Source organism: Plectropomus leopardus, chromosome 7 (genome assembly GCF_026936395.1).
Source record: "Plectropomus leopardus strain MGB_pleo_1.0 chromosome 7, ASM2693639v1, whole genome shotgun sequence".
In the NCBI taxonomy this organism is placed as follows: Eukaryota; Metazoa; Chordata; class Actinopteri; order Perciformes; family Serranidae; genus Plectropomus; species Plectropomus leopardus.
In genome coordinates, this window is record NC_142182.1 from 18033074 (window position 1) to 18522533 (window position 489460).

General features: G+C 39.6%; 1 protein-coding gene and 1 long non-coding RNA gene across 2 annotated transcripts; both read right to left on the minus strand.

Moving 5' to 3' along the window:
* Positions 1-273: 273 nt before the first annotated feature.
* On the minus strand, positions 274-4200 carry LOC121949685 (uncharacterized). Its single transcript, XR_015776997.1, has 3 exons — positions 3664-4200; positions 2787-2883; positions 274-1402 (listed from the first exon to the last, which is right to left on the minus strand). It is a non-coding gene; the product is annotated as an uncharacterized LOC121949685 (long non-coding RNA).
* A 25823-nt stretch (positions 4201-30023) lies between these two features.
* On the minus strand, positions 30024-398185 carry cdh13 (cadherin 13, H-cadherin (heart)). The gene is made up of 15 exons (XM_088080115.1): positions 397935-398185; positions 298159-298279; positions 269346-269557; positions 252903-253016; positions 237468-237473; positions 236665-236817; positions 208890-209034; positions 164275-164453; positions 113564-113704; positions 97170-97352; positions 96837-97090; positions 68601-68743; positions 48072-48305; positions 44478-44696; positions 30024-31725 (listed from the first exon to the last, which is right to left on the minus strand). Exons 1-15 carry the CDS (start codon positions 397977-397979, stop codon positions 31718-31720), a joined length of 2157 nt encoding a protein of 718 aa, XP_087936241.1. The 5' UTR covers positions 397980-398185; the 3' UTR covers positions 30024-31717.
* Between the last annotated feature and the right edge of the window lie 91275 nt (positions 398186-489460).

Below are 489460 nucleotides of genomic sequence, written 5' to 3' on the forward strand. Positions count from 1 at the left end.
TAAGGAAAACAATAGCTTGGAGGTATGTGAATGCACATGTGCCTCAGGGGCAAAAAAATCATCTCTTACTGCCAAGTCCAGGGCTCAAAACCTGGTAACGCTCCATTACCTCTGGATGGAATATAAATGCAGCAAACTCTACTGGGAAACAGATTAATGAGCACCGCCCACCCACTTGTAGAAGGCGAAGAGGAGCTTATGAAGCTCCTGAACAGGATCTACAGGAACATCCAAAAACTAGGTTTCACTGAGTTTTCATTGTGAAATGTGATAGACAACGTTTATTCAACTTAAATGCACATGCATACAAAAAAATATACTGAACATTACACAACAGTTAGTTCCAACCAAGTAATCTGACTGGACGAGGTATTCCATCAGTGCTGATATAGAGAATAACCTCCCTGGGGCTTTTACTATGCATGTGTCAAGCTGCAAAATTAATTAAGCTACATTAATGTTAATTGAAAGAAACTTTACATCGCACAGATGGACCTATTTTCCAGGAATAACATTTGAGTCTAATAAGAATGGTCGTCAGAGGAGGACAAAGGGACAAAAAGATACCTAGATACTTCACTGCTAACCTCCAGGTATGTTCATATGAAATTTGCTGATGTCACAGTGTACTATCTGATCAAGCTGTTATCTCATCAGAATCATACATGCTACCAAATTTTCACTGGTTAAACATTGAAAGAGACATTACAAACTGCTGCATCCTGCGTTTCATACCACCATAAAAGGTGCCTCTGGTAGCTGGTGTCCAACGCCAATGTCCACTGACAAAGTGGCGGTATTTGACAAGTTGAGTTGTTGCCTGCTGCGTAAACAACTGCTGCCTCCCAATGTATCATACCGCCACAAATGGTGCCGCTGTGTGTTGGTATCTGACACCAAGATCATTGACAAGACAGCTACATTTGATAAGCTGGGAGTGAGAATGGGTTGCACTGCTATGTTCTTAGTTTCCATATCTTCTGTTTTCTTTATATTTATAGTCCACGTGTTTATACAGTTTGTTTAATAAAGAAAATATAATATTCAACTGATTCAACATTTGAAATCTACAGAAACCATCATTGCTTGATTTGAAGTTCATTTAAGAACTAATGCGGGCCCTGAGCTGCAGCTAAACTAATCAGTTTGCTGTCTTAAACTTAGATTTAGTAACATGAATCATAAGAGGCAGTAAGTGGAAATCTCTGACTGATGAGTGCTCAGTAAGGCTTGTTTTCATACTTTTTTCTTTGTGTGGCTTACAGTGTTTTTCACTTTGTGATGCATGCATTGTTAATATAAAGCAGGGCTAACAGTCATGTTAAAGTGGATTCAGCCTTCTCTTCAGCACCACAGACAGTCGGCATGAAGAAGCTCTTAACGATGTGCACGTGCTCTTGCTCTGTTTTGGGAACACATGTACAAGGTAGATTTATTGTCATTTTTCTTAAATGTGGTTTAAGAAGAAATGAAATTGAAGTTGATCCTAAACTGCCACATATTTTTGGCGTTGAGGAGTCTCACAGCCTGGGAAAGAAACTGCTTCGTAGTCTGGTGGTTCTGCAGTGGATTCTTCTGTATCTTTTGGCAGATGGCCAAAAGATGGCAGCAGGGTGAACAGACTATGGCTGGGGTGGCTGCTTTTGGGCTCTGTGCAGACGCCTCACTTCACAGAGGTCACTGGTGCTCTGTAAATGGGAACCAGTGATGTTCTGGGCAGTTTTAATCACTCGCTGTAGAGCCTTCCTGTCCTGGGCCATGTATGAACTACGCCAGTTTGTACTGTTTCCGGTCAGTATGCTTTCTATTGCTCCTTTTAGAAGTTAACCAGAATCCTGCTCTTGAATTGACACAACAATTAACAATCTGATACAACAAACAATCAATAGCTCAGACCTCAAGCCACTTCAGATTTTCCATTGTAATTTCACCTCTCAATTGCCAATGGCTCTACTGACAGTGCAAAGCCTGATCACTCAAATCAGTGTGACAGGAGATCATTCGATCAGTCACCCTTCCTGCTTCACATCTTTGTTCTGTGAGGGTACTGTATGAAGCTGCTCCAATCTTTGTTGGAAATTTTGTAATCTCTGTGTTGGAACCCACAACAACTCCACACACTACTTCTCAGATAATTCAGTGTTGTGATCATATGATCAGCATGGCTTTGCTCGCCAGGGTCCTTCTCTATTTTTATCTCTGCAAGATATAAGCCTGGAAAGGATCATGCATTTGGCATGTTTTTCTGTGTGTATCTCTCTGTCACAGCTAATCTTGAATACTGCTCGACCAATCAGCCTGATATTTTATGTGCAAATTCCTGATTGTATGCTCAAGAACCAATTGTGGTTGAGATGACTCATAATTGTTGAAAAACATGTTTTATTGAATGTGTAATCATGCAAGCCACTATGATTAAGTACTACTGTGCTAGGTTTAGAAGGAGCTAAGTGATATAGACTATGCCCATAAACGAAAGAACCGGGTGAGGTAAGTTGTGAACAGTAACTTTTACTTACATACATTTGCAAGCAACAATTTGAAACACATTTGCATAAACATGTAAAAAAAATATAATAAAAATTGGGCCCTTTAAAATAAATGAGTCTTTGTTTTTCTCAATAGTCCTTCAAGTCTGTCTGCTTTGTTATTACTTTTAGTGTTAATAAATCCACTGTCAGTGGTTCTCCTTTAAAATGTTTGTCACGGATCCTGCAACAGTTTTGGAAGAGTATGCACTCTTAGATGAATGTGTGTTGCAGTCCAGGCGACTGGCACCGTCTTACCTCCAGGTGAAGTATGTGACGGGTCGGTTCTACTTCCTGTCAGGATCACACTGGGAGGCTCGCCATCAATGGAAAGGGATCTTCTGAGTGGTTCTCACTGTTTGCAGACAGGACTTAAAAATTTAGTTTTATATATATATATATATATATATATATATATATATATATTAATACACACACACACACACACACATACATGTGTTGTACAACAATCATACTACACCAAGCACCACATGCTGTATAATACTCAATGATAACATGTTCAGAGCTATTTATCACCCTCTAGTTCAAAACTTTACATCTCAGTTCAATTTCTGAATGACCATACAGTAGAACCAGCAAATACCATCATGCACTGTAGTACTAATTCAATAACAGCCTACACAAACCATCTGCAATAGCATCAGGATATACTTTATCCTATATTAGGAAAAGGCAGTACATGCTTCAAATAGCTTTGCTTCTGTTTACAACGCTCATACTATAATGAGAGTACACACATAAGCACCATTAAATCTTATATCTACTCACAGCAGAATTCAAACACATTTTCCCACAAAAAAAAAACAAAAAAAAACCATCATGACAAACAATTGGTATTTTTAATTACCTTTTCTTTACTAAAGGTGCTGTGAAATTCACTCAGCTAATCTTTGACACACATAATGCAGCTGTACTTGGCACACTTGAGCATGGGGTTACTACTCTGAGTTGCATTAGGGCTGCTAATTAACAGCTTAATGCTTTAAACACTATCAACAATCAATAACCACAGCGCTGCGGCAACAAACATCCCCACAACACTCAAAATCGTGCAAACAATATAGCACCGCACGCGCAACTAGCAACGTTAGCATCATATAGCTCGCTAGCTTACCGAGATAAATAGAGGTGTTTTGAACTTTTCCCCCAAGCTCCCGGTTTTCCTTAGTTTGCCCTCTGAGTTGGTTCGTTAACTTGCTGATACTTTTATCTACCCTTTTAACTTTAACTCCGTCCGTTTACTTTCTTCTCTCCTTTCGCCATCACGCATGCTCGTTTCCTCTCTTTTCCTCAAATACACACTCAGGATCACGCAATGACGTCGTGACCTGTCAATCAAAATCAGCTAGGGGAGGGACTATCGTTCCTGATTGGCTAATCTTTCACTGTCTATTTGTAAAGGGACATTACACTGTTTTAATACATTTTTGCTTTCTTTTAACCCTGTATTGTCAATGGGTTACAAATGCTTTATACCGTCATCAACTGCTGACTCCTTACTTCTCTTAACCTGCTGGAAAGGGTAGCTATTTTTTTTTATTTTTTATGTTTTAATGGCTGAACTAAATACAACAGCCCTTACTTAGTCTGCTGAATTGGCATATAATGATAACTAGATACTGGACCCCAATATGGTGGCTGTTTGGAATGACTTGCATGTGTTACGGCACCTCCATAATATATGCAACCTTGTGTTTTCCATTCCCTGTGCTCCTGTCTGCCTGTCTTCCCCTGTCTAGTTTTGTCTGCGTGCTGGTGTGGGCGTGGTCCCACTCTCTGGTTTCCAGCGCTGCTCATCATACTCACCTGTCTGCCATCTGCTCATTAAGTGAACCTGCTTCTCATCAGTTCATCAACATGCAGTATTTCTACCCCAGCTCTCCAACCACTCATCACCAAACTGTTATTCAACCTTCTGTGGTAGACAGACCTCCAGGTCTATTGAGTGTAATCGTATGTAATCAGTTTCCTGTTTTTTTGTGTGTTTGTGTGCTGTTAACCTGGATTTCCTGTGCTCTATCCTCATCACCAACCTGCCTGTCAGCTTGTCTGCTCACCACATTTCCCTCACCATCTGCCCATGCCAGCTTCACCTCAGCTTCCTTCACACCCTCCATGGACCCTGGACCACAGCCCCCCTACCGTTATTCCATCATTCGTTGTGGCAAAATTAACCTTTTTTTCATCACGCCCTCTGAGTCTTGCGCATCCCTCGAGTTCGTAACAGACTTGCACATATGCCAAAAAAGTTTCTACCTTCTGGGTTTACCTCTGTGGTATGTGGGCCACTGAATATGCTAAATATGCTAAAATTTGACTTAAAACTAGCAATTGAGACCATAAGCTTATGAGAAAAAATGTTAAGTGAGGTTAAATCGGGCGAGAAGTAGGGACATTTTCTCATAGATTTCTATACAATCATAATTATTTTTGTAACCAGTGCCCCCCTGCAAGCCATAGAAAGAATGCAGGTTAAAGGAACTTTGGCTTTGGCTTTTCATATCCAGAGAAAACTCTTTGTTTGTGTCATGTTTTTGAGTTTACACACGATGTGAACATCTATACACTGAATAATCTGACAGTATGGCAAGAAAAGATGAAGGAGTCCCACCAAGTAAGATAAAACTTGTAAAAACCTTAGAGCAACAATTGCGATTTGAATGAATTTAATTTGGCAAACTGATAATTAAAGTTTATTTGTTTGGAAGCGGGAGAAAAGCATAAAAAATGAGGGCAAACAGAGAAAATGTCTTCCTGATTGAACTTTTGCTGAGCTTCACGACCTGCCACAAACAGTTTGAGTCTTTTCACTCTGAGCCTAAACAATTAGTGGATTACAGGGTTGTGCTTGTCAACAGTGAATGGAACCATACCACTTGCAAATTATGTTGGGGATTCCTAACTCTCTAATCACCTCAGAAACAGGAGCAGCATCAGTGCAGCAGCACTGCAAACAATGCTGCGGTGGTGCTTTACGCATATGTCTGTGTGTGTGTATATCAAAAGGCACCTACATAATGCTCATATTTTTATCACTAGTGCCAGAGATAGGAAGAAATTCAGGGGGGAAAAAGAGTGAATTGTACATTTTCAGACAAACATACATACAAAGAAAGAAAACCACTTTTGTTTTTTCCTGATCTCTATTATCAACATGGTGACGATGCCCCGCTTTCCATTAAAATTCAAAACAACAGAAAAATGCCTCTCAGGGATGAATTCATTCGGGGAAAAATTGGCAATTTTTTCAACTTTGTGATAACAGCATACAGTGTACATATTTTCAGGAGTACACCAGTTTTTGAGTTTATTTGTGGCATTAATATTTTGCAATTGCTGTTAAAGTAGAAGAGAGGCTTACATACTGAGTGTGAAAGCTGAATCAGAACTGAAGGGAGGGAGGAGGTGGAGGGCAGCAGGGGATGAATAAGGATGATGAAGGACGAGGACCAGGGCAAAGTTTATCTCCAGGGCTTGTACCATGGCTCTGTTCTTCCAGCCTGAAGGCCCCTTTAGGAGGTTAGGGTCAGGCAGCAGCCCAAATCGATGGGCCGAGAAGGGACCGAGAGGCTCCATGCTAATACTTGCTCCCTGATAATCTGCCTGCTGAATCCCTGCTGGGTAATGTCATCCATCACCCTGCTGCTGCCACCAGCACAGATAAAGGAGGCGGAAGAGAGGGACACAGTACGGATAGGTAGATAGATGGCTGAGGATTGCTCTTGCGTCTTTGCTGTATATCCCAGAGCTGATTTTAATAAATGTGGTAATAGGGCAGCAGGAGGTCCCTGCACTGTGTTCCTGGCCCTTCAGACGGAGAGATAAATGCTAGGTATTGCAGCTCTAGTGGGACAGAAAGATGTTAATCCATATATTACATATTACTTGCCCTAGCCTCAGCGTCACAGCGCAGATACATCATAGTAGCTATTGATTGGCCCCCATTCTGACAAGGGCTTCTAAATGAGATATTGTATCCTCGCGAGGGAAGCCCGCTGTATTAATTTTCTAACCAGAGGCCCAACTGCTTGGCCTGTGTTGTTTTGTCTCAAGTTTAATTTAGTTTCATGAAAGGTTTAGTTTTTCTGTTGGGCATTGTCTGAAATTATGCTCCATCTCCAGAGGAGAGTAAATTCTTTGTAGGAGGCTCACGGTAGAAATACTCCACTCTGTCCTCATACATCTTAGAGGCATTACGCCATTTCCAGCTCTGTTACAACCATTTGATCGTTTTTACAGCAAGCTGAAACATATTTTGCTCTTTTTCAAACACTTTCTTGTAGTAATGTGTAGAGATGGAAAATCTGAAACTTTGAAATGTTTCAATGCTTTTAAACCATTACTCTGAAAGGTTTTGAAATGTTTCAAAACCTGTTAACCCTACATTGGCACCTGCTGGTAGAAGTTTGCATTGCACCCATTTATTATTTTTGTTTTGTAAGCTTCCTTTTCTCCAGCCCAAAAGCCTACCTCAATAGGTATCATGCAAATCAAATTAAACTGCGACTGATTTAGTTCTTGTAGGATATGGCGACTATTTCATATTATTATTAGGTATGTAACTTAATGACATTGGTCTTCTGCTGTGCTAAAGTTAGTTTGTAGAACATTTTCATGGTTACACTCATTAACGGAGATTTGATCTGTCCGGGTTTGGTACCAATCAGGTGACGTTTCGAAACCCGTCTCGAGCTACGTGCCGAAGCCAGGAGTGATGAAATGTTTCAAAACAGTTCGATCTTCGGTGTGGAAATTGCCATCTCTAGTAATGTGACCTCCATATTGTTTGTTTCATGTTTTATTTTTGCTTATTTACAGTCTCAGCTAAGAATTTGAATCATTTAGGAGAAAAAAACAAGAATAAAACAAGAATAAAACTTGAGTTAATCCAACATTTATGACAGCAAAACTTAAAGAATTCTAACTTCACAGTAGAATTCCATTTTTGTGAACATTTACTGCCTTCAAACAGAATTCATGAGCTTGTGGTTACTACATGTTGTTGTGTATACCATATGCTTGCAGTTCAAGTGGTCAAGTCATGAGAACGCAGCTGCTAGGCAACACATCGGGTAATGTTATGCAGGAAATACCAAAGCATAATGAAAGGAGGCAAGAAGGCTGTTGGGAATACAACCAGACAAATATTACAACAAACACAGAAAAATTACAGTATACATATATACGATAAGATTACAATATACTAACGTAACTACTGACAACTTAACTTGCATTGCATTTCTGAAAATGTCAGCAAACACGTCACAACTCGTGAACTTTCAGAAAATTCACGATACTGTCAGTTGTGAATATCACAACTGAGGAGCATTCATATAGACTCTTTGGATGAACACAGTAAATAAAACCCCATTCAAAGGCAGCAGCAATGGACACACAAATTTGTACCACTGATTAACTGCAAACTGTGCATGACGGTGCTGACTTTTAAGAGTCCGAGAGTTCAATCTAAAGAAAGCTGTCTGCTGTCATAGAGGACCAGCAAGTCAACAACCTTCCAGCATCACTTATTTCATAAGAACATGGTCATTGATTTTTTTCTTGCCACTTTCAACACTCCTCTATCTGCAGCCAAAAGTACATTTACGGTGACAACACTACACACTGCCGTCTTACATCTCAGTGGGTGTTCAGAATTAAAATAGTATTGTGCAAAAAAAAACAAAACCCATAAGGGTCTGCGTTGCATGAAGGCTGCTGCATGAGTATTAAATCAGCTAATTTAAGTTAGATTAACAGACACGACTTTCACAGAAGAAAAACACCATTGTAAATAGTAAAAATAACAATAACTGAATTCAGAAGTAAGCATTTTACTGCTTTAGTTTCAGGGTCCTGGTATTGTGCATGCTTTCTCTCTGTTAATGTTATTAGTAACATCAGTGCTGTTGCTACTGTGACTGAACACAACACTACTAATGTAACATATCCTAATAGTCTGCACATGGTTTGTACCAACACGTTCTCCTCCCGAGTCCTCAAATATTATAACTTTGTCAGTGCACTTCCACATCTAAATATAATGATTTATGTTCTGGGATGCCGCTACCCTGATGTCCACACAAGCATATGGTGGAATGATGCTGCACTTGGTTATTATTAGGCAATAACAGCACATGGCAACCAATCCCAGGATGTCAGCAAACTCACATACTGGTACAGATGGTTAGGATTAGGGAAAGAGATTCAAAAAGACACGCGCATCCCTTAGTGGGTGCCGGATCCAAGATAAACCAAAATGTGAAAAAATAGAGGTCTGCACACCAGGAAGCTCCCCTCAAAAGATTTAATGCCAAAATAAGTGACATTTCAAGCTAAAAAGCACTCTTCCTCAGACTTCCATTTTTTCACATTTAGGATTAGGGAAAGGAAACACGTGCTAAGGTGTAGAAAAAACATCACATTTATATAGAAGGTGAACACCAGATCCCTGCATCAAAGTCCAGGTTTGATCGACCCATCCACCTCCCCTCCCGCTAGCCCTTTAGGTGCCCTCGTCTTATAACACATCATCGCCAGCAGTGTTTCAACTTGACACCATCCTGCTGCATTTCATACATTCCCTCTGGCCGTGTTCTCAGGTGACGCTGCCCGTGCATGTACTGTGAGGATGCAGCAGGTGCTGCATCCTCACAGTACATTTTTTCACATTTAGGATTAGGAAAAGGAAACACATGCTAAGGTGTAGAAAAAACATCACATTTATATAGAAGGTGAACACCAGATTCCTGCATCAAAGTCCAGGTTTGATCGACCCATCCACCTCCCCTCCCGCTAGCCCTTTAGGTGCCCTCGTCTTATAACACATCATCGCCAGCAGCGTTTCAACTTGACACCATCCTGCTACATTTCATACATTCCCTCTGGCCGTGTTCTCAGGTGACGCTGCCCTATTGTGAGGATGCAGCAGGTGCTGTCTATCTTAGGATTCAGCCCCCCCATCAGTTGGGTTTAGGAAAAGAATTATGGTTGTACAAGTCTGTTCTGTTAGGATATGACATGACTTTGTGATGTTAGGCAAGTACATAACTTGAAATAACTCAAAGCTGACTTTTGGTTTTTAGATGGGACACAAACATTGGTCTCCTGGGTCAAAGTTCTGTTTTTATTTGACCCTTTCACCACCATGACCTTCCTCCTTACCTTACTCTTCTTCAATCTTTATACTACGTTACCTGACTGCCTCCATCACTCCCATCATATAAGGGTAGAAACTATCGCACATCGTCACAGCCCCATGTCTCATAACTATGTGAGTCACTTTTGATTGTGATGCATTAATTTTCGTAGGCGCAAACAGTGAATGAGAATAGCTTGACTTATGATGGCACCACTTAACATCTTCTCTCTTCTGTTTGAGTCTCCTTCTCCTCTGCTTTGTCTCAGCAGCTGTCTACACACTTTCAAAAAAGGTATCTGAAGGACTGTTTCAAGTCCTTTATATGTTTTTCTTTCGCTTCCGAGACTTACCGGACTCAGTCACTTGTCAACTCAGCCACTCTGCACTAACTCATTAGCCATTGTGTTAAATATTACAACTCTAAGTGCTTAGCAAGGTGTTGCTCTCTGCATTTTCCATGTTTGCCAAGGCTGCTTGCATTAAAAGCAATTTACTCTCCTGTCCACTCTTGACTGTAGAATAAATACTTTAAAAATAGATGTTGGCTGAGTTATTGCAATGGGTCTGTTTAGATGTAACACATTAGTTATTCAAAGTATCTAATTTTATAAGTTGACGCACAACCTTTGGGTCAGTCTCTTTGCTTTTTTCCACTAGAGATAAGAGCATGCCGTGGGTGTCAGTATATTTACAGTCACTATCTCTCTGTAGAGCGGTGCTTTAACTGTTGCCTCTTATCAGTAGCGTCCTCCTTCGCCAAACACACCAAGCATTTAAACAGACCCAACACGCCGATCTAATCACTCTCTCCATCTCTCTCCCTCCTTTTTTTCTCTGCAGAAATGTTCCGCCCACAGTGAAGGAGAGAAAAGGGCATTTAAGGTGAGACCTGTACTCCTCCATGTTTCTGATGACAGAATGTTTCTCCCTCCTTTTATTCTACTCACTATGCTCTATGTAACATTGTGTTAAAAGGTGTCAGTAGGAGAAGATAAATGTAGTGTGGGCTATCTGTGGAGGCCAGCAGAAAGAGTGAGAGAGAGAGGCTATAAAGGCAAACATTCATTCTCATTAGCTCTCACTTGAATCACTTAGCCAGTTGACTTCCTGTATCTCCCAACTGCACTATTGTTCACTGAGCTGCCCTTCAGCCATCTTTAAGGCCACAGAGGGCTTTCTGTCTTGCTTTTCTCTCTTATTTCTATTAACCTTCTTTCTCTGCTCAGACATACTCATAAATTGGTGCTCACATATAGTTTCTTTTCGAGCATTGTTACATGTGTTTCCCAAATAAGTGTGGTGATGGCAGCCCCTCTTAGTTGGTCGAGTTGATTCATTATGTTCTTCCTTTAGTGTGACGTGATTATGGGGAATGCTGAATGAGAGTTACTGAAAAGAGGATGATGCAGCTGCGTCAATGGATCTGGACCTATCTATGAGTCTGTTTACACTTGGTATTAGAATATGTCCCTACATGCATTTCGAGTTATTAGATCTCAGTTCCCTATATGAAAATAAACATGAGTCATTCCTGTATGTGAAAACTAACCCTGTTACATAGCCTTTACTGTTTAAAATGAGTCAAATGCTGTTTAATTGTCAGACTATGCACAGCATATTCACAGGCTGTCCTTACGTTATTTTGGGTTTAATGACAGGGTTGAACCGTTTCACTGTCCATGTAAGTCAGTTGGGACCGAGCAACCGCTGCTGCTGTGTGAGCTTATCTTAGGCGCACTGACTGCCTTCACACCAGTAGTTTGGTTCTTTTGGACCATTTACCTTTTAGTTCTGGTCCAGTTAGTGTTAACACTGGCTTTTTTTTTTACAGATGAACCAAGAAAAATAAACATTAAGTTATGCAGAATAACAGGAAACTTGTAGACAGCTCTGGTTATGTCAGCCTGCACCACCAATGCTACGGTACATGGCCCCGATGTGGAGAAACAGAATACTGGTGACTGACAGAAAGGTCACACAGCACATTAACAAACCTGATGTGTATATGTATGTTGTAAAGAGCTTTCAAAGAAATAATTATTGTTATTAACTGTCTAGACTAACCTCAACCTATGAAAAATGGTATAGTAAAAAACCCTGATATATGGGATTTGAGGGGTGGGGTCATGTGCAGTCTGCTTGGAAGAGGAGATCCACCTTTTTAGGTGATCTCAGTTTACTTGTTTAATCATTATCAGAGTTTAACATATCCTCACACAATGGTTTACATGTTACGTTACAAAAATGCACAACGGTTTGGATGATATCTGTCAAATTAGTGCCCCATTTTGTACCCAGAGTTACATAGATAATGTTAAGGCAATAAGGTTATTTAGGTTAGGATTAGGAAAAGAACATGGACTGAACTCCCTCTCTCTGTGTCACTGTGTATCTGTTTACAAGCCAATAGTTAAAGATGGCTTGTGTGGTTATCGGATGAGTTTGTAAAGTTGGTCTGAAAAGGATAAATGCCAAAGATAATCCAATGGTAATTAAATGCATCACTGCCAGAAAGAAAAAAAAAAACTGAGAGCAAGTGATCTTGAGGGAGAGGAGAGAATAAGAGACCAAGAGTGATCCGATGTTGATTTTTCTGTCTATGTTGTTAGACAGCGATCTATCTTCCGCTGGCAAAATCAATATCCATCGGGGATACAGCAGTTAATCATGAGACACACATACATTTGTATGGGAAGCACACGCACACATAGCCATGTTATTTAAACAGGCCATAAAATTACACACACAATTATGTGGACTTTAAGCAATATTTGAGCTGACACCAAAGCTTATCTGTCACTAGAGGGTGGAATGAATTAGAAAATGTTTAATTCACTTGCACTGTATCTGCAGTAACCTGACAGAAACGTGCATGTGTTAACATCTAATTTTAATATCTGTCCATTACCACTACAGGCACATTTCAACACCTGTGTCGCTGAGGTATATGTTTGATCTTTTGTCAAAGCCAATGTGTCATGATTAGCTGTCCCTGTTAACGGCAGTGTAAAATATATTTGTCAGTATCACCTGTTAAATAATGTGAATAATGTCTGTGTTATTTTATGCCAATTGTGGCATGGTGACAACCCCTGTATGGTTCAATATTTCTCTGCACTGAGCCTGTGACCGAGTCTACAAAGTAAAAATATACTGGAATGTCTTTCACAGAGTTGGTTACATGCAGTAGACCATATAAAGGATGCAGCATGCAGGCCTAAAAAGTGAACCCAATATGGACGTGCCTTACACTTGCATTTATTCTAATGGCAGAAGGGGGCGACTTCACCAGTAGCAAACTTCCGATATGGAAAAGTCTATGAGAAAATGACCCTCCTCTCACTCGATTTGTTACCTGAGTAAACAGTTTCCTGATGAGTTTATGGCCTCAATTGCTGATTTTGAGTCCTCTTCAATATAGCATGATGTTTACAATAAAGCAGGGTATGCTTTAAGGCATGGCTTGACATGTCACTAACATGGTGGTGTCCTCATATTCTCAGTCATATTCCACCCCTCGCTCATCCAGAGCTCCACTTCCTAGTTAAAAAAAACTAAGACGGCTATGGCCAAAAAGCCAAACTTAAGGCTTCAAAATGGTAGTAAGAAAACCAATGGGTGATGTCACGGTGGCTAAAACATACTTCGATTTTATTTATTTTTAGATTTAGAATTGTATTTATTATTGATAGTCCATAGTTGGTTCAGGCTTTGTGTTACTTATCAAATCTGTATCAAAAAGTTTTTATTTAACATTTAGTCAGTGTTTCACTTTCATATCTGTGTTTCAGTTGAGGGCACCATGGTCCACCCACACAAGTGTTTTTTTAATTATGACAAAGGTGTTTTATTTTCTTTCATTTCTTTCTTTTTTTTTTTTTTTAACCACATTTGATCTCCAAGGACTGTGTGGGTGTGTACACACTGTGCCTCAATGACTCCTCTCTGATCATACTTTTTGTGTCACTCTGAAGACCTCACATACTTCCTTGTTCTGCAAATTCACCACCATGGTCTAATGAACTAGAATAACTGAAAACACCTGATCAGTTTCACAGGGTTTTTTATGAACACAAATGTGTTAGCAATCTATTACCTGTTTAGACTTTAAGCAAACATGGATCACCGATAGCATTCATTTTTGAGTTGTGTTTACAACTCAAAATGAAATATTAAAATTACAAATGTAAGTCCAATATTCACTTTCCTTCTAGCTCACATTTGATCACCACTAACTTCTGAGAAAGATATCTAGCTCTTTAGCTGCTAAAATTCTCCATTGTTCATCAGCTGGTCATTAACTTTGTCTGTCTGTCGTTTAGTATTGGACAGGTAGAATATATTGGATTTTGCAGCTTTTGGTAATAAAAAGCAGCCTGCTAGAGCCATAACTAAGGTTGGTAATAGAGGTGAAAGTAAACTACAGGAACACATTTTTGGGCTGTAAAACCCAAACAATGAGGTGAATGATCCAAACAATGCTCCATACAGCGGAGGTGGGCTGCAGAGTTTGCAAATTGTTAGTTGGTCATTTTAAGTGATCATTTTACACACACATGGTAATATGACCTCTCATTCACATTAAGAAATATTAAGAGCAACTTTAATGTACACTAACTGGGTTCAGAGTACTCTGCACTGTTTTTCTGAGAAATTTACCAAAAACAATAAACTCAGATTACAAATAATGATTAATTACGCTTCCATCTAGGGGTGCAGGAGCACAACACAAAAGTTACAGTAATAAGGTGTCTTCTACCTGCTCCCCAAAGTGGTCTGGTACACTGAATTGCAGTTAAAGTGAATTATTCCTACAGAATGTGAAATTGTGACAAATTTAAGCAATACAATTCAGGGTGAACTCAGGCCAAAACACAGCTGTTCACAGTCAGACAACCATAGTATGGCACTTAATCTAACAAGATTTCATCGTCTGGACACTGAGAATAGAATAGAAGTGCTTCTTTCTGCTGCTGGAAAGCAAGAATTTTAAAAGGCAGGAATATATGTTGAAGCCTCGCAGCAGACACATCTGAGGCCGAACTTGAAAAATACAACTAGTCAGAAAGTTATTCCTATAGGGTGACATCCAAAGATCATTGTGGGAGCAGAGCATACACTCACACACATATAGCCACAAAAAAACCAGACACAGGTCAGGAAACACTGCCAAGTCTGTAACACAACTAACTGCTCAAACTGAACAGTTTATGTTGCTGTCATCTGTGGCTACTTTCAAGAACTACTTTTATAAAAATGTCCCTGGACTTCAACTAAGACTGACTTGTGAGAAACAGCAAACAGATACTCTTGCTGTCTGGGGACAATGTAGTCTGGTTAAGGACCTCCACTTCATGGGAATCATCAGCCACCATTCAAGCTCACAGGTCTACATAACAGCAGCTCCCTTAACTGAGTTGAAGTCTTTCTATCTTTTTAGTATATTGTGAGTTGCCAGGACCATCATGTGGGTATTTTGTCAATGTGTGTAATTGTCAAAGTGACCTTGGAAATCTGAGGGAAGAACTTTGGAGCTGATGCGGTCTTTTTTGCATCTCTTAAGGGCTTTTACGAATCACCTAGCTTTTCAATTTCAAGTTTTCAAGTTGCCTGACCCTGACAAACTCTGTGTCAATAGAACATCAATGCGCAGAGTCTAATCTGGTTTTCAAAAAGACCTAAAGATCTTTTTCGAGGCTACATCTTTAGCAAACTGTGTGTCTGTCCATTAATGGAATACCATCTCTGTTGAGCTTCTTGGCTTTGGTGCTGCCATACATTCATCCTATGAATCACCCTTTGACAGGATGCTTGTAAATAAAAGAAATATCATTAACACATAAAAAAGGTACATGCTGGAAACGGCCTCTCGATTCAGGTTTAGCACGATATAATGTGCTGGTTTGGACTTTTAAATGTGGAGTTGCCTTTGCATCAGACGTTTAGTGAGCTGCTACATTACTGAGGCACTAACTGGTGTCCAGTCTTCCATTGCATCTGTCAACAGACAATTCTAGTCAGTGTAAACTCTAGTGCTTGTACTAGTGCACGAGTTTCCTAAATTGTATCAAGTAAAAGAGCATTGGCTTGGGGATGCAATGTCCTGGGCTAGGGTTAGGGCAAACTGCACAGAAAACATCCCAGTAAAACCTCCCTGTAGCCTGTGATGCATCTTGCGGCTATTTCCTTGGAACCCAATAGTCCCTGTTTGTAAAGAAGAAAGAGGAAAGTTTCCATGATCTGTGCTGTTATCCTCCGGAGTGTGTGCAGCCTCAGACTACACCCCTCTGTAGCTATAATTCTTCTCCTGCCAGTGAACTTTCCTACACCAACAACATGTTCCAACACTAGCAGTATCTTCTGTACTCGATCTCTGTGGGCTGATAAACAGGAACCATGCAGCAGGTTTTCAATCTCTGCTTTTGTGCTCTTATGTAATTCCCATATTTATCTCAGGTGTGCAAACAAAATGTACTTTTTGTTAGCAAAATGATGACATTTTACAAAATGTCTGAATGAAGTTGCTTTCTGAAGTTGTAAAAGGGTCATTTCCCTTTACATATGAAAACAAATAAATCTGTTTCAAACGTTGTAAATGTCACTGCCCACCTACTTCCATGCCTCCTTTATGATAGCATAGATACAACCAATAGATGGCACTAGAGGGCAGAGTCAAACATTTAATCAAACAAACCAGGGAAAAAAATGGCCTGTGAGGCATCACATCGTGACATGTGGATGAATGTGAAGTATAAACAGAAGGCTCCGTCTGGGTCCGTATATAATATTGAGCATAAATGAGTCTTAAGTTGACATATTTAAGCTACAACGCTGTATCTGTAGTAAGCTCAACTATTCATTGCAAATAGTTTTCATGCATATAATTCTTGTCTGATTTTCAGCCCAGCCAACATGTAAATAAAGTATTATTCCCCCTGAAAACTAGTGAAATAAATATTATAGATAAAGTCAAGCATCAGAACAATATTCCTTTGAGGAATCCAAGCACAGCAAATGTGTCTGATTTGACATATTATTGAAAATGAGGAATTATTGCCATAAAAAAAAGGATTTCAAATGAAAAAACAAAAAACAAAATCTACAGCTGAATCCCTTCTACTTGCAGGGTCAGTGATGTGAAGAGTGGGAACCAGCCACCTATCATCCTGACAGAAAACTAATACACCAGAACACTCTGTGACGACGCCAAGACAAGTGCTCACAAGAATTCCCATTTTTATACAGGTCCAGATCAACGTGAACACATGCAGATACATGGAGGGATTATGAGTAAGGGGGGCGCAGACACCTAACTGCAGAGAGGTGGATTATGAAGAAGTTATGCTAGTCTGATACTTTCTGTAAGACTTAGTCTTACAGAAAGTATTGGAAGCCATTGTATCTCATTGATCAAAAGCAAATATATGGATGTGTGAAGGTACTGACAGGGGCCAAGGTTCCATGTAAGAAGTGCCTGTAAAAGATGTGCTATTAGTTTTTTTTTTTTTTTAAGCTTATCATTACCTTACTAACAAAAATTCTCAGACTTTGTGCCTAACCGAGGAGAAAAAGTGCCATTTAAGTCAATAATGGAAACAGATTGTTGTTAAAAAATGTGTGAAAAAAGTTTAATTACTAACTGTAGGCCGCAATTAAAAGTGGGAAAGCAACATGTAAAACTCTCCCAATGTGACCTTGATGAGACTGTGCTGGTTTTTAACCTTTATTCCGTAGTATTTTAAAAGAAGAAAAGCTTAATCTTTTCTTTGTGCTTTTTTGCAATTTCCTTTCACCACACTGCCAAGGACTCAATGAATTATATCTTTTTGTTCCCTTGTTTTTGTGTTTCTTTTATTATTTATCTCCCATATTCCTTCAGGGAAGACAGCAAAGTGCTTGCAATGAAAGCTTTTCAGACAGAGCCAAGCAAAACATGACAATAACTCTGTATAATACGATAAGTAGCTTAGCTAACCACTCTGCTGACACACAACCTCTAAACTGGTCTCCCAAATCCTCAGCTTCAACTTCAGGGTTTCTTGTGTCAAGTCAAATTCAGGCATTAACAGGCAGAGGTTTGATATTAAAGCCTCTGGGTGATGCAAGATTGGGTTTGAAAAGTCGTTGCAATTAGTGTGTGCACTGTATATTTTCCAATTGGTAGTCAGTGTTTGTCTTGTAATTCACTACACTGCATAATTTAATACACAGAGGCTGCCTTCAGTATTGGCTTAAGTGGTCTTTGACTTAACCTACACTTCAGTGCATCATACTGAAAACAGCAGCACAGCTGATAAACACAGGGGGCTGTTAGTGTGGGTGTTTTGCTACAGGGTAAAGTTGGAAGATGAAATATGAACCATGAAGTCTAGTTAGACTCACATAATGTGACGATGCTACACAGCAGTTTTAAAACAGTTTGTTAATCATTTTATAGCATCAAGCTACAAGCTAAATTCTACAAGGTATTAGATTTGGAACAAGTGCTCGCACATAGTGTGATGCGTCTGTGGTAAAAATCAAGCAAGGACATAACTTTTTGGAATACTTTGTGTTCTCTATGTTTTTTGGCATTGAAAACATTTTGAAAAATAACTTTTTTTTAAATTGTTTCTGAAACTCTAGCTATATCCATATAGTATTACATGACATGGATGATCTGTAAAAAAAAAAAAGATAATAATAATAAATTCATGTTCCACTGCCTCCTTGTAGTGTTCCTAATGTAGCGAGAATACACAAAACAACCAATCAGATTGTGTCAATGCTCCTGAACTGCAGTCAACCTAAAGTTGAGTCACTGCATTGCATATTTCTGTTTATAAAAACATATTTTAGTGTACTGTTTAGCTGTAAAATGAGAGAGCTTGATTTGGCCGGTTGTTGGTGCTTTGTTTTGAGTCAACTGCTGTCAAAATGGTGGCTAGGTCAAAAACACACAATTTACAGCTTAATGTTACCCTAAAAATATGTTTCTGAAAACATCTGAGGTGGGAAGTAAGCATTGCGCTAACATAATCTTGGTCAATGTTTGATGGCCACTGCCTAGTTTTAAAGTTGACTGCAGTTTTTGAGCAGAGATTGACATGATTGACACTTGTATTAGAGACTCTCAGCTCTGATTGGTTGGTTCAGCAACTGTGGATTTTTGCAAATGCTATGGAACGCAGTAGGAGACAGAGGAATGTGATTTTTTTCATAGACTATGTGTTCCATGTACTATTGTGTGGAAATATGACTTATTTTTTAAAATAAAAGTAGCCAACAGTAGCTCTAATTCTGTATGTTAGTGTGTTTGTGAGAAGTCCATACAAATGAGGAGCTGACAAGAAGCTCAAAAGTGATCAAACTGTAAATTCATTTGGAAATGTTTTACAGTCACATTTGATTACTTAAGGTGATTGAATTCCATAACGTATAATTACACATATCAGAGTTGAGTTACACAAAAGAGGAGCAATAGTTGGAAGTTGGTTAAGACCTTCTCTTAGCCTTGTAAACCAAGTAAATGGACACAGCAAACTCCGATGCAACGGCATTCAACTGACATTAACTTGTTCAAAGCTATTACTGATAGTGTGATTGGAGCTTTCTTGGTAATAAATGGTGTTGTGAGTTTTTGCTGCATAAGTGAGCAAACAAGGCCTCAGGTTCACTCTAAGCTTAGATAGTGTGCTTATTATCCATTTCAGAGAAACCAAAGGGATGAGGAAAGCAGAAAGGCCAGAGTTCTTTTAATTGACTTTGCCTCCACAGTTAATAAGGTAAGCGAGTCAAGGATAGACACCAACAGCTATTAGTGACACTGCTGGCCACAATTAGAGCTACACACAGTTTTCCTCTTGGCTCAATAAAGAAGTCAGGTATCTGAGTTATCTCTGTTTTGCAGGAGGTCATGATGGGCCAATGAAACCTTGTGCAATAAAAAATGACTTTTCAGAAGCTGGGGAGGTGAGATATTCTCTCACTTTACTTCTGCCACAGCTGATAATCTATGAGTGTGATGCAAAGACCTTATTTTTTCATTTCCCACCATAGTGATTTTACAGCTAATAAGAGAGGAAATTCATCCCTTGGTGCTGCTAATCTCCGAGCAAATTCCTTTAATTGTAATGTAAATTGACTTAATTTGTACAACATTAAACTGTAAATCCTCTGTAAATGGAACTAATTCCGTTAGATGATCTACGTACTTACAAGCACAGAGCATTGCGGTAAAGTGTTTCTTATATCCAGAGTGAAAAAGTAAATGCAATCACATCAGCTATAGACACACAATGGACACTTGACTCTAATTTTCTCTTGTAACTTTGCTTATAGAAATTTAAAGTCTGCTTTATTGTGCAGGGTAGTGTCAGAAGGTGGTATTCAACTTAATGAAACAGTTTTACTTTCTCTCTCACATGCTTTTATTTTCTCAAATTGACATGAGGAAGCTGCTGGGACCAAGATTGTGGATAAGAATATATGATTGTTCAGTACATCCATCACAAGAAAAGGCGAAGGGGAGACTAAAATGCACAATTAACGCAAAAGTGGGACAGGCAGCTGCAAAGAGGAGAGAGAACAAATACGCCAAACTTGGAAATCCAGTTTCCCTGTTGCTTCTCTTGAATTATTCCTGTTACATCAGAACTGACCAAATTCCATAGTCCATAAATTTGTCCCTAATGTGGTGCTGTGACTACACTAACATCCACCGAGATGCACCAGTGTGAATTTATCCTGGGAGTCAATGTGCTGAGGCTGCTCCTCATAGTTATCAGGAGGAAAATCACAGCCATCTGACCGCAAACAGACACAATGAGCCCAACAGTGAAAACAAATTGGTACTCTGGGGAGCTCTGATTCCTCCTTTTTGCTACGCGGTGTGGTGGAGATGACATAATAAAATACTTCAGCTGCTGTGATGGAGAATGGTCCTGCCGAGAGCTCTGCATTTGTTGGAAGAGTAAACAGTGAGACAGCCATCACTATGCATGTTGAGCAGCTCAGCATCGTGTCTCCAAACACATTTATGTCTGACACTGCATGGTTAAAAACCAGCCCAGTTGCTAGAATAAAATGTTGGCAGTAACGTTTCTTTTTTATCATATTAACATTTTTCAAAGTGACATAATTCAGATTACATGTAGACCCAATATGTATTTTCCTATCCCTGATCAAGTGTTTTTTATGCCTCAGTCTAAGCATACATTAATCAATGTCACATTATAAAATTTTGAATTGAAATGTTAAGTTTCAACATATCCACATAGTGCTGGACTTAGCACTTTGGCACATTGTGCTCTAGGCAGCTTCCTGTGTTACCTATAGGAAGATCCGCCATATATGTAGTGTGCAAATGCAGCATATTTATGGTTTTCAAAACGTTCGGGCTAATATGCATCATAGTAATAGGAATCACGTGACATTGGTTCCAAAAGTAAGCGTCTTGGTTATATTCCCTGTTCATTTCATGGGTTTTCCTCTGCTATCCCGTTTTATTAGATCACAGCTTGGTTGGTGCACACAGGAAATCACCTGGACAAAACCCATCCTAATCTGACACGCCAGAGGCTTTGTTACATAGAACAATCTGAGAAGCCATCAATCAAATTATTTTAAAAAGGGCAGGCACCTCAAAAAACTTCATGGCAGGCAATTGGATTAACCATCTGTCTATCACAAGTCTATCATGGACCAGTCGAAAGATGCACAAAAATATCTGTTCCACCAAGAAAACCATCTGTACTGTTTGCTCTTCTTTCAATGAAGAACTAATCACCAGTTCTGATATAACTGATGCTACTGCAGCATCTATACCAGACACGTTTCTCATGTGATCTTGTAATATTGCCAATCCAACTGTTTTGCAAGATAAATGCCTTCCTATACATCATTTACAAGGGGTATAGTGTTTGTTGATAAATGTGGTTTTTATGCACAAGTATTGTATTGTTTTTTTTTTTTTTATTTAGCCAGTAATATATGGCGGCCTATCACATGAAGGCAGATGCTCCGTTGTTGCTGCTGTACACTGACATCCACAACCTCCATCTATCTTTTATTGCCTCATTTGCATATCAAGGCCTCCCGTTTAACACCTTTCTGTGCATAAGACAACACAGAAAATGAGAAAGCGGCATGTTAGTGACCCTGAAATGCATCAATGACAAACAGAGAGGAGTAGGAAATTGTTCCATAAAGTCTTAAAATGGTGTTTTGTGTGATTATGTTGACTTAGCACAATTAACGTTTGACTCGGAGAGACTACTAAGTGCAATATTTACAGCAGATTAGCTGTGCAACTTTGCATGTGACGACGTAGGCTGTTCTTTCTTTGTGGTCTTTGTAGCCACACTCTCTGACTCTTTTAAGGTGTCCTGCCAATGAGGCTGGGGATGCCTAATGAGATGAAGGTCAGCCTTATCTATCTACTAATGTTTTGCACAAGCTAACAATATTACAGTACACAGAGAATAAAAACCTGACTTCCACATGCAAATCAAAGATTGTATTGTGTAAGTGAGCAATTTGGCAAATGTGCTTGCTGGCTATCTTGCTCTGAGTTAGATAGGTAGACTGATGCCTCTTTCGCGTGTGTGCTATATGTGGAGCTATAGAGCAGGGAGATGGTTGGCATAGCTTAGTTAAAAGACTGCAAGCAAGGGAAAACAGCTAGTGATGAAACTGTTACAGCATGTGACTGCTCGTAAAACCACAAATTGAACTTCTGCTTTTTTACAGTTTAAACAAACGAGATGTAACATGTTAATTTTTTTTAAACAATTTTCAAACTTGGACAGAGCCTGGCCAGCGGGTTCTTTATGATGGGGGGCGAGGTGGTGTTAAAAGGGGGAGGCATGCCAAATAATGTTTTAAGCACTGGTGAGGAAGTTATGTTTAGTATTTTGGCCGAGGGAAGGGATAACATTAAATTGATTCATTTTGCAATTATTTTAAATACCATCTGAATCACAAAACCCACTGGTAGGTTTAAAAGGTATATTTTCTCAAAGTTGTATTGAAACACTTTCAGCTCTTGGTACTTTTAACCAGACTTTTTTAGCAAAGGATTCTAACCATCTGACTCGGACTTGAATCCCGTTCCATGGACCAGGGCCGGCTCTTGGCATAGGCGATATAGGCGGTCGCCTTGGGCGCCATCTGCTGGAGGGACGCCGCCATTGCCAGTCCCCCTTGGCCTTGAGGGAAAATTTTATTAAACTAATAATTTTCTGTGCCCACTGGCACCCTCACTTAGTGTTTTCTGTCTAGAAGTATATATATATTAACATTACAAATAAATAAACAGTGACATGTTGGTAAATTGTGTGTGAGCACGTGATGTGTCGTTATGGGGTGCGGAGGTGCGGGTTAGGGTTAGGGTGCCTAGGGCACCAAATTGGGTAGAGCCGGCCCTGTCACAGACTCTGCTGGAGCACACAGGAAAGCGCGATAGCACCGGAGAACTTTAGATACCTTGCGCCTAACAAAACCTGTTTTTATTACTATTGTTTTACTGATCGTGGGAATACTCTTATATGATTTTAAGTTTCACTTTTTAACGATCGTTGAACGCTTGGAGGGAACTACGCTAAAACGGCCGTGTGTGTGGACTGCAAACACCAATACTCACATTTAAGAGACGACGTCCAGCGCCTAAAATCCGAGCTTCGAAAAAAAAGACCAGCTATTGGATAGTGTTGTTTCCATGGAAACCGCCCGGGCAAGACATGTCTCTATTTCCCGATCTGGCAGTTTTGGTGTCCCGGTGGCACAATCACAGCCATCCCCGGCATCATCAAAAGTCTCGGCAACCCTTCCCTGGCTAACCTCGATGCCGGCATCAGACTGCTGCCCCGAGGGCTCAGCAGCAGAGATCAGCCGATCGGCCCAGAGAACGAAGCCCATGGCCCCGGCTCACAGTTCCACTCCTAAACCGCTCCAGCCCCCCTGGACTGAGGTTGTGAGCTGTGGCCATAAGAGTGGTATGGTTGTAAAGAGGGTTTCTCCTCCTCAAACCGCTTCACCTCTCTGATGGATTTGGCTCCATCCTGGCGTTCCCCCACCCCGGCTCCTACGGCTCCTACGGCTCCTACTGCCACCGCACCGCACCGCACACTCCACTTGGAGGCCATAGGTTGCTGCAGGAGGCCGTCGGTAGATGCTCACGGGGCCATCCCCGGACTGAGTCCATTCGCCAGAGCAGACCGTCCGTCCTCCACCGCCATCCACATAACGGGCGGAGTCATCACGGCGACTATCTGCCTCTCCAACACGGCGATCATGCAGGATGTGCAAGACTTTCCTCCACTTGTTGGATCCACGCAGCGGAGATCCGGACACAGGCGCTCTTCCCGTTCCACCATCCACACTAACGCCATAGACTCGCAGTCAAACCGGAGCCGTCGGCTGCCTCCACCAGCCACGTCAAAACACAATCCTCCACCACTCAGTGTTTCCCCGGCGCCAACGTCAACGACATGGCTGCCGAGATCCGGCGCAATGGGGGCGGTGATCACCGATGATATCCCGCGGAAACAGTGGGAGATCTTAAAACAAGTTTGTATCCGTTTTTAACATCCTGAAACAATGCAGAGTGAGAGCCTTCATCTCTGGACTTGTCCCGACCCTCGGCCGCGGGGTGACGCGGTTCTCCAGGTTGCTGAGCTTCAGTACCTGGCCTGCGGGGAGCACGGTATTGTTTTTACTGACAGTTTTAATCTTTTATGGGAACGCCGAGACTCTTTTGCTGGCGGTGGCCTCCATTTAAATCTCCCGGAATCGCGATTGCTCTCCTCCAACATAAACTTTAAAATCTCTCATTACTTGGACAGTCAGCATGCCGCTAAACAGCTTGGTTCATCGTCACCGTTGTCGTCATCCACAGCCTCACGTGGTTGACTACCGACCTCACGTGACCCAGGTGCACTCTCCCCTACCCTCCATAGGGTGGTGAAGTAATCCCTGCGTTCAATACTCATATTACCATATTATTTACTATTGCAGAAAAAAGATTTAGTATATCCCAGTGGGAAATATGTGAAATTCAGTATGCCAGAAATACCAGTGTGTCCTCCTACACCTGGCTGCATTTTGCAGTATGCAAGCCAGCATGCTTTTCTGGCTATTCTTACCCACAATCCTCTGCGCAGCTGCAGCCAGTGCATTCAAGGGACTGATGGCCAGTCACATGGTAATAGTAGCAATAGCCTATATGTTGTTTAAGTGAACATAATAAATCATACAGATAACCACCAACAAAAATAAATGAAAATAACTATGGAATGCATATGTAGACTAATAAAACTAATAACTCTGAGTTGCATCTGTATGTATGAAAAGTGCTATACAAATACAGTCTGACTGATTGATTAAAAATAGTTCTTAAGGATCAATGGTCATCAGTTGTGAACCAGTTATAAGGCAAAGTTCAGTTTCAGTTGATGAATAACACTGGTGTTGATTAAATGAAATAGCAAAGAGGGACCATGTGTCTACATTAGCCTCTGTGGAAGAAAATATCTTGGTTCTAAATAAAAAAATAAATTAAAGAATCAGCTTCTTATTGCAGACTCTTAATCAAAACGCATTACAGATACAAGCTGGGGGAAGGTACCCCCGTCTCAGCACCAATCAAGGTCGGTGTTGGCTTATCCTCTTTTTTTTTTCTCGCCTCTTTCATCTGGAGCATGTAGTACAGCTTGACATGAATATCCATGCCCTGAGAAGGGCATCCCTGCTGAGTAAAGGTTGGTAATACAGTAGGGATTATATTTTAGCAACATATTCGACACATAATTACAAGATTGATTAGAGCTGGAGTTAAGAGGTGTTTCAAATTTTAGTTTATGTTATTTTGCACAAGGAGTGGTAAAAATATGGCAATAGAATAAAAAGGCAATTGAGCATACTAACACGCTGATGTTTAGCAGGTATGTTCAACATGTGGTTAACTCACTGGTGTGCAAACATTTATCCAAAGCACCAAGTACAGCTGAGACTGAAATGTCATTATTTTTGAATATATTTGGTCACAAATTATTAGTCCTAATAATGGTGCTTGAAGAAAAATCAATGGGGTAAGTGACATTTTGACAATTCATCACGATGGAACCATGAATGTCTGTACAAACTTTAATGGCAATTAAGTAAGAATCAGGGGATCACCAAATTTCAAAGAAATCATCGTCATTGTCTTGAGATAATTGAACTGTGGCACTAGACTGACCATTCCTAGAGCCACAGCACTAGCATGTATAAAAAGCATAAATAACATTTTGAAAAAAACAGCACACACACACACACACACACACACACACACACACACACACACACACACACACACTAGAGTTGATTTGATGTAGCTAGCATGTTCCACAATGCAAGTAGAATTTACCTATCTCACAATCACCTCATCTCAAATATAAAGTTTCTGAAACACTACCTTTTATATCTATCAAATTGTTGAACAATGAACAATTTGTCAGAATATATGACAGATGCTTTGTTCTCCCACTGATGAAGGTTTGAGCGCAAGGTTTTGAACTCTTGAATATACTATATGCGTGGTAGTTTTGGTAATGGGGGGTCATTGGCTGCTGTTAAGCAGTAGGCTGACATGGCCAGCAGATTATAGGAGGTGATGCTACATTATCAGAGTGATGAGTGAGGGCAAATAACAGTTGATGGATGAAGGAGAGAATAAGGAGCCCCTTTAGGCCTGGTTGAATATATTGCTGCTGTAATTACCACCAATATCTGCCAATGGCCCATTCAACATTTGTCACAGGTTCAGGGCGTTACTTAACCTTGCTAAGCCTAAGTAGAATGAGAGTGAAAATGATAATTGAGTGGTCATTACAAATGAGGATCTTGTGTTAATAGGTGCTAAATGATCATCTAGGAGGGAATAAATGAGTTTGAATGGCTGAGTGGGAGATGGCGGATGGATATCAGTATCATCATTATTGGATAGTATGGTTGCTATTGGCAAATCCAGGATTAAAGTCATAGGAAGCTGTGTCAAGGAAATCCTGCACGCTGACAAAACTATAAAGCAGCCACTTCTAATTAGGTAGGGAAATTAAAATGCTCAACTGACGGATGGTTTTTGTTTTGAAGCCACAAAGAAGGAGGAAAGGAGGAGAAGTCACTCTGCCTTTTTGTCTAGAAAACCTTTCCTGCCATTTAAAATCCCATAAAGTCTGTTTTCAGCCACTTTGTAACCATTTAAGTTCATGCGCGTCCTTCCTTTCAGTACTCACCTTGTCCTACTTTGTCTTCTCTTCTCTTCTCTTAGCTTCTTTTTACTCACCAGTGCCTGATATGAAACTCAAGAATAAAACATGACACATAAATCAGTTGAGCCTGACCTGATGTGCATATGGAAACGTGTGCCAGTGCATGGCACATACTCTGCATGGGAGACTGACATTAAAAGCTGTATAGAAACTGCTGTGAGATATAAACTGCACCCATCATTTCCTCATGACAATTCAGCAGAGGTCAATAATCAGCTACTTATTACCTACTTAACAGCATGCATGTGTCTATTTCGCTTGTCCACAACAGTGCTACACTGGGAATGAATGCAGTATGTTAAAAAAACTGTACTTTGTTGCCAACAGAAGGTCCCATTCGATCCAAAAGGTTGTCTTTTAAAGCCTCTATCAGCCCCATAGCCAATACAGTATAGTGAAAATAATAGGTTCTCTTTGATAGAATAAGCACTGATTAACGAAGATGGCTTGACTGTGAAGTGTTCATATTTATACATGTCAAAGTCAGAGATCAAACATTTTAGAACAACTGAACGCAATAACAGAATTCCAACGGATAAGCTAATCTCAGTTGCAAAGTGATGCACAAGTAACAAAGGAAGACAACAGGGGTGTTTGGACTCACCGCTCGTTAAAATAGCTTTGGAAAGTGTGGGGAGTGTTTGATGAAAGCTGATTGCATTCATTAAAGTTGACATTTATCTGTGTAGAGAGCTGCAGTCCAGACTTCACATACAGTCTTGCATCTCTGTGATACCAAAGAGTCTAGAAAGAGTAAAAAATGTCATGAATACATCAACTTTTTTGATCTGAAGTTTTTGCATGCGGCTGAAGTTGGGCTTTACTGTGGCACTGAAGAACCAGAAATCAGAGATAAAAATGGCTATTATTATATCTGCAAAGTTACCCTGGATGTTTTGCTCACCTCCTTGCTTATCCCCCCCTCCCCCCACCACGACTTCCTGAATATCAATGTCATGGTAACATTCTGTCTTTGACGTGGCTCAGACAGGTTCACCTCTTGACTTGACAGGCTCCACTGAAGAAAACTTTCAAACTCTAAACCAGACCTCCATTTGCGTGCTGAAATTTAAACCTCTGCATCCATTGGCTTTATTGTTATGAGAAGAAAAAACTGTGAGCCTTTCAAGGCCACAAACTGATCCTTCATTCCTAACAACATCAATTTCTTTTTGCTTTGTGTAACTGTAGGTATCCCCCATAAGTCTATGGACCCGAGCTACGTCCTCTAACCTCAATATCCTGTCACTCACTGAAGATTAATAGATGCAGATGTGAATTCTGACAGTCTACTTTAAACCAAAAAAGGTTTTGTGGTTTGTACCAAGTCTCACCTATTCATTTTAGGTGAGTTTACTATAGAAAATAAACATAGGTCCATGGCTGTACTTTCTGCTGCCCAAATGTTTTGGAAATTCAACCACTAATAACAGCTTTCAGCTCATACATGAATTGATTTTGTCCGAAACTCCTGTGTCACTCAAAGTCATCCTCACCATTTAGATTGTTCAAAATGCTGTTGAAGAGGCTCCGTCTCCAACTACTCTCATCATATCTGCCCAATTTGAGTGTCTCTGCAGCGGTTTCACAGAGGCTAAAAGTGCCTTTTAGAGACCATGTTGAGGTTTTATTGATTACTTAAAAAACACACGTAAACATGGTTTACGTGACTGACCTTTAAAATCTCTGAGCTTTAACTGCACCCTGAGGTGTTTGGACAGAAAATATTTTAGTGTAGACTTAAAAAAAAAAATTGGCTCTTTAGCAGCTAAATGCCCCTCTATTTTCAACAGCTATTCGGGCTTTTGGGCATTTCACATTACCCATGGTCATTTCATCCATTTTTAATATACAAATATTGATTAGCGCAGCTTGAAGAAAAGAAAATGTGGTGTCAAAATCCAAGGAAAAACACAGATGACACTGTTTAGTTGCTAAATGATCATAGTCAGTACAAGGACATCACATGTTGCATGCATTAATGTCTGATCATTAGCTGATCACTCAAAACTAATCAGTCTGGTAACCAGCCTCCAGATATCCTTGTGTTTTGAATGAGGGTTACAGAATTGAAGTCTGTTATGTCTCTGACTTACGCCGATTGTTCCTTTCTCATGAAGCGTAGGGCCATTGACCACAGTTCACCAGTCCTCTGTCATGGGCTTTCCATTCCAACTGTTTCCACCCCAGTTTGCTTGACGTCAGACTCAATGCTCTGAGCCAGATGTTACTGGGTCAGCCTCACTTTCTGGGGGTCACATCTAAAGGCCTGAATGGTGATGGAATTAGGTTACTTAGCATGTGGCCAATTCATCCTCATCTTTTCTCTTGATCTCCTCTCCCACAGGTTTATTCATTTATTTTATTTATTTATTTATTTAAAAGGGACCATGCAAGTTTAAAATACAAATGTTACCATTTGATGCACAGTACCAGATTAGAGTTTAGAGCTAATTTGCATCTGCAGTCCCTCAGCAAGACGAAGGGAAGCTTCTACATTGCGCTAACACTTGTTGGCCCATTCACTGTCAGGTCTCATTGTTGCTGATGGTATCTGGAGATGTGGGTGCTCAAGATCCGCTTTAGGCAGCTGTGAATAAATACTTTCATCACTGTGGTCTTAGTCGTCCTCCATTTCACTGCCCCGTAGAGTAGTATTTCTGTCTCTCTCTATATCTCTGACTGCTTAAAAGAATTGTTTGACATTTTGGAAAATGCGCTTATCCGCTTTCTTGCCCAGAGTGAGGTGAGAGGACTGATAACACTCTCATATCTGTCCGTTAAGTATAAAGCCACAGCCAGCAGCTGGTTAGCTTAGCTTAGCTTAGCATAAAGACTGGAAAAGGCCTGGCTCTGTTTAAGGATAGGAGAAAAGTTGCCTATGGGTACCTCTAAAGCTCTCTAATTAACAATTTATATCTTTTTTATTATCTGTACAAAAACCATAGACTCTTTTAATGGGGGGTTATGCGCCAGTCTATTTTTTGGCAGGGAGCAACGACTTCCTGTCAAATAGCCATTCAGTCAACACAATTAGTGACAACGGCATTTTTGGAATTTTCAGTAACGGCTTTATTAAATTAGTGCAAAAGACAGACGTAACTCATTCAAAATGTCATCTTTTTCTTTAAGGTGGTCCTCCACACAAACCCACACCCACTACGTTCTTTTGATGAGCGAAAGAGAAAAAAAGCAAAACTATCCACCAAAACCACAGCCTTTGTTTTTTTCTTACACATCTTCTTGTGACTTGCAATGACAGAAGGAGAGAGAACAGGAGAAGGCAGAACTGACAGGAGACAAAACTGAACCTAAACACATGGCAACCATCAAAACAAGACTCCTGATTCTGTAATTATTCACAGATTTCAAAATTATAAAAAAACCAAACCAAAAACAAACAAAAAAAGATGTTACAGTAAAATAGTCAACACATCAATAGCATTAGAAATAGTGCCTAAACTTCACAGAAAAAAGCTTTCCTCTTTTTTATTTACTCACTGTGTTGTAGACAAAAGAACTTGCAATCAAAGTACATAAGTTAATCAATACTGTATATTTATACAATGGTAAAAAATAAAATATTTATATAATATTACTTTTTTTTTTTAAGGTTTACACCGTTACTATAAAGATATACTGTTTTCCACTCCATGACAACTAATGCAATAAAAACAGAAGCAAATCGAAGAAAAAACTCCAGAGAGTTTCTGACTTTGAAGGCTTATGGCTACCGCCTTGTCCTAAAAGACCACAACCACTGCAGACAAAGAAACAAGCTTTCTTCTCTTCGCTTTAAGAGGGAAACAAGATCAAACACAGTCTGTGACGATTAAAGAAAGAAAACATCAAAAAGTCAATGCTCTTCCCCCAACCAGGACAGTAGCTCAGCCTTCGCAGTGTTCCCTGGCCCACTGAGAGACAGAGAGAGGTCGATAGATAGACGGGGGTAGATGGGGAGGGAGAGGCAGATAGATAGTGGGATGATATATATACTTAGTGGGGGTGTGGGAAGGAAGGATGGAGTAGGAGGGAAAAGAAACAGAGGAATAGAGGTAGCTATGAATGGAAAAGGAGGGAAGAAGGAGAAAAAGGAAAGGTATGGAGAGATGTGTCAGATGAGGTGTGAGAAAAGACCAAAAGTTTAAGGTGAGGTCCAATACGAAATTGATTTATAGCTTTTGTCTTGTTACAATATCAATATACATGTTGTTTCAAGTATCTCCTACAGATGTGGCATGTTGCCATGAACGCTGCTAACACCCAGTGTTTGTCTGCCAGTGTGATGGTGCACTGCCAAAATGAAATACAATAAAAAAAACTGTAAAAATAAATAAAAAAATGGAATAATCAATGGTAGAGAAAGTGCACAGGGGAGAAGATAGAGAGAAACCTCAAATTGAGTCAGAAAACATGAGGAGGCGAGATGAGAGGAGTGAGGAAGGACACATGCCACAAGGAAAGTAAAGATGAAGTGAAGGAGACTAGAGAGGAAAGAGGATAAGTGAGAGATTTAAAAAAAAAAAAGAAAAAAAAAAAGAAACGACGACTGGTGTTGTACAGCAGTTGTGCCAGTGGGGATTGTGTGTATTTTCTTGTTTGATTTGTTGCGGCGAGAAGACTTCTCGCTTTTTCATCTTCTTTTTCGTCATCTTCTTCTCTCCTAAGCCTGGGTTGCGTGGGGGAGATAAGTCGTTGCTTTTCAGTGTTGCAAAAAGGACTACGTGAGGTTTCAGCAAAATCTACAGGCCTGAAGGGAGAGGAGATGAAAGGAGAGGAAAGGGAAGAGGACAGGAGGAATGCGTGGGAAGGGAAGGAAGAAGAGGAGATACTGTAAAGGTCATCACTGAACCGGATCAATTGCAATCAATTACACAGGACAGGTATTGGTATCACATCATTAAAGCTTCAGTAAGGACAGACGAGAGAAGCTATAATTTCTCACTCTTAGTCCACCTTTAGGCAGTAGCAACTAAGTAATTGGGTTTAATGTGAAAGTCCACCCTGAAACTGTGTCAGCGTGGACCTACCTCAACATCCTGGACAGTTCAATCAATACAACTGAACACGAGCAACTCTCTCTAAACTTAAGTGTGCAGAGAAGTGAACTAAGCTTTTGATTTATCATTCCATCAAGAGACACTTTCTGGAGTGGCTACGGTTAAGATTAATTGGCTACTGACGTGTACTTGTGGGATACTTAACTTTTTTATTTCAGAATGAGTGCAGCTTATGGTGCTGAGGACAGCTTAAAAGCAGGAAATATAACCATGTGTTCAAAAAATTAGCCTGGACTGAACTCGCTACTTGTTTTTGAGGAGAACTCTGTTCCAATTCACACAAGTAATCTTTTATAAGAACCTATGAGCTTCAGAGCATCACCGGACAAATGTTCATTCGGGCTGATGCTTTGCTTCCCCTGTTGATGCAGAGTTTAAGGTTGGGTATGTTTCCTTGTAATGTGACAGTTTGTGTTATCGGTCTGATAGAATTGCTTAGCTGGTTGGAAATTTAGTGCAAACACACATGCAGGCACGTAAATACACACAGAGGGCTCCTGCTCACACGCGCACACACAGACAGTGCAGTATGAAATGTGAGAGTTTATTGATTGCCTCTCTGCCAGCCATCTCCTCCAAGTCTGCTCTCTATTTCTGACATGTTTGGAGATGGCTGAGCATTCGACAGAAACCCTCCTCAAAGCTCACCATTTTGCTCGTTCTCTCTCCTCTTTTTCTCTCTCTGTCTCCTTTTTTATCTGCTTTCTGATATGACTGAACTGAATAGGGCGCTCTGGGCTTCTACAATGTCCTTAAACTCTATTCTAGGACAAAGCAGGCGTCAAGCAGTCAAACTAAATTGAAAAATATTGAAAACAGTTACGCACGCAGGTTTGGTCGCTACCATACTGTTCAGTGAAAGTTTGAGATAAGGTCACATTGCTTCTGCTAAATTCAAATTGCACTGTGGAAACGAGCACTTCACTACATTTTATTATATACTTCAGAGTGCACTTTGGAGAGGTTGAGGCAGATCCAGGTCATTCATGATGTTGTGACTTTTAGTTCTGCTGTCAAACACAGTGCACAAATTCTCTACAAAGTAATTTTTCTATTGAGCATTACATGGACAAAAAGTAATTACAATTATTGTAGCAACTCAATACTTAGTTTTCATTATTTATACCACCCCCACAACTGGTAAATCTGCACTGACTGCTGTGTAGTAACCTATTATAGCTACAGTGTGTTGTTTGTTAGTAAGCCACTAATTAAAGCATTTTGAATTTCAGCGAGGCAACAAACCACAAACCCTTCGCAGCAGATTTAGTACATGGTTGCACCATTTACTGAATTACAAAGAATTGCACTGCGCAAACTAGCTCTGACAGAGAGGATAACTGTTGCTAAATTTTTCACATGCAAACTACCAAATGTGACAGTTTACCTAATGAAAAAACAAAGCTCAAGTTAGCTTGCTGATAACATTTTCGGCAAAGAGAGTTAATATAAAATATTGTTGACATATTTGACCTAACATTTCATAAAATGCAGTTAAAATTACATTACAATTAAAAATTACATCCTGCATTCTGTAGTGTATTATTCCATAATATTATGAGACATTACGTTAGATTAGGAAGTCATAATCTAATAAAGAGAATAAAGTCATAATATTTATTTGGTGCCATATAGTCTGCCCTGCATCAACTTATTGCTCTGCTGATATGGTAGTACCTTCTTTAGACCATCCTAACCAAATCACAGTGTCTGTGACTGAATCTGGATTTTTATTTAGTTATTTAGAAAGATCCTCATTACATGATGCCAATGTAACCAGCTAGTTTCTGGTTGAGACAAAGTTTAGGGTAGCAGCTGGTCTTAAATTGGAGTTGGAAAACTGAAACTATCTGAAAATGCTTCTGATCAGGTATAAATCTCATTTTGTGTGACTTATTGTCCACACCAATGTTAATTTCACCACCTCGAATGAAGTGCAGCTCACAGTCAATTCCTCAAGCTTTTTGGTATAAAACACAGGCACTGACAAACCAATCAGAGGATACACATCTAGGCAACAAAGCCAGATGTAGCTCCAACTTCTCACACGTCAGCAAGACGCGAAAAAGACGGTACTATTATCTTTTTTTTTTTTTTTATTAATTAAAGTAAATGGAAAGGCAAATTTAGTAGTTGCTGGATGTTGGTAGGGACACATCTCTAGCATCCTCACCAAATTCTGCGCCCCTTGGTGACATGGAATTGTACAGAATCTGTAATGTGTTTGTGCATATGTTAGATAAAATGTTGCAGGACTCATGTAATATGTTTAATTTACAGTAAATCATGTTGCACGGAAAGTGAGACCTGACACCGCTTCGCTACCACAGTATATGCTAATAACTGTGACTGTGTTTGAGTACACTGGAAGTACAACTCATCAGTATACAGATGCAGTGGTTACTGCAAGGAACGGATCAGGTGTACCACAAGCATTCTGCCTTACTTAACAGGCTTACCTTTAAGCCTTGCCTTTTACTGCTAATCTAGTAAAATGCACGCAGCAATGTAGTGTAAAACAACCAATTTGGAGGTGGCAATTTGTCATAGCCAGTGTTTGTTTCTAAAGGGTTTACCATTGCATTATGCTTTCTGCTATTCTATTGTGAGTGCATGAGTGGGCTGCACTGTTGCTCTGTTGTGGTCACAGCTCTTGTGTGCTTTGTTTAATAAGTTGGCAGTCAGTATCAGTCAGACAAACTCATCATGCGTTTCAACTGCTGACATGCCAATATGTCTTTTTGTCTTTTTTTTCTGTTTTTATCCTCCCCAATCTCTGCCTCTCTTTCTCTCTACATCTCTCTTTCTCTCTACAAGATTAGTGAGTGGTTTTGAGGAATGTGAACTATAATTTTCCCAGACATTCTGTAATGAATTGGACTGTACATTTCAAAAAAATTCTAAAGCGATCGAAGCGTGCCTGATCGGGGGTGAATATCTAATAGGATGGAGGGTATAGAAGGAGTAGGGGTGGGGCCATTGATTTTCCTTCTCTGTTGTTTTTCTTCCAATGCCACCTCCCTTTTATAACACTCAGGACTAAGCATTTCCTCCCAAAAGGAAATAAAAGTTGAGAAACATCCAAAGGCACTCGAGGCTCAGATATTGGTTTTTGCAAATCTAATGAGACTCTGGCAGTCCTGTTTCAACCTCACATGAAGAGCTGGGTATAAAAGAGGCAATTCTCCCCCTCTGGCTAAAAAGTCAATGCCTTGACATGAAAATACATTGCCGAATCAATTCACCTCAGCTCCCGTGCAGACACAGGCTATGAACTCATAGGTCAGGAACAGATGAAAGAGAGAATTAGGTAGGAAGAGAGGGATGAACAGAATTTAATCAAATACCTGAGTCATATATGAGACACTTTATGTTACAGGTACCAGAATTAGCTGCAACACTCCACTGTGCTGCTCCTATAGAGAATCACAGAGGGAAGATTTTCTAATGCTACAGTGCAATCCCTATTTATGCACATTTCTTACTGTGGTTGTTGATCTATATAAAACTCTCAAACATCGACACACATTAAATGTAACACATGAGCGTGACATTTATACATAATGTTCTCATATCTGTCTTCTTCTGGGGAAAGGTCCCATATATACAACGTAAGCAACCTAAAGTTCCTATAAACAACCCTCTCTGTCACTCTTTAGATTCAAACATGAAAAATAGCTATCTGTGCCAGAAAATGAGCCTATTTCCATTTCACAACACCAGACAGAAAAGGACCGCACTTTGACTCAAACCTTTTTCCCCAATTTATATGAATGACCTAATGGAGTATCAGAGCGATTCACTGATGTTGACTTATCTTCCCATCTCCACTTATTGTAAGTCTCTCTGGGTAAAAGCTTTGGCTTAATGCGTAAAATGTAAATTTAACAAGCTGCGGGAGGCGAGGCAGAATCAAATAGGACACTGGAGGGAACGGTAACCGTTTTCCAGCCTTTTCTAATTGCTGAGAGGAGAGGAGGGTGACAGTTGATTAGCTCAGGTATGTCACGGCTGCTCGGCGAAAAACAGCGGCTTTGCAGCATGAAGAAGAAACATTATAGAGGGAAGACAGAGAATGTGTCAGGGTAACACTGAATATAATGAAAGTTAATGAGCCATACCAAACCAGAATTTAATGATGAATTAGGTAACTTTATATAAAAAAAATCATATATTTTTGGGAAAATTACATGAATGAAAATCAGTGAGTTCAGTTGTAATCTTAAGTTTAAGTATGAGAATGGTGAATAAAGATTTCAGTCTCTATGGGATCATTTTATGTTATTTCACATTGTCATTATATGTGTTATGTACCTATAGTAATCTATATAACATATATCGCAAACACTGTTATCAGAGATTGACTTTGAAAATCAGTGGGTCATGAGTAAAAATGCATTTGCCTTTGCACTCCTGTCATTATTTAAACTACTGATGCACACAACAATATTAGTGTATCAAAAAATATTAAGAGCTTAGATAATTTTCTGTTAATATTAAGTATATTCTAATCCTATGCTGTTGCTCATAGCAATTTGAAAAAACAAAACAAAAAAAAAACCAGACACACCAGTTCCTCCTTTGTTAAATTTTTTGATGAAGCACCTGCTCAAGGAACTTTTGCTGCCCCCAGAATTATGTGACATATCGTATTGAACTGCCTTTGCTGTTACCTCCAGTAACCACGGGTGTTGCAAAATCAACCAAGATTGAAATCTTACGGGTTAATATTTGGACATTTATTGCGTTACTATCATTGAAATGACCAGAATTAGAGGCCAAGATGAGTAGAGTTCAACATAACTTTGTCACACTGGAAATGTTGACATGCGACACCTCAAAAAGCACATTAATGATGGCAGCTTTCCACTGAAGTGTCCCACTGAATCACATAAATATAACATATAAATGGCACACTGCCAGAATGATTGTTATTAGTTGCACATGTATTATTTTATTTAGTCTAAATATCAGCTGTGATAAATGTCTACATTAAACAGCTACAAGGCAGAAATACATGACATAGCCAGACTGTATAGATATCATGTGCTGTGTGCTGTTTTTCACATTCATGTTACCTCATCCTGTTGTCAACAAACAGTTTATAAATGTTTTTTTTTACTTTCGGCAAAGCCGGATTTGCAGCTAAAAAAATCCTTGTATAACTGTTTAACTGATGTACCAACAAATCATTCATAATACATGAGTAAACCATGAGTGCAGTCTGCTGCAACAACTTTATATTCATAAACAATTTATGATGCCTTTAAGCATCACTTGCTATGGATCAGCAAATAATTCATATATCTTTAGAGCAAATCTGACAACTTTTTTCATTCTTAGAAAGGTAAAATTACATATTAATGTAAGGTAATTTTGTACTAGAAAGTAGGATTTTTATCAATCAGATCAAAGCCATTGCTCAATGATAGCTAGTAATAAAAGTAACTTGTCATGTATTTCATCAGCTAATGTGTTGAGCACCCTAAACTTTCAGCATTGTAGAGTGATAACTTAGTTGATTATAGGCTTTTGTTTTAAGAAACGATACACCTCTTCCAATACCCCAGAGTTCATATCATAGTTCAAAGATCAATAACCCTCGACAGCTTGATCTAAAAGCAGAAACAACCCATCCACCATGAACATCACTCTGGCGCGAGGTCTCTCTAAGGGAGGCTGTGAAAAAGCTGTATTTTTTACAAGAGTAAATAAGCCCCTAAACATCCTGTCTCTATAGCTGGGAGGGGATTAGTGTAAAGCTGGAGAAGGAAGAGGAAAAGTGGCTGTCAGAGCAAAGCGAGGGATCAGAGAGGAGGAATAGTGTGGACTAAAACCCCGGGAGGATGGAGGTAAATTAGTGGCATCTGTGCTGGGAGCTGTTTGTTGTGTTTAATGGTAAATGCTTTGTTTTTGCTCCGCCCTCTCTCTCTCTCTCTCTCTCTCTCTCTCTCTCTCTCCTTTACTCTTAGAATTACATTATTACTCTTGCTAAAATTACAGAGCAACACAGAGAGGAGCAGTTCTCTGCAGTGCATTACAACTGCAGACAAATCTGCAGTTGAAGCCTGTAATCCTGCATGGAGGAGATTTTAGCAAGCGAGCTTGTGGACCTTCCTAAATTGGGCACATGCAGGATGAATTGATGCAGTGCAGGATGAAATGCCTGTGCATATGTGTGTGCATGTGAGGGGAAAAAATAGAAATACAGGTAAGAGCATCAGCATCCGCTCCCCCAGAGATTTTAATTTTATCACCCTATTTCACATCCCTCATAAGCAACATTCACACACAGCAACTATGGGCAACAACATATTAATCTCTACGGTTCAGCAATGCCCACACCACCTAAAATGCACATTATTTATATACTGTCACACCTGGACAGTTAATGCGGCCAGCCAAACATCATCAACTTTGAGGATTTCAGATTCTGAGCAACAGTGAAGCTGCTGCAACGAGATAGTGCATGTACTGTACAGTGCACTGCAGTTCACACGTGCACTGATAGGGGGCAGTATGGTCATCTGTGTTGTTGCTTGAGAGCTGTGCAACCAGCGAAAGCGGAGCATTTTTTCCTTGTATTTACTTCTAAAATTAGGAATCATTCTCATGAGTGGCTGTCCTTCTTGTGTGCATCTATAGCCTATGGGAGCACGTATTGACTGCACTAAGTTTGTCCAATTAGGAAGTCTTATCTCAGGTGAACAATGGATGCTTTCACATGGACGTTTAACACCCCATATCTATGTGTGTGTGTGTGTGTGTGTGTTTGTCTTTTTTATATATCTGCAGGCATTTCTATCTGTAGGATAATACCATAATTGTTCCCTACTTTATGGTAATCTGTGAGTGTGTGTGTCTGTATATATCTTAGTGGATGTGTGTGAGAGTCTATGACACATTGATCACAAAAGAAAGGCTTACAATGGAGGGGAGTGAAAGTAGGCCCCTGCAAAGCCCTGGGATTTAGCTGCCAATCCTGCAACACCAAACAAAGGTCTCCCAAGCATTCGAAGACACAGTATATGTTGGCACTCTGCACACACAGGCACATGCTCACCCTCCCTCTCAGTTCTGCAGGGTTCCATACATTATTTAAGGGTCTGAAAAGCAACCCCAGTAGAGTGTTATGTGTCTGAGAGCTAGGACAGAAAGCCAGTGAGGATGCAGCTCTACTTTTACTAAGCCGAGAACTGCTGAACGAGTTGATGGAAAAAGTGCGGAGGTTTGAGGCATGAGGATGGAAAAGGTGAAATCTGACTGAGGCCGGTGACAGCAAAAGTACAGTTCCCCACCATATTAACGAGCAGGCTTCACAACCCACACATCATTTAAATTCTTTTGGCTCTCAGTAGATACACGCAATGAGAGAAAAGCTGTCAGTGGGGGAGAGACGATCTTTCTCTTCAGTAAAAATCAACTTGTTTCATCAATTCTCTTGATTCGAGTGTCATTTCAGGGAGACTCTCAGACTAATTTGCCTCTTTCTGTCGTGTTTGTAGAAAATATATGAATGTGAATCACCTCAGTTGTTTAAAAAAAGAAGAAGCTATTTCTCAGATGGAATATGGCATTGGCGTACTTGTCAAGATGACATTTTCTGTTTATAATCATTTTCTCTCTCCTCTCGAGCCTCACTCAGAAACACATAAAAAAAAATAAACAGAAAAACATTTAATACACAAATGCTAACTGCTGCAGTGATGGTAGATAAGGTGACCTCTAGATGGTTTGAAACATTACACAAAGTGTACGAACAGTACGCAACTGTAGTTCTTGTCTGGTGTTACATAAATAAACGTTTCAGACACAGAGAACAAAGAATAACCCTTCCTTGTATAAAATATATTCATGCTGTAATCCGTATGCCAAAGAAAATGTAATTACTGCTTGGATTAAATTTGTTGGCATTACTGGCTTGCAGTCTCATTACAGTGATTCTTTCCCCTAGTTTGAGTTTACCTGACGTCATTGCCACCTGAAGGTGTCATTGTGCCCACTGTGTCAGTGGTTTGGTCTAATGGGGCACTCGAGCTGATTTATTATCAGCTCTGCGGTTGCCCTGGGTTTTCCAGTATCCAATTTTTGACCCAGCAAATGTGTTAAAGTATGACATATTTAAATCACTCTGGTCACTTCCTTGAGAATATGTAGCCCTAACGCTGTGTCAGCAAGCAAGCAACTCTCTGCCCACTTAATTATGAATCTCTGTTATGTAAGCACACCACTGTACCTGTAAACTATGTGCTAACAAACAAATCACGTAGGATATATGATGAGATAATCTTTTATTTGTTCCACAGTGAGGAAATTTGCAATACCAGCTGTGTGCTTATGAGCATACTTAAGGCATAACCACTTTAAAAAATGGGTGAGAAGTTGTGGTTTTCCTTAGTTTATACTTTTTAAAACAGAAACCATGTTTTATATTGTGACATTTACTGTAACTTACATACAATATAGCCAACAGTAAGTAGGTTGTTATTGGTTGTGATCATTACCAGACACAGCTCCAATTTATGGGCCAGGTTTGGATAATCGATCAATGCGTATGTTTTCAGGTCTGGACCGAGAGATTGGATCTCATAATGGGCCGTGTTGGACACAGGTATATTAGAAAAACATAGCCTTTTCTATGCTTTATGTTCTTTGTCCACACAAAAACTTTTTAAGGTCACTGAAAATCTACTTTTTAAAGAACTCCTTCTAAGGCAAATGTTCAAAAACTCTGTTTTCAGTGTTCACCTGTAGACAGGGAAAACAGATTTTTAGACATGTAACATTAAAGTGTGTACCATTATATCTTTTTGTGTTGCGTCACAATGAAGCAACATTTCGCTCAATGGTAGATGTGTCTAGAAAGTGCTGGTTCTTATGAAGCCTACTGGACTTTTTACATGTTCACACATAAACGCAGAGTTATTCTTCAACTATACTGAGAAAAAAAGGTGTCAGAATGTATGAAGGAGGTCACTGCTTTAGCTAACTTTTGGGTAATAGCTTTTTTCAGGTTTCTGATTGGCCAACATCTTCTTTGTGTGGCTTCAGTGGAAAGCATCCTGGTTTTGGTTAAACGCTGAAAAACTCTGTTTGCTTGACTCATGCTTCAAGTTAATGTTGACTTTACAGTATTCTCTATCTTTCCTTTAACTTAACCAAGTGCTTTTTCTGGTTGTGCTGAATGTAAACATAAAGAATGTAAACATAAAGTGTTGCCAAAAGGAGATATTCAGGAGAACAACATGAAATACATTAACAGTGAACATTTTGGAGATAAAAGTTTCCTAGTTATATTGATTAAAACATCATTACATGGACTTAACTTTACATTCTGCTGTTTTTCTTTTTTCTTTTTGCATACATTTGTTTGGTAGACGGGATTGGGGACTGAGAGAAAGAGAGCTATAATTGAGGGAAGGAGCGGTAAGAGAGATACTGATGCGAGGAGCCAAAGAAATTAAGAAAACGATGCTCCTGCGTGGCCATGCATATGCTTGTAGCCCAGTGGGCAAAAACAGAACAAAACAGAAGAGTTTAATCTCTGCACCTTTATTCTCGTCTCCTTTCCCCATCCTTCTCCTCTGGCTCTTTCCATTTTTCTTCCCCTCATCTCTCTCCTGCAGGGTCAGAGTTCAGCTTAGAGATAAGGGAAATGAAACAGGATCCTCTTTGCCTCTCTGTCAGACTATCTGACTATACACTGCGGTGATCAGTCCCCTCTATCTGTCCCCCAGCACAGGTCTCTGTGATGAGCTCGAGCAGGAGCCATCTCCCTGGGCTCTTGTGTGTGTGTTTGTGTGTGTGTGTGTGTGTGTGTGTGCGCGTGCAGAGGGATGTTCTGCGTATGAATTGGTGGAACGTCTATTGCCCGGCTGTAATACTATCTGAGATTCCCAATGGAGACACGCATGCACACACACCGTCTTCGTTTCCTCTCTCTCTGCACTTCAACCTTCAGCTCCAGGGTAACAGCGCTCACTGTTACGGCTGTTCTGACTATGCCAACATGTTTCAGTCCCAGTGAATGGACGTGTACACAGAAACAGCCTAAGAATCTGTCATCTTGAGCAGCTATTTGGCTAATGAATGCCACTGTCTATCACCGCAGTATTTACAGTGGAGTAATGAATGCTAGTGTCGTTCAGAGTCAAAGGACATCTGCGGAGAAGACTCTCCTAATGTCATCTTGGCATGTCAACCAATTATCATTAATCACGTCTAGTTCAGACACTGTGGCTGCTGCCATGGCGACTGCAGATAACAAAATATTTCCAAAAAAGGAGAGCATGAAAACCTAACTGACTGTCACAGCTGGGATACTCTCAAGATCGCTGCTGTGAAACTTTCCAAAAGGTGGCTGTTCACCCTCGAACGCTGACACAGCATCGGCTTATGATTAGTGTGTTGCAGTGAAGCTGCGACTAATGGTCTATCAACACTGGAGTGTGGTATGTTTGTGCTGTTGCTCCACGCGGTGTCACTTCAATTTAATACTTTTTGTCCTTTGAATCGTGGGTTTTTTATCAGAAGTGGAAACTAAGTGCTCTGACTGCATCATGAGAGAAGAAGATGATGAGTGCTTCAAACAAAGCCTTCCCATACACAGCGCAGCCATCTGCAATGAATGAGTGCTTGGAGAAAAGATTTGCATCAATAGACAGATTGATCCATAGCCAGAGGAAGATCGATGGGTCATGCTAGATGCTGTGATGCACAGATACTGAGCGAAAATGAGAAGATGAGACGCACAGATTCTGCCTGCAAGCAAAAGGATTATGGGTAGAGTGCGACTGATTGCTAAATAGTCAGACAGCAAAAGAGCAGGAGAAGCGGTACCGAGGAGAAGAAACTGGCAGAGAGGGCCAAGGGATGAGAGACAGAAAACGCAAGCAGGAGTGATCAACAGGATGTGGAAGACAGAGAGAGAGAGAGACATGACTGATTTTTCTGATGATCTTCGATGAAATACTTCAAAGTCACATACAAATCAGAAAAAAAGATGATATAATTAGGACTATACCTTTTTTAGGCCAATAATCTAGTTCTCCTTTTTCCTTGTTTCCCCCCATCATTTCTTCTTACTCCCTCTCTTTTCTCCTATCTCCCACTCTCACATCCCTCCTGCTGTACCCCGCCTCCAGCATACAGGGAGACCGACTATAAACTACAGAAAACAAGCCCAGACGGGGGGAACAGGATCTGGGGGACTTAAAGTTGCAAATGATATTTCTTCGCACCAAACTAGCTGCTGGACGTCCTCTATTATGTTTGTGTTGTGAATGGAGGAGGATGAATTATTCATGCTTTTGCTAATGGCTTAAATGAGATATTCAGAGTAAATTCAAGTTTGATTTCCTGGGGAGTGCCCTGGGCATGTCGGCAACAGACATACTTTTGCAAAATGGATGCAAAAAAATGCAGTGCGGGAATGCAAGGGATGCAAGCAGTGTATCAGTACATGTGCACAAAACAGGAGTATGTTAATTTTTACATATTTTGATCACTCTAAATACTTTAGATTGCTTCTGAAATACTTAAAAAATCGTCTTGCTGAACTTATTTGTCTGAGTCTTATATTTTCATGCTAAAAACACAAAGCGTGCTGTACAGTGTCCTGGCTGTGCAACTCCTCTGCCATTGTCAGGTGCACTGCACACAGTTTAAAAAATGTTTATAGGAAATGCATGCCTCATATGAATTTTACACTGTGTCCTAACAGCAAGTCAGTGGCTCTCTCTGTTCATGTTACCTCATAAAATCAAACCAGACCAGACTGCTGGATGACTGAAAAGATGGGTGACTCTATTTTCACTATTGCACTTTTTAAACAGAAAACACACAATTTATATTGTGATATTTACTGACACTGCATACAAAACAGCCAACAGTAGAAAGGATGTTCTGAGCGATGGTCATTTACCAGAAACTTTCAGCTCCCTGACCATCTCCAGATATCTCGTCATTTCAACTTAAAGAATTAGCTGTTCTTTGTCCATTTTGGCGCTTTAAAAGTCATTGAGAGGATTGACTAGAAACAATGTGTCCAACTAAAGCTGAAGACGGCGCCCTGCATCCCCTTGCATCGAGCTGCAAAGTGCTGCTTAACACAGCATAGCAATACTCCCGAGGCCAGTTAAAACATTTTAATAGAAAACATTCTATTAAAAGACAGTAACTAAATTCAGAGTACTGTCAATTTAAACTGTAATGGGATACAGTTTCCTATTAAATACAAAGTTACTTGTATTCCGTTCACTGCGTAAAATAAATTGCCTTCCTTTTGAATAACTTATTCTAAAAATTTAAAAAACTTGTCTGTATTGATTTCTGAACAAACTATACACACACCATATTCAGTATTAATCCACCTTTAAAAGAGGATACCAGCAACTTAAAAGTCATCTTAAATTTTCATATATTGTGTTTTGGTGGTACTTACAGAGTAGGGCGAGCAGGAGTGTCACGAGCAGCACAAGAAGGCTGGCACGGTGGGAGTGGGCAGAACTGCAGTGCATCTTGTTCTTCTTACAGACACACACTTGAACTTTGACCTCTGTGTTGTTGGACAAGGGGGGCACCCCTGAGTCAGTGATGAGCAATGGGAGCTGGTAGTTGGCTTTCTTCAGACTGTGCAAAAGCCTGATTTGGGAGTGCGTGGCTGTGGGGGACACACAGAGGAAGGAAGAGAGAGGTTTAATGAAGTGGATGTACAAATAATCCCCTATCCTGCGTGTATTGTCCAACTATTTTACATTAACAGCTGCCCCTTCTGCAAAGCAGAACTAAATATGTGCATTGTCACACAAAACTTACATGCCTTCAGTAACTGTCTGCCGAGCCATTCCTGACAACTGAAGCGACAAAAATTGGCACCATTTAAGTTGCGTAAGACTGTTACATTTTGTTGCATCACAGTTTGAAATTCCTTAAGAGACACAAGAGAAAATGCCAGAGCCAGTTTACTTCATGCTGAAATGTGCCACAATATGCAAAGCTGCACATTTTACTTGTCTGCCATGGCTGTTAACTCCAGGTAAGGTGACTTTTAGTGTTGTATTAAACAACAAAATGTACTTTGTCCAACTGTGTGCTCAAAAGAATGTCACAAGGCAGCAGTAAGCATTGCATAAATGCAGAGGTCTTTCTTTGTATAAATCAGCCCAACCTTTCTAGTGCATCAGTATGTTTTGATAGGCCAGGTTGGAGTGTGACATGTAGAATTTCCCAAAGCCTCTACAAAAGCTTGACAGTGGGTGACAAATCAAACAGCTGAATGTCAGCGCCATGAGGTTTCCCTCAGATTCCTCTGCAAGTAGTTCAATTCAAACACACATATTGTACTTAAGTTGTCATGTTATTGTGATCTTGATTAAAGCATTTATCAGGTCACACTTCAGCTGCGTGCACTCTTACAGGGATACGACAAACAGATGTGTCACAAATAACCATAAATAGAGTTAGAGGAGCTAAGCAGCGAACAACACCTAGCAATGTGAAGATTTAAGTATATAGATGATGAGATGAAGTAATTGCATCCTGAGCAGAGACGTAAGTCACACCCCCTAAGTGTGTGTTGCAATCCCAGCTTCTCTGTTCTTCCTGTGGGAGCTCGTCTGGCTGCGAATGTACGTTAGTGCATGTAAGTTCCCGCGAGTGTGTGAGCTATGTGTGCTAATATAACAACTACATTTATGGTGTGGTGGAAGCGAGCACCCAACCTCTGGTTTCCCACTATGTTTACACTGTTAGCTCTGTCAGCCTTTTTGCCATAATTGTTAGTACTGTTTGCGATGTTAGCCCCCTTAGCTGCTGGCTGCCAGCTAAGCAACCCCTGCTGTGTGCAGACAAACCAATCCAATCTTTGTGCAGCGTGTAGGATTTAGTGGCATCTGTTGGCAGATATGATACATGATACTAATAACTGTGTTTTCATTAATTGATAACTACCTGAGAAAAGGAGTTGTTGTTTTTTTCACTACCTCAGAATGAGCTGTTTATATCTACATATGGAGCAGGTCCACCATGTTATTTCTACAGTAGTCCAGAAGAGACAAACCAAACACTGGCTCTTACTACACACTCGGCACAAAAGCCTCCAGGACATCCTCAGTGTTCAGTGTAATTAACAAACTAGCTATGGAGAGTTAATTAGGGAGTTTTAGAGATTTCGTTTCCTTAGGACAGAGCCAGGCTGGCTGTTCTACCCAGTTTCTCAGTCTTTATGCTAAGTGGTGTTGATATTCTCATTTAACTCTATTCCTTTAATCTTTTAATGATCTGTATGTTGAAACTGGCCAACTTAATAATTTTAAAAGACATCTGAAAAAGTTTACATGTAAAAAAATTGCTTGAAGATTTTGTGTGAACATAAAAATGAATAACATGTTGTTAAAAATATAGTGTTCACAAGCCAATTCAATAACAGTTGTAGGAAGGATTATTAAAAATACTTGTCACATGTCAAGCATGCAAAGGCTTGATTTATACTGTGGAGATATAACACCAGCTCTCCTACCTGTGGTTGCACACAAATCCACACATACAAATGTGCACACACAGCTGAGACAAGCACAGTGCCAGTCCATTTCACTGCTGGCCCTATCAGTCTCTTCCAGCGGTGGTGATTGAGGAGTGTCTGTACCTCCCTCTCCCGCTGTCAGTCACAGCTAATACCTCTGGGCAGGTTTTAGCTCTGCTCTGTCACTCAAACACACACAGACAGCGTTGCCGGTCATGCAACCCTGAATCAATGTCTTGGTTGTCTGTCTCTCATCCTCCTTTTTCAATCCGTGTATCATTTTACTCTTCATTGTTATCATGTGATCTGTACTAGTTAAGATTTCTGCGCTCTGTGTTCAGTATGGATTCATATTAACATGTGACGAGATATGAAATTTCCTTTGGGTGAATTGACCCTGGAATATTCTTGCTATGAAAGTTCCTGTTGATACTTTTTTTCTCTCATCCTTTCTCTTACCTTCTTCTCCTTCATTTATTTTTATCCCAACATTCCCCAGAGTGCACTTAAGCAACCTTGTGAGAATGGGCTCAAAGCTCTTGGCAAAAAGAAAAATAGTGTGTAATTAAAGGAAAGAAAAAGTGACTCACACACGCTCAAGCCGAAGGTTTTGTGTTGTGGTCTAATAAGGTTGTTGGTGAAGAAATGAATGAAAGTATTTCTGATTATTGTTTTTCAATAGGTGAAAAATTCCTAGTTATTAAAATCCATTATTATGTCAAGAACTATGGAAGCCAATTTTCACTACTTTGATGAAAAAAAGATTGTGAGGCAATTTCTTGAAACAACAACATAGTATTTCAAAACAATGAGAAACTTTCTCAAAATAAGTAGAGAAGAGAGAAGGAGGAGAGAAGACAGGAGAAAAGATTCTGGAAATTATGACTTAGTAACTCATAGCATGGGACACTTTCTTGAAATAATGACTTAGTATCTAAAAATCTGAAAATAATGACAAAATAAAAAGAAACCTTTAAAATTATGTGTGTATACGCACGCACACACACACACACACACACACACACACACACACACACACACACACACACACACACACATAAATGACAAATTGTCTTCAAGTAATGAGAAACTTTTTTTTAAAATAATGATTTAGTATATCTAAATAATAAGTTAGTATCTCACAAAAATTTGAGTTACTCTATAAACACTATGACTAAGTATATCAAAATAATGACAAATGTAACTAAGTCATTATTTTCACTGTTTCTAATTATTTTGAGGTGCAAATTATTGTGGGATAAGTAATTTATCACTTTGAGATTCCACATTTTGAGATCAAAAGTTATTATGTGTTAAGTAATCATTATATTGAGAAAGTTTCTCTACAAATTGAGAGTTTCTCATTATTTTTGAGATACTAACTCATTATTTTGAGAAAGATTCTATTATAATGACTCACAGGATCTTTTCATTTCATCACACTGGGGCTCCCATATAAAACCGTTCAGTACAAGTCAAAAGCATACAAATCTCTTTTCAAAATAAAATACTCACAGTTGATTGTGGTAACCATCCATGTTTTATCTAGGCCAGACTGTTTTGCCAGTTCAATCTTAAAGGGTGCAGCATTAGGTGGAAGGTCCTTGTCCCGTCCCCCAACTATGGCCACATTCATATCATGGGCGTCTTCACAAACTCGTGCTACTGATGGTACCACATAAGGGGCGTTGTCATTATAGTCTTCCAAGTGAATGATTAATGAGCCAGTACCTGTGGCTGGAGGGCTGCCTGCAAACACACAAAAAATACACATACGTATTAGGATAGTGGATAGAAAAAATTGTTGATTGATACAGAGGCAGAGTTTTGTGCACTATTGTAGCCCTGGATGGTCATTATTGTATGAGGAATGTGGACAGTAACAATCTGGGCAGATGTGAGGAGAACAAAAACGCAATCTGCAATCTACAGTAAAACATGCTGTATGCATGATTACTCCAAAGTAATGTTTTTCACTCAGCTATGTCGAAATGTTTTCAGCTGAAATCCAAGAGCAAAGCAAGACCTGGTACTTTTAAAAAAATGCAAATTAACCTAATGAGATCCATCTTGGTCTTTTCTATTCCGCTGACCTATTTTAACCCAAACAAAACAAAAATGTGTCATTTTAATGCCAGAAGAGCATGAATCACAGTGGCTCATGTTTTGCAAGGGAACATTTTGACTTGGCACACGGCCGGGTTCTGTATTTGTATGAGATTATACCTTATTGAAGGATGCCGGGTTAAAAAGCATCTTGGCTCTTCTCTATTACTGCTCTCTGTTTCACTGCGATTAGAGGTTATTAAAAAAATCCACACGGCATTCACGACAGCTCCAGAGGTCAGTCAGCAATTAACACCTAAAGACAAGATCTGTAATTCGAAAATGGGTCTCCTCCACCTTTTAAAGGTAAAAAAAAAGGCAGACAAATTAGGGCAGAGTGGGGGAAAAACAAGTCAAGATATATGTGCAATAAATGTCAAGTGAGGCTGGAATAAAACCAAGTCTGAGTTTTTACACTGCTGTCAGAGAAAGCTCTACACGCTGAGCAGGAAATGTTCCTGCTGTGAAATGCTGATTAAGTGAAAGCTAACTTTTTAGGAAAAACATAAAAAACAAACTAATGCGGCAAAATGTCTGGGATGTCTAAAGTTAAAATATGAGGTAAATTTTCTCAGGTTCAGTTCAAGGCTCGTCATTTAGAAAACATCACTTTAACAGTTTAAACAGATACTAATATAATGTAGTTTTTCGATCCATAACTAAAAGTATGTAATTTACAAACACAGCAGTGGCAGATTTTTCATGTAAGCTTTAAAATAAATAAATAAATAAATAAATACAAATAAAAAATAAAAAAGGTCCTTGACCTCAAAAAGAAACATACAAATAAATTTCTAGCTGGTGGCTGTCATTTTTGCTGGCTGAAATGACAACGATTTTACCAGCTATAGCTCACTAATTATGTTAAAATTTAAGTTCCTCTCCTGACATTGATTAACACCCTAAAACTCACCTCTGTTCATCAAAACTATATATGCAAAAGGTTTTTTCTCATGAAAAAATCCCTCTTTGCTTTAAAATGGCTTAGCTATAACTAAACATGATTTCCCTCATTTAGCACAGATGTATGGATATGCAAACTGGTTCCTGCCTGCAGCTCGAGCATACTCGCTCTTCTTCGACTTTGCTTATCACTCTCTACAATGTCAAATGCAAAGCCATGGCATTGATTGATTAATTTTCTTATATCATGTCCTGTAGCGTATGAACACACAATATGGACACGATAACAAGGCTAACTCTACGCATTGGTTGAAAATTAAAGTGAGAGCATTGTAAAATTAGCCTTTTAAAGAGGTGATTCATGGCAATATATATGATATCAGGCTAAGAAAAAATAGTTAAAGCTGCATGTCCCCATCAAAAAGTTAGCAACAGCATTATAGGATGATGATCCATGTAAGAAGACATGGAAATAAAGCATTTCTTGCATTGCAGTGTAGAGCTATTTCACAGTATTATAAGTTCAATGAGGGCGAATGTGAGATTAGATTTATTGCTGCAATGTACCTTTGCTTGCCTGCTTAGCTTACACTTAAATAAAACAGTATGTTTTCTCTTTTAACATTATATGAGAAAAGGCTATTACAATGAGAACAAAGCAATCTGTCTGACAAACATTAACAATATTTCAGGGTAATGTTGGTGGAGGGTTACTTAGGAATAAACTTGCTCAGGGACTTCTCAGAACCGGCTTCCACAGGGTGAGTCATGAACAAAGCTTTTTAAAAACAATTTAACCTGTTACACCAAATGAAAATTTGCATTTCCAAGGATCGCAAAGGAATGTCCCACCTTACTCTATCTTACTGCCTTACTGTCTAACAGAAACATTTACTCTGCCTCTGATTAGCTTTGCTCACTGTTATCTCACTTCTCTTCCTAAAGCCTAACCAATCCAATCAACAAAGTAAACAAGTGCTATTTAATCACATGCCCCTTTTCTACTCAATTTATCATGTGAAAAGTTTTTTAAAAGACAAGTAAACCCACTAAAATTACGTTTTAGACTCCTTTCCCATTGCCAGTAGGCCAGAGCTGAGTACACGGCTTTTAGCAGACAAGCATGTGTGTGTGTATGTGTGTGTGTGGTTTTTACACTTCTTTATTCAGGTTTTATTTTAAACCTGCTTCAGAATAATTTGGGTTAATGTTTGAGTGCTGCTTGGGTGGAGACAGATGGTAATCTATGTCAGTATGTCCTTGCATCTCACTGGTTAGGGGGCTAAAATTAGCATGTTCACTCAGATGTTGTATTTACGTCAATGCCGATTGGCGACTCCAGTTATTTAACACAGATATAAATGCTGATTATATACCTTCCTGTTGCATTAAAAATCCAGATGTTGGTGGGTGTTAGCTGTTGTTTTTTTCTGTGTAGCGGGAACAGGGCTACAGAAAGAGTAGAGTGGTTTATTCCTTTATTTCCTAGGAAATGCAAATTTGCACTCCAGATAAATGTAACCCAAATGATGCTTTTTGGCCGTGGAAGCAACACTTGATTACTTTTGTAAGTAGTAAGCTAGTTAGCTTGGCATGCTAATGAATATATCTTACATTAGAGCAGATACTGTAGACATACTGTCTATTTCTTACACCTCTGCATCTTTATGTTTTGTTTTGGAAAGGCTTAAAAAAAAGACAAAACTCTTTCTATATGGTGGATCTCTACTACAGCCCCACACACACCACTTGTGGAGAAGCCCAAAGCATTTTGAGAGAGGGTTTAGGGAAGGGTCAACTGGATACCAGAATGAATCCTGCTGTACAACATTTGGGAACTAACAATATCTCAGAGAATAGCAAACCGAAACACTTCTGGGAGTTTGTTTCTTTGCTCTGACTTGAGACCCAAGCAAGCACTAGCACAAGTTTATTATTGTGTCTTTCATTTAGATGCCATATACAAATAATATGGGTGTAAACATACATTGCAAAAGGCGTCCATAGGTTACTGCTCTCTTTAGATAACACTCCAGGCTACACAACAGAAATGTCAAATGCACCTAAACATAATTCAGATGGAAAATATCTTACTTCCATGCTGAGGCTTTTTTCATTTACACGTAACCTCTTTAACAGAAGCAACATAAAGTGCTGCCCAGGCTGCTGAATCCCTCTGGCAGGGCGACAGAGGCAAGTACCTAAGTGCTAAATATTTACTATTTGTGTAAATGCATGATTGTACTGTATGTCAAGTGTAGTGGAAACCCTAAGGGCATGAGTAGGTGCTGATTTCAAGGATAATGGCAGGAATCCAATTTCTTATAAAACTGTAGAGACGCTTATCCACCCACCAACCCCTACGTACACATACGCACACAAAACACTACTCTCCTGGGTCAATAACAAAGCTGAAATAGTCACTATGCCAGAGTAAAAATAGTAGCAATGACTGAGTTAATATACTTCTACCATATTTTTTTTTGAGTTGCAGCACAATATTTTCATTTAGAACAGCAGACACAAAAGAAATGAATGATGGATGGTAGAAGCTAAAACATTTTCTGCTTCATAACAGCCTGCAGAGAAACGTGTGTTTATCAGATAATCATCATGATCTGTTTGTTTGCTCAGCTCAAAACTTTAATTTCATTCTCAGCTGTAAAGCCATCAGCAGATTGTGATAGGGAGAAATCAAATGTAATGGTAGTGAGTTAGGCATTTCTACTGTATAATAAACGTGAAATGACTGCCATGGGTTGCTTTTCTGTATGCAGTCAAGGAATGAAACAAAACAACAAACAACCCTTACATTCTGTAGATAAGTATAGCTGTGACAATATCAGCTGGAGATCAAGAGCAGTGAGGAATTACTTTAGCAAGAGCGGACAGAAAATGTGTTGAGAAGCGAATCAAAGAAAGTAGCTCTTCAGGCGAGACCTTAGATAATTCATTATCACTCGAGACCAAGAGAGTAAGGATGAAGCACAGATCCCCCGTCAGTAAAAAGATGCAAATTTCAACCCATTTGTAGTGGGAGAGGCTGGTCTCTGTGCTTGGCTAGCTTTAAATGAAGCTGTTTGTCTTCCTAAATGAATACTCCCCATACCTAATCACTCGTTTCTCTGCTCCTCTCTCCTCCTGCTCCTCCTTATCTCCATTGCATCATGCCTATGTCATCATCAGCCTGCCACAGCATCAATGGAGCTTGTCTGCTGGCCTCTGCTTCACACCGCTTTGTCACAAACGTTCTGATTAAACGCCCTGCAAGTTTCTAAAGGGGGACGGGCAATTTATGGATCTTTGCCGCTATAACGTGTCAAGCCATCTCTTTGTGTAAGGCACTAAAAAGTACATAAAAAGTAAAGCAGGCAATATTAAAGAAAGAAGGGACATGGGAGGATTTGCTGTGATGCCAAAAGAACATAATCGTTTTTAGAGTGATAAAAAAGCTGTCTTGTTAGATTTGTAAAGTATCAAAAACTAATTCATTGTGACTTTGAGCAATCGTGCTGGTAGCATAGAGCTCTTGTCTAATTAAACGAGGTTTTAATTTCTTGCACAAATAATATTGGTGCCCAGAGAATGCAGGGTCCAGTTTGGCCAAACCAGTGTACAACAAGATTAAAACAAGGAGAAAGGTTTTTGCTCTGTGCCTCTAAGGAAATGTGTTTGTGTGTTATTTAAGACTCAACTTTCCTTCTCTAACTCAGATAACAACCGCGCTCAGAGTGACTGACTCAATTATTTTGTTGTTTTGGCAATTGCTACGTCCCAAATGCAAATTGTCTTAATGACCACATTTGTGGGTAGAGAGTAATAACACAGCCACAGCAAATAACTAGTGAATATGGCAGTTTAGTACTGATCCAAGGTCCATGCCCACAGTACCTCCAAAACACACGCAGAACTCCTTATGGAAATGTTTTAAATAGAAAGGCTTTTGCAAATGTGCATGTGGTGGGGAAGTGCTGAGCATAGGACTGGGTAAATGAGACTTGGATTATATTGCATGAGTTGTCTGAGTCTTTATAACCAGATGTTGTGATATAGTTTTGCCTTTGTTAAAAGTGGTCCCCCAACGACTTCATCAAGAATGTTCTCTGTTTTTGTATTCTTTGTTCACCTTGGAGGCATCCAAAAAAAAGTTGTCTTAAAAAATGAATGTAATACATTGGGTGAGTAACTCATATACAAATGGTCATTTTGGGAGTGAAGTGGTCCTTTAATGCTATAATGTCAGTATTTTAAGCAGCTATAACCGTTACTGTTATTTAGCTCCATACATTTTTTCTTCTTTTTTTTCTTGTAATTGGTCATAAAACAAAAATTTGGACACCTTAAAATTTTGACCTGATGATGGCGCTAGATAGGCAGTTAAGGGATCACCAAAGGGGGACTTAATGTCTGTACCAAATTTCATTGCAAAATTAAAATTGTAGAACGCTCACCACAATCCCAAAATCAACATCATGTTGGCACTAGAGGAGACATCAGGGGATAATCATAGTCAGAGGGCTTCATCATCTTGGGACCATGAATCTCTGTACAAAACTTAATAGAAATCCATGCAATAGTTATTGACCAACAGACAGACATCCCTCGAGCCATGCTGAAAGCTGCATCAGCTACCCATTTGTAGGATAGTGTTTGTGCATATTAGGAAAGACATCTTTTTCTCCATAAGCCTCCCCTCCCTGTCTTTATTACAGTCCATCTCCTCTCAACAGTGGTTGATCTTGATATGCTTGCAAGGAATTTTTGTCAAATTTGAAAAAATCCAATCACCTTTGAAGCTTTCATGTCTTGCATCTTAACAACAGGTTAAAATAACACAAATGTAGATTTAGAAATCCCTGTGCTTGTTAGCCCTCCTTTTTGTAGGGTTTAATAAGACTGCAGGGATGAAGTCAGAAAGTTTAGAAACTTGCATAAGCTAAGTAACTTCTGTATTCAAGTGAAGAGTGGCTTTTTTTGTACAAACGAGATAACTAATGATGTATTATTTTCACTGAAAAATGTAACAGTCCAAAGCTAAAATTAACTTTCCAAAAGTGGGGTTGATTCTGATAAATTGGTTTCAGAGCAGGAATTACACTAATTAACGGGTGAGATTAGCTTTAATTGTCTCCATCAAGTCCCTCTTCAATATTAAAAGGAGTGAAGCCCGCGAGCCAGTTCAGGCAGACAACTCCAGTAGCTGTGCAACACTCGCATATGACAAACTCTACTTCATGCATCATATATATCCAGTGCATCCTTTGCAAAACGGCAGCCAATTTAAAATAATTTTGGTCTAGTATGCTGCTGCTGCCAGACTACTCATTTGCAAACAATTTCTGTAAAACACTATCTAGAAGTGTTTCTGCTGCTCCTACAGTATACCACAAGCCTCACCTCTGCACTGCGCCATCTGTAAGCTTGTACGCTTTCTACAACTTTCAGAGGTTGTCTGCACACAGCTCTCAAAATGGCTGTGGCTAAGTAGACAGCTTGTGGTAAACAGCGAAAACAGTGCTAACAACAGCAACAGCGCTTTCAGGAAACATTGTTAACCTGGTAAGGAACTGGAGGGTGGGCACTTTGCTAAGAAGCCACAGTCCCAATATTGGTGATAACTGCCAGATGAGTACGGAGCCGCAGCAGCTACTGCATATATGCACCAGCTACATCAGCACACATAGAGGCGGTGTGACTTTATTATCCACCCTTTATTATCCGTCCAGGATGTCATTACTCCACAACAACTTAAAACAATAGTTATTAACTACTGTATTAATGCCCTGAATATTGTATATATCTCCTTTAAGCTTCCATGAGATTAGCTTGCAATTATGGAAAGTTTCAAGATCAAAGACTAAACACAAAATACAAACTCGCACATTGTAATGTGATGTTGTTTTTTTTTAATCCGAATGTCAGCAATGACACCTTTAAAGTAATATGATACAATAATTCTAATATAACTAAAGGAGGTTTGATGGTGATGAAGAGACGTGTTGGACACAGCTGGAAAATGACTTTGTCTCTGCTCACTTTATGATAAACTTGAAAGTCAAGAATATCTCACTCATAAAGCTTTATGTTTCAAGTCTAATGACAAACACTGCAACATTTAAAACTTCAAAACCATTTAAATTTGATATTGTTCTAAATCTGTAATCTGTTGAGGAACACAAAAAAATGAACTGGTACTGCATCATGGTCCAATGGCAAACACAAACAAATGTGGATTTAATAAAAACATTACAGATATGAAATGATCCCATGCAGAGTTAGGTCATCTATTCAGCATAATCATGGAGAAAGTGGATATCATTCCCAATAAATTGGTACATTCATGATGTGTTTAACAGAGAGATAATTTAGTCATTTAAGACCAATATTACAGAGTTTTTGAGAGAAAAATAAAAGGTTTCAGTGTCAAAGTACTGCAGAACACTGTTTTTGGGATGTATGCAGCAGAGACAGGCATCAAGGAATTTCTGCAAGGGCTAACTTCATCACCTCCAACCTCCTTCCTTTAGGCTTTGCCCTGCTGCTCCATCTCCATCGTCCACTACAAGTCTCTACACCTCCACCTTCCCGTGGCTGGCAGTTAGACAGCCCTGTTATTCTCCCGTCTGCCCAGAGATGAGAGGAGCACGCAGACTGATTGACTCCTGGAGCCGTCAGGGCTAATCCACAGCTACAGGCTACAAACTCAGCTTTCTTTCTTTCTCTTCTCTGATTTCTCTTTATATCTCTCTACCCCTCAAATGCTTTTTGCTTCTAACACTTTGGCTTTAGGCTAATACTCTCTATATGTCTGACTGTCACTTTCTGTTGTAATGGCTGTATTTTTTCCTTTTTTTCTGACTTTTTTTCCCCACTGTTGTAAAAGAGGAAGGAAAGGCAGGGTTGTGACCAGCAGTGGTTTCAAAATGTACCAATTTCTGGCCCCTGCATGGTATGCTGAGTATAAAATCCATGATCTGTTTGCACTTGGTCTTTCCTCTTGGGGGAAAATGTGTTGTAGCAGAAAAGTTTTACTAGAGGAGGTGAAGGTAGGGAGCACAACAAATTTAAAGAGGAAAAAAAAGTACAGCCAGTTTCATTTTCATTTTTGGCAAAGTCATACATTTGATCAATTTTTCTAACTGTGAAATAAGTATGCCGAGTGCTCTGGTCACCAGTGAATTCACAGGATTTAAAAAAAGGCCAACTTGTAGAGTTTGTCACCAAGGACAAAGCTGAAACAAAACTATTCTTATCTGGCTACATTTCTTTTTTTCATTTGAAAAACCATTAAATATCAGGACAGCTTAGGTACAAACAGCCAGTGGATGATGTCCTTGGCTAAAAATATTCAGCATTTTTATTACTATGATTATTATTTTTCAGCCACACAAAAGTCGACGATGAAGGAAATGAAATAACAACATGCAGGGACTCAGGGAAGCCAGGAGCTCGCAAATGAGGAATGGCTCATTGGAAAATGTCACAATACATCATGCTGCAGCTAAACAGTCAGGAAGACTAATTCACAGGTGGACCACAGCAAGGTATTAGAGGAGAAAAGATAAATGAATGTAAAATATAAAATGAGAAAAGGAGGAGAGCAGGAAGAAAGGAGCTTTGAAGGTTAGTGATTTTGAAAATTATATGATTATATGACTGTCTGCCATGCCAGCAAAATGAAGTGAAATCTAGTTAAATCTATTTCCCATCACTTTAAAGTGTCTTCTGACGAAACTGGAAATGCCTTACTGTTCATCACAACCTGCACATACAGTAGCAGCACCATGATAAGCCATTCCATTTCTCTTCATTTACTTGTAACAGTTTCCATGAGTCGATTCTTATTAAAACTGTTTCACGTCTCCATTCAAACACATCCAGAATTGGTACACATTATGTTAAGGTATCAGACTGGGATACTTTTCCCTTTGCTATATACATCAAATAGAAATGTATTGTGTTTTGTTCAGTTGGAGAAATGTGTTTCAGCTAGTGTAGATTAGCATTAAACGACTGAAAGAGGAATCGAAGCACACACAAAACTAGATAAAGTAAAAATCAAACACAAGAGCCCAGGAAACAGAACAAAACATTAACCACTTATGTCATATGGAGTTATATGTATTTTATATCAGACAGAAGTCACATGTTTGAATAAAATTTTGGTTTTTATTAATCATTTGGTCGTGTGTGTGTGTGCGTGTGTGTGTAGGTTTGTGTGTGTGTTTTGAAGTTATTAGGAAATGCATTCATCTTCTTTACTATATACAGTAGTATCTTTATTTCACATACAGGGTCTGATAGCAGGAAAAATGTATCTGCTCTGTGCAACACACCATGGCTCTGTCAAAAATAGATGAAGCATGTACTGTGTCTCTGGGACACATTTACTGTGATAATTTTGTACCACACCCATAATCACTGTGTGGCCGTTTGACCACCTGGCGGAGATTTTGCTTTTACTACTTTGAAGGGTTAAAAAAATACTATCTTTAAAAAACAATTTCAATGCTTTAAGTTCTACAGATGCTATTTCCTATAGCTGAAAGTTCAAAAAGCTTTGATTTGACAGATTTGCTCTTAAGAATTGTATTTCTTTGTAATTTTCTCCTTGAAAGCCAAATAAGGATGGGAAAGCAAATTATTTGAAAAATTGTATTTGGTGAATTTTAGCCAAACAGTAATCTCCGGGTCTGAAAAGAGAGGCCAATGTGTAAGTGCCTTAAACCTTATGGTCTTAAGCGCTAGTTTCAAGTCTTCATCAATACAGCATGATGTTCATTTATACAGAGTAAAGTAGATGATAAAGCAGGATATGCTGAAGGATGTAGCTACCTTTTGATTGACAAGTCACTACCATGGCAGTGTCCCTGGGCTTTCAGTCAGATCTGTCCAAATGTCCAAACTTCTGTCTCTAAAAAGCTAATACGGTGATGGCCAAAATTCCAAACTCTGGCTTTAAATGGTAGTCCACAAACCAAAGAGTGATGTCACTGTGGCTACATCCACTTCTTTTATGATATGCTTTTAGGACAACATTAATTTGAAGTGAAATAAAACAACTTTTACAAAAAAAACATTACAAAGCCCTTGGGGCTGACATGACATAAGAGTGAGTGAATCTTGTTCAGAGATTGGTAAAACTTTCTAAGATTTTGTTTCCTCTTTCATATGGATAACCAACTCTAGATTGCAGTAAAAAGTTACGAAGTGCCTAAGGATAAAAAAAATCCTGATATGTAATGGATTGTGAATGTATTTAAATGGTTATGTCAGTATTTAAAACCTAACAAGAGTCACGAGTGCCACCTTCCTCTAGTCAGTTCATTCCATGGAAAGAGCAGCTGCTTCTACTATTCTGTTCACTCGCTGTGATGCTGAAAGATACGGTATCCTATCTGGTTTTGTATTTTCCTCTCCTTCCATCTTGCTGCTATTTAAGTCCCAGACCTTGTTAAAACTCCCTTCAGATAACCCACTTCATTCTGTCCCATCACTCATAGGTTTCCTAAGGGCTTCAGCAAACACTATCACATGACACCCTGCTAATCTGATTGGCTGATCAGAACTGTAAATGAAACCAGCCAAAGCCAATTACAATAGGCACAAGTCATTAAGAGAGATGACTTCGGGGAGAAGGACGGTGATGGGGACAGGTGCATCGCTGCTAGTCTGGCAAATTACTTTCAGAATAGAGTTTGGGTTATCAGTTCCTGGCTATTATACCAAATGACTGGAGAAGGAGAGTATGGATACCGCTTGAAGTAGGCTTATACTGCAAGCTCTTTTTGGACTAATTAAACACCAAAATTGCCTTCTATGACAGATTGCTTGTTTTGGTCTGCTCCCAGGATTTTTCCTGTGATAAGGTGTCGAGCAAAATATATTAAAAAAGTGTCCACACATTCATGTGAAACAACTTTAATTAGTAAGTTTGTTAAACTGCCACTATTCACAGCATTTAAGCCAACTTTAATCGCCTACTTGGCAAAACTGAAATTATAACGGCCTCCTTTTAAAAATTTTATTCATTGTATCAAACAGACATCAATAAACCAAAATTTTTTACACATGCAACAGGCACCAGTCTCCCCCCTTTCTTTCTTTCTTTTTTATTTATTTATTTTTTTTTACAGCAGACCTTTGAAAATGTCACACTGGAAAAAAGCGCAAGTGTGAAAACCATTTAGTTGTGAATTCTATGTAGCTGCTTTTCTGTATTAATGCATACTCGCCCACTGTCTTACTTTGATGGTTTAGTGGGACTATTGAAGCCGTTGTAATGTGACTGAGACTTATTGTACCTTCCCTACTATCAAAAGTGATGCTGGATATATCATATTTCCCTCAATTGCATACTTTTGTCTAGTGCTTGGATCTACCCATTTTGAATGTTATCAAATGGGCATTATCAGTTGTTATCACTATCATTATAATGCTTTAGACTCAGCAAATACAACATTGTAAAACTGTCATGCTTTGGTTAGGTTTCAGTTTCACTTTTGGGAGGCTTAGGTGTCAAAATTACTCGGTTAGGTATAGAAAAAGATCATGGTTTGGTTTAGAATCGGTATGTGTCTTATGTAACATTACATAAGTTAAGTTTGTTACATCAACTTTGACTCTTGCTTTTAAACAGGGCATGAACAGGGGTATAGGTGATAGTTCTGATTTTGTTTTACCCGTTCATCCACCCCAGCCTCCTCCCTGTGTGAACTTTGTTGCTCTTCATACTACATCACCCGACTTCCTGTTTCATTCCCATCATACTTACTACTGTCACCAGAGGCCACTGCCCAGAAGGTAAAGTGGGGCCATACTACCTCATATTTATACTCCAAATGACAACTGATAATGACTATTTAATGGGCTGATAACTTGGATCTTAATCCCTTCCAATAGACCACTGTTGAAAGTGGCGAACCAAACAACTGACAGACCTATATCATACCATTGCTTTCTATGGCATCTGGGGTGTTTGTTGAAGTCCACAGCTGTGCGAATAACTTACTAATTTGCATACTGGGCTCTGATTATACTGTGGGCAGAATCAGATAACGGGTAAGCTTATTAATACTAGGTGTAAATGCAAAGGCCTGTGGATTGGCTTTCATTATCGAGATAACAGATACAGATCACATGATAATACCAAGGGTAAATGGGGCCTTTGGATCTTGCTTTGTCTGCCTGTGTGGATACATCTCCGGAACATCTCCCAGGTTTACTTTGAACAAGTAAACTTGGTTTAATTGAACAAGCATGCCTCTGAGTCAGGCTCTTAAGTAAATTCAGCAGAGCTTTAACTAGCTTCAACCCAAGCAGAGGTCTGATCAGCCAAAGTAATTCAAAACACCTGTGCTTGGCCTTTAATATTTCACATAAAAGTTTCTGAATTATCTGTCTACAAAACAAAATTTTGGATAAAACTTTGGATAATCTTTATACCACGGGGGCAACCCAGACCTCAAAGTATCAAAGAACTACAAAATCAAGGAAACTTTACACAAGTTACTATACTTATGTACTATTCATGTGGGGATATGCAGGGTGCTTTGGTGAATGCAAATGCACAGGAGGAAGGAAATATCACAGGGCAGAGCTGCTCTGTGCCAGCTCCAATGTGAAAGGTGTTAATTGAGGTGGCCTTTACAGCAACTAGGAAACTGTGAGGCTGTGTAATTAAAACACGCTCCAAGCCCTGAACACCACACTGCCACTATAAAGCCTAGATAGATAAACACACACACACACTGACATACACAGATGGTGCCTTTAACTCTTCATCAGGAACTAAGCCTCTGACAGATTTCCTATGTTGGTCTAATGACATACATCTAGATAAACTGAAAGAAAATCTCCATCAGCCGTGTTTGCCTCATTCCATCATCTGACTTCAGCTTTCATTATCTCTCCCCCTCCATCTCCACTACCCACTCATCTCATTTCATTTAGATGCCTGTCATTAAAACTACAGCCGAAGCTGTTCATATCTCCACAGAGGAAGCCCTCGTGGAAAATCCTGAAAGCGAGGAGGTGGGGGGCAGTTTTTTAAATTTTAATCATATTGAATATACTCACTTTCGACATAACTAGCAGTTTTAGTATTTTACAAAATAAATATCCTGGTATCACTGCACTCAGACAGAGGCTCTCTCCCTGAGTGGGCAGAGGCGTGTTTGTTTTAACGTGCCAGGCTTAGCGATAACTTCTGATCTGCGGATGAATCAGTATTCCAAGGACACACGAGAGGCAGGCCCTGATAACAGCCAACAACAGAGAGAGACGTTTCTTGCCTGGCAAAGCTCAACAAAGGTATTCTTTAATCACAGACGTTTACGCGAGCCTGTTCACAAGGTGCCGACTTCCCCGGGAGTTTCCGCTACCAGTGGAAACATGAAAGACAGAGGCAGTCAGAGAGGGACAGGAAGAGGGAGACAGAGGTTGGGGAGGTGGTACTAAAGCGCTAAAGTGAAAAAGACACAGTGTGTATTTGGGGTTAATGAGGCAGTGTGGCAAGACGGGAGGCAACAGAAGGCAGGACAGCGTCGAGCTGTGATCCTCTGTGCTTTCCAGAGCATATCCCATTACATTGCCATTATCCTGGGTCAAGACGCCTTGATTCCCCACCCTCACGCTGGTATCACTCCTGCCTACTGCTACACAGGGTCACCATTGATTGGCTGGGCAAGAACACATGTCAGTAAGGAGGTTAACCTTCTTGACTATGTGGCTGTCTCCATAAAGGGACTGACAAGAGATGATATACAGTATATACACAGAGTGACCTTAAGACAAGAGAAAGGTGAGTAAACACATCCAGAATTCATATAATCCTGTTTGGTCAAATGTTGTCTAGCAAAGCCTTTGATCTCACTAAAAAAGGTGTCTTTGTCCCGGCATTTTTTAAAAATGTCCACCTTTCACTATTCTCCCTACCATGTCTCCCGAGCTTGATCATTTTCTTCCAAGTTTTGCTTTTTGTCTCTATGACACCGAGCCTCCCACTACCATTCTATTAACAGAGTTGGCCCTTTAGCTTGTGCTCTCTTGCCTCCAGTATAATGGATTCTATGGGAAGTTATAGAGGGCCGTCATGGCTCATTTCAAGCTTTTACTACTGTATGTCTCTATCTGCTAACAGCGTCTCCAAGAAGTTGGAGAACTAAAGACTAAGTAATCTGTAAACACTGACAGTTATCTTAACAGATGTAAAAGACCACTATTCTATTCTTGGCCTGAGGATTTCAGAGCACTGGGCTGACACACCGGCTAATCATGCTTTATTATCTCCCCGCTGTAGTTTGAGGCAGCCTGATCACAGCTGGCTAAAGCCACAACATGAGTCTATCTACCTGCATTTAGCCTGCCAGGCTGCCTCACTGTGTGCTTCTGACATGACAGACACTTAGCAAAGCAACCATTGTAACTAGGCTGGCATAAAACGGGGAAATTACTCAGCCCATTACAGCAATGAGCAGCACACTGGTTCCCAGCACTTAGTATGGCAATGAGGCAGCACGGTGGCAGACATCCCACACAAAGATGGACAAGTGTAGAGGCACACAGGTATGCCTGCACACACACACACATAAGGGGTATCTCTGCTACTGACAGCTGGCTACCACTGTCAGTCTTTTCCCTCTTTTTTGAGAGAAGAGATGATGAACCTATTATGTGGACCTGTCACAGAGAGATAGACAGATACACACAGGCTGCACACACACACACACACACACACACACACACACACACACACACACACACACACACACACAGTCCTATTTAATTTTACATCCATCTGAGCACCAAAGAGGTTTTTTTTTTGTGACCCATTAGAATTCAACATCCTGTCTCTCCTTTTGCTTCCTGCTTTTGATTTAAACCGGAGGGGATGTGATCTGACTGTGATGAATGCTGAGACTTATCACACTGCTCAGTCTGGATGTGTGTATGTGTGTGTAATACTTAATACTGCTGTAATTAACAAAGCTCTGTTTGACTGTTTCGAGGTTGTCTCACTGTTATACAGACAGACACACACACACACCCTTAACTCTAAATGGGGTCTCTCCTTTGTATGGCCACATGTTCAAAACAAAGAGCTCAGCTCCTTTGTGTATAACTTAAGAGATTTTAATAGGAGGTTTGGTGGCAGCAGACACCGGAGACTGCATATGTGTGTATGTGTGCGTGTGCCAACGTGTTCCAGACGACAGGGGCTTTGATAATGTATTCATGCCTCCCAATGACAAATGGCTCCCACCAGGAGGCGGCTTAACATTTAAATGAGGAGCAGGAGAAAACACTGAGCACAACACACAGCAGCGAGTGGATACGCAGGGGCAGGCTAAAAAGGCGCTACATGTAACAGGACAAAGATATTAAAAGCCACAATGAACACACGACCTCAAATCACCCTCACACACACACACACGTGTGCGCACACATGCACACACACACACGCACACACACACACACACACATGCATACATGTACACAGATGCGCTGACATAGTACCTAAAAAAAAACTAATGTGAAGGAAGGAGAAGGGGGTAAGATGTGGGAACAGCTGGTGTCCCGACGGGGAATCAGAGAGCAGAAGAGAATTTGTTGGCGTGCAAAACCAGCAGCTACTGATGAGAGTTTATCTAAACAGCCCGTCAAGCCCTCTGCTCAGGTTGGAACAATATCTCCTCAAACAATATCGCGCCGCTCCGCCAGCCTGCCAGGTGCCTTTGCCCAGGCAAAACTGGGTTGTGGCTTTTCAGTCATTAACTCAGAAACACATGATGGAAGGAGGGAGACAATGTGCACAAATACAGATGTGGGGATGAAGGTGAGCACCAGTGCGTGCAAATAAACAAATTAATTTACACTAGAGCGTGCACGTGCATGTACGTGCCAGTGACAATCACATATTCAGTCAAGTGTACAACTTCACACATCATGGTGTGACAAATGGCTCTATCTACCTGTCTTGCAAGGGCAGTTGATTGCTATAGCAACAGAGTGTTACTTCCAGACCACAGACTTATTTCTGCAAACTCTCCAGCTGAGATGACCCCTGACCCTATATTAACATTATCATTACTTCAATACCTTGTTAAACCTCCACATCCTGTGTTCGTCTTTTCTCTTTATCCTCTTTCTGTCCAGCATCGTAACCTCTCTCTCTTAATCCTGACTTCCTTCCGTATAGCGTGATCGCTCCATCTTTCACCATCTGTTGCCGCCTGGAGGCCTGCTCCAGCTGACCTGCCTTCATGCTGTTAACCAGGAGCTACAGTCAATCTGTTTCTAGCCATGCAAAACATTTACTAAGAGTATACTTCCCATTTCAAGCTTGTACAAAAGGTCAAATCTGGTTAAACTGGCCATAGGTTGGCACAGGACAAAAGAGAAAATACTTTTTTTTTGAGAAAAACTCTCAATCCTTCAATTACACACAACCAGACTTAAGGCTATTGGCAACAAATTTAATTTTTGAGAAATATGCAGCAGGTAAAAGTCTAATACCACGGTCAATACACAGAAGATATTTAGTATCAAGTGTAATTAAATATAACACGAAAAACTGATGATGTTATGTTGTTGAAGATCTAATAATATATCTAATAATCTACTTTATTTTGTTCAATTGATTTTTCTCTTGCTGAAGGATGTGTTTTCCCAATTATGTTTTGGCAAACATGTTCTTCCTTTATGACACAAGTCTATTTCTCCTCACCCTCCTCGTCTTCAGTACAGAGTAGATAAGTATTCATCTGAGGTCTCCACATAAAAATAAAGATGAAGATGTAAGGGGTCAATCGATATCCTGTTGGTAGTCAATATAGGTGGGTTGTCATACAATCATTGTACAGATCGCTGTGGGGAAAGAGCAAATTTGTCCTGTCAATGACAAATTGTGCAGCAAAAGAGGCGAGGCAGGGGTTGAGCAGATATTTGTATTCTGTTCACATTTCAGCACATGTACATAGATTGCACACAAGCACACATCAATTCAGTAGGTTGTTAAAGGTCTAGGTGGAGGAATTTTTATGGTTTTCCTTGCTTATATCTGTGTAGGTAGAATAATGACTCAGGAGCAACACTGAGTTTGCAGTTTGAGTTTTATGGTTTGGCTCAAGGGATGTCAATGTCGGTTGTTTGGTCCAACCAACACTGCCATCCCATGCTGACATGCCAACAATAGTTAAGTCTGGATTACCATAAGATTTGTACAGATGTGCATGGTACCAAGAAGATGGATCCTATTTGGTTTCGAGGCTCCCTAACTTGTCATCTATCACCACCAGTTTTTCATTTATCCACTGTAATAGCTCAACACCTACTACATATATTAGTACAAATTTTGGTTCAGACATTCACAGTATAAAAATAATAGACCTAGCCACCTTGATGTCACCCATTGGCTGAAAGTTCGAGTTTGGCATTTTGGCCTTCGCTACTAAATTTTGGAGCCAAAATTGATCTTATATGGATTAGAGGGTGGAGCTATGCAAGAGCGAGGGGTGGATGTCTCTGAGAGCCAGAGGACACTATCTGCAGACAGCCTGTTTCTCAAAGCGGCCTGCCTGTAAAGAGGTGAGTTATATATATATGCACATCCTGTACAGTTGTCCTCCAGGGGCAAATTAGCTATAGAGACCAAATCATTTTTTTTTGCAACATAAACATGTTTATTTTGGAGTAAAGTTGGGCATTTTAACATGAGGATATATGGGGATTGACTGGCTTTTGTAGCCAGCCTCAAGTTGTCATTGGCGGAATTTTTAGTTTTTGGCATTTCGGCTTGGCATTTTTGGCTTCATTGCCACCTGTTCCCCGGACCATGCATGCATTGTTGATCCCCTGACATATCCGCTAAAGCCACCACAAGGTTGACATATGTGGTTTTGAGTAAAATGTCTTTGTCTTGTACTGAGAGGACTGCCATGAAATTAGGTACAGACATTCATGACCCTCCAAGGATGAAATGTAATAGTGTTGGTGGTCTTTAATCAGTTTACAACCTGCAAAACTAATGACATTCCTGTCAGCCTCAGATGAACTTTGTATTTGTTGTCAGTATGCTAAGACACTGAACTCATATAGTGAACATAGCAAACATTAGCTCTGCCTAACATTAGCATGCTAGCATTATTGTGAGCATGTTTTCATGCTAATGTTAGCAATTAGCTCAAAAAACTGCTGCGCCTATGTAAGTATAGCACCGCAGAGCTATTCTTAGTCTTGTTCTGACACTATGATACCTAGATTTAAGGTACTGATACCAAAACAATACGTTTTTTTAAGACCTTACTTTCTGAGGAATAAAAACAAGTTTGTTTGACAGAACCCATTTCTTTTCTTTAGCAAAAGAAGCCCACCTCTCTCTGACTGAAATAGATGATTGATAGATGATTGATACAGTGTTTGTCTGCAGGGTAACATGAGGCTACAGCTGGCAACTGGTTAAATTAGATTAGCACTGGACCACAATGTGTCATTTTAAAACTGTCAACTTAAAATAAACAATAGCCTCATCTCATTAATGTATTTAATAGTGCTTTGAAATTTTGAAACTTCAGATCAGGTTTGCTATTTTACCTGATTTCCCACCTTTGTGCTAAGCTAAGCTAATGGTATAAATGTTTACCATCCAGCTATGAGTGTGATATCAATCTGCTTATCCAACTCTCTGCAAAAAAACAAGTAAGCACATTTCCCAAAATGTTAAACTATTAAGGAGATACAAAGTGGTGTCTTGAAACCTTCACAAAAAATATGAAGCGGCAGGCTACAATTTCTTCTTACCCTGTATCCTCCTCAAGGTCCAAAACTAATCTTACTCCCTGCCTTGCCCACTTATAATCTTCACCGTTTCTCTTCTTCTCCAGCCATTCCATACCCACTGCCCTGGCTTTATATCTTTTTTTCCTGTTATCTTCTCTTGTGTCCCCTACCTTTCTCTTCTTCCTCTGACCCTTACACCCCCCCCCACCTTTTCCTCCTGCCCCATCATTACTCCTCTTTCAACGCTCATCTTTCTGAGGCTGGCGAATTCCCCAGCACAACAGTGCTATTCTGCTACCTACTAATAGAATTTCTCAGTTCTTCTAATGGATCTGTCAGAATCTCCCTGAGCACAGGAGACCAGATAGATTGATAGGCAGAGGGAGAGAGACAGTGAAAGAGAGGGACAAAGAGACAGTGAGACATAGAAAGAGTAGAAGCAAAGAGAAAAAGGAGCGACACGCCAGGGCTCTCGACACCTTCATCTGTGCCTCGGAGTCTCAGAGCAGCAGCTCCACTGACATTGCCAACCAGCAACCATATGGTCTGTTAGAAGCAGCGCCACTTAAGGCCATCCCATTGTCACCACGGGATAATGACAGTTTCACTGTATCCAGGTGAAACTTACCAGCAGGGTGAGTCCTTTCCAAAAGTTACCTGTGTTTATATTCAGAAGCAGGCTTTGTATCTACTATTTCATGTTTGTTTCAATCATTCTGCACCGATGCACATCATCATGAATTCTTGTATACTGTAAGTGAGAGTAAATCTATTGCTTCTTTGGTCTGCTACCACTTTATAAAGTAAAGTCTTTATCACAAGAATACCCTTTATCAAGTGAAACTATACTAAATTGAACTTTGTAAATTTAATTGACATGTTTGGTACTGTGGTTATGCTTTTCATGAAACTGTTAAAAAGACTTTGACACTGCTTTTCTTTGATTTTGTATGAACGTTTCTGTATGTTGTGCTTTCTATCCACTGGGGTTAAGGCCATCCCTGCTTCTTAATTGATTTGTTCAAAACAAACCTTTGTAACTTTTGTGCGTCAAATGCTTTCCTGGGAAATATCTACCAAAAAAACAATTTAGGACAGTAATTTTGAAGTCTTTTTATGTCCTAGCTGCCAATTACTGCTGCAATATATCAGCGGGAAGGTACCAAAATGGATATTTATCTGAATGTTTTACAAATACACCACATACTGTTGATGTTAATCATCCTCTGGCATTTTCAAACAGTGTCTGCGACTCACCATTATCTGTGGCGATGAAGACCGCTGTGTATTTATTATCATGGACAAACGGAGACTCACGGTCCAGTGGGGCTGACGTGTTGACAATTCCTTTGACTGGGTTCACACTCAGCCAGCCTGCTGGGTCTCGCAGAACAGCATACCTGGAAGAAAATAAATAAAAATAAGTATGAAGTTATGACCATATAAGCTCCAGAACATCACCTATACACTCTATCTTGCAGAAAATGTATCCCTAGTTAGTTTTGCTCCTGTTTATTTAGATTCCATGCATCAGCAGACAGACAGCTCCGTCGACACAACAACAGACAACACAGATATTTAAATACTCCATATTTGGCTACATCCTGTCTATAGCCATAAGTTAATATGACAAGATTGTACATCTTAAGACACATGGCATGTGAAATCTGGTTGAAATAAGTGTATATACATGTAATTTCTCTTTAAAATGTATCTTAAAATATGGATACATCACAAATAATGATTTTGTCTTGCTAGGTTTGACTCATGAGAAGGGGACGAAAGTAGAGACAACTCGAAAACATAATGCCTCCAGACACAGCGCCGCCAGTGTGTAGGCATGTGAATACAAGACTGACTGTTTTTTTTCATTTTCACATTAACTGGAGGACATCAACCATATTGCACATTATTTACCTTTTCCATATGCTCTCACATAGAAGAACAGCTCTGCAAGTTACCTTGGACACAACAATACCACAAATGATTACAATGGACAAGGTAAAACCCCTTCAGGTACAGCAAGTGTATGAACAAGTAGTTTTCAGCTTTGTTGTGTGATGGATTCTACAGTGCACCTCTATGGGTATGTGTGGGTGTCCCAAATTCAAGAACTAAAATATCTTTTTTTAAAAACATTCTGAAGTAAACAAAAAAAACAAAACAAACAAAAAAAGGATTTCATATTTGGTGCTCTTTAATATGCTGTTTCAGTTGACGCTATGTCACAGAAGCACATAATGTTATGGCCAAATATTTCAATATTTGTCAAACAGCTTATCCAAGATTTGTTCAGTGAAAGAAAACACACACACACACACACACACACACACACACACACACACACACACACACACACACACACACACACACACCAATTAAACTTCAGGAGGAGATGTCAAAAATGTTTTATTTGTTTTTTAATTCTAAATGGCTGAAATGTTTCTGGTAGGACCTCAGTATGTTTTGTGACATTTTGTCAAGCATATTGGGCTGCATGTGTGTGTCCAATTTTAAGTCAATCTGACTTACAGTGTGAAGGGTGTGACCTTTCAAAATTTAATTTTCGGGTTGTAATTATAGCGCTACCATCAGGGTGACTGGCACTATATTACTTGAGCAGCATTTGCACACAACTTCCAATCATTGGTGAAAGTTTCATGGGTCTACAATGTAACAGCTCACGGGAATTCGGAAAAACATTTTTTCAGCTTTAACTCCTAATAAAGGTGCTGAGCGAACAAGAAAAAGTGTGAAAATTGGCCCAGAGTGATTTTCTGTGCGTAGGCTCCTGTTTATTTAGATTCCATGCATCAGCAGACAGACAGCTCCGTCGACACAACAACAGACAACACAGATATTTAAATACTCCATATTTGGCTACATCCTGTCTATAGCCATAAGTTAATATGACAAGATTGTACATCTTAAGACACATGGCATGTGAAATCTGGTTGAAATAAGTGTATATACATGTAATTTCTCTTTAAAATGTATCTTAAAATATGGATACATCACAAATAATGATTTTGTCTTGCTAGGTTTGACTCATGAGAAGGGGACGAAAGTAGAGACAACTCGAAAACATAATGCCTCCAGACACAGCGCCGCCAGTGTGTAGGCATGTGAATACAAGACTGACTGTTTTTTTCATTTTCACATTAACTGGAGGACATCAACCATATTGCACATTATTTACCTTTTCCATATGCTCTCACATAGAAGAACAGCTCTGCAAGTTACCTTGGACACAACAATACCACAAATGATTACAATGGACAAGGTAAAACCCCTTCAGGTACAGCAAGTGTATGAACAAGTAGTTTTCAGCTTTGTTGTGTGATGGATTCTACAGTGCACCTCTATGGGTGTGTGTGGGTGTCCCAAATTCAAGAACTAAAATATCTTTTTTTAAAAACATTCTGAAGTAAACAAAAAAAACAAAAAAAAAAAAGGATTTCATATTTGGTGCTCTTTAATATGCTGTTTCAGTTGACGCTATGTCACAGAAGCACATAATGTTATGGCCAAATATTTCAATATTTGTCAAACAGCTTATCCAAGATTTGTTCAGTGAAAGAAAACACACACACACACACACACACACACACACACACACACACACACACACACACACACACCAATTAAACTTCAGGAGGAGATGTCAAAAATGTTTTATTTGTTTTTTAATTCTAAATGGCTGAAATGTTTCTGGTAGGACCTCAGTATGTTTTGTGACATTTTGTCAAGCATATTGGGCTGCATGTGTGTGTCCAATTTTAAGTCAATCTGACTTACAGTGTGAAGGGTGTGACCTTTCAAAATTTAATTTTCGGGTTGTAATTATAGCGCTACCATCAGGGTGACTGGCACTATATTACTTGAGCAGCATTTGCACACAACTTCCAATCATTGGTGAAAGTTTCATGGGTCTACAATGTAACAGCTCACGGGAATTGAAAAAACATTTTTCAGCTTTAACTCCTAATAAAGGTGCTGAGCGAACAAGAAAAAGTGTGAAAATTGGCCCAGAGTGATTTTCTGTGCGTAGGCTCCTGTTTATTTAGATTCCATGCATCAGCAGACAGACAGCTCCGTCGACACAACAACAGACAACACAGATATTTAAATACTCCATATTTGGCTACATCCTGTCTATAGCCATAAGTTAATATGACAAGATTGTACATCTTAAGACACATGGCATGTGAAATCTGGTTGAAATAAGTGTATATACATGTAATTTCTCTTTAAAATGTATCTTAAAATATGGATACATCACAAATAATGATTTTGTCTTGCTAGGTTTGACTCATGAGAAGGGGACGAAAGTAGAGACAACTCGAAAACATAATGCCTCCAGACACAGCGCCGCCAGTGTGTAGGCATGTGAATACAAGACTGACTGTTTTTTCATTTTCACATTAACTGGAGGACATCAACCATATTGCACATTATTTACCTTTTCCATATGCTCTCACATAGAAGAACAGCTCTGCAAGTTACCTTGGACACAACAATACCACAAATGATTACAATGGACAAGGTAAAACCCCTTCAGGTACAGCAAGTGTATGAACAAGTAGTTTTCAGCTTTGTTGTGTGATGGATTCTACAGTGCACCTCTATGGGTGTGTGTGGGTGTCCCAAATTCAAGAACTAAAATATCTTTTTTAAAAACATTCTGAAGTAAACAAAAAAAACAAAACAAAAAAAAAAAGGATTTCATATTTGGTGCTCTTTAATATGCTGTTTCAGTTGACGCTATGTCACAGAAGCACATAATGTTATGGCCAAATATTTCAATATTTGTCAAACAGCTTATCCAAGATTTGTTCAGTGAAAGAAAACACACACACACACACACACACACACACACACACACACACACACACACACACACACACACACACACACCAATTAAACTTCAGGAGGAGATGTCAAAAATGTTTTATTTGTTTTTTAATTCTAAATGGCTGAAATGTTTCTGGTAGGACCTCAGTATGTTTTGTGACATTTTTGTCAAGCATATTGGGCTGCATGTGTGTGTCCAATTTTAAGTCAATCTGACTTAAAGTGTGAAGGGTGTGACCTTTCAAAATTTAATTTTCGGGTTGTAATTATAGCGCTACCATCAGGGTGACTGGCACTATATTACTTGAGCAGCATTTGCACACAACTTCCAATCATTGGTGAAAGTTTCATGGGTCTACAATGTAACAGCTCACGGGAATTCGGAAAAACATTTTTTCAGCTTTAACTCCTAATAAAGGTGCTGAGCGAACAAGAAAAAGTGTGAAAATTGGCCCAGAGTGATTTTCTGTGCGTAGGCTCCTGTTTATTTAGATTCCATGCATCAGCAGACAGACAGCTCCGTCGACACAACAACAGACAACACAGATATTTAAATACTCCATATTTGGCTACATCCTGTCTATAGCCATAAGTTAATATGACAAGATTGTACATCTTAAGACACATGGCATGTGAAATCTGGTTGAAATAAGTGTATATACATGTAATTTCTCTTTAAAATGTATCTTAAAATATGGATACATCACAAATAATGATTTTGTCTTGCTAGGTTTGACTCATGAGAAGGGGACGAAAGTAGAGACAACTCGAAAACATAATGCCTCCAGACACAGCGCCGCCAGTGTGTAGGCATGTGAATACAAGACTGACTGTTTTTTTTCATTTTCACATTAACTGGAGGACATCAACCATATTGCACATTATTTACCTTTTCCATATGCTCTCACATAGAAGAACAGCTCTGCAAGTTACCTTGGACACAACAATACCACAAATGATTACAATGGACAAGGTAAAACCCCTTCAGGTACAGCAAGTGTATGAACAAGTAGTTTTCAGCTTTGTTGTGTGATGGATTCTACAGTGCACCTCTATGGGTGTGTGTGGGTGTCCCAAATTCAAGAACTAAAATATCTTTTTTTAAAAACATTCTGAAGTAAACAAAAAAAACAAAACAAAAAAAAAAAGGATTTCATATTTGGTGCTCTTTAATATGCTGTTTCAGTTGACGCTATGTCACAGAAGCACATAATGTTATGGCCAAATATTTCAATATTTGTCAAACAGCTTATCCAAGATTTGTTCAGTGAAAGAAAACACACACACACACACACACACACACACACACACACACACACACACACACACACCAATTAAACTTCAGGAGGAGATGTCAAAAATGTTTTATTTGTTTTTTAATTCTAAATGGCTGAAATGTTTCTGGTAGGACCTCAGTATGTTTTGTGACATTTTTGTCAAGCATATTGGGCTGCATGTGTGTGTCCAATTTTAAGTCAATCTGACTTACAGTGTGAAGGGTGTGACCTTTCAAAAATTTAATTTTCGGGTTGTAATTATAGCGCTACCATCAGGGTGACTGGCACTATATTACTTGAGCAGCATTTGCACACAACTTCCAATCATTGGTGAAAGTTTCATGGGTCTACAATGTAACAGCTCACGGAATTGAAAAACATTTTTTCAGCTTTAACTCCTAATAAAGGTGCTGAGCGAACAAGAAAAAGTGTGAAAATTGGCCCAGAGTGATTTTCTGTGCGTAGGCTCCTGTTTATTTAGATTCCATGCATCAGCAGACAGACAGCTCCGTCGACACAACAACAGACAACACAGATATTTAAATACTCCATATTTGGCTACATCCTGTCTATAGCCATAAGTTAATATGACAAGATTGTACATCTTAAGACACATGGCATGTGAAATCTGGTTGAAATAAGTGTATATACATGTAATTTCTCTTTAAAATGTATCTTAAAATATGGATACATCACAAATAATGATTTTGTCTTGCTAGGTTTGACTCATGAGAAGGGGACGAAAGTAGAGACAACTCGAAAACATAATGCCTCCAGACACAGCGCCGCCAGTGTGTAGGCATGTGAATACAAGACTGACTGTTTTTTTTCATTTTCACATTAACTGGAGGACATCAACCATATTGCACATTATTTACCTTTTCCATATGCTCTCACATAGAAGAACAGCTCTGCAAGTTACCTTGGACACAACAATACCACAAATGATTACAATGGACAAGGTAAAACCCCTTCAGGTACAGCAAGTGTATGAACAAGTAGTTTTCAGCTTTGTTGTGTGATGGATTCTACAGTGCACCTCTATGGGTGTGTGTGGGTGTCCCAAATTCAAGAACTAAAATATCTTTTTTTAAAAACATTCTGAAGTAAACAAAAAAAACAAAACAAAAAAAAAAAGGATTTCATATTTGGTGCTCTTTAATATGCTGTTTCAGTTGACGCTATGTCACAGAAGCACATAATGTTATGGCCAAATATTTCAATATTTGTCAAACAGCTTATCCAAGATTTGTTCAGTGAAAGAAAACACACACACACACACACACACACACACACACACACACACACACACACACACACACACCAATTAAACTTCAGGAGGAGATGTCAAAAATGTTTTATTTGTTTTTTAATTCTAAATGGCTGAAATGTTTCTGGTAGGACCTCAGTATGTTTTGTGACATTTTTGTCAAGCATATTGGGCTGCATGTGTGTGTCCAATTTTAAGTCAATCTGACTTACAGTGTGAAGGGTGTGACCTTTCAAAAATTTAATTTTCGGGTTGTAATTATAGCGCTACCATCAGGGTGACTGGCACTATATTACTTGAGCAGCATTTGCACACAACTTCCAATCATTGGTGAAAGTTTCATGGGTCTACAATGTAACAGCTCACGGGAATTCGGAAAAACATTTTTTCAGCTTTAACTCCTAATAAAGGTGCTGAGCGAACAAGAAAAAGTGTGAAAATTGGCCCAGAGTGATTTTCTGTGCGTAGGCTCTGCTCCTGTGCGCGTGCATGTGTAGGTGACTGCAGCAGCAGCAGCTCCTGCAGGGCTGAGATTTGAAGATGATGGACGACCTCTCCAAAAATCTTGTGGGCGAACAGCCAAGCTGCCATCTCCTTGAAAATGAGCCGAAGAGCGGATCACGACCCTGCTAATGTGGCCACTCAGCTAGCCACTGATGGCTGGTAAATGGTGATTGGAATGGGCTTGCATCTGTGTTAATGTCACCAGTGATTGATTTAGGAGTTCTGGTGCACTAGTTTTTTAAAGCCTATGCAAGTAGAGATGTTCTCACAAATGTATATATATCTTTACACAAGGTCTTCTTTTGTGAAACATTATAGATGCACAAAAGGCAGCTTAAAGTTTCTCAAACACACACACAGACACACAAGACTACAGCCTTTCTTCACCACAAGGCCACTCTTTGCCAAAGTGCTCAGCAGTAGACAAATTGTCTTTGAAATGGAGCTCTTCAGCTAACAGAGCGCGACAAAGCCTTGGGAAATGGCTTCGCAATCAACCCCTTTCCCCTTTTGCTCTCACTCACACGCACTTTTCCTGCTGGTGATTACTGTTGTTAACCAACACATACGTATGTTCTACTGTAAAAAAAGAGGTACCGCTGCGAGTTAAATGCACTATTCTAATGACACATATATCTTTGCTCAGGCTGTCTTTCTAACACACACATACACAATTATGCAAACAGAAATAAGGCACCAACATGATTCATAAGGCTGAATCATCCAATAAAACAGAGCCAGGCTCACAGGTTATTAACCTCCATATTGCACATTCCTCCTATCACTGGCTTCACCATTACTGCTTCATCATGACCACATTGTGACAAAGACATATGCGCACACATGCATGACAGTATAAAGGTAAAGGTTTCATTTCAAATTGGGGGGCACTAGATGAAACACTAGCCTTGCCGGCTGTCCACCCAAAACTGTTGAGCATTAAATATGTAATTTCCTGCATTCTGGTGATTTTGTATGCTTGCTCTGCATCAATTATTTCATGTAAACATGTCTTTAATTTTGCCAAATGTGGGGCGGGCGGGGAGTTACACATGTAATATCTTGCTATATGCTATACTATATCATTTTATATCTTGTTGTTATATCTTGTTTGTTTTAAACTGTAAAATAAATAAATTAAAAATCAAAGTGTAAGACATGCTGTGGTTTACAAGGGGTTATTTACTGGACTATTTCTTTCAGCTATATACTACACTATTTCTGTCAAGACTTTCCATTTGAAGCCTACCTGACGTGCTCCCTACCAACTGCTCCCACCACCAGTAGGCTACAAGTAGTGCTTGGCATAGGTAATGTAGGTAGTCACCAAGGGCACCATCCCAAGGGGTGCGCCAAAATTGCACCCAGAAAAAAAGTTCAAGTGAGTCATCACAGTCTGAACAATGCATGATGCGTGAGTCAAGTGGACATCAGAAGACCTTTTCACACCCACCTATCAGCCACAAAGCCTTACATCGAGGAGTACACCTTGTTCCTCCTCTGCAACCATCTACCTGGTACCCACGTCATCAGCTACCACTACAACACTGAGAGGACTGTGTGTGGAGAAAAAGAACATGAAAAAATAACAAATCTGTGTTGAAATCGGCAGGAAGGCGTTTAACATTACTTCTAGCAACCCGGGTACTGGGGGAGGCTCGCCTAGGGCACCAAATGTGCTCGAACCACCAATGAGCACAAAATCCGTGCAACAAATATCTGAACCCTGCTGCAACAGGATGCTGTCGTGAACACATACAAGGCAAAACATAGCAATAATCCACTTCATTTATTGCTTTTATTCATTATACATGAAAATGTGATTCACATTATAATTACCAAGATGTAACCTTTATTCTTACTCAATCTTAACCTCAACCTAACACTTCATAGCTAGCTAAATACTGACTTCTTCAGGGCTTCCACTTCAGGATAAATAAATAAAGGGGGCTAATGGTGTAGGTTTGGTTGGTGATTCATGCAGCCAGTAGGAGGGTCACGTAGGGGCCCCAGCTGCAGCTATACCTACTCATTTCTTCCAAGCAAGATTATGGTGACACCAAGGCTGCTTCCAGTCTTTGTGCTAAGCTAAGCTAAGCAGTTGCTGACTGTAGCTGCATATTCTGCATACAGACATAAAAGTGTTATTACTCTTCTCATTTGACTTTGAGCAAGAAAGTTAATGGGTATATTTCCGAGAATGTCTGACTATTCTTTCATAACCAAAGTCATGTGGTATTCAAAAATGTTAGCACAAAGCGAAGATTGGATAGCTATTATTTTTTTCCTCAAAGTCAATACTGATACTGGCCTCCAAAACCCAGTTAGTGTTACGGTTAATCCATGCACCAATAACACCACCACCACCAACAACAATCACAACAAACAAAAATGTGCTGTGTTATACATTCTGACATTTTTATGGCCTGCAACATCTTTTCAAGTAAAGAAAAACTCTCCCCGTGTTTACCAGGGTTCAAAGTCTGGAAATCAGCAGCCCCACCAGCATGTATTCATCCCCCAAATCTTTCCTTAAATGTTCATCTTCATTCCGCACAAACTCACAGATTCAGTTTAAAGCGCAACCTGTCAGATGTTTCGTAGCTGGCAGCCAAATACAATGGAGACATGCAGACTGCTGAGTAAAATATCACACTATTATTTTGCTTCCTACAGTAGAAGTTCTGAAGAGGTGTAATGCCTCTGTCTGCTTTAGTGCAGGCTCAAAGGTAACTGCTAAATGAGTCAGATCCACTGTTCCTCCTCCATGTGCAAACATGGGGACAGTCCATTAGAGCCCTTTAAAGGGCAAATTAGAAAGACATTAAAAAGCCATTAGGAATATTCATATCTGGGTATACGTGGTTATCTCCAAAACCAGCGAAGGCCCAAACAGATCAGTCAACAAATGAGACAGCGCACAAACACAATGATCACACATGTCCTCAATTTGCTTTAAATACACACACACACACACACACACACACACACACACACACACACAAAAATGCACACACAAAAGCAAGCAAAATGTAAAATGAACAACGTAGAACAAAAAAAGTATCCTGTGTATTTTGCTTGCACTGTGAAATAATTCTCAAGACAGCAAAGTGATTTGTCCAGATTTTTGCTTGAGTGGCAGAAAGTGCCATGTTATGAGGCACACACTGTGACCCCACTGTTAGAGCGAGCAGGCTGTTATATTGCTCTTTGCACTGGTCGGCAGAGCTACACCCTTAGGGACTACTCTGCACTGCCTTAGCTGGCAGCAGAGCCCGGTCAGGGGTTGTGTGTGCATGTTTGTAACAGTGTTCAGGTTTTGGTCCAGGATTGTCCTTACGAGGACAAAGAGGAGTCAGGCCACGGCTGGAAGGGGTCTAGTTCATCTGCCTGATGTCAGGTGTCTCATTTGAGGGGATCAAGGGGCAAAGATGTAATAATACCAACATACAAGGGTCAACTCTTCTACATAAGCCTCTGAGAAGCCATCATTCAAACAAAAGGGTTTTTTAAAATGTTGAGTCATATTGAAATCATCCACTTAAAAAGCTGGGGGTAAGCAGAAATCTGGGAAACGGGCAAAACACCTGCTGGAATTTGAAAATATATCCTCCTGCAGCTCTCCACTCTCTGTCCTACTGGACACAAACATGCAAATGAGACAAGCCTTAGCTAGCCACCCTATGGTCCCTCTGCCTCGCTGTGGACTGCCTCCCTGGGAGGAGAGCTGGCAACAGCCTGGGAGATGGACCTTCCTTCGGTCGTTGGCTGTAGTGGCTCACATTTGGCAAGCGCTGGGTTTCACAGTGGGCTGGTGGCCAGTGATAGCAACTGTTCTAACCAGCGACAGCAACAGAAAGTTTGCTGACCCAGGGGGGTGTTGGGGCTGTCTGATTCCCTGGAGATTGGGTTTGCGCTGTCAGAATTTGGGTCTGTCTCTGGAGCTGGTGTCATGTCTCTCCTCTCAACAAGCTGGTCTATAGTCTTGGTGAGTGAAGTGAGGGACATACCGTGATTCAATGCTTAGCTAACATTAGCTGCCGTGAACTTGAAGCCAGTGCAGTGAGCCTTTGGAACTTTTATCAGAAAGCTAACACATTAGCAACATTTTCCATCTCGCTTCACTGATATTGACACATTTTATTTTGTTATTTTCAGGCTCTCTGATGAGTTGGCTTTTTGATGAGTTTGTCTTTCGTTTTTTGGGTTGCTTTGCAGTGTAGGCAATACTTGCCAATGCTGGAATAGCAATAATTTCTGCAGGATTCTCTGCCATTGAATCAGGCTGTCACTGAAGAGGTGTACTGTAGAACAGGCAGTAGAAATGCCCACTCTCTGAAATGACCTGTGATTGACTGAAGTCTGACTGAAATTTTCTAAAGCCTGAAAATAGAGCAAAGTGGCGTTGGAGAGGAGAGAAGTCTAGTGTTTTCTCAGTCAACTTGAATTAGACTATAAACTTTATTACAGGATTTTTGCCCAGTAAAGCCAAAATGAAACTGCCTATGCCAGCTTTAAGTTAAAAGTACTATAATTACATGCACTTAAAAAGTAGTAGCTGAAAGCATGTAATTATGAAGGGGAACTGTTATTTTGCCACCATTCAATCAGAAAACTGTGCAGGAAACAAACAAAAAAAAGCCCTGATACAAACACTACAAAACCCTGGAACAAAATGATGCTTGATAAAACCAAAAAGAGTCTAAACCGATACACATCGAGGAAGTAAATAATTAATTTTGACAGCTTATTCAGAAGTTTTTTTTATCTGAGAGCAGAGCTTCACTGTCACTCTCGTGGATGTGCCGAGACAGATGAGCTCTTTCTTACTCTGATCAGAGCCTTGTTCCTCAGCTTTCCAAGACTACTCAAAGGGATCTGGGAGCAGGAGAGAGAAAGAGGCTCGCCACCCACTCATAATCCAGTTACATCAGAAGCAAAATGCTGGCATGCATTGTGTGAATGTGTGTGTTTCTGTGTCAATAGGATGTGTGGGTGTGGGTACACAGAATAAGATAATAGTAAAAGCTAATTTATAAGGTAAGATAAAAGCTGAGTAGTGATCGCTGTTAAGGAAAGCTCTTGGCATAAATGCTGATTATTGCTCCTGTTTGTTTATTTCTTGAGTGAGATATGTTTCTGGCACCTCTTCTAAGCCGTAGTAATATAGTGTGGCTATTTGATTCCTTTCTTAAATGCACATACTGTAGGTTTGCTGAAATATGAGCATAAACCGATGACGATATAAAAATGTAAACACTAAAGTGCTTTTTATATTTGATTCATTTGACTCCTATCACACAGTATGTGTATATATCGTACAGTAGTACAGTCTTTAACAACAAAATTGAATTGATCAAAATATCAAAGCAAATGTGAGCTCAACACAAATGAGTCTAAATCAAATAGTTTTACTCTATTCTTGCATAACATATGGCATATCATACTGTACATAACACATGAAATCTCAAAGGTAAAATGCTGAAAATGATCTACATGTATTGTAAGTTGTTATACTGAGAAGAGATCCTCTTGTGTGAGCAGAAGAGGTGTGATGTTGGTGTTACAGTCGCAAAAGTGTTGAGGAGGAGGTCATACCAACGGTTTATTGTACAAAGTGTGTGACCTTGACACAAGAGACCACAGTCTACAAACATTCCCTTGATTTAATATCATACACCTTGATTAAGACCTTAACCTATCCATGTCCGACCTTGACGCCCTCGACGTGACTAGTCTATGCCAATCACGGGTAGAGTAGAGTAGAGCAGGACTAGGCAAAAAAATCCCCCAAAACAAAAAAAACTGACCACCACCATCTCTCTCTCTCTCTCTCTCTCTCTCTCTCTCTCTCTCTCTCTCTCTCTCACACACACACACACACACACACACACACACACACATACTTCACCAGTTTCAAGAGATGTATCTGGGTCTAGTCACTGACTTTGTCTGCCCGTGCTGGGCAGGTAGCTCACAGTTGGTAGGCAGCAACAATTTTTTGTGAGTCTATGTCTTTAAACAGTTTACAGTCTATGGGCACATCGTTCACTTAAGAAACATTGATTAAAGCGACTTCAATCAGACATCATCCATAGAGGTGACATGCCAAAAGAAATTTGCAGGTATATGACTCATTTTTGATTTATATAGGTCATTTTAATGGAGGTCCTCAGTCAGACAGAGATACAGATCAAGTTAGAGTCAATATGCAACTCCCAAAGCATACGCTGAATTCATCCATCTCTCCGTAAAAGCTGTTTTCTGCTGAGCCCATGTGGGCTTTCAAGGAGTTAATAAAAAACTAGGCCCTCACCTCCCTCTCCGAATGACACAATATTAAGTTTTACAAGAAAGCCATAGCAATCTATCTAGGACGGCTGCTCAGGTCATGCATATACTGACTTTAAGAGGTAAATTGGTTTGAAATAGTGAGGCACTGGATCTCCACCTCAGAGTTTGCACCAATGTTCAGGGAGCTGTGAGATGATTTTGAAGGTCCAAAGGGAAATTTTGCGTAAAATTAAGATAATGCAAAGTATTTGCCAGTGCTTATGTACTGTTTTGATAAAGTTCATCACCCACACCCCTATATCAGGGTGTTGCAAGATTCACTTCATTTCCAGTGGATTGTGAGTTATTCAAAGGTACGCAGGGAACACAGATAAGGGCACTGGAAAGGCTGGAAGCTAGACTACTGTTTAGCTGATTAAAATGCCAAACAGTGAGAGGGAGATAGTGATGCATAATGAGACACAGATCAGTGTCAAATGACACCGGTGCAACATGTGATTACCAGGTGTTTCTATGAGGCTTTAAAGCATAATGATTCAAACTCTCTAGAGCAAAATCCACTTTGAATATTTAAATATGTGTAAGTAAGTGTGAATAAAGAGAGGAGAAGGTCATATACCTCTGCTCTGTTTGGTCACTTGAAAAGCTGAATATTTTGTACTCCTATTTTCTCTCATCTATACCCCCCTTTAAAGACAAACACACACACACACCCAGCACCACATAAGAGCTTAGTCTTGCTATTTTAAGTGTCAGTGTTACCCAATTTCACTTTTCTGCAGTGCACTGCAACTTAGACAAGTGTACACCCGTACACTTGGATGGCAATGACAGCACATTACAGGAAAACCTATTATGCATTTCTGCCGCTACCCCCTTCCCCTCCCCCCGTTTCCCTGACTTTCTCTCTTGTTCTTTCTGTCCCCACTTTCTGTTGGCTCTTACTTTATCTTACTGTCTTTATCTGTCTCTCTATCACTTTATTCTCTCTCTCCTGCCAGCAAGATCTTCCAGTGATTGGAGTCTAACTTACTGAGAGAAAGAAGACGGCACAGAGCCAATGCTAATAGTGTGTTTCTATCTGAGAGCTGCTGAGTGTGTGTGAGCAATAGATACGAGAACATCAATCAAGAGACGCGCAGTAAAAGTACAAGGGTTGTGCCGACTTGTGTTTGGCCGTAACGACTGTACACTTCATCCAAATTCGCAGCTAGTAAAGCGCGAGACGGAGGGAAGAAAGAGGGAGGGGTGCAGAGCAGGGAGAGCAAGATAAGAATAGGGATAGAGAATGGAGATAAGACAGGGACACATGAGACTGGAACTGTGAATAAGTGTGTAATGAAAATGAATTCTCCCCACTTTCTATCGTAAACTCCTCCCTGTCTTCTCTCAGCTCTGTTTTGTCTCCGTCGGTGTCATCTGAGGTGCCAGTCAGAGATGCGAGTTAGAGTCCTGTCTGGCCTCAGTTATGAAAACCTGTACCCTCCTGATAACCACAAAGCTCAATGAACCGAACTGAACAGAACTGAACCATCCGCATATATCTCAAAATCTCCTTTGGACGTAACTAGACCCATTTAAGTCCAGTGACCTGAATTGTCCTGTATTTAAATAGGCTCAGAGGTCCTACGGGGTATGACAGGGGTACACAATGGCCAGGGGAAACAGATACACAATGAAGATGACAACAGAAAAAAGAAAAAAAACCTGCACTGATGTATGCAGATTACAGCGGCTGTCCATTTTTTAAATAAATTATATGCACTTGCATTTAACATGCTCAGACCAGACTGCAAAGTCATGTGTAATGCATGAACACAATGTATTCACACAGTGTGGATACATCCATCAAAACAGCTACGATCTGTATTTTTATGTTAATAATGGATGCTTCCTCTACTTATCTGTGACAAATGATTCAAACAGTTATTAGCCCATGGAGGCTGCAGTTGGTAAGTTCACTATAATTTTTACTGCAATTGTTAATGATTTTACGGAGTACAAAATGAAACAGATAATATTTAAAATCTATTGCTTTACAGCACTTATAATGGTCTTACTGCACATGAATGACAACAACCAGTAAGAGCTGAGGAGTCTCTAATGCATGCTGTCAAACATGCCAGTCACTGCTCATCTAATGCCCTTAAATGGTCAAACTAAGCAGCACTGATCAAATATGAATCAGTATTCTGTTACTGCATTGCCTATTTCTCACCTCAAATGACTTCAGAAACATATTTTAGTGTACTGTATAGTTGTAAAATGAGACAGTTTGTGACCTTCCTGCCATGTTGGAAACAATTGATCTGGAACAAACACCGTCCACTAGCCAGAGCAAAACATTCTCATTTTACAGGTCAACAGTCCACAGGACATGGTGGAGACCAAAAACAGAGCAAAAATAAAAATGAGTAAATATAGGACTTAAATTCAAGACACGACTTCAAATTAATGCTTATGTGACTCTATACCTGCTGGTTGTGTAAACAGGATGTTTACACTGCCCGCAAGTTGCCAAAAAAAATGCAGAATTAGGTTAGACAAGGTAACAGGAACTAGTGCTGATTGCGTGTACGCGTTTTTTTTACACACAGAGATGTTCTGGGGTACGGTGACCAACTTCTTATTTAAAGCAAATCTCCAAACCTCATGAGGAGATTTAAGTGGCAGGAAAATTGCTGATGATTATTATTAATAAGAGGATGCTGTTAAAGATAAATATAAAAATACTTATTTTTATGCCTTTCTTGTGTTTATCTCACCTGCATACCATCCAGATCGAATTCACCTTACTGTGAACGAGAAGTTGCTCAACTCTTTGCAGGAAATGGTGCCAGTTTTTGGTAAACGGTCTTGATTTGCCCTCCCACAGACATGGCAAGAGAAAAGAAATAATCGCTTTTCACTTTGAATATGTCGCTCAGCAAAAGTGGGGCTTTTAGGTAAAAATCATTTGCATGCCTTTGGATTTGCGATAATAAATTTTGAAGCATATTGAAAATTCTGTCTCTTTTATATTTTTATTCTTTTCTCTGAGACACAGAGAAACAGGAACAAAAAAGGAGAGAATTCGGCTTTGAAGCCATTGAGGTTGAAAAATAAGGAACTCCTTTAGGGTCGCCGACAAAGTCCTCGGTCAGCCGCTCTGGGCTGGATTTCAACTTTAAACTGAGCTGAGCTGCCCAGTTTTGGCCAATCACTGCTCCAGGCCATGTGGACAAATTACCCATGTCACACCTGTTCATATTTCTGCTCTGTATCAGCACAGTGCAGCAGGTCTATACAGGGGAAATAAATGTGACAGCACTGAAAAAGGGGAAAGCAAACGCTGGTGCCTGTCGCATCAATCATCTGTCACAGAGACTCAGTTGAGGTTTGTCTTTTTGTGCCTGCCAACGGGGGAAATATGTGAACTTTGAAAAAAAGGTGTAAGAAAAGGCGTGAATGAGAGGGTGTGATGGTGTTTCAATTAGGGTATACGTAGTGCATGGTGTGCATATACATGATTATGAAAAGGCTGAGGGGCTCAATTGGCAGACATAGAAGAGTAGCAAAGCTAGTCGCAATAAGATATCATAAAACTGTCATTCCTTAACATGCGGATACAATAAAATCAGTCGCTTCCTGTCAAAGCCTGACCTTAACATATATAGGCAGGGAGTAGCTTGTAAAAACACGTGAAACAGCTAACATGGAATCCACAAACTAAACAGGTTCAGCCATGGATAGGAGATGGATTCCCACTCAAAAAAAAAAAAAACAAACAAACTTTGAAAAAAAATTATGCATTACTTTTCTGATTTACTCCCTTTTGTCCCTTTGTAACAAAAGTAACAAAAGTAATTTGTTACAATACTTGTTACATTATTATTTACTCCACAACATTCCCCGAGATACATTATATAGCAATTGTCACTCACCTTACATATGCCCGCATTTAAAAACAAATCCCTATCCTATTAAGGAGGAATTACACAAGATCTTTCTTTTATGCTCTTGTATAGAGTAATACCACAAAGCTGACAGCAAAGGTAGTAAAAAAAATCTACAGCACCTTACAGAAAAAAAGGTTTTGGTGAGAACAGGACTCAAAAGGGGAATTAAAACAATGTCAGTGCTAAAACAATGTAAAAGAAGTTGGCCTTCCTAACACTGCCCAGGACAAATATGAATTGCCATAAAATAATAAATTAGTAGATAAAATAACATAAGACACTGTCCTTCCTGACACGATTAGATTATGACAGACTTAGAAAGGGAAAAAATGGCATATGAGCTGTATTTAACGGGCATTACTCAAACAAACTCACTCGAGTTGCATGCTCACCAAATCATGGCTTTATAGCAGACTGGTTCAGCTTATTTGACGTGTTTATCACGAAAGCAATGGTCATATCTCATTATGCAGTTTGGTAAAAATGTATAAAATGCAGGTATCAACAGAACTGTTTGATTAGTATCTGTAATGTGCTAACTGAATTTTGGTGCTTACACTGCATTAAGGACAATTGTACCCCTAACACTGCAGATGCGTTATGCAAAAGAAACAAGCAGATCAGGCATTATATGTGTGATTTAAAGGAGAAAAAAAGAGAAAAACTAAGAAGAGGGACTCAGTGGAGAAGCAGAGACTGGTAGTTTCAGAGACATAAAAGTGGCAGATAGAAGCCCTTTTTCTTTCATTACATTCTTTGTACTTTAATGTCCTCCTTGCATGTCTCCATGGGTACCAGAGAGGACGGTCTCTTTGCTCTGCCTGTGTTCTCGTTACAGTTAGTGATCCGGTGTCCCATCCGTTCTTGAATCAGACCTCAGTGAGAGCGTGACTAAATACGGATTGAGCCTGTGTTTGATTTACCTTTTAACGCAACCTCAAAAAGCTCTCAAAGGCTCTCTCCGCTATTTTAGCTCGTTGCATTGTTTGCCATGAGCCAGGTACAGTCTAGGGGAGGCTCTCTGCCAACTCCACTCAACAACTGCAGACGCTCCGCTGAGTACGCTGAACAAAGACCCACTGTGTCGACTTAACAGCAACAGTGGGCTGAGTGCAGAGACAAGGCGGGCTGGAAATCAGAGATGGAAATGAAAGGTTTGCATTGTCAATATTTGGCAGGAACTGAGAGAAGCACGCAAGGACACTCCTTTGACACATGAATGCACAGAGGAGGCACACCAGCTATCTACAAGAGTGTATCTGCACACATACACACAGCGACACCGCTGCACTCTCCTCACTGAGTGTAACATCATTTTCATAAATTAGCAAGCTTGAGTAACACAACACAGGACAAAAAAGTTATTATCATAATAAGGTGCATAATAGCACCTCTTTGCATCAGTTGAAAACCATAACCTTGTAATTAAGAGGAAGAAAAGCAATTTACTCCTGCTTCACAGCACAGCATCCCTCTCTCCCTGCTCTTCTTGGCATCTTTTAGGATTGTTTTAATTATATCCTGGCATACTGACTGTATGACTAAAGCCTCTCCCTGCCCCCACTCTCTGTCTCTTTCTCTCTCTCCGTCTCCCTCTCCCACTCCTTCTTCTCTCTTGCACCACGCGTTTGGCATGCCTTTACTCAGCTGCTTGAGATGAGAAACAAATCTAAACAGCTGATTAGCCTGTAATCAGCCCCTTCACATCCCAAAGGGACACATGAAATAAAGGGAATAAAAAGGAGGAGACTGACTCGGCCTACTTCTCTCTGCAGAGTAATGTTGAAATGAAAATCTCCAAAACTCATATTCATGAAACTTTCTCTGAGACAGCTGGTCATCTACTGTTAGATGATGCAATGATTCCTCAAATGGGAGCTATGTAGGCCTGTCTTATATTGGGTGGCAGTTTGAAGAAGAGGTTTGAAGAGTCATGGCAAATGCAAGTTTGATCTCATTTTGACATCATGAAACAAGCCACTGCTGCATTTATAGGACACAGTGAATACCCATTCAAATTCTACCCTTCAAGCCACTTAGTTTAGGGTATATTAAGTTATATGGGTAAACTGCATACCTTTTTCTTTATACTAGTTTCTAGTGACAGAAGGACAAGATCTAAGAATTGTTTCAAATTTTCAGCTGTGCGAATGACCCTACTTATTTCTCTCATACCATTCATTTCAGGAATACAGGGATCTTAACAGTTGAAATTTGAGCCCTGCTTTGCATTTATCTATTCGTGTATTTACCACAGCCAGAGGCAGGATAGTGGGAGAAACAACTGACCACCTTAGGGCCTGCTCCCAGACTGAAAACTGTCATTGTTTTCTTCTGCATTTTTAAATTTCTTTTAAGAGATAATTACAAAAATTATATTTTGAAAAATACACTAATAAATTTAACCCTGTACCAAAAACACACAGGATTTCCATTATGTTCATTTACAGGCTTACATTTCTGTTCACATGACAATTTAGTTTCAGGAATGAACTCCGCATTTTTCTCACAAAAGTTAGAAAATGAGAGATCCTGCAGCCTCCAAGAGTCCTTTAATGTGAAAGAAAGGAAAGTCAAGGTACAAAACTAACAGAAAGCCAGGACTCAAATTACAAATCAGTCTATTTCAGTACCACAGACAGCGCCATGAATTTCTCAGTACACAGCATGGCTCCTGATATCTCGGAGCCATGGTTGGGCTGCAGATTCTAACTAGCACAAACCTCAGTCAGATAAAGGATCGATGACTAACATATTCAACATACTAAACTACACAACCGCTCTGTCCCTGCACTCTCTGCTACAGAGACAGGGGGGTGGCAGGTTAAAAAGGGGCATCAATTTTAGTCATTCTGCTAACACCCCCCTCACACCCCACCAAGTTTCATTGTCTCTTTTTCTCTGCTTAGACCAACCATGTGATATTTCTTTGTCTGTCTCACTTATTCCGACTGTTACCATTTGTCTCCTCTCTCCCCTGTGTAGTTGAGTGTTTCTCAAACTGTGGGGCGTCACGTTTCTGCAGGTGGGGTATAGATGACCGGGAGAAAAATGTGGAGAAAAATAGCTGAATGAATATGATTTATGAAGTAAAAAAATAAACAAGATTTTGCTGATGCTGTGCTGACATTTACTTCACTAAAATTCAACATTGATCCTTTTGTCATTAGTTGCTTCCTCAATTAATGTTATGTAATGTAATGGTTGATCGGATTCTGAAAGGGGGCATGACAGAAACAATTTGAGAACCACTGCTTTGATCCAGTTTAAACTGTCACGAACAATGCTCGCACACGCACAGCCCAGAGAAAAAAATTTGCCATTATGCACCCTAATTTATAAACCAATCACGTTTTCTTTTGGATATTACCATTATCTCAAGAGGTGATTATTTTGGACAAATAAAGATGAGTGAGCAGTGAGAGAGAGAGAGAGAGAAAACCCTTTAGGATCTTGAATTAGGATAGGTCTGACACAAGAGGAAGGCTATATCTCAGTAGCTGAATTTAAGAAGTGTGAAAATATTGTCAAAATCTCATATTGATATTATACTAAACACAGGCAGGAAAAATTAGCAGGACAAGGAAATTATTCATAATAATAATTATTATTATTATTTTCATTTTTTCTTTACTCTAAAAGATTGTACGTAGTTTTTCCCAAAGTTACATAGATTTTCACTGACTGCTTCATACATATTCTAGTTGACGTCTAATGACTTAGCGTACACACAAAAAGTGTGAAGTTATATGAATGACCCAGTTACTGGGTCTGTGCTTTAGGGTTCTTTTGCAGGGTTAATTTTTAATGTGATGTGTTGAGAGAAAGGGAGAGAGAGGACGAGAGACAGAGTGGTTTTGGGCAAAAATCCATTTAGCTTTATGTCACTTCTCTGTGGCAAACTTCTGCCCGAAACAAATGTGCTCTGCTGATGTGTGTGCATAGCTACTTTGAACTTTGGGCTAACTTTTGGAATTAGTTAGCGAGAGTTAAGCAAGAGTATTATTGATTTCCTCCTCACTTTACTCTCCTGTTTCATCCCCATTAACTTGTACTTTGTGCACTTTACAGCATCCAGAATATTTAACTGACCCAGCGTATCTGGCTGGACACATTTGCAGGGCAGTCTCAGCCAATCAAATCTTCTTTAATGACAATCTACTTTTATTATTAAAAAGCTGTGACAGTCAGCGGGTGAATCACTCTGGGCTGGCTCTTTTCCAATATTACATCCTTTCCTGTGTGCTCTTGTGGTGTGCCTCGCTGTCATCTTTATCTTGTATCCTGCATCCTGCATCCTCTCTATCGCTCCTTCAGTTGGTTATCCTGCGCAGACAGGGACAATTTCAGGCAGATCTGAAGGTGATGAACACGTTTGACCCCTCACAGGTCAGCCTTTGTAGGATTCGACACCTCTCTCCTTCACACAGACTCTGCCCTCCTCTCGGTCTGTCTGTCAGTTGATCCATCTCGCCCTCTCTTTCCTTCCCTCAACTCGTCAAAGCTACCTGCCTGTTTTCATGCCTGACATTCCAGCTCCACATCCCTCTACCTTTAAGTCCCATCCCTTTTAACTTGAGTATGACCAGAGTGAGAAGTGAATGTAGCTGCTGAATAATGGATGACCTAACTGTTTAAGATTCTCTCTATTTTCAAAAGCATGGAGAAGAAAATAAGTTAAATGCATTTCGGAGGCGATGGAGAAGTCGTAGCTGAGAGGAAGCCAAGTCTGAAGACCCTTGAGCATTGGCTAAATTGATAGGTACAGTGCATTGTGTCGAAGTACACTATTGGAAACACACTGGAAATGTTTTTATTTTTATTGCTATCGCTTTTCCCTTCAGACTTTCAATCCAACTTTTCTTCAAAACATTCTGTTTCATCTGTCTACAGCTTCTCCGTGTGGTGGAAAAATCTTTGGAAATGTCTGGTTTATATCAACCTGTTGTTAGGTTTCAGCAGAGGAAAGAAGCAAATATTTACTCTGATGACTTGAAAGAAAAAACCCTACTAACTACACATTCTAGACAAGAAAAATATCAAGCAAACAAAGAAAAGAAAAGCACAATTTTCTTGTCTCTCCAATGTTAATATCAGCTCTGCACAGACTGTGATTCACTGCTGCACACTGTGCTCAAATCGAAAGTGCTGTTTCTTTCTGTTGAAAACACGGTCTCCTTTTCCCATCAAGCATCAATTACTTCAGTGTAAATAGTTATTCGACAAGCAATGAGAGTCCTGTCACTGGAAATGAGACCTAATTGAATTAGCCAAACTTTCTTAATGACACTTAAGATTATTTGCTTCCCTCTTCACAGCCTACTGGATTGGCACCGGAGCAGCATGAAGAGTCAATTTCAAGATAGGATTTGAGTAAATATCAGAGTAAACTTTCCGACTAAACTTTCTTCCAGATTATAGGGTACACAACTCCCCTGAAGTGCTACATATTTCCTTAATGTCAAGCACCCACGCATTAAGCAAAACACTTCTGTAGTCAGAGGTTTACCAGCGCTAAAGTTTTGTCAAAACTTCAACTCTCTCCATCTCCAATCAGCACTGTCTGTCACTCTCTCTGTCCGATGTGGCTCTCTTCTTCAGCACTCTCATAAAACCATGCTGCTTGACTAAAGCTCTGAACCAGTAAAGAGGGATGGAAAACTTCTTCAGCAGAAACATGAGACAAATCCCTCCAGAGCCGAACAGTTTGGCCTAAATACAGAGCAGGATTTTAAATAAAAAAAAAAAAAAAAAAACTACTTATGTTTGCTATAATTATGTAACGTGTCCAAGGACAGACTATCTGAGTTCGCTTTGAGTGAAAGCGCTGCACATTGTGATGCATAAGAGAAGAAAAATTGCTTTGTTGTTGTTTTTAATTATTCTTTTCACCACTGCACCAAATACGGTGAATTAAAAATGGAAGTATTTTTGCCCCTGGCTCTATTTTAATTAATGCTATTTAACATGAAAAAAATCTATTAATAGACGGATCATGTTATTCATGTGAACTGTAGATGTGTTAAATATTTCTTTTATTATTGAGATTTAATTACATTTCTTTCAGAAAATTGTGTGCTTCCTGTCGTCAACATTATGAAAATGAAGAAAACAGGTGATGAGATTACTCGCAGCTTTGAGAACATTTGGGATTCATCAGAGTCTGGGGGACTTCAAAGTGTTTGTGGTCAAAGTTTAACAGATATCATTTATTTATTTGCTGAAATGATACACCCTTGCAGCCAAAAAAAAAAAAAAAAAACCTTTTCTGGAGAACTTTAAGGGAGAAAATGGTAAAGGAAAGATGTCTAATAACTTGGATAATGAGATAACCCTGATTAACCCTGCTTGGTTCTTCTTAGCTGTGGGCTAGAAACCAGGCTAATGAGACGCTTCACAGCACTGCCTGTTCCTACTGCTTTTAGAGCATATTCCTGCCGTCTCCAACTTCAAAAAGAATCGGTTGTAATTGTAATTTCGGTTATCAGACTTCAAATCAACATTAAGTTGTTTTAAGTCTTGGTATTAATTCTGTCATCCTTTCTAAAACATGTACGGAGACCGAAACTGCAGTGGGTAATACCTCATTAAGAAATCTGTAGCTCAATTATGGACAAGGTGTCATGAGGACACCTTTGTTCCTGCACTTGCTCTCAAGACCTCCTCAATGAGCTTCCTACAGCTGCAGGTCCCCTTGTTGCTGCTGTGATCACCACCTGCCTGCACACCTGTCTTGCATTAGCCAATTAGTGTTTCAGTATGTACAGATGACAGAGACGCTATCATTCTCACACTGCCTGAGATTTGTTGTTAGCATTCTAGTTATGTGTGCTTAATACCAATAATGGTGGCTCTGCTTCTTTTAGGGTATTTTCAATCACATACAAACTCAGTATACAAAAAACTAAATGTAACTCAGCTGCTTTACAAAGTAAATAGGCCAATATATCCTTTTGTCTACGACAGTAGAATTACAAAGTAGAAAAAGGACCGTTGCTCTGTAACTTTAACGGAATAGTTTGACATTATCTAGATACGCCTGTTCACTTTTTTCACTCTGTTTTTGCTAATATTTAGATTGATTCCACTCTCATAACTGTCTGTTCAATATGCTATAGCTGCTATAGCCAGGTGGTTAGCTTTGCTTAGCATATAATTCAATTCAGTTCACGAAGCTGAAAAGTATCTAAAGAGACCAAAACCATATTTCTACCACGCTGTAAACATGTTCATTTCTGCTGTAACGTTTCAACCATTTTTTCCCCATTTAAAGGGTTTTGGGGGAGAGTTTTTTCTTATCTGCTATGAGGGAACAAGAACGGAGGAATGTTGTGAGCTGTAAAGACATCTGAGGCAAATTGTTATTTGTGTTAATATTTGATCGTTTTTCCAATCAAATATGATTTGGGGCGACTAGCTAACCATAAACATCTGCTTTAAATTTCTCTTAAGTATGCCCTTCATATGCATTACATTTCACTTGCAAATACAGTAGGTCACATTACAGAAGATAAAGACACACTGTGACTTCAACTTCCATTTTTTAACATCCCATCTTGACAGACTCCTTGTGATACAGTATCTGACAGTTTTTTGCCATGTTTCCTTTTATCTACTTTATTCACTCTTCTAGTGATGAGCGTCACCTGATTTTTCTGAGTGTATGATGACCAACACCTGCAACGTGACATCAGCTAAAATGCCACATGAAATTATGCATTAAGCCAAAGCATGTCAAATATTTCATTCCCTTTCTCTCGCTGGAATTTTAATCCTGTCTGAATGAGGTCCGGGTCTGATCTGGATTGTAGCGCTGTCCAGAAATGTCACACATGGCAGATTTGCACAGGTTTAAGAACGCTGATGGCCGCTGCAATTATTATAAATCACAGGAGGACCCCAGGTAACAACAGTTCTGTGCAAATAGGGTTTAGCTGCTTAATGTAATTCAAATGTTATATATATTGTGTGGCTCAAATCTAGCAGAAGGCAAGTTTGTGTCCCCTTGTTTTGCTGCATGCTGTTTCTTTTCAAAAACTGAACTGACCAGGCTGTTATATGAACTGTAATTGAAACACAAGGATGCACGTTTATGTACATTATTCTTGTTGTTAGAGAATTAAAGCAGGTTTTACAATAATACACATAAAATCACGAATAAGTGTGCTGGGCAGTCTGTTGCTAAATCTAACCAGCGAGTCACATAGATTGTGCTCCATGTCAAATGCATTTGACCTACGCATCCCAGGTCATCCCCAAACACACTTGCACATTTTGCAGAGACAGACAGGGAAGGAGAGAGGAAGGTAAACAGATATCTCTTTTTTTTGCTATTTCATTCTGTGCACGCTCTCTCCCTTTATCCACCTCTCCAACTGTCTGTCTTTCACAGTGTCCTCAGCCTGTCTGCAGGTCACAGTTATGACACTTCAAAGTCACTGCTACTGGTGAAATGTCAGAGGATAGAATGACAACAAACACAGAGGCCATGAAATAAATACAGAAATGGATGCTGAAGATGAGAGGAGCTCAGCAGCAAGGATAAAGTTAGAGAGGTGCAGGTATATGACTTGGAAGATCAATCAAGGATGCAAAGAAGATGTCGCTCTCCGTAGCTATAGTTAGATAAAATGCCACCAAAATCTTTGGAGAAGGCTTTTAAGTTATCAATATGGTTTAAAAATCAAATGCAACTATATAAAAAGAAATGTCTGTGTGTCAGAAAAAGACATAAGCAGACAACAAACTATTCAACCTCCTAACCTAACCTGAACCGTTGTTTAATGACAACAAACTATTGAAAGTTTAGTCTTGCATCAGTCGTGAGTTTATCTGTTGCCAGTTTTTCTGTTCTGTTACCACATCCTGCCATCTCCTATTCAGGAGCAGCAGGATGTGATAAATAGGTTTCTGAAGACCAAAAGCTGCCGAAGGACAACGTAGGAAGTAGTCGAGACTGAATAAGAAATATATGAGACTTCATATTTGGTTAGGTGGAAACCTGTGTGTGTGATGAAATTGTTGAAAGAGGCAGTTTGGCTTTAAACCTTTATATCCCCATTTCTGCGTTTTAAATTTAGGTGCAATCAACTCTCAATGATACCGATTTCAAACACATATCTACAACTACTGGATGGATTGCTATAAAATTTGGAACAGATATCTATGGTGCACATAGCTGAATCAAAATTGGTGATCCCTGGCTTGATAACACTTTGGTCCCTTTAAGTCCCTCTACGGAGATGTTTTATATGAATATACTTTCCATTTTGTTTTGCATGATTTTCCCACGAAACTAAAAAATAAACTGGAAGGAGGTGGGTTAGAACTCTTTCTCCCCTCAATAAGAAATTTAGTTGTGATAATTTGTGCTTTCACTTTCTGCTTTCTGCAGCGCTGCTCTTGTTCGGTTAAATGGTGAAAGAGCGGTGCACATAAAGATGGATAATATTAGCATTAGAGGAACAATTGGAGAGATTCAACCAAAGGCTACATATGTAAGTCTCAGTCAGACCCCGTTTTAAATAAGGAGTCTGTTGGGCAGCAAAATTGGCAACTAGCAGGTTTATCAGAATGCTAAGTGTAGTTAGCAACTGTAAAATGTTGCTGGTCAGCTTGTAGCCTCATTGGCAGTGGCTGGCACAGTGTTAGTGGTTGTGTAATATACAAAATGATCTGCCATGATAGGTTTTTGGAGACAGTTGAGGGAAGTTCCAAGGTCTGATTTACATTCAAAAATTGCACACTCAACCATGGTTGCTATCAAAACTTTCACTATGCAAATGCTAACTCTCCTCTCTGTAGCGTGGATGTAAAACAAGATGATTGGATACACTGTGGGAGGCTACACCCCAGTATTTTTTGGGTTGCTCAGTGATGCATACAACCAAAATGGTTCAACTGAAGCATATAAAAATCCATAGCTGTAGACTTTTGGTCTAGTTAAACTGTGCATACCTCAGATATTGTAAACAAGTGTGCTTAAGCTGTGACTATCGGTTGGCTTTGATCTACACTTTTAACTTTTTTTTTCTATTTAAATTTTCCTCAATTTCTGGTTGCTTTTGATGTGCAAAATTGTTTGGATTTTAAATCAAATTATGACCATTGACTAAGGTTATGATAACTGTCAAGGCTAAATCAGTAAAGGCAACCGCCAAAATACAGACAGACCTCAGCCAATCACATGAAACTACTGGATATAGATTTAAAATAAGCTTGTGGCCTTAGGTAGTGTTCAATGAAGCATGTACCGTGATCTTCCCAGAAACCAAGAGCAAAACAAAAAACACCCTGTCATTCAAATATTCAAGTAGCGTGCTTCTACCACTGAGCAAAATATGTATTCAGATAGCAGTTTGTGCTCAGACTTACTGAAATATACAGGGTCATGTGACCTGTCTGGTAATCTCCGACCGCCGCTTGTCAAAGCTTTATGGGCTCAGGTTCTGACTCCTATACAACCTCCAGTGTAACAACTCCATGTTATGTAGCATTTGATACTGACACGGTGTCTACGCTTTACAGCACATAAAGCAGCATCAATAATCTAAGCATTAAAGTCACGATCCGCTGACTTTTATTTCCCTGGGTCTTTATTATCCCCATGTGTTTACTTAACACTACTTTTTTACATGATATATAACTCCAAGGGTGCAGAAAGAGAGCAATCTAAATTGAGTACAAATTAGGCCTGAAAGCCAATAAATGCACTGATGAGTTTTCCATCTTGTAAAAGGAAGCGCAGCACACGCTATGGGGCTCCCTCTGGCAGCAAGAGGAATAATTTTTATTGTAGCACATAGTGAAACTAATAGCCTTCCTGTTATGATGATGATATTTAAGAGAAGGCTTTTTCTGTAACATAGTTAAAGTTAATGAGCTGCCCCGCTCTGTGACTTTTCCGTTGGCTAGGGTGAATGGTTTGACCTATGCCAGTAAATTGCAGATTGCCAGGGCAATATCTCTCATCTGTTTACACAACAGAGACAGATAAAGCAGCCCTAACAGACAAAGAAAACATTAGGGATGGAGGGATGAAGGGGGTGGGAATCAGATGAGAGATATCTGAAAGCTCACTCATATATGAGAACTGCACTGTATGAGACAAAACTTACTGCTTCTCAAAGAGTCCCATAAGCAAACCAAACCTCTAAAACTAAAAGAATATCAGGAAGCTAATTACTGGCAATACTAAGCTTGTCAGCTACTGCAAACAACATTCAATGCCACAACACAAACAAACTCCATCCTGATCTTCTAATTTTCTTGCACAAGAAAAGCACAGAGTTGCAGCCCCATCGCTTTTACTTCAGCTTTGGTCTTTTTCCACATGATTTTATATCAGGCTCCTTACCTGATGCTCTGTATCTGTAATATATCTGGATCTGTGGCATTGAGAGAGGCCACAAAACTGCCCAAAGGGATGTTTTCCATCCTGGTGACCGTCAGGGGGTCGGGGTAAAAGACGGGGCCCTCGTTGATGTCCAGGACTGTGACGTGGACTGTGGCTGTGGAGCTGGGGCCATAGCCAACATCAGCAACCAGAGCATCCTCGTTCTCCACTTTGATGAGTAGTGTGTGGAACGCTGTGGCCTCGTAGTCTAACGGCTGAAGGGAGAAAATGAGTGTGACTGTAAAGGCATTATGATTATAACTGCAGCAAATGAATGCATCGGGCATTCTTTACCTTGACAACAGACAACATTCCCTCATTATTGTCCGGGTTGGTTTGGATCTCAAAGCTCAACGTAGGATCTCCATTAATTATGGAGTATATCGCTCTCCACGCCCCCGTGTCTGGGTCGTCCCTGTCATCTACCGTCAGGTTGACCACCACACCCGTCGAGCCTTCGTACACATACGCCTCAAACTGAAAGAGGAAACAAACATATCATTATAAGTAAGAAGAACGCACCGAGAATACTGAAATCTAAAGATTATTACACAACAAATCAGACTGGACTCAGACAAAAATGATGGTATAGACAAAGACTGTCTGTGAAGAGCTGATTTAGGTGACTGTGTTTATACTGGATGTATGATTGCATACTCAGTCAACAGAAAGTGGGTTTCCATTCACCCTAAAATTGCGCTAATTGAAACTGCAAATACAAAATACGCCTAATGGAAACACATCAATTTTGACATATACATTTATATATACATATACATTTTTTCCCATATATCGTGAAAAAATGTTTTTACGCTTGCATGAGTTGGTATTCCAGGCGATTTGAAAAAGGCATATTTTGCAAAACTGCAATAGAAACACTTTTTTTGCTTTCATAGCTCATATGATGTGTAGCAATGGGTGGCGGTAATTGTGATATTATGGATACCAACCACCATTAAACTCAAAGAAGACTAAAAGTACATCAAAGTCACATGACATTCTACAAAACATGACTCGGTATGTGTGGACGAGGAAGAAACCGAGATATTCTTAACTTTATTTAAGAAGAATGTTATTGGAATGTTATTACGAGAGGGTAAATTGCATGACCTTGTGAGAGAAGCCCCATAATAAAGGTAGGGTAAGGGTAAAGTTCGACTCTAAATTGACTGTGTTTATTTTAATGAGATTTCACACATTTCCCAGGTTAAAAGCTTTTTTAAAAAAGCAACTTTTAAAAGCATTCTAGCAATTCTGCTGATGGCAATAATGCACATAGATGAGTATGTGCCAAGAATCCAAACCCTGAGACTGCAAGCAGGATGTTAAGACTGTTAAGAATGCAGGTTTAAATAATTCAAAAGATTTGGCCTTGCAGATGTTCTATGAGGATGGAAAGGCCCTCAATGTGTTTGTTAGATGCCGCTGGATCGCACTATGCATTCATTAGAAACACTGAATGTAAACATAAGTTTAGTTTGTTTCTAAGACAAAGGCACCTTTACAGTAAGTTTTTATGTATTTCTGCTAGGTCGCTCCCAGTCATTTTAACATTATACAAAACATTGATTGACTGAATTGATTTTAGGGAGGAACCGTAAGTAAAGCCTCTTATGTTCGACTATTTTCCGTCCTCTCATTTCATCTTGCATTAGTTTTCTGCTCAGAGATACAGTTGTATAATGCCAAAGCTATTTTTATACTCAAAAGCCTAAAGTGGAAAGAAAGAAAAAAAGAAGGCAAGACGGAAAGCAAGCAAACCAGAAAGAATGATAATCATGTGAAGAAATGTAACAGTAAATCGACTGTCGAGTGCAATATTCTGCAGTCAAATCCAAGAAAAAAGCATTTGCCTAAACTTTCATTCATATGACTACTAAACATTATACAAATCACAAAATAAACATCCTCCATTGCGGATTCTCCACAGTGCATCTCATTTATCTTTGAGTGTCAATCACTCTGCACCTCTCTGCTCATTGTTGGCAGCAGGCCTCAGATTCCTATCAATGCATTCTGCCAGCAAGGCTCTCACTAAAGACTACATCCTGAACAGGGGAACCCTTGCAGAGGCTTCAGGCAGGCAGAGGCAACTCTGTGTGTGTGTGTGTGTGTGTGTGTGTGTGTGTGTGTGTGTGTGTGTGTGTGTGTGTGTGTGTGTGTGTGTCAGGACCATAATGGTGTCGGAGCTTACAGTGTAATCTTTTAGACACAGAACACTCTGTTTAAGGATAGCACTGGTCCAGCCTAGATTACTGCGTCTCCTGTCAGCCCACGGTATTGTTGTTTCACAGATTACCCTCTTACCGCCTTACACTGCCTGGCTCCATGCATTTATCTGAAGAGACACAAACATTGATTTCTTCTTGTTGCTTTCTTTTCTCCCTTTTTTTTATTCATCCAAAGCTTGTTTAAAAAAACACATTGAACCATTCACAGTCATTTAGGGCACACAGGATAGAAACACAATGTTCTTTAAAGAAGGAGGTTATGTTTGTGCCCACATGGTCATTGTTGGCCCTTTTGTCCTGCAAGCCTGCGGCAGCCTGGTACAAAAGCATCATGGGAAAATTAGGAGGCTGTGGGAAACATAAAAGTCCCAATGCTCATTTTTTAAACAAGTGGGATGTACTGGATTTTATATTTAAACAGCAATTGCTGTCGCTTTACTGAAGAACCCTGAAGCAGTGAAAACCATTTTACAAACATTACCTACATGCCCCCACTGCAAGACTCAAAGACACAACACTGTGATCAGAGACAAAAGCACGTCATTGGCATTGCCACGCTCATCATTCTCCTCTGGACTTCAAACTGCAGATAACACTCAAATGCAACATTTGCAAGCTCTCTCCTTCCCTCCCAAACACATACACACACACACACACACACACACACACACACACACGAATACAGGACAGACATACAGACAACAGCCAGCCAGATTGGGTTTAATCATGTGGGGCAGTCATGCGGTTGGAGGAAACGCTGTATTCTGTGTGATGTGGCCACTGGGCTCCTGCCCTGCCGCTGATAAGGCCCCAATTCCACCTGGAGCACAAAGCAACCAGTCACCTGAAAGACTAGAAGGAAATGACTAACTACGAGGCAGAGCTTCCAGCCTGAAATGACTTAAACACATTGAGAAAGAGAGGGGAGAGATGGCAAAAGACGAAGAAAAAAGGCCTGCCTTCAAGTTTGCTTTTATCCATGTGTGTATGCGTGTGTATGCGTGTGTATGTGTGTGTTTGTGTTGGCTGTTTTCTATCTAAGACTCCCAGGCCCAGACAGAGAGCCAATTACAGTAGTGGGTCCTGCTCACTTCTCTCTCTGAAAAAGATGACCACCTGACCGGGGCAATGGGGGCCAGAAGTCAAATAAAGTCACCTGCATGCAGACACACAGACACACAGACACAGACACACACACACACACGCACGCACACACACAAACACAAACACACACACACTGACACACATGGAGCTTAAACAATGAACATACAACAACACACACATTGATGTAGGCACATTAAGATAGACAGACAGAAAGACAGACAGACAGATAGATAGATAGATAGATAGATAGATAGATAGATAGATAGATAGATAGATAGGCAGTCAGTCCGACAGATAGGGAAGGAAGGAAAGAAAGAAAGAAAGAAAGAAAGAAAGAAAGAAAGAAAGAAAGAAAGAAATATGGAGCTGACAGAGGCTATAAATCACAGAGCCCTGTATGTCAGACATTTAAGATTCCAAGGAGTAAAAAATACAGTGTGGCATTGATTTTCTGTTTCCCCATCGCCTTGTATGCCTGACTTTTTCAATAATATGACCCATAAATCTTCAAGATAATGTCATGCTGCCAAAACATAATTGGCTGACAATCATTTGAGCCACAACAACTTAAGAAGAAAAGCTAAATATATGGATAATGTCAAGTTTCAGCTGACACTTTACACACTGTTAATGTTGTGTTTGGGATATTTATACCTGTGAGTGAAATGATGAGTTTTGTTTGTAACATGTCATGAGTACCAGCAAGACCTCAATCCATGTTTCATGTGAACCTGCTGTAGGAATGTTATGCCACAGCTTGATGTGCCTATCCACTAATTGATCTGTTCTTAAAAAATAAATGCATAATGGGGGCTTTTTTGCTTATTAGGTCTGCATGTTTTATTCATTGATCTATTTATTTTTTCTAAAAATCTCATATATCACCATTTTGCAAACCATGCTGCTGTGGTTTAGAAATATCTATGCATTTTTACATTCATAAATTCTTTTTGTTAAAGCTGTACTTTTGCTGTGAAAAAAACAAACAACAAAAAAAGCTTCTACATTTATTCTGTATAACCATGAAACAATAATTTACAACTGATGCAGACCTTATGTTCAAAATGGATGCCACGACTTCAGCATGTGTCAAAAGTTTAATAAATCTTCTTTTTCTCATAAAATACAGAAATTGTCAGTTTGTAAAAAATGTATGTGAGTACTGTAGTGGGATTACAGTAACAGTGGCATTGGCATTTGAATGAGCATGGCTGAATAAACTCTGCATTTTATCAGGTGACAAGTTTACAAATTACCTTTTCAATCTGCTTCACACACAATTGAAACATTTTCTTACCATTAAATCATATCTGTAACCCCACTGATAAAAAGCTTGTATATGACATTACCGATCAACTAATGTGACTGTCAAGAAACACATCGTTGCACCTGTTATTGAAAATGAGAGGAGGTGAGGACGTGCTACGAGGAGGTGAGGAGGTCCCTGGAGGAGGTGCTGACTGCTCACTGTGTGAACACATCCTAATGAGGACAGTGCATTTCTACTGCTACAAAATGAGATTAAATGTGAAACAAATGAAGAAACCCAACAGCAGATTCTGGTCACTTTATCAGATATAGATTATTAATATTTATTACGAAAAATTGAGCTGTAAGTTTCAATTATCCCACTTCAGATACTACCATGGAATAATAATATAGGCAGAGTGATAACCTCATATTATTATTTTCTACCATACTATAATTCACACAGCAGGTACCACCTGCTAGCTAATGGAACCTGGTGGCTGTAGATGTAGCATTAATACATACTGACACACACACACACGCATATATATACTGTATATATATATATATATATACATATATATATATATATATGCCATTCATAGCACCGTAGCAATTACAGCCATTTATTCCATAGAGCCATGAATTGCTCTATGAATGGAAATGTCATTCTGTCAGTTGATCAGCAGGTCCACCTCTTTGGTTCAGAAGCAAATACAGTATCTCAGCAACCACTTAATGGATAACCATAAACTTTGTAACAGATATTGATTCCCTGACTTTTTATCTATCGTACCCCCAACTTGTGGTTTTGAGGGAAATAGCTCAATAACTATTGGATACACCATGGAATTTGATGCACACATTCATTTTCTGCAAAGACAGGCTTGTGCTACTTTGGTGATCCATTCATTTTCTGTTTTCTAAAGCCATCAGAGCATAAATGGGATTGTCTGATACCATCATACTAATTGGCTAAACTAACAGACTGGACACAGTGAACATACCTGCTAAACATCAGTATGTTAGCATCTAAACGCTCAAAGCACAAACTACAATGTCCTCATACAACGATTTGCATATTTAACTGATTAGGGCCCCATGAATGACGTTACATAATTAAAATAAAGTTGTGTATTGAATGTAAAGTTATGTAGGTTCAGTTTTGGCAATTGAAGTCACTTGGTTAAGTTTTAGGAAAATAAACATTGTGACCACGTCCACTAATTAAGTAAGAGTTCACTTGGTTTCATGCTGTTCCAAACACAGGTCTTCAGGGGGTAAAGTCCTGTGTTTGTTTGCCTCCTGAGACAGCCTTTTGCTCTTTATACTACTTTGTTCATTACTCCCATCTGTGTGCATTGGTCAGGTGATCTCAGCCTGCCCAATTACATGGGTTATAGATGGATAGTGGTACATTACTTTTCATGTGTATGTTTCTGTGTATATACGTATATGTACTGTATATGTATATGTACGAACAGTGCACGATACCAACCTGATGGTATGATAGTGTAAGAGCCATTATATAATAATTGCTGGTATCAATCTGTGGTACAACAAAAAATGTAATTTGTGTAACCCTTATACTACCATTGCAATTTATTTACAGGACCAACAAGGAACCAATAATAAAATAAAATCAACAACAAAATTACACTTCAGCCTGTGACTTGATGTTTTAGAAACAGTAAGAGCACATTTGCCAGACAGACATGGTCCCCACTCACTCGCTCACTCACTGTGGGATGCTGAGTGGATGCTATGTGATAACACTAAACCTCAAAGCAACCTAAAGGAGGAAAACATCTGCAAACCAAAGCAAAACAGCTGGTTGATTTCTTCAAACATAATGTAACAACAAGAAACCTGAATTTCAACACTGTCAACAACATTTACTGTATCTCTTCTCAAACAGATGGACGTGCAAAGGAAACATGGAATTCTGGCAGAGGGCCTAAGAAAGAGATGTGAGGCCTTGGAAGAGTATACACATCTGTCAGCTTTACCGAGTAACACTAAATGCTCTCTGCCTCATTAGTACTACTATGGAAATTGCCTCCTATTTCTTATACAGGCTTTTAATTTGTCTTTCATTGCCAGCTGGCATTGTTTGCCTTTTACAAACCACTGACCAAGACCTTTTTCTTCCAGTCTGTCTGCTGTGTGCAGAGCAATGGCCAAAATAATGATGAAGAAAAAAAAGGGAATAAGATGGAAAGACAGAGAAAAATGAGAATCAGGTTTAAGAGTAAGTAAAACAAAATGAAGTGGTTGTTTTGAATGTGATACCGGCAACTATAAGCCATCAAATATATCAATCTAACTTTTCTATCTTGTTCTGTCCCTCAAAGACACACAGAGTAAATACATGCATACTATTGCAGTCAAGTAAACACATGTACACTCATCATATTCTTACAAATAGTACACAGCACCAAACATACACACATTCACATGGACAGAGGAATGGAGATCAACTTATTTTACTCCTGGATGTCTGTCAGATTGTTATGAATACAGATGGCAGTTAGGGGCTGCACTGACAGGCAGCCAGACAGACAGTTGAGCAGCTGTTCGTTTGCCCTAATGGAAAGTACTTTGTGACACGTCCCCGTTGCCCTAAAGATTTTCTCTGAAAGGGAACAACAGAGGCCCATCACATTAAACCTCCTGAGACAAGACTATGCCGCATAGTAGCATTTGCTCCTTTGCCTCATTGAAGCAAAGTGGCGCTGCAACCAAGGCATATGAAGTTTGTTTTTCTTGACCTGTGGTTACTTTTCCAATATATCTTTCTGTACATTTATCCCTTTTCTGAACATTTATCCCTTTTTGGAAGTCCATCTCGTCTTCTCCGCTACTTTTTAGATCCTTCTGAAGCAGTTCTTAGAAAGCAGTATAAGCTGTCTACTGTAAATGGATAAATCCTAACATGCTATCTGGGAAATGATGTGGCACCTTCATAATCACATAAAATATTTAAAATTTCAATAAAACTTTGCATGATGAGGCCATGCAATACTTTGGTATTTCTCGTCCCATTTGTAATAACAAAACACTTAAAAAACTTAAACAGGAATCATGGCCATTTCCAAGCAGTCATTTGTCCTTCCTTTCACTCTCAGCTGAACAAGGTGCAGACAGAGCACAAATGTGGGAAAAAAGGCACAGTTTTCAATGTACCAGAATGAGGCTGAAATGAAACCGGGTGCACGTGATCACTCATCTTCCCACACAATCCTATACACAGTGTCTGTATAGCAGTGTACCTCTCTGTCTAACCCCCCAATCGCTTTTTACCCTCCCCCCTAGCTTTAATCCTGCATACAGAAAGTGTGCCTGGAGAGTTAATGAGCTTACCTGTGTCTTTATTAAATTTGAACAGCTTTTGCGCAGCCCGCTTCTAAAGATAGATTTTCGATGAATCTGACATTCAGCAAAGCAGCTTTTCTACCTTTGTGGAGCATGACAGCCCTCATATTTGTCAATGCAACTGAGTTTAAAAAAAATGCTGGCACACAGTGTATTAAATAACCACATGCTTTGAAAATGCTGAGAGCCATTCAAGTGTTACAGCTGATAAGTTACATTGGATAGCATCTGACAGTCCCTTTCCAGTGTTCTCCAAACTGGAGTGTCCTGCCTACAGGAGTTTTGTAACTTTCCAAAACCAACCAATTGACAGTCCACACTGCTGAACCTACTCGTGTGCTCCCCTGTGAAAGTAAGAATTTCCATTGTGTATTTCAACAGTGTACATTGTCTACCAAGCAGACTGCTAAAACGCTCACCATGAATCGTTCTGAAGAAAAAGTCCTTGAAAATGCTCACCTTTACAACTTCCCACCTTTTAAATTTTAAATTTGCAAAGCTGGTATTTAATACACGGCAAGAATTATATAACAGCCAACTGTGGAGCTCATCCTCTCTTTTTGACTACTTTATTTTGACTGTTTGCTTTTAAACGTCCTAAACAACAGAGATATATTTATTGTTAATTTGTATAAGACAACTTTTGGATGATATAATGCGTAAATCTCGTCTACTTCTTTGGCAGCTTGCATCATTTATGGTACATCTACTCAAAAGAGTCTGACAACAAATGCAATAAGATGCCTGTCAATATCGGCAAAGCATTTTAGTGATGTACAGAAAATTTAGTTAATACTTAAGCCCTCTGCTAACTTAAGCCAATGGATCATTTTTATGTTAATACAGCAAAAATTAGCATCCCAGAGTGTCCTCAGCCTCACCATAGACCACCTCACCGGGAGGAGAGCTGGCAGCAGAGACTTGTCCCCACTCAGTGGTTGCAGCAACACAAATCAAGTCACCATAGACCCCAGCTGCAGGGGACTGCACAGCCCATGCTCCCAGCTACATCAGATCACAGGTTAGACTAGTCTACAAAAACTGTTTCAAAATGCAAAATAATGGAATTGTGATGTGATTTTTTAAAATCATGGTTTACTATTGAAATTCAGCCATTAATCACAATAAAAAGGATAGCTTTGACAAATCTAATATGGTCAACACTTTTGCGTGTTTGATCATATCCTTTTTGTTGCACCAGAACTCAATGGACAGCTCCTTTAAAATAAATTGTTAAATAAATATATAATAATAAAAAATAAATAAATAGAAAACTGCTAAAAGCTTGCAGCCTTTTTAAATAAGCTCATTGAGAGCTTATGTGGAGACATTTAGATGGCCTTGTGATTTCCAACACAGTGACATTCTGCTGAGCAAACTTCACAATTGTGGAACAGCACTCTGTTGCAACTTCAAGTGGTCTTTCACACTTATTTCTAAAGCCTCTTCACTCTTTATCGTAGAGACTGGGGGTGTCAAGAGGCATCACGCTATTTTCCACATCTGAATAAAATGACCTGTACATACTGTAAGCTTCTCAATTTACTTAACTGTTTTATGCAGCACGATTGCTTGTCTTAAAGTAATAAAAATAACCTCACGCATTCACACTTATTAAATACAGCATGATGAAATAACTGAGCAAATGAAGAATGAAGTTAGTTGCAAATGCAAGCAGATGTGACCTTATACTTGGATGAGAAATACTTTAGCAAGGGACATTTTTCTATGCTCGAAATTTGATTCTTTATCCGGGGAAAAAGCTGACCAGCCAGCATAATAATATTTCAGACCGTAAAAGTTTGAAGGACATCTCACCACATCTCACTCTAACCGGATCTGTTTGTGGATTTATGCGCCAAATAATATCCACTCATACACAAACACAAACACAAACACAAACATACACACACACACACACACACACACACACACACACACACACACACACACACACAAACATGTACCTTCGTCCTTTGAAACGTAACATACAGTGCACAGAATCATCCCTCATCCCTTCCTCTTTATGACAGAGATGCCTGGCCAACTGCGCCACCGTATCACCCAGGGTAAGCACTGTGTGTATCTCAGAGCTAGTGAAGCAATCATGCAAGGCCCGGACTAATCCGTGACACCCGTTAGCCATCCCCCGAGACAGACCGGCACTGACAGGGCCCTGCTGCCCTGTGCCTGATGCTACACCCATCACTGCTAACGTCTTTATCAGCGGGACAGATGGATTGCAGGCGAGCATATTCTCCTGGTCATCATAGAGGAGGGGAGGGGAGGAGAGGAGAGAGAGAGAGAGAGAGAGAAGGAAGGCACACAGAAGGACAGCCAGGCACAGAGAAAGAGTGCAAAATTAAATGAGGAAAAAAAAACAAAAAAAAAAAGAGAGTCTAGCTGTCAGGGAGTTTGAGTGACAGGAGTGATAAAGTCCATCATGGTCTTGTTATGAGGAACAGGGGGAAATAGGCCCAGTCAGACATGGCACTGAATTAGCAGAGCCAGAGAAGAGAGGGGGCGAGACGAGTAGTGCAAGCACAGAGGAAGAATATGAAGAGAGGACTGGGATATTAGAGGAAGGACGAAATCACAGAGAGGGAGACAAAACTTGAATGATGTGGTAAAATACAAGGGCATGCTAGCGTCCACTCTAATACAAGCATCAACTCTTAACAATGTCCACAGAAGTCCCCCATTACAGTGTAGACAAGACAGTGTAATATCAAATTCAGCATTGCACAAAAATCCCACAGACAGTGTACCTAACAGTTAGAATAAACAAATGGAGATAATATAAAACTCCAGTTTTGTAAAATTCACCAGGAGAAATATTCTGTCTTCATTACAGGAGTATACATATCTGGCCTTTCAGATGACAGAGCTACCAAGGGATTCCATATCATCTTTTTTCTCCTCCTCATAAAAACAGGATTAGACCCTCGCTATAAAAATTAATCAGGTCAGAGCCCAATCCCCTACAGAAGCAAAATGTAATAAATTTCAGAGAAAAAAAGGATACCTTAGCTTATGATTTTAAAAATGGAAGATAGATTACACTGAATCATCCATCCTTAAAAAGAACTTACTAAGGAGAAAAGAAATGGCAGTTTGGCATGCTGTTCAGCTAATTCTTACATCTTTTATGGAAGGCTTTAAGCGTTCGCTATGTGTCCATATTTCAACATTGCATCAGTGATTATCGGTAAAGGTCGTTTTGCAGCAAAGCAGCTTCTCACTTCTAAAGAGCTGCTTTAAGTCAAACTGGAATTTTAAAAAATTAAAACATAAATATATTTAGAGCTCATTATATGTCCTTCGCATTTGTTCTGAGTAATGTAATCTACTTAATTTTATCAAAACTGAGGTACAATAAAAAAGTCATTTTAATTTAATTCGTTTTGTAGAGCCATGATAGCTTTCTCATTAGGGTCATCCAGGGGCCATAAAATTTGTCTCTGACTGACAACAGCTGCAATATTTGATGGGTCCAGAATCCGTGTGGGCAGGCACTATAAACATTGTCTGTAATTTCACACACCACACTGGTGTTTCTTCAGATAAAAACATACCTGTTCTGACAAAAAAAACTTGATGATAACTTGTGATAACAGTTATGTAATGACATCACAGAAACTAGCATATGACATAATCTAGCAACAGTGTCGAACACTGTGGCAGGTAACCAGCCCACCTTGTTGTCCATTGCTTGGTGATTTATACTTGTGATTTGCTGCGGACACGTTACACAGACACAGGCAACTCTAGCTCGACGCCCTTCCTTTGTGTTGTTATGTGGGACAAACACATAATAACATGAAGGAAAGGGAACGTCTATTGAAATCAGTGCAAACCCAGTGAGGTTGCACATGAACACCTCCCAAGAATAATATAATTAATATTGTAAATGTAAATGGATCATTATCTTGAATTGCAGTACATAACCAGTGCTGTGTGCTTGTTGATGAAGGGGAAACAACGTGTCTTGTACGGAGCTTACAGCACATCTCTTAAATGTCAGTCAACTGCAACAATGGAAAACACCCACCCAGAAGGCTGACATTCAAAAATAGCTTTATCCTCTTTTGAAAAAAGAAAGAAAATAAAGCACAACAGCTGCTGTATAATTGTTCATATTTCCCGACACAAAAAAAAAATTAATTTCCACCATGCTGCTTGTTGTTCGACAACATGATGAAGGCTAGCAACAGAGCTGCTGTATGTGTCCTGCGTCAATATTCACATGCTGCTGAGGCTCTACAATGGAGGAAGCTCCAAATGGTTAATAATAATTTTAAAGCTAACACAAAGACAATGAGATATCAGTGCAAGAAATCATTCTACATTTGATTCATCCCTCTCACTATTTGATCATGCAACAAAAGGAACAACAGCTAATGACAGCATATCTACTGTAATCCAGATTCAGAGGCTGATAATTATTCCTTTTCAAAGCTTGGAACTGACGCTCACTTGTTTTATCATTCCTTTACATGAAGTATAACTTCAGCAACTTCAATGCAGAGAGATGAATTAGGGGGGAAAAGGAGAACAGATTCCCTGCTGGCTGATCTGAGGATGTTCACAAGAGTGGAGTGGTGGTCTGAGGCAAAGACTTCACAAGCTATGAATAGCTTTCCTCTCTGCATAGAGCTGTGGTAGGTAGGTCTGAGGAAAAACAGAGGCACCTTACGTGGGGATTATGTTTGCTGAATTCAAACATAATGTCAACTCTTAAAACCCAGCAAGACTGGATTTCATGAATAATAACAGGAAGGATAACTGCTGCAGAACATTCATTTGCTTGCTTTTTTTCTTTCTCTCTCTCTGTATCCATCTATGCTGGACTCTTTCAGCTCATCTTTTTATCCCTCTATCTTTCCCTGTTTGAGTTCTGCACATAAGTTGGAAGATGAGCTTTCAAGCTTACATCCCATCTGCAGGAGGTGGTGTCTTCAGAAAAAGACAACTCAAGATTCCTCTGAAGGAAAGGATTTTGCAAAGTTCTACGAAAGGACTTGAATATTTAGTTGAATCATTTATACAGTGAAAGCTTGAGAGCTGCCACTGAAACACACTCAGCACGGATGCACATTCGCACACACACTCACAAAATGATGGCGGTCATCTGAGAGGTCAGAGATGATTCATGGGCAGGTTGGAAGTGGTCAGGGAGAGTGCAGTGTAGAGGATTTATACAGGGAGCTTAGCGCCTTCAAACACTTGTTTTTTAAAAGCTCCATTTCTCCACGCCGTTAAACGGATCTCTTCCCAGTGAGAAATGAGAACATTAACTGGGACACGGACATGGTGCACTCTGCACGGCCCTGCCGAGCCCTCTGAGCTGTAACATTTCACATCTGAGCTGCGCTCCTTACAAGCTCCCCTGACACCCTGATGCATCATGGGAGGGCTGTAGGGGAGGTTTGGTTGGGGCAGAGCACGATGTGTCTCAAAACCTGACAACAGCTGCAGGCGTTTCCATTAAGAACAACACAACTCAGTGTTACAACTGCACCTAAAGGTGCGTGGAGGGTCTTTTTCTACAGGACCTCATTCTTTTTTTTCAGTGTCTCACCTCCAGAGGTGAGAGGGAGGTATGAAGAGGGAAAAGAAAGAAGCCATGACAGCATTTTTTTTGACAATTTCATCATGAGGTGGCACAAATGGCCAATAGGTGCAAATTATTGTGTGCTTTTTTTTTTTTTGTACATGTACGTTTTATTTTAAAGCGTGACTGCCAGGCACCAGTTTAGTCTGTTAGCTTTTCATGAATGCCTTGAGGCATTGCTGACTAAACAAACCATCATTGAACCACAACACATCTACTCCCACTCCTGCTCCTAGAATCCCTTATCTTGCCTCTGCACCCTCATCACCCAGTTACACTGATGGGTTTTTACATCTCACATGTATTCCTTGCACGCATATACACACCCTGTGATCTGTGCTGGACATTTTCTGAACCTTACCTCACAAGACGAGGACAGAAATATATATTTTTTTCTGTAAGGGGAAGTGAAAGGTCACACTGCACATTAGTCCTTGAGTAGGTAAAAACATGTGTGCATGAAATGTGTAAGTGGTGGTACGTGTGGGGGAGCATGACACAGGTGACTTACTGCTCTCTTTTCAATTTGCTTTTAGCACTGTTTTCTGGTAATGCAATCTGAACACTTCCTCTGTGTTACCTGATGTCCTGATAAACTGAGAATAAAACACATGTCCACTCATCTCCTCTCTGCAACATCAAAGTCATGTTGAACCAATCTGTTGCTCTGACTTTCACTTTTTAACAGAAATGCTGCCTTTACTCACTAATTAACTCCATGTGCATCTACTTCACTGCTCTTTTGACCACTGATTAGCTACTGTCAGCAAATCTTAACTATTCCAACAGATTAGTCAGATACGACTGTGCTGTTGAAGTAATGAAATTTGAAGGGCACTTGGTTTGGGTGTCATGTCTTGTAAAGCAGAGATGTGACGTAGTTTGGCTATGGAACCACTGGGTACAGTTGTAAGTCCAGATGTTCCTGCTTCAGTTTAGTTTAGATATTAATTTCAGGAATAAATGGCAGTGTAATATAAATGATTTCAAACAAAAAATACTAGAGAGCCATAAGAAACAATGGAAGGATAAGATTAAGCCAAAGCTCCTGGACTATATCCATATCAAAGAGTACTACACAGAACCACAATTTCAATTACACAGAAAGCAAAGGTCTCTATGTGCTGAGTTAAGAAATGGTACTTTACCTTTGGCAACTAAGGGAGGCAGAAAAAAAGATGTTCCTAAAGAGCAGCGTTTAAGTGTTTTCTCTGATATTAGTGCTGCTGAGGGTTAATTACCAGCTGCGACAAATCATAATGGCTAGTATTTTTTTTCCACTCAGGAGTCTGTGTTTGTGTGTCATCTTGGAAAAAATGTGGTCCTGTTGTAGCAGGAACTACTACAGATGTGGCTTTGAGGGGTTCTAAGATCTGTATGTGTGTTCAATTGTGCACATATTTTGTCAACATAATAGTGTCACATTTGTGCAAGATGCAGTCACAAAACTTTACAGGTGTGTAGTTGACATCAAATAAGGGCTAAGTTGGATGATGGGTGTGATTTCAACCAAGGAAGTTGGAAGTAGGAAGGTTTGTCCCTGGCACACAAGTTGCAGGTTGCTAAATCACAGCTGGAGTGATCCCATTACAAGATGGTCTCATTTTGTTTCCCATTGTAACATATATATGTTTTGGTGTTCTATGTTAAGTTGGCTCTTTGATGTGGAGATATTTGTCTTGTCAAGATTTATAGAAAATGCACGTTACTAAGACAGAGAACACTGCATCCAATACAATAATATTTGTTGTTGTTGTTATTGAAACTGAATGTTTTTGAAATGTTGACCTATATGTTCTGATTGATCATGTGGCCATCCTGGTAGTTGTTTCTGACCAGTGCTGAATCAGACCAGATCAGCTGGGAAACATTTAGAGCAGGCCTCAATTAACGAAAACAGAAACTAGATATACCACCATGAGGATGTATGCCTCCGCACACCAGTCAAGCTGACAGTTTACATCCATGTCTTTGAAAACAAAGATGCTTCACCCCCATCAGCTGCACAGGAGATCTAAACAATCAGCACCGTTTTAAGGTGGACACTAAAGATGAATGTTACCAGTTAAGTTTGCAACCAAATGTGTCCCTTTCTGTTTCTGAGATACAATATTAAATATTGGCCAGAAAAATGTTTTTACAGAAAATTACGATGTCACAGTGAAGATGACTTTTTACATCTAAAATGCCAGCACATTTTATCCTCTTAGACAACTGTGTGAAATTTCATCATACTTATTCCTTATTCTTTGACCTTTGACCACCAAATCCCATTGTTAGGTCAAAGTGGATGTTTGTGTCAAATCTGGAAAAAATCCCTCAAAGTGTTTGTGAGATATCACATTCACAAGAATGGGATGGATGCAAGTCACATTGACTTTTAATTTATGACGACCAAAATCTAATCAGTTCATCTCTGAGTCCAAGTGAACGCTTGTATCAAATTTGAGGAGATTCCCTCATGGCATTCTTCAGATATTGTGTTCAACAGAATTGGACTGAGACAGATAACCTGAAAACATGCCGTGTCTATCACCAATACAGAGGCATAAAAAGTAACGCGGAAATGTGCATTATTTTAAACATAGCATGTGAGCCATTACTGTGCATTTCATTTAGCCTGGCTATTGTCACCTTGGCCCACCACACAGCTATCATTTGAACTTAAATACCTGCATTTTTTTCTTTTATTTAAGAATTTACAATAACTTTTAATATAAGAGTGCCACCAAGAATCAGGGACTGTCCACAATCTTGGTGGAAATTTGCTAGCAACCTGCACAGTAATAATGTCATATTTACTATCAAATCATCATCAAAGTTTCCCAAGGCTCACAACATACCTCAGTTATACAACAAATTAGTCAGAGAGCCCTTCCCAAACAATAGACCTTGATTCGAGCTTATTATTGGAAGTATCTGCCCCGTTGATATGACCTGTGTCTTTGATAAAATGCTGTATATCTATCAGCTTCAACTCACCCTGACCTTTGACCTCCCCAGAGGGGTAAACAAACATTTTTCCCACGTAATGTCTGATGTAACATGCAAGCACCAATGGGATATAAAAGAAAAGCCAACATCAAAAGAAGCAGAGAGAGAAAAATGTTTCTCACCAGCGGATGCGTGAACTCAGGGGCATGGTCATTCTTGTCTGTGATGGTAATGGTAGCTGTGGCTGTTCCTGTTAGGCCCACCTCACTTCCTGCCATGTCCTTGGCCACAATCTCTAACTCATATGTTGTGGTCGGCAGTGTCTGGAGAATAAGCACACGGTGATTCAGAGTTAAAAAGGTGAAATATACAGTGGATGTCAACATGAAACAAAAATAAATATTTATAGCTTAATTAAAGAAAGGATAGTTTTGTAAAGTCTGGACAGAGAGACGAAGAATTGTTTAAGTAATACTTTTGACAGAAGGCTATCAAGGAGAAAACAACAGTGAAAGGAGATATAAGTGCATGGAAGTGCAAGTACAATTACTTTCGTGAAATGACAGACAAAACCAAGGTCATACAATAGTTAGCTTAGTTAGCTGCATCAGGGAGGACTCATACATACACTCATACACATACTAGTGTGCGGTGATAACCTTCAGATAATCTTTTTGAGAGGCGAATCATTAAAAATCATTACTAGATGAATGATTAAGAGCAATTAAATTAATCCATCCAAAGCAAAAGCTAACACTTATTGCCATGTTTTACATTGCTGTAAGACCCTTTGAAAAAGCTTGAAAGCTCCTCTAATAGTCCACTAGAGGCTTGAATCCACCATCAAATCGACTGGATAACGGCTGAGGAAAAAAAAATCATCATTGTGTAAATATGCACCCACACGCTCATGTACCAGTGTTAAAAGCTCCAGTAAACACTCATAACATCTCCAGGGAAAGGTCAGGAATCCACATTTTGAAATTCATACATGTAAGAACAGATAGGGCGGAAAAAGGGAGAGGAAAAATGGTCCCTAAAGCTATGCAGTACCGGATCAAAGTATAAGCACACTATGCACAGTTTACACTCATCCATTGTAAAGATTCCCGAGTGGCTCAGATCTGGTTTTCACACACATCTTCCACAATGCTTTGGGGCATCAAAGATCAAGAGTTCTAGGCCCTGCCTGAAAAGACAAACTATTTTCCCTGAATACAATCTGTAAAATCAGAGCGATCATTGAGGGATTTAGAGATTTTGTGGCCTTTGCCAAGCTTTCAGAATCTTCACACCTACTTTTAGTCATTTTTGTTGCTGATTCAATGTTGGAGATGAAGGAATTAACAAAATCCAAACTTAACTTTTGTCCTTCACACTTACAACACAAACTAAGCCTGATGGTTCTACATTCTTACACAAGCAAAGGAGAGGGATATGTCCTTGATTACAAAGTAGCCCTTCCAAAGCACGAACCTGTAATCTATATAACAATTGGAGGAATATAGTTCATACATATACAGTGAGGGGAAGGCATTCATAATGATCATAGCAGGGGTAATCATTTGTTGCCATAATTCATGCCTAATAGAAATGTTGACTCTGGTGGATAAATAACAGGACGTAGGGGCTGCTAAAGCTAACATTTATTTATCCGCTGCAGTGTTTTTTCTCCCTACTGGGGGTGTTAACTGTCACATGCTTAATAAACTTCATCCATCTGTCTCACTGAAAATGCTGCTGGAGCTCTCTCCTGCATTGTAGATTCACCTCTGAGTGCATGTGTGTTCTTCTCATCGACCGGCATGAACACGGAGGAGTGAGATGCACACGACAGTGGAATACGTACATGACGGAAAGAAAAATCAGGTTGCTATTTGCTATTAAAATAATAATAATTATAATTATAAATAATAATGATTTAATTATAAAAAAAACAAATCTTATTTTATAAACAGACAATGAAAGCTATTCCATCATTTTTGCTCTTAGTTCTCATTGTTTTATTTGTCAGACAGGATTTTCATTAGGCCCTTGTTTAGCACGATATATGCCTTCGGAGAGCATTTATAGGCCAGCTGATAGCCACTAAGGTACAGCTAAGGCTGAGCCTCTTTTACAGTGTGATTACACTAAACGACTGTTCAAGCTCCCTGTAAAGTGTTTTGTTAGCTAGTGAAAGGTTCATTTCAATTTCAAGTAATTTTTACAGCATTACATGGTTGGATTTAAGCAGCAATAGTAGTGAAATAGTTCAAGCGATGTTTATTTTTATGCTTTCATTCGGTTGGCATGAATGAAAGCAAATTTGTAATTGTTTGGAATATTCATTCCCTTCAATTGCATTTACATTTATTACACACACTCCACACTGACACCACAGTGTTTACACCATTTTCTCTGCCTCATCATGTCCCTGATCTTTATACGCAGACAGTCAACCTGATCATTTTTCATGATATTGTTTACAGAAAAAGAGCTGTGACCCAACATCCCCTCACATTGTACACAAATCCTCCGCTCTGCTCAGTGTCTGAGCAGTGATGGCAGTTGTCAGTGTGTGTGTGTGTGTGTGTGTGTGTGTGTGTGTGTGTGTGTGTGTGTGTGTGTGTGTGTGCATCCGACTTTTTCCCTCATCATAGATAGTGCTCTAATCAATTTCATCTATGGCAGGCAGGGGGAGATCAAATGATCAATGGGTTGACACCTTGAGGCTTGTTTTAATTATCACATCACCTGGAACGGAGACGCAGTGATGAACTATTCACTGAGATGACATATTGAGGTCAGGAGTGTCGTAATATATAGAAGACTTACTTGGAATTTTCATTTTATAAACAGAATACTCAAAAGTGGACCTTTGAATGTAAAATGGATGAGGTCTTTACATAATTTACATAAAACTCAGCATACTAGGTGACATGCATAAAATCCTATACATAAAATCCCTTAAAAGAACAGTGTGTGGAATTAAACACCTGGTGGAGTATGTGCCTCATATAGGCTGAATCCTCCACAGTGGCCCGGGTTCATTTCCAGCCCACGGCCCTTTGCTTCATGTCATCGCCTCTCTCTCTCCCATTATCCCATCTGTCTGAGCTTTCCTATCAATAAAGATCAAATACACCCCACCCCCCCAAAAAAAATCTGTAAAAATAAAAATTAAAAAGATAGAAAGATATGACTAAGAATAACAATTCTGCAATTATTGAAAAGATCCTTAACTTAAGAAAAAAGCTCTCTATATGATTAGTTTGCCACCAGACACCATGCCTTTATTTGTAGCGCCGTCTGCTGTAACCCTCCAACATCGCAGCTCCACGTACATCACGCATGTATCATACCCCAGAGCTCCGATGGGATTAAAGACCATGTCCCAGCCGCCTTTGAATTGCCTTAATGATGACCTGCTCCCTATGTAGATAAAAACAGCTCATATTAAGATAACAAAAACATAATGATTCTTATTTTTAAGTAACTATAGACTCAAAAACATACTTATTATATTATGCTCAATTTCTGGCAAGATATCTCTCTGAATCCTACCTGCTGAACCTTTAAAACCAAACTGACTTAAAGCGGTAAACAGTTTAGTCTTTTAACTATCTATTTTTATTTACAGACCACATGACCATTCGAGAGGTGCCCCCCCCCGGTCATAAACTCCATCCTCTTAAGCAGCTGCTTCAGTGGAGATTGTAGAGAGAGCGAGACAGTAAACAGGTGTTTCTACCAATACTTTGTCACACATATTGGGTGACAGGGGCGTCCCTCACAACCAGCTCCTGCTCCATCAAACATTGTGCAGACAGATGGTGCTCTATGGACCTGTGAGTTTATTAAATCGATGCACACAATCACACATGAATGCACACACACACGCTGACTGTAAAACTCACACACACACATGCACACACACACACCTGCACACACACACACACCTGCACACTGAAGTACACTTTTGCCCTCCAGCTGGAGAAGAGAGGGGCTCTGAATTACCTGCAGTCTCAGTGGTGTCTAAACACATTGAGCGTGGCCTCCTCTGGCGACTGACAACGTCTTAATGAGTATTTCCTGAGTCTCAACTCAATTATAAACTCCCTGGCAGTACCTGGCTAAGGAAAGATGTTCAAATCCACTAGAGAGAGTTACAGCAATGGGGAATTTTCCCTCCAGGTGTCAAAAAACATCTACTGGCATAGTGTTGATTGAGATACTCGTCACAATCAGCCCCTTCATTTTCAGCTCCTTGTTAATTTGTCTGGAAACACTTGATTAAACTTTAGTGGGGAGCAAAAGTGTTGCAATCAATGGAAAAAGTTATTTGTTTGGCCACTTCTCCTGTGGGCATAAGCACACAAAATCAAATGAATGCTAATCATTTTTAAGCTTTGGTGGCCAAAATACAGCAACACTTCCTCTCTATATATCTACTGTCTTTTATACTGCACATTTTTCAGCTAGCTGGCTTCCAGTATTTACTCTTAAGACCAGAGAAGTCCTCCAGTATGAATCAGTATTATCACGTCATAATTAATTATATTGTGATTATGATGATCTTGTATTATCATTTTATAAAAAAGTTGAATGCAAACAAATGTTGTGAAGCAAGTTGCATTGGAAATCTAATGAAATTAGTTGCTGAATTGCTTGTACATGCATGGAGAGTTTTGTTGGATGTATTGTGTAGCAGTGGAACGCAGTAAAATGCACTGCAACATGCAATGCAATATCAGTTTAACATGTGTATTGCATGTTTGACAAACTTACTTACTTAAATATCCATATGGAAAAGCCTTAGTATAGTGGTGCTTAGAGCAAACCCTACGCCAAACTCATCATGGAACGGTACGGCACACTGATTTTACTACTATATGTCACACTTTATTCAGCAGCTGCTCCTGAAGAGAACATAATGACACCATGTCCCAACAGCAAACTGGCATCTGACTATCAAAGAATAGAAACAGGGTGTCTAACAAATTGAGCTTAAAACTGCACTCTGCATTGCTTGGGGACAGTTAGGACACCTCTTTTGTCTGCTTCAAGTTCAAAAACATTGCCGTATTGGCACAGTTTTAGTTTACTTGAGAGACTAACTGCCATGTCTCCTTTCATCACCCCCCTTATAAAAAACACATGAACTGTCTAGTAAAGAAACACAATGTAAAGTGCTCTTCCTCTGAAATGTTATCTCCTTAATGTAGCCCGTGCACGGCTTGGGAATGAATTGCGCATGGCCTGTCAGACACCAAAGGCTCTATTTGTCCATTCTATTTTGTTAGATTTCTTATTACTGATGCAATACAAGTTAAATTTAATGCTGTGAAGCTGTCTGCACAGTTGACCAATGTAGACATTTTTTTGATTTGCCATAACATATCATATTTGCAAATGTCGCTTCAACCCATTTGCATAAAATCAAGACGCTTTAGATCATACAACCTAACACAAATTAACCAAACTCAACTAAAAATAATGCTAACGTGCTTACAATGACAATACTAAAGTGCTTACATTTAGAAGATGTATTGTTTAACATTCTCTACATATTGTGCGCAAGCTAACATACTCGTCAGCATTAATCACAGAGCACAGTAGAGGCTGATGGTAATGTCAGTAGTTTCCACATGTAGCTGCATATTCAAAATATTGAACATATTCCAAATTTGATCTAAGGATGAAGCTAAATGAAACATTAAGGGTTTATGAAAAAATTGTGAAACATACAGTTCTATAAGATTTCAGCACCAAGCATGTGACAGTTGTACTAAGCGCCACAAATGTCAAACTCAAGGTGGCGCTAGAGGAAAAGCTAGGGGCTCACCAACATATTTTTCTAGAGACAAAGAGTGATGTAAAACTTTAATGGCAATCCATGTAATACTTATGAAGGACCAATTGCCACTGCCATTCCTAGGGCGATGCTGCTAGCATTGCTGAAAACTTTCATATCTGAGTATTGACACTACCATAGAACCCAGCCCCACAGTAGGACTTATTGCTGCATGTAACACATGTAGGAGACAAAGTTTGAACAGTCTGGTACTATTGTTCCTGCTGAGTGACTGACTCACCACAACCTTTAGTTTGCTTCAGTGAAAACGTGTGACCTTTGGTAAACTCTCAGACTATCAGAGCAACTCAGATGAATATTAGCATGAAAGAAATCAACATAACCACCACTTGAAAATCAGAACTGCTTTCTTCTTTAAAGCACTGTATAATTTTCGTTGTAAGACATAAGTAGGAGAAAAAACAAGAAGGCACATGCGATTTCATTGTGCGACTGTGTTTGTAAAAGCTAACGGGAAATCGAACAAAGAGGTCGAGCGTACCAAATGATATGACAGGCCTTGTTTAAGAGACATCTGATTGGAGAATGACATTTCAGACCATCACATTCTGCTTTGAAAGGATTTCATCAAAGCCCCTCGAGTAAGGGCTGATCCCGGCACAAAGCAAGGAGAAAGGAGAGGATGAGAGTAAGAGAGAGAGGGTGAGAGGTATAGAGAGGGATAAGTGAGGAGAGGAAGAGAACAAACTGAGAGAGAAAGAGAGCCTGACATCTGAGACACCACATTAACTCTCTGAATAGGTGTGATATTATATTCAAATTGGCAGTGGATTCTTTGTTCTCCTCTGGGCCTTTACTAGTGCTCGCTCTCGCACCAAACCACTGGCTATTCTTCAGACCTCTTTTTAAAGGTTTAGAGAAATGATGACGGACGTAAAAAGGTTTAGGAAAAAAAAAATCAAACTGGAGTGATATGAAAATCCAGTAGTGACAGTATTTCTACAAGAGCAACATTATTCCTCTCACATTTATGCCTTCATCTGCTTCACTTTTCTACCTATTTCTTTTTTTTCTTTTAGTGGAAACTTCTTTTTTTCGTGATATTCGTAAATTTTCTTTTGCCCTTGGTTCTGAAAATATAGTCCAATTACGTGACTACTAAACTGTGTGTTCGGAGGCCTCCAAACAGGGTCTGTTCTTTCTTTAATCAAGTTCTATTTTTTTCTTTCCTGTACTGGTAGATTTCTATTTTAGGATAACAAAACAAATATAAAATATGAGTTTACAGGATGCAAGGTTTACTTTGCTTCTATGAATCTCTCATGATTGTTTCTTCTGCTGTTTCCATCCATCATTGTCAAAGTCCATTCATACTCATTTCCTCTGCATCCCTCTGATGTGTGGAAGTAATACTTATGAAGCTTTTAGACTGAAAGCTTTAACTCTAATGTTTTCTGTCAGCATCACTCACAGAATATGGTTTCACAGTTTTTCAAGATCCAGTCCTTGCTCCATACAAAAATGTCATCCAAAGTTTATCTGAAGTTAATATAATTTAGCAGTCTTAGTCATTCAGATTTAGAGGGTTTCTTCCAAAGTTATAGTATATTCAGTAAGAAATTATCTCTTTTTGTTTCTATCCCTCCACTGCAGCTTGACAAAGAATGACTCTCAGGAGGAACACAGAGGGAATTTTATACTAAAAGAACAGTTTTAAGTTAGGAGGATATCCACATGATGTGACTAACTCAGATAGCCAAAGCCTAATATAAACTTCAGATGAACTTAAAAATATAATTTTGCAGAGAATGGGAACTTACTTAAAAACAAAGAAACAAAAAAGTTTCTGTGTTCATACTGCAGTATGAATATGCAAACCTAATGGGACAGGCCAGGTTTGGACAAATGTTTGGACATATAATATTCAGGTTTGGCCTATTTGACATGATGCTTCAAGTTTTTTGTTGTGAAAATATGTAAAAAGCAAATAAAAATAATGGACCTACTGTCTGTATTGGGTTACTTCTTGCTTTGGGGGTTTGTCATTTAAGCGACAAAGAACGTAACACATAAGTTATTTCAGGTTTCAGCTGTCTGGGGCTTGGTACTCTCTCTGACTCGGATCAGGGTTCGGACAGAAACATACGGCCCCGAACTGTAGTCTAGTTCATACTGGTACCTGATTATTGTTTTAAGATAACATTGAAAATTTGCAAACCTATCGTTTAAGCTAAAGCAGCGACAGCAAGAATAAAAAAAAAGGCATAGCTGTTAAGCTGTTTTTACTCACAGATATGCTTTGAGATAAATGCACTACTAACAAGCACACTGCCCACTAACATGCTCACAAGGACGATGCTAACATGCTGAGCCTTAGCAAGCACTATCTTCAGATGAATCTGTGACACTAATATCCCTTTTACAACAAATTAGTTTTGGTTCTTGAAACTGTTCTGCTCAGGACTTTTTGTACCTTGGTGCTATCTAGCAAACCAGCCCACGTTCCCACAAGTTTTAAGTGGAACCACTGTTATCATGATTTGTCATCGATGGAGGATGTTGCACAATGCACAACAGAAATAGTAGTAACAAGATGGCATATTGCACTGATTACCTGCAGGAATTTGTTTTCTTATTTAAGATATTTGTTTTCACCCAATAAACAAGTATGGAGCAACATTTAATGAAACCACTACACTCTCTTTTTTATGATGATTTCTCACGTAACTTCTAGATAGAGAACCCCGGTAATGAGTCCTAAAACCTGCAAATGAATTGGGTTTTCTAAATGGATTTTGGTTAAAATCCTGAAATAAGATCTGTGGTTAACACAAACTGAAGAGACTTTCACATTGTATTCTACGACATAAAATACATCAGTAATTACCTCACTAGCAAATTTCAAAGGTTTTATGTTTCTTTAAAAGGCAATTGTTAACAAGTGGTTAAATTAGCATTAATGTGGTGGCAATGCAACAGTAGTGTAGTTTATTCATAGCTTAAGGTTAGCCTTGCTTCTGGTGACTCCATTTACGCTTAAAAGATCATTAAAGTGGGAAGCCTGGTGGCTCAGTGGATAGAGCGGTGCCCCATGTAAAGAGGCTGTGTCCTCATTGCAGTGGTTGTGGGTTCAAATCCGGCCTCAGCCCTTTGCTGCACGTCTCCTTCTATCTCCCCCTTTCACACTCACACTGTCCTGTCTGATCTTTAAAAAAAAAAGAAATCCTTAGTGTTGTGCATTTGTAGAGATTATCTTGCTGAACCAAATGTGTAAGTATCATAATTGTTTACCACAGAGCTTTTTCTCTGCAATGATCCAAACTCCAAAAGAAATATCCAATGGGAATTTACGAGGAAACCATAGTTTGCTTCTGAGGTGGCCTTCAGAAAAATGTCATCCCTGGGGCACTCTATTGTTGCATTCTCGAGCTTCTCTTTCCAACCTGTATAACATGACACACCCACTGATGTGGTTAACAATTCAAGTCAAGGAAAACCTGCTATTTTTTAGTTCCAGCTGGGAACCAAATTTACAGGTTCGGAGCCAATTTATTTTTGGTTAAAATGCTCCGACTGATTCAAAATTAGGTGTGGGAACAGGCACAGAACCTATTTAATGTTGGTGCAAAGGGAGTATGTATGAAAAGATGAGCGGATCAGCAATACATCCTGCAGGGGGACGTAAATATCTCTAACAAATTTAACAGTTTTTGAGATGTTTCACTCAAAACCACAAATGCCAGTCTGATGGTGGTGGTAGGGGAAATTCACAAAAGGATACATCATCTGTAAATGATAAATGTCTGCACTAAATATATTGGGATTCATAAGAAAATCTTTGACCCGCTGATGGTGCTAGAGGGAAAGTCACAGAGTTCCCATAGTTATTAGGATTCATCCTTTTCATGGTAAATGTCTCAAACAAATGTCAATCCATTCAATAATTGTTGAGATATTTCAGTCTGGGCCAAAGAGGTTTTTCAACTGATGAACGGGCTGACTGACCAACAGACCAACATTGCCATCCCCACGGCTATTCCAACAGCTTGGCTAAAGAAACATGTTAATTGATATCCCTTGCGAAATGGGTATTACATCAAACAGCTGTCCTCATGGTTTTTTTGGTGTTTTTTTATTTTTTTATTTAACCACCAGTCTTTAATAAACCTTTTTCCAGATGCTCAGAACTTAAAGTGATGCGTTGCTGGACGGTCGAGTAGACAGCACATTATGGTATTCTGTCTGCAGCTGGCTACGTTGCTGTGCTCAATTGGGTATAAGTAAAGTCAGTAACTGGAGTGAAACCAGTTTGCAGTAACAAACCTCAAGCTGGGATCACAAGTATGCTTTTCCTTGCAAATGCGCGACCACTAGAGGGGTTTCATTCTGGTCCACAGCAGGTGTGGTGCCTTGCATGAGCTTTAGTAACTCAGGTACTCATGTCAGAATATGACTGTTTCACAGACAATTTTTGAATGCCAGTGATGCTGCCATGTCAGTGTAAAATACAGAATATTATGTGTCAACTTAGTTACGCATAAAGGCACAGATTTTTTTAACCAATAATTAGATTCCAAACTCTTCCTCTCTCTCAAACATTTTAGCTCCACTTCACCTCACAGGTCGTTGGTAGCCTCCTGAACTCCACCTCTATAGACATATGATTAATCACTCTGACAATAGTTAATTACAGTGGGATAGCAGCCACATGAGGCCCTTATCTGGGCCACTGCAACCTACGCAAGTGATCTATTTCTTTCATCAGCCTCTTAAGCATGGTTAGCATTCAACCAGAGGAGAGAGCAAGATGCATGGGGGTGGTAGTGGGAGGGTGACACATTGATAACAGTGTTTAATTTTATGGGATTTTTCCCCCTCTCTTTTCATCCATACAATTCAGGACAGGAATATTGATAGCTGCCACAGTGTGCAACATCAAACACCTCTGGTTTATCTAATATGCAGAGAAAGAAACTTTGTAATGATTCAACTTTTACAAAATTCATATAGTTAGATAGAGGTCCAAACTTTAATGTAATTAACCAATTAACGCATTTTGAAAAAGAGTCACCCAAACTGACTGCAAGTGCCATTTTTCATGTTGGCCTTCAAACTGAACTCAAAGGCATATTACATGGAAAATTAATGATTGGACATTAATTATTTTGAAGTCTTACATGAGCAGAACAGAAGCAGCATGATGTAAAAAGTTGTCGACTGTGAAATGCCCAAAGGTCCTAGTCCACACCTAACATTAAAAAATAATTTTCTGTGTGTAATTACTGAAGTATTTTTTTTACCCACATCTCTTAAGGGGCTCCAACGAATATATTTCCACCTATTATCTGTTTGAGAAAGATTTTAAGGTTTTATTTATATGTTTTCTTTTTGATATATTTTGCATTTCACTTCTTTTCATGCCCAGCTTACAATAGCCTCAGGCATGTCCCTCCACACTGACCATGTCTCTACTTACTATGATGAAAAGTTCAGTATTTCGAGTAAATTATTATGTTATGTATTGAAAAGTTCTGTAATTATTCATGGGAGCAACTACACCTGTGGTACAACTGTTTAATAAATTTGTGGAGTAACCTGTTTAGCATACAGAGTTTGAAACTAACATCACTGCATACAAATGAGATAACAGGTAATTGACCATAAGAAGGAGCCTGGCTGATCCAGCCTTGATACTGAGCACACTGACACAGCATTACATTAAAGGAATGAATCTCTACTGCTTGACTGTGTTTTCTTGGCTATCCAAAATGCATTTTTCACACTTGGGCCAGCAGAACCAGATATGCCATCTTCCCCCTGGGGATATCACTGTGCCAAAAAAGACTGATATATGAGAGAGCTGGTCAAGTTTTTCCTCCTTAGGTCCTTCCTTGCAATTTGTGGACTATCACTCCCACAACGGGGTGATAATAACTGAAAAACCCTACAACAAATTCCTTGCGCATATTATATAACACTGTCTACACAGAAGGTGTGCGTCACCAGCATGTTAAAAGAGCAGCAGCACCCTCATTCCTCCATCTGTGTCCGCAGCACAGGATGCATTCAGTAACAGTACTGATTGTATATCACATGAATTTCGGCAGCATTCAGAACTCAAGACACAATTACTTGTATGAATAAAAATGATTAAAAGCTTTTAGCTAAAATTGCTAACAAAAGCTACACGAAGAAAACATTGTGTACATTTTGTCTTATCACCTATCCAAGTCCTCCAACCCATACAAACACGTGTTGTTTGTTCCCATTCACCAATACGACCCTATCTTAACTGCTCTACCAAAAAATGAAAAAAAAAATCAACACAAAATTACAATATCACTGTCATCATTTTAAACGTGTGGTTAATGATCTGAAATTATTGTACTTTGGATAAGGCAAGAAAACTACCTGGTAGGGTTTGGGGAAAGATTATGGTTTGAGTTAAGTACATTACGTCTAGCAGGTCTCATGCACTGTTTGTACATAAACCTACACAGACTAATGCTCCACAATTTGTATATAAGACACATAATCATGAGTAAGTTATTCCTGTACAATCCACAACACCATGAAGGCTGCAAAGACATGATCAGTGCACTGAGTAAGGAAGTAGTATAAAGTCCACATAAGAAGGCAGGTTGGAGGGGTGGAAGGGTTAAATAAACACAGGACTTTCCCCAAGGAGACTGTTGTTTGTGTCACAAGTGAAACCAAGTAAACGTAACATCTTAAGGAACGTCATCACCGTGTTTCTTGTCCTAAACCTAACTTATATAACTTTACATTAAGTACATATATCTACACTGAGTACGAAATGTGACAACGCCATTTGTGGGGTACTAATTTGTTAGATAACATACAATCCATTGACGATACTTTGCACTATGTACATTTGTTAAGTGCATTATGTGCTTCACATATGTGATGTAAACAACTAAGATGCTAACTTTAAAAAACTCAGCACTGACTTTAGGTATTTACATGGGAAATGAACCAGTCTCTTGGCTAAAAGTGCTGTGTTTGTTTGATAGTAGTCAGTCCACACCGACCTCCTCTCTATGTAGACTATTTCGCTTATTATACTACATCACCTGACTCCTTCATTTCTATCTAATTATTATGGCCTCTAGATGTCGCCACATAACAGTTGGCGTGAATATGGGTAGTGAAAGCTGCTTGTATAAATGACCTATGGGATTGTTTTTGGGGGGGGCACAGTCTTCTCTCATCAGTATCTGGTGGAACGTTCCAGCCAGCAGATTAGAAACAGCATCAGAGTGCAGGCAGCACTTGAGAATAGAGAACTGTATAAACATTATATAAAGCACAAGCAGATTCAGTAGCATTAATACTGCCTGGAGGACATGGAGGGATGTCTCAAATACCAAATTAATTATTTAATACACAGGTCTGATTTAATTCTAGACTCTCTCAGGGATAATAATACGATAACTATATTATAGTGACTGTTTTTTTAGTTGTACAGACGACTGCTGCATATTCAATGAATGGACATCACTACATCTAAATTAACTAACTTTTATCAACGACTACTTATGGATCATTCATACAAAATGCCTAAAATTTGGGTCCATGCTTACTCATTTAAATGCATTGATCACTGTTGACTCTCAGCTGTAAAGTAAAATACTAGTTCATTAAGCCATCATTTTACATTTTCTTTGATAGTTTAATTCTTAATAACACATTTCTCTTTCACAGGATCTGGCTTCCAGACAGCATAGTATGGTAAAACTTTGTGCAAATATGCAAGCATTAAACAGGCATAAAAGGCAGCATGTACAAATCCCAAAACTTCAGCTCGACTTCAACAGCTTGTCAAAAACAGTTTGAACTGGTTAAAATTTAAAATGTGAGTTTGCTTTCCATTTACATGTTCTTAGTTTGATTAGACAGTTCTTGATCATGCCACTGTGTATTAAAGTCAAAGCAAAGGCAGCATGTGAAGCTGCTCCCAGTAGGGGTTTTATAGAATAGTCAAAACCAATAGTCCACAGTATGCCTCCAGGGGCACTGTAGTTGTTGAAAAGTCATAATTGTCATGCTTGACTTAATACTGCACAGTGTGGGGTGCTTAAGTGAATACAGAAAGAGCAAGAGACAGACAGAAATGCGTCTGTATGCCCTAATGCTCGACTACACTCAACAGTGTGGAAAAACTTTATTAGATAAAACTGTCAGTTGTAATATATGTACAGCTAAGTACCACAATGGTACAAGTGCTATGCATAAACACCTGCTTATAGCTAGCATTAGCAGTGGCAATGTCAATGAGGAGAGGCATCAACTGAGTAAGCAAAGTAGGCAGACGAATACCGATTATTCTCCAAGTCAGATCACTTACAACAGAAAGGGAAAAATAAGCAGTCTGTTAGTAAATTTAATTGTGAAGAAAATCCGGCCATTTGCTGCAGTATCTGGGGCTGGATTTGGGGATTTTGTATGTCAGCCTAAAATTTGAATAATGTCATTATGACAAATCATTCCACCAAACCAATACATGTTATGCCAAGTGGCCATTTGAGTCTATTGCTGAGATTGCCACAGTAGTTTTAAAAGGAATATATTCAAACCTGTTTTTGTATTTCAAGCTTTTTAAGCCTTTAATCAAAGTAGACTATAGAGCTTTGAGAAGCAGCCTTTAAACAACTGAAATATTTTGCAGAAATCAATCATTGTTATGGGGTAAATAAAATAAAGATATATCTTCTGAGCTTAATTGATTACCTGACTAAATGCAGCACCAATGAACACCCTAGCTCCCAGTGGCCACCTTGTTAAATTATGAAGGGGTAAAGACTGAATTCAGTACTAACCAACATGGTTGACATTGTTTTCATTATTGTGAAATAGACACAGAAAAAAAAGTTTATATTATGTACACTACAAAAGATAGGGGTCTTTGGGGAGTTTTTTTTAAACCCCCAAGCAATGCATATTATAGGAGGCCTGCTTATATGCCAATTTCAATTTCCTTATAGACTTATTTTAATGAGTTGAGCAAACTCTCAGAAGTTAATCCAATAAACTCAACATGTTATGTCAAAATACTTCAAGTCAGGTGGACTCATATGTAATTTCTGAAATAGTCTGAAAATAAATCTAAAACATTAAAGTCGAATTGATTTTAAATTAATACAATTTATATATTCATGACAAAAAAATGTTGATTCAACTTTTGGAGACTGATGCTCATGCACAGAGATGCAAAGGTACAGGGGTGAATATAGGGATACACAGTTTTCTTTCATACAACTTTGAAATGGTTTCCCCCCCATAATTTCCTTTGCATCAACAACATGCATTCAACAATGCTGAATACCATCAATCCTGTGCAGTGTGAAAGCTGTGTAGGTTCAGTACCACCTAAACCTAGCTTACGAGGTAAATAATAAAAAGGTATGGTTAGAGGAATACAGGAGTCCCAGTATCACCTCATTAATCTACAGTGTCCATAAAGTACTTCAATAATGGATTTTGTGCATAAAAAGTTACTGTGCGAAAGATTAAATATGTAAATGGGCCCGGATCCAAAATGACTAAAACATAATTTCAAAGATTTGACAGAAGTGCAATTTCTAATATTCATTCAGGAAGCAACCCCAAGGCTTAAAGACACAAGTTAATCATCTTAAATACCTTTCAAATTTTGTTGAGCTGTGCTGTAAAACTACCAAATGCTACAAATCCTCCTGTGCAATATCTCCTGTAGCTATTTAGCGAGATTTATCTGATCAAGCCTCTGTCCAGCAATCACTGCAGTGACACAAACAGGCAGGTCTAGAGACTGTTGCCAGTTACATCATGTTAATTAGACAGAGCAGTCGTAGTCTCACTTCAGCAACACCACAAAGTGAAACAACATGGCATTGTTTGGCACAATTAGAAAACCCACTGATTTAAAAGCGCATACTTTGCTGATGCTTTCTTACTCTACTGAAAACTTGCTTCTCTGCCCAGTTTAGTTTAGGTGTCATGAAGTACTGTATGTATCCAGCAGAACTTGGCCTGTGTGGTTCATAGCCCTAGTGCTTTGCAACAAGGAGCTTTGCTCCCTCAGCCATCTCTTTTAATAAAAAAATCATTGCTGCCAGGGGACTCTCTCCATAGACATATGAGACCTCTAAGGCTGACACTGACCATCAGTGTTAGCCTGCTCTTATTTTCTCTTCTCCACAGATTGTACAGATGCCTTTCTGGCACTGCAATTTGGCATAGCTCTTCTGTTGCACTCTGATATATAATATAGCTGTATTTGGAGTGTCTGCCACACAGCCCAAAACAATGTAGTTATCCATTATCTCTATGGATGTATCAGAGGAAGCAGTCGCTGTTTGTCTTCATAAAATCACTTTTCCTCAACTTCTACTCTTTACTCAAAGCACAGAAGCCCACTTATCAAAATGACCTCCTTGAGCACATGTGGGTGGGAGGCTTGATAACTCAAAATGTGCTCCACTTTCAGCTTGTAGTTTGAAAAATAACATCTTGAGTGATTTTGCACCAATTGGCTCAGATTCTTTTCTCGGCACTTACAAAGTATAGTGTGGATTACGTTTTGTACCCTGCACTTTGCTGTGTAATGAGAGGATTACAGTGTTAAATTGGTATAGTGGCCCTGTAATACATGACATCAATTAAAATAAATGATCAGTAGTTGCTGCCATGCAGAGGAACTATCAGAAAGTTTTTTGTGGTTTTAATACCAAGTTTTATTCATTGCTGCTGTAGTTTCTCATCTGCCACTTAGCGGTAGAGCTATGAAAACACTGTTGTAATTAAAAAACAATTTGGATCTAAAGTGTGTCTCTTTCTTTGAAATGCTACACTAAATACTGTTTATGCAAATATAGAAAACGCCTAGCTTTTGACTGGATTACTATTTCTGTGAGATGTTTATCTTTTAGAGCTAAATAGAAAGAAATATTTTATTAAAAAAGGAATTATTGAACATAAACGTCTAAAAATGCCATTAAAGCTGAAGTTTTGCATTGAAAATGTTGAAAAGTTCTACAATGTAGCTCGCACCTCTGAATTGTGTTGACTGAGTCAGTTTAGTTGCTTTTAAAAAATAAATGAGTATAACTGCTACAGTTTTTGAAAGAGTCACTTCCATGAGCAAGTGTTTGCTGAGGGACTTGAAATCAAATTATATTACTGTTTGCTTAAATCAAAGCCTACTTTGCAGCATTTTCCTCCTGTGGGTTGTGCTGTATCTCGTTCAGTTTGCAAGCAGACACAGAGTCACACACAAAATAAAAAAAAACTGATTTAATGAGCCATTGTGGCAGGATTACAGTGTATCTGCCTTCTTACTTGTTCGACAGAAGATCTACACAGTAAATACTGCTTTGGAAGTATGGACTTGACAAGTACAAGTGTCAGGCTACCATGATTCCAGCTCTTCTCTACAGAGAACAAAATGAATAGTTCAAATGATTCAGCTGGAGAGAATCTCTACAAAACAGAGAGCAATTCAACATGCATTCAAGTGAAACAAGTCCCAATTTCCCCCCATGGCTGATGCTCAAAGGACTGTCAAGTGGGCTCTGTAGTTCTATATTTCTCTCTTTCTTCTACCCTCTGATTTCATCTCTTCCTTTTCCTTTGTGCACACTCTTTTAACCTAAGCTTTTGTGACTATACTTGCAAGGACTTTTATTGTTGTTGGTCATATTATGTCTTCCTTTTTCTTGCTTGTCTTTGTCTTTCTTTTATGTCAAAGACATATGCAATTGGATTTCCTTTGACCTTGAGAACAGCATGAACTCTTCAAGGCGTGTATTGAACTGGATGCTGTAAATGCTCACAAAGACTATGACGCTGTGCTGACTCGATTATACCATGACTATTAGTTCTTGTAGATTTTGTAACTAAACATGCCAGCATCCAGGCCATTTAAATGGTCTCTGTTATGCAGTGTTATGGGACTACGGAGGACGACGTGTTTACTGAGATGGTGCATTTTCCTGCTGGGGGTTGCCATTTCCTGCCATCCAATTCCCAAAAAAATGCCAACTCTTGAAATGCTAACCCATTAAAGCCAAATACAGGGCACATCTCTGGGCAGGGTTGAATTTCATCTCATTAGTATCCTGCAACATACAGTAAATACACTGTGATAGACTGGCAATCTGTCTAGAGTATTTCCCTGCCTGAGGCCAAATGTATGCTGGGATGGTCTCCAGCCCTCAAGACCCAGACAAGGACAGAGCATGTATATAGAGAATAGATGGATGGATAGTTTCTGGAAATGAAATGACAAAAGAGGAATCATCCAGAAACATATGGCCAGAAACATATGGAATGCAGTCATGTTTACTATGCTGAGAAGAAAACCCTTTTGAATTACATTAGATGAGTGCCAATTTCACTAACATGCTGCTATCAGCTTTCCACTATGAATGTAATATATAAGTACTATCTGTATGTACCCATGTCCAAAAAATACCAGTATTTGTATCTGTGTTTTATATACCATATAATGTGGACAGGACCATTAACCATAGTTGTTTGAAAACTGTCTTTACTGCTTCGTATTCAGTGTTAAATTGCTTTATACTCCTTAGCATTTGTATAAGTAAATATAGAAAATAACATAATATTATCACATATAGTCAAACAAATCAAATAACACAGAATGATTTGTATTTGAACTGCCTTCAAAAACATAGAAGTCTAACTTTAGTCTCAGTATGTTTACATGATGTTAGAAAAAGTTGAATTATTGTGTTTGACTACAACAGGACTTTTAAAGTACCTGTAATCATGTTAGTCCCACTGAAATTGTAGTCTGAAGTCTAATTTTGTGAAGTCAGATTAACGCCGCTAAATATTTTGTTTGCAGGTCAATTTACTCTTTCATGAACTGGCCTAGGCATGCTTCAAAGTCCCCATGCTGGGCTTTGACCCGAAGTCGGAAAGCGTAAATACAGATTAGAAAGTCTGGAAAAACAGAAGAAGAAGGGAAGAAAACATAACAAGTCAAAGATACCAAGTATCACATAAAGTACATAGGAAATGTACAGTGCCAAAAAGTTATCCCTGTTGTCATGGTTCAACATGCAACCCTTTTGCCACTTGCTAACTTGTTTGGTATATGATGTAATAGGTCATCCGGAAAACTAGCAACTAGCTGAAAGGAGGCATACCGCCAACCACCCAAAACATCCAGTTTGTGGGAATCAGGGGAATACATTGGAATAAATGTTATATAATATTTATGGCTATGTTTTCATTTTTACTCCCCTATAAATAAAAATGGTTGTGTTTTTATTTGCTTAGAATAAGCAGTTTATATCCATGTATGGTGTGTGTCTGCCATGTTGTTTCTACAGCAACCAAGAATGGACAAATCGATCACTGACTCTAGATAGGGCTATATGGATTTTTGCGCCAGCCATTGTAGTTCTCCAACACACTTGACATACAGAAGTTTCGGTTCTGCAACCTCACCACTATATGCCATGATATCCTACACACTAGATTTAATTTAATGATTGTAAATAGAACAGCTGGTTTTAAAACTGGGGAATACAAATCAAAATGACTCCTGTGCAACATCAGTCAAGGTTTATCCTACACTGCACAACAAGAACGGTGAAAACTGACAAGAAGCTGGTCACTGAGTTAAAACTACTCACACCTCCGTGTTTATGATTAAGTGTGACATTAAAACTATTGAGAGGAGTTGATGGTGTTGGTGTGTTAAGATATGCATGTTTATTCATAAATGTTTCGACTCCAATTAGTACCCATTTTCACTAAAGTCAGTGGCAACTTTCAGAATTCCAACTTCTAAGTGATGCTGTTATTGGCTGTTGGCTGATGAAAGAAAACATACCCTAAACAAAGTCATATCAGATGTACAAAGTAAAGTATCCCACCCACCATTACACTTTACATAATACCTTGTTTGCTTTTACGGTTGACAATAGGAATGATGCCTTCATTCATGAAAGAATCACAAAAGAAACAGTGATCCAACCTTGTGCTTTTATTCCACTCATAAATCATCCACTTTTGTGTTTATGGGCTCACTTCAGTTTTATCATCTTGTTCTTTTTTTGACAGGAGTTGAAATTTCATCTGCTGTAGGCCATCTGCTTCAACATTTGACAAGTTGTGTTGTCTAACACTTTGTGGAGAATTACATCTGAGCTGTTGTTTGTCGTCCAAATGTTTTTGAATGAGCCTCACTCTCATCAGTGAGGCGTTTTTTTATTCTCAGGGCTGCAGCCGGCTCGATATGCTTTGTTTATTTCATAAATCTTGGTAAACAAAAGAAGGTCTTTGTGAGAAGTAGTAAAGCTACTCGTCTGGCAGGAACAATCAAGTAACTTCAAGAGCACTTAAATCACACATTTTACATTTAGCAGAACACCTGAACCTGAACTTCTAGAGCCTATCTGAATGCTTCATACAAATCCTTTATTTAGTATGCACTGGGTGTATTTTGCAGAAAGTTGCTTAAAGAAAGGGAGATATATAGCACATAGATAAGTTAAAAATCTGTTTGAAACCTTTGCATTAAAGAGTCACATATGATTTATGATATGATTTTTAATCTACTGAAGGTGTATTCATCCTTCACTGGACCCATGAAACTGCCACAGGTTAATCTCTGGTCTCCATTCAGAGACTGTGTGTGTGTGTGACATTATTATCACTTTTCTCTGCAGCAAGCCTCTCTGCACACTCTGCTTTGAATAAATTTGGGAGTTGGTTGAATGTTGCTTAAAACACCAGTTAAATTTAAATCACATCTTAAAAAGAATAGCTTGATACAACACCGGCCTTTGCTGAACAGGACGTTCATGCTGTCTTAGTTTAATGAGGCTTTTGTATAAAAAAAGAGACGTTTGATATTTTGTCAAACAGCGTCTTAAGGGTTATGATGAGAAGAGTGATGCCACTTTCCACCCACCAAAAGCTCTAACACTATCTTCACACTGTATGCAGAAGCGCCACGATATGTCCTTTGTCACATAGCTGCCAATTGGCAGTTGCCATTCACACCAGAGGCACAGTTCTCTGCGCTTTTCTGCATCAATTCTGCTCCTCTGCTCTTTTTTTATCACGCATACAACTTTTTTTTCTGCTTGCTTGTGTGTGTGTGTGTGTGTTTGTGTGCGTGTTCGCTCGTCTCTCATGCATTCTGTTTAGACAAAACGGACAAATGTATGGAAGCATGAGGTGCATGTTTCATTATTTATCATGATCAGATCATTTATATAATATTGCTCATGGAATAAAATTGAACCCATACCCAATCTGCAAACTGCAGATTGTTAGCCCGCCGCACAACGTCCTGTGTAAACAGCCCAATTGTGGGCAGTGCTCAACAGAAAATTGGCGGCTTTGCACTTTTCCACATATATAGTGAACCTAAGGTGAAACTCATAATATGTTTTATCTTGTTAAATCCATTTAATACTGTTTTTTATATGGATTTACATTACAGTACGTGCTGGTAAGCTGACCTCATTACCTTTGGAATTAGCCAGACTAGCTGTTTCCAATAGTTTCCAGTGTTAATGCTGAGCTAAACTAACCAGCCACTGACTTAAACTTCATAGTTACTGCACAGACATTAGAATGGCATAAATCTTCTCATCTAACTCTCTAGAAAGCAAAGCAAATCGAAAAAAAAGAGGCAGATCATATGTGTTTCCTGCTCAGGGTAGAATGACAGGCATGAGGACGGCGGGCTGAGGTGTCTTCAGCCCATGCCCCTGTGTTGGTTTGATTGGATGCAATATTTAATACACTTTTATTGCCCATAATAAACCATGTAATGCTGAATAAACAGGCCTGATTATTGTTTGATGTGACTGTGATGGATATAAACAAAATGCAGTAAAAATGCACATCTGTCCTCTCTCCATCACCTCCTCTCTGCTCTGTTCTCTACTTTCCTTTTTTAATGTACTTATAGAGTGTGCATATTGATTAGGGGGAGGGGGACTTGCATTGCAGTGTTGACCATATTTATCCCGCCTCATCAGGCCAATTAGTAGCAGGATGATAAGCTGCTGCAGCACGGGTGTCCCTCAGCTCTCTCTGATGAGTATGGGGCTAATTGGGGTCAAGGTTGGGTTTAAGGCTGCGGTGAGTTGGAGCAGAAAGCGTGAGCCGGGGCTAATCTAATCAGGTGCACCATCAGACCACAGTCTAATCGCGTCATTTAGCGAGCAGTTAGATGTATACTGGGGACTGAAATAGTCCCCTATTACCACGTGCCCCCTACACTTAAAGCGTAACATACATTTTGTGCATGTGTGTGAGCAGTGGTGAATGTGTGTCTGTGAGTGTGAGAGAGTGTTTGAGTTAAGTGCAATCATCATCCTGCGCCTGCCACCATCAGAGCTATCAAAGGCCCATCTGGGATGTGTGTGTGCGTGTGTGTGTGTGGCAGCAGCCACAGATCCTTCAGTGAAGAGCCCAGGTGTTCCTGTTAAAGTGTTAATTAGATTAGTGCAGATCAAACGGGGGTGGCGTTCGCTGGGGAGTAGAGGTGGTGGGGCCATCCCGCCGGGGCACCGGTTCCAAATACTCCTCGTCATCCACAAAGTAGGATGAATTAATCATTAACTGGACTCATTTGATTGGTTCACCTGAACTGCATGGAGACCCAATAAGGAAAGTATGCAGACTCCTGTAGAGGAGTGGAGAGTATGTGAAGAGGAAAAGCGACTTGTTGGAGGTGTGAACTTACATAAAGTGAGATTGTTTCTGAATTAATGCACATCTGTCTGGTGACTTGTGCTCTGTATTATATTACCCAGCTACATTACAGAATTGTCCTAAAATCTCAGAAATGCCCTAAAATCGTAGAAATGTGCTAAAATCCAAAATGTGCTAAACTCTGAGAAATGTCTTAAAATCTGAAAAATATCTTAAAATCCTAAAAATGCGTGGGGCTGCTGTGTGTGTCATTTTGCAAGTGTCTCCCAAGCAAACCAAGTTATGCATCCCTGCTCAAGGGAACACTATTGCCTAGCCAAGGGTCAGCAAGTAAGTCTGGCCTTGGGCCATTTTTTTCCTAAACATTAGATGCGCAGGCCAGAACATACTCAAAGGCTAATTGATTGATTATTGATTGAAATGCAACCAAAATTGGATAAAAATAACTCAAGAAATAGCAGAGGACATGGATAGTCTGTTAAAAGTGTTCTCACCCTCTGGAAATGCTCTGTTTGGTTTAGGCGAGGGGTGATGTCTGACTACAGTGTGCAAATGGCAGGACAAGACATGGATTAGTCCGCAGCCCCAAAGTCGGTATGTCATTTGATTATAAAAGATTTCATCATTTAGGCCAGAATTTCCTGGATCTCTTCATTTCAACAGTAAGACTTATGTTATCTACCAGTTTTGCGTGGGCCTTATGACAGACATGTCAGCGATGTGTAAACTCGCTCACTATAAATTCTCTGAACAATTATACCTTCTCTACTAACTCAAAGGCTCAATTGGACATTACATGGACTTTGCACTACAAAACGGGCAAGATAAAGATAATTGAATGTCCACTTCAAGTGATTTCGACATTTGTGTTCTCACATCCAGCTCCTCCAAGTATTGTCTAGATAATTTCAGGTTTGCAGTGTGTGCCATAAGGGGCTATAATTTGATAATTGGTGCCCTGGAGGTTAAGCTCTGGAGGAGCTCACTGGACCTGTTAAACCACAGACCATTTGCTAGCTGCATGTGGCTCTTGCAGAACATTATTAGGCTGGTATCACAGAGGCTGATGTGATGTGGAACAGATCAGTATGAAGTCAGTGTCACTGGTGCATGCGGCTGCCAGGGTAAAAACATGTGGCAAAATTACCTGGACTGGCCGTGTAATACCTTGGCAAAGTCCCATGGCTGTTGAAAGCAGACTATTTTTGCTTATCATTTTTGAAATTGCCAAATGTGTGGTAAAAGTAGATACTTGTTTGAAACCCCTCCACCCACTCAAGCACCCTGTGCTCAGTGGAGACCCTGTAGCCTTATCTCAACAATGAAGCTGTTGAGGAAACAAAAATGTTCATTTCAAATCATAGTAAAGATTAGAAAAGTCCAACATTAAAAACACACATGCACAACCAACTTGCACAACAACTAAGAAAAAATCTTGATTAATGAAGCCCACACAAAGCCTGAAAGTTCAGAAGAAAACTAACAAAGCCATTAATCTCAGCTTTACTGTTGTACCTCAAAAAAAGGAAAAAAATAGCTTGTTTTCCTCTTTTTCTGCATGTTTTGTGTCAAAAACATTAAATTCTCATCTAGCCAAGTTTTTTACTGCCTAGCATGCATAACCTCATGCACATTTGAGACATATTTTAGTGAGCCTAACAGAAGTCTGTGTCCCAGATCTGGACATATACACAGACAGACACACACCTGCAGACACAACCATACACACCCCCACAGTTAATCTCGGTGGGTTGCCTTTTCCTTTATCCAAGTCCAGAAACATTTCACAAACAAACCCAGCTAAGTGTGGCTGTGTTCCCACAGAGCCATGGGGACTGAGGACCAGGAACAGGAAGAAACATCAGTGGTAGCAGACATCAATTCCACATCAAGTAGCAGCCACTGATGTGGATTTGTCTGTAGTGCACAACAGGGAATGACAACAGATGTTTGCTTAAACTCTTGAAATGTTTGTATGTTCTTCTCTCTTCACTGAGTAGTAACATGGTGGCATTATACTATGGAGAGAAACTGGCTGGTAGTCATGCACAGGCTTTTGCTGCTGTAACGTTGTTATGTGACTACCGGTGAGAGACCTTTGCCCCAGCGCAGTAATAAACATAGTCATGGCAAACAGAAAGTGGAAACCCTGAGCAAAGAAAACTGTAACCTTGAAAAATATGAACTTAAATTGGCAAATGAAGCTGACAGAGATGTATTAAATCATTTCTGAAGCACAGAACAGATACACATCTATTTCTACAGTTGTGTTAGTTCACACATCGAGTCAAAGTGAGAACTTTTTTTCTGCTTTGTAGTTCTCTTGCGAACTTTGCGCATTTATAATTGGCAACCATTAAAATCTCTCATGTTCTAGTTTTTGTGAACCTAATCACACCATCTATAATGATCTATCAAGGACTACAGTTAAACTATGAGCCGTCTGGTTTCAGTGCTATGTTGAAGGATGGATATAAAATAAGGGGATCAATTAATAATGCAAATGAATCCATTCAAGCAAATTATACTTGGAATTAATTTCATGGATTTATACAGATCTTTACACAAGAAGCAAAACTATCAGCTACCCAGTTTATAATGAAGCTATTTTGCAATTTTGTCTGTCACAATGTTTTGAATTGTGTCAGGACACCCATTAGCATTTTTGTCATTTTTTTCAAGCCATAAAATCTAAATAAGGACAGAACTGGAGTCTGTATATGTAGATCTAAGGTGCAACAAGGACACAGTAAGCATCTGACCAGCTGAAATTGGCTTAAAAGGACAGGTCACCCCAAAATAAAAAGCCATACATATTTTCCTCTAATACATCTAGATTATACTGGTGTGAGTTGACAAGGGCTCAAGATATCGGCTGTAGAGATGTCTGCGACATCAACAAACCAAAAAGCAAACAAAAATTAACCACAGCAGAAGTTTCTCTTTCCATAAATCATGACTTGGTTACTCAAGATAATCCACAGATCTTGTTGTGAGCAGTTTCAAGCACTGTTTTCTTTCTATTGATCTACACTGGCCAACCGTTATCATCCTACAAAGAGAAGGAAGGCATCTTTGATGAGAAGCTTGTGCAAGTGACAAAACATTAAATGTGGTTTGTTTGGTTTTTTTCAACACTTTGAGCACCACAAGCTGAGTGCCAGCTAGCTCCATTATCCTGAAAAGAAGGAAGACATCTCTATGGTTATTATCTCCAAAACTTTGCAGTTCACACCATAACAATCTAAATTGAAAAACTGCACTACAGGTAAGAGGAAAAACATGTATTTTTTATTTGGGGATGAACTGTGCATTTAAGCAAACACACCTCAAAGTGTTCAGCGTTTCAGCCGAAATATTCCTATGACTGAACAGTGATTTTTAGCTAACACCAAGACACACATTAGAGGCCCAGACTCAGAAATATAAAGTTGACAAAAGGATTTCAGTAAGATTTGACTGATGAGGCTGATGCCATGCTGACACTATACGCTGACTGACAATTTGCAGTTATCAGAACCTTACATTTTAATTTAGCCTATGAGCTAATTCACTTACCATATACGCTCTGTTTGACAGGTTCATGCTGACAGAGTGACAGCTAATCAAACAGAGATTTATGTGACCGCACTTCAAGCTGCACTTGAATAAGTTACAATGTCTACACATCTCTGCCATCCTATAACTTTCACCAGTCTGGAGTACTTGCTGTATGCTATATTCTGAAGGATTTAAAATGCTTATGTAAACAACAGAGCATTTATTCTCGCTGCCTCCAACTGCAGCAATCTGTGCTCATTTGTGAGCAACTTTTAAGAGTTACCAAAGTATCAAAGTGTCTGCTCGGGAAAGAAGTCTTGATGTTGCATTTCAGAAGTGAAATTAGAAGATGACTGTTGACAGAGTTTCTATCCAGTTTCTGAGCATGTTACCTCCATTGGAGAAACAGCAGCTTAGGCATTTTCACATTACCTTTTCCACTTGGTGGTTAAGGTGCACATGGACTTCCTTTGGCCACTAAAAAACACTTAAACCATGACAACTCAGCTGTGCAAATAAGAATTCTGACAAGTTACACGGCATCTTATACAAAGTCTTGCTTTCTCACTGAAAATTATGAGATAACAGATTTGCTCAGGTGACCGATATTATCATTGTCTTATACGTTTTTTTGGCCATTTTACAACATTTGATAAATACATTGAGTCTGTACCTTAAAATGAGCAAAAGCAAGAGGACAAACTAATGGATTTAAGACTGTATATAATGTATGACTTCCATACAGCCTAATAGTAAATACAGCCTAATAGTAAATGGGCCCTTAAGCCCTCAGTGATACCCATAAAGTATTTTCACATATAAAGTCAGCTTTTGTCTGTGTAGACAATATCACATTGAATATCATGTTGACATGTTAATGCCAAAGAGGTATTGTACATGATATCAGTATGATGTTAACAAGCCCCCATCAGCTACAACTCCTAACTTGGCCCAACCTCTCCACAAGCGCAAGAAAAAACTTCCAAAAGCTTCCACTGCCAAAAAATGCAGAAACATTGTCTTAAAATGTTGATTCTTTGGGGCTTGTATCATGAGTTTTTGAGGGACTGTTAGCTGAAGTTGCACTGAAAACAAGTTTAGTTGTAGCTGAAGCAGTAGAGGAGGTCGGACTGGCCATGGAGACATGAACACTGACAGAAATTTAAATGAACAATGATATTTAAGCAATAAAAGGAGTGCAAATGACAGCTGAGGTGAAAACAACATCATCATAAAAATTTAAGATGATGGAGATGAATATCTGGATACAAAATATGTTTGTGTAGACAGGAAATTGGACAATTGGTTGAAGAGACATGTTGTGAAGTTGCACTGAAGTGCATAAATGTGTGTAATTCCACTACCTTTGTATGCATTGACAGACTAACATTCACTTTATGGTCTGTCTAACTGTCACTTGGCATGTACATAATAGGAACCTTAAGTGGGCATTTATAAAAGAACCTGCAGTTTGACTGGAATTGATAGGTCACATGGTGGCAGTCATGCTGTATGATTATTGATGATTAAGTAACTTGATATTTACTGAAACTTGTCAACACAGGGACTTTAAGAGTTTGAGTTGAGAGCTGTTTGTTCCAAAATTACTGTAATATAGGTGAGTTCAAACTGCAAAAAAAATTGCAGTCCATGAACAGAGCTTATCAGCAACAAACCTGAGCTTGTACATAATATTATTCTTTGCTATGTGACAATCTAATCCATATAGTGTATCGGCATTGTAAAAGCCATAGTGGCACTCTGCTTTACTCTAAATGTCTCCCAAACCACAATATAACACTGGAGCCAATTATATTGTACTTGCATCACAAAAGGGAGCAGCTTTTAATGTGCAGCTTAGCATCTAGGGAGCTTCCTATTTGTTTGTTTCTTTTGTTTTGTTTTTTTGTTTTTTGTGTCTTCTCTTTCATTAGGGAAGAAGGAATACAGTGGCAGGACCACAAAGAGAGCTTAAGTATGTCTGTCGACTGAAGTCTGTTTCACCACATCTCTCCAAGGAGGTTGTTTTCAATGGAAAAAAGAAAAGAGTACTGGCACAATAAAATATTGTATAAATACACACCAACACAGAAAAGTAAATAAAAGGTAATACACACGGAAGAATACAGTTCTAGAAATATAAAACACACTCTGAATACATTTTAAAGAGCAAACATGTAGAATCTGTTTTATGAAGTGAGAGCAATACTTTATGATTCTGGTTTTTGGATGACTGCAGGACTGGTGTCTCTGTTCTTTACCTGCTCTTACAGTTTTTTAACTTATCCTCCTCCTCTTGGTAATGAATCATTTTTCTATAAGGTAGTACTGCCTTTAAAGAGTGAAAATGGCCTGGTACAATTTTGTACAAACTAATGTATTCTGTTTGTTTCATGGCATCGTGTAGTCATTTATGCAAAATTGATACTAAGTATTAAAAAAAAGCGTTTGCTCTACTTGGCTATTGTATCTGAAAACTGTAGTTTAGTAAATCAAATCAAATCAAAATACAAATAGTAACTTTCTCCACAAGGAAATGATTCCTTTTTTTTTTTGTTTTCACTTGACCTATGCACTTCCCTTTCAGATTAATTACTTCCTGCAAATCTCTCCTGGAAACCCCTTGAGATTTTCATATCAGTTCCATCTACTGAACTCTTTATCTATTTTAGTAATCACAGCACAATGCTATGGTTCTTTCATAGGAATTTCATTTGACATTAGCATTGACATGTCTGCTTTTTTGACAAATGCTTTTGAAATGATGATCCTCTCCACAGTGCAAACATTATTTGTCCAGTCTTTTCTGAGTTTATGTAGCAACGGTCCAAGAGAGTGGCATGCTCTCATTAGTATGTAGATTGTATGTAAATCACATTGTCCTTGCCCCCTCCCCTCAAGCTACTGCAATCTGGTGAAAGTGAAAAAACTGACACTGTAAAAAATTAAAAAAAAAACTGTCACAGAAAAAAAAGTGACATGAAGAAAAATAAGAAGACTGTCATTGAAAAACAAATCATAATGCAAAAAAAAAAAAATCAAAATAACATAAAACAATTTCTAATGCCTGTTTTTTTTTTTTTCCGTAAACCTTTTTTTAGAGCCAGATTTTATTTTCAAAACTTACTGTTACTTTTTTAGATCCATAAATGCCCTTATCTCTCAGGGGATTGATATGTTATCACAGTGGCACTTGGGGGAGAAATGGAGTTATCCATCCCTAGCTCCTGCTGGAACGGGACAGCTTGCTTATAATTGCTGGAAAATGTCACCACAGTTGATTACCAGTGATTTGCACTACTGCAAAGGGAATCCAAATAAAAAGTAGAGTTGATGAGTGCATATCTAATGAGGCTCATGCATACTAATGCTGGCATCTCATTCCGCTCTATTTCCTCACATAAACACATGCAAATTCCTGGTACAAGTCAGTGAAAACATAGAGAGTCAGTCTAATGAATGAAACACAGATATAAGCTGTCATTATCTCAGCTAAGTGGTCGATGTGGATTTGTGTTGGTTTAGTACTTCTAGCTATAAGGAAATTCTACAGCAGATAGATCATGCCTTAGAAGCTGTTGAGAAAAACATGTGTTTGTGCAATCAGTGCATTTAAAGTATAAATGGTTTACTTAGAAATCCTATACTTGACCGACCCAATCATGTATGTTCACGGGCCATGCATTACATTTGCATGTTATTGTGTAGGAGATATGTTTAAACAAGCTGTGGTTAATGTTTAGGCATGAAAACCACTTTGTTATTGATGGGAAAAGATCATGTTTTGGCTCATAAGACTGAGCTTTGGGGGGCACAATCAAAGCAGGAAAAATGCAATGTCTCAGTAAAGAACAACCACTTTTGTATGGCACTATCTCCACTGTAAAAACAGCAAACGGTTGCTACAGAACTCTCATGGTTATAGCCTAAAAAGCCAATGGTAACACGTCGAAAGCATCACAGAAAAAAAAAAAACAAACATGTTTAGAGCCTAAAAAATGATGGAAACACTGGCAGGTTGCTACAAAACACTCACAGAGCATAAACAGCCAATGGAAACACCGAGAGGTCATGCTAAAACACACATCTTTAGAGCCTAAAATGCTGATGGACACACACTGACAGGTCACTACATAACAAGTTTGGAACCTAAAAAGCTGATGGAAATACACAGACGAGCCGCTACAAAACACTCATGTTTAGATCCTAAAGCACTGATGGATACACACTGACAGGTTTCTATAAAATAACCATATTTAAAGCTTAAAAAACACTGACTGGTTGCTACAAAACACAGGAGTTACTAGAGCAACCATTTTCATTGTTTGTTGGTTGCAAACACTTTTCTGCAGTGGTTTGCAGCTTGGCAGGCATCTCATCCATGTGTCACACCATCTGCCCTCCCTTCCTCTCCATAGCAATCTTGCTCATATATTACATCACTTTAGAAATGTTGATATGTTACATGAAATGAGCCACGAATTTGTGGTTTGCAGAAGGGCATAATGCCAACATTTACTTCTGTTAACTGGCTTACTTGACATGCAGATGCAGGTTTACATTGAGACCTGACAGAAGATTCAAATGCACATAGTAATAGACCCTGCACTAAAGTTATGCTCTGTAGACTGCAAGAAAAAAAGAAAGGAAGAAAAGTTCATTCAAGTGAAATGTTTATGAACATCTCCTTTAGAAATGGTTGCTTTATGAGGAAAGATGATCTGGTTATACTGTAGTGATTAAGTCACTACATACAAAACAGAAAACAAGACAGATCTGATTCATTAGCATCTGCTTAAAACAAGAAAATTAATTAGACTGTAGTAATTCCTTATGCAAAGATTTTCAGTTCTGGGGAGAAATTGCCAAATAGAAGGCCACTCGACTCTTGCTGAGCAGTCATTAAGCTTCCTGGTAATAAAGTAAAGTAAATGATGAGTAGATTAGTGGTTTCAAATCTTGGGAGTGAGGATAAAAATGGAGCTCAATTTGTGTGCCAGTGTTTGCACTGAGGCTTTGCTGGCCCAGCTGTACGGGACCAGGACCCCCTCAGAGAGCCTAATGAAACAGCTACTTTCTCTGAGACACACACAAACATGTCACATTAGGACAAATCCTGCTCAGCCTGCATAGTGAAAGAAACACACAACATCACCTGCTAGAGCCTCATAAAAGGATTCTGGTCACGGCAAACATATGGGCTTATGATTCTGCTTGTAGTTTGAACACTACTTGAGTGTCACACATGCACATATGCACACACACATTGACAATAATCAGTGTTGTAGAGCTGACATTGCTTCAAGGCTTCTAACTATGTTGGGCACACATACTCGATGCTTTAATTTGATGTACAGGGCCCGAGTCGGTAGTCCATTTCTTTGATAGCTGTCCCTCTAAGCACAACGTTGTCTACAACAAGCTGTTGACCTGCCATGCTTTATTTCACATGCACCTGTTTGGATTCACCAATATGTAAATCTGCGCGACTCTGAGGGTCCATCAGCATCTGCTGGGTGCCAGGCAGGGAATACAGATGCCGGCAGATAGGTGTTTAGAAAGGCTCCTCACGTCTGAGTACTGAGAAGCAGCACAACGACTTGGCCACAGCCACAGCAGCTCCGACACTCCCATTCTTCAACTGGATTGATTCTCACCAACCACTGGCAATCTGACTCATCAATATTCAGAATCACACTACCCTAAAATAGCTTCAGCCTCAGGATTTTAACCCTGTAAGTGGAGTACTGTGATTAGGATAAAGGATAAAGAAGAGGGAGCCAGATATTTGCTCTACTGTGGAAAGAGGACAATCAGAGTGATTCATTTTGCTGCCATCTCAAACACATGCTAATTACACTAAAATCTGCTTGTCTCTTAGACAAAGGACAATACTGTACATATACAAGGTTTATACAGTCTTTTTAACTTTCAGCTCTGGAGTGCTGAGCTGCTTACAGCTGTGGGGTTCCACTACACCGAAAAAGTCCTGAGAGAGTGGGATGATGCAAGAAAGACTGGTGGGCTGAACTGGAGATGTGTAAATTTAAATTTGAATTCCCTCAAACTGAAACTAGAATCCCCGTCTCACTGTTCTGTGCCTCCATAAACAGTCAAGTTCTATGTAGTTAGCACAGTTTCACCAAATTCTAATCAGGTCACTGTTGTTGTGTCTGTGCTAAATTTGAGGGAATTTCCTCATGAGAATGAGAAAGCTTCAAAATCACAGTGATCTTGACCTTTGACCATGTAAATCTAATCTGTTTATCACTGAGTCAAAGTGGATGTCATGCCAAATTTAAAGAAATTCCCTTCAGGTGTCCTTGAGATATTGTGTTCAAAAGAATGAGATGGATGGGAAACTGGAAAACATAAGGCCTCTGGCCATGGCTGTTGCGGATGCTGACGCTAAAAAAATTTAATCTGAAAATATACAATATACAGCTGTAGTTTTGTGTAGGACTCTGCAGAAGTTTAAATAAAGTACAGAGAATATGTGTGCAATGTACAGAGATAATAATAATAATGTACCATATCGTGACAGCTGCAGAGACTTTCTATCTGTCTTGTAAGATAATCTAGTAAAACTACTTCTTTCTAACATATGTGATTCTATAATTGTTGGCATTTCTACCTCACCGCGGGCTGGGTACTTACAGTATGCATCTACATAAACACTTCGCCTGTTATGTAAAATAGGTGCAAGGAGCTCATCTTAGCTGCTGCTTCATTGTCTAAATTCTATCATCATGCAAATATAGACATGATGGCGCAGCATATCCAAAAGAATTCGTCTTTGTGTTAAAAGCTGCCAGCAATAAAACTCCTGAGCTTCAGGACTACGTTCCTCAAAACAGCTTTTATTCTCATCTAGTAAAGGTAGCAGCCTTGTCAATTTTCTTCGGTCTTATAAACTTTAAGTATTTAGTTATATCTTTTCATCAGTCTATGCTGAAAGAGTTTGAAGCTGAAATGATAGTCCACTAACATTTCGAACTCTCTTGTTGCAGCTGTTTTAGAGTTTGAAACAGGATGGGATTTAGTCATGATCACAGATATACAAATATAGTTTCCACCACAAAGAAACAGATGCTCCAATGAATGCATCCAGTGAACAAACAGCACTTGTAAACATATTTGCTTCCCATCCTAATCCAGACATATTGCGGTCTTGCAGTAGAATCGCCATCAATGTACCAAAATCCATACAAACAATGCATTGTTTTCTCTTGAGTCAGTTACTTCATGGGGCCAATTTTCACCTGTCTAAATTAAGCCCCGAAGAGCTGGAGACACAGTGGCATCCTGCATTCCCAAACCTCTCCTCAACTTTGGTGACATCTAAATGATGAATAATAATCCCCCCTATAGTGCAGGGGAAGTGAAAAATTAGAACTTTCTAATGAGTTCAGGTTCATTGCACACAATGAGCCTCCTCTGTTTCTTAATTAGAGCGATTGCAGCCAACATCACATTCTGCCGCAGGCTTAATTTGACCATTAAGTGTCTAAGACAGTAGCCAAATTGTTTGGCATTGTCGCACTTGTAGGAGGATCAATGACAATCTTGTGTGCAATGACTCCAAATGATTGTATTTGTTGTAATTAGTAATGGATATAATGGGTACAGATTTTACTAAACCAATTAGTCATTTGTTCTCTCTTTTGTCCATTTTCCTTTGTACTGCTGATGTCCAAAAAAATCTATGCGCAGCTTATTTTATTTGTGCAAGTTAGTTCAACAACATGTTTCTTGTCTTTGGTACGATTATTTCTCAAGAAACTTGGCATCTTATCTGTCTGCATTAATACATTCTCTGAAGGACCTTTTTAGGGGAGCTGTTGCCTAATGTTAAGTAACCATTTCCTGTGTTAATTCGGCTTTGGGAGTGGGGCATGTACTTGCCTCCTTCCTCATGCAGGAGTCAACTGCCTCCACAGTTTTCACAGCTTAGTACACACTGTACTGACAGCTCAGTATTGGTTGACAATTACTCACACAGCAGCGACAGTACATGCGTATAATATAGTTCAAATGAAAAAATGTTGTAAGTTTCTTCTTTTTCTTTGAGGGATTTATATCAAAGTCAAATTGGGCGACGCATCATCCACAAAGAGTATGTAAGCTTTTGAATAGGATCTGTTCAAATCTCCATAATCCTTGACACCAAAATTAAACTGCACTGTTTGATCGTTGAAGACACACTCCCCTCAAGCCTCTCCTCCCACTTCAGTGAAACAGACAGGCATGCACAAGGAAAAATAAAAAAGACAGACTATGCCGGAGTAAAATCCTGATAGTTTTATTGTCACGAACCTTACTTTTTAAAGCGGTACAGTGCTTCCAGCTAAGTGTGTCTCCCCCTCTCATATGTATGCTTTAACATCAGTGGCTGAGAGCTATCTGCTTTTCCTCTGTACCAGGAGCACACAGACTGGTTGTCGGAAATGATCAGTTATTGAGTAGGATATAAAGACTTCGTTTTGTATGAGATTTCAAAAAGATGGGTGCACTCAATCTTTCTAACTGCACTTTATATCAGGATCTATCATATATTATCTCCCATTTCTAATAAAAACATTTTTTCTGTTAAATGGAACTCTTCCCACACTGTACAGCACTCACTTGGATGAATGTGAAGCTGGTAGATAAGGAATTCTCACATATACTATATGTATATAGTGTATACTATACTGTATGTCTGTTTGTAATTTCTGAGGCAGGTAGGCACATTAAAGCTGCTGAGACATGTCCCGTTTCCCCTGTTTGGCCTTATTTTCATTCAGAGACAGCTGACCAATCGAGTCATTTATCAGGTGGTCACTTAGTACAGGATAGGAGTGATTAATACATTATTTATTTTCCTGAAATTAGGGAGGTAGGGGGTGCGCAGCATGATCCCTTATCTCTCTTTTTGACAAGCCAATCAGTTGAGGTTAGGTTGTACGATACCAGTGTCTTTGATTGTTTATTGCTTGCACTGTAATGCTCATAAATAAATGCAAAGACTTGTTTTAAGCTTCTATTTTGACCCTGCAATTCTAATTTTTTCAATCACATTGTGTGCTTCCTCATTTTCCACAGGTATATACATGATAAATAATATATCTGTAATATCAAGTAAGTGATGGAAATGTCATCTTGGTGTATACAACATCCTTTATTTTTAAAATGCAGCTGCGCCTTTATGTGCCATATTTATTTGGACTTCAACGTGATGACAGTCTTAAAATTTGTATCAATGCCTGACCAAACTGGAATTCAAAACATTGCAATGCAACAGTGGAGTCTATAAAAAACAACAACAACAAAAAAACATCTAGGGCCACGTATGGATCATTTTATCATAACTGTTTAAAATTAAAGCTTTTTTGAAAATGGGTTTGGTCCAAGTAAGTGGTAGGAAGTAGGGAAGGAACCATAAAAACCCCACCACCCCCATTACATATACACAAACACACCCACACACACAGACCAACACCAATTTCAGTGGGAAAAAAGTGGCCACAGGTCTTTATAGAGGTGATTAAAGAATGTATGTATTTCTGTATGTGTGTGTGTGTGTGTGTGTGTGTTGGTGGACCATACATTTGTACATTGTGAGTTTGTGAGTGACTTGCGTTCTTTTTTTCTCTGTCAGGGTGCTGCTCTTATCTTTGAGGCCCAGAGGCCACAGGACTTATCAGACAAACATTCATCCATGCAGGTTACTGCTAGAACCCAGAGACGCTCCATGGCAGCCCTGCTATGGCTTCCATACAAACCTCTGTCCCCAGGTTTGTAGGCAAGCAAGAAAGAGTCAAATATTGACTCTATTCCACTGAACAAACTTCAGAGGAAGTTTCTGTGGTGGATGTCTCACCGTGCGGCTGCTGTGCGGCACTGCGAGCTTGCTGAGCCACGGGATACTGTATCTCCAGCTTTCAGAGAGACAAGGAAGTCTCTCTTGCTGTGTGCCTCTGGCCAAACTTGCACTTTGAACAGATGCCACTATATTCACAGTATTCAGAATGCTCCTTTGATGACTCTTTGTGAATATCACACCCACCAGTGCACTACACCACACAATGGAATGGAAACACCATGTAACATTAAAGTGGTTGACCTGTCAATATGGAGGAAGCATCACTTATCATTAAAGGAATAGTTTGACATTTTACACCTTTGCACTTCTTGGCAGAGAGTTAGATAAGAAATTTGATATCACTTTTTGTGCGCTCAGTATGCCACTAGAGCCAGCAGTTTTATGCTAAGCTTAGCTCAGCAATAAGACTGGGAAAAAGGGAAAAGTTAGCTTGGTTCCGTCTAAGGGAAAAATCTATCCACCAACAACTTCAAAGTTTATTAATTTGCACTTTGTATCTTGTGAAAAAGAAAACAGGGTGTGAAAAAAACCTGTTTCAATTTAGGTTACTGTGTCAAATTTCATGGCTTCCAGGCAAATCAGCACAGAATCCAGAAAGTCACAGCTCCCAGCCAAGAAACAGGCGTTTTTTTGCACATAAAGGAATGTGATGCAACATGTTAATTAGTTAGCTGTAGAGGTACCTGTAGGTGGATTTGTTACTTTGGAAAAGAGCTCGGCTAGCTACCTCTTTTTCCAGTCTTTCTGCTGAATAAAGATAGCGGACTGCTGGCTGGAGCTTCATGTTTACCTATTGCACAAACATGATTGTACGAACAATATTGATCTTCTCTAACTTTTAGAAAGCTAATACACAGTAACCCCAGTGATGAACTCTTTCTTTAACTGTCATTTATTAGCTTGCAACATGCAGCCAAACCTCTTCATACTCATATATACCCCAAGGTATGAAGATTTCCATATCTTTTTTATAAAACAAGAAGTTCGTTCAGGCATATTTTAACAGGATATAGAAATGCCCAAATAAAAACTACACCAACGTAGTTGACAGTCAATATTGATTTTTTTTCCCCAATCTATTCATGTTGCACACTGTTATTGTGGTCTTATTTCATACTCATCTGCAGCTTCCTGTGGGATTCTGCTGAAAGCATTGCAAGCCGACATCTAAGACAGACATAAAAAAAAAAGAAGAAAAAAAAGATTTCTTTGTATTTATGTCCAGGGAGAATAGTGCAACAGAGAGAGAGAACAGTAGGAAGATGATTCTAGTTTGAGTGCATTCAATCCAACTCAGATTCACTGAGTCACTGATTCAGATTGGCTACAAATAGATTAAACTAGATTAAATAGAAAGTGGCAAGACAGAATGTTTAACTGCCTATTTGACAGGCAGTGGGCAGTGGACTTAACAAAATAAAAGCCAATATACAGAATCTGGCTTCTGGGCTTCGCAAGGAGAATTACCGTATCACCTTGGCCCGTATGCTGCAATTTATGTCATTGCCAACTTCCTCTTCTCATTTTCTCTGTTACAGCATGAAAAAATCAGCACAAATCCAAGCTGAAGGCAACTGATCTATGTCTCTACTGAAGGAGTTGGTGCAGATGGCTATGTGCAGGGATCTATATGCCGCAGCCGCTGAAGATGGCCACCGAAAGAGAGATAGGCCCTGATAGCATTGCGCCTGTTTTAGCAGAGGCAATGAACCAAGCTGAATTTCATCAGCAGAGAGAAAGTGGCATGGGAAAGGGAACAATAAAAAAAGTACTGAGCACACAACAACAAACTTTTCCAATCAATGCACTTTCTCATGGAGACAGGGTGAAATTAATTCTCGCCTGAAGGGCTATTGTAGGGGGGAGGTTCACTGGAGAGTAAGAGCTGTTGACAAATACTCTTTATACCCAGGTCAATGAGGATGGGAAAAAATAGGGGATGAAAGAGAAGGAGTGAGGGCAGACAGCAGAGGGAAGGAAAGAGAGAGTCGGACGAGAGAAAGAGCGATCAAGAGGGAGGTAAGAGTGTTGAAGTTCCCTCTAAGCCTAATGACACTGTAGCGTCACCAGGACCTCCCTGACATTACTGAAGCCCTCACTTCCACTTAGCATAGATGTTTCTCTCCAAGCAGCGAGCAGTTGTCTCACCCTAATTATTCCGCCTTCCACCTGCATGCTTCACTCTGCTTGTCACTCTACTTCGTCTCTCTATTCACAGGTCTTACCCTCCTGTCCTTTCCTCCTTCCTTCTCGCCGCTGCCCTTTCAATACTTCCTCAGGACACAGGAAAAGTCAGAACTCTCCATTCTCTTAGATTACTTCTGAATATTAAAAAGGTCTCTTTTCTTACTGTGTGCATAGTAATTTGAATGAGCCAATATTAAATGTGTTGCCACTTTAGATTTGTTTGTTTTAGAGAACGTGTGTGTATTTAAAGCTCTCAAAGTCACAGTGAAAAGGCTAACAGCCTTTTTGAATGATTACTGGGGCAGAATACATAGAATTATTATTATTATTATGTGCCCTTACACCTTATTACATTTTTTAAAACTTTTTTTTACTATAATATTAAGCATACATAACTTTTTCTTTATTAGCATTATTAATTACTAGACTCTCAATATTTGTAAAATGAGAGAAAGTGGCTGGAGCAGGGAGGTCTTTATGTTTATTGAGAATAATCAACATTCAGCCAGTCCCCTAAGTGAAACCAAATGGCCTCATGATGCCAGTCAACCTTCTCGTGAGCAGAGCTATAAGGTTGTGAACTCAAGCAAAAAAACTGGAAATTAGTATAGGGAAATAAAGTATAGGAAAATAAGGTGAGGAAGCGGAGTGGGACTTCAAAGGGGTTCTACAGCATTAGAAATCCATAAGACAGATCTAGAAAATTGAACAGAATTGAAACAACAAAGGTCAAGATACTCTGCCTTTCATTCCTTTGTATGGGCCAAGATCCCAAAACACTATATTTCCAACAATGCAACCGATGTTTCTGTTCAAGCCTTTGTGCTGAGTGTGCTTTTTTTGTTTTTGAAGTCTACCTAAATGGTCAAATATATTACCTTTTCACACAGTCTACTGTTCAGTCTGTGTGTTGTTCTTGTGGTGCTAGCAGACTCTATTCTGAATACAGGTTGTTTTTGTGGTATAAACTGACTTCAATCTAGCTGAGTCTCTGGCTCCAGCTTTCTCTGTTTTATTGTATCTTAAACATAGAGTGTCACAGGAATGAGTCCTATAACGCAGAAATGAATCAGCATTTAAGAACTCTCAGTTCATCCGTCTTTAAGTCAATGGTTTTTTTGAATGTTTTTTTTGGTTAGATGCCTGAAATAAGGTATATGGTAACACAACCTTTAGAGACTTTCATATTTTATTCTATCACATAAAAAACAAAAGTAAATACCCCACTCTTGAATTTAAAGCTTTTACGTGTTTTAAGAAGGGCATATGCTAAATGAGAGCAAAAAACATATCCAGGCCGAAAAATGGTTTTACAGTCTCTTTGTAGTGACAACATTGAAGTCATGCAGCGTGGTGTAGTTAGTTTAAAGCCTAACATTAGCTTTTTACTTCTGGCAATTGCATTTACACTTAAAAAATCATAAAAGTCATATATATATGTGAAGAATATCTTGCTGGATAAATTGTGTATGTATCATAAACTCTCTGTTTAGCCTAAATAGAAATGTCATCCCTGCATACAACTGATAATAGTAATTTGTTCAATTTTTGTGTTAGGGGTTTGTGAAAGGTGGCATTATCTTCGTTTTGTGAAGAACAAATTCTGAAACCAGTATTGGGTTTAGAGACGGTATTCTAAAACATTTACACCCCAGCCCGTCAGCTACGCTATGCTATTGTCAGTCGGTTCTCTACTCCCACAGTACAACGAGGATCAAGCTACTGCTATACAAAGTCATAACTGTGCTTTCCTAACTCAACAATGGTGGAAACAAACTCTATTTCTTGAGTTGCAGACTGAAAAGTAATCTGTTCAGACTGCACCTTGGCCCATGAAATAAAACTTTTTGAGAGTTGCTTTGGATAAAAGCATCATCTTAATGTACTGTAATGTAAAGTAACGTCAAGTAATGTAAAGTTATGTAAATGCTAAGCAAACCCCACATTTTTCTCCATACTCCAAGCTTCAAAGGCTTTCTGTTAGATTTTTGGAGGCTTAAAGCCAATCCAAGATAACCCTGACGATGACATCGTCAGGGTTGACATTAGAAAGTTATATTACTCTTCATGATGTAGAAACTGGCCTCATGGTATAAAAACTCTTCCTAACTCTAAACAGTAAAACTGGTGGACTGTCCCTTTAAGGAGATGGCGTTACTATTTTTATGCACTCCTCAGCACAGCACCTAAAAATTTCATTTCATCATCTCATACCTAATTCTTTAATCACAGCTTGATGAAAGGCAATTCGCTTGACAGACAAAACTTTTCCATCATCCGCCAGCTTCTTGAGTTCAGTAAGACTTTGAACAGATTGTGCCACTGCGGCGTCTCTACCCATGTGCCACACAGACATAAATAATGGATGTTTGAAAGCACTCTGGGATGCCAAGCAGGTTACTGAATGTACACAGCAGAAACTCATTGCGCTCTTGCAAACCAGGAGGGAAAAGATGGCTTAGCTTTCGTTTTATTTGTACATTAGAAAAACAATTTTGCCTCTTTCTTTAACCACACAAAAATGTATCTCCACAGAAAAACTAAGGTGTCAGAATCAGGTAAGTTGTGAGTGTTCAGAGCAAATATTCAGATCATTTTGAGATGGACTCAAAAAGAAAAAAAAAATCTGGATTTTTGATTTATATTAGTTGATCAAACCCCACAAGCATTTTTTGTTGCTATTAATTATTGTCTTACAAGCCTGTCCAGCTGGCAACAATTCACTTGTGCATCAAGACTATTTCTTAAAATAAAACGGATGATGTGAGAAGAACATTTTAAAATTGTAATCCCACTATTTTAACACAGAATAATTTGTCTCTAATTGACTCCCACCTCTCTCTCTATTTTCCCTCTATTATCATATTTGTCCTGCCTTATTGAGCCATTGTTCCATCCTCTTAGTGTCTTAACGATCACATTTTTCACCTTCATCCTCTTTATTTCCATTTTCCCTCAATCGTCTCCTCCAATAGAGCATCTCGTCTGCTCTGCTGGTTAATACAATTCTCTACCTTGTTGTTCTCTCTGGTCCCGAGCTTTCACTGACTTCTGTCGGTGATACTCAATTAAATCAAGGGGGGTGGGGGTGGGGGGTATAAGATTAACAAAACACACTTTTACCCACAAAGCCCAGGGGGATCAATTTATCTTGAGGAATGCACAACTTAAAAAAAACTGTGATTGACACCTCTAACCTTCATTGGGATGTAATCTTCATCTTTAGCACTCAGAGATCTAATTAATTAGAGGGAATCTCATTTCCTCACTAATGCAACTGGACAGAGGCATGATAGAAGAGGGAGAGGGGAAAGGAGGAGGAGAGGAAGGCTTGAGATGGAGGGGGAAAGGGGGGAACCGTATTTCATCAATGCCTGTGAACGGTGTCCACCTTGTTCATTTCAGGGAAGAACAAGAGAGCGTGAGGTGGTTGGGTTCACACCAACTACACTGTATTGATTACAGCTGCCAGAACTCTGGCTACTGGCCATCAAATAAGGAGACACTGCAGTAACACTCTTTATAATGGGATCTCTTGGTAATGTACTCAAGTGTTTCACTTTCTTTTCTGGACTTCTATTTTGAGTTAAAGCCATCACTGACGTTGTGTGTGAGAATGCATTATCTGATTATTATTGTTTTTGTCGTCTTGCTGCACTACAAAGTGTGTAAATTTACCTCCTTTACAAGTCATTCACTCTAATCGCAAGTGACTAAAACTAACAAATAAATTGAAAATGTCTGTGGATGCATGAACCTTTCTATTTAAGCATGATTAAACCTTGACTTGTTGTTTTACTGTGGCAAATGTCACCGTCACAGCAGCCTTGAGTGTCTGAACAGCAATAAAAGACTATGTCAGTCAAAGTGCTGTTCATGAGAAATATACACTTTAACAGCTGAGAAGAAATGTTGTTAGTATCTGGGAGGTACACAGGCATAAAATAAGGTCTTGCATTTCACATCAGCCAGTGTAAAGTACCAGCCAAGATGCACTGATTAGAACTTTTATCATATGTACTGTACGGTCCAATATGCAGCTCACAAAAGTGTAATGTGAAGACTTTAAACCACCATAGATTCTGGGTTTTGCTATGAGAGAAGTATATGATGCATCTATTATTAAAAGCAGATTATTTGTATGTCTTACAACATAGAGGGGGACTTGAATAAACATGCAGTGCCTTGTATCAAGGTGTGTACCGGTATCAGACACTTCTCAAGATCATTTTTTAAACCAAATTTAAGACAGATTTTTGGACAAATCATCTTGTTCTTACTGAATGGCTGTTCGACTGAGTTGGGTTAATCAGCATTTGCTAACAGGTGAGTGCATAGTGCATGCAACTGAAGATGTTTCCTCCTCTCATCTGAAAGGTTTGTTTAGTTCTGACGTTATACAAGTAGCACTTAGAAATAAATTTTACATTTACACAATTGAATTGAGAACATTTTTAGACTTTTTATGGACCTGCAGATACCCCAGTATATGTTAATGATAAGCCCAAAAAAATCTGCATCCATCTGTCATTTTATATTTGAATCATCTACAAGTTAAGTGCCATGATTTCACATTACAAGTCTTCTAAAATTAAAGCTTCTTTGTAAGTAATTATTCTGAGCTTTTTAGTTTTCAAGATGATTTCCATTGTTAAAATAGTCTACTGTATTGATTTTGACAAAGAGTAAGAATTGTTTAAAATATTGGAGGCACTGGAACATACTGCAAGCCTACACACATGCCCACGCAGGCAAACACAAAGTTTGCATGTTAGTTAATTAAAAACAGAAAAGGAAAAATCAATCTTTAAAGGTCATTGTGTTATCATCAGCATAACTATCAATTTTGGATGTCAAAACCAGCTACAGTCCTCCTTTTCTACATGCACACGAGGCCCAAAGCATCATAAAACTTCACAGAATTGGCCACTTCATACAGAATGCAACAGGGTATAGAAAGAACATTTTGAATCAACTATTTTTGAAGAGTAAAAAGACCTATGAATATATTTCACAGTACTTGTAGCCCACACTGCTTGTAGTTCATTTATACACACTGGCTGTAGTTCATTTATATACTGTAGGTCCTGATGCTCTCAGTTCTTGCAGATATACACTTTCTGTATCTTTAAATTACTTCTGCACAACACTGAAGCTCATGGCTACAGATACGGTTGAAAAAAACATCTCACTCGGTGGTGAATACAAAGTGCCTTGGTTTCTTTGTTGTTGCTATGAATAAAATCCCTATGCTGTTGCTAAAAATTGTTCTCCATTGTGCCACTGTCTCTGCACCCATGAACCTTCCTCAGTCTCACTTCTCCATTAGGCCGCCGACTGGAGGATGCATCTCTCAGCAGATATCGAACGGGCACTTCACTCCCTCTCTGATCGTCCGTCCCTCTTGTCAGCTGACTCCCAGGCTGTGCTGCACCTTTTCATGCTGGGTTTGCGTGTCTCTCTTCTCCACTCTCTTCGTCTTCTGGGCCTTCTAACAGCGTCCGTACCTGTCTGTATTTCTCCACCCAGCTCATCTACCCTCGCTTTCCAATCTCCAGATCATAATAGGGGAATGAAAGGGAGTTTATAAACTGAAGCGCACATCAGATCTGCTGTAATGAAATCTTATCAATGTGTTCCCTGTGCTGTATTATTTGCATATAAATGACATAATATAATAACTCTCTCTGGCCTCTACCTGGGAGGAGTAAATATTTCTCTGTCTGCTTTGTCTCGTTGCCGTGACACGAGGAAACGAGACGCTAATTGAAGAGAGGGAAGCATCTTTATGTGACGACTGACATTCAATTATGTTTGGGGGATCAGATTAGGTGGTGCCCCCAGAAATGGTTGAAAACAACATTTTGCCGAGCGCCAACTCTGAAGGCAGCCGAGGATGTAATTTGAATGGCTGTTTGAGGCCCGTGCTGAATGGCGCTGCTCTGAATGGAATCACTATGCGATGACCTGCGAGTAATTGGATGTCCAGAGTGAAGTGTTGACAGAGAGGGGGAGGCGAAGCTGACAGAAAAAAGCGGTAGACAGTGAGGCAGACAGACAAGAGAGAAAATAACACAAAATGAAAATAAGTGAGAAAACAATGCAATGAACGGGCACAGCGAGGGGAAAAAAGAGCAATAAAGAGTGGAAGAATCACAACAATGGAGAAAATGAATGCAGCTTTCCGCAGAGTGGGACCTGCCAAAGCTTCAGTTGTCATTCATCACAGCGTGCAGGCATGTAGCCACTTCGGCCACTGAGCCAAATAAGCCATTAGACAGGATAAGCTTTCTTATCAGCCAAACACTGTCAGGAAGCACAACGCCAAGGTCACACCAAACAAACACCAGGTCACTTTACTTACAGCCGCCATTACATACGATACTGCTGATCAGAAACAATTGTGTACATACATCCATCTACCTGTCACTCTGGATATGTACTAGTAAAGCATAACAGAGCAGCTGATGTAAAGAAAACACATTTACAATGTAGGCGACAGGAAAGTAGGTCCTTAATATACACAACACACCAGCAAGAATCATTTGCTGACAGATGATGCCTCAACAGCCATCATGTCAACATGATTATTTTTAATGTATACAGTAAAACAGGCTGCATATTTCCAACAGACTCAGAGTTAAATCATAATGTCTTTGTTTTTTGTTTTTTTCATTTTCAGGTGCACATCTTTTTCAGATAATAATTGTTAAGCGCTACTATTTTATCTGAAAGTTACTAAAAAAAAAGCTTTAAAAACAAAACATGTTGTTTTACCATATTGGTTGTTAAGAAGTGCTTACTGTCTGATTTAACAAGCACTCACAACTCATCTCCACAGATGGAAGAAGGTAATTAAAGAATTTAGAGAAAGGTATGGTTTTACTTACTTGAACAGACACATCACAAACCTACACACACACACATGCACACACGCAGACATCCATTTTATCTCCATGTAATTCACCTTAGTAGAACATGTAAGGGGATGGAGGGGTCGGCCGACTCCATCGATTGGCTATCCTTAGCAGTGACAGCTCCCAGATTGGCCAGAGAGCATTAGAGAGTCAGAAAGTCACACTGCTATTAGCAGTCTGTCCTCTCTGGTTACAGCCTGCCTGCACACAGACACTCTATAGACTGAAATAGATCACAGTGATTGTTGTGTGTGTGTGTGTGTGTGTGTGTGTGTGTGTGTGTGTGTGTGTGTGTGTGGTACCAGCAGATGTCTGTCTGTGTGCATGTCTAGGAAGTGATCTCTCTACCATTGTACAGTAGCTTCAAACGTATTCTGCATGAAGTTCAAGCAGATAACTTCAGCACTGCACTTTCAGTTTTCAGATTTAGAGTTATTGCCTCTCATATGCCCCAACCCTTGTCCCCATCTTTCTATGTGTGTGTGTGTGCGTGTGTGTGCGTGCTTGCTGGTAAATTAGTATTTATCAGGACAGTATAAATCAGAATGTATGAATGAATAGACCACAGAACATGTTTGTACACACATGCACCACTGCAGATTTATGTTTGTTACAAATGTCTGTCTAGCTTATCATGAATGAACTGTGGAAGTTGAACAAATTCAAAGGAGCCTTGTTATTTTGTAGACTAGAGGGAAATCTGCTGTGCTTCCTGCCTGCCAGCCTCCATCTTCCTCCCTACTCACTGATTCTTACTGATTCACATCTCTGCTCCTCCAGTTCACAAGCATCTGCAAAGGATGTGCGGCACTTGGGCCGTGACAATGCGATGTGTTACGTGAAAGCACAGCTGACTGGGGAAACTAGGGTTTGGCTGAAAATCAGCCAGCAGAGATATAGGGATTAGTTTTTCTGTCTTACGTAGGATCATCAGGACAGTATCTTCAGCCTCTATGATGAAGTTCGTCTATGAATAATATCTATGGTGTTATTGTGTTTTTCTCTAAAAAGCTAATTTATCAATTTTAAGGTCCATTGTGTAGGATTTAGGGGAATATATTGGCAGAAATTGAGCATAATATCATTAGTATTTTTCATTAGTGTATAATCAATAAGAATTGTAGGTTTTGGTAACCTTAGAATGAGCTGTTGATATCTGAATAGGTTGCAGGTCCTCTTGTTTGGAGTTCGGCATGTTGCACTGCCATGTGAATGGACAAACCGAACATTGGCTCCAGATAGGATCATCTGATTGTTACATCAGTTACCTTAGTAAGCAGCCCCTCTGCAACGACAGTGTCTGAAAAACACAGATATATGCTGATAACTTGGCTCACAGTAAAAACCTCCAAAACATTTGGATCTTATGTTATCAAAGTAAAAAAGGTGAGCACACATTAGCAGGTGCTGGGCTAGCAGTCGAAAACTGAAATGAATGTGAAATTGCTTTACTCAGCGTTTTTACAGGATTACATAATCAGGTCCACTTGTTTTTGAAAGGACGTGACCTCTACTCATGTTTAAATCTGGATAAAAAAAAAAAAGTAAGCACACGTAAGCAGGTGCTCGGTTAGCGGCCTATATGCAGTGTGGCAAACAGTGTGGGAGAAACAATGATTTGTATCATGAAACTACTTTGTTCAGTGTTTTTACTGGTTGTAATAACTTGTTTTTTGGGGAGTTATTTTGGAGAGGAGGAGACCTCTATGTCTAATTCGGTTCCTGCTAAAAACCTCCTCAACAATAAATGCTTAAGTACTCCTAACAGGGAGAAATTTCCACTGGTTGCAATCTGCAATCCTCACCACTAGATGCAGCTAAATCCCCCCAAAATCTTACACACTGCTCCTTTTAGCTTAGAAATTATTTCTTTCTAACACACACTGATACGGCCAAGAACAACAAGCCTTAATTCATTTCCATCTTTTAGAAAGATAATATAACATCTCACACGCTGCCTCTGTCGAGCTGCTGCATGCCTTCCTTCACATTGGCCAAATAAAGTGGACCAGACTTATTAATATTGGTGAGAGATTTCAACCCTTTTCTTTCTCATTACCAGTCAAATTTATTCCCTGTTAGACCTAATCAGAAATATGTTATTAAGTTAAAGACTGACACCCCACCTGCTTCTTGCAGTATATTGACTTTTCTGATCCGATTTGACATTTTTTCTACATGTGCAAAGAAAAGAAAAGTTGAATAATTTAAATTCCAGCGTGGCAGTATGTAGATGTGTTCGAATGAGAGGGCTGCACTGCACAGCCTCAGCTCATAAGTAGACATTTTCAGATTTTCTAAGAAAACAGGTGAAGATGGACATTTTTGTAAGACTGATTTCTTCAAAGAGCGCTCAGATGATTAAGAGAGATTTCCATGTGTATCCAGTGGAAGACTTATGAACATGGCCTCATCCCCCAGCAATATTGGTTGTCAAAAATTACAGCCTGCCATTGTTGATCCAGCTGCATACTGTGTCAGAATAATATGAGACGGTGAGGGGAGGTGTGTCTAAAGTGAAGTGAGGAGAAAAACACAGTGCTAGAATAAATGTACATATTAAGGCAGGATTTTGTGCCACAGAAAAAGCACTACAGGGAAAAATCAAACTGATTCCAACGTGACAAAATTGATTTTCCAATTTTCTCCAGATTGCTTTCTGCTTCCCCAGGGTAGGTGAGGTGTCTATTCAAATACACTTAGAGCGCCACCTGAATTAAGCCTGTGGAATTTAGACAATGTAGGGGCAAAGTTTGGCAATCTCTGGCTTCATCTTTGTTCCTCTCCCTCTGCTTCCTCTTTGTTTTGGTGTCTCTCTTTCTCTCTCTGTCACACATATACTGCACACATATGCTGGTCATGCTGTCTCCAAACACTATACACTGCATAGCAGATGGAATCGATGGGTGTCATGTCAGAGCCATATTTATGAGAATGTGCTGAAGTGGCTGGGTTTAAATCTCTCCAGACCTAGAGGAGGACAGTTTAAAACTTATGCCTTCTGCACTTCCATCTGGCTCTGCCGACTGACTGTGCTTCTGAAGAAGCATCACTTTTTTCTTTCTTTCTTTTTTTTTTTTTTTTTTTTTTACAGAGATGCTGCAGTGCGGCTGGACTAATGCTTAAATCCCTGAGGATGTTTTTTTTAAGAGCCCAGCACACTAATAAATTATGGCTGTGTCGCAGATATGGGGGATATACACTTGTAGATACATCACTAAGACAATCATACATGGTGCTTCGGGCTCATACAGCTTTTAGGTGGCCACAGCTGCAGTTATATTGGTGTCATGGATTAGTCCTATCTGTTCAGTGGAAAAAGTCACCCTATTGAGTTGAATTTCTTTGACTTTGAAGTGAAAATGATTTCTGGGTCTGATACCACTTAATTGCATGCAATCTTTCACATAGGTAATTCACTGACCTATTACTACAGTATTTCTATAGTTCTAAAGACATATTATAAAATGCCATGGTGTTCTATTCACAGGACTTAATGGGTATGGAGTGCTCATACTGATCCTTGAATGAGGACATTCGGACAGAAAGATTTGTGTGCAATGAGTTGCTGTAGATCACAAATGGGTTAGCACAGCAGGGAAAACAGGAGAAAATGGCAATGCTAAGAAGGCCTCTGTCACAGCAGAGCTAATTCATGGAAAAATATCAGAGAAATAGACTAAAAAATCCCCAGCCATTACATTTATTTTCTAATTCTTTTCTAATCCTTTGCAGTGGGAGGACACCGCATTTAAAAATTACTCGCCCGATATTTTAAAACAGTGACTAAATGACTGCCCTATTCTTTGTTGGAACTATACACTGTAATGTTTAATGTCCAAAGTCCAGCCTAGTGGCAAATGGTGGCCCGATTTTATCCCCCAGCTTGTTTCCAAATTTACTGCATGTGGCCGATGACACAATATTGGTTCATCAACCAAGTTCACAAAAAAAAATTCCATTCACCTCACAATGCAGAACCATCAGACATTTACTATGTAGGACCAACATTGCCGCAGCTATGAAGCATAAACCCAACAGCGAGGGCCGCCGTTTTTGGAAGTGAGGAAGAGTTGAGAGAGAAACTCTTACATTTATCTAATTTCTGTGGGATTTTGTTTTTCCAAAATAAACCATATGATGTGAGAAGCAGCTGTCCCTTCAGGTATTTTCACCTTTCACACAGCTCGGTGTTGGATGTTAGCAGCTTCAGCTGCTGTGTTGCTGCACGTGCCAACCTGGCAAAAGCTGAACTGACCAGCCCCACATTTTTCTCCTAGTTTATCAGTGCTATGACAACTTTTTAAGATAATTAATGCACAAGCCCCCAACTGAACAGGGATGTGAATTACTGAAAGTAATGGTTCATTGACCTGAGTGTTCTGTTAAAATGACAGAAGGCCATCAGATTTTCCTGGCATTGTTAAAAAAATCCTCAGTGAAAGAAAATATTCAATTAACGCAATCCATTTTAGACTTGTAGTCTTCACCCCCAATACACACTGACCCAAGTGACATCAATTTAGACAAGTTGTCGTGCTTCATGCAGCTTCCTTTAAACAACTTTTAGCACTTCCCATGAGATGTTAATAGATGTGCAAAATCATCCAGGTTCTCTACAAATGTAGACAAAAACTGTTCCAACAGGTTCAACAGATAATAATAAAAACATTTCCATCACTCTGACTCAAAACAGATTTACATCTGACAGGAACAGGTGTGTAATGAGTCCAAACAGCTTCTGATGTAAATTAACTGAAAAACTGTGCGGACGTACCCACTGTGGCCGCCACCTGAGGTGCTCATTAAATCAGCGGTGTTAGTGAAATAATCAAACTTGACTCAGATGTGAGTCTCTGACTTGTGTCTCAGGTCTCGGTGACTTTGAAGGACTTACTCATAACTTCAGAAGTTTATCGCCTGAAGAATAAAGTGATAGGAAGAACCTGTTTTGTTTTTTTTTCCAAAGATTTATTGAGGCTGCAAACGGGCTGATAATTTAGCTATGTCCCTTCTTCAAAGGCATTCAACTGCATATTCCAACACCAACCTGTTAGTGGTTGTAATAAATCTCAGTTTCAGATGTACGGAGGAGAACAGCTACTGTTTTTTTTTCTCTTAATGGATCTATTGAAATATCCTTGAAAAGATACACTAGACAAAAGTCTCACACTGACAGAGAAGAAACACATCTCGAATTATTCCATCTCTCTCAATTGCTTCACAAAACCAGCATCAACAGTGCTCATGCATTGATTACATCTCATTTCACCGTACTTTTAATCAATTACGTCTCTATTAAACAGTTGACTGTCGCTCAGGGGCCGGCTCATCAGGGCGGTTAGCCGCCATGGTTCCAGCAGTTCCGGATGGGAGGTTTTCAGCCGGGCTTGTTGGACACCGCCAGAGCCGGCGGATGAGTGTGTATCACCTCAATTAAACTATGCGCTAAGTGTCTGACAACAGCTAATATTCCTCTTCCACCAGCGAACCCAATCAATGTTCTGGCATTCGTCACCCTGCTGAAAAAGCAATCATCCTGTTGTCTCGCTCCGCTTAGATGGGGAAATGGAGAGACGCTCATCTGGCTTCTGTGCCTGCTCAATGCACCAGCACTTATTCTCACAATGGCACATGCATATAGGTGGAATATAACGCACACACAAACTGTACACTTTCTGGCATGTTGAGAAAGAACAGATGTACCAAAGGCTGCAGCTCAGACATGTCAGCATCAAGTGTGAGGCTGTTGACAACCTATCCAGTACAAAGTCACACTTGACTTTGTTCCACTTGAAAAAGGACCATCACTCAGTGGACACACACACACACACACACACACACACACATATGCACACGATTACTAAGACAACCCACCTCTCTGTCAAGTAACTTGTCGGAGATGACGGTGACAATGTCGCCTCTTTCTGCATCGATGTAGAACATGTTAGGGGAAGGCTTGTCTGGCGACTGCCTGATGATGTTGTAACGCAATGCTGCATTATCTGTGGAGGGGTCATCTGCGTCAAACGCCGTCATTGTCATCACTGTGGTTCCTGGAGGAGACAATGAGAGACAGGGTTGAGTCTTAGCTAAAACATAGTTGATATGTAAAATAGCTGAGAGAGGGAGCTAAACCCTGAAGTCATACATAAAATGTTTTTACACAAATTCAGTGAAACACAATTTTAGAAGATACAGCAGCTTGCTTTTTTCCTCTGGAGACTGATGACCATTTTCACTGTGTAACTAAAACATGAAGGACAAAAGGCTTCTCAGATGAGAAATGGAGCTAGTGGAACATATGAAGCAGGTAAAGATACCAGACTCTTCGAAAAGATATCCAAATTTTGACATTTTCTTTTCCAAAAGCCTAATATCCTAAAGGCTGTAGATGCATGTTTTAAGCTAGCAACCCAGTTTAGCCAAGCCAATCAAAGTGAGACTAGATTGTTGCCTACATGATATTTCTTATGCATTTCAATATGTTTTGTGTTTGGTGATCTAAAATGAGACCCATCACGGCAGCAGGTGTATGAACAGCGCAATTTTAAACTGCTGATAGCTGCTTAAAAAGTTGGCTGTTCCTATTAATGTGTTTTTTCCCCCTCGTGTCAGCTCTAACAACATGGTGCATTTTATTTGGCAATGGGAATAAAAATGAAAATCCTGCCCGCTGCAGCTGAGCTGAAAAAGGAGGCAATCCTTGAAACACCCCCAACACTAGATCTCTCTCTCCCATCAGTGATGAGATATACTCGCACAGATTCAACTGGATACACACTTAATCTGTGCATACCTAAATGTACACATGCAAAGGCACGGACATGTGCTCCCACACATGCATGCACACACACAGATATAAACCTTGTTAGGTCATGTCACTTCTGAGTAGTGCTTTCTATTTCTGCAGAAGTATCTATAAACTGCATCTTCATCCAGTGCTTCATGTTCTTGCTGTCATCAGCTGGCAGTCAGACACCTCTTGACAAGCAGGACACCGCTTCAATTTGTTTAAGCTTTAAGTTTGACTCCTTCTTAGAGAGATGAGTGACTGCCTTTTGATGAGGGACACAGATGGATACTTCTAAGTGTGTGTGTGTGTGTGTGCGTGTGTGTGACCAACTTGTACTTGCTACATAGTGTTGTTTAAGCAACAAAGTCAGGACATTTTGGTCGTTCCTAACTTCTTCAAAGAACCGTTTGAAGGTTAAGACTTGGTTTTAAGGTTCAGGCTGCTTAGGTTAGGGTTAGGGTTTGGGTAAGGGTTAGAGGTGGGCATTTAGATATGATGGTTAAGGATAGGGTAAGAATTAGGAAATGCATCACATCCATGAGGGTCCTCAAAAAGATAGAAGTGCAAGAATGGGTGTGTGAAATCTAAAGTGATTTGTGTAAATGGTAGGTTGCCATATTTCACTGTAAACAGTTAAGTACTATAATCAGTAGATTTGTTTGCAGTAATGTGCTGTAATTCTAAAATGACACAACTAATCAATGTGGATAGTTCTGCTTTCAGTTTTTTCATCGATACAAGAGCTGGCATTTATATTGCAAAATCCCTGTCTAGGTTACCTTACATGCAGCTTATTATTTCCTTTAGTGAAATTATTAAGCGCGCTGAAGTTTTATGTGTCGTCTGCCAGGAACCCCCTTGTGATTTCTTACTTGACCCACATACTTAGCAAAACATTCTCCTAAGCACCAAATAGCAGCACTCCGTAGCATGGCTCATAAACATCGATCTTTTTTCATGCTTCTCCTTAATACCCGACAGTACTTTGCCACAGTGCATTAGCCAAACTATTCAAATAAGACACAAAAGGGCTTCTGGAAAATATGCAAAGTCTACATTAAATAATGGCAGCTAAGCACCAAACGTTTTTAGTCCAGCTGAAGGTAATGAGGGGCAGAGAGGTGTGGGTCTTATCCCCTTGGCATTTTCACTTCAAGGTGAACCATTAATAGTTAAGTAAACCAGTAATCCTTCCTCTGCAGAATAATTACACAGTCCCATCTTCTTCATTACCTATACTCTGTTCCACTTCACACCTCAAGAGCCACTCTTTTAGAGATGACTCTGTGAGCCTGTGCACAAACACACATGGTGGCGCACACACTTTTGCACACAGACACACCAACCGGCAGCAAATTAGCATTAAAAACGATGACTAAATTGGTTATCTTGAACAGATCTCAGTGAATTATGTTCTCAATCCACCAGCTAACCGAGGTCTTTTGGAAGCAATGCAATCATATTACATGTTTTATGGGATATCAGAGTCAAGCTGAACCTCTCAATCCTCACTGTCCTCATCAGATACCATAATTCCACTCACAAATGAGCATCATGTAACCAATAAGCAGTTGGTTAGTCCAGAATACAACACAGCATCAGCATCAATCAGCTTACATGATAAACATCAAGCATTCTGTAATGGGACAATGGGGCTGCGTATAACTCTAATACTGATGTCTGATGTGTTTAATCATATCATGATATGGTGCGGGTGGCCTTGGTGAGGATTCATTGCCTTCTCCTATTGGCGCCATCCCCTGGCAGGACCCAGGGCTCAATCAATTTTAACTGCATCAGTTGGTTATACGGTGGGATGGATGTGAATGCACAGGACAGCCATTACCTTGCTATCACTTGGACCCATCTGCCATGCTGCTGGGTGACACCAGCTCTGACTGGATGAGGAGGAAAGTGATACAATAAAGATGGAGACGGCAGAGAGAGAGTCTGCAAACACTGTCTATCAAGTTACTGTATAATGAGCTGCACCTGTGCGGTGCTCAGTCGAAAAAAGAGGGGAAAGAAGCAGAGAGCACGGCTACATACAGCAGACATACACATGTTTTGGATTGATTTCATCACACAGGCTGGTGGGATACGGTACTGCTGCCTACAGCTAACTCCTATATCTTTCTCAAACACCAAGGGAAATCAGTGGGGGCCGGCAGATCTGTTGGTGCCACCAGGGAACTGACACGGTGTGAGAAGCCAAGATGAAGCAAGAGAACACAGACAAGATATTTTTTTTAAAAAATGGGTAAATGTGACGCTAGTATATGTCTACTTTGTGTGCTCACACACACACTGTCTATGTGTCATAGTGTATCTGCATGAGTGTGAGTGATTGGGACGTCTTTTTAAATTATTCAGGATGTATGATAGAAATTCCAAAACCTGAAATGGGATTTATATTAATCAGACTGAAGTGACTGAGAAAATATGAGAGCTGACCCGTTCTATTCAAAGGTGTGAATGAGATCAAAGGAAGTTCAAAGATGAAACATCTCATTCAGTACCAACACTGTGGAGATCGGACATGATGATGAATCGCAAGCACACATTCTTAAAAAGCAGAATGTAGTGAAGAGGTCGTACTAGAAATAAATGTAAATGGACATGTGAGAAGGCAGAGGGAGGCACAGAGAATGAAACAGAAAGTAAAAAAACAAAAGAGGAGTAGAAAAACTGCAACCAATAATTATGTGGTTAACCTGCAAATTATCTTTAACACATTTTGGGCCCTTAACAGTCAAATTATATCTGTCTATTTTTAACTTGTAGCCACACTGAGATTCCGAATAACAAAATAACAGAAATGTGACAATGTGAGTGTGTACAATGTCATTTGTATTTTAGGGTGTGTATGGTTCACAACAAAAAAATACGAGATAATTAACTTTTTAACAAATACCTCGTTAACTGACCACAGAATCACAGGAAAACTGAGTCTAAAAAGTGGACAGGTTTGTTGTCAGTAACAGTTTAACAATCAAAACGCTTCAGTGAGAACAGTAAGGAGCACTGCAGTAAATTACCAACAATTTTCCCAATTAGCTTCTTATAATGAGTGATGGGTTCTTACATGAACACAACATTTTTTTCCCCCTGTACTTTCACTTTCCTAGTTTCTTATTGAGTAGTGAATACCTAATGTTTTCATTGGTTTTAAAATATGTATAAAAGACATTTTACTGGAACTCTCAAACTCGCACACTCAGACAAGCAATGCAAAAACCTTATTACTTTTCCCTTCAGTGGCCTTCTTCTTGAACTTGTATTTCTTAAAGGACATAACAGGAACACTATTAAAAACTCATTTAGCCACATGCAATGGTTTGCAACATGAAACCAAAATAATAGGAAATAAAAGCATATTTCTGCTCCAGAAATTAAATTACTTTTTCTGGCTGTTCCCTAATATATACTTTTTTGCATGAAATATTAGATTGTTTTTCCTCCTCAAGTCTTTTCAACCATTAAAATGAATCAATGAACCTTTTTAGCTGGACCGCAGCATGCGAGGCCAGCCCTTAAAGTGTGGAAGTCTGTCTGTGAGTGAGTGACTGACTGACTGCACCATTGGTTGGCATGACTGACATGAGTGCTGGTGTCTCCCCATCGGCTGTTTCCCTATAAAAAAATAAAAAGGCGCTGATGCTGACAGTCCTGTATCGCTGTATTCTTCACACTTTGTCATCAATGTGATACTACTGCGTGGTGGAATTAGCAAGCTAGACTGCTAACTAGCCAGCCACAGTTGCAAAAACAATGTTGGGTGGAAAGAGAGTTTCACCTCATATTAAGAGTCACAATGTCGGAGCAGGTGCCACCACATTGATGAAATTCTCCATTTGGTAACTGAAGTAAACAGTAAATTAGTCTCTGATAGTGGCGGATGGCTGTGGAGTCTCCGCCAGTCACATGGAGATATTCATACCCAGCTGGGGCTGAAGAGGGGGGAGGAAGGTTATGTTGAATGGAGCAAAACAAAAACCAGCTCAATCAATGGGTAGCGCTCCAGAGAAAGCAGGTCCTTTCTGCTGTGCGACTATGTCTCAGTTTACTGACCTTCATTTTAAAGTGCACTAATTCATTTTTGGCTGGACTGCAACAATAGGGCCAGCGTGCTCAGTTAAAGTCAAGGCGAATGAAAGTCTGTGACTCGGTGTATTCTGGGCACTTCCTGTTTCAAACTAAAAGTCCTTTCAAATGAAAAGACCCCTAGTGTTTCACACTCTGTCCAGCCATATATAAGGTTTTGACCTAGTATATGGTAGTCTTAGTAGTATTAAGCATTCAAAAAGACGGAAAAGCTAAATTGTGCCTCTGTGATTTTCATTGTTTGTGCAGCCATTTATCCCCAATCACGTCTAAACATGAGTCTCCTTCTCTGCTGTAAATACATGCAGTGATGTCTATTAAGATGTGAGGTGCATACTGGTGAAGCAACTTTCAGTAGCTGGGCTATCTATTTGACTAAATACTGCATTGTACTCTACCTGTCTACCCTGTTTGCCTGCCTATTGTTACAACTACTCCACTCTTCTGTGTTTTGAAGCCCACTTGTCTGTTTGCCTTTGTGTCTGCTGTAAAATCATTTCAAAGAGATGATTCGAAGGATCCGATTTTCTTTAGATAAAATCACTTCATGCGCACACTTAAAGTGTGTCAGACTTACACTCGCCTAGTAGCTTGTTCATTACCTGCCTCAACCCATATCCGTTAAATTTCTCAAGCCCATTAAACTGATATGTATACAGTCATCTCTTAAGGCACTGTCGCATATACATAGGTATTTGACAATTTATTCACCAACCTTACAGTCTGCTTGCCTGCCTGGTTATCTATCTGAAAAACTGCCACCTGTGCTATCAAGACTGTACCAAAAGCATCTCCAGAGGGTCTCCTGTTGAGGCTGCACACTTTGTAAACACCATGGCTCATTCTCAAGTGCCAAAAGGAAGATTTGGCAATATGAAAAAAGGAGCAGAAAAAGACAAAAGAACACTTTGTTTAGTTGCAATATGAACAAAAGTAAACCACCTGTCTGGGTAAATTTCCTCAACCTTTGAGGATGTTTTTCCTTTGGGAATGATGTTTTGTTAAACATGTGTAATAACTGCACAAACAACATATCGTCTTAAAAGAAAACCAAGCGTATGTCAGTTTTATATGAGAGTTAAATGGGTTTAGAGAAGCTGGTTAAAATAAATACACACTGCTTGTTAATCATTTAAACAGATCAAAAAACATAGAAACTAAAGTTCCTTCCATTGCTTTAAATGATTGGATTTCAATGTAAAGTCCCCTATATACTGATACACACACACACACACACACACACACACACACACACACACACACACACACACACACACACACACATATATGTTTTTTTTCCAGCCACCACTTCAGTCATAATGCAGATCATGATGAAGGAAATAATGAATCTACAAGATGATCTAGTAGTCAAGAAATCTATTCCAACACTACCGTGACATAAAAAAAATCAAATGTTAACTGACTAATGGCCAGCTTTGTTTTTAAACTCTACACCAACTGTATAAAAGCCCACACTGGTCTGTTTCGACAATAACAGTTCCTGCTCGCCTGGGAAAAGAAATTCTGAAAACTTGCTTGTTTCTGGCATTGTTTGTTATACCCTAAAATAACACCAAGCTTCAAAAAGTCCCATCTACAGAAGTGCCTTTCCTTTGGCGCACACACATAATGTTGGTTTGGGGATGGGGGGGGGGTGAAAAGAAGATGAATTGATTCTTTGACTTCATTTTTCCCCTAAAAGAGTGACCTTACATCAGAGGCTTCATGAGATTCATGATCACACCTTCCCTTTGGCTCTACATGCTGTAGGCAGGACTTAGTTAAGTTCAACAGGAGAAACTACTGTGAACTTTGCTTATTCATACACTTTACAATCTCTGCAAAAGAGATAGAGAAGCATTTTTTCCAAATAAAATGCATCCTTTAAGTAAAAAATGTTTATCAAAAGCTCATTCTGCACCAACTGTTACCGCTTGAATATTTTTTCAAATGCATTCTGGTTCGTTTTCAGCAAAATGTACACATCTTTTTCATTGTGCCCAAATTGATTCACAACTTGATTCTAAGTTTGTTATGCAGCACAAATGCAGATTATAATCTTTATTTACAGCTTGGGGTGGGGGTAAAGAATCCCTTGTTTTGTAAAAAGTTTCCCTATTCAGACAGTTGTTAAACTTTCTAAATAAATTAATTTAGATGCAATAACAGTAGGAAGAAGTGGCCCAAGAAGTGGAGAACTGTTGCTGAGGTCTGCTGCGTGGAAACTAAATTTGAGATAATGAGCCCCGAGCTGACAGTCAAGTGAATGGAGAGAAATGCAATCCAGCTGCCCTTTCCTGCCTGCTCCACCATGCAGTTTCTCCATTCTATCTTCTTAGCCGCTGTCTGTTCAGTCCAAAGCTGGACCATTGGCAGAAGCTAGATAATAAAAAATTTAAGCTGGATACAAACTCAAAAGACAGAAGAACGAAATACAGACAGTCAGCATTTTATGAGGGGGGAATAAGTGTATGAATTGAAGGGTAATATCAAATATTCATATGATGAATAGATAAATGCATATCTTTTTGCTATTGGTTGTGCTTATGCACAGTTTACCGGCTGATTGACAGAGAGGAAAGTGGGACAGTTACTGCTGTCATCACAGCATACCAATGACACATTTCCTCATGACAATATAAATAACTGGCTAATTAGAATATAAATCACACACAAGCTAATGAATAGAAGAACCTGGAAAACAACTCCCCCATGTAAGCAATGACAATCAAAGCTGGGTAATGAAATCACATCTTAACTTGATAATAGAAAAAAATAATTGAATTGTATTATGTTATCCGAAAGGGATAAATAGATTGGCAGTGAAACGTTCACAAGCGAGGAATAAGAATGAATACCATAAACACTTGTGATATATTCCAGGTATGTATGCATGTATTTTAAGATGCATAAGTCAGTAATGTTCATATGAGGTCAAATCAAAGCGGGTCAAACATGGACCATTTTATCACATTTTTTTTATGGCTCGCATTTATGAAAAGTTAAGTCCAAAAAAGCACTTTTTCTGACAATAGTTCAACCTCAAACTAACAGCACATAAATATGAAGTGCCACAATGGACCACTTTAAATGTTTTATAGCAAGAATACTTGACAGTCAAGTCAAAAGTACTTTTTAACACTGGTTTCAACTTGTTCTATTCCTTCAGTAGTTTAACAACCACAGGTAGCCTACTCTCCAGTAGCTCTCCGTCGCTTTGGATAAAAGCGTCTGCTAAATGAAATTGTAGAATTGTAGAAGACAGGATTGAAATACAATACAATATAATGATATCATCAGCATTTTACTATGCCAGTAATGGCAGTGGTTTCTTTATCAATCCAGTCAGTCCATTCATTCTGATTTGGCTCAATCTCTCACTTCTATTCTAACCTCATGAAAAGAGACATTGCTTGAAACACTACATTCTTGTACCAAGTACACTGTATGAGGAGGTGGTTGGGGAGGATGGTGAGCGTACAAAGTGCAAGACATTGGCCTCAGAACTTTGGGTTTTGGGTCATTATGAGTGCAGAGGATGTTATGTATGAGGATATTTTTTACAGCGTATTGGCCAACTCAGATAGTCAGGCAGGGTATTTATTTGACCCACCCGAAGAAATGCAACAGAGAGTGGCCGAGGCTGCAGCTTAGCCGTATAAGAGAGCGACGCAGATGGGAGCTTTCCTGGACCCGAGCTGCCAAGGGCAAAGAGCGACTGAAATTGCCCTCTGACGTCAACAGAAACGGAATCATTCTGCTGCAATGAATTTCAGCATGGGTAGTTTTTGTTGGATGCTGTCTGCAGCTACAAACCACAGAGTGCAGAGAGCCTGTGTATGCGTTTCCTATGCAAGTTTTGCTCCTCACTTGGACAGTGAGGGCTGGATATTACGGTTGGGCTATCGGACAAATATTTTGAAGATTGGCAGTGCTCATGGCTGTTTTTTTTTTGTTTTTTTTGTCATTTTATTTTACATCCCCCTCTGTTAAATGACTGAGAGCTGCTGCTCCACCATCAGCTAAGAGGAAATGAGAAAATACAGTATATGGAGTATTCCACATCTTACTCAGTGAATTAAGGGTTTATTTTGACCAAACTAGAGTTGGTGATTTTTGGAACAATGGAAGAACCAATCATGATTGTTATAGTGGCTTTTATTGTGTTTCTGTCAAATTTGAATGATTTGCTTGAATATATCGTCATTCGCCAGTTGTTGTAGCTAACTGTGGCTGGTTGGAAACTCACTGAAGACCTACCAAAAATAACCAGCAGGGTGAAAGAGCAGGTGAACAATGAGTGAGTTTTTTGTTTGTGATCACAGCCTCCAGGCACAATAAGGCATCTTTGTCATTGAGACACTTTAGTGTTATTATATTTATGATGTTTTTTCCTCTGTTTTAGTTAAACAGTATAGTAATTTACTCAAGAAGTGTTTATTTTTGTAAACAAAACCACATTTGAGATACCCACCTCTACATGCCAGGCAGGGGAGAATTTAAAGGCTGAATGTCAGGAGCTAGGGTACAATGCTTCTCTGTACATATATGCACTGTAATACAGGCTGTGCAATAAGTAAAGCCAAAAAAACCCAAAAAACTATTTACCATCAACACTGATTGAACATCCACTCAGAATTTGGCAAAATTCTCCTTAAACCTTGCACAGATTTTAATATTTGTAAGAAAAAAAACATGTTCATACCCTGGGAATATATGGAAGAGGAAATGTTAACTTGTCTGTAAAACTCTGTCCTGATTGTTTTTGCTCACATTCACACCTCCTTTGTCCAGGTACATACACAAGGTCCATTAAGTTTATTTTGCTAATGATTCCTGTTACAAACACTTCACAACATTTAAAAAGTGCAATAAAATAGTTTTGGTTTACTTTTTTGCTTATTGGTCTCCGGAAATGTTGAATGAACTGCCAAAGGCCAAACCTTTGCATTTTCTCTTTTGTGTTGCATTTTCACCTTGCCTCCAGTGATGCCTCCAGTAATTCAGTTCCTACTGATTTAAGCTAAGCACCATCCATCAGTCCATTTAATCTTTTTGCAAGCTTCTTCATAACCACGAGGGATTTGCACAGACAATGCTTTTGGGCAATTAAGTGTCAATCATCATCACCTGAGTGGGGGATCTTTTTAGTTTAAGAGGAAAACTGTGCAGACTTGTAAATACAGATGAACTTTCAAACCCCAGTGACTGAGCCATCATGCTGTTTCAAATCAGAAAAACGGCAAATTTTGTTCAGCATTCAGAATTATTAGATTCAATATTAAGCTTGTAAGTGTTCCTGTATCATTATTATCTTTAATATGCTCTGCTCTGAGTCCTCTTTGTCTCAGGCACCAATACTAAATGTCCACTTGCAAATACTATACAACTATTTCAATTGGGATTTCAACCAGGGATTTCCCCTTTGTAGCTGACTCTCTCTTGTATTTGCATATCTCTGCATGTCCCTTCCACTCCCACTGGCATAATGAATGCTACAAGTCGCACTGTGGAGCCAAATGTCAGGCCCCGAGGCTGGCAGACAGTCCACTGAGTGTAATGACCAGCTGAACCACCTCCTCTAGTGACCCTGAGAGGAGCAGAGAGGAGGGGAGTGGAGAGAAAAGTCAACTAGACATGTGAATTAAAAGGGTGGAATGAAGACGAGAATGGAATACAGAAATGTCGAAACAGAAGAGGAAAGGAGTTGAAGAACTTAATTAGATATATGAACTAGAATTACCACCATGTGTTTGTGTGCATCCGCAGACATGTCAAGTTAAAGTTACAGTTTGCATACATGTCTGTTCAGACTCATGTGTAACCATACGACAGTAGAAAATGCTTCAAATATAGACATCACTGCAAAGACGCTTCATATTCTTATATGTGGATGCCTCACACACATCTTCAATCTGGCAGCACAGAAGATCTATACAATCACCACAGTCTCAAGGTCAGCACCCAAGAGTGTTACTAGTTCAGCATCTGATCAAATGTCTTCACCTCTGTTCTTGAGTTATGGCAATGAATAATGTCCAGAAAAGTTTTTTTGAGGAATATTATGATGTCAGACTGAAGTTGACCTCTTAAGTTTTATATTAAAATGTCATAATTTCTTAATTTTATTCAAATAGATATTTGTATGAAATTGTGTCATAGTTAATGTATGAATTCTTGAGTTTTGGAGAAAAACATGTTTAGTAAGGTCACAGTGACCTTGAACTTTGACCACAAAATCCTAATCAGTTTATCATTGAGTCCATCTGAACGTTTAGTGCCAAATTCGAGGGAAATTCCCTGACAGCCTTCTTAAGATATTGCATTCATGAGAATGAGACAAAAACTAGGCTATAGTGACCTTGACCTTTGACCACCAAATTCTAATCAGTTCATTCTGTCCAAGTGAGTGACTGCACAAATATTGAAGATATTCCCCTACAGTTTCCTTGATATACTGCATTTCCAAAAATGGGACGGACCAGGTCAGAGTGACCTTGATTTCTGTCCCAAAAAAGCATCTTGAGATATTGTGTCCATGGCAATGGGATGGGCCGATGGACAGACAAATTCACAAACAACCCAAAAACATAATGTCTCCAACCACGGCTTTTGCTAGCACGGAGGCATGGAAAAAGAGACAGACAAACAACTCTTGTAAAATGTATAAAAAGAGGCAAACGCTGCAAAGAGGAACCAAAGAAAAACTGTGAAATTAAAAGAAACATGAGGGAAACATGATGGACAGCTAGTCAAAGACAGTGTGTGTAAGAAAAGCAGTGGATGCAAAACACTGATCAAGAAACAAAATATGATGACTGGATGTGGATGGTTGAGGGTTAACGTAATGTGGTATTTTCAGAATGCACCAAAGCTGTTGACTCAGCTGTGCACAGTACACAGTTGCAACAGTAATCAGCAAACTCAATAACAACCCAGGGTGTATTGATTAAGGGAAAACTTCAGCAGCCACACCACATGATCCCATCATCATTAAAGAAAATCTAATTACCCTGTGGCTGTGATGCCACCAGACATGTCCAAATGTTTCACGCTTTTAATGTTCTGCCAAAGCGTCAAAAAACAAGTAATTAATCTGAAGAGGCAGGGAAGTGACAGAACATTGCTTTCGTTTTCTTAAGCTTAATTAATCATCTCGGTGTGTGCACAATTAGACAGCAGATCATGTCCAATGGTGCACAGCACGCTTATCCAGATGAAGAAACCATAGAGAGATGCTGGATGGATCTAAAGGCGATCTCCACAGGGACTGACAAAGACTCTGGTGGAGCAGAGAATATCTCCACTGGGACAGGTGGGGAAAGTGATAGATGCCAGCATTATTGTCAAGAGAAGGTAGAAAGTTTGAAATAGAGTGGGTGGTCATATAAAAATGGAAAAATTATTAATCTTTTGCAGTCATTTCCTACTCATTTTCCCTAATCAAACATGCACTGGCAGAGAAGCAGGGCACACATTCACATCTACCCTCCCATGGTGCCTGACTAAAAAAAAGCATTCGATGTGCCCTATCTATGCATTGCACTTCTGTCTGTCTCTCCCACTGCTTTGCACTTGGCTTTAAGGGTTAGTTTCTGAGCCAAGGTTGAATCATGAGGTGAGACTTCCATCTTAACTAGACTTTGCAGGATGGCCTGAAGTCTCAAGGCAACTCACTAAATTGCAAGACCCAGGGGAGCTATTTGAATGAAAGATCACAACCTCCCACACAGGATTTTATGCAGGATATACACCTCACTATTAAGAGACAGATTACACAAAAGAGCCAGACAATGGTGGATGTGCAGAAAGTGAGGCATGACCTCATGGAGCAAAATTCAATAAGGTGGGTTAAGACACACCTCTATGATCTTATCTAATAGATTCCCACATTTTCTTTGGTATTGCATCATAATAACATCTAAATAGCCACCTGGTCCTGGTTCATACTATGCAATGACGTTCAATAGTCAATCAGTATCCATTATAATGAACCATATATGTGTAGATGGGTAGCAAATAATATGAAAAACCTGAATTAATGAATGATTTAACATAAAAATGTTTCAATAGGGCATGAGTGGTCACTGAATGTTTCTGATGAGTATGGGGATATAAATTATATGCTATGGCAATTACAGCCACTACATTAAAATGAGCCAACAAACAAGAAGTGTGATCATGGTGTTCACTGGCGGCAAAGACTTGCAGAAACTACGTCAAGCTATTCTGGTGGCAGACACTAAATGCCCGTTTCTCTCTCAACTTGTCACCATCTATACAGTACCCATTGTGCAATACTGCCAACCCCTGTCATTAATGCCAACATATTGTGATGAAAATGTATTTCACAGGTGATAATTTCCTCAAGAGTATATAAAGAGGTGCTAATTAAAGTAAAAAATATTGTACACTTCCTGATTAACTTGTAGCACAATCACATTTCTGTTCCCTGATTCAGCCTGTTAGTCAGATTGGTCAACTTGCTGTTGATAAGTTAATGAGGTGACATAGTTTAAAGTTATCTGACCGTGAAGCATACCAGACAGTTGAATCCAATTGAATTACTGAAGTATATAAAAACAACAGGCAAAGAAGAAGTAAATATATTGGCTATTCATATGAAAGAGTTCTGCATACTAATGCAACCTGAGGAAATGCATGCAGTTTAAGTTTTCTTTTGAAGATTTTAATTTGGAGACTTGGCTCAATAAACAAAGAGCATGCTGCTTACTTCTTTATTTATATTTAGCATGGCGATGTCTAAAAGAAACAGTTTTTAAGAACATTATACATTCAAAGTAGGGAGTGAAAAATGAAAACTTCCCAGATTAAATGTTAAATATAACATATGTAACCACATGCATGGTAAATAACTGTTGATACCCCCACACAAGCATAGCCAGGCAAATTTCTATTGTAAGCATGTGTATGGGGGCACAGTATAAGAACAGGTGTCAGTGTCTGTCTGAGCGCTGAGCTGTGAGTGCAGCAGTCACTGGTCTGTGGCAATGAGACACACTGCTGGCTCACAGCCTGCAGGGGATTGTAAACACAGGGAGGAAGAACATCTGCAGTACTGCTCACCCTTTCCACAGCTGCATCTCTATGTCAAATCCACATGCTCAAATATACATAAACCTGTGCACATGCAAATCACAGGTACAAAATTAGAATATGTACTAACACGCATATTGGTCACATAACATGTGTCACTAGAACTACCACTTTTCTTTTATGTACTACTTTGCCTCCCTAAATATTAAACTGATGTTATGCAGTCAAGTTATGATGTCAAACGGGAAGATATGGCTGTAGATAAATTATATACTCAAATCAGTGCACATCTCCTCTGGATGTGTAGAATTAACGACACACAGTTGTTTCACTCCAGGGATGATAACCCTCTATATAATTCACAAAACTGCCCCCGTAACTCAGCAGGGAATGTATGATTCACCAATCCATAATCTCTCTGCTCCTCCACCATTGAGGTTCCAGCTAATGACTCCACTCACTAAATCAAGACAAAAGATACTTCCCTTTTAAAGGGACACTTCAATTAATTACCCCCGGAAAATCCCTCTAATTCTGTAATTCTGTATCAGGGGCTCAGTGAATAAAACTGAAAACCTATTAGTGGGCATTCATCTGATCTCACCAAGGAAAAAGAGGCAATCGGCGCAGAGCAGCTCACTACTGTACAGTGGAGCAGAGGGACAAAGAGGAGAGGATGCAGGACTTTTGAATAAGTTGTAGCACCAAAGCTACTGTAAAAGGTACAAGAGGCTTCTTGTTTGGTAAATTATAGGTCATTCAGTACTTAAGACTTCAATCTGCAGCTGTAATCTTTTTGACGTGCACTGACCATCATTTTTTTTAATAAAATGTTGATGCTGTACTCATACAGTAGAAATTTCCTGTCTTAACTATCTGGGAAGTTACTATTTATACAGAGTTTTAACGGGTTTACACCAGAAAAGAACTGCTGAGACACTGTAACTTGACCGACCCATGCCTGTATGACAGTCTAAGTACCAGCTACTACCATCTGGGAGGAGAATTAAATTACCATCTTGTCAATTAAATAGATTTAAAAAGTCTTTTATACTTCTGTCAATAATATTTTCAAATGGCCCTGGATCAAAAAGGATGAAATCAGGATGAAAGCCAGCAGAGCTTTATTTTGACTTATTTACTGATGACTGACCATTTGGTTGCAGCACTTTTCATTGTTTTTCTTTTAAGTCTATTTAAGCTTTCAGTGCATATTTCACTGCAATGTTGCTGGATATATCTTCTGTTTCTTGTTTAGCTATTTTGGCCCATTCTTTCATGTGTGTTGAATATGTTTTATTTATGCATCATGGATGGAAGGATTAATCCAGTAAAGTGAATCTTGAATTCCAGACCAGGTTAAAAGCAAAATAAAAAGTATTTCATTGTCAAGATATTTAACAAAATCCTTTTAATGTTTTAATTCCTATATTTACTGTAATATAAGACTATGGACCCTTACTTACATTCAGTGCAAAACAATGCACAGTGTAACTGTCAGGGCTAATGTCATAGTTGTCATTCTGATGGCCAGTACCCATGTTGTGTAAGTGACTTGCATCCAAAATTGTGCCCATAGGCATGCGGGTCTTAAAATGAGTTGTGGTAAGGCACACTGTTGGCACATTGTAATTTTTAGGCTGGTCTTAAGTCAATTGTGGAGGATTTTCCAACTATTTAAAAGGAGCATTATTCAGAAAATAAGATGGGCCAACATAGGTGGGTGTACATGCGTACACTCTGCCTGTTACGCATAAAGAGACACATGAATGTGTTTCAGGTGGTTAAAATAACAAATCAATAATGAGGAAAATATTAATTAAATGTTCTGAACTGTGAACACAGCAGAGAGCAGAGCTGTAGAACTGCTGTCCAACTCCCCAGTACAAAACACATAACTCAATTGATTATTTCAGGCTAAATCTTTAGTTTTGTTTCCTCTGTAAAGATTCTAACTAAGTTTTTTAGATTTGCTACTTAAAGGTCCTACAATATTTACTGCTGTGACATAACTGCTCACACTGCATTACTTTCAATAGAGAACCACTCCCTTATCCTATTCGCCAAATCCACCATGTAAATAGCAGTGCGCCAAGAGCACACATCCTGGCCTTTAAAGGGAATAGGAGATGAAACTCTGATTGGATGAATTCATGTTATTCCCCAAACACATTTATAATTAATTCAGGGACTAAATATAAACCTTATGGCCCTTGCGCCATTTAACTAGCAAAAGTTTCGAGCCCTAAATGCACTTGCACCATAAACTTAAGACAGTATGCGTTAGAGTAGCTACTGAAAAGGGCCCTAAGAGTGCAATCGTGCTACCAAGTTGCACTAGCATGCTAAATGACACAGTGGTGCTTTGATCTAGATGCTAATGTCATGTCAACATGCTGATTAACACATATAATGTTTAATATGTTCAATATGTTAGTTTAACCTGCTAGCATTAGTTTTCTCACACATCAGTGAAAAAGAGGTTAAAAGACAGCAGATAATGCATGGCCACGCTAATGTTATCAGTTGAACCACCACCATATATAAGAGGGTTAATGTGGGGGGAGAAAAGGCAAAGGAACCAAACAGCAAAATAATGCCAGCACAAGGTTCAATAGATGAAATATATTCTCTGGAAAACAACTGAAAGACACAGGGAACTCACAGCATTGGCTTTCACACCAAATGCACTCCTTGTTTAGAGTAAAAATGTCTGATGTGGCCATAAAGTTGTGCCATACATAAAACTCAGATGAAAGCTTTACTTGAATCATTCTGCCCTCAGAGATTTCAGTATTCATTCAAACTAAGTAGAGTATTCTGCAGCCAGCCAGGATTCATGAAAAGAGCACAAACGTTCAAGGCCAGAAAAACAAAACGGAGCTACAACAAAACCTTTATAGTGCAAAATACAAAAACATTCCTAAAAGACTGGTTTATTTTAATTACCAGTAACCAGTAAACTTTAAAAGAGAGTCACACAATGGATGACTTGGTGAGAGGAGGACAAAGTCATGAGTTAAGTGGCTGTTCTTCCATTGTTCTTGATTTATGCCCCATAGCAACACAATAAATGACATCAAAACAATCAAAACTTGATGAAGCACTTCACATGAAGTACATTACTCAAATTCGCACTCTCTTTTGTGTGTTGTGTGTCCTTGGATGTATTTGTCAGCTTCATTTTTTCAAGTACTTCCATCGGCAGTATGTTAAAAGTAAAAGATTGCCAGTGCTCCACTGGCTATTTGTTTGTCCTCGCCTCAGAGGGTTATCATCATGACCATTCACAGTGTTCAGTGGGCTTGCTACAGTACAGGATGTTCGAGGACAGCGAGTCTGGCAGTGACTGGAGAATGATATAGCATGCTATTAGACACAAAATGCTTTTTACACTATTGTGTGAGCATGGTGTTTAGAACCTGAAAAAAAGCTATTGGGAGAACTAAATGTGAAATCAGAAAACACTCACGTAGAGCTCAAATAAGCCCACCAGAATAATGAACGATATATCTAAGACTGACTTGTCAACTGGCATAGTGAAAAGGTCATAGTAGCTATGTTTGAGCAGTTGTGTCAGGTGTTATCCTAGCAACAGAACTCTATTCACAGAAGGTTTATAAATGACATAAAGGTCGAAACACTATCCTGATTGACTGAAACTGGCCACACACAAACTTTGCATTACAGTAAAGAGGTTACAAGTTTGGATGCAATTTAGCATTTGTTGTCAGGGATAATTTTGTGAAAACTTGAGAACTATGAAACGCTGAACGATGACAATGACTAGAGGGCGGGAGTCGGGGTGGAAATATTTCAGTCTGACCTTTAACTTGTATAACATGTACGATGTCCCTGTGACAGATGCTTCGGTTTCTTCATATTGAGGTGTTGCTCATGGCAACAGAGTGGCGTATGTTGCTTTATGTATTCTTGTGCATTACAGGAGAACAATGTGATGGAAAAGCAGCCTTTGAAGTGTGCAGAACACGGTTGAATTAATTTCCATTTAAAACAATTTATTTAGAGCAGGGCTCTCACACTACTTGGATTCTATGAACGATCAAAGAAGACAAATAAAGGTCTGTTATCATTAAAAATAATGTTTAACAGTATATTGTGATCATGCAGAGTAGAATACTACACATCTGTTTGTAAGTGGAACATGTTATTATCAAACAGTACTTCAAGGGTATCTTAGAAGATACTGTTTGAAAAAAATTTGACACGACAGTAAAACTAATCCCTCCCTGTTGTGTGATGTGATTGTTCATTTCTGCTGATCTCACTGATACACGAGCTGATTGTAAAGCACACTTCTCAGTGCAAAGTATCTGCACACTGCAAAACACAGCAAAACTGAAACAGAAGAGTCGATGGAAAAGCAATTATCTAGCACGCCAAAGACACCAGGAATTTCTTCAGGCAGGTCAAAGGGCAAGTATATATAAGACTTACATGTCAACACATTACAAAATGTAGCACTCCACAGAAATGCATTTGTAGGCTGTTGTTTACCACACCATTTACAACTTGACCTGGTGTTGTACATCCAACCCAGTATCCATGGTAATAACATTTATACTGGAAATTCACCTTTTGCAGTTCTAAGTGTTTCAGATTTTTTAATCAATGGCATACAATAAAATCACAGACTAAAAGTTTGTTTAATTATAATCATAAACCAGCAAGTGGTAATATTGAATACAAAGTTTCATATATATACTGTGGAGACTGGACAAGAATAAATAGCTTGCACATTGGAGCTTTGAGTCGCTGCCCAAACCTGGCTGGGCCTGACTCGACCTGCCAGGTTCAGGCCGAGCCGGGCTGTAATTTCTCAGGCTTGATTCTTGATTCTCACCAAATTAACATTTGTTTTACTTTTTTATGAAACTGTTGTGAACTGTCTTGTGCTTAAATGGCACTTTCGCAAAAGTTTTAATGGACTGACTCAAGAGGTAGAGAGAAAGAGGGTGGAGCGAGGGAAATCGACGTGGAGAACCGTGGGACAGAGAGAGAGCACGCAGGCAAGAGAGGGATCGGAAATGAGAATGAAAAGGAGGTTGCAAGGCAAATTGGTTGGGAGTTTCTGCTTCTCCCTTTCCGCCCATGCTCTTGTCCTACCAAAAGTGTGCAGCGCCATTGATGGCGAGCGAACTGATTGGCACACATAGTTGTTGATAGTGACATCACACTCCCTTTTTAAAGCATCAAATAACTAGTAAAACTAAAATTATTATAAAAATGAGCACTTCAACATTAACCATCATGATAAGAAATGTTTAAAATGACAAAATCATGTTTTGGCCAATTTGTGGATGTGTAATTCATGCCATGTGTCCCATTCACTAACATGGAGGTGGCGGGCATTGCAACAGATACTGTGGCCAGCCACCGGGGGATATCAGAATGTTTTCAGGTTTTAGTATGAGCTGTAAGGTTGTGGCTTGACGATCAGACCGTACAGTGTGAGCACATTAATCTTGAGCTTTGGCTTTACATCGCAGACAATTTACTCAAGTTGGAATTCAAAACAACATTTCTAAAATCATACAGTGTATGCCCAGCTTTAGTGAGTCCAACTTTAATGCAGGAGACCAGAGTTGAAGTGTTTTTGTTTGATTACAATTGTTGCAATATTATTGCAGCATAAAGCATTACTAAGAAAAGGGACATTTATCAGTCGCCCTCTAAAAACCACTAACAAGCAAAGATGTGCGCGCATGCACACACACACACACACACACACACACACACACACACACACACACAAACAAGACAAGTCAACATTATAAATAAGGACATGACGATGGGCAAAAATGAAGTGGTGGTCTGGGACATCCATGTTGTCACCTTGCCCCAGGATTAATGATGAGTTAAAGAAGAGTGAAAACACCAAAAACACAGACTTGATTTTGCAGGTGGAAAAACAGACGCCTGACTGTCTGTTGCATCACTGACATTTATTTATCTATTGATTTTCCTAAAACTGAATGCCAAATTATTATCTCAAGTCCTGGCAGAGTGATCTAGCAAACTTCATGTAAGAGGATGGCTGTTTCTATTTCTGGGAAGTTTTGTTGTAGAAATACACAGGCCAGTCGCCAAGCATGTTACTCGGCTATTGTAAATTTTGATATCAGATGCTGCCAGCAATGTTATGTACAGCTTTACTTTTTCATAATTTGCGCTTGAGCCATGTGAACTGAGCACACTGCTAAGGAGATTTAGCAGTGCAGGCGAGAAACAACCACTGCCTGGAGAACAGTCACAGGGATGGTCAGATGGGCTTGGAGAGGCTCAGGCTGACAGTGATGGGTGATGGATGCTGCACAGCCACAGAACCAACGGAGATTGAGGGGGTATTTGTTGCAACAAATGGGACTGTGCACATTTTCTACTGTAATCCATAACTGGAGCCAAGAAACAGGGGTCACTGTGTGTTACTGGACATCAAAGTTTTGATGACAGTGGGGTCTTAGACTGCCCTCCACACAACAGAAGGATAAACTGGTAAAAAAAAGAAAAAAAGTAGCAGCTGAAATGAGAGGTCAAATAGGGAGCAGGAGCTCCCTATTCTGAATCAAAAACACACATCTACACTGGCATTTTTACAACCATAAAATACCTTGCATTTTACGTAAACATTGCTCCAAGCCACTTTTTATATCTTTATTTACTATGTCTTAATTCTTTAAACCTTTAAAAACCCAGAATAGCTAAGCAAAACACGTTTTCTCTGCTGCTTTAGTTTGATGTACCACCTTTTGAAATAGCTGCACTGATGCAATACCATTGGTGGGTGGGAGTCTGGTGTGCAGTGTAGTGCAAAATACTGTACACTGAAAAAGTAGAATCTGGCCGCTCTGTTTCTCAGTTTCCTCCCATGTGATTTCACAACACTGACTTTTTATAGGATTTAAAACATGATTTGCTTGCTCATCTTCATGAGCATTCCTTGATGTTTGCTTTCATCACCAAAAAATATGTGTACTAAAAACATTATCCCTGATTACTCTCTTTCAGCATCTATGTTTACATACAAAATGTTCACAAATAGCTGCACCACTTCTCCAGAAAAGACGTATATTTTTTCCTTTTGATTAACACTGTGGACCCCCGTTGTCTTCACCCCAGAGGAAAATCTAAACAGCCTTTGTAGGAGCTGTAAGATCTTTGCTGGCAGAGATAAGAGCCCATTTTGATAATACAGATTTATATCGAAAAATTCCATCTCAGAACACCTGCTGTAAAAAAAGTGAATGTTCCATCAAAGCCAGCTAACTCAAAAAACACAATTGTCTGTTATGTGAAATGGGAAGATCCTGCAACCCCCCCCCCCAAAACCCCTTTTTCCCCCCTAGCTTTCACTTCTGATGCAACCAGAAGCAAGACCAAAGTGCATTCTTAATGTAGTGGCCAATACGTACTCACATTCTTTTGGTCTGTGTTTGAGAAATAAACTAGGCATTGAGGTGGGGTTTTGTATGGGCATTTACAGTGCATCTACGAAGCACCTGCAGAGCTCTAATCACATTACAATCACAGACATGTGAAAACTTTAACAGCCTGGAGTTCGTGCCAGGTCTTCCTACGCATTCATGTATTTGTGGGGGCCTGCCACGTTTACAAAATCTGCTGCCACGTGTTGATTTAGTGTTTTTTGAGCTGGACTGTTCAATAGGAGCAAAATAGGGATATATTTATATACCTTTCAGTCATTCACTGTATTGGGACCGCAGAGCGTACTCTGAGCGCAGACCACCCAGCAACTCAAACTCCTCAACTCATGACTAGTTCCACCTGGGCTGGGTTCACAGACCCGCACAACTGTCTAAATGTAGAAAAGGGCCAAAGACTGATAAATAGGGACAAACAAGAGAAATAACCATGTGAAACACTGCATGTTTATTAAAGGAATTCCTAAAATTTGATTTCAAACATCCATCCATCCATCCTTCCATCCACTTTCTCCCGCTTATCTGGGGCTGGGTCGCAGGGCAACAGGCAGAGCAGAGCATTCTAGACGTCCCTCTCACCAGCAACACATTCCAGCTCCTCCTGGGGGACCCCAAGGCGTTCCCAGGCGTTCCCAGGCCAGACGAGATATGTAATCCCTCCAACGTGTTCTGGGTCTGCCACGCGGCCTCCTACAGGCCAGGCGCCCAGGAGGCATCCTGATATCTCTAAGGCTGAGGAAACTCATTTCACTTGTATCTGCAATGTCATTCTTTCAATCACTAACCAGAGCTCATGAGCATAGGTGAGCTTTGGAATATAGATGGACTGGTATATCGAGAGCTTCGTCTTCTGGCTCAGCTCCTCCTTCACCACAATGGTCCAGTGGAGAGCCCGCATCACTGCAGACGCCGCGCCAAAACCGCCCGTCCATCTCACGCTCCATTCTACCCTCACTCCTGAACAAGACCCTGAGATACTTGAACTCATTCACTGGGAGCAGCAACTCCCTCCCCACCCAGAGGGGGCAATTCACCGTTTTCTGGCAGAGAACCATGGCCTCATATATGGTGCTGACTCTTATACCAACCGCTTCACACTCAGCTGCAAACTGTTCCAGTGCATGATGGAGGTCACAGTGTGATGAAGCCAACAGAGCCACATCATCTGCAAAAAGCAGTGATGTAATTCTGAGGTACCCAAACTGGACCCCATCCTCCCCCTGGCTGCACCTCGAGATCCTGTCTATGAATATCACAGACAGGATCCTGATTTCAAGCATGCAATTTGAAGAAAAAAACCTGACGGTTCAATTTTGAATTTAGTAGTTTTAAGTTGTTCTCTTAAAGTATCTCAAGCGCGGTCGCTATTGATAATCTCGATTAATGACCACTCTACTATAGCCTTCTAAAAACATGTTGTTTCAGCTTTCTCACTTGAGTTATTGACCTGAAAGAGGTATTAGTGAGACAATCTTGCAAGTGTCATAAGCCTCCTTAGTCCAGTCAGCAGTCCAAGGTCAGCAGGGGGTCCGCCTCCTCTGCGCTGTAAGCCTTCGCTGTCAGGAACAAATTGTTTGATAGGCGCCCCTTTTCCACTTAATCGCAGCCACCACAGGCAAGCACATACACCAATGCGCGCACACACGCCAATGAAGGACAGAAATCTCATTAAGATCAACGAGATTGCTGAGATAAAATGTCACTCAAAAATATATCAGCCATGGCGGACTGAATCTCCGGGTCCATCAAAAATGCAGCACAACCCCGTCAACCCGTGAGCCTAAAGACATTTTCGATTGTTTACATCCATGTCAAGGAAAAAAAAAAAAAGAAAAAATACATTAAAAAAAGAATATATTGAATTCACGTTGGGTGGAAATATACGGATGGTAGATGATGAAGTATTCATAACTCTGGAGAGATAAAACAGACTTAATCTGAAATGCCATCATCATTACTGTAATTTCATTACAGGTTTGAGGTCATTGTTCCTCTGGCTGTAGATGAAAGTGAATGAGGCAACGCGGTGTAATCTACTGCTCTGAAGAGGCCAGACAACACTGTGATCAGTGGGACAGCAAGATGAAGAGGCTTCTTGACATCACAGGACAGAAAGACACATAACACACACAGATGAACAATCTCTTTCATGCTGTTTGTAAACTGTAGTCTACTTTATCCTTGCACAGCACTTAGCCACTAAGACTGTACTGACTGCTAGACTGGCATACTGTAGATAAATTCATCAAAGGTGGAGGAAATGTCCAAAAATTACTACTCAGCTTCAAATAGCCATCTGTCACATAAGATCTACTTTTTTTTTCATGAAGTAATTTTGTCTCCAGTGATCTCGGCATGTGAACGTGCATGTGCAAATATGCAAAACAAAATGAGTAAGTAATGGAAGACCTCTGGCGCTCAAACTCAGTGAAGCTGGTACTTTAATGTGTGTAAAAGAGAGTGAGAGAGAGAAAAAGAGAGGTTCAAGAGAGGCTAAGTTGTCCAAGCTTTAAAAATAATAAAAAAAAGCATCTGTTTTGCCAAACTGCACTGTGTCAGAGTTTAAAGGTGGCTGACAAATACTACTAATTGGCATTCAAAATAAAGTGACCCTCTGTAGCCATTTTTAGAATAGTGATTTAGTTCATTTACAACCATAGGCCTTTTACAAGTGTGTTGTAACTTTGTCCTCCTTCTCTGTGTGTGTGTTTGCACTGTAGTCACCTGCATGCCTCCTACTTTTCAACTTTCCTCTGGCAAATTTTGCCAGAGGTCCCTTGAAGTCATGTCTGTGTCAGCATTATAAATACATATGCACCATGTTGGATGTCAAGTCTGAAGTTGCTGACATTTTTTCTTTTTGCTCTGCACTATTCAGTCATGAGGCTTTGAGTATAAAAGTAAAGAGTTCAGCAGGAAGACACATCCTTCAGGATACAATTATGATGTGCTCACTAGGAAAAAGTCAAAAAGAGGTCAGTGGAGTTACCAAGCAGACTTCTTTGTGAGAATCACTTAAACAACATGTGAATTGTTCATGGATCCATAAAAAGTAGGTTCATGGAGTTTTTCAAGAGTAATCTCCTTTGATACGTCGAGATATTTAAATATATAATGTATTGGAGACAACATATGGCACACTGTGCCTGTACATTATGAAGAATACAAACAATTGACAGACAGGAAAAACCTAAAGACCCCAAGTAGTGGTAAGAACAAAATAATACAAATCCCCAAATTTCTATAACTTTATGATTACACAACCATTACAAAAGAAAATGACCCAGGGCACCTTTCACTTTTCATGAATTATTTAAAAATTAAGAATGAAGATATGAACAGTATTATAGAGTTTTCAACAGGAGGACAAGCTGTGTGAGTGAGATATGTGATCGTACTGATACTCTTGGGTTTATAGACAGTAAATGTGTGTAATTACTCACATTAATAAACCATGGACAGATTATGACACAACCAGCCTCCCAGGCATACAGCAGTGTGACACTAAAAGCAGTCACAGAAATAATGTACAAAAACACTGAGTAAGAACTGCTGTGAACAAGCGTGACTCCAGTATTAAGGATACAAAAATTAAGTATCGCACATGCAAAACGTCTTCACTTATATGAACAAGAACACATTAAGGGAGAAGAAGAAGACACAAGGGCTGATCGCACTGAGACGTATTGCTGTACGCCAGCAAAACCATTCTTTCCCTATGGTACGGCGCACCTGTCAGGCGCTTCTCTCTTGCTGCTGCACAACACCTTTGTCTAGCAGTTTTTTGGCACATATAAAAGCCTTGCTCAAGGGCACCTCAGCAGCACCCCGAAGGTGAACTGGCACTTCTCCAGCTACCAGTCCATACGTGGTTCCTGTGGGGGCTTGAACCTGTGCTAATTTGGTTTCAAAGCAAAGTCCCTGTGGACTACGCTGCCCCAAAGCAGCACTTTAAACTGAATGCTAATGGTGTGTTCACGCCAAATGCAATGCAAGCATTCGTGTTGCAAGTTTGCACTGACTTTGCAAAGTCAATGCAAAGATGAGACTACACGCAAATTTTCGCCGGACGATGCAAGGGATGCATTGGTTGTGTGTTGCAAATGTTTAACTTGGGTTAAGAATTTGTGTGATGCTGTGTCGCGATAGCCTATCAACGTTAAGATCTAGTTGAGATTTAGAAATGAATGATAAACTATGTCACTGTCCATGGAACACAGAGCTACACTCAGCACCAGTAACTTACTGCACAGACACAGAGCAAGTAATAACTTCAAGGGCTCGGAGATTAGTAAGCAAAGCTATAGCATTACATGGTAAGTTGTGAAAATATATCTGTCTTTTGAAAGCTTTTCTGTTGAGTTGCTGCCCAAAATGCTCTGAGTAATTTAAGCTGTTTTTTTTTTGGTTTTTTTTTTAACGTAAACAACGGTGGCCGTGAAATGTGCTGCCATGACAGTATGGTAAATATTACAGTGTTACTGATTTGGTTCACTCTGCTTCAAGGCACGGAGACTCGTCTACATCCAGCTATATTTTGTGCATCTCTGCAAACCAAATTAGTCATTAACAGCAACTCCTAGCAAGCACAACCACAGCTGCTGAAGGCAAACTTTTGCGACTTGGAAAAAGCTCCAAAAATACTCCAGGGGCCGTATAATCATGAGTAATGCAATGCAAACATTTTCATCGCATTCAGTGTGAACACAGAGTAATGTCAGCATGTTGACTTGCTGACAAACAGCTGGTATACTAACAGGGGGCTCCTTAGATGATGAAAGCAGACTGCTGCTACCAGGACCAGCCGATAGTAAAATTAAATTACAATAATCAGGTTTCAACCTTTAGAGGGCACTCACTCTGCATATGAATACACAATATGCATAATTTATATATTTTTTGTTATTTATTTATTTTATACTTTGCACTTAAATGTTAAGAGGTGGACCTGAATCAAACAACAATATTTTATGTGTATTGCTTTTCAACTGAAAAAAAAAATTTGGCTTGGGGGTTTAGTTGCTCTTTGAAAAGTCTGACCTCATCTGTGAAATGTTATTGGCTAGGGTCTAGATGGCCAGGAATAACCTAAACATGTTAAAATGAGAAGAAAATAAGAAAATGCAGGAAGAAGCCAGCGTCTTTAGTGATGAACTCCCCGCAGCTGTTCCAATACCAACCAACACAAGCATATTTAACATTTAGGGATATATGATTTACAGTAAATGTCATGATTAGCTGTCAGATAGCATGGTTTCTACGAGCATATTCTGCATCAAATGTAAGTATAAGATGTGATAAAATGTAAAACTGTTCCCAGCACCAATAACGGGTAATATTTGTTTGACAAACTGGCTATCAAAATGCAAATACAATGTCACAATGACAACTTGCCCTTGAGAGCATAGGGGAAGTACAAATTTTGCATTAAAACGTTTTATTCAGGATTAGATCAAATGAGATTTTTCAATAAAATCTACTGTTAGATAAGAAATACTACGAAAAAAGCAAGAAAACAGCATCTATGATCTTTGCCTGTCAATAATCATAAAATATGCTGGGTTCAGTGGAGTTGCTGTTTCAACCAATTACTGTCCAAGTCTTCTGGGAATCGATTCAGATTTCAAAATTACCTCTAGTGCTCAAAACCATAAAAGCATTCATGGAGGCAATTAGAAGGTTCTCTGTTGTGTGCCTAGAACATAAATACTGCAGTCTTTCCTCATGGGACTAAACAAACCAGTGCATTTCTTGATAAATGAATGCAGAAAAAGCAATTTTTACAAAGCTTCAGGGAAATATGACTCTGACAGCATTCTATTTTTATCAAGCGCTATATGTTTTATTTCCATCGCTAAACCATTTTTCAAGCTGTCAGACAGAAAATAAAAATAAATGAAGAGAGAAAAAGAAATACACCCAAATCCATCTCGCCATCACTTCACATGGCTACACCCATCTCAGACATCTTATCAATACAGTCATCCCCCTACAACAGGTAGTTACTGTTGTGTGAACACTTGTCTTTCACATTGTCCCATTCCTATTGATTTCTGTCCACTTTTCCATTACTCAGTGCTAAAATGTCATATGAAAAACAAATTCCTTTCCTTAAAGGTGATATACAGCATGTGCTAAGATACTGAGGGTTTGACAATTCCATTACTGTCGCTGCCATTCCTGTATGTGTTTTGACAAGATTGGTGGCCACATGATCATGGCTTACTACAGCGATGACAAGGCCATGTAATTCCTGACTGATGGAGGCATCTCTTTGCCCTGCAGCTTTGATTACAGCAGAAAATGCACAGCAGGCCGCTGCTTTTTTCTCATGTGTGAACTTTGTCATCTCTGCTTGTCTGACAATCCCAGATCGATACTCAATCAAAGAGTTTTTTGCCATGAGCTGATCTGTTGTCTCCCTGCCAAAGCCCAGAATTCGAGTGCTGGAGTACATGCCGTCGTTTAAAACGAGACAAGGATGTGGCAGAAGATGAGAGAGGAAGGGAGAGCGGGAGCAGTCAGAGGAGATTCACAGTGACCGTGTACAGTACAGCTTTGCTCAAACACAGCGGGATGCACTAGTAATTTGGAATAAGTATGTAGAAAACGGTGTTGACAAGATGGAGGATCATTCAATCATATTCCCATCAGTATGCCATAGATCAGTGTTACAATGACAGACTTAAAATGGCCTGCTGCTTTGGAGAACACAAGGATGGATCTCCTTGTGAGGATGCTTGTGAGACAACTTCTACTCTAGTTCAAACACCACAATACCATTGCTTAGTTCAGTCACAGCTATGAGCATATGTAAGTATGAGCTTGAGTGAAATACTGTACTTTTACTCTGCATCTAGCTACAAGCAAGGATAAGTCCCCATTTCATTCGTCCTTAGAGATGTCTTAAAGTAAACACGTTATAAATCCATAGTTCTTCATTTCACAGCAGGCTTCACTCTTGCAGTAACCACTAGCAATATGGTGAAAAATGAGAAAAAAAATATCAGTATCAGATGAAGTAATGAGTCTCAGTTTTTATGACTGCTATCTGGACATTCTATTAGTGAAATTGTTTAGAGCACTTAAGATTAGTTTCAGTTTAGTGGTTATGGTGAATTTAATCACGGAGAAATTGACTGACCATCAATATACTGTGCTTTGTGAGAGCTAATAAAATATCTGGATACAGTGACGCTCTTCATACAGTAGCCTATGTAAATATTTTCTAGGTGACACACCAAGACTGAGGAGTCTACAACTGTTGTTCTTGAGGCTAAACTTGGGAACGCACAACAATGCTTTGCGCAAAATGCTTATTACAGCACACACGACAATGTTAACAGGCTGATGTTTAGTGGGTATATTGAGTGCCATTTTGCCTGGATACCATGTTCTCATTATCACATATTGTAACTTTGCAGTGGACTTTCGTGTCTACATTTTACATTTCAGGTATGTTTACTGTTGACAGTAGTAGCATCCCAGGATGACGCTAACAAACGCACATGCTGACACGGATGGTTAGGATTAAGCAAAAGACACATGGTAAGGTATAGCAAACAGAAAAAAAAAAAAAGAAAAAATTCAGAGGGGAAGTGAACCCCAGACTTCCATATGAAAGTCCAGGGTTTGTCTGACGCATCTATTGCCCCGCACGCCAACCCCATAAGCACCCTTCTTATACTATATTGTTACCGGCAGCGTTTCAACCTGACGTCACCCAGCGGCATATCATGCTGTTGCGACAGGTTCTGTCCAGCTGCGTATCAGCCGGCATAATAACACTGCAAACAGTTCTGTCCAGCCACATTCTCAGCTGACACCATCCAGTAGCATACCATGAGGATGTTAAAGGTGGCTTTTGGCATCAGGATAATATGGCAAAGGCACTGCAGAAGCTTTGGTATTTGACAGCTTTGGAATGTGAACAGACTTTGTATATAGTTGTACCAACTTTATGTCAGATATTTCAGTCTGGACCGAAGCAGTAGTCTGACTTTCTGACCAACTGGGGGGAAAAAATACAAAAAAAGGAGGAAACTTTTTAATGAAAACACTAACTTTAGTAAAAAAAAAAAATAAATAAATAAAAAAAAACAAAAAAACATTTGATTTGCCCGGGGGTGCTCAAGCATCATAGTTGCTTCAGCTAAACTTTTTTTTTTTTAATGATTGCCATGTCTTACACACCATTGCCACCAAAGTGGTTCTCTTTAGGGACAGTACCCACAGGAGAAACAATCACAGTCACCAAAAATAGTTCATTCAAGACAGAGTGGAAAGAAAGCGAACTTAACTTTGACAAAGCAAAATGGTACAAACTGTTACACCACAACCAGCCAAATGTACATTTCATTATTCACTCTCTGCTCAGAATGTGTCTCCTTGGAAACCTTTTTCTATTTAGAAAAGGCTTTTTAAAGAGCTGACTTTTGAGGAGTTGGTTCCCCATAGAAAAGGGCTACGATGGCAGGGATCGGTCTTGTGAAACAAAGGAGGGAGATAATCTAAATTGGAGAACCTGGAGTGCAATGGGGGTTTTGAAAGGGGCAACGGCTGTCTTTGCTTGTCAGGGAGGGGGAGAGGAAATTGGGCGATGGGGAGAGATTGGTTTGTCTGGTTGGACTCTGAGGGTTTTGCGAGTGTGTGTTGAGTGAGAGGAGTGGGTCCCTGCCGAACCAGAGAGAGGGACAGATAATCAAGCCCAAGTTGATGTGGGACTTTGTGTCGGGGCAAAGGAGAATAGAAACTCTTTAATAGATTAGCAGCACTCAAGTACCGGAACGGCCACCAGGGAAGCAAGGAGTTGAGCCATTGTCACACCTTCAATTTCCAATCCTCTATACACATTCATGCAACTATAGCTTGGGGGTGTCACATTTTGCTTTGGACAAGTCATTCTCGCTGAAATTAGGTATAAATTCTCATCTGCATAACACTCATGCAGGACAAGGAGAGGGGAGGAAGGGAGAAAAGAGTGAGAGAGAGAGAGATGAATGTTGATGCTATTTAGCTTTGGAATGACGCAGAGAGCCACATAACGCCCGCAAGGGAGCAAAATAATTTACTCCAAGCCACAAAAATGTATTCAAATAAAGTCCTATTCACATATATTCAGATCAAATCACTGTTGAAAATAAAGTCCATTTAGAATGCAATTTTTTCCTCCCAGTGGTGTAATGCATATCGCTCCCTATGGTAATTCAAAAGAAGATAGCTCAGTTAAGAAGGCTCAGGAAAATCAATGATGCCTTACTGGTGAAAAGAGAACAGATGCATATAAATGAATGAGTTTCTCACTGGATTGGACCTTGAATTTATATTCACTGGCCATGAGGACTTAGCTCATGTTGCACTGATATGTTTAGAATGCAAATTTTCACACTTTCACTTAATCATTCAGTATGCGATCTTTCATTTGAAAATGTCACAGGTACATCCTCTCAGAATTTTCAGTTTAGACACTGCAACTCACCGCGACGAAACATGAGTCACAAAGTAATTAGGGGAAAATAAAAGTTGACCAGGTGGGCTTATTGCTTCAATGAACCAAACAGCATCATGTACATACACATCCATAAGAGCAAGGGAAGGGAAAAAAAACTCATTTATCCTAACACAACAATGCCCCAGAGTTAATTGGGCAGCAGCCTCAGTAGATACCTTGGACATTAATTTGCCAGGCTTTCTCAGTCTGACAAGCTGATAATGAGGCATTGTGGGACAGCGGGTCACCTGGTGGGGTGTTAGACAGACTGTTCTCCAGCTAACAAAGAAAGAGAGAGAGATAGAGGGAGAAAGGGAGACGGAGACCATAATGGGACGAACGGGCACCATCATGCTACAAATTACCTGCCAGTTTTGGTGTAATCTCTCAGTTGAATCATTATCTATCTCCTGAATCAATCTCTGTCTTGCTTCTCTGCACCAACTAACTACTATTGGCACCCCACCAATCTCTCTGCTTCAACTTCTTCTAGTAGCCTTCCCCAAACTTACGAAAGGTACCTACACTTGCAATTAGTTTTTGATGGGATTCACCTTTTATTTACACTGGCATGCTGGGAGGGTCCTGCCCAGCATTGTGTACAGCAGTGTGATGCAGCAAAAGAGTAAGCATGTGCTTTGAGAGCGGGGAAACAACAGGACAGAGGACATATTAATGATGCTGTAACTGTACACAGGGTACAGGCGCAGAAAAGTGAGGGATAGTATTAGAAAAAGTATGGCATAATGTGCTCCTCAGGGCCCATTTTCAAGATGGCTTACGGGTTTGTGAGGATGGCAGGAGAGTTGGGTTGAGTTCTGGTTTTGCTGGTGCAGGTCCAGACTGGTGTACAAGCTTAAACAGTTTGATTTTAGGCAAACCAGCTGAACGGGCATTTGACATCATGACACGTTCTGGCAAATTAAAAAATAGCCTACATCAGCAACCTGTGCTGACAGCATAACGGCGCTTAATCCAACTTGTATTGCATTTGTAATGAGCAACAAGACAACGTGATCAACATAATATTATGTTTACGGACGAAATGAGCCTCTACTGTCTGGTAAGCAGTGAGCTGAGTATCAGCAATATGAAAGAGATTGAATTTTAGTAGAGGTGGGAGGGGGGGATGAGTGGCGCACATTCTGTTTGTTTACTAGGAAGTTTATGTGTTTTTAAGGGTGATAAGAAAAGACCTGGCAGTGTTCGCCTCTTAAAAAAATGATGCTGCACCAATATGTCAACATTTTGGATTGTAGGCCAGCAGTAGAAGTGTCCTCACTGGCCGTGAGCAAGAAACTGCACCTTTTTGTGCTTAGTTTTTGTTGGATGCCCCGTTTTTGTATTTCTGTTGCCAGCTTTGAAATAACCACAATGGACAAGGAATGGCTAATTGAAGTAAAGATGAGAAATTATATATTATATTACAAAAATTGACCATCATTAATAACAATCTACTTGTTGTTGGCTATATTGTATATCAATTCCAGTTAATGTCATATTATTAAACATGTGTTTTGTGTTTAAAAGTAGAAAATAAGAAGAGACCAAAAAACTGTAGCATCATCCCGCTCCAGTGTGTGATGACACGCTGCATCGCGGCATCCCGCAAACAAAAGAGGCATGACAGATGTCACATTTTACACAGGAGCATGTCTCTAGCGTGACAAATAATATACACGTTGGCAGTGCTTTCTAAACATTAACAAAAGCATAACATGTCAATCCCAATCATTTACCATCTCTGTTATATGACAGCTGATCTTGTCCTCTGCTTGGATGGTAAGGAGCTCCTGAATCTTCTTGTTTTCCCACTTTGCGGACATTTACAGGCACTGATCTTTTTTGAATGAGGCGCTGCGCTAACAACTGCTTTTTAAATCTCCCGCGGTGGGAGAACATGTTGTCAAAATGTCCCACCCGTGCCACCAATGGTCACGTCTTTCTGGCTTTAAATTTTACACCTTGTTATGGCAAGACCACTCTGCCCCCCCTTTCTGCGATCAGCCATGATACAGAATGGCAAGGCTGCTTAACGGCATGATATTTCTGCCTTAAACATGCAGGCAGTGTAAATGCAGCTAATGTGTAAGTTACTAATTACACCTTTTTTGTCAATTGCAAGTAGAAATATCTGCCATGAAAAAAGCCAACTGAAGAATATTTACTGTGTCATGATGCAAAATTACATGTGACGTGATAAGTTTTATCAATGCTGCCCACCCCTAAGCTGTATTTATCCAGCCTGCGCATGTGTGTGTGTGTGTGTGTATATTTGTGTGAGAGCAGAGAGCAGAGCGGAACAGCGGACCAGATCCATCCCTCTCTCCCTTCACAGCAGGAACTCAGGCCTTAATTACCTCTGATATAAACACAAATTAGTCTGGAATGCAAACAGAGACTCGACTATGAGGAATATCTTCATTTATACCCCATCATGTCCAATTACACAAGATATATCACCTAGATGCTAGGTTTTAACTAGTCTGCATGGCGTTGGCAGAGTAAAAGATAAACATAAATTACCCCAAAAATGACAGTCTGAACATTACTTTTCCAGCAGCGTACGATTCCATCCCCAAAGTTCAGATCAGACGTTTGTCTCTGTGGGAATTATTGACAATATGCATCACTTTCACTGATTTCACTGTTATGCTGATGTTGCCACAGCACTTTCCAGGTGACTCAAAACAAATAGAGGAATAAAATTCTGTGCACAGCCTGTAACAGTAACATTACCAAGCCTACGAAGAGATGAGGAATAACTTTTCTCTCGACTGAGTATCATATAATTAGATAGTGGTTTAGATTAGCTTTGTATTCCCTGTAGTGAAAAACATAAATCCTTTTTATATGACAGTATGTAAGGGTACCTGTGATTTTGACTTTTTCTTTAACTCATTAACTACAATGTACACATTCCCTAAAAAATTGTTTAAAATATTTATTAATCACCCACTGAAAGTATTCCCCCAACAACTACCACCAATTACTCCTGTCTGAATGTTTGATGAAATGAACAGATTGTGATAAACTATATACTGTGTTTGTCACCAGTCATGTAAAAGGTATACTTTGGCAGATTGTCAGTTACTGTTAATATGCATCAAAATTAAAAGTAAAAGCCAACCCCGTATCAAGCCCTGTACATATATATGTGTGTGTGTGTGTGTGTGTGTGTGTGTCTATGTATATGTATATGTATATGTAAATATATATATATATATGTATGTGTGTGTGTGTGTGTGTGTGTGTGTACATATATATATATATATATATATATATATGTACACACACACACACATATATATATATATGTGTATATATATATATATATATATATATATATATATATATATATATATATATATATATATATATATATATATATATATATACATATATCTGCTGTGCATGTGGTTGCTACCTTCAAATAAAGCCCTAACCTCATCAGAGCACCGTGTTGCAACCCTCAAATAAAGCCCTAACCTCATCAGAGCACCGTGGAGTACACCCATTAACGTCCCAAGCCCAGGACTTTTGTACAGGTCCAAACTAAGCTTTGTTTTTCAGGAAAATATGGCAAAGTATAGCCTACCTTTAATGTTCAGTCTGTCCAATAGATGTTAAGATATTTTAATAAGTGAAAAAGTCATTCATCCTCTATCAGCAATGAATGTGACAAAGTGTTATTAACATCCATCGAATGGTTGTTGAGACATTTCAGTCTAGACCAATGTGGTTGACCAACCGACCGACTGACTGCCTGCCCGCTCGCTCACCTGGCCAAAAGACAGACAGGCAAATTCTGTGTTTTTTCTCATCAAGCAAAAGTGAGCGAGATCCAATCTTATTTTGGAAAGAGCTTTGTCCGCTCGGCGTCACACCTCACTACATTTGCGGGGGGGTTTTCGATGCTGTGTCCACAATTTTGTAGCTTCCTCTTGGGAACATGCTGCAACTACCTGGTTTCTACTTTCTAAATACTTCCCAAGCTCACCTACTTGCTGTGGAGCTACACACCCAGGAATGTCCCAAACATAGATGAATAAGGAAAAAATAAGAGAATACAGGCAGAGGGTGGAGTTTCTGCCGATAAATACATCATCACACACTTTTAGTGGGTTACTTCTGTATGTCTATACATTATTTTTTAGGATAGTCCTGCAAAGCATATTTTTAAAGAACTCATTCCTCTGTGAAAAAGACTGTTCAAGTGCTCAAGACATGGTTCAGACATTGGAAAGCATTGACATATTTTTTTGTTTGATTCCTTTGGTCAAATCATAAGATTTGTTGACAGTAGGAAAAATATAAATTAACACCTGCCTTATCCTTGAGATAAAATTATGATGAAATTAAAACAAAACAAAACAAAACAAAAACCCAAATTCAGCCATGTCATTTGGGATGTTTGTTCATAATAGAAGTCTGACAAGAAAACACTGTCAACAAAACACTGATATCATTGCAAGTTACCAATGAAACACGCCAATAAAATCCAGACTTGGTTTAAAAAAGTTATGATGGGGTCAGAATCAAACGCCTAGAGAAGCGGGGCAAGAGCAAGTCAGTCAATATCAGCAGTTATAAAAAGAAATTGGTAGACTGGGCACAGATGGAGAGAATAGCGAAACAGCAAATGTGGGGGATTGGGGAGAAAGAGGGAGTAGGATGGTGTGTTCGCAAAGCCCAGGGGAATGCAGGGCATGAAGGGAAAAGAGAATGAGAGAGATAAAGAGGAATAGAGAAAAACCAAGAGTGGAAGAGTAAACAGAGAGGAAGGAGAGGGCTTGCCAGGAGACTCAGGCTTTGGCTGCCTTTGTTATCAGTTTGCACAGAAATGTCAGAGCACTGTGACATTCTCCCCTACAGCTTCCCTGCTGCCCAACCACTACAGTGTAACACACACACCACGCTGCTATAGATCACACACACAAATTGTGAGACAGCATATATGGACTCCAAAAAGCAAACACACAACATATGTGCATACATTAACAAACAGAACATAACTTAACATAACTTCATTTATACACATAGGCATGCTCTGCAGGGCTGTGTAGAGTGGTTTCAGGGGATAGCATTTGTGCTAGAGATTACAGCACAAATAGAAATTTATTTTTAAAAAACAGCACAGAGACGAAACAGAGAATATAACATTAGAAGAACAAAATAAAAACAAACAAAAAACATACATATATTCCACACACTGGCTTTTCAAATTTGCTTTAACAAACTATTTCCACAAACTGAGATGACCTGCAAGGTTTCTATCCTGTACTGTATGACTTATCATGTAGCTTTTTCTTTGACTGACCCTACTTCCACAAACTGAGTGGGCTGCCTGGTCTCTCTCAAGAGTAGAACTTCTCATGTGAATCTTTAGTAGCATACCTATCAGCAGTTATCTGGCAAACCTGAACAAACTTGACTCCACCAAAGTGAAGGGTGTAAGTCTGTCATGATAAACAGCCATGTGACATTCTGCTGATGTCATCTTCCCTCGTTTCACGATGGTCAGTGGGTTGGACTTGGGTTTCTGATTTCCACTGACGACGCAGCAGAGGCTGCTGTTTTACTAAAGTTATCAATGAGACTGATAAATTACAACATAACGTTACATTAGATGTGCCTAAAATCGATGTCAACAACTGTGACATAGCTATTTGCTACAGCCTGGTAGTTAATCATTTTTACCTGCATTTTAAGTTATGCTAATCCCTGTAGTACTGCCATCACAGCCACCACGGGTCGGAGGCTATATTAGCCTATATTCATGGATTGTTGCACCTGGAAGTGTTTCATGTGGTTGCTGCTGGTGTTACCTCCTTTACACCCAATTACCCTTTGACACAGATTGCATTTTGCTGCATTGTCGTGGCTTTTAGAAAAGTGCGCCCACATTCTCAACCGCTTCATCCTGTCCACCATCTGCCTTAATACTTTTAATACTAGGAGAGCAGCCAGCAGCGGCACAACAATAAACTTCATATGTCATCGCCTGATGCTGGCAGCTTTGTCATCATTAAGGGCAGGTTGCCAGCTATGTTAGAATAAGGTTAGACTGAATTAATGTTACACAATTTATGTCATAAATACTGATAACTGCACCATTTGTCAAGGAGTTTATTAGTATTTCAGGACCAACTCAATCACACACTGGTACCAATTCATACCAGTTCTTGATACCCATCCTTTGTCTTGGTTCATTCTCAGCTCTTATTGCATTGTTTTTGTTTGTGGCTGGCAGCTGTTTAGGATTACAAATACGGCAGATAATTCCCCCAGGAGTTGATGGAGTACAAAAATGAATCACAATGTTGCACCCTAGATGCTTTATGTATAACTTGTTTGCTAACAATAGTATATCTAGTTGGCTATATCAATCTGGTGATAGGGTTGGGCAATATGACTGTGGGAGCAATTCTGCTGCAGGCTGGCAAATCTGCAGCACTTGAAATTAAAATAATTATTATCTCAGGAACCTTCAAGCTTCTATCCTGAAAGAATTTCAGCCTTACTGTTCTGAGTCTTTTTTTTTAACTCAAATGTTTTCTCACATGAGGCTGTTGTTTTGTTGCATGCATAGAAGTTCCAAATTAAAAGAAGAAAATAATCAAATGTGATGGCGCACTGTTATTTTAAACCATTTCTCAACAACTTGAAGATACAACTTGTCATGATGCATTAGGCAATCTTTGTCATCAGTTGCCTTTTTTGGCACATGATGTCTTGCTAATCATGAGGAACCCCTTCTGAATTCTTTTTTTTCTGGTAACAAGGAACATTGTTGACCACAATGATGAGGAGATCTATAAACTATCTTTCCTCCTTAAACAAAAAAATCCTTTAAAAATCCATGATTATCGACCGAACACAGACAGGTTGTTAAATACAATTTGAATGACTGGCAGATAGATAGACAGAGCATTAAGATCGCATTTACACCTGAGCTGTTTGGTCTGCTCTAAACGGACCAGAGTTTGTTTACTCGGATAGTGCGGTTTGTTTGGGGTGGTGTGAAAGCTCAATCGAACTCTGGTGCAGACTAAACAAACTGGTGCAGTTCTTTGTGGTGTGAATGAAAACGAACCAACCGCAGGACTTTATAATAGGAGAAATATGATTTTAGCAGGATTTCTACAGCTGATCAATAATAAATCCATCTGCTGATCATGAAATATTTTGGCAGTCTCATAGTTGATCCTGACAACAGCCTGCACTGCCGCTACGGGCACGTGCAGCAGCACAGCATTTGCATTATTATCAGTTATTAAAACAGTCAGATGCCTCTGTTGAGCAACATTTTTCAAAAGTTAAGCTTATTAAAACCTTCCTGTGTTCAACAATTGGACAGGAACATCCGACTGTCCTCTCTGTCATCAGTGTCACTGCAGAGCTTGCTCAGACGCCGTCATATAATGACCTGATTAACAATCTCTCAGCAGGTGATGCAGACGTGTGCCTCCGTAGAGCAGCTGCTGAAAAATGCCTGTTTTATAGTTCTTCTGTAGTGGAACATATATGCAGAGTTTATAAAGTTTTGTGATTTGCATTCGTTAATGTGTGAGCATAACAACAAAGCAATTAGGATCGCGCACCCACAGCGGCCCTGTTAACGTGATCAATGTGCAGTCTAAAAATAGCCGCCTAATAATTCTTACAATCAGTTTCATTATTTCTTTATGAGCTCTCTGCGACACCAAAGAACATAAATATAAACTCTCTGAGCATTAAAGTGCTGCATGAACTCTTATCAGTCACATCATTTGATTTCCCTGCGAGGGTCCTGATGATGCATGATGACAAAAACTGTCCAATCAACAGTCACCTGTCAGTCAGCAGAACCTCATGTTTAATCCTCTTGGTTTCTTTTGACAAAGTGCAGCGTGAATGCGAACCAAACCAACTTGAATTGCAACAATGTAGCAATTTCACCCCCCCAGTCGAACCGAGTCCCTAGGACTATTAGGTGTGAATACGACCTAAGACTTGAATCGACATGATGAAAAACTGGACCATTGAGTGCACAGATCCGCAGGCATATGCAAGAAACACTCTTCAGAGCTGCATCCTTCAACCTATCTCTGAACTCAAAAAGATCTGGCAGCCATGGCAACTGAAGTACCAAGAAGCTGTCAGACCACACCATACTGAAGATAAAATCAAACTTCAATTAATTTAATTTTGCTTACTTTTGGTTTATTCAACCAAGCTATAATCCACTCAGGAAATAGCAGTTTACAGGAGGCTCAGAGTTATAAAAGCATTTACTTTGTATCTTTGAGATAAATGGAAAAATAAAGAACACAGCATCAAATAATTGCAAATAAAACCAAATTGAATTCAACCACGTCAAGCAAGAAGGTCTCTGGCGGATGATATCAGATCTAACTCAGTAATTCAAAATGAGTTTTTCAAAAATGTATCGATGCTGAGCTTGCAGAAGAAGAATCTTGCAGTTAACTTGTCTACTAAACAGAGTCAGGGCTTAAAACTACTATGATGATTCAGGTGTTTTTTCGAGGTCTGGCCCTGCTGGGGATCTGTCTTTTTTTGTAAATTTGCTCCCAGGTGGGCTCATTTTATACAAGTATGTAAGTGTGCAAGTGCAGTCTGAGTGTGCCAAACTGCAGACAACAACAGTAAAATCACTAACACACTCTCTAGGTCAGAAAACCACATTATCAAAACCATACCTGTAAGCATATAATAAATCACTTTTTTTCCCTTTTGTTTGTTTTTTACTCCCCCTATTAGTGCAGGATCAGAACATCATCATGCACTATTTAGTTTGACTGCACTATTCTAACAAGATTCAACTGTGCAAGTTTGTCAGCCTATTATTTTGGTCTGCATAGCTAGTACTGCCATGCTTTTGCTTATTTAATGTATACCATCAGATAAACAATGTCTGGATAAGCAATTCATGACAAAAGTTCAGCATAAAGTTGACAACTGCTCAAAATGTCTCTATGGGAAGCTGTCTGTGCATGAGAGTGTGTGCATGTGTTTTTTTTTTCCTCTGTCTGCCTGTTGACTGATCCCTCTTATCTGTGAAGCTCTGTTGGTGATTAAGGTTTTTGTCTGTTGGCTTTTTGTGCTAATGATGTGAGAACAAACATAGCCAGAACCATCATAGAATCAGCAGTGCGTAGCTTTCAATTTTACCCTCTTCCTCGTACTGTCTGTGCTTTCAACTTCTAACCATCTGGCTGGGACCTACATTCAGCAAACGGATTTCTCCAAACAATGTGTGCACTGCAACATGCTTGCCCTTAAGACACTTGACAGGTAGACCTGAGGGGCTCTTTTTTCAGTGAATCAGTGGAACACAGTTCTAGGTGAACAGCAGGGGCACACAGGGTGAAGCAACTGATTTTTGCTAATTTCGTCATCAGCACCATGTGGTGCAACTATGACAGTCGGAAACACTGGGACTCAGAAGAGTACATTTCAGTAAGTGTGATAGGAACTTGCAATAAAAGTTCCACATCACATCACTTCTTTCTTTCTGATAAAAGTAGTGAGGTCCGTCTTAAGTATCCTGAGAGGGTCTATAACAAAGCATCAGGATTAAAGGAATAATTCACACAAAGACAGATATTTTGTTCATCAGTTATTCACCCCTGGTAATGATGAATTTGTGAAGAAAACTTTGTTTTTCTTGCATACCTCCTCAGTGAACGAAGAATCAAAAAATGCAATACATTTTGATGAATTGAAATAGAAGAGGTATGCATAGGACAACAGCAAAACTATACTAACTCCGTCAACAAACCTGAACGCAAGTTGTGCGGTGTAATCCAAGCCTCATTTATCAAGTCACGAATCCAGTACTTCCCAAACTTGTGTATATTCCCTAAAACCTTATTATTTGAAACACTTTGCACATATAGACTGACGACTAAGCAAACACCTGCATTTGAGTTCTGAGCTGAATTAAATGCATGAGCAGGATTACAATTCATGCACTTAGCCAGGTGCACAACTTATACAGGGAAGTCTCAAATGGTAAGGTTACATCAAAAATACATGCTTTTGGAAAGTGCTGAGCATACGACTGGATAAGTGAAATTTTGTTTTTACTGCATGGGTTGTGTAAGAGTTTGTAATCAGAAGGATTTTTTTTTGAGCTAGCAGTTGGTTAAAACAGAAATAAACAAGAACTACAGTTTACAATTTAAAATTTCCAATGGTTATTGTATTTTTAAAAGCAAATATCTATAGTATCTATACTTTGGCTCAAGTAATAGAGTTGTGTATTTTGTCCACCATTGTGTGTATGCAAGGATACAATTTTATCAAGTTTGGGGTAGTGAGAAACAAAATGCTGTAAAAAGTTCTCACAAACACATTCCTTTCTGATGCATGGGATGTTTGAAGTTAAATGATTGCATGGTCAAAATAAAACGTAACCAAACTGTTTTTAAAAGCAAGGTGCTACTTAATAGTAATAATAATAAGCCACTTAATAGCCAATAAGGGATAAATAATTTAATTATTGTGACCCAGGGAAATTGTCTACCACTGGCACGAGATAAACAGAATAATTAAACCAGTTGTGTTGTGCAGAGAGTTTGTGAGCATTTTCTCTGTATATGGATTCATCTTTCGCAGTAGAGGCATGCAAGAAAAACTGTAGTTTCCACTAATTCAACATAAAACAGTGTTACTGATATGCAAATGATAATTTTCTGGCTGAAGTGTTCCTTTAAAGAACCTAGTTTTCAGAGTGCAGAAATGTTAATCCAGAACTAACGGCCAGTGTAGGAAACTATTTAACATTAAGAGACAAACAGAACCTGGCAGTGAACACCGTCACTGTGTCCAGGATGTTACTGCCTCCTTAATTTTCATCCAGGCATTATGTCATATATAAGCATTGCATAGTGGACTGTAGTCATTCACACCACAGTTGTACGTGTATTAAACAAGAAGCAATATCTCTGAATATTAATTTCCCCAAGCTTTAAAGACTGACACATGCATGCCTATAAAATCAGCTTGTTTTTAAGGTGACAGGAGGTTAGCAAAACAGAACTTTCCTGAAATAGAAACCCTGTACATTCAAACAACATTTATTTGTATTTCAGCCCAGTGAGGACAAAGCTGTCACCATGATAGCAACAGCAATAGCAGTGACAACAGCTCAGAGAGCCGAAAAAGAAGCTCTTGCGACGAAGTGACAAAAACATCTGAGAGAAGATTAAAATTTACAGCAGGAGCCAGAGGTGAATAGTCCTCTCAAAGGCTCTGCCAGCCTTGCCTCAAAATAATTCATTATGAAACACTTGACCATGAGACAGGGAGAAAAGGTAGTTATTATCCATAAAGTAACCATCTGTCTTTACATATTAATCATCAAAGGCAGGTAACTGCCAAAAAACTCTCAATTGATAATATACACGGTATTTTGATTTCCATTTAAATGTCAAATAAAATTTCAATTAGCTGTGACAGACGTGGTAAGAGAGTAAAGAGGGGAGGAAGCAAATATATATAGTAAAAATAAAATAGTTTAAGAATAAAATGTTACACTATTGAATGAATACTCGTATTTAACCAATGCAGGAAAAGCATTTGACAAGTATTTGATGATCAATACATTTTTAAAAATTTAAATAGCATCAGTGTTACGGTAAGGTGTGACAGGTGTAAAATAAGTTCTCTGTTTTTTTGTTCGCCATATTTGCAGTGTTCCAAATTGCATAGCCTACTTTTTTTCATTTTACTCAAAATTTTGTGCCAAGAATGCAACGGAAATATGAGCAAAGCTCAAGGCAAGTAAAAAGACCAAGACTGTACAAGTGCACCTACAGGATTACACTGAATAGTAGTGACATCACATAGCGGCTGATGATGCCTGGGTGCTGAGATGACCTGCAATCACACCTCTGATTTGCACTGATTCAAGAATCCTGTCCACCTCACTGTATAATATTTCCAAGTTCAGGTTGATTTTAACACACACAAGCAGATACATAGATTACAAAGTGTCACTATCTTAAGGTGTTAAAACAGCAGAGAGGGGAAGGGTAAAGAGAGGGTGCAATAAGTGCAATATGAGGCCGTTTACAGCTACAGTAAGCACAGCTCAAGTTATTTTATTCATAGAATAAACTAAATCACAGCTCAACAAAGGATAACCAACATAAGTTCTTTGTAATTTATTCCACAAAGTGTCACTATTTCAAGGTGTTGTCGCAGCAGAGAGGGGAAGGGTAAAAAGACGGTGAAATAAGTGTGATATTAGGATGTTTTTACAGCTACTGTGAGTACAGCAAGTTATTCTGATGTCCTAACATTTTACATAAAAGAAAAAAAGGGTTGCTGTTCATCACCATGACATTGAGAACTCTAATTTGAGATAAAACAGTCAATAGCAGTCTATAACAAAATGTGTTACAAAATATTTGCTTATTTTACATAAACTATAAATAAACTATTAAAAAATATATTAAACCAACACATTCAAAGTTATCACAAATTGCTGCTTTGCAGTGGGCTTCCAAATCTACATTTAATGCTCCAGGTATATTTCTGCATCTAATATTTACGCTTTGGTATGCAACTACCTTGATGTCAACACAAGCACATGGAAAACAACGCTAGGATGTCAACAAACACCCATGCTTACATGGATGGTTAGGATTAGGCAACAAGGGCACAAATAGTTAGGTTTAGGCAAAAGAAACACATGGTGAGGTATAGAAAAAAAACATGGCATTCACATGGGAAGCAAACACCAGACTCCTGCATGACAGTCCCTAGTTTGTTTGATCCATCCACTGTTTCAGAATCAGAATCAGAATCAGAAATACTTTACTGATCCTCGAGGGGAAATTGCCTTCTCCTGCCCTGTCCTATAGGGACCTTCATCCTCCTTATACTATGGCAATGCTTCAACCTGACGCCATCCAGCAGCGTATCATGTGGACCAACAGATTCCATTTGGCTGCATTCTCAACTTAAATCGACTGTCTACGCATGATTCTGCCACTGCAGGTGCCGTCCAGCTGTTCAGCAGCATATACTAACACCACAATCAGTTCCATCCAGCCTCATTCTTAGCTGACGACATCCAGCGGCTTACGACACAGATGCAAAAGGTGGTTTTTGGTGTCAGGATTTTGCGCCAAAAGCACAGCAAAAGCAGTGGTATTTTACGACGTTGGAATGCGTAAGGGCTGGCCCTACAGTAACCATTAAAAGTCATACACTGATGATACTGCTGTCTGAAACAGTAATACTGTGGCCTCAAGATGTAATAATAAATAAAAGGTGATCTGCAAATCATGGTGCTGAGATAAACTGCATGAACTTCAGTGTTCTCTGGAGATGTTCGTCTTGTGTTGATTCAAAAGATGACAGCATGCACAATATAGCCTAAATTCGACCCCATCGCCACAACAACACATAAAAATCCCACAGCGCGGGACACAAATATAGACATCGTCACCAAAGCCACACCTCAGCCTAAGATCACAGACATCACAAGTGTAGCAATCATAGTGTGTGTGATATTGCTGTCCAACTAAATCCAATAAAAGCCCTTCAATATAACAATGACACCTACCTGTAGGGGATCCCTCAAGCACCTCTCCTGTGTAGCGCGTCTCTTTGAAGATGGGCCGGTTGTCATTTTGGTCGATGACGGTGATCACTAGCATGACCGGTCCCTCAACAAGGTTTCCAGAGAAGTCTGTGGTTGAGACTTCCAGCTGTGTGGATGAAAAGATAAAGGAGTTTATTTTCTCTTCTGGGTGTAACTCTTATTCACAGTAATCTTTGTAAAATTGTAGGTGAGTGTTTCACAGTGTGTACTGTTATGCATCCAGCTACAAAACATCCCACCAGTCTTTTAATAGGAAGACAGCACTTTTTAAACACTAAAAACATCCCTTCCATTTGCCGTATCTTTCTCTTCATATTACAATCATGCTTAATAGTTGAATTCTCAACATTTGTCTGAACACGGATAAAAAGGTCACAATTATTCCGTCTTTGTTGTCAGTAGTGGGCAATTTCCCCTAATCACAATAATGAAATTATTTGTTTCTTAATTTGCTATCAAGTGCCTGAGTATTTAGTTGATATAGTGCCTTCACACTTACTTATAAATTCCAATTTGGGTAGTTATATACATGCAATCACTCAACCTCAAACATCCATGCAAGGAATCTTTGTAATTATCTGGTGAGATTTTTTTACTACATTTAGTTTCTTACTTCTCTTAATTCAAACTGTGTCCTTACATACATATGACTCTCTAGATTCCTTACAGGCACTTCCAGACATTCAAATAAAACCTTTGCCGGTTAGAGGAATTCTTCATTCATAAAATCATTATTTGCATATCAACTACTCACCCCGTCCTACATTGATTTCACAAAGAAAACTTTGTTTTACTCGCATGCCTCGGTAAATGAAAAATCCGAAAACTGAGAAAGGGCACACTATCCGTATCTGGACGTGTTTTAAATGGTAAGATTTTGACGATTTGAAACACATATGTTTGGGAAAAACTGAGCATGAGACTGGATAAATGAGACTTGGATTATACTGCATAAGTTGTGTGACAGCTTCTAAATAGATGTTTTGATGTAGTTTTGCTGTTTTGTAACACTGCTGCCTCTCACTCCAATTCATCAATAATTTTCTCCCCTGCTGTTGGATTTTTTGTTCTCCATAGAGACATGCGACACAAAGGTTTTTTTTTGTTTTTTTTTTCAAATTTAACATAACATATAGTGAGCAATTGATATACAAATGATCATTTCGTGGGTTAAGTATTCCTTTAGGATTACTCATCTCCTCCTCTCCACCACTTGCACCTCGTCTGTTCACCACCGAGGGATCTTCCATTGGCCCACATCATATATTTATGCATTCGGCTTCTCCCTACTCTGCAGTTTTGCTCGTCATACCCCCGGTTCACCTAGGGGACCATGCCGGCTTAACTGAGTAGAGTTTAAATATGCTCAATATAAATTCTGGAATCAAGCAGCTTTTAATGCATCGTGGGACAACTTAATCAGCCTACAGCCTAAATACTAAACAGATACCACTAAAGCTGAGCCTACTAAATAGATCAGTGTGGAGTTGAAGTATAGGATGAAAGATGCCCTCTGTCCTCTGTATCAGCTGACTCCAACCAGCTGCATTGTTTTTTAGTTGTTGTGTATATTAATAGTAACTCCTGTATTGTGCTCGAACAATTGTCAGGAAGCAGAGACAAAGAAACGCTTTCAGGTTCAACAAACACGTCTTGTGCACTCCTTTTTTTGTTCAGAAGCTCCTTTTGCTTGCGGCTAGTAGCTGGTCAGATGTCAAAACGCAGCGTTAATGATGCATAGCAATGGCTGAAAAAGATACAACTTTACTTCATGCAGAAAAACAGCAGTTTCATGACTAAAACCATTAACATTAAAGACATATTTGCTACCTGTGTTCATAATTGTAGGTAGGAGTTCCAAATTAACCATACCATATTTACCATTTAACACATTATTATACTTGCAAGATAACAGTCAAGTTTTTACTTTAAGGCAGGGGTCTTCAATGTTTTTTCAGGCCAAGAAGCTAAGAGTGAAAGTAAGCTGGAATCCTATAAAACTGAGCTGAACTTAAGATAATTCTCTGAATATTTTTGTGTCTTCTCTCGATTGCGCCATAGCTGCTAAATCAGCATAGCTGTAGCACATCAAGATGCATTAGCCTCTGCTGCTGCATTGTCACCGGTGGTTTTTGAGGTGGATGGTGTGTCAGAGTCTCTTGCTCAAAAAGTTACAAAATGACTGAATGATGAATGTGTGCACACTTGGAATAATAATACAGATAATTGGCCAATATGTTTCAATAGTATGTAAATGTTAGCTAACTAGTTTACCAAGCCATTACAGATAGGTGTCACAAACTACTTTGCTATGCAGTTACTCTGATGAACACCCACAGGGGTCACGGACCCTCTGCTGAACACCTGGCTTCAATGTGCAATTTAGCCTATTAAATAACTGACTGCCAAATTAATTGGGATGGCTCAGAGTGATTACCAGAAAAAAAAGAAACAGTTGAGAAACCCGTTTTATCTTGTTTATTAAGGTTCTCTCAGCTGTGGTCTCTTTAGTTGACTTTGATTATACAGGAGATTGTGTAATTCTGCAGCACTATATATCTGGTATATTTGTATTCAGTATAAATGAATAAAAGCAACAGACTGGGAAAATAAACATACACACAATTCCTAACTAAGATTGCTAGTGACTGGACACTTAACAACCTGTATGTTGCCAGTGCTTATTGTCACAAGATTGTCATCACTGATGATACAATCAAGCATCCATGCCTCTAGAAATCCTATCTGCAGATGAGACTACACACCCTATGAAGTCAGCGATCTGTATCCTATAAAGACACCATATGTAATGACATTACCTCCATTCCTATCCTAATCTGTGGCTAAAGAGATCACTTCACTTCCTTTATTAGCGCTGGAGCAGGGCTGGAGAGATTAATCAGGGGAAGAGAGAGTTAGCCAGAGAGGTTCCTCCTTTATCTGTGGCATCACATTACCAGCCTTTCCTCTTCCTATCAGTAATGCATGACATCACGCACCCTCTCTATCACATGGGTCATCCCACTCCTTTCCCTCTATCTCGCTCCTCTGTCTTCCTCTTCCTTTGTCCTCCTCTCTGTCCATCAGTATAGAGCCTGGAGCATATAGTGGAATGGCAGTAATGGCACACATGCAGCTGAACTAAGTGTTTTAGGTGTTAGGAGCCTAATGGTTTCATATATCATCTCATCCTCCCTCTCTCTCTCTCTCCTTCTCTGCTTTGAGAATATACCATGGGAGGCTTTTCATGTGAGGGACCATTTCCCCCTCAGTCTCCATCCCACAGAACTGCTGACTCTCAACTAACGGTGTTCTCAACGTGACATGTATTTTCATCCCATCCACTGCTCAGCTCTCACACAGGCTCACACATGCTAAGTGGCATACTATAAGGCTGAAACAAGCATACGGGGATCTGAATGGCAAAGGAATTACTGTCCTGTGCCAACAAGCATATGTATGCATGGTTTCACTCGCTCACACAGGCGCACACAGTCTGTCTTTTTTCTTCTCAGCACGTCCAAGCTGTAATGAGAACATTAGCTGTGAGGTGCCTAGCATCACATCATTTGAATGGGGATCACAACAACAGCACAGCAATAACCTGTTTGGCAGACAAAGGGAATACATAATCAAACACACATCCTGTCATGGTGAAGACAATGGTGTGATCTTTCAAACAAAGCCAGCCATGAACAGATTTGGATTTGCAAGACTTTCTTTGAACTATACATGACACACAAATATAGGAGCTGCTTTCTGATTCCACCCTACATGTATAGCACAGGTTCATGAGAACATGAAATAGTTTACAGTTGTATGCTGAAAGATATTGGTATGCAGAGTGAGTTAAACAGTAAAGTTTTAATGGAAGTTATGTGACGTAAGAGGCAACTTGAAATAAGAAAAAAGTAAATTGCACATGATGATTATACAGCTTCAGGAAGTTCACAGAAATACAATAGGAGAAAAAAACCTCTTTGATCATTTCAGTAGAGATGCAAAATAGACGAGATGCTGGTTTCATGATGGTTTCCTTGATGTAAATTCTTATTACAAGGTTCCTAAACACGGGGGTCTCCTAGACAATGTAACAATGCAATTGGTTTAGATCATGACCACCTAGTTATTTATATATATATATATCATATATATATATATATATATATATCATATATAGATCATGTTATGGTGGCGATGTCCACTTCTATGGAATTGTCTGAAGCTTTCCTAAACAGTGTAGTCTTTAGCTACTGCCGATCATTTTTACTGCATGTTACATTAACGTGCCCTCTCTGGTTGGGTGTTTCTCACCTAAATACACGGACCCAGGTTTTTGTTCTTTTGACTTTTTACCAAATAACCAGAAATGTTCGGACATGGTCACCTATTTTTTGCGATGATGATTCAGCTGTGAGAGTTTTGTGCCCATCCAAGACATGGAGGCATTTTGACTGTGAGTCACCTAACTTTGTCTTTATAGGAAATGAATGTGACATTTACTGATGGTACCAAGAGCACCCAAAATAACACCCACTTCACTAAACTGTCTGCACTAGTTTCAAAGTTTGACTGACATCTGTCTATGCATATACATTTTCCCTGTTATAACAACATAATAAAGTACTTTATTTTATTACTACCAGATTAAATAGCATACTGTAAATATATAAGACCATACTATATTTGATGTGTGACTGGGGCAGAACTCTTTTTTTCTTCTTTCTCTGCTTCCTTCCTGCATCACTTTTCACTGACTAACCATATGTTTAAAAATTATCCTACTACGTAGCTCAGTGTTTTGATGTAACTCAGCCAAAAACACAGAAGCAAAACTGAAATCTTGCCCTAAGTATGTGTAAATGGTAATAAACGACTATCATCATTTTTATACCTTGTCTCAAAACCATAATCTTTTACAAAGAACATTTTCCTCACCCTGCAGGCCTCGTGTGAAAGACTGGGTCTGATTAAACAGCTTTCCTTGCAACAATGAGAATATTCATCAAACAGAATTCGGTATAAGCTGTGTGTCGTTCCACACTCTACATTCATCTCTGCACTGCTACTACTGTAGGTGCCACTTCTCCTCTATTATTTTTTTTTCTACTTGTGTATGAAGAATTCTGACTGGCCCTTATTGGCTGAATGCTTGTGTAAATCCTCACCTATGCCCCCGTCCTCTCCTCTCAGAGATCTTTGCATAATGGAAGACTGCACAGAATATCTGCATATGATTTCGTCTGTGCATGACAGACATAAAAAGGGTGGCAGAGAATATTTTTTTTCTGTATATATGTGGACATTGTCTATTAGCGTGGGGATATGTGGGATATGGTCTTTTGAGGTCCAATTAGTTACCAGCCTACAGGTTTTACTGGACATATATGCAGCACCTTCATCAGTCACCTCTTTCTCTGGGGAACTGACAACTTCTAGGATCTATAAAATATGCATTTCTTACTTGTTTGGATGTCTGTGCTTTCAGTGGAATCAACTCTAACTTACTGGTACCTGCTGCAATACGCAAAGAATGACCCATTACAGTCCTAAAAGCACCCAACTGGGATGATGAGTGTGTATGTATGTGTGTGTGGACTGGTTTGGGAAGTTTAAGTTAGACCCGAGGCATTGCAGTCCTCTCATGGCTCATCACTTGCCTGTTAGCAAAATGGGAATGCTATTTTGTCTCTATCACGTATCAGAGCTAAATATTTTTTCAAGTTGAAAATTAGCAGAAGAGTGAGCACGAAGGGGCAGGGATTTCATTTGGAGGGGAAATAACTTATCAAAGGCAGGGAGAATTGGAGAAGATGGGACCCTGGCTGTGCCAGAACAGCAGCAGTCAGTCGCAGCAGAAATGATGAACCCTGTGGCCATTACCCCTGTGCTCACTGGCTGACCTGTCCCCACCTTAGGAATGCAGATCTGTGACTGTGAGTCATCTGGTCTGTTAACGTTACAGGTCTGGTTGAAGGGTTTCCTCTCACTTTCCTTTTTTCCTCCCAGATTGTGTCAGATGAGAGCAAGCAGGACTATTTTCTCTAAGAGCTGAGATCATTATCAGGCTAAGACCTTGACACAGGTCACAGTTTCTTTCTAAATTAAGGCTGCTCCTTTTCATTATTCAAGTGTTGCTCATATATGTATGTATGTATCACGAAAACAACATGGTTAATTTATTATAATGGGATGATGGATGCTTCATTGTGAATATCTTTTATTGGTATTGCTACTTAAGCATGTACAGCTTTTAACTGACAGGAACCAAATTATTTTTATAGAAATAGACCTCGTACATATTACGTTTTTTTGAGTTTTGTTTTTTTAACTGACACAACCTTGGTGTTAGAGAAATGTGTCTCAATCCCTTTTAGCATGAAAAGGATTCAGAGCTATCGTTATTCAACACATGGACAAGAGGAATCAGTGATACATAAAAGCACTCATGTAAATTTGCTGGAGACGCACATGCGCACTGATACACACAAACATAGACAATGATGTAAAGTGTAACTGAAATTTTGGACGGGTGATAAGGGTAACTACATTCTGAAATCCTTTGGTTTGTTTCAACATAAATTTATAAGAGAACATGAAACACAAAGTCCCTGTCTTTCTCTTTCCTCTGTCTCAAAGGATACCCTCGAGCTCGGAGTATTGAATGGTCTGTGTGCCCAGATGAGAAGCTAGGCTGATTACAGGGGAGGGACAGGTAGAGGTGTGAGCTGAAGCTTCGGGCAATTGGGCGCTTGGCTTATTGTGGCAGAGGTAGAGGCTTTATCACAGCCTTAAACACAGACAAGAATAAAAAGAGTGAAAAGGGAAGTGGTGAAAAGGGGCCGAGTCATGCATATGGAAGCGTCTCCATTGCCTTCCACTGCCATCGCCTCATTTCACATTCACTCAGCATTCAGCTCCTCCTGAGCCATTCAAGTAGTCCTCCCTTTGCTAGGGTAGTGAATTCAAAGGGGCTCTGCCTGCCTGCCGTTTTCTTAAGATCCCAGTGAAACTGCTCTGCAGTAGCTCCAAGGTGAATAGTTCCCAGAGCCTCCCAAACACTTCTGTGGCTCAGCCTTTATCAACAGGCTGCGCTCCACCCCGCAGAAACCTGGTCCTGCCCTAACACAGTTCAGACAGTCCCCGGGAGGGAGAACTTTCTCTGCCTAAAACTCTCCTCAGTGCTCTCCCTTGGACACAGCAAAGGTAGGGCATAATCTGATCTGTGAAACTTGCTGATGTGCTGTGCAGCTCCAGCAGAGTGATTTTGATTGGTCAGCTCAGTTTAGAAAATCTAGAAAAAGAAGAACCCGAGGGTGGGTCAGAGGCATCAAAGATATGTCTTCACAGTAAGTCTTGGCAGCCTAATGATGGCGGGAAGCTTGCCTATGAAAACTCAAATGGTTGTCATGAAATCATCATATGTTATTAGAAATTGCAAAGTGTTTCAAAGAAGTTTCTTGGTACAGTGCCTTTAAAATGTGTTAAAGTCACACAGACAAACAAAACAAAGAAACAGTTTTGTCACACCCACAGCCTGTAAACCTGTGAAGACAAGCCCTTTAGTCTTCTTTTCAATTTGCATACACCTTCTGCTACAGTACAGCAAGGTGTAATAACTGAGATTTTTTTACTTTCCCTTTCCCTGAAGAACTTCACTTTTTCCTCTATTTCTCTCAAAGCGTGGCCCTCAAGGCATCAGCTTCCCTTAGAAACACCCACTGGGATTTGAGAATGTTAAAACATGAGGCCTGTACACATCTGCTGCATCTCCCTTCAAAAACTTGAATCATTCGATAGCAAAGAAATTAAGCCATGGAAGCAGGCTGTCAACAAGGAAGTAAAGCTGTCGAGTGTGTTTCATGCTCTCACCACAGCTCTCCGAGAGACACAGGAAGACCAATAGGGACTGGCACAGAGTTTACTGCTGAAGAGTACATTTTTCTACAAAGTGAAACCACAACTTTGTGCCATCAAAGCTAAAGAAGTTAAATCAAAAACTCCCCGTACCCCTAAATTACAAGAGGAGGGCTTGGCTGAAACATTTTTAGCCATGCTAGCTGCGTCTCTCCAGGGATGGTAAGATTGTTCTCTCGAATAGTTGGTCCACGAGAAATATCTCAACAACTATAAGGTGGATTGCTGTGAAATTTGAGAATATATTCATGGTCCCAAGGTGATAATTCCTGCTGATTTAAGTGATGCTATAACTCTTACTCCAGACTTGCAATGATTTCTTTTAGTTTGTAGTGAAATATCTCAACAAATCTTAAATAGATCACCACAGAATTTGCTTTAAATGTCCTTAGTGTCGAAAAGGATAAAACTGCTACTTTAAGCATCCTCCGAATTTTCACCTAGTATCAAGTGTCACATGCGAAACATGCCATCTGACATATTTTCCCTAGCTTTAGGCTGTTACTCAAACTACAGATTGTACTTTAATATTTTACATGCCCACCACTACGTACACGAAGAGTGTAGAAGGAAATCTCCCGTAAACTCAACCCAAAATTCAATCAAACACTACTGGAAAGTGCTGATCAAATATAAACTGAGATGCTATTACTGTATGCCCTATTTCTTGCATAAAAAGTCTTCAGAAACATATTTTAGTGCTCTGTTTAGCTGTAACACACACATTTTTGGACAGGAAAACTGTTTCCTGTATTGCAAAAATGGAGGCTGAAAAAACTGAGCTCAAACTTTAAAACTAAGCAGTGCTCATACAAGATGAATCAGGTTTCTGTTACTCCATTGCCCATTTCTCACCTAATAAGTTTTCAGAAATATATTTTAACTTACTGTTCAACTGTTATTCCACATTGGAATTACCAGCCAGCAGCCATATTGTTTCCTGTGTCACAGTGGACGAGACTGCATTCACCCACTATAACAGGAGCTTTTTTTGGTCCACTGTGCATTTTTTTTTAAAGATTATTTTTGGGGGGTTACAACTTTTACAGCTTTAAGCATGAAAGGGAATAGAGAGAGGATGACATGCAGCAAAGGATCGCAAACTGGAATTGAACCTGTGACGGCTGTGGCAAGGACACCTTTGTACATGAGGCATCCGTTCTACTCGATGATCTACAGGGCATCCCCTGCTTGTTTTTTTTTTTAGTTTTAGGTTTTTGACCCCTTGAGCACAAAAGAATGCCACAGTCCTTTCCCTCTGTTTTCTCTAGTCATGTAGCACCAATTTGAAAAGTATTTGCTCCTTTCTACTGCATAGACAGCCCAGTTTTAATGGCAGGACCATCTTTACAGCAGTGAAATACTTCTTTAACATTGCATAAAATGCCATGATCAGGTCACTGTTTTCATTTGTTCAGTACTTTGGCATATGGTATTTCCATCTGCCTCAGCTGCACTTTGTGCAGTGTTTATTAGCAAATGTTAGCATGCATTACTCTTAGTTTGCTAACATAGTGATGACTGTACCTGCTCAGCGTCAGTGTGTTAGCATTGTCTGTGTAAGAAGATCAATATGCTAATGCCACCATTTACCTCAAAGCACTTTTGGGAGGCTGCAGTTGGCGATGACATTGAATTGTTATACTGACAAGTGATTCTATTATTTTGTCCATCCCATTTATTACAGTGAGGGTAGGCTAAGCAATGGAAACGCCTCTCTATATAATGCACTGCAATTGCGACAAAAAGTGAACAATCTTCATGAATGGAGGGTGTACTGCAAGGCTGTTGTATTAGACTGTATTAGTTTTAGGTGGACGTAATATGGTCACAAGTGTATGATCATGGCTTTGGCAAGTCAGAGAGAAGAGAAGGTAGATAACAGTCACAAACTAAATCATGGCTATGGTCTAAAATACATGATACAATGATTCAAATGTGGATAACTACTAAAAACAAATGGTTTGACCTTATTATCACTCAAAAAATGTTTGACATTTCTTGTAATATATGGGCTAAACCTAGTCAGCAGCTAAATCATAATTAGGAAATTAGGCTGTAATGATGCATTAGTCTAAAAATATGTGATGCGAGATGATCAGCTCAACAAGTAATTTGTTATGATTTGGTACACCCCATGACCCCAAAAATGATCAGTGTAGTTCTTGTTGCTAAGACATGAATAAAGCCCATCCTACACTCAAAACTTTGTGTTAATAGAGATTTTTATTGAAAATGAAACCCCAGCATAGCTTTCTCATGTAATCCATGTTTAAACAACCAGCCCTAAATCTTTTGAGTTATAAAGCTAGCATTAATTATTTTAAACCCCTTATTACGAGGAGTTGTCAGAATGAATGTTCTGCAAAAATGATAAATTATTGAATAAAATGGTAATGTGCTACTCAGCAAACAAAACTGCTCTTGGAATATTGGATTGTGTTATGCATGGCTTTCCTTTTCTATGTCTTATCCCAGAGTCACTGATCTGAAATGTTCCTCATTACATCAAAAGAAAAGAAGCTCATGGAATGTCAAAGAAGATATAAATAGATGGTCTTTGGAGAGAGAGAGAGAGAGAGAGTTTCAACAAAAGAAGGAAGGTGAGAAAGAGTGGTGGGGGGGGTTTAAAGTATAGAGAAGATAGAAAATGATAGAAAAGATCTTTCATTTATCTGGCCGTCTGGCAAGATAAAAAATAATCCTGCTTCTGAAAGGCGTTGAAAGAGTCACAAAGGCTCTCCCTGGTGTATCATGGTACAAAATAGCCCCCCTCCTCTTCTAAGGTATAATTCAATCTCCTTTGTCTGGTGCTGAAAGTACTGTTTGGAGGGTCGGTGGAAAACTAGGCTTACCTGTCTACTACTGTCTCCCCCGCTTCTTTTGTAATGTCTTATATTTGTCCTTTGAGGAGGCCTATATATGGTGCACTCACAACTGAACTGTGGCATCAACAAGACAGCTGTGTGCAATTACTATACCGGTATGTCATTTGTTGCCTTAAATAAAAATACTATCATATCTGCTTGAGAACATACCAGAAGGGGCCCTTCAGCTCACCCGGTGGAGTAGGTGCCCCATGTAGAAAGGGCTTAGTCCTTGCCCAATCAGCTGTGGGTTTGAATCCAGCCTGCACCCCCCCCCCACACACACTCTTAACCTGACCTATAAATAAAGGCAAAACCCTAAAGAAAATGATCTTATCAGAAAAATATAGAGAACAAAACAAACCGTAAAATAAAATATGACATCCACTGAGCTTCGACAAGAAAGCAGCTCTGTAACATCAAATACAGAAAATCAACTTTACATTTCATGCTGTGTACTGATTTCATTTACAACACACCCTAATATGCCACTCTACTGTACAGTATGTAACAGTGTATACAACATGCAGGGCCGGTGCATCAATATAGAACTGAATGCCTGGAGTGGCACTTTGGAAAGGGTGGCAAAATGTATGCCAACTATTCATGAGTAAAATCATACAGTAACCAACGGCAGTAAGTGCAGGCTCCCAACACAATAAGCTATGATTTCTGTAAGCACAATGAGCTGCTGAGATGATGCAATCCTGCTGCACTTGTTAAGAACAGTGTTTTATTTTGTGTGTAGCTCATAGGCAAAATTCGAGTGTATACGTTTTCTGCCCACGGTTCTCAACGTAGAGGCGGTTGAGCCAGCAGCTAGCAGCCAATGGTGCTAACTCTATAAACAGATGATGAACAGCTAAACAATGACAACAGTGCTGGCAGAGATAACGGTGTTAGCCAGGGAGGGTGGGTGCTACACTTCTGCGACAGCACCGTTCTGATATACCTGGTAACCACTGTATGAGTGCCAGGCAAAGTGGTGGCAATAAGCAAGCCCGTAGCAGTTGCATAGAGAATCTTTAAGATTATTTAAAATTAAATCAATGTAATAATGACTGAAAGCAACATTGTCTAAATTTCATCAGAGTGATGTCCCGAGCCTGAATCAGGGCATATTCTGGCCCTGGGATCTATAATAAAGCTGCTCTTTTCATTCCCATCTGTGTTTTGTCCATCTCAGTCTGCTAGTGTTGCAAAGCTGCTCTCCTTTATGACAGCATTTTGCTTGCATATGTGAGAGAAAATTAAAATGTGCAAATGTAAAAAATGATTTGGGCTTACTGGTGCAAGTGAGTGAGTTGTGACATCCGGGTGGGCAACATACACAGATACGCTAAGCTCTGTGCTTGAATCCAGTCTGACAGGTCTGTTATTGAATCTTATATCTTGCCTTCTTCTTTCTTACTAGCAAAGAGCAGTATACAAACATTCAGGCAGCTGTATCTAATAGTTAGAAGCTTCTGACCATTTCTTTTTGCCAGTTAAAATGACAAACTCCATGAGTGTCTTCACAACAGGCCAAAAATTAAACTTTCTGTTGTTGGATTTGAGTGATCTCTGCAAGCAGGTGTCTGTACTAAGATTATTTATGAAAGGAGAAGCTACACTCTGTAAAACAACTTATTGTGAGTGTTTTGTAGTTCATGCAGCTCTACAGAAAGAAAGGTCTTTAGTAAAATCAGTCAGCTGATCATATGTCCATTTCAGGAGTCACATCCCTCCGTGTAAACTTTCATGCATAGTTTTAACTTTACAGTTTTGAAACAGGAATTTGGTCGTATGGGATGTCATTTTCAGTGTTTAGCTGTCAGTTAGGTAAATATAAGTATTGATTGGATTGTATCCGATGACTTAAAATACTCAATCCGAAAGGATTCGGATTCCATAACTTATACAAGCCTATATTTTCTTCACTGAAAAGGGTTTGCTCTACAATGTGTCAAAAGTTACAGCCCATTGTAACAATAAATGTCTCACTGCAGAGTGCTGAGGTATACAGGAATAAAAAAGGTACTTTATTTTGACAGGTTGAGGAAAGATTGGACTGAAACTATAGATGCAACTTCCTCTATGTTTAGTCCTACAGACCTGAACAAGTGACTTTGAGCTGACACAGTAAATAATGAATGTGCATTCATTTTTAGATGGCCTATCATTCTCAGAAATTACTTTGTCTCTGCTTACTGTATTTACTTTTGTACTCCCCTCATGGTAGACTTTATTAATCTGGTGACCCATTTCAGTCCATTTCCTGTCTTTTGTGGTCAAAGACAGTCATTTAAGAGGATAGTACTGAGAGTGTGTCTGACTCCAGTCTCAGCAGCTGAAAGTGGAGCTGCCCTGGTATCGAAGCAGAGTGCATTAGGGGTTGTGCCATGTGCCTCAGCAGGCGGCAGACAGGCTGAATTAACAGCGGTAATGCCTAAGGCTGAGCAACAGGGCACTCACTGTTTAATCAGGTTATCTGGGACTAGGGGCACAGCAGTATGCAGGGGTTTAAGGGGTTTTCTGGAAGGACAGCAGGATGGTGACAAAACTCTCAGAGTTGAATGATTTTGACCTGAAGGAAGGCTTAAAAAACAAGAAAAAAAATCTTAAAACTTTGAGGAAATCTCTCTGAACTGCACCGTAAAAGAAAGTTTCTTTTTTGTCACCAAATCCTTTTGAAGTATGCTTACATTTGAGGATATGTTTAAAAAACTAAAGCAGTTATTTGAGAAACCAAATAAGAGATGCAAAGTTGGCATACTGTGTACTTTATCTCAGAGACAGGAAGAAAGTATTGCAAACATTGTTAACTACACAATTATGCATGTGAAATAAATTATAGACCAGTGGCATTATCAGTGCAGAGCAATGGTGTGTGACCTTGCGGCATGAAAGCTTTGTGGTTATATTTCTTAAAGGTAAGAGCTATTATGGCAGCGAGAGGTTTGTTTGCTCAAAAAGTAGGTGGTGGTGTTGATGAGGTGTGTACGTGTGTATGTGTCTGTCCTTTATCTCTTGCCCACATACAGGGACTAAGTGCACATCAGGCCTGTTTTCCAGTGTGCAGGGCAGCGTATCCTGCTCTCTAAAGCCCAGGAAATTACAGTCCAGCCAAGCAGAAAACAGGAGTGGGATTTGGACAACAGGCTTCACCTGTCTCAGACCTCAGGCTCATAACGTTACACCGACTCTAAATGAGGAAGGCATTAGATTGCTGTATGAAACAGTGGTCTGTTGAAGTGTGCAGGTGTGTGTACCTGCATGGTTTCTTCTTAGAACATGCAATATGTATTGTTCATTTTCAGGAATCCAAAAATAGCTATTCCTCTTTTATGATTAGTCTTCCTTTATTCATCTTATTATCCTCCGTTGCTCTCCTATCTCGTCCGCCTTTTCTCACTTCCATGTGGTCTACTGTTCTTTCTTCTCTGCTTCTCTTAATACAATCTAGTCTCTTTCTTAAAAGTGTCTGGAGGCACACTGCCCCCAAATTATTCATTACATGTGGCTGTTTTGTCAACAAATAGAAAAACTGTCTTAATTTTGTTAAACAGCATGGACCACATGACCAGAAGTTAGCTTGCTGAGGACACAGTGCAGTTGGTGGAGGAGTCATGTGAATGGTGCTTTCAGGTATTTACCTTTCTGACAGAAACATATTGTTCCTGATTGACTGTCAGGTATCAGCTTTAAATCAAAGTAAAGCTCAAACATGCACTGAGAAAAAAGTAATTTGTTTTTCTGTGCACACCAAGCAAAAACCTGGTGGCTGAAAAATGAAGCCAATTTGAAAGTGCGAAAACTGCTGTTCACTGAACCACCACTGGAGGCTGGCAGCGTAAAAAAACCATAGAGCCCTTTGTTCAAATGATTCCTGCCTTGTACGAAAAAAAAAAAGAAAAATCAAATTTCATGACAACAGCACAGGGGGTGACTTTTTATATAACTCACCTGTTCACTATTTATTAAAGCTTGAAGTTATACATATTTAAGGGAGGGGAAGCTTTACTTTCCAATTGGCTTCATTCTCATTTCATTATCTAGATTTGACAGCCCCTAAAACTCTGCTGTGTTTGATTGTAAGGTTAGGAATAGTATTCCGTAGCTAACTAGACCTCAAGAGAAAAGAGAAAGGTCTGGCTCAACCCAACATTATTCCACTAAGTGGAAAAAAACACTCTGGGCTGTCTGAATTTCTTTAAACCAATCATAGTTGTTTCAAGGAAAACCAAGCCAAGATGCAGCAATGGTGCTTGTGCACAATAGTGTTGGGAGTGAACTTGTTTTGGGGAAATACTTGCACATGCAGAGGCAAACCCTGGCATCAAAATAGCTGAATCCCTGCAAGGGCACATGTTGACTTTGTAATGCGACTTTCAGAGACAATAATATGATTATTGGTGACCTACAGGTGTGTCAGTGTTGCACAGGTTGCTACCTCTGAGGTCATTTTTGTTTCAAATAGCTAGAGGTATTTTGAAAAAAGTAGCATGCTGATAGCGGAAGGGGAGGAGAATGAAATAACCAACAAATACGTAAAGTCTACATTCTGTGTGTTATACTATGTTAGGCCCTTTGAGCTATATATAACATATATAAAGGACTATCAGTATCCATAAAGAGGAATACGAGTATCTAAAGACATATAGAAATATACAAACATATGAAGGTGCAGACACAGATACAGTACAGATACCCAAACGAACACATACGGTACAGTATGTAACTACCAGTAGGGTCAAATGTTTGGACTTTCACCTACAGTTCCTGTTCTTCAACCTCAGCAACATGACGGATTAATCAAAAAAAATCTCTCTCTCTGACACGCAAGCAGAAGGAAACAGTCACAGTAGAGCAGGTATAAGCCAGAAGGACAGATAGAAAGCAGAGCAGTGACTGTAAAATTTGATTAAACAACAAATCCGTGTAGGCATCCATGAGATCTGTGCCTTGTGCTGCAAGGTATAAGGATAAAATCCTGCAAAGTCACCAAATTAGCAAATTGTGGGAATCATTTGTTTTGTATGTCTGCAGAAATGGAAAGCCTAAAGCAATTTAATGCTTACACTGTTAGGAAATTAATACATATCTGCAGGAACCTGCCCTGAAATGCTTTAACTAGCACCTTTGTACCGTATGTGTTCTGTGTGTAAAGAGACTATTAATATATTATGTTATTTTCAGATTAAATGTGCTGGGGCAACAGTGGAGCATACAAGCAGAGGAAAAGTATATTTCAGGAGTATTAGAGACTGAGGAGATGACCGGCCAGCTGTCAACAGATCCCATATTCCCCATTTACGCTATGAATTCATACACTTCACATGACTGTACAGCATGTAAGCAGCAGCAAGCAGCTTATTAGAGGTGAAACAGTCAGCTTTTTAATGCACATGAATGGCTGACAGTTTGATTGGCACGCCCCATCATGTGCATAGGTCATGTCAAGGTATATTTGAAATGCAGTCTCTCTGGTGAAATATTGTTCATGCAAATATCACTCATGTATGTTTGAATAGACTGAAGTATGTTGTCTGAAATGTTTCTGAATGCCACAGCTGATAGCAGCTGTCTATCATCACTTGCTCTAAAGCCGGATGCTATTCTTTTGCACAGTTTCACTGATGAGTTATGGGGCAGACTTCTGTTTGTGTTCACAATGTCAATGGTTTTCACAGCTTGCAATTCTGATATAAATTCGCCTCCAAAGTGTTGAGTCATTTTAGCTGTGATTGGTATGCAAATGCTATGCATTCAAGATCTTCCATGCATAATTAAACTATCAATATTCTAATTATTTTAGCCTTAAGCTGCTTTCTACAAATAAAAACAAATCAAACAAAAAACTACAGAGAGTCAGTGTCAGAAGCCACAGCCAGTCATGGGAATGATCTGTCACAAGATGCCACCGTCTGATGTCTACTCTGTCAAAAATAGGTAAATATAGGTAAAATTGTTTTGCTTTATCTCTGCAGTTTGGCAACCAAACAGAACTGTTTGAGGGGACAGCTTTGCACACTTTTCTGAAAGCTGAGATATTTAAAAATCTAAAATTCAAAACAGCTGTCAATTCACAGCTTGGCCTTTGCGGAGTTGAGATAGGTCCATATGGCTTTTTCATGAGCCTTTGTCACTGTGTACTGTGGCTTGACAGGCAGAATATAGAGGGCAGAGTATGGTGCCTTTTAGATCTGCTGTCAAAGGAAATCACAAGGGTGGATGCCACTTTCTACTGCAAGGTGCAGGCTGCAACGCCGTGCTGTGAGGCTGACAGGCCAAACAAGGCAAACCAAAGACCTAACCAACACCAGTCTTTGCGATTAAGAAGATTTTTTAAGACATTTTTTGAGTCCTGTTTTTCCTTGTTTTTGTCATATATATGATATTATCTTAATGCTCATAAAGGTGGCCAAAGTTTTAAATTAGGTAAAAGTATTTAGAAGTAATACCTGTGAGCAAAAAACTCAGTCTTCAGACTGTTCTCAATATGCTGTTTCCAATGTTGTTTTTCTTCTTTTGAGATATCTGATGTCCACTCATAGAAGATTTTGCATTTTACATTATGTCTTCTACATTACTACTTTCCTATCCAGTTTTTATAAAGTTTTATTGTGGCCACTTTTAACCATGTATTTTAACTGAATACATGATTTTAGACACCAGACTTGGATTTTAACTTGTTTTATGGACTTGTTGATGCTCACAGCGCACAGGACGGCGAGAACTTGGCCGGCGAGAGTCACTTTCAAGGCCCATTGCCTCACATAAACTAGTTTCTAACACTGTTCTCTCACCGATTGTGGGATGACTTTTATGTTGCTATTTTACGTTTCCCATTTGTAACGATCGTGTTGTTTGATGTTAATGCCGGACTGAATCTCGGCTATAATGGCTGTATGTGGGGAGTGTAAACAGCAGTATTCACTATGAAGAGAGGACGTCCAGCGTCTAAAATCCGAGCTTCGCAAAAAGGACCAGCTGTTGGAGAGCTTTGTCACTGTGGCCACTGCTCAGAGTAAGCATATTTCATATTCCCGATCTGACGGTCTTACTGCTCCTCAGCAAGCCGGGTCACCAACACCTCCGGTGTCAGCAATTGTATCGGTTTCAGCAGCAACTGTTACCTGGCTAACGTCGATGCATGCAAGATTCTGCGCCCGGTGGGCCCAGCGGCAGCGGCACTGGTCACCACCATCACCGCAGATGATCCGGAGGGTGACATGGGAAATGAGTCCTTGGCCCCGGCTCACAGCTCCACGTCAAAGCCGCCCCAGAGCCGCTTCATGTCTTCATGCCGCTTCATAGTGGATTTGGCTCCGGCCCATCTTGGCGATGCCCCTGCAGTACTGGTTCCCTCACTCATTCACAGCGAAAAACCGTCGTAGGACTCTGCAGGAGGCGTAAACAGACGCTCAGGAGGTCCTGGAATCGGGCGTTTCTCCAGGATGCTCGGTTTAAGCACCTGGCTCTCCTCTATCTGCGACTACCGGGGCTTTGGCTTCATAAACAATTACAGTGTTTTTTTGGGACAGGCAGGATCTTTTCGGGTCGGACCGGCTGCATCCCAACAAATCTGGCATGCGGATGCTGGCAGCAAACCTGGTATATGGCATACAACATGCTTGTGCCACCACACCTGGCGTGTGAACCGCCACACCTGGTCCGTCAGAAAATAATGTCCCCCAGGTCCTTGTCCCTATGGCTTTAGTTCCACCTTTAATAGTACTAGATTATTTAATGGGCTCGAACCCACTGTTGACATTTGTAGTATACCAGTAAGTAGGGGTATACATATATATATGAAAAATGTAGTCTTGGTTGCCATGTTGTTAGTTTCTCCCTGATTTTAGATAACATTCCCAGCGGAATATGTCCAACTGTGAATATACTGATTTAGGTTTATTTGTAAGTCCTCAGAAAGTGCCACCATGGTATATTCTGTTAAAGTACACTGCAAGTACACTGCTACATGTAGCTAAATGCTAACATCAGGAAAACCTGTCCTGGTTGTCTGTTTTTTTCCCACTTTTGGATCATATTCCTGCTGAAACATGTACTGTTGTGAAGACTATGCGTTAGAGGCTTTTATTGTTGACTTTTTTATGATACAAAGAGCCACTTTACTCCATTACAGTCCTTTCCCGGCTGCAATAAAGGCACATAAACCATGGATGTATTATAGTAAAGTATAGTGAGCATTAAAGCATGCAAACATGTTCTAGTAGAAACCTTAAATACAGGTATGAACCTGAAAATTTGCCTCCTTTTAAACTGCGTTTTTTCGACTATGAATATAAAATAATTAGGCAGCAACCACATATTCTTTGGATTTTCTTAACATAACAGACTAATGAGGCAGATAAGAGTTTACTGCATGTGTGAATCACACAAAGAGAGAAATTTTAACATGAAAATGATGCCCACAGCACTATTTGTGGCTGTATCCTTTTTGGAAACCTGAAATTTCAGCATCTCCAAGGTAAGCACGTACAAAGGACTCACCACACTTATTGTTGCAATGACCTGCATTACTGAGGGTCATCCTTCTACCTGTGTAAACAAGACTGTTATTTATCACTTCACGTTCTATCCTTCCTCTGTTCTAAGCCAATTAGGGTTCTTCCCCGCCACTCTGGACCCGACCCGAGCTTGTCATAACTGCAGTGCTAAGCCCTGTACGCCTCCCCTCTCCCTTCCTCTCCATTTTCCATCTCATTAGCATTCATTTTCACCCTAATTGAGCTTAATAAGAAAATAATGTTTGACATTAAATCCTTGTGAACATGTGGCCGAGCTGATCTGGTCTGTTTGTTCTTCCACAGCAAATGTTTACTTTGTCAGGGGTTTGTTTGTTTGTTTGTTTGCCTCGCTTGTTGTTCCCGTAATAGCCTATTTAGAATTCCCAGCTGTTCAATCTGTCTTGAGCTGACCCCGTGCTGTTGTTATGCTGAAGTTATACTGTGCTTTTCTTAAATGTGTGTCCCAAGTTCTGCTTTGTCTGTACTTTAACTTGCAACAGTGTCTGCATCCATATATTTCAAGCTGAGCCTCCAGAACTCTGACCACTGCATTTAAATACAAAGCCAGTCAACCTTATTGATTTCATTTTTTCAAAAGCTGCTGGCAATATCATTTTGATATACAATGACCTTGTGGGGAAGGTGGAGCATTTCTTTGCCAATATTAATCAATCATCATCATACTGTAAAATAGGGAGGAGAGGGAAAGAAGCAAAGTGGAAGGAAGTGGTAAGTCTGTTCAATACAACCTTGGCTGGCAACAGAACACTGATATATTGCTGCAGGGCTGTAGTAAAGACCAACTTAATCAAGTCCAAGTCAAGTCCAAGACCAGGTCCAGTCAAGTCTGAGTCAAGACCAAGTCCAGAGCAAAGCAAGTTCTATTCAAGACCATAATAGCCGATAGTGTCTTTCCAGTGCTGATACAGTAATTAAGTTAGGAGGGACCAAAATAACACACTATATAAACTTAATAATATCTACCTGGAAATAAATCTAAAATGGTAATAAAGTTAATAATATTCCTGACATCACAATGCCGAGAGAAGTTCAGAAAGAATGGAGGCCACAGAGATCGGTCCAATAAGAAAATCATCCTTTCCTCTGTCCTCCACCCTGTGCTACTGCGGTGACTCACGGCCTGCAGGTACCACTGGTAGACTGGAGGAGCGCTAGTTTGTCTTAGCCAGCAGCTAGTTTATAGGAATTTGCTAAATTATACAATACATGGCAAACTGAGCTAAACAGTTCAACGACAGACACATACATAGACTCCGCACTGACAGCTTTGCCCATTGCTGTGATACAAATTTGTTACTAAGCCGACACATTGCTCTGTGTTTGTGTAAAACAGCAGTGGTGGATGACTGAAATAGCCCAAGACCAAGACAAATCTGAGTTCAAAAAGGCACTGAACATTTAAGGAAGAGTTCATGCCTAAACATGTAGGGAGGAAGGCAAGGCATGGAGTCTTAAGCAGAACACTGCCAGAGGATCTATTATTGACTAGAAACTGGCTGCACAGACACGAGGTTAACATGTAACCGTGGACGTGAGGAGCCACACTCTGAGGAGAGAGAGATGTAATATCCAGAACAACATCCACTGTATAACTTCAAGATGTGCTTTGAGAGGAAACTTGATGACGTTCTTTCATGTCTCTTCATGGATAATAGGCTTGACATTTACTGACATTTCCCTTCAAATGTTACTTCAAAAACATCATGGAATAGATATTTATATCATGAACATCTTTTATGTTTGTGTCTTAGTTTGACCAATTGTACAATGACATATCGTCTCAGACTTGAATACATGTTTACCTATGATGTATGTCGAAACCTGCAATGGCTCATTTTTTGGCTTTTAGGGCAATGAGGGGGAAAAAATGCAAATACAACACTGAGGTATTATGGTATCATCTTAGAGGGTTATCATGGCTCACCTAGCTTCTTTTTTTCTTTTTCTGAAAACAAATGAGAGACTTGACCATACCATTGAAGTTGCAGCAGCAAAACCAACACAATTACTCAGAGGTCACTCAAATGAATGAAAGATGAGAGGAACCATGGAGTCAGGTTGCAATGGCTCCACTCTCACACAATGAGTCATGTGATTTGGTTTTAAAAACAATACTCCCTCACCCCCCAAATGATCATTTATATATTAATTACTCACTGCGTGTAGCATTGAATTTATAGAGAAATCTTTTTCTGGTATGCCTCCACAGTGAATGAAGAATTACAAAATTGAGAATATCCTTGTTGAAATAAAGCATCTTTAACAAAAGCAAAAGCATATTAAACCACCTATTTCCAAATCTTCACACAACTCATGCAATCTAAGTCTAATTCATCCAGTCGTATGCTCAGGACCTCTGACACAGACAGCCCTTTCTAATGGGGAACTATACTGAAAGTGAATACGTCTATGCTCTCTTCAAAGTCAGACTTCTTTGACAAAAACAGCAATTTTACCTTGCTGAACTCAGGCGCTGCTGGTTTACCACTGCCTAAATCTGCAGTTTGTGGTATTGTGTGACTTTTTATAACTCTTTAACACACCAAAGACACATAATTACACAAACAAGCTACCTGATTAAGGCAATAGTAGACCACCAGCTCTGGTGTTCAGCAAGGTCAAATTACTGTAAATAAAGTTTGGCTCTGTAGAGAGCATAGATAATTTCACTCTTAGTTCAGTCTTTAATGCTGAGGTGTTAGTGAAAAATGCCTGTGTTCGGGAAGCACTGAGAATATGGCTGGATAAATGAGACTTGGCTTATACTGTGTAAGATGTAGACCCCTATTACTTCAGTTCATCAAGATTTTTCTCGGTTCATGGATTCTTCATTTGTTGTGGAGATATGTGAGAAAAACAGTTTTCTTCAAGAATTCTTGGAAAAATGAGGCGAGTAATTAAAATGCAAATGGTCATATGGACAGCACAGTATACATTTACTATAAAACTGTTGATTACAGCAGTTTAACACATATAACATGTTAAGAAATGCTTTGCTATATAATAGAGAAAAACCCTGAGCTCACTGTTTCACTCTGTCTATAAAATGCCTTTAGAGTAATGGTGATTTTAATCTACCTCTGAATATTTCATGTTTCATCCCCACACAAGCCATTAGCTACAGTAGAAAAGGAGTCACCCTTTAATGAATGTGACCAGGACAGCCTGCGAGGACCACTGGGCACTATAAAAGTGATGCAGGCTTCATTCTGCACACAGTGTTAGGCCATCGATAAAAAGGCGAAGCTGCATTTGATAGGAGACCCTTGTCCTGAGTTATGACGGGGACACAGACTTATTATCTCGCTATGATAAGAGGAGAACGAGCAAGATGTTATGCAGGGCTGGACGGGGAAAGGGGGAAGCAAAGCAGCAAGAGACACAAAGCCTGCATGAACGTGTGTATGCAAGTGCATATTATGCACGTGTGTGTAGAGATGCATACCAGCTTGCCTTCAGGGATTACAACTATCAGGATGGAAATAATGATTATCATTAGTGATGACATAATTAATGTTAGAAGCTAATTCACTGAAGGTCATTGAAACAATGGCACATTAGACTAGATACGTTTTTTCACTATGATGGAATTATCAAGCCATTGACTGAAGCCGTCAATTAAATCTGCGAGCTTTAATGGTCAGATGATGAGGGCAAAATTACTCACAGGGATTTTTGGAAAGCAGTCACATTTCAATCTAAGGTCAGCAGGCAGATTCATAATCAAACTGAAATCCATGACTTATTCTTATTAACTGATTGTTATGTTAAGTTATCTGCATGGTGAACCGTTGTAAGATGTTGAGACAAGTTGAATATATTAAATCTATTTGTTCTAACTCCTTGACAGCTACCTTTCTGACTGACAGTTTCAATAAAGTCTCTGTCTGTCTGCCATGTGAGATGTGTTTTCTGTCATTGTAGTACTGTAGTGTGTCGCATTTTACAATCAACAGCAAAATCCCAGTACCAGATAGACATTTTGAACATTGCTTGTTGCAATAAATAACTCTAACACAATCTTTCCTGTAAAAACAGAAGCAGTGTCTGAGGCTGCAGAGAAGCCATATGGTAGAGACAAATCACTCAAAGATAAGGATTAATACAGGTTTAGAAGCTTTCACATGGTGGAAACAACTAAGTAAAGGAAGATAAGGGATTCAAAGTTGAATCAGCTACTTTTGGACAGGTTATGTACTCAGTAATAATAAAATCTGCAGCTAGCTGTTCTAATAAATCACCCTTATCTTGCAATGGACTGGCTATGTTTGTGTGTATATAATGTGTTTGGATAACATTGTCGTCTGTGTCATGACTCAGCAGCAATACACTGTTTAAAAATTCCATCAGTTAATAAATAATAATCTGATATTAAGTAAGTCTATTGTGTTTTTGCAGGATTTTATCTAAAGCTTTCCAGATGTCTTCTATTTTTCAAACTTCTGCCAAACTTGGTCTTCTTTTCTCTCTCAGTCCCACTCCTCACATTCGATTCCGCTCAGTCATTGTGTCATTAAATGTCTCTGTGTCGAGCTAAACTTTTCCATACTGAACACAGTAAAATCTTTATGGAGGACGTCCCCAGACCCTCATTCTCTGCTCGTCTCTCTTTTTCACTGTCGTCTTTCCCAGTGCTCTTTTTGCCTTCCTCTCCAGAGTTTTATGTACCAACTTTTGTTGTAGCCAGCACAGACCCAAAAACTTTATTTCACAGAGCTGCCACTACACTTCGAGGATATTAGAAAAAAACGAATAGATAAGCATGGTTGCTTTGAAGGTCTGTGCTTGTGTAATCTCTATGTGTGTGTGTCTGTAATCTTTTCTTTTTTTTAAATTATAGCAGCAACGCTGACAGAGTGAAAAAAGCATCTGCCTAAGGTCTAAAATTAATATACTACAAGTACTTCAAAGACGCACAAAATTTACACTTTTAAAGATATGACTGAATTCAGGAGATCAGTAAGAATATAAACAAAACAAACTTATTTCTTTCTGAGTGTTCTTCCTCTTGATGGATCAACAAGAAACTTTGTTTAAAGTTCCTACACACTCATGCACGCACACACACACAGACATACGCACACACACACACACACACACACACACAGGTGTTTTCACTTCGTGCTTTACATGTTAGGATGGGACAATTAACACCTTCTTCAGTCTTATTAACACTTTTACTCTGGTGACGTCGTACCATTCAAAGTAGCTCTACTTGACTGACAAACATCTAATCAGCCTGAGGAATTAAAAACACCTGTGCAGGTGTGCAGAGTGTGTTTCACACAGCAGCCAATTTTTCTTACTTTGTGTCTGAAAGGACAAAAGGCACATTTTAGCTATTAACCTTACATTTAATTTAGTTTTTATTTAAGTTTGAAAATGCTGTCTGCAGTTGACATTTTGATACTTTTAAGATGACTGTCTGTTTTGGCTGAAACTTGCAGAACTGTTCTTAAAGGTCTTGTGTGTAGGATTAAGTGGCATCCAGCGGTGAGGCTGCATATTGCAACCAACTGAAACTTCTCCAGTGTGCCAAGCGTGTAGAAGAACTACGGTGGCTCACAAAAAGCCCTCTCTACAGCCAGTGTTAAGGTCGCCTGTACTGTGTACTGTAGAAACAGCAGGGGGAACTTCTAAGGAATCTAAAACACAAGTCTTAATTTCAGATGATTATACACTGTTGAAAACAGATATACCTATTATATTCAGTTTTGCCAATATATTCCCCCAAATCCTTAAAACTTGAATTTTAACTTGATGGGTAGTGTATAATACCGAGCTCAAAGACTGAGGGTAATGCTACATGCCCATACAGTCAGCACAGCCACCAGCTGAAAATCCAAGTAGAATACATGTATTTTTTTTTTTTATTTTATAGTATTTTCCTGGTATTGCACTCTAAAGCTAGATAATATCAGTATTATAAGCATGATGTTCATAAATGTTCAAACTTAACCTTGTTTGGCTGTTTGGGTTTCATTCACCTACTCTTTCACATCTCTTTTGAAAACATGTTTTCTTCTTTAACTTTAAAATAGAAAAGCCTTTTAAGAATAAACTGATGTGCTTAGCAAGGCAAGACAAATATATTTATTTGGCACATTTCATTGCCAAATGCATACCAAAGTGCTTTACAGGTAGCACATATCAAAGTCCATTGTGGGCCCATCACAAGGCATGTCCCAATGGGCTGTAGAAATAGTCATTTCAATTCAATTTCAATTTCATTTCTAAAGTCCAATATCACAAAATCAGCCTTAGGGGGCTTTGCAACATACAGCAAATGTAATGCTTTCTCTGAAGATCCTCACAGGGGTTGCTGTAGCAAAAATGTTCCAAAATTCAATAATGAGCAGGAAGAAGACTCTTAAATCAGCCTAGCATCCAGGACCAACAATGTGGTAGTGGAGAACAGTGGTGCCCCCAGAAATTTCTCATAGGGGTGGGTGACGGGGGGGACTGAAAACCTTGGGCATGCACACCGATACCAAAAACCATAACTAAATTTCAGTAATTCCATTATGCTGTTGAAGTGTATCTGCTGGTTGAAAACTATGTCAATATGGAGAGTTAAGGAATTACATACTGATATACTTTGATTTATTATTTTACACTTAATATTACTAATCATCTGATGGGCTTAGACTAATACTGGTACAGTTAACATTTTGAGTTCAACAACAAACCTGTTCAATTATGTTACATACCTATACATGTTAAGTGATTCACTGCTCTTCAAATAGGCTCATTTTCCTTAAAAAAGAAAAATATGATTATATAGCTCTGATTTGAAGAAGTACATTGTAAAGAATAAAATATTTACCCAGAACAAGCCCTCTCAAATTGAGAGGAGACTTGTGGGTAACCACAGAACCATTTTCATTCAGATTTCTTGAGGTTACAGTTTAAAGGCTCCCCCTTGTGAGCACCACTGGTGGAGTACTAAGCTCTTAGCGTTTAGTTAGTTAATGATGTGTGCCTTGGAAATAATCCCTGGATACCACTGATGGTGGTAAGATAGTTAGCTAGACACCCTACAACAACTGCATGTTACAGTGGAGCAGATAAACTCGTAATCTCTACCTTACACTTTGCTCCTGTGTTTTTAGTTTTGGAAAGGCTAGATAATAAGATATCAACCTCTAAACTCCTAAAATGCTATGTATCACCCTTTCGACTGACTCATTTACACTACTTCTCAGCAGCTACATTTACTTCAGTCACCTGATTTTGGTTTAACAAACATATGTGTCACTGCTCTGAATTACCATTTAACACTGACAGCTCACACCTGGCTCATTGGCATGAAGGTTAATGTGCTATGTAAACATGTGAGTCATTTTACATGTTCTTTCTAACACTTGTCTAAGCCCAGATCTTCACAGTGTTAATTGCACGGTGTAGTTATAATAGGGGGGCTGCCAGTGCTTCAATTACTGGGTCATTATTTATTTTCATATTCACTGGAACATATTATTCATTCATAATGGAAGGCTGCATCTGATGTATTTTTGTATGTTTTGGGCAGACTAATCTATCTGTTAGCCAGATTATTCATGGGATATAGGAGCGCACAGTAATTGCCAAAGGTGCTTGTAAACAACCTGAAGAAGACTGTAACCAGTGAAGCCAATGTTCTGGTTGCACCATGCATGTAATAGTAAGCACTGATACCAGAGCAGGGAAAGACTAAAGAAATATGGCGACTCTGTTCGCCCCTCTCAGCCCTCCTCTCTGTTTGTCACATGCCTGCTCCAATCTCACGTCTGCTAGTATTTACAGACTGAATTATTCTGAGTTTTTTTTACAAAAGCCAGTTAGCTTATCAACAGCTTGCATCCAGCTGAACACCCGCACTCACGTCTGGTTTCAGAAAAGAGGATAAGATCAATTGACTGACTTAAAAAGTAGATTTTCTCTGCCCCCTTTCTGTTACAGGGGAAATGGTTTCATCAGGTAGACAACCCTAAGGGCACCAAGCCCAGCAGGCAACTCAAACATGCGCTAATGTACTTTCATCAGAGGGGAAACCACCAACTTTTAACTGATAGCATCGATTCAGCCTCGACAAAATGCAAAGTCCATCCATTCCTAAATAATGCTGTCAATATCTGCATAACTGCTACAAAATCAAAGCTCTCTCACAACCTCTAACTTTTGTTTTCCATATGGTGAACATATGCTAAATTTGAAAGTGATTGATCAAAGTAACATCGGTTTGAATTACAAGTTCATGAACAACTTGACAGAGTTAAAAAGATAATAATCAGGGAACAAAAGGGGAACTATGTGAACACTGAAACGAAAGAGTGTCCAGCTGGACAGAGAAAAGAAAAAAAGAACATACACACAAATACAATAAGCACCAGCTCTAAAAAGACAAAGACAAAGACACACACACACACACACACTGACCTGGTAGGAGTCAATGGCCTCCCGGTCCAGTGAGCGGCTGACTGACACGTCTCCTGTGTCTATGTCGATGGTGAAGAGACCTTTGGGATCCTGGTCAGCGCCCGGGCCTGTCAGACGGAAGATATGATCCCCTGACTTCTCTGTTGAAATCACCTGCAAACACACACACACACACACACACACACACACACACACACAGACATCAAAAACTTGAACAACCATAAGCTTTTCCCCATTTAATTTTGAGAAGGCTTATTCCCTGAGGCAAAGAAGTGGTGAACTGCTGCTTCTGTTTTTTTTTTTTTTTTCTTTTTGAAGCGCAGTGTAACGGAAAAACCCTTATTATTATTAGAATTTGTTGATATAAATTTAAGCAAAAGGAGCTTGCTGCGCCTTGAATGGTGATGCAAAATCCCTGATAGCTAGCAATTAAAAATGTATATCAGACAAGACTTTGATTTGATTTCATCAGTTGGCATGAAAGTTAGCATCATCTCCCCGAGCATTGGAGGCCTGCTGTGACCACTTGTTAATGCATGCTAGGAATCCTTTCAGATAAGGAAAGTGGAGCAGTTAAATAAATAAAAAAACTCAATTCCTTAATAATTAAGTGGGATGTTATGTAGATGAGTGTTGTCGTCGTGAGGCCATGTAAGGCAGATTTGCACCAACTACTGTGAAATGGCCTCATAAAGTACAATACAATACAATACAGTGCTATTTTTCAGGAGTGCTGCCAAGTTAGTTGGCTAACCATTTTCTTAGTGATCTGACCCACGGACTTTTTGGATGGATATACTCACATGAGACTGCCATAGCCAGCAGCATCCACAGACACCCCAGCAACAGGAACAGGCAGGTTTAAAAAAAAAAAGAACACAGAAAACAAAGTATGTTAGATTCACATGAAACTGAAGACACAGCAACAAGAGTCAGAGACCTGGTAGATCTTTACAGATCCTGAGTTGAGCAGATGTAAGACTTGTGAAAACAAACTGTGCTAAGTTTTGTTCTCGGTAAAACAATGCCTAAATAAAGATTCACAGCATATAGACATTTTGACCTGGCAGGAAAAGCACAGGTGAAATAAATAACATTAAGGATGGCTCTGTTCCATTAAGTATCCCAGTATGATATTCCAGTGAGCAAGCATGCACAAGATGTCTCCTACGAGGCGTGCAACGATTGATGTTATGTATTAAATTCACCTGTGCTTTTCTTGCTATGTCAAAATGTCAGCCGTAAAAGAGATCTACTGACGAGAGTCTTCCTTAACATTCTTTGTGGATGATTTTGGAGGAATACTATGTTCAATTTTTCAAGAAATAGAGGATTGGTACCACTCTCAAGTCTGTACAGTTAGAGCCAGAAGTCGATTGCTAAGCTTACTGTGTCATAAATCCTGGGAAAAGGGAAAAACAACAGGTAAAGTTTTGTCCAAAGGAAAGAAAATCTGCTCAACATCCTCACCTCATATTTTATTTGTTTAAGTGTTTCATAGGGGTAATCTTCTGTATCATTGTCCTGCCTTGGACAGTTTCCTCCTCTTTGTACTATTTATGCTAAACTAAGATGACTTAGTTACTGTCTTTGGCTACATATTTACTGTACACATATGACAGTGGTATTCATTTTTTCATCTATCTCTAAGCTAAAAAGTGCCAAAATATATACACTTCCCCAAATATCAAACAATTTCTTTAAAACTAAGCTGTATCAAAGTCTGTCATTAGGATAATAATTGAAGATTACTTAAAGGGGGACACCACCTAAATAAACAATTCCAGTATGTTATTCCCATGGCCTTGAAAAGCTCAATGAATATTCTCAAAGCCAGAAACCAGTGTCTCAAACTAGTGATGTCGTCAAGTATAAAGCCTGGAGTACTCCATAAACAATGAATGGGGGCCTGATTTTGTGGAACTACAGAATGTCTGTTGTCTATTTACACCCTAATGAGCTTTTTTTTTTTTACTGTAGTATTCTCAGCACTGAAACAAAAATTGTACCCATATGCTCCAAACTTCCCCCTGGGTGCTCTCATATCATCTTTCCCAATTCATTGTCTGTGTAGCGGTATCAGACTTTACACTTGATGACATCAGAAAATTGAGTTTTAGCACTCACAACATAGGAATAACATCTATAAATTTCGGAAATGGGCGTAGTTCCCCTTGAAGCATCATTTTCAGTGCAGGCAAGAGGCTAAATAACTGACTTTCAGCTTTAAGATTTTGATGTTCCTCTTTGGGCCTACTAAATTTGAACTCCCTTTAAACTAAAAAGTCAGCAACGCAATCTCATTTTCATGTTTCCATCATTTTAAGTCCACGCGAGTCGACACAACAACAGTGTGTCACTGTCTAAATACTTATGTGCTGCCCAAATACTATGCTGCACCCACACAAACACACACACACACACAGGCTTGTCATCATGATGACACCCTTGTGGGCTTCAGCTCTCTAGCTGTGTGCCAAAGATGTAAACTGCTCCTCTGCGCTATGCCTCATGATCAGACGGCTGCGATGAGGTCACCTTTAATGAGAGCGCACTTCCATTGGATGGCAGCTAAAATGACGGCCTTTCTACTCCCCACTTGAAAGAGCATGGGAGATGAGACTGTGTTACAACCCTATGCCAGATGAAGCTCAAGTCCTTATAGCCCTCTCCAAAGCTCTGTGCATTTATCTCGATGTCCCTCTTCATCTTTCACCTCTATTCTCTCTCGCTCTCGGGCCCCTTGCTCCACCGCTTGTTGCTCTCTCTAATATGTCCGTCCATTGCTTTTCTGCTAAGCGTCCACTCTCTGTTCATCGCTTTCCATTTCTCTGTACCGTGTCCTCTTGTGCTCACTACTTCTGCTCTCTTTGTTTGTCATTCCAAACGGCAAAGGTGAGAAATGTCAAAAGAGTTACAAAAGCAGTTATTTGTAGATGTCACCTTATCTTACCTTTCTTCTTCCTTTTTTCCACTCCTCACCCTCCCTCTGCATCATCTTATTTTCCTTGAAAGTTTTATAACTTTTTTGTTATAAATCAGTAACATCAAGAGTACTTTCTCTTATTACGAGTTGTGTTAGAAACTCCTAATCACACAATAAAACTTCTGTGCTGTATTCTGTATTTATAGGACAAACAAAATCCACCAATGCACAAACACACACACACACACACACACACACACACACACAGCCATAATCACACACACACACACACACACACACACACACACACACACACACACACACACACACACACACAGCCACAATCACACACTCTCACAGGTACAATAGCTGCCATACAGGACAGAGATATTTCAGAGCAGCAATCAAAGTGGCAGCGAGCACCTGCTGAGAGGCAAACTGGGTCAGATGAAGAAAACAAACAAAGAAAAAAGAATGAGGTGCAACATTAGTTGGATTCACAGATGGCTCTGCGTCAAACTTGGAAAGATGCAGGGGGGAGGGGTGGAGGGAAAAAACAGGAACGGACGTACAGGGAGGGTGTGTGGGTGTGTGAGGATGCAGAATGAGAGAAGAGAAAGTAGTGAGGGTGAGATCGCTAATAAAGACATGGCAACTTCAGCTGAAGTGTAACTGAAGTGTCAGGAGAAGTTTAGTGTTTATGAGATGTCTCTGTGGGGAAGAAGTGTCATAATCTGCAACTTATACACCCACCCCGACTCTCATGCATGCTGGCACAGAAACGTGCACCCAATGGCTTTGTCTCCACAGAGTCTGTCTCCCCCTGCGTGTGTGGGAGGACTGATGGGAAAATCTCACCTCTTTCTATCAGCTCTCATTACCAGCCAAGCAGACATGAAAGACTGCGGGGCTCATGATGCTGCGGGAAGATGACAGGAGGTGTGGTGCAGCTCTGCAACACCAAACACCTCCGAGCGCTCAGAAAGAATCAGCACTGAAACAATGGATCAGCACCTGAGTGTTTGTGTTTGTGTGTGTTTGCTCGTGTGTATAACAACATTTAAACTTGATAACATCTCCTGCTGTTTGTGTTCCTGTCAGGTGTCAGGAGGGTAAGAAACATAAACCTGTAGAATAGCAACACGGGTATGTACAAATATGAAGTACACGCAGATGTCTTCTCAGAAAAGTTATGTAAAAAAATCACTTGGGTGTTTCTTTCTTTTTTTTTTTTTTTGGCGTGTCTCAAAAGTCAAAAGAAAAATCTGCTATGTGAGGCAAAGTGTGCCAAAGAAAGTGTTGGACCAAGGAAAACATAATTACACTGAATCATTATCATGCTAATTCTGTATACACAAGCAAACACATCCTTGCACACATGTCCTTGTGTTTTTTGAGGGAGAATGAGAGAGGATATCAACCCCAGTGTGTGCGTGAGAGAGTATGCAGTAGCATCCCTCAGTGGTGCTTCTGTTATCCCTACCAAGGTCATACAGCCAGCTGCGAATGACAATCACTGGCCATGAAAGGACTCCTGGGACCAGGCCAGGCCGTGTGTGTGTGTGTGTGTGTGTGTGTGTGTGTGTGTGTGTGTGTGTGTGTGTGAAAGAGGTAGAGAGCGAGAGAAGAGGAGGCACTAAAGTGGTGGTCTGATTGTGCCTGTGAATGTGAGTGCATTATTGCACACGAGACTCTGAGTGTACAAGAATGTGTGTACAGTTTGTGCATGCATGTGTGTGTGTGCGTGTGCGCAAGCATGCCAAGCTTGGACCAGTGCACTGCCTGATTGCCCTGCCACTCCAGCCTGCTAATAAGAGGGACAAGGCGAGGTGGAAAGGCCTGGTGAAGACATGGCCGGGTAGAACCGACCCAAGTCCTCGGCGCAGGGCAATGGGAAAACAATGGGACTAATTATCTGGCTTTGATTGGTTTGCCAAGCCGTTGCTAATCATTAGCCATTAGCTGCTGTGTTCTGAGCCAATCACAACAAGCCTGAGAGGGGCAACAATCAAGAGGAAGCCTTGTTGAAAACGAACAAACAGTAATACAGGAGTGTCATTAAGCGGCAAGACCGTGCTAAGAGGGTCAGCAGGGACCATCGCAGTGGGAAATGTTGCTTTTGAAAAGAAGCTTCACTTCACACAGCCCAGCTTGTTCTTGCCTCCTCATGTGTCAAGCCAACAACTCAAATTCACTCAACCATTATAAAGGCTAACTTAAGGAAAAATGAAGTATTTTTTGAGTCATTAAAATCACAGAAAACACTTGTTCAAAATAGAACAAAACAAAGCACAATAAATCAACCCAAAGAAGAATGAGTTTATTTGAATTGAATGCCCTGGAGCGCTGGAGAAAGGCTGTGGCTATGCACAGGCAGCAGGATGAGCAATCTCTCAGTCTTGTTAAAGCTCACACAATGACAGCATCTCCTGGACAGTTTACAACCAACAAATCTGTTCTGTTTTTATTTCCTCTTCTTGGGTTTTTTTGTGGGGTTTTTTTTAAGCTCCTCCCATCAAAATGGATTTCACATCTGCTCAGTGTGTCTGGTGGTCCAGGCATGAATTGGAATTTACGTCAGATGGTTTAAACTCACTGCCGGCAAACATCCGACGGGGATGATTATCATGCCGAAAGAAAGACTGGGGAGAAAGGGCCGGAACTTTCTGGTCTTTCTAAGACAATTAAGAGAATCAATTAGACTAAATGACGAGGCCCGCAGGCTGCTTGATTTCTAGCGTCAAACATCTCACTACAAAACACGTTCACTTCCTGCTTGAAAGCTCAGATACTTGGTATTGAATGGCTGTGTGAGTGAGAGGAGCAGCAGAACGAGACAGAGACAAATAAAGCAGAGGGGAGAGAATAAAAAGACTTGAAACAAAGTTACAAAGGAAGAAAAAGACACATGTAACAGTTGTCAGACAACAGGTGGTAAGACAGAGGAGAGAGACAGATTGACAGGGGGAGCAAATGAGGAGGCGCTGTGCGCTAACACAATGGAGCAAAGTTGCCAGACATGTCTACTCTCCTTACTATATTAGCTGGGGCTATAGCCAAACCAGGCCCTCATTTCACTCACCAAAAATACTTTATTGGAGCTGTCATGTCAAGTCAGACACATTGTGTTGATTTGTGAGCCGGTAAGGGTGGATAAACACAGGTTGAATGACTGACAGCTCCAGTGCAGCACCAGGAGTTAAGATAGCTTTATAGACTGAGGTGTCTGAGATTTCATGCTGATACATTTGAAATTTTCATTTGTAATTTATTGGAGCTGTGTATGTTTTGTTTTTAGTGTGCCTGTAGGAATCAGTGATTCTGAAATACAAGCTTCTGAAGGCTCTTTGGAAGAAGTAAGCATTCCTATAGGACATGAAATCAGTCTTCTGTAAGGCCTGCTTTACAGTTATTACCCCAAACTTATCCACCACATTTTTATGCAGGGGCTGAGCCGATTGAGCCTTCTTTGCACGGGACTAGTATTACCTGAGGACCTCAAGTAATTTGTAATAATTGCAGCTGTCTGTGAAGATAATCCCATGAAATCTGCCATGTCCATATTTTGTCAATTAAAAATTCCAAATTTTTTATTCATCCATATTTTTACTAACACAGAGGTAATCTGGTAATATTAGTGCCATGTGAAGTTAATCAGCATCTAAGTAATGGTTTCTCTTTGCTGCCTCTTTCATGGTCAAGAATTATGGAAGCTGCATTATCATTTATTAACGTTTTGACAGTTTTTAACAATGTGTGTCAGCATTGGGTTGTTTTTTTTGAACTGATATTTAAAACTTGTTTTGTTTTGATTTAAAGTAAGAAATTACAACTTTGTGTCAGTCACTATGGAGTGAACTGCAATTTTCTGTCAAGCATTTGCACAAACCCCTTTATATTTACAGGATACGGAATGCCACATCTAAGCAAAACATGTTAACAAACACAAACATATTCATCAAATAAAGAGGAGCTGACAGTTGTCTGTTCAACCATCAGTCTTTGGTCATCACCTGTGATTGGCCTGCCACAAGATTTAATAGAATTCTTGACATTGGGAAAATTGCAATTTGAAACCTCCACCAGATGAAGAGAAAACTGGTCAAAGCTGGAGCAGGCTGATGGGTTGTCTTTGGACCATTAACCAAAGCCAAAGAAAACTGACACTTTAAAAACAATCCTAAACTCTCCACAAAGATGACTTATCCAGTTAAAGTTTTAAACATGTTTTGCAAAATTTGCAGCATTTAGTCTTGCCTCCTCCACAGTACACAGCACAGGGAACATAACAGCTTACTCACTGCACCTATAAATGCAGGTAAATATATTTATATGAGCACTGGCGGATAAGATGAGTGTAATGGATTAGAGTTACAAAGTGCCAAGCTTTCAGGAACAGCTCTGGGCAGGGATGTGATTTTGGCACAGCCAGTATTGCAGAGTATATAGTCCAAAAATAAAAAAAACAACCATTACACGTTTAGGTTTACCATTACAAGTAAAGGTAAAAGAGTAACGTATTTTTGTGTAACAACCTTAAATGACCTTTTTAATTATTAAAATTGTGTAAAATAGGTCCAGTAAAAAAAAACCAAACTCTCTATGTGCTACATTAGTCAAAAAAAAAGTCTTAAATGTGCATGCTCTCTTCATGCTTAGCCAGAGAAGGGTGCTAGTGCCCATGGGCCCCAAATCTCTGAACCCTGAGGAAGCCTGCAAAACATTTTTGGCATGCACCCACCCAAATGCAGGTAAATCATTGGCAGCGGTGGGTAAAATGATCAGGCCACCTGCCACTCTGGCGGGTAGGGAAGATGCACAGCAGAGAGACAAGCTGTGAAAGTCACTCGTAATTGCCATATAAAAGTTATGTCACTGGCCATAGAGCCTTATTCCTTTTGACTGACAGTCAAAGTTAACCAAATTCTGATCAATGACTGTCAATAGAAAAAGCACAAATACCAGGATGTTCTTATGCAGTATTCATATGTATACATACAAAATGTAATGCACTACAATTTATATGTAATACACATAATCATTAGACTGTAATTCATATAAAACCCACCTGAACTGATCAGGAAGGCTGCAATCATGTGATGCGCTGACACGAGTTAAAAAAGAGTAAGTATAAAGACTGGTGGATGGGTCAAACAAACACAAGACTTTCACCCAGGAGACTGATCAGAACCGTGTGAAACCATGTGAACTTTGAGTTACTCTAAGGTACGTCATCACAATGTTGTTGTTTTTTTCTTAGACCTAACTGTGGTAACTTTACTTGCCTACATACTTTTCTTGCCAAATCTAACCTACATAACTTTACATGCAGTAAAGTAAGTAAGTAAGTAAGAGGATAGTTGCACATACATACATGACTACTAAATACTGTATCAACTTCATTAGCACACGTATAAATTTCATCTGAAGGTAGGGCGTAATGTGTCGTGAGCGTGTGGTGGAGCGCAAGAGAGAGAGAGAGAGCGTGTGTCTTGGTGGATTTACTTAGCACACAGTTTTTGGTGAGCGGATAAATATTGAAAGGTGAGCTGTCAAGCTATCGTAAATATACAGTGCCATTTCCATGAATAAACACTGCCCCTTTTTGATGTACACTCCCAAAAATAGAGCTCCCAGGGAGCCACCGTGTAATTCAAACGCTGGAATTGACAAAACTTGTTGTGTTTTTTTGTTTAAATATATCAAACATTAAATGTCATTCATATATTAAATGATGTCTTAATGATTAAATGTTAGTCCCTCATTTAGCACATAGATTTCTTGCCGCATATAACATTTCTGCGTCAGTGGCAAACAAAAATTCTTGGCTGCCACACTGACAGGCAGTAAAAAAACTTCAGTTCAGACTCTGCACCCAGTAAGCAATGCAATTTTGGGGGGGCATCTAAGGACACTGAGGCTCTCTTAGTACATACTTAGTGCAGGCATACAGTCAGGGAAACAATCAAAATACATGCATGGTCAGACTGATTAGAATCACTGGATGGTACAGTAGACAACAGTCTACCCAGCCTCCTATTCACCCTTGAGAATAACGCCTGATTCAGACATAATCCCAGACATGAGCAAAAAGGTTTGAGGAATAAACATTTAAACTACTTGAGCTGTGATTAATTTATCCTCCTGAATACTTGAGCAGCCTTAAAAAAATGCTCCTATCAGCAGTGACTGAAGTGGCGTGTACTAAGAGACAAATTTAAGCATATCAATTTCATTGCATGCTTCAGCTGCTGTGTGAGTTGTTGTGAGCTGTTTATGGGCCCCCGAGGGAGGGCAGGGGAGAGACCTCTGTATCAAAACAATTCCACAGCTAGCAGGAGGTGTGACATAAACAACAAGGTTCTTACCCTTCCCCTGTGAGTCCCGCTGACAGCCAACCCACCCTCACCCTGCCAGCACGCACGCACACACAAACACACACACTCGTGTTTGCATTGGCACGCACAGTCATACATGTCAAACTGTAGCCCTCACAATCTCAGCTCTTCCCCTGCTTCTTACTGCTTATCTCACGAAGAGAGGGCGGGAGCATAAAAAATGAATGGCTGCCATATGGAAATGGTAGGTTGCGTAAGAAGAAGGAAAGCTATTGGTGTGGAAAATCAATTTCGCCAAGTTGCCGACATATAGCCTCTATTGGGTAAAATAGCCCACATTAGCCTGTCCTCTCATGCAAAGCTGACTGTGGAGGTTGGGGAGAAGGATGGAGGGATACAGGGATGAGAGGAGGACGGATGTTATTTGCAACTGAAAATTGGAGAGAAGAAGAAATAGGAAAAAGAGGGGGACTGTTAAGGGGTTGCAATGAAGGGAGAGAGGGGAAAGAATTCATGTCACGTATGCTGCATTCAATTTCTTACATGAACATAAAAAAGTACTATAGGAATGGCTGCTCCACCCACAGCAAGTCAATGGCGTACTGTAGGGATAATATGTGTCCCCTGTGGACCAAACTGATCTGCTGACTCTTGTTCATCTCTGTTATCTCCCTGAAGTTGCACAACCCCCTGTGGACTACAGTTGTCCCCCAAAAATTTCATCTAAGGGTTCAACACATGTATACTCACCTATTCCACTGTCCTTTACTACCAACCTGGTATCCCCAGGCCCTCGAGTTGCATCAGGGGGACTTTATTGGGCATGGTGCTGGTATGAGCAGGAGGCCCAGGCTTTGTGCTGTGGTCATGCTCTCCAGGGTACAATTATCTATTATGTGTAGGGCTCAGTATGGAATATCTTTTTATGTTAGTCTCTGTGGGTTGTGAGAGATGTGGTTGGTCTCATAGCACCCAGTCTTATCTGGAACAAAGCTCCCTGACACATAGAGATACATCAACGCTACGTAAGATTAATGTAGAGCCTTACAGTGTATAGTTCTTGGTTGACCATTTGTTTTTAGACGACTAAGGTTACATGATTTACCTGCTGCACTGACTTTTCACCATAAAAAAATAAAACAAAATAAAAAATGTGTATTTCTTTTGAGAGGAATTGTGTATGTAATGACGTGCAATTCATAATCTGCCTCATAAATAATGAACTGTGTTATATCTTTTTGGGCCTGTTCCACAGGGTCAAACTGGATAAGTCACCAGTGACAAAGAAATGATAATGTCCTGGCAATTAAATAGCACACATTGGAGAATAATGCAGAATATAGCCCTGGTCTACAATCCTGGTAGTTTAAAATAATTGTATCTGAAAACATACAAAACTGAGATTTTCACTTTTTTTTTTACAACTTTCAGTGTCCACAGGGAGTCCTAATGACTGCAGAGCTGAAAAAAAAACCTTCAGAAATGAAAAGAATTATACTGGGTGTCAAACAGTAATGTTATAGACTAATACAATTATATTTTCTCTTGTCAGACATTAATGAGATAAAGTGAAATGTCTCCATTGGAAACTTTTCTTTTCATCTGTTATCAATTTTTTTTTCTACCTTTCTTAAACAACATATCTTTGAAACTAAAAAACAGAATAGGTTGTTTACCACTGATAACCAAAAAAACATATATGAATGTACAAACAATGACACTTTTGAAAATGAAGTTAACTTTATGAAACAGTCAAGGCACCAAAAGTATGCAGTTAGGTTTTGGCAAGAAAACTACTTGCTGAAGTTTAGGAAACAAAAAGGTATGCGTTGGGTTAAAATAAGTACATTTACAGGTTTGACTTTTGGTTTCACACATGAAACAAACACTGGTCTCCTGGATGAAAATCCTGTGTGGCAAAGGGGGTGAGGTGGTGGACGGGTCAAACAAACACATGACTTTCAACCAGGAGTCTGGTGTTTGTGTCACATATAAAATCAAAAGTCAAAGTAGCAATGTACTTATTTTTATCCAACCATAATTTTTTTTCTTTATCTGACCACATAGTTTTGGTGGCTAAAGACCTGCCCAGTATCCCAAAAAATAAGTGAAAATATGGGTTGTTGCACAAATGGCATACATGTCAAGTTTTTTTGGTAATGGCGAGCTGGTCTTAAGTATTTGGACCCCAACAAATTGAGAGTATGAAATTAACACTTCTATTTAATCTGCCCAGTGAATCCAATTCTTTTAATGATTGCATTAGATATACCAGATAACAATTCATAAGTAAAGGTTTTGCATTTATCAGGCTTTTCATTAAAAAAGTTTCTAAGATACAAAGTGTCAATTTTAGTAATTAGTCATTTTTAATTTGATACAGATTTTACAAGCCTGACTCAGTGTCATCTAAAACTCTCCCTGAGCATGTATGCAGAGTTCCTGATATTTCACAGCCTCAAATATTAATAAAACATTGCAGTGCATGTGTGACATACACATTTCATCATCCATCACCTGCAAGAATACATGAAACATTAATGATCAATTACTTCATTAGCATGCAATACAGCCTCGAAAACCTGAAAATTGTTTTTTGTATGTGCTTTGTTTTTGTCAGGATTTTTGTCATGGCCTTAAATAATGGAATATATTTTAACTAAGAAGGAGAGAAGGTAACTACAGCAACAAAACAACCACGCTATGTGCTGAAACTCACACACATATACGTACTTCATATCAGAAAATGTTGGCATTTTAGTTTAATGGTAATATAACATTGAACCTCATCTAAAGTAACTATGGCTGAATGCTAACATTTCCAAAACCTCAAAATATGATATCTGTTCATTTTCTTGAGAAGAAATGAAAGCCAATACCTTGATGCAACACCTTCAGGAAATACATGCCTCTACTTTTACTTAAAATGCCTTTCCTTAAAGAGTACCATACCTAGATACTTGAGATGTGTTTAAAATATGGAAATCTATTTCTATGTTCATCATGATATTCAGAGCACAGAATCTGACTTAATACTGACCAAGACCACATTCCTTTATAATGACTAGGGATGTAATTCCTAGTCATTATTCAAATCAATGAGATGAAAAATGACGTGCCACGCCACTACATGTTCAATATCCTATGTCATGTCTGGGACTACAGACAGCTCGGCAACATAAATAGGATGAAGCAAAAGCTTCACAACAGGCGATTTTGAAAAAGAAGATGCACCCTCAAGTCACAAATAGGATGTGTGGTGGCATTTGAGCTTTCATAAGTAATAAAGTAATAACGGCGAGAAGATAACAGAAATATATTGAAATATTGCAAGAGAGTGTTGAACTCCATAAATAGTAAAACTAACATGATGCAGCATGTTAGTCAGCAGCTCCGGTCAGCCCCGTCTACGCGCGTTACTTGTTAACGACAACCACACGGCCAAACCACACTGACAAGCGCATTTGCAGCCCCGCTCACCGAAACGAGTACAAGAGCCAAAAAGAGCGCTCATCTAATCACCCACAAGTGGCAAAGGGCCAACTTAGCTCTTCAAACTTGCCCTCTCTGCTTTCCCCTCTAACAAAAGTTTAACTTTCTGCACCAGCCACTTCTGTCTCCTGTGAAAGGGTTGTTTTGTTTAACAGCAGGGGACATTGTGAATGTCCATAAATGCATTTATTACATAGCTTGTGTTTTGCATTTATACCCTACCTCAGAAATACAAAGGGATTCTTTAATTTAATGTAGAAAAGAAGAGAAAATGCAGTATTATGGATAGTTTTTGTTTGAAATAATTAAAAGAATATTTTTCAGTCATAACTGAAAATACTGAAAAACTGATAAGTTTAATCCTTTGAGAGTTCAAATATTATCTATGTGCATTTCTGAAAGCTGCACAATGAGAACTTTTTTGGTGGAGCTTCTTCAACATGGCCTACAGGAGGCATACCATGCTCACTTTCTGCACAGTAAAGCAGCTTAAATAACTGGAAAAGAAAAGATATTAGTGGATAAAATTGCAACTACATCAAGCAATGGGGTGGCATTAAGGAATCATAAATTCACTATTATAATATATTGTTTAATACAATAGTATTAATGTTGTACGGATATCACTGAAATATGAACCATTGGCACTGTACAGCAGGGTTGGACTGGGAACAAAGCCCATCTGGCATTTGCCAGAAATGCTAGACCAACCAGTCCAACCCTGCCGTTTAGTGAAAGCGATGCCCACCCTTGGAGAAAAATGGGAGCTGCAAATAATCCTTGAGAGGCTTCTTTTATTATTTATCTAAATAATGCATATACATGCTAACGAATTATTTAAAACTTAAGCAGAGTCTACAGACAAATGCTTAAATGTTATTTAAGGCACTCATAGAAAAAGTTGACCTCAACATTATTCATCACACGTGCTCATACCTTAAAGGCCGCCTGAAACCATCTTCACTTAGGAAATACAATTTTAAATGTGTTTTGGTGCACATCTGCTGCCACTCTAGTGTTGAGTGACATCATTTCTTTTCTGGGTCTCCTGTTCTTGTTATCAGTTATATTTAGAAAAAGAAAAAAATTGACAAAATTGTTGTTTTATGTGGCTGAGACAACCTTTAGTGAAGTAGTTCCCTCTCACTAATTGGCAAAATCCAATTTCCCAGTATATTTCCAAGGTCCAACCAGCTCTAATTTATCTCCAACTGATATTAAATCAAAGCAAATTAATGTTCTGTGTCTGCTACTTCCAGTATATACAGTATACTTGGATTGACTCCGAGAATGAACATCTACCTATGACTGAAGTCAACTCAGAGCTAAAAGTCAGGAAACAATATTTTAGTTGTAATATAACATGGTAATATTATAGGCAACCCATTCCATCTATACCTCAGTCATTAGATGTTTTATATCAAACGGCTCTTACATTTTTAACAGGTGACAGGTGAGGAGTGAACACACTGCTTCACTGGGTTTTAAGATTGTCTTCTTTTGCTGGTTCCCAATTTTAGAACTGAGTCTGGTTATAGTTCCGGCCAGAAGGGGAAAAAAACTGCAGCAGGATGTGGAATTGGATCACTGAATTTGAATTGTGAAGTATTAATCCAAACCTCAATTTATATACCTGCAATTTTGTCCATTATCTTCCTCCTAGTTAATTGCCAATAAACTGAATGAATACATATAATAACTAAGAGGAAAAATACATCACATATTTAATGGCGTAAGCTAAGTCAGTCGTGCAGGTGACACTGATATATGAATTGCTGCATCCTGAATACAAACTTGCACTGGAGAAGTAAAAAAAAACAGACATAAACAGACAGACAGCCCATTCTCATTCTGAAGTTGCCAAATACCGTTATTTTGACAGTGCTTTCAGTGTACAATCTTAACACTAAAAGCCATCTCTTGCGTCCGTATGATTTGCCCCTAGACCGCGGAAGCTGAGAAGGCAGCCAGATAGAACTAGTGATATGTGGACAGGTGGTGTCACTTGAGAACACGCGTACATGACATAATATCATCATCCCACCATGTGCTTGTGTTGACATCACAGTAACGACATCTGGGAACATCAACAGCAGACGCACAAGGACACCCAGATCGTAATATGTAGACATGAAAGTCCACTGCAAAGTGGCAATATGTGACGATTTGACATGAGGATGTTTTGAAATAGAAGCTTTCACTATGGTTTAGAGAAAATGTAACTTAACTAAAAATAAAACTTTGAGAAAATGAGTACAGTATTGTGCAAGATATTGGATTGATTCTAAAAGAAATGCTAATTGCTAACTGAAGAAAATATGTACACTTGCATTCATCATCATCACTGTCATTGTCATCGTCATCGTCATCATCATGCAACAACAACAGCAAGTTAAAGCTGTGCTTCCATGAGCCTGGTCATGAGCCCTGTGAGTGAAATGCACTCTGATTTGGGAAAGCAAATCAATCACTGTCAGATTGAGATAAAGAGTAAAGTATCTCCTGCATAGTTAAGTGTTTGGCCATTGTGTGTGAGATCTCAACAGCAGTCAGAAGACACAGTACGCTAAACAGCTGCAGGCACTGAACTTTTTGTTCAAGCAGGGGCGAGGCGGCAGCAGTCTGCATAAGACCTTTTGACTGAGTTACATAAGGCGTAAACGGCAATGAGATAATGTAGTTTGGCAGTAAAAGGGGCATAAACAACTCTGGTGAAAACACGTGTTTTCTGTATTTGTCAGCTTCGCATAATATAAACTCTCTGGTGAGTTTAAAATTAAGCTTAAGTGTATAGTGTTGGCCCTGAGTGAGTTTGTGTTATCAGAATGACTGTGCAGTGTCAAAGAGATATAAGCTCTGCTAAAACTCATTGAAGTAAATTGCAGGGCTTGATAGAGCATATACTGTATGATGAGATATGATAGAGTAAAATGCTAATTTTATCTAAATTTATGGTATTTCTGTAAAACAGTCAATGCAAATACACTTTGTTAACATGAGATCAATGAAATAAAAGATTACTTGGCAAAGGCAAAAAACTTTCTGAGGTTCCTTAACCTGAGGGACCCACTTGATGTTTGTCTGTAATTTGCTCTGAAATCATTATCACAGAAATGTTCTGGTTTTTATATTCACATATATATATTTAATCACCATCTCATACTTACCCAGACATTTTCTGTGGAGCTGTTTAACAGATTCAGAGAAGAAGAACACCATACCTTTTTTTTTTTGCGGGCCAAATACGACCACGGCTACAATTCACAAAAAATCCCCAAACTGTCACAGACCATGAAAAATAATATTTTCCAAAGCTTTAAATAATGCACATATCAAATCTGTGGTCCTGTACCTTGGGCAATTTTCTCTCTCGTGGCTGTGCAATTTTTTTTCCTTGTCATGAAATATTTTCAGTGTAGGACTTGGATGCTGTTGGGAAATCAAGCCCAGTTGAGTTTATGATAGGACTGTGTGTTTCTTACCTTGCCAATGATCCTGGGGAAAGGGGCTCTCTGGTTCTCAGTTACGATCATAGGAGGGACCAACAGGGATCTCTTAGATCTGAACGGCAGCATCTGGCCAAAACCCAGGATATCCTAAAACACAAAGAAGAGAAACTATATTGTATACATATTGTATAACTTTGAAATTGCAATCCTTTACATTTTATGTTTTGCCACGCCACTCTGTGAAGCATTCCCTGTGTTGTATTTGTTGGCATCTTGTTAGCCATTACCCTGAACCCCACCAAGGATGCATAAAACACACATGGAGAGCGGTATACGCATTCTGAAAATATTGAGAAAAGGTCTGAACAAGCGATTCCCAATTCTGCTGGCAGAACGGTAGGTACTCTGTAATGAGGCATACAAAGATTCACCTTAATTTATTCAGTCTGTACGTTAAATAAAGACAGGAGAGAGAAGGAGAAAAGACAAAGCATTAAAGTAAGAGTAACTGTGACAAAAAGACATGATAAAAACCAAATAAATGAGAGATGACAAGATTTTGGCAGAGCAATTGTGCTGTTCATGTAAAAGAAGCCAATCTGAAATATTATTTTTGCTCTTGAGAGCACAGTAGCATAATGGAATTTCATTTTTCCACCCTCCTGCTGTTGTCAACAAAGACGTGGCTGTTATTGTATAATACAGCAAAAGATTTCCCTTAACTCTTCTTCACTTTCAGATCTTTGATACAGTCAGGGCTCCTCTGCTTGGATGGTGATGAAAGTAATGTCTGTCACTGACACCATGAACAGAAGCTGGAATCCTGGCTGCTAACACGGAGGTGATGACCTACAGTGGAGGACAGGCTGCCGACTGTCTGAGCACCTGAACACAAGCCGAAGAGAGACAACAAATGCCCACACACCCATACACTCACAAATATGTCCCCAAAACATGCTTATGTTTTACTAGACATGAATTATGATAGAGACTAGAATTACCACCCTGCAGTTGCATGCCTCTGCAAACCAGTCAAGTTGCAGTTATAGTTTATATTCATGTTTGTCCAGACTCATATGTCGCCATGACAGCCGATAATGCTTTAAATGTTGATGCAAAGAAGCTACATATTTTAAAACCTGGATGTTTCACTCACATCATCAACATGACACCACAGAAGATCTATATAATCACCATAGTTTAAAAGTCTGCACCCAAATTAGTGTCAACAATTCAGTATCCAACCCAATGTCTCCCCTTCTGTTCCTGAGATATGGCATTGAATGATGGCCAGAAAAGTGTTTCTCATCAAAATGTGAAACAGTGAAGTAGACCTTTGACCTTTTGGATATAAAAAGTAATCACTTCACCATTTTATTCTATTAGACATTTGTGTGAAATGTTGCCAGAATTAATGGATTAATTCTTGGGTAATGGCCAAAACATGATTTGTGAGGTCAAAGTGACCACAGTGGACATTTGTGCTAAATTTGAGGAAACTCTCTCAAGGCTTCCTTGAAATATCATGTTGCAAGAATCAGGCAGATGCAAAGCCACCTTCAACCTTTGACCCCCAAACTCTAATCATCTATCAAATCTATTGTTGAGTCCAAGTGGACCTCTGTGCCGAATTTTAGGGAATTCCTGCAAGGCCTTGAGAAACAATTTCAATAGAAATGCACACAAAGATTTACACAGAGATAAACTAGGGTGTTTAATATGTGCCAGCACCTACTGCTTTTCTTCTATTAATTTTCCTCACATGTATTCCTTTTAAACACCATTGATGATGAGCATATTGTTTCTCTTGTTTACAGCAGAGAACTGCTAACTGATAACACAAGGTTTCAAGTAGAGCCTCAATAGGTTACATAATACAAGAGCACTATATTTAACATGTTTGAGCTAGGGATATTTAATCACCTGCTGAAAGACTTTAAAATTACAGTACCCCCCAAAAATGTCATTTTTCTTTTATTCTTTTTTTTTTGTATTAAATCGTGCCCTGTGTCCACTCAGAAAGATATAGAGCTGCAAAGTGGAAGGGGGTTATTTTGGGTGTCCCTGATTCCAGAAATAAAAGTCCCATTCATTTTTCCCATCATGTTACATGACTCAAAGTTGGGGCTCTTCGACAGTTTAATAATTAGTGAAAAAATATTGAGAACTGTTTTAAAAATATATGGTTCTTTTAAAAAGCCACAGTTACAAGTTGGTGTGAAAAAAACATTAAGGAAGATATTAACCACAACTAAAAAAGGGCATTTCAGCAAGAAACTGAGACTGTGACGCTAACAGCAAATGGGAGTTAAAAATGAGACTCTGTTGAGAACACTGAAATAACATAATTGCAGCTTGAATCAATTCCTAATGTGAATGTTCCAAGTATGAAACTGTTCATAAGTCTGAAGACAAAGGGTTTTGAATGTGCTCTGATTTGCACCTCTAAATGGCCTCTTCTCCATGCCAACAGCAGCTGAGGCTCATGGGCATGGCAGTGTTTAGACCTCTCCACATGGCCAAATGATGGACAAAACACGATTTTTCAGAGACAGAGGTGAAATGCTAAAAACTGTGTTAAGTAACATTCAGGAATTAAAATTAAGATTGTTTAAAGAACAAACTGAAATGGAAATGCTCTTTATTCTGTGCATCCAATCAAATCTTTGCATGAAGCAGTAATGTCAGTGTTTTATCATTGGCAGACGGTTACACTGACTAACAGCCGCACAGCAGCTGACTACACAACACAAGAGCTACAGACTTTGAGCTCATCTTTTGTTTTGTTTTGGTTTACTTAACGAGCAATCAAACTAACATCCACCAGGGAAAGTGCATTTCTAAGCTCAATTTACAGGCTAGTTAGCTAATTAGCAGCTACTTACATTGTTAGCTGATTAAAGCTTAGCTGAGCTTAAAAATGTACTTAATGTTTTCTTTGTTTATTCATTCATGCATTTAACATTTACTTTATCAGAAAAAATAATTAGACAACCATTAAAAATGATGTCAAGAGTGCAGTTTAAACAAAATAAAAAAGAAGTTAATGAACAAGAAAACAAAAACACAACATTACAGTGAGAGAACGTTTCATTTAAAAGAAGGTTGGTTTATAATCAAGGTTTTAAATTGATCTATAGGCATAATTGATAATCTTTTAATTTGTGTTGTAAACTGTTCCAAGTGAGTGCAGCAGGAAAACTAAAAACAGGTTTCCCAAATTTAGTGCTTGAAGGCAGAGCTTTAAGCATTAGCCAATCATTTGAGTGAGTTGAACAATCATTTTGGGACTACTTTGGTAAAGAAGAGATATATGAGGGCATGTTGCCATTTAGAGTTTTGATAAATAGAAACCAATGTCTACTACATCTTATTTTTAGAGATGGCCACCCAACCTTTTCATACAAGATGCTATGATGAGGAGAATAACGGTTACCAGTGATACTTGGGGCAGAGTGATTCACTAAATGCTTTTAAGAGTGGAGGCAGAGACGTTTCTGTAGGGAGCATCACCTTAATCCATGACAGGCAAGAAGATGGCTTCAGAAATGCACATCCTTCTGAGCATAGAGAAATAGCTTCCTTTCTTTTGTTGACAAGAATGTCAATATAAAATTTAAAGGTAACTTTTTGATCCAGCTAGGTACCAAGATATTTATAGATCCTCTGTATACTGTGACCATTCAGAGTGGTATTATGCAAACTACTACCATGCCATTCATCACCACCGCTAACAACACTCTGTCACCCAATATTTGGCTACAGTTTTCCCGTGTGGTTTGTTTACTTTGTCTTTCTTTTTGCTGCCAGGGCTCAGACATTGAAACGAACCTCCAGAGGCTTTGCAGAAAAAGAGCATCTCATTTCCTGAAGACCTTTTTTCTTCCTTGAGGATAAAAAAAACTATTAACAAAAAACCGTCTGACATTATTTTTGAAAGTAAAAAAAGATAACTCAATGGGATTTCAGTTGGACTTCAACAGTGAACAGTTTTGTCACTAATCTGACATGCCCCATGAAGCCACGGTCCATTGTCCACACAAAGGCAGTCACTGCCTAAATGTTGAGCAAAATGACAGAACAATAAGAGTGAAATAAACAACACAGGAAAGAACCCTGTCGTTGAGCCCTGGTAAGAATGACAACACAGTTTCAATATGAAAGGGAAAATACCGACCTGAGGTTTCTGTGGTTTCATTTGCAATGCAAATACTCTCTTTTGTCCTTCATCTTTTATAGCCTACTGTACAAGCCTTTATTGACAATGTGCACTGCACATGGCTGTTGTGAGTGTGTGTATGTGTATGCAGGGGATTGTTTGCGTGTTTATCGTTCACAGTCCTGTTCTTGGCTGACAGGGACTCTGGCACCACTCTCACCCTGTCAGAATGACGGAAAGAGAACAGGTAAGAGGGAAAAACAGGGCCATTTGTTTACAGCACAGTGTCGACACTGAGACAGAGAGGGCAACAGCAAACACTCACACCACTAACCGTCTCACTCATCCACCCCTCCCTTGCTACAAAGGTCACAGAGAACACAATGACACAGTAATCATAAACACAACCCGACCAGAACAAACCAAAGACACACTATGCAGTCTCTGAAATGGCCACTCTTAGCAAACCCACTGGCGGATGACCTTCAAAATGTCAAAGACAGAAATCTAAAACTGGACCTGAAGCTGTTAAACAGAACGCTGCACAAAGCTGTGAGAGATTATGGGACCTATTTTGTGTCTAAAGAGGACAGTCAGTGGTGTGTATACATATATGTGACCGGTTCACAAGCAAGTTGATGGACTTTTAAGCGCTGCTTGTAAAAATCCTGCCTGTGTCTGAAGCCAGGGATGAGCACATCAATCCCATCATGCACAGGTCTCAGCTGTGTGATATTTGTAAAGGAGAGGAAGAAGAGCTGGGAGGCAAACAGGCACCATGAGGTATTTTTAGTGGCTGGATGTGGGGACTGGTGACGGAGGTTAGGGCTGAGATAGATCATGCCGTTAAGTCCACGTCTTCACTGAGCTGCAATATAGTGGATATGGAGAAGAAGCGATGGCACTTTAAAAGCTATCAATGTTCTGCTGGTGGATCAAAACACAGAGACACACTGATAAACATGTTCAGCTGGACATAGAAACATTTGTCCTGCTTGTCAGGGATGGCTCATCACAGGTTATTCAAGAAAAAGATAGCTTGCAGCCATAACTTTCTTCCTTTCACCCTTTTTACCTGCCGATTTACGCCTCTCCCTAATAATTTTCTCACACTTAGCAGGAGCTGTTCTTCACACGTTCTCCCTGCAGTCTGCATACGTGATAAATAGTGTTCGTACAGCTCAGTGACCGTAAGAGAGGGAAGCCATGAATCTCTAATGTGTCCTGTTCATAAATTACTGCCACACCATCAACCCTGATCCAGCCTTAATACATTTGCCTCTGTCTCTCAAATGATCATTAGGGCATTTCAGTGCACTGAGCTGAAAGTGTCAAGACAAGATAAAAAGTCTTGTTAAGAAGTTCTGAATACATTTGACCAGTCAGACAGTATGCCTTTGTGTTTATCATGCTCACATGCATTTACTGTAAATGTCTATGGCTGTGTGTGTGCGAATGTGTGTGTGTGCCTCTGTGTGTGTGAGGGAAAGAAAGATGGAGCCTTTGTCACTGTCATCTGAGCCCAGAGTTACTGTGGCAGTAAAGTCACGTCCTTGTCCATTCTGCCATTTTCACTCTCAATGCTATATTGAGAAGTGTCATTACTCATTCCTGACAATGTGTTGGAGACATGGTGAGAAATGGATAATATCAAGGCCAGCATCGGCCAGTGGTGACAGGGATAGACAGCTATTCAATGTGGAATAAACTCTTGGATATGCAGCCAGGTCATGCAATCAATCAGGCCTAATACACAGTTAAGCTCACTTATGTTAGTGTCAGCAGTATGTACAAAACTACATCAGACATTTAAAGACTCTCCATATAACACGTCCTTCAATGTGGTTGTTGACTACATAGCAACCCTGACGTCACCCATTGGTTTTTGCACTCCAGTTCTGGCCAGAGGTACCAGAGGTGACAATATTTGGACTGGAGGGCGGAGCTGTGAAGGAGTGAGGGGTATGTGACTCACAGACTGTGGTGAGTGATGCAGACGGCCAGTCACTCAAAGCAACCACGCCTTTAATTATCCATAACTTAAAGCCTTAATAAAAATGTTAACAGACAAATTATATCAAAATTCACCCCCCCAGTCATAAATTGGCCACAGAGACCATAACAGTTTTTGTATCTGGCACTAGTCGTGTATATATCTGCTGTGAAGTCGGGCATTTTTTCATGGGTGTCTGTGGGGATTGACTTGCTTTTAGAGCCAGCTTGGTGTTGACAGCACAATGTGTCACACTCTGTTAAAGTATAATCAACAAAGCATAAACACTTTTCATCTTAGTCAAGCTGAATGCAGTGAGACACTGATGACTAATGCTTATTTCAAATATTCAATTAGCTGAATTAATTAATACTGTGCCAAAGTGGTTGTTTCTGTGTGTACCATCACACCTGCAGATAGTAGTGTAGAGTGCACTGAAAATGATCCAGACACAACCGCTTCAAAACAGGCTCATTATAAAATGAAGCCATGCATAACTGTGCCTATTAGGTGTACATTCAACCTAATTGCACAAACATTGTGCACAATAAATGTTAAAATTGTCCACATTACATGGTTCAGGTGTCAGAGTATATTACAGCACTATATGCAATATCATGTTGAAAAGCAATACAGCAACTACGTAAATCCATTAGTGTTCTTATATGAGAAAAATTAACATCTGCACATTTGTAAATCCATTAACCGCCTGGAATATTTTTGACCGGGTACCGGCCCATTTCCATTCCCAAGTCGTCAAATACCATTGCTTTTGCAGTGATTTGAGTGAAAGATCGTGACAGGGCTCAACCTTAGAGGTAGGGTGAGGAGCTCGGACATCCAGATGGAGCTCGGAGTAGAGCCTCTGCCAGTTGAGGTGGTTCGGGCATCTTATCAGGATGCCTCCTGCTAGAAGTGGATGGATGGGTCGATGGACGGATGGATGGTTCTTTAAAATGCTGTGATATTGAAAGAGCAATTAACCTAAACTGACATTCCTAATTTTTAATTTGTCATATAAATTTTGACCACCATGCTTTGAATTAATCAGCCCCTATAACTAAAGAGGCAGTTACGCTATAGGACTACAGTATTTATACTCAGTTTTCACACCACGAGTGTAATATTGTAGCAGTTTTGAGTATCCACAAACTTTTCCCATTTCTTCCTCTTGAAACCCCTTTTTAAATCAATGTCTTTATTATCCTCTGCTGACCTGAAAAAGTCATCCATGTGACAGTCCATGTTTCCCTTGACTTCCATCACATTCAGATGTTTCTCTCATCTGCAGCTGGTACAGAACCCAGAGGGGAGGCTTTTAACTAAATCTAAGAGACCTGAGCATCATTTTCATTATCTAATTTTAGCTCATCTACTTCACTTGTCACCTAATTTTAGGATTTATTCCCAAAATTTGAACAATATTACTTGTATTCTTGATCTCCTATAAGCCATATTGGAGACTAATCGATGAGCCGGGCCTGAAAACGGTGTGAAAATGATGCTTTACTTTTCGGTGAAATGATCATTGGTTGACAAAAATGGGCTTCTTGGTTACCCTTTTAAATTATGATAAAAAAAAAACAAAAAACATTAGGCATAAGGTCTTATCAAAATGTGGTTCCCTATCATTTTCATTACCAAATACAATTTTATGTGCTTAATTTTGTATTTTCTAATTTTAAGTCTTCATCTGATGTGAGACAAAGATTGTTACAATTAGCACAGCTGTTTTTGAATCACGCATATAAATAATTGGAAGGTTAAGGTTTGTGTTGTTGCTCTTGTAAGTTAATATCACATTAAGCCCTTTGGTTTCCTCTGTGAAACTCACTCCTACGCATAAAAGCTAAAAAAAATAATGTAAGTTAGGAGACATATTAAACCATTTCAGCAAAAGATGGAGGAGCTGATGTAAAAACAGACAATAGACAAAGGCAGTAAACAGAATTAACAAATGACAGCTACAGAACAAGCTAAGGAGAGATAGTGTGAGTGGGATGGAGACAGAGAGAGGAAGATTATGTGTTGTGTGGTACAATGTGAGATGTTATGCTGTGGTTGCGAGATGTCACGTCTTAGTCATCCCCAGAAAGCCTTACTGAACATTGGAAGCTTGGTTAGAGAAAATCTATTTGCCGTTGCAGGATGAGGATTTTGCTCAGGATGCAATATTACATTTCATTCAGTGCGCAAAAATGCATGAAACATAACAAAAGCTAAATAAATAGGCTTTTGGACTCAGATTATTTTGCCTCTTATCAGTTGTTACATTTGAATGGTGCCTGTCAATGCCCCCTGAAGGTAAGAAAATGTTCTGCATAGCTGTTGTTCTGCATAACGCGACCAAAATAACACGGAATAATACACACAAACAAGTCCATATCTTGGAGCATGCATTTGTTAAATTGAAACGCATTTTTCCATTAATTCATGTATTGATCGATTGCAAAAAAAATAAATAAATAAGAAAGGGGGGTGGGGGGATAAATTACTCTTTGAATTCAGAGTTTCGCGCATAATAGAAATCATTCATCAGCCATCTTTCTCCCTCTGGGCTTGTGTTACAGCAAAACTAACAGCTTGCGCAGAGGAATTAAAAAGTGATTCTCTCCACCTTCGCTCACAGCACTTATCAATTATCACAAGCCAATATCTCCTGCCACGATAACATTAGTTATGCCAATAAATTCACCATGGAATGTTTCCGCTCTGTGTTAGAGAGGAAACAAAGGGAGGTTTGGGCAAATACAGAATTTAACTTTGACAGCAGCATAACAAAGATATTTCATTACTGAAACTTAATTTCAAATAGAAATCTGCTCTGTTACAATAATTGAAAAACACAGAAGAGGCATCAAGGCAGCCTGACTACCTTGAGTACTATCTCAGATTGGAGATTTAAAGCTCAGCAGTCCCAGCGCAGCCAGTACTGTCAGCAGAGTCATTCCACAAGTCAAACCCCTGGCTTATTGAAACAAGCTTTTAAATTCGCCATGAGTTAGTTACAGATTCTTCAGAAGCTGCTGCAGCTCTGAACTTGTGTTTGATGGGCCACTTGAGACGGTGCAGAGGCATGGGGTGGGGGAGTATGGAGGAGAGACCACAGGATATGGACAGAAAAGGGGACAATAGATTTTCTCATGATACGACCAGACCTTGAGGAGCTGCAGCAGATTAACTGATAGTGAAATAATGAGAGCTTTAAACCACCTTGCCTCACTAGAGGACTCTTCTTCTCTCTCATATCATTCTATTACATTTAGGAATTCTTCCTCTTCGCCCTGTTCCTCCAACAATCTTTTTTTTTTCATCTTTGTTTCTCTCTTTTCCCTTTGCCTAATTTATGCATTTTGTGACTGTGTGTGCTCTGCAATTAACAGTTACGTAAATCTACTTTTGGACAGACAGAAACATTAAAGCATGTATCCACAGGAAAGATAAAACAGTTAATCAAGTTCCCCCTTTACAGTTTAATGGCATCTTAAAGCAGAAAGTTCAGAAAAGACAAAAGGGTTTAAAACTGTGGTAATAATGTGCTGTATATTCCAACTATCAGATTTTTTGTATGTACCTGGACAATCTGGGTCTTATTTTATACTTTTGGCCATCTCTCCATGGTAATAATTACAATGAATCTTCTATGTCCCGAGATCTCAGCAGTCACTTCTATCACACTCAATAGCTGATTGAATATACAACGTTCTCTCTCTTTTTTAAAATTCTCCTGAATCATATATTGTAACAAGAACAAGAGTCGGCAGCCAGGAGCTCAGCTTGGATGTACACAGTGGTGTAGTGGTAGTTGATAAGGTGAGCATACTCTTAGATAGATGGGTAGGTTACCAAGAGTAAGCAGGTATACTCACCAATACAATACAAAGGCTTTCTGGGTGATAGTTGGGTATACTGTATGCAGTTAGAAAAATAGATAGGTATACCTGTATACCTGCATAAAACCTCCACTACACCACTGGCTGCACAAAGGCACAGAAATACATTGAGCTAAATACTAACATCAGCATGCTAACACTGGTATGCTAATATGCGCACAATGACAATGTTAACATGCCAATGCTGAGCAGTTGTTTATAGTTTATAGTATATACAAACATTAGCTAACTAGCATCCAAGCAAAGTGCAGGTCAGGATGCTGAAAATATTACTTTCGCAAGTATTTGGTCGTAAACCAAAGTAACACATTACAAATCATCCCTAGTGAAACATGAATGTGTGTACCAAATTGTATGGCATTCCAACTGATGATAATGAGTAGCCAACAGACTTTGTAAATGTCAACCTTATGGTGGCACAACATGAAATGTCTGTGGTGTCATTTACGTCATGAGGATCCATCTCCTAAGGACCATTCATGTCTGTACAAGTTTAAGTTTTTATGAAAATCTATTTAACAGTTATATATATATCAGAACCAAAGAGGTGGACCGAGCTTGAGTCATACCTCTTGCAAGGCTTAAAAATATAATGACAAGCTGAAATTACATTCCATATTTATGTTTTTTAAAAGGTGACGACCGCTAGTGGGAATAATAATTATCACAGGAGCAAATGAGGGAGGGGACCACCAGACTTTCATCCAGGAGACAGACATTTGTGTCCTATAAGCAACCAAAAGTCAATGAGTTATTTTAACAGTGTAACATCGTATGTCGGAGTAGGATACTTGATGTACATGACGTTTCTCATGTGAGATTCATCATGTTACATTACTTTAGTAAAAAGCATACTTATTTTGGGAAACCATGAGCCTTTTAAAAAAAAATTAACCAAGATGTTTTGCTGCCTGAATTTAACAAAGTAGTTTTGGTTTGACTGAGACTATTTTTCAGTGTTAATGATGTGTGAAAACTGTAATCATTAATTGTCATACACCAACTACAGTACTGTTAAAAAACAATTGCACTAATGAAATGCCATGTGAAAGTGATCCACAAAAAAAGACTCATGGAAGAGACACACACACACACACACACACACACACATACACCCACACACACGCAGAAGAAAGAATATTCAGTCACATTTGCCACTAGAAACTTCATTTCCCACGCATAAATTGCCAAAAGACTAACTCACTTAAATCCTCAATGACTTGCCAAGGTAACACCCAAATACTAGCTAACCAAATAAACTACGGTGAGGCAAAAATAAATGAGGGCCACTTCATGCTGAAAGGGATGGAGACATTCATTAAGCTGTGTGCTGGAGGAAATGTAGCAGCAGGACTCTGAGCACTGCAGCAGGAAGACAGATGATCTCTGAGAGAATGAAGGGAACACCAACTGTACCTGCAGCCCCTGGAAATCTTTCCTAATCAACTTAGTGTATTTGGACTAAATAGAGGGGGAATTGAGGAATATGGAGGATATGAATGAGGGACAATGGTGTTTATTCAGGTGCACAGAGTTTTAGATGGCAGTCAATTTGCTGGCGAAAGAAACAAATTTCTGTAGATTACACAAACAAAAGGACACATTTGCAGAGAAACAAAGCTCAGTGTTGGGGTGCAGGTTTACTGTCCAAATATTCATATAATTGGCAATGGCCAGCTTAATTCCTCATGTGCCAGACTGTGGTACAAAAACATTACAGTTGTTTATGTTGCCCTCTACAAAAGTGCTTCCTTCCTCCTCCCTTCCATATGACCTCATGCATAAATAATGATTATAAACAAAAGAAATGTCTCCACATTTAGTTATTTATTAAAGTTTTAAGAAAGTATTGCTCCTGACTGACTCAGGGCATGTGTAAGGCAAATGTGAAATCCACAATGGACTGTTTTAAAAGTCTTTCATTTTCACTGGGACATTCCAAAGTGTTAAGAGCCATTTCAAGGGCTAAACATTACTAAGTGTCAGTAATCTGGATCAATAATCTAGACTATCTATCATCAAACATTAACACCATCAGCCAGCGGACAGATTTAGTGCAGTGCTCAGTTGATGCTCCCTTCTGCAACAGTGCTAGAAACTGACATATCTCTGGTGATGGCAATGATATGCCTATGGGTTTGGCAGAGCACAGCAGCAGCTGTTCTCCTGGCCTCCTCAATCAGCTTACGCATGTCCCTCTTTAGTAAATCAAACCCTTTCCTTTAACATCTTTTATGGTTCTTTTGGTGGATGTAACATCAATCACCTTTTCTGTGCTCTCCCACTACTCTGTCATCTTTTACTGAGACTGTAAGGCATCCACTTGTTTTAAAATAGAGGGCTATTTTTCTTGAAATGACACAAAGTACTACCTTAATACCTACATCACTTATGCCATTTTTTTACTTTCTTCAAATGTCCATTTGGTTTAAAGATTATGGATGTGGGTGTTTCCCCAACTGCCTAATATGGCATCTTTGAGTTGGTGCAATTATGGTAATTGATGATAATTAAGGTTGCATGAGCGTGCCACACATTTATGAGTGATTAGGATTCATCAACATGTGCATGAAGACTGACAACAGATGCCTCTGAACATTTGATGAATTTGGCTTCTAATGTTTTAATATGCAATAACGATCGCTAATGTATGATGGTTTTGTGAACTACACCCAGTACCTGACTTTATCTCTCCAACAAGCTTAACCCCTATTTTGACATTTTGGAAACTTAAAGTCTTGCCAAGACTGAAAGCTCTCTTGTGCACGTAGGAATTGTGAGGCTACGTATGGGTGAATTTAGCTGGCTTTGGAATTTTTGCACCAATATAGGTCAGGTCAGGACATAGAGACTGAACGTGGGCTTATAAAACTTTGCTGAAGGCTTAAGAAGTCAGGCACATGGGCACAAATTGCTTACAGTCCTGTAATCTTATTTATCCTTCTGCCTCAACGCAGAGGTGTGGGGGTGGTGGTGTATGTGTTTGTGTGTGTGTGTGTGTGTGTGTGTGTGTTCCAAAGACCGGAGAGTAATCCTCATTACTGATGTGATAAACAAGAAATACAGCCCAAATGACAACTGAATTAGGACTAAGGGTAAAGGAACTAACTCAGTAATTAACAGTGGGTGAAATGGCACACAAGCTGAATACGTGTCTCATCAAAAACACTGGGTGTGTATCTTGTAGTCTAACAACTTCTAAAGAGACTAATTAATAAAACATAAGGCATGGGTCCATCTGCGTTACTTTCTGGGTTTTTGAATAAAAACACCCACTCAGCTGTTCGCAAAAAGCAGGGATGTAGTTTAGAGGAGCAACATCGAATAATAATAATAATAATAATAATAATAATAATAATAATAATAATAACTGAAAAGGTTAGTTTGGGTTTTTGAAGTGGGGTTATATGAGGTACTTACTCATAGTCAGTGTAATATATCGCCACTTTGCTGTCAGACAGCATTTTCCTTCAGGGAACTGAAGTTGTAGAGCTCTCTTCAGAGCTACCAGACTCCTTTGACAAAGACAGTTTTTTACCTGGCAGAACACCTGGCTGGTTTACCACTGCTTGGATCGGTTACTTTGCTTGTGTCATTATGTGACATATGCAGCTTTCTATGCTGCAAATCCCAGTATAGCAAAGGAATGACCTGCCCTATGATTGGCGTGTGCTTCTCGCCTTCTTTGGATTGGATTGGTAAGGTTTAGCCAAGAGTGGGATTGGATATTGTTAGGGTAAGTATGTAAGAAGAAGAGTAAGGCTGAGTAAAGCAGACCATTCCTTCGCTATTCTAGGAAAACAGTGTTCTGGTTATGGGGTTAGAGGACTTTAAAAGCTCTTCAACTCGCAATTCTCAACGAACTGGCTCAGTCACAAAGATGCGCAGGCCAGGAGACTTATTAAAGCAACGTCATCATGCAGAAACCTACATCAGGTCAAGTATTATATAGTAATATATAAACCATTTTATATTTACTACAGCATGTGCTATATTGGTAATATAGCATTCTGTCACTAAAATGATAAATGTAGCTGCACTTGCATGGCACTTTTCTAGCAATTTTGACCACTCAAAGTGCGTTCACACTATGAGTCACATCCACCCATTTACACACACATTCATACACTAGTTACTGTACAAGGTGCCACCTGCTGCTCACTCTTTAACCATTTACACACAATTACACACTGATGGAACAGCCATCAGAAGCTATTTAAGGTTCAGTGTCTTGCCCAAGGATAACTTGACATGTTGACTTGAATCGCCAACCCTAGAGGACAATTAGCTCTACCTCTGAGCCCCAGCCGCAAAACATGTATATTTCGGCCTAAATTTATTGTTTGGATTTAAATGCATAAGGGACACTACTGGAAAGCTACAGATTGCAACAAAAACTTTACAAAAAAAATAAGAAAATAAAAATAAATAAGTAATAGTAGTAGACAAGCGATTTAACAGGGATTTCTAGCCATAACTAATATTAGCATAATTTGCCACCAGTTAGCTGATAGAAACTATTTCTTTAACATCAGCATAACCACATTACACTCAATAACAGCTGTCGCCATTTTTTTGTCATCTATGCACAGTACTGTAGGTTATGTTTACCTGGGCAAAGTTCTTTCATAGCCACTGACTGGTGAGGGGGGAGTCTTTTCTGAAGCTACCACCTTCAGCCAGCTACCTTAGCGCAAAGATTACAAACTAGGAAAACAGCCAGTCCAGCTTTGTCGAAGGCAGGGATGGGCGATGTGGCCACAAAATACTATCAAGATGTTTAAGGGTATTTTTGCGATAACGATATTCTTGATGATTTGACACAAGAAAAAGCAACTGCAACACAATAAGTGTTGTAGTTGTATATGTCAACATAAAATTAGTTTGCCTTCAAATTTTCACTTAAAAAAAATTAACAGAAATCTCTCAGTTCTTTAGTTTAAAATGGTTTTAAGCTTAAAAAACAGTTTAAAGACAACTCAAAGTGAGATTCAGATTCTGTTTATAATATAGTAGTCTACAACAAAATTAAACCCAACAATTGTCAAATACAAAAAACATTCTCTTCAACTTATAAATAGTACATATATATAAATGACTCAGCTGTTTTCTCCACCTGCACCGGTATGCACCGATATTTCTCCTTCACTCTCCATGCTGTAGCATGTGTCAGTCAGCGCTGACGATCAGACGCACACGCAGACATGCATTTATTTTGACACGCACACGTTTGTATCTATGTAGTTCTTTTGGTGTGCTGTAAGTGTCACTTAGCTTTACATTACAAGAGACTTAAGACAAAATTACCTGTTGAAACTGATTCCTGTGTGCACACGTTGAAAGAGACAGAGAGAAACAGAGACAGAGAGACAGAGAGAGATGCTGTGCTGCTGTCAGAGGAGCCGCTGACAGTGTACTCTGAGCAGTAAGTCACAAAAAGAGTCTGTAAGTCCCGGTCTGATCATAAAACATTCAGGATGCCCAGGCCACTAATTCCACTTTACTGAAGTTGCTCCTGGCCAGTATCAATATCTCTTCCAGCCATTTTTGTTGTTGTCATATGTAATGGTATGACACCATTATGTCAACAAGTCCAAATATTCCCATTATGATGATAATTATTTTTTTTATCATATTAAAAATTCTACTAGTATTATTGTGGACTATATGATATGGCACACCCGTAGTCCTAAGGTAACAAACTCCACCTACCAGCACTTTTAAATGTCCCTAATTAACTGTTTAATTTGTACAGAGGAACCAATGTGTAAAAATTACACGTTGTCACTCTTCCTTGGCCAGGCACAACTTCCCTTAGTTGCTTGCCATCATGAGTTTTCCAGGCACCCAGTGGAGACTCCAGAAAGTTACTTCCTCTCGCCAAGACATAGCACACCCCCCACGTAACACTATCATGTTTCATGTTAACACTTTATTTCTTTATGGATTAAGTAATTAAGTGATACGTTTTAGAGGTGCTTATTGGCAGATTTTGTAACTTGAGCCATGTTAGCTGTTTCCCTCTCCCTCCCTGTTCTCAGCCTTTTTGCTAAGCTACACATGCTGCTGCCTGTAGATTTGCAATACAGGCATGACAATGCCATCAATCTTGTCATCTAAATCTTAGCATGAAAACAAATAAGTGTATTCTGCAAAATATCAAACTAAAAAGCAGCTCGTAAAGCCTCTCGGTCACCCAGGGGCATTGTTATTTAATCACTGCCGCATTATATCTGGTTATACCACATTACGGTAACCTTTTCAATCTTTAATGAAGCATAACCTTTTCAGTTTTGATGAAGCGTAAATAAGAATTTGATAAACACACACGCACACATGCACGCACATGCACACACACACACACACACACACACACACACACACACACACACACACACACACACATAAGCATCAAATCCTACTGTACTAACCCTGAGAGTGTGAGGCGACTGATCCGGCAGTCCAGTGACTTCCACCTGTGCCGTGTCATCTGCACGTGCACTGAGCCCATGGATGAACAGGACTGGTCTGCTGTACAGAACGTCTCTCTGAGGAACCAGATTCAGATCTCCGTCCACGAGGAATCTGGGGTCTGACACTTCAAATTTCACGTCCTCATTCCCCGCACAGTCATCAAACTCAACTGAAAGAAGCACACAGAGAGGGTGGGTGTTATGCACTTCACTCGGAACAAATTACAGACAACAGAAATGTCAAGAAAAATCAGCCTTATGAAAGACAGTCACTGAGGTATACACTGCACTGTAAAGAAGAGAACTTGAGGGGTTGCCAAACAATCCACAAAAACAAGTAATTCTCAGATATAAAGATGCCCTGAAGATAAACAGATACCCCGAGGAAAGAGGAGGATGTTCTGAAAGGCTCTGTCAGCCAGACTACAATAAAACTCACTGATCTCTATTCTCACGAGCCTGCTCTAATATTTATGACCCATTGTACGCACTGTAGACTTATTAATGTGTCTGACTTGCTTTTGCATGGACTGTTGCATTTACTACAAAGAGTACAGTTGCACTCAGTTGCAAGACTGGATGAGGAGAAAGGATTTAAGGTAAAGGAGGAGGAAAATGCCACCTTTGAGTTCCGTGCATGTGACGCGTGCACATGCAAGCTTGTCTAGTCTGACTGAAGGAGATACTGCCGAGGACTCTACCGGGTTTTATCCCTTCTGATCATGTTCATCCCCTCTTTATCTCTCTCGCACACTCCCCTTGGTGTCGTGACATGATCCCCATGTCCTCCCCCACCCTCAGCCCTGACAATCCTCCCCTCCCTCATCCTTCACCTCCCCTTTACCTCAGCCTCCCATGATGCTTCCTGCTGTTGCGGATTGTGGGGGCAGAGGAAGTCTGCATGCGAGGATGGATACACATGTTGTTCATCAGTAAATTAAGTGCAACATGAATCACATAGAACTGCTCTATTAGCAGCGTAGATCTGAAATGTCAAATCTCAGACAAGTGTCAGCAGCAGACCTGGTGGCTTACATAAGTCTCCATTATTTCCTTTTCAGTTCTGTCTGAGATCAAGAATTGCCTGCAATTTTAAACACAACGTACGAGATATTCCACATGACATGTCATCATTATTAATGCAACCACATTTTATGTTACCAAACACTGTGAGTTAGTTCATCGTAAAAACAAGGAAAAATTCAGATGGGAAAGATTATGTTTCTCCACTCCGCTGGAACGAGGACAGAGCTGTCAAGACAATGCCCTACATGGCTCATCAATTATGGATGTCATGCTTTCAGCTTAACATAACAGAAAAGTCTGTGGCAGCTCGTGACCAGCTGAAGGAAACCCTTTGCAGAGGATCTGGAAGTCTCTTATTCCTGCGCTCTGTTCGCATTGGGAGGCACTCCTTCTAAAGGAAGGAATGGGTTCAGAATTGAGCCCACATTTATCAAGTTTCTCAGAGCAGCTTGTGGATCAGTGGTGCCTCTGTGAAAATAAAGCACAGCTCCCATCTCCAGTGCAAAGGCTGTGCTCTTTCTCTGCTGAACCAGCTCATTAAAGTCGAAACCAACACAGCTGCCTTGATGTCGTGCTGTTAAATCCTCACTTCCTTACAAATGCAAAGTATTATGATAATTGTCATACAAATACAGTTGCAAAAACAGTAAAAAAAATCCATCTGATTCAGTCTGACTTACAATTTGCTTCCAATAAAAGCAAAGGATTAATAATAGAAGATGTAAGGCAAATTTGCACTTGTAAAATTATCAATTGTGCACATTTTTTGCATCTGATTAAGGTGTCATTTTTAAAATACTGTTTTTGGGGCACAATTGTTTTGGGCTATATGGTCTTTACATTTAAAATCCTAAAGGTCACATATAGTGACAATGCATAAAGTGTATTGTGTTTGTTATCAACTCAGGGAAGCGGAAAATAAAAACTGTGAGAATACAGCTGCCATCCCTCTAGCCCTCCAAAATCCTGATTGCCTCCCGGCTTTACATGCCAGTAAGAATTAGTTTTCACATCAAATCTGGATAGCTAATTGTTGTTAAGATTCGAATGAGTTTTCTCAGCCTTGTGCGTCACTGAAAGACATGAGGGAAGTAAGAGAGCAACAACTAAAGCCAATCAGTTTGATTTTTTGCTGATGATGAACATGAAAAGACCAAAAATATAAGTATAAGTAAGTATTTTTTTGAACATCTCCTCTGTATTGTGTAATGTGTTATCTTTATGTTGAATAAATAAAATGTTCAAAAAAACAAAACAAAACATGAGTTTGTTTGGCTGTTGGTGTGCACAGATATACCAGGTGCTCTTCAGTTGCATTTCTGACAAAGTCACTGCTCAGGGTCTATGTGTTGTCCATGGAATTTTTGCATTGGATTGTTTTTTTAACAGTTAATAAATATAATTCATATAATTTTAGTATTAAGGTGAATCAATCAGCTTTCCACTCCTTTGGCAGGATTTTATAAGGTCGTTTGTGTGTGTAGGCATATGCATTTGTGTTGTGTAGGTGTGCATGTGGTACTGTCATATATCTGCATTTTAATACACAAAAAAAATATTTAAGAAATAATAGGAAGTTACATGGCATTGCAACCGTATGAAAGACACTGACTGCACATAGGGCATACATTTTATTAGTTTATTTTCAGCAGTATCTCATCTCTTCAGGAATGATGTGTTGACTTAAAAGGATAACTGTCACTGTAATTAAGCCTTAATGACTAGTTGTCTTTATGCAAATATGCTCGCGCACAGAGGGGACAGTAGATGGCACACCACTTCTGTAACAAACACATAATGTTCCACTTCCAACTGCTGTAACTCTTATTAGTTATGTCTCTGAATCAAAGCAGATGCAATGTACCTGGACTTCAAATTTTTTCAGACTCTACAACCTTGTTCTCATTCTGGTGTTGACCTTTTCTTCCACCTTCCCCAACTTCTCACCTTATAGAAGCAACGGCTTTGTGTCTGACTTAAACTCATCAATCTGTACACATCTACCTTTCATGATGCCAGCACCAAGTGAGATGGATAAAGTCCATGGTAAGCACTGCCTCAATGGACTGAAGTCTGTCAAAGCACTCATTTAGTACACTTAACCTTTGTGAATGTTTAGTCTGGCTTCTTTAATCTCCCTCACTGCAGACATTTTAAAATCTTCCCTCTGGACAGAATCGTTTTCTGCCATCTGGATGATGTTAAGATGGGAATACCAGCATGAAAAATAGAGGAGGGGAGAGAAGAAGCAGGAAAAGGAAAAGGAGAAAGAGAAAATGATAGGAAAGGCAAGGGTACAATGGACACGGAGGGAGAGCTACAAAGTCAACAACCTACTCTCCTGGGACACAAAGCTCCATCTCAATATTCAACTCGCACTTCTAAGTCAAAGCATGAAAGATGTGTTCATTTCCATTCCCATTACAAGGCTCAGATTTATTTCAATAACATGGGCGCACTCTTTAGAGCCTGCAAATTGCAGCGCCAAACAGTGTCAGTGGCATTTCAAAGGCAGCCAGAGAGTGTTTGATGGTATTCTAATGTTGTCAGGTTTTGAGGGATTTCAGAGGAGAGCATGGTGAGCTGGCGGCTTTGAAGTCAGGCAACAATGACAGAACGCAACTTACCCCGCTCACCACCGGCACCACCGCGCACCCACATTCTTTCTTCAGAGTGCTGGCTCAGGGTTGAAATAGCTGCACACAACATGGATTAGGGTCGCCAAAATCCCTCACTGATGACTCAAGAGGAGAAGAAGGCTGGGTGTGTGAGCAGGGGTTTCAACTTTTTCCTTCAAGTTTGACATTCAAGTTCCTTTCAGGCCAAAAACCTCCTGTGGAGCCTGTGAATGGCAAATGTTCCACAAAGTCGGTCACTGAGGGCCGTGGTTACTTTAGGCTTGATCGTTCCATCAGCACTCTTGGCATCAAAAGCACCACTTTAAAGTTCTCATTAAAGCTTTTAGCAAGAAAATTATATTCACCACTTTTGTCAGGAGTGCACAACTGAAAACTTAGGTCAGTCACCTTACTGGATTATTGAATTTATGGAACAAACTATACCCTGTTTCACACATTTTGTGTTTTAGAAATTACACACCACTGTAAACCAGTGATGCCTCAAGCCCACTCTGCACAGAGATAGCACTATAGGTCAGCTATGAAGTCCCTTCATTACACCACATTTGCATTTTTACACAGAACCAAACAATAGCGGCATCATGCCGCTTCAGTGTGTAATTTGACGCTTTTATGACTAATCTTAAGATGTACATATTTTTAGTGGCCTTTGGTTGCACTTTTTAAATATTTTATCTTTATATCTTTTTTATGCTCTTACCATTCTTATTTTGTTTTATATTTGTGTACATATAATATTGCTTTGTAATTTCTATGGCTGTTTTTTTCGTTTCTGTTGTTGTTATTGTGCCTATTTAAACTGAGTCTTTTGTGTCCCATTCATTTTAATTTCATTTTGGTTAACTGTGTCTTTTTTTAAATGTGCTATATAAATAAACTTCTTTTAATTTGATTTTAGACAGCATGCCAGCATCATGGAATCACAACGGTGTCTGCCTCTACACATTGGCAGCACTTTCTTAAAAATAACAATGACATAACATGGCAATAACAATAATTTACATATCTCTGCAAAGAGGGTAAGAAGCTCCTGGACCTCATTATTTTCTCAGTTTGCAGACATTTCCGCCTGCTGTTCTTCTTCTTCATAGAGCTAACTGTTTACTGCTGCTTTCTGCTTTTTAAATCCCCCACGGTGAGTCGCACACATTAACACATCGACACAACGTTACACCCATCTCGCCCATCGTCCCATCCTGCTGGCTGTCCCTTTTATACAGGCACAGAATCGGTGCTGTTACTACCTCCACTGTCGACTCAAAGTTGTGACAACTTTCTCGCCCAATTCAGCAGTTGTACCTTTTAGTTTAAACGGCAAGGCAACATAACAGTGCGAAATTCGTTCTAACATAAAACATAATAAAAAGCTCCAGCAAGAACACCAGAATCATACAGACAAAGCATCTAACTTCCATCTACATTTCCTCCCTCTCAGTGATGAAGCAACATGTTTTGACTTGCAACAGTATTCAAGCATATTTACATTGGCTCCACTCCCCTTGTCAGCCACATAAATTGGATTTTTTTCACCCTCCTCTATCAGACACTAAAGTTTTCCTTTGAGAGTGTTTTGAAGACAATTTTCTGTCTTGTAACTAAATGTCAAGTCTCCATGATGGGAGAGATGGGAATCAGAGGAGTAATCTCAAAGGTGGCAGCACGGGTGTGTTTGAGCTGATAGCTGCCGTGTCTAACCAGACAGAGTGTGCTCAGCCTCATAAAAAAGGCTCAGGAGAACACCGGCTCCAAATAATCACCTGGCATTAGAGAAAGAGCTGCCTTTGAACATGTATTTACACCCTGAATTGCATTTTACCCCAGAGTTTCCTATCACACAAGTATTGTGTAAGACCCATTATTGGGATTCAGCGGTAACAAGGCCCTCGCTTTTTCACTACAAAGATAACGGTTTCATGGATTTCGCCAACATGGTGGTCCTGACGACAGAATCTTTCATCTTGGGTTTAACAGAAGATTAAGACCCCCCACCTTCGACTTTACTGCCACTCCAACCAATTCCACGTGTGTGTGTTTGTGTGTGTTCTAGGGCCCTTGATCATGCTTTGATGTTTGGCACTGTGAGTAAAGCCAATTAAAGCACAGTTACTTTCTGATCTGAGGCAACATCACAGAGTGCTCGTGGACTGTTTAAGGTCAGCTTGCTACCTGGATGCATGTTTTCATCCTTTCATCCCATCTAAACTCTCTCTAATACTCCTTCCTTCCACAATGCCATGTCTCCTCTGCAACATACATGTTTCCAGTTATGCACATGTTTCAGTTTTGTGTGGAATATCCAGGTGTTTCCACATGTGCTTTATCAAACTGCCTTTAAAGCTTTCTGAGATCCAACTTTAAACAAGGGGAAATCAACTAGCAAGAGAAAGAAAGAGGAAAAAAAAGAATAGAATATGCACGATGCATGTGGATATTGTCTGGACATGTTGTACATATCGGAGGTGTGACGTCCATGTCCACTAACAAGCAGTGTCCCATTAAGCAAACAACAATGTAATAAAATGATGACAGTGTGGACAAACCACTTGTGAAACAAACATGAAACAATTTGGATTGATCAACATTAAGTTATTTTAGACTGTGTAAAATAACCACTGTGACATCGCCTATTTGTTAGTCACGACACGACAATACTAACATTAACTTGCTTGACAGGCTCCACTCTACACATTGCTGAGATGTAGAAGGCGCACACGTCGGCTCCTCTGCGAGCCACTGCAGCCTTAGGTTTCTTATAGATTTGTAACGTAGAAAAAAACAAACAAAAAACTTTGATAGAAACTGAATTCTGTTTTTTATCGATCTAATAACATGTTGTTAAAGCATGTATCTGTAGATACAAAAAAAATGAAGTGTGAAGTGTCTTCTAAACTTACATACTAAACATATATACTTGTTTTCTGATAGTATTCACTCTTCTCAGTGCAAGCTGTAGCTCTATCAGAAACCAGATGGACACTTACAATATTTTTTATTTATTTAAACATCTGTTAGACAATGGCTTCATTTCTGTGTCACACAGCTGTGAAAAAATAACAGCTTTTAAATTTATCTTTGCTGTTACTGTCAGTTAAAGGCAGGTGGTGTCTGCATTTCAAAGTCTTAAAAGTCAGAAGAAAAGTATAATGTGCATATTTAACTCCTGATGAGAACAGGAAAAGTTGTTAAGCCACTTAATTTCCAGACACAGTCCCTCATTATTATCTGACATTCATTGTTTGTTTGTTGTTGTTTTGTTTTGTTTTTTTCTTGTTGTTCTCTGTCACGGCGTACAGCTCATTTCAGCTAACAGAAAAGAGCTAGCTAATTATAACACATTCTGTGCCCCTTGAGTGTTCTTACAAATAACAGGGCTATAAAATGTCACTGTCAACTATTGCCCTCAGAAAAAGATTTCTATTGTTGGTGTTTTATTTTTATTTTAAGCTACAATAAAAACTGTCAAAACAGTAGAGAAGTTACGCTGTGCAGCGCTGACATTCTTGAAATTATTTACTTGAGGTTCAGAGACTGTGTTGAATCACCAGCTTAGAAATGTGCAAAAGCTGATTATGATAAGCTGGCACTTACAAAATAGATCAGTCACTAACAGCTTAGCAGCTGAGTTGAAGTCACTCTGCATACTGTGCACAGCTGAAGCTATCTGGTACCACAGTGATCTCATTTGAATCAAAATCACCATATTTTAGCATGTACCATGTACCATGTACATGAACAGGGCTTTTTTTGGTGTTGTGCTACATACAGCAGCTGGTTTGGCCGTGATCTGATGGTTTGGTATTTTACACTGATCTGTGAGGTCTCTTGTTGTCACAGTCAACAACCAGAGATGGTTTATTCTGTACTGTTTCTGTCTGCTGTCTGTCTCTCTGCGGGAAAAACACAGAGGGCTCCCTGTTTGTCTCTCTCTGGTACTGTAAATCAGAAAAAAAAGAGACAGTAGAGAAGTGAGAGAGTGAGCTGTAGAAAAAGAGAGTAATTACGGAGAAATAATAAGGGGCCAGCTCTGTGCTCTCTCACTTGAGGCCGAGGATCATCCTCTCCTTGTTATCTCCCTGAGTTACAGCACGTCCACCTTGCCAGGCCAGGGATGCCAGGACACTGCTTCCAGGCCACACACACAAAATTTCTACAAAATATTGTGTAGAAATTTTGTGTGTGTGGCCTGGAAGCAAAATTTCTACAAAATAATGAACCTAATACTTGTGTCATACTATTTTATTGTAGTCTCATTTAAAGCTGACACCTGAGGTCCTACTGGGCATAATTGATACTACACCAGCACCACATGAACTGAGTAATGGTCACATACAGTCCAACAGTTAGTCTAGAGCTTAGTGTTAGACATGCTTGAGTTTAAATCTCATCTTAGCCAAGGCTGCCACACATCTTTATTTTGTCATTATTACTCAAGAGTCTACAGCCATGCTTGTGACTCTCTGAGGCTATACTGGGCTCTACTTAGGCACAGAGGTGCTTTGGGCTAAATGATAACGTCAGCATGCTAACGTGCACAATCACAATGCTAACACACTCATTTAGTAGGTATACAATGAAAAGCATCTTAGCGTTAGCATGCATGACATGCACGACATCTGCTGATGAGTCTAAAAGGAGTACTTCACCCACAAAATAAAAACTTGCAAACAAATTACTGTAACCTTGTACTTAAAAAGAAAATGTTTTTCTTGCATACCTGCATTGAAAAATTTTGATATAACATTTAACATTTTGATATATTGATTGATTGTAAACCACAATCAACAAAAGCAAAACTGTATCAGAACATTCAATATAATTCAATATTACAATCCAATCGCATGCTCAGGACTTCCCACACAGACCTTTCTGATGTGGAATTAAACTGAAAGTGAAACGTAACTATGCTTGCTTCAAAGAAAGACTCCATCTACAAAACCAATGTTTTTACCTTTTACCACTGCCTCTATAGGGAGTTTGTCTGCTATAGTGTGATTTTTTTTTTGACCCTTTAAAACACAAAAGTCACACAATAACACAAAGAAACTAACTGATTCAATCAATGAATGAAATGTTGTGCTTGGAGGCATGCGAGAGAAACAAAGTTTTCTTCACAAACTCAGGGCAACATGGTATGACTAATTGATATACAATGGTCATTTTGTGGGTAAAGTAATACTTTGAATACAAACTACAGCTGAGAATTATATAAATGTCATTTGTTCTGCAGGTATTTGGCAAGCAGGCTGAAAAATAAAGCAACTGCAGTGCCAAAGAAAGCAGTTCATTAAATGGCCACTTGACTCTTTCTCCAAAACAGAGTTAATCCCAATAGACCCCCCATGTTAAAATGCCCCAACTTTACAGCCAAAATTAACATGTTTAAAGTCTGGTACAAAAGTAGTTTAGGTCTTTCTAGCTTTCAATATTCTAGAAAAGTGCACGGAGTGCATTTCTTCTAACTCCCCCATTTACATTTCAACAAGGAACAAAGTTACACATACTATTCAAGGGCGGGGTCACTTGAGTGACAAGTTGTGTGAAAGGCGTTGCCACAGTGTGGTTAAAAAAAACAAGAGAGCGAGAGCTGAAATACGGACCTCAATTATTCATACAGCAGTCCACAAACCGATGGGCAACATCCATTATTTATATAGTCCATGTTATTTGGTCATAAAACAAAGTACTAGAGAAATTCAATTTCTGACCTGTTAGATAAAAAGTCAGGGGATCTCATCTCATCATTACAATTCAACCTGAGGGGGGCTTGAATGTCTGTACAAAATTGCATGGAAATCCAGCCAATAATTGTTAACACAGTTCATTTAAAAGCACAAATGTTAACGTCAAGTCATTAGGATTCACCCTCTGTGGGTGTAGATGTCTGTGCAAAAAGTATTGTTGCGATCCATCTGCTGTAGTACATATTGAGATATTTCACAGAACAAGAGAAAAATTTTAACTGCTGGTGGTGCAACAGAAAATGTCAGAGGATCATCAAGTCATGGGAATTGAAGCCTCTGGGGACCATGTCTGTACAAAATGGTAATTTTTCCAATAGTTGTTGAGATATTTCAGTCCAGACCAAAATTGTAACTCCACAGACCAGACCTCCACTGCCATCCTCCACACCGAGGGAACATAAAATAGACTATGTGCTTTTGCTGAAAAAGAAAACCAACCCAAAAGTCTCCTGGGTGGGCAGCAGGTATTGACACTTTCATCATGCTTTAGCGCTGCGTCTTAGTTTTGGCCAGATGTTATGATGCAAACAGATGGATCTGCAGCTGCATTACAATAGCAGGGCTGCAGAAATCAGCATTGCTCCAGCTGTGGCTCCACTGCCTGAGCCAGGGCATGTTAAATTACTGAGGGTAATTTCTAAACAGTGTAAATTGGCAATCATAATAGTTTGTGCTCTTTAACTGCATGCAGCATTAAATTGCTGCAGTGCGATTCTTCCACCTAATAAAGAGAGGACAATGGCAAACTCTACTTAACTATACATCTACTCACATCTCTGTATTTAGTCTTCTGCACAGTTTTATTTAATTTGGGTATTTGCGATCATGATATTCAGCCTTGACAAAACAAGGCAAACAAGAAACAACCTTGGGCTTAGTAGATTTTAACAAGGTTTTCTGAGCATCTTTTCTCCGCCGTAATTACGATTTGGATTTTCCCTGATGGGCTGCAGCACTTTTGTTGATAATCACTCGTGTTCATCAGGATGCAAAATAAGTCTCAGACAGATTCGTCTCCTCACTCGCAGTCACAAACTCAAACAGGAGACAAAACCAGAAAAAACTCAGTCTCATTATTACCAGCAGCTCTTCATAAAGAGGTCTGTGGCAGATAATGACAGGAAAATGCGCATTTCACATTTCTGACAGGAAGAGCATATATCTTACATATGCCTTGATCCAAGTGTCTGTTCTGGTGCATGATTTAAGAGAGTGTGCCTGCTAGCATTTTGCAGTGACTGGTTTAAAGCAACTAGGAAGGCAAACATAAGCCAGCCATGTTCACTTACACTTAATGAATTATTTAATGTATTCATGTATCAGTGAGCTAGTGAGCTAGTCAGCCCATCAGCAAAAAAGATATACTGTTCAGGGCTTTTCACAGTAAATAACATGCATACATAACACTGACAGCAACAGTAAACATCCTGCTGTCTCCACGAAAGCTGGAAATATTTAGGCCTGTAGGCTTGGGCTTTGAAGTTGCCTGTTTCAAGGTTGCACCTGCTTAAATATGAATTCATTTAAATTCCTATTTCAAAAGTCATCATAGCGCTCCTCACCCTGTTTTATGTGAAAATATAAATGAAAATGTATCAGCATATCTACGCAATTGAGATCCCTGAAGCTTTGCTTGACAAGGTTAACCACAGTAACAGATCTGAAGGGAGTAAGTGAGGTTTATTGGAGCAGAGAAACAAACTTCATTCAGCTTGTGTTTGTTTGTCAGTTGCAGGGCAAAGCATTCCATCATAGAGGGCCGGGGCAGGGATGGATGCCTGGCCGCAGATGATGGTAAGATAGCCTTTGCAGAGGGGAAACACACCGAATCATTGTGATAGTCATACACATTGAATGCTTAATCAGAAACTGGGCTTTGCAGTAACTGTATCACATCTTTTGTAAAACAGATAATATGCAGTCTGACAAACAAGCAAATGAGACAATTTAAGATTTTATGCCATTTCTTTTATTTTAAATGTAACCTTTATTTATCAGGAGGTAAAAGACTAATTTGGCCTTACCAAAATCTTATTTAACTTTTTCTAAAATTTCTTCTTAAAAAAGGTCATAAGAAAAAAACAGATTCATGACATGTATTTAGACCAAATTTTTTGCACCTGTGTTCTTACAATGATGAATCCCATTGTCCTCTTAGGTTAAAACACATGCCAGTTCCTTACTAGCTTAGGTACACGACCTGCCAATACCCATAAAGTAAAGATGACACTGTCGGGTCTTGGGCACACACAGTGTGAAGAAGTAGAAGATAGAAGACAAAGAACATTAAACATTGAAGAATGTAGTCAAGAATGCCCAAATAAAAATCAAACTCCAAATGTAGAAATAAATTTCAACAGTTCTGAAATACAGAAAATGAGTAGTGGATATAAACTATCCCAAAAAAGGAAAAAACAAAACAAAACTGAGGAAAGAGGCGAGGTGTGCATTTGCGAGTGACAGAAAGAGAGACAGACAGGGTGGAAGGTGGACTATTTTACTCAATGTGTCTGTAACTAATAACTTACTCAGAATACTGCTTCCTCTTATTTTGATGCTTTTGCCCAAAGCGCCTGTGATACTTTCTCGCATTAATCTAAAATAAAGTCATTTAGAATAATTTCGACGGTGTCTGATGATACCAGTCCCTGAATATTTAGGAAACTTTTCAACCGGCTCCAGTTGTAGAAATAGCAGAAAAGTAGAAATAAGTCCTGGTAGCGAACTTCCCATACATTTTTGTAGGATGTATATCTGGAAGTAAGAACAAAGGAGTCCCCATTGCACTGTAAGCATGCATGCATGTATGGCTATGACACCAGGACGCCATACTACTACGCCATAATTCAGCATAGACATAAAGGTGGCAGCAACAAGTCTTCTTCTGGCCTCAAAGGTAAAGTAAGACTTGTTTCTAAAATAAAAACTAAATATCAACTTAAGTTTTTCATCAACTGCTGAATATCAGGCTTAAATGAGAGAGAATCATCAATTATGATTTCATGATACTTGTAATGAGATACAGACTCAATCTCAGAGCCCTAAAAAGTGGTAAAACATGGAAGGTTCAGTAAATTCTTTTTTGCATTCAGAAACATCATGAGTTTTGTTTTGTCAAAACAAATTGTCGTTCCTCCATAGCCACTGATGTTAGTCAGTCATTAATCTGCACCTGCTTGCTGGTGTACCTGCCAGTATAATGAACCACCTGACCTGAAATTAGACTTCTAGAGAGACTGTCAGTCAGCTCAGCCAAAACCAACTGACTACTGTTTCATTATTGTATCAGCAAACCAGCCAGACAACCAGTCACTGAAGTACATGACATAGTGATGGATATCTAAACACAGCACCTGATCAATAAACAGCAGAAATCCATCAGTGGCTATGAAGAGATGACAAATGTCCCAAGGGAGCACAGGATAACTTGTGAAAACAACTTGTTGTGTGTCACACTGTTTGAAAATTGGCCCTTAAATAAGTATGCCTTTTGTACATACTTTCTTCAAGTCTGCAGTGCTGCAAACTTTTCTTGAGGGATTCACCAACATCCCATGGTGTCAGACTGGAAAGACAAAATAAATGAGTGAATAATTCATTGAACTCTGGCAAGAAAGTACTGTGCCTGCTTCTTTGTTCTATCAATACATTAATATGATGATTTCATTTCAGTTATCTGATCAAACTATACCCCAAACAATGTAAGTGTGTGTGGTTATTATTGTATTTAGAATGTGAGAAACACACACTACATATGAAATCTAACACTTCACTGTAGAACGAGATGCCTCTATTCCAGATAACAACTAAATGCTGTCACATTCCTTACACACTACTTGAAGCCGTGGTGGCCTTCTGCACTCATACTAATATGTGTTGAGTGCTATAAAAATAAACATTCTTAGAATTATTTTTATTACCATGCAACCAGGTTATTTAATTTTGCAAGGGGTCAATGCTTGGGCCTTATGATCCTAGTTTACTGAAAATGAAATTAATGCCCCGTTTACACGTACACGGAGAAATATTCCTGCGTTTGCACCCTTCATTTACACGCAAACGGAGAATTCGCCTCTGAAAACGATGCTTTTTAAAAACTCCGGCCAGGGTGGAGATCTTGGAAAACACCAAGAGCCTGTCCGCGTCACCGCCAGCGTCGCCGGTTTTGCGTCCGTCCAGGGAGAACTGCCGTCTGGCGGGACAACTTTGTAAATGAAGTGGTTGTCCCGGAGGAGTGGCGTGAAAATTTTAGGATGTCGCGGTCATCACTGCTGTCACTCTCAGAATTGCTGCGTCCCTACCTCGAGGGTGAGATGACCGTCATGCGATCTCCTGTCAGTGTCTTAAAAAAAGTTGCCTGCACCCTGTATTACCTGTCCTGGCAGCAGACATACACGGGTTCGTGTAAACACAAAGTTTTCTGAAAACGGATATGTGTGCACGGAATTATTTTTGAAAACGGAGAGGGTGAAATGTCCGTTTCTAAAAATAACCCTGTACGTGTAAACAGGGCACAAAATTAATACATTCTCACAGGTATTGGAATGATTGGACCAATAATAGATAAATTAACAATTAAAAATGCCAGGTCTTGGGCTTTAAAAAAAGCTTCTCGTCAGAGCCTGTGAAAATGTCTGTACAACCTGCACCCACAATTAGTTTTAAACTTGGGTGATTAGTTGCATGTTGTTTAACCTTTACTATTTCCACATGGATGAATCTAATCCACTCTCTGAACCAGCTCTCTGAACGCACAAGGATTGACCTGTTGTTGTTTGTTTATAGTACAACCTCAAATTCTTTCACAACAACCCAGCCCAGAGAGAATTATACCAACATATATGGTACAGTTATTGAAATTTGCCATAAGTGCAAAAAATTGCCCCTTTTAATATGTTTAATATCTTGTTTGTTATCAATTGTTGAACAAAGCTTTGTTGAGTTGGTTGATAATAAACACTTTCCATCTGCATAATTAGCTGGTGCAATCTTCAGTTTGGCTTTCAATGTTAGGATTATTTTCAGCCATCATGGACTCCACCCTTTAGTATGAGAGAACAGACCCCCATTGGCAGTGAGCATACAGGCAATTCCACCAACAGCCTTTGAGAGCATGCCAACTTTGATTTTGAAATGAGTATACTGGAGCCCTCAGGGTGGACAATGGGAGCAGGAGTATGAGTGGAGTCTTGGCTGCTTGGATGCAGAACCACCACAAAAGCTTTCATGTGCATGTTCTGTGTGTGGGCAAGTGCATCTGTAAAGAAGAATGCACATGATTAAAAGTGATACCAGATGGCACTGAGATTAGATATGTGATCATATCGATATATATTTGCTGTGGCTTCATGCATACTCCCTGAGGAGCTAAAAAAGCTTGAGGCATTTCAAATCACTGTCACAATATTTTTGACAAAATACCTCAATAAAGCTATTGCAACAGTACTACAGGGTTGACTGCTGGTGCATTCACAAAGTATTTACACAAAAAGATTTTTGTCGTAAATAATAATAAATAAATAGTAATGGGATAAAATGGCTAAGAGTAAAAGGCCAATAATAGGACAGCTAGAACAGTAATCCAGCTTTTATAACCAGGGAAAGACAACACAAAAAAAATAGTATGTCCAAAATATAACACAATACCTCATCTCTTTTCACAATAAACTACTGATTAGAGTAAAGTAAAGATTTCCCAGGCCTTTGTGCAAATAAGGTCAGGGCTGTTTTTAAAGACCCCAGCTTGCCAAATAAGAGAAGGGGATATTTGCCAACCCATTTAACAGCAAAACAGAAAAAAAAGCTGAAAACATCCTGCCAACTGCAGTCACAGCCAAACCTGTCAATCAAACAGCTCAGCGCTGCGGACACAAACACATACAGTCCAACACACAAATCCATACGCAAACGTAATTTCACACACATGCCGACATCCAGCAACGCACAGGCACCCAGCAAGGCATTCAAGCATTCAGGCAGATCGATAGGCTTTCAGGAAGCCAGTAACACCCAGGTTGAGCCCCTGAGGCTCTGGCCAAGTTACTCAGCACTTTCCCTGGTCACTCAAGAGGAGCCATGCTGGGCTCCGGGCCAAGAGCCAAAAGACAGGAAAGTAGCATATGGGTAAGAACTAAACTTTTGATACAAAGTAATTCTGTCACTTTTATGACAGCATCATTATCTGCTCAGAGAGTGAGTTCACAGTTCACTTGAAATGTCTGGTCGAAGGTCTCAATGAGGAATAGCCTTTGTTAGTTCATTCAAAAGTGCACTGCCAAAGCTTTGGGGATTTAAAGAAAACGCGTCTGCATTACAGCATCTTCCGATACGGCAAGTGTAGTTAAAGGGTGCATTTAAAACTACAGATTGGAAGAACTGGTGCAATTTGGGGATGAAGTTGCAACACTGTCACTTTTTCTTTTATGAGCCAATAGTTCACATTAGAGGGCGGAGTCAAATGTTTCACAACAACAAACAAAGCGACAGTGGAGGAGGTCAAAATAATGCACCTTTTAATGGAGGGTTGTAGACAGCGGTGGTCTGTGATGCCATTCAATACATCATAACTTATGGATGGAATATTATCTTCACTATTTTACTGTTTTTTTTTCAATTCCATAATTTTTTTAAAAAGTTTTTGTCTTCTCCCACAGTCGTATCTCACTTGAACCGTGCTACACTGCACCCATGATCTACGGTGGTAGTGCTGCATTTTATCCCTAGCTATAAGCTATCTGTAAGAGAAATTATGATGAATTGTAACTTTACGCAGACAATAATCCATAAATTATGGATTTGATAGTTATCAAATCCACAATGCACTGTTTTTGGTTTATTTCCTATGTTTCGGGCAGATCGCATCCTCACGTCAACCAAGTCAACCAAACTCTAATGAACTGGGAAGCAAACTGTGAGCCATATTTTCAGGCCAGAGTTTGGTTTTTTGGTCTGCACCTGAATTCAAATAAGCTTTCACACACACCAGACTAGTCAACAGAATGCTCCATGTTTTGGTTCAAAAGGACCAAACAGCTTAGGTGTGAAAGCACCATCAGATGCTGTGTTTTTTCATTTAACTGTTACATCTGTTATGACCTAGTTAAATATCATACCAGTGTCTGCATTTCGGACCAAATAGTACTTCAGAGTCTTTTATTTTGACGAGGAAAACTGAAAGGAATGTTTCAGAAATGAAAACATCTGGGACAAATCCTGAATTTCCACTCAGGAAAGCACAAATGAACTGTTTCAGACATATGTTTGCTTTCATTAGATGTTGAACTTTGTTTGGTTATTTTGAAAAGTACAACCAAAGCAGAAAACACGTTTGACTGGGAATAACTGTATTTGTGCTGCACCCAGAGGAGAAAGGACAGATGGAGGTGGAAGGAGGGATGGAAACTAGGGAAATTGAGCATGTTGTGCGAATTTCCCTTTTTGATAGACTACTCCTTTGGTCAGGCATCTGATTTGTTCTCATAACAGAATATGAAGTATGAAGATAGCTGAGGAATCTTTAAACCGATTGCTATAATAACTGCGAAAACAAGAACATGGACACTGTAGGTATGTCATTTTATTATGTGTTAGTTGACATGTTTAATGGATCATTGGTTGTCACTGTAAACGATTATAATAATAGTTTTACATCTTGGTGTAACATATAAAACAAAGAAACCCTGCTACCTTCTGAATATAAGTGTTGCTGGTTGAGAGAGTACAGATATAGATATGCAACTGAGGATAAACACAGCGTATTGACAAAATCTGTTTATCATGCACTGTTTGTGTGTACATGTGCAGACAGACAAGCAGAGATACAAAAAAAATCTTAAAAGGATGTCAAATTTAGTATGCCAGCTGTCACCTTTTCAGTGAGATTATTAAGCAGGTTATTAAGTAGGTTAGGTCTGACCTGAAGATGGTGCATGAAAATGCAAGATGAACTAGACAGCATTACCAATTCTGAATGACACCTGTATTATCTTTGAAAACAGAAAAGTCAGGGATTTCCTGAATGCGCATGTTTGTGGTCTTATCATTAAGGAACAGGTATTCTAAAATAACACAAAACATCAGCACGCCTTGTCACGAAAACAGATTTTTCCAGCTTATAATTAGAGTAAAACCTTTTGTAGTGTATGGACATAAAATGTATAAGGAATGTAAGGAGAGCGGGCTATAAAATAATGAGGAGCAGATACTTCTGTGGATGGTTTGTTTGTGACAGTGAGAGAACAGAACTGTTTGGCTCGTTTGATAGCCGTCCTCTGCAGCTGCGGCTGACAAAAGCCATGTTTATAGACTATAAACAAAAACTCCAAGTGGGAAAAGCTACCGCGTACAAAACATCTAGTTTAACAATCACAAATGCACATAATGCACACATTTACTACATCAGACCATGTAAATACAGAGCACTTTTAATTCTGGTGATAAAATGAAAACTCTAATTATCTGACAAAATAAATAAAATTGCTAATCTAAAAGCACACAGATTAATTACACCACTTTCAGAACTGACAAATGACATCCCAATATGCTCGTCCACTTGTGGAACAAAGGTTTCTCTTTACCAGGGAAATCAAACCATTGTTCTATAGGGTAAAATTAAAAGAGCTATTAGTTTTATAGTGAATCGTTCCATTGCATTACGTTTTATCTTGAGGGTGTTCAATGGCTTATCTGTGAAGACGAGCAACCTCGTATAACAGACGTTGATCTTTGTTACATCAGTAGTATCTCTACTTTATATATACATACACATAAAAAAAAAACTAGAACTAAATGTTTCACTAAATCTCCTGGAACTAAAGACCTAAACTCAATAAACAGGAAGGAATAATTATAATTATAATAATTATAATAAATAAATAAATAAATCAAAAGGGAAAGAAATATTACAAATCCTATATTGTAGTGTCTAAATCATTTAAAAAGCCAACATGTTTGACCACTACAGCTCTTCTTTGGGGCTTTCATAAAACAGCATGTAAGTGACCTCACCTATATATCTGCAACTAGACTAAAAGCTATGTAGACAAATAAACACACACACACACACACACACAAATGGAAGAGCACCGAAAGACGAAACAATAACAACACCAAAGATAGGAGACCTAATGTTTGACTTAGATTCCGTGATGTGTGTGCGTGTGTGCAAATACTCATGCTAGTGACATAGAGGGGAGAGACAGCAGAGGTGTCCAAGCCAACAATATTGGCAGGAGGGTGGAAAGAGAGAGAAACAGACAGAAAAATGAAAAGAAAAGCAAAAGAGAGCAAAAAATGGCCCAGTTACCTAATGGCAATCAATGCAGACTGTATGTACTATAGTGTATGGAGATTATGTTGTAATGGCAAAACAAAGTAAGCCCTTTAGAACGCTTTTCATAATAAAAAAAAAAAAAGGCAATTTCAGTCATGCTTATAGAAATGGAACCATATCTGATCGGTTTCTCAAACTGTCACAGCAGGAAAGTGTTATTGATGTAGTATCCAGTTGTTCTAAACAGTGTTATAAGAACTCAGTGAAGCTGTCTGGCCAAATTGATCTCCCGGGTGCAGGAAAAAAATAAATAAATAATTTAAAAAAGGTAGTACAAAGGCTTTTTTGGCCCCCAAGAGTAGACCAAGCGGACCTAAAATGACCACAACCTCTTAAGAACAGAAGAATGCTTTACTGAAAACTAGTTAAAACATTTAGTATGATCCAAACAATATCAAAACTTCAGTCTGGAAGACTTGTTAACAGATTTATCAAACACTAAAATTGCAATTATGGACCATATAGGCGAAGACTGCTGCATCAAAAGTAAATGCAACAGTGCATAAAACCTCAATTTAAAAAGTGATGGAAAAATATTCTACCATGGGAATGTTAGCAATGACTAAAGAGAAGGCACATTTTCTTCTGCACTGGTATGCCATCCCCTCTGGCTTAAAGCTGTGTGGAAAGAGACTCATCCTCATGCAGGACAGTCAACTCAAACAAGGCATGTTTGATATCCAAGAACAGTCGGGACTGATGACTCATCTCGCTTTCTTTTTTTTACCCCCAGACCCCACTGAATTATTTGTGAAATATTTGAAAAGGGCAAAAGAAAAACATACTACAGCATCACAAGACACTATCAGGTATGTAAAGCAACTGGCTGCAATAATCTGGATTCTCAAATCCTGCAAACATTTGTGGAATCGATGCCAGGTCAGGCTGCCGCAGTGCACAGCATGGCAGTGGGCAAAGAATGGATGAAACTAATACAGAGCAGTGAACTTAAAAGAAGCACGTCAAATGGATGGTTCAGTCAGAGAGACTTACAGAACAATGAATTCATCATCTTGTGCAAATACAGTTTGCTGGAAAAAGCTCTTCTTGTTTAGGAAGCTCTCAAAGAATCCAAGCAGCATTGAAGACTCTGCTGGGAGAATAATTCTGCTTTTAAGAAGCACATACATGAGTATTAAACCTAACTTAAATCAGAACTATCAAAGCTTGTGGAGGTTGCGTTCATTAGCATATCATCAGACTAAGAATGAGCAGAGTTACATTGTAAAAGCCAATGGGCTCATCTATGAATGTGATTGGATGTTTCTTGTCAGCTGGTAGCCAAACAACTGATGAATGCCTCACTGATGATGAAGCATGAACGCAGTTGCTGATACAGATCTACAAGATGTTTCCCAGCAGGCTCCCAGCTGATGCAAACTGCTCTGATTGACTCTGGACTCTGATCATTTCAGGCCATCGCTTTCTTTCAGACTCAAGATGTGCCAGCGTCTGGTCAGAATAATGTAATATTAATCTTGACAGTTCATATTTGCTTGCCAAAACCTGCTCCCCAAAGTCCTTCAAAGCTGCAATTAAAAACATCATGTTACTAATTGATGAACATCCTCTTAGTGAACAGCCTGCATTGAATTAAACATGTGGAGTTTCTTTTCCATTCCAGGAGCGCTGTGAGTGTTGTTTGATAGTCGTACTGCAATTTGCATCAGAAATGTAAATTTCTTGTCAGTTAAGTAGGTTAGGCACAGATGACACACCAGTATAGGAAGGAAGCAAGAGTGATCTTCTTCTGGGATGTAAGGCGGAAAGAGAAAGTGGGGGAGACAGAGGACAGAAACTGAAGAAAAAGTGACAGAGATAGTGAGAGAGTGAGAGAGAGAGATAGTGTATCAAACGATTGCCAGTTGCACCATGATTGCAGATGGGGTCTTGGCACTACTGTCTACACCCTTGATGCCCTGTGATTGCAGCTCTACAGGCAGTCTCTCAGAGCTGCTGATGCCAGTTTATGTGCCAGTGGACCAAGATGCCAATTCACAGTGAGCAGCAGGTGTACTAACAGAAAGGTGAAATATTCATATGAAAAAAAAAAAATACTCCAAGTACAATAAAATAAAATACTTGTTAGCATCAATAAAGTCACCAATTGTAGTTTAACTGGTCAGACTGACAGGATATCAGTCAAATTAGTTCTTGACTGCATGTCTTTTTTCCCTGATGATGAGAAAACTGGCTTTTAAAAAGTAGCTATTATCAATATTTATTAAAAATAGGTCAAATGACAATGTGTATGTAAAAGGTGTTGCTCACAGTGGCAAACCTACAGAGAATAATTGCTATTTATTAAGCAGCTTGGAAAACCTCAGTTTTACTGAGCATCTTGATGTCTCTCAGCCTACTTGTTTACTTATTTATATTTGTATTTCTTTTTTTGCTTTTCTTGCCTATAACTTCAAAATATTTTTAGGGTTTTACCTCATACAGCCCTTTCCAACGGGGAACTGATGCCGTTATCTCAAAGCCACCAGACTACATTGACAAAAAAAGTCATTTTACTTTGCAGAGCACGTACGTTGCTGGTCTACCACCACCTTTATCAGTTAGGTAAGTTGTCAGGTAAAGTGGTATAATTATTCCAGATATACTGTATACTTAAATTGACATGGATTTTTTTTAGGTGGCTGAAATATATTGTGCTGTGGCCCCCTGCCACAGCCGTACATTGCTTAGCGTCTATGCCAGTAGATTCAATTTATCAAAGTAACGCAGTACAGAAAATAAGCACAACAGAAATATCAGATAGGTCGGACCACTGTGTTTAACTATAATGTCATAGGTGGTTTATGTCGATAGGAGAGTTCTTGTTTGTCACAACTTTGGTTTACTTTTCAAAGTTTCAGCCGTCATTCTCAACAAGTTAAATGGACCAGAAAACATAAATATTCAAATAAGTAGACATGTTGTATACCACACAACAGTTAATCTAATTATGTAAAGTACTTCTGGATGGTTTATTCAAGAACTAGTGCTGTCAAATGATCTTTTTATTTGTAATTAATCGCAGAATTACAATAGTTTATCGCTATCAATCACATTTCAATCACACGTTTTCAACTCCATTATTTTGCATTTCAAAACAGTTATGAAGTCCGTAGTAACAAGATAAAGCAATTCCCATCGGATTGTCTTGATTAGGAATCAAATGACAGCATAAAAAAAAAAAAAAAAAAAATTCTGCAAGCATGAAGTGGGCATGTCTGTAAAGGGGAGACTTATGGGTACCAAGTATAATGCCTCACTTAGCTTGATACAACCTCTTAAAGACAGGAATGTCGGCTGGCGAGGCGATTAGCACATTTAAAAAAGTATGGACCTTCATCACATTGCCATTAATATGTTAATGCTGACAGCTCCAATCACAATAGATGGTCAAAGATGAAACAGAAAATGGTTTGGATGACAATTTCACAATTTACATTCATTATTCTTCCAAATAAGTTTAAAACTTGCCTGACCATTTGTGTTTCTTTACAGCTCAGACTTGTTTAAGAATGCCATCATGTTCCTAAATGTCAGCAATTAACTATGTGTGAGTAGAAAAGATGGCCAAAGCAACAAAGTTAAGACTCAGCTTAAACCCTAATCAATCAGTTTTCCTGGCCAGTCAAAGTGTCTCGTAAATCCCCAGACCGTAATTCCCACTTTATTCACAGAACTTATTTTAACCACATCAACCACTTCAGTGTTAAATTGTTTTTGTACAATTGTTAAGCTCATATGAGCCCATCTACCATTAAGTTTTATTAATATAAAATACATATTTCAGCGAAATGAGTAAAGTTTACAACATTTTGGCTGAGACATTTTGAATTATATAGTTGTAAATCACATATGAGGTAACTGTAAGTCAAGAATTCTCATGGCATTTTCTTTTTTCAGTGATAAATTTGCAATCTCCTTATAAAAACGATTCACTGCCACTTCAGCTTCGTTCCACTCTCTCTTCTCTCTTGTCCTCTCCTCATTCTGCAACATCACACCCTCCCTCTTTCATCCCGGCCCTTCTAACCACCATCTACCAGCAGCTGACCCATATAAGGTTGACCGTAGCTGTGAGCCAGATCCACCAGGGTCCCACATGGATACCTTTGGTTTACGCTACCCACACTATCACATGTTACAAACAAATACCATGCCCATGGCACTCATATTGTACATGCAATGCTCAGATTCACAAACATATTGTATGTAGGAACACCCACCCACACTCTCACATACCAGTGCACACACACACACACACACTTGTAGACCCATAATGGCCTTTCCTGTAATTACAGTCATTTGTCAAAAGCACACCTTGATTTATGGTCAAATTAAAAATACACCGGAAAAGAAGCCACAGCTCGTGGTGACTCTGAGTACAGAAGGTGATAAATGCTGCTCCATTACAGGCGTGAGAGTGGCATGATCAGGATATGCATCCTGCCATGCAGAGAGAGGCGAGGAAGAACATCAATCCATGCATCCCACAGTCTCTGGATGACAGAGTAGGTGGATGCTTAGGGTGGCATCGGATGGGGTGGTGGTGGTGGGAAGAGGGCAGTGCAGGGCAGGTTATGCTGCCAAAATTAGTAAGTAGGCCAACAACGTGTGGGACATAAGCTTTTCTCAGCTCACTGTAAAGGTAGACTGTTCATAGCCTTGCAGCCTTGCTTCTTCTCCATGTGGGGATTCTTCTACATAATTGAATTTTTTTGCTTTATAGTTTATGCAAATACCTCAAGATAAAAAAAATAATTTAAAAAAGGCTATAGCCTTCCGAAACACAGTTGCATTTTACTGAGCCACACAAACAAACTGATGGGTAAAATGTTCCCTTAATATACTAACTAGTAAATTGAATGCCTGTATTCCTGCTATTCCTCTGTTTCTGGGGGAACATCTGATAACTGTATGTCTAAAGCAACAGTGGGGAAATAATGAGGTACTCAATGACATTGCAAAAGGGTTAAGGGGATATGCTGGTTGAATAACGAAATGCAGTCACTCATGCATTAAGTGGGCTGACTCAAGAAGAAAATCATGTATCGCTGAGTGAGCAACAGATACATTTGAATGAAGTGTAGCTGCGGGTAGAAAACAACCTTTAAAGCAGCAAATAGATCACAAAACTCACCTTTTATATGGTACATGATGGAGACTTTGATGAATGATAAATTCGTCCTCCGTGTGTGGGTGTGAGTTTGTGGTGCAACATATTCCCAGAACGTTATTGTGTGTGTATTGTGAGGAAGGACAGCAAGCTATATCACCTTAAGTTAGAAGGCAGAAGCCGCTGGGAGAGGAGAAAAAACAAAACAGATGACAGAGCTGTTCCGTTTGTCCAATTTATCTAAAACAACTAAGCTATGTCAGAAATCAAGTACTTTTAAATTGCGTCAATGATAAAGTTGGAGGCAACATGAGCATGAGACAAGGAGTGTGCCAGAGAGGAGGTCTTTGGTGCTCAATGCGTTTAATATGCCTCTGGCCATGTGCCTGCCAGGAGAGCTCAACGTCCACAGACGGCTGCCCAACATGAAGTGCAAGTCTTACAGCTTAAAGTGCCAAGCCCGGAGAGTTCCATCTCCTTTACATACATGTACATTTATATATATATATATATATATATTTTTTTTTTTTTAAAAGTGACATCTTAAGGAATGCTTAATCAAGGGATGTGAGTGATGCTATAGAGAAAGCTAAGGGCTGCCATGTTTTAAGGAGTAATCATGTTTGGTGGTGGTATTGTAGAAAAGCCTCACAGAGCCATGGTTTTTCTCTGCAGGATACAGATAAGGTGCTCTCCTCATTTCTTCTCCACATTTTATTGGCTGTCAGCGTGGTATGCCCTATAGCTTCCCAGTACACCATAAAATCAAAACCCCAGTTCCTCCTAAGGTTTGCATAAATTAACAGAACATAATGTCTTCTTATGATGGCCTCTTGGAAAAAAGGCATACCGCCAGCTATAAATGCTCATGAAGAAGTCCAGTTTCTGCACACTAACAGCATTACTGATATTATGAAGTGCCATTATTTCTGACAGCCTGCCAGGTTGGTGACAGCAAACTGCATCAACTTTACTGCCACCTCTGAGAAGGCAGTGGCGAGGCAAGAAACAAACAGCTTGCAAAACTAAGGTGAGCTATAACACCATCTCAAAATCAATACGTCTCATTGCTGTATTTCTCGGCAACGTGGCAGAACCCACCGAGAGGAAGGACAACTAAAGTAACTTTTCAGAACTAAGAGCCTCATTTATCCTTTAGCAAATGTCATTCACCGCCTGGCCTCTCTGATGCATCTCAACCCTGCAGAGATGTCTTTTCACATTTGGAAAACTCCAAAGAAATACTGTGATTATTTTTTGTGAAACATAAGAAGGTAAAACCAGCATCCAGATTCTTCTTTTGATCTAAAGGCATGGGTCTTTCAGAAAAACATTCTGTGCATCTACAGAATGGATTCTTGCAGCTGTGGTTGCTGCTGCAGAGACACAGAAAAAGCTGTGCGTTGAATTGACGGCATTGCATTAACGTCACATAAAAGATCAACTCTGTTGAGCGCTGTTATTGCATAAATTGAAGTCCATTTTTCATTTTATTCATTATTCAGCAGAAATGGCAGTCCTCACCATCGGGTCAAACATCTCTTACACCTGAATAAACTCAACTCCTTGGTGAAAAAGCAATTTTCAGCCTTTTCTATTACGCCTTTTATATTTTGAAATTAATTTCTGCTTTGTTCACAATGGTTTTTCAAATTGAGCTGTAGGCTGTAGGTATGTGAGGTTAATTGTGTAGCACTTCAATCTAACCGTGCAGATGTACAGATTTCTGGCTTTTTTGGGTAATCCTCTAAATCACATCCAGATATCTGGATGAGAGTAATTGCACATACAAAAAATATTATTATTCAAGGGCAAAATTAAAAATGGATAAAACCTCAAGTGTGTGTTAGGTCAGTTTCACTGATTGAAAGATGACACCTGACACAACGCAGTCAATTCATATAATCTAGCAGGCTTAGAAACAGAGCACACAACTTGTCACAAAGAACATATATCTTACATGTGCTGTCTGTGGATGAGAACATGTCTGTACATCGGTCTAAACAATTACAATGTCTGAAAGTTTGAGTCATCTGAGGTCATGAGTTGAGAAAGAGAGATATTCATGACCTACTCTTTTTTCATTTGATCATACATTTCTATTTTCACATACATCAATTTTTTATGTGAGCAGTGACCAGCTGAGTAATAGGAGAGGTGGTGAAGTGAATGGAGGACAAACAAAACTATAAGAGAAGTGGCCAAAAAAAAGCCAGAGAGAGGAAATGTTCAACTACACTGATGGAGTGTCGAACAGAACAGGATGAGCATCATAAGTGGGAAAGCCAGAGAAAGCACGAGCGTTTGCACACTGTATGTGCGTGAGTTTCTGGGATATGGCCATTAGACGAGATGGATGTCCTTGAACCCGGGTCTATGCCAACAGGTATCTCTCGCTAACAGACCGCCCCTCCACTGGTAATTACACGGGGAGGTCTACAGCAGGTGGCATGGGGCGGTGTGCAATTTACATAAATCTGCATGTGTCACTGGGCCTGGCTGCAGCCTCTGGCACTCAGTATAAATCACGCTCACATTCAGCAGATAATTTGTTCAGATTTAACAAAAATGGAATGTAAAAGAGTGTTAACACTTGCTCTGAAATCCATACGTATTGGTGAATGCACCACATGATTTGGGCTAATAAATGTCTTTCCCTTTCACTGTTCTTTAAAATCCAAAACAGACATGTCCTCAAACACTGTGATCACTGTAATAAAGCTACCACACCTGCAATTGTTCAATCCATCCAAAAGTCATAGAGCATACTCTCACAAAACCACAGAATACAGTCTTTTAAGATGAATGCTGAAATCATGTGCCTTATTTGTTTTCTTTGTGCTTTTCTTTTTCATCATTTTCTTTTTGTTTTTCAGCATGCTGTTCAGCTCCAGTACCTGCTGAGGCATTGTGTTTGTGCAAGTGCTTTGAATTTTTAAGAGGCACTACAAATGATCAAAAACCATATAGCATTTCGCTTGAATTTTTGCGCAGCTATAAATCAACAACACAACACTTTTTGCAGCATGCCTCTCATACCACATACATTTGTATTTGTATCGTATGCATCTGTGTGTGTGTGTGTGTGAGTGTATATGTGTCTGCACTGCCTCTGCCTCTGTCCATAACTTGTGAGCAGTGGGACCCCCCATGGTGAGATGTGTTTCTGCTGACAGGAGCATATTCAAGGTAATAGAACCACTCTGTCGTCTCAGAGCAGAGCACTAAAGCAGAACTGAGTTCTGTCTCCGACTACACGCGTCACTGAACCTCCAGATGACAAAATGCCTCACTGGCTGACCGAATCAAACACACACACAAAAAAAAGCAGAAAAAGAAGATTGAAGAAGAAAATGCTCAGATTTGTCATATTTTGATGTCTAGGTAGGAAATTATGTATTTTTAGTTTGGACGACCCATCTGTCGGTGGAGTACCACTTGAAAAAGGGTTATACTGTGTAAGAACACCACTACAAGCACTACATAAAGGTCCAGCCATAAAATAAGAAATTGCGTTACTCTTGTGTAAATAGATACAGCGTTTTATGTGCATGGAACTGAAGCAGGCGATGAAATTCCACCAAAGCTGCCTCGTAACGTGGAGAGCAACACAGTGGGATGATGAAATAAATAAAGAAGAGCCTGAATAATGAGAGCGGAATGAAAACAAGTTTCACAATAAATGACAGACTGCATTAACAAACTATAAATTATTCCCATTTGAATTTACATATTTCTATTGTATTTCATCATACTGTAAACATAAAACAACAACAACGCAGTGCAAAAGTGAATGAATTATTGAGCAAGTGAATTAGTGAAAAACTTTGTAAGCCTTGTAGTGAAACTACTGTGCACGCTGTCAATCTCTGTGGAGAGACGTGCCGGCAGCTATAACTCACAACCCCAGAGGAGCAGGCTGCTAGCCAGCAGACATTATTGCTGATCTCTGTGGAGACGGAGTGGAGCTGTGCAGATAGGCATTGCCGGAGGGTCCCAGAGGAGCAGGCTGGACCAATAAGTTGTGGCAGCAATATGGAGTTGTGATTGGACTGATTTTTGCATTGCAGGAGTCAGTGGGGAATGTGCCTGGCCATCGCAGTAACAAAAGGGTGACGCGGCTGCCTCCCGAATGGCTCCGAGACGAAACTGAGCCTCCACAACAGCGACCGTTCAGCACTGAACCCCTGCGACCTTCCTCTGAACTCCCTCTCAAATCTTTTATGTTTTGATTATAAACCTGCTGAGATCAAACACACATCTCTGCATAAAAAAAAGAAAACACAACTCCGAGGCTGTTGGGGACCGAGTTCTCTGGAAGGCTAAGTCGACTCGAGGATGGTAACTGGTGTACTGGGACTGTAAAACTCCAGCAAAATAGTCACAAGGCAAACACACACAACACGCGCACGCTTAACTGAGCAGCCCAAAGCTGTCTTCAGGGAAGGCACAAAAGAAGCAGAAAAAAAAGACTTTTGTAAATATCATCCAATCAAGGAGAATAATTCATTCCCAGACACAAATTATGTTGCTGTTGTTGTTATTGTTGTCTTTGTGGTGGGAAGACACAAACAGATCTATCTCCGCTTTGTAACAAGAATTCACATGAATTCTAATGAATGCGAAGAACAAAACAACCTAAACACACACACACACACACACACACACACACACAATCACCTTGACCTGGAGGGAGCTTGGCTTTGCTCTGCTCAGCTCCACTGGATATGCAGCTATTCAAATCCTCTGGAGGCAGGCAGGCAGACTGAGGGGTTTATATGTGTTTTTGTGACTGCACACCCACATGCAGATTTGTGTTGAGGAATGACAGAATTTTAAAGAGAGAGGGGAAAACTGCAAGAACATCAAAGAAAACCAGAAAAAGTGATCTAAAAAGTATGCTCTGTCCGTTTTAACTGACCTTGTAGAAGCGCCTGGCCTCTCTGGAAAGCTCCGCTGAACGCCACCTGATAGTGTTTGACCTGGAAGCCAGGTACACAGCCGTCGAGGCTTCCATCCTCTTGGCCGCCCACACGAGCGACCTGCAACACACAGGGCAAAAGACAGGTCAAATCAATACACATGGACACCCCGTTTTTGTCCAGATAAACCTGACATACACGGTCTCCATTAATGTGAAATGACATGAGGCAGGAGCAGATACTTCAATATGCAGCAACAACGAATAAAAAATTCTACCAGAAAAAAAGTATTATCACATATTAAAAGAGCACTCTTCCAATAGCATTGCACTTTTTTGAGAGTCAAAATTGATGCAGCAGAACCAGAGATTCCACAGTGTTTTATTCCATGCATTATTCTCCGACGACAATATTTACTTACACGCATACATGTAACTAAAAACAAATAAGAAATCTTGTTTCAGAGTCAAAAAAGATTGACACTGAGGTATTTAGTTCCCTAATTTCATTTGGTGATGGAGGGAAAAGGCTAAAACTGATGTTAAATAAGAGACAACTGATTCTATTCAGGTTAGACTTTCAAAAGAACGTGTTCAATAGCTTCTCCTTTTCCTCTTAACACTGTGTGAAGGGAAGGTCAAAATGTCATTTGACTCTTATTTACAATTTTACAGTTCAAATTAAAGCAGACTAAAAACCGTGCAACACCGTCTTCCTTGACTTTTTATTGACCCATCTTCTCTACAAAGTACATCTGTTAGTCCAAAACAAATACGAAGAAAAAAAGGCACTTTAACCCCTCTTTTGAAAAACAAAGGGTGGGTGTTCCCATGGAAACAGACTATAAAGTGTTGTGCCTCGACTGAATCTCAGATAGAGCCCAAACATACTCTTGATAAGAGTAGATACACAGTGAGGAAAAAACAAATCAGGTTGTATTCAGATATGCAATGCATTAATTCCAATACTGTGCCTCATGCTGTTTTTCTCAGATTGTTTTACTTTTTCATATTATTTTGTTCTCAACAGTGACTCATTTATGAATATAGCTGAGTGGTCTGTGATTGTAAATAATAATGTAAAGAAATGGATTTATTAGCCTCTGGTTTAATTTACGGATGTCACATCATAAAGAGTACTTTTAGATTTCAAAAGGAATATAACTCATTGAAGAATTAAGTCACATTATTCATGTTTATTAAAAGTTTCATAATCTTTGTGTATTGAAAACAGCTTCTTCGGCACTACACTATTTCTAGAACCACTTAAGAAGCAAACAGTTGTGTTGTAAAAACTGACAGGCATGCTAGAGATAGTGCAGCTTTCTGACATATGTTTCTCTGAAAAAAAAAAAAAACCCACTGTCCCTTCAGTGTGGTGGAAAGATTGGCACTGTTTATTGAGAAACAATTTGTGAGACACAAGGAAGTTAGGAGGTGAGGGGACCCACTGATCATTGATAGATTAACCAAGATTAGGCATTTCAGACTAAAGGAATTTCTTTGTAGTTTTAAGAACCCCCTGTTTTTGTTGTTTCTTTACCGTAAGAACTACAAACAAAGTTGTTCCTAGAACACATTTTTGAGGGGCATTTTTAACTCCTTTTTCAGTACTGCTCTAGAATAAGATGAACCATGAGTGACATAGGTGTTCAATGAGTGGAATACCTTTGTGGGTAATGCAATCACCATCAAATTTACGGCATCACATATCCCTCTCACTACTGTGGCTGTAACCAAAATCATATTTCATGTTTATTTTGGTCTGAAAATTTAATAAAACATGAAAAACCTACAATTGAACACTGTGCTTCTGCATAAATTCAAATTGAACGATTCAGGAAATTACTGGATTAGCCTCACACAGTAGGTGCTGTAATTAGACTCGCCATACAGTACGGCATACGTGATACCAATCTGCCAAACTGAGCCATCTGTTGCCAGCATCAACCAGTGACATCCCAACTGCTCAACCCGCTATCTCTTGACCCCTCGCCTAGCATCTCCCCTGGAGACATCAAGAGAGCTTTGACAAGGAAAATAAAATTGAATGTTGTCTGTCACAAATACATACATACATACATACATACATATATATATATATATATATATATACACACTGTTTCAGTGCAAGACAAAGGATAGTGAAGGGGGACTTTGCTTAGGCCCATTCATGTCACATGACTATTATTGGATGGTAACTAAATGTGTCAGTATCACTATATTTCACTATACATTGAAGTTAACAACTAAATGACAATGACATGGATCTTCCACATCATTATATTGGGAAGTGATGAAACCTTTAACATTTTCTAAAGTTAATAGGAAAACCACTAAATTATAAAGTGAAATATTTCACTGGGTTTGGAAAGACAGTTATATGACAAATCATGTAAGTTACAAGACTTTCACACAACAACATCTAAAAAAGCCTATTGAGATCTGTGTGCATGATGAACAAGCTTTGGCAGACGTTCAGCCATAGAGGTCATTACATGAAATGTGCCTGCAAAGTAATCACAGCACCCGGGGGACTTAGTGCTTTCCCTGCAGGTGTCAAAATGGTAATTCAATTCCATCACATTGCTACCTGACATGGCGGGATACAATGCTTGTTGGTCCATAAACTCTATCGAGTTGACTGAAGGGCCAGAGGCCTGTCAGCGAGGCAAGGGTATGTGGGACACACGTGCAAATACAGAGAAACACATTACCATTTGCACACACACATACGTGCATAAGTGGACACCCGCAAACACACTGCACACTACACACATCTCTCAACAGGACGTAACAACATGAACACCCATTTTAATGTCCATTAAGGGGGAAATATTACAATCTAGCCCCAGTGACTCACAGTAGGACGGTAAAAGCATTAAGGCAACGCAATGCTAATGACAATGTTGTTAGCAAAGGGGACTACTACTGTGGGCAATATTCTCCATTAAAAAAACATTTAAGAATGTACTACACATCTGAAGGTCATACCAAATCCAGAAGAAGGAATTTAAGGCACCTAATCAACATGTCCATCTCTTTACAGCTCTGAAATCCCTGTTACACAGGAAGAATTAATTAAAATATAATCTCGAAGGATGGAGAGACACATCACGTGGACATTGTTGAACAGAAAGAGATCCATATCAGGGCATTCTTCTAGCTTTTAGAGGGTGTTTCTGTGCACTTGTTTGCTTTCATCCCGCACTGTAAGCAACCCACATGAAAGGATCTGATTCATATGTGTGTTTAAGCTTGTCGGCTGTTTTATGCATAGTGGGATTTAAGTTATCAGCGCATGAGGATTAGCGTGCAGTTAATGCAAACATCCATATCCCTTTCTAGATGAACATAAATATGAGCATATGCCCACAGGGCGTAATTTACAGTTTGACTGTTAAGACTATCTGTGATGGACATGAAAATTCAAGTTTGTCGATTACATTGTTCCATCTGGATCCTGACCTTGATGTGCAGCAAGTGGACAATAATGGACCTCTCAACAGCGTGACAAAAGTGACTGTCAAGCGCTCCTAGTTTTTGCGGCACTGTTTCCAGTATCGGATGTCAGCTCCTCGCTACTGTTGCACCTATACTTAAGGTAATAAAACAATAACACAGAGGCTTCATAGTCTGTGTCAAGATGGCAAATTTTTTATTGCCTTCCACACTGTCAACAGCAGTGTATTACAGCTTCAATTCTTATCTCAAAAGCCCAAGACATATACACTGTGTCACTGCTTACCAGAGGGAACTTAATCACACACTCAGGCTGTGGTGATGTGCTGTTCAATATATTTACATCATTTTGCTTCATTTTTTTCCTGGCCTCTTCTTTTAGTTTGAATGAAACATAATTCCTTAATATATCAATGAAACACACTGAAAAAATGTATATGTGACAGGACCTGCAGAAAATTGTGTATTGTGTACCTGCTTAATGAGATGATTGACACAGAGCCAAAAAGATAAATAAATCTGTAAGCATTTAGCGGGATGTGTAGACAAAGTGAAAGAAAGTAGAAAGGCAAAAGGGCTTTTTTAAAAAAAAAAATAATAATAATAATTTTGGCAAGTAAAAAAAAATGCTATAGGCAGGTTGTTTTTTTCCATCTACCAGTCCCCTTGACTGTTGAGGCAAAAAATTAACTTTGGTCTCTGGGTAGAGAAGTACAAAAAGCAAGAAAGTCTATGGTGGGCTAAAGGGATTAAGGTGTGGTGGATGGGTCAAACAAGCATAGAACTTTCACTCAGGAGACTGGGGTTTGTGTACCGTGTAAAAGCAAAAGTCAACATCGACTTATTTTAACCAGTGATGCTTTCACTGATGTACACTGATATGTTTCTTTAAACCATATCAGGTTATTTTAGCGCCTGAATCCTTAGGAAAGTCCAAAGTCAAAGTGCAACCAATTAAAGTGTGACAGTTTCACAATATTGGATATAAAATGGCCATTTGATGGCCTGATAACAGCACCTGTTTTACAATGTTATGGGTTTTTTTTTCAGTGCTTATGACCTGGAGTCACTTGCACATGCTACTCTTAAAACTGCATTGGCTGATTTTTTTTGGCCATGTGAGGGTAATTGAGTTGACTCAACATCATCTTTTAAGATGTCACAGCCACCTTGTTAGCAACAGTTGCTTATTTACACATCCAGCAGTTACAGAGGGTAGAGAGTTATGTTTTTTGCCACATGGCCAGTGTTAATCCAATATTATACTTTCCTGTTAGATTGATCTTTGGTCTCTATTTTCAAAAAACATAGAAAGCCTGTTACACACAAACATACTAATGGATTTACAATAAGCTGATATAACCTAGTCCTGTAGTAGACTCTTAATAAGGCACAGGTAACACTAAATAAGGTGTTGTCATTATATGTACTGCTTGTATGTTCTGTCAGCTTGTCTTTTGAAATTTTACATCCTTCACATCCCAGTGACGTGTGTTGGTTGCTGGATTGCACTTTCTGATAAATTTGAACCCAATGAGATCCCTCGTCCATTCCAGTGGACATAACTTTTCTAGGATATCTAGATCTATGATGACTGTCGATCAACTCCACCCAAATGCACAGACTTGTCTGGATGTCTGTAAGTGAATCACAGTGTTCCACCTCTTCTGAAGTGGAGACGCAGTGAAGCCACACCCCCTTTTTACAAAGCATTGATGACCGTGATGAAAGGAGGAAGTGCAAGGCACATTTCAGTCATGTTATATTACTTATACATGTCAAAAACTCATATATAAAATTTACAGCTCTTATTGAAATAAAAGGACTGATCAGTGGATCTGAATGGCACTGGAAAATGAATAGGAGAAATACAGTTTATTTTCAGATTGGAGTTTCTAGTGATACAATAAGTTTTTTTTATATCTTATTAATTATGTTCAAAGAATATTAATCTCTGGTGGTTTTGCACTTACATTTTTCATGAGATACATTAATATGAGTTAATTATTAATGAAAAATAAATAATCTCATATTTTTTGTTTAAAAAAATGTCTGTTAAGACCTTATATTGTCATTTTCATTTTTAGGAGATTTCCGAGTTAAGATTCTTCATCTACTTGAATGGACAGAAATAAAAAACACAAAGGTTTTTTCTGTTTGTTTTTTATTTTATATTTATTTTTTTCTGATTATCTATGAGTGCATTTAGAGAAAAAATCCGTCATTACAATAATTTTTGTGTGTTTGGAACATAATTGGGTTTTGTACGGGTTAAGTGTGTTGCCTTGACAAATAAAAAGAGTACCACAAAATGTACTGCATGGACACCTTTAGTGGCTCACATTTAGTGATGCGAGATTTCCTGACCCTATTGAACAAAATGTGTATAATTTAAGGTAATGTGGTCCAGAGACAAAAAAAAGACCATGACCTAATTCTGCATTAGAGAAATGGAAAGAGAGGCTTTGAATCTCAATATAGAAATGCTCTTTGAGAACTGTCAGTGCAGACAGTGATCAGAAACAGGACTGCCAGCTGTATGCCAACGCACGCTTGACAGAATAACAATGTGTGTAGGACACAAATCACCTCTTCCTGAACTTGAAAATTTGTTTTTTCCTGAGGGGTCTAATGAGAGACATTAATTGATTTCTGTGTGTTTCAGCTTCAGTATCTTGCCTGTTAATGTCTCTGTGAAGGCATCATTGTTCTGCAGTGATTGGCTCGGTGTGACTTTGCCAGAGCAGAACGTTACATAGAGGGATTACCATGGTCCGGTCTAGGGGAAACAAAGAGCCCCAGTTGCACGAAAACAATCTATCCAGCAGGAACAATTATCATGCTTGAGCAATGCTGGACCCACAGAAAATTGTGTATTGTGTACTGGCTTAATGAGATGATCGACACAGAGCCAAAAAGATAAATAAATCTGTAAGCATTTAGCGGGATGTGTAGACAAAGTGAAAGAAAGTAGAAAGGCAAACGGCAGATAGGCCGGTAATCCGGAGGATCAGTGTAGGAGAACAGGATCCTTTCAGTCAGGACCATTTGGATCTAATACGGCTGGACATAAATAAACTTACAGTCCACATGTAAACCTGGCATCCTATTTCTCTATTACTTTTGATTATTTTTCTTAACCATTATCCATTACTTTTAGTTAACTATCTTTACCATTAATCCATTAATTTAGTTAACTTTCTTTATAATTGATCCATTACTTTTAAGATTTTCCCATGACTTTAAGTTATCTTTAAGATATCTTTACTATTTATCCACTATTTTGAGTTAACTTTCTCAACTATTTATTTTTTACTTTTAATTAACTATCTTTATCATTTATCCATTACTTTTGCTTAACATCCTTAACTATTTATCCATTACTTTTAGTTAAATAATTCTACCATTGATCCATTACTTTCAGTAAATACTTTGCCGATGCATCTATCTATATCTATCTATCTATTACTTTTTCGTTAAGCATCTTAACCATATATCAATCACATATAGCTATTTCAGGCATATGTCGATTATTTTTAGCAGTTGGCCATTTATCAATTGACCTACTTTAAGCTATATCTTTCAAACACTTATTCATTACTCATCCATCTGACCAATGAGCACTGGAGAGGACTCAGTAGCCCAATTAACACCACAGATAGGGCTAATGTTGTTGTCAAGTACTAGCAGTAGTACGCCAAAATAAATGGAGGGTAAAAACAACAATGGTGAGCACTATAAACAACATAGACCCTGTTATAGAGACTGACCTAAATAGACAAGTCTTCTCAAATCTCCCCAACATTGTTTATTTAAATGTTCTTACAATGAGGTTAGATTCAGGTGGATACAGGGTCTCTGGTGATGGCTAGGAAGAGTCAACCCCCCCTCCTCCATTGAAATTGGTTGGAGTGGACACAATGTCGGACTGAAAATGGAAAAAGTGTTACAACTTGACAATTCTGTCTGATATCAAGAAACCCAACAATATCTATCACCTGTCCATTTCTTTCAGTAAACTGTTGTCTCTGCTCATTTAATACCTAGCTTTGAAAACACTCAATCCCAACATTGTTTACATGTTACAGCTGACTAAATATGTGGGTGTATATTTTTTGTGAAATTGAAATTTATCTATTTTACTGAAAAAGTTGAACAACAACACAATTTTTCTATGCGCCTTCTGGCAACTGCTAAAGTATGCCACAGAGTACAAGTACCTTTGATTAGGAATCACAGACCTCGATCACAGCACAGCAATATTCTATTTAAATAAAGACGGAAAAGACAGAGAGAAATGAAAGAAGCCTTGAAATAGGGAGAAAAAGATGTGAGGGTTGGTTTCATATGGATCAGTTTGCATGGGGAAGAAATAAATACAGCTATCTATTGACCACTTGGAGTGCATGTCTGTAGGTTTATGTTAGCTCTCTAAGTGCAGCCAAGGAATGCTCAATCAGGAGAAAAGATCCATACACTTTACCTTCAGCATTTAGATACTGTTGTCCCTCTATAAGGTCTAGTCCTAGCAATAAAGTGAAGTGAAAGAAAGAAACAAGATATTAAAAGACTGTGTTTGTATTCAATTATTTAGGAAAAATAGAGTATAATCATCACAGTGTCAGTGCTTTGGCAGTGCTGCCTAAAATGAGGTAAGCAAAAATCAAGAGGATATGTCGGAGTGGCTTCTGGTAGCTGCTGCTGCCACTGTAGCGATAATGTTTGTCAACTCATATTCATGTGGGAGGGGCAGTATCGGGTCAGCTCATTGCACGAGTGTTTGACATCCGATTCAGTTCAAGTGTGAAGGACCAGTCAGGTGATTAAGGCAATGACTTGGCAGAGCACACAGTAAATGTCACCTCTGGTGGAAATCAATACCGCCTCAAGAATCTACAGTGCATCTGACATATAGAGATGGAGAGGGCCACTATGCCTGATATTTGCTGAAGACGAAAGAGGCTGAGAGAGAGGCTGAGATAGCCGTTATAAGTGATGTGTGAGTATGTGTGTGTCCAGTATGTGTGAATTAACTCCATCAGGCAGTGGGGGAAAGAGGAAAGCTAGATTGAGAGAGGCAAAGGGAAGCAGAGAGAACACATTTCTGTCAGAGTCAGTGTCTTTCATGCATTCTAATGTCTTTATTATTTAGATTTAGTTCACTTTGTTCCTTTTTATAGAGCTGTACATAGCAAACAGATGCCTGAAGAATCCAAAGATTGGACAGTCCATCTATTTGGATTCATTCTGTAAGTATAAACTGTTTGTGTTTGTTTAGCCTGCAGCTGTCTCAACTTTTCAATTTTCAACATTATATTTGAACAGAGAAAATTGTAATGTACAGAAAATGTGTCAGTAATTTGTGACAAATTGTTTTCTGTGGCACTGAATAACAATAACTGTGACCTTTACATCTACTCTGGTAGCTCCAGGTAATGTAGATAAACCTGCTGCGCAGTTATAGGCTGCATTCTGGTATCCCTCTGTGAACGTTTGTCAGTATTATTAGTGCATATTGGTCTATTTGAGTGTGTGTGTATCAGTGTGTGCCTGCATGTCTGCATATATGGATTTGCCAATGATCAAGCTGGCCAGCCAGCATGTGTGCGTTGTCAGTGTGTGTGTGTGTGTGTATTTTTATGTCTCTGTGTCTCATGTGTCTGTGTCTCTGCATGCATGCTGCATAGTTTGCCTGCAATCCAGCCATCCAGCCTGCTAGTAGCCTGACATTTCATCCAGCCACTGTCTCTCCTTCCCCCACACTACATTCCCCTCTCCCCCCTCAATCTTGCATTGCCTCTGTCTCCATCAAGGTAAATGTCAGTGCACACACCTCGGTATAGATCTGGCCGACCCATCCAGGCCTGGCTACATCCGTAGGCCAAGATGCAGCCAGAACACCAGAGGAGACGAGAGTGAATCAATCAGACTGGGCCTCAGACACCTGCAGCTGGCAGGTTAGCTAAGCATGGAGCACCTGAGTCATGAAACCATCTGGTTCCTGGCCCGGGCTGCCGAACCCTGGCCGCACCTGCTGGGCCTGTAAAACAACACTGGAGCAGTAAACACACAGCCATGCCATAGAAGAGCAGCAGCCCAGCGAAGAGAGAAGAAAAAGCATCTTTGCTGCCGGTGGGTGGTTGTTGTCACTGTGTGAATACCACATTCAGGGAGTAATAAAGGAGAAAGCTACGGAGAAGGAGAAAGGCAGAGGCAGAAAAACATAAATCCTTTATAAACATGAAGAAATAAAGGATGTGGAGGCAGACATACAGGAAGAAGACAGTATATTTGAGTGGGCTAATACATACAAAAGTACGGCAAGTATTGTGAAAAACTGTATTCTCTGCCAAGCCATTGTTAAACTAAAATCATTGAAAGTACAGTGACTCAAACCTTATGTAAAGGGACAAAACATGAGATGAGTTAGATGTGGGAAATTATGCTAAAGCATTTATCAAATGGTATTTGATAATCTACTGAAAGCACTGACCTCACTCAAAGTTTAACACAGGTTTGCACAAATGTTGTTCTTATTTAAATTTCCAATGTGTATGAATTTACCAGGTATTACAAATGTGTTGCATGGGTAACAGAACCTAATGCAGGAAGTTCCCCCCTGAACTGAGGTGATACTGAGTTAGCTGAGTCCTAACTGTTGTGCTAACAGCAGTAAGCATGGGAAGGTCATGACCAACTTGTTCTTCTGTAAAGTGACTTCTACTCTATCTTATTGCAAAATGTAGCTTGAGATATGGCTGTGACACATCAGAGTTTAACTGAGCTGGTACATTCTGCTTAAGCACCCATTAGTACTCTAAAGAAACTCAGTTTTCATGAATAAAATTGATCTCATGTAGATCAATGGCACAAAGTGGTTGTTATTAGACTGTTTTCAAGTTTGCAGTTCTTAGAAACAAACAAACCTGAAATAATTTTAATCAGTGGGTCCTTCAACTAAACAGAAAGCAGAGCTGGTATTCACATTGAGTGAAAGAACAGCAGGCTCTCAGAAAAATGCATGGGTCTGAAACCAAGTGGGTATTTACTAAACTATTTCTATTCATAGAGCCCCAGCTTTGAGCCATGCTGAGCAAACAGCGAGCACACTTCCCTGGCACATGAAAAAATCCCTGCCTGTCGGAGAGCAGGGAACAACAGTGAATTGACCCAGTGACCCATTCAAAGCATCTGAAGAGCTTCCTGGCACCGGCCACCACATAATGAGGACTTCTCTCACAACACAATAAAACTGATTCGACTTTGAAACTTTTAGCATTACGTTTTATTGGAGCTGGCAGATCCCAATGCAATGCAAATCCAACATCCCTGGGGGGGGTGTAGAGTTGTGTGGTAAGTGAGCTGGCGTAACCCTGACAGTATCATTTCCTCACCGTCAGTCTGCTCAAATCCCTTTTCTAGTTGGCAAGCTTGTCAATACTTCCACCTCACACACCTCTCACTTCACTGCACAGGAACGGGGAGAGAGGTGTGAAGTGAGGGATTGAAAAACAACAAGAGCGTCAGCTGCAGGCACCAGCTGCTATCCAGCAGAATTCATTTGAATGCACTTTATTTCATCCCTGTTGGGATTTGGCATGTCAATCTGAGCACGTAAGGTTTTATCTCGATGGCATGTTCATTCACCTTGAAAGCAGTGTTTTGTCTAATAGCCACAGTAAGTAAACTTGAAAAAGAGTGTTTTCATAAATATACCAGTGACTTTCTCCTGTCTTTGTTCAAGTTTGTTGTGTCTAAACAATAGCCACAGTAAAGTTTCCCTGATGAGCCCTCCAGCCATGGCAGAGACAGATGGAAACCCGATGCAATGCCACAGGCTGCTGACGCTAAAATGGTGCCACATTGACAGGGAGGTTACACCTTTTCAGGTGTTGTCAGCAGGAGCCAACTTTAGAGCGGTGATGCTATCACAGCGTGCTCTCGAAGACAGCAAATTGCAATACAATTCAAGTTTGAATGTCTCTAATCAGGAGCTCACTCCTAAACACAAGCCTATCAGAGGCTGGCATCAGTCGGTGATGCACTGGGGTGAACGAGAAGCGATAAAGAATAGAAGTGTACGGACGTAGATTTGCGAAGCCTATGTTATCACTCAGTCTGCAGCTATTGTTGGTCGGCTGGTGGGCTGCACACACATATTGGTGGGGGTGGTCGTTGGAAGTAAAGGATTGAGGTATGTGTTTGTTTCTTCTCAAGGTTTATCTGTGGTTATCAGCTTACCTTTCTCCTCTCTAGCTGACCTCCATTCATCAAAAGTAACAGGCTGCTGCTGATACTCTCTCTTCAAACACTTCTCCCTCCACCTTGAATTGACCTGCACAAAAACCTTCCAATCTTCTGTTTTCTTCTCGTTTCTAGGCCGAAGCACGAATCCACCTCTTATCTATTTCCTAATTTCCTTCCTTACACTCCCTACTGAAACAGTTTGCCCTCTCCTTCCTCTCTTCTTTCAACTCTTTTTACTCCTCCCTGATTCCACCTGTTGCTTGTTTTACTGACACCATTCATCCTACTCCCATCACTGCACTGATAGAATTCATGTCTTCTGTGTGTTTTCCACTCTTAACTTATATGTGTATGATCCAGTTAGATAGCTTATTAATCATGTCTATTTTAGAGTAAAATGGACAATAAAAAGCTTCCGGGCTTGGCTACCTTTTGATTCATAAGTCACTACCACAGAGGTGTCCTTCGGCTCTCAGTCAGATCCACCCTTTGCTCCTCCACAGTTCTCTTCTAGCTCCAAAAAACAAGATGCCAAAGGCCAGATGCCAGATGTCAGGCTTTAAAATGGTAGTCACCAAAGCAACAGGTAATGTTACAGTGGCTATGTCCATTTCTTTTATACAGTCTATGGTTTAGGTGTCATTACCACCTGGTTAGGTTTAGAAAAAAGATCATACACGTGACGTCATAATTATTTCGCTCATTCAATGTTGTGGCTTAACAAAAAACACAGGCATTTAACAGGCTGATAACAGCCCTCTAAACTTCCTAGTAGGAAGGCTACTTCCATCCCATATTTATGAGCCTGACAACAACTGGTAACGCCCACTCAATTAAGTATTTGCATTAAATCGATTGCTTTGAATCTGGATGACTCATTATAATAAGGTACACACTGGATCAAAGATACAAGTTATTTTGGACTCTTTTCCATCACATTGATAACTGAGGGGTGCTCTGAATATCACCAGCATCAATGAGAACACACTGAGTCAGCCTTTAATCAAGTAACCAAACTGACACTACAAAGGACATTATGCAGTATGCAAAGTAATGCTTCTCATTATATCCCTCTCCCTAGTTCTTCTGTGTTCTACATTTTTGCTCTTCATTTGTACATCTTGTTCTTCACCGTTGTCACTCACTCTATTTGTCCAGAAATCACTCATCCAATTACTTTCCTGCAGTGAGAGGGGGCAGACATATGTTCACATTTCTCAAAATTTAATGGGATTTTATTACTAGAGCATTTTAATGTTTACCCTAAAATGCATCTTTTGTGTATTTGACCAAAATATACCATCTTACCCAGGCTCCAGGCTCTGCCAGCAGTGCCATATTTAGAACAGAGTTTGAGTGGGCTAATGCATACAAAGAGTACACAGATATGATAACCTCCAGGAGTTTTTCTGGATGATTTGATTCTTAATTTTCCTACCATGAAACCTTATCACAAACCCAGCCGGTATACAGTAAAAAGATTGTGAGATCATTTCAAATAAATGGACCGACTTTGCATTATCTTGTTTACAACTATTAAAGGATGCAAAATCATTACAGTGCAATCAATATTTGCCCAAAATGCTTTTTTTCACATGAAGAATTCCCTAACTAAATAAATAAAAATGTATACTCCACAGATTCCCTAAGAGAAGTATGTTTAAAGAGACAGAAATTCTGTATTCGTATATGTTTTTTTTTTAATGCACTTAAGGGATTTCATTTCATCTACAGTTTCCTGGTACACTTAATAAGCTCTGGACATTTAGACATTCTGAAGGATTGTATCAGGGAGACTTTTTGTTTCCTTTTTCTTGTCTTTCCAACAAGAAAAGCAAAGAAACAATCAAGTTCAATTATCAGCAGCAAGCAGGAAAGCACTCAAGAAGCAGTGGTACACGCCATGCTTCACAGAACTGATACGAAAAAGACAAACAATTCAAATGTCAGTATAGGCGTATCCAGAAGGGATTTTTGTATACTTTCCTATTTTCAGCCTTTGAAACACAACAAAGCTCAAACATAAGCTGCATCTATAAATCTGAATTTGCCCAATAATCCTAGGAAAAATAAATTCAAAGACTTCAGGCCTCATAAGTCTACGAGAATGGACATTGTGCTTTCACAAAGTCAATTTTAAAACATTTCCCAGACACAGCAGTGGAATTGGATTCATTTGATGGAACGTCAGAGGGGAGCTCCTAACCTGATTTAAGGAGGTATAGGAAAGTACATTTTCAAATTCAGCCGTACATCCAATCCCATTTGATCCTGACAAAAGTACAGTGTAAATTGGGAATCATACTCCAGGCTGCTTCCCAGCCATGGGCTCACACTCAGCTCTGATACAGAAGTGGATAGATTATTCTCAAGCAGGCAGCGCCGTCTGGCCCCATTGCCCTTGGAAGACATAAAACAATATGGATAAATATTCTATGCAAGGTCTCATGCTGCTGTGTTTGCCATGGCAGCCGAGTGACTCCAGTATCACTCAATTGGGGAGATAAAGATATTTTACTCCGGGGACACCATAGCAATGCTGCATCTTCTTTTCTATCAGCTGCCAATTTGAGCCTTTAAATTGAGTTTTTACATTTAAAAGTGAATGCAAAAGGTAAACTGGGTGACTGGAATATTAAAGAAAGAGAAACCTTTGTTTATGGACTGACTGGATGGCTCATTAAACCTACAGTGAGAAAGTTTCTGCGTGTCGCTGGCTGTGGTGTTTAAACACTTTTGTGTGAGCTTTGATGAAGCGACTTGTGGATGAAGGTCATCTATACCTGCCTGAGACAGAAGCGCTGCATCATTATAGACCCTCAGCACAGTTCTCTATCACCCTGTCCCTCAGTGCGACTCCCTTTCTCCCTCTATCTGTCTTTTTACTCCTCTTGTAGCTAGCAGAAGACAGGCTAGAACAGGAGAGGAGGCACCATCAGTCCTCTCCAGTCACTGCTCTTGATCACACAGAGGCAGGTATTGTCACAACCCTGAGGCCACTGATCCCACCCTTACTTACAACCAGTGTTTTTTTTTTTGTTCTCTTACTCTTTGTCTTCCTGTCTTTCATCTAACAAGCTCTTCACTGATTTGGTCCCTTTGACTGTTTTGGCCTCACAACATCACAAAACACAAGTGATCTGGTTTTTACTGGGCTGAGGAAAGTAAATGAACCAAAAAATTAGTAAGAAATTAGTAAAGCACACAAAAAAATACTCACGAAACTCACATAACAAGTAAGTTTTTTCTCATAAACTTATCACTTTAATCCCATAATTTTAAATAAGTTAAAAAGGGAAGGGGGGGGGGTGGAATTTCACCCACCACTCCTGGCTGTAATTTTTTTTTTTTGCTATTGTAATTGAATGATCCCAGTCTGTTATGTTTTTAAAGACGAGGGTAACCGTGCCCTCAATAAGCAAAAATACAATGCAACCACTTGTTAAATCTTTTTTCCTGGCCAAGACCAGTATTGAGCTCTTTACATAAGAGTGAGCAGTTTGTATGTTTGTATTTGTACGTTTGTATAAAACCTTAGCTTTAAGTAAACTTGGTATGATTTAGATAATTGGTATTTGTTCTTAAAGACTCAGAGAGGTATTTAATTTAGGGAAGAAAAGTGTATTGGTGTGTATTATAGTGTTTCATATTTAATATTTGATCTGCCATATCTACTGAATTAAAAATAATAATAATAATAATAATTTCAGCTCTATGTCCTAATTTCGCACCACCTCATAGATTTTCAGACAAAGCTCAAGTGGAGACAACCCTGACAACATCACCAGGGTTTTTAGTCAGGTCCCTCGAGAGCTATAGAGGACATAAAACAACTGGTGCACAGGATGAGTAGTCCCTCTCATGCCTAGTAAACTACACTTCTGGTGTAATTCAGTGCAGCGCCCCTTAGTAAGCAAATTGAGAACAACATGCCAAAACTATATTCTGACTTTCGATCACTAAATATCTACTGGGATGAACTAAACACCACAATCTAATCTTTAATCTTCAATAATGTCACCTAGTTGGTTTGGAGAAAGATATAACACTAACAAGGCATGAAGTAGCCAACTGGCATCATTAAGTAAGCAGACACTATTTTGATTCAACAGCTGATTCCTCCACTCCAGCAGCTGCAGCTTTTAATTTAATGTTCTTGGGTGATTTAGCCTCCAACTTCTCTCATTTCTCATTTCATGTGTCTTCATTCACCAAATTATTTGTGTTTGATCAACAGTTTCCACTCTGAATAGGGGGCTGCAAAAATCAGCTCAACTGTTCAACAGATGTTTAGCGACATACCAACAAATCATTTAAAATTCATGAGTAAAACGTGAGATTAGTTAAAAATGTATTAACCCAATTAACATTTGCTAATGATATGCTGGACGAATTATTCGTCACTTGTGAGTGAGATATAACATTTAAACTGTTAAAAATTTATCCCTACTGATATTTTATATTGATCAACTTATTCATGCTAATTATAATTATTGCATGGGTTCAGAAAGGCTATGACTTTTTATCATTCCAAAGTGCTAACTGTACATACAATATATGATGCAGATGTACTAATACAGAACTCTGACCCAGAGTGTTATCATGTAAGATTTTGATACTCTGCTAATAGCTAATAGATATATTTTAGTCACTGTATTTGTAAGCTGCTGTAATTGCTTTTTAGTCTGTTCTCTCTCATGTTATGACCATCTTTATTCAAATGGTTTTATGAATAAAAATACCCTTGCCACACAGTAAGGAAACTTTCACAATATCATTTTATGGTATGTTTCCTTTTGGATTCAAAAGCACTTAAGACAAATTAGGTATAGCACCAAACATGGCTGTACAGATGATTAGATTATGCAATTAGCCCTGAGGCAAAAATGAAATGAAAAGAAGCAGCAATTTCTGTCCGTGAACGTGGACAAAAGAGCATGTGTGAAAACACTTTGTTTGAACAAGTAAAGTGATCTCATTCTCAGCATTAATAACACTTAACAAAGTCAAGTCCACTGACGCATAGCTCCAGTGCAGTTTATCATAATGTATTTTTTTGGAATTGAGACACAAGAGTCAAGGTAACTATAGTATATTCAAGAACTCTTGACACAAATTACTTTAACAATGTTGCAGCAAGCAGCGTAATTGTGTCACTGTACTGGCATATTTATTACTGGATGGACTTACAAAAAAGACTAAAACAATATACAAATTTTCCATTATTGCCTCGTAAGCAAGAAAAGAACAATACATTCTCTCAAGTATTTACAGAGTGAATATGTCCTCCATCTTTTTCTCCCTGAAGTGGAGCCTGCATTATCTGTCGAGTGTTTACAAAGTGGTTTCTAGATTCACTGCCAAAAGGTTCAGAGGTGGCACTTTCTAAATGTCCTCCGTTTGCTACTTTTTAATGAATAATCCATAAGTGTTTGATTTAATGATAACTCATGAGCTTTTTAGAATTTGTCTTGTGATGATGGCAGGGCTAGGCCAATAAATATGACTGAGCATTAATGAATGCTGTAGTTCTCCCAACTGTGCTCCAACAAGAGAGGAGGGAAGCTTTCATGAGTATCGCCCACTCATCTTCTAATTTGTCACTGAATAAGTTGTTGTATTAACCAAGTATGATGAATGCACAACTCTTTAAATATTCATGTCGTACATAATATTTTCTATTACTCCATCTCTCTGTGCTGGCTTGTGCACAGCTCTACTGTGCTGACACATTAAGTGTGTTAAAGGGGACCTATTATGCTTTTTAGGTCCATACTTGAATTTCTACCAGAACATGTTTACATGCTTTAATGCAAAAAAAAGAGGAAACAACAGTTTTTTTTTCCGCCTTATACTGTCAGTCCTGAAACTCAAGTATTCAATGAGTGGGACAAAAAAAAATGAAGCAGTCATAGAAGTGCCAGAAACCGCAATTCCTCAGGTGACCACTTGAGGCTGGCTCCAGAGGCGAGTCTGTCCCTATAAAATGCCCATACTCTCGTACCCAACTTTTTTTTTTGCCTTTAGGCAGAGGAGGAGAAAGAGGGGATGATAGGCAGCAAAGGGCTGTAGCCTAAATCAAGCTGCTGCAGACATATAGCCTCTGGACATGGGGCACCCGCTCTACCAACTGAGCTACTGGGCGCCCCATACCAAACTTAACAGCAAAAATAAGCATGCTCACAGCCTCTTACAAAAACGGTTTTGATCTCTATAGCTAAATTGCCCGTTCATGATGAATTTTTCTGTAACTCATGTATTTATATTTCACCAAGGCTTAAAGTTTTGCATATTTCAGGGCAGTCCATAAACCAATGGGAGATGTCATGGGAGATGTGTTAGTTACATCCATTATTTCACACAGTCTACAGTATTCAACCTTTGACTACAAGGCTCTATTCTAGCATTTGCCACATTAATCCCCCCAACCAAGATTACAACTCTCCCACGCTAGCATGTAGTTACATGTAGTAGTGTAGGCTACATAATGTAAACACGTGCAGTCACATGCCTGGAGCAAATCATATAAAGGAACTGCTCACAAGCTGACAACAGCTTGTCTCAAAAGTGAAAAAATGAAGGTGCTGAGGCCACAGGATTTTGCTCACATGTATTACTTTTACGTTCTCTTACCTTAGTATCTGAAACTTTGGCCATGAGTAGTATGAACATCTGAAATTCTAACATTATACATAAGACAAAAAATAAGGAAAAGCCAAAAAAGTCTCCTTTAAAGAGTTAACAGAACTAAATAGAAAAATTGTGATTATTTTTCTCTCCAATCGGAGAGGTCATGACTCCATAATCTTATATTGTTTATTTAATATGCAGATCAATGCAGAAGTAAATTAGCATTTAACCATTTTTCGTTTCTAATCACTCATAACATAATTCCATATAAATCCCTTGAAAGCAATGAATGAGTTTGAATGAATGAGGAAATTTTCTGCCTCTGTGTAATGTACTCAATCATCATTGGAACTCCAATCACCACTCCAGAGAACATGTTATTTCCATCCCAGTGCATGTGCATAACATGACATATTGCAACATTCAAACATAAAGAGTATTTCTACATCTCTTTTCCAGAGCAATAAATGTTACTGCAGTTCCCTCCCCACTTACACAGTAGTAAATATTGAATATGCTGGATATACTGCAGTGCTGCTGTATGGAAATAATTGTAACAGAGTAGTAAATGTTTCCCTGGCCCCCTCCCACCCCGCTGACCTTCCCGGTGTCTCTGGCCCTGAGATGGGATGTTAATGCCTGTGTCTGGACTGCTGCCATGCTGCAGCCTGGGCTCTAATGGATTGATAAAAAAGCTCTGAGCACAGAATCAATCATGATATAAACCTGGAGTGAAGCTTGTTAAACTCAAAGGAAAGTTCCTCTACCCTAATGCCCCTAATCTTCAGCCATTTGCTGTCCGACAGAAAGATTGCGGTTGTTACCCTCCTCCTGCCATGCATTAGGAAGCCGAGACTATTCTAGGTGATGGACTGGAGGTGTATCTGGGAAGAGTAGTGTAAGGAATTTGCAAAATGAAATTCAGTAATTACATTACAGTTACTGAGCAGTAAGGCTATGTTACTTTGACATTTGGAGGTCGGCTTGTTCTCTGTCTTACTGGGAGTTTGAACGGGAGGTTAATGCCTTGGCGCAGGGAATGGAGGTGGAGTAGAAATGCAATTCTCTTCAATTCAAAAGATGTGCTAATAACATGTTGTGTGTTTGTAGCTGGCTTGCTATCAATAGCTAATGGTATGCATGCATCCAAGAGTCACCTAGTTCTTTTTAAAATTGGAGGGTGTGTTGACAGCGCAGAGCTGGGCAAAGTAATGAAAGTAATATTGCATGTGATGGAACATATTAGTTTTAGTGTTGGAGTAATTAGTAAAGTAATGCTATTACTGTTTTCATTAAATAATATTTACCAAGTTGTTGATTACAGTTTTTAAGTAACCTGCCACAAACTCTTTACATCTTAAGTGAAATAACTTTATATCAACTTCTCTGTGTTCCTCTCTGCCTGTCTTAGCATCTGTTGGTCTTGCTGCGTCTGCCATCATACCTACATATAGAGTCAATGCAGCTGACAGGTTGAAACCTCCATGCTTCAGCAGTGACATGAATATCAAACAGAAAAGCTAGAGAACAATGTGGATGTTCTGCAGTTTGAAAATGTACCCCAGAGGGACAAGAAGTCTCATCTGAGTCTCCTTCCAGGAAACAGGACCATAACAAGAAGGTGTAAATAATGAAAGTGTTGCAATAAAAACACAGTGTGTGTAACATACTATATGTATGTGTACAATGACCTGGAAGACAGCAGCGTCCCTTTCAGCTGCTGATAAAGAGCTTGCAGTTTAGGGTATACATGTTTTCATTGCGAATGTCTATAAATCAACCAGGTGCAGTCTTGGCTAAGGCTGATGCCTATAAACGTTGTCATGATCATGTTGTTTTTGAAAATTACTTCATGGATTGAACTGCTGTCATCTGACTAATGAAGGACAGTTCCCTGCATGAAATATGTTAAATCGTGGAAAAATGGATTGAGTGCATAACAAGATGGCATTCAGAATACAGTCAGACAAACAGATACAATCTGCAGTGACGCAGGCAGCTTTATAATCTGAGAGTGGAAGAAAAGTCAAGCTTACAAAGACATTCAAAGTACAACAATAGACACATTTAAAGTGGTGAATATGTGCAAAGTCTTTATGAAGTTATTGTGTGACATTTATGGTGACAAAAGCTCCCTTGAGGTAGCTTTTATCCATGCCAAACATCTCAATAAATCTTGGACTTGGACTTTAACTTGAATGACTCATGATATGAAAATACTTTTGTATTTGTTACTGAGTGCCAATTGGAGAAAAAAAAGATCAAAGATAGTTTTGTTTGTGCACAAAATCTGCAATAATTGTTTATATTTGAGGCTGCATAAAGAACAGTAAATTGAGGCTAATTTTAACATAGTGAGCTTGTTGTGTTCTGGTTAATGGTGCTATATTTTATGAAAGAGCAATGTCAGCACTACTTTCTTGTGATTAGGTTCAGTTGCAGTTGTTTTAACGAATTTGTTTCACAGATACAGATTTTAAAAAGTTTTCAAGATTTTTGTAAATTTAATAGCCTTTATTTTTACCTGTATTACGGCATTATACTTGAGGAAGAATGCATTATGACGTGTTTAGCACTCAAAATTTAAAGCTTAGGACATGAGAATTGACTCGGGACTTGTCAGCTTGAACTTGGGACTTGAGTGCAAAGACTTGAGACTTACTGGTGACTTTTAAAACAATGACTTGGGCCCCACTTCTGCTATTTACAGCTGAAGAACCGCAGCTTCTCCAGCACCCTATCATTTCTAAGGTTATGTAATTTCTTTACTGTCTCTGCCAATGGCTCACACCCTGACCATCATCTTCATTCCCCATTTTAGTCAGGCAATGCCATTAGACATCCTTTCAAAATTCACATCCTGATGACGGGGCAAAGAGATGAGAATGGTCAATAGTCATGTGGAGCTTCTCTAATAGCCTTCAGCTCTTCCTGTGTTATTCCAGTACTCTGCCTTTAAGCAGTGCTCTCACTGCCCCTAATTCCATACCACTCTGGCATCATTCTAAACACTGAATGTAACCAATTCCAGGGAGCAAATTGAGGGGCTATCAATTGTGGTTGATGGTTGTTTTGTCACAACGGGCATGTCAGAGCGGAGATGGAGTGAGGGCAAGCGGGGGAGATGGGATGGCTGGGGGAGGGGGGTATGACTCGAGGGAGTTAGTTTGCCAACATTTCCGTGGGTCAGACACTATTCTATTGCTTGACAATAAATCTGATTTAATATCCATTGTGCTGCAGGTCCTGCTCGGGTGCGAGTCGGTATGGAGAGGGAAAGAGAGAAGAAAAAGAGGGAGGGTTGTAGGCAAGGCTGAGTGGTATAAATAAAAAGTGAAAGGAGAGGAAGCAGAATGGGATATTGGGGCCATTGTTGTATTAAATCAGAATAATAAAGCTGTGCATGCACAAACAGTATCTAATAGAGACGTCTGGGAGCCGGAGAGCCACAGTTCCCAACCAAATGGTATCGGCGGTCCACAGTGATGCTGACACAAGGACACAGCTGCGGCAGCCAGTTTTAATCAACACATAGCAATGCAACTCCCACTCAGACTAATGTGGCGTATTCTGTAAAAAGCCGCTCTGCTTCTGCGGGTGCCAGGGCTTAAAGTACTGCTGTGAAATAACAAGCTCCACCACTGGTTTAAAATATGTTGTAACCTGTTGTAATGGTGTCAAACTCCCTATAGCTAGATTGTCAAGGGGTATCACGGCTTGGTCGCTGCCTATGCTTATCGCTGCTATCGGAGGGTTTAATATAACTGCTTTAAACTATATATCCTGATCTTCATTATACATTGTGTGCTTAGATGATTTACAAGTGGGTGATGCAGTATAATAGCCATGTTGCATTTCTGAAAGGGGAAGGAAGACATGTAAACCACCACTATGAGCTCCCATCCTTGAATGCATGTACACTTAAACTGAGTGTGACCAAAGCAGGAGTGTAATATTATCCTGGGATCCCCCAATAGTCCTTATATTACAGCATCTTGTTTGACAACACAAGTGATCTCTGCATGCTTTTCATTGACAGTTTGCCATTAAGTTTCATGAATGATGGCATGCACACAGATTTCTGTCAAAACAAGTGGCTACAGAAAAACAAATGATTAATATTTTAATGTCCTCTGTATATACAGTATTTCCGCCATGTTAATAGAATAGCGCCAGTTTCTCATGCTATAAGTTGGGCACCTGATAATGCAAAAGGGACCCTTCTGATGGATGAACAGCGCAGATATGATTGGTCTGGGGCTGGGTTTCAGGGCAGAAGGATACAAATCTTATTTAGAACCCAGGCTGTAAAGGTTTAAGAGCTGCTGGGTAGGGGAATTGTGTAAGACAGCTCTGAAACAATTGTTGGAGTAAACATGAATAAGTTCCCCTCTCAAAGTAAATGCGGCTCTGGAAACAGCAGTGAAAGACCTTTAGAAGGGCAGTGAAAACAGCCTGGCAAAGACCATTGCAGTTTTCTTGGAAGTCCATCATGAAGTCATAGTGGGGGTAATTCAAGCCTGCCGTTTTTACATCCACCCTGATGTGAAAATATGACTGTAATTGAATAGAATAATAATCTGTTTCTGAATAGCTTTCAAGATTGAAAGGTTGAACAGCCTCTGATTATTTGTGATTATCATGCTAAAGTGTCATGCAGATGTAATATTCAAGGCTGGATTTCAGGGCTGAGTATTTCTTAAAAATAACAATTCCACTGCCATATCCAGTACCCCTAGAGAGATAATGATACCTATGGAGATCTTGATTGGATACTGTTTATCCCCAATTGATTCAGTACATATTATACGAATGGAAGCATTCATTTGGGTATGATGCCACCAGATGCCAATGGAGTGTAGTATTGTCATACTTTTAAATGTTTTTGGTGGTATCTCAGCAGGTTTAACTGCCAAATTTTGTTAAATACACCGTGCTTGACATCACCACACCACAGACTGTATGAGTTGTAGCTGCTGCTTAAGTCAGCCTGTGCAGGCTATTTTCATTCACACTAAAGCACCAGAATTCATATACACCCACATACTCATGAGCCAGTAATTTCGTGCATAACCCATGTATTCAGGAAGGCTATGATCATTTGATCAATGTGTACGGACACAGGGCGGGGTTCTGGATAGGTCAAACACGCAGGGCTTTTTCCCCGAGATAAATGTTTGTGTCCCTTGGGAAACCAAATTAACTTTGAGTTATTTTAAGATTTGTTGTTACCATGGTTTTTTTTTTTCTTTTTCTCTTAAACCTAACCTATGTAACTTTATTTGCCTCAACCTAATCTAACCTAATTTACATAATTTAACATTAAGTACATATTGGTGCATTACGTATATAATGTGATGCTGTTCTTTGGGCGCTTATTCATTAGACATAGTACAAACCTTTTGGCTTTTGGGGATGTGTTCCAATCACACATCACACGAATTAAATTGAAGAATGCTTCTGTAATTTTTTATTTTTTTTAATTTTTAAGATCTGAACACAAGGGTTGAATGCAGGTGTTGTTTGACTGGAGAAGTCTCAATACTTGTTGTTATTGGGTTATGTCAGTCGATACCTTAAAGGTATTGAGTGCTGATACCCTGACCTAATGGATTCACTTTATTTTCCATCATTTCATCCATGTGTTTCCATAATTAGCATGTAGGAGTTATATATTCAGTGTACACATATATCATCACTGCTGGCTGTTTTAGAAAACAAACGAAGAGTTCAACAGTCTAATATGACAATGCAAACAGACTACATGATTAAACCTGTGTATGTTGTATCACAAATACTTCAAAGTGCACTTTTTCTTTTTAAAGTCCCCATTTACTACATTAATGTGCCAAATTATGATCTCAAAATATCCAGAATTGATCCAGTTCTTTTACAAACCATAGTCACAGCAGAGAAATGATGCTCCACCATGCACATTACAGCCAGTCAGACAATTGCTGTACATCAAAGAGCGCCTAATCAATAGCTAAAAAAAGTTTTCTTTGCCGTCTCTTTTATCTTTCATTCCAGTTGCCCATCAGTGCCTGATCACTTGTCTTCCTTTGCTCATTATAGCCACTCAGAGGGCTACTGTACATCTGCCAGCCCTTGTCATTACAGATAAAAATGATGCTTGCTCACAACCCCCTCCTCCCCTCCCATGACAGCAAAGTATCAGTGCTTGACCGCATGTCCCTTCCTCATTATGGCCACTCAGACAGACTTACATCAGCTGGCTGGTATCCAGCTCATCAGCTCTATGTCTGATGAAATGACACATTGCAGATGTGAGGTCAGCGTACACTGAGATAGTTGCTGCTTGTAAATGTATGGTAGTGCGGACAGGTCAATGGGTTTACTTTTGGGTGTGGCACGCTTGATTTTTTTATGCCACTCGTGAGCTTAATTATCAAAAAATGTGAAATAAATGAAGGTAACCAACATTCTAGATGATGAATAATTCATTTAGAGGATATTCATGTTAGGCTTGGGCAGTATCACTGTATTATGGGATATATCAGGGTGTTCTCCCGCAAGTATGTTTTTCCAATACTGTCAGAAATACTGGCACTCCTTTTTCCATTAGACTCATTGTATGCAGTGCACAACAAACACTGCCAGAGCTCAGTCTCCAGTCTCTACTGGTAGAACAGGCAGCTGAGCTGAAAGACACTGCGACACCCAGTGGTGGAGGGAGAAGTTACAGGACTGTAAACAGTTGACAGCCAGCAGGCAGAGTGAGACCACGGGGAATAACAGCATATTTTTTAAATATAATTTGGTAAATTAAGGTTTTATTTCTACCAAACCGGAGCTGGTGATTGTTGGAACATTGGACTTACTGACTAGATTACTGAAAGACTAACCAAGATAGTGTGGGTAAATTTTAGTTTGTTTCTTTTGAGTTTGAATAAAGTGTGTTTTATGATGAGTGCACGAGACAATTAAGCCCAGTCAGTCTTCAGTGACCGGGGGAAATTCAACGGTTGTACAGTTGTATCTCTCTGTTTAACACAGAAAATAGGTGCGAGAGTATTACTCTTCTTAACATTTTGTGGATTTCTATTGTGTATTCATTAGTCTGAAAAGCTGAGAGTAGTGCACTCTCCATCCTGGTGCGCACTTATACCGTTATATAAAATATACCCCAGTGAAATTTCAAAAAGGTATAAAGTTGTGAAATATTATATTCCACCCAAGCTAATTTTTTGCTTCAAAAGCCTCTTGAATGTTTCATCGCAGTACTCAGGTAATACTGAATACTGACAGACATTCAAGGATCTTCAAAAGAGACAGATTAAGTCTTAATGTGACTTAAGTAAAGTATAATTTACTAAGCCACAATATTTGCTGCATGCATAATGTCACACATATCCTGCGGGCAGTCTTCCACAAATGCCCTTGGTTTCAGAAACAACAAAGAAATAGTTTCCATAAAAACTAATACGCATTTATTTGTTTTTCAGGATATCAGGGGAAGTCATTACATCTTAATGAAGGAAAACCTCCTTCCTGACTATCTTTTAATCTGAAGGCTAGAAAAAGGAGTGTTATTTAGTAACTCATTATTTTCATACTGCTGCAGATTTGGAGAGAATAATCACACAGCCAGTTTTACAATTAGTTATACTTTGCCAGTACATTCACATTATCCCTCCAGCTTCCACATACATTCCACTCTGCACCTTCAAAGCATCCAAAAATAGCCTTCACTGTTTTTTCTTGAGCTACCACGCTGCTTAATGCACAATGCGTGCTGCCTCCAAGAAGCTGAGGTTATAACACTCGGGGCTGAATCACAGACTTCATTCACTGCAGTAATTAGAGTCAATATGTCAAATTGATCCTGGTCAGTCATGTAACTCACTTTACAACGTGGAATTGAATAACAGCTTTAATGCTGGAGCGCAGTACTGATCCCTACAATGCAAAGACATTCTTTTGTGTGTGTGTGTGTGTGTGTGTGTGTGTGTGTGTGTGTGTGTGTGCATGTGTGCGTGAGAGAGAGACAGAGAAAGCTACAGAAGCATTCCTGTGCTCACTCTCACTCACTAAAGGTGCTATGATGTTTGATTTCAAAATCAGCTCTTTGTAATCGAACAAGAAACGGCTTTGCGCTGCTTGGCTTGAGATAAATGAATGGAACGCGGGACAGCAGCAGAGGTTGGACTGGGGTCAAGCACCACTCTGCCAAACAGCCCAGGAGACTGCACTACCTGTCACAATACAGATACCCCCAGAGAAAGATGGAGAGAGAATGCAAGCAAGGGAGGGAGAGAGGCAGCAAGAAAACCAAGCTGGACAGAAGAACAGAGGTAAGACAGCGAGAGTTAGAGAATGAAGCAGAGGAAGAGATACAGCTGGAATGATGAGGTGTAGGGGACAGATTTATCTCTAAGTCTCTCTGGTAAAAGCTGCTCAGCACTGTCATGTCCAGCCTCAACCCCATTCAGCCGATGGGGTTTAGAGCCTCCACTCATCTGTCTTCCTGCAGGTATAGAGGAGAGACAGGCAGAAAGAGGGGAAGATGGTAAATTTTGGGTCAGTGGGGGACAGCAGGTAGTCACTCGATGAGTGTTATCCTTAACAAACGTCCTTCGTCCAGTGCCAAGTTGCAGCCATGAGAGGGGCTGCCCATTAAGCCCCCCTGTGGGAGTGTGCAGTGAGGTGGGGGGGGGGTCTCTGGCAGTTGCTCTGCTGACAACCGTGTTATTGAAGGGTGGGGACGTAATTAGAGAGTGCGCCAGTGAGTACAAAATGTGGAAGATCATTAACAAGCTCACATTGTTGAAGTGGGGACTGTAATTAAAGGGTTCCCACAGCAGTGGGAAAGAGCTTTGATTGGAGGATTGAAGGGACAAAGTGATTTTGCTCATCTACCACTAGTAGCTGTTGTGACCTTCACACCAATTGGGGGTAGATGGTGTGTGTAGTAGTCCTCCTGTTTCTTACTCTGTCTGTGCGTGTGCATAGTGAATGTGCTAGCCTGTGCACATATGCATGTTGACTTGATGAGAGATACAAGGTCAATTAGACACTAGAGTCTACAATCGATGACATTGTTCGTCTTAATAGCAACCAAAAAAAAAGGAATAGGAAAGAGACAGAGGGATCAGTGATGGAACAACCAATTCACTGTTTTCTATGAGGGAAAAGGTCAGAGAAGAAAATGTCCAATAAAAGGGCAAAAAAGAAAGTTACATTTGAGCCCCTGAGGGTCAGAAACACGGCACAAAGCTGAACTGTGATTCATTTGCCTCCCCCCTGTTGAGGCTATTGTAACCACTGAATGCATGCAAAAGTGATTTACTGTACTTCCCTTCCTCTCGCCTTGCAAGTATTTTAACTTATAGCATAAGCATTTGTGGATTTCTTGCCTTAGCCAATATATCAGTTCTCAGACATGCTCAGATCTTTTGTGGTTAAGGAGTCAGTCTGAAATTCATGCATGTTTTTTTCTTTCTGAGACACAAAAAATTTTGTCTGTATAGGAAGCTTGACCCAATGCTCCAAAGACCAAGACCAACATGATGAGTCACCTGGCTGATATCCAGGGTCAGAGTTCCAGCTCTGGATGTCTGGCTAGGCTTGTTTCCCCTTGAGGAGTTTTTGAAACTAGAGATATGTGTCTGGCCTTCGCTGCTGGTAGAACAATGTAAAATAATATTTGCTAAAAAAAGCTTTTCAAAATACATCATTGTGAAAGAGGCAAAAATACCATGGCCTTGTAACATACTGCACACTGATGCAATGTTTCAAAATCAGGGTACACGCAAGATCTTCCAACTGGAAGGCAAATAACTAACAACAGTTGGTGTAATTAGTGTGAACACTGCAGTGCATGTGCCCACTTAAAAAGGTGATCTCGAGTATGGTTCATGTGTACTCCGCTTTGGTACCCATCAAGTGTGTACATTAACTGCACCAAAGCACAGAAGTGGATTGCCATTTAACGTGAATACAAGAGTTTTTAACTCTATATCAGATGGCAGTGGACTGCCCCACATCTGGCTTTGCTGCTGCCTTCAACATGCAGACCAAGCTCCAGTCAGGGGGAACCGCTGCTCAGCAGCAGTGGTTCCCCCTCTGGCCTCAAGCAGAGTGTCTCGCTGTTCCAATGGTCTGCACTGATGACAGACCCAGGGACAGCAGTGTCTATTTGTGGGGCCTTTTTCTACACTGTAGCACAACTAAAGATGATGCAAGTACACTCTGGTATGGAACAACATTACTAATGTGAAAGCTGAGTGCTGGGGAAGTGGAAAGAGGGGCAATCATACTGGAGCATGGAACAAATTAATCGTACACTCAATCAGCATAAAAATGCGCTAACAAATCTAGAACCGTGTAAAGAGTGAAATGTATCCATTCAATAACCTTTGACCTCTGAACAATCTCTCATACTTTTTATTGGCAAACAGTGCACAGCTCTCCTTGGATTCCCAGGTAGTTCCAATTTAAAGTTACAACTGGAAGCACAAACCCAACAAGTCTCTGCAATATTTATGAAAGTTTGCAATCTTCTTGCCTCCAAACACTGCCATATTTAAAAAAATGATAAAATTGGAACAATAATTGATAAATATTACCACTCACTGTGTTTCTCCTTAGCAAATACTCCCATTCAGAATCACTGTTACATCTTTCAGTCAATTAAAAATCAAACCTCTGCCTCCACAAACCAACTGTCTTTAGAATAAATTGATGCCTAGTAAACATTCTTTTTCCTGAGGCAGACTTTCCAGGCAGCACTCAACACTGGTGTTTTGCTCTTAACAAGCTCAACAAATTTGATTTAATGAGGGGGAACTAAAAATGACCTAAAAAATAAAGTTTTTACCTTACTGAAAGTACTAACATGTTCTAACTATCTGTGAGTTACTACCAAAACTGACTTCAAAATAGTAAAAAAAAATATTTGCGAATGAAACAACAACAACACAATCTGTGATATCTTGTTGTATCTATAGTAATTCCCCTTTTCAGAAATCCAACACATACATGACGGATATGCAACATGTGCTGGCCGTGCTGGCCCATCAGTCTCTACACGTGTACGAGCAGAAGTGCACATACAACAGGCAGGCAGAAATGGTCACTGTGAATGCTTCACTCTCTGGCTACATACTTAGAAAAATTGTCACGCTCCTCAACGAGATTTCTCTCTCGAGCTGGAGTGAGGGTCTGAGAGTCAGAGTGTGTGTTTGTGTGTGTGTATATGTCCGTCTGTTAGAGTAGATGGTGAGGGCCTTACGTTTTTGCTATTTCAAAGGGCATTTTTTCTGACATCTAAGAAATAGATGGCAGAAAATTACTGTCCACATATATACTGTGCTGTCCATGCTATCTTCCTCTTCTGCTGTGTTGCTGTTTGTACCAACCACCTCTGACCAGAAACAGAAAGATACACACAAAGACTTATCGGCTGCATAATGGCCATTCACTCAGATAGATAAGGCCATGACACCCATAGACATTAAAGCCCTGCAGCCAACACTAGCTCCATTAACACTGCCATTAGGGATGGGCGATTGATTTATTTACCTGCAAAGCCCAAGACAATATACCAGTCACAGCAACCCTCACAACCTACACACGCTGCAATCACACAACAAAGAGCCATTAGACAGGTATTGATGCTGGTTTTGTAGAAACACCGATTTCTTTTTTATGTTGTTTTTTTTAGATTACTTTTAAGGGCTTTGAAAGTCTCTAATATAGACAGCTGGAGAGTGACAGGAAAGGAGACAAAAAAGAGAGAGGATGACACACAGCAAAGGGTCGCAGATAGGATTCAGACCTAGGACACATATCTTGTTCACACATATCTTAGAAGTGGATACAAATGCTTTTACTAACTTAAAAAAAATATGTATTGGATTTCCCTGTTCCCGCTCAAAGCAAATAAAAGCAAACATTTCAATAGAAAATTATTTTTTATTAGAGGAATAAAAGGTGCTACCTGTACCTGCAGATGTGTCTTGTTTCAGTTAAGCAGGAAATCTATGACGCAGACAGAGGGAACCTGTTGCTACAAGTGGCTGGACACTAAAAGAATTAAAGAAAAGTCTGTGATGGTAATAAGAAAAAACAGATGCCTTACACACTTAAGTAATGAACAGAGAAGTGTATTTGCAGTATATTTTGATGTCACAGTCTAGTTGACCTCTGACCTTTTGAATAAAAAATGTCATCACTTAATAACTTTATGCTATGAGACATTTGTTTGAAATTTTGTCATAACTAGTGAAAGAATTCTCGAGTTATGGCCACAAACATGTTTTGTAATGTCACAATGACATTGACCTTTGACCACCAAATTCTCATCAGTTTGTTCTCGAGTCCAAGTAGATGTTTGTGTCAAATTCCCTCAAGGCCTTCTTGAGATATTGAGTTGATGAGAATGATACAAACGCAAGGTCACAGTGCCCTTTACCACCAAAATCTAAACAGTTCATTGTTAAGTCCAAGTGGACATTTGTGCTAAATTTGAAAAAATTCTTGAGATATCGTGTTAGCAAGAATGGGATGTACAGATGCTAGGTAGACAACCCAAAAGAGCCGACCACAGCTATCACCCACATAGAGGCATAACATTTTTTTCAGAAGGCAAAGGTTCAACATCCATCTAATATTCCTGAATAACATCAATAATATAGGATAAAACTTGCTTTCAAAGCATCCCCCTTTATCCACAATAATATTTTTTACTTTCCACAAGGTTGTGTAACTCCCAGGTGTTGTATTTGTGCAAAGGTTGCAGTATTTTTGTGTACATTTATCTCCAATTTATTGGTTTTATTTGAAGTTTGAAATGTATGTTAGAGTGGCAGAGAGAAGAGGGAGCACAAAAATGAAGATATCAGGTGCTGTCTATCTTTGCACTTTGAAACAAAAAAAGGGTTTAATACGTGAAGTGTTTCTTTGACAGCAGGTATATGAAAGCTGACTAAATGCAATCAGATAGTGTCACTGGCTGACACACACTATAACATTGTGTGCTGCTCTGCCTGCTCTGGTGTAAGAGCAAGCTGCATTTCAGATGAGCCAATAGAGATGGGAGTTGAAAAAATCATATCTGGGCAGCTGCATCCTTGCAGTTGACAGACTGATTTTTTTTCTTTATATTCTGCCTTTATATCTCCTCTTACTTCCCTGAAGCATGCTTTAAGGTCAAACAAGTTTATCCATTTCACGGTGAGGGCTAAAGTAAGTGTAGACTGCATTTGTTTATTCATGCATCGATGCATCCTCTCTTCTTCCCTCATTTTCACTACTCTCAAACACTCCATCCCACAACCTATCATTCTCCTCAATGCCTCTTTCTCTTACACCAATCTGTTATGTGTCACAGCCAATGCAAGCAAACATGACAATCAATACACACTCAGTTAAGCACAACCTTGTGTTGTTTATGTAAACAGCAAGTTTCAGTTTGTGGTGCGGTAACTTCATTGACTGAGTGGTCTCATTGTGAGACAGTTAAACCCCTGCACGGCCTATAGACTCAAAATTTTGCACAGAGCATTTATGTGCAATTAATGTTTGAAGACAAAATATATATATTGCTATATGTAGAACTTTGCATACCTAGCTCTCCATGAACATCTGCGTAAAGATGATGTGCCAGAAGGAGAGGCGCAGTGTCCTGCCTGTCTTGGCCAGGTCTTTGTTTTCCATTAGTCAGAGTTATAGCCCTTAAGGCACTCTGTGAGAGCACTTAAGGGTGGTGATAAATACACACAGCCACTAAAACAAAGCTGACTGACAATTCAGGGACAACACACACACACCCACATCCTCCTTGAATCATCAGTCCTGGGCTTCATTGCAGCACCTTGTGCTTAAAACGCTCTCACTGACTTCATAGAAATAGTCCATATATCACTTTTTATTTTTTAGTGGCAAATCAAGGGACGGATTTCCAGCATGAAGGTCCCTGCATTAAAAGTTGAGCTATCATGACAAAAAAGATGACTGATGGTTTTATAATGACAAATCAACTACCTGGCGACCCGTGATGTAAACTAAAAGCTCCCTTTGTGAAAGGTGATCATCAATGGTATCAAGTAGACATAAATATACACTTAAATAAGCAGACCAGACCTGGGGCACATTACCATTTGAAAAGTCTTCAATTATTTTTATGTGATTCATTGATCTTGCCTGGCACGTATGTGTAGACCTCATTAATCTAGTTCTGCAGGGAGGCTCAATCAAACACTCAACTGGGAAACATACTGAAGAGTCAAGTCTGCCAACAGTCAGGTTGGACTCTTTTCAGTGATACTGTTAGCAGATTGGTTAATTAACATGTATTTTCAAGGCAGTAACACTGAGTAATGAGCTCTCTTGTGATATATATATATATATATATATATATATATATATATACACATATATATACATATATAATACATATGCCAAAACACAAAATAGTCATGGGGGCCGCCAGCTGAATTTAAATCACCACGCTTCATAAAATGACAAACGCTGACACTCTGTTTGACTCAGGATAAATGCACCACAACGTCTGACTCTCAGTTTGTACTCCCACTCTGTGGTTCCTCATCAAAAGAATTTTGCAATGAACATTTAGTTCAATGTTGAAAAATGTAATATTACATTACACTGCTGTCTTTTCACTCAGAATTGAAGTATCAGCCTCGCAGAGCCATAGAAAGAGAAAAACTGATTCTGGAGAGAGCGGAAATGCTTTTGACGATGTAGTAAATCACATGGAAATAAATCTTTCACTGCTCAATGGGTGAAACTGATGTGAGAGATGAGAACTGTGATATGTGTTTTGCATTCACCAGGAGAAACCTGCTGCTGTAAATGAGGGACTGACATAGCAATAGAAAACAAAGAATGAGAGTGAGAGAGGAGCAGTGAGAGGGCTGATATTTATTTATTCTGGCGAGGCATCATTTAGGTACTAGCACTTCAATGAACAAGCAATCAAATGGTGAAAAATACAGCCTCATTGTTGACATAAATCATAATTATACTGCAGCCTTACACTGCAATTCCTGATATAAGAGCAATTGCAACAGGGAAAATTAAACAAGCGCGGTTGTGATGGAGTACTGTATAATCATAGATGAAAACTGATCTTGAATTGAGTGGCTCCTTTTAATTTGTGAGGTCGATTTTGGTGTGTGATTGTGCATGTGTGGAACTTTGTGTACTTCCACTCATAGAAAAAGGCCAAGGGGAAAATAAACAACTCATCTACTTATTCTTTTACTTATAACTGTTATATTGTTTATTGCATTCCAACTTACTGATTCTTTGTGTTGAACAAAAACATTATGTAACTGACCCTAGCCAGAAAAACCACAGTTCTTCAAATAGTCATTTGAGGCTTGCTCTGTTAGTAAGTTGGTCCCCATAGACCAAAATGTTAAAATGTCCAACATTACAGCACAGATAAACATGTTTACAGCCTGGTACAAAAAATGGTTTTGGTCTCTAAGGCTTATTTCAACACAGTGACAGCAGGGGTTGAATTTTTATATAACTCACTTGTTTACATTTTTTGAGATAAAACGTGCACGGGGTCGCTTGAGTGGCAGGCTGTGGGTAAGGTGTTACCAGTCCATGAATCAGATCCACCCTCATTCCTCCACAGCTCCAACCTCTCATCTAAATATGGTCACTTCTGGTTCCAAAAAACGAAGATGGTGACAGCCAAAATGCCAAACTCCAGGCCTCAAAAGTCTACATGTATGGTCAATGTGTAACGTCACAATAGCTATATCCATTATTATAAAGTCTATGATCACAGTAAGTTACAACATCAGCATGTTCACATGGGACCGGGGTGCTACACATCCTCCCTGGGGCATATCTTACATTAACTTGGCAAAGTTAAGAGCCAACAATACACCACTGGATGTATGGCAAGACAAATCACACACCGTACAGACCCTGATAGATTAAAATATACTGTATGTTTATTATCATATAATCTGGTGATAAATTATGACTAATTAATTACTCAGTTGGTCAATAAAATGTGAGACAGTAGTGAACAATGCCATGAAATCTCCCGGAATGGTTACAGATTCAGATTGGTCCTTTTATGGGAGCAGCACTGTAATGCCTACAGAAATTCAATTTGCAGCACCAATTACATAAAATAGAGAAAAGGAACAAATCCTCACATTTGAGGCATTATTTATTTTTATAAATGATCTACACAACTGATTGATTATGGAAATTGCTGTAGATTCGTTTGCTGTTGATGGATTAATTAATCGGCTCATCACTTCAGCACCAGAGAACAATGTGTAATTTAATTACATTTTATCCATTTTAACACATTAGTGTTGGCAGAGCCAGAGAAAGAATGGAGAAGATTTTCTTTGTATGTATCACATGGTTTCCTATAACATAATCTTGCTTCTTATTATGGTCTGCTTAGAATACAGTCTCTGGAGTAATAGTTAACATTACCTTTTCTATGCACAAGGAGGCTCTTTTTGATTTGGAGTCTTGTGCCGAGTCTAATCAGAGGAACAGAGGAAGCACAGATATGACAGTGTCACTTAAGGCTAGCTGGCACCATACAGGTTTTAAACCTTAACTGAATCTTCACACCAGTGACCACAAATCATCTGAAGCACAGCTCGCTGTATCCTGCTGCTCCGCACATGTAGACTTCACAGGATATCTATTGACATGTGATTTAAATTTAGGACGGTGGTGTTCCCTATATAATAGGATGAAATGGTCACTCTTGTCAACCCCAAAGAATCTCCTCTGAAGGGTTGTATCTCTGGGAAAAATAAAGCACCTTTCAAAGTCTCTGTGAGAGAAAGAGAGACTGAGCAGTTACAACTACTGTCACCTCATCACCTGGGGACCATTCATCAGTTCACAGAGAGAGACTGAAAGAGAGAGGAGGAGGAGGAGGAGGAGGAGGAGGAGGGACAGGGAGTTGACAGGCTGCCGTGGTGGCAGGGGAGTAACAGGCCCAGAAGGTCTGAAAAGCAGTAAGCATCACTGAGCCGGATACACACACAAATGGGCTATGCCCAATACACACAACACATGCACAACAGCGCTGTCGAGCTACGCCCACAATGCATGTAGTAAGTGCGTGTACACATACTCAAGAACACAGTTTGTGGGGATGTTGTAAGTTGTTGTTGTTGTTGTTGTTGTTGTGAGGGTGTGATTGAGAGCTTGTGTTGTGGTTAAAGAAAGGAAAAAATGTGGACTCAAGACTCAGGATGAAAAGGGTCTCTCTTTATATTAGAAAAACAAGGCTTATATAGAGAGTGCTGACGTCACAAAAACTTTGTCCTGGTGTAACACATCAGTCTTCAGCATGAGAACATTTGGGAATACACAGGATATTTGAGCCACACACACAACCGTTAGGGATCATTGCCAAATCATGGTCTGCTTCCAAAGATCAGTGCTTCCTAGATTTCCTTGACCTCCTATTTTGTAACTGAACCACATTTTCCAGAATTATAGAAATAAACACTGAACACCCAAATGCTCTGTTTGACACACAATCTTCGGAAAGGAACAATATGATCAGAGGGGTGTAAAAGGGTAACCAAAACAGACTATACTTGTATATGGCTTGGAGCTGCAATTAAAGCTACGCTTCATTTTTCTTTAAAAAAAAAAAATGTGGGGGCATTGATCTCACACTCAACAGCACAGATATTACTGAGGGGGGAGGGCTGTGTGGGAAGTCCTGTTTTCAGTTTGCTCTCCTGATTTGGATTTAAATGTGTGAGAGAGAGAGAGAGAGAGAGAGAGAGAGAGAGAGAGAGAGAGAGAGACATGGGTGGTAATTGGGAGGAGTGAGGTCATGTTTCCTTGTTTTTATTCAAGCTTAATGCATCATTTTCAGCAGAGATGTGTTGCCATCATTTAGCAGCAAAATTACAGTTACAATTTTTACATTTCCTTTTCCACTCATTTTGATCCACTTCAGCCTTTGGAGTAACTTTCATGCCATTTTTGAATGATGAATAATGATAAACAACTTATTATAATGCTTAGCCGGTTCTGGAAAAGCAATGGTAAATTTCATTTGCATTATGAGCAAAAATTGTGGCACGCTTGAGTCAGTGAAATGACAAGATGATGATGAACTAGTGTACTTTGTGGAGAATTTCCCTGGAAAGCGGGGCATAAAGCATGAAGCTGTGCCTGTTACTGTACTGACAAGACATTCCATACAAGAAATTGGCATAAACACAAACTGTCCTCTGTGGCAGCGAATTGGATCTGTCATCCTCTCAATGGAGTAGGATTGGGAATATAATACAGAAATCACTCAAAATCCTTGTAATTATACACACAGGCATTTAAGCATGCCGAGACAGGGAGACACTCACACACACACACACACAGGGATCCTGCGGGTGTACAGTGTTTTCTTTTATAACCACATGTTTGCTCCTCTAGAATGCCAGAACACGAGGCCAAATTAATGCAGAAGAAAATGATTTAGGTCAATTCTCTGTTGATTCAAGAGGTCAAATATTCATTCTGTCCTCTGAACGTGCTGTGCGTGTCAAGGCAAGCTGAGAGAAATTAGATTCCGTTTTTCATGCTAATGGGAAAGCACATCTTCTGTTACATGCAAAAATGAGGTTGCTGCATATGAAGTTATATACAATATTTTATCATAGATCCTGACATGCAGAAGCACACACATACACACCCACATGCAGCCTCTACTATTCATTTCCATCTAGACTGTAATTGGGTTTTTAATTGGATGATACGTTGAAAGTCAATTCACATAAAATGTGGTTTTCTCTGGCTTTTTATAGCTGTATAAAAATACACACAATGCAAATCATGAAGTAGAGTAAACCTGCCTTCTCAGTGACAGATTGTTTGCAGAAAATACCTCTGGGGCATCTGGATGTCAAAGTTCCTGTAGGACCTCCTTTGCTCACCTCTTGCCTATTATTAAATTACCTTTCTCTTCTGAGCTTATTCCATCTGCTGTGTGTGTGTGTGTGTGTGTGTGTGTGTGTGTGTGTGTGTGTGTGTGCATCCATGTTCACCATACGAAACATCCACTTAAGTAACAAAAGAATACATAAGAAAATGTTCTGCTCCTGGTATTAGTCTAATTATGAATTGCTTTAAACCAGAGCATTGCCTTGTGTGTGTGTGTGTGTGTGTGTGTGTGTGTGTGTGTGTGTGTGTTGCAGATTTTTTTTATATATACAATACCAAAACAGTAGAAAAGGAGAAGAAGCAGAACTGCATGAGATTCAAAGACAAGACAAGGCAAAGCATCAAGCAACCGCCTCAGTGCCAGTGTGTTTTACAGTATCTTAATCCAAGTTGGCATGCAGAGAAATGTATGGGATCACTCTAAAACCTCTCTTCACCTCAGGGTAAAACTGTGTTTTTGTATTTTTCTTCCTTTTTTTTTTTGGCGTCCTCTATTGCCATTTTGTAGCTTATTTCCTGCCAAAGGATTCTTGGAACAATACAAACGTGAGAAATCAAAAATTTTAAATTCGACTACTGATATGCCTGATTGTACTGCCTGATCCCACGCTGGTTCATAGGATTTGGACTAAAAGCAGTTCATTGTGCTGTCGGAAAATGTTGGAACATAAAAATGTCTCGCACAGATAGTGATTGGCAGCTTAGTTTTCACTTTCCTGACCTTTAACCTACTTGAATAATAACTGGTCATTGCATAAATATTGTTTTATTTGCTCATTTGTTTTGTTTTCTCCTCACTTTGAAGATGCCATATGTCCGTGTAGAAATACATACAGAAAAAGGAAAAACTCAAAACAAAATAGTCATTAACCACGTCAAAACCAGGAACGATGATGCTGATGAAAATGATGATGCTGATCGTAGTAGTATTCATGCAATCTTGGGTCTACCCAACAATCAACTTGAGGAGAAGCCATTTCCAACACGACTTGGCGATGCTTCAGTCATGGATGACTCACCTCAATTATGGGGAAAATGGGCATATTCCTGAATTAAAAAGAACAGCTCACATGAGCATATATGGTCCAAAATGTCACAGTATAGCCCCAACATTCTTTGTCTCTCCTCATGTCCTGCCAGTGTGGGACAGTGTTGGTTGTATGCATGTAGACCATGGAGAGTCAGATCCAGACAGACATAACAGATATTGGCGCTGTTGAGTTCTGCTCCCTGTAACTTGGTCCAGAGCAGATGGCCACAGATTCATTCAGCCAAGGCCTTAATAGAGCCACAGCTGCTGGCAGACAAAGTGAATCTCCCTCCATATGCACTTCCTTGGAAAACACAGCACTGCTCTGTTTGCTCTGCTGTGGGAGTGTGACACAGTCCACAAGCAATGACTCAGACCACCAACACTTTGTACCCATCCACACAGGGCAATTTGTTCATATTTAACAAAGGCTGAGAGTGGACAGGTACGCCCTTGTCTCCTGTTCACATTCGACTGTAAAGCTGGCATTAACAGGGTGGCAGTGAATTTAATATTTTCACTTAACAAGAGGTGATCCATCTACTACAATTTCCACATGTGAGAAATACAGCTGTGACTGTGGTGTTCCAGATGCCTTTATTGAACTCATTACAATTCTCTTCAATGAAAGTACAGGTACTCTGTGTGACTCCATTGTGCTGCAGGTATTTCCAACACTTTATCACTTACAACTCCTCAAATAGGGCAGATTTAGGCCCTACACCTCAAACAACAGTATGACACTCTCACTCAAGCGTCAGGTATGGCGTATGATTTTCTGCTTTTAACAAGCATAGTGTCTTTTCTACTTCAGGTTTCAGCAACAACACTACTTGGTTAGGTTCAGAAAAAAGATCAGGATTTGGATTAACCGTCCTTCCAGGATTTTGGGGCATTTTTGAAGATTGTTGAGGCCTAAAATGTCTCATTGTAATGCAGCTTTTCTAAAAAATGCAACATGCAATGCATGTTGGGTTGCTTTTTTAGGCATTTAAAAAAAATGAAAGTGTGGGTGTGAAGGAGATCTAGATGGTATAATATAATAAAAATTAAAGGCAACTTGCTCCAGTGAGAATTAATGCTATGGGGGTACTACTATGATTGGCAAACTTGCGGAAAAGTTACATTGTTTGGACAAAATTGCAAGTTCTTGCAGAGCTCACAGGAATTTATTAAATTTTCATTAACTGTTGCAATCGCAACATGGTAGAGGGGCTGTTAGGAGAAGTATGTTGTATTACTTCAGTAAGTTGTTGACTATGTCACGTGATACATTTGACATACTGTAGTCTCCTGGGTTGAAGTCCTGTGTTCGTTTGACCTATCCACCACCCCATCCACTCCTCCTGCTATTCTCTGACTTGCTCACCCCTTATACTGCATCAGTGCTGCAGATGGGTTGACACTGGAGTTTTTGAAAGCTTGGCATGTCTTATACAGAAGCTAAACATGCCTTGGATGTCTGAATCAGACAACAATGGCCACTGATCAAACTGTCATATTTGAAGCCCTACGAGTGAACACTGGCTGGTATTTCATATCATCACTACGTCAGTTTAAATTGACATTGTTCTTATTCTGGTACATAACTTCTGCCTTATTTATTCACAAAGTGCTTATTGCTGTGATCATACTAAATTACAATAAAAGCACTTGTCAAATTTCAATTAGAGTAAAGCATTAGTCTTGACAGGAGACGCTTTGATTTAATCTGACTGCAGTTTGGATGATCGTCATAGTATATACATTAGCAAGCTCAAAGACAATTCTTAAAGAAAACTCTTTCATTTCTATTTCTTGCTGTCTATTACTCTCTGTCTCTTTGTCCCTGACAAATTTTACCTCTTTTGCCAACTGTATCATATTTGTGTGTTCTCTCTGTGTTTGCACATGTTAATAGACACATTTTCTGCATCTGTTTTATCACTAAAAATAGGTCCATTTCCATGGCTGAGCCAATGTAAATGAGTTGAGGAATCTGAACTGTCTTTTTAGTTTGACTGTGAGTGAGTGTGTGTTAGCCAAAGAATGAACCTTGCAGTGCACCTCTCTGCCTGATGTGTGCCGGTGCCTGGCCCAGTAAGCTTCAGGCTCCCATATGACCCTGACAAGGTTTAAGCGAGTGCAGAAAATGAATGAGTGAGCAGGCCAATTCTCGCAATTCTATGTTAGGAATATGAAGTGTGACTGCCATTATCACTATGCTGACACAGGGGGGTGTAGAATCTACATCGCAGGTGTTAAGAGGGTAAAAGTACTGGCAAGAGCAACACTGCAGTCACAGAAGAGATGTGTAGATTAAAGTACCCTATGTCGGGAAATGAAAAGGTAGGGCAAGTGAGGAAAGACACGAGAGAGGGGAGAGATTTTCAGTTCACTCAGGTGAGGGGCAATGAATGCTTACCAACTGGTACAGCAAGGGGCTTGACATTTCTAATTAATATTAATTGAATCACTTGAGAGCTTTGTTTAATGAGTGGGAGCCACCATGGATCAACAATTCCACTTGATGCATGGGGGGTTGGAGGGTAAACTCAAACATAGCAAATGCAACAATGTATTCCTATGTACACACACACACACACACACTAACTGCATACACCCGTGTTGATTAACTTCACAGATCTACAGGAGAGAACTCATTAAAGTTCCAACCACGTGTCTGTGGGAAAGAAAGTGTGGAGAGAAACTTATCACCAAACTTCAGTGTCTACATCAAAGTCCAAACAATCCATGAAGTGCTAATCTGTGTTGGCACACAACAACAACAACTAACCAAGAGACGGCCCACATTCAGTTGCAGACGCACAAAATCACACACACACACACACACACACACTTCAAAGTTTGGTGTGCGAGAGCTTTAAGCTGTTATGTTGCTTTCTGCAGCAGACTCATCCCTGGTGCATCATGGTGAGTGAGTGTCCACTAATGGCTGCACTCCTTTAAAGCTGCTCCTGTGAGTCGCTGTGAATGTTTGTATTCGGAAACATCTGTGTGTTTGAAGGGAGGAGGATGATCTAGGGACATCTTATTAAAAGAAAGCATGGAGGAAGTTAAGGAGGAAGGGTGAGAGGAATAAAAACAGGGAAAACATAGAACACTAGGAAACCTAGAACTAGAGCTTTACAGTTGTATGCCAGTCAATTTGCAGTTATAGTTTACATCCATGTCTATGAAAACACAGCAGAAAGAGGGGAACACCCGACAGGCACACTGTACCATAGGAAAACAATGGTTATGCTGGCGACATGTCTCAGAGTGATCAGCCGAATATTTTGTGTTCACAAAAATGGGACAGACAGACAGACAACATGGAACCATGTTGCCTCCGGCCTTGGCTATTGCTGGTGCAAAGACATAAAAAGACCAAAACAAAACAAAAAAAGGGATGTAGGTGATGTATTTAAATACTGAGCCAAAGGGGGAAAAACCATAAATAGAATGGATTGGTATAAGTAGATGCACATGGTTTGAGAAAAACATGGTTTGAGAAAAACAAATGTGTCACATGTGACTTCTAGCACCACTTTTTCTGTACTTTTCCACCAATACACATATAAAGCATAAAAATTCAGGAGGGAATCTTTAAAACTACATAGTGAAGTCTGGTGAAGGCAGGGGTTAGTTTGACTTGCAAGGAGTAGGTAAAGTGGTGAGGTAGAGATGAAAGGAGGTGGCTGTTCGGTGATGACAGAGTAGCAATCAAGTGGATGGTTTGATATTAACGGAGGGTTGGAGGGGCCTGATTTGTAGTGGCTTCGGTCAGGTGTGGAGGATATCAACTAGACTGGATAGTTTGTCGAAAAAGATGAGCTGGAGGTTACAGTGTGAGGAAATCCAGTGGATGCTTGAAATCAATAAAGTGGATTTGTAAAGTGGGGACGCTGCGGAAAAGGAAGGAGATGGCACCAAGGACAGATGGTGTTTAAACACCCTCAATGCTAAGAGAGCTGCGGAGTGTGTCAAAAAATAAATAAACAGAGGGAGTACTGGTGTCCAACTTCTGCCATGGTACATACCCATGCCAGCTGGAGTGCGGCAGCACCCCATGGCACCAGTCTGGACAGGCTACACCCTCTGAACAGCATGAGCAATCTGACTATTCATCTAAGCATGGTAGAGAAAACACGCACACACACACACACACACACACACACACACACACACACACACACACACACACACACACACAACTTTTGAAGTAGTACTTAGAGAGCTAGGGCAGACGGAAAGTAAAAAAAAAAAGTGAGAAAAAAAACTAACAGCAGAGTTGTAAATACACCCTCCTCCTGCAGCTTGCCTTTCTATCCTCTTTGTCCCAAGTTTCCCCACCGGACGACCACCGGCAAATGCGACAAGCGCGAACGCCCCAGCAGCAGGTGTCACAGCAGGCTGGTGGCCAGCGATAGTGCTGGGTCTAACCTGTTAGCTGATCCACTGGGGAGTTGGGTTGTCTGGTCCCCCAGAGATGGGGTTTGCGCTGGCTGCATTTGTGTTGCTGTGGCTGCTAACTGGTGTCAGTCTCCAGAGCTGCTGCCAGCTCTCCCCCTGGTGAGGTGCTACAGTGTGGGATGAGGAGTAAGGCAGAGGAGGACACACTGTGTTTGGAGGCTGTAACTAATGTTAGCAACATAAACATGAAGCCGCAGACATGAGCCACTGGCTGCAGATAGCAGAAGGCTAAAATATTGGAAACATTTGCTCTCCATCTCTGAAATGCGTTTGGTTTATTTTTGTTTGTTTTTTTTATTGTCAGACTCTCTTTTAGACTCTTTTTGATAAGTCCATCCTCCTTTTTTTGGCTTGCTTTGCAGTGTAGGTACTTACTACCGATTTTGGAACAGCACCTCTGCAAGTTTCTCTGCCACTGAATCAGCCTTTCACTGTGCTCGATTTTCTAAAAGCCTAAAAACATAGTCAAGAGGAAACAAAGAAGTCTAATTTTCTTTCAGTTGTCTTCACTTTCAATATGCTCAAAGTTTATTGTGGCATTTTTGCCCAATGACCCCAAAATAAAATTGGTTACCCCAGCTTTAACATGTTATTCCTACAGTGTAAGACAGTCCAAAAATACCAATAAATGGAACAACTCTCTCCAAAGTCCGAAACACTAGAGCGCTAATACTCAAATTCATGATGTCATCAAATATCAAGTCTGTGAGCTGCTCCACAGACGCTGAATTAGGAGAAATGTTACTGATGACACTGAGAGCACCCAGGGTTATGTTCTGACTATATGAGTACATTTTCTGTTTCAGAACGGGAAACATTACAATAAAATAGACCCCATTTGCATATAATAAAATTAAATAAAAAAAATAATCTGTAGGCCCACAAAATCAGTCTCCTATTCATTGTCTGTTGAGCAGCTCCAGGCTTGATACCTGATAACATCACAAGTTTTAGACTTCACTAGATTTTGGCTTTGAGAGAATGTAGCTCATGTTCACAAGTATTGATTGAACTTTTCTCAGCCTTGGAAGTAACATTGAGATTCTCGTTTTAGGTGTTTTTACCCTTTAAATAGCCAAACACAGTTAAAAAAGAAGCAATCATAAAAATGAGAATACATAAAGATGACCTGTTGTTCAATTGAACAGTTCCCTTAATACAAAAAAAGACACAGAAACCAAAGAGGAGGCAAAAAGCAAAAACTAGGACAGTCGCTCTCCCCTGTCAATCTGTCACACCTTCAAGTCATATTCCCAGACATCAGCCACGCGGCATGACTCTCTCTGCAGCTCAACGCTGCAGCGACAATGATGATTACCACCCTCTTTTACTGAGAGGCATGCATCAACAGAGCAGCAGTTCATGAAGTGCACTGGAACAGAACTGTCCTCTAAACAATACAAATCAGAACAGCAGTCCAAAGGTCTGCACACTGGACAGCTGTCGGCTTAAGGGAAATCCCATTTCCATTCAACCTGATTCTTATTTTTGTAGCTTTGTCCACAATTCTTCTTGGTAACAATGTACTATTCTGAATGGTGAGACGATAATACAGGTTATTAACAACGCCCAAGTCAACCAAACATTTATGGACGAGGAAACAAAAGCCAATTATACAATTATCCAAACTGTCTGTCATCACAGTTTACACACTGACTTTGTCATTCATCTTTGACCTGCTGTACTTGCTGTGATTGCAATTTCCTGTGCAATAAGGTATTTTCCAGTCTTTGTGCCAGTCTGTGCCAAGTAAATTCAGGTGATTGCTGGCAGTAGTTTACTTAGCGTACAGACATGAGCATGGTCATCAATCTTCTTATTTTACTCTTGGCAACAAAGCAAATGAGTGTATTTCCAAAAGTGTCAACCTGTTCCCTTAAGCACTCTTATAACCAAAGACGAACTAAAAAAAAAGACAAACACTTATAGAGCACATGGAGGAAAGGTCAGTCTAAATGAATAGAGAATTTGCAGTTTGCATTTGACTTTTGCAGTTTCCATGAGCAGTGCAGCTCCACAAGAAGTGGATATAATTGATATAAAGTGTTTATGCGAACTGTTTGGTATAAACACAATATCAAGATAGCAGGTGAGAGGCATTTCATCAAATTATCTATCTGACTGCAGCCAACTATGCACTGCCATCCCTCTAAACAACCCGCTGGGAGGGTTTACCCTCTGATCAAGGTCTCTCACCTGGGAAGCCTCAGAGCACTTCAGGCTGACTGAATTGAATATAGATATGGGTAAATGAATTATGAATTATGAATGGGCACCAATCCAAAATGTGAAAATGCAATAGCTTTTCAAATTAAAATGGATTTTCAAACCATCAGAGAAAGTGATAGCCCTTGGAAACTTAATGGTGGAGCCCTACAGATACTGGAGAAGCTGAAGAAAACTGAAATATTTGTAGTATTGCAGGTCAACGCAACTATATAATACATAATATATAGCTGTGAAAGCTCTAGTGCTGCAGTTTACAGGTCTACTTTACAAACTTTTGATATGACTATTTGATATGATCACCTGCTGCCATGGTCATGCTTGATGCCCAGTGGTTCTTCTATTATTATTATTAGTCATATTTCTATAAATATTACAATTATGGTTATAAATATTGTTGCTGTGCATCTCTCTCTGTCTCTCTCTCAAACACACACACACACTCACACAACCTAACCGATTAAGGCAGATGGCCGCCCACCGAAAACATGGTCCTGTGCAAAGTTTCTGCATGTTAAAGGGAAGTTTTTCCTCACTGCTGTGGCCAAGTACTTGCTCATGGGAGTGACAGAGAATTTTTGATGAAGCAAGAGTTACATCAGTATCAGGCCTACAAGAGGCCTTGAGGTCAGATACTTGACTCCCACAGCTGCCTGTCTTTATGCTCTCAGTAGAGTCTCTTCTTGGGGATGTGCAGTTGCATAGTTGGGGAGACAGGCAAGGTGATTTAGGGTAAACAATGTGAGCACACTTGTTTGTTTAACCTTAAGGACTAACAGAATCTTCTCTCACTCGCAGATGTATGCAAAAAACCTTATTTGGTAACATGTGGTGTCCTCCTAGGGAGGACTGCTATGGTTAAGTATGAATATCTGGATGGCATACACTGTGCCACACTCTGTATGTTCATCTGTGCTTCTCCTCAATCATGTCTTTATTAAATACAGTATGTAATTCATCAGTCTCTCTTTAGTCATTGAATCACTAGGTCACACCATTTTTTCCTCATCAGGAGATTTGTTGGGACCTTAAAAACCTGCCCTGTATGAAAAGTGTGAGAAAACTGAAGTAACGTTTGTGTGATTTGGCGCTATAGCCTATAAATAAAATTAAATTGAATCTCAGGAGAGACCCTTAATGGTTTAAAAAATGCTTTAAAATGACAGTGCTATAAAGCAAAGTTCATGATTGCATTACACAAGAACAGATTAAAAGGGAATGACACCTCTTGGTGCCAAATAGCTGCAAGATTTTGAAGATGTAAAAATACTCACTTGGTGAAAATGTGAGTTTGTGTACTGGAGGAATGCTTCAAATGCACTTAAAGCACTTAAAGCCTGTGTGTGTGTGTGTGTGTGTGTGTGTGTGTGTGTGTGTGTGTGTGTGTGTGTGTGTGTGTGTGTGTGTGTGTGTGTGTGTGTGTGCGTGTGTGTGCGTGTGCGTGTAGCTGTGGGGCACTAGTTCCTGACTGGTCAGTATGTAAATATTAATAAGCTGAAAAAAAGAGTGCTGCTTTCTGTATTTGTGAAATGTGTCTTGTTTCTAACATTGGCTTATTTTTTTTTAAAATCCTAACCATCCCCTTATGACGATGAGGCCATAAAACACTTACAAATACAACAGTCTATAAATCTGAAGCAGTGTGGAAGTCCAACAGCCCACCCACACACACATGCACACGCAAACACAAACAGCAGTGCATATGTTTATGGTGATGCTAATGGCATTGACTATACTTAAAAAGGAACAATTCTAATTCATCTACCAGATGAACTGCTGCCAGATAAGCAAAGTGGAACCCTTTTTAGCAACCAAGTTTGTTGCTGTCAACATTAAGATTTGCCATTATTACTGATCAATATCTGCTCACTTTTGTTGGACCGGACCTTTATTAAAAATGGTTATCTGCTGGTAATGTTTTTTAAATATAAGGGGTTCCGGCTGGAAGTGACATAGCAGTACTCAGAGTAAGTTATTAACACTAAGGCCTTCGGAAATGCTGCCTGCAGTAGTCAACCTTACACATTTTCTCCCGCTCTCTCTGTATCCTTCTCTCTCTCTTTCTCTCTCTCTCTCAAACACACAAACACCTTTGAGAGTACTCCTACACTTACTCAAAACTGTCTCTGTCCTTGTGTCAAGCTTCAGTCCTGACAATTGTGCTACTGTACTACACAATCACAGTGTACTGGAAAGTAGTATCAATCAGAATTTTGATAGGTATTGTATCCATAAGCAGTAACAGTATCAATAAAATCCTAACCATACCATTCCTAGCACACACACATTAATACACACACAGCCCAACAATTATGGTATGTGTCTGAGCTATTCCCATGTAGGGACAGCTGAAGTTGATCTCATTAACTTGCCCTTCATTCAAACAGCTAATTACACACAATCGCAGCCTTCACAGCACAATCAAATCCTGATGGAGGGAACGCAAGAAAGACAGAGGGGGGTACGAGTTGGAGAAAAAGTCTGCAACAAACACAATGAAGAAAAAGAACGGAGGACATACTGAGAAAGCGCAGTGCAGAAAACTAAAGGAAAGAGAAAAGGGGAAGAAAGTGGAGGCTTCATTACTTTTAAGCCTCAACAAGTATTTTACTTGAGCGTAAGCTGATTTTCCCTCTCACGTGCAGTACTGGATTGGCTCAGAGTCAGAATCTTTCTGAAAAGCTATTTGTTTCCAGTATCCCTAATAAAAGAATTAATGTTATGTTAATGGCTTTTCAGCCTATTACTGCACCGCTGATGGATCCATCTGTACTTGAAAATGTCTTTTCCTCCAGAACCCTGCCACATGGTTATTTGTGTCAGAGTCTTTGTCAGGTAATTTATGGGAGGACATTAAGCCGTTAATACATTGTGTTACAAAAAAGACGACAGTTTAATGGCATTGCATAGATGAGCAAACTAGCCATCAATAATGCCGTATAATGACGCCTGTTGAGCCTATTGGGAATAGAAAACAGTGGTTGCTGAAACTTAAAAAGAATACTAAGGCTTTGTGCATATTTGTGTGTGCCCACATGTGTGCAGAGGGTACTTTTTGTGTACATTTGTACTTGATTTAGAGTAAGAATAAAAAAGCATAAAAGTAGGCTAGTTGATGGAAGATTCGAGGGCAACAGAGCAAGGACAGATTCTAAGTGGTACACTCCAAATCTTCCATAAAACTTCACTCTTTACAAAAGATTTAGGTAGCAGGCTTTTTTATCTGGCACTAAAGCATCCCTTTTAGTCTCTGAATAACTAGTCTAAAGGCGAAATGGCATTGCTGAAGAAACATGGTGGCTACCATTCAGTCTCCCCTCAGGTTGCAACGGTGAGTAAGCAGTCTTATTTTGAGCTGCAAATCCTTTGTTTTTTGCATTGTTAATTATGTAAGCGCTACTAGCTCTGCTGACACAGCTAACATTAATCTTAAAGGAGGTTTGCATCTTAAAATGTAGTCAAAGTGTCCCAAGTACTTTTAAATATAAAAATTGGAACCTAAGTGGAACTGATGGGGGCATTCGTGGTACTGGTGCTGTTTCAGCCCATTCTCACTCCTAACTCGCCATATAGCACCGCTCTGTTAGTGCTTTCAGTGTACTAGCGAGATGCCAGAAGCCACTTTCCGCATCCAACCATAACACAGTCGGACGGTGTCAGATGAGAACGTGCTCGGACAGAACCGGTAGCATTGTATGATGTGATGGCGGATGGCTGGAGGGCACTGGATGCATCCACATAAAACACTCACGGGCCACATCACACAACACAACCGGACAAAACTGGACACATTTGCATACGCTGAAGGACAGCATCAAGTCATAAAGCTGCCAGTAAACACATAATATAAGGAGCGTGACTGCACTTATAGGGGTAGGGGATTGGGGAGGTGGATGGGTGAAACAACTGACTTTTATGCTGAAGTCTAACCTTCGCTACCCGTTTGGGTGTGTGTTTTTTTTTTGGTTGTTTGTTTATTTGTTTGTTTCTACCCCTCACCATGTGCCTAAACCTAACCATCCCTGACTTTTTTGCCTAATCCTAACCATCGTCACAGTCCACATTGTTCTGTAAACGTGAGGATCATGCTGCTTCATCACATGACATTTGCACTTGTTGACATCATGGTAATGGGCCGCGTCATCCCACCATGACATCATCCTACCATGACGTCATCCCACCATGTGCATTTGTTGACATCACTGTAACGATATCCCAGAGCATAAATAGCTGATGCAGGAGGAGACCTAAAATGTCATAATTGGACACGAAAGGTCCCTGACAGAGCGTCACCATGGGACGAGTTCGAATGGCAACATACTGGCTTCTTTTACGGCTGAACTGGACTTAAGAGGCAGTGTCTGAGGAGGGGAGGCTATAGTGGGACTGTGTCCTTGGTGCTGCACTAGTGACTGTTAGTTTGTCAATGCACCTGTGCAGAGAGGGGTCAGGAACTGGGAGGATAGTGTGAATGCTCTCCTGGTGGCAGGGGACAAGAAACAGGTGGCAGGTGCATGTGCGTTGGAGGAAGCATGTGGTAATGTGGCAATGAGCAGAGTCAAGATGCATGGTGTGTTGGCTATTCCAAAGATGAAGAAGAAGAAAGGGAAAAAGATAAGTCAAGAAGAAAAGAAGTGCTGAGCAAAATAAACATTATATAAAAGGATTATGAAAGAGGTGTTTCCAGTCAAAAGACTATTTACTGCTGCCGTCATTCACCCAATCTCCTCTGTTTGTTCTCTTCACTTCTTGCCTTCTTCTCCTGTTGTCTCTTTCTGTCCTGTCTGAGTCTGAGCGTTGCTGTTATGAAACATTCCTCTTTGCTGTAGACTTTAAGTCTGAGAGTTTATTCATAGAATCAGCTCTCTGTTTCTGTCTCCCTCTTTATCCTTCCTCATCTCCATCTCTGACTGCTTCTATCTCCTTCTCTATCTCTACACTGCATCTCTGTGTCATTCAGCAAGTTTTGGACCTTAGGTCAGTGCTGGCTGTGTCATGTCACTCCATCAGTGTCCACAGTATTCAATCAGAGTGTGCCAATGACTCATTTTCTGGATTGATTATTCTATTTTAAATGGTTAAAAAGCTTTGCCAGTAGTCTGCACTTTAAACACCAGATTTACACATTTAGGTAAAAGGAGATTTGAACGATGAAAAGACGCATCAGGTCACAGTGACACATACTAGATGGAGCTGGAGCCGGAGCCTAAAATTCAAAAATGCTGCTCAGTCGTGCGTGTTGTAGACAGGGGAGAACTTTTCTGCAAGGGGACTATCAGTTCAAAAGACACACACATACAGTAGATGAAGACTTGTGCACTCATGTACACACATCCAATTGGAGAATGCAAAAGCTCAGCTGGATGGCTTGAGTGGCTTTCTCAGAGGCAATTTTTTGTTATTGAAATCACAGATCATATTATTTGACGTTTCATTAGACCTGGCGGGGATTTAATCCCTATACAGGAGTGTCATACTGCAGAGCAGAGCTACACGCTGCTCCTCGATAGCGGCCTCAGCCCTGTCTGTACCGACCCTGCCCTGCAGTCATTCAGACAACTGGGAATAAAATGAGCTAAGTAGCAGAAGATTAAGACGGATTATAGCTGGTGTAGTAAACCATCTGAATGCTGTCACATCACTATGGAGAAGAAGGCTTATGATGCTATGCATGCTATGCTGAGTGTGTTATGGACAGCTGAGCATTTATCATGGAAACAGCTGATATTGTGAGGAAGTACAGACGTCTGATCAGACATTTAGTATCATATATAACGTGAGGAAAGCTCAACACACTGCAGCACTTACAATACATACTGTTTGTTAACTCATAGCTACTGATTATCCTGCAAATATCAACAATGAAAATAAAAAGACAGATTTTTAAAATTTTAATTAAGATGCATGTGTAGGATGTTTGGACACAGAGATACTGCAGGCACAAAAACAAGATCTGGACATTGTTTTTGGCGCACACCCCTCAACAGCTGCTGCTGGTGGTTGACAATTTTGAACTTCACACAAAAGTCTGGAGGTGTATAAATTGCGCCCATTGCATATCATTGCTAAAAAGTGGCTTTAGCATTGATTACTGAATCGAGTGTACCGAGCCTTTTTGCTGGTTATTGTGCTGTATGCCAAACTTCTGTGTTTGTTCACTTTGAAAACTACTTGAAAACCAATTACTGTACATCATCTTGCCAGCCGCTTCTTCAAAATCTCTTTTTCTTTCTTTTGAAAGTTTTCCCCTCACTGTATTTCTTGTTTCTCATGTTCTCTCCGTCTTCATCTCTCAGCTTCTCATTCATCACGTTCCATGGGTGACAAGGATCCTATACGGAGGTACTGGAATAAATGGCCCCCTGCCCTGCTATCGACAGGCTCCACTCAATTGAATTTAATGCTCGGCTGCCCTTGTGTTTTCTTCCTCAGTCTCGCAAACAAACTCATTTATTCTAATTTTGTGATGTCTCAATTTGCATCTGTATGCTCTAACAACAACTCCACCCTCTTGTGGGGCTGTGCTTGACTGGGGTGGCATCCATTAATTAACCACTTAATCAGAACCAATTAATGTAATAATGCACGGCTTGATTAACAAAATTGCTATAGGCATCTCAAAACAGGGTATCCGATACTCAACACAAATAGGGCGGGAAAAGGCAGGTAATTATTTTCTGCCGTGGTAAGTGAATATCGATGGATAACAATGTGACAATGTATCTAAATTGAAGTTGAGCAGAGCTGAGACGATTATGTTGTCAGCGCAAAGGCAAGAGATGACAAGTGCTGTCTGTAGTGTGGGAAATTGACAATTGGCATTGCTAAGACAACTGGCTGACCATTTTAACAGGCTGACACAGATTAAGACAGAAAGTGTACAGCTACAGGAGACTGAAAGTCTTTCACTTTCAAATTTAAAAGCTGATAACAGAATAAGAACAGATATCAACAGCTCTGAGCACACAGAGCATTTACACATACACAGAGGAGAGGAAGAAAACTCTCTTCCCCCAATGTAGGCCACACCATCATCTCCATTTTTTCTAGTTGTCCTTTATATCTGGTCCAGTATTGAGGGGTGCCATTTTTCAGACAACATGCACATGGGAGGGAGAAGACTTTCTCAGCTAATCCTCCTGTCACAGTTATGAGAAGGCATCCTTTCAGTCTGAGCGCACCTGTGGGCAACCATTTTCTCTGTCTCCATCTCCTCCCTTCCTGCAGTCTGCCTCAGAGGAAGAGGGCAGAATATCTGCCAAAGATCGATTTGTTGTCATCCCCTCTGTCTAGGACGCTGGCTAGCTGGTTCATACAAATATAGAGAAACACACATGCACAGCATGCTTGCACACCCTCTACAGTGGAACTCGAGACTTTCCATCCCAATCTCCCCCAGAACATTGCACTCAATAACGGCAAAAACCAGAGCTGCAGAACAGAGTACAAACGAGCAAAAGAAAATCCCAGAATCTGAGAGCTCAGTGTGCTGTTACGAATTTTCTGCCTTCCTGGATCACCGCGTCTGAGCACGCAGCCGGGCTGTTTCAAAACATACACACAGCGGCGCCCGCAAACACAGACACGGGTGAACACACATAGTTCACACACCCAGAAAGCAACTGTCAGTCATTCATCTGAGTTTGCTCAGATACCCTAAAACTTGTTAGTGTCGCCTTCCCCTCTAAGGAGCTTCAGGCTGAGTTTAAAACTATCTTGAACATGTCAGTTATTGATCAGATCAATCAAAGTTGTGTAGTACACACACAAACACCTCTTATATGTCCCAGAGAGAAATGAGATAAGTGACTTTTCCTGGCATTCGCAGTCTCTGCAGCAGTAAACCACTATCAAGAAAGTGCACAACAAAATCAAAAAGTTCCACAAATGTTCTTTCAGCAATGTTTTTAAAAATGACAAGCTTTTTCCACAATGAAAGAAAGGAGGATGGATCGGTCCTTGTGTTGGTTGGTTTTTTCATTAATAATATATGTCTGTTGCTGTGATGATATCAGTTAAAACACATTGAATGACATCACTGTTTTGTCCCTGTTTTACTGCTTTCATTGGTGAACTACAAACTGATACAAAAACAGCATGTGGCAGTTTAACATGAGTTAGTCTGAAGCTGTGAGCAGCTTGCTGAAGTTCACATAGTATGCACACATTATTTTCCAATGATAAGTCTCAAGCTTCCAAAATCTGCAAAATCATAATCTGTTTGTTTGACCTCTGCTTATCTTGTTTTATTTTAGTAATTCAAAACTGTTCTTCTGTGTAATTGTTTAGTCTGAGAGACTTGCTAATGTAATCATAAAAAAATGCGCTTTTTGATTAGCTCATGAAGACACTGGCATTGTAATTTAAAGCTGAACAGCACAAAATATGCCATCACTCCTGTGTGGCTCAGATGGGAAGTAGATCATCATAGCTATTGAAATCCTCCAAGAGCAGATCAACCATAAAATTAATACAATAGTTATGTTACAATATTAATGACAAGCTGTCTTTCTGCTTTGTTCTTATTGAGGTCACATGTATACCTTCGACTACTGTGTTTTATTTTTTTTGGTTCTATTTTGCTACAACAGAGCCAAAAGGACCCTCCACAGTTGTTCCTTGATTAATAAATAATTCTCTATTGTATGAAAATCCTTTCTTAAGGACAAAAATACAGACTCGTGCTGAGTTAAGGGTACTCGTGATGTTGCACAGATAAAGAAGGATGCAAGACCATAGGGTGTGAAAATAAAAAAATATAAATAAAAAAGGTAAAGCTGTCAGAGAAATACAATGTATCTCAACTAGCAATAACAGCTCCACAATAACCTTCAGTGTGAATACTGCAACCACTGTCACTGAGCACCAACCACAAGGCATACACCTTCATCACATTTAATGGTGACACCTGCCTGAGCTACCATCACTCCTGCCGTTGTTATCACTGCATGCGCAGTGGATGGTCGGCTCCCCAGCCTTAACTATGCTCATCTACAGAAATGGAGCTTCATGCAAAGTTTTCATCAATAAGTCATGGATCAGCTCATTTCACGGTACTAGCGAGCAACCTCCATGCCTCGCAGGTACTTCCTGTAAAGCGTGAAACAATACGGTGCTGGGAAGGACTTGTTAAAAATATATCATCTCAAGAGACGAAACACCCGCTCAAGAATACATAAGCAGGTGCGTTTGTCATTGGCACCTATGTTCATGAATGCATGCATGTTGCACGAATGTATGTGTGCATTTATAAATGTGCGTATGTGCAAATTCTGGCTGTGTGTTTTGGAGGCAGTGCTGCTCCAGCTTCAGTCTCCTGCAGGTTCTAGCCTCAAAAATAGTCCATGCCACATACAGTACATCATAACAGCAAAGGGGCCCAGATAACGATGCAGGTCCTGTCATGTTTCGTGCATTCTGATAAGGCAGCCTGCACTGGGAGAGAAGCTAGGAACAAGGTGAGTGGCCTACAAGGATGACAGGCTGCAAGCACCACTGAACCATGTTGGTACACAGCCTTTCTTCTTAACACATTCACTGTACCATAGTACAACTCACAGCTCATAATGTGGCTACACAGGTAAGACAGGTGAACATTTCTGAGTATGGATGACACACATTGTACAGTATGTTCCCTTCTGCTTATTTGAAGGGAGGACTTTTGAGGATCTTGTCTGCATGGGAGCCCTTTCAAGAAGGGCCAAATAGAACAATTTTAAGTCAAGAGACTTCTCATGGGCAGCTGTGTGTGTCATTGCTGAATGAAATGCACCAGCATTTCCATTTTATTAGCCCTAATTTTAAAGATCAATATTGATGTGGTAAGAAGGCGCTACAAAAACACAGTGGACATTAAGGGGTGTAAATGATGGGAGAGCAGGTCTGTTCTGACAGATAGCATTCACCAGTGATGCAGACCACTGAACCATCAATTTGTCCATCTGTTTCTTGCTCTATGCTTTCTCTTTATTTCACACTCCTACACTCTTTCTTTCGGCTAATACCCTTTCTCTATCAAATTTCTCATTTCTCTTTTGATTTGGCTCTCATCTCTCTCAATCATCTTGTCTCTCAGATTCCTGTACACCATTTCTTTATCTCAATCATTGAGGGCAAAGTGAGGAATCATACGTAATATCACACTGCATTGGACTTCACTAATGAATAGTGTGGCTTGTGTAGCAACACAGGGAGTGCCCTATTTTCCCGTTTCTGCCTTCTTGCCTCGATCAATGCTTACTTCGCACCTAGAATTTTCTTCTCTTTTCGCCTCTACTTGTCATCAGCGCCTGATGCTACGGACTGCACAGTTATTATTCACCAAGGGCAGTACAGCATCTTGTTTGTGTATTACTGACTGGTCACATTCTCAAGACTCTGCATGTCTTGTGTCCTCACTGCTTAAGTTGCCGTTTCATTGTGTTGCCAGGTGGGTGTCAGGTTTCAAGTATGTGACACGCTTCGGAGTTCACAAAAGTTGGTGCATGCCCAGTGTGCCCTGTCCAGCCCCATTGTGCTGAGTGAGATGGCTCTGACTGAGCTGCCTTCAATATTTAATTACGGATCAAAGCGAGACAAAATGCAGCAAAACATATCGCTTTCCACTGCAGGGAAATATAGTTAAAATTCAAAGTCTTTCATGAGGTGGGAGTTCAGCTAACAGTTAATAGGGTATAGGGCAGTGCATACAAGCAGAAATCTTCTGAGCAATAAATGCTCACTGTGCACTGTGACTCAATGCATGTTTTCATGCCTAGTAGATAGTGAATAACGCAAAGAGCTGATAATATACAGAAGTTTTATTGAGTAGCAACTACATTTGTATGAGTTTTGTCAATATTTCATTTTGTAGAATTGTATTGTATGGATGCATTAATTTGAAATTTGGCACTGTTTTGTATATATGGTTGTGTGAGTGTGAATTACTCCTGTCTGTCCTCTGTACAGTACTGTGCTAGCCTTTCATCCTCTTACCCCCTACCTCTAAGCCCCACAGAGGCCCAGCTTGGCGGCACTAGCACTCTCGTTAATCACATAGTGTCAGGCCTTTAATAAGTCCTTGACGGGGGTTTCGCCGTGAACGACACTCTTTATCAAAGGTTTACACTGCCAGTGTGTCCCGGAGAATGATTGATCCCACCATGCTCAGGTCTGCCCTTCATGCTGACTGACGGAGCGACACCCACGCAGCCAGTGGTAGACAGCGATGGCAGAGGTGCACGGACATGTGTGACTCAAAACGTGTGTCTTTGTGTAAAAAAGCGAGAGTGTGTTTGGGTGGCGGCGGCACTGTGTTTGGCACCAGGTGCCTATGTCTGGGTGATGGATACTTCTGCTTGTTCCATTTTTCTCTGCACCAACCAGCCCTACATGATCCTGCATCTCCAAATGCAAAATACTCCCATTATAGATGCTGTGATAAAGTGATGTTTTAACCTTGCCTGCCTCTGGCTGGAAAGGAAGCAGCCAATCCACTTAACAACTGAAGTAATATCAGCAATCAGTTGGCCTTGTCATTTTACCTATGGACATTATGCTGTATGTGAAGCATTATCAGAGCTCTGCTGGCCTTGTCATGAGGGAGGCTTGAAATCTGAATGTATTGTATGCTTATCAAATCAATCATACCCAAACAGCCTGAGCAGTACCTAAATCTGTCAAAATAAGACATACAACAGATAGAAAAGAAAATGTGTTTGCTGCGCTGCCTTTCTCCTGGGCATTGCATTAGAACTTAGATTTTTGTGTCAGTGTAGGTTCCAGTCTGATTAAGATTAGACTGAGGACATCAGTGGACAGTGAAACAACAAATTATTGAGTTAACTGCGCTAATAAGAGATCGGAAATGTGAAACAACATGTTCATCAAACAAAAGCCAGAGATTGTAACATATTAAGTTGCTGTGAGCTGTAAGTTCACTTTAAGCAGAAGGCAGGAGATACGCGTCACTAGGACTCCCTTGGGTCTGAGTCCGTCTGTACCAGAAAGCAGCATGAAAAAGAAGCGCACTCACTTTGCAGCTAAATCTGGCGACTGAAATGTGACTGACTGACAAAAAACAGAAATGACTGCTCGACTTTAAAGGAATATTAGTTGATTGCAGGGTCACTGACTGATTTTTCTAATGTTCAACTTTCAGGTGTAGCCCTCGTACATTTATGTACAAACTTGGGCTGGATATAAGTATTCAGGTATTCAAGTATTCGTTCATTAAGTAGTTGGGTAATTGACTAAGTAGAGACATCTCTGTGTTGTTGTGAGCAGCACCAAATGCAAAGACATCAGTTCCCCCCACAGCTCACCCTGAGTGAACCTCAGTCCTGCAGTAAAGAGCAAGTGAATTTCAATATGTTCCAAAATGAGCACACTTACCATTTCAGATGCACAACTACATTTGACAGACTAATTTAAAACACTGGACACAGATTTGTTTGTCCAGTGTTCTAACTGTCAGAGTTTTTTTTTTAACTTTACAACTATAAAGTGTCACAGACAAGCTGTCAGAGGCACACTGGGCTCTCTCCCCACCTGACAGTAAAGCCGATAAGCGCACGGTCTCTCCCTCAGTCCCTGACAGTGAAGCTGTGGGGTGCAAGCTCCGATTATTCGCTGTTGATTAATGCCAAAGCTCCGGAGCCTAGAAAATGGAATTTGGGACAGCCCTAGTACCAGTCACAATTCAAATACATGATACACACTTCATTTGGCCTATTAGATCTGCAAGAGTAAAATGTTAATCTAAAAATGTTTTATATACAGTAAGGATAATATGATGAAAAGGAAACAAAAGGGCTGCACACTGTTAAACCCCATCATACTAGCATGATGACAAATGGCCTCAGGTTCCATGCAATGAAAAGCACACTATTGAGAAAATCCTAAAAATGCTCCTTTCAGAATATCTATTGAGAACTTGACAAATGAACATAAAGTTTCACAATTCTGCAAAATGTGAAAGGTAACTTAAGATCAACTTTTGCAGTAAAATAAAAGAATCAGTACGTCTGATGGCTTCATAGACAAACATCTCTGGATTAACTGGATGTTTCCTTTGACTGATAAGAGACAATTAAAAAAAATGGAATCAAAGAGATGGTTGAGAGAGGCAATGAGGCATTTGAAAGGAAAATTGATAGATTGGCTATGTAGGAAGGAGAGAGAGAGTACAAAACATAGATAAGGAAGTACATGTAAAAGGAGAAAAAATGTTTTACTGCATATTCTCTGATTATCCATTAATTTCTGAAAAGATGAAATGTGCAGAGATGAATTGAAAATTCAAATTGCTTGATAGAAGTCACATTAGAAATGGTGATTTTTTATTTTTTTTTAACAAGTCAGCATGGAGTTAAATAGTATCGCCAAGGTGGTCATTACCTATCTAAGAATTAAAATTGGAGCTTCCACCACTAGGTCCAATAAAAGCAAATTGGTTCCATTTTAATATCTCCAATATTTGCCTAAAGTAATATGTACACAGAATTAACATTATGAAATAGTAATTGTATAATTAAGAGAAGCATAATTAATTCTTTCTCAAGAATTTTACAACAAAGAGGACCCCTTTAGAATTTTAAGTAACTGGACTGACTTTCATTACCATTTGGTAAAAATTAAGACTGAAAATAAAATTCAGTTCAAGGCAATCTGTCATTGCATAGCAGGTTTGTCATCTGATGGCTCAACAAAATAACACTATAACATACAACATCCACTAAGAAATCAGCACAAGAAAATACTCAAGACTCTCAGTACTGAGTCTCGGGCATTACTTCATGGCTCTGAAAAGAGAAATCATATAATTGTTGATCATATCAGTGTCAGTTGTACTGGCAGACCTGTTTGTAAATGGCAGTGCAGGGACATGAATGACTCTGGGAAGTTCTCTGAATGAAATCTAAAAAGAACGATTTGGTATTCTCTGGGAAGATGCCCCAGGCGACACAGCGATTAGGAGACTGATTGTGAGGGCCTACAATCTCACTTTTTTTCCAACCTTAACTCTCTCCCACTCTCTCCAACACATACAGTATACATACACAGACAGACACACAAAACCCTCCGCCATGAGGTGGATGACGCACCATCTGGTGGAATGGGCAGAGAGACAAACACAGAGATTGAGAAGGAGAGACAGTGTGTCATGGTTCAATATGTGCCTGCTCTGTCCATGTGTGGCTGTATTTTGTCAAGAGACTGTCTCTTGGCTGTGAAGTCTGTCCACACTCCCAGCAGCGGCCCCTCCCTCAGTCCCTACAGGTCGCTGCCACTCTCTATAGAGACTCTTCCTGGATAACCATGTTTTTTGTTCCAAGAAACAAAAAACAGCACCTGTTCTCAGAGGCCTCTCATATTGTTCCTCCAGACCTTTTAGCCACAGCGTGGCTCTGTAATCATCTCTGTAACAATAAGGAACCGCTGTAGTTTTTGTCTCCTGACCAATGCAGCAGCTATTAGTTCTTGGACAGACATGGATGCAAGAAAAAAATAAACATACAAGATTTAACAAAAGTGGCTTGTCTCTGCTGAACACAATGGTAAAATGGAGTAAACAGTGGAGGTGCAGCGTTAGGAAATGTATATAACCCACTATACCCTTCTCGTTGAAATGGAACAGTGCCTGTCAACTAATTGCCATTATACCTTTTAAGCTTAACGACCACATAAACTGAGCTCTGTACATTGTGTGCAGGAGGTAGAGTATAGATTGGGAGATGCACAGAAGCAGCATCCAAAGGTAAAATAACTACAATTTCCGTTCTCACAATGATGCATGCAGGCTACAGAGTGCCTGGAGTTTTGAAAGTAAGTGTGTTTATCTGACCAAAGCTCTGGAGGCTGGCAAACAAAGGCGCTCTCATACAGTTATGGCCAAACAGAAAATGCATTTAATGTGCTGGTATACATTGTAAAAGAGGCAAAAGATGAGAAAAGTAGGGGAAGAAGATAAAGATACTGTGGAAGAGATAATAGCTACATTGCCAAATGTTAGATCTACCTTCACTGAGGTTTTCTTTACATGTGGAGGTGAATGCCAAATGATTTGGAATAACAAAGAGTGCAAAAATGTGTTATTTGCTGTTCTGATGCTACAGGGTTACATCCCATACATTTGTTTTGTATCCTCAAGCTACTGGTTCCTTTGTTTGTGGATTCAGATTCTGACACTGCACAGTCAACTTTTCTGGCATTTTGAATATTGTTTTTGGTTTCATACAGAAACCAATGAGAGGAACGTATTGTGTCTATATCTGCAGCATGGACTCAGCTTTGCAACAAAAAAACCCTAAGCTTTCTACAAAACCTGCTTTAAATCAAAGGCGAAACTAAAAAAGATTCTTTGAGAATCTCTAAGAATGTCCTAAATTCTGCCCTGAGGGATGAAGGCTAAACAATGACAAACATTCATGTGTGAGGTCATGCCAGCCATTCAAAGAGCTCCAAAAAATCCCTAACTTCCTGTACACAGCAACATTTGGTCCAAAATGGGTCTGTGAAGAATTTCCCCAAGACAATGGCTCAGTTTTTTTGAGTACTTGTGATGAATAACTGCATTGGCGCCTAAAGGTAAATTCCTGCTTGAGGGGGGTTCCTGCTTGACAAATTAATTTCTCTTTGTCCGTTACTCTCTCACACACACATCCTCCCTGCTGTTTCTCAAATATGTTGTCATGTCCTTTCTTGGCAGACATACATGCATTCTCACATTCACTGAGACAGATTGCTTCCACTGCAGTGGTTCTGTTGGCCTTGTCATCTTCTTCTCTTCCTCTGAATATCATTTGTGTTTCACATGTACAGTATATAAAGTGGGCTTACTACAGTACATGTCCATGTGCTTGAACTGTCTTGTAACTCTTGCAGACTGGCAATTATGCTGATATTTGCCAAGCATTTGCTTTATTACTAAATCAAGTTTTTTATATATTACTCCAACGATGAAGTTTAGGGTTAAATTTTGAATGCTGGAAGTGTTCACTAAGCATATTCCATTACAGGCAATAAACTGCAGATGTAGTTTTTCCTGTGCACACAAAAGCAATTATTCAAGATTCATTTTTTACTCAGAGTAACAAAGTACTGATAGAATTTTGGAACCACACAATAAGATCTAAATATTTTTTTTATATTTTTTTAGCAATTTTTTGCCTTTGCATTGGAATCAAACATCTAACTTTGGCCTAAACCTCTTCTGCAAAATCATTCCTTACTCAATTTCACAGCCAGATGCCACCCACTGATCGCATCTCCCCCCTCGACTGAACAAACACCCTCTGCATACTATGTTCATGGCTAATACGCAGCTTGAAAATAGTGTGATGGACCTATTTTTACAACTATTAACACAAGGACTTGTCAACCCATCACCCCAACTTCCTGTCACCCACATTAGCTTAAAGGCCCTTTTTTGACAGCACCCATGACAGCAGATAGTTATAGCTAATTCAACGCCATAGGCACTTGTCAAGCGATAGAGATCGATCGCCACCCTTCACACAGTTTCAGTGAAATGATGGAAGGGAATAACTGTTGCTCATTAATGATCACACAGACCCTCTGTGGCAGCGGTGTTCCTTTTTTACACTGTTAATCTAAGGCTTGACCTAGTCATCAGTTAGCTCATGTATGTAGCGGCTGTTAATGAATGTTCCTGAGATCCCAGCATGTCAAACGCCAATCGTCCCCGGAGCCGCAGGCTGTCACACTGCCACATGTCAAAACCCTTGATGTACGAGCCACTTTCTCTCTGCTTTAATGCATTTAAATGGAGCTGTGAGTCCAGCAGGACCGGCCCAATTTCAGAACCAGCGGTAACGGCTCAATCTCATCTACTGCCCTGGTGGACGGAGCGTGTACATAGGAAATGAAATTGAAAATCCATCAGGCGCACCCACATGTATACGCACACACACACACTGACACATATACCAGGCTTTCCTTTAACAAACTCTCTCTGTTACACACACACAGAGTTACATACTCACGGAGGGTCATATCTCACATTTCAAAGCGTTATAATAATAACTGATGTATGATGAGCTACTGCCTGATGTAAAAAGCTAATCCAAGCAAAAAAAAATAGATTTACTAGAGTAATTGAACTACAGTCAAAGAGTTATGATGGTAAAAGAGCTCCAGACTGCACTCAGTGTAAAGGCAGTGTCAAGGCTAACCTTGAATTTAATTAAATTCCTTTTTTCTCCTGTAGACTTCTTACAGCATGTGTGCTTTAAATCACAAAGTTAGCCTTACTCACTTAACTCAGAAAGAATTTATCAGACTTTTTTAATAAACGTGCTGTTGGTACGAGCACCTTATATGAAAATCTCCACTGAACATACAGCTATGCATTAAAATGTAAATGGGACTGGGTAGTCTGCCACAGACTATTATACATTGAAGTAAAAGTACTCACATCACTGTGGAACTATGCACAGATCATGTTCCTGAAAAATTGTACATAAAAGTTAATGTTGTTTCTGTTATGTATTGAGTTATGTGAGACAGTGCGTACAGTTTTGCTGTTACTCAGGAAGTTTTTTGAAATCAAAAGACAGCTTCAACAAATCTTGGAGGAATAATCAAATACATTATCTTTGCGATTAATATAATTCTTGTATATCCACTCACAGACAGTGTTGATTATTTTTGCTTTCAACAGCCCAATACCCATTAACTGGTAGCTAACCAGTTCATTTTTAGGGGAAGAAAAAAAATGGAAAATGACATGATATACAAAAAGCCTTTCCTTTTAGCCCAGCTCTCCAGTGTGCTTTATCGCCGCATTTCAAAGCACTCGCCATTTAGAGATGATGAAATTGGTGGTTTTGTGAAGTTAATGTCTAACCTTCCATTTTATTTTCTGTTGGCTTTACTGACAGAAAGTCGGCTAGCCATGTTAACATGTAGAAACAAAGTGCCCTCTGCCCAATATCCAGTCTCCACTGGTTAGCTTTGGCCACTCTGAATTGCACACCAGCTGGGTAGGATGGGATCTAGTGGCGCCTCTCATTCATCATTACAGCCGGTAACATGGTGTGGAAACATGCTGACCACTATCCACTCTAGGGGTCGACAGATTATCGGCCTAGCCAATTATTGGAGCCGATATTTGGCATTTTGCCAATTATCTGTATTGGCAAGTTATTTTAATGATTGCCAATAAAATTCATTAATGAAAAAGTGTGCGTATTACACTCAACCACCACCAGGGAAGGCAGTCTGCAATACATGCAAAGAAAGTGTCAGCATGGGAGGAAGTTTTACTTAAAACCTTAGGGAGCCTTTTTTTATTGTTTTAAGTTTATTGTCACTAAATTTAGTTAAAAAAAATGTTGCTGGGATCTTGCTGTATATGATGTTGAAAGTTTCAATTTTGATTAAACATTTGCTAAAGGCATTTAAACAAAGTTCCAGTTTAGAGTTTGTTATATTTCAAATTTTACATTTTGATGAAAATATTTTAATTTTTATTGTAAATGTTTATTGGTTACAAATATTGGTTATCAGTCTCAACACTACTATACAATACTCGGTGTCCGTATCAGCCCTGAAAAATCAATATTGCTTAACCCCTGCGTTAACATAATATAGTTAACAATGCAAAAGGATTTTTGCATTGTTAACTATGTTAGCCATGCTAGCCGTGCTGATGGTAACAGTGTTAACAAGAAGAAGATATGCATAATTTACCCTTGAGGGGAAATTCAATTTTTTCACTCAGTTGTCATATCATATACACACATGCCCAAAATACGAACACATGCACAAACAGTATATATGCATTGAATGGAGACATGACAGAGTGAGGGGGTTGCCCATGGACAGGCACCCCATGCAGTTTGGGCTACTGCCCTCCAACGCTAATAGTTAACAATGCTAAAGGGGGTTCGCAGCTTGAAATTGAGCCACTTACTCACCGAACAACCTGGAGGAGACTGGAGGGAGGGCACAATATTTCCTAAGCAATGCTGTTGGATTGGGGCATCGTTACTAGCAGTAATCGCCAAATCAGCAGCACCACTAGCTAATTACCTCCCACAAGACCTGGGTGGTGCGCCATGCAGCAAACTGAGGAGCAGTACAATGAACCAACACACTGAAATTTGTAACCAGTCAAAAATATTTGTTGACATCCCTAGTTTTGACCAAATATTCCCTAGTCTCGCATAGCTAAAAACACAAAACACTGACCATCAGCAAGTTAGTGTATCATTGACTGCTGAGCCTGTTTTTAACTTGTAGCCTACTGACAAAATTTTCTTCACATCACCTGTTGAACTGACTCTTGTAGTTTAGATAATGGACAATCAACTGTCTTGCTGTTATTACTGACAGTCTGTGGCAGAGGAGAAACCTTAATACTTGCCTCTTTCATAGGTGATGCGTTGCTGCAAAACGAATATATGGGAAACACTAATGGTAATTTGGCATTACTTTTAGCTTCCGTTTGGTTTTTGTTGGCCTGGCAGCCTGCCCGGCCTGTACAATTATAGGGATAACACTGATCAAAGGTTGAAGCAAGAGCCAGCAACAACACCTCAGACTTTAAATTTTGAAGACACTCCAAATAAAACATTTCGCCCTCCCTGTTATTGGTTGATAACAAACAACAGACAACAGAGCTGTGCACAAACTCCCCAGACACTGGTTTGCCATAGTGCACGTATGCATGTGTGTGAGTGTGCATATGAAAACACAATTGGAACATCTGCTTTCATTAAAAGAGCACAAACATTTGAGAACCTGTCTCATCCTGTCAACACCTGTCTTCCAAAGTGAGGCACTAGACATTTCCACAATGGACATGCGGGAGGAGAAGGAGATATCACTAGCCAATGACATGTTGGTTTGGCTCACTGTCACTGAGGAAATGTCAGCAGAGTACACCACCGGTTCACCACCAGCTAAGCAAATGGTCTTTCTGGCAGGGAGTTTTTGAGAATGTTTGAATGGTTGAATCCTGCATCTGTAAGCCATTGACTAAGAATGTCACATTTGTTGTAGTGCACAGCTTAGATGCCAAGATTTGGGATGATTTGACACAGATTCCAATTAAAATTCCTATTTCAACACCATCAACATGTCTGTGCTGCAGGAGGAAGCATTTGCTTTCTTTCTTGGGTGCGCCTTGGGCACTGCTACAAAGCATATTGCTCTGCAGGATCAGTCTTGAAGTCATGTTTCAGTCATGTTTGTGAGATTCACATGGCCTAATTCAACAAATGAACTGAACTATACATGATGACCGATTTCAGTTGCTTCAAACATGCTTTGCAGTTGTGTTTCATCTTCTACCCCATTCCTGTTTTGTGTAAACCACAAATTTTGAATTATTAAAATACAGAGGGATGAACATACAGTATTTCAAGCTAAATCTTATCTGATATATTCTGCTACATTATGCACTATTAATTAATACTGAATTTCAACACAGGCTATTGACACTGACCTTGATTTTTGTTCAACACAAAAATCTTACAGCCACTCATGAATTGTGTTATAGTACAAATAATTTTTCACAAAAGAACAAAACCTCCAGCAATGGGCAAAACCAACAACTAACTCCTACTAATGCGATTTATTAGTCTGACTCTTAAGTTCGGAGATCTGTCTCCTGAATCCACATCAACATGAAGAAACTAAACTGCGATCCTGGATCATAAAGATGGTAATTAATTCCCTGTGTGCCTGCACACAATTTTTTAAAGCAACAACAAGTGTTCTCATATAAAAGGGGCAAGGGCAGCTTGAGGAAAAAAAGATTTTTCTTGAAAAACATTTGACAAGCCGATGTAATTAATAACATTAACAGTGGCTAAATCCCACTTGAGCTCTCAGTGTCAGGGTTCTGGTATTGAAAATGCTGGCATGGCTCACCGGGCACACAGAGCCATCATTAATGGTATTGGTTACACCTGAGCTTTTCCTCCTATACCAAGTCCAAAAAAGGCATTGTGACAGTGTATTTAATATTTCTTAATTCCAATCCTGTAAAATCCATTTTTTAAGGCTGGTTCATACACCTGCTTCTATTTTAGATTACATCTTGTTCCAAGGTATAAAGTACCCAGATTTCTAATGCATGGAGTCAAACAAATACATTATATACCCATCTCATCTCTCATTGGACCAATGCAAATGTTCAGGTTGCAAAATTTCAATATTTTGCTGAAAAAAAAGCCTTTTTCACAGAGGACATTTTGGCACGACACAGTAGGGAAAGCACAGGTGTAAACAATAAAATTAGTAATAACTCACAATGGGAAAGAGACGTCTGTAAATCAGTAAATGATTTTTGTGAGCGTCCAACGTTTTCTGTGCCTGTCTAGATGTAAACCATCCGGTTTGACAACACTGGGAAAGTCTAAAAGAGCCGCAAGATTTTATTTTTTAGACCGCCATTCAAGATAGGGAGGCGCTAATCCGGAAGTCTGTTGCTCCGCTGGCGGAAGTTACCCGCTCAGGCACACTCGGCCGCGCTCAGCTGCCGTTAATCTCTACTATGCATGCATTATGGGCCAGTAACTCTCGGTATTTTACACATTTCTAAACCCGGAAAAAGAGCTTTTTGAGCAGCTCTCATTGGAATGAACAAAGCCATTGCATTCATCAGAGTACATTATTGAATAAATAAGCTGTAAAATTCACAGATATGCAATTTATTGCTTACATAAACTTAAATAATTATGAGGTTAAATAAATTGATGACAATTACATCAAACTTGTTACAAGAATTTTTTGTTTACCTTTTAATCACCTTTTAATTACTATCTTATCAGCTTTAGAAAATTATATCCATACATGTTTGATGATTCCTTGTTAGCCGTTATATTTATTTTACTGCATTTTTAATTTATTTCCCAGCATTAGTCCTCCTGTAAAATTTACTTTATTGCCCTGAATTGAGCATTCCAGGCAGCCCTTGCCCCGAGGAACTGTTTCACCTCAAACAAGCCTAACCAATCAATCCTCAAAGTTAAGCATCAAGACAAATATAATAAAGGCATCAGGATTCACAGATTTTTTTCCTCTTGGGCCAGTATGGTAAGTAAAAGTACTAGAAAACTGTGAGAAACAGCTGTTTTGACTACCAAAGTTTGCTAGAATGGCAGACTAATGGTTAACAGCGGGCACACATTGCATTGATACTACAATTCGCTATTGTATTGAATCTATCAGCAGACGTCCTATTCTCAAAGTTGCCTCATTCAAGGTTGCACTGGAATATTAATGCAATAGCGCACAATAAACCTTTAAGAAAGCACTCAACAAAGTGCAGACATCCACCAAGGCCTCATTACCTCTCCAAGAAGCCATCGCTCTCACAGCCCACAATGTATTGACTAAATGACTAAGAGGTTATATAGAGCTACCCAAAAGACATTATGTTCTCAGTCAGCTGTGTACTGATTAGTTGACAAAATAGATGCTAATGTTAGGTCTATGGTAACCCGAGGAGAAATGTGACATAAATTATTTGAGTTTTAGTTCTTGAACATTAACTTATGTGTGAACTTTATCACTTATAGAGGAAAACCATATAAATTTAGAATTCTAATATGTTATATAAATGGCTTGGGAAAGCTCAATGGATATATGTGAGCACAAGCTACTCTCTCGGAGTCAGAAATCAGAAAAACAGGCAAGGTGAAGTGAGCCCTGGAAATTCTCCTCTGACGATGAATGAATGATTTATTTTATGGACCTACAGAATGTTTACTCCCTTTTTTATACCCAAATGACCTTTATTCCATTTTAGTGTTGTCAGTTCTGAAACCGTAGACGGACCCATATACTCAGAACATTCCTCTGGCGCTCTCAGTGTTGTCTGTAACATATTTCTTGGTTCATTGTCTATGATGCAGCTCCAGACTTTATAACCTGTCACATCACAAATTTAAGTGTCAGCACTGTAGTTTTTGGATTTGGGGGTAGTTCAGGGGTAGACGCTAATATTTTTTAGCACTGACCCCAAAGGTTGGATTTAGGAGAGTTGTTTATGATTAAATAATAACTTTGGACTATCTTACACCATTTCCTAACATAGTGCTGAACAGCGTACGAGTGAACCCTGGCGGATGGAATGTGAAAAATTGTCCAGATATACTAAGAGTGACAATAATATTCAGAGAGCCCATCGAGCCCTTGTAGAGACTAAGAAGTGACTTGCTGTTGCTCTGAAAATAGATCAGCGGTATACAAAGCTTCATAAGAGAGTGAGTGGTTTTTCAACCAAACAGCACGTTTGTTTGCTGACACACAGAGCAGGCTAGGACATCGTCATTCACATAGCTTCCAGTTAAAAAGAGGTTTCAGAACCTAAAAATAACATGTATGAATTCTGAAAATGGGTTCAGTTCCCCTTTAAGATTGCTGATAAGATTTGGAAGTGAATTAGCACAGGCATTACTACAGGTAACTTTGGACACTTAAGGTGGAAATATAGGACGGGAAAATGCCAATTGATTCCTTAAAAAAAATCAGAACAATGAGATACTTATTGTCCTCTTACATTAATATGACCAAAACCAGACTTTAGTTTCAGATGCATTACCCCAAAACATAACTATGCAATTTAAAATTGAAGGGTTGGTTCAACAACATTATAGTAATGCAGATAGTTTCAGTTTTATTTGCAGAAAGTTTTGATCCTGTCTCTTAGATTTCACCTCTCTAGTAAAAGGGACTTTTCTTTTTCTTCTTCTTTTTTAATTGTTTTTGCTTTTGTTTTTATGTTGCTCGAAAATTTTAATTTTAAAAAATGGTCTTTTTCAAGACAATACCCCAATAACTCTAAATTGTTCACCGACTAGGAACTACAGAAGAATCACTCCCAATGAAATCTGCTGTTAAATGTATTAAATTTAACTTTTCAGTCAGTGATGTTTGCACAACTAGCCAATTCTCTGGAAACAAGCACTTGGTAATTCTATGTCATTATACAATGGCGCATTAAAAAGGGATCAGATGCGATGTAGTTTGATTTTTCTGATTCAGGCATAATTCCATCCTGTATTGATCAGTGTGACTGCTGTGAATACAGCCATTCAAGTGCACTACCTGAAGCCTAAAGGGATAGATTATCTGTTCAGTGAGCTATGCTGCCGGGGGCCACTGACCAAAGCTGACGAGACCATTCCTCCTGGTGCACTCTAAACTTTCCCCAGAGAGCAAGCCTCCGCTTCCTTAAACAGGGTGAATTGAATTAGGACATTCTACCAGCTGGCAAGTGTGAAATTGAGTTGAAGTGTACCTCGAGGTTAGGCGTGTGAGATGCAGGATTTAAACACCCCAACAGAACAGAGCGGGATCAAGCTTTGTCTGCCAGCTGAATTCTAAACAAGCAACAAGACGAGAGATAAGGGGACAGCTGGAGCTCACTCAGTTAGGGCAGTGAGGAGGTTCATGTTTGTATGTGGGTGGGTGCGCGTGCAAGTGTGCGAGCGAGCGCTCAAGTGTGCACATGTTTGCCGATGTGCGCTGGGATTATATCACCGCGGGGACAATAAAGTCGACTCGAGTGATATGCAAGCTATCTGGAGCGAATTTCCCAGCAGAAGCCTTAATCTCGTTCCTGTTGCAGCTTATAGTGCCTAAAAACACAAAATTGGAGTCTCAGCTGTTGAGAAAAACACAAACATGGAGAGAAACGATAACATACTCTGTTGGCCTCCGTTTTTCATTGCAAAAAGACTGGGTATTCATCTGTCAGTCACAGTTAATGCACCCTGTTTGTTCAATTCAGCTTGTCTGTTTCACTCAAACCGAACTCGATGCATGCACAATTGTAGGGCCCTTAAGGTGTAAAGATGAAATAAAATCAATAAAGCTGCAGCAAATCTATAAGAATACAACCAATCATACCAAACTCAGTGGATTATATTGAAGATTGTCTCACTCTTGCTGATTAGGCTCTGTGTGGTTGGCTGGAATAAGCCAAAAATATTTTTTGGACATACTGCAGAATGTTTTGTGTTCTTCCTTAGTGTGCATCCTATTGCACATTTCTTTCTGCTCTCATTCATGGGTATGAGGCATGGATTTCAATCAATTTAAATGAACAGAAGAATCTTGCATCCATCCGTCCAGAGTGTGGTCTAAATCATCTGCGTGAAGGTGCCCTGGCCTCACACAATGCTGCTATCCATCACAGCATGGCTGTGGCCTTCCTCTGCAAATCATAACACTGCATACAAACGTCCTCCAAAGCCTGCAGCCACTTCCATCTCCTGCTTATCGCCTTCCTTTTCCTCTTGATTATGACTTGTAGTCCCTTTCCTGTCACTCTCCCGTTTCCTTCTCCTATTTTCTCTCTTATTCCCCCTTTGTTTTCCTTTTCCTTTTTTATTCAACATCAAACCATCTAGTTTCACTCTTTCCCTTTGGCCCCTGCAGCCAACGCTCACTCCCTTCATCCCTCACATCGCCGTTATTTCCAGCCTTGATGCCAACTATTTGCCTTATCAATCACATTTTCTCATCCATTCTTTCCTCCCAGCATTGGACTGTTCCATCAGTCACCGCTCGACGCCCGCGTTCAACCCTCTCACCTCGTCGTTGTGATGGTTAATTCCATCAGTCACACACCCTCACCAAGCCCAGCCACTTCCATCAGAGCGTTAATCCATTTAAAAGAGAGAGCGGCTTCCTGCTCTGCTGGTGTGACTGTGAGGTGAGGCCACCCAGAGAAGAGGAGAAAGAAAAAAGGGACGCTTTGTCAGAAAAGATAAATGCCATGCCACAAAGCAAGGACAGTAATTAGTATTTTATTGTCAGGCTGAGTGGAGTATGAGTTGAAATAGAGCCTAAAAGTCAGCCGTGAACTGCGGGTGAGGCTGGGACCAACAGCAGGGATAGAGCTGAGGACACAGATGAGCAGCTGAAGGCCTTGGGCAAAGTTAGAGAGGTTTGGGCCAACACCCTAATTAAAGCTATAACTGGGCTGCTTGGAAACAGCAAAAGTAAAGCTATGCTGTTGTAACAGAACTGTACAGCTGAAGCTCATATTTAACTCCTCAGAATAATTGACAGGCAATTGTAGCTACAGATTAAACACAAAACAACATTATGAGTCGACAGCCATGTCAGGATATCAGTTTTGGCGTGGTATGATGTGAACATTTTCTAATTAGCACTGAACTCAAACCGCAGCTGAGGCTGATGGGAATGTCATTGGCTTTGTCACTGGCCATAAACCAAAGTGTTTGAAATTTCGCTCACAACCACAAATGTTAGCCTCATGTTGGAGCTTGTAGAATAGTCAGGGATCATCGAAGTTTCAAGACTTCATCCTCTTGAAAAAACTAATGTTTGCATTTAATAGGACTAGGTATCTGCACTCTATGCCTTTTAGGTATTGATTGAAATAACCCAGTACAATGTAGTACACAACTGTCCCTGGCATGAAGCTTGCAGTCCTGCAGCAGTAGCTACAACCCATACAGTGGTTGGTGTGTTAAATTCCAATGTGGCGCATTTAACAGAGTTGGCAGTTCAGCATGCGGAGATGCAACCAAAGTCTTTGTAGGTATGGCTATACTATAGCCCACACCACTCCATCCGCATTATGTTTATCAAAATGAAGGACTCTAGTGGTATTGAAACTGATATTATATTTTTTAAATGACACCCAGGCCTAGCATTCACAGTTAAAAAAAACAACAACAAAAAAACTGTATTCCATCCAGTTTTGTTAAGATATTTCAGTCTGGACTTGGTGGTAGGCCAACCAACAGACCAACATTGCCAGTTCTAGACACATGCCTCTTGTATAGCTAAAAAAAGGTTAAAGTAAGGCTTATTTGGGAACAGCTCTTGATTGCTTTAACCAAGCTTGTACAGGTCTTTTAATATCTTTGAATATTTAATGCGGCTGACTTCTGACATTCAACTGCCTTATATCAGAGATATGCTTGATGTATATAGGCTTGCTCTTTCTGGGTCATTGTACATTGTGAATGCTGGGCCACACAACATCTATGATAAATTTGGTAACACTTCAAATAAAACAGTTTTGACAGCAACCCAAAACAAGGCAACAGTTTATTTTTACACGATCCTTGCAAAATATCCTGCAGTCATACCCTCTCAACTATAAATTGTTGGTGTAGAGCCAACATTTCACACATTAAAGTGGGTGAAGAAGAAACACTTGCTCTGCCAATAAATCATAGCATAAGGCGTAATGATGTGTGATTGCCGTCTTTTGCATCTCCAAAGATTTGTTCTGCGATCAGCATCCCTTCAACATTCGACACCATGCTTGCTCCATCTTTAATTCCAGTCACATGCAAAATCTCCTACAATTACAGCTCTAACACTGAGCACACTTACACCTTGTGTTATTACATACGTGTGGTGTCTGAATACTGATGTGTACAAATACTGATACCACCAGACTGTAAAATTACCTGAAGATAGAGAGTACAGCAGAAAGAAAAAAAGTGGGGTGGGGTGTTATGATGCGAGGCTCCACGACATCTATCCTGTGTCCATTTCAACCTCATGTGTGCTCAGGAAAACAGCCTGGTATCATCTAATCGTCCCTACAGGCCACTGTGGAAAAATTCTTACCAGGCTCTGTGGCCGGGGACCCCCATGGGCAAAATAATAATTACAATAAAGGAGTGGTGATGAAGTGCGGAAGAGACAAATGAAACGGAAGACCAGAGATAATGAACTGGGGGCGGGAGTGAGAGGCTTTTTTTTCCATTAGCTAAACCATGAGTAAGAGTTATTTGTCATCATTTCACTCTCAGCTGTCATCATCTCTGATGCAGCAAAGTCATTTTGTTTTAATTCTGCTTTAATCTGATCAGCAGCTGTTCTGCTGTTGTTCTCTCTTCACTTCATTATGGGCTTTCAATCATTGCAGCGCTCTCTTTTTTTTCCTCACGCAAGGGCCAAATTTTTCATCGTTATTCCCATTTTTTTTAACATCCCTTGAATGTGATTGAACAAGTTGTGTGCCTAAAAGCTATCTAAAAAATTCTACTTCATATATTTACTGTTCACTTTCCCCTGCCTTTCTGTTTTCTATTTCTCTGTTCCCCTCTTGTGATTTTCTGACAGCATCCATCTCGTTTTATTTTCCGTCTCCGTCTCTCAAACTCAGACTCTGCCAGTCGAAACTCTGCAGCTGCCTTAAGTTTCACACATTATTTAATGTCCCATCAGTGTGTCTCTTTCTTTTCATGCCAACCCGTTTTATGAGGTTTCTAATCATCTCATCGTCACTCCCTCCCACTGCTCTCTGCTCCTCCTCCTCTCTCCCCTTCACCTCAACGTTCTCTCTCTGTCACCCACACTCCAGTGCTTCGCTCACCTCAGTTGACCTTTTCAAAGAAAGAGACAAAGACAGAAAAAGAAACTCCAGAGAGATACAGAAACGTCATGCAAAGCCACTGGAAAGTCCCTCTCTGCCAGCCATTATTCCTCAACATTCTGCTCATGTACCTAAAATCGCATCGCCTCTCCAAGAGTGCAAGTGTGTGTGTGTGTGTGTGTGTGTGTGCACATGTGCCTTTGTGTGTATGTAATTTCCATAAGTTGAGAGCCAGTTTCAAGTGGCTGGCCTGGGGGCTGATGATCAGTCGCACTTCCATCCTTCCTCTGTTGCCAGCCTCAAGGGAGACCACACAAACACACACACACACACACGCTGGCACAGTCGCGCTCAAACAACACGTAGACGCGTGCACATTGCCGCTCCTGGGACCGCCAGTGCCTCAGGCATGTCTCTGTCTCCCCTCCTGTTAGTCGGTCTGAGTCTTCATAAGCTAGATTTCTCTCTCCGTCAACGTGCGCTTCATTCTGACAGCATCCAGTCTGAGAAAAGCCACAAGACAAAATCTAGCTGCTCGATGAAAACGAATATACAGCAGTGCAATACGAATCAAAAACGTGTTTTTTTTCCTCACAAAAGCCAGACAAAGTGTGGATACTGAGACAAAACACTGATTCCTCAGTCATTTAGAGCCCTCCGCTGCAACAGACAGACATTCAAACAAGAGAATGAAGACCCATGCGCAGCAAACCAAAGCTTTGTTCCTGTTCTCTGCCTCATTCCCACTCTGTGAACCATTATTTCCCTCCGTCTGAATGCTCCATCAACCTCCCTCCCCTCCTTCTTTCGCCTCTCTCTTCCTCTGTCTGCCTCAGTGTTGTGGATGCCGCTGTAAAACAAGCGTGATTTGTTATTCCCAGTGGCGTGGCCTGCTATCAGACAGCCCCTGTTGTTGTGATAAAACTCAGAGCAGGGAGAACAATATCAAGGGATGGGCGGGAAGAGGGGGTATCAACAGACCCTGTGACTTTAATCTCTTGGCTTCCAAAAAGACAAATTATAAATAAAAAGGACTTGCCCTTCCTCCTCGCCTACCTTTTCCCTTCTCTCTCCATCATGTTGAGATCCTGTGACTCATTCACAATACGGATTTCATTGGATATGACGAGTTATAGGCTATGTTGCACAGCTGTATCATTTCAAGGGTATCATGGTGTGGAGAAGCCAGGATGAAAGCTGAAATCCCTCCGAGATGAAAAGATACAAGATGCAGCTCTGAAATCAATGATGCCGCCTCTGACTTCACCTGTGCTGCCTGTTATTGTTTCATCACTGCAATTCAAACAAGGGTTTGTCCTCTGCTTGTGACCTGCACACAACCAGGAACATCAGAAGCACAAAATAATTATTTTTATTTCTGATTAAGAATGTTATATTTTTCCCCAAAATGATTAGTCAGTTAGGCTGAGAAAAAAAATGGAAAAAAAATAGGAAAAATCGGAAAAAAAAAAAACCTTACTCCTCCGCCAGCTCTCCTCTCCTTCCACCTCCCGTCTGTTCTAAGCACCTTTCAGTTGCTTCATACAGTTAACCCAGTGTTTCCTGTATACCGATTTATTGCATCGCATTTCATTGTGGAATTATTCAGCCTTTCCTTACACCACTCTCTCTGGCTGGTTTTACATTAGGGACCCGGACCCGGATTCAAGTACACTTGATCCCAAATTCCCATTCATTTGATTACTCTGAACACAAGCGCTTGAAAAGGTGCTCTCCGTCACAATTCATGTGTACTCGAGTACGGTTCGCAAGAGGTGTGAAAGCAACTGTGCCCATATGTGAGTGTGCCACAGTCACTGCTAATTTGAACGCGCCGCCACGCTTTGGTTGACATAAGGTTTAAGTATTTGCAACATTTTCAGTCCATCTTTGCTGATATAGACAAGTGTTACATTTTGTTTATTGTCAGACTCTCTTTTAGTCTTTCTTTTTTGGGTTTAGTAGACCAGATTAGAAAAAAAACTTTCAATTCTGGAAAGAGGCACCAAAATTTGACTGATTGTACCTCTGAGGTCATTATATTGAAATATCCCATTATTCCATGACGGACGCCATTTTTAAAGATGGCTTCCATTTTGGCCATTTCATACGATAGAGTTTCATTGTCTGGGCAGACTTTGATGATTCCTTTGTCTAATGGAAATGGAACAATGGAAAGTTTTAATTTACACATCAATATTCCCTTTTTATATTTCCCTCTGCCATTTACCCCGTTTAGTACCATAAAATGTAGAAAAACGTTCATAGTCAGTGTAGACAGATGTAGATACAGCAGCACAACAGGACTGTTTTGAGTGCACAGACTGGCAAATGTTCAAAGATGCCGTCACTCAGGATAAAAACAACAGTCTTGAAGCATATGCATCTTCAGTGACATCATATATCAGCAAATGTGCTGCTGTTGTTTGATCACAAAGACAATAAGATCATTCTCTAACTAGAAAGCCTATATGAATGGGGAGGTGAAAGCTCATTTCAGAACACAAAAAGCTGCCTTTCAGTCAGGTGACAAGGAGGCATACATCACTGCCAGAGCACGACTGAGAGCTGGCATCAAGGAGGTAAAGAGGAGACACCAGCAGAGACTGGAGAGAGACCTCAACAGCAACACCACATAAGATATGTGGCAGGCGATTCAAAATGTCACAGGCTATAAAAGCAGGAGCGCCCCCATCATGTGTGAGGCCAAGCTGCCGGACAAGCTGAACACTTTTTATGCTCGCTTTGACCTCCTCGATAAAGACTAAGCTGTGAAGTCTATTCCACCTCCAGAGGACCGGCCACTCTCAGTGACCACAGCAGATGTGAGAAAACTCCTGTTGAGGGTGGATAAACAAGGCTGCTGGTCCAGATAATATTCCAGTCCGTGTACAAAAAAATGTGCTGATCAGCTGGTTGATGTTATAACTGACATTTCTAACATCTCACTCTCACAAGAGACAGTTCCCTCCTGCCTCAGGACAGCCATTATTGCTCCTGTGCCTAAAAAGTCTGCAGTGTCTAGTCTTAATGACTACTGCCCTGTGGCTCTTACCCCACCCTGTGCTTTGAGCAACTGGTTCTCCAGCACATCAAGGACAACATCCCTGTCAGCCTGGACCCTTACCAGTATGCTTTCAGAACCAACAGATCCACATTCGTGCTCAACCCCCAAGGGCTGTGTGCTCAGCCCACTCCTGTTCATACTGTGCACCCATGATTTTACTCCCAGACATAAGGAGGAGGACATCACCATCATTGGCCATATTATAAACAACGATGAGAGTTCATACCAGGAGGAAATCGACAATCTTACAGAGAACAACCTACTGCTCAGCATCAGTAAAACTAAGGAGTTGACTGTTAATTTTAGAAAGAAGGAGGCAAAGACACCCCTGTCTACATCAGTGAAGCAGGTGAACAGCTATAGGTTCCTTTGAATTACCATTACTGAGAACTTATATTGGTCATCACACATCACCACCCAACTTTAAAAAGCACAGAAAAAGCTCTACTTCCTAGTTGCTTAGCAGTGCAGGCAGTTGTTGCCAATGCTAGAACAGCAATTTTCTCTACAGGATTCTCTATCATTGAATCAGCCATAGTCTCCCATCATAGCCTACATTTCCTGAAGAGGAGGTACACGAGTCTAGTGCTCCCCCAGACCACTTCAATATGCTAAAAGTTTGTGGATTTTTCCCCCGGTGCCAAAGCCAAAATTGCACTGCCTACACCAGCTTTAAATGGGCTTACCACAATTTCCCACAGATAATGTCAACAAATTGCTCGTACCCGACCAATAGCCCAAATGCATGGCATTATATAAACCAGGAAAAACAACAGTAAAGTTAAACCTATAATTCCCAGTGTGTAGCTACTCCAGACAGTGTTTGAATGAAGCCTGCACATATCACATTCAGTCATCCTATCAATAGCTTTGGTCCTTATGAACTAAATGGCCATAACATTAGGTTTAACTCCTTATATAATATAAAGCAATCCTAGCAACATATGTAACTCAATACATAATTCAGATGTGCACAGAAAAACATCACAATGTTTCAAAATGGCATTATATAAACCAGGAAAAAACAACAGTAAAGTTAAACCTATAATTCCCAGTGTGTAGCTACTCCAGACACTGTTTGAATGAAGCCTGCACATATCACAATCAGTCATCCTATCAATAGCTTTGGTCCTTATGAACCAAATGGCCATAACATTAGGTTTAACTCCTTATATAATATAAAGCAATCCTTGCAACATATGTAACTCAATACATAATTCAGATATGCACAGAAAAACATCACAATTCGCGCAGTAGGCCTAACCCCCCCCCCCCACACACACACACACACACACACACACACACACATACATTTACACCATCAAACGTCATAAAATATAATAAAAAATAAATATAAACACGCTGGCATCATACACACCTTGTTAATCAGCCTCCGTCACTGGCAGCGGTGGATAGACGTCCATAAATACGTTTATAGGCCTGAATCAGATTAAAAAGCACTCCGTAAACTTCCTCAGATGTTGGCTCATTATAACCAGATTCCGACGTTTTCTTCTGTATCAAAAACAATCCAGGTTGTTGCTGTCTGTGTTGTTGAACCGGAACTTTAGAAACCAAAGCGGCGGACTCTTTAAAGGCACCACTGTCCGAAAATGTAACGTAAACAAAACTCGGAGATCACGCACCCATTCAGCCAGGCTCTTTCTCTGTAACGTGTTCACATCCGATAAGTCGTGCAGTGCGAAATAAAACGTGACTGATGTTGCACAGGTGATACTCGGTCCACAGGAGTCTTCATAACATAATGAAGAGAACCGGAAAATGGCTAAACGAAGTTAGGGACCATCTCAAAAGTACATGCTATTGGGCCAAGGGAGCTTTTCAGATTTTTTTTAATGTGCGTGTTGTGTTACTTTAAGTTTTTAAACAGATATTTAGCACAGATATTTCAAATGAAATGCATGAAATTTGGACCCCCAACCCCACTGTGTCTTTTAGGCTATAAACTATTATGCAGCAGACTACTTTAATATGCTGTAAGTTTATTGTGATTCTGACCAATAATTTTACACTGACCTCCCGGTTTATTTTCACTATCCTGTTGATTTACACTAAGACCAGAGACATTTACAGAGCTCTGATTAAGACTTAGGCTCTGTTTTGTTTGTTTTGTTTTATTTTGTGGGAGGAATACAAATTATCTTTTTAAATTTGAATAATTTAGGTACTTTTTTTGCAGTGGAACTTAAAGATATTATGTATGAGAAGTATAAAGGGCAGGGGAAACAATAAATGGGGCAATTTCATTCATCTTCCTGTGTAAGCCACACTCACTCTGGTATGATCTGAACACAGATACATACAGATGTTTGTGTGGCATTAACAGGTACAGACACCGATAGCTGCCGACTCACCTACAAAATGCATAGCTGCATGTGTTATTAATTGGGATTCTTGTGACCATGACCATGACTCTGTTCCCTGTGAAAACAGAAAGGTTAGTGACATGGTTTGACTTAGTGTGTCAATGTTACTTTTAAATGTTTGTTGTCAAACTTTTATTTTATTTATTTAATCTCTTGTTAATGGAGATGAATAATCAATTTTACTTAAATTTATGACTATAATTAAACTTCAGAATTTAGTCAAAATGCATTTTTGTGAACCTAACTTTTACAAACAAATGCTCCATCATAAATATTTAAAGCATTTATTCACATCAAACATGTTCAAGAAATCCATATTTGAAGCCAGTGAGAGACACAGACAGGTAGATTATGGAAGACAGAGAACTTAATTGAAATTGACTCATTAAGTAATTGAAAAAAGGTATTTGAGCACTAAATATCTGTAATTTACTATCTATCACAGAATGAGGTAACATGATAATTGAGCCTATAGCCCAATGATAAAAGCTGTTGCATTTGCAGTATTATAAACTGGATGTTTGTGGTGACATTCGTGGGAAAGTCCAACCAAATCGCCCAAATAAAATGTTGGCATTGTACACACAAGCAAAGAATATTTAACATCTGTATGTTTCATACCTATGACATAGTTCAGCGAGTCGGAAACATGATTGTGGCAATCAACACAGTTACTTTGAACCCATACATGATATTTTCATGTCCAAAACCAATTGTTTTTTGTGCCTATACTTAACGACATACTGTGTTAACCACACTGTTGTCAGAACATAAAATTGAAAACTTAAACGTTAAAGCTGCAATGGGATTGTGTTTTCTGTGTTAACAAGAAGAGTCTATATGAAAGTGCCCTTTTATGGTATTTACAAAAATTTTCTGAGAGCTCAGAGTCCACAAAGTCTGTGCGAACAATTTCCCATGTCGTAAACACGATATCACAAGTAATTCCACACAAGTAACAAATCTGTGGTTTGCAAAAACATACTATGACAACATTTATAGGCAACTGGTTTGGTAAAAAAAAAAAAACACCATCTGCGCACACATATTTACAGCTTTTTCTATCACCCAGCAGTGGTTATTTTGCCAGAGAGCGTAGGTGATGAAAATGTGACTGACTTGCTCTTCAACTCACATCACACAGGTGACACAGTTTGGATCTCTGGGAAATGAGATCCAAATTCACGCCTGCTTATTGCAACCGGTGCCGCCAAAGAGAACAATATGGATATTTTTTGAATGGTAAAGTACTGTAAGGTGACGTGATATTCTAAAGGGTCGTGCAATATGACTAGAAACATAATGACAACAAAAGGGACTGCAGATTTATTATTATATTAAAGCCATATATAAGAAGATATAGAATATATCTCATGTTATTGAACCATTGAACTTCAGGAGTCCTTTCAGTGCAGTTAGTTATCAGCGTGCAGATAGGGCCAAGGTGAATGGAAAAGGGCAGCCTGGAGGAGCTGCTGAATGATGTGCAATGGTGTGAGTTAATCTCTCTTTCTTTCCCTTACTGCACACACAAACACACACACACACACACACACACACAACACACACACCCACTGACCGGCTCAACCTGTTTCCCAGTTGTCTGCTATTGCCTGCTACCAAAGGCAGACCTTAATTCCCTCCAATCACAACTACAAAGCCCAATCTCTCCACTCAGAGAGAGATCCAGCAGGATAAAAAAAAATTGCCTCAAACCATTCTCTTTCCACGCTCACCACACACCACAATAGCACACACACAACCACGTGTAAAGCCTGTGCTCTCAAGCCGACCGAAAAATGAGAAAAAGGAACCCGCCCACACTTGCAAACAAATACACATGGCTTTATATTGTTTGTCAGTTTTCATATCCCTCCTTATTTTCCCTCCCTGTAATACAACAGAGTGAAAATTAAATAATGGAAAACAAGACTGCGATTTATTTGTTATTTCTCTCCCTTCTGCTTTAAAGTTATTGAAACTTGTTCTTGTCACCATTGTTTACCACCCAGCTTAAGGGAAAATTACATCCATGCTTCTCTCTCCCAAATCCATTTTCCATTTCTGTTTTCTCTGGGAGTAATAGAGCAAGAAATCAGGTCGCCCCTTGTGCAGGAATCACAACAGAAGCCAGAAAAGCTGCATGAACAATATGCATTTCCTTTTTCTTTAAGTATGCTGGTGAAAACTTTTGATAGCAGCCCTTCAGATATCTTATTTAATGAGTGAAACATTACTTTTGACATATTCAAGTGCTTCTGTGGCATGAAAAAGAGAAAATGGCACATGGGTGCCACAGATGAATGTAAAAAAAATTGGGGCCATAAAAAGCAGAGCCAGTGAAAGCATCAAAATAATGAGCTGGATGGAATTTTTTCCCCTCAATTCCTTGCTGGGAGCTGTGCCTTCAACACTTCAGCTCCAGTACAGTGTTCAGCAAGCCTGCAGCGCCCTGGCTAAAGCCTGCACAGACAGATGATCCAAGCTGAATCCAAATCTCTCTCCAAATCTCTGCAGCCATGGCTGGTAATATGATAATAAAAGGGGTGTTTAGAGAACGTAGTGACTGCTACTAGAGCACAACTGAGACGAGGATAATGATGGAGGAAAACATTTGAGCTTTAGAAACTCAGCCACATTTGTACACCAAGGCTTGTAGCGATTTTGACTCCAGCATTTAGAGGTTTCTGTTTGGCCATATAGGGACATTGAGGATGGCTCAAATTCAGATTTAAAAGAGGCAGTTTCATTTTGGGATATGGCATTCCTTCCATATTGAGTAATGGCGGGTTAACATGCTGGGAAATCCAGGATATCACACAGCTGGTAGTCAATGTGGGTAGATATGATGAGAAGAGATAAAATTAGAGCATTTTTGGGAAGTCACAAATCTACCAATACAGGGGTCCAGTTTAAATCACACAGACTACATTACATTACACATGACCTGTATGTGAACTGTATTGTGACATGGTTTAAAACTGTACTGATCTTTTTCTCAAATTACTTTCTGTGATGTGTGAGGTACCAATCATAGCAACAAACCCAGAAAGAATTACTATATTGTATTTCCCCTCAGGTCTACAGAGTGTTTAGCATTTGGTTTTACTGCCTGCAACTTCCCTGGTTTGATTTACTCTCACTGTTATCATCAGCATAATTTCAAGCTGCAAATGCAAGCTGCTTCTTTTTTAATTTAAAAAAAAAAAGCTTTTATATATACTGCTCTTCACCAAACAGTGGACAAAGTTAAAGGTTAACTGATGAACACAGTGGAGCATTTAGCGTCTAAAGAGCCACACATTTCCCTCAGGAGTTGGTAGAGATCAAAAAAGCTAAAAGGAAAGTGATTATTTGACAAACATTCATTAAGAGGACAGAGACACAACTCCAAATAAATGTTACTCAATGTACTGGTGCATGCACTGTAACAGTTTTACAATTGTGTTATCTGTATTTTTCCATACAATATGTTATTGGCAGTTGCGAGGTCTCTTCCAATTGCTGCAGGCATTATCAACAGCTAATTAAAAACGTCCTTGACCAGAGATGTAAATGTCTTGGATTATTTATTTGCTACAGTGATAGGTAGAATTAGACGACATAGAGTTTGCCGTTCTGAAATACATTTAAAACACCTCCTGTAAGGCTGATCTGCTTGTGAATGGACGGTAAAGAAGTGAGTCAAAATAAAGTGGCCCACTGACTTTAATGTTCACCCCTGCTCATTTTCAATGGGACTCAAGTGAATCACCTCTCTACGAATTGTGGGATAGAAGGAGTTGCCAGTGACATTAGGTGATGAAAAACTTTATTCTTTAACATCTGACTTCATGGACATTGCATTTACACTTTAATATTTCATACACAACAAAAACAAATTTTTTTATCATACCCGTAACTTCCCCTGTTTTTAGTGCTCATATAAGATGGCAGCTCCTTTCACACTTTTAATATGTGTGGCAATTGAAATACAGCAAAAGGGGACCAAAAATGTTTTATACAGAGGCAGAAATTTGACATTAATAGGAAACTACCGTCCAACCCTGCATGCATGTTTCTGGTTTGGGATGGATTTCAGGCCCTCATGACATGATACTATGCACAGAGAGAAGTTTTGGTTCTTGTCTATGCATTTACACCTGCCTTTTTAAAGTGTAATCCCTATCCAAATGCTCTGGACATATTAAACAAGCAGGTGAGAACAGACCATAGATCAGATGAGAGACAGTCGCAGACAGAAAGGGGCGAAGCAAAGGATGGTAAAAGAATATAGGTAGTTGCTTTAGAGACCACAATTTGTCATTCTACGCAGCAGCCTGTGAACACTCTCACCAAATAAATATTCATGACAAGTGAAAAGGGTCGTTCGCTCTCGTCCTCCCACCACTAAAAAAAAATAAAATAAAAAATAAAAACCTGGGTAAATCTCCACGTGAGAAATGACTCTGTCAGGACCCATTTCAGAGCCACAACTCAGCGACCCTGTCCACCCACCGTCCACACATCAGCGCTGCCACAGAGGCTCCATCTTCCTTAATTCCTCTATCTCTTTCCTTTTCCCCAAACTGCTCTCACTTTCCTACCACTCTCCAACTGCCTCGACTTTTCTGCCAATCCACCATCATTACCTCCACCTTCCAGTCTCTCTTAGTCTCTTTCTCTTTTCCTCACTTTTAATCTGCTCCTTCCACACTGCATCTTTAACCACAATGACACTGAAGCAGAGATGTTGCTCAGACTAGTAATTTTGCGTGCTGAATGCAGAGCAGCTCCATGCTGTGCAATATATCTTCTAATTAGATTCTTGATCTTTTGCACAGGAGAGCATGAGCGACAGAAAATGTTTAGGTTTTTCACACTGAGGCAGAAGAATATAGAGGCAGAGAGAGAAAGAGAGAAAGAAGGATCATGACAGCAAGAGAAAAAAATTAGATAAACAAAGATAATGTGAACAAAATAAACAGTTGAATGAGACAGAAAGACAACGACTGAGATGCCTGGAGGACGTTTGACCTTTCCGAAGCAGAGTTGGGACATCAGTTGGGACATCAGTCCAACCTGAGAACTGAGAGCCAAAATAAACTAATCTGAACTGCCATCTATAAAGTGTTAGAAAAAGGACCCTTTGATTTGTAAAAGTTAATAGGTAAATACTTGATTAACAGTGAATATATGCATATTTGCATTCTTTGTTGCTTCAACTTAAGGCAACAAGGTCTACAAAGCAAGATGTAACTATTATTCCAACAGATTCCTCCTTCTTGCAGCATCAGGTCCTGGTTTCTATTAAACGTCAATGAATAAAGATTTTGAAAAATGTAATGAATACAGCAAATGATAAATATACCATGTATGCAGACAAAAAGCATGGGTGTCTGAGTGTGTAAAAAAGTGTGCAGCTGTGTCCTGAAACCTGTGCAGTGGAAAAAGCATTCGCTGCAGTTGTCAGAGTGGAGCTTGAGACGTCCAGCTCTCAAAAAATATGACATGTATGTCATGTTTAACCCCATTGTATAAATGTCATGTTTAATTCCATTGTATGAGGTACAATGTCCTGTGGATCCAAAAGGGCTCTTTGGGGGCAATTAAAACAGTGGTGGATCAAGATGAACACACACTCATGGATGGTCATGGGTCACAAGATGCAAGACAAGCTTAGATTCTTTACTTAAAAGTGAAGGTCTCTGGGGGATAAGTGAAGTTCAAGGCCATTTCTAGAATACTGACTGTAGATATAAGATATCCTATATGTCATTATTTATTGTATATAAAACCACATGATGGGTTTAAAGAATATGGAACTTGTAAAGGGCTAACAAAAGGCAAGAACTTTCCACAGATATCTGTAGCATATCTGCATATATGCAGATGTCTGTAGGCAAAGTACAAGATTTTGGTATCAAAAGCGCTCTGGTTCCTGTTAGGGAGTACTATTGCAACTGTGAAAGGGTTTTAAATAGCCTTTTGTGGCTACATGAAATCTGATAAAAGGCCTTATGTGACATCACTTGCATATCAGTTGAGGCTGAAGACAAAAGGGTTGAAAATCTAGGGGTGCAAATTTAGAAAAAAGTGAGTTTAAACCACTCCTCATCTCTGCTTTAAGCTTGACACACAAACATCTTTGAATGATCTGTTGGGAGTTTAGTAGCATTGTGAACAATGTGGGCACCATGATGTGAGAAGGGGAAAAAAATAAGTGGAATGAAAAAGACAGTATCTCAAGTTCTGCTGCATAGATTTTTATACTTTATTTTGCTTTATCATTACAGTGTTATAATGCCTCTTTTCAGAGGCAATTCAAGTCGAAAGTCAATTTATTTGCAACTAAAGTTTGCCTTGAGTATGAGTCAGCAGATCAAGTATCATCTCTGAGTTAAAAAAACTGAACCTGCAGTACTGAAATCATATCCCCAGTGTGTTGGGTTTATTTGCACCCCAATTCAGCAAATGGTACTTTATAAATATATTTTTGTGCCCAAAATGACACCAAAGTTCAAGGATCTTCATTGATCCAAACTGAATAGTAACTTCTGGGTGAAGCTATAAACTCAAAATTGTTATTCTCATTACATTCAGAAGCTAGATAAAAACTCATAACCTATATTGTATGCTTTCTCATCTTGGCATCACCATTTTAATGTCTGCTCTCCCACACAGTCATTATCAGTTCTTGGCTCAGTCAAGTTACTTTCCAACTTGAGCATAGAACAGCCGCGGCAGCTTCCACCCACCCACTGCAAAAACAATGTTAAGTGCTAGAGCCTCTTCACATTCAGACTGGGAGACAGAATAAATTGTCTGGGATTTTGATGTTGAGAGTTATCAAAGACGCATCCGTGGTGGAGTCAAATACTTGACATGTACATTAGCTTTTTAAAGTGAGTCTGTAGTAGGGGTGAATGTAGTCCTATTATTAACGCTAAATTATTCAAGTATTCCTGTGTTTGACTCCTCTGTCTAAGAGAGCTACACTGTTCAATCTCAAGTGCATTTCTTCACATATACTGTATCATGACCAAAGTGTTCAGGTGAAAAAAGACAAAAAAAGGCCTTTGAATTGTTTGAGCGAAACAGCCGGGAGTGCACACACACAAACATACACACACACACACGCGCTCGTGCGCGCACATGCCCACACACACACACACACGCACGCACACACGCCCACGCCCACACACACACACACACACACACGCACACACACACACACACACACACACACACACACACGCACATGCACACACGCAACTCTGAGAAAGTGAGCTCTTTTCAAATGAGTTTGTGCTGTTATAACTGCTAAGATTCTCGCTAACTACTGGCTGGTCACTGTAGCTGAATTACAAGTTGAAATGTTTTCTGATTTAAGCTATGTTGCTCATTACTGCTGTTGTGGTTGCCATGAAGGGCATTACAAATACTGATACTCCTGATTTTGTCTTAGCAATAGCAGACAAATGGAGTACACTGTATGTTAGTCATTTGAACTAAAGGCCCTAAAATACCAAGCTCACAGTTAGCAGTCAGTGAACATTTTTCACCCTTGTCTTTGTAGTGTATCCTGAACTGTTAGCCCTTTTTCTGCAATTCAGCATATTGAATCGGCATCGCAGAGGTAAGAGCCTGTCTGTGAATAAAATAAAATAAAATCACGGCAGTTCAGCTAAGCACACAATAGGAGACAGATTTTCCTGGTCAAAAACTGAACAACAGAAACCCTGATTGTAGCAGCGCTCTGTGTATGTTTCAGAACGACAGACTAAGAGAGGGAAAGAAAAGGTGGAAGGTGGACTATTGCAATGTTTCTTTACGTTATTAAAGCCTCTTGGAACCCAGATCACCAAACACTTTCTTAATATGTAATTTAGGGTCTTACATGCATAATAAAAAGCATAAAAAATGACCAGACATTAGCCTCAATCAAGTTGAAATATTGTCATTTTTTTTTTTTTTTTCATAGTTTACTGAAGCTGGGTTAATTTGGGCGTGGTTATCAATGATTCCATAATGCATAATATAGATACAGACAATCAAAAATTCAAAGTCAGGTGTCAGTTCAAACTTATCTAATATGCCACACTGAAAACCCTCAAGGCTCCTTTCAGTACTGCAGATGTCTGGTAGCCTGGTCAGTTTCTAATGGGAGGCTAACTTCAGGTCTAACTCCCGTCACTTGAGTCATCAGGTGGCAAACTAGACATGAGAGCTTGTCTTGGGTCGTGAGGAATTGTAGCAATTACTCACTGACAAACAGCCTCAGTTGTTGCTTTACAAAATAAAAGACTAAACAAGTATGCTATATAAGCATGCTGTCTGAGTCTGCATCTGACAGCGAGAGATGCCTGCACTGTAAGTGAGCCAGACTAGGCCAGGGCAGACTGTCATAAATCACAGGATAGAGCAATGTTAATTTAAGCCTGTGTCCTCTGTTGGTAGGAACATACTGGAGCTGTAATGAATGACCATGTTCTTGTCCTGAATACCCAAACATGACACCCCGAGAAGTTCTGGAGATAAAGACACAGAAGTCAAGGCAAAGCATTAATAGGAAATATGAAGTATTAAGTTCAAACCCATTATATAAAGCTGGTGAAGGCTGAAGAAGGGGCAGGACAGGATAAGCATTTTGCTTCCTCCTGCTCGTTTTCAAACACATTCTTTGTTTTGTTTCCATGATGGAAAGTCTTTTAAATTTTTTTTTTTTTTTTTCCGTTATCTTTATTTGTTTGAAATGAAATAAACTCAAACTCAGATAGATATTGTCTCTGTATGTCTTCTCTTACAAAACAGGTTAAAATTGGATGAATAATCTCACCATCAATAAAAATTTGGGGATAAAAAATTGATTTTAGCAACACAATTTGCACATTGATAAAATAAGTAAATGTTTTCAGGGTTCTGATTTTTAAACCTCAAGGTTGCCGCTCTTATTGAATAATAGACATTTAATGACAGCAGTCCACTCATTTGTGTTTAATTAAATCCCCGAGAAAAAAATGCTATCTCAAATACTCCAGGCTGTGTGTAAGCACACTTTTGCTATGACTGTAAAGGACACACTCCTTTCTCCTCTAGCTCCATTAGAAATAATTATCTCCCATCGATCTTTCAAACCCTCTGTGGAGCGTTAACATGAGCTTGTACTGTCTCAGCCTTCAACTGTCTGTCAACAATCTGTGTGTGCGTGAGGATGTGTGTGACCTGCACATCCCAGGTCTGTGCGGTACACTGTTTGGCTTGTGACAGCCTTCTAGAGTTCCTGTAATTCTGTAGGTGGCTTGTCCCAGCACGGCAGCAGAGCGTGTCTCCTACTGGGACTCTGGCAGAGGCAGAAAAGCCCTCTTTGAGCAGGTCAACCACACGGGGCCCTGTAATGGTGAATGCACTGATAACTGGCCACCCGGTGTGACTCTGCGGCGTGAAAAACCAAGCCGTCAGTATGGGGGCCACCACAGCGGAAAATTGTGTCCAGTAAAGCGTGCAAGGTGGGGAGAGGATGTGACAGTGAAGACATGCAATCCTAATGAAAATCAAATCCAGTCAGCTCGCTCCTCGGAGGATCTCTGCGGCAGGAAGCCTATGGCACAGCTGCAACATCCCTATAGCTGATAAGAGAGGTGAAGTTCAGATAATGAGAGGGGCAGATGCCAACGCCATAACATAACAAATAACATGCAAATCCCTGTTGTCATGTGAAAACCTCATGTTATAATTGACAAACAGCCTTGCTTTTAATGACAACCATTCATTTTTTTTAGTTCCTTGAGTCAGTCACAACATGCATGTGAGGGGAGCAATGTGGCATCTCCATGGAAATCACTGCACTCACCTTGCCTGGGCCTCACCCAGAGCCGCAGACTCGGCTTTGCCTTCATTAGTGCTGCCTCAGTCTTCCCATGAGTTTCACAGCATAACCAACTTCACCAAAAGCCCTTAAGTGTACTTGCAAATGGTTAACCAAGCACTTATCCAAATGGATTGCAAGCTAAAGTCTATGTTTTAATTGCCTTAGGTCTGCAGGACAAATTCTGGGATGGATTACCCCATGCAGAACTCGGAGATAGTCTCCAGGGGTGAAGCCATTGCAAACATTCAAGGCTCAGCCCAAACCTGGGGTGGTCTCCCTCTTTCCCCTGGGGGGATTTTCAGGAGCTACTTTTTAAGTCATGTCCACCATTTGGGGATAACATGATAGTTGCCAAGGAAAAAAATCCTGTAGTTACCTCAGATTTCTTCATGATTCTGAAACCATAACACAACAGATGTGGAGGATTACCCATCGTTCAACCCTACCACCTGACAAAAGGCCAAAACTGTCTGATGTTAGCTACTACTTTGAGAGGTGCATAACATAGGTTGGGTAGTAATTTTGAACAGCATTGCTCATCTTAAAACTTAGCTGACTTTTGATATACCAGCCTATTCTCATTCCAAAGTCTTCAAATACTGCCCCTTGTGCAGTGCTTTTCGTTTGAGATCCTAATGCCAAAAGCCACCTTTTGCATCTGCATAGTACACTGCTGTAGACTGTCAGCTGAGAACGCAGCTGGGCTGAGCTGTTCGAGATGCTATTTTGTGCAACCAGACAGCACCTGCCACAGCAGCATGATACACAGACGGTTGGCGTCATTTGAGAACATGGCTGGACAGAACCTGTCATGTCCGCATGTTACGCCCTTGGACAGCATCAGGTCAAAACACTGCTGGTAACAATGTAATATAAGGAGCATGCAGGTTCCTTTAGAGTGGGCAGGAGGGGCAGTGGGTGGATCAAACCAACCCCAACCCCAACCACATATGAAACTGGAATGCATTGAAAGTTTCAATATAGCAGCACTTTAATGTTGGCCTAAATACTGCAAAGAAGTAACATCAAAGTGAGGATAAACAGGACACCGCTCCAAGAAAGTTCAAACTGCTTCACAATATAGTAAAACCAGCATACAGAACTGTCATGGATGAGGTCATTACCAATCCAGTGGCATCCTCCTTGACTTGGCTTTTTTCTCCACTTAATTCTTTTTGCCCCATCATTTAATTCATTTGTAAGCTCAAAGCCTTGGACCTGCCCAAATTAATATGAGATAAAACTCTGAATGAAGAACGACATTAATTGTGTCTAAAGGAATTCAACTGAAGTGGCAGCCCCCTCTGTCAGCAGCAGGCAAAAGTTGGCTCTCTCTCATTCCCCCACATGCTGACATCAAAAGCAATAAGTGGGAAGAGCTATTCTAATTGCCTTGAAGCGACCTGCCTGCGTAGGCACCAATAAAGTGCTTTGTGTGCTCTCTTCAAATGAGTCCTCCAATTCCTGTCTATTTCTTGACAGTCAAGATCAGGGGTTTGAATGGCCACTCTACCTTTACAAAGCACCTTTGCAAAATCTTTTACCCGGGACCATGCTGGCATAAGCGCACACGCAAACACACACACACACACACACACACACACACACACGCACGCACGCACGCACACACACACACACACACACACACACACACACACACACACACCGGTTTAAAAACCAAGTGGATCTGAGTGGCAATTATCCTTGACAACCGTTCAAACAATATCTGGCATTTTGTTGCCATCTAGGCAGCAGGGGCGGTACTGCATGCATCAGGGCAGACAAAAAAGATTGATTTTTTCCTCACAGGTCAAATATGTCTCCAGCCTGATGTCCTCTGCAACTCTGAAGCAGGGATAATGGAAGAAAAGACAGAGAGGGAAAGTGCAAAAGTTTGATGTAAAACTGTTGTAACCCAGTCTTGTGTGAATTACCAACAATTTGGAAAGAGCAAGAAAAGACCAGAGACACATTCAGGAAGGGAACTGCAGACAGGGAAGTGAGCTGATGAAAATGGGTAAAGAAACACCGTGTAGCAGCAAAGAGAGAAAAGGATAATGTGGGTAAGCTGGAGTGATTTCTTGTAAAAGTCAAGAAGACCTTCTCAGCTATCAGTTCCGTTTAACAGCAGAGAGGGATTTGATTACTTCAAAGACACTTGCTGAACATAGAGTGAAGTGAAAAACCCCAGAGTCATGTTGGGATAGAATGAAAAAGTAGGGCTGACACCTTCAAACAGAAACATCACATGCTCTGAGAGTAAAGTGGCACATCATAGAATCCGTTTCCTCCGGAGCTTTAAAACCAAGTCAAGGTGATGATACATCTTGTATGATTATCCAGCTTTAAGTCCATATGAAGCATATTGAGCTACAGTACCTTGATATTTGCAACAAAGGTGCAGCCTTGTTTATCTTCTTCAATGATGCAGTAGTTGATGTTTTTCTTCTGAAACTAACCTTGAGAGCAGTTCCGAATCCACTGGAAAATGGTGGTGTCAAAACAAGTGTCAACATGGAATATTATTGAGAGGAATTTAACAATCACAGCGGATTAGGAAGTGAGAAATGAGGAGCTTTATAAAGTACATCGGTCAGCAGGAAGAGGCTGAGGTGTGTGTGTGTGTGTGTGTGAATAAGTAATGCAGCCCAAACAGCATTCATGATTAATCAGTATGATGCAAGTCTCTGCCACCAACTAATCTATCCTGTTAGCTATCTTTACTAACCAAATTTGTCCGTTGTAGCATATAAAATATAAACACACATTATACATAAGAACACATGCAGAGCACTGCAATATAAATGCAACACCTGAATAAATCTGCTAGCACAGTTTCAACATCAGTGACCTCGGTGCAGTGAGGTGTCTGCACAGAGCCCAAAGGACTGAAAGACAGCAGCCACCCCAGCCACAGTCTGTTCACCCTGCTGCCATCTGGAAAAAGATACAGAAGTATCCACTGCCAAACCACCAGACTACGGAGCAGCTTCTCAAGTCCTCCTTCAATGCCAAAGGATGTTGCAGGATTTTGGGTCTCTTCTTGATTTAGAGTCAACTTTAATTTCATTTTTTCTTAAACCATGTTTAAGAATATGGTAATATTGCATATGGTAAGCATCATAAAATGCAGTCTTCTGTCCAGTGTACATTCCACCACTATACTGCTGAGGTGGGACCAAGTCGCTGTTTTGCAAGTCTTTGTACTAAAGTACAAGTCAAGACTCATAATTTTAAAGTCAAGTTCCAAGTCAAGACTCTCAAGTCCCTACTCCTAAACTTTAATTTTGAGTCCTAAACAACACATAATGAGCCCTTAAGCAAATGCAATACCATTTTAACAACAAAGAACCATATAAATTGAATTTACAAACAAGTTTGTTGGATGTTGTTTCGTCTGTTATATCTATCCGCAAATTTTGCACACTGCAATTTCTTTTTTGGGGTGACTACTGCATAGTTCTTCTACGCAAATGAAATCATCTTTATTATCATTTTTTTCTACAAGCGCTTGGTAACATAACAGTATTTCTTCATGGTTTACACATAAAATTAAATTAGATGCTGTCAGATTGGCTTAAGAAGATGAGGTTGTCTTTAAAACTTTTTAATTGTACAGTTTTTTGATCAACAACTTAGGCAGATCTTGTGTCTATTTAAAAGTATTTTCCCATATCAAAGGTTCTGTAAGTTTAGTCACCACTTCCTCCTTATTTTGAGCAAGAAAAAACACCCTCCATATTAGTATGCCAGAGGCAGACAAATCCATAGGGGACAGTGCAAGGTAAGCATAGGCCAGGCCATGCATTATATACTCTTGGTTGAGTGTTCAGATGTATACTCAGAAATTTCTGGACTTCATTAAACTCTAAAGTTGCCACACTGAAAAAAAAAAATCTGCATCGAGGACCTCAGAGAGAGCAAGAATTGCACAAAAAGAGGTGTTCATCTAAATTTGTGTGTAAAGCCTAATTGGGGCTAGGTCATGTTGAAAGGTAGTGGTGTTGTTTCCCCCTGAGGTGCTTATTACAGCACGGTGGATAACTGTTAGCATTTTGAATTTTCCTCCCCAATGCTCCATTTAGTTTGATAAGTGAAAGTAAATATGAGGGAAGGGAAAACAGAAGCTCATTTCTTCTCTCCGGAATAAAAACATGCAGACAAGAACACCAAGGGCTGATTTATATCTATTTAAGTATACTTTAACCTCTCAATTTAGCTACTATCAGAGACACACTGCTATAGCACAACCCATTTATCGGCAGCAACACCCACTCGGGAGCAACTCATGTATCAACATATTCTTGAAAAATAGATCAAGTGCAGCTGGCAGAAATCTCCATCACCCTCTTTTGACCCTGCGGCTTCAATTAACAATGGAGTCAGTGACGAAAAGCTATTCAGTGATATATGCCAAGTGTCTCTTTTTCATGATACAAGAACAGTCTCGAACACGTCGTTTACCTTTAAACAAATATAAGTGCATCACACCAACAATGGAGTGCTACTCACTGAAGGGTTAAAGAAACTAACATCATCGCCGGCTACTAAAATCAGTGAAACTACTCTTGTGGAAAAAATGGGACCCTGCAGTACCAGCCCTTTTACATGAATACTTTCACTGTGCTGCTGGCGGCTTCACACACTCGGTGGAAATAGAGAAGAGTCATCGCAATCACAGCTGAAAAAGAAACTTGTGCCTCCTGCCAAACATAGGCCCGTGTGTGTGTGTGTGTGTGTGTGTGTGTGTGTGACAGAAAAAGAGAGGGGAGGACATATCTGGATGTTTGTGAGTGTGGTGGAGAGACAGACAAACAGAGTGGGTGAATAGCTCATGAATATCTGTAATGTGTTACAGAGAGTGTTTGTCAGAGCGGATGGCAGAGGAGGAGGCGGAGGCACAGGCAGGGAAACGGGGAAAGTGAGAGACAAGGGTACTGTGAACCATGTCTCTCTTTCTCACACACTTTAGATTTTGAATGTCGGGGGATTGCTTTTTGCGGGTGTGGATACGAAGCCGCTTCTCTTTCAGCTGCTGCCTCTACCTGGGTATCTATTATGGCTCTTTGTCTGTCTGCCACCTATTTTATCTTTTTGCTTGTTCATCTGCTTGTCTGACCATGAAACTGACAAGAGGAGAACAAACTGAGATGGAAGCGTGATCAACTGGAGGGACGGTATCACATTGTATTGCCGTGTCCTTCACACGTGCTTACTGAGGCCTCTTGTGTGTGTGTGTGTGTGTGTGTGTATTTGTGTCTCTTCTTTGCTTTCTCCACCCACAAAAACTCATCAGTACTCACAAATAAGCCATTAATCCACTCTCCTAGGATGCAGGGTTTTCTCACTCTCTTTTTTTTTCCTCACTTGGCATATTTCACTATTACACCACGCAATGTCCATTGGTGTTTTGCATAATTATGCCACTTATATCAAATGCAGGCAGATTCTAATGGAGCGCTAAGGGGACATATTTACTTTAATTACCACTCTCACTATCTCCTTCCCTCCTCCCTCCTTCATCCTCCTCTCATCCACTCCCGTCCTCAGGAGAGTGGGGTGGCAACGTCAAGGGAGAAAAGATTGAAGAAGACTGTGTTTCGCTCAAAGGTTACACCTTCCCACAGCGGAGTTAAGATAGCATTTGACCTTATAGCCCATTACAGCATGGTGCTGCTCAACCACAGTCGCTAGGGAACACACAGATAAATAACAAAAAACTCTGTTTCAGACTCTTCCATTAAAAGAGAAAAAGTGTGCCCATGTGTGGTCAGTTGTGCATGTGTGTCTGTTAACTTAGAGGAAGCTTTTAGAGTTAGAACAGCTGACTGTTAAAAAATTCCAAAGAGCACTATAGCACAACAGGCTGTGGTTGGCAGTGTGTTTTCACTGAGGAATCCGAGTAGATAAGTAGAATGTGAAGGAGCCTGAAACCCCAAAGCCCCGCACTAGAGAGCCTATTTGCCAGTTGATTGTTAGAACCAAAGTAACACCAGGGTGCATTTAGACAGCAATGTCTAGATTGGTATCGGGCTGCTTTCACTTGAGCCATTTCATGCTCTTTTTACTTTGTGTGTTTGTGTGCCTCTGTCAGCTGTAAACATTGCAAACCTCTCTGCAATTTTTCTAAACTTGAACTCTTTATTCCAGCTGCGCGACCATGGGAGCTGAAACAAAAGACAGGAGTGTGGGGGGTGAGAGGAGGGCAAGGAAAACTGAGGATGAAAACAGCAGAAAGCAAGACAGAAATCATCCTGCCTTGATGACTGGCATTCCTCATTAGTGTCATCATTAGCCTCTGAAGCTTGTAGTATTCCTATGCCTTAACCACACTCCATTGTACTCCAATGACACAGCACGGGGTAACAGAGGGCCGAAAGGTCTGAAAGGACCATTCACACAAACTTTCTTGGGAGATATGAGGTTAGCTGAAGGACGTCTTTATAACGAATGATTCACTGTAACCACTGAAAAACATGACATAGCTCCATCTACACATTTCATAAAGACGAAAGCAGAAAATGCAGCGGGGACACAAACAGTGAGCACTCATCATTATCCTATCCATAGGGGGAAGGATAAATCCTGTATGACCAAACATTATACCTATTAGTTTATGATCAGAGATGGCTGGACCTGGCAATGAAAAAATAAAAATAAAAAAGATTAACTCTTTGAAACACAGACCAGCATCACTGTCTTGTTCTGCATTCAGAGGCCTTTTACAAGTATTTCAGCTTTTGAAACCTGAGCACACTGATTTCTTTTGAAAACATGGGAGAAAAAGGCAAGAACTGTCCTGAAAACTGCAAGAAGTTAGCAGGTATAGAGTGAGTGTGTTCACTCTCAAACCTGTTGCTGCTCTCCTGAATAATAAATGACACTGACAGACCAGGGATGGCCATGTCCTCCCTTTTTGATAATTCTAGATCAATGGACTGCCTCTGGGATCAAGTAGGTGGGATAGATTGGGGGGGGGGTCAGAGATGATGAAAATCAGGGCAAGGTGCGATCATGTTTTTGTCACCTTGAAGGTCAGCCCTCTTTATGAGTAACAGGACACCATGGCAACTCTGCCTTCAGAGCCAAACTTAATTTTTTTTCTGGACACAACGACCTCCCCTGCTTTCTCTCTATCTATCTCTCTCTGTGCTTGCAGTGGCTTAAACAGGAACTTTAACAGTCCGTTGGTCACCGTGCCCATAAACGTCCATGACAGCAAATCTTCCCTCAGACACGCCTAGGTGCCAGCCCAGAATTTAAACTCTGAGTATAACTGTCATCCACCGTCTACTGGTGAGAGAGATAGAGAAGAGGAAACAGAGAGCCAGAGAGAGAGAGAGAGAGAAGTGAGAAAATGGCGCTGAGCATTTTGAGGAAATAAATGGGGGGATTAAAAATTGGTAAATCACATTAATTAAGGTAAAATACTAGTTTCACAGGGTGGGAGCATGTAAACGAGAATGAGAGCTAAGGAAGGGGAAGAAAAACAAATACACGAGACAGACAAAGAGGAGGGAAGACAGGGAGGAGGAATCAAAGTGGGAAAAGGAGAAAAAAGAAACGTTGCACCTGCAGCTCCCAGCTGTGCTGTGCTTATTCTGAATCATTGCTCCACCCGGAGAGACTGCTTAGCGTTTCATTTGGAAAACAGGGATTTATTACCAAGGAGGGGGCTGCTACTGTGCCCATATGTGGGCGGGTGTGTGAGGGGGGAGGTGTTGGGCGGTGGGAGGAAGGTAGGAGTGTATGGCGGCTTTTTTGTGGAGAGGAACTTGGCTCCCTACCTGAGCATCAATAACAAAGATCCCACACACTATAATACACTCTTAGAAATAAAGCTGCCTACTAAAATAATGTAGGTTTAAAACCCAAACAAAAACAATGTTACTTAAAACCATTTGTGGTTTCACCAGAACCTCTACTGCTGCATTCTCAAGAGAACCCTCTATGGTGTAATGGTTCCACCAAGGACCCTATTTGAGGGTTAAATCAAAAAACTCTCTCTGAGGGTGCTAACTGGAACCCAACCACAGGGTTCCACAGAAGAAACTCTTTTATATTTTAAGGTTTTCATCTAGACTGCACTCAAGGCATCTTGAAAACAGTAACTAACTGAATTACATCACATACTTTACCACGACCATACGGTCTATACATACACAAACAAGTCAAGGAAATTTGATAAGACAGAGAACTGATGAATGCCAATCAGGCTAAAATAAAATCACATTGTGATCATTAATATCCATTTGTCAACTAGGAATTCAACCATGGCTTTTGCCCTGTAGACCAATGTAGTTTTTTGTTTTGTCAGCTGACATTTACATGGTTGCTGGTTGACAGATTACACTCCATTGTAATAGCGTTACCGGGACTCGTCATTATGTGTTAAGCAGAGCAACAGTGCACTGAAATGGAGCACACCCAACTTTTTAGAGCTGAGCAGAGCAAAGTAAAAACAAATTGTGATGTCAGTCGATATTGAGAACACAACCTCAATAGCAGCGTCTATCTTGTCTATGGAATTAGTTGTTGTTGCTATAACTCCTCATTGGATCTGATGTAGCACTTGAAAATGCTTGATAACATCTTGACAACAGCGTTTATCCTGCCTGCAGCATTGCTTGGCTAATTGAGTCCAGGCCTCATTAGTTGTTTGTTTTCATAAAATTTGACAGAGAAACTACTGTTTCATGCCACAATGACAAACGAATAAGTAGCTTTAATTTAGTGCAATGGGCACATTCAAAGGTCTGGAGCCAGGTAAGATACAGATATCAACAATGGCAGAACACGATGAAATGAATTGATGAAAAAGATTACAGATACAGCTACATTTAAAAAAATACAGGTAATCATTTGAATATTTGAGGATGAGTACCTTTTAACAACTGTGGTCCAAACAATCCTTAAAGAACTCTTTAGAGTTCTTCAGAAGCAAATGATTCTGGGTATAACCTCGGGCTGCAGGAAGAACCCTTCAAACCTTATTTCTAAGAGTGTCAGGTGGGAGGATGAGAGGGACGTTCCTGTGATTGTAAGAGGGAGGAAGGCACTTACACTTTTCACACGAGGAAGGTGGAATAAGTTTGTGTTCACATGTGGGATACAAATGTTTGTGTGTGTGTGTTTCTGAACAAGCTAGAGAGCTGAATCACTGAAGGGCAAAACATATGGTTAACCCTTGGAAGTAATGCGCTTTCTTCACTTGAGGGATTCATTTACAGGTGGATGGTAATGAAAAAATGTATGGCTACTGCTTCTGGTAAGACAACCAGAGATTAGAGATTCTCCCACGGAGCTGGGTCAGCCTGTAAATCTGCCCACCAGAAGTACAGGCCAAAGGCCACACAGCATCATACATCTCACCTGGTACAGATCTTGACACTGTGTTTGAGTGAGTGTATGCCTTTGAGTGAACTTCAGCAGTAAGTGTGTTTTGTTGTGCAGTTTTGGAGGCGTGCTAACAGTCTCTTGATAGGGTTAGTGAATGAATCTAGTCAATGGAAAGCCTCCTCAGTATGTGTAGCAGGGTGGGCGGTATTTGCGTGTGTTTCGGTGTTCGGGGGGGCCGGGTCCTAATCAATAAAACAAAGAACTAAATAATTTCTTTGTAGGCACTATTAGCCTGAATCATGACCACCTCAGATCAGAAGATCGAACTACAACGTGGAAATGAGCCGATGGCTTATCCAATTAAAAATGAATAATGCACAGCAGAAAATGTGCACTGAGCCTACACAGGTCAAACAAGAAATACCAAATGAGCAGTGTTGTCTGATGCCTTTCAAAATATCCTGCAGGAGAAGGAGAGAGACAGAGAGGATGAGAGAGGAGAGAGAAGTAGCACAACAACACAGAGTTTCCCAAATGAGCTGTTTGCCTGCCACGCTTCGGGGCTTTCCCATTGTTGCTGCGTTTAGGAATCGTCTCAGCTTGGTAATTTTAAAATTAGCTGCCACTTAAAACTTTTGCAGCTTGGCAGCAGAGGTGTCGCCAACATTAGAATAAGCACACATTGATGACTTTTATGGTAAATTGCTCTTATCTTGTGCTTTTTTCTGTCTGCCTGAAGAAATTAGTTGTGGAGGCAGCTAAAAATCCCTGCAGCTGGACTCATATTTTTTCAAGGGCACTACATCAGGGCGACATGAGCAACTCTGTGAGGTTTTTCAAGCCAGAAAGTGGACAAAAGTGTTGTCACAGAAGCATCAGACTGAGCAGCCTTGGTACTGCCCTTCTTCTTTTAAATAGTTTTCTGAAGACTTGACTGGCAGACAAAGCTGTTCCCAGTTACCTCTCTCACTCTCTCCCCATATTACAGGCAGATCAAACGGGCGAGTGCTCCTATCATAGTGGGAATTAAGCCTTTATTAAATATCCCGAGAGAATCCACGTCTTCGGAGAGCAATAGACTGAGTGAAATACCCAGAGAGACGCCACAAATAACACAGCAGAGCGGCCAAGTTAGTTCTCTGCCTCCCTTACACCCCCCACCGCCTCTCTCTCTTCCTCTCTCCTTCTCCTCTCCTCCATCTGCCTGTTTGCGTCCCCCACACACATACACACTCACAAGCCCAAAGAAACGCTCAAGTTGGTGGCTGAGCGGAATATAGATGCGACTAGAGACAAGAGCCGGAGCCGTGATTTGCACATAGACATAACATACACCCCTGCGCTCTCTCTCCTCTCCCCTTTCAGCCCTCCTCTTCTCCTCCATCATCTGTTTCTCTCCCCTCTTCCCCTCATTCCTTCTCTCTCTTCTCGACAAAATGTGAAAGGCATTCCCAAAGTGAGCCACCACTGCAGATCCGACACCCTCTGTCCGCCCCCCAAAAAACTCGGTGCCACGACTGACAGCCGTGCGCACAGCTAAAGGAGACTAAACCGGGAATAAACTTGCTCTTGGCACAGCACGGACCGGGTCTGTCAGTGCAAGTGACTGTGTGGCGGTGTGTGTGTGTTACATGCAGACTCGGGACAAACTTGACAAGCCAGCTATTTGCGCCAAGAGCACAAGAGTAGAACGAGAGCAGGCGGATGCTCAAATAAAATAATTTTAAAAAAAAAAGATCGCGCTAAGTGACACTATCCCCCGGATCCAACATTCTCTCTTTCACGCACACGCGCGTCTTTTCCTGTCTTACCTGGGGGACGAGGAAAGCCAAGAGGATGCGGACTCCAATCTCCATGGTTCAGTTTCTCGCGGTGTGAAAACAGACACAGATTCAAGACAGGGTGATGTAGGCAGGGTCAGCTCTGCTCATAATTCCACTGTCCAAGCGCCGGGGGAGATAGGAAAGCCTTTCGCCGTGAGCCGCCAGCTGCCAACTTCCAACAAATACAACTGCAGTCTGATCAGCAAAGCATTGGATAGTGAAGCCGAGACCACAACCAATAGATTTATGAGGAGGACAGAGAGAGCGAGAGAGAGAGAGAGAGAGAGAGAGAGAGAGAGAGAGAGAGAGACGGGGGGGGGGTGATGAGGAGAGGGAGGGAGGGTCGTCACAATCTAAGTGGAGGGTCAGCATCACTAATTTAGCTGAATTTAGACACTGCAATTATTTGGAGTTTTTGGTTGATCGGCAGGTGCAGCAGCAGGTTTCGGGGATACATCGCACGTATCACGGGCCGTTTTTCCCTCTCATCAGACAGCTTTATAGCCCTTATTCCAGCATCTATTATCCGTCCCCTTTTAAAGGTGATTTACGACTCTTATCATCCTACAGTATATTCAGTGCAAGACGCGAGGGCGCGAGGGAAGCCTCGATTAAATGCATCCTGTGTATGAGCGCACACGATGTCGACGATGCCTGCGGGGCACCCTGAGAGAAAGAAACTTCAGTAATGATACATTTTAGAGGTTGTGTAACATTGAAACAAAACTACTGCATAATGGCTCCGAGAGAACATTGCTTTTTCAGTGTTGACAAGACCATAGGTTACAATCTTGTGAATAATTCCCGACTTTAATATTCTGAAACCGTCCCAGTGATTTTTAATTTTTCATTACGAGCACTGTTTTTCCTTCCTCCTAGCCCTGTAATGAATTGTTAATTTGTGTGGGGAATTTTATTTGGTTGTTTGTCGGTAGGAGCGTTTTCTTTTTTCCAGTCGGGGTGCGCACCTCAGCCTAAGGGCATCTCTCTCTCTCTCTCTCTCTCTCTCTCTCTCTCTCTCTCTCTCGTGAAAAATACCCACTATAATTTAGCAGACATATTTCACGAGTTTAAAATCTGCTCTGAGATTCTTGTTCATTCAGAAAAAAAACAGAGCAGAATGTATTTTTCCTTGAGTGGATGCATTACACTTTCAAAGTTTCAGGTATAGCTGTTCAGTAACTTACAAAAAAAACCGTTTTCTTGTTTCTTTTTTTAACAAATCTGTTGAAAAAACTAAGCAACAATGACCTAATCATAATATGCAGGCTACTGCCTAAAAAACCTGACATAGCTTATTATCTGCCATAAACCTTCACTGTTGTCCAAAAAACTGAGCTGCACTTGCACCAGGTGACATGCTCCATCACTATGAAGAACATAGACATAATGGAATCCCACATACACCACCTTGCTACTGCAAAAACTCACATAAACACTTCATATTTGGCTGAAAGTCTCAACAAACATATACTCTTATTTATATAATGTTTGCTAAAAGTGTCAGTACCTAAAATGCTTTGAGAAGTGTTTTAGCCTTTCTTTTTGAAATGTTTGTGATCATGACCTGATCTTCAGTAGGAACATACAGTATTAAGAAGTTGGAACTTGAAAGATGAAGACATTGTTGTTTTGTTATTTTAGAAGACAGGAAGTTTCTTGCTCAGGTGTCCTGCAGCAATAGCTTCAGTGGTGCTGTTCTGTAACTGACTGTGACCTCACAGTTTCCTGTTGGAAATAAATTGCAATTAACTACCACATAATTAATAAAGTGGGGGATGGCTCATTTGAATTCAGCCCTCTGGCTGATTGAAGTCTTGGTGGAAACATATATTACTGCGTGCGTACAGCAGATTGATTTTAGTCAGACTTTTTATGGTTCCATCAAGTCAGATGGGGCTTATTGTCACCAGAGTATTTGAACTGTTTGTTACAATTCAAAGGTTTAGTGTGAAGGATTTAGGGCCATCTATTAGCAGAAATGGAAATAATAATCATAGCTATGTTTTCATTAGTTTATAATCACCTAAGACTAAGAATTGCTGTACATTCCTTACTTTAGAATGTGTTGTTTATATCAATTTAGGCAATGAGTCCTCTCCCATCGAGTCCAGCATGTTGTTTCTACAGTAGCCCAGAAAGGACTAACCAACACTGGCTCTGAATAGGGCTATTTGCATTTTCATGTCATGTCATGATTGTGACGGCAAAAGCCACCTTTTGTGTCTGCATGGTATGCTGCTCGATGTTGCTGATTGAGAATACGGCCGGACAAAACCATTCCGGGTGTTATTATACCCTTCCAGACAACTGGACAGCACCTACCATGGCAGCGTGATACACTGCTGAACATCGGGTTGAAACACTGCCGGTAAAAACGTGACATAAAGAGCACTAAGGTCCCTACAGGGTAAGCAGGAGGGGCAGTGGATGGGTCCACCAAACCACAGACTTTCATGTGGGGGTCTGATGTTCAATGGTGATTTTTCATTTCTACACCTCACCATGTGCCTGTTTTGCCCAATCCTAACCATCCATGCCAGCATATGCATTTGACGTACTGGTGATGTTGCCATGTGCTTTTGTTGCCTAAACATAAACACGAGCAGCGTCGTTGCACCATGTTGGCATCCTTCGAGATCAACATCAGACGCAGAGAGATACCTAGAGCCTGATGTGTAGATGTGGACATCCACTGCAAAGCGGCAATAAATGACAATTTGTGATGAGACCGTGTTTCTAGAAGCCACAAATTTTTAAACACCAATTTAATGCATTAAAGTGGAGCTAAAAAGTTGAACCGGACATAGGAAATTATACGAGTTTAAGTACATTTTCATTAAGATTTCTCCTTGGTTGTCAGGATTTCATTCAGATTTGCTTTGTGAATTTTAACACAGTAAAAAGAAAAAGAAAAAAGAGATGTGTGGTGAATGATGGTCAAGGTTTAGACATCAGCCAATCCAGACACCGCAGAGTGTTATTCAATGAGCACACAAACTTTTTCTCATTCTGGGCCCAAAGGTCACATGTCTATTAAAGCAGCCATCAGTCTTTCTTAGGGGGCAGAGCTGTCAAAGAGCACACTTAATCTTCATGCAAAGTACCCTTAACCTCCAACACACAGACAAATCATACAGAGTGAAACTGACGAATGAGTCTGCCGTGCAGACGAGCAAAGGAAGTCTGAGATAATGGAAACACCAAGAGCCTTCCTCTGCCTTTCTACCCTCCCAATGCTGTCTGTATGTGCATTTCTCACACATACAAACACATTCATAAGGGTGTGTGTAATGCAGTGACAAATTTCTGCATATATCCATCTTGAGTAGGAGGGAAAAGAAAAAGGTAAGCTTCACACAGAAAAGTCAGGTGGGGGTCTCTCAGTGCCTTTCCTTTCTCAATGGATGTGAAAAATGAGGGCAGGAATTGTTGTGACGCCTGAGGAATTGCTTTTCCAACACAATTTTTCTGCCATATTCATTTATCAGTTAAGTAAAGACATCAGGAATGTATCACCACTGACTGACTGGTTCAGAGCACACGAGGTCAGCTGCAATGGGAGCTGGTGCACTCGGCTCGAGAGGAAGATGACTGAAGTAATCAATTAAAATGACATGGGTGGGTGAAGAATAAAATGTCAAACTGTTTCTAACATTTCCTGTCCAATATATCTAAATCATCTCTAGATATTTTATAATTTTGGGAACTGCAGAAAGAAAGCCATTTTCAGTTTCCAAGCTATAGCTGAGTGGAATCAACAAATCATGACAGAAACGTCTGTTCGGTGGCACAGGAAGAGAGGAAGCTGGCTTCATCACTTTGACAGCTTTTAGGCTCAAATTAATTAGCCTAAAATGCTCATGATTTAGATTTGTAAACACAAAAACAGAGGGAATTTTAATTGCAATGTTTTGACGGACTTTATTTCCTGTGGAAATTGGCTAATTGTATTGCTATTCTGTGTGCTGAGTTTTTGAATTCTGATATATCTGTGTATCCGTTTGATACCAAACATTGTAGTTTGAATATCTTTGCTTCTCAGGTATTTTCATTGTCTGTATGCATTGGAAAATGGGATGACTACTTGTGGAGTGAGATTGAGGCAATTGTTGAGTAATTTAAGCAAAATATCAACAATGCTTTGTGGCATAAATAGCCATCGATTTTCCCTGTGATGTGAGGGACTGAGCAGATAAAGCACAAGAAACACAGACAAGGTGCTAAATTAAAAGTTTGTCTCTTAGCGGCTATCTACAGAAAGTAGATAATGTTTGAAAGGTTATGGACACAAGTCCAAACAGCAAAGTGATGTTAAAGCAAATGGGCAGAGAATCCTCAGAAATAGGTAGTGTTATAGTGACATGTGTTACAAGATTCCTGTTATTTGCTTGAATTGTCATATTCTGCATACTCGATGCCGTAGGAAACATCTTCAACCACATAACTCATTTAAACTTACCATGACTGTGACCGGGATAAGCTACTAAAAAAATTATGCATTTCTGTACTTACATGCAAGTCATTCACATTCACAGCACCTCATCTCTCTCTCTCTCTCTCTCTCTCTCTCTCTCTCTCTCTATATATATATATATATATATATATGTATATATATATATATCCAGGATATGATTATTAAATCTATTAAGAACTGATGCAAATGATTCATTAATTATGTCAACAGGTTTGTAACTTAAAGGCAATGCATGTGTATCTGTTATATTGTCATTAGCGTTTCTGATATTTAAAGGGGCACACCAACAATTTAATCCTGCACTTCCACAAAATCAGGAGGCTCAAAAGAGGCAGATCTGAAAAAGAGTGGGCAATATTGATGCAGTAGAGGCTGAGTTTTGTAAAATGTCTGTCTGTGTGACATCACTGTGACATCATCAGGGTTACTTATTCAGACTTTTGAAAGCTCATTTTGGAACAACAGAGGTTGTTATTCACTGTTTTCACAGGCTGAGTCATACTCCTCGTGACGAGTAAACTAAACCTAATGTGTCAAGTCAGTCAGCAGGGTTATCACTTTTCATGGGATTTGGGCAATCAGATTTACTTTTTTTATTTGCAAATTTATAACAATAAATACCAAAAAGAGAGACAAATATTGTATATACACTGTGCACATTTTTAATTGGTAAGGTTGCAAACTAATGTACTATTACAACTAAAAATTCAAATATATACTGTACACCCTTGGCAAAGTTAGTTGGCCATAGGCCATGCAGGAGGAATGCAGAAAAATGAAAAAGTAATGTTAAATTTGTCTGCGGTGACTGTAAAGGTTTTGATAACAGCTATTTATGCAATAAAAAAATTCAGAACATACATTACTGTTGTTTCCTATTACAGCCTCAACACAATATGAACTCTCTATGGTCCTGAAACCTTGAACTGTACCACAATATAACCATGTATACATGTTTCCAATTATTCAGATTCATTAAGCCAATCATCCGTAACAACAACATGAACACACAGGGGACATGGGGAGGCAATTAGCTCCATTTATCTGATTTAGGCCACAAAACCTGCTCTCTCTCTCTTTTTCTCTCTCTCTCTCTCTCTCTCACACACACTCACACACACACGGACACGAAATGGTTTCCGCAGCCTTTAGTATGAAGTGGGTATGCTATTATTTCCAACAAAAATGCGCTTTACAGAGATTCTAGCATGTGAATTGGGTCCTTTATCTCATTAGTGTGCAAAGACCACTTGTCACACAGATTTTTTTTCTTTCTGAGAAATATTGCCACTAGATGGGGTAAAAGTGTTCATACCAAAGTGAGTAATCTTTCATCTGAAACATCTGAATGACTAACTCAAACTGAAAGTCAAAGAGGCAGAAAAAGAGGAATCAAAACACTGCCAGTATTCTCCCCCCTTCTTTTTGCAATTGTAGAGAGGGTCCTTCTTTTTCTGAAACAACCTCTACAAGTGGAAGCCACAGTAAAGAGCCCCAGGCCTGAGCTCTTTTCTGTCTCCAGAGGCCTACACCAGCAACCCACTGCGGCATTGCCTTTCCTGTAGATCAAACCGCAGATGTGAGGAAATTCCTTGTGTAACTCCCCGTATTAATGTTGTCTCTTTTTCTCCCTTTCAGTCACCCCTCACATGCAGCAAACCTGACTGACAGACGGAAGTGAGGCAGACGCCATGCTTCTTGGAGATCCTGAAATGCTAACTGATTTTCAGGTTTTTAGTACTCACTCCTGGGGTTCTCTATATACTGTACTATATAAACACTACATCCCACACTTTGTGGGTGCATTCTACATTTCTGCCCAAGCAGTTTTGACACAATGAGACACATGTTAAAATCTAAACCCTTCTTAGTATGCCTTGTATGATAAACTAATTCCCGTAAAAAAACAAAAACAAAAAAATAAGTAATCAGTAAAAATATATCATTAAGAACAATAAGTTAACAAGAAGCCTTTGAGATTAAATTTGTTGTTGAGACCAAAAGTTATTAAGGTTTTTAACCAGTAGATCCAGTATGACTCCCATCTAAGTAGCAGAATATTTAAACTACAACATCTTCTCCTGCCTTTTCATTGTTTATGTACCATAAAGATGAAGTAGGGTAATTATTTTCAAAAAGATGGGCAGCTAAGTGGGAACTCATATTTCCATATATAGTGGTAGTGCTCGGCTATAGGTGTTTCCAATTCCCTACTGTTTTTACCCACATGTGTTCTACCACATGTGCATGTCATAATTTAGTGTTCTTGTGTAGCAACTTATAATGCCCTAATAATATTGTTAGCCATAAAGCTATGCCCCTTCCATGGCTACACACACAAACCTCAACAAAATTTTTTTCTTCCTAGAACCTAACTGCACATGGGTTTGGTCTCCACTGTCCATGTCCTCACTTTGTATGGATTTGTTCATCCCTGACCGTTTCCTCACAATTTCTTTGCAGTACAAGAACTTTTTGACCGGACAACACATTGCCAATGAATATATTTGCAGGCAGCAATTACATTTCCCTCAACACGTATATGGCAAAAAAAATAAATAAATTCTGGGAGACAGGGTTGGACTGACTTGGACAGAGCCCTGACCTTAAACCTGTCCGACACCTTTAGTATGACTGGAACTTTGACTGTAAGCTAGGCCTCATTGCTTAACATCAGCAGCCTGCCTTACTCAAATGCTCTTGTGGGGCTCTTTTATGGAGGAATGGAGGCTGTAACAGCAGATAAATGCTCATGGTTTCGGAATGAGATGCACACCAGTCTTACAGAATATGGGTGTTTTGTTCAAGTGTCTGCACACATCTGTACCTCTTGTACCTGGCCATTAACAGGATGGTCGTACAAAAGACATTACAATTTCTCAAACGCTGGACCAAAATCCACTGACACTCATGGCATGAATATTTTTCTCCCATTGACACTTTAAAAAAAAAAGGAAAATTCTGTACAACTGGTCCCACTTCGTGTGAGAATCTTGTGTTGCTAACATTAAAATCATCCACACAGGGTCGCAATTTTTTTGACTGTCAAAGGAAAAATATCTAAGTGCCAAGTGGTTCTTGGTCTATTCTTGCAGCAAATCCCACTTGATCTCACTGTGAAAAATTTTCACAGTTGGATATATACAGTATGAAAAAATTTCAAAGTGGGATGAAAGTTATCTCTGGCTTGAGTGGACCACTTAGCCCAGGGGCCACTTTTGCAAAATAACAGAGGGCCAGGGGCCGGATACAGCATCCCAGCTCAAGTCTGGTGCACAGGAGCATTAGTAGGAATTGAGGATATTCATGGCTTAGACTTCTGTGTATGTGTGTGTGTGTGTGTGTGTGTGTGTGTGTGTTTGTGTGAGTTTGTGTGTGTGTTTGTGCGTGTATGCACTCTGGCACTGTATTAATGTTAAAGGTACAAAAAAACATAATCAGTGTTAATTAATATATTTTCGTTGTGAATTAGAAAATGGTTGGGGGCAACACAGCACCCTTGTGGGACCAGATTTTGCCCACGAGCTGTAAGTTAAATATCACTTACAATGTCGAGAATTGAACAACATTATCATCAATGAAAGGCCAAGCCACTAGATCATCATCTGCATTGTCTGCAGAGTGTTACATCTGAGCCAATATTGTGCAGCAGATACTAAAGGAGCCCCTATAGCTTGTAAACATTTGTCTTTATGCTGAGGAGCATTGCGATCACTTATATTTAAGTGATCTTAAATATAAATTTAGCTTGTATATTTTTCACATCACATCCCAAAATAAAACTGCACTTTACTACAGATATTTACAACCATCGATCCAGAGTCGGCCTGAGGAGCTGAAGCAGATGGTAAGTAGCCAATGAGTGACTGAGCACGGCCTTGTCGCGATAAACTATTGTTATAGTCCAGAATAAATTAGTTTTATGACCATAAAACATTCCAAATGGGGGAGATAAATCAAGGCATTTTAGGACGATTAGACATCCATTCATAAAGTCTCACTCGTATGCTGTTTTGCATGCATGACCACAACTCTTTGTTTACACTCATGTTTCTCATTTTCTTACATCCCAAGACCACACACATCAGAGACCACACAATCACAACACTGCAATCAGATGAGCCCCCCTGTTTTCAAGTGTCCAAATAAGCACTCTGTGCTGCTGGTGGAGTAGGGGAAAAAAGAAGATATGAGAAGTGATGTGATGAGTTGAGGCGTGTTTTCCAGACATGTTACCACATGCTGCTGCTTGACCATTGTGAAAAAGTGCTATTTTTGTCCGTGTTGGTGAACTGTCTCAGTCATCCATGTCATGGCCATTCTAGGTGCTCTATCATAGGCATCAGTTGCTTATGATATAAGATATTGTCATATGCTGTTGTCAGCATAAAAAGAAAAAGAGTCACCTAGCTGAATGGCGCTGTCCAGGATTTAGCCAAGTTTTGGTGCATTAGTTGAAATACTGTAACATTTCCTGATATCCCATTGCAAACCGATGTGGCACTTAAGTCTTCAGGAATTTCAGCATGTTCTCATCCCAAGTCATCACATATTGCCACTTTGCAATGGACTTCTGCATCTACAAATTATGCATCAGATATCCTTTTGCTTCTGCTATTACCTTCTCGGATGCCACCAGGATGTCAATAAAAGCACATGCTGGCATGGGTCATTAGGTTTAGGTGAAAAAAAAAGATCAAATTCAGACAGGAAGCAAAAACCAGACTCTGGCATGAAAATATGGGGTTTGTTCAATCCACCAATGCATCTCCCACTGACCCAATAGAGACCTTCATGTTTCATGTTTCTTATAACCACAAAAGATCACTAACACTTAGAAAATAGACAAAAGGCAGCTGGAAGTGTCCCCACCAACAGGGCCGGCTCTTGGCATAGGCGATATAGGCGGTCGCCTAGGGCGCCATCTGCTGGAGGGGCGCCGCCATACCGCCAGTCCCCCTTGGCCTCGAGGGAAAAAAATAATAAAATAATTATTTTCTATGCCCACTGGCGCCCTCACTTAGTGTGTTCTGTCTAGAAAAAATCTATATATTAACATTACAAATAAATAAACAGTGACATGTTCCTAAATTATGTGTGAGCACGTGATGTGTTGTTATTGGGTGCGGAGGTGCGGGTTAGGGTTAGGGCGCCTAGGGCACCAAATTGGGTAGAGCCGGCCCTGCCCACCAATGTCATCATAGTGCCGCCTATCTGAAATTCACCATTGACCAACACTTAAGTCTTAACACTATTCCAGGTGTTGAAAACTTTTCCATTAAATTACCTTTGGAAATGTTTTATATTCAGAAATACAATCCTATTGTGTTTTGCTTTGTTTGATTTTGTTTACAATTATAGCCCCACTTACAAGGCAAGAATAACCAAGTCATTTGTTGTTTTGCCAAACATTTTTGTTATTTGTAATCAGTATTGCAGCCTATACCGGAGGCTCATGGGATGTTATACTTTAAGTTGTGTTCTTATCAATCAAGCTGTTGGCACCACCAAATTATGTGTAAGTAATGAATGTGCTAGAGAAGGACATAAGTAGAAAGGATATTGATCTTTCTCCATCCCACTCATTAAGAAGTCTCTTTTGGAGTAATTTCTTTTTTCTAACCCTTGCTTCACTCGTCCTTTCATTTGGAGTGTTTGATCATGGGGTGTTGTGTATCAAGATGGACTCTCAAAGGAGTTTTAAATGTCCAAAGTCTTACAGAGAGAGAGAGTGAAATGAATCAAAATGTATACGGCTGAGTATATAATATAAATGCTAGATGGGCATAAAAAGCACAAACTCTCATGTTTGAAAGCAAAACAGATCTCAACTCTCTTGCGTATTTTTTTATTTTCAAGAAAATATGAAGTATGTGTTATCAAAGGGGGAAAGATGCTTTATTTATTGGCTTGCATTTACCTATCTGCAGTTGCATTGCTTTGAGCTCTATTGGCCACTCTATGTCTTAAGTAATCTGAAGGTCCTGCACTTGCACTTGAATGTGCAGCAATGTGTAAAACTGACCCTGAAGTACTTTGACTGTGTATGAACAAGATATCTTAAAGCACCTTGATAACCACTAGATACACAGAAAGGTTCTCACTATGATGGCTTTAATTTCCACACGATAATATAATATACCATCTGAATGAATTTACCTGTTTCCTGTTGGGTGAAAGACACTTAGAACATAAAATGCACTATGCTAACTTGTATATATAACTGGAGGAAACATGGTGTCAACAGTTTGATCCGTTTGGAACATTTTGGCACAGAATGTCACTGAGAATCCATATCATGTACCTTTTTAATGGATATTTGCTATACTGTAGGTTTTTTATAATATCGCATTGTCATAATCACATCAATAACGAAGAGGAGAAAACAAGGGGAAGGTTGAGCTTGTTAACTGAACTAGTGATAACCAATCTCTTTTTTCTTAGCGATCACACTCAGTTTGCTGCTGTGCTAAAAAGTGTGGATATTTTTTTAAAGTTTAGCCTAGACATGAACCCTTAGAGTTTGCTATGTTCTTCAGATGAGAGCAGACAGACTTCGTTATTGACTGCAGAGAAGTTTAGATCTCAGTTTATGATGATACAAGAGTTTTAGCTTGATGTGCAAATCCATATGGCAGTATGGGGGGCAATTCATAATTTATAGCCTATATGACTGTTAACAATTGTAGATGTAAACATGTGGGTGATGTTATGAAATGGTCACAATTTTAAACACATGGGTTACGTTATTAATGTGGTCATGTTTAAACAACAACACTTGCTTAGGTTTAGAAAAAACATGGTTTGGCTTAAAATAAGTACATTTGTTACTAATGTATCTAATGTGACATATGTTTTGTGAAATCGGTCACATAACATATGTCAACATACTATTCTTTGCCTTTAAAGTAACATATTGACTTTAAATTTCACATGGGACATGAACACTGATCTCCTTGGTGAAAGCCCAGTGCTTGTTTGACCTATCTATCTTACGTACCTATCTATCTTACTATCTTACGGACCTATCTACTGTCTATGTGAGCAGCGTGTGACGGCAGCTTCGTCAAACCGCAAGCTTGCAGTGTTGGGATACTGTCAACAGAAATGTTGTCAGAGGGCTTTTATTTTAAAATGGAAACAGGGAAAGGTTAAGTAAAAACTTATATTTTTTTAATTTCCTCTTCCCACATTGAAGCTGCAGTAAAATTTGGTACCATGTCAATATAATCATCAAAAGACCATTTTCACTGTCTATTTCTCTTGATAACCCTTTCGAACTGCATGCTGACTTCCTCCTTTGTTCCTGTATTAATACCTGCAGCCACTAAAGGTAACTGCAAAACAAAACAAAACAAATTAAAACAAAACAAAGAATGAAATGTAATTGCTTAACTTCTAAAACAACAGTTAAGAATTTTAGGAATTGTGCTTTTTCACTTTCTTGCTGAGAGTTTGATGGGAAGGTCATCTCTGTGCAGCATATATGAAGCCTCATTGGACTGTTAGCTTAGCGTAGCAGAAACACTGGAAACAGGGTGATCCAGCTGGCCTGATTCTCCTTTAAGATAACCAGGAGGAGAAAGTCCTGAAGTACAATAATCATCAGCTACTAATCTGTCATGTCACTGGATCTTCATGACAACTGAGGAACTCCACCTAGTGATGAAGACTATGTGATAACGCTGAAGGCTCTGAAAAAGCAAGCAAGTGGACCATCAGTTTCAATGGTTTTGTGAAACAACAGTTTCCAAGGTCATGAATGAACTTTGAGGCTTAAACTTCACGGCTTAAATATAACTTGTACCACTTTAGGACTGTGTTTTAAAGTTCTTAAAGTTTTGAATCAGCTCCTAGATGAATATCACGCAGAACCTTTAAGACAGCAGTCTTGGTATTTTAATGAAGCCAAATTTAGATTAAAATTAGTTCCGAGATAAGTGATCAGGTTTGAGATGAGGGGATGGAGAGGATCAAAGATTGTTCCATTAATGCTAGACTACTGCTCCTACAGTTTAAGGCCGTGCATCACATTCATTTTTTAAAAAGATCAGACTTAATAGAATCCTTTCATTAGTTTCAACAATTTGTGACAGATGTAAATCAGGTGAGGGCAGCCTGAGTCATATTTTCTGGGCTTACACTAAAGTCAAATCCAGGCAGTGCAGTCACTGTTGTTTTGGGTTGTTCTGAAAGCTTACTAAAACTGCCACATGAGACCCAGCGGGTTTTAATGTATTTTATAGCTAAAGGGTTATTCTATTGTTTTATTAGGTGATTCAATCATATGGCTTCTACCTTTATTTTAAGGTGATTAGGTACCCCACATCTGACTTGTACTGCAAGATTTTTATTGATTACATCAGACAAGTGACTCGACTGGAACTGATTAGTGTACGTGATATATGTGCCCCTCTTGAGTGAGCCTTAATGTACAGTTTATTGAAATGATTTTTAAATCATGCTGATCGGACATTTCCAGAATGTCACAATGTACATACAATTCTGTCATGTAACTTATGGAGTCTGGAGATACAGCATATTATCAGGCTCATAGGGAACAGACCCACATGCACAATTCTGTGGCAGATCAGGCAAGTGATAATTTCGAACTTAAACCACAAAAAAAACAGGTTCAGTACACAAGTGATCAGCCAGTGAGGCAAACAAATAAAAAGGGCCAAAAGGCAAAGGCAGAGTCAATAAGCAGTCCAATGCTTACAGGCACAAGAAAGGTAACACAAGGCTAAAATGCTTTCTACAAGTGACAAAGACAAACTGTCAGCGAACAGCCAGCTTATATACACCAGGGGAGGGTAATTGAACAAGACACAGGTGTGACAATCAGATGCAGGTGAAACACATTAGGGCAAGGCAGGTAATCACACAGGGGGAGAACCTGACAGGATACTGCGACCTGAAATGACATGAGCCAGAGGTTAACAATATAAAACTAACAGGAAATGGACAAAATGAAGAAATAACAAAAACATAACCTGACACAGAAGCATGGCACATATAGACCTATGTATGTAGGTTTTTTTTTTTTGTAGTTGTAGATGAGAAAAATAAAGCTCTAGCTTGCAACAAAAAGTGTTACCTGTTATTTAATTTGTTATTTCACTAATGAGGTGACATTTCATACAATGGCCATGGAATGGACATGACCAAAATAGTCTCTAACCTTGCTAAAAGGACTTTTTACATATTTACACATAACTGTTCTGTCACTCTCCACTATACTGAGAAACAGAGGCGTTGAAATACGATATGATGTGCAATTGCAGCCAGGTAGCCTCCCAGTAAGAACTTCTTTTTCAGCCTTCTGATAGGCCAACATTTTCTTTTTCTCCTTTGCATGATTGGCAAATATGGCTTTAGGGTTGGGGTTATACTGTCTTTTAGTTTGGCATGCTCTTGACAGTGCTCTAGTACTGTTTTTGATAATCAAAAAAACAATTAAAAACTTGCAGTGGACCCAGACCTGTTAATAAGTGGAGTGCAGTGATCTTAGGTTCATCCCAGTATAGCTCTGCCAAATTAAACCTGAGCAGAGATACAATCAGCCAGAGCAACTGAAAATACCTGTGTGAGCATGAGGGGCCTTTAAATTAGTTAGGCCATCTTGATGGCCTTCTAGTTTAGACTTGGAACCCCAAAGTCCCTGGTTTTGATTCTGGGCAAGGAGCTGAGTTGTATGTCATACCTAAGAAAAGAAAATAAGATTTGGAAAAAAAAGTAGTGCTCAATGATGGATTATTCGATTACAGTACTTCTTCTAAACGTTTCTAGTATTCTTTATGTTACATTATCAGTCTATAGGATTTGTCAGGTGTTTTTTGTATGCCATTGTATAGTAAAATCATATAGAAATGAAATGATATTCCGACTCAGTGTCATTTCACTGATATCAAGCAGAATATTGAATTTGCATTGTGTGATTTCATCTTTTATGGTTACAAATATTTTTTATTAAAACGACTATCATTCACTAGCCATATTATTTGCAGACAAGTCAAAGCAGAGTAAGAGATGGTGCAGTGCCTCCCACAATGAAGGTAATCAATTGGACTCACCATACTGTGCATCTGCCAGGAGAGAACACCTCTCTCACACAGCATACAGTGATCATCATTAAGGGAAAAGAAAATCCTCTCCAAACATTTTTCTCTTTCATACACTTGCAAAGTTTGCAGCGACCTCAAATGTAATTGAAAAAACAGCCTAAACACCATGATATCCTGTGTACAAAGCACAACCACACTCTCCTCCGTCGAGGCAGCAGTCTGCAGGGAGAAGGTTGCTCATTTTCTGGCTGGATTGTCATTCAGAGCAGTGATGTAGAAGGATCAATTGTCCTAATCAGTGCATTAATAAGGCTCTCACAGTCCAGTTGTCAAGCTGGGTTGTCGAAACAGAAAACAGAGAGTGTTATGCTTTTGGTGCTCACATCCTGATTCCTACACATGCATGCTTGAAGTTAAATCTGGGTCAATAACTATCCCTTCGCACGAAGACATTATACATTAAATCTGTCTTTCTATTAATAAGCCGGGACTAACATCAGAGGAATTATATTTAGTCATAATCAAGTGAAATTTCCACATAACCTCTGCTCTTAATTTCTGGTATTTGCATTCTGTCTGTTTGCATGTGTGTATGTATGATTATGTGGATGGATGTATCCATGGATCTCTAGCTGTACTCAAGCATGCTCAGAAATTCTTATGTCATAGTTTAAATCATGTAAATTACAATTATTACCTACAAGAACAAGTAAAAGGTGAGATTTCCCTCAATTTGCCAGCACAAACCAAATGACAAATAATCTAATTTGTATTCTTTTTCACCCTGATATGATTTTTTTTTTTTTTTTTTACAAATATAGACACAATAGCTTCACTACATCTGTTGCCAGCCACTTAATCGGTTAATGATGGGGTCAGTGCTTGATCAGATTCTCTATGCACTCAGATTAAATTTGTGGATGTGTGGAATTTCCTGCAACGCTTGAATGCCCAAATCCATTTGGAGCATCTGAAGAGGAAACATTTCACCTATTAAACATTTAAATCAGGTGGGTGCAGTGGATATCTGAGAGTTACAAATGTTTCATCACGTCTCCCTGTGTAGATTTGCATGCTTGTCTTTTGAATTAAACCCAACATGGCTCTAATTAAAATGAATAAATTCTGTCTCAGCAGCATCGTGGCTCAAGATAATGTGTGTTGTGTGACCTTGCAATTCTATTTATTTATTTTTCTATCAAGGATTACAACTTCTCCTCCAGTGCAACTTGGGACATAATGCTGGCATACAAGAATAGAAACGCAGCTCGGAAGGAAATCTTTTTTTTTGTGAATCATTTGTTCGTGTTTGTAGTTGAGCTGGTGTATCACTCAGGACACATCATTCCTTGTTCCTTTAGGTGCATTGTAGATCACTAAAGTATTGTTTGACAGAGAATAGTTAATCCATAAAGCTGACGCTGCTTAACATAAATGTTTTATACAGCTGATTTTTTTTTTACTCTTTCGCCAGACACCAGTACATTTGCATTTGCATTTGTTACAAGGATAACCAGCCTGAAATGTCTTATTTCATGGCAGCTTTTCTACAAAGTTGCAGTGTATGTTGCGATGTTTATAGGTGTTTTTTGCAACAAATTGCAGGGGCAAGTAAAATTGCTAAAATAGCTGTGATGCAAAGAATCAGATAAGGATTTTGAGCTTATTAATATTAGCATTCAATGTTTCCCACAGAATTAGAATATATTTGTGAAGGTGGGGATGGTTGGGTACAACAGCTGATCGCCAATTATTAGCTTTTGTTGCTATCTAACAAAGTGCTGAAGGACGGTCTCTGTGAACGATTCTCTCTGCCCAGTTAGTACGAGCTTATATGGCACAATGTGTTCTCATCCCTGCTCAGTGGTTGATGGAATTTGTGTTAATGTTTGTGATCACAACATCATGAAATCTTAGCAGGACTGGATAAGAACAATGAGTTATGGTCCTTCGTATAATAGTAATGACTAAATGAAGTCTGGGTGTCAGTGGGATGTTTAGGGCCTTGCCTGGACTTAGCAGCGATCTCCTAGGAGCCCAGCCCAATTCGTCAAAGTTCTTGTGCAAGTTATGTTGTTTGTTGTTGATCCAAAAAGGAAAAGACATCTGGAGCTAAATGGTTCTCAGCAAAATACAAGATGGCAAACAGGAGGAGGATATCTTTCAGTCCAACAGTAGCTCAACAGATTCAACACTCAACAGCACAACAAAGGAACACTCCTGAGTCACAGAGTTAACAGATCAGCCCTGCCCACCAGCAGGCAAAATGAAATGAGGGGCAGTCATAATGTTTGCCTAATAATATCAGCCTACTGCTAAACCTAAGACTTAGATTGTGCCTTTATTGAATGACAATGGAAGATAAACCTGCAACATAACATGAATCAAGCCTTGGATAAATGTGGATGCACTAGTTGCATCAGTTGTTGTGGAAACAGGCAGCCCACTGGTTCCAATCATTTTGCAATGACATGGAAAAACATCTTAAATACTTTTTAGACATATATTGGACGTATTGGACACATCATGTCTGCTTTTCAGAGAGCAATGATGATTCATCACAATTTAACTACTGCAAACAACTTTTGAATTAAACCCAATGGGTCCAAATAAATACATATTTAAACAAAGACAAAACAATATGGTTCTTTGTTTTGTCCAAAGACAGTATTGTATAGAACACATCTTCTTTTGTCAAATCAGTATCAATAAAATTATTATTATAATTATTATTACAATATAATATAATATATTATTATATAAATATTTTCAATAAAATTTTGGTTTGGCCAACAGTTACCAAGCTCCATGGTAGGGTCCATGACTCAGTCAGACATGCAGGCCTCTCTCTACTATCAGAGTGCAGTGTAGCATTCTGATAGTAGAGAAAGCCTTGACATTACAACTACATCAAACCACTGAAACAACATGTCCCAGATAACTACTTGGACGTACCAAAAGCAATACGCTTGAGGAGAAGGTCAAACTGTATGGTTGTGAAAATGCTACTGGTGTCTTTATGCTGTTTTTCACTTTTCACGTCAAAGATGGCCTACTTTTAAAATATTACCACATAATCTCAGAAATATAAAAGATTAACAATAAAAAAAACAAACAAACAATAAACGCACTTTCCCATTTAATTATCAGTATTTCTGGATTCCAGTTCTAACCTGGTTTATGAGAAGAAATCTCGTTTTCAGCATTGACAGCAATGTCAAGTATGCACTGAGGTGAGACAAACTTGATTTCTGACTTATAGAAACAGTCTGGCTGATATTAATGGTGATTTAAAAACGGTTATAGCAAAAGAAGGGAGATGTGAGAGAAGAAAGAGAAGAAGAACAACAGTGAGAATAGATGCTCTCAGAAAAGCTGCGTATAAGTAATGTGAATAACTGTCAATCTCAAATGTATTTAGCAGAACATAAAGAGAGAAACTTGAGTTTTTCTTATATGGATGGCTACTGTAAAGGTTGCTGCAATCTATTTGTTACAAATGGTCACCGTTTAGGGGAAAACCGATTCACAAGATGTGAAGAGATATTGGACATTTTTTGTAATCGTTTAAAAAAACCTTTTGGCCAGAAAATTGTGTTACTATGCTCAAAACTGGCCATTAAGTGGCTTTGCAATGGCCCCTCAATTTTGATTTTGACACCCACATGTTTCTTTTCTTTATGTACTTGTGCATTTGTGTTTGGGGCTTATGTGTGTGTGAACACCTGAGTGCAAAATGCATGCAATCGTCCTTGTTGTCCTAACTGTACACTGTGTTCTTTGACATTTCTGGAAAAAAAAGGCGAACTGATGAATACACACAGCGAGACAGAGAGGGAGAGCACAGGTGGGGAACTGCTGCATCCAGCTGTCAGTCTGCCTCAGCCATTGTGACGAGACTAATAGATCAAGAAACAGCACAGAGAGTACCAAAATGTCACATAAATGTCTGACAAGAAGCCATTTGCTTTATTTTTCCTTTGCTTTAGCATTCTAGTTTTCTCTCCATGTACTCCCCTGCACCATCTTTTCTGCTTGTAAATACTTTTGCTCTTTCTTTCATTTCCCTCAGGACTCAGTGACCAGGCAATGTTTGAAGATGACTATAATATAGTAAAGAGGGAACAGAAAGGAGGATCATGCAGTAGGAAAGGGTACAGATATCCTTGTAAAGTATCCCAGTCTGTGTTGTGCCAGCCACATACAACCCTGATATAATGGCTTCAAAAAACATAATTCCTTTTTTCCCTCTCCTATTCATCTTTATTCTGTGTGTCTTACTCTTTCTTTCAGCTATGTGTATGGAAAGTGAAGCCTGTAGTGGATGACATCCTCTTTCCCACACTGTTTTCCCATTGAAGAAGAAAAATAGTGGAGAAAAACCCAATATTTAAAAAAAAGAAAATTCACAGTGTAACATAATGGCCCATTAAGGCCTCTCTGCATTTGGTTTAGTGGCAGTTTTGGCTGTGAGGCCTCGTCCCAAAGTCAATTCATTAGGCTCTGAAATGGCAATGCTTGCCATTAACAACTATATAATGACAACATTAATAATACAATGGTGTTTTATCACCAATATGGACAAAAAAGGGAGTTGTCAGCTCATTGGCACTGTGGAGATTTAAATTTTTTCATGCGCACTGATATGACAGCCCTGACAATAGCCTACAGGATTACAGAGCCAAAATGTTATCCATGTAAACACAGGCCAGCAAGAAGGAAACTGCATCCCAGTAAGTGCAAAGCAGTCATCATAGCACCATGCTGTGCCTCTTAAATAATAAAAAAACGTAAGATAAGATGAACTTATTTTAAGGGAATTTGTCTTAAGGGTACAGTACTGTGCAAAGTTGTAATAACAGCAATACTATAGAGACAACCAGTCAATAGAATAAGATGAGACAAACAGAAAAACAAAAGGCAAAACAGAGTCTACACTGATTATACAGATTCACTGTCCCCTTGAAATGTGGAAGTTAAGTTTACATGGCCTTCATATATTGCACCTGCCCTATAATATTGCACGAGCCTCTGTGATCACAGTATTATTGCGCCAAGTAAAATATTGCGCCAAAAAAGAGCAATGGAATGTGTGGAATGTGGCATGCTTTTGATTAGTTCTTGCCCAACTATTTGCTGTCTATTTATAGTGTTATTCAGACTATGTTGGTATCTGCAGAGCAGTGGATGGTTAACCAGGCATGCCTTGAAGTGGGTCAGTCTCTATTTTCTTGTTCACAACCCTGAAAACAATGTGGCACCATACTCGGAGTCCTTGAGATAATTGCGATACAATGGAGTTATACATAAGATGACAGGAATGATGATAAATGGGTGGCTGCGCAAATAGAAAGACTTCTCAGAGGGATATAGGAATGATTGACAGTGAGAAATAAAAGCCGGGACAATCAATGACTATTGATTGATTTCACACCAGCAGAGTTCAGATAGAGAGAGGCCGTCAGAGCAGAAAAGAAGGAAAAAAGGGGAAAGAATTATCAAAAATGTGCAGTAATACCGCATACTTAGAAGTTCTAAATGGGGTTATGAATCATACCCGGTGACTGATTTTTATTCTGGTACATAATAGTAGATGGAGGAGGAAAAAAGAAAAAGAAAAAAGATGTAACTGGGTTACAAATGTGATCCAGCACCTATTGTGAGCACAGACACATATACAGACACTGTTATACCAACACATTCTCATCCCAACTCATCAAACCTGCTGCTTGGTCAGTGTCGTTCACTTTAACATATTCCACACTAGATATCCTCCTGCATTTATTGTTGACATTCTCGTATGGGGTTTGCAAATCCTAGCAAAGAAATTGTCCATCATACTCTGCCTTACTTTGCCTTGATTGACTTACCCTGGTATCCTTACCCTTACCCTAACCAATCTCACTCTTCTTGCCTAAACCCAACTAAACCAATTAACACAATGAGTACTGGCCAATCTTAGGGACAGTAGGGCAGGTCATTCTTTTACTATTCTAGGATTTGCAAAATGTGTTATTTCTGTCATTTTACACCTGCTAAATGCATTATATCCTAAAAAAGATACCCTTCCATTTTAGAAGATAATGTAGAGTTTCGGCTCATGACATGCATACAGTCTTTTTCAAAATAAACTTACAACTAGGGCTGTATCTGACTCAGAATCATGTTAGTCAGATCAGATTTGGCTGTTAAATATGAATATTTGACAGTTGGTTTTGTTTTTCCATATAAAGTTTTACAGTTTAAACAAGGCTCAGCAGGATATTCAGGGTGACAGTGGTATTCATGTGATATAGCAAACCAGCCAAAAGCACTAATGACAGATTGCAACATTTTTTGTGGAAACTATATCACACAAAAGCCAGAGACTGTATTGCATTAACTTGCTGTGTGCTGTAAATTTAGCACTTCTGTGCAGAAAAGAGAAGATATTGTTATCTCGGAGCCTTACAGCGCTGAGTATCTCTTCCTGAGTCGCTGCATCACATCCACTGCAGCCTCTACCAAAGAACAGCATAACAGTCAAGAGCACTTAACTTGCAGCAACATCTGGGGACCTCTATGTCCCCAGAAGCACACTAGACTGAGTAGCAAACAAACAAACAAGCAAACAAAAAACGACTGCTCTACTTGAAGCAGCCTCCGACAATTATCAGAATCTCCAACTTTCAGGGGGCAGCTCTGCTTAAAATGTTGGTAAAACACCTTGTATTTCTGGTAATTTTTTTGGTGCTACACAAGCATCTGGTTTAGGACAGGCAAAAAATAAGCATGTGGTTAGGTTTTAAAAAAAAACAACCCATAATGGTTTGGCTGAACTTGAAAGTCTGTGGTTGGTTTAAACCCATTCGCTGCCCTTCCTGCTTGCCCCATAGGAATTTTACTGTTCCTCATATTCAATCATTACCAGAATTGTTTGAAACTGATGCCTTTCGGTGGCGTATCATACTAATGCAGTAGGTTCAATCTGGCCATGTTATAAACTGATGCCGCCCACTGGCTTATTATACTGTCACACAAGGTTCCGTCCAGCCACACTACTAACTGACGAAATCACTTAGCAGCAATATTTGACAATTTCAAAATGAGAACAGACCATACGCACAGATACTCTGGACTGAAAGGATTGATGGCATTCTTAGGAATAAGTAAGGTTAAGAGCTTGTTTACACACATGCTGTTAAAACAAGTATATAGTGCCAGTCTTTTTTTCTTTTAAAACTATTTTTTTTTCTTTATATTCTTTGTTCTGGATTCAACATATTAGTCAGATGGGCAGTATAGCACAATGCCTGCTGAGTTTCTGTTCCTCAGTGTTCATCAGTTCCCTTACACCATGGTCTGGATGAAAACACACTGCAGAGCAGGGAGATGATTATGATGGCATACGCTGCATTACACACAGCGAATGCAGTTGGAGTCACATTGGCCCATTAGAGAGATAAATGTACGCATATCAGCAAGGGGTCTGCTGTTTATAGTACCTATGTCACAGCATGAATACAGTGTGTTTGTTTATTTTAATACAAGTTACTGGTTTGTCACATTATGACCTCTACTACAGTGTAACCCGCTCCATCTTTCATTCATCCTTCTGATATTTACACATTTTTTCGGACCGCATTCACCACATTTGTTTAATTGTTCAACCTCCTGTCAACACCTCTGGCATTTTGTGTGTACTGCTGTAAGGTTGCAATTACTGCACTTAAACTTGACAATACAGTACGTTCACTAAGGCAACCTTCCTAAATTGCACAATTAACTTGATAATGGCATGCTGCGACTGAATAGTTCAGGACCAAACAGCCTGAGCAAAAGGAACGATAAGAAGCATATCCTTATCTTAAAGGCTTTGCCTGACTGGATAAACACAAAGCACCCACAAGCAGAGTTCAATAATTAGATCAATTAAGCTAGTGGGTAATCAGATGCAGAAAAAGCCGACTCACAAAAGCTTCCTTTCAGGGTGTGAAATGAAGGGGCCACATGAACCTGCAGTTCCTGTCGTGCTGATTGAAGGGCAGCCTAATATGGACACATGCACACTCACTGTCTCTGAGCCCGTGAAGTGCTTTGGAGGAGAAGTACAATCTTGTTTGTTTGGTGAGAAAATCACAACTAAAAGCCTTGACAAGACATTAGACTCCTCTTCACTGATGATAGCACTCTGAGAAAGTCAATCAACCCCTTTGATTTACACCCATTTCCTGCTTTTATTAGACGGCAATCTCTATAATAACACAGCCTTTGTTCTCTTCCCTTGTCTCTGTCTCTATCCATATTGGCCTTCTACAGTTAGAGGCTTTTACAGGTCTAAAATGACAGACCTGGACCCGAATGGACACAGGAAATTCATTCTGAGATCAGCCTGAACCTGATTGTTTAAGAACAATATGAAAAATACGTACCCAACCTGTTTCTCCCCAAGATATAACAGGCCCAACCTAGTGCAGGTCCAAAAGGGGAGAGCTCTGGGGTGGGTCACAGGTTTATGTTATGGACCCGACAAACCCAGTATTTAGTAAACTGCTACAAAAAAATGCTGCTCTGTGGCTTAAAAACATTTATCATGTTGGATACAACATATTGTTATTTATGAAAAAGCTATCCTTCTTTCATCCACTCTGTCTATAACTCCCCTTTACTATTTTTTTCACCATACTTTCACTCTTGAAGTCTGATTTTAAGACTTAATTTTGTAAGACTTTGCATCAATTTGTTCTGCATCCATTTATGGTGTGAATTATTCTGTCAAAATAAAAGTTCTCTGCTACTTTCATGTTTTTCCTGGGGGGGTGGGGGTTCATGTACACGTTCTAAATATTGTAAGTGTATCCTCCCTTGTGTCTTTACCTAAATCTACACCTACAGAATGTTAATGAATAGCTCTTTCTAGGAGTCTATTTTTTGTATTTCCTACCTCTTTCTCTAGCCACATTATTTGAACATGCACTTTGATTTTTAGGGGGGAGGCACACCCATACGCAGACAAGTGCACCGAGGTCTCATTAAGACATTTAAGGGAAAAAAATCCCTTTTTTAAAAACCTTGAGGCTGACATCAATCTGTCTCCTAAGAAGAGGGCTAAAGGAAAGATCATTACAGCACAAGATGCTAACTTACCGCGCCTATTTTTCATCACCCATTTCTCCTCACACTAAAACACTTTTCTTTTGGAGACAAGAAGCTCAATACCACAAAGTGTGACTTATATAATATGCTCTGTTTGCTACAGCTGGATGTTATTCCTTAGCATCTTCCACTTACAGGCATTCTGTTGCCTTTTGATCTCTCTCAAGTTGGAAAGAATAAGCTGAGCAGGATCTCTCCATGGTGCTGAACTATTTCCAGCTGAATAGCTGCCCTCAGGCCACAGCAACCAGAAATATGCACCGACAGTAAGAAACAGTGCTATCAACGCTGCAACAACATTGCATCGACATAGAGAGCTGGCACTGGCTAAACCTTCTTTAGAGTACTACTGTTGATGTTAGTGAAAAGGCTCACTATTTGTGACTTAAGTCTACTGCAGTGGATTCTAAAATGTCCATCCATCCATTGCCATCAACTGTCAGGAGCAGCAGGCTGAGCAAAGTACTCCAGACATCCCTCTCCTCATCAACACTTTCCGGCTCATCCTTCCCAGGCCAGATGGGATCTATAATCCATCCAGTGTGTTCTGTGTCTGCCCTAAAGCCTCCAACCAGTTGGATGTGCCACAGCACCTCTGACAAGAGGCGCCCAGGAAGCATTCAGATGCCAAACCACCTCAACTGGCGCCTTTCAGTGAGGAGGAGCAGTGGCTCCACTCCGAGCTCCCTCTGGATGTCTGAGCCGCTCACCCAATCTCTAAGGCTGAGACCAGCCACCCTCTGGAGAAACTCATTTCGGCCACCTGCATCCGCAATCTCATTCTTTTGGTCACTACCCAAAGTTGGTAAATTGAAAGCTTTGCCTTCAGGCTCAGCTCTTTCTTTACCCCAACAGTCCGGTGCAATGCTCACATCAATGCGAATGCCGGAACAAATGGTATCCATCTCACACTCCATTTTAACCTCACTCACTCGCCATTCTCCCAACCCACAGGGATCAATCCCCCAATTTTTTTTCCATCAGAAAACCATGAATCATTACTGTTGCTATTTCACTGTAGGCTAACAATGCGTACTCTATATGAGGCTAATAATAGTCACAAAGCTCATGTAGAGCTGCACTTCACCCAACAGTTTAATTGTATGTATATTCTGAGTGCATCCACTGGAAACCAAATGGAAATCAAGGGTCTGTGCATGTCCATGTTCCAGCTGTAGTATTAATCAAGGTTATTCTGTTCTGAGGGCCAAATTCTCAGCAGATGAGAAGGCCACATTGAATTGATATCTCTTATTCAATCAAGTGTGACAGACTGAGGGGACACTGCACGGGAACTTTCTTTTTCAGTCATTCATCAGCTCTTTTTGCAATGCATGAGGAAGAAGTAAATCACTGCCAGGGCGGAATTCACACACACACACACACACACACACACACACACAAGTCAAAACCTTTTTTAAATTACACAAAGCTTTTGTGTTTCTAATAGATGATGAGAGCCCAAGCCAGTGACTATTTGTCTTGTTGGCATGTAACTATACATGCAGGCCAATATTAAAGGCAGAATACACAAATTGCTACACTGATTCCAGCGTGAGGTTAATGAGGGTTAAGAAGAAAATACATCCAGTGGAGTAAATTTAGAGTTCAGAGCTTGCCAACAAAAAGATACAAACATTAACATTCCCTTTGACAAGATTAAGGGCACAAAATAAATGTATTTGCATGTGCACATACAGTACATCCATAGAAAAAGTCCATGCATATAGACTAGGAGTTTCGTGCATAAACACTTGTTTTTGCAGCCAAGCTGGTCCACATTCGCAGCGGGTGGCGAGTTACATTTCGCACCCAATTAAGAGGATTTGTGCATAGGAGTCCAAGCAAGTGCCCATTTGCATGTGTGTTTGTCTGCACATGTTTGTGCATGACTGGTAATGTGCAGCTAAGTGTGTGAGAAAACTCCACAGTGGACTGCCGCCAGGAATTGTTAAGCACAGTATTTAATTACAAAACCATTAGAAAGTCTGCATGATCCATCCTGTCAGCCATCCATCCGCCCTCATTCATTTTATTTGAAGATGTTTAATTGCAATGTATGCTTCATTTCATAATTAGACCTTTTGCATAATAACCCCATCTTTAATATTTCATATGAAAATGCCCTCAAAATAGACAGTCATGCAGTGTCTTGCTTTCATCCTTTTAACAACAATTAGACCACTCAAAACCACATTAACAGCCAAAATTAGCAGTGAAATAGATCTCTCTTGAAAGACAATGAATACAGACATAATTATAGGCCTGTACAACATGTGAGTTGCTAAAAATGTACATTTACGTATTAGCATATAACATATAACATGTTGGCTTTCAACAAGTCTCAGATAAAAAATCACATATCAAACCACATTTAAACTCTCCTTGTAATTTTAAGTCGAAATTCAAGCTGAGCCATGAAGAGAAGCTGCACATGCCTAAATACAGGACTTCTTAATCTACTGTGACCAGCTTTGGACCATGCTCATTAGTTTCCCTAGAATCGCTCGTGCTTGTAGCAGCGTAAGAAAAAGTTGCACTAGTTAAAAAGTGCAACCAGGGAGGAGAGGGCTAAAACATTATTTCACAGAGAAGGTGTGGAGAATGAAGGACGTGTTGCATCTCAAGAGAAAGAAAATAAATCACAGCATTTTAGAAATACATCTGAATCTGGCTATAGATCATTTTTATAGTAATACTGGATCAAATTACAATATCTAATGTGAACGTAATGAGCCCACAGATACACACCACTGGACTTTGCAGTTCTCACCTGCTCTTCTGATCTTTTCAGTATCTTTTGGTCAATTGTTTTACAGTCCACAACTTTTCTATTTTGGTTCACTGTCACTGCTCTCACCAAGTTGTTTTTAGCTGTGCAGGCAGCAGCTTTCATTCAAAAAGCTGTGGGTTACCTGCAGCACCAAAGAGTTCAAAGAATAGTAGGTGAGCATAGTGAAGTAGCAGCTAAATAGCCTGACACGAGGAGACCAAAACAGAACTAAAGAAGAGCACTAATTTTATTTACGAGTACACGACAAGTGAATGCTAATGTTGATCTGTTGAAAAGGTAAAGATATAACAGTGTTGTGTTTGCAGTTTTTTTTCCCTCTGCCCCCAAGTGGCCTAATATTGTTATATTGCAGCTTTCAAAGTCAAGTGTCCTTCATCAGGTGAAAATTCTGTACTAAATCCTTGCCCCATTTAAAGCTCAGTATTGTGACCTGTTAGGGACTGTGGATTAAAGGGCCATTAACTGTCTTTTGGGACATATTTACAGAATGTAGAAAGTAGAAAAAGAGAACAGGCCAGATCAATGGTATCTAGGAAAATGACACAGGCAAGAAGATGTTAAGAACTGCAATTATGGCAAAAATATATTTTTTTCCTGCTTGAAATACTCACATCATTTTTGGCATTTAAAGTAATCTCATTTATGTGCTTTTATAACTATGCTGTTGAGTACATTCTGGGGATAATGCTGAAACAAAATTGTTTGTGTTTTTTCTTCAGTATGCCTCATCCCCCACCCCCAGAGAGCTCTAAACTTTCTTGCTATTTAGTGTTGCTCTTTTCATCAACACAAAGAGTGCTACAGTGATAGCGAGACATATTTTAATGTGGTAATGCTATTGTTGTAGATGATGTTATATGTAATCAATGAATGATTTATTCCTGTTTGCTGTTACAAAGAAAGAGCTTAGCTCCTTAAATTCACTGAAATCAGCATTCATGTTCAGCATTCTCTTTGCAATCGTTGATAGGATTGTGCAATGAAGCTCCATTCTAGCTGGATTAAAAAACATTTGGACATCATATCACCAAGCCCTTTTCTGTGTAATTATATTGAAACAGGCATGTTTGTTAGGGGGACATTTTTCATCTGAAGTCTTACCTTAAAATGATTTTAAAGAGTAACTTAAGGTGTAATACGCAGCCCCCCAACAAAAAAGGGCATATACAAAAGTTATCCCTTCTGTCATCACTTATCACACATTCGATGTGTGTGCCGGCATATTTACATATTATCTGCAGTGACCCGGCCTTTCTGCCTCTTTGTTTTTTTAACCTTCTTACTATACTATAAGCTGGACATTTCAGGGCGTGTAGCCTCTAGCCAATTACAATGCATAAGTGAGGTCAGGACTTTATAAAAAGGTAGCAACACACATCCAAGAGGATAGCACAGAGAAAGCAAGTTGCAACCTCTGGCAAAAAGTAAGCCAATGCAGAAATGCAGTTCCATGAAAGGCCACTTGAGGCTGGCTCCAGAGGCAAGTCAGTCTAACAAGTTCTCATCCCAACTTGACACATGCTGTTAACTCTGTCAGTGACCTCCCACATCTACTTAAGACATTTTAGGTATCCTTCTGCGTCAGCTGTTTATACTCCGGGATGCCGTTACCATGATGTCAACACGTGAATGTGGTGCGATGACGTCATGTTGAGATGATGCAGCCGTTACCATGATGTCAACAAGTACACATAGTAGGATAACACAGCATGGTCCTTATGTTGACACTACATCACATGGCAACCAATGCGGCTGTTCTCAAGTAACGGCGCACGTGTGTATTGAATCTGGACACGCCTGGTGCCATCCAGCTGCCCCCCAGCGTATCATAACAACGCTACTGATTCTGTCCAAACATGTTCTCATCTGATGCTATACCGCTTAGTTCTAGTTCAACATGGAAAGTGGTTTTTGGCGTCATGCTCATGCACCAAAAGCACTCACAGAGCAGTGCCTTTTGACGGTTTCAGAGAACAGGCTGGTCAATCCTCATAGACCCTATCTCAAAATGCCGAGCTTTACAGCAGAAATAAACAACCAGGTACAAAAAACGGGTCAACCATTTACATTTTCTAAAAGTTTTGTGCACATTTAAGGGCAGGGTACTTGAGTGACAATCTGTCTGCAAGGCATTGCTACAGCCTGTGAGTCAGACCGACCCCTCGATCCTTCACAGCTCCACCCTTATATCCACATGTAGTTACACCTGGCTCCAAAAGTCCAAGATTGTGACAGCTGACATGCCAAAGTCTAGGCTTCGAAACGGCAGTCAACAAACATTCATTTATTATTTTGCTTTTCTGTTTGTCAACCTGGTTCTTGTCATAGTTTAAAAAAAGAAACCCAAAACATATTTACAAGGTAGGCCGTGTTTTAAATGCAGCTTTTTGTCTTATTACACAACGGCTGCATTTTAGTGTGCAAACATAGCAGAACAATAGCTGCCCCAAGGCCAAGATGCTATGACTTTCGCTTTCAATTAACCTCCACCTCCCCACCCCCACCTATCACACCCTCCTTTAGGGCTTCTGTTGTCAGGGCAGATTTTCATGGTAGTAATTTCATGTCTTTTCCGATTTTTTACAATGCAGACAAACATGGTGTAATTCATACACACTACATGTGATGATTTATTGATACACAGTCTGTCAGTCATAAATAAATATACACACAAACAAATGCAAATGAGAATACTCTTGGTTCAAGCATTTATAACAGTATATGATCTCTCAGCTGACTGGTTTTAGGCATGCTGCTCACACTGGACCAACCAAAAATATTGATCCTTCAACTCTGTTTGCAACTCTCTGACTATGTTTGTTTTCATCTCTATCAGGGCCTATTAGGGGAAAAAAAGCCAGTGCTTCTCTGTGGTTTCTTCCCTTTAGAAAGCATGGGGAATATTGAAAGCAGCTCAGCACTCGGCCTGCTTTGAAATCCAGGAGGCAGGATGATTGGATAAGTATTCGCTGCACATCGCTGTCCCTGAATGGCCTCGACTACCTTCGCTCTCAGCACTCTGCACTCACTCTCTGATATCCATGCACATTCACCACGTCTCTGATGGATGCAATGAAGTCAGTAGAGAGAGGGAGGAAGACAGAGAGGTTGGTAGCTCGTATGGCTGAGGGTACATGTGTTGAAATGAAATGTTAAATACTGACATATGTTGCGGCCCACTGTCACACAGCGACATGATGGCACAAGAATTCCTGGGACAAATTCCAGCCCCCATTTCCCTTCCATTGCCTCTGTTCTCTGCTTCTCTTGTACCCATTGCACCACCTTTCACATTGTCCAAATGGGCACAAATTTAACCACTGCACAATGCACCGGGGAATTAAATTCTGGAACCCACTGTGTTCAGTAATCACCATAATAAATTCACAGAATCCAATTAAATCTACAGTATGCCTCCCATCAGAGTGTGAATAGCTGCAGAGGAACAGACGGGCTTTAGCTCCAGGTACGCAGCATTGGTGGAAGGCTTCTCGGATCTGACAAGCAAAATGTTGGAGAGTTATGAGAGGCAGAGAAGGAGAAAAGCACACAAAGAAGAAATGATAAGTGTGTGTATGTGGGGGTGTGTGACTGTGAGAAAGAGAGAGAAGATGTAGGGGGCCATATGGACTGTGACTTCCGTGCAGCCCGGCAGGAGGTGTCCATGGAGCTGTCTAGCAGTGCGTTAATCTGGCAGGCTTTAATGGCAAAGGCAGGCAACAGCCAACAGCTCCGCACTCCCACATCAATTCCACGAGTGCAGGCCTCTCCAGCAGCCAAATGGACCGTGGCTATAAGCTAGAGGAGTTCCTGTATTTGTGTGTGTGTGTGTGTGTGTGTGTGTGTGTGTGTGTGTGTGTGTGTGTGTTTGTGTGTTTGAGTGTGTGTCTTTCTATACTTATACACATCTCATGTGTCCCAAAAAAGAAAAAAGAAAAGGAAAATCTTCCGCAGGGAGGTCACTTTTCAAATCTCTGCAAAAAGCCCGCATTTTTTCATGGGGCTGCTTCTGAGGACAGTGTTTGTTTTTATTCTCATGGTTACAATTTACGGTTATAGTAAGAATAATCATTTGGTCAGTTATGACTCCTACTCAATATCAAGTGACAATAAAGCAAACACTGGAAGCAGATAGTCCAGCGTGCTCAGTGCCCTTGCATCTTTATTAAGTAGCTACAAGATACAAGGACGGGATAAATGTAATAAAGTCAGCGACAAACTATTTGATGCCGCTGATTAAAAAAAATAATACACTCCAAAAAAAAAGGGCATCTTAATAATTACTCTGTAAGAAGTTTTATCCTGCTAGACCAGATTAATATCCTTGCTCAAAACAAGTGTTACTGAGTAAGCCAAGGCAATTTGAATGCCCATTATGCAAGTTCATTCATTATGCTATAATAGAGAACCACGCCTAGCACCCTCTTTCTCCTCAAGTTTATTTTCATTTACATAACAATTTTGGAGTCATCCTTTTGTGTTAAACCATGCATTTTCTGGGCCCTATTAATTTGTGCCCCTCTGTTGTTTGGGATTAGGATTTATGGTAAAATATATATTGAGGGATAAGGGTAGGATTAAGGTTCCTAACGTGTAGCAATACAAAAATGTGTATGTATGTCTGCTTTCTTCCCCATCTACATTGCCAGCTGTGTGTGCCTGGTTGTACTTTGTGTTTGCAGGAGAGAGAAAATGAGAAAAGCCACTTAAACAAATGGGCAACACACAGAGGTACTTGCATTATCAACATAATGAAATTTGCGTGCGCACACACACACACACACACACACACACACACACACACACACACACACACACACACACACAAGTACAAACGCAGGAAGACAAATGCACAAATGCTCCCAGTATTTCTGAACGGTTCCCTTTCAAACTAACCTGCTGAAGTAATCAGAATGAAACAACAAATACCATCAGGAATGCACAAAGAACAGTACAAAGCAAAAACATTTTTCAATTAGCAATCGTATCGCCCCTCTGGGATGTGGGGCCACTGCAGAGCAGAGACAATGGACACACAATGCACTTCCTTTCACAGCAGTGAGTCTCTGCAGAGCATACCTTCTCGGGACAACAGGCTGGCTCTGTGGATGTAAAACATTCTCTAATTAGTGTTTTTCCCTCATTTCCCTGTGTTCATTGATTGACCATTGTGCTAAACACAATAATGGAAATTATACAGTTTTTGTTTTCACAGTTAATGTCCAATAGCTTTCATTAATTTGTGCCAGACTTAATTAAGAGCTTGTATTTCTTGAAAAGGTGGTCAGCTTGTGAGTATGTGGCTACAGTATACACACAAATGTAAATTAGCATTTTTTACAATCATGTTGCCATCGTCTTGTTATTTTCCTCACCCAGTACGTCAGCATATTTTGAATTCCTAATGTTTTCCATACTGCATATCATATATTTGACACCTTATTATTCCATAACAATTATGTTAGTACAGTATTCTCTAAATGGCCTAATGATGCTACAGAATATCAATTTGGTCTGATGCTAAATTTATCAGTTGGTTAGTCTGTGAATTGATGTTAAAATTGACTACATTTTTTGTTGAAATTGACATGTCTTGTCAACTTTTCGATGAATTGCCATGAACTTCGACAAAGATACTGAGAGTCCCTGAAGGGTGAATCCTAATGACTTTGGTGGGGCCCTCACTTTCAAACTACGTAGTCATCCGAAGTCGTCGCATATTCCCACTTTGCAGTGTACTTTTGTGTCTACATATTACACTCTTGGTATCTGTCTGCGTCGGCTCTTTTCCGTGATGCCATTGCCGTGATGTCAACACAAACACACCATGGGATGAACCTGCATGTGATGATATTTAGGCAACAAAAGCACATGGCAACCAACACTGAGATGTCATCAAATGCACATTATTGCACAGATAGCTCAGGGTTTGTTGGACCCACCCACCTCCCCTCCCGCTTGCTATGCTGTTACTGGTCATTTCAGCCTGATGCCTGCCTGATACCCTTCATTCATACCCTGTGCATGCAACAGTTTCTATCTGGCAGCGTTCTGAAGTGATGCTTCCTGTCTGCATTTCATGCTGCCTTTGGCAGGTTCTGTCTATTCATCTGGCCGTCTGCTGGCGTACAACATCTGAACAGTTCGGTCTGGCCACATTCTCAGCTAACAACATTGAGCAGCGCATCATGCGGATACCAAAGGTGGCTTTTGGTGTTGGGATCTTACACTGAAAGCACTGATATCTCAACATCTACTTAATGGATTCGCCAAAAATTTTGAACAGGCTTTGATATTCTTGAGTATGTTTGCACAATAAGTTTGCACAAACACAGGTTACTCATACCTTGAGGTATATACTTGCTAGATCTATCTGCTAGTATGTGGACTATGTTGTGATCACAAAAAACCCAAACCAAAGGCCCTGGCAGGGTGCAGAAAGGCCGTTCACTACCTGATCATGCATTAAAATCTATTAAAAAAACAGAACTGGGGACAACCTTTGCAGCTGCATCAGCAGTGTCAGGCTCACAGAGAATAGATCCAAATGCACAACTCTCAGTGAGGCAAAAAAATCCAAAGAGGTCTAGGCAAAAGCAAAGTCTCTAAAAACAGTGCAATACTGACAGGCATGAGAAAGCTAACACAAAGAAAAAGTCCTGGAACGTCCACTTCAAGAGACAAAGACTAAATGGCACAGAATGAAGGGAACACCTAGCTTATATATACAAGGGGAGAGTGATTTAACAAGACTCATCTGCAGGGTAGCTGAGAATTTTCAAACCTATGACACCAGTGTTTGGTACTTTTTTTAAAAAAAAAAATCTGTTTTTACATTATTTATTGATCTGCTTTAATATTTGCCACTTTGTGCTATACAAACAAAATAAACCAGTAGCCTGATGACCATAATTTTAATCAAAACACTTGTTTATTTGTGCCACCATTCGGGGGATATCAGGTGTTTGGACCTGCTTGCTTTTCTGCAAATTGTGTAACCAACTCCCCCAAATATCCTACATTCTTTAGCTCATGTCATTATTCCCATATTCTCTCTCTCTCTCTCTCTCTCTCTTTCTCTCCACACACACACACACACACACACACACACACACACACACGCATAAAGAGAGAGAGAGAGAGAAAGCAATAAAGGTTGTGGTGGTCAGGAATTTAATTTATTACACATCATCAGGATTATAGATTTTTTCCCTGTGTCAAAAAAGATTTGAGGCAAGAAAAAAACAAAACAAAACAACAACAAAAACATTCCTAGATAAAGCTCAGGAGGCTGTATTTTGGCGAGGTCAATGTGTCAGTGAGGATGTCATGAAAATCTACTCTGGCCACAGTTGATGCATCTTCTAATAAAAAGATGTCTGCAAATGCAGAATCTGTAGACAATGGTCCGCTTCCGTGTATAGTCCATCTGTATACCAAGTACAGTGCATGTACCACTGACCTATCAAGTGGAACACATTGGCCAAGATGCAATCTCAGAACCCATCAGCTATCATCTGAAAACATTTTTGTTTATTTATTCTGCATTCATATGCAGATATCCGTTCATTGAGATTAGCCTAAATGTTCAGCATACTAAAGAGGAAGTCTTGGGCTGCATATACACTGGAACCCCTAAAATAGTGTCTGTTGCCCTGAAAGACTAGCCATCAGGTCTATAACAGTTGGTTTCTGAGACTGAGGCTGATGTCCCTACACATCTCCAATCAAAATCACCTTTGTGCCAAATAACGCTTTAGTTACTGTACATGCAAACAATACCAGTCTTTCTCAATGTCTGCCAAAAAAACACATTGAAGGTGGCTACAGAAATAAGTTAATTAAATAAAATATGCACATCACAAAGAAACTATAGGGGTAGAGCATCTCCTCATAGTAAAAAACAGGTTATTAATGCATCTATTTTATGAGGAGACCAAAGAAAGTTGCTTTGTACTTAGAAGTCATTACCAGGTTTCACAGAACTGTTTGGAAACTGAGCTGCTTCAAACAGAGAGGTTCTAGAGTGGATAATGAAACCTGCTCAACTCATTGCAGAAGCTAGTCAACCTGTAATCAAAGCCATCCATACAGAGCAGTATATAAGGAAGTGTCATACCCAGTCCTCTCATGTCTTACTTCTGTTTGAAAGATGGTGACACATCATACCAGGACTTTTGTGATTTCAAACAAAACTTCTTATATGATGTCAGACTATACCAAGAACTACAGTTTGTCTATGGCTCTGTTGCAGTTTTCTCAGCCTCTTTTCTACAGCATCATAAAAGGTCATTTCTGTACCTGTGTTATTTGCAGAGATCCTAATGATCTGACCTGTCATCTAATTCTCCAGCAATTATTATGCTGTAATGAATATGTCTGTAAAGACAATTTATGGCCCTTTAATTGTCAGTTGTTGGCAGGTTAGGGTTAGGGTCAGGGTTAGGAGGTTAGATATTAATAGATGTTAGATGTCTGCAAGGAGTAATCATTTGATACAAAATTTTAGCCAAACACCTCGATGAAGGACATTTTACTTTGAACCAAGGAAAACACAAGGCTACCCCTTTTTTGCATTTGTATTGTGTTTGTAGTTCAGTTTCACCTCACCATTCAATATTGGTATAACGTAGGTATAGTTTGAAAAATCTCAATACCAGTGCCCTTGAAGGGATTCAGATACGACATAGTACTTCATTTGATATCCCAGATGTGAATAGAGTGGTGTGTAGTATAACCATACTTTTGCATGTTTTGATGGCTTGGCACACTGAACCAATAAGTTTTCATCCCAAGTCGTCACATATTGCCGCTTTGCAGTGGACTTCAATGTCTACGTATTACACTAAGTCTTCTTCTGTGGTTGCTGTTGATGTTTTATGATGGCATTACCTTGATGTCAACAAATGCACATGGTGGGATGTGGCTGCATGTGATTATGTTGAGACAACAGAACTATATGCAACATTTGCCAGGATGTCAAAAAAAGCACATGCTGGCACAGGTGGTTAGCTTTAAGCAAAGGGCATATGGTAAGATGTAGACAAAAAACCATTACATTCAGACGGGAAGTGAACACCAGACTCCCACATGAAAGTCTGCGGTTGGTCTGAGCCATTCACTGCCCCTCCTGTGCCCCCTATAGGACCTATAACACCTTTGTGCTGCTCATATTATGTCATTACCGGCAGTGTTTTGACCTGATGCTGTCAAATGGCATGCCGTGCAGATGAGACAGGCTCTGTCCGTCAATTACATTGCGTTCTACTTAACCATGCTGCTGCTGCAGGAGTGTGAACTACGCTAGGGGCAGTTGTCAAAGATTCCTACCAGCCATGCACACACAATGACAGGGCTAACTGTTAGCATCACATGGCTAATGTCACCTAACAGTAATCAGCGGGTTTAGCATCAGAGTCAAGCAGCCTTGGTGTGTGTGTTGGTTAGTTGGGATAATTAATGGCTCTGTATTGGCTTTTGACTGCTGCTGCTGTGTTAGCTTGTGCTAACCAGGCAGATATTGTACTGACTATTCGCAGAAGGGAGCAGCTCCAGAGACAGCAGCAATGGAAAATTAGCTGATCTGGCAGTGGAGTCAGAACTTTCCAGAATCAGACCCTTGGTGTGGTTGAATGCAGGTATTGTTTGCCTGGACACATTTTAGCACTGTTTGGTACTAGGTCATGCTATTCAATACCTTATAGGAACTGAGTCCAGATACCCAGCCCTAAGGAGAAGTTGTTTTTCCACTGAACTAGATATACAGTGTTTGCCAATTTAAGTGCTTTTACTTCTGTTAGTTGACTTGCAACAACCTGTACAATTGGTTGTTGCAATTTTCATGCCAAATTTCTGTTGCCATTTTTCTTGTTCTGGCAGAGGGAGATGACATCCCTGTTCTTAGTTCCGCCTACACACAGCACTGATTGGATTTATTGTTTTTCCAGCTGCCAGTCAATGAACACAATATCAGACAGCTTAAAAAACTGAAGGGTGGCACTTCAGAGTTCAGGAGCCAGGCAAATCAAGTTTGGATACATTTCCAACTTCACAATGTTTTAAAAATGCATATTGTTTCCAGTTATAAGATATATCCAGAAACAATCACTGCCAAATTGGCAAAAACTCTAAACATTTGCCTGTGTACCATCACTTATAATTAGCTTCCCTGGAGGTCTTCGAACAGACAGCACACCCACCTAATGATGGATAGTAATGCAGTTTTAATAGCAGATTGATTGAAAAGGTTGCAGAACACAACAATGACGTAACTTTGACAAAAAAAACTGGAAGACAAGATGTTGACTGAAATTGATTATCTGTCACTGGCACGTCTGCAAGTTGATTTTAATACTGCAAAGAATAGACTGAGCTGGCACTAATCTTGAAGAGCTTTCCCATTTGTATAAAGTCAGTGCTGTAAAGAAAGCCCATTCAGTCCTTTCTGACCACAGCCACCCCCTGTTCAGCAAGTACAAGCTGCTCCCATCTGGTTGCAGATACAGTCTGCCCAGGTGTAGGAGAAAGAATTTTAAAAATTATTTTGTCCCTGCTACTATTGTACTCCTTAACAGTATAATGTAATTCATTGTTTTATTGTGGATGTGTTTTGACTTTTCACGTGTTGTTGTGCATTGTTGTTTGTATTTGTTTATTGATTGCTCAACAACAAATTGCCCCTCGGGGATAATGCAGTTTACCTTGACTCTGACCTTGAAACCAGCAGCAGCCAGACAGGCATTATTCATGCAACAATGTATATATCATATACAGTATATATATACATATAGCTGGATATGCAATGTATAAAAATGTCTTCATGAGGAGTGGGATGATTTTGTTGTGTCTTTTAACAGACCATCAGTATCTTTTTGATAAAAGTAGTCAGCAGTGACACTTTGAAAAAAAATGTTAAAAGTACTTATCTGTATGATTAGTAATAATTCAGTTGAGGGCACAAAAAGCACTTAAATACATCCTTCCAGAATTATACTGTCACCACAAATGACAGTATTTAATATTTAATGCAATGATATAACCATTAGAGAAAAAGTCTATCTTCCTTACCCCTTTATCTGCCCAAACATTTTGGCTGGATTATCAAAATGATAACAGTAGTTAAGTAGCGCTGTCCCAAACCTCCTAATGAACTTGGATATTTATGGATGATTTAAGATTTATACCAGAAACATAAGTAATATTTATACTCAGAGATTCTTTCCAGCTATGTTTTCCTGTTGTGAACCATCCTTGCAGAGTTGAAACTTGTGTGTGTATGTGGATTTTAAAAATATAAGACTGGAAATGAACGGGGTAAGTTTTAATGGTAATGGGCTCCATGATTCAAGAGAGGAGAGGAAAAAAACCCAGGCAGGCAAAGTAATATAACAGACAAAGGGAAAATTGAAAGTAGGAGGCACACACGGGAAAAAAACACATAGAGAGAAGGTATAGGAGCCTACAGTGGAGGTACTGATAGACAGAATGTAACAAAGGCTCATAGGAGGATATCTTTAAACACATCCATGTTTTATATTTTTATTACAAAACAAAAACATATTTATTGAGAGTTGATATATATAGGATGGAGCTTAATGGTAGTGGGCTCTGTGATTCAAGGAAGGAGAGGAAGAAAACACAAGGGAAGTAAAATCATTGAATTTATGGCTAACTGAAAGTAAAAGAGACACACAGGAAGAATTTGTGGCTAGTAGGTTGAAGAGCCTACTCCAGAGAAGTATTGGCAATGCTAGAAATAATAGAACAAAAGTTCTAATATAAATCTGTAACGGGTGTGGTGTGGACCCAGATGCAGTACACCGGTAAACAGTACTAGTTGGCAATGACGTTTATTTAAACCAACACGGAGAATGCACAAAGGAAGGTGAAGCAGTACTGACAATTGTCCGTTCTTTGAGCGGATCGCCCAAACAAAGTCTCTGGAGAATGGACGATGGGAAGAGACGAAGGTTACTGCACTCGACGCCAGCGAGGAGGAAATCCCGTCATCCGATGAATCGGCAACACGTGTGGAGGTGCCGTCGAGGAGAGAGCAGAAGAGTGGTCGGGGACAGGCAGAGGTTTCGTAGCCAGCGGAGCAGTCCGTGAATGCAGCAGTACCGATGGGGATCAGGCAGAAGAATCGTCGGGGACAGGCGGAGGAGTCGTTACCAGCGGAGCAGATCAGGAACGCCGAAGCAGAACACGTGGTCGGGGACAGAAGGCAAGTAGGTTTTCCAGGGAGCAGGCGAGCAGAGCAGGTCGGGGACAGGCAGGGTCGGCTTTGTGTGATCAGGCAGGTAAACGCTGGAAAGTCTAGCATGCTGCGAAAGAACGATCTGGCGACGAGTGTGTGTGCTGAAGAGGCTTATATCCTGTACTAATTGCTGATGGGCTGCAGCTGAGAGGTGAGTGAGACGGGGTGGCAGAGGAGGTGGGCGTGGCTAGCAGGTAGAGAGGGTGAGTGGAAAAACACTGGCAGAGTGGCAGGAGGTGGATGAGAGGCAGGAACCGTGACAAAATCAACACAAATCCATATTTTACATTTTCAATAGAAAACATAAAAACGTAATTAATGCAGAAAAGCTCCAGTGTGGAGCATTCCCATTACCATCCCATAAATAATCTCAATATCAATGTATTTTGTTTTCAGCTTTATTAACCACCTCAATACAGATTTCAAGCATATTGAATATAAGCAGATTCTTCTAATTCTTTTTATGACAGTATGGTAGAAGAAGCATGAGCTACTACCCTAAATATGGTACCTTTGGTTGACTGCTTTGACCCATGGGTGGATTACACATCATTAAATTCTGCTCTCAAATTTATCAATTCAAAGTTTCTTTAAAGGTAAAGCTACAGAATGAATATTTGGTAAGCACTGAAGTTGACATTTGGTGTTTTTTTTTTCTTTTTTGTTTGTTTGTTTGTTTTTTAGCCTGGTGGGGGTTCCAATCTGCCTGCCAGTGCAGTTATTGGGAAAACACTGTTTTATACCCATTTTCAAAATACCTGATGCAAGCACAAGTTTGGGTGTCAGCAAGGTTCAGAAACAGCAATTGATCATAGATTATTTTAATTAGAATTAATTACATGAAATAACAGCAAACATTCTGCAGCAAACTAGTCATCACACACAAATCATACTGACAGCCTCATTAAGTGATACTAATAGAAGCTAGCGTCATCATACCCAGAATGCATTATCTATCTATGGTGTTTTACCTACTGGTAAGTGGGGTACCCATTTCGTTGGTACCCTATATGTACATAATAATTACATAGGCTAATTTCCAGCATCCAGGCCCACTTCCGATTTAATAAAATCTATATGTAAATAAACTGCTCATTATTGTAAGTACGCTTCCAAGGCCACAAAAAGTTCCCTTTAATATTGGACTCCCATTAATCAATGACTTTAGTGACTTTCAGTGCAATAAAAAGCATTTGCATCATATTTATTTTTTTTCACATTTTTAGTTACGTAAAGCCATTCAATCATTTGCACTCATCACATTTAGATAGGCCTTATATTATAGGTTAGTATTGCACAAAATAGGGCAGATAATTGTGTAGTTCAGGAGCAACTTAAGTCAAGTCAATTTTACTTAAATAGCCCATCATCAAAAAATTGCCTGAGGGGCTTTAGAATTAAAACCTCCCTGCCCTAAGAGCCTGAATTATGAAGAGAAAAAATAATCCCCAGGAAGTGTAGATGCTGTGTGTACAGATCAGGCCGACACAGGAAAATTACAGTATGGAGAGTCAGGGTGACAGATTTAAACCTAGATTATAAACAGTTATGAAGAATATGGATCCAACCTCTTCTCCACTGCGCCCGTGAAAGAAAGATCCAGATCCAAACATCTGGAATGAGGCATCAGTTGCCTCAACAGAGAGAAAGAGAGAGACACATTCGACAGTCGAGTACAGAGAAGTGAACTATTTTCACAATTCTTAAACAAACTGTCCTTGGCTATGGAAACACATTCATTCACAATCCATAGATCAAACCTGTATCTTTTGGTCTACAGCATATTTTGGGATCAGTTTAAATTATGAGTATTTCAACAAAAGGATCCACATAAAAACCTGAAGTTCTAAGTCCACATTTGTCCATCTTACACAGACTGAATGGATCTGGTCTTTTGAGAACACAAAGACATCTACATATTTAGATACACTAAATCACTCTGCTCATCACTTGATGTGCTGTACTTCATTCTGAATTATGAAACAAGACTTTAATACCATGTACTCACTGATCAGGAATCCAAGATGATACTATTTCAAACAGCTTGTTCATTTTTAAAATCTGTCATTGAACTCATTGAATGAATGTTTATCTATATGGGTGGTGTTTGCTCTATTAATCTGACAGCACAATTATTATATATGGTTTACCATATGTAGCCTATGCTTTGTAGCCTATGGGGTCTTCAGCCTTTGACATGTGATTCATTTGACCGCCTGTGGTGCATAATGTTAATTGGGCATTAATGAATATGGACCTATAAGGGCAAGTTCTTTGTTTTAAGCACAGATCATAAGCTACTTTTCAAATCACGTCAGGATCTGAAACAAAAACATGTGTTCGTTGCTTCATTCTTCACTTAGACATGGCAGGTTTCACTTCTCAGGGCAATGACTATATGCAATGTGGCCTGTCTAATGTTAAGATAAGCTGTAATGTATATTACACTTGAAATTTAAAAGCAGTGTGTGTGTACATATTACATTTGCCATGAATGTAAATCACATGTAGATTAAAGCTGAAGAGTTTTTTCAGTTTTAATTTTCATTCACATCACATACAACATGTGAAACAGCAGCTGATGTGAATCTGTACCTCTGTTAAAACCGTTTTAAGTGATCATTGTTTGCACCTCTGTATTTGCTGTCGTTTCACTGGGTTCACGGTAATGTACAATACAGCTCCAGTTGTACAGACTGATGTGGAAATTTGCTGCATTCAATGTGCAGCTGGGAGAATGAAATTAAAAACAGGTCCAATGAACTTACATACAGAGCAGATCCACTTCCACTGAGTCTGCAATGTGAGATTATATTAAAATTTGAGTTTTTTTGTTATTCCTAAAGCTAGTTATGTTTACATCTAAATGTGCTCCAGACTTTTCATTAAAAAAAAACTGTCAAATTAAAATGTATTATTTTGATGAACAGTTTTTTAGATATCACGCCAATCACATAATTAGTTAATGTGTTGTGGCAAGCAAGCTAACTAAAGTGGAACCAATTTTTGAACTTAAAATGGGAGACAAGCCTGCACTGGTAAAAGCTCCAAAGTGTGAGGTGAGGCACATTATTTTATCAATAATACTACACAATAATCAGTGTGGGGACGGTTACCTTTGAAATGTAATAGATTACAGATTACTTGTTACCCCATTAAAAAATGTTATAAATCATGTGACCATACCAGTTACTTTGTCAAGTAATGCAACAAATGTTTTAAACAGGGCAATAAAGCTTGAAGTCCTAAATGCATTTGCACTCAGATTTTTCCCAGTGGGTTTGCTGACCTGCATTGTCTGAAAATATGCTAAAAGAAAGCATTCCTGCACAGCAAAAGATGCGAAGCAACAGAATTATTCTCCATATAAACTTTTTTTACCAAAAGATTGCATTGATATGTAACCCCTTTGTAATGTGATAAGTAACTGCAATTCAATTACATATTTTAACTCAGTAACAAACTTATTACAAATACATTTAATGAATGACATAACTCTGTAGTTACTCTATAACACTAACAACAGATATTAAGCTATGTCGGCGATCCAATGCTATCTGTCTCAAATCTCTTTCCTGTTACTGAGGAAATGAGGAAGAAGTAAACCTGACTGACGTTGGTGATAACTTTGGCTACTAGCTACTTCTTATGTAACTATATACAATGTAGGCTAATGTGTGTGTGAAGATTGTGACAGTCCCCCCACACATGTCTTTTAACAATCTTTAGAATTTGTTTTTTCTTGTCAGCACAGATATAGTTAACACAAAGCAATATAACAGGATGTGGGGAAGCTGATTGCAGTCTTGTGTTGTTCAAAGTTTGTTCAGCCATTATTGGAGGACAGAGCAAAAAGTGTCGGGGCTGAGGAAGGGCTACTAATGAACACAGCTGTGAATCTTATGTACAATTTCTGACAAAATATCTTATGCCCGTAAATCCTACACACCGGACCTTTGCATATGGATTTATGATGGCTGGCAGCGATGCTGAACTATAAGCAAATTGTGTTGAATATGGTCAAATTAGGCACATGTACAGCCAAGTTTATCCTCTCCTTTCTTTTGTTATATAATGTTTCTTTTTATTCATTTATTTGTAAAGATGGTCCTTGGAAATTAACAACCAAAAGTGGCCCTTCAGTTATAAAAGGTTACATTCTGTAAGCCTCGTTGAACCCTATGTTCCCCTACAATGTTCTGTGGTTTTATAACATTTTCGTACTGCTTTCATAATTCACATAGCCCCTATGCCTCGATGTCAGGTCAATGTAAACATTACCTCTTTGAGGCACTAGAACAAGCTGTGCTGTCGTAATAAGGGTATTTATTCTGTACAAATAGCTCGCTCATTCAGCTTTTGTACTTTGTTTCTTAGTAATTCAAGTTGTTTTTTAGTCTGGTAAGTAATCTGTGTGCTCAATAGAAATAGAGACCTTGACTTAGTTTCTCTGGTCAACAGTTTTTCTTATTTAGGAGAGGGTTTGATGTTTTATTGATGACTTTGAACTGTTTATTTTTATCTAAAATAGCTGCCATGTTATTTAATTTCAAAAATCTGAAGCAGCAACCAGTGACAGCCCCAAAGGGTTTGTGTTTGTCCAATCAGTCATCTGAAAGGATGATGGTGAGCATTGACTGTAGACTGTTGATTTATTGCAGGGTATTTGAAATGACATCGGTCATACGAAAATGCCTATTGAGCCATGAAATACCACAAGGACTAAAACGATCTTTTCTTTTTAATGACTTCAGTTTGTCACTGTGTGTTTTTCTGCACAGCACTTTGTTAGGTAAAGCCCAAGATGATTCAATACAGTCATTTGCTTTTAGTCTCATTTAAGAATAGATGAAAAGCTTGGTTGAAGCTCAAGGTATTTTTGTTAAGAAAAAAGCATTTAATGTATTTGACTAACCAATTTAATCTGGAGTGGACACGGACAAAATTACTGACAATACACACTTTTATTTCTGTCTTTAACAGTCTGTTCTAATTATGGCAATTAGTACTTTCAGAGTCATTTTCAAGTAGAAAAAAAGTGCCATTACATCTAAATTAAACTAATATCACTGTAGTGCATCAATGAGAAAAAAGTATTACTTGATGTAAATGGAGGATTAAAGAAGTGTGATGAAGGCAGATATATTCCACTAAAAATGGCTGCGTGTTTCTAATTTACTGAGAATTTTAGGGGAAATGAGTGGTATTCATTATTCACAAATTTTAATCAATAATTGACTTGCCATGACGAATTCATGGACAGTACTCAGAATGGTAATACTACAGGGATGCCCTCTTGAACATTGCAATTGATGTCTCGGCTCCAGTCAAACTGTGGAACAAATGCACACACACTCATGCCCCCCAAACACAACACACGAAACTTTGCTCATAACCAGTTTAAATTGACATTTGAAGTCTCTTCAAATTTTGTGTAGGGAAATATAAATCACACTAGCTTTAAGGCACATTTTTCTATTTTTCATGAGAAGATAAAACTGTTGTGAGACAGATTTGTGGGAACAGCATCTATAAGCTTCAAGCCTCTTGGTGGTATCAGTCAAGAGAAAACTCATAATCGGCTTTAGATATATTATTATTATATTTGAGTCTCTAATTTCATATTTTTAATACTTCCATTTTAATTTTAAGGATGCTGTTAGACAAAATTCAGGGATAGACAGTTCGTGTATATTTTTTAGGTTGCAGCATCATGACCCTATCTTAGATACACAATACTGTGTATTGCCGCAACAGATCAATAGGCCTATGGACAAATTACTGTAGGACACTAAAGAACATCTCGAAAGATTGTGCTGCTTGCAATAATTTAAACACAAATATTGTACTGACAGTGACTGGGGGATATTGGGTGAAATGCAACAAGAACAACAACAACAACAATAATAATAATAATCATAACAATGATAATATATCCCAGGCACCTGAGGTTGGATGTTCACCTACTGCAGCACCTTCAAGGCTAGGTGAAGTCTGTGTGGAATCTGTTCAGGACTTTGTCTTTCTGTACACATATGGCACATTAATTACAATAGTTATTGAAAACTTTCCTCCATACTCACAATACATTTTGACACATTGCAGTGGATGCACTCAATACTTATCAGTCTGTTTTTCTTCCTTTTACCTAAAGATTTATTTTGGAGGTATAGAGGTAATGGCTGTGCACATTCTACGCAGAGAAACAAAAGGCGAGACTGGGAAAGGTAGGCGAGGCTGGACGGAGCTGGAGAGGGCTGCTGAGTTTGAAGCAGAGAAAAAAAACAGGTTAAGGCAGGTTTCCAAAAATCAAGGGAACATTTCTAGAATCCTCATAAAAACCACTGATCTAGATGAAATTGAACATTTTAACATGATGTCTATGGGGACTGACTCACTCTTGGATCTAGCCTCAAGTGGCCATTAGCGGAACTGCAGTTTTTGACAGGTCTGCATTGGCTTCATTTTTCTCATGGTAATTACAGTGTAAGTGCCATAAATTTCTAAATCATTATGAACAAAAACTGAATAAATAAACACATATATTGATTTAGTTTCAGATTTACCTTGCAGCTAATAGTGCATAAGACATCAAACACCCTTACAATAATGTGCAACAACTGATCAACTTAACATAAACATGTTTAGCTTGTCCTCTGCAGTGTGTCACACTTGCTGCCCCTTTAGCAAATGCATTTGTTTATTAAACACTCAAGTAGTGAAGTTTGGTTATGATAGAGAAAAAAGAAATACATTTGTGCTCTGCTGAACATTCAACAACAAATAAGTGTACACAACTAGTGCATGCATAGTTACAATTATGTCGTTAAACTGTTTACTCTAAAAGACTGTACGTGAGGTCAGATCTCTCGTCAAAATTACAATACAGCCATTATCATATTCACCCATCCTGTTATATCTCCTCACGTATATGATTCATGTTCTTACTTACTTTCTTTCTCTCATTTCTCCTTCTCTTTGTCCTGCTGTGTCTTTCACTCTGTCATGTCTTGTCCTCATGTATCTGCATTCTAAATCTCATGTATTTTCACTGCCTATCTTCAGTCTTACATCCTGTCCTTACCTCTCTTCCCCTCTTCTCCCCTTTCACCGTGTCTCCTTGCAAACCTCTCATGTCTATCAAAGTCGGGATAATGAGAGTTAATATTTCTGGTGTATACACACACACAGGGTCAACACTGTAATGCCCTGTATTCCCATGGTTTCCTTAGCAGTGAGTCGGCATCTGGCTTTCTAGGGTCAAAAACTGCCATGCTAGCTTTGAAGGTAATGAGAGCGGATATTTAAAAATGTCATGCTGATAATAACCTCAGACACATTTAAATTGGTTGGTAAAAAGATATTTACCCCAAGGGTGTTGTGTGTGTTGCTAAAGAAACACATCATCCCCTATATGAAATAATGGAGATTAATTCTCACTGTGCAGTAAGAGCACTTTCATTTTATATTGTTATTTTAATAGTTTCATTATTGCTTGCCAAGATAAGATGGCAAAATTGTTCTGGTAGGATCTGTGAAACTATTGTGTTGTCTTACTCGCCTTCTCTTTTTATTTTATTATTCTGTCCCGAGCACTCACAGTGTAATCCACTCTGCTTTCCCTCTCTGTGTCCTCCGTTTCATTCTTTCTTTACTTTGTTTATTTGTCCTCCACTCCGTCTATTTTGCTGCTGCCCTTCCCCCTCCTGCTGTATAGTCTACCTCATTGAAATATGAGTTCGTTGATGAAATTCATGACGAGTTATGGCACCTGGATGCAGAGACAATGCTAATGTGAGGCAATTACCAAAATGCAGAACTCACTAATGGACTTTTGCCATCGTTTGTCTCCAGCTGATCTTGCTCCTTCGGCTGGAGAGGGGAGTGAGGGAGAGCTACCAATGAACTTTTGAGTGTGTTAATGTTTTCTTCAAAAGTCATACATTTTAACAAAGAAAAAGCAATGTGTCAGTCTACAACTGAAAACAATTTGAGGCAACTGTGCCGATGATATTCACTGCCTAGTCAAACAGCCATCTCAAACTAGGAAGAGCAAAAACAAAACTGGAGCCAAGGCATTACACTATAGCAGTTATCAGCAATCATTTAAAATGTATGGCTTTGAGCAAGGGTGTATTTAACCTTGCAATGGTCAGTGAACAGCAGCTAGCAACAGCAGTAACAGTTTGGATAACCTTTGAAATTATAAGCATACACAGAGTGACTGCAAATAAGTTCATGGAATAGATTTATTTAACAGTTAAAGCACTGGGAAGACAATTATCTATTTATCAAGACAAATATATTTGTAAAGTCAAAAGTCACATGCAATGCCTCATTTGGCTTTCCAATGGTTATGGTTATCAACAAAGCCCCAATTCATTAAAATAAATAAATAAATCAACACAAAGAAAATTGCATGGGAGGGTGAATCCAAAGACAGAATCCCCTGAGGGTGCACTGGGACCATAGGAGGGAAAAAGTCTATTACAAACATGAAAGGAAGTTGGAGCAATGAATGGTTACACAAACAGTGGGAGCATTTCAATTAAAGTCCAACAGTAGGATCATTGTAAGTCAAAAACTGATATAACAACACAAATATAATAAGTCCAACAATAATAATAATAATAATAATAATAATAATAATAATAATAATAATAATAATAATAATAATAAGTCCAATACTATTATTAAAGAAAATAAACTTTTTGTGTTTTTAAAAAAAGATCTTTATTTGATTTCTTGCTTTCGACAATGAGGTTTTTCTTACAATCTCTTCCTAAAAAAACATATTTAAAATCTCAATGTAAAAGATAGCATACAGCATACTATCCATCACAGTCCTTGGGTTCCTTGCTGCAACCCAATCATCATAATTGTTTTGCCATTGTACCTTTCTGAAAACCAAGGATACATTACATTTGAACCCTATCATGTTGCAGATACATTTTTTTTAAGTTTAAACAATGCTGTGATTAACATGTGGTTATGTTTAGGAACAAAAACACATGGGTATGATTAGTTAAAGATAATGTTTAAGCTTAAAATACATGGCTCAATATTCACTTTCATTTTAGGTCTCCAGAGTCTCCAGGGGGATATATCTGGAGCTTTAGCCTGAATGTTCTATTACTTACTTTGTGTTGTTTGGTGATGAACAAGTAATATACCGTGTTTTCTTTTTCTGAGAGTTAAAACAGAAAATCCACAGCAATTAGCTAAAAGATGCTATGAAGCTCTACAGTGCTGCAGAAACTGGTGATACTCCTCTGTTGGTTCAATACCTTGAGTAACTCCTTTCATACAAGTAATCATGTGATCCTTTGTTGATATAGAAATACTGATTTAGGCCATTTTTTATTACAGTACTTTCTTTACATTTTGTGCACATGTTCATTGTTAGTTTTTGCTAGAAAAATATTACAGCACATAATGATGAGACCAATGACTCTGTGGTAAATTGAAAAGATTTAGGTTTTTCTTATTTTCGTTTTCAAGATATTAATTTGTATTTTCTTAGTGCCCATTCAAAGTAGTTATAGCAAGTACCTTGTTGTACCTCGCAGAGAAGATGAGGGGCTTGTTAGCACAAGTGACATCAATGCACAGCCTCTACGACCATGTTTCAATTATACAGCCTCCTGCTTCCACATTGAAGAAGAAGCAGAAGGACATGCTTTTTTACCACTCGCTATCACAAACACAATAAAAGCACAGGGCTGGCCTTGAGAGAGTCATGACAACATCCATCCCTCTGTGTTGAGCATATTGACTGGCAGACTTCTCACAGCGGGTCTCCATGAAAAATGGATGTTGTTCTTCCTAGCCCACCCTGGCATTCTTAAACCAGGTACATTAAATGAGTCAACAGGAAGTGCAAAAACTGTTTCTAGCTGCAACCTTGCTCCTCTGAGGAAAGTACATCAGGAATAGTGTAATGGTGAGCACTGATCTTGTGCTGTCCCTCCAGTTTGGCCTCTCTTTGTGACAGGATATGACAACATAATGAGGGACCCCAGCCCATGACAGAGCAAGGAGCTTATATCATAAATAAAATTTAATCAGAGGTTGAGGGGTTTACTGACAGTCATAGGATAAAAGGAAGAAGGATTGAGAGAGACTACTTGGATAAAGCCAGTTAAGGAATATCTTTTCTAAATGATAAAAAACTTCTCTGTTGCAACAGACAGAGCTGAAGTACTCAAATGCAGCTTGAGCTCCAAATCCGGTCTTAAGATGTTTAAGTTGATCACCTCTGACTTGTCTAGTAGGATTTGTGGGTCAAGGTGCTAGTTTCACAGGAATAAATTACCAGAAAGAGCAATTTTGTGTGTGTGTGTGTGTGTGTGTGTGTGTGTGTGTGTGTGTGTGTGTGTGTGTGTGTGTGTGTGTATCCAAATCTCAAATTTCAAAAACATATTCTCTGATGGGTGTGGCAATCCTGATGCTCAGCCTTGACATGCTTTACCACCTGTGACAGACAACTAGGAGACAGATCTCGTACCCATAATGTTAGGAGCCTCTGGGTAGGACACACATACACAGTCCCTTACGTATCACTGATAACTTATGAGAAAAATGTCACAAACTCACACTTGAGTGACTGTTGCAGAATTAATATAATATAGTATGATCAAGTCACAAGGCACACATATAGAGATGATGACAGAATTATCAGAAATTACAGTGTTGTAAGAATAAACTAATACATTAAAGCAAGGCTACCCAATGCAGAAACGATGTTAACCTCAATGTTAAGACAAGATATTTAATAATATCTGATTAGGTAACTGCAATTCTCCTCAAATATTTGGCTATGCTTTATAAGATGATAATGTATTGACAATGTATTGACAGATTGTCCTTCTGCCCATCAGTCGCTCGAGGCCAAGTGCTGTATTTCAGTTGGATAGATGTGAGAATCTCGACTGTAATATTGTCACTTCAACTACACAGACTATTGAAAAACAGAGAGGCTGGAGGGAATGCATCTAGAATTACTAAGGCTCACACGTTTGCAAGATAAATCACAACTTTGCATACAAAAAGAGTTGGAGAGTAAATCCGTGTATTGATACACGTGTATACTGAATATGCTTGTGAGACAAAAAAAACAAGTTGGTTTTGTAGTTGGCCTTGTCAACATAATCCTTAAATTATGAAGAGGGCTTAATGTTTGGCAGTCTTTGCTCTTCCTCAAGCCCAGATGGACTTGGCTTCGACTTGCTGTCTTGGACCATGCTCTCTCTTGGACTTGTCTTGGACTACAGTCCTTGTAAACTGCATATCAAGCTGATGATCCTTCATCTCAGAATAGAGCTGATCATACAGTCATTAAAAAAACGGACACAATCAAAGCCTCTTGTCCCTGCTCATTTCCTCTGAAAACCATCAAAGATCTTCTGATGTCCAGTAGAGCTGGACAGCAGGACTCGGGCCACTGATTAATTAGCTTCTAATACTCGTCCATGATTAAATGCTGTGGACATCCTTATTGTACAGTTGGAGTGGTGAAACATGCAGATGGTAGCTGATTAGAAGAGTCACTCCCTCCTTAGTTTTACAGTGTTGATCTCATCAAGCATATTTGCATCTTTAGCTTGGGAGATAATGGACCAAAATACTTTTCTGTTGTAAATATTCAACCCTCCATTGGTAAATTATCTGCTTCAACATAATTACTGTCAGTGATTTTTACTGCGGTGCATCACAGGGGGCGTAAGGGTGAGAATAAAACAGCACTGCCTCCACAGCAAACACCAAAAGACAGGGTGGCCTATTCAAGTCCCTCATGATATTTACAATATCACTGCCTCCTTTGCTGATACACAATTACCACAACAGTGGGAAACAATCAATTAGCATCATGAATTTTTTTTTGTTGGCTTCTTGCAACCAGAAGAGGATTTTCTATTATGACAGCCATATTCAGCCAGCAGAATTTACAAAGAAGCTGAAGCTAATCTCTGAGAGCTGACCTTTACTGTAGAACAGCGGTGACGACAGCCATAAGGATATTTTTTAACCACCGTCTTGCTTTTTATACAAGGAAATGAATGTGTGTTTGAACAATGCCACTATAAAAGAAGACAAAGCAAATCATGCCTATGGCACTTCCTGCTAACTGACAGCAATAGTGTGCCTTTAGGCACTGACTGACTGTGGCCCTGACTGTCAGTATTAGGAAATGGGAGAGAAATGACGGGGTGGTGGCTGCCAGGGAGGGGTAGTGTGCTCTGTAGGCTATATAGTAGATTTGAGCTTTAATCTCAATGTGGGGCAACAATCAGAGCCCAAGGCTTTCAAAAAAGACATTTCTTTCTGTCTCTCTCAATGTCTCGCCATGATGTTCCCTCATGCCACTCATTTCTTAACCATTTTCATAATTACAGGCTCTCCCAATGTGTGACTGGCATCTGATGGTGAGATGAGGTAATTTGCGTGACGTTAAGTGATTTTCCTTTTTCCTAACATACAAATTCAAGTAAGTTCTGCCACCCACCAGTGTGCAGTCAAGAGTGTGAGCACAACGGCATAAGCATGTGTCCCCCTACACAAACAATCTTACAAACACATGCATGCATCATTTGAGCCCAAATTTATATTATCTTGGTACCTCCTTCTTTCCATCCATAGTGAGTCACTGGGTGGTGGTTTAGTTACAGTGTGAGTATTTTTCATTGATGAGAACTCCCTTAATGTACCTTTGAAATGAAAATATCACCTTGCTGAAACTAAGAATACAGTATGGCATAAAATACAAGAACAAGGACTTTGCCTTTTAGTTGTTTTTAATGAACACTATAAACATCAGTTACTTTGTTAGCTTCAATTACTCCGCATTCGGAAAAAAAAAAATAAGGGCAAAGAGGTATGCGGGTAAGTGGGTGAGACTGTATTTACGAGTGTGTTCAATCGGTGTGATTTCTTAACATTTGGGTCTGATTTTTGTAGTTGTGGCCATTATTTCTGGGAGCACAGAGAGGGCACTCCAAAGAAATCCGACACAAGCAATCAGGCAATCAGACAAGTTGGGAACAGTTTTGCTGGATCATTGGATGTGACATTACAGTCGATTTATCCTTACCTATACAAAAAAAAGTAGCTGAACCAGAAAAAAATAGGCTGAAAGTTTGGAAATAAATTGCTCTTGTTCAAAATTAGTTTGACTCACCTGAAACTGAGCAATGTCAAATTTCGAAACAGCTGTTTTTATACAAAAGTGCCCTCTGCTGCTACTGTCTACCTCCAGTCCTACCGGCCTGTACACCACAAGCTTCTGCTGTTCACCTGGTATAATGTCCTCTTACAGCTAATGCAATTTGAGACAATAAACATAGAGAGTTTTGTTAACTTTCTAACTTACTATCCTCGTAATTTGTTGCTGATGTACCATGTCTAAGAAAATCGATTTGCTAGGTCACAGCTTAATAAGAGGAGCTGTTCCAGCTTTTTCATCTGCAATGGTGCTGCCACTGGTGATCATAAATCTGAGTGGCTCACCGAGATATGTGGAGTCCCTCCTAGTTCAGTGCATGGTCCTCTCAACCTGTGCTACCTCTGTGTGAAATCATTCAAGACAATAAGATTGCTTGTTTAAGCAACACAGAAAACATTCAGATATACCTAACTCTGTCAACATTGTCCCATTGACTCATTGTATACGTGCTGTAAGTGATGTGAGCAATTTAAGTTCCTTCAGTGAAATACTTGTACAGTGAAACTGTCATATTATAACAGACCATATTACCATATCAAGCCCACAACCACATAAGTCAGCATTTTGTAATCTCAAACAAATAGCAAGAATTAAAGGTCTCATGTCGAGACAAGACATGAGCAAAGCTGGATGGACAATAGTATTGATCTTTTTAAAAATTTTTATTCTTCCCCCAAAGACCATTTAGCAACAGCTCAACGTTCTAACAATAACCAAGTAAGCTGAGTACAGACTTCCTGTTCTTAAATCTTTATACTGGATCCAAGGTACTTATGGAAGTACTTCAGCTAGTTTATGAATCTCTGAAACAACTCTGGCCAAGATTAATTTCTGATCTGCCTAAAGAATATGAACTTAGATCTGTCAGATCTTTAGGAGGCAGTCAGCTGGTGGTGCTTCGTGCCAAAACGGAGCACAATGAAGCTGCTTTAAGCTACTACCGTATGCTGCACACAGATGGCACCAACTTCTCGATTATCTTAAATGCGCGCCAAGTTTGGCCACTTTTGAAATTTCTGCTGGTCTTCTTTGCCTTTGACTGACTTTATTTTTATTTATTGAATTGTGGACATTTTATTAATGGACTGTACCTGAACTGTCACTGCCCATTTATTTTTATTCTATTCTATCTTTTTTTCTTATTTTACTGTATTTTATTGTTGTTCTCGTACATTTCATTGTCCTGTAAAACACTAGGAATTGCCTCTTTGTTTGAAAGTGCTATACAAATAAGTTGCCTTGCCTAACCTGAAGGGGATTTATAAAACTATGATTGATTAACTTAGTTCATGCCCTGACCACTTATCATCAATGTTCCTGTGTTCCAAGATCTCAACATCAGGGACGCTGCATGGGAGAGAAAGGTTAGGACTATTCTAAGGGCCCATTACTGACTGGAGCCCTAAAATATATAATAACATTAAGATTTTTTTGGATGGAGAAGTACTAACCTATCATCATTTACAGGAGATTTTATCTTATACAATATTTAGTACAAAATTGCAAAGATACAGTGATTTAAAACTTTGAATGGGTCGATTGGGTTCTAAAGGTGTGGTTAAAGTATTTGTGCTGGATTTGCTTCACTTGGGGCCCTCATTGGGTCCAAAATACCTGGCAGCTCCTCTATCAGTGATAATTGTCTTCACTATGTTTTTGTTAGATGTAAGTAAACTGGCTAAAACCATGAAACTATGATTTGATAAACTGGATATAACCATAACATGCTTGCTGTATTAAAAAAAAAAAGTGCACTGTAGAGCCATTAGCTATAATGGGAAATATTGCACACTCTGTTGGGAAATTTGATGTGTCAAAACAATGATCTAGTCTTAAGTAACAACAAGTAACAATTCCAGCCCTTCCCTGAGATGATGATGATGATTATCATGTAATGCACACATGCATATACATGTAGTACAAATACAAATTGATCAATCTTTTAATTTATTACAAACATTTTAAATATATAATAAGACAAATAGGTTGCAGCTGAATTCCTTATGACAAAAATAGACCTGCCAGAGGGGAAGATGTTATTTTTATGGTCTCGAAATGTTTGGGGCAAAGCCCGTTGGGCCTGATTACTTTTGAAACAATTGTGATGCCAAGGACAAGCCATTTTCTCATCTCTGATGATTTATTATGGAATATCTTCTCTCAGCTGGAGGTTTTGTGTCTTTGATAAACCACGTCTGTCCTTTTTTGACCTACTCAGCTACTGTTTTCTCCTGTTTTATAGCCTCTGAATACTTCTCACAGCTACATCAGTGTGTAAGAAATATACACAACCATCCAGCAACTGAACTACTGAGTGTCGAATGTCTTTCCATCATGTGTGGTATGCCCTTAGGGTTATTCATTCACACTCACACTGAATTTCTGTATCCAAAAGCTATTGATCAGTGCGCCACAAATGAACACATTATGCTCGTGTTTTCTGAATTTAACACGCTTAACTCCATTGAGATTTGTTGGCCTAAAAGACCGAATTGGTAGCAATTCATGTTCAAAAACTGCAGCTACAATCTGAATATGAGAACTAAGCAGCATGATGTGAAAAATTGATCAAATAATTCTCTCTGACACAGTTACAAAGATGGTGCATACTTTAGCACACCCTGTTTTTCACTTACTAAAATTTGATTAACATTAGAAAAAATCTAAAATGACTTTTATTACCTTTGTGAAACAGGAAGCAGTCTGTTGATCTTAGGCAAATATTTTAGTTTAAATTAAAAAAAAAATCATCAATCTGGGGTTTTTTTAAATCATGTTTTGAATGCTGTCCATTGCGCACCATGATTTAATGCTGTCAACTGGCCCAATTCAGGATTAAGTCAGTGCAATCACCGCCATGACCATCTTATAAAACGATTCAACTTAAATGAATATGCTCCAGTATGTGCAGAAGAAAATGGTTACTGTTGTGTTTAATGATTAACCCCCACTGCTGTTTTTTCAAAGTGAGAAAAATCTGTTAAGTAGGAAAGCGAAATGCTGCAGTGAATCACCATTGTTGGCATTAAACATAATGCTTTGTTTTTTCAAAGGCCCAACAAACTCTACTAGTAAATGGCATCCACTGGCAAATTAATAATTTGCTAAGCATTTAGTTGTATTTTAGATGATGGTTTGTTCAGAATCATTTTGAAGCCTTGAGTTTGACAATTTGGCCGTCTTCATCTTAGGTTTCTGGAGCCAGAACTGACTACATTTGGATAAGAGGGTGGAGCTGGAGAAGCAAGGAGTGGATCTGACTGAGAACCAGAGGATACTATGCATGCCCACCTATACCAAATACTGCCTCTTGGTCAATGGCCTTCTGTGTCAGATAGCGAGGCACCATTTAGTAGCAAGGTGAAATACACAGGCTGGTGTCATTTTTGGACACTCCAGGCAATTATAAGGAGTGAGAAGTTTACATAGAGCAGGTGGATGGGTCAAGCAAACTCGAGACTTTCACCCATGACAAGTCTGCTGCTCATGGATGTGTGAAATCAAAAGTCAATAGAGTTATTTTAACAATAACGTAGTGTCCTTGTATGTGTAGCACGCTGGCAGAGTTACATTCTGTTTCGCTTGTAAAAACAGACTTATTTTAAACAAATCATTATGTTTTGTTATGAACCCAACCATGTATTTTGTTGCCTAAGCCTAAGGAACTAAATCTAAGTTTACATTTTTAGTTTATTTTGAAAAGAGACTATATGCATTTAACAAGCAGGAACTGTACATTTCCTGTGAAAAAGTTTATAAAAGTTTATTTAGAAAAGAAACAATGCAGGTAACAATTACATTCAGATGCTGTCTCTGACTGTCCAAAACCGATGCAGGAGGGGTACCTAGAGCATCATATTGTTACGTGTAGCCAACTGACTAAGCATTAGTATCTGAAGAGCGGGGAATGAGAATATGTTGATAAACAAGTTCACAGCAATTTAAATGTACATAGTCCCATGGAAAGGCATTGGTACTCCTCTATCTTGTCGCTGTGGTAGCATGTCAACTTATCACAAGGTGCCCGAAAGAATCCTTGCTTTATTGTCTATTTTACTCTGAATGGGACAGTAATTTGCAAAATGAACATCATGCTGCATTAAAGAAGACTTTGAACTAGTGGTTGGGAACACAAACTATTTAAGAAAATGTTTACTGAGGTAATAAATCAAGTGATAAGTAGGATCATTTTCTTGTTGACTTTTATACAATCTTACTTCTTTTTGCAACCAATAGAGTTATCCCCTGCTGGCTATTAGAAAGAATGCAAGTTGCACATTGGCTTCATTTTTCACACCCAGAGGCAATGTTCACTTCCTTTATGTAATCTATGGTTCAGATCCAACTTTCACTTGATGATATTGAAAAGAAGGGGCAGCACCTCTTTAGATTCCCTCTTCCACTATTCCAAAGGCAAACAACAAAACGGAGACCAGCTTCTAGTAATCCGGCTGCAGAAATGATGTAAATCATAAAATATTTAAAACAACAGAGAAGGAGAAAGGCAAAAAAAAAATTATAAACAACGGAAAAGAAGATATAAAAATTTAAATAAGCTGCTGATGCTCTCAGTGGGTGCAGACAGTTGCAGTTCTATTCAAGTGGACAAAATCAAATGACACAAGAAAAAGAGACAGAGGGGGAGAAAGAGAATTCATGAGGCTCATGTGTCATCTTTCTCAGGACTACTGATGACTTCAAGCTTGATTTATCACTCTTACAGAAACAAAGTTAAAATTAATTTAACTTATGGTTGCAATGTCTAAACTCTAATGATGTCAAACTCTTGATCTCTGCCTTTTTGAAGGAAGGTTACATCATGTTCAACAGCAGGGCAGTCAGTCAGGGACGTGGCAGGCCGAAGAGACGAGGAAAAAACAGAGGAAGAGGGGAAGGTGATTTAACGGTTGCTGTTTCAAAGAGCAGGCTTTTTTCTTTTTTTTTCCCCTTTTATGCAGAGATACCATTCTGGTTATTTGGCAAAGCATTGAGTGTACAACAGGATTATGGCCAACAACTAATGAGCTATATAGTGCTGGCAAGGCTGGCCAAAGAAATGGTCCTGCCTGCTGCACAATTTGTATACTTATGTAGTATAAACACATATGACAGCACCCACATTCATTGCAACCTAAAAACAGAGTGATGTTATTAAATCTGGAACAGACTTGAGGACCTTACATGTTGCATACATGGAATGTCAGGGATTGTCTGTTTGGTCATCAGTTGGCTGGAGATGGTAAATTTGGGGCTTTTGCTGCATTTTGTTTGTGTGTGTTCCTGTTTTGATACAGAGTATCACTTTTTTCTTATAATCAAAATTTTTATGTGTACATTCTATTTCTAATTTTGTCAAACTGATAATATATTTACTTGGTCATATGACCAAAGTAAATACAACACGGAACTGGGGTTATAACCCGCAACCCAGTCCCAGGTAAGTGAACGAAGATGGATGGATGAATGGATGGATGGATGATACTGTATTTTATAATGTTGATCTATTTTGTTATTATGTTGGTCTTTTCTGTACACAGAAGATTGCATGTTTGTCGGTCATGGGAGAGGGATTGCTCCTTTAGTCTTTCTGGGGTTTAATCCTTTTTTTCTCTTTTAAAGGGTTTTTGTAAGGGTCTACAGATAGACAATGCCTTATGTTGTACAGTTGGTAAAGCCCCTTAAAGCAATTTTCTTTTATAGGACTATATAAATAACATTGACTTGACTTGACTCTGAGCTCATAATGGACTCACAATCTGTGTGTGTGGGAGTGTTATATTTGTGATTAGCTCTCAGAACTCTCTTTTTATTCCTTTCATCTGTGCACATTCATGAAGCATACATTGTTCGCTGGACCTTGCATCAGTTCTTGCTGACCTTGGTGAACTTGCCTCTAACTGCATCTTTCCATTGACTGTCTCTAAAATTAGCTTCACGTTTGGTCTAAACACATAGTACCTCCAGCAGAGAGAGAACATGTTAATTTATGTGTTGGATCAGTGCATGTCATCGTGTACTTCAGATCCACAGGCAGTTGCTTTTGAAAAGGGATATTTTCCTCTACTGTTTGGCCTGAGTTTTAAGAGTTAAATTTGCAAATTTCAGAAAACTCTCATTACTGTTTATCAGCATGGACATGAAACAGAGTGTTTAGGAAACAATGGCATAATTTCAATTCCTTCATTCATTGTGCCCAATGTCAATAATGGAGTCCCAGTTTGCTATCGTACTGGAACTCTTTGATAAAACTTATAGTTAGGGCTGGCTCAGACTTGCCATGGACCAGCCCGTATTAAGCTGATAGAGGCCTAGTCTTCCGGGGGACTTCCTATGATACTCTGAGTTCCTTTCTCCTTCTTTTTCTCTCTTCATCTTCTCCAGAGGCTTGGAGTTCCCTTGTCTCACAGGTTTTCTTCAATTGCAGCTGCGTCTGGATCGTGGTTCCTGGTTGCACTGATGCTGTGGTCCTGCCCAGTACCTACTACTTCTATTATTATCATGGTGCTATAACTATTATACACCTATAATTCATTCAGGACCACTGAGTCAAGAAAAACACTTCCTAGCAGCTTTTAGATTTAGCTCATTGCATATATTAGTATTTGGCGGTATGGCTCTGTTCTGAGGACCCCCTGCCCTTCCACATGCTTACGTGGAAAGTGTTAAACAGCAACAGCACACATTCCTGAGGAAGGGGGAGCAGCAGCAGCAGCAGCAGCAAAAAGAAAAGAACAAAACCCCCACAGAGCAGGCATCAATGACACAACACCATAGATCAAGTCAGAACGGCACAAAGGATGAGGCAAGGAGGAGGAGGTGCAAAAGCAGCATACAGAGGGGAAGGGAAGGGCAGGCCGGCTAGAACAGCCTAAATAAGGCGGCGCAAGTGAGTTAAGTGAATCAGATGCTTAGAAGCAAGTCATTTGGCAATCAGCTGATGAGGCTTGCATGATATCAGCTGATACCAACGGTAGCAGAGCTTGACACCATGGCCTGTCTGAACTAAGGCTATGCTCAATTTATTATTGTCACATACAATCTTATAATATATACATGTGACATTTTAGACACTGCCAATATTGATATTCATATTTCTATTGCTATTGTTATGATCATTATAGTTACTATTGTTGCTGTTGTTGCCTTGCATCTCTCCCTTTCTCTCTTGTGCACATGTGAGCATTGACAAGTGGGGTGTTTCGGAGAGTAGATGTGCATCTTCTCTCAAGGTTTGTTGTTTTTCACTGGTGGCTCCCACAGTTTCTTATTAAAGTTCACTTAAGTTTTCCTTAGCACTGTTTGGATTCACAGGGTTGTTCGCTCTGTGCAGCGGCAGCCAGTGCGACACTGGGCGTCATAGCTGGGGTAACAAGAGGGCTGCAGGTTTTAGAAATCTTTCCTGGCAGCACAGTATCAGAGTACCGGTTGGTGTGGAATGCTTGGTGGAGGAGTGTAGTTTGGCAATAGAAGAGGTTGTTGGATGTGAAAGTTTGATAGTATCCAGGATGAACAGTGTGACTGTTTTGGAATCAATAAACAAAGTTAATACTGTTGCTGGACATGGAATAGTTCTGAGCAACAGTTGTGTAAGCATTTTTCTGCTTTCAAATCCTGCCAAAAAAATCATCCTTTCTTACTTGCCACCATTTATCGGTGTCAAGGTGTCGGAAAGGGAACCGTCACATCATGGTCACATTGTGTCAGCAATGCAAATGCAGATGTCAGGCTGCAAATCAGCCAAATTGAAGCATGGCGTGTAGTCTAGGAGACAATTGTACATGATTTTAAGGAATGACAACAATGAGCTAAATGTGGCAATGAAAAGTTTATGGTTTTGACAACACCATTTTTGCAGTGACAGAAGCAAGAGGCAGAGGGAGGCAGCACAGGAGCCTGGCATGGATGTGCAGCAGGAACCAAATCAGACTAGTGTGGAAGGAGAGAAGGATGAAATGAACACTGATGAGCAAATAACTAAAAGAGAGACTAGTGTGAAGGATGATTAAACTGTCTTTACATTGTCAGGCTCAAAGAGAATTTAAAAAAGAGAATCAAAAGGAGCAGAATAAAAAAAGCAATTAAAGGAAAAAGCAAAGGTGCTTCAGTTGAACTCTGACTCTGAAAGTGAAAGGGAGTCTTCTGACTCATTCCCTCTCATGGTCAGGAGAGTAATGGCTATAGTCTTGTGCAAATCCACAGCTTCTTGGAAGTAACTAGAGGGAAAAGAGATGTGTGGATTATTTTTTTCCAAACCGATCATCATCTGTTGATTCGGTCCTTGTCGATCACTTTTCGGCAGTAGTACTTTCAGAATTTCATCTCAAAATCTTAATGGAGCAAAATATGCTAAAAAAGAACTATGTTTTAAGATCTTTTGAAAACAAAGTATTTCTTTTGCTAAAAACAACCCCATAGAAACAGTGACATTAAAGCTGAGTGGAAGAGGGAATAGGATGGAGATATTGTTTTGAGCCATAAGAGGTTAAAGAGTAGAGAGTGCAAATGAGTTACTTAAAGTGAGTGCCAGATATGAAAAATCTACTTATTAGAGATTTTAATTGTGCTGTTGGTGATTTAGACAGGGGCTTACCTAGAACCTAATGTGCAAACAAGGAAGATTTTGAAACATATTATTAAGAAGCTATTGGCTTTTTCTACTGATAGCGGCACCATTGTCCTCAGTAGTTATTCCTTCAGAGTAAACAATACTGTCAGAGCTGTTGGTTAAATACGCTATGTATTTTTTTAAATTGGATTTAAAGGTTGAATACATTGAAAGTATGCACTTTAGATGTGTATCTTACATGTTTCTTTTTTTCTGTTTTACAATAAACAAATTAGTTACAACAGAATAAGAGTACGCTTTTTATAGAAGCAGGTTGGTTTATATCTTTTAAACTTTTGCAGTGGCATATTTATGTTATGTGGTGCTTTAGTGTTTGTATTTGATGGGAGAATTGCAGTAGCAATGTAAATGTCATAATTCAGTGATAAAATCTAGACGGTTGGTTTTATATGCTTTTAGCATAGAGCACTTTTATTGACTATTTGCTGTTTTACAGAATTCAAGTTCTTAATACAGAGTGCAGTACAGAGAGTGAGAGAGCTGTGTCTTGTGAGAATTGTATTTCCATGTGGTCATGATAGTGTAGTTGAAAGACATTGCTGTAGCAGCTCAATTCAGTGATTTAGGCTGATAAAGTGAGTGTATTTCATCCAACATAAAAGTATATCCACTACTTCTGCTCACTCAGCAAAGCAGCACCACTCCAGCCTCTGTCCCTGAGCAACTTCTCTTTTCCTTCTCTTAGAATTACTATCCTAAACCTCCCCTCCAGAGCCTGGCTGGGCAAGCCGACCTGGTGCGGGCCAGCCCTTGACGACATTGATTGCTTGAGTAAGAGAGACATTTGCACGGTCACTCTGTGGCCTTGCTGACCAGGGATCATAGCCATCTCTCTGCCAGACTGTCTGACTTCATTATCAAGCAGCGGGGAGAGACACACAGAGGCCTTAACTCTGTCTCTGGAGACACACAAGCGGGCAAATCACCTCCATCTCAGTGTTTGATAATCTTTATCCTCTGCTTCTTGCTGTTCCTACCTGTCTCAGGCCTGATGCTTTGTGATATCCTCACTGAGCGGTGCAAGAGAAGGGCAGACAAAGAGAGATGGCAGACGGCAGAAAAAACGAGAGGTGGGAGGTAAGAGTAAGCTTTTTGTAACAACCCTTTTTTGTGTGTTACTAGGAGAGCCGACCCCGAGATTAAAAGGGTATATTTTGCACTCTTTCTGTGTCTCTCATTTGGCTCCCTCTCTAGCATTCTCTTTACCTCACTCTTATTACTGCAGTGCCTTTTATCAGTAGCGCATCTGAATGTAGTTCCATGTCTGTGTCCTCCTTTGCAATTCTTCCTTATAAAGAAACTTTTCCCTTTACTTCTCTGTGGGCACGGATGACAGAAGCAGAGAATCATAGACACCCAACAGCCTTCTGCAGGCCCCCAAGTCATCCCTGCTGCTCTCTGATCACAAGCGATGAACAGCAACCACCTGAAAGAGACAGAGTTTAAATGTTCACACTTACTCTGTGCTGAGTTTGACAGTTGCCACAGATGTCATCATAGCACACCCTTTAAGAGTTCTGTTCTGTAAATTGCATTTGATTAGATCGCACTTTATTGCCAGATTCCTGGCAAAGCTGGGACAAATTTCAGAGGAATTGATTAAGCATAATCAAATCTATTCTTTTTTTCCTCATGTTGTGTTCTCTTCTGTCCAAATGATTAGATTATCATATCTAGATGATATATTCTGTCCTATAAAGAAGTGAATTAACAGATAGAAGAGGAAATGGTGAGTAGGAAATTTTATAAAGTATAAGCACGACTAAGAGCCTAGAGCAATGCTTTCAGCTCAATGGCACTGCACAGTAAGCTTAGTAGTGGTGCTTTGATCTAAATGCTTACAAGTTAATGCTCATAATAATTACTTTATACTAATAATGTTAAGCATTTTGTTTAGAATATTCACCATATTAGTTTAGTGTGTTATCATGCTTACATTTGAAAATCAGTAGGCTACTCAACAAAGTACAACCGAAGCTGATGGGTGTCAGTTAAGCTGGTCATATGCTGCACAATTTTAGTCAGTTTTAGAAATGTTGTCTAATTACAGCTTGCACTGTAGGAGTCAAGAGTCTGCAATGTAATGCCAAAGACTTATGTCATGACCTATGTGCTCACATTTTGCAGTCTGAATGTCAAGCCACATATCCTGAGTGGTCACTCAATAGACAACTCAGCTCATGCACACTGTTTGGCAACTGACAGTTGTCAAAAAATATTTGTTTGAAAGCTCCAGAGCTGCATGCAGGTAGAAGTTTGTTTGCTGGTGGAGGTGAGGTTCACATGATGTAACAAATGTCCCAAGCTTAAAAGTCTGTTTCTGCAAAAATAGGTAGTTTTGATTCCATGTCTTTCACACACCAACACACACATAAGTTAGCAAGTTAGCTGCACCAACAGACTAGCTGCGTATAGGCTCCTAGACTACACCTTATGACTCACATGGTAAGAAGATGCCTTTGGGGAAACGACTTGGCTCTGCATTTACAAAAAGCCTGACAACGGCTGACCAACCATCAACTGTGGAGTACTATTGTACTATTGTAATACTATTACAAGAAACTATTTTATGTAGCACTGATTTAACAGCAGCACAGTAATCACAATTGAAACTTGGGCCACCCAGTGTTGTAACTGTTATAGGGAAAGAACTGAACAACTCTTATTACTGATCTGTTGAGTTAAGAGTGTTTCTTTTTTCCACTTACAAGAGATGCTGTTCAATCATATTGTACAGCAAGAACAGTGAGCCTGGAGCTATTTTGGAAAATTGTTCTGCAATGGAACAGCATTAACTGTTGAATTGTCAATTTCCACCACCACAGGTAAATAGAGTGGGCTCTGATTGGCATTAACTATGTTATGCTGTTCAGTTTTATTGGTCAGAGATGCAGCCGCCAAGTGTGAGATTGGAAAAAACAAGTGAAATATTTTCATTTCACTTGTTACCTGCATCATAAATATCTGCAACCCCTATACACCATACCCATTCTCACACTTTCGGCAGATAGCGCTTAAGCGACGTTGGGGAGTCATTCTTCCAACTTTGGTGTGTTCATGAGCATCAGGTCATAATTTGGAAACAAGAAGATGTGTTGTATTTTATTGCTCAGAGCATTTTAATAATGCATTGATAAGCATTATATTACAAAGTAATGTCCTAGACTTGTTGCTTCACTGGTTCAACAACTAAAACTACAATAATTTTGTGTTACCTAATTCAATAACCTTTTTATCTATTCTAGGTCATGCTAGATGTACAGCAATTAACGGTTACAAACTAATGCCATATTACAAATTATGCAAAACATTGACATGCAATATGGGTCATGATCCTGGGTATTCTGTTATAATGTGGACTTTGTTTAGGGATTTTCCGTTTGTGTTTTCATTGTTTCATGTTATTCATGTTCTGTTTCCTGTTCTATTTTGTAGTTGGGCTCTTCATGTTTCATGTCTGGTTTTAGTTTCTGTCTTTGTGTGTTCATTAGTTGCATAGTCCTCACCTGTTTTTTATCGCATGTGTCTTTTATTAGTCTTGTTTGTCCTTCCCTGTTTTCAGAATCTTCCATGCACACCTGTTCTGTTTTAGTCTCATGTAGTCCACCCTTGTGTTCGATGCCACACCTTTGATTGTTAGCCAATCCCTGTGTTTCCCTCCTCTTACCTGTGTCCACCTCCCTACCTCAGCTGTGTCTTGTTCTTGTTATCAGCTTTCTGTGTATATATGTCTGTGTCTCCCTTTGTTACTCAGTCAATCAGGTTGTCTGTGATCCACTGTGTCGTCTTTGTGTGTTTACTGCTGTCTTCACCTGTGAGTTTTTCCTTGTGGTCCTTGTTGGTTTAGGTTTAATTTTTGGTTCGTGTTTCATTTGTACTTTGTGTTTTGGTTATGTTTGTTTTTTGGGCATTTTTATTGGCATTAAAGCTTGCTCTTTGTTTGTGCATCTATCCGCCCTTTTTGTTATGCATTTGGGTCTTCCTCTGAACTCCTACATGAGAATACATGAATTTCTAAAAACAAAATTACCATTAACTGAATATCGAGTTTCATCTGCCATTTTCTACATATATGACTTCAACCCCACAACAAAAATACCCAACTTTTTGCCAACTTTCCAAGTTCTTTTTACGATTTAAGGGGATGTTCACATGAATTTTACAAATCGGAAACTATTTTTTCTATTATTGTGACACTGCACGACACCACATGAATGCAGGGTGTTGAGTCTCTCTCCCGCCTAATAGTAAAAAAAAAACTTAATGCAACTTTAAGATTGCTTTACACACACATACACACCCACACACACACAGACACACCTACACACACACACACACACACACACACCTGAAAATACAGCTTGTACTCATCAATTCCTTTAAACTTTGAAGCCCATCACATGTTTTGCCCTCACATCTCCACATGCCGTACGACATTTTCTCAAGGACACACCAGGTGGCAGTGAAGTGCATGCTGGGAGCCATCTCAAAATGGAAAGAAATCCCTCCTCAGGAGCTAGACAGAGTGTGATAACCTGACCACTTCAATCCGCCTTCCAGTATGTGATAACACAGTGGCTCCAATCTGACAGGACAGCAAAAGCCATAAAAAGCGTTGTGGCTGTTTTCTCAGTTAAATTGTTTTACTACAGTAGACCAGGAAGCAGGAGGTTGCTACAGCTATTCATTTCAGTGAGACCCTAACGGTATCTCTGTTGCATCTAGGCAGCTGTGGTGGCAGCAGAGGAGCAGATAAGCAGGCACCACCCATGTGATCATGCACAGACTGTTTTATATTTTCTGACATGTGACATATTGCAGCTGCTTATGTTGCTGTGTGACAGTTCACTTTGTCCTCCACTAAACACCATTCAGTGATCCTCTTCATTGTAGGAATACTTTTCAACACCTATATTGTTCTTTCTTTGATGTTCTCCTATTTTTCCTCTTTATTTTTATTGTCTATTTGATGCCCCCCCCCCCACATGCACACTGTCACACACACTCTTCAATCTCCCAGCCGTATCGCTGAAGTGCAACCATATGACTGATCTGCACGCCAGCTGTAATCTTTCCACCTCTCTTTCTCAACTGAAGGATCTCTCATTCACTCCCTTTTCAAGTGTTTCTTTTTTGCCAGATGGAAAATCTTTTCTGGAAAAGATAATAGGATAGCTGCTGGCTGCAGTGCAACTTTCTGGGTAAAAAAAATTTGCATCTAAATTACACTGTACTGGGTTAAGTTGTAACATGTTTAACTAGGCTTGAAAGTGTGAGATATGTTTTTCACTGGTGTTTACAGATTGCAGTTTTATTTCTTTTATCTATTTATTTGTATAGTCTGCCAAAATCACTCATCCCACTGAAGGCAATGATGTGTATATGATGTACACCTTTACAGATTCAACTGAGAAACGGGGGGAAATAGAACATTGGTTGTGTGTTCAGTTAAAGCCTAAAACCTTTATTTTACCCCAAAACTTCCTACAGAAACTGGGATAGATGTTTAAGTCTACAACCTATGTGACTTTAACGCTAAGTACATTTACTAGCACAAACTATGTCAGTTTTTTTTCCCTTTTTCTGAAACAGACAGTATTTCTCCTACTTTGTTTACATGGTTAATGAAAATTAATATTCAAACAACACTCCAGTTTACATTCAGCCATGCTTTAATGTGACCTAACATCATTTTGCGTCTTGCATCAAATTAGGAATTTTTTTTACAGTTTTCAGAGCAAACTTCTTAGACTTCCTTGTTCCTTCCTTTATATTCTTTAAAAGGCTGGTGTTGCCTTATTTACACATATCCAAAAACCTGTTGATATCTAAGTCTTTCATGAAGTTTAAAAGCAGGTGTGTTTCTTCTTCTGACCAGAAATTGGGGCTTTTTTTCAGGTGGGAAGACCTGAGAGCAGCAGAGGGGGCTGACATTTCTAAAAGAAAACTAAATGTTTGGTTTTATTGTATTCACACTTTGTGTTACAGTTTTGCTTGTATGAAAAGTGCTATATAAATAAAGCCTGATTGATTGAGCTATTGATAGTAAACAGACGAGAGGTTGTGTGTCCCAAACTACTGTAAAAAACAAACAAACAAAAAAAAAAAAACAGTTGAGACGCATTTTCCGAATTGGCTGTTTACATGCCTAAACAATGTTCCTTAAACTTGAATAATACTGGCATATCCCACATGTCATAATCCAAAAATGCTAAATTTGGAAAATGGCCCAAATCAGAGTATTTAAATGTAATATACTGTTTATATGACCCACATGAAATCCAAAACAACAGGTTGGTGTACATGTAACTGTAGTAACTGTAGTTACATGTGCTGCCATGACCGCTGACCCCCTTTTCATGCCTAAACCTACCTAAACATTGACAAAGCAGTGGAAAACAATCATATAAATCAGAACTGTAACAATCATTCATGACAGTTTTGGAAGGCACTGAATACAGTCTTCCTGCTGATGGGGACATCAGATCACCAAATACTTGGGCTGGAAATGATCTGTTTTTGAGAGACATGCTATACTCACAGTGACAATTCTAACATGCAGATATAATGTTTATCATCTTAGTTTATTGTGTCAGCATGTTATCGTTTGCTTAATAGCATTGAACATCAAGAGGCTAATGGTAAGGTTATTAGTTTTTTTGTTGTTTAGTTGTATGTCTAAGTATTGGACAAAATGAAATTTGAACCCATATTGGCATAAGATGGAAGGTAACAGAAAACCAAAGCTAATGAAATTCAGCCTGAAGGGGACATGAATTCATCCAACTGCTGTCTCCATTATGGTTGCATGAACTGTCAAGAAACTAATCCACCCTAATGAATGGGCACTAGGCGTATCAGTACCAAATGTCATAGCAATCCATCCAATTATAATCAAGACATATAACTACAAACCAAAAATGTCAAACTCATGGTGAGACTAGAGGAAAAGTCAAGGAAACCCTTGGTGTATAAATGACCATATGATCATGTGGGCGAGACGGAAAGGCAGATAAGTGCATCAGCAGTGCTGTGGTCGATTTGCCAGTCTGTTGTGGTAAAGAGGGAGCTAAGCTGAAAGGCAAAGCTTTTGATTTAGCAATCCATCTACACTCTGACCCTCACCTATGGTCATGCACTTTGGGTAGTGACTGAGAGAATGAGATTGCGAATACAAGTAGTTGAAATGAGTTTCCTCTGATGGGCTCACCCTGAGAGATTGGGTGAGGAGCTCAGACATCCGGAGGGAGCTTGGAGTAGAGTTGCTGCTTTTTTGCTTCAAAAGGGGCCAGTTGAGGTGATTCAGGCATCAGGATGTCTCGTGGGCACCTTCTGGTTTTCCAGGCACATCAAGCTGGTAGGAGGTTGTCTACATGGGGTTAGACCCAGAACACGCTGGAGGGATTATGTAAGTCAGCTGCCTGGGAAATGCCTCAGGTTCCCCAAAGAAGAGCTGGAAAATGGATGGATGGCTGGGTGGATGGATGGAAATGAACACATGCACTTCAGCTTTGTTCCATTGGTAATAAAAACAGCTTTCACAGATGTTGGATCAGTGTAAATGACTTACTATTTCATTGTTCTCCTGCACATCAATTTTCAGATGCAGCCTGTTTCACCAATGACAAAATAGTGAGTTTTCTAAAATGGCAACTTGTGAATTCCATAACAGGCTTATATGAGTGTGTTCTGATCTGCTGGGTCTGGGTTAGGCATAGTAAGGACGGTTTTAACCTAAAAGACTGCTTAATGCAAAGTATTCATATCAAGATATAACAAGGAGCTCTGTGCTGTACAGGCAGTTATGTAAAAATATGGGTAGACCCCATAGCAAAGCCAACAAAAAAATTGCAGCATTATGTATTAAGCCAAAAGAATCAAACACATACAAATGACTGTGATGTTGCCATTTATATATAATTCTCTTTTGTCCCCATTTTTGTGTGCGTGCTCTAACAGTAAATGTCTGGATATGGCATTTTCACTGTCAGCATTGTTAGTTTGTATGTTTCAAAATCACATGTGCAGCAGATAGACTTCAGAACCTATTCCAAAAAAATTCTGTGATGACTGCTCTCTGTAATTTTATGCATTTCAAAGTGACTTCTTAGTCCATGTCCATATTTCTGAACGTCTTTAATGTCCAGTCAAAGACTGGCACACAAAAACCCCAGTAGTTACTGCGGAATGAGTGAAATTAATTTCAAGGAAAGGTCATGATGTACACATATGTTTAGACTGCCCAAAATTAAATGAATATTAAATCAACTGGGTAAGAGAATGATTTTGCATGATGCAAAATGGCAGAAAAGTATGAAGGGAGTGGTGGCAACCAGTACGTGCACATATAAGTTTTAACTAAAGGCATTAAAGGCAAGCTGACCACTGTCAGTGGTACACTTCAGAGGGTATAGGCCAACATGTTATGTTGCTGGTTACCATGCTCCTGCATGGTAATATGTTGAGATTAAATTTAGACACAAGTCAAGAAGTGAATCCTGTAAAACCAGGATTTTGGAATGATCTCTGTATCTTCACTTGTCACAAACACGCTAAGGGTATTTTACTGGGAGGATAGCAGGAGAAGTGACGGACTAACAAAACCTAGGCTTTGTGGTCTATTATTTTTACAGCTCTCATAACCCTTACACCACAGAGCTATCATTCCAGGTTAGATACCCCATTAACAGCTGTGACTTTACATCAAAAATGTCATCCCCTGTGATATCATAACCCCTCCACTGTAAAGGTTTACAATCCACTGAATTCAGGTCATGTTAAACGATAAGACTGTAGGGAAGAGGAGGGGACCTGGATTTAAATAAATCGATGGAGAGGGTGTCTAGGGGCACAGCCGTGTTTTGTGAGCAATCTCTTGGAAGGGGTGCTGCAGTTTGACAGCAGCGGGTGGAAGCTGTGGTTTTTGATCTCCACTACGAGGGTGGTGCAGCGCCGTTGCCAAATTGGATCTGTAGCAATCTATAACCTTGCCAACTGTAGTCCATGGCTGACAGCAGTCCTCTAAAGAGCGTCTCAGAAACCATTTCTTCGTCATGTAGTGGCTCCTGTTGTTTCACTGTGGATTACTATACACCGACCCTCAGCTTTCTGCATACACATTGATACTGTGGAGCCACTGGCAGGGTACAAATACTGCTGAGTTAGTACAGCTACTTGATGGGTGGATTCCAAACAGTAAATGTACAGTATGCACGTTTGTGTGTAACAAGAATTAAAACCTGGCTTTTGTTTATGGATTTCAAAAATTCAGCAGTAAAGACTCTTATACTTGGAAATTCAGGATTTGTTAATGCATGTTACTTAATGCAAATTTCTGGAAGTTTAATTAGAAGGGGGGAAAATATAATTGGTGGTCAGGTATGAATGAACCCCCTCCCACACACATACGCATGCATTAACCTGACAGCAAAGAAGCATTCAGGCCTGACCTCCAGCGGCCAGCCCTCTAACCCGCAAGCTAATTATAAACCTCATTATGTTCTCTCAGTCCTCTTCCCTCATCACATTAATTCTGCTGTGTGCTCGGACAGACTGAGTGAGGACTGATGTCAAGAGGCACAGGAGAAAGGAGAGGAGCCCTGTCTATATGCACAATTTACATTTTCCCTTTTTCCTTCCAAAATTTGTTTTTATAACATTATAAGATTGTGGCCTTTTTATTATCTATTATTTATTATTTAGAACACAAACAACAAGAAAAAACATCAGATTTGTCATTTAATTGGCATGTTTTATGCATGTAGAAGGAAAAAAATTGATTGTGGGATAAAGTTATAATAATGTCACAATTCAGCATTTTAAGTGGTTGATTAGAAAATAGACAGGAAAGAGGAGACAAGAAAGAAAGCATCATGTAGCAATTAGACATCACGGTAGCACTTATAAAAATAATAGATGAGAAACCTGCAGGCTCTCCATATGACACATTACAACTCCACTTCAATCATATTTGTGTGTCTCTGCTTGTGTCTCTTGCATACAGACATAATAAATAGCAAAACAGAAAATAACTCATCTGAATGCAGTGCCAGTTGAATGACACATATTTAATTTTACATATCTACCTTGAGAAGCCAAATCATCTTGGTACCACCTACATGTTACCCTGTGGACAAGGGAGATAAAGTGCATTACACCAACAACAAACAAAGACAATCAATGGCTATTTAAATTCACCATCATGTATTATTCAATGCACTTATCTAATCTATCAAAAGTATAGTGTGGGTTCATCTAAATGATAAAGAGTTTTGTTTTCCACACCCTTTTACTGGTATCTAGGCAGGCATGGTTTCCATTTTATTTAGTTGGTGGTACTCAATCTTTTAATAAATTACATTTTGAAAAAACTTAACAGCACCTTGTCTATCACCAGAAACAGCATCTGCATTACTCAGAATAATTCACATTCTCTGGACAAACGATAAAGTTTTAAATCAGGGGTGGGAATCACCCAAGCCCCCACGTTAGGATATCATTACAACCCTGAGCCCATGATAAAATACTTTTGAAATTTAAATGTTTTGTGATATGAGTATTGCAGTAACATATATTGCAATATATTGAAATGTATTACACGTAACTACAAAATAAGAACAAACTTTGTCAATATATGTTGTTTTTCTAATAAGAGACATTTTAGTCTGTTCATCTCGCTTCAGTCATTTTTTATTGCAGCAACGCATATGGCTGAAAAAGCAATTGATTTTATAATTTCCATGAGCCACTAAGAGGACAATTTTTACTTGCAATATCAGTTATTTAAAAAATCAGTACTGGGCATCTGTATGTTGATATAATACTGCCAGGCAAAGTATTGTGATAATATGCTGCACTGATTTTACCCCACCCTTAATTTTAATCCTAAACTACTGTAAATCAACTATAAACCTTTTTTTGAAAAATCTTTGTGTATGTGAACATGTGTAATCATGGGCCCCTCAAAGAAACTATGTAAAACATGACATAGAAGAGACTGGAGGGCAACAGGGTGGGTCAGTGGTAAACAATGCGCCTTCTCAGCAAGAAGCAAGGGAGACCTGTGGGGACATTGTCTTGTACCCTATGTGGACAGCCACTACAATTTGCAACAGCATAAAGAATGGAAAGATCAAAAGATGAATATTAATGACTATGGTAGGGATGATAGAGATGATAGAAGTAAAATTAATAATCATGTGGGACTGTGAAGCTGAACAATCTAAAATCGGAACTGGAGAGGTTTTGATGTTTCAACAAGGTATATTACATTTTAATAATGTACGGCAGAACTTTCAATGCGGCATGTAAATGTAGAGTGATGAGTCATCCATGGCCTCTGATTAGGGTTTTACAATTGTTACTTTAAACAATCTGAATGTACTGTCTGATGATGTGGTAAATGCAGATAATCAAAGCATTCTTACTGTCATATTATTTTAGAATTTAAAAGTAAAGTTGATTTTATGTTTGTAATTAAACATAATCTTACTTGTTTTTGATTCAACTTATTCAAAGACATCATGCTTTAAAGAAATCTTATGACCATGTCTTTCACTATTTGTTTTGGCCTCTGTTAAAGTGCAATGTTGCCAAATATGAGAAGTCATTTAATCATAAAGTGGCATAGAAGAACTTGGGAGGTGAACAGCATCAGCAACAGTTGAATTTGCTAAATTTTCCTTCACAACATTACTATGTTGCCCAGACATGAGAAATGGAATGTCATCGGACAGTGCCTCATGTTGTTGAGTTAGTTGGGTGGTGCTCTCACCACAAATGGATGCCTGTTACTGAGCTCATATATCACTTTGCCTCTCTACTCAGGTGTGACGTTTGGTTTCATGTGGTCCCCACTTTGTTCACATACAGTTTGATAGAATAGTGATTGTACAACTGTTTATGTTAGTAATAAACAATGAGCATTTTACTTGAAATTCTGGTAGTACGGCAGTACGTTTACATTACATTTAATTAGGCCATTTAATTTGATTACTGTCCTTTTTCCCAGTGTACAATCGAGGAGAATCGATTTAATGACGGAAGTATGTCCGACTCTGCCAAAGTATGTGGCGATATGCCCCTTTTTAAGTAGATGCTATTGGGCCATCTTCCAGTTGACCTATTACAGAACATACCAAACAAGTAAGCAATCAGCAAACAGGTTGCATGTCAAATGGTGAAGAAATTGATAACTTTTTAATTATGTGCTCTGCACTTTACTTTTTACATTAGTCTTGTTTTGTTTTCTTCAATTCTTTTTTTTCTTTTGTCTATCCTGTCCTTCCTCTATGAATTTCTGCAGCTGATTTCCGGGTCAAAGCCCAGCACAGGGACTATGGAGCGTGCACAGAACACCTAGGCCAGTTCAGGTCTGACTGAGGCGTATACATGGAAGAGTAGCTCGATTCCCAACCGCGCTCTGCGTGTGTGTTAGTCTAACTTTGACTGAAATTTCAGACAAACTGACATGTTTACATGTATTTCAAAAGTCCAGTTTTGGTCGGACTAACATTATACGACATTTTCTAACATCAAGTAAATGTACTGACTGACCTAGACTGTTAAAACAGGCTGGTTTGTGGAAACTGAGTTATCAACATCACTGGCTGGATGCTGGCCAGTTTAGCCCGGGTAATACGGGTGATTCTGTAGCTCAGGAAGTAGATGTTACTCCCACACTTTTGATTGCTCCCGTGCTTTCGGTCCCTGCAGTTGGTTTGGATGGCGAGAGGAACTCTGAAACTCTGGATGATCCTGACATATACAGTCGACTAAAAATCTCACCCTGCTTCACTTGGCTCTGCATGTTGGGATCTTTTGTTGACTGATAGAGGCTCAGATCTGCCAGCTATGTTACAAGCTTCATGTCCCAACTGGAGTGGTTTGTTCAGGAGGACAAATGAAGGAATTGGGAATTTTTTGTTTTGTTTTTTTAAATTGTATTATTGCTTTTGTATTTGTTCACTTTAGAGCACAGTGATCTCATTGCAAACACATCTTAAGGGGGAAGGGAAAGGGGTTTGCTCTGGTAGGCCTATGAACTGGTATCTGTTTTCTCTGCAGGTGGTGATTAGTGTGGACTGGAACACCTGTGGTGCCTGGTGTGTACTGAGTTTAAGTCCTGACTGCACTTTAACCACTCTCTCTGCTCCTCTCCCCACGTTATGTCACTTTACTTTACATTTATGCTTCCTTTCCACCTCACAACACCTGCACCCACATCCTTCACCCCTTCATACTACAACATTGACTTTACTGATTTCCACATTTCATGTTGTGGATATTTCTGTAAACTTTAATTTAGTCTGATTCGGTTTATTTTTGCCGAATATCTTTTGGTTATCTTTTCTTATGGCCACATGCCGGGGTGTAGCAAGAAGAATAGCTAAGAATAGGCAATCTTTCTGATCCCTTGTCCGTCCTTTCTCGATCCATGTCTCTCCATGCACTTTTTTATATTTTCTTTTACAAAGTAAATTAGTTTTCTTTTCCTTTCCTTTTCTTTCTGTCTTTTCATCTTGGAATCCCAATTTTAAATCAGTTATAGCACTAATTACTTTGAAATATCAAATGAAAACAAAACAAAAGTTTTTATTCCAAGATTTTCAAGCCCCCATTCCCATTGGGGCCCTGGGTAACCAGTCCCACTTTTCCCTCCACTACGACACCCCTGGCTGCATGTGCTAGGTCGTAACATCATATATTTCTCCCTGATCTTCATAATTAGCGTTATGCAGCAACACACAACTGCAGGCTGACACTTCAGAAAATAAATCTCAGTCTGGCCCTGTATCAGCCTGTGTCATGCTACGACAAAAACTGCAATTTGTAAGCAGACATTCACGGTCTAGGAGCACCTGGTCCCTTTTTTGCAAGGGTCACGTGTCATGTTATAAAAAGGAAGGTTTAAATATGAGCTTTCTGTTCACACTCACACCTTTTTCTGCAATTGATCTCCAAAGTGTGTTTTCTGTTAAAGCATCTATCACAAGTAATTAACCACATTTGTATAAAAGCTTATCAATAGTTCATCTTACTGCACTGTAAAGGTTCATTTGCTAAAGTAACATTCAGTCCAATATTTTTTTGTCCACATTCACCAGGAGTACAGTACACACGCTGTTATCTGGAGAATAACAAAGAAGAAGCCGAGGCAGCAATTAAAAAGATTTCTGCAGTTTTGGCATATTTACTGAGGATACTTACTGAGTGTCTCGCTGCTCACAAAGGCAGTCATAAATTGTGTAACCTTCTACAGTAAGATAACCTGACAAAGGATTTCTAATTATGGCTGCTAATATAACGATTTATACGCTATAATCAATAGTCATTTGTACCTGTAATTACTGCTCCTTACAGTCACAGGTAAATTATATTGTAATTTAACACAATAAGACTGTGGATCCATCTCAGCTTGTTAGTGAAATGTCAAAGCAAAATTAATACTGTCCTCAGGACAGCTATTAAGAAGTCAAAGATGTGCCATTTCTTTCCCTGTCTTCTTCATTTAAGGCACCAGTTGGAAAACAGCTTCTTGATGGTTGTAGTTGTGAACATCCCCTCAGAAGGCACTTTTTTTATCCATCACATCTTCCTTGGTGATGCTGCCCCCTTGCACTTGGCCTAAATGTAGATGTGTTGAACACATACAGAAATAGCATTGATTTTGAAGTGGACATTTGGTGTCACAGTCCCATTTGGCCATGCTGTAGAGGGTTCTACAACTAAATGTACAGTGTACTACTTCTTTACAACCATCAGTTTCTTCTTTTGAAGTGAGCACATTCTTCCCTGGGATATAAATAACCATAAAGCACTGAGTCCAGGCCTGAGGGGTAATTTAATCTCACAAATGCACAAATCTGTAAACTCTCTTCACTATACTGAATAGACAGTGCTGTTTTGTTGTTGGTCTTCTTTGTATGTGATCCTTTGGGTGAACCAGGCATTATCACGTCTTGCAAGGTTTTAAAACTGCAATACTGTGGTCTGCTAGCCCGCTAAAAACATCCTGATGATGTCAGCTCAACACAGTTTCTCTGTATCGGTCTGACTCACAAACACCATGATGCTTTCAGTGGGCAGGAGTACTCACTTTGACAAACTCCTTCAGCCAATCCTGATGTTAACACTAGCCTCTGCTACACAAATATGTTATCAATTAGATAGTAACTGTCTGTAAGCTGTCAGCAACCTTTTTGTCTGTCCAAAGCATTGTGATCAGTATGGGCGTGATCCCCAGCTTTGCAGCCTCTTGTATCGGCACCGTCATTATCACGATCAGTCGTGAAACAACAATGGATATGGATTTGTACCGGGAACAATTTTCCTGTCAAAAAGCGGGAAAAAAGTATTTTTCTCTGACGAACTCTATGAGTGCATGCTCTTGTTCTTGTTTAATTGTCAACTTTATTACTGACTTAGCTGTTAGAATTAGGCTTGTTGCTGCTGGAGCCGCCATTTCTGTTTTGAAAGCAGAAGCCTGCATGCTGCATTATCAACTATAATGCAGTCTGTGATTGACTGCCTATGTGTTTGGGGTGGCAGAAAATCCAGAACTGATACAGAAAGAGAAACATCACATCATCCGGATGGTTGCAGGCTGGTGGTCTGTAGTGGTGGCTGTTTCTTTAAGTGACCAGGCTCTTCTCATGCACTGTTCATACATTTTTGGACAAACTAATGCACCAAATTTTGTACATATCCCAAATAACAATGAACAGGGAATAAGTGCATAACCAACATATTTTGGAAGGCTACGATCATGTGACCAGTGTGCTGTGGGAGAAGAGATGAAAGTGGTCCATAAGTAGTCAGGTTGGGTCAATAGATGGGTCACAGAACACAGGACTTTCCCCAGGGACTTTCCCAAGGAGACCATTGTTCAGGACCTTGGGAACTTTGAGTGAGCTCAGCTCATTTTAAGATATGTTGTTACCATGTTTCTTTTGCTAAACCCTTCCTCTGTGATTTTACATTAATTATGTAACTTCAAACTGTAGTGGGTGCATTTTCGTAGGATACCATACAAACTGCTGTATAAGGGTATGTAACGTAGTGCTAACAGTTGGTCTGTAGTAGGGGTACCACCTCTAGTCCTGGCAATGCAGTTCACCGTAATGTCTTCATCAGTGACTGATCATCACAGTCTGAACATGCTGAAGCATTGGTGGAGTGAAGTGTATGTGGAGAGCATATTTGCGAATTTGCACATATTGTATTCTTTTGCCAAGTTGATTGTCTGTGTTGATTCTCACGAGCTCTTGTTCTTGTTTATAATGATTGAAATAAAAATAAACGATAATATTTTGGGGGGCGGAGATGGATGGGTGGTTGGGACAACATGAGAAGCTTGCCTAGGGCACTAATTCTACTAGGTCCAGCACTAGTGGCCTGCACAAATCCTTTGGTATTTTTCAGAAACTCAGGGCCCATATGGGATGACTGTGGGGTTCATTTGTGTGCTTAATTTAGATTTTTTTGATGGTCTGGTTTATGTTTTATTCAGAAAGCCTTTGTTTGTATTCTAAGTGAGTCCTAATCAGGTTACCCAAAGGCTTTAAAAGCTTGTTTTCTGTGCTTCCGTTTCTTGACTTTGGCCTTTGTGTTTAATAATATGTGCCTGGTAGTGTGTTCAATGCATAGTGTGAATCAAATGCAAGGTTTAATTCCTGTGTGACACCAGATCTGAAGAAGCCATTAGGATGAATGGTGAGACAGCAAACAGTTCACTGGATTGTTTTTACTGTTATGTTGCTGCACAAGAGAGAGATTCTTAAAGGAATAGTTATACATTTCAGGACACACACTTTTTGCTTTCTTTGACAAGAGTTTCTGAAAGTGCTATCAACAATCTCATCTAACTCACAGTCCATCTTATTTGCCTAATTTCCTGAAATGTAATTAAGAACATCAAACAGATGGGGATTTGGATAGGATGATGTAAGCCTTCCAAATCAGCGATTCAATCTCTAAGTTGTGGCGTGGAAAGACAAAGTGTTGCCATCCACAATATTAGTTATACAAATCATGATCCTGTCAGAATGCTTTGCTTTTAACAGCCAGCCACTTTTATAAGTCTGTGTGATGTGAGAAGTCTGTTTTACTCATTTAAAGTGTGACACTGTGAAAAGCTGAGATCAAAGACTCAAACATGAGAGTGCAGTAACACATAAAAAGCGAAGCAGAGTAAAAAAAAAAGAAGAAAATAACAGTTATGTAGTTTTCCTGCTTCATTTGCATAAGTGTGCATACGCTTGACTAACATGCATCTCTCTCATCTTGTGCTTGCTGTGAGTAAGATCAGAATGAAGTTTGTTATAACAGGAAAAAGACTTGAAACAGAAAGTCTTTGCACTTAATATTGTATAGGTCTACTACAGCACAGAGAAGAGATGATCCCCCTGTGTAGTTATCAGTGTTTCATTCTTGTTCCCATTCTGACATAAGAACATTTCACTTATTATCTTTTCCCTGTTGCCCTTTGAGATTTGCTTCTATTAAAAATTGTGTTCGAAATGAAATGCGAAATCCCTCTTTGCATCTGTACTCTAGCCTTTTACTAAAGTCAGAGGTTTTTAAGTTTGAGACAGGATAATAGACTTTGTATCAATTCCCTAAAAGCTGTAAATTTCCAATAGTAGAAAGAGCACGTAGTAAGATTATCTAGCAACTCTTAAAAACAAATGGGACGGTCTGAGATTCTTTATTGACTCTCTGTCTTTTACCAAAGCACTGTAACTAAACAACATCAAATTCTCTGGCTTTGCATGTGGGCCTTGGTAAGTACGTGTTAGTCTTTTTTCTCCTCACTGCAAGGAAAAAAATAACTTGCAATTTCCAAAACGAGCTCTAAAGACCAAAGATTATCCAGCTAATTACATATTATCTGAGACAACAGACAGCCATGGGAGGACCAAAAGAGGCACACACTCAACCACTAAGCAGGCAATTACAATTACTATAAGTTCCACCGTTTGGCTGATGAGGAAGGTGATAATGGTGACAATCACGATGACTAACAAAGCATGCAGTAATCAGAACCAGCAACTGGGCCCTGCAGCCACAAGAAGAGTGCTAACAAGGTTCCCTGCTGAGAGACAAGACACAATCCAGGTAAAAAAGGACAGGAAGTCAAATTGACTTCATCAGGGTGGATCGATTGATGGATGTAGTACGAGTTTCAAGCAAAAAAAACGGCAGTAAGCTGTTTATGTGGTCAAAACTGGACAAATGTTAAGCTTGTTTAGCAGCGAGTTAGCAAAACGGAAACTTCTTCAATGTGAAAATGTGTAGAACTATGGTGGCCTTCGCAAAAAAAAAAAAAAACACACACACACACATAAATGGCCCTATCTAGAGCCAGAGTTTGGTTTGTCTGTTTTTTGGATACTGTAGAAACAACATGGCAGACTATGCAAGAGGATCCGTGTCAAATGTAGATATAAACAGCTCAATCTTATTCTTACCTTCAGGTGATTATAAACTAGTAATAAATATAATAATTATACTATTTTTGCCAAATGCTCCAAAATCCCACACACTGGACCTTTAAGTCCTTCAACAGGGATGTTTTGCATTCCTGCAGAGTAAAGAAGAATAAATATCTTCATCAACAAAAATCCAGTCAAAGATTTTGCTTGACTTAATTCTGCTTTATTAAAAAAAATAATCAGCTATGTCTTACTGCTATTAAACTAATAGCTAAATTGAATAATTAAGCTTGGTATTCAAAAACTAGCATAGCACTACACATGTAAAGCAAGCTCACTATCAGTTTTAGTCATACAGCCCAAGCCAAATTAGACCAATCTGGCAATTATGCACCCTGTGTGTTCACATATTCCATACACATTTTTAGCCACCTCCTTGCAGGATCGCCAAAGGCCCAATTGGCCAATTTGTATTAAAGGTCTCCTGTGGTTTTCAGCTGGTTTACTCTTAAAACATCATGCCTTACAGGAAAGTGAACAAACAAATACATTTTCTTTATTCATTTAACTCACAAGAATATATTTGAATACTGTTGAAAGCAATTTTGCTGTAATCCCTGAATTAAATTATTTCTTACACTTTTTGTAAACTTTGCAAAGACACGGTTACACATGGGTGTACCCTCAATTTGAAGAAACCTGTTTTCTTTCATACCTACTCAACGTTCTGCGCATACTTATTATCATTCAAAGCTTTTCTGACAAGTGTAGCAGTATAGTATCTTGCTTTCACAATAAACTCTTTGTACTTGGCTGGTGATTTTGTGTAGTCTGGCTGTTGAGAAGTGTTTAAAAGGTAAGCATATAACCCTTAATGGTTTAGTGAATTCTGTTTGCTTTGGGCTTTCTCTTTTGTTTTGTTATTGTTTTTTGAATGTCTGTGAAAATGTGTATTTTCATACTTTTAGAGTGGGGTTTGCATTAACAGATGACACAATAGTGGTGAAGTTCATGACAGTGTTGATGTGTTTGGTGGTGGTGAGGGGGGGTGCATTTTTTAATCAAAAATAGAGAGAAGTGCTTGACTTTCATCATCAAGAACTGAATGTGTAAAATTGAGTATGAGCAGGCAATTCCATACAGAGAGAGCAACTCTCAGTAGGACTTTTGTGCATTTAGAGTGTAAAATCACATTGCCATTCCTTCTAATGACCACTACAGGGCAGAAAGCTGACATGTATGAATGACTGATTGAGTTGCCTTTCTTTATTTTTATTTACTTTACGGCAAAGTGTATGGCAAAGTTTTGCAGGCTGCCACTTTTAAAAACTTGGGTGAAATGAAACAAAACCTGCAGCAGGTATTGACAATAGCTTGCCTGTTGAAAATTGGAAAGTTTGTAATAATTGTTTTGTATCACACCAGAAATGATTCTCTCTGACCAGTCAATGGTCTGCAGTGTTTTGACTCCATCTTGAAGTACTGGCTCAGCTCACATAGAACCTCAATCAAAATGCTATTGAAAAAAGTACCAGGAATTCTCCTTAGCTGACAAAACCTGACGGCTACATTGTCCACAATGCAACTTGACCACCATCTGTCAGACAGACTGCTAAAATAATGGCTGTATGTAGGTACTACGATGTCACCCACTGATTTATGGACTGGCATTTTAAATGTTTTTTTGGAACCCTAATGTGACCATATTTGGAGGAGAGGTTGGAGCTGTGGAAGAGCGAGGTGGATCTGACCTACATATTGTTGCAACACTTAGCAGACAGCCTGCCTGCCCTTAAATATACATAACTTTGGGCCTTTATGAAAATGTAAATGGGTTAGTTGTAAAGAAATTTTCCCCATTCAGTTGTCATGAATGTTGAAATCAGCTAGAGGCCAAAACTGTTTTTTGTACCACGCTGAAAACATTTCTGCTTTAAATTTGGGCATTTTAAAATTAACACACACACACACACACACACACACACACACACACACACACACACATAAAACAGTGATGAATTTGCTGATAACTTTAGAAAAAATGTATATTTTACTTGTTTGTAAGAGATCATAATCATAATAATATAATGTTACTTAAACAAATATACTTCCTCTGAAATGAAATGGTTTGGAGTTGAGTAAATCATTTAGGGGCATTTATGCTGTAATTATGCTATATCTGGACGCAGTATTCCCTCAATAGCTAAAAGTGTGAAAACACAGTCTGCTCACTTCATGTCATTCCACTGATTGGGAATCAATTTCCTGTCTTATTTCAGACACCATCTTAGTGGATTTGCTGTGTACCTGATCGTGACAGAGTTTCAGGAGCAGAGCTCTATTTAATCAAGTGACTCACTTCACTCTGATCACAGCATCTTGCCTCACTAATCTGTACCTCCTAATTTGATCATTCACATCCACTCCAGTGATGCAGTAGTAAATATAACTCTGACCTTCAGTTGGTGGTCAGGAAAACAACCACCACTATAAAAAGAGACAATGTCAAGGCACACTCTCCTTTTTTGGCTGTAATGCATGGCTGTCAGGATAGGTGGGCTGGGCTTACCGAGGGGTGGAGCCTGTGTGAGTCTGAAGGAGGGTGGATGGAAATAATTAAGATGATTCAGACCAGGTGTGTAGCCTCAGTTGGAAAGAGATGTTTTCTAGGTGCCTAGAAGAAGACGGACAGTGGTGTTTCCTCCTTTCTCCATAAAATTTTGTTTTTTTGTCATTGTCCACATTTTCTAATGTCTAACTGAACTGTCAGCTGAGTGCTGAAGCAAAGCAGTGCTGGAGAGCGAGCTGATCAAGTGACAGCCTACGGCTCAGGGCTGGGACAGCCAGACAACAGGTAGGTCCACATCCCTCACCCCTAACCTAGCATGGCGGCCTAACACTCTTAATATACGTATGAAGAGGCAAGCTTGTAACCTTATCATGATTCCCAATCATGATAAGGTCCCATCACAGAATAGCTAATCACACCAACTTGTAGGCTACATTATGCATAAGAGTACATGCAAGCTGCAAAAACACTTGAGTGTAAAGCGTATATATTCTTTTCAAGGACCCTTCTTGTATTACTTCTCCTAATGGATCTCTTTTCTTCATCTCTTCAGGTATCAGTAGAACTGTGTTAGCTCTTCACAACAATGCAAGGTGATGTCATACATCCATTTGCAACCAAGAGCTGGGATCTCTGCCCAATGTATTATGCAAATGTACATGTGCATTCAGTTTTTAATTCAGCTATATCTATCTTGTCCTACTGAGTAGACTGATGACAGATCAGTGCGAAACAGAAATTACACAAACACAACCTCCCTGACTGTGCTCCTTCTGCTCCCTATTTCTCTGTTTGTGAAGAGTCAAGGATGATATGTGAATCCTTGCAGCCCAGATGGATCAGTAGGTGGTCTGAATAGACCTGAGCTTTGCTGTTGCTTTGGAACCCCTGGTGAGATGAAGGACTCTGTTTATTGAAAAAAAAGCACCTTTGAAAGGTGGCTGACATCATGTCTACCTGCTGTAAAAAAGACTTGCATCAGGGAGATGTCTCACCTCTCTTTTGTCAGAAGTCTCCTGAGTATTTTGAATATGTGCTTGTGGCAGTGTGTCCTAACAGGTCTTTTTTTCCTCTCTTTTTTCCTGGGAATCAGATTTTCTCTTTAATAAAACAAATCCATACATGCCTGTACAGCTTGTCTGTAAAACACACAGCAATGCTGAGGAAGGCAAGTACATACAGCAAAGACTTCCATTTGCTCCCGTATGCATCTTGCAAACATGACTTCATCTGCCCTGTGCTTTCTGTGACAGATGCATTGTGCCTCAAGGAGTTCTCTGTAGCTGTCACTTTGTGTGCTCTACCTCCCCCTATTGACAGTGATACACACCTGCAAGCCTCTGCTGGTGCTGTCCATCACAGATCATAAATGTTATGTAGCAGCACTCTGGAGAGGGCATGACTTAATAAACAGAGAGATGAGCTATGACCAAGCTTATAAATACAAATATACAGTATGTGTGACTAATGAATAGAACGCCACCCACGCGATTCAGTGTGGATATTTCTCTGAGGAGCTGAGGATAAAAAAGGATGAAAAATAGACTAAAATGTTTTTCTTGTTCAATCAATAATACATTTTTATGTATTACACACATTACAGTCAGCAAGGACCCTGAGTGCTGATGAAATGTTTTTGCCTAGAAAAATCCATGCTGCTTTAATTTAATTCCCACAAGCTCATACTTTACACACAGGTATGAAACACACACGCACACACACACACACACACACACATACACATGCAGTGAAAGTGTGGTGTGAAGCGTATCTTCATTTCTTGTTATTGTATTCATTTGTTTGTTGTCTTTACAACTTATTTTAAAATTAATAAGCTTCTGGGGTACACTGATGAAACACATATTCACACCTACTGTAATGGGGACTTTCACATATAAATGAACGTCTGTTTAATTTGAGCCTTTGCCAAATGTGTTCACACAATACTGATTGAGCTTAATAGTTCTCTGTGTTCCGTCATACACTGGAGTTGTAGTGTCTGATGTCTTTGGCTATGGAAGTGATGTGTTTTATGCCAAGCAGCAGGGCAGATGCGTCCTCAGCTGATGCCATCCAGCAGCACATCAGGCAGACACAAACGGTGGCTTTTGGCATCACGATGTTGTGCTGTATGCACTGCAAAACCCAAAGGATTGGTGGAGTGTAGCTTACAGGATCTAATGATTATACCTGTCTTCCCAGTAGAAGACTAGGGATTAATCTGTGACAAAATATTACAAACAACTCATTGGTCATCCACAAACCAATGGATAACTGCTGCAGTTTTTAGGTGAGTTTTCTTCTGCACTGTGCTCTTAGCTTGCAAAACTTATACAACCAATGTGATATTACAGAAAATGGCTGCATTTGTTGGACCTCAGACATCTGAGCCAAAGAGATTAAACGTGATGGATTTTCTGTTCTCACCCATTTAGCATGCTTGTGTCCTTGGTGGGTGTACCATTAACAGTTGACTTAGACGAATAAATGCCCACGCACAGACGCAATGAAATAAACTGCTCCAAGAAAAACACAAATATATGCTGTGAGTAGGCCCTTGAGAACCTTCTGAGAAATTATACATTTATTTTTTAGCCTTTAATTGGCTGCCACAAGTGAATGTATCCCTGTGTTTCTTTGCTTTCATTTGGTTGTCCATATGACTCCTTTTCCAAACCAGTGACAGCAATGCAGTGTCCATCCAGTGGGCCGATCTGATCTTTAGACACTGCAATCAAGGTACTGGGGTGAGACTGGTAGAAATGATAACAATAATTAAATAAGCTGAGCTTCCTCTAGTGTGTCTCACTGTGTTTAATTATGAATCATAAATTTCACACAGGCACCCTAAGACATGTGTTCCAAGAGAACATAGACACACCTGCTCGTTACTGGCTGTAACATCCAGGCAGTTAAATTTAATCGCGTCGTGTGTCAGGCATGACTGCTATCAGGGACGACCAAAGTGGGAATAAATGAAAGAGAAGGCTGCATTATAATTTTGCAGAGGAGGGTGGAAGAAGAGCAGTCCTTAAACTATATATTCTGCCATGGATCACAGACCTGCTGAGGACCCTGCAGTACTCAGTCAGTCTTGCCCATTGTCGGAGTGTCAGTCTGTGTAATTGTATGAACACAAATACAGTATGTGGGTGTGCATATGTGAACATTTGTTCTGAACTGCTGAATGTAAACTGGAGAGTTGTTTTGACAGTGAAGCTGAGCTTAGAGGAATAACACTCAGCCTGTGTGTCAGAGATCGCTCTTAATTACCTTCAATCTGAGCACCACTGTTTGTTTCACAGACTAATGACTTAGATGGGGATTAAGCACTTGGCACTGTGCTAATTAGCCTGCTAGCACTCCCTGGGCATCTCAACGTGAGCCTCGGAAAAAAAGCCATCAGCCACAGGAAGGCACTGTTAGTTTTTTTGACCTCCCTCGCTAACATACCTACCACACTCTCTCCCATCATTCAAACAGGTGCGGGGGAGATGTTAGGTGGACACTGTATAGAGGTATATGTATAAGGTATAGTACATAGTGGTCAAGGAACAGCATGCACAGGTCAGTTGAGGAATAATTGTTCAGGTTCAGGTTCAGCCCCACATAGATAGTATTTTTTTCATCTTTAACATTTTGATATATTTATGTGCTAATCATGTGTTTTTAATGTTAAATCCTAATCTGAAAAGAAACATATTAGTATAGCTTTACAATGACTTCACCTGTGCTTTAGCCTTTTGTAAATACTTGGTACCTTTCCCCAAGCCCAAAAATTTAAATGTTATTTAAACTTTACTTAAAAAGTGTTCCGCAAAGTCATTCATTTCCAATAATTTCTTGATTAAACTAACATTAATGATATTCTTTTTCAGCAAGTCAGCACGTTATTCCCCAGATCTACTTTGCCTAAACCAATCCAACAGCATCCAGTCAAGTTGCAGGAAAGAACCATGATGAACTACTGCAATTTTCATGAGCAGCATCTGAAAAAAATTACACCAAAGATAATTGCGTTCACATACAAACATGGTGGTCTTTGAAAAAGAATTGCAGTATGCAAAATGTACAGGTTGAAAATTATAGATGGAGAGGCAACAACTTCCAACGTTGTTCAATATTTGAAATTAAACAAGGAACTGTAAGCTGAAGCTAATATTAAAGTGATAGTTCAGGATTTTTGAGGTGGGGCTTTATGAGATACTTATGAGTGGTCAGTGTAATACATACAGTGGCTGGCGATCAGCCCCCAAAGCTTAGCATTACCATGCTGTAGAGAGGGGTTGATATCAAAAAGTATTTCAGAGACTTTAAAAATGGCCTACCTGAAAAGTATTATATCCATCCAAGTGGATGCTGTATTGAGAGTGTTTTTAGCATAAAGTGTTGTTTCAGTTGGATCACGTAACAGCTGCTAACAGCACTTTCTGACCCAAACAGCTGACCGGTGGTGAATGAGAAAAATAGTACCAAGAAAAAGGCTGTGTTATGGCAAGGTAAAGCGATGAAAATGCTCTAAATATAGTGTACATCTAGACTGATATTGATTTCTTTAAGAAGGCCTTTTTTAAAGTACTTAAAGTATCTAAAATACGTTTTGATATAAACCCTTGTAGGGTTTTTCAAGGTTCTACAAACATTTCTCATTATTTTGTTGTTAAAATGACATTAGGGGAGTACATTAAGACTCAAAACTCAAATTTTAGCATGTGAGACTTGAATTGGGACTAGACTGCTTTGACCTGGGACTTAAGTGCAAATACTTAAGTCTTACTTGTGAAGAGAGTTCACAAGTCTTTTCAAGAGAGTGACTTGATCCCACTTCTGGTTGTAAAAAGTTTCCTTTTAAATACAGTATTATACAATTACAGGTCTACATACCAAAATTGTACACTGTACCTCAAAGTAGGTAAACTACTACTTGAGTAAGTATACTTACTTTTTTTCCTCCTTCATTTGATGCAGTTGAGCTGCATTTTTTTATATGAAAGGTGCTATATAAATAACATCAAATGCTACTGTTTTATGATTTAAATAATATTTTACATTGGCTTAATATATCAATGTGACAGCGAAAAGAATAACACACTCGACAGGGTGTAATAATTTAACCCAGCAGAAATTTAACTCAGTTTCCGTTATTCAACACTGATTAAATTCTGCATCAAAAAATTCAAACTGTTGTTTCATTTGATTTGAAATATTTCTTATTATTACTATCAGAGCTCTGCAATAAAGCATTAATGAGAATTCGGTCCAAATCAGTCAGACTGATGAAGAATAATAGAAAATTGTTCAGGATGAGGTTGAGGTTGAAGTTTAAGGTCCATCGCAGTGCTCATAATAACAAGGTTATATTAAAATGTTACTCACATACTAGCAACTTTTTCATGATCAAATACAAAAATGGTAATTAAAATGTCTTCTTCTCTCTCAATCTTGTGTTTGGTTCTCATATCCCAAGCCAGCTGCTTTCTGAAATCTGCAAATAATTAACATTCTCTGTAATCACGTTTTCTAAACATAATAACATCAGCATATACCAAGCTTGTCCTACATTGTTCAACTTCACAAAGAAATACTAAGAAAGAAAGGAAAAACATTTCCTCATTCGCTTCAGTTCTTTGATTTAATTACTGCAGTGCTGTAGTCTGACCCTCAGGAGAGCCTATGGATTAAGCATCATAATTAAGCAAACCCACAAAAAAAAGTTGTGGCACCCACTTAGAATAGTAAGACCCAAAGATCAAAACTGCAGGGCTTAATTAAGCAATCAAGTCTTATTTTTTTCTTTTTTTTTTTTTTACATCTTCTTATTGATTTGCATACTGTTTTCCTGTCTGAAAAATAATTACCTATTTCTGTTCTCTATTCTTTCTTCCAATTAAATTTAAATAGTTACCTGTAAGCACACTTCTTAAAGATAGGTAGTCTGCTTTTCTTGTGATACATTAGTGTTTATTGCTGAGAAAAACAATGCAGATGAACACGCATAATCCTATTTTTCACTCTGCCAGCATGCAGCACTTTGGGGCCTGTGGAGCCATTTTAATTAGGCAGAGATTTCTGAGCTAATCGTAGACAAAAATGGTATGTTTTTAATAAGTTAACATGGCCTATATGGTATATTCACAAAGCTAATCAATGTAGAAACATGCTGTAGTCACTTTTAGGGCAAAGTGGAGCAAAACTGCTAAACCAAGGTGAATAAGTCATGTGCTTCCCTGGGAGGAGAAAAGAACCTTCAAATAGGAATGTTACTTTTTAGCAATTTGTTTCCCTACAGGAAATGTTAACTTAAAAATTCAATGAAATATACAATATACTGTAGTATATTTAAAATGACATTTCACAAAAAAGTACAAAGCAAATTTTAATTGGTTGATTGATTACTGTTCACTATTTGTCTAATTAACATCATAGTAATTTAAAGATTTCTGTTGATATATCATACACAAGTGCAAATAAAAGCAAGTAGTACACTCCAGGTATTTTAACCATTGATTTTAGTGCTATTTTACTGTTGTAAAAGCACCAGTCATCTTTTAACGTAAACAATAAAGCCCAGACTTTCACCCGGGCTTGGGCTGTTTGCTTCCCTGAGGAACGTGGAGCCAAATCATGATGTTTTCTTCTAAATCTAACCAAGTGCTTTTGCTGCCTGAACCTATGAACTTGCTTGTGTTGCACAAGGAAGTAAATATAAATACAAGTGGTTTTAAAGATAATGTAAGCTTATTTTTGAGACTGTATGCATATAATGAGCCGAAACAGTATCTGTCCTGTGAAAACAATTTTTTTTTTTTTGAAGAGACACAATGCATTTAACAAGGTTAAATTGACACGCCGTCCCACAACATCCACAACAAGCTCAGGAGGATACCAAGCACATAATATGTACTGAATACTGACCAAGTGGTGATATTTGACGAGTTGGGATGAGAATGAATTGGTGGGACACATTCACAGACTTGACTGCGCCAGCTTGCGGCTGGACCATCTTCCACAACAAAAAACAGAGTAGTTCAGTTTACACACGGGATACCATTACTCCACAACATTTTTAGGCTACATATCAATAGTGGTATTTATGTTCAAATGTCATATACAGTGCTTTGTTGCAAAACCTGGTTTACGCTTGGCCTCAAACTCCTGGGACTATCCTCAGGAATACAGTAAACAACTACAAATTGTTTCTCGCCTTGTGGTGATATAAGAGCAGATGGACTCCTCCTCTCCACCCCTACTGGTGCATCCTACGGCAAAAGAGCCATCAGTATAAAACTCTAAATATGAAATGATGGGCTAAATCTGAAAATCTGAGGCCTGCTGTGCAGAGAGTGAGTATGAAAGGTTCGGGGTGTGGTGCCCAGTGAGCTTCCTTTCTGTTCTTCAGCATTTCCACCACAATGCTCTGGAGGAAGTCAAACTGCACTACCTGTCAATTAAATAGTCTGTAATCCTGGAAACCATGCTGCTGTCCACCTGCTTCGCTTTGACATTCACCCTGAGAGGCCTGATGATCATGAAAGCAGTGCAATCAAAGAACATGATAGCCATCATACGACCACCTCTCTGGGTGGAATAAAGCACTGTGGAGCTGCTACGTGGTGAAATTGTTCCCAGTCCATTATGGTACTCCAGCTGAAAAGAATACATTACATTTGAATGGAATAGAATGTATATATTTTTATACTCTGATAATTATGGTTTGATGTCATTTGACTTGGCCTATTCAGGGTTAACCTGAAAAGGTGAAAAGAACAAATCAACAATGTTGCTGTTCGAATCTTTCATCTATCTATCTGTATTTGTGAGGCTTAGAATTGATTCATTTATTCTTTACTTTTTTTGTCATTTGTTCCCTGCTGCCTTATTTCTACAAAACCTGCACACTCTTATCAGTAAATCATGGACTGCTAAGTCTAACCTTCCTTTCTCAGCATTCAACAGCAGCACAGCAGGAAAACAGCAATCAAACACATCATTTCAGTAGTGTTTTCTCAGAAGAACTGTTTGTTCACTGAAGCTGGAGATTTCTGTGGCTGAAATGGCACCGAGGACTATGTTACTAAATATTACAATTATTTTTGAGAGGTGAATCACTCGATGAGTGTCACTTTGCAGATTACGTATTTCATATACGTAATTCTTTAAGGACACATACCAGAGTCCTTGCAAATTTTAACCAAGTTATTCTACATCATGCAAACTGCAAGCCATGCTCCAAACAATAACCTACTTCAGAGTTTTTCAATACCCACTATTGCAATCAGTGATTTGCGTTCATTTCCACAAAGTATGACACTTACTTGCTTTACTAATTGATTACCAAACTCTATTGTGTTTGCATCAGCTATGTTTTTGTTGTTGCCTGTTAATACATTTTTAACTATTCTTCTGTGGACAGAATTGGTCATTGAGACATAGAATCTCTTAAGGTTATTGATTCCTGGCACAAATACACAGAACCACATATAAACACACTGGACAAAATTGCTATACCAAAAACTAGACTTGTTGTGCCTGTGTACAATTGTGTGTGTATGTGAGTCTGTATGTTTGATTATTAAACCTCAGGAAGGTTTGAGCATATATTTCTGTGAATTCAATGTCACCCGTGAACACATTTGCCTCAGTCCCTCTTTCTGCTCCCTTTACACAGGCACAATGACGCCTGTCTGTGAAGAAATACATTCAGTTTTTTTTTCTTCCCTTATCTTCAAAATTATTATTTTGTCTCATCAAAGCCAGCCCCTCAGTTAAATCCAATCCTGTAATAGACTTATTATGTGAGCGCACCAAGGTGGTGAATTCTATTTCTGGCTCTTTCTGTGAAATTCATATTCATTAATCAGAACCTTCTTTGAAGCTTTAGAAATGCAGGTGACTTTCACTGCAGCAGCAGGCACGAGGATTACATGCGGCACCTTACATTGGATTAGGCGGTATGAACACACAGACATATACTCTATATGCGTATATATATTCTCATTACATTTTCATTACTCGGGAGATATCACATCGACAAGGGGATCAATAATAGAAATTTGTACTATCTGCTTAATTTAAGCTCGGGGGAAAGAAACATAAGTGCTACAGGTACATTTGTATTCTACATACACTACAGACTGTATCAGCAGATAAGGGGTCATTAAAATGCTTGAAGATCAATCAAGACTATAATTACTTATTACCAAATGGTACTTTTCAAGTAATTGTATGTATTAGCAGAAAGGTTAGGGTAACTGATCATTGTTGGGAACTTTTTGCCTTCATTTGTTACTCAGTTTGTTTTCACAGTTGCTGGCTGAGGTCACTTCAAGTGTTTCTCTGCTCATCCATGAGGTTCCATCAGTTCTACTAGCAGGTGCGAGGTATCTAGCATTTAAACCTCATGGGAAGTTGTTCACACAAGGATGTTAGATGATCAGAGTGGACTATCATGTACTGTTAGATCTCATCTTGGTAGATGGTTATGGTGTGAATTGCTGTGCAATAATCTGGAAAGTGATGACATCAAAGATTGATGAGGATGGGTGTGATGTCCTGTCCTGTTAGGCTAGGCCGGTGGGTTTGTTAGAGAGGTAAACTGATTACCAGCTAGGACCTTTCACCAAGCAATATCGTAGAAAAAAAAAATTAAATACATTGCCAATGACCATTTAGCAGATGCAGAAACATTCAGCCTTGGCTTGATATGTTAATTAATAATATTTCCTCATTATGTTGACAGAAAACCTAATTCAGGCAGAATTATTTCCTCTTCAAATGTATTAACTGCTGCAGATACTAAATTATATTATTTATAGAGGACAGAGTTGATCTGTCAGAATTTTCATGACCTCAATGAACTCATTAAATCCAGTGTGAAATTTTAAGGTAAAAACACACCAGTCAGTAGAATTGTTAGATGTTATCACACTATGCC

What these genes read in the sequence shown, in the direction of transcription:
- cdh13 (XM_088080115.1), bottom strand. Translation starts at nt 397,979, where the DNA reads ATGGAGATTGGAGTCCGCATCCTCTTGGCTTTCCTCGTCCCCCAG. An exon ending in AGGCCAGGCGCTTCTACAAG is followed by an intron (nt 269,558 to 298,158) that starts GTCAGTTAAAAC and finishes TGCTTCTTTCAG; the next exon opens with TTGAGTTTGATGACTGTGCG. An exon ending in AGTCGCCTCACACTCTCAGG is followed by an intron (nt 253,017 to 269,345) that starts GTTAGTACAGTA and finishes TTTGTGTTTTAG; the next exon opens with GATATCCTGGGTTTTGGCCA.